Raw genomic sequence first — 482,893 nt, forward strand, 5'->3', positions numbered from 1 at the left:
TATTTCATATGAAGTAGGGCTGCACGATATGAGGAAAATGTGCGATTTTAGTGATCAATATTGCGATGACGATATAACTTGAACAAAGAGCAAAAACAACAAAAACATTTCCATTTCGCTGCAAAAGTTTATTTAAACAAGAGTCAAAATACCTTAAATAATTCTCCGACTGACCCTCGTCTAATTAGGAGGGCAACATCTAACATAAAAGCTCCATCTGATTGGCCAAATGCATAAAGGGATTAATTCAATAGTTCGAGTTGCCATGGAGATTGTTTTAGCACATTTAAGCTTTACCTTTAATTGCGATTTTTGCCGACTTTTGCGATATGGATATTGCGCAGCTTGAAATCGCGATAACAATAAATTTGTGATTCATTGTGCAGACCTAGTATGGAGAGATTTTTATGTTTCGAGCAAAAAAACATTTTTGTGGGCTCAAAAATTATTTTGCACTTGAAACAGAAAAATGTACTTGAAACTCCAAAAAGCGTTTAGACAAAACAATTGTGTCTCTTGTGTGCTGGAAACAGAGCAGGCACGGCGTCACAAATGTGCCACATAAGCCAGCCAATCGCAGACATGAAGGTTGATGCTTATTGGTCAGAAATTCTTCTAATCATGCTCAAACCTGATCCAGTCCACAAATGAAATTGTATTGATTGCCGTTTTCTTTAGTTTCTAGAGTAAATAGTTTTGTGGGCACAGATTTTTGAGTTTCAAGTACAAAATCATTTTTTGAGCACACACATTTTTTGACGTTTTTCATTCAAACAGTGAGTGTTGTGCTGGTAATAATGGCACCAAGACAACTCATTTAAGTGTTGTATGTTTTCCTTTAGCATGCAATAAATCCATTATTCTTGACTAACTTGAGGGTGGAAGTAAAAAAACAAAAACCTCAAATAAACAAAGTAAAGTTATTATGTAATGAGCAAAGTATCCTACAGTCAAATTCCAGTTTCCAGACATATTCCTAGACGGTTTCTGCCGTAAACACTCTTCCTGATTTGTTTTCCCCGGTCACTGAACCGTTCATGCTGTCACTGGTTGTGAATCTTTGTTCATCCCTAAACTGAAATACTTTGTGAATGTGTGTGTTTGCAGCACAGCGATCCTTGTTTAGTTAAGACTGATTGGATTTCATAGAATACGCTGATTATTCCAGATCTATCTGTCAAAATATTCTCAACATTTCAGATAACTGCGTGGAGTTTCATCAAAGTCTTGAACCTTTTAACACGACTTTGACTGAAAATGCAACATCACCAGTGAGAGAATTCTGGGAGTAAGTAACAAAAAAAGACTAAAACCTTTATATTTTCAGGGGAAATTGTGATTTTTGTGTGTTTGTGTGATTCACAGGAGGAGAATTCTGAACATCACAGGAAACATCAATGAGCTGGGCAGTGTTCGGTGGGAGCTGGCTCTGTGTCTGCTCTTATCCTGGATCATCTGTTACTTCTGTGTGTGGAAGGGAGTGAAGTCTACTGGAAAGGTGGAGCAAGGCTTCTGTTTGTTTCTAACATTCACACTTCTTCATGTTTCCACTGAAAGCTTGGATCAACACGGCGTAACCACGTCTTCCCTTTCATGTTTGTGAATTCTTTACATTCAGAATCATTTATTATGAATATAAAAGATCTTTTAACTGGAATGCTGTCATTAATGACCATAAGTAAAACGGATTCAGCCGTTTGACCCAAAGAAGTGACTTCTAAGGATCTGATGTCATTTCAGCTGCATCTAACCTCTTCCGAGGCGTTTTCTGGCAGTCAGATGACCTCTAAACGGTTCAAACTGCCAACAGTTCTTGATATCATTATTGTGTTTTTTTTACTCATGAATAAGCAAGTTTCTTGGAGCAGAGATACCTGCTACTCACTTAACCCTTGTGCTATCCTATGACCCCCCCCTTCCATTGACGTGTTCTCCCTACCATGACAAAGGTGGATAAAGGTGGAAAGATTTCATGTAATCCATGGACACCAGTGAAGATCACAAATCATTGAAGAAAAAAGGTTCAGCGCACTGTCTAGTGGGTCTAGATGACCCAACTCCCAACGTTAAAGTGCTTAGGACAGCACAAAGGTTACGGAGCTTAACGTGAATCAGCAGTCCTGTGGATTTTTGAATGTTGGTTAGTAAATGATCTTTACCATCATGGTTTAAACAGGTGCAAAAACATGAGAAACATTAACTGCAACCAGGCTGCAGATAAATATTAAACTTCTTGACTGAGTTCTCAGAAAAAGAGGTTAGAGGTATATGGTAAGAAAAACAACTATTTTTGAAACAGAATTTAATTAAAAATGATAATTTGAACATGACAGGTTTGACCACACGTACTATTAAAATGACTAACATGCCATGGTTTTTTGCCTCGTGCAGGTAGTTTACTTCACTGCTACCTTCCCGTATCTGATGCTGGTCGTGTTGCTCATTCGTGGACTCACACTCCCAGGGGCCTTAAATGGAATCAAGTTTTACCTTTATCCAGATCCGTCCCGTCTTGCTGATCCACAGGTATCAATACAAGTCCCGCCTATAAAAATCTGTTTTCTGCCGCTTTAGTAACCAGTCTCAAATAAGCTTGAGTTGTTTTTAAATGCAACCACAAGGGGGCGGAGCCAGCACTTTGGTGTGCCTAAGTCAGTGTCATTGCAGAGGGCCAGGAAGGGCATTCCATGTAAAACTAAACTAAGTAAGAGAACCATAAGAACTTTCTCACCAGGTCAGTCATGAGACAGGTTAATATTGACTACCACTGGAACTGATTACCTACAAGATAACCAGTTAAAGAAAGAGAGGAGGAAGCTAGTTAGTCCTGACATCGTTCCTCTGTATTAGTTTGGAGAGGACCACCCAACACGGTCTGAACACAGGAGGAAGTGATAACTGTATAACTCAAACAGAGGATATCTGATCTCCGCGGAGGAACTTGTCACCAGCCGTACTTCGTGGAAATAGTCTGAAGCAAACGTGGAGCCTTGGGGTTTGACCTCTGTGAAATAAAAAAGGGGCAAAAGTTCTACAAAGAAATAGTTCCACACGATAGGATCCTCTTTACTCCGTCCTTAGGTAAGCAGTCCTGTAAGTCCAGAGAATACAAAATCCTTGATTAATCTAAAAACAAGCAAGCAAAAATGTCCCACAGTCCACATAAAGAAAATAGAAAGGAGGACAAAAAAGTCAGGATAACACAATAGCAATGTCTGAAGTCCCTCAGCACTCCCTAACTACTAAAATAAGAAAGTGCCCTGGATTTGAAAATCAATTCAAACACCATGCTCGCTGCTATTTTTGTTTTACACAACACATTTGACATCACTGATTTCCTAAATAAAATAAAAAAATCTAAAGGATAAATCGTTAAAAGTTCTTGGATCATTGTTTTCTCCTTCAGGATTGTGTTTTCAATGGTTGATACTTTTGTGTTTCTGTAAAGGACGCTACATACACGTCACTATCTGAGTCCCTGATTGGTCAGAGTGCTGCGATTCAGCAGGAAAATGTTCAACCGCTTGAACATTCAGTGAGAGCTCACTGAACACCAGATTATGGCAAGCTGAAAGGGTCATAATTCATCAGGAAAAGTGTCGTAAAGAACTGTGCTTCTTAGTAGCACATCATTTACGCCGTTCAAAACCAGGCGTCCCATCCAGAGTTACATTTCATTAGGCTTTGAAGACGGGATGTTTTAAGAATGCTCAGGCCTCCTGAACTTTGTCTTATTTTCACAGAGAAAGTAATAAAAAAGATCCTCTGATTTTATTTTTGTTTTTATCTTTACCCTCTCTGCTTAATGCTTTGAATCACTCAGGGGTTAGTGGCATTTAGTTATGTCTTTGATGCCTTAGTATTGAAATCTTGTTTTTTCTGGAATTGTTTTACAGGTGTGGATGGATGCCGGCACGCAAATATTTTATTCCTATGCTATTTGCATTGGTTGTCTTACTGCACTGGGCAGCTACAATAAGTACAACAATAACTGCTACAAGTGAGTTAAGGACCAGAGTGGCAAATGAAGGGACGGTTTTCATGTATTTTCTTTCATTCACTAGAAAGATTAGTTTCAAATGATAGAAAGTTGTTTCAACTTAGTGAACAGAACCTTTAGACTTTTTCTAAAGTTTATTGAAACATTTGGTGCTAGAAGAATTCTCAGTAAAGGCAAAACAATTATTATTTATAGTAATATGATCATATGTTGAGATTTATTGTTTGTATTGTTTTCCAGGGATTGTATATATTTGTGCCTCTTGAACAGTGGAACCAGTTTTGTGGCTGGTTTTGCCATTTTCTCTGTTCTTGGATTTATGGCCTTTGAGCAGCAAACAGACATATCAAAGGTGGCAGAGTCAGGTGAGTGAAGCTATGTCATGCAAAACCAACACTTATGAGCTTTGAAGTGTTTTATAATGATCATTCCTCACAAAAACAACCCCATAGTGGTAATTTGATCCAGTCACATATTTCTTAGTATTCCTCTATAAACCTGCTCTCTGAGCCGCAGCCCCTCCCAATCCACGGCTCAACGCTTTCGTTTTATATGAACAAAATAAACATCCATCTTTGGAAAAGTTCAGATGTTTGTTTTCGTGGGAGAAACTGCTGAGGTCAGCTCTAGGAGGATGTTGTGAAATGGGCGACACCCACAAGGAGAGAAAGGCGGAGCCTCAGAGATCGAGTCATCTTTCTTCTGGGTTGAGAAAAAAATCAGGAAAATAACTAATATTCAATCAAAAAAGTGTTCTATTCCCAAGGTGTTGCTGTTCTTTTTCCATAAATCTGTTCCATTTTCTGTCACTGAGGTAATATCAGACCCCAATGGCCGCTACATTATAGTTTCAGGCAGAATTTGTGGTGAGAGTCTCACAATATTGAATGTCTGTGGGCCAAACTTTGACAGTGAGGATTTTTTTAAAGAAACTGTTTCTTTCTATTCTTAATTTAAATAACAGTCAGCCTGTAATGGAGCTGATTTTAACTGTTGCCTCAACCCAACACTGGATCGCTCCTCATCTAAGCCCTATTCTGTCTCCAAATCCTCTAAAGCCACACAACTTTTTATGTCACTGTTGAATATCAGATCATTCACCTGTTACCCTTGATATTTTCCTCCCAGGTAACTCTCTGTCACGGTCTCCATGACGGTTTAACCCATTGCTGTTCAAAGACACAGACTTTGTTCAGTTTATTAGTGGGCGTACATTTCCACTAATAATACACCAGATCCATCTGCAATTGCAATTTGGGAAGCATGTAAAGCATTTCTGAGAAGGGAAATAATATCAAACAGCACCTATAAAAAGAAGATTCACAAAAGAGCCGCGATCTTTACTCTACTATATCGGAACTGCAAAATAAGTGTGCAGAATCCCCCAGTGCTGCTCTATCTAAGAAACTGCTTATATCAAGATATTACTGAAGTCTTTACCTCTGATGGACTCACAATCAATCCTCAAACTATCAGTGATAAATTTAGGAATTTTTACTCTGCTCTAAACACTCCTAATGTTTTCCTGATGAGAAACGTTACAAAGCTTTCTTTACACATCCTAATATTCCGACAATCGAACCAGATGTAGCTGCTCAACTGGATAAGCCTTTCACCCCTGAAGAACTAAAGAACGCTGTCATGTCTATGCAGAGTGGGAAAGCCCTGGACCTGATGGAAATCCCATCTGAATTCTTTAAGGCAGGGGTGGTGAACAAGTTTGACACCAAGAGCCAAATGTTTTTACTGTGAAAGTCAAAGAGCCACACCACACACTGATATGCCAAGACGTACACACACAAACACACAATTAAAGCCGTATTATTTCCCATAACACACTCCTCTACCTACAACAGAACAGCAAGTATTGTACTTGTGTTTATTTCAAGGAAAGTGTCCACCCTCAATACACATCAAATGCAGCTTAGCCAGAGTTAACACAGAGACTACCCTGGAGGTCAGATACCCCTCCACACACACAGGCACCTCTCTCTCATCTCACACACACACACACACACACATACTCAGTGACGTGCAGTTGGTTGGTGGTTGGTGAGGCGGTTACATCTGCATAATATCTTGATGGGATCAATGGTTGGATTAGAATCCAACCGTGTACATGGGATCAGGAAAACTTTTTCTGATTAGAACAAACGGTCACATGGTCACACTTTCAGTCAGAATAAATCATTGGACATGCGCAGTAGTATTGGAAAAACCGGAAGAGGAAATAAGTCCTACAGTATACAAACTTATATACATTATATATGCCTTATTCATTTATGCAGCAGCTCTGTAATAAACGAGACGATCTTCTAAACGTGCTTTTATTAATGTTATGAATATTATGAAGCGCCTGTTTGCTCATCATTTTATTTTTAATCCGTGTGTCAGTGCTTTTTTTTCTAGAAGAACGGAGCTGGAAGAAGTTGAAGAAGGGTTAGAAGAGGCTAACACGAGCTAACAACATTTTGTCTTGGATGAACATAAATCAATGCGGGAAATTCTGCAATCTGCATCTTGGCTGCACGTAAATATGTGGGAAAAACATCAGCTTTTATTTTGTCGGGACACGACTGGAAACACAAATCCGGTCTTTCCCGTATGAGCTCCAAATCCTTCTCTTAAGCACCGCACCTTCTATGTGTGACGTAAACCAGAGCAGTAGTGACCCATGATCGGAATGAACCGTTTACATGAACAACGATCGGATCTACAATCGGCATAACCCACCTATCTCCATCGGAAAGACATTTTGATCCAAACGAGTCTGATTGGGACAGACTATTCAGAACGGCATGTTTACATGACGCATTTCTCTTCCGATTAGGCGTTTATTCCGATTACTTTTGTCCATGTTAACACAGCTACTCCTCTGAAGTCAGATTTACGATTATAAAACTGAATATTTCACCATTCATCCAACAGTATTTAACTGGTAATTCTTTATAACTCATCAAAGATCCTTACACCAACAAATAGACAAACATCTGGACAGAGCATCCTCCTGGTGTCTAAGTAATTCATATTAACAATAAAAGCATTAAATACATTACATTTCAGATGTGTGAGGCATAAATTAATTTTAACCTTCAGTCAAAATTTTTGCTTTTATAACTTCTTTTTTTTTTAAATTTAATGAATGACTTTTGGCATAAAAAGTATGGAAGCATTTGTGTAGCATAATTAAACATAAAAGTCAAAACCAGAAATGCTTTTTCATTTTCAAAATGAAGCTGCATTTGTTGACTCAAAATGAGAATGAAAAAGCAATCTGTCAAAATGCTTTTTCCTTTTCTTCCTCAACACTGCTTCTTATTCTGTCACTTAATTAAAATGATAAGAAAATGGTATTTGACATTTCATTTTCAAAAAGTTATCTGGTAAATGTGTAGCAAAATTCATTTAGAAATGTCTAATTTGACAATTAAAATGGATTAACAGAAATGCTTTTTCACTTTCAAAATGTAACTGCATCAGATGACTCAAAATTAAAATCAAAAAGCATTTTGAAGGAATGCTTTTTCCTTTTCTACTTAAAAAGTGTTTATTCTGTGTCATAATTAAAATGAAAATGCAAAGAGCTGATTGCATTTTCATTTTAACATCCACCCTGTGAATAGTGTTGCATAATTCAATTCAATTTAGCATTTCCAGAGGGGAGGCGGGGCGATGACGTCAGTGCTATCTCCGTGTGTCCGGCTGCTAACAGACACATGCTAGGAGCAGTGTAGCTTTGTGTCAGCAGCAGAAGAGAGGGCTTTGCGAGCCCCATGCGGCTAGCAAAACGCTTGGAGTCGATAATGCCCACATTAATCAGTCCTGACCAAACTGGCTTTATTAAAACCAGACATTCATACCATAATATTAGGCAGCGTATGAATATTTTATACTGCACCTCTTCAACTGACACCCCCAAAACCATCTCCATGGATGCTGAAAAGACCTTTGATCGGGTGGAGTGGCCGTAGCTGTTCTATACTTTGAGACGCTTTGGCTTTGGCTCAAAATACGTATCATGGATCAAATTACTGTACACATACGTACGCACGTGTTCGCACTAATAATGGCTACTCAAAATACTTCCCCTTGGGCCGTGGAACTAGACAGGGCTGTCCTCTTTCCCCTCTTCTATTTGCGCTAGCCATTGAACCACGTCCGGCGGCCATTAGAACTAGCTCAGTGTGCGGTATCTTGAGGGGTGGCGTAGATCATAAAGTAGCCTTGTAAGCAGATGACCTTTTATTATTTATCTCAGACCTACCTTTTAAAATCTCTCCATGTGTCATTAAGCATCTAGGGGTTCAAGTAACTAAGGAATTTTCTGATCTTTTCAAAACCAACTTTAACCCATTACTGGATCATACAAATTGTGACTTATAGGGTTTGGCCATGCTGCCGTTATCTCTTGCAGGTAAAATAAGCTGCATCCAAATGAATGTGCTGCCTAAACTTCTCTATTTTTTTCAATGCCCACCAGTATTCATTGCAAAGCTAATTTTCAGGTCTTTTTATTGCCCAATTCTTATGGGAAAAAAAGCCGCCAAGGATGAGAAAAATGATATTGCAGAAAAGCAAAGATAATGGCGGCCAAACTTTTTTTTTTTTCAATTGGGCTGAAAATATCTGAACAATATTATTTTGGTGTCGTTGTCATATGGTTGAGCCAACCTGGTTACTAATAGAGGAGTCATCTTATACATCTGCCTCTGCTACTCTACTCTCTCTTTTGTGTTTTCTTCTTTAACTATCTCCCACATCTTATACCGATAACATCATAGTTAAGTATTGTTTAAAGATGGACTCAACTCAAACAACACCTTGGAATCCAAAAAATATCTCTCATGTCGCCACTCCATCTTAACCCTCTGTTTCCTCCATCATCTACTGATAAGACTTTTGCCCTGTGGAGAAGTCCTGGCCTAGTTTCAGTAAAATACTTTTACACAGATGGAACTTTAGCTTCATTTGAATTACTATCTAAAAAGTTTAATCTGCCTAACACTCACTTCTTTAGGTATCTGCGGGCTCGTAATTTTATTTGTCATCACTTCCCTGAGTCCTCCAGTGCCCCAACAGCCACTATGACTGATACGTTCATGGGGATTAACCCCTCTCTGAAGGGTACAATATCAAAAATGTATAACCTCATACCATCCACCCTTGATTGATAGATCTGAGCATCTTGGTCAGAAGAGCTCCATGTGGACATAAATGATGATCAGTGGAGATCTGTGCTTGGACGAATTCACTCATCAATATGCGCCCGGCACTGTATTCAATGTAAAGTGGTTCATAGAGTTCATTGGTCTAGAAGCAGACTTGCCAGAGTCTTTCCTGGTACCGATTCTAACTGTGTAAAATGCAACCTAGGCCCTGCAAATCTTGATGCGCTGTAAAGATCTTCGCCCACCCACTCATTCACAATGGATAAAAGACTCACTTTCTTTTATTAATCTGGAAAAAATCAGACATTCTCTTAAGGGCTCTGGATCTAAATTCTCTGAACATGTCATGTCCTTGACCTAGAAACCAGTGAACTTTCAAATTTATAAACAAGTATGAGGTGTTTAATGTCTGTGCTGGACATAGATTGGTAGCACAGTATATTGTTTGTATAATTATTTTATTTATTTATGTTTTTTTCTTTCTTTTTTTGTTTAGTTACTTTATCTTTTTTTTTATTGTGGTTTTGAATTGTTTGTTTGCTTTTGCTTATTTGAAACATTTCTAAATAAATCACACATTAAAAAGAATGTGTTCTACTGTTTGCTAAAGGTGAAATCGGAAGGTTAGACGTTTTAGATCGTTTACTATAAACCTCTTAAGAATATCATTGTTTAAACCCTTTAAATTGGATCACTGCTGAACTGTTGAGTACACTTGTCTTTTTCTGTGCAGGCCCGGGCCTGGCTTTCATCGCCTATCCTCGAGCTGTCACCTTGATGCCTCTTCCTCAGCTTTGGGCAACATTATTTTTCATGATGATCATCCTGCTAGGTCTGGACAGTCAGGTATTCTTCTATTTTAATGTCTTTTCCCCAGATACTCTAGACCAGGGGGACTCATTACGTTGGTCGATCGTGAAAGACGTGGGGAGATCGTGGCCCATGAAAGATAAATAAACTATATATATAAAAAATTAAAAATGCCGTCAGCTAATCATCATCCTCACCATGAAGTACTGTATGTCAGTTGATTGACACACAGAACGGCCAATTGATCACCCTCTGAGACACAGGTCACTGCACATGCGTGTTTGCCTGCAGTGAGCGCACACTCTTCCCAGCAGCTGTGTGCTGGGTCACCGGTTTACTGAGGCCCGGGCCGTCCTGTGCGCTTCCTCGATTAGAAGCCAGACTGAGACGTCTGAATCGGCATCCCGCCACGGCGCCTGCCGGCAACCCGAGGCTGCTCGGCCAGCAGTGTCCAGGAGAACGCGCTTCGGGGGCCCTGCCCACAGATCAGGGGCCGCCGTTCACTCAGTTGTGGTTAAGCCAGCAGCCCTTCAGGAATTACTACACTATACTACAGCAGAGCACGAAACGTGATTGTTGCTGCTTTCGGTCTTCATAATAAAACGTCTTATTTGTTCTAATTATGGATTACTACAAAGGCTTTGTGTACTTTTACTGTGTAGTTTTGAGTTATTAGTCCAGAAACATAGAATTTTAGACTTAAGACGTAGTAGACATAACTTTGAAGTTGAATCACGTGACTTTGGTGCAGAATTCCAGGCCTTGACTGGTACACTTGTTCTACATGTCCTGCACTGTCATCTCAAAGAGATTTGTGTACTTTAACTGCATAGCTCTGGAATTATTACTACACTAACACAGCACTTTTCTGAAAATACTGCATAAGTGGATATAACTTTGATGTTAAATTTAGTGTAGCTCAATAAGAACATACTGAGAGCTCTTTCTGGGTTTTATCACCTCCTGTTTGCATTTCCTGGTTGATGGAATAAAACCGGTCTTTGTGTTTCAGTTCGTGGGCCTGGAGGCTCTTGCAACAGCCATTTCTGACTTGAACCCCAGCTTCTTCCAAGTCGGCCATCGGCGTAAACTTCTGCTGCTCGTCATCTGTGTCATCTGTTTTCTCATTGGCCTGGTTATGGTGACAGAGGTAAGATCCCTGCATATGAAAACGCACAATGACTGGAAGAGCTGCAGCTGTGGTCTTCTTCACAGGGAGGACTCTACGTCTTTCAGGTGTTTGACTATTATGCCTGCAGTGGAATGACTCTGCTGCTCTTTGCTCTGCTGCAGTCCGTGTGTATAGCTTGGGTTTATGGTGAGTCCAACAACAAAAAGGAGAAAAATCGTGGCTTCACAAAGAATCTTAATCATTCATTGGTCTCATGCATTCTTCCAAAGGTATTGATCAGTTTTATGACATCATTGAAGACATGATCGGATACAGACCTGTGTCTGCATTTAAGTACCTCTTGAAATACGTGACCCCAGTGATCTGCTTGGTGAGTTTGGTTCCTTTCTTCCTGATTCTTTTCCATCTGTTCTATTTCCTGTTGTTCTTTTCCGTTCTGTTTGGTTCAGCCGCATTCTCCTGAGCCGTACTTTGTCCTGCACGATCTTTCTCTAATTTATCGTATTTTCAATTTATCCCTGTGTTTTGGGCTGCCTCACTGCAACACAGTCAGACTGGATTCTGAGTTAACCGAGATGTCATGTTGTGTCTGTAGACAAACCAGTTTGATGGAAATGCGATGTTCTGTGCGGTTCTTTTCTGTGGGGTTCTGCTCTGTGCGGTTCTCCTCTGTTTTCCACTTTTCTGTTACAGATAAACAGTTTAACTCTAAATGGAATAGGTCTTTATTAAAAAATTAAGTTTTAACATCAGTTTTTTCATATGATGCCCAGGTACATGTTAAAGATGAACTGCAAAAACTTGAATAAAACCAACTTTAAATAAATAACTTCTGTAAATGCTTTGAATTAAAGCCTCCCATCAACACAACCTTTTACAAAGAAATGCTTCACAAGCAGCACCAGCTGGATAGAAGCACGTCTGAAAAGCTATCATATTCCGGGCTATAGAGCGCACCTGAGTACAAGCCGCACCCACCCCTCTAATTTATAAAGGAAAAGCCACTTAGTACATACACAAGCCGCACCTGTCTACAAATCGCATGTTGTAATGACTCAAGTAGTAAGTTACCGATTATCCTGCCCAAACACTGTAGAACTACAAACAGCTTCAGAGAGGGTGAAGTATACAACATTTTAGCCTATTTACTTGAACACATTCACAAACGGTCAAACAGCATGGAGCTGACTTCTGCTCACAGCCCCCTCAGTCATGGTGAGGAACTTTACACCCACGATTCCCCACTTCCCATGAGTCTTACAGGCTTAAGGCGGGGTTAACCCCCAGGTCGCCACACTGTGTTGTAGACTGAGGATGTATATGTGCTGAAACCGCGCGTGTGTGTTACGGGTCGGGGATTGTGGGAGTACCCAGGCGCAGAGAGGAGGAGGCAGTTGTTCAAGGTGGATAAGGAGCTTTAATAACTAAACAAACTAAAAACCACTGCAATGCAGGAAGTCCAAAACTTGAAACACTAGAAACACTTGAAACAGGGGAAGAGCAGAATAACAAACTATGGACCAGCACAGGAGGAAGGGAAGGACAGGTGACCCCCTCGTGACCCCCTCCTCCTGGAGGGGGTCACGAGAACCAACCGCCACATGCAGCAGAGTCCGGAGGACGGCCGGAATGGCGTTCAGTCCGGCGAGGCGGGTCCGAGGGGACGACCGGGAGGCCGCGCTGTCCGGCTCGGAGTGTCCAGCCAGCAAACGTTAGGCGGCTCGGCCTCAGAGTCTGGGAAAGCCAGCTCGGACTCAGGGTCCGCGGCAGGGGGCTCGGGCTCAGGGTCCGCAGCTGGGGGCTCGGGCAAGGCGTCTGGTGCAGGGGGCTCGGGCCAGGCGACCGGAGCAGGGGGCTCGGGCCAGGCGACCGGAGCAGGGGGCTCGGGCCAGGCGTCTGGTGCAGGAAGGGGTTGGGGTGCATCCAGCACCCTCCTGTCCACCTCCCCTCTTTCCAGGACCCTCCTGGGAGCGGGGAGAGGTTGGGGTGCGTCCGGCATCCTCCTTGGAGCAGGAACGGGTTGGCTTGCATCCGGCACCTCCATGTACAGGACCTTCCTGGGAGCAGGGACGGGTCGAGGTGCATCCAGCACCCTTTTGGATGCAGGGGTCCTACAGAGCCTGGTCTGTTCTGCCTCCAGGCAGAACCCTCTCAAGGCCCTCTCTGCTGGGTGCGGATTTGGCTGATCCATAATGTTACGGGTCGGGGATTGTGGGAGTACCCAGGCGCAAAGAGGAGGAGGCAGTTGTTCAAGGTGGATAAGGAGCTTTAATAACTAAACAAACTAAAAACCACTGCAATGCAGGAAGTCCAAAACTTGAAACACTAGAAACACTTGAAACAGGGGAAGAGCAGAATAAAAATCTATGGACCAGCACAGGAGGAAGGGAAGGACAGGACTTAAATACAAGCAAGACAACGAGACACAGGTGGAAACAATCAGTACAGAGGGTAACCAAAGTAAAACTCACAACCAAGGTCTAACACAGGAACCTTTCAAAATAAAACAGGAAGTGAACTGAAAACATGCCAGAACAAAAGGAAACAAAACACAAAGGCAAAGAAACAGAAACCGTAACAGTGTGTCTAAGGCTACGTTCACACTGCAGGCTGAAACGACCCAATTCCGATTTTTTTTGCCCCTATGCGACCCAATTCCGATCTTTTCATGACAGTCTGAATGACACAGATCCGATCTTTTCAAATGCGACCCAGGCCACTTGGATTTGCCGTCCTGAATCCGAAACGTATCCGATCTTTTCAATTGCGACCGCCGTCTGACCGGCCAGGCCACCTAAATCCGAATCGTACGTCATCGATACGCAACAAAGGTCATCATTCTGCGTTGAAATAGGCGGGAACGAGAACGTAAACAGCAACCACGGCGGACGATGCTGCAGAGACCCGTCAGTGGAAGGGAAGCGATGTCCCCAATTGTATTAATATTTGGGGTGACAGCACTATTCAGGCCAAACTCCAGGGCTCTTATCACAACCGGGCGGTTTTTGAAAAAAATTAACAGCTAAATGGCCGAGCGTGGTGTTGAACATTTTCTCGCGCGTACTTTTTTTTCTTTCTCCCCTTCCCGACCGTGGTCAGAAGCGCAAGGGACCCAAGGCGGATCCTCCTCCTCCTCCCTGTTCTGACCCTTAGATTCTCCAGGATTCTCCGGAATGGGTTAATAAAGAGTCCATAGCATTTATTCTGGGGGAAACCTTCTTTTATTACCGTTGTCCTTCCTCCGTAACACACAACATGAATGCGCGCCCACACTGCCACCCCCCCCCCCCCATTCTCTCTCGCTGCACGCGCTCTTTTCCTGTCCCTTACACAAACGCGCGCGCGCGTGGGCCCGATACATTCTACAACAGTGGTTACAGACGATCCCGGCTCCAATGCCTTCTTAAAAATGGGAAGATTGTTATTATGGCTCCTTTGTGAAAATAAATTTATTAATGAAAAAGAGCTCCGCTGTTGACAACACTGTTGTTGACATCCATGTTAACGTAAGCTACTTCCGCAAACAACGAGTGACGTCATTCGACATAGAGTACTCTTCTGCGCATGCGGGTCAACTCTGGGTTGTTTCACGGTCACACTGTAGATCACAAAAGTTCGGATTTACTTGGAAATGTGAACGGTCTAGCAAACAATTCGGATTTTTTCAAAAAATCGGAATTGAGCATTAAGCCCTGCAGTGTGAACGTAGCCTAAGATGGAGGAGGGAGCTGCAGCAGAAGTGTGTTGTAGAGGTAAGATCTGGCCTAAAAATTCCAGCCCGACCCGACCCAGCCTGACCAATTAACTTGATTTGCAGGCCCGAGCTCGAAGCAAACCCGAAATTTCCATTTATCCCATAGTATTTTCGGCGGAATAAGAGGCCAGACAAAGAGAGTGAAAGAGAGATCTTGATGCACACTGGCGTCATTACGCGGAAAAATACTGCAGCCTCGGCGGTGCGTGTTTGCCTTTTCAGTTCCCCTGTCTTCAGTTTATCCTTGACTTCTTGCTGCTCCATATCGGAGATACCTAAACAAAATAGATGTGGACTTGCGGAGGGAAGATTACATTCACGACGCGCGCGCAAAGCGCGCCCGGGCTCTGCGTCTGCGCTTCCTGTTTAGTAATAGTTATATAGTACAGTAAACCCTTGTTTTCCGCAGGTGTTCCAAAAAGAACCCGTGATAGGCAAAATCCGTGAAGTAGAAACCTCTATTTTTTTTACAATTATTATACAATTAAATACTCTATTATACATTGAAAAGAAAGAACAAACCATTTTACAGTCTCAAGCATTTGTTTCACAAATAAAGGTACTTTAGAAACGTTTTTTTTTTCAACAAATAACTTCTGTACTGTACTGACAAATAATAATTTTAACCATCGATGTGAACAGAAGGCTTCAAATTGCGGAGATTAGCCCCGCCCACTGCGACCAGGAGAAAATTTAAAATGATTAGTAAAAAAATACAAAGTACAGTGGGACAAATAGTGACTCAGGTGTATTTCACTGCTCTTCAGACTGAGCCGCTGCATCCTGACTCCACTCTCCAGTGTTTTCTTCTTTTGAAGCCCGCGGTGCAGCTGTGTTTGTTCGGGAGAAGAACATAGTGATTGACAGTTGTTGTCGCTCTTTTTTCTATGGGTTTTAGAGAAACTCAAAATTGCAAGAGAATTTGCACGTACGAAATGTTAATTTGGAAAGCTGATTTACCTACGTGTACCTACCTATTAAACTGCAACGTCATTGACGCACAGGTAGAGAAGATGCAGAGTGACTTTTTAGCCAATCAGAATGCAGAACACAATGCACGATGCAAATCCGTGAAGTAGCGAAACCGTGAAAAGTAAACCGTGTTATAGCGAGGGATCACTAATTACCTTACAGCGCATTCTCTGTTTTAACCAAATTATTTATTTATAACAAGTATTCCTTAGTTTAGTATCCACACATCATTTTAGTATACATTTTTATAAACATATTGTAACGACCCAGAGTTGGGACAGAGCTGCGGGTGGCCGGTGCCCCCCTCTTTCTGCCAGTTGCTGGACCACAGTGTATGTCAAACAACTGTGGGCTGGTGACTGGTGGGATAGGGGCGGGGTCTACCTGTGTGCGTGCATGTGTGTGTGCTTGCATGTGCGTGCGTGTGCGTTTGGTGAACGTTCTCCCTCTGAGTAAGAAGCTGGTTGTGCCTTTCGGTTCGTGCGGTAACCGTTCTGACATACAGGATTAATAAAGAGCTGTTTGACAGCCGCCCGCCTAAGGAGCTTCTTTGCAGCCATTACAATATATTTATTAAAAAAGTCAGCGAGAGAGAAGCGCGACCCAACCCGAACGTAATGATTGTCATTTTAGTCCGAAATTCGGGTCAGGTCGGGTTCTAACTCGGGCTCGGGCTTAAGATCTTACCTCTAGTGTGTTGGGGGTGTGCGTTTATGTTTGTTATACAGAGTGAAAGAGAACTGTAATAAAAGAAGGTTTCCCCGAGAAGAAGATGAATGATTCTTTATTAACCCACTCTGGAGACTCTGAGGGTCCAAACCGGGAAGTGAACAACCGAAGGAAGATCCGAGAGGAAAGAAAGAAAAAAGTAATGCAGGAAAGGTTTAACACATGATATATTTACAAAGAAAGACGGCACACAGAAAGAGTTTTCAAAGTTTTAATGATATAAATGAGCTTTTCTTTTCAAACTGTGCCTGTGACGCGGCAGTAACACAGGAGCAACATGGTAGTAACAGCACTAACTCAATTAGAGCCGCTGTGACTTATAAGCAGCGCGTGGCCAGAAGTTTCCTTTCACATCAGTGACACACCGTAACACACTGCTAACACGGCTGGTTTAAAAAACATGAACGTAAAAGTCACTGAGAGCTTTCTTCATCTTCCACCTGTGCACTGAAACCATGGAAGTCTTCCTCCTCAGTGTCAGATTGGAATAGCGTCAGAAATTCTTCACCACACTCTCTCAGTCTCTCCTTCGTTGTAGCTGTCAGTGTCACTCTGAGGTAAATTCTCTCCTGAGCTTGCGCTGTCCTCTCCGTCACACAGCAGACCGGCTTTTCCGTTGGTGATGGTGGATTTTTTTCAAACTGCTTTTAACGATTGCTTTTTAACTTGATAGATGCGTCATATTGTAGTGGCGGTCACGGGCACGTTGGGTCTAATGGCACCAAGGGATTGTGGGATGCGGCCAAAGTAGGGCTGAGCATGGGTGTTTCTTTTTGTTGCACCATGACTGAGTGGTCTAAGAGCAGAAGTGACTTCCATGCTGTTTGGCTGCTTGTGGGTGTGTCAAAATAGATGGTCTTGTTGCTGGAAATGGGATTATACATTCAGCTACCTCTCTGAGACTGTTTTCAAAAATGCATAAATTAGCTGCATCATTCAATAAGCTGCAGGATTGAAAGCATGTGACAAAACTAGCGGTTTATAATCCAGAAAATACGGTACTTTCTTTCTTTTCTTTTTCTTTTTTTACAGAAATATAGCCAGCACTATATCTAAAGCAGTGTTTTTCAACCTTTTTTGAGCCACGGCACACTTTAACCCTGACATAAATCCTGCGGCACACCAGCACCCCAAACAATAAAAAAAGAAAATTCATGGTCTGTACTGATCGACAAACACCCCCCCCCCCCCCCCCCCCGCGCGCGCAATCTCACGTGGATTTTTGTGATAATTGTGGCAGAAAAAGCAGGAAGTTGCGGCTGTTTTTTTCTAAGAGATGAACCACCAGCTAAAGACGAGCTTTAGCCAGTATTTTTGTTAGAACTGAGCGACTTTATCAGCAGAATTAAGAACAAGGAAGTGAAGACTTTAACCACTTCTGATTGGTCAGACTGATGACATGTGATTAAGCCTTCAAGAATGATTGGCGGAGACAGTTAAAGGGGCGGGACTTTTCCTTACACAGTTATAGCTGCAGCTAAATCGCGGTACCGTGATTCTTATCAAAATGTCTTTAATAGAATTAAATAAACACAAAGAAAAAGTTATTTTAAGATCTTTTATATTCCTAACTACTCAGTGTTTTATCAGGGCCTGTTTGGATGAACAAAGAGCTGATTTCCTGGAGATGGAAAATGTTTTTAGATCAGTTAATGAGGGCAATTTCTCCACGGCGCACTTGACCATCTCCCACGGCACACTAGTGTGCCGCAGCACACTGGTTGAAAAACACTGATCTAAAGGACTAAGCTAAAAGCTGGAAAGCTCTACCATCTGGTAGGGAGAAATTTGGGTTTCAGCGTGTTTTATTAAGTTTGACGTTTTTAAGTTGAAGGCTGTGGAAAAGCACATAAAACCTGTGGAGACGAATACTGAACCTAAAAATCCATTTTACCATGAATATAATCCTGTAAATTTACAAATTAACCCTGATTTGAAAGAACATAGAAAGGAAAAGCAAATCCACATAGAGATTCGACTAAGAAAAATACTTTTTTTTTACCAATCAATAAAAAAAATCATTATTTGGTTACTATTAAGAAAATGAATGTTATTCTTGTTAGATTATTTAACCAATCTAAGTACAAAATAGAGGTTTAAAAGACATTTGGAGGAGTGAAATACCTTTTGAGAAAGTTCATATTTGGATGTATTTGCCTAAAAACCTCATGTCATGAACTAAACCATTTTTGGTTTGACACCATGTGCTGTGATGAATTACTTTAGTAACTGAATCAAAATATGATTTTCACAAACATGATGTCCCACAATATGACTACTTTTAGATTAAATATAAAATATTTTTAATAAGCAAAGAATGTTTTATTATTTAAATGTTTTTGTCTGTTTCAATGACATTTGTGGTCCTCCATAAATAAGAACCAGAACATATTGTAAATTCATGAAAGTAAAACCTCAGTAATTAATTATTTTTCACAAACAATTGTTGTTGTTTACTTTTAAGTACATTTATAATTAAAATCATCTCTTCATAAAATGTTCCAGGGGACATTCATCTTCTCGCTGGTCAAGTACACTCCTCTGAAGTTCAACAACACCATCGAGTATCCGTGGTGGGGTTACTCGCTTGGCTGGTGGTTCACGCTTTCATCCACACTGGTTGTTCCCTTAGTGATGCTGTACAACCTGTCCGTCACTCCCGGTACACTGCGACAGGTGAGCCAGCGTGAAAAGGCACAATAATAACACAGCTATGTTTGCTCCTTCACTGAGGACAGAGTTTGTCCTTCACAGAGAATCTCACTTCTATGCACTCCATCTGAAGACCTTCCTCTGACTAAACCGGAGAAAACGGCTCTGGAGCTGCTGAAAATGTCCTAATCTTCCCTGAACACGGGGTGGAAGTGTCTGTGAACATCAGAGGATGTCATGGGAACCCCCACTCTCAGCTAGAATCCCTAAACCCGCTGAAGACGGACTGTAAGCACCATGCAGGAAGCTTAGAGCCCACCCTGGGGTGGGACACAACAACAGCTACTAACTACTAACAACACTGTAGGAACCTTCCACTGATTCAACTCGTCTCAGGCATGGAAAGCTTTTCTCTTTGTTACTAGTTTTCTTACAGTTACTGTTGCAAATGTTTGCAAAAATCAATTAGATGGGTTTTCATTTTTAATTGGTGTAAATTCATTTGATCATAAAGCCTCATGACTAAAATCTGAAATAACATCTACACAGGAAATGTTTTCATACATTGCACAGTAAAGCTTAACTGTGTTCAAATATTTTCATCCCAAAGAAGATGGAATCCACTTTTAAACAAAGTATTCAACCCACAAATGCAGAATTTCCTAGAGGGAAGGTAAAAATGAATCCATGCCTGCAGAAGTACAACAGCTGAGGAGAAAAACGCTTCACATTTGATCCTCAGCAGTTGGTTGATGTGAAAACAGAAGGTTACTTTTATCCAAAGATGCTGACATCACCGTTCCCAGCTGTCCTTGACAGGAAGGAGCGTCTAATGAGCAGTCGGGGTGAAAAGGGGTAACTGTAACCTGTTTTACCCCGACTGCTCAGTGGCCTCTGCATGCCACACACAACTTTTAAAGTTGTACACAGTATGTTTTTATAAATCTTCTTCTATGCCCTTTTATTTGTCCTACAAATATCCAGTATTCAAAGTTACCAGATGATCTACTGTCCTGTTGGAAATACTTTATTTAAAAATGTGCATCAGCTTGTAGGTCAACCTTTGTGTCACATCTGATCCATGTAAATCTGTAAAGCCAGTACTGTTTACAACCTATTGTAAAATAGTGTATAGTAAGATTTTGTTTAACTCAATGATATTTTTTTAATCACTATTTAATGAAAAGGATCCTTCTTAAAGATTTGTTATTTTCATGTAATTTCATTGTTGGGTGTCATTGTGTACAATTTTCAGTGATTTTCCTTTACTGTTTCTTCATGATCATTAATAAAAGCACATGATAATATTCATCTGTCATTTGTAACGGTTTATTTATAGCCTGTTACGTCCCTAAAACTGCTTGGAGACAGTAGTAGAAAACTCTCTGAACTGCTTTGACCAATGTGAGGGATCGAGCGGCCAAAGACGACAACAGAAGTTTATCAAAAATTAAAGTTTTAATTTATCTCAAAAAATGTAAAAAGATGAACAAACTGGGCCCATAAAAGAGGTCAACAGAAACATAATTAACTCAGGCAACAAACTTAACTTTAACTTAAGCAACTGAACAGACCAAGTAACAGAAACAAACTGACCTAACCAAAGACACAACAGGGGAACATATATAGTGGCTGATCAGACCACCTGAGAAACATGGGGGGGAAACTAGCATGACTGCACAGACATTTAACACAGACTATAAAGACAAGACTAAACACTAAACTTGGTTTCTTAGTGGAAAAGACAAAAACATCAAAATTGGAACAAAATGAATAATAACCAACAGAAGCTAAACAAAAAATCATTAAATAAGTCCATTGGTTTCTCCCCTGGAGGCTTCTGTAGATAGATCCTAAAAGTCGTTGAGAAAACTAAACTTTATGAAGCTGCTGGTGTGGATCAACTATGAAACCAGGTTTGTGGTGTGAGCTAGACTCCAAGACAGTAAAAATACATATACAGTGGTGGACAAAATTGTTGGTCCCCCTCAGTTTAAGAAAGAAAGTCCCTAATGCTCACTGACATGATTTGAAACGTTCAAAAGTAACAATAAGATAAAATGTATTGAAAATTAAATAATCAAAATCAGCCATTATTTTTGAGTTGTTGATTAACAGAATTATTTAAAAAAACAAACTAATGAAATAGGGCTGGACATAGATGACGGTACCCATAACTTAATATTTTGTTGAACAACCTTTTGAGGCAATCACTGCAATGAAACGGTTTCTGTATTTGTCAATGAGCCTTCTCCCCCTGTCCACAGGTATTTTGGCCCCCTCCTCATGAGCAAACTGCTCCAGTTGTCTCAGGTTTGATGGGTGTCTTCTCCAAATGGCATGTTTCAGCTCCTTCCACTGATGTTCAATGGGATTCAGATCTGGGCTCATAGAAGGCCACTTCAGAATAGTCCAACGCTTTTCTCTGAGCCATTCTTAGGGGTTTTTGGCTGTGTGTTTTGGATGGTTGTCCTGTTGGAAGACCCATGACCTGAGACTGAGACCAAGCTTTCTGACACTAGGCAGCACATTTCTACCCAGAATGCCTTGATCATCTGGAGATTTCATTTGACCTTGAACAACTTCAAGACACCCTGTGGCAGATTCAGCAGAGCAGCCCCAAAACAGAACTGAGCCTCCTCCATGTTTCACAGTAGGGACAGTGGTCTTTTGGTTGGATGCTTCATTCTTGAGTCTACCAACATAGAGCTGATGTGCCTTACCAAAAAGCTCCAGTTTGGTCTCATCTGTCCAAAGGACATTTTCCCAGAAGCTTTGTGGCTTGTCAACATGCATTTTTCCAAATTCCAGTCTGGCTTTTTGATGATTTCCTTTCAACAGTGGTGTCCTCCTTGGTCGTCTCCCATGAAGTCCACTCTGGCTCAAACAACCACGAATGGTGCGATCTGACACTGATGTACCTTGATCTAGGAGTTCACCTTTAATGTCTTTGAGGTTGTTCTGGGCTCTTTGGATACAGTTCCAACTATCCGTCTCCTCCATTTGTCATCAATTTTCCTCTTCCGGCCACGTCCAGGGATGTTGGCTACTGTCCTGTGTGTCTTAAACTTCTGAATAATATGTGCCACTGTGGTCACAGGAACTTCAAGCTGCTTAGAGATGGTTTTATAGCCTTTATCTTTACCATGTTTGTCTATTATTTTGTCTCTAATGTCCTGGGACAATTCTCTCCTCCGCTTTCTGTTGTCCATCTTCAGTGTGGTTCACACCTTTAACCAAACAGCAACGTGACTATTTGACTCCCTTTAAATAGGCACACTGACTCATTATGGGTTTGAAAACAGCTGTGATGTCAATTAAAGGACATACCTGAGTTCATCATGACCCCCGGGGCAATTAGTTCTCAGTCTTTTATGGAGGGACCATCATTTTTGTCCAGCCCTATTTCATTAGTTTGTTTTTTAAATAATTCTGTCAATCAAAAACTCAAAGTAATGGCTGATTTTGATTATTTAATTTTCAATAAATTTTAAATTATTGTTACTTTTGAATGTTTCAAGTCATTTCAGTGAGCATTGTGGACTGTCTTTCTTTAACTGAGGGGTACCAACTATTTTGTCCACCACTGTTTTTGTTTGGTGGATTTAAAAAAAAACATTTGACTGGATAAAAAGATCTAGATCTTCTAGAATAGAAGTTAATGGTAAGTTTTTTTAGGCAAATAAAGTTCTGTACAAGGCTCCATTAGCCTGTGTACAGGTGAATGACCTAAAAACAGACTTGTTTCCTACGCAATTTGGAGTCAAACGAGGAGATGTTCTTTCACCCTTTTTGTTATCTATGTCAATGATTTAGCTCAAGAAATTAAGAAAACTAACTTGGTTATCAATATTAACAATTGGAACTTGGGTATTCTACTTTATGCAGATGATGTTGCCTTGATAGCCGATTGGGAAATAAAAAGACAAGGAATGTTAAAAACAATGAATGACTGGTGTAACAAACGGAGACTCACTATCAATGGTTATAAAACACGAATAGTTCACTTTACAGAGCCTTGTGTACCTCAAAGTAATTCTCAATTCTATTTTGGTACAACTATATATATACTATACTATACTATATATACTATACTATATATATACTATAATATACTATACTATAACTATATATATACACTCACACGTGTACTGATACTTGTAAGTATCTTGGTCTTGTTTTTCATACAAATATAATGTTTTCAGGAGGAAGGCAGCTATTATGAGATTCTGCTGGGAGGAGCTTGGTGATAAACCAGATAAAGGTCTGTCATGAGTTCATTTTGTACACATTTACACAATTAATGGCTGGGTAGCTCAGTTGTTAAGGTGAAGGTTTACCATGCAGGAATCAAGGGATCAATTCTTGGTGGCAATGGTAAGCCCTTAACAGGGCAAGACCCTTGATCCTACTGCCTACCTGTGAATGTGTATGAGTGATGGTCAGAAACTTATTTGCAAATTAAGGACAATTTCTGCGCCATATGAGTGAGCCATATGTTAGGTCCAACTGAAAAAGAGGACAAAGATCCTCAACTCAGAGCAGGAGTGCGCCCCTTACAGGTGGAAGTAGGGCGCTGTAAAGGACAGGAGGAAAGACTGTGAGCTGAGTGGTGGAGGATGAATTTATTTTCTGTTTTATTGTCCTTTGTTTGTCTGAGGTAATAGAAATGTCCTGATTTGTTAACTTTTGTGGCAAACTCCCCATAATTATGTGTTTATTTTGACGGTAGAATATTCAACGTCTCTTCAGGCATAATGATCGGTGACCCGCCGGCTGACCTGCTGACTCACATGTCAAGCTCTGATGTGTTTGGTCACAGTAGGACAGATTCCCAGCAGTGTGCCTTTGAGCAAAGGCCTTAACCCTAAACAGTCTGTGTGGCCGATTTACAAAACTAATGGCAAAGAGATGCCTCTTGTTCATTATAAATGTCATTTTTGCTGGAAAGTATAGTAAAAAGGAAAGGTATCATCAGTTTAAGGTTGATTCTTTCAGAATGAAACTATGTTGTCAATCTAAACGCAGAAGTGGTCTTTATGAACCAGCATTTATCAGTGACAGTATTTACCGTAAATAAGATTCTATTTTTGATTGAAATCGGCTCCAAAACAGTTCAATTCAACTCCACTTGTTCAATGGAGCAGAACCCAAAGAAGCTGAAGGACAGACGGTTCTGTTAGCTTCAGAATCCAAAGCTGGTTTTTGGACATTGTCCTCAGCCAGCGTCTTCACCTTCAGTTCAACATTAGATACCACAGACGACCCCTGAGCTGAGAGCGTCAGCCTATCAGCTCTCAGTTCTGGAACATCAAACCATTTTCTTCACAGCATGTCGTGATTATGAACTGGTCTTTTGTTCCTGTACTGATCTGCTTATGTCTGTCGGATATAGCTGCTGGTGCAGCTCTGTCTGGATGTTAGACGGTCATGAGTGTCCATGCAGCCTGAGCTCATGCATGGTGCAATAAGGGTTATGGTCAATATATAATATCAAGTCTTAATAAACCAAAACAACTATTTAAACAAGTGTCTTTTGTGGTTTACTCTAAATTCTGTTCTTTTTATCTGTTGGTGATCCAATTATGTACAGTTTGACATTCAGGCTGGATGTTTTGTTCCTGGTAAACTCCTGCTTTAGCTTTGATTAGCATGTAGCCACTGAATCTAGTTAAATGTCCATTTATTTGCTGTTAGTCGAACAGCTTATTTCTGCTGTCCACAAAACTGCATTTGAATCAAAACAGTCTATTCAGAGACAAAAGTCCACATGCTGCCATTAAAAAAGTCTGTTTTGATTTCCATTGATGAGTCTAAAATCCTTTTCTCTATTTTATTTCAGACTTTATTCTGAATCCATCAGCTAGAGCGCTGAAAGGAAAGGTCAAACACACGTTTTTAAAATCATGATGAAGAGTAACTGTTCAGCGTCCAGAAAATCATCTCTGAATATTTGTATTTACTTGAATGACTTTTGTTGAATAATCCCCGCGTATGCGTGTAACATGCAGGTAAAGAAGACACAAAGACTTCATGTGTGCTGTTTGTCTGAAAATATTTCTTTTGCACAAATGCCAGTTTAAAAGTCCAATCATTTCATGACAACTTTTGCACATGTAAACACATTTCATGACAGAAACCATAATAGAAAAGAATCAATCACACCGAGCACACTGCAGGTCTCACACCTGCACTGTTTGTGAAAGTCTTCTTTGACTTTTTTAAGGTTAACAGAATACAGAACGATGACTGCGGCGCGAAGAAGAACGGAAAAGTTTTAGCCGACAGGCGGAGAAAAGAGTCTGTAAATGCTGAGCTACACTTTGACTTGGTTAGAAAGAAAAAAGTACTTCATGCTCATTCACTGTACAAAATATCTGAATGTTTGGAGGCAGCAGCACTTGAAAGCATTTAGCAACAAGCTCTTTAAAAACCTTGCTAGCATATAATGATATACAGTAAACACAAACCCACACACACTTTTGTCACTTTGTTTTCTGCTTTTTTCTTTTTTTTTTTTACATAAAATATTTAAGACAGCTAAGGGTTTCATTCAGAACCAACCAATGTTTATAAAACATCTTAATATTACTGTCCAGATTTGATCTGAACATCTCATGAAAATAGAACAGTGTTGGTTTAACCGTTACCAAAGTGCAACATCGCCTGCTAAAAAAGCCACACACATGCTAGAAAAATGTCCTTTTTAAACAGAATCAATGGATTAAGTGTGACGAAAGGAAACACAGACGATGGGATGGAGGAAAAAAAGAGTCACTGCACTATGTAGGTACATCACAACACCAGAGCTGAAAAGAATAAACTTCTGATGGGTTTAAAGTGCAACTACAGGTTTATGTCCGTCTCCCGCATGCAAAGACTGGCCCTGGAAGTGGGTCCGAGTCTTGAATCCGAATGGGGACCCCTTCCGTTTGATTGGGATCCTTCTATGCAGCCGAGATAAAGAGAGGGTTTGTTTTTCTAGTGCTTGATGATTGTGCTGTTTTCTTTATAAAGCAAATTTGCATATCCATACATGACTTAGAGAAATAATATTGGAGTCCCAGATCTAAAAGTCCCATGAAAGACCTTCGTCCTTTTCTCATGATCGGCTTCTGCAAGTCTGGTTGTTTCATCACCGCTGCAGGTCTTTGGGCTTTGATAGAAGCAGAAAAAACATGCCATTTCTATCACTTTTCCATCTTTGCAGCTGAGAGAAGGACATTTCTTGTTTCTGTTATAATGTCACTTTTTTTTGCAGCTGTGGAAGAAAAATAACTTTTCTTTTTTCTATTAAAATATTTACAGCTGCCAACAAGTCGAATCATCTCAGAGTTCCTCCGTTCATTAATATTCATGTTTGTTCACCTACAGTACCACACCAGCTTTACACAAGTACGACTCTTGATATGTTGAGGAGATGCAATAGAGAAGAATGCATGAAGTCTACATTCTTTAAGTGCATGATCATTGTCATGTTGGGGAAACAAAGTCTTCAATTTCATTGCATCTCTGGAAGGAAACCACAGTTTAAGTTCCGCTGTAGATCTACAGTTTCAAATTACAACAAGCTGGGAATTCATCTCAGGTTTGTAATTTGTGCTTTTTCCAACTTTTCCTCTATTTTCTAGAAATCAACAATTGAGAACAGAAATAAACATGGCACCTTTGGTGTCACTGGATTTGTAATGTGTTTGCATTTCCAGAATGCAACCAAAGCTCGTTCTTGTAACTCCCTCCAATGGGTTAGAGAAGCATCGATGGGTTTGCTTTTAAAGGGCAAAGAGGCAGGTGACATCCTGGACATAGTGGGGCAAAACACAGACCAACAGCCACACATGGAAGCTGGAATACCTGGAAACAAAATCCAGGAATGCTGGGGGAGACCATGCAAACCCCACTCAGACGGGTCCAGGGGGAGGTAGTTGCAAACGCATCACTTCCTGTCTGGAAATAGTAACGTCCAATTGGTTTTTTGTTTTGGATTGAACGCCTCTACGCTAATAAGACACCTTCTACCCCAAATACATATTGCACGTTAAGAAAGAGCAAAGTTTCAAGTCTGGATCCCAAACACCTCCTGAAACATGCAACCGCCTGCAGAAAGGCTCCATACCAGATCCAGGTCAGAGGTCAGAGGTCAGCGACCACGCCATTCAGGCACATGTCCACACAGCAGCCTAAGGACAGTAAAAGCTTTTCCTCAGTGTTATCAAAGAAATTAAATATTGTTTTAAATAAAAGCCTGGGCCAAAGGAGTAAACAGGAACAACTGGGGGACTCTGTCGGGCCGTCTCTACGGGGATGAAAACCCGGACTACTCAACAGACGGGCTAACGCTGTTTGGCTTGGAAACCTCCCTGCTTGCACTTTGCTTTGTTTGCAGGAATGGTCACGTTGGATTTTGGGATAAAAGGGTTTGGATTAGAGGCTTTTATTGAACTTCATTCCTGCCTCTGTTCCCATGGCAGGAGGGCTTCTCTTCTCCCTTTTTAAATGTCAGCGCTACATTAGCGTCCTGACTCCTCCGTCGGCGTTTAATGCTCAACTCCCCGTTCATGGTGGTCCTCACAATGTCGTCCCGCCTCCTCTTTGTCTTTCCAGTCTGTTCAAAAATAAAAAACAAACGCATTTCATTTCATCTGATCCTCTCCTGACTGAAAAAAAAGGTTTTCACCACTAGGGGTCAGTATAACCGCACAACAGAGCTCAAGTAGATTCTCCAGACACTTTATCTTCATCGAGAAGAAGAACTTTTGAAAATTGAAAACTGAATATTTCATTGTGATTTGAAATGTATACAGCAGCATAATCAGTCAACAATGTATTATTACAATATAATAATGAAATATATTAATATTTAATAATAACGCACAAACAAGCATAATCCTGATGTTATTCAAACATACCATCTTATGGTAGCATTTCATGTGTGTATTTAGTTAACAGCAAAGTAGAACCGGAAGAAATTTAGCGCCAAACTGTGAAGTACTTTTAAAGTACATGTTAGAATTCAATAGAATATCTGATTCTTTTCAAATTCTGCTTTATTCTGTAGATCCATCTGAATGGGAGTCTTTTTATCTGTTCAGAACTAAAAGTAAAATTTCATTAAATGTGGAATTTGTTTTCTCCCATGTCAAATGTTGAAAAATGGAAGTATTTGAAGAAATAAAAAAGAAAAGTTGGGAAGACAGACAAAAGCCGTTGCGAGTGCTGGACTATATTTAGCCCAGAACAGAGAGTTTACAGACCTTGGCATCCTGCTCTGCAAATTTTTGGAACATGTTGGCGTAGATCTTTTTGTCCTGTTCATGGTGTTCCTTGATCTTGTTCTGACAGATGAGAATCTGAGCGCGAGCTGCTTGATTTGCGGGGTTGACCTGCAGCACCTTCTGAAAGTCCTCCTTTGCTAAGCCGAACTCGTTGCGGTAGAGCCGGGCTTCCCCGCGGCGATAAAAAGCCTTCTCGTTGTTTTCGTCCAGCTCCAGAACCTGTGACAAGACGCAGTAAAACAGGCCGCATGAAGGAAATACTTCTGCTTTGGAGCCTCAGCATTCACGCAGCGCACCTTGTTGCAGTTGTCCACCACATGGGAGAAGTCTTTGAGCCGCAGGAAACACAGGGCCAGGTTCAGGTGGGCCGTCAGAACGAATTCCTGTATCCTCTGATGCTGCTCGATTCCAGTTCCACACTCCATCTCCAGCCAGGAAATGATGCGCTGATACTGGATGACCGCCTGGTGATATTGTCCTGTCTGGTGACAGAGCACAGGAACTCATCAGATGAATGCAAACAACAGCAACACACTTAAGAAAAAAAAAGACTTTACCTTGAAATACTGATTCCCTTTGTTTTTAACTCCAGGAGCTAAATTCACCTTTTCATATATGTCCATTTCCCAGGATTCTTTGGCCTGAACATCGACACAGACATAAAGGAGTAAGTTTTAACAAACGATAGTTGCTGCTTTAATCAGAAGAAAAACCTGGGATTAAAGTCAGAGCTTGTGCTCACCCTTCTAAAGTCTTTGAGGGTCACTTCATACACGATATCTCTGTCTGGGCCGATCTTGTATTCTGCTTTACCTTTGCTTCCAAACCCATACCTGCAAACACGTGCACGGAAAGTTCATGATCATGACACAAAAAGGAGGTTCCACCAGTTTTCATCTCTAATGAAACTGTGGGCGAAAACATAAAAAGTGGTCATTTATTCTCCTCTTTAGGTGACGCTGCCACCTGTTGGCTGGCTTCATTTCTGTCTCCGTGCCATGAATTTCCCGCTCTTCTCTCTATTTTGCCATGCCTGGAGTAAGCGTGAAGGTGAGGGTGAAGGACCAGCATGGCATGGATAAATGCCGTGTTCCTGCATGTTCGGCTGCTGATGTGGAGCAACAGATGAATGTGTTTAAATGTATGATTACAGTCGCACTCCGACTGTAGTTTATCAGTGCTGAAAGAGTTCCCTTGGAATCCAAAAACCTGTGTCGTTTTCTACGACATAGTTTCTGCAGAGCGGCAGGAGTTCAGTAGAAATTCTCCTCTGAGTTGTGGGCGGGACTGTTGGCTTGGAGTAAGTCTGCGCTCATTTCCCATCATTCCTTGGTTTACACTCTCTCCCACTAGCTTACAGCCCCTCACGCCCCCAAACTAGCAGCAAAACTTTTTAAGCCAGATTCCAGCTCAGACGAGGAAAGCAAAAACGTTCACGGATCCATTTGTCCGATCAGAAAGGGGCGGAGCTTGTGGCCCACTGATTGTAGGTTGTATCAAACAACTCCAAGCGTTTTCAGACTGCATTGTTTTTCTGCTCCACAATTTGAATAAAGAAATGCTCAGAAAGATCAAAGAAAAGATCATTTCATGTGAATTTTCTTTACGCGTGTCCTCTATCATCAGAAAACGTGTTAACCCCACTTTTATCGGAGCGATTGCTGCATCTACAGCTGTTCAGGCCGGTTATTTTCAGAGTCAAACACTGATTCATGCTTTTAATACCAGAAGGTACTCAAAACTAAAGTAAAAATCGTCCAAATGCAGTTGTTTTGTGAATGATACATTTTGGGCACTTTAAAAGCATTTTTCAATATTCAAAAGTGTGTGTTCTAACTTACTTTGGTTTCAGGTAAAGTAAACAACACTCTCCTTTTTGCATTTTGTCCATGGCTCTGTCTACTCCCAGAGGAACGCCTTTGTCTTCAGCTTCACCAACGATGAAGCTGACGTTTCTGCTGTCAAACAGGCGTCCGTCACAACGGCCCTCCAGGTACACTGTAGAGCATTTGGGCGTTACCTCTGACAGTATGATCACTGATAACACAGTTATCAGTTGACTTTCATCACTTTAACTGAAAGTGGGTGCATTGCTACCATCAACACTGGCTCCATCGTTGGGCTGGCTGTAACCCTCCCCTTTGATCTTTATTCTTCTCACAACGCCGCCGTCGTCTGTCAGCGATTCCCCCTCGAAGCTGAGCAGCTCCATCTGTTCATGGGAAACAACACCCCGTCACATGCTTTCTGCAAAAGCTACATGGAAAGCAGAATGCAAATCTACAGCTCTGCAAAACTCTGCATCTGTTATTAGATCCCGTGTGGGAAGAGAGTTGGAGTTCATGAAAATAGAAATCAATGACATAATCAAGAGCACGTCAGACAGCAGGTGCTGAACACACATCATACCTGAACAGATGCAGTGACACAAACTAAGATTTTGGGGAACTCTTCAATTATTAAATTGCTGTTATTCTGCCCCATATCCTTTATTTTTCCCATATAATTCAATTATTTCAGACATATTTGAAACTTTCTGCAGCTTTTATTTACTTGTGCTTCAATCCATCAATCCATGTTCAGTTATTTATCTTCTGGGGGAATTTGTTTTATTTTTTACTTAAGTTTTTATTGGCTTATTAGATTGATTCAACTGAAATAATTGAGAAAGGCCAATGCTAAGAAGGAAGTCACTCCTTCCTGTTGGATACTAAAAAATGAAAAGGCTTCAAATCGTAGCTTCAGAGAAAAACGGTAAGTAGGGTCATCTTATGGAGGAGAAATATTTTCTGTTTCTTAAAAAATGATGCGATTCCTCAATAACCATGAACATCAATCTGCTGCCTCTAGAACCAGAGCTGCTCTCACTGGAAACGTCTTCATCTCAGTCACGTTACGGTTTGAACCACATTATCGTGACCCCTGGTGCGACATTCTTGTCCCGCTCTATTTCTACCCGTAACAAGAGGGCCTGGTTGCAGACAACAACATGGCGGCCTGACATCATCAGCCGTTACCCGGGCGCCACTTGTCTGAGATCCCCCCGTCCATTTCCAAATGCAGGATTATCTTGACTCTAAAATAGAGATTTCTTTTACTTATAGATGGGAGCTGAAGGCGTCTCGTGTTGGACAGACTTTACTGTGACAACAGGAGGTTGTGGGTCTTCTGAAACACAGGGTGTATATTTACATAAACCCCTTCTGTAATTTAGGCTAAACCTTGTTTCCATTGATCACATTTGTCTCATTTTCTTGTTTGACCGGACGGAAAAGATGAGGAAGGGGGGGGGGGGGGGTGTTGGAGAGGGGGGGTTAAGGGGAGTTAAGGAGATCTAGAGTAAAATAGAGCTTCTTTTTGTTAATGAGCAGTATTTGTATATTTAGCATAAGCACATATCCTCTGCGGGGGGGGGCTGTAATAAACCCCACTGCTGTCTGCTGTGGTGGAGAACAGCTGGATTAACAATAACTATTCATGAACTCCTTCCAGCTTTGCTCAGTGCTAAACTGTTGAGACTGTTGAGACTATTGCACGTCACGGTCTTGTTCTTTCACTGCAGCTTCATAAAATAGAATTAAAGCCTCCATTTTGTTATCAGGGAGGTGTGCATCCAGAAAAGGGGGGGGGGGGGGCATTCGTCATGCAGCACAGTGACAGAACACGCCTACCTCAAAGACCACTGAGGCGTTGGGGGGGATTTTGTCTGGATTCCCAGCAGATCCGTAGGCATATTCGGGTTTACAGAGCAGAGTGCACACCTCGCCCCTCTGCATGGACAGCACACCAATGTCCCATGACTTCAGGACTTGTCCTGTCAAACAACATTCACAGGTTAGATCCTGTTTGGCAAACAACCAAACAGAGAAGGATTGAACTCGGCTTCACTTCAAAGCTGTAAACTGTAGCTCAACTCTTCTATTAGCTCTGGTTCTGCTGCACTCTGGATGCTTCTCATTTTCACACTAACACTTAGATAAAGGTATTTAAGGGGAATGTTTACTTGCTTCTTTTATTGATATCCATATACATGTTATCAGCTGATAACAAACCAGGGATTTTCCATTTAAATTAGGAACCATAATGACTTATTTCATCTAGTTTTCTACTGACAGACATAATTTCAAAAACAGCGAAGAAGCCAGACTTGAGAGAAGCAGAACCGATTTCAATGTGAGAAGAGGCTTTTTTGATTCAACTGACTGAAAAAGAATAAAGAAGAACTATAGAATATGAGTGTGAAACCACAAAATCCAGCTATAGAATTTTTCAAAAAGAGCTGATTAGATGTCGGACTGTGAGGAGTGAAGCTTGTGCTCATTGTTTTTATTTAATCTCAATTTTACTCAAAGGATTCAGAAACCTGCATTCAAAATATCAAATTGCTGTTTTTAACAGTTTATTTTTATTATTAATATTGAAAATGAAGGTAACTAGTAAAACTGAGTAATAAAAGTTTAGCCTTTGTTCAGTTAATTTATTTGATTTTTTGTAAAACCGACAAAAATGTTACTAGAACAGAAATTAGAAAAAAATTTATACATTTATTAGAACTGAGTCCTTTTATTAGTTAAACCAAACTGTTAAGGTTTAATTCTAAATGATAATCCTTCATAAATTTAGCTATGATAACAATTGTGTTCAAGCTAAGGTTCCTAACTGTTGAACACTATAAGCCATTACAGAGTTTCTGTCATCTAAGTTATCCTCACTGCTGTGAACGTCCATGTGAGCGGCGAGAACCGAACCAATCAGACAATCAAACACATGTCATGAATGAATGTTTTACGAACATAATCAATCATTTTGTTACTTGAAGAGAATCTATCTGACCAGAACTGGATTTAAAACACTGTAAAACTATCAAATGAATGAACTCAGTAGGGGTGGGATTATATAAGCTTGCTTCTTCCCACTCCTTTTCAAGCAATAAATCAAACTCTACTTGACTTAAGTTAATGATCACTGTATTCAATTAAGCAAATGTGATTTAAGTGACTTTTTGGTTTTCTTTTATTTTATTTTTAAACTATGCATTTCATCATTTCTGTAATGAGTTTGATAAATATGTGTAAATTCTTTATTGCTTTGACTACAATGCTTGAAATAAATCTATAAATCAAATCAAAACATGTCACAGTAAAAACACAGGAGACACAACAACCTGGTTAGGAAATGTGGTCATATTTTAAAGACGGGTTAGCCTAACCCTTCCCTGTCTGTTCAAGTTCAAAACGTACAAACGCTTCACTTGTTCACAGATTGGTTTTTATAACAGGTCACCAGCTGCACATGTTAAAAAACGGAAGCACACAGCTGCTACCAAGAGCATCACTGTTCACACCAAAGCAAAGGATGCTGCCAGCACTGAAGCTGGCTCCAAGAAAGAAAAGGATCCCATTCAATGAACTCAGATCCTTCAGCACAACCAACCAGAACACCAGAGGATGGGTCATCCTTTCTCCCCTTTTTAAAAGACTTATGTCACTTTCTGTTTTTTTAAAGCTTTAGAAGGTTGATGTGTTGAGATGACAAACAAGTAAACACTAAAGTCATCTCTTTTAGATCATTTCCTCTATCCTGACTATAAGCAATCCTCAAATCCAGGGCAGAAGGGAAGTTACCTTTGCCGGCATTGAAGCTAAACGGTTCTTTGCGTTCCCGACTGCAGTCAAACTTCTTTCCAGTCAGCAGTCTTCCAGTGTAATGGACAGTGACTCTGTCCCCAATCATTGGACGGTCCACATCAAACCCTGGACACTGCACGACCTGCAAACATGTCAACAAGTCCAAAATACAGCAGCTGTCCCGTTCTGTAAAGGTGAAGGAATGACAATAAACACCTTGATGACTCCTTGGTCTTTGTTTGGCGTTAGATCGATGCCCTTAGCAGCAATCACCGACGTGGCTGCCGGACCGTCCATGAGCAAATCCTGATCGGTGGTCATCTTTACGCTGGGCATCAAACAGCAAGACTGTAGAAACATTTGGAAAAGCCCACAAGGTCACACTTTGCATATTTTCACTTCAAACACTTCAGAGAATTTGAAGTGTGATTTGACTTTGGAAACTTGACACAGACGAACTGACTGCTGTATAGAACACGGTCATGCTTTGTGTGTTGTGCTGGAATCGTGCAAACAGCTGGAAAGGCTTCCTCTGCACTGATCACACCGCTGTACATGTGGTCCCTGTACGGATCCTGGGTGGATCATGGATCCTCCAACCACTGTGCTTTTGGAAGGAGGTGAGCGGACCGACTCAGACAGAAACTGTAAACTCACCACAAACATTCAGTACAGAACTTCCAGAGGTTCTTCCTGAACAAAGCTCCGCATAAGACGTCCTGTGGGTTCTGGGCTGCATAGTTTGCTCTTTCAAAGATGCTGCAATAGAACTGAAATGCGTCTTTTCCAGATCTTTTTTTTGTCAAATAAAAGAAATGTCCACAAAAATCCCTGTTCTGTTTGACTTTCCTGCAACACTCACTGGTTCCTGCTCTCATAATGAATGGGTGACGTCATGTCATCTAGAATAGCTCCTTTTCTTTGAAAACACGTGTGTTAGTGTGAACACACACGTTGTGTTCTTCTTTGAGATGTGTGACTCTTGGGCAAAGACAGGTTTGCAGTACTGGACGGCAAAACCACTACATCTGCTGATTTAACTCAAATCAATTCAAGGTTATTGACACCATTTAAAAAAAAGACAACTTTAATTTGTGTTGAGTTTACATTTAAGCAAATAAGACTGTTTTTGTTTGTTACTAATTTAAATGTAGGATTTTTTAGCATTAATTGTTCATTGTTTTGAACAATTATAATTTTATATCAATTTCAACTCAATGTTGATATTTAAACCAAAATGAATTGAAGGAGTAATTCTTTTTTATTTATTAAAACTCATTGAGCAGCAATAATTGTCATATATTTAACCAGAAACAAACAAATAACTTACTGAACAACACTAAAAACAAGCACATCATTAGTTATTCAAATGTATTTCTGCACACTAATTATATAAAAGATCTTTGAACAAAATAATATTTAAATATTAACACTTAAATTACTTATTTTATTCGAGATAGCTGTTTTTGGACAAATCTAGTACACAGTCTCAATAGCTAAATCACAATTTATGAATTAGTACAAACTTTTGCAAATGTGCATTCATATTTTTTTGAGTGAAATCTGTGTAAAAATGAGATAAATCCAGAAACACCTCTGACACATCTAATGTTAGGAAACATCTTTGCACAGAGGATGTCTCCTGATCCTTGACTAGAACATAGAACTGAAAGACGTCGCCCACAGAAAACAGCTCCGGCTCCAACCAAATGAAGTTAATTCAGTCACCATGTTGGAACCAGACGTCCTCAGTAAGCTGTGGTTGGCCTGTCTGCATGTCTACTGTAACATCTCTCTGCAATCAGGAGTGAGCGTGTTAAAAGGCCACACCCCTACCACTGAGATCTGGAGAATCTGTCAATCAAATCTTCAACGGGAGGCCGCCTACTTTTATTGAGGCGTCTGATTGGTCTGTTCATGACTTGAATAACTTGAACTCTACAGCAAAAATATCATGAAAATTAGCAACAACGTGTTAATAAAAAGGTAGTAGAGCAAGAATAGTTATTCTGACAAATATAATAATAGGTGTTTATTTCTCAATAGAAGTCAAGATCAACTTTATTATTAATCCCTGAAGGGAAATTTATGGGTGCTCTGCTTCTGGGGGGGTTCAGTCAGTTCTTAGTTTACTGTCAAGGATCCTGACAGAAGCAAGTTCGCCATGACAACCTCCCTCCATCGTTCGCCAAAAAGATTTTCAACTCAAGTCTTGCCAGAACAATGAAAAAGATGATCAGATGTTGCAGCAGCTAACACCTAACACACACACACACACACACACACCCCCCCCCCCCCCCCCCGCGTACACAACTCTTCAACTGTCAGGCTCACTTAGCTTGGCATTGTGGGAAAAGAGTGAGAATCTGTCTGAAGTAAGTTAGCCACCACTGTCAGAGACCCAACCCAGAAGGTCAACCAGCATCAAACACAAGCCGGTCTGAACCGAGATCAGCAGGACAACTCTTCCTTTCAAGTCAATCATGTTTTCATGAACATCAAGTACTTTCTTTCCTCTTAGGGACTCAATGTCCTAAAAAAAACACAATTTCCTGAAATGATGTTAGATTTGAAGGTCCAGTCCTGCTCAGCGTACCGACAGGATGTTCTGGTTCTGTTTTCCACAGAAATCCTTCCACTAATAGCTGCTCTATTAAAGAACATTGTGTTTTTTCCATACTGAGACTTCTAAAGAGGCTTTCAGAAATGAAATGAAATGCAGCATCCCATCTTAAAGAAAGATTTCACAGACAGGTCCATTCACGCCCAGGACGGCCATCAGACCAGCATCTCCGTCCAAAGTCCTTCCAATGGGATCATCTCCATTCAGAGAAATCTTCCTGACCTCTCAGGCCACTTTTCCAAAAGGATGAATTTATCAGAGCAGCAGGTTGCTTTATTGGGCAGCAGCCTGTTTTCCTCTGCTGCTGTATTTATCAACCAGCCGCTCCGTCACACGTCCTGAGCATGAGCCCAACTTTGAAGCAACAGAAATGCTCTTTTTGAAAACTTGCTTTCAGGCAGTTAAAAACACCGGGATTAACTTTAATCTAGGATTGTCAATTTTCCAAGTAATCCACACACTCTGGCATCTCGGTTTCCCTTTAAGCAGTCATGCAGATCCGTCTGAGTGGCATCAGTTCGGGGTGCCGCCTTGTGCTCCAGTCCAACATTAAACGCTTGGATGCAGGAGAATCAAAGCTGTCATTCAGCAGCAGCAACACCTTCACCCGTGTTTTTATATAGCGTTATTGTCATTTTAGATGTTACTTAAGCAGGTCTGTGTGTGTGTGTGTGTGTGAGAGAGAGTGTGCCTATGCGTGTGTCTCTGAACACAATGTTCCATCTATTCACAGATCCCTGTTGGCAAAGCCTGGCGGCGTTCGCCAATCTAAGAGTCGCTCACGTACGAGGAAGCTCCCATTTCTGGACTAAACAGCAAGTTTCTATTCGCCATCACAAAAACAATTAACGAGACACCTGAAGTGAGAGAAAACAGTCAAAGAGGCAGCATGACTCACTCTCATCACCAATAATTAGTCGTGACAAAAGCTTTTGGACTCCTTAAGTTGTTTTTATCCTTTATATTTCTTATTTTTCCTGCTGAAAAACACACCAAACCGTGAGGCACAGAGGAGGAAAACGCAGAGCACAAATAGTAGAGATAAGATGGCATGGAGGGTTCATGCACCCAAAGTAACACAATGAAACAAAGACCACATCCACAGACGCACACAGCGTATCAGTACATTCTGTCTCACATCCGTGTTCTGCTGCTAATTCATACCTGAACATGTGAGGACACTGTGTGCGTGCTGAGCTGAGCTGAGCATCCAAGCCGCCGTTTGTCTGCAAACTTCTCATGACGGATGGAACACATTTCATTTCTTTTAGTGTCAAGGGAAACCCAACTTTCTCTGTGTTTTGATCTAAAAACTAAAGCAGATATTTTTTTTTAAATACAAACTGTCCCCAGAACAGCCAGAGACTTTGGTCTGCTTTCCATCCAAACACAAGCAGACATTTAGAGTTCAGAGCTGGCCTGAAGTCTGGCGTTTCAGATGAATCAGGAAAAAAGTAAAGTTCTTGTTGTGATCCTCAGAACCACCAAGAACAACCTGGAGTCTGTCTGTGAGGTTCTGGATGTTCTCATCCGCTTCCTCTGGGGACCACATTCATCCACTGTCACCAACTAACTAACATCTGTAACGGAATACTTTCCCTCCTCCTCCTCATTGTTTCTCCTGCTCACATGTGAGTCCTCACATTGTTTAAACAACTCAGCAGCCGCGACCAAAAAGCGCTAAGACAGCCCCCAGACCGACTCCCGGTCTAGTTTCTACGCGTCAACTTCATGGATGAAGCATGAAGGTCCTTACATTTCCGCGTGGTGCGCTCACAAAAACATCTTCCCCTCCAGCTGGACCGGCTGCGACTGTTCTCCGTGGATGTGCTGAAAGGCTGTGTTCGGGTCGGTCTTGTGGCGGCGCGTCCGGCAGTGCTCTGCCCATGTGATGGTTCGAGAGCGCTCTGTTTTCGCCGTTCTCCCACCCCCTCTGCGCCCTGGCCGTTCCTCCGTGGTGCGCGCGCCGGTGGAGCAGCCACACGGAGCGCTGACTGCGAAATGACACCGGGGAGACTCTGAGGAGAGGAGGAGAAACGCAGAAAGGAACGAGCGAGGCAGACAGCGCGGGGGGGTCAGAAACGAGAAGAGAGTTGTGGGAGGGCGTTTAGTGTAAAATTAAGGGCAGGTCTTGGAAAGCAGCCACAAAGTAACACAATGTTCCGGCTGTACTGTAGCTGTACCGCCGCTGATGAGAACACTGTGTTCCAATAGACACCCTGACCTGTAACCCGTTCCGTGCCAGGCCGGGAACAGGCTGTTCCGCAGCAGGCTGTACTCTTTGCTCAGCTGACAGCGCATCAACAACAGAGCGGAGAGACGCGCGCGGGCGACGATGTGCAAGCACCGAAATAAACGCGCAGTTTACCCGCGATTAGGCGCGCGGCGGGACGGATTACCGTTTCTGACGGGGACGCAGACACCCGAAAAGAGAGCGTCCGCTTCTCCTCCAGCGTCGGTCAAGTCTTTCCGAGTGAAGCGAGTCTGACTCTGAGCTGCAGTTTCTTGCAGTTCTTTGGCTCAGAGTTGGTGATGTTTGTCCTTATTATTCCTTTATTTATTGGCTCTTAGATCTTGTGCTGTTATTAAATCCTATTTATAAATGAAGACAGAATCCTTCTTTCTGTCACTCATGGATAAGAAGGGATTTGGGAATGTCCCCTAACCTGCTGAACAGATGGATGCGCAGCCAGAACGTTGCCTTTCCTGTAAAAGAAGCCGGTTCTGCAAGGCAGGCTGCAGAAAAGCAGAAGCCGAGCAGAAAGCAGGACAGACCCGGTCGGGTTAGACCTGGAGGTTCCGAGCAGCATCACTGAAGGAGGCCCGAGGCTGCGTGAGTGAGTGACGGTCCCTCTCCGAGAAACGATGCTGTTCCTGGAAGTTATTCATACTTCTGGGAGTTGGGAAATGAATTATGAATTCATAAAATTAGTTTAAAACACGGTCACATTTTGTTGAAACAGCAGCTAAAAAAATCATAAATGACATGATCCCAAAATAAATAAATCACATTAATAATACAAACGCTTATTAATGTTTATTATTAATAAATGATACGAATTATATCTAAAAGTTATGTTTCTAAAAAATACATTTTGGGGTGTTCATTGTTTTTATTGGATTTGACAACAAATGTATGTGTTTCAGTTTAACAAAGACAATAGAAGACTAAACCATAACAAATGTCAAATTACTTTAATGTCATAACTTTAGATTAGCTCAATTATCAAACTCATAAACTGTTAGTTTGCCTGATTTTTATTAAGTTTCAGATTTTCAGTAATGACTTGGAGCAACGTCCTGCCAGTGTTCATCTGCTAACACATGGACACGTTGGGTTTTATTATCAGCTCATAGTCAGATATTTACATTAAACAGTTGTTGTGTAATTTCAAAGCTTTTACCATTTATTTAACGAGAAATATTCAAAGTAAAGCAAAAGGGATGAAAAAACATTGATACACAAAGCAGGCATTAAAAATAAGGCTTGGCCTCAGAGAAGAAGGAGTTGTTCCTTTTCCTGAGTAAACAGGAACACGGTGAACCTTTATGCACGCCCCCCACCCCCCTATAAATATATCTTTTTTGTTCTGTTTTTTCATATATATAAAGTGAACCACAGAGTGGGTGTGTTAAATCTGGTGATGTCAGACGTGTTGTACTCACACCAGACTTTCACTTTAAAGGCATGCCAGCACACCTACATTTCCCACCAAAGTCATAAAAGCTGTTTATGGTTTTATGGCATCTCTTCTGTGCTCTGATGACACAAGCATTTCCATACAGAATGTTTTGTTTCTGAGATTAATGAGTCCTTTGTGTTGTGATATAATAATAAAAAAGAGCTGATTTCATCTTTGGATGCTGTACAGATAAATTGTCATTTGACATGTCTTGCCACCTGTGTTATCTGTCTTACCTGCCAGGTGTGCCTCCTTTAAAGGAGGGCATTCCAGCAGGATGTGAAAGTGGGCGCAGATGAAATGGCGGCTAAACTTTTATTATGATGAGGGAATCAGAACAGCTTTTATGTAGTAACACAAAGAACAGGGATGACCAGTTTTTATGTATACATATAGTCATATAGGTTCCAAATAAATGTTTAGAGGTCTGGAAAAAAATGAAATGTCCCTTTAAACTATGGCTAGGTGCTATTTGTGCGTGTTATGAGTGCATTTAGCAGTGAAAAAGAACCCCACCTGTTCTGTAATCCTTGAACCTGGATGATCAAACAGCTCATTTTAGGCCTGGAGGGTGAACCCCACAATTCTGAGTGGAGACGGCGCTGTCTGACCTCACCGCTGGTAGACAGCAGGCAGCTATTGAATGGAACATGATGATCCTGTTAAATACTAAGGTGACGTAAGAAAAGTGAACCTAATTCTGCAAAACCCACAGGGATGTTATCAACCAGGTGAGTAATCCTCGGAGCATCTGCTGATCAGGACAGAGCGGGACTCAAAAAAAACAACACTTGTCGTAAATCGGTTGTTCCAGTATAGAAACGAATGATGCCTTGGGAGGTCCCAGTGTGAAGGACAGCTTTGCCGTCAGCTCGTCTCGCCTCGGGGAGTTTGGTGTGTCAAATGAAGTTCATAGCTGTGACCCACACTGAGTAGATGTCTGCAAAAACACAAGCAGCACTGTAAACCCGAATAAGTTCAGTGAACTCAAAATTTTTGAGGAAACAGATTACATAATAATTTTTAAGTTGACTTACTTAAAAAGTATAAGTTATTTGAACTTAAAATCTTTGAGTTGAATAAAATAAAACAATTTAACTAAAATTAAACTATAACTTTTTATTTAACTAACTTAAAGATTCTTACTTTACTGAACTAGAATATTTTGTTTTTATTGAACCTTAATACATTAGTTAATTAACTAAAAAACTTTAATATATCTCAACTCAAAATTAATCATTTGAAGTCTAAAGGTTGTTTGCTTTCCTGTTGCCTTGAGGTTGTCTTCTTTCTGCTTTGGTGAGACCGCAAACATGGGGGGAAACAAGAAATGAAGATTATGAAAGAATAAATCACCAGTATCTTGCAATTATGCAATATAGTGTTCTGCATTTACTTTATGCTAGACAAACAGTCTATATGCAAACAATTTTCTAGTTATTTTTGAGACATTTTAGCATTTTTTACAGATAACTCAGTAAAGCAATTCAATTTTTTTATGAAGCCAATAAACTGTGACATTTCCTAAATATTTTGTACTTTTTCTATTATTAAGATGGAAAATCTGACAGACGTTGTAAGACAAAAGTCTGGCTGAATAAGAGTCTTGGTGTAACCAGAAGCATGCGGGTGAGTGCATTCAAGGATAGAGGCTGCACAGTCATCAGGAAGTGAAACAGAACAGAATGTGCTGTACTAATCTGATTGTGAAACACTGCCCTGAGTGGATGCATGAAAAAGAGATGTTTGGTGGAAAGAACTGCAGGCAGAACCTGTGGTCGCAAAAGGAAATGCACTCACGAAACAAACCCCATCTTTATGTGAAGAGGCAAAAAGTGGGGAGCAAGAACAAGCCGTCCGGCGTAACGCTCTCTGTTTGTGTTCAGAGCGTCCATGTTACGTACGGGGGGGGTAATCTTCTGACTGATCCTTTTATCCTTGAACTTTTGCCCCGAAGAAAGAGTTTGCCACCACTGTCTGCCACTCCTCCAAATAAGTGACAGAGAAGGAAAGGAAGAAAAGGGTCATAGCTGCTGTTTTCAACACAGCTGCATCGCCGTAATGCTGCCTTGGTGGAGTCAAAGTTTCATTCTATTCTACTGCATAACTATCACAACACACTTCACATAAGTACAAATCAATAAACGTAGATTTCTACATGTATCAAAATGCATCAACTCTCTCAGAATTGAGATGAAACTGAGGGCGTCTAGCAGACGTTTTGACACAAAGCCGTCATGTTGTTGCCAAGGACACTAGTGTGGTGACTGGAGATCAGGTCAACAACGTTTCAATGCAAACAGAAGTACAAAGTTACTGTTACATTCCTCTATGTTTGTGTCACACTTATTCCTGAACACAACCCAGTACAGGAAGTGCACATACAGTGTGACCCCGCCCACTTGAACGCTTCCAAAGGGTCATTTATGGTGACTTGTCCTGTTGAGCAATAGCTGTTGGTTTACTCAAATTCTTGCGTAATCCCGAAAATGTAGTCTGGTGCCGTCTTTTGTTTCTGTCCCTCGGGGCAAACAGACGTCACTCATGTTTTTTACGGATCTATAGAAGTTTTCAATTTAAATGATACCAAATATTAGTTTTCAGACTGATCTTTTGCCGCAAAATTATTTATGCATATTTAGGCTAGCGTTATTTTTACAGAAATGTAGTTTGTTTTAAAACCGAAACAACAATTTCCTTAAAATAAAAAGTAACATTTTAATATGACAACTTATCTATCATTGAAAGTGAAAAGTATTTAGTTCCAAAAAGTTTGCAATATCATTCTATCTTAAACTTCAGCTTGTTAAGTAGTTTGTTCCTTTAAACTTTACCTGTAAATGTGTCTAACAGCCTTTGAAAAACGCCATCAAGGGTCATTTTAAGACTACGTGTGAATGAACACTGGTACTATTTGTAATTTTATTAAACAGGGTAATAATGTGTCCAAAAGTATTCAAAAAACATTTTAAAACAATGTGACCATTTCTGTCACACTCTAATAGTCCTTTTTAAAAACCTTTTCTAACAGTGTTTTCTTTTTCTTGTATTCTTGTTTCTTCTTGTAAATATAGAACAAAACATTTTTTAATATATATATATATATATATATATATATATATATATATATATATATATATATATATATATATACTTTTGTACAAAATCTCAAATGTGTGTTTATATATATAAACACATTTCAGATTTTGTACAAAAAGGCTTGTGCAGCTGTTGACTTTAAAAAATACATTTAATTGAATTTAAAGTGACCGTACCCGAACAGCAGTAAGTTTGTATTAGAATAAGTGTTCAGTTGTGTGATAACAACTAGTGAACATAATGTTCTGAACAGTTTCCGTTGTTTGTCATGGCCTTCTATGAGATGCTGTACGTGGGTGAAGCAGCAGGTGGCGCTATAGTTTTTCTCTACCTTGGCTACTGCCCATTCACGCAGGGACGAAGAAGACGACGGTCCTTTTCCGCTGCTGGTTTCGTCAATCTAATTGGCGACGAACGTTTATCGATAAATCTCTCTTTTCACCTATAAATAGGTGAGTTTTTTTGTCTGCTTGCCTTCATTTACGTTTTTATGTCATCCGAATTTTTCAGTGTGCAGTAACCACCGTGCTTCATGGTTTACATTATTTGTAAATGTCGCATGAAAAAATGCTAACAGGTTAGCCACATTGAAAGGCTGCTTGCTAATATACTAGCATTTGAGTTAAAGACTGAACTCATTGATAGCTCAGATATTTGACTGCTAAATTGTTTTACTGTTTGACCTTTTTGTATTTTCTGCGAAGTATTTGATATAAATGTGTTGTAGAGCTCCCTCTGCGTAAATGTTCAACCACGTACCGTCAAGAACCGGTGCGTTTCCGCCTGCAGACGGACGGGCTGCATGCAGAAACGACAAAAACATGCTGAATCGTGTTCCATTGTTTAGATGTAAATGTACAATCTTAAATTTATGTCGCTATTTTATTACCTATTACAGCAAATAATTCTATAATATAATCAAAGCATTGAAACGGATCCATTTTGCACACACTGCTTGGCATTGTTATTGTTTGGCTGCATTCAATCCCTAGTTTGAGAAAATCTAAGTAAAATTGTTGCCTTGTGAATCTTCAAACTTCAAACCTGATTGCATCCCATCTCCCAGTCTAAAGCAAATGTCTTGTAAAAGTATTTTTTTCGGACTAAGCACAGTGATCACATACACTGCTAACAACACTAAGCTGTAAAAATGAGGTGTAAATGCCTTTTGACTGGAGCTTCTACATCTAACTTTGATTTTGTTGCAGGTTTTTCTGTCAGGCATATTCACAGACGGAAGGAAGTGGGGAGTATAAAATGGGAGGTATGAACATTTTTATTTTATTTTATTGTTTATTATTTAACAAGATGGCAAATCATTTTTATTAAGACTATTATTCACACATATTTACATACCACCAAGCACCAAAGGTAATGGAAATTCATGTTGGCCACACATTATACATGCACAGTCATGCATTGCCTTCACATATGTTTAGTCGAGAAAAATGGCCATGAATTTAGTGTCTAAACCAAATCCTGTGTCGGCTATTTGGGCACGCTTTGGCTTTGAGGCAGATGACAAGACACAGCTGATGAATTTGGACAAGGACGTGTTAACCTTTCCTGCGCTGACTTTTCTCTTCCTGGTAGGAAAGGTGCAGGGGAGATCCCTGAAGGAAGACGGATCTTCCTTCAGGGTTCACTTTCCTGTTCGGACCCTCAGAGCATCCAGAGCGGGTTAATAAAGAATCATTCACTGTTTTTCTGGGGGAAAACTTTTATTAATCTTCTCCTTCACTCCGTAACGTCAAACATGAACGCACGCACACCCCCAACACACTTGTGCACGCTCTCACTCACTCTCGCACTGCACGCGCTCCTTCCTCCTACACACGCAGCGCGCTGACACACATACTCATTCTACAACCCCTAAATAGTTAGTTCAGTAGTTAGTAGTTAGTTGTTACTATTATTTGTTAATAAAGATAACTGCATTGTAATTATTAATTGTATTCATTTGCAATGCGGCCGCTTGGGGATTTTGTGTTTGGCAGCGGTTGGGGGGGGGGCTAACCGCAACTCCTGCTGCTTCATCACCGCGGTGATCAAAAATCCCACACTGTCTCACTTTAAAATTAAATTAAAATTATTCAGATTATTTTCAGTGTAGCCGTCTTTCTGGGGTTCGGTGTCGGTAAAGCGGAGTTTCATCTGTAAAATAAGGAGCTAAGAGACACGTTTGGGTGAAGAGGACCAATACTTTCCTTTTCATTCACATAACCTGAAGTTCATTTGTCTCATTACGTCATGAACCTGTCATCCAAACACCAATGCGGAAGTAAACAGTGTTCCAGACGCCCACTCCTCCAGATGAAACGTCCTGTTTCAACATCAAACAAAGAGGAATGAAAATAGTCTGTTATATTAGCATTAGAACTTGGACAATGCCAAAAAGTGCTGCTTCTCCTCAGACGGAAGCATCACAAAGACTTCAAGATCTGGTCTTTAATGGAGGAAGAAAGGATCCAAGTGGGCTGGCTGATGTCTTCACAGACATCTTCAACATCTCTCTGAGTCAGGCTGTCATCCCCACATGTTTCAAAGCGACCACCATCATACCCGTCCCAAAAAAGCCATCTCCCTCCTGCCTTAATGACTACCGTCCGGTTGCTCTGACCCCCATCATCATGAAGAGCTTCGAACGGCTAGTCATGCGGCACATCAAGTCTGCCCTGCCCCCCTCCCTGGACCCATTTCAGTTTGCTTATCGGTCCAACCGCTCAACAGAGGACGCCATCTCAACTGCTCTTCACTCCGCACTCACCCACCTGGAGAATAAGGACTCATATGTCAGGATGCTGTTCATTGACTTCAGCTCAGCATTCAACACCATCATCCCCCAGCAGCTCACTCACAAACTTGCTCAGCTGGGGCTCAACACACCTCTGTGCAACTGGCTGCTAGACTTCCTGACGGGGAGACCACAAGCAGTGCGAGTCGGCAGCAACACATCCAGTACCATAATGATGAACACAGGGGCTCCCCAGGGATGTGTGCTGAGCCCCCTCCTCTTTACCCTGCTGACCCACGACTGCGCCCCGACACACAGCTCCAACATTTACGTTAAATTTGCCGACGACACCACGGTGGTGGGTCTCATCAGGAGCGGAGATGAGACAAACTACAGGAGTGAGGTGAACCACCTGGCTGGTTGGTGCAGAGACCATAATCTCCTCCTGAACGTGGAGAAGACGAAGGAGATGGTGGTGGACTTCAGGAGAGTGCACACTCAGCATGCTCCTCTGACCATCAACAACACTACGGTGGAAAGAGTGAGCAGCACCAAGTTCCTGGGTGTGCACATCACAGACAACCTCTCCTGGTCCGAGAACATCGCATCACTAGCTGGGAAATCACAGCAGCGTCTCTACTTCCTCCGTAAACTCAAGAAAGCAAATGTCCCTCCCCCCATCATGCACACGTTCTACAGAGGCGCTGTGGAGAGCATCCTCACCAGCTGCATCACGGTGTGGTATGGCGCCTGCAACGCGTCCTGCCGGAAGTCCCTCCATCGCATCGTGAGGGCAGCTGAGAGGATCATCGGTGCCCCCCTCCCCTCCCTCCAGGACATCTACAACACCCGCCTGACCCGAAAAGCCCTCTGCATTGCAGCTGACCCCACCCATCCATCCAACAGCTCCTTCAGTCTGCTTCCATCTGGGAGAAGACTACGCAGTCTTCAGGCCAGGACCAGCAGACTCAGAGACAGTTTTCTCCTCCAGGCTGTCAGGAAGCTGAACTCTCTCCCAGCCCTGCCCCCCCTCCCCTCCTGCTGCCCTGTTGCCCTCCTGCTCTGCTGAACTCTGACACACATACGTCACCTACCTCATCAGCACTGACTGCACCTTCCACCAGTCCTCTAGTGCCGTTAAAAAACTAAGTAACTGTACTTCAGTCACTTTATTCTCTCCTCATTGTTTTACTTTTATTTTTTTATACTATTTATATTTAGGCCTCTACTACTATTTATAGTTGTTTATTGTGCAATTTGAAGGTGTCTCCCCGTTTAAACTGAAGATGAAGAGAAAACGCAATTTCAATTTCTATGTATGTGTCAACATTGTAGATCTTGACAAATAAAGTTACTTGACTTGACTTGACTTGACATCTGCAGGGACACCGGTGTCTTCATCAACGGCTGCAGAGATCCTGGAAGCCGCCAACAATGAATAAAACATAAAGAAATTGTAAATCAAACAAATGAGCTTCCAAACATTTGGAACGTTATCAATAAGCATTCAGCTCATCTGTTCAGCTACGTTTAGTGGGTCTGCTCTGCTGCTGCACGGCGTTCACTTGCTGCTCTGTAAGATCACCTCCACTTTAATCTCGTAAATTTTTGACTTTAAAGGCCCGTACACACCGGGACGAATATTCGCCAGGCGTTATTCGCCAGCGTTTTTCGCCACGTTTTTTGTGTTCACACCCAGGCGATTTTCGCTGACGATGAGCCGAGCGAACATGCAATTTCATTCCCTGACATTAGATGGCGCTGAATGTAAACAGAAATACTCCTGTACACAAGGTGGCGCTGCGCAACTTTACGATTCTTAAAGTCGCTTTTCACTCAGAAGGAGAGAGCAAGTATTTACGCGCTTGTCAGAATCATACAAAGAAAACATGAATATTTCAAGCACCAGTAGCTCCAACTGGTACTTGGTTCGGGGATATTTAAGAATGTCCGTCATTATTTCTTTGCGGCAGCGTAGACGCTACTTGGCGTCTATCTTCTTCGCTGGTATGTGTGCTCAGCAAGGCAGTTTTGTGTTTGAGCGCCCCCAAGTTGTGTTTTACTGTAACTTCAGAAGCTCCAGACACGTGTGCAAAAGCGCCATTCTCATTGGTCGAATAGATTTCGACGCGACGCGTCGAAAAAAAAAACGAACCCGAGGCTTTTTTTTTTTTTGACGCTTTGGCGCGTGCCGTTTTTTCGCGTCGGTGTGCACACTCACATTGGTGCCCTTTGTTTAGTCACGAGGCGTTAAACGTCGGCGAAAATCGCCGGCGAAATTCGTCCCGGTGTGAACAGGCCTTAAGTCTCGTAATTTTACTTTTTTATTTTTTTATTTTGGTGGCCCTAAAACTCTTTCGTAGCCTCAGGAGGAGGTGGAGGGGAAAAAACCTCCACAGAAAGTTCTGTGGTGAAACTTTGCTCTGTATCGCTCTCCGTAATTGAAGATGCAGTGTGACGTACGTTACCTCAACCTAACCCGCTCAGCCCGCCTCCCCTAGCCTCGCCACCCTCCTTTTTTTTGTTGTTGCATTTTTTTAAATTTGGGCTGAGAGCGGCGTCAGCCTCCAACTGTCCTGTTGTGTTACCCTTTAACCTTTCCTCCAGGTCTGTGCGGCCAAGAAAAAAGTTCAGCGCAGACCACACGTATTTAGAAAGTTACGTGTGAAAAGGCATTTTCTTTTAATTATTGACATATTTTTTTATGCAAACCTTTTTGTTTTCCTCAATACATACCGTCTGTTGTAATTGTATGGATTCTGAAGGTGAAAGAATATTGTAATTCTTTATCATTTAACTTTGTTTTATCAAAATGTCAGAATATGTTTTGGTAAATGTACCAACATGTTTAAACTTCACTACATGTTCTGTAGACTTTGTTGATGCCTTTTTTAATCAGGTGCTTTTCTTTTCTTTCTAGACCCTGCTTATCATCGAGACTGCCCCCTTGACTGCAAAGTGTACGTGGGGAATCTGGGCAACAATGGCAATAAGACAGAGCTGGAACGAGCTTTTGGATACTACGGCCCGTTAAGAACTGTTTGGGTTGCCAGGAACCCTCCAGGTTTTGCCTTTGTTGAGTTTGAAGATCCCAGAGATGCATCAGATGCTGTGAGGGAACTGGATGGCAGGTAAGGCGTCCTTTCACCGTTTCCCTCCGTTGGTTTCTAGCTTCCTTTGCTAACGAGGCCTCTGCTCAGGACTATGTGTGGCTGCCGAGTGCGCGTGGAACTATCCACCGGGGAAAAGCGCTCCAGGAGCCGGGGCCCTCCACCGTCTTGGAGTAGGCGTCCTCGGGATGAACTTCGCCGTCGTAGTCCTCCAGTCAGACGCAGGTACAGGTTCTCCGCTGAAATCGGGTTTGTTCTATTTTTAAGTTTTAAAACGTATGTGTTCATCGACATAGGTTGTAATTATCATGTAGATGTAGTCAGATCTATGATATCCACCAAAGTTTTTATCATTAGGACCAAACGTACATTCTAGCCCCATTATTAGAAGTGATGACGTTCAGGATTATCAGTGCTCATTCAGGGGGGATGGTTGCTTTCAACTGGTTGCTTCATTAGTTATTATTTGGATCAAATCTGTGGCCGTATTCACAAAACCTCCTTCTTTTGCTGGTAGTGTAAACGTTTCAAATGTCTTCTAAATTCTTTGAAATAGTTGTTTTTGACTGATTGGTCTGCGTTGTCAGTAGAGCATTTTTATCCTTAACATTTGGTTTTATTTCAAGTGTTGTTATGAAAACTTAGAGTCTTGCTCAATGAAATGAACAATCCTTTTGTTAAAATAAGCGTCTAAAAGGCTAACTGGTTACCTGGGATGTTTTGTGAATATGGTCAGAGGCTTTTCTTCTGTTAAAGACTTTTGAATGGACCTTAATGCTAAAGTGTAGTTGGAAAGAAAGCACCAGAACTCCTGAAGAGGCACAGTTAGGTCTTCCTCCTCCATTCAACATGTTTCTATCTACTTAATTTAAAAGCACTTTCTGCAGGTTTACATTTTGTTATCTTTCTGAGTTTAGTTGTCATCTGTTAATAAAAACTGAACCCCATTGCAGAGTCACCACCACGCTTCTCACCATCTGAGTCAGTCAACTAGTCCTCTTTCAGCATCATGTGACTGCTGACCAGCGAGCCCCACTCAGCTTGGCTGGTGTGGTCACATAACCAGGCACAGCGCCAGTCGTCAGGTTCCACCAACCTTATGGTTCCTGAGCATGCAGTTCCCAGCATCCTCCTCTTCTTCCTCCGACCTTTACCGATCGACAGTGATCCACGTCACATTATCAACCAAAAAGTCTCGTACTTTTGTATTTCTCAACAAATCTGCTGTATCAGCGGGAACAGCTCTGGGCTTACGTCCGCCTCAGTCCATCCCACCCCCCCAAAAAAAGCCAGGAAAAATCTTCAACCACCCCCCTCCAACCAGCCACCAGGCAACTTCATATCTGCAACATTTGCATCATGTGGCAAATCTTCTCTGCAATTCGACCTCCCTCACCATCAGTCTGGCTTCCTTGTGTCATTTCTATCTTGTCCAATTCCCCCAAAATAGTAAGTTTCTTTTATCCTGCTCTTTGTAGTTTTCTTGCTTAATCTAAGTTGGCAGTTTTCCCTCAGCACTTGTGTTCAGAGCAATGTCAGTGCAGCACTCCAAACCTCACGCTGACGGGATCACAACTTTTAGAAAAGTTGAACCAAATTAGGAACCTGTTTCCTTTTTCACTCAACACCGTTTTCACGGCTCGACATTAAGGCCGTTTCTTCAGCACGGCTGTGTTTTGGTCTTTTGTTTGTGTCCCACATTGGGATCAAAGGCTGCAGCTACAGCAGAATCTGGATGTTAACTTTGGACAATAATTCACATCCAGAAATGCTCGTCAGACTTTGAAATGACTCCTCGTTTGAAATGTAGAAAGAGTGTTGCAATAATCTACTGACCAACTCGTTTAGCAAATTTCTAGGGGCAGATCAGAAATGTGTTCATTGGAATCCAAAAGTTCTTTACTTAAGTAGTATTAATGCAGCAAATCCATCCATTTTTATGTTTTCATCTTCTTTTTTGAGGAAGTAAAAAGCTTTTAATTTGGTTTATAATGTCAGAATCACTTTATGTACTAAATCTTTTATTGGGTTAATTTGATTACTGGTCAAGTTTCAAGAATATCTTCTATTGGGTTGAAATGGGAAATTATGCAGCAGTGCAGTGATATCAAGGCCCAATGGAGGTTTTAGGTTATAAAGCAACAGATTTGGATGTTTTTTTACTTTTCTCAGTGTCGTCTTGATGTCGAGCCCTGATTATAGAACTGCTTTATTCTAAAATCTGGCCTCATGTTTGATGCTGACAGAAGCGAGTTTTCTTTAAAGAAGTTGACATTGCTGGAGTTCATGGATGAAGATGATCCATGACTGCTGGATCAGGAGGAACGTGTAGCCACGTTTCCAAGATTAACCCAAACATCTTCTGAGGGTCAAAAGGTTTCATTGGTTGTCAGAAAAGTCTAAATGAAATCCTAATTTCATTTTCCCATTTATTTTACCTCACTGACATCTGTAGATCACCAAGGAGGAGGAGCCTGAGTCGTAGTCGCAGCAGGTAAGCCCCATTGTAAATTATTTGTGGGATAAACATTTCCTGTGACTGAAAAGTCTTCTGTCTTCTTCCATTCAGGTCTCTTTCAAGAGACAGACGCAGATACCGGTCTCTGTCCAGAGACAAGAACCGCAAGCGTTCACGATCCTTCTCCCGGTCAAGGAGGTACATTTGTCTGTATTTTCATTCTTATGACTCCACATGCTCCGAAGTTTACCAATGACATTTAAAAATAAAAACTAATTGTAAAGTTTTAACCAAAACCTAAATGTCTAAAAGTCATATTTCATGTTTATCTGAAGCCTCTGTTTCCAAAATCTCCTCTAAATGGGCGTGGCCATTGTTGCTGGCATGAGTAGCTCCGCCCTTAACCTGCAATGAGTAAAAAGCTTAACACAGAGGGAGGGGGGCAGAAAGTGACTATTCACAGGTCATTTTCCAAATACGTCCGGCCGGCGCTGGACTTTTATCTGAGCCGCATGGATCCAGAGGAAGGTTACGTTTAGGATTACGGGTTAAGCTGCCTTCGCAGCAAACGCCATTCGCTCGGCAGAGGCGACCATTTTCAATGTTAAGTCGATGATACAGATGCCATCTGGGCGTGATGGTCTGGCACCAGCACGATTTGAGCAGCGGGCCACAGCGGGCCAGGGTTTCAGTCTGATCGGGCCTCCAGAACTTTAGGGTGATCTTATTTTCATGGATGCAATACTAAAAAAGGATCCTGATTTTATTCTTATTTATGTTTTTATCCTCTCTGGTTAAAGCGGGACAGCAAACCTCCAAAATCGGTCAGAGAAAAAACACAAATGTGGAGAAAAGATTTGATTAAGTTTTATTTAAAATATGTGCAGCAACATCAGAATCCAGGCTGGACGCATTTAAGATGTGTGCAGGAATGCAGCAACGTGCATCTGCTCTACTGCACCAGAACATGGTCAGGGAGCGTGTGCACGCTGGGCGGGGCAGATGAGTGAGCGTGTGCACGCTGGGCGGGGCAGGCCAGGGAGCGTGTGCACGCTAGGCGGGGCAGATGAGCGAGCGTGTGCACGCTGGGCGGGGCAGGCCAGGGAGCGTGTGCACGCTGGGCGGGGCAGATGAGCGAGCGTGTGCACGCTGGGCGGGGCAGGTCAGGGAGCGTGTGCACGCTGGGCGGGGCAGGTCAGGGAGCGTGTGCACGCTGGGCGGGGCAGGTCAGGGAGCGTGTGCACGCTGGGCGGGGCAGGTCAGGGAGCGTGTGCACGGCGCTTCTGGGCTGTTGTGACGTCTCCACAGATCGTTAATTCTTAGACAGTGTCTTTGTGTCGGTTTGAGAGATTTAAGATGAGAAACCTTTAGAAATAAAAAAATTGAAATGTTTATTCCATTTGTTTTCTTTGAGAAGACAAATATCAAACATGTTTCCATCTGAGCGGTATTTTAATAATCGATTCCTGTTTTTGTTCTACAGTCGTTCCAGGTCGACTGAAAGGAAATGAAGATCTTGGATTTTTGGGTCAAGAAGGCAGTTTTGTATTTTTGATTTTCTTTTCAGGTTTTCTTTCCCACATTGAGGCGATCTAAGCGCAGTAGTGAAAACGTGTGTTAAATGATGACTAAGGATTTTCCTTCCATTTTTCTGTCTTAATGGTGAAGCAGAAATCCATTCTGGCCCTGCATGCTTTCACTCAGAACTGTATTTAGTTGAGCAGTAATGTGCTTTTTAAGTGTTGAATTAAACTCTTGTATTTTTTGTTATTTGTTGATCATTTTGTTCTTGTCGCCTCGTCTCTTCAGTGAGTCATTGTGACATGCAGTGGTGTGAACACAATCAACACAAACTCAATAAACATGACATTCAGAAGTGCAGGCCGTCTGTAGAACGTTTCTGAAGCGGTTTCAGTGCTTCACCTTTCTTTGTGCTTTGTTCTGAATACTTGTTCAGTTTTTCCAGGTGCCATGTCATCTGAGTCTATGCATGTGATCGTTTTCGGTGCACACATTGATGATTCTGTAGAAACTAAAGCGCCTCTCGGTTCAGGAAGTGACTGAGGTGCTGATACTGGCTGCTAGTTACACACAGGAAGCAGTGGAGAGCGGCGTCCTGTCAAAAACACGCCCCCGTTTATGAAACGACCCAAGCAGAGTAGAGACCGAGGACATGCGGGAGGCAGCAGAGGTGGATGGTGAGTCAAAACGCAGAGCGTTGCAGCCGTAGCTTCATGTTCTTGGTTTAGTGTTTTAATGGTGCCACTTTTAGTGAAATCAACGTGAAGTGAAATGAAAGCTTCCTGTGTTCTTCTGTCCTAATGCTTCAGGCACAGACATGAGAAGTCATGTCTGCTCAGAGTAACAAGAAAAAGCGTTTGGGTTCCCGTCGGGCGCCGGCACACCAGAGCAAACTCCTCTGCACTCTTGAGAATGTAACGGACGAGCCTTCTGCAGATCAGCAGCAGGCGCCGGACGTCCAGGAAGTTCTAGTGTCTGCAGACCACGTCAGGGATTCTGGAGGCTCGTTGAGCAGAAGAAAGCTGGGGTCTAGTCGTAAAAAAACAGAGAGGCTGCAGCTTGAACCCAAGGAAGATGACGATGAGGAGGCCAGCTTGGATGCAACTCCTGAAAGCCACATTTCTGCAGCAGCCTCGGCAGTCCCATCCAATCAAAGGGGGGAGAATGAAACGTCTGCAACTCCTGATGGCTCTTATGCAACCTCTGCTTCTGAATACATGGAGGCTGAGGTCAGCTGGACGCCGTCTCCAGAAATCCCCTGTGCTTATAATCCGCACGCATGCAGGAATGAAACCGCCCTGAGGCCCGCTGAAACCTTTGACAGCCTCCAAAGTGGGGGGGCCAAATCTGAGGTGACCCCACGGATCGCATCTGCATGTTCAGAAGGCTTTCAGGACGACTACTCGATGGCTGAATTGCCCGTCACACTTTCTGTGATCACAACTGCAAGCAGCTGCAGGGAAGCCAGTGAGAGTCGAGCCAGGATGGAAGTCCTAGACTCGTCTAAAGGCGGCTTTACTACCAATGAGACACAGAGCCATCTTCTTCTAGCACCCCAAACGGCTCAGTTTCCACAGGTGGGTGTGATTGAAAATCCAGAAAAAGATGAGTCAAAGCATGTGCTTTTAAATGAAACCGCATTTCCAAGTGATGAGGAGCATGTTGACGAAACTGTTGACACTTCTAAATCCCTGCTCGGTGTGCAAACTACTGATAAAGAAGAGGTTTCAGCTCCTGAAGATGACCAGAACGTGGGTTTTATGAGCGGGAAAAGCAGTGACGGTCTTCAGGATGATGGGAGAAAATGTCCCCCCATCACAGGAGGGCAAGAAAGTGCAGCGGGGCAGATGTATGGAGGCTTTGATGAGCTCGACCAACAGCCTTCTGATGGACCAAAGGTTCACCAAGAAGAACAGGGAGTTCCCTCTGAAGTCGAGCTCCGCAGCTTTTCTGTCCAAAGCCGAGGGTCGGAGTCGAGTCCCCCCTTTAAGTCCTGCTCACACAGCGGTTCTGTGAGCTCTGATGGAGACGCAAGCCTCAGCGGAATCACAAAACATCCTGGGTCTCGCCATGAAAAGAAAGAAAAACCTCTTCAAGAATCTGCAGTGTGCGCTTCAGAAAGCTCAAAGAGCGAAAACACCCTCCAGGTATTGTTAAAAACTGAAAGTGCAAGCCTGAAAGAAGACCGTGAAGACCCCACTCATGATTTAATCCTCTCTGTTTCACAAGACAGTCCTCCACGTTCAGGGCTTGCAGATGGACGTTCTGAGGATCCTGATGTTTGGTTGCCAAGTCAGGAACCGGACCAGGAGAACTTCAGCCTTTTGAGGGAAAAAGAGGCTCAAAATGAAGTTGATGGAGCTGATGAACACTCACAGCAGAAAGGGGATAATTCTGATGTTAATCCTCGTCCACATTATGGTGCATCTGATGAAGAAACAGTTGCTAATGAAGCTATTAGCAGAAATGAAATATGTCTCAAATCCTCGATTCCAGGGAGAAAAACTTCTTCCACAGAGGAGGATACGGCAAGTTATGAAGACAGACCTGCTGCGTGTCCCGAAAAACCCTGTGAGGCTTTAGACACACGAGATGAAGATCAGGAATTTTTTGATACCAAAAAAAGGGGGCTCAGCGATGGAAACCAAGCGGATTTAGCTCCAAGACAAGAGAACAGATCAGAGGATGAAAGAAAATCCACCTCTGAGCAAAAATGTCTTCCAGGAATGGAGGACAAATCTGCTTTATCGTCTTTTCAATCACAAAGTAGTGTTTCTTCAGAGGCCCACCCTCAGGCCGGTGCCGTGTGTTTGGTGGACAAGAGCAGCGCCGGCTTTGATCAGAACCAAAGCACAGCAGGCCAAGAAAAGCCAGGAGAAACAGAGCTGGAGGAAAGAGGAAGAGATGACACAGCAAAGACCCAAAACCTGAACGCCCAGGCCGGCTTTGGGAGAATTCTAGTCTCCAAAAAAGAAGAAGAAATCATTAACGAATGGTGTTACAGGGAGAAGCAGAAGGAGGAAGCTCCCACTGTGCCTCTAGTAACACTTTCAGAAAGACAAGAATGCATGACAGCGGTAGGGCAGAGTGACATTGTTCAGCATTTAATAGAGTGTGAACCAAATGTGTCTCTTTCTGTAGAGGAGAGACTGGCTGAACAAAGCTGCAAAACCAAGGGAAGGCTCACGATAAGAGACGAGGGGCCGACCGCAGAACAGCAGATAGCTCATGTCGGAGCGACTCGACATTCAGAGAACGCTGGAAACACAAAGCAAGGACCAGAGGCCGAGTCAGCACCAATGCAAGGCATCTCTCATAGTGATGGAGCTCAAAGTCCCCCTCTCTTCTCCAGGACCCAAAGTCCATTTCCAGAGGCACACCAGTCCAAGCTTACTGTTGATTATGACAAGTCACAGGTCAGGGAGAAAAAAGGGCTGGACTCTGCTCTGGAAGATATTCAGGAGATGCAAGTGCAAGAAGAAACTGCCCCCAACCCCAGCACCAGAGAAAGTGCTCATTCATCTGAAACAGAGGCTTCTCATTTCAACCATGACGCTTGGCTAAACTCTGCAAGTTTAAATGATGAAGGAAACACAGAAGTGTCAAGTTTGAGCTTTGAACAGCCAGAAAGAATAAAACAAATGGATTCTGTCCACACTGAAAGCATGCCAGATTTAGATTTTATACCTTCAACTTCTTCCACAGAGCTTCCAGAAAAGAAGGACAGAGATTCCGATGTGGAAATGATGATGTCGTATGGAAATTTACCAAGCAACCAGGTACCCAGTCAGAACACGGCGTACATATGCTCAGCAGAGAGCCCCCCAGAAAGCATGGCCCCCAAACACCAGACCTCATCATCTCTGCTAGAGACCTTTACAGCAAACAATGAGCCACATGGAGCTTTCAGCCTTTTAAATCCTGCAGGAAGTCTACAGGTTTTGAGTGAAGCACACAAAGAACAGATTAACCTAACACAAGAAGTACATCCAACGGATGACAATTCCATCTTTCAGAAGGAATATTTTCCACCAAGAGACTCTGATTGTGCTTTGAAATCCCAACATGTGGACTGTCGCTTCAGCAAAGATGAAAGTCCGTCAAGCAGGAAAGCAGCAGGGCACAGAAGGAAGTTTGGGTCCAGCAGAAGGGATAAAGAAAAACGACACAACAAAGCTGATGAAGAAAGCCAAGAATCTAAAGAGGAAGAAGTCCAACTAACGGGGCGCCATGAAGCAACAGAAATACAGAGGATGAGTCAGGGAGAACCAGAAGATGTCCTTTTTGTTGCAGAAGTCAGAAAGATTAACTCAGCAGGGCCTGCAGATAAAACGCAGGAGGGGAAAAGGGCTTTTTTGAACAATGCTCTGGTCGACAGCACTGTTGCAACTGCAGATAAAGAGGATTCCTCAAAGTCCAACAAAGACAAACACGTTGGATGTGGAAAAGAGCCGGAGAACTCCGCTCAGCTTACAGGATATGACTCGCTGAAAAAAGAGAAGATCCAATCATCACAAGCCTCTGTTTGGAGCAGTCACCCAGATACGCAGAGTCACAAATATCATGATGACGTCATCAGCTCAGAAAGCGCCCCGGTTCCTGATCAAAAAGAAGCCTTTGTGCACCGCATCACACTGTCCGCTGACAAAGACTCACACAGGCAGGAAGTCCACCAGGAGGAGGACAGGAGTTTGCTCACAGCAGTGGCAGAGGACACAAAGCAGGACGTCCCAGTGGAGGACCAGGTGAAGACTCCTCCAATGCTAGAAGATTCTGCTCCTCAGCCTGAAGCAGTTCTCAGTCAGAAGGCAGACTTTACCACCTCAGAATTACCTGAAACCTCCACGTCAGGAAGTACTTCAACAGGTCAGCCGCCTGCCACAGATCCTGTGAGCTCAGTGTCTTTTGATGAAATGACCCAAAAAAATGACAACGGACGAGTGGATGTACAGATACCAGAGGTCACAGTCGCTGATGAAGAAGAGCCAGGCAGTAAAAAGGAAGGAATGCAAGGTAAACATCCTGAGACTAAAGGTGCAAGTCCTGATTTAAATGCATCCAAGAAGAAAAGAAAAATGGGCTCCACCCGCAGGAGTCTTGGATCACAGGCCAGAAAAGAAAAGTCTGATGAGAGGAAGGAACCAGAGGATGAAGAAACCAGCACTTTACATATGGATGAAGATAAGCAAACAGAGCTGGTGCCCACATTTAAAGAGAAACAGCCTCAGTTTCACACAGAACATGGGGACGGCAGCTCTGAACCAAGAAAAGAGGAACTCTTTGAAGCAGTGGAGCGTAGTCATGGAGATGAATCCATACTGGCTCCTGAAGGGAGGCCACTTTCTGAAAACCAGCCGGTAAACAGAAGCCAGGGTCTGCTGGCTCCACAGCCACCTCTGACAGCCTTTCCCAACAACAACGCCGTGTCAGAAGCAGCATCTGGAGCGAGAAGGAAAAAGTTTGGATCCAACCGGAAGTCGCACTTGCATCAGAACAAAAAAGAGCCCGAGGTGAGCGTGGGGGTCCCTGTGGAGGACACCGCTCAGCCGGCCGAGGAGCAGGAGCAGCAAGGAACAAGTCTGGACTCAGACTCACAGGTACAGGCAGCCTTTTCATGGTCACACAAGCTCCCTGTGTCATACTGGACTGAACATGTCTGATGTCACAGAACTTGTTTTTCAGTTCATTGCTGACAGAAAATATTAGTCAAAGATTAGACTAAAGACAGCTGTCAGAGTGAAAACACACAGAGTCACTTCACATGTTCTCACAGACTCTCTGGTACTCTGGTTATCTACACAGCAAGTCTGCCTCAGGCTGCACTTCCTATTTGCTTGAGCCAATTTTACACCAAAGTTGTGAGTTTTCTGCAACAATGATGTGACTCAAGCCAATTTGAGGAAGATGTGGTCATCCTTGTATGTTTCACATGCTGGAAAGGAGAACAGGGCCCCCTATTGAGCTTCCCTAAAACATGACAAGTGCCGGTCTTAAAGGAGATCAGCTTCAGTTTAGTTTAGCAATCAGATTAAGAATTCTATGACTTTATGTTCTTCATGATCCATGTTTATTACACAATCAAATGAATGAAGCCCATTGAGACGGCTATAGTTATAAATATTGGGCTATACACATAACATTGAATTGAATGAAAAACCCAAAACAGCTTAAAATGTGGTCAGAATGGTTTTTCAGCAGAAGAGTGTTCAGAAAAAACCACGAGTCCTTTCACAAAGACAACTGCCGTTGTCTCTGCAGGTCGGTAGACAGCAGCATAAGGAGGTCTTTCCCCACATCAGCTCCACAACTGCTGGGTAAGTCAAAAACTCAAAAGAATGAAATATAACAATCTGACAACAATCAATGAACAGACAGATGGATATCAAAAAGTACATTTCATGTCCTGGAACTGCCAATCCTGTCTGTCCATTTAAGAGAAAGTTTTACGTTTGGTAACCTTCAGTCAATCCATTTGATGCATGGACAGTACTCACACAACAGTACTCTATAAAAATGTGCACAACTTATGTGACATGATGATGATGATGATGATGATGATGATGATGATGAAACATCAGGGGTGGAGATGGCTCGTTTTCTAGGACAAAGGGCCTATCATTAGCAGTGCAACAAAAACAGCAGCAACATCAGATCCATCCCTCCGTCCAGTTCTGATCCAGATTCCAGCTCAGACCAGGAGAACAGAGACATTCATGGGTCTGTTGGTCTGACAGTGGATGATCAGAATGGAGCAGAGCAGGACGCTTGTGGCACCCTGATTGTAGTTTCTGTCACACTTACAAGCTTTTTCAAACAGCATTGTTTGCATCTGCTCCTGATTCCCACAATTCGAATTAAAAAAATTCAGAAATTCAGTTTTAGTCTTTATTTTCTTTATATATGTTTTCCATCACCAGAACATGTTAAAAACACAATTTTCATCGGCGTGGGTCTTTAAAAAAACACCCATCTTAACCAAACCAGGAAGTAACCTGCTGCAGTTCTTCTAACAACCACTGGAGGCTGGTTTCAGAGAACCCTGATGATTACCTGATAACTGGAAAGTTCTGTTCAAACAGATGAAAATAAAAGAAAAACCCTTAATAACAGACCTTGAAAAACAAAAAATAATGATAATAATTATTCTTCTTTAAACAAACGTTGAAAAGGGAGTGGGCAGAAGCCTAGCTTCTTTGAGGCCCCCCCCCCCCCCCCGAGCTTTTCAGACGCTTGCAATACACTTGTCATCTACATCAACATAACACTTTCACCATGTCACTGAAAAGTCCAGCTTTGTGTAAAAAACGTAATTATTCACAGCTGTTTCAATGTTTGTTGCCTTTTTTGTTTTTAAGACAATTGTGACTGGTTTGAATCTCTTTTTACTGCTGTTTTATTTGTATCTTAGTATTCAATGGGATTTATTATTATCTTTAATTAGTAAAATGAAACTTTTATTTACTTTCTCATTCCCAACTGGGCATTTTGGGTCAATGAGATAGTTTGACGCTCGTCAGGTCTTCTGTTCACTCTGCAGACATACAGGTCACAAGTACACTGTTGTGTCTAAACCGTTGAGTTAACACTGTTTTGTGTAGTGTTGTGTGAACACTGTTGTGTGTACCGTTGTGTGAACACTGTTGTGTGTACCGTCGTGTGAACACTGTTGTGTGAACACTGTTGTGTGTACCGTTGTGTGAACGCTGTTGTGTGAACACTGTTGTGTGTACCATTGTGTGAACGCTGTTGTGTGAACACTGTTGTGTGTACCATTGTGTGAACGCTGTTGTGTGAACACTGTTGTGTGAACACGGTTGAGTGAACATTGTTGTGTTTACCGTCGTGTGAACGCTGTTGTGTGAACACTGTTGTGTGTACTGTTGAGTGAACACTGTTGTGTGTACCATTGTGTGAACACTGTTGTGTGTACCGTTGTGTGAACACTGTTGTGTGAACACTGTTGTGTGTACCGTTGTGTGAACACTGTTGTGTGTACCATTGTGTGAACACTGTTGTGTGTACCGTTGTGTGAACACTGTTGTGTGTACCGTTGTGTGAACACTGTTGTGTGTACCGTTGTGTGAACACTGTTGTGTGTACCATTGTGTGAACACTGTTGTGTGTACCGTTGTGTGAACACTGTTGTGTGTACCGTTGTGTGAACTGTTGTGTGTACCATTGTGTGAACACTGTTGTGTGTACCGTTGTGTGAACACTGTTGTGTGTACCGTTGTGTGAACACTGTTGTGTGTACCGTTGTGTGAACACTGTTGTGTGTACCGTTGTGTGAACACTGTTGTGTGTACCGTCGTGTGAACACTGTTGTGTGAACACTGTTGTGTGTACCGTTGTGTGAACACTGTTGTGTGTACCATTGTGTGAACACTGTTGTGTGTACCGTTGTGTGAACACTGTTGTGTGTACCGTTGTGTGAACTGTTGTGTGTACCATTGTGTGAACACTGTTGTGTGTACCGTTGTGTGAACACTGTTGTGTGTACTGTTGTGTGAACACTGTTGTGTGTACCGTTGTGTGAACACTGTTGTGTGAACACTGTTGTGTGTACCGTCGTGTGAACACTGTTGTGTGAACACTGTTGTGTGAACACTGTTGTGTGTACCGTTGTGTGAACACTGTTGTGTGTACCATTGTGTGAACACTGTTGTGTGTACCGTTGTGTGAACACTGTTGTGTGTACCGTTGTGTGAACACTGTTGTGTGTACCGTTGTGTGAACACTGTTGTGTGTATCGTCGTGTGAACACTGTTGTGTGTACCGTCGTGTGAACACTGTTGTGTGAACACTGTTGTGTGTACCGTTGTGTGAACTGTTGTGTGTACCATTGTGTGAACACTGTTGTGTGTACCGTTGTGTGAACACTGTTGTGTGTACCGTTGTGTGAACTGTTGTGTGTACCATTGTGTGAACACTGTTGTGTGTACCGTTGTGTGAACACTGTTGTGTGTACTGTTGTGTGAACACTGTTGTGTGTACCGTTGTGTGAACACTGTTGTGTGTACCGTCGTGTGAACACTGTTGTGTGAACACTGTTGTGTGTACCGTTGTGTGAACACTGTTGTGTGTACCATTGTGTGAACACTGTTGTGTGTACTGTTGTGTGAACACTGTTGTGTGTACCGTTGTGTGAACAATGTTGTGTGAACACTGTTGTGTGTACCGTCGTGTGAACACTGTTGTGTGAACACTGTTGTGTGTACCGTTGTGTGAACACTGTTGTGTTTACCATTGTGTGAACACTGTTGTGTGTACCGTTGTGTGAACACTGTTGTGTGTACCGTTGTGTGAACACTGTTGTGTGTACCGTTGTGTGAACACTGTTGTGTGTACCGTCGTGTGAACACTGTTGTGTGTACCGTCGTGTGAACACTGTTGTGTGAACACTGTTGTGTGTACCGTTGTGTGAACTGTTGTGTGTACCATTGTGTGAACACTGTTGTGTGTACCGTTGTGTGAACACTGTTGTGTGTACCGTTGTGTGAACTGTTGTGTGTACCATTGTGTGAACACTGTTGTGTGTACCGTTGTGTGAACACTGTTGTGTGTACTGTTGTGTGAACACTGTTGTGTGTACCGTTGTGTGAACACTGTTGTGTGTACCGTCGTGTGAACACTGTTGTGTGAACACTGTTGTGTGTACCGTTGTGTGAACACTGTTGTGTGTACCATTGTGTGAACACTGTTGTGTGTACCGTTGTGTGAACACTGTTGTGTGTACCGTTGTGTGAACAATGTTGTGTGTACCGTTGTGTGAACACTGTTGTGTGTACTGTTGTGTGAACACTGTTGTGTGTACCGTTGTGGGAACACTGTTGTGTGAACACTGTTGTGTGAACACTGTTGTGTGTACCGTTGTGTGAACACTGTTGTGTGTACCATTGTGTGAACACTGTTGTGTGTACCGTTGTGTGAACACTGTTGTGTGTACCGTCGTGTGAACACTGTTGTGTGAACACTGTTGTGTGTACCGTTGTGTGAACACTGTTGTGTGTACCATTGTGTGAACACTGTTGTGTGTACCGTTGTGTGAACACTGTTGTGTGTACCGTTGTGTGAACACTGTTGTGTGTACCGTTGTGTGAACACTGTTGTGTGTACCGTCGTGTGAACACTGTTGTGTGTACCGTCGTGTGAACACTGTTGTGTGAACACTGTTGTGTGTACCGTTGTGTGAACTGTTGTGTGTACCATTGTGTGAACACTGTTGTGTGTACCGTTGTGTGAACACTGTTGTGTGTACCGTTGTGTGAACTGTTGTGTGTACCATTGTGTGAACACTGTTGTGTGTACCGTTGTGTGAACACTGTTGTGTGTACTGTTGTGTGAACACTGTTGTGTGTACCGTTGTGTGAACACTGTTGTGTGTACCGTCGTGTGAACACTGTTGTGTGAACACTGTTGTGTGTACCGTTGTGTGAACACTGTTGTGTGTACCGTTGTGTGAACACTGTTGTGTGTACCGTTGTGTGAACACTGTTGTGTGTACCGTTGTGTGAACACTGTTGTGTGTACCGTCGTGTGAACACTGTTGTGTGAACACTGTTGTGTGTACCGTTGTGTGAACACTGTTGTGTGTACCGTTGTGTGAACTGTTGTGTGTACCGTCGTGTGAACCCAACATTTGGTTTCCACAGTTCAAACACACTGGCCCAGTCTCAGCAAACTCCAGTCCGCCAGGACCAGGACCACCGAAAGCAGCGTGTCGTTGGTAAACAGAGCAATGACATGAACACATATGTTAGGGTCATAGACCAAGAACTCCAGTCACATGTCACCATGACTTCAGGGGATCCCAGAGCGTCCGGCCTCACGGCAGACAGCTACAACGTGGTCCTGATCGGAGACAGCAGTGTGGGGAAGACCTCCTTCATGAAGAGGGCTCAGAATGGAAAGTTTTTCTCTGAAGTCCAAGCCTCTATTGGTGAGTTCAGAACGCTCCGGTTATTCCAGCAGATGTTTGTCAGAGACCATTAATGGGATTTCTTTCAGGTCTGGACTCCTGCGAGTGGACAGTGGTGGTTGATGGGAAACGTGTGGTGATGTGTTTATGGGATACAGCCGGGCAAGAAAGGTACATTTTGCACAAACTCTCTTTTAATCATAAAGAAATGGTGTAAAAGACTTTTTCATATAAAAAAGCACTTTACATGTAAAAACAAACAGACAACAAAATATGAAAAAGAGAAACAATTCCAACCCACCAACCCGTTCACCTCCACTCACACAAACACCCACAACCACACACACAGGTGAGGTCACTGAGGCTTTATTTCTCCCTGAAGGCAGATCGATTCTGTTGGTGTTGAGTCACAAACAGGCAAACCGAACACACTGAAAACTGTTTGTTTAGTATGGTTTCAATTACAGATAAAGTCAAGAATCCAATTTCCAGATCAATAAACAAAAATGAGGACATACGTGTCAGAATTACCTCACTACTCCCTAAAGCCTAAAAGACGTGGGACTGTCCAGTTCCCTGGATTTTAATATCATTTGACAAATGCTTATTACTGCAAATCTGGCAACACCCAGTTACCGAAATAAATTCTAATCAAAATGAACATTTTATGAAGACTTTTTAAATCCACTGTGTTCTGAGGATGAAGATTTTAATGATTTAGAAAAAAGTCCATTTTATTAGTTTTGTTTTCCAATGAAAAATGGATCTAAGGTTTGCATTCTAGTCTATATTCACCAATCTATTGAGTGTTGATTCACACCAGGTTTTGCAGAGACCTCCCTCTGTGTGATGCACAAAGCAGTGATGGAGTTCAGACCCAACCTCAATCTTTGTTTCAGATCAGGAAGCATGTTCAGTTCAGAAACAAATCCAACTGGCTAAACTTTCAAAGATGCAACACATTTCCAGTTTTACAGATCTGTTTTCCATCCCACTGCTCTGGATTTTCTCTGACCAGCAATGCAACATTGCATGTATGCTGATTGCATCAACGTCTTCTGCATGAACACAAATGGACACGCTGTCCTTCAAACTCAGGCTCCTCCCATTAAGATCCTTGCATCCTGCTTGAGATTTTCAAAACTACAGCCAAGTATGAGCTCCCACAGACAGCAAACCTGTCGCCCCGTCTATGTTTGTAACATTGATTCAAATCAAAATGGTTTACTGTAGCAAACACCATGGCCATGTGCCAAAAAGACAGGCTTTTAGGCCTCACTGCAGCTCTCTCATGGCTTACAGCTGAGCTCCCAAAGACTGAAGTAAAACCAGTGTGGTGACGGTACATCTGGGTATTTGTTGAAGTGTGTTAGTAGTAGTACGAGTGCATTGTGTTCCTCTGGCAGGCACACACTGTGCTGTAAGCGTTACATAAGCGTGTTCCCGTCAGCGGCTCAAACATCCCTCTGGTCTCCGGGGAACACCAGTCCACATTCCACACTCGTCATTTGTCACAGCAGAAACCCCAAACTGTGTCTCTGGCGACTGTCGTTCAAGGTTTCGCTCCATGACGAGGCAGATTTTCCACAAGGCCCACGCCTTTCTCCTGATGTATGACATCACTTCCTGTCAGAGCTTCTCCGCTGTCAGCTACTGGGCTAACTGCATCCAGGTAGGACGGCTCACAAACACAAAGCAGGATGCGTCTGTGGTTAAACCCAGTCTTTTAATAGCTGGAAGTGTAAAGTGATCCTGAATAAACAGGTTTTAGAACAGCGAGTGCCTCTTCTTTAGGAAAACACTTCAGCCACATCCAACCTATAGACTACTTCCACATGTTTTTCTAAAGGTTATTTTATTTCAAAAGTGACAAAATAAAAGACATCATAAACATAAGTATGAAGGATGTTCCAAAAGGGCTTTGAATAAAGATGAACTTCTTATGGAGTCCAAGACCCTTTTATCAATTCAATCCAAACTTTATTTATACAGACAGTATTTTTACTGAATTACAGGAAGTAAACACTGAAAACTATCAGTTAGAATGAATCTTGTTGGCTCCTTTATAATTGTCTATGATTTCACCCTTTGTAATAATTACTCTGAATTTTTCTATAGATTAACTATTTAAGTCTTCCCTCCACTAATTCCATATCTGAAGCCCTCTGGTGGACGTTTAGCATTAACATATGCAATCCTCTCACACTCCATTGATTACCAAGTGACAGCAATGTGTGCAATACTGAGAGATTTGAGCCTTTTGCATATTTTATACCATGATTTTTAATGATAGAATCACTTGTTAGCATTTATGCATGAAGTAAACCGTCCTCCAGCCGTCTTCTTAACAACCTGACTTGCTTTGGCTGCAGGCTGAGTGTTTATTTCAGTGATGTCTTTTGCATTTTCAACACGCTGCAGTTTTAGCATCTTCATGATCTGAAGGCCGTTTGATTCTGCTGAGCTCTGCCGGGTCGGGGCGGGTCCATCCTGGTGTTGAAGGCCAGCACTTCTCTCCTGTCCTGCATGCGTGTTTTTCACAGCCCGCCTCAGTTTCATCTTCAAGCCTATTTTCAGAATGCATCGCCATAACAACGGAAGAGGATGGTTCAGTCGACAGATCTGTGAAGCTGTGGCTCTGCTGTGACCCAGAGCTGTACAGCACAGGATGTGGTGGAACCAACGTTCCATTTTAGAGAGCGTTAAGTCTTCAAAACCTTCTGAACTGAAGTCTCTCCTCTCTTAAAGATCTTCACATTTTTTAGATGAGATCTTGTCTGGTGTGTTGCTCATTCAAGGCAGAGGAACGTTGACTGATGCGTTAGACAGGTCAAAGACCAAATGACCGAACCATTGCACACTTTGCAGGAAGCTGCATCCGAAAACGTCACCGTCGTCCTCGTTGGGAACAAGAGCGATCACACACAGAGGCAGGTGAAAAGCCAACAGGGAGAAATTCTAGCAAAGGTGAAACGGCTTGACAAAATCCTCATTGTCTGTAAATGTAATGTCTGCCTTTCCATCTCAAGAATGTCCTTTTCTCCTGCAGGAATATAACTTTGAGTTTGTGGAGTGCAGTGCTGCCACAGGTGAAAATGTGCTGGAGGCGCTGGAGACCGTTGGCAGGTAAAGCACACCTGAGATTGATGAGGGAAGCGTCTCCAGAGCCAGACGGCCGCACTAACGAAGCTCCTCTCTGTCGTTGCCAGGCTGCTGAGTCACAGAGCCGACTTGAGAGAGGAAACCACAAAGTTACCCAGAGATCCGGTGAAGAAAAAGCGTTCAGGATGTTGCTGAAGAAGCAGGTTTCTGCAAAGTCAGACGTCCCACCAGAGGCTCACTTTAAACAGAAATGACTCGTTTTGTCCTTATGGCTTGTCAACTGTTGTAAAACCAAATTGATAAGTAGAATTATGTTTCTGCTTCCTTTGATAGCATCAGGAATTCTAGATTTGCCAGAATGTTTTCTATTAGATCCTTGAGTGTAAAAAGGAGAAACAAAGAATGTTTTTACTAGTTTTGCACTTTTTGTCTTTGTGTCGTTTCAGGACTAAATACTTTGTTTGATTTCAGATTTTCAATCTAATAGCTGTAGAAAAGTTTATTTAATTTTTTGTTTGATTTAAAGACTGGTAGCTTTTAGAATTATTGTTACTTTGTGTTCCTAATAATAGTATAAAATGTGATTTTAGCGATTTAATCAGGAAAGCACAGAATGAACCTCTTTCAGGAACCTGTCTAAATAAAGCTACTCTTTCAGCCTTTTTGCTGCATTTCCAGCTCTATGCTCAGTCTAGTAGGTTTAGTTTCATGAACAGTTTTGGGTTTTTCTCCAGCTGTTTCTGGAGACGTCGACGGGTCTATAGCAGAATTCATTTACCAGTTGACGTTCGTTTAGCTTTTTCCGTGGAACAAGTCCTCCTCTGATAATATGAAAAGCATGACAACAATGGCGCCGAGGGAACAGCCTCTAACCATCAGGAGGTTCTGTGGGGGAGAAATAGGAGGTGGCACCGCGGGGGGGTCTGAGAGGTCATTCCAATGATATCCTGCTTTTAATGCACTTTATTATGAAGAGGGTTAATGGCAAATCTAACAAACCCTCTTGCTGTTACAGAGTATTTAGAATTACGTTCAAATGATTTTCTGCTTATAAATGCCCTTTTATTGCATAAAAACACATTAAGGCCAATAACAGGAGCATTTCTGAATAAAACATGCCTGTGGATCTAGTCTGCCTACAGAGGAGCTGGCCGGCTGCCATGTCAGGCCGTCAAGCGCGGCAGGAGTCACCCGTGAACATGGAACAAGCTGGGAGGGGGGCTAAACATAACCGGGGACTCTGACAATCCTAAACATTGTCAGAGACTCAAAATAATGTTGACCTTTAGCGAGCAGAGGAGCGTTGGTGCTGAAACTCAGCTGCAGAGTCATGGGAACAAGAAGCTCTGTGTGCTTCCAGTGCGTTTATGTTTCTGATCATCTCAATTCCAACCCCAACGGTCATTTAGAAGACAGAAACATACAAAAGTCACATATGTTCTATGTATTTCTTTAGTCACTCTCCAAAATATTTCCTTTTATTATCTGTAGTGTCCTCTTTAGCTGCCATGTTCTTTTCCTCTGTGCGATGACATCACATCCGCTTTGCTCTGACGAGTGGCGGCGGAGCTTTCTTCAGACCTTTTCCTCACGGTTTTCTCCGTCTTCTTGGTGTAGCGGTGCTGCTGAACCGCCTGCATGACGTCTGCGGCGCTCCACTGGTTTCGGGTGAGCGCCTGGCGGGACGTGAAGAGTCCGTCTCGTGTGCGCCTCACGTTTTTGCACACGGCTGTGCTGCGCAGCTCCAGTCCGATCTCGTGCACCACTTTCCGCAAGTATTTCTGCGTTTCATTCAGGCACTGCACCTCTGTGAAAACAACAGCGGGGAGAGGTTTCCCAGAGTTTAAGACGAGTAAATCCAGCCTCTCCATGTCCAGTTGTTGAGTCGGTCATCCCGCTCACGTCTCCTGCTGGTCCAGAACGCGAGCAGCTCACATTCTGGAACAGCTGGAGACGTGAGCGGGACCACATCGCCCCCATTCTGCCTACCTGTGACTGCAGCTCCCCCAAATGCAGGGAACAAGTTTCACACAGCTAACAGGACTTTAACTTGTGTTTTTGTCCTTTTTTAATCTTCAGTTGCTTAAACCTTTTAGTTGTTGCTTTTAATATCTTAAGCTTTTAATGCACAGTCCGGTCACTTGAAGGTAACATGCCGTTAAGCTTGAGTGGAGCTTGCTTATCTGAGTTACCTAAAGTGAAGCTTGGAGGCTGGAAGTGAACGCATCGCAGTCCTGTCAAAATGGGAGCAGATTTCCCATCGGGGCCCAGCAGGCCCTGCACGGCCAACTCATAGGCTTCCTGGGAGCTCATGTCAACGTTGGAGAACCTGCAAGAAACCAAGTCTGTTCCATCTTTCCTGCAGCACTGAAGGATCACAAACACACAGATTTCGATCCAAAGTTATGTTTCAACACCACAGACGTCAGCAGTGACACCTGAATGCTACACGCTCTTTGACAGACCGTAACTCTGTTCAGACGCCGATTCTGACGCAGAGAAAAGCTACTTTTCTCATTGCAAAAGCTTTTCACTGCTGCAAAGCCTTCATCAAAAGCACCATATGGAGGTGGAGCGTACAGGTGCTGCAGGTTTTTGGGGGCGTGGTCTCTCCAGCATGTCCTGCTGGGAACATCTGGGGGGGCAGAGGTGCTTAGACTGCTGATCCCTCGACCCGGTCCCTTATGTGATGAAGATGGATGGAGGGAGGGAGGGAGGGAGGGATGGTTGGGTGGATGGGTGGATGGGTGGAGGGAGGGATGGATGGATACCAGCAGGTGTCCACTACCTACGGTTGGAAGAGGCTTGGTGCGAAATGTCAAAGTGGTGTAAATCCCACGTTAATTGCCCCGGGGCTTTTTCTCTCTCAGCTCTATTCCGATGAAAGACCCGGTGCGTTACAAATATGAATTTCTCCTTCATAATCATGTTTACAAAGGTTGGCAAATCCGTGTTTGCAAAAGGACGCCGTCTATACGTCATTACCAAACAGGAGTTCAGCTAAAGTGTGGGTGTGAGTTCAGCACGTAGAGCAGACTGTCACACTTCAATGACGTGAGGGTCTGGACCACAGAAGCCTTGAACCTGGGTTTACGGGCGTTTACGTTGACTTTTTAGAGAGAGTGTCCACTTGAATGCGAGGTGCTGCATGGATGTAGCTTTAAAGCGTCACATATCAGCACAAAGCTGCTTTTCTCCACGTCAGACTCCTCTGGAATTGGGTTCAGAGCATAAGCAGTTGAAAAGGTACGGCAGTCAGAAGAAAGTCAACACTGGAGCTCCGTCCGGTGTTAACGGGTTGAGAAAAAAACCAGAGTCAGATTTAGAGAAATATTTGACTTTTAGCAGTCACTGCCTTACATTCTCGTTGCCTTCTGATTGGCTCCCTCCAGCATTGCCAGCACTCTCTCCAGCTTATCAAGAGTGATGTGACCTGATAAAACACAACACTTATGGGTGTGCAGTATAAACCATTCCAGTATAAACCATTCCTTAACACAGTCCTAATGGAAGAGGCCAGACAGCACCTGCTTATTTAAAATACATCTGAACCTCATTTGTTTTATTCTGAAACATTTCTTCAGTGGTTTAAGACGCTGTGAAAAAAGGGAAACTACCGTAAGTGGATTTTTCCACAACTCGACCCGTGTGAGAGAAGTCTTTGGTTGCCATCCCAAATTCACATTCCAGCATATAATCCTGAAAGGAACAAAAGCAGCATTGAGCTCATCGCCACAGCGTGTAGCTGAACTACTTCTTCAAACCAGCAGAGGACAGGCATTACCCGGGTCACTCGTGTCTTGTACAGGTCATCTAGAGCCTTGTTTCCATTCCCAACAGCGAGAACTACAACGTGAACACAGGGCGGTCCTTTCTTATTTTGTTCAGGTTGGATGCAGCAGCATCACCTCAGGATCAGGTGAGAGGTCATACCCAGAACTCCAGAGGAGGCGGCGTCCAGGCGATGGCCGACTCCAACGCGTATGTGTTGGAATTCAGGTCCGGTTACTGAAATGAGAAATCCCAAAATCAAGATGCAAATCTGGGTCTCCTGACCTTTTAAATGAACAATGATGGACACTTGTTCCCCACAGTCACAGTTCCTCACATGGAAACAGCCTTTTATAACTGTAGGCCCTGAACTTTATTCAAAATCTTTACCTGGGGGGGGGGGCATAACGTGCAGGACATGAATCAAATCAACCTTTATAATGACCTCAATTCAAAGTGTGTTTAGAGCAGCCTTTTTGTCGTAGGATCATTACAAATGTTGTCTGTGCTGCAATTGTCCCTTTTTTTCTTTTAACAGATGTTTCAACGATTCTTTTGTTGTCAGTTTGCTTCTTGTTTAGTTGGCTTCAGTTACAAACATTTCATGAATCTTTTAGCATTTTCTGTATTTGGGTTTTCTGAGTGTTGATATTCTGGTCTTAAAGTCCCACTATGATCATCCTCTGATATATTCTAAAAGTGTTCCCAGTCATCTTTTAGTTCCTAACACCATCACTGCCACGGAGGATGTAGTCATCCACATGCGGATGCATCAGAATGGAGCAGAGCAGGAAGTTTGCAGCTTCTACATCTACAAGCTTATTCCAACTGCATGTTTTCGTCTGCTCCTGATTCACTGCGATTTGATTAAACAAATACTCGGAAATGCTGCTTTGAGCTTCAATTCTTTCATAGATGTCCATCATGAGAAAAATGCCACAAGAACATGTGAAACACACAGTTTTCATAGGAGTGAGTCGTAAAACTGGAACGATGTGATGGAGCTCAGACAGGAAACACTGCTGATGGTTGTTCTGCTGCTCTGACGTCACCACTGACTGGTTCATTCTGTTGCCTGCTTTCTCAGGTCGCACACAATTACAGGTATTCTACAGCTTCTCTGCGTCCTCTCAAACCCCGAGCACGTACAGCGCATGCGCAGTAATGGTAATTTTGGCTATTCAATAGGTTTGATTCTCTGGCTGAAGCTGAGAAATGAAACTAAACCCGACTTCCACAGCGACTTACCCAGAGGATGATGGGAGAGCGCAGGCACCGGTGCCGCGGACAGCGACGCCGCCGCTCCGGCCTCGCCGGTCGGACTCGGTTCCGCCAAGAACCGAACCTTGTGGGGAAGAGCCGGTGGGGGGGCGACGTTCCCTCCAGCAGAACGACAGGTTCATGAACATTTGCATGTACGTGACGCAGTTTAAAAACATGAATGTGGATAGCTATGCCGACAGGACAGCTTTCCCCCTCACCTTTAAGGAGGTTAGTCTCGATGGTATCACGCACGAGCTTCCAGTGCACGCCGAGGGGTTTGTAAACACAGAACAAGCCGTGTAACCGGCGAAGCTTTAGCGGGGTTACCATGGTGTTAAAAACTATTATTACTACTATAAATTTACATTGTTAGATGGTTGTCACGCCAGTCAGCTGCACAAGGATGCAAAAATCCGTCACATTGCTATGACGCATGCGTACATTGTACCACACGCCTCACCAGGTTAGATGCTGTTTTTATACTGCCACCTGCTGGACTGGAGGACGACAATAAAAGGTCAATAAACCTGTTTTTGTTTGGTTGTGTTTTATTAAACAATTCAGTTAAGGGGAAAGGTTTAACAAACAAACAATAAAAGAAGTTATTTTGAATTTCATTTTTTATCATAACAATAAAAATGTATACATGTCTACACATACAGTCATAACTTCAAAACTAATTAATGCACAACAAAAAATGAGACTAAATTAAATTAGGCCGGTGCTCACACTAACTCCTTAGTGAGTGTGCTCAAATGTTCAAATAAGTCTATCCAATGTGTCTCATCTCTCATGTCTTCCTTCTCACATGCACTCCAGTGACACCAAAGAACTATACATCAGCCCCCCCCCCCCCCCCCCCCCCCCCCGGTTCTTTCTCTCTCTCCCATACATTTTCTACTTTCCAGTTACCAGATCCCAGTGAAATCTCCCCCCTCATCCAAGGTCAAAACCGTCTGCATGTCAGCTTCTTTGATCATGCCTCCCCTTTCTCCGTCTCCTTATCTCTGCCATTATTCATTCTTTATCAGCTTCTGGTACTGTTCTTTGAAAAACCCGGCTCCGATCCTAATATTCTTAGCAAGTACTGTTGATTTTTAACCTGCCATTTATTTCCAAAATCCTCGGAAAAAATAGTCTCAATATTTCATTCCATCCTCCTCCATAGACTTTCTTGTCTTTCCCACCCCCCTCTGCTGGTTTCATTCTTCTCAGTTCATCCAACTTAAATTAGATCTCAGTCTTCATCAGTTTCTACGGGTGTTCCTCAGGGTTCTGTCCTCGGTCCTCTTCTCTTAATCAGTTCCTTCCTACTTCTGGCATTATTTTTCGTAAATTCAACATTGACTTTCCTTGTTTCGGGGATGACACCCAGCTCTATCTGTCCAGTAAACCTGATTCCTCTCTTCCACCCCCGACCTTTTCCTCCTGTTTGTTTGAAATCAAAAACTGGTTTACTTTATTAAACTCAACAGCGACAAAACCAAACTACTTTTTGTAGGCTCCAAATACACCCTTTCCAAAGTGTCTAGTATCTGTAGATTCAGCTGCTGTCTCCTCCTCCCCTTAGATAAAGCGTCTGGGTGTCGTTCTCGATATCTCACTATCTTTTCATTCTCACAAATAATGACGTTACTCGATCTGCCTACTTTCATCTGCGCAACATTAACTGTCTCCGCCTCTCTCTCCCTGTCCACTCCACTTCTATCTTGGTTCCCAGTTTGGTCACGTCTCGCCTCAACTACTGTAATTCATTCCTTTCCAGTCTCCCAGACAAAACCCTCAACAAACTACAACTGGTCATAATATCCAGAACTCTGATCTCCAATCTGTGATCACATCACCCCCGTCCTCCAGCAAGTGCTCTGGCTCCTAATTTAATTCAGAATTCAATTCAACTCCTCCTCTGACTTTTAAAGCCCTCGTCTCGCTCGTCTAGTCACCATGGGGCCTTCAGGCTCCCCAACTCTGTGTCTCTCCCCCGCCTGACCTTCACTGTGTCCCCCAGCTTAAACCAGTACATGTGCAGGCCCGTCTAAAGTCTGCTAGAGAGCATTTGGATGATCCAGAAGAGGATTGGGAGAATGTGCTATGGTCAGATGAAACCACAATAGAACTTTTTGGTTAGAACTCTACTCGTCGTGTTTGGAGGAGAAAGAATGCTGAGCTGCATCCAAAGAACACCAGACCTACTGTAAAGCATGGGGGTGGAAACATCATGGTTTGGGGATTATTTTCAGTGAAGGGACCAGGACGACTGATCCATGTAAAGGAAAGAATGAATGGGGCCACGTATGGTCAGATTTGGAGTGAAGCATTTCAAGGTCCTGGAGTGGCCTAGCCAGTCTCCAGATCTCAACCCCAAAGAAAGCCTTAGGAGGAAGTTAAAAGTCTTTGTAACCCAGCGACAACCCCAAAACATCACTCTTGAGGAGATCTGCATGGAGGAATGGGCCAAAATACCAGCAACAGTTTGTGAAAACCTTGTGAAAGTCTTTGACTGCTGTCATTGCCAACAAAGGGTATGTAACAAAGTAATAGGTTGAACTTTTGCTTTTGAACTTATTTTCCACATGGATTTACAAATAAATTCTTTAACAATCAGACAATGTGATTGTTTTTCTTATTTTGTTTCTCTTAGTTGAGGTTTACCTATGATAAAATTTACAGGCCTCTCTCAACTTTTAAGTAGGAATGTACAATTGGTGGCTAACTAAATATTTTTTTGCTCCTTTTACTTTCCAGTTACTTTTTAAAGTTAAAACCTTTTTGTTTTTCTTTAATGCCAAAGAGTCACAATGGAGGGGTAAAAGAGAACCTCAGTTTGCCCCCCCTTGAAAACAAAACAGGCTTTTGCTTTCTTTTATTTCGCTCTTCACTGCAGCTAGATAGCAGTAGTTAACCAAAACGCTGTTTGCCAAAGTTTTACAGCAATACAAAAAGAAGAAACCAGAACAGGTGCTACTAGAGCTACTGGAGCCTTGAGACTAGTAGCAGGTGCTTTCAAAACTACATAAACAGCAGCACTCCAGGTAGAAATGGCAGAAATGCCCCTGGACCTGTGAAGGTTACAGCTGGGGTTAAATTACTGGTTTGAAAGGGCAGGACCAAAATCATCCGTCTAAAGCTGTTTTGAGTGATGTTTGGGAGAAACAGAAAAGGAGCTTGACCAGTTTTGGGTGGGCAATGAACAAAAAGTGACAGAACTGAAGTTAGACCACATTTACCTTAGTCAAACGGTGCCATTGGCGGTAATCCCACCATGGTTATTTCAAGGCAGTGTGGTCGATTTAGGGAGAAGTTTTATTTGCGTATAAATCAGAATATATTGATTATGTAAAGATTCATTCAGATGCATCTCAAGGGTTGAAGGGAGAGACGGGCAGCTTTTGTCGTCCGGGAGTTTAAGGTCACTGTACAAGAAAGAATTAACAATGGGATTACGATGTACACTGCAGAACTGATAGCATTATTACTGGTATTGAATTAGATAAACAACGTTAGACCTCTCAGTAAATATTTAAAGGTCTTATCTTATGGAAATAACGGTGGGAGGAAGGAGGGACAGGAAGGAGGTATAGGGACTGCAGAAGACAGTAGAGAATATGATGCATGTTGGGAGGAAATTGGAATAACTAAATATCCTCCATACAAGCAGACTTTCATGAGAGGTAAGCACACAAGTGGGAAAAGCGACTTCTGTGATGTGAAGGAATCTATAGAACATGTGATGAGTTTAACAGACAAAGGACCATTTTTGTAGAACACTTTCAAACCTTCCAGATAAACTGGGATTTACGAAGCAAACTAAATAGTCGAACTGCTGATTATTTTTAAAGTAATTTTTAAGAACGACTAAGTTGCTCGGTAGAATTTAGGTGCAGGAATAAGTCAGTTGTATGGTGCTAGCCCTTGTGCTATCCTAGGTACTTTAACATTGGGGGTTGGGTTATTTAGACCCACTAGACAGTGCGCTGAACCTTTTTTCTTCAATGATTTGTGATCTTCGCTGGTTTCCATGGATTACATGAAATCTTTCCACCTTTATCCACCTTATTTACATTTTGGATGTAAATGTGTGAGAATGACATAAGCCTTTATTTTGCCTGGACACCACTGGAAACACATTCATATGATGATTTAGAGTTTCTCAGATCCGCGTAGCAGCACTTCTGCCTTCAGCGATCTGATTGCTGGTCTGAAGACAAAGCTAGTCCCGGGGAAAGTTTCTACGAACGGCGGTGCGTCCGAAGGAGGACCGTGGAAGGCGGAAATGGTGCTATGTAGTCCTGAGAAGCAGTGTAAAATCATCAGGAGTGCATAGCCGTCACAAAGCCGTCTTCTCTGCTGCTAACACAAGGCTACACTGCTCTTAGCATGTGTCTGTTAGCAGCCGGACACACGGAGAAAGCACTGATGTCATCGCCCCGCCTCCTCTCTGGAAATGCTAAATTGAATTGAATTATACAACACTATTCACAGGGTGGATGTTAAAATGCAAATGCAATCTCCTCTTTGCATTTTCGTTTTAATTATGACACAGAATAAGCACTTTTTAAGTAGAAAAGGAAAAAGCATTCCTTCAAAATGCTTTTTGATTTTAATTTTGAGTCATTTGATGCAGCTGCATTTTGAAAATGAAAAAGCATTTCTGTTAATCCATTTTAAATGTCAAATTAGACATTTTTTAAATGAATTTTGCTACACATTTGCCAGAGAACTTCTTAAAAGTAAAATGTCAAGTACCGTTTTCATTTTCATTTTAATTAAGTGACAGAATAAGCAGTGTTGAAGAAGAAAATGGAAAAGCATTTTGGCTAATTGCTTTTTAATTTTAATTTTAAGTCCAAAAATGCAGCTTCATTTTGAAAAGGAAAAGGGATTTCTGGTTTTGAGTTTTATTTTTAATTATGCTACACAAATGTTTCAATAAGTATTATAAATTAGTATCTGTCTTTCTCTTTCGGCTTTTTCCATCAGGGGTCGCCACAGCGAATCATCCTTTTCCACCTCACTCTATCATGAACATCTTCTACCCTAACATTAGCCAACTTCATGTCCTCTGTTAAGACATCCATGTATCTCCTCTTTGGCCGTCCTCTTGCCCTCCTGCCAGGCAGCTCCATCTCCAATATCCTTCTACCAATATATCCACTATCCCTCCTCTGAACATGTCCAAACCATCTCAGTCTGGCTTCTCTGACTTTGTCGCTAACACAGGCAACATGAGCCGTCCCTCTGATGTACTCGTTCCTTATCCTGTCTAAACTGGTCACTCCTAAGGAGAACCTCAACATCTTCATCTCCGCTACCTCCATCTCAGCCTCTTGTCTCTGTCTCACTGCTACCGTCTCTAACCCATAGAGCAGAGCTGGTCTCACTACTGTCTTGTACACCTTTCCTTTGAGTCTTGCTGACACTCTTCTGTCACACAACACTCCTGACACTTTCCTCCACCCGCTCCAACCTGCCTGCACTCGCCTCTTCACCTCTTTTCCACACTCCCCATCACACTGAACTGTTGACCCCAAGTACTTAAACTCCTGCACCTTCTTCACCTCAGTCCCCTGTAACCTAACGCTTCTACCTTGATCCCTCTCGTTCAGACACATGTAATCTGTCTTACTACGACTGACCTTCATGCCTCTTCTTTCCAGAGCAAACCTCCACCTCTCTAGCTGTTCCTCCACCTGCTCTCTACTCTCACTGCAAATTACAATGTCATCTGCAAACATCATTGTCCAGGGAGATTCCTGTCTTACCTCGTCTGTCAGCCTGTCCATCAGCATAGCAAACAAAAAAGGACTCAAAGCTGATCCTTGGTGTAGTCCCACCTCCACCTTGAACTCCTCTGTCTGACCTACAGCACATCTCACCACCGTCATACTTCTCTCATACATGTCCTGAACTACTCTGACATACTTCTCTGCCACTCCAGACGACCTCATACAGTACCACAGCTCCTCCCTCGGCACCCTGTCATACGCCTTCTCTAAATCTACGAACACACAATGCAGCTCCTTCTGACCTTCTCTGTACTTTTCCATCAACATTCTCAAAGCAAAAATGGCATCAGTGGTGCTCTTACAGGGCATGAAACCATACTGCTGCTCACAAATCTCCACCTTCTTCCTAAGCCTGGCTTCCACTACTCTTTCCCACAGCTTCATAGTGTGGCTCATCAACTTTATTCCTCTATAGTTGCTGCAGTTCTGCGTGTCACCCTTGTTCTTAAAGATCAGAACCAGAACGCTTCTCCTCCATTCCTCAGGCATCTTCTCACTCTCTAAAATCCTATTGAACAAACTCGTTAGAAATTCCACTGCTGTCTCTCCTAGGCACTTCCATACCTCCACAGGTACGTCATCAGGACCAACGGCCTTTCCGCTCTTCATCCTTTTCAGAGCCTTCCTAACCTCATCCTTTCCAATCTCTGCTACTTCCTGCTCCACAACAACCACATCTTCCTCCCTTCTTTCCCTGTCATTTTCCACGTTCATCAGCTCCTCAAAATACTCCTTCCATCTTTTCTGTACACTCTCCTGAGTTGTTAGCACCTTTCCATCTCTGTCCTTAATCACCCTTATCTGTTGCACGTCCTTCCCATCTCTGTCTCTCTGTCTGGCTAGCCTGTACAAGTCCTTCTCTCCTTCCTTTGTGTCTAACCTGTCATATAGCTCATCGTAAGCTTTCTGTTTGGCCTTTGCCACCTCTCTCTTCACTCTACGCTGCGCTTCCTTGTACTCCTGTCTACCTTCCTCAGTCCTTTCTACATCCCACTTCCTTTTAGCCAACCTCTTCCTCTGGACGCAGTCCTGTACTTCCTCATTCCACCACCAAGTTTCTTTACCGTCTTTCCTCTTTCCAGATGACACACCTAGCAACTTCCTACCTGTTTCCCTGATAATTTCTGCTGTAGTTTCCCAGTCATCTGGAAGCTCATCCTGACCACCCAGGACCTGTCTCAACTTCTGCCTAAATTCCTCACAAGTTTCTTCATTCTGTAGCTTCCACCACTTGGTCTTCTTTTCTGTTTTCCCTCTCTTCTTCTTCCTGACCTCCAGAGTCATCTTACACACCACCATGCGGTGCTGTCTGGCTACACTCTCTCCTACCACCACTTTGCAGTCATTAACCTCTCTCAAATGTCCTCGTCTACATAGGATGTAGTCCACCTGAGTACTCCTACCTCCACTTCTGGATGTCACTCTATGTTCCTCTCTCTTCTGGAAGTAAGTGTTGACTACAGCCATTTCCATCCTCTTCACAAAGTCCACCACCATCTGTCCCTCCAGATTCCTTTCCTTCACACCAAACCTGCCCATCACCTCCTCATCACCTCTGTTGCCCTCACCAACATGTCCATTAAAGTCTGCTCCAATAACAACTCTCTCTCCTCTGGGGAAACTCTGTATGACCTCATCCAACTCACTCCAGAATCTCTCCTTCACTTCTAACTCACAGCCAACCTGTGGCGCATACCCACTGACTACATTCACCATCACCCCTTCAATTTCTAACTTTAGGCTCATCATCCTGTCTGAGACTCTTTTCACCTCTAGAACACTGTTTACAAACTCCCCCTTCAGAATCACTCCTACCCCGTTTCTCTTCCTATCAACACCATGATAGAACAGTTTGTATCCTCCTCCAATACTACGTGCCTTGCTGCCCTTCCACCTTGTCTCCTGCACACACAGTACATCTACCTTCCTTCTCTCCATCATGTCTGCCAGCTCTCTGCCTTTCCCTTTCATTGTGCCAACGTTAAGAGTCCCTATTCTCAAACCTATGTTCCTGCCTTTTCCCTTCTCTCTATGGCCACGGACCCTTCTGCCTCCCCTCTTTCTTCGACCAACAGTAGTCAAATTTCCACCGACACCCTGTAGGTTAACAGCATCGGTGGCGGTCGTTGTTAACCCGGGCCTCGACCGATCCGGTATGTCTAAAGTGTTGTGGATGATTCGCATGGTTATTTTGGCAATTTTTACGCCGGATGCCCTTCCTGACGCAACCCTCTCTATTTATCCGGGCTTGGGACCGGCACAGAGGCAACTGGTTTGCAACCCCTGTGGCTAGATTATAAATTAGTATCTGTAATCCACAGAATGGGATTTGGTGTAGTATCCAGATCAACCAGGTGGTGGCGCTTTGTACACAGACCACTTGATGGCCAACCGTGAATATTCGTTTCGAAGAAGAAGTGCTGCTAGCTATCGGTGCTAAAGCTGGAAGATAACTGGACACTGGTAAAGTCGAAGATGATCCAATTCCTGACTGGTTTTGCTCTAATACAGATTTAAAATCCAGATATTCACTAAAAACAACAACAAATATATTAAATAGGAATGTTGGTGGCGGATGAGTTACTGGTAAACTATGTTTAACTTAAGGAAAGCTGTAAACGTAGAAAACGGACCAATGTGATGAGAATTGACTCTCTGCGGTGATTTAGCAAGCGATGCCTAAAAATACCTGTTATTTTACAAAAACATCCCAGATTCAAACTGTTTTTGGTGAAAGTAGGAGGAGCAGACAGGTGTAACGGGTGAAGTGAAACTAGCGAAAAACGGTTTTGCCTAAAGAAGGAAAATCCAGAAACATTGATTGACAGGGTCATCATCAAAGAAAAAGGCCAGTTCAGTTCTGTAGAAAAGCACCGTCATGATTGTCTGTGGTTATGAGGACATTTTAAATTCTAAATCTCAAATGCAATATCATAGGACTGTGCAATACTATAATACTTCTCCACCGTGCAATACTCAATAGGAATCATACTCTATCACATATTGATATTTACTTATTCCTGTCTTCTCACTGTAAACGGCTGACCCGGGACCAGAGACCCTAATGTTCTTTATCACTGTGATAAAATGACAATAAAGATTCCTGATTTTTGATGAGAATAAAATAAACTTCATATTTTGTATTTTGCTCTTCTACTGCTCTACAAAGTCACAAATTTAAGTGAAAACGCCTCAAAATGAGGCTTTTTGTGGCAATCATTAGGTTAGAATAAACATAATAAATGACGGAAAAAGCAATGACATGATGGTACTGATTCAAGACGCTTTCTGTCCTTTATAGGTTGAATACTATAAATCCTTCAATCATTGTCTTCTTGTTTCTCTTTCTTTATTCTAGCGTTTTCCTCCATTTTTTGCCGCTTAACTTCTACAACAATCTTTCAGCTATTTCAACCATTCAAATGTTCAGCTCGTTCAGCTTTTTCCAGCCATGACTTCTGCCTTGAATCTTTGAATCCTTGAACTTTTCCAGATATTCCAGGACTTTTGCCTCCATTGAAATACATGAGAATCCTTGGTGCAGAAGCTCGCTGGTTCGATACCCGGCGCTGGCATTTTTTTCCACAAACAGATCGTTTTTGTTATTTTGCGGTTTTCACTTTATTCATGGTCAACTTTGATCATTTCTTTATTTATTCATTTTTGCCAATTATTACCCTTAAAGTTTTATTTTCATTCAGTAATATAGCATCAATCCTGAATTTTCTTCTGGAAAAGCAGCTCCTTCTAGTTTGGATTGAGTTTCTTCAAAAAGCTCCCGATTCTATCTGAGGTTGTCTTAACGTCTCCACTGAGAGACTCAACCTTAAACCGCTGTTTACTGTTGACTTTTAAAAGTCAGAGCACTTCTAAAGGATTATGGGATGTTTTCTGGTCACCACCAACAGACACTGAGCAGCAAACAAACTCCTAATAGTTGAACCTTTTTGTACTGATTGTAAATCGTTGGGGAAAATATTGGAGCTTCAGACCCTAAAAGTGGTTTGTGGGAATGTGAAGGAGCTTTTTTAGCTAACGATGTGGTTCCAGCAGGCATGTTTAGCCCTCACATCCTCCGTTTTGTGTTCATGCAGGGAGCATGCGAGCCCCCCTGCGCTGGGTGCTGTGGGACGTGAAGGACACCCTGCTGAAGGTGCGTTCATCTGTGGGAGGGCAGTACGCTAAGGAAGCTGAAAGAATGGGTGTGAAGCTGAGTCCTGTGGAGGTCGGCGCTGCTTTTCAGAAGGTTCATCACAGTTATTCCAGCAGATACCCCAACTATGGAATCTCTGAGGGTCTGGATGGGCGATCTTGGTGGATGGGAGTGGTGCAGGACACTCTGCACCAGTGCAAGGTCACAGATCCAGAGCTGGTGAACACCATCGCATGCAAACTTTATCAAAACTTCTGCAGCGCAGACAACTGGGAGGTAACGGACATTCTTGCCCAAATAGTGGCCTCATTTGAATCTGTTTTGTACAAATGTCTGGATGTTGCTTTAAAAATAAAGCATTTATTGTGACTAATCTGAAAACTGGGGGTTTTCAGAATTGATCTTAAAAAGTCTTTCTTGGCTTATAGTTTGTATAATTTTCTCCTCAGGTCTACCCAGACACAAGGACGGCCTTGGAGAGCTGTTCCTCTCTGGGGCTGAAGCTGGCCGTCGTTTCCAACTTCGACAATCGTCTTGAAGCCATCTTGCAAAGCTGCGGCCTGCTGTCGCATTTTAGCTTTTTAGTGACGTCAGAGGGAGCCGGCGTGGCAAAGCCACACCCAGCCATTTTTCACCATGCGCTGAGGAAATGTGGAGCATCAGCCGACAGCGTGGCTCATGTTGGAGACCATTACGTCAATGATTACCTGGCCTCTCGGTCAGTGGGCATCCATGGCTTTCTGTTAGACAGAAACAACATGCAGAAGGCCGCTCCTCTTCCTCCGGAGCACCGGCTGACCTCGTTGGAGGAGCTGCCGTCACGCCTTCAGCAACATACTGACTAGTGGCAAAGAACTCATGTAGCTTCTCATCCTGCCAGCATCTTCCTTTATGCAACACCCGATCTGGAATATTGTTTATGTATCTGTTTAGTTCCATCAGCAGAACATTTGCATTCATTTGTACTGTACATAAACAGGAAACAGAGTTTATCCAAATAAAATGGTTTTAATCCACACGGTTAAAGTAATGCATATTATTGGTTAGACTCAATAGCTGAGTAGACTTCACTTTGCATAATTCAAGTTGCTGAAGTCTGGAATCAGACTCGCATCCTAATTTAAAAGTCTGAAGTAATGTTAGAAAAAAACTTTCAATGAAAAACCTCTAAAGAAAACAAATTTTTGTTCTTTTTTATAGTCAGTTTTCTAATTCTTGGTAAATTCTAAGTGGTTTTTTTTTTTATCAAATGTTTGCATGTTCTCTTAACCCTTGTGCTATCCTATGACCCCCCCCCCCCCCCCCCCCTTTGCATTGACGTGTTCTCCCTACCATGATAAAGGTGGAAAGATTTCATGGACACCAGTGAAGATCACAAATCATTGAAGAAAAAGGGTTCAGCGCACTGTCTAGTGGGTCTAGATGACCCAACTCCCAATGTTAAAGTGCCTAGGATAGCACAAGGGTTACACTGGTACTAAGGGGCCAAAAGTGTGCCAAGAAAATATCCCCCACATCATGACACCACCACCAGCAGCCTGAACTGTTGATACAAGGCAGGATGGATCCATGCTTTCATGCTGTTGACTCCAAATTCTGACCCCACCATCTGAATGTGGCAGCAGAAATGGAGACTCATCAGACCAGACAACATTTTTCCATCTCCTATGGTCCAGTTTTGGTGAGTCTGTGTGAATTGTAGCCTCAGTTTCCTGTTCTTAGCTGACAGCAGTGGTACCTGGTGTGGTCTTCTGCTGCTGTAGTCCATCTGCCTCCAGGTTGGACGTGTTGTTCTTTCAGAGATGCTCTTCTGCAGACCTCGGTTGGAACAGTGGTTCTTTGAGTTGCTGTTGTCTTTCTATCAGCTGGAACCAATCCGGACATTGTACTCTGCCCTCTGGCATCAATGAGGCATTTCTGCTCACAGGATATTTTCTCTTTTTCTGTAAACCCTAAAGATGGTTGTGGGTGAAAACCCCAGTAGATCTTCATTTTCTGAAATCCTCAGACCAGCCTGTTTGGCACCAACAATCATGCCACGTTCAAAGTCACTTCAGTCACCTTTCTTCTCCATTCTGACACTGGTTTGAACTGCAGCAGATCATCTGGACGGTGTCTACATGCCTGAAAGGATTGAGTTGCTGTCATGTGATTGGCTGATTAGAAATGTGAGTTCTCTTGCAAGACCAAGAGCCGGGGTTCACATCACATCTGAGCCTGGGGTGTCCAGGTCCCCGTGGTGGGGGTTCTGGTCCTTGAGCGCCGCCCTTCTCTAAATTTCCAACTGTGGGCGAGCCTGGTTGGGCCAAGTTTACAACACTTCCTGCGGACCCTCTCTTCCCCTGGGGGTGTTCTCCTCCTGGGCGGGGATGGCTGGCTCCTGCCTGGCTCTCTCCTGGACCAATCGTGGGTGGGGGGCTGCCTGGAGCATGGACTGGGTCTCCCTTGGGGGGCCCCGGCCCATGCCAGGGGTTGGGGTGCGGGGATGCTCAGAACTCCTGGGTGGTGGGGAGCTGCTTTCCTGTTTGGGCTGGAGCTTGCACTCTCTGTTCCCCTATGCCTCCCTGCTCTCTGGCTTTGGGGGCCCCTGTGGTGGTCCTGCTGGCCCTGGCCTGGGTGGCAGATGTGATTACCCGGGGGCCGGTTGTTCTATATCTGCTACCATGTGGGTGCTGGGGGGGTCTTGGCTGCTGCTGCTGCGGCGGGGGTCTTGGTGTGGGGATGGCTGGTCATTCTCCCTCCTTCTTTTCACATTCCATCATCGACTTTAGAAGAACATAAAGATTCACTTGAGCACAGGTGTTAGCTCACCTTTCCACATGTGGTTTGCGTGACTGAATGAAATGTTTCACATATGTTGGTCTGAATGCATAGTTATGCGTGTGGGAACAATATTTGCATTGTGTACATGTTGACATGTGAACATTTTTAGAGCCAACAAGTATGTTTGTGACATTTGAGTGTGTGTGTGGACAGGCCCTGCCCTTACAGACTTGTAGTACATCTGAACTTCACTGTAATGAGTATAACCATCCAGAAACTTGTTGCTTCATGCTGCTTCATGGTTTTGCCGCCCCCCCCCCCATACAGTACAGTACAAAAGTTTGGACACACTTTCTTATTCAAAGAGTTTTCTTTATTTCATGACTGAAAATTGTAGATTCACACTGAATCAGGAATCAGGAATCAGGAATCAGGAAACTTTATTGTCATTTTATCATGATAAAACGAAATTAGGCTCTCTGGTCCCGGGCCAGCCGTTTACATTCAGACATAAATAATATATATCAATAATAATGTCAGTAAAATATCAGTCTGTTAAAATATCAGACTGAAGGCATCAAAACTATGAAATAACACATGTGGAATTCTATACATAACAAAAAAGTGTGAAACAACAGAAAATATGTCATATTGTAGGTTCTTCATAGTAGCCACCTTTTGCTTTGATTACTGCTTTGCTCACTCTTGGCATTCTCTTGATGAGCTTCTAGAGGAAGTCACCTGAAATGTTTTCCAACAGTCTTGAAGGAGTTCACAGAATGCTTAGCACTTGTTGGTCCTTTTGCCTTCACTCTGCGGTCCAGCTCACCCCAAACCATCTTCATGGGTTCAGGTCCGGTGACTGTGGAGGCCAGGGGCCTCATTTATAAGGCGTACGGATGAAACATAGGACGTGCGTACGCACAGAAATATTCGGATTTATAAAACCGTGCGCACGCACATCCTACGCATCTTTCCCTTAATAAATCACAACCAATTCTAAATGCAGCGCAGCTTTTGCGGCCTCATGACACGCCCATAGTTGCCCATAAATAGTCTGTGAAACGCCCACAAATGAATATTCATTGATTGCGAAATCATGGCAAACACAGAGAGGAAATCAAAAAACCGTGACTTCACTCAATGTGAAGTAGAAGTTATCCTTGGCGAGGTGGAAAAGAGGAGAAAGGTGTTGTTTGGAGGGCCCAGTGTGGGCATTACTAATGCCAAAAAGGCACGTGAGTGGCAAACGGTGGCAGACGCCGAAAATGCTGTAGCCTCACAACCTCGGACCGTGGCCGAAATAAAGAAGAAATGGTCGGACATCAAAGTCGAGGCGAAAAAACTTCTAGTGCTGCATCAGGAGGGGGGGGGGGGCACCGGAGAGACAGATGCAATGGGTGACACGCGTAGTTCCTCCGAGTGCTCCTCTGTAACGCCGGGCCCAAAAGCCCGCAGAGGTCCATCAGGACGGCTGGAGGAAGTCTGAACCGGCTCATAAGCCACTCGTCCTCGTTTGCCAGCAAGTCTTCTTGCTGTCTAAAGATGCGTTCACTCTGAATTCTTCCATTTGCCACATCTTCTAAGAGCGCCAGATCAGCCATTGTGCGTCATTACGCATTGTGATGGGGCATTTTATTTCCATCCATTTAATTACATCTGACAACCTACAGATGTCGGTAATAATCGACGTGGAAATGGGAAATTGTTCAGCGCAAATGTAATTTCTTGTTGCTTTCTGAATGGTTGAGACATACGCCATACATTGTTTTATCAAAAATAAAACAAACTAAAGGCATATGCATGAATACCATAATTCTGTACCTTATGAAGAAATGTTTTGCTCTGAAAACAACTTTCCCCAGTGGACAATTAATACGTCTGTCCGTCCGTCCGCACGCCCGCACCACAGAGAGTGGCGTACGCCTTCTTTTGTGCGTACGCAGCGTTTATAAATGAGGCCCCAGGACATCTGGTGCAGCCCCCCCCATCACTCTCCTTCTTGGTCAAATGGCCCTTACACAGTCTGGAGGTGTGTTTGGGGTCATTGTCCTGTTGAAAAATGAATGATGGTCCAACTAAACACAAACCGGATGGAATAGCATGCTGCTGCAAGATGCTGTGTTAGTCATGCTGGTTCAGTATGCCTTCAATTTGGAATAAATCCCCAACAGTGTCACCAGCAAAGCATCCCCACACCATCACACCTCCTCCTCCATGCTTCACGGTGGGAACCAGGCATGTAGAGTCCATCCGTTCACCTTTTCTGTGTCGCACAAAGACACAGTGGTTTGAACCAAAAATCTCCAATTTGGACTCATCAGACCAAAGCCCAGATTTCTGATGTCCATTCCTTGTGTTCTTTAGCCCAAACAAGTCTCTTCTGCTTGTTGCCTTTCTTTAGCAGTGGTTTCCTAGCAGATATTCTACCATAAAGGCCTGATAGACACAGTCTCCTTTGAACAGTTGTTGTAGAGATGTGTCTGCTGCTAGAACTCTGTGTGCCATTGACCTGCTCTCTAATCTGAGCTGCTGTTAAGCTGCCATTTCTGAGGCTGCTGACTCGGATGAACTTATCCTCTGCAGCAGAGGTGACTCTTGGTCTTCCTTTCCTGGGGTGGTCCGCATGTGAGCCAGTTTCTTGGTAGCACTTGATGGTTTTTGAGACTGCACTTGGGGACACTTTCAAAGTTTTCCCAATTTTTTGGACTGACTGACCTTCATTTCTTTAAGTAATGATGACCACTTTTCTGAACTTATCTGCTTTTTTCTTGCCATAATGCAAATTCTAACAGTCTATTCAGTAGGACTATCAGCTGTGGTTCCACCTGACTTCTGCACAACACAACTGATGGTCCCAACCCCATTTATAAGGCCAGGAATCACACTTATTAAACCTGACAGGGCTCACCTGTGAAGTGGAAAACATTTCAGGTGACTACCTCTAGAAGCTCATCAGGAGAATGCCAAGAGTGAGCAAAGCAGTAATAAAATCAAAAAGTGGCTACTGTGAAGAACCTACAATATGACATATTTTCAGTTGTTTTATACTTTTTTGTTATAATGTATATAATTCCACATGTGTTAATTCATAGTTTTGATGCCTTCAGTGTGAATCTACAATTTTCATAGTTGTGAAAATAAAGAAAACTCTTTTAATGAGAAGGTGTGTCCAAACTTTTGGTCTGTACTGTATATGCCATGAAAGAGTCCTACTTACCTTAAAAAGCCTCTTTTTTCTCATGCAACCCCACTCCCACCCCCATCACAAACATAAGATCATAAATATTAGTGATGGATAGATGAGGCCTCGTGAAGCGTTTCGGCACATTGTCCAAACTGTGTTGATACTGTTAGATATGTCACTCAATACTGACTCCTGCTGGACCAAAATCATCATTGCAGGCAACCAGGTTAAGAAACTCCGCTGATATACTTACTAAATTTAATCTAAACAATATTTGTCATTGTAATTCCTCTTTGCCATGTATCATGCCCCAGCATCGAGGAAGTGCTTTTAATTTTGACAGTTCTGCAGAACAAATGTCACATTTAACCTCCAAAACATGAAATGATTCATTTCAAAAAGTCTGTTTGAAACGGAGGAGACTTCAGACCGCAGTCTGTTCACCTGTCCGGCGTGAACGGGCTGCCGGACTCAGAAGAATCATGTCTCCTGGGAGATCTGCATCTCCAGACAGAGGATGGGCGGAGGCAGCTTTTGAATGAACAGTCCTGAAAAATCGTGTAAACAGTCATGAATGTGGGTTTCCAGTTGAGTATGAATGAGGAGTGAATGAATAATGGCCGCAATGTAAGCGCTTTGAGCGTCTGGAAAAGCGCAGATAAATCTAATCCATTATTATTATTATTAAAAAAAGAAAAACTATAAGCAAACAAACACCAAATAATAATCATAACAATGACAAAAGCCCATTTAGAAGATCATCTCACTCTATGTCAGAGATTGGTTTGTTTACAACGGGACCAAGTTCTTCTTCTATGGTGTCATTAATGATGACGTCACACAAACTGACGCAAAAACAGCCCAAAGCAAAATTTCTCCGCAAAACCAAAATCACCCAACTGGGTGGAAAACCACATAATCTGGCAACACTGCTGGTAGACACACTTCCTTGTTGGGCTCCTCTGTGACACACCGACACAGTGGCTGCATCGGTCACGTGACTTCTGCAGTGATACGCGCACCGACATGGGGTTCACTTTATCAGCTCGACACGTGGGCGTTGTAGACCCATCACTAATAAATATAAAAGATGAATAGTTATTTTTGTCCTCAACGTAAAACCATTTAGTTCTGAAAACTGCAGACTCGATAAAAGAATTGTGTATCCATTTTATTTGATTTTTTTTTACCTAAACCTTAGATAAAACAACTGAACCAGAACTTTTACATCCAAGCCCAGATTTGAAGGTGGAAAAAAAAGACAACTGAAGACAAATGAAGTGAAAACCTGCAGTGATGCGTTTATCAAAGAGAGCAGCAGTCGTGTCCTGAATGCTGGAGGCCGTCTGTGGCTGCGCGCTGGCAGAATGACTTCACATGGGAAATCCCATTTCTAACTGGAAGGTGTGGTGAACTGACCCTTTAACCAAAGCCTCTCAGCTTTAATCTGACCTAATCATTTGTTTCAGTACGGAGCAGTAAGAACAGGGAAGGATTGCTTAACCCCGATACCACTAAGTACTTTTATTTACTACAATCTGCTCCAAATAATCAAGATCTCTTTGGTAAAACAATCAGAATAGAAACTGGCTCCTCGATTTGACAGACTGTCAGGTCTTATTTTAAACGTCACAGCATTGTCCATCAAAGCCTGTAGTGCCCCATCACAGATGCATCTTCTAGAGCTGCTTAATTCAAAGCTGGTTGAGCAGCTTAGCCAGCCGGCTCTAAAGGGCTCCGCAGAAATCCAATCGCGCACATAACGGGATGTTGAAATGAAGCTCCTCTAGCAGACAGAGAGGAGCGGAGGGTCCGAAAGGCGGTCAGGAAAGCAGAACCCACTGGGTGATGTATTTATACAAAATACATGTTTCAGGGCTTATAAAGATAGATCATTTTGAATGGAAAAAACTCAAACATTTGGCTATGGAAGCACTCTGTGCCAAAGTTGAAGGGCTTCACATTGAGATCTCTGCCTCTTGAAAATATACGGCAAGAGACAAGAAGAAGAGAAGCATTTGAAGAGAAGGATTAAAATGAAGCCATTCTACAAACAGAGAGTCTAATTCAAGGAGAAGGAGCAGTTACTGAGCACACAAGAGCAGAGACTGACAACTTTTCATCTCTCATTGTAAAGCAAAGACTGAGAACTGATGCTGTCCAGATACTCAGGTCTGACCACATGCAGGCATATTTTTTAACACATCAACACACAGGATTTGCACAAAAGAACATCAGATCATGTAAACAGAGACAAGTGCAATAAACCTTACAGAAATATTTTTGGCAGAGAAAACGTTTTTTCTTCCCAACACCACAAAGAGTATATTCCAAATGTCTGTCAGTTTTTAATTACACAAAGTTCCTTCACCATTTTTTTAAGAAATCAGAGGCTTTGCCGTTTTAAGAACATTTTAAATACAAAGCAGAGGAACCTTCTGCTCCGTGTTGCTTTAAAAATGGAGTGGCGTGCGTGCTCAGGTGGACGTGACCCTTCACCTCAGTGCTCGTTCAGGCTTTTACAAACAAGTGCGTTTGGCGTCAAGCACACATGAATGCTTTCCTCCAAGTGATAACATATGCAGTTAGTGATGATTCTTAAAATAGACATTCAAAAGGAACACCAAGCTTTTTTTACCTTCATCAAGTAAATTTGTTTTGTTTAAAATGTGCTTCAATAAAAAGGAAAAAAAAGTGACCACCTAGAATGTGCAAATCCAAAGCCTCCAATGCACAAGTTATTTTTCTTTTAAATACAGCTCAGGAATTTTAAAAAACAAAACTGACGTATGCTTCGTTTCCATAAGAACACTGGAATCAACATTTTCTTCCCCGTTCTCTGAAGTCAAGTAAATCCCCCACTTACGATTTGAACTACAATCAAGTGAAAATCTCTCCTTTAAAAACAGACGCTGAAAGGTTTTTAAAGCCTCTGCTTCCCCACCAAATCATTTCTAAATAAAAACCAACCAAAAGAAAGGTCATTGGTGTTCAGTGTTTGAAGGAAACATGTGCAAAGATGATGTTAAAATGATAAAGTTAGAAAACCGTGGCCATCTGATATTCACAAATGAGTTGTTGTCCCATAGCAAAAACACCTCGGCTTTTCAGCTGCTGTGCAGGACGATGAAGGACCTCACAGATCCTCTCGTGTCCGGGAGGCCAGCTGCTAAACGGAAGATTTGGCAGCATCTTCATTTTCTGACGTTGGAACAAACTGTTGCAGTTCCGGGTGTTTGTCCACAAAACAAAGTTCACGTTCCCCAAAATGGTTGAAGTCCAAAAGTCCCAGCCAGTGGTAATGAGAACATCTAACCTTCCACATCCAGAAGTTCAGCCTCAGTCATACTGACCGAGGTCTCTGGCCAGTCGGACCACTGTGGATGCAATCCCAAAGGTTTGTGGGCCACACAGATCAGAAAGATGCAACGATGCACATGGGATGCGTCCAGACAACATGTCTCGTCAAACCACTGAAAGACAGCAGCAAAGTCCACAGTTTGGTTACAGTCTGACGTTTGGACGTTCTCGTCATGAGGTGGTAGAGATTTCTCTGAACAGTCCTCTTTCCATCACCAGAAAAACTAAAGAAAACTAATGCTGTGTAGATTCATGAGGTTCAAAGCCATTTTATACATATGGTGGGACAAAAAACTATTCAGTCAGCCATCACTTGTGCAAGTTCTCCCACTTAAAAAGATGAGATGGCTGTAATTTTCATAATTTCACCTCAACTATGAGAGACAATGAGAAAGAAAATCCAGAAAAATCGCATAATTTGAAATCATTTATTTGTGAATTATGGTGGAAAATAAGTATCAGGTCGCCTAAGAAAAAGCTAGATTTCTGGCTGCAACAGACCTGTAACTTATTCTTTAAGAGTGTCTATGAAGATTCACATTCATCCAGGTATCATCATAGTAGTAGGTTTAGGGGATGTCATCTGGACTTAGTTTTTTAAAGTTAGAAGACGTTTCAACTCTTATCCAAGAGGCTTTGTCAATTCTGAATTAGCTGGTAAAAGAGCTGGTTTATATTTGCTCATGGGGGAGGAGTCAGACCTGAAACTGGATGGTATTGTCTACTTAGCCTACATGGTTTCTGGTCGTTAAGAGTCCTTTGTCCTCAGCTGGGGGTTGGGGAGCCAGTGACTCCCTCCCCAAACTGGTCATCTCTTTCAGCTAATAACCACCCAGGTGGAACTGGTTTGGTTTGTTTGAGTTTCAGAAAACCAACCTGTAGATAGATGGACGAATAAATCTGAGACCACCATTCTTATTAAGAGAAGGTTTGTCCTTCTTGACAAAGATGGCTTCTTTCACTCCTCGCTCAAACCATCCTTTCTCTCTGGCTAGAATTCGGACTTCACTATCCTCGAACGAGTGGTTTGTGGCCTTCAGGTGGAGATGCACTGCAGACTCAGGTCCACTTGGGTTGGCTCTGCGATGTTGGTAAAGCAGCTTATGTACAGGTTGTTTGGTTTCTCCTACATACTGTTCATTGCAGTTCTCTTTGCAGTGGATAGAGTACACAACATTACTCTGTTTGTAGCTGGGAATTTTGTCCTTTGGATGAACCAGTTTTTGTCTGAGAGTATTAACTGGTTTGAGATGAACTGGGATGTTATGTTGTCTGAAGATCCTTTTTAGTTTTTCAGACAGGCCTGAGATGTAAGGAATTGAAAACATCACTGCTCTAGAGGAGATCTGCATGGAGGAATGGACCAAAATACCAGCAACAGTTTGTGAAAACCTTGTAAAGACTTACAGAAAACTTTTGACTGCTGTCACTGCCAATAAAGAGTATATAACAAAGTACTGAGTTGAGCTTTTGTTATTGACCAAATATTTATTTTCCACCATCATTTACAAATAATTTCTTTAAAAATTGGACAACGTCAAAAAGGATCAGCTATGCATGTCCAAGAAGATTCACAAACTCAGCAGCTGGGTCACGAAAAGGCCAGAATATTACCAGACACTATTTGAAACTGCTGAAGTTCATGGAAGGACTGAATAATTACAATTAATATCAGAAAAAGCATGTGGTCATAATTATTTTAGGAGATTATAGGAACTGTAAAGAATGTAGACTACAACTAATTTACCATTAAATTAGGGGGAGGGGGGGGGGTTGCCCCAGCTGCATCTCATGTTTACTCACTACTTACTATGTACTTGTACTATTAAGAAAAAAGTACCGCTCTCTGATGGATGGCCAGCTGCTCCAGGCTTTTCTCCAACATAGTGATGTGCATGGCTTTGCCTTTGGCAGTCTTGCCTCCACCAGCAGCTTAAGACAAAAAAAAGACACAGAGAAGCGATTCTAACCACTGCAGTTCATTCGCTGGTAAATAAGGAGGACGGCATGAAATGTTTCAGGCTACTTACTGTAAGAGAGAACACAGCACCATGAACAGAACACAGCCAACCACGCACAGCACCAGCACAGTAGCGACAGTCTGCTGCCGGTGGTTGGTCGCCACCACAGCCAGCAGGTCTGCATGCTCACATCTCAACCCAACGAAACCCGGATGACACCTGCAGCAAGGAAAGAAAGACATGCAAGCTCCAAGAACAAGTAGCTCCAGAGTTCATCGGTCATGCCATCTTACAGATGCAACTTCAACCTGATGAAGGTTTTACACAACCATTTTAGATTCAATAAAGACCCACGCAGGACTTACTGTAGACCAACTACGACTGCAGTTTGAGAAGGTTCCATCCTTCAATGTCAAAGCAGCTTAGTGTTCATCTTAGATAAATGACATCTCTAATAAGGGCAGTTCATTTCAGTAATTCAGTCCAAAAGGGGAAGTTTAGGTGTAAACCCTTAAAGTCCCACTGCAATCATCTTGGGATCTATTTTCAAAGTGTTCCCAGTGGTTTTTTCATTATGAGAAAACCTGCTGAGCAACAGAAACTATTGAGAAAGTTGCCTCAGAGTTGAGGCACAGAAGCAAGCATCTGCTGATATCCAATTATGGCCTTTGTTTACACTCTCTAGCTAGCTTACAGCCCCTCAACGCCGAGCTAACATTAGCGGAGCAACAAAACTGGCGAGCAATATTGGAGCGAAACCAGACTGACAGTTTTGAGCCAGATGCCAGCTCGGACGAGGAAAATGAAGACGCATCGATTTGTCTGCAAGTGGATGCATCAGAATAGAGCAAAGCAGGAAAACCCGCCCATTTCAGTCGCTGCGTCAAAACTGAAAGCGTTTTAAACAACGTTTTTTTTATCTGCTCCTGATGCACCATGATTTGATCAAAGAATCATGGCTTTCATCTTAATTCCTTTAGATATGTTCTCCAACATGAGAAAGTTCAAAAGACCAAAAACACGATTGCATTTAACCCTGTTCAGATTTAAAATGTTTTGAAACCATCTTTACTAAATTATCTTCATTATGAAGTTTGAAAACATTTCCAAGGCAACCGTTTTCTTTGTGTACCATTTTCCAGTGATGGATGAGGATGCAGCACTCTGTCATAACCAGCTTTTTAGCAGTGAGTCTCCTCCTGTGTGCAGCAGATCAACAAAAGTTCTCCTTACATTTAAAGGGACCCGGTCGTCTCAAATATGACTTTTTTGATGATAGGTGGGTAAAGGAAGTTTCCCTTTGAACTAAATTACTGATCTAGATCAAGTTTCTAACAAAATAATGAAAGTGGAGTCAAACACTAAAGTGAACGTGCCAAGAAGCTGGACTTGGCAGATAAAACCCAGTAACTTACACACAAGCAGGCGTGTCCTCCAGGATCAGGAAACGACACGTGCCGTGAAAGCAGAAGTGCTGATGGGAGTCAGGACAGTCGTCAAAGTGAGACCGAACAGCTGCAGCCACAAACTCTGTTCAAACGAAAAAGGAGGTTACAATTCTGACAATAAATGTTACTCTGTAGGGATGCAGCTATTCATCTACCAGCCATTTGGTTCACGTCATCATTAGTGGTTTCTGATCTGATTCACAGTCAATGTTGGTTCTCAAAATGTACCAAAATAATCTGATTGGATTTACTGACCCAAAAACAATCCAGGACATTTTTAGCCAAAATTCAACCAGAATGACTCAGATACAGTGACGTGGACAGAATTTTAGAGGCTCAAAGTCAGAAAAGGGCAGCAAAAAAAATACAGAAATTAAGTATAATTTTAAATAAACCACTAATAAATAGCTATAATACCTGTGTAGGTGAGAGTTATATCATTGTCTTTAATGTAAACAGATTATTGTCAACATGAGTTCATGTTGTATCAAACTTGAAAGACATCCAGTCAAGAAAACACTGGAGGTTATTTATACTGGTACAACATGCTGCAGGCATAATTAACATAATAATAAAAGTTAATGCAGATTGTAATATTTTCAACACTACAGCTCTTATCCCCAGAATTCTGGAATCAATAATAATATTTATTGATTTCATTCAGCAGTTTAGTTTTTCAGTGGTGCTGTTGGCCATGTTCTGTCCTCTATCAGTCACTGGTTCATGTTGATCATCCACAGCTGTCTTCATTTCTTTGTCTTCAGTCAGTAGAAGTGTCTGCTGTTCAGTTCTACATCATCTGATCATCTGCTTCTTGTTTCTCCACAGCTTTGTCCCGTTTGAGTTTACAGTGCTCAGCAGGAATGAGTAGAGAAAACCTTTAGTGTCCTTTCAGAGTCAACATTTTCTAAGAAATACTAAACTACAAATCACACCTCCAAAGGTGGGCCATTGATTGCAAACAAGATATTTTCGTTTGCCCAAGAAATTGTTTTTCCTAACAAATTAATTCAAGCCCATGCTGCATATGATCTTAGGAGAAAGGCCAAACTTAAGACTACAAAATTCCAATGAACGGGCATTCAACCACAGGTGAATCCAGCACACAGATGACTAGAAAAGGGCATTTCTTAAAGAACAGTCCATCCCATTTTGTGCTGTCAGCAATGGCTCCCCATGGAAAAGAAATGTCACCAAATCTGAGAAAGGAAATCATTTCTCTGCACTAAAAAGGTAAGGGCTACAAGAAGATGAGCAAAGCTTTATATATCAGTCAATATAATAAAGTGACCCAAAGATTTCAGACAGATGGAAGTGCAACCGAGAGACGTCCAGGCTGTCCACTGAAACCAACATCTCAACAGGAGCATCTTCTGAAGAGAAGGGTTGAAGAAAATCGCCATGCAAAATCCCTGCAGTTAGCTAAAGCAATAGAACGCCAAACTGGAGGGACTGTTTCCATTAACGCCATGTGGCGCACACTGCAAAGGAACAGCATGCATGGTTATCGTCCATGAAGGAAGCCTCTCCTAAAGCCCATGCACAATAAAAGCATGACTACAATCTGCTAGGGGCCGTACTGATGAAGATGAAGACTACTGGGACTCACTACTCTGGAGTGATGAGACAAACATCACAGATTTTGGAACTAATTGTTTCAAGACTGTATGGCGTTGCAAAGGGGAAGATTTCAAAGAAAAATGCATGGAGCCTAAAGTGAAACACGGTGGTGGTAGTGTCCTGATGTGGGCTGCATGAGTGCTGCTGGTGTGTGTGTGTGGGGGGGGGGGGGGGGGGGGCTGCATTTCATTGATGGTATCTTGAACTCAATGTATGGCTCTATATCATCCACTTGGTTGCCAAGCACCTTTCCATCATGACAACGATCCAAAACTTCTAAAGCTACCATTACATTTCTGAAGAAGAACAGGATGAAGGTGATCGAATGACCAAGTATGTCTCCTGATCTGAACCCAATCCAACACCTGTGGGGAATTCTGAAGAACAAGTGGAGCATCACTCTCCATCCAGGTTCTCAAAGAGGTTCTTCTTGAAGAATGGACAAAGACAGATTTCAAAATGTCTCCAACTTGTTCATTCTATGCCTAGAAGACTTGGTGCTGTCCTTGAAAACCACGGAGCTCATACAAAAAATACTAGATGTAGTAGTTTTTGTTGCAGCGTGTTTTCATTTTTGCTTCCACCAAATGAAGTCAAACTGAAGATGTGATCCAAGTTAAATCATTAACCTTCATTTCATGTTATGGAGTTTAAAAAAAAAAGTCTTCAATAAAACACAACCATGAGGAAAGTTTGGACATATTTTTTTTGTTCATTGAGCTTCTGATTAAATTTGTACTTTTTAAAAGGGGTGTACTCATTTATGCTGAGCACTGTATGTATAAAATGCTTATGTTTGTTCCTCCAAGCCCAGTTTCCTGCATTTTGGTTCCTCCAGGTTCTGACAGCTGCAGCCACTGTGACTCTTGGGATTCACAGCTAAATTGTCTTCTGCATCTTTTGTTGTGATTGGAAAGATTTTAATACAGAAGATTGTGAAACTGGATTTTAAGACGGCAAATATAATCAGAAACTATTATGTCAAACAGATCAATTTAGTGTCAGACCCGTAGTGAGGAAGCTGTGATCTAGCTATAAATACTGTTCATTTATTTTGAAAATTCATCCAGTGTTTTATTTTGTACTTTGTACCCAACTTCCTGTTCGTGAACGATCTGCTGAGCATTGAATTGATGCGTTCAGACATCTGGCTTTCCTGAAATATCTGTATTCAAGCTCATTAAATTAGTGGCTAGTTAGACCAGAAGTCACAGGTTCAAGTCCCTTCACTGTCACGTCTCTGTGGGACGTGACTCTCTGAGTCGGAGCAGAGCCGTAAAGACAGAAGTGGACGCTCAGAAGAAAATGAGTACGGTAGAATACATGGGGGGGGGGGTTAACCATCATTTGTATCTCTAATAGACATTCATCAATATTAATACAAAAAAAAGAGGGCATCAGGGGAAATTTTAATGAGGCAAAAAGGGCTCAAGTACCCCCAGGGGCCCATATGTACACGTGGCTGCTCAAAGAAATTCCTGCTACTCACAGTGAAATAGTCCAGATTCTTGGATTTCTTCCAGATCATCAAGTTAAATGAAATCTGTGTCCAAACAAACAAGTAAACTAGAATGAATGTCAAATCCATTCACATGTTAGTTTCCTAAAGTTCACCACTGTTGTTTTTCCACATCCAAAGAATCCAAAGGGAACATTCTTAGAACATTCTAGACACTGGATGGTCACATGACTTTATTCAAAGTCTGTCCACACATTGGACTGGAATGATGGACTGATGATGTCATCACATGTGTTTTGTCTGCTGTGATGCACTTGGGTTTATTTTACTTTAACGGAACACAATCCGAAGTTTTCTTTTTCCAAATTAGATGCAATTGATTCATTTCATTTGGAAAGGATTGTATAATTGTATAGACTGATTTGATTAACAATATGCCAGCGTGGCTTCAGTACTATTGACTACATTTTTGGAATCCATTAGTGGAAAACATGAACTAATTAAATAAATATTGCGCCCTCTACACTGGATGCCGTATTTCTACATTTCCTTGTTTACCATCAACTGATTCGGGCATTGAAGCCCTCCATCAATGTTATTACTCCCATTCACTTAGAGCAATATGGGCAACAAATTTTAATTTAAACACCCTCAAAACATTCACCAAAACTTGTCCTTTGCCTCTGAAAAAGAATCATTGGTTACAATTCTTTTACTAAAAATTGGAGAAGATTCAAAAGGAACAAACCAATTGTGGTGGTTTATGTTAGTCTAGTACTAACACTGTAAACATGGAACAATTCAAACCAGGGAGTATACAGTCAGGACCATAAATATTTGGACAGAGACAAATTCTATGTTTCTTTACATCACCACAGTAAATTTTAAATCAAACAACTCAGATGCCATTGAAGTGCAGACTTTCAGCTTTTATTCCATGGGTTGAACAAAAAGATTGCATCAAAATGTGAAAAACTAAAGCATTTTTTAAACACAATCCCTTCATTTCATGGGCTGGTAAGTAATTGGACAAATGACTTCCATGCTATTGCATGGGCAGGTGTGGGCAATTCCCTTATTATGTCATTATGAGTGAAGCAGATAAAAGGCCTGGAGTTGATTAGAGGACTCGTGCTTGCATTTTGAAGATTTTTATCTGTGAACAGACAACATGCGGTCAAAAGAGCTCCCCATGCAGGTGAAAGGAGCCATCATTAAGCTGAGAAAACAGAAAAAACATCAAACCAGAAATTGCTACAGTATTAGGAGTGGCTAAATCAACAGTGTGGTACATCCTGAGAAAGAAAGAAAGAAAGCTCTGGTGAACCCAGCAACGCAAAAAGACCTGGACGTCCACGGAAGACAACAGTGGTGGATGATGGCAGAATCATTTCCATGGTGAAGAGGAACCCGTTCACAACAGCCAACCAAGTGAACAACACTCTCCAGGAGGTAGGTGTATCAATATCCAAGTCTACCATCAAAAGACGACTGCATGAAAGTAGATCCAGAGAGTACACTGCAAGATGCAAGCCACTCATAAGCCTCAAGAATAGGAAGGCTAGATTGGACTTTGCTAAAAAGCATCTAAAAAAGCCAGCACAGTTCTGGAAAAACATTCTTTGGACAGATTAAACCAAAATCAACCTCTACCAGAATGATGGCCAGAGAAAAGTATGGAGAAGGCGTGGAGAAGCTCCTGATCCAAAGCACACTACATCATCAGTAAAACACGGTGGAGGCAGTGTGATGGTCTGGGCCTGCATGGCTGCTAGTGGCACTGGGACACTAGTGTTTATTGATAACACAGGACAGAAGCAGCCCAATGAATTCTGAGGTGTTCAGAGACAGACTGTCTGCACAGATCCAGGTGAATGCAGCCAAACTGATTGGACGGCGTTTCATAATCCAGATGGACAACGACCCAAAACATCCAGCCAAAGCAACTCAGGAGTTTATTAAAGCAAAGAAGTGGAACATTCTTGAATGGCCAAGTCAGTCACCTGATCTTAACCCAATTGAGCAGCATTTCACTTGTTGAAGACTAAACTTCAGACAGAAAGGCCCACAAACAAACAGCAACTGAAAGCCGCTGCAGTAAAGGCCTGGCAGAGCATTCAGAAGGAGAAAACCCAGCATCTAGTGATGTCCATGAGTTCAAGACTTCAGGCTGTCATTGCCAACAAAGGCTTTTCAACCAAATATTAGGAATGACCATTTAGTTTTCACTTATTTCATTTGTCCAATTACTTACCAGCCCATGAAATGAAGAGATTGTGTTTAAAAAATGCTTTAGTTTTTCACATTTTGATGCAATCTTTTTGTTCAACCCATGGAATAAAAGCTGAAAGTCTGCACTTCAATGGCATTTGAAAAAATATGTCTCTGTCCAAATATTTATGGTCCTGACTGCATGTACCAGTAGCTTTGTTTCCTCAGGGCAATGTGGGCGGTCGCCCAGGGCGCAACCTCATTTGGCTCTTTTTGGCACAAGTTCCAAAAAACACAAAAACCAAAACAGCCTTTTCTTAGACTAAAACACCCATTTTCACGTAAATTTATCTATCATCTATCAATCTATCATGTCAACTGCTGCTAGAATGACAAACTACAACTCTTGAAATTAAATCAAACAATATTTTGCACTGAGTGGAAAACGCTGGAGGAGCGCATGGGGTTGGGGTGGGGGTTGAGCAACTCCCAACTCCAGAGGCTGTGAACAGGTAGAGAAGTGAAGCCAAAGGAAAGTGACCGGAATAAGTCATTCATGATTGGTGTCAGGGTTGTAATCAGATCAAGAAAAAAAGAATTTTACCAGAAGCACCCTTCAGAAAGAAAACACAAACTGATGTGTATTAAGTGGGAACTAACTACACACTAGATCTGAATTGTGAATTCTACTATAAAATTATAATATACTAATGATTAATAAATTAAAATAAATAATGTTTTGTTCTTGTGTTTGTATGTTTGCATGCTTTGAGTTATTGAGGGCGGGGCTGGAAAAGAGCATGGGTGTGTGGGGGGGGTCAGTGTCTCGCCCAGGGCGTCAAACTAGCCAGACCGCCTCTGATAAGTACTCATGACTCCTATATAGGAAGTAAGAACCTTTCAGAGATGTGAGGCAAACATTCTCTATAAGCTGACCTTCACACCAACAGCTGAACTTTTTCCCTCATGTGAATGTTTGGGGCTTCATATCTCTCTCTGTATCTTAGAGGAACAGTTGCAGAAAAAAAATACTTAATGAATGCAAGTGAGACGCTGGAAACATGATCCTCCATAAAACACTATAGGGTTAAACAGAGAGCACGTCCCTGAAGAAAACCATCTGTCCCTAGGTGCATTTTTTCAGCGTGAATCTCAGTTTGCTTTCAGACAAAGCACGAGAACGGCTAAGATGTAATAAAAAACCAAGACAACAACAGGACTTCCATGCAAGGTTCCTATTGACACGAATGCCTACATTACTGACTCAAACAAATGTGAGTGTTGCTAAAACACGGGACAGCGTGCCCCAGTACGACATTTAGAGAGGCAGGATGAACCTCCAGACAGAGCTGCATTACAGTCTTCATCACACACCATTCCAACGGTAAATGGGCCTTTGGATTGCAGCCTACATGCATTGTCTCTTTCTTTCAGACTCTGAAAGGCCTCTGTTTTCCCCGAGGCATCTGCCTACCGAGCCCTCGCTCTTTCCCTGCTGTCCTGGCAGGAACAGCGACATAGAAACCCGCCTTTAAGGAAATGAGGTGTTCCTGTAGATAATGGTGCAGCACTGGAACAATGATTTATGGGATGCATCATGAGAAAATACGTTTGATTTACAACCACTGGGCTCACTCATTCTGAAAGGATCAATTATTGGTGCCCGCCGCAGCGTCTGCGGGATGTTAATGCGCTGCAGCTAAATGGAAAGCTATGTCTTAAACTCCTGCTGTGTAAGCAAGACAAAGGATTGTGGGAATCACGAGAACAAGTGGCTCCTTTCATATGAGACACCCCCCCAAATGAGTCCTCATGATGGGGCTGCACTCGAACTTACTCTTCACAGGATGGCTGCTGACGGCTCCATCCGGTTTGTTGGTGGCGCTGCTTCTGCTGCTGTTTGCTGAGGAGGTGCTGGTGGAGGAGTTTGGAGGAGCAGCAGAGGTCTCTGTCCAGCTGCTGGTGGTGGTGATGGTGTTGTAAACCAACAGATGTGTTGTTAAATTCATCTGACTTGCTTCAACCGATATGAGGGAACCTGGAGACACAGGAACCACTCAAAGAAATGCAGAAACCACAAGGAACCACAGACAGAGACTTGGACTCACGACAGACTTGACTCTGACATGCAGACTTGAGACTTGACGTCTGGGACTTGGTGTCAGTGTTCATTTGTTCCTTCTTATTTTATATGTCAGGACATCACTGTTAGGTCCAGAAATGTTTAAGGCTTTTGTACTGACGATGCAGAAACATCAGCTGCCTGTGTCGGTGTCACATGTTTTAAAGTAGTTTATGGGTAATTTGTGACAATGAAATAATCATTTTACTATACAAATACAAGTCTTGACTTGGATTTTTCACCAAAGACTTCAAATGAAAGTCCCACTCCGATCATCTTTTGATCTATTTTCAGAGCAGTCTTTCAGTTACGATGAATTTAGCCTAAATCAAAAAACTGACGTCATTTTCCAGGACATAGTTTCTGATGAGCGGCAGGAGTTCAGTAGAAATTCTGAGTTGTGGGCAGAACTGTTGGTGCAGAGTAAGCCTGCCCCTACATCCCATCATCCATCTGTTTACTTGTTCTCCTGCTAGCTTACAGTCCCTGACACATCCAACCTAACAAAAATAGCAGCAACATCAGAACTTTCCAGTCACACAGTTCTGATCCAGATTCCAGCTTAGACCAGGAAAATGAAGACGTTCATGGATCAGTTTGTCTGCAAGCAGATGCATCAGAATGGAGCAGAGCAGGGGCCTTGTGGCTTGCTGTTGCAGGTTCTACACCACACCTACACCTTCCAAACTGAATTGTTTTTTCTGCTCCTGATTCACAATAAACTGAATAAAGAAAGTCAGAAATGCAATTTTTGAGTTAGAATTTCTATATATGTGACCTCCGTCATCAGAAAAGGTCATTAGAGCATGTTAGAAACACCATTTCCATCAGAGGGGGGCTTTATAAAAAGACTTTCAACTTGCAAAAAGGGACTAGAGAGCAACAAACCCTTGCAGGACGATGAATTCTGGCAGTAGCACAACAACAGGTTGTGAGGTTTAATGGAGGAGCAATTTGTTGCACCTTCCCATTAAAAACTTACTATTAGATGCAGGGATGTTAGTTGCAGCTGCAATTCCGTCAGTGGATGTCCCAGAGCTCTTACTGACAGCGTTTGGAGTAGCAGTGAGCCTCTGCTTGGTGGAAATACTGGCTTCAATGACTGCTGAGGAGCTCAGCATCGCAGCAAAAGTCAAAAGAGAGCCTGCAGAAGAGAAAACACAGAGGCAACCCTCCCATTAAAGACAGGACAGACCACGCAGGCTCAAAGGTTCTCCACAAAACTTATCGTCAGAAACCTAAACATTCAGGAGACAATGTTGAAATTTGACTTTTGCTAAAGTGCTGAGACAAATGTCTGAGCTGTGGGCATTTCTGACAAATGTCTGGCCATGTGATCTGGTCCTTCGCCTGACGGAGATGGAGACTGGCTATTCCTGGAAGCAAACAGTGGTTAACCGGGTCAAAGAGCCACTAAAAGGATGAGACTAAAGCACAATTACTGCAGCAGGACAGGCAAAGACAGAGGAGCAGCTCTGAGTCCCAATTATGAAGAGAAGCTCATTAAAGCCGGAAAAAGAACAAATATTGCTTTGTCAAATCACAAATGTTGACAAATGGATATTATTTAACAGCATATTTATTTAAAATAAGGAAAAACTTCACCACCAACCCCCCCTGATCTCTTAACGTTCATTTGTAAAGATCAGACATTCTGTCCAGAAAGAGTTACTCACTGATCAGAAGAAGAATATCCCAGAAAATCCGAGTCATTGCTCCAACCGGGGGTTTGAAGAGCAGCTTTACGGTAACGCAGGCGTCTTCAGAAACCTCATGAGGGATTCAGGCTCCGGGATGAGCAACGGACGCAGCGACGACCGAACCCAGCGAGCACCGGCCAGACCTGCCGAGCGGCGGGGGCAGAAGCATCGGATCCTCCGGATCTTTACGCGCAGCAGGATCTTCTGCGGCTTTGATCAACCAATATAATCAATATTATCACGATTATTATTCTTATTATTATGGCTTTCCTCTCCAAAGTCTCGAGCGTTGAACTTCACGCTGCTCAATTGAGGAAACTCAAGCAAGGCTGTCAGAGTGGACCAATTAGAGACGGAGGGGGAGGGGGAGGAGACACCTCCACACCCAACTAATTACGCGCGCGCTACGGTTTCCGTTTGAGGGTCCAATCACACCTGCAGCTGATTAAATGATACACAACAACAGCATTTATTATTATTAATATTATTATTTGACAACAATTTTCAATTTTCAGGTTACATTCATTTGTAAATATTAACGCCTCAGAACAGAAAACAAGAATAAACATTTCAATGAGAACAGAAAACTAAAAATAGGGTCACACAATGTATGTATATATATATATATATATATATATATATATATATATATATATATATATATATATATATATATATATATATATATATATATATATATATATAAAGTAATCTGTACCAAAAGTAAGGAAAAATACTTTAAGTTACTTGTTATATACTTTCTAAATATTTTAACGTTAAAATGATCATTTTTAGTCAGAAGAAAGTTAGTTCAGTTTAGTTAGTATACATCCTACACTACACATACATGGTCTATAGAATACTTTCTACGCTATTACTCAAGTACACTTCATAAAATTAATTTATTCATTTTGCTAAAAGTAATGAGCAGGTCTGACCCTAAAGAGGATCAGATTTGTGAGTTTTTTTACTCTAAAGAATTGTTTCTTTTTATTACGGACACCTTTGTTTGACAAGGATGCAATGCAACAGAGAACATCCTGAATACATGGGTTTAGATGTTAAAGTCAGCTCCCAGCAGATATGTAAAAACGGCTTTCTCAAAGCAGAATGAAGCTGATCATCTACATTTTAATAATCAGTTCAAACTAGCACTAACAGCTAGTGATGCCCTCCATCCGTCTGCTCCTTCTGACTGTGATCTATGGATCTGCCATGTTCTGGGCCTGGAAGTGACCAGCTAACCACAGCTCCCTCTGCTGGACACATTCAGTGTTCATTTAAAAAAAGAGGAGAATGAGGAAGAAAAAAGGAATAGTTACGTTTTTATTTATATAAATATATTTCTTCTTTTTTTCAGAGCTACAGGGAAATGTTTTCACTATGAATGCAAAAGATTGTGGTTTTAGTCTGTACATGAAGTGTCTGTGGTGGCGAGTTTGGGTTTCTTTATAACAAAGATGGTGTCCAACTCCAATATAATGGGTCTAATGTGAAAGTGCAAATGTGGGTCACAGTTGATCAGACCCTGTCCAAAAACAGTAAGATATCATGGAAAAGTGTGTTCATTTTTATAATTCAATTAATTAAACTTTTATAGAAAACAGATTCGGGGCCCACTGTCAAATTGATTTCAATTACCGTATTTTCATGACCATAAGGCGCACTTAACCCTTGTGCTATCTTAGATACCCCCCCCCCCCCCCCTTTACATTGAGGTGTTCTCCCTACCATGACAAACCGGGACAAAGGTGGAAAGATTTCATGTAATCCATGGACACCAGTGAAGATCACAAATCATTGAAGAAAAAAGGTTCAGAGCACTGTCTAGTGGGTCTAGATGACCCAACTCCCAATGTTAAAGTGCCTAGGATAGCACAAGGGTTACAAGTCTTAAATTTTCTCCAAAATTTAGGGGGCGCCCTATGAGGCAGTGCGCTTAATGTGTTGTTGTGGGACGTAGAAGAAGAAGATGGCATGAGAACGGGGGAGGGAGGTGTGGGTGTGAACAACATTGTTTAGAACATTGCTGAAGAACAGTTTAAACTGCAGCTATCAGCTACAATGAGGAACATGGGAGCAGCTGCAGAGAATTCAAGATAAATGACTTCCATGGTTCACAAGTGGAGGAAGCTGGAAAACGAACTCTGACGGTCAAGATGACGCAGCTGAGTTTCCGCGGACAGAGGAAGCTTTGCTTTTGTATTATGAAACGCCATCATCTTTCCATCCTGGCAAGGATTACGGTGCTGCAGTGATTTCCAGTGGGTTACATTGAAAAGCTGTTCATCTTCCGCTCATACTGCAGTAAAAAGATCGCAGACAAACACCTCCAGCCCAGCCGAATCACCGACATGGACGTGGCGCCGCGGACTTTAACATTCCTGTGAGTGTTAATGTAGCAGCGCGGTAGGATATGGCTTTTATTGTTGTGGGAGGCAGCGCCGGGCGAGTTACGCCACACTTTGTGAATGGATTGTAGGAGCTTGGGCTGACGTGTCTGCTTGCCCTGCTTTCCAAGTACAGAAAAGCCGGCATCATTGATGAGGAGGATGACGGCAACGAGACAGACTCTGACAATGATGAAAGGGAACCTGGCGTGGGAGGTAGAAATGTAGCCCAGTTGTTCATTTCAGACACAGAAGATGAGGACTTTGATGGATTCTTGGATGCTGATTGATGACTGAAAAAATACAAAATCACAACCAACTCAGTTTTGCTCCCCCTGCCTTTTTTAAACACAAACTGCTGTTGTTGAATGAGTGTGTGTGTGTATGCTGAAGCCGGTGTGTCTGTGCTCACGAGTGTGCAGTAAGGAGGGGGGCAGGAGTGTGAGTGAATTTTTGTGACTGATTTACAGAAAATCAGCAATAAAGAAAATTCCTCTAAAGAAGGGAGACTGGTTCTTTTATGAACCCGCTCTGGAGGGTCTGAGGGTCCAAACGGGTAGTGAACCCCGAAGGAAGATCCGCCATCGGCCCTGGAGAGGATCTCCCCTGCGTTTTCCGACCACGGTCAGAAACGTCATTGCAGGAAAGGTTCAACACTAGCATGCATGTATTACAGGTATGTGTTAACGTGCCTGCGCCCTGACACCCGGTGCGCTTTTTGTATGTGTCAAATACTGAAAAATCCCCCATAGCTGAGACTGCGCCCTGTAACCCAGTGTGCCCTGTGGTTGGGAAAATATTTGTATATTTCTGTATGAATTGGGGTTTCAGCTCACAAAACCCATGAGAACATGATTTCAGAAAAGTGGAAAACTGTGAAGAAATCACTTTTTCTATCTCCATTTAAAAAAAAGGCAAAGACTGAGATTATGATCACATCAATCAAAATAAAGTACCTTCAAGATGATCTGTCCATCTTCAATCCTTCAATAGTGTGTGCAGACGTCAGATTTCCTCTTCCTGCTGGAAGAGGAAATCTACATCATCATCAAATCATCATTTTTATATTTTTAAGAAAACAAACTGATGAATTAAACTGAAAAAAGGAACACCTACTGTATATCAATATTTTATATCAAAAAACATTTGAGATCATCATTCCTTCCATTTCTGTAGCCATCCATGAGATGTAGATGTGTGTCTGTCTCTGTGTGACCAAACTGCTCCAGCATCATCACGCTTTAGCATTTCCAGCTCCTTCTCCAGGAGTCTAAGGTTCAGACATCACAACGTTACCCTAAATCGGGGGTCGGCAACCCGCGGCTCAGGTAGCCGCATGCGGCTCTTAAGTGCTGCCCTAGTGGCTCCCTGGAGCATTTTCAAAAATGTTTGAAAATGTAAAAAGATGGGGGAGGGAAATATATTTTTAATATATATATTTAAATATAATTTAATATGGTTTATGTAGGAGGAAAAACAAGACACAAACATTCTTAACATTTTCCAATGCTGTAAGACTGTGTAGAATAATTATTGTGACGCCCAGCAGGTACGTCACTTGCAGCGGGAAAAACGGGAGTCACGCTGTCAAAAATGTTGAGCTGTCAATCAAGTGGCAGCGCTAGAAAACTGTCGGTGTCCCATACAGCACACGACTCCGAACAGCCTCTGACAGGAGAAGGAGGAGGCAGAAAGAGAAGCTGAGAGCGCAGTCTCTTTTTGGCCAATCAAGCCCGTTTATTTTGAACACACACAACATTGAACATTGCACAGCGGTCATCAACCACTCCCCCTTCCACACTCATGGTGCAACATAAAGAAACAGCATAACAGGAAGCATAAACTAAGGTGGAACAACAAAACTACCATATGAAAAGAAAATGTGGGCAAACAGAAATGCTCATGCTCAGCCCTAATTAGATCAAGAGACCGCATCCCACAATCCCCTGCTGCTAACAGACCTAAAATGCACGTGACCGCCACTACAATTTCAACATTTCTGTCAACGAAAATTTGCGTCATAGCCTGCGACACACGTTTCTACCAGCAGGGCTTTTTTTATTTTTATTTTACTACTCGACTGCTGAGCAGGTGGCTGATGTAAATGGAACCACCGTCAGTTCCGTGCATTGGTTGATGAAGTTGAAAGCAAATATTCTGATCTCCTGCTACACAACAAAGTCCGATGGCTGTCCAGCGGGGACGTTTTGCGTCACTTTGTCATCTGTTTCGAACACGTGAAAACATTCCTGAAAAGCAAAGACCTGAACTACCCGCAACTGGAAGATCCTGTGGCTGAAAAGCTGCACTTTTTGGTGGATATGACTGTGACAAACACCTAAACGAGCTGATGAAAGTCTGCAGGCGCCGCAAATGCTTGAAGCTGTTCTGTCATTCCAGCGCAAGCTGACTGTCATGGGGCATGTCATCACTCACGTTCCATTTTTTATTGTTTTGTGTTCAAATCCTCAAAATAAAAATGACATCAAAAGTTGGATTTCTTTATTACATTTCTTTAATTATATCAAAGCAATGAAACATAATTCATTGATATTGTAATGAAGTCAAACTTGCACAACAGAGCAGTCACGTGACGCGTCGTTCTCCGCAGAATGCACTGCAGGGCAAACAAACATTTAATCATGAATCTTCATTATATATTTGTAGCAACTTAGTTATTTTGATAGTAGGCTAATAGAGCTAATATAGATACATATTGCATGTGTTGCCTTCATTATAAGGCTTAAATAGGGCTTTTAATATTTAGCGGCTCCAGACATATTTGTTTTTTGTTTTTTTCGTCCAATTTGGCTCTTTCAACATTTTGGGTTGCCGAACCCTGAATGTACAACTTTCCACATTTAGACAACACATTTTGCCCCAGAATGCTCCGCTGGTAAAGAGATTTCAAAGAAGTGCATAGATTATTAAAGATATGTCACAGATTAAGCTGCTCCTGCAGACTTGTGGGTGTTTCTATCTGAAAATGCTTCTTTCCTTCTTTACAAAAGGGAAAGCTCAGAGAAAGACTGAGACTTTGAACAGACGGAAACATTAACTCTAGTCACGCCTTGTCTTCTTTTGTGAGGCGGGCAGATTGAGCTCTGTCAGACTCCGTCAGGTCTCTGCTTCAGCCATGGTGCAGGGCGCACAGAAGGTAAGCTGCTGAAGTTCCTCTAATTATTTTTCTATGTGCAAAAGATTTTACGCGCATTGATGACCTGCTTCACTTCACACCAAGTACAAACTGGAGAACAACGCATGAAGGGGGGATCTGTCAGAAGGAAGTCCAGGATTTTCATCTCTGTAATCCCTCTGGTCATAGACCATGATGAAGAGGTCGCCTTGCTTCAAGCAATGCCCTAAAAATACATGAAATTAACATTTCTGTTCTATTAGGCAACAGAATCTGCCGAAATTCTGCAAACATGGGTTGTTAAAAATCTGTTTCAGAACAAAAGAATTTGCATGAATTAATGGTAAAATGTACAAACATGTATGGTCCAAGGTTTCACTGAAAAAACAGATTTTTAATGCTGCAATCATTTTGGTCCTGAGATCATTTTTTAGATTCCTTACAGTAGTGAGAAACATCAGGTAACTGGTTCAGTAACTCAGCTTTGTGGTGCCACAGAATGATGACCCCCCCCCCCCCCCCTTACTATGATTTAACTGTCTGTTTTACCATGTTTTTCCTGAAATGAAATGTTCCCATCATCCTCTCTGGCTCCGTCTGCATCAACAGGGCAGTCATCTGACGCTGGTGCTCATGGTTGCTTCTGCAGCCGTTGGAGGAACTCTGCAGTATGGCTACAACCTGGCCATAATGAACGCTCCCACTGCTGTACGTGTGACGCCACAGAACATCCTACATTCAGACAGCTGCACTTGTATGTCAGGAGAACAAACAGTTCAGGAATATCTGTTAAAAACATGTTTTGACCTTACAGCATGAAATGAACTATGACTGGAAAGAGAACCTCTCTGGGTTTGTTAGTAACTGAGTTTGTTTTTCTTACAGTTTATTCAAACGTTCATCAATGAAACATTTCTGGAGCGCTGGGACATCCAGTTGGAAGATTACCAGGTGACAGTGGTGTGGACAATCATTGTTTCCATCTTCTCCTTGGGAGGCTTTACTGGAGCTTTGATTGCTGGACCCATGACCATACACTATGGAAGGTAGTGTAAATGCAGGAGAGACGGTGAATGATAAACCTGTCACTGCAGGGAGGCACAAATGAATGGAGATTGTTCATTTACCTTCTCCTTTCACGTGGATGTGTGCACATGTCTACAAAGAATGGAGAAGAAATAGTATTTTGGTTGCTGGAAAATGTTTCTTTCATGTGAACAAAGGTGAATAAATGTCATAGAACAATGTATGAAAGTTTCCCAATAATATAACAAAGAAACCATAGGAGATTTTTTGGCCATGCAATCATTTTTTTTACTATTTCTCTTGTCAAGGAAGAAATGTTTGCTGCTGAACAACCTTTTTCTCATGTCGGCGGCTCTCTTGGCACTGACTAGTAGAGCCGCCAAGTCCTTTGAGATGATCATCCTCTCTCGCGTTCTGACTGGCATAAATGCAGGTGAGTTATGTCGGCGTTCTCCGGGTCCTTCAGAATCATAGCAGAGAAACTCCTGTTGGTTTTCAGTTCTCCTTGTTGTGTTGAAGGGATCAGCATGAATGTACAGCCCATGTACTTTGGAGAGAGTGCCCCAAAGCGCTTCAGAGGGGCCGCCTCCCTGTCCTCCGCCGTCTTCACAGCGTTTGGTGTTGTGCTGGGTCAGGTGGTTGGGCTCAGGTAAGCTCTGCACGCCAAACCAGCTGTTGGATTTGCAAACAAAAAAAATGACACTGGATTGTTTATTTCAAGAGAGGTTTTGGGTGGTGAGTCATGCTGGCAGTATCTTCTCGCCAGTAACGCCATCCCCGGCTTCATTCAGCTTCTCACCCTGCCGTGGTTTCCGGAGAGCCCCAGATACCTGCTCATTGACAGAGGCGACGAGAAGGCTTGTATCGATGGTACCGTGACGGCCCGTGGTGCAACACAGTCCCACGTCACACGCGTGTATTTCAGTACACTGTCAGGCCTGATCATGGTTTAAACACAGTCACAGTTCAAATCCAAAACTCACTTTTTAAAGAAAAAGAATAGAGATGGAAAGCCTTTATTGTTATTGAACATAGTAAAATGAAACTGAAAAACAGTTCCACTCCAATGAAAATCGTGTTTTTGGTTTTTTTAACATATCATCGTCTTTCTGATGATATGTTTTATACATATCATTTATAGAAAATTAAGCTTAAAATTCAATTTCTGAGGATTTCTTTATTCAAATCATTGTGATCAGGAGCAGACAAAAAAAGCAGTTGAAAAAAGCTTGCAGCTGTGATGCAGGTGCTGCAATCAGCAGGCCACAAGCGTCCTGCTCTGTTCCATGCACCGTCAGACAAACACATCCATGAATGTCTCTGTTTTCCTGGACTGAGCTGGAATCTGGATGATGGATAGCTACAATACTGATCACCATTTGGTGTGTGAGGGGCTGTAAGCTAGCGGGAGAGCACGTAAACAGAAGGATGTCAGGTAGCGAGGGCAGACTTACTCTGCTCCAACGGTCCTGCCCACAACTCAGTTCCTGTCGCTCTGCAGAAAATCTTTCCTGGAACACAACACAGGTTGTTTGATTTCACTAAAAAAGGACATGCGGTACTCATAATTAAAAGACCTCTAGAAATGCTTTAAAAATAGATAAAAGGATTACCGGTTGAGACTTTCAAGTGGACACAAAACAGAGACATTTAGGTTAAATAAAAAAGCATTCAGAAATGTACAGCAATCAGGTGGTTTGTGGTGCAACATCTGAGTTGAGTCCAGTGACAGCTCTGTTGTCCCGGGCCGTACTAACCTGGGACATCTGCCAGAGGCGGCGGGTTGAAGAGATGAAAACCAGAATGAGGGTTATCCTTCAGAAGGTTTCTGCTATTCTCACAATACCGCCTTAACTATCAACACATTTTTACATGACATCATTTCAAAACACCTTTTTTCTATTTCACTTTCTTTTTTGCTTGATTGAACCTTGGGTGCCAAAACTTTGCGATACATTTTTCATTTGGAAAATGTTTTGTATTAGTATTATTTTGGATTATGTATCTCAATCTGATTGGTTTGATTGCTGTCATAGTCTTGGCAGACTGATGTGTGATGTTCTCCTGGCAGCTCTGAGGCGGCTGCGAGGCTGCGAGGTCCACAGCAGTGAGCTCGATGAGATCCTGCAGGAACAGGCGGAAATCCGAGGAATGAAGCCGAGCCGGCCGTGGGAGCTGCTCAGCGACCGCTCCGTACGCTGGCAGCTCATCTCTGTCATCGTCATCAGCAGTGCCATGCAGCTCTGCGGCAATGATTCGGTGAGATGATTGAGGAAGATGAGTCCATGTCCCAGAGGGATGAGAGGGGCTGACCCTGAGGGGCAGGACCGGCATCAGAGGATCTGCGATTGGAAAGATGAGATGACCCATGAAGTTAATAGCAGAGCACACTGAGAATGCACACAAATACACGGGGATGAGGCCTTTTAGGAGCCGTGTTGCTGTCACACAATCACTTGGTGGACAGTTGAACAGCAGCAGGATTCATTGCTGTGCTTTCACTCTCTGCTCCTCCTTCAGATTTACTTCTATGCATCATACGTGTTTAAGGAGGCTGGAATATCAGAGGATCAAATCCAGTATGCGACAATCGGAACTGGGACGTGTGAACTCACAGCAACTATAATGTGTGTAAGTATGTGTAACATCCTGTTTTTCATGATCCTTCAGTAAAAAGACAAATGGCTGTGGAAAGCCCTCATCCTGCAACGACTGGGAAGAGAATTCAACGTTCATCTTTTTCATTTGCTCTATCTGTTTGTCTTTAAAGCTGTTTTCTCTGTCAATGCTTGATATCAAACCCGTTTCTTTTTATACAGATTTACAGTATTTATATTTTATTTACTATTACTATTTTATTTATTTATATTTTATTATATTTTTTTATTTATTTTTGATCATATTACGCAATCATCTCACAATCAACCTCAAACTGTCCCAAAAATTCAAAATCGAGTAGAAATGTTGTTTTTTAGTACTAAAACCTCAAGAATTGAATTTTTTGTGTTTTATATGAAAAGATTATCAGAAGCTTTAATTGCCATATGTACAGCTTTTACACTGACATACTAAATTCACGACTGCACCATGGCACACTGGTTATTGCTCTTGCCTCACAGCAAGAAGGCCCCCGGTTCAAGTCCTGGCCTGGGGACCTTTCTGTGTTAGCGTGTTCTCCCCGTGCATGCGTGGGTTCTCTCCGGGGTCTCCGGCTTCCTCACACCGTCCAAAAACATGCTTCATAGGTTAATTGGCAACTCTAAATTGTCCATAGGTGTGGGTGTGATTATGATTGGCTGTGTGATTGTGACCCTGTGACAGACTGGTGACCTGTCCAGGGTGTCCCCTGCCTTCACTGGAATAGGCTCCAGCAGCCCTGTGTCCCCTAAAGCAGGGGGGTCAAACTCATTTTCCCTGAGGGCCACATCAGCATAGTGGTTGTCCTCAAAGGGCCAGATATAACTTATACATGTGACTGAATGTAATGAAAAATAAATGTAACTACTCCTTAATGTTAAATAACTCATTTATTTACTTAATATAACTTTTTAAAGTGCAGTAACAATTACAGTTGCACAGAAAACACATGTTTGCTTGTTACTTTAGCATAAATCCTTTTACATTTGATTGTGTCAGGTTAGGTTATATGGACAGTGTTTAAGTCCTAATGTATAGTTGCCCAATCAGATATTTCAAGTCCAATTCCCCCTAGATGTGAATAAATACACACAAATTTTTATTTTTTATTCTAAGAAATTAAAAACTTCTATGCTCTCGCGGGCCACATAAAATGACATGGCGGGCCACATTTGGCCCCCGGGCCTTGAGTTTGACACATGTGCCCTAAAGGGACAAATGGAAGAAGATGAATACAAAATTACATTCCACATAGTGACAAAATCAAAATGTCTAAATCCACGAACAGAGCAAATACAAGGGCAAATGAACGCTCTTCCATCCTCTGCATTAGATTTCTGTCCCAGCATCTCAAGGAGGACATTGGAGGCAGCATGAGTTAGTTAGTTAATGAAGGTGTAGGCCCCGCCCTGATGAGAGTCTGACTGTTCTGCATGTTTGACTTTTTTGCATTTTTTATTGAAGTAAATCTGCTGCAGCAGGAAGATCTTCTTTGACAAAGGGTGGATTTTATTCTATAAGGAACTTGTATGTGGTGCGGTCAAAAGAAAAAGAAATTAAAACTAGTATAAATAGAAACATATAGACATGGTTTAATTGTAAATATTTAAAAACTGCATATTATAAATGACTGACTCAATAAAGTGGGACTTTGTGGCTCTCGCTGGATTTTGGTCAGTAAGAAACTGGACCAAAGGCTCTCTTAGTGACTAAATGTGAGACATTTTGTGCTCCATCTCAGCAATTTGATGACAAGAGACGACGTTAATGCTCTGACCCTTTCAGAACCTGCTGATTGAACGTAAAGGTCGGAGGTTCATGTTGATGGGAGGCTTCATCCTCATGACGGTTTGGGCCGTCATCTTCACAGTTGCTCTCTCGTTTCAGGTAATCCTCTGGGTTTTTTTTACAGCACGTCTTTTTAGACAGCAGCTGCTAAGTGCACTTATTTAGGTAAGAAAAGAAAAACAAAGATTTTTTTATAATAGTTTGAAATGTTGATCTAATAAAAAGTCTTTTGACATTTTGGCCACTCGGAGGCTTCATAAAAGCAAAAAAAAAGTGAAAGCAAATATTTAATGTTTTCATTTGCAACTCAGAAACTTTTGTGTGCAGCGTGGCATGAATATCCCTCCATACGTACACACCACTCAGAAAATGAAAAGATGCAGGCTGTTGAATTTCTCCTTGAGATCCTTCATATTTTAACGTTTTGAATCAGCGTTATTTCTGCTTTTAATGAGGCATCTAAATGTCTGAATGTTTTCTTTCACACACAGAGCTCTTTTTCCTGGATGCCTTACCTGAATATGACCTGCATCTTCAGCTACATTCTCAGCTTTGGAATGGGACCGGGTCAGATAAACATTTATTTAAATCATGTTTATTATATAAACTCCAATCCTCTTGAAAAGTCAAGGATTAAGAAAACACATGAGAGCAAAAGTAATCATAACTTCCATTTTTCTTTGAATATCAATACGGTTCAATATTTACAGATGTTTCTGGAGGTTCTTTAAGTCTTAAATACAGATATGTTTGAACATAAACTGAAAGGTTTTTCATTCATTGGTTTATTGGTTTAGTTTGCCGTTTGTATTGTCAGATAATTATACAGAACAGCCAATGAAAAAAGGGAACAGGCAGAAGCATATGAAGCATTTGAAGCACATGAAGCATGTGAGGCATATGAAGCTTACTAGCGGCCTGTCCTTTAATGTCCTCCATGCCATGATGATCAGTTTAACAAACCAAATAGATGCAATAAAAATAAAAATAAAAAATCCTTTATCAATGGATGCTAGTAAATCAAATCCTTTTACATGAGCATTTTGTAAACCTTTATATATTTACATTTTAGCCTCTTTTTGAACAGCAAAGAAAGATGTACTTAATTTTAATGTAATTTACGTTATTTATCCCACAATGGGGAAATTCTTCTCCGCATTTTGATCCATCCCCGGGGGGGAAGCGGTAAGCTGCATACAGGCCACACTCAGGGGGCGATGGCTGGCTGGGGAGAGCGGGGATCGATCCGCCAACCCTTCGGTTTCTGGACAACCTTGCCTTAACATCAGTTCGAACTTTAACCCATGCAAAATGATAAAGACCTCCTGAATTATACAGACTTACTATGAATAAAGTCTCTGTATTTTTTCTGGAACTAAATTATGTGTCAGCAATTTCTAATACTGTACTATAAACTACATCTTTTAATTTAAACTTTTAGCTAAACTTAATATAGAATTTGTTAGTTCACATGACTCTACTCTCACACATGGCTCTATTAACTATTCTATGAAAGATACAGAACAACTAATGAACAGTCAATAAGATACTCTTTTTGTTTAACACATCGCTGATTTGAAACAGAATGCCAATGAATCTAGAAAGCCAGTAGGCCTCACTTTCAACAGGAGCCTACAAAGTCTTTTATTCCAGATTGCTCAAATAACGCTGGACTATTAGACGTCACACTGATCCTTCCAAGATGAAGAGTAATTTTTGATAAAAAAGCTCAGTCTCTGGTTATCGATCTGCCGTGAAAGTATCTTCCTCTTCTTCCTCCCTCAGCTGGAGTAACCGGGATTCTTCCCACAGAGATCTTCAAGCAGACGGCTCGGCCGGCGGCCTACATGATCGCCGGCTCCATGATGTGGCTCAACCTGTTCTTCGTTGGAATGATATTTCCATTCATCATGGTCAGTGCAACAATCTGTGTTCAGTTTGTCCGCATAGTCGTGGTTTGTTGAAAAGAAAAAATAATTCTAAAAGAAAGAATAAAAGAAGATAGTCTGGTAAACTGCATATCAAGCACATGTTGTCTAATCAGCAAGATGCCGATTTGCTTGAAGTGGTAATAGAAAAGGTCTAAATGATTTCAATGTCTTCAATATTTCCAAATCCTACAGCATTGTGGAAGGAGCTACTTTCTGAAGAGTTAAAGATGCCTTGGAACAAATATTCACTAAGTTTATCCTTAAACTTCAAGTTACAAACAGGGACAACAGTGTGTATAGGCAGGTGCTTCCATTCAATTCTAAATGGGTAAATTGTTTTCTCCAAAAGTTACTCTGATGAATACAGATGATTGCAGAAAAAGAAAAGCACTACAAAGTACAAGAAAAACAGACTTTTTGCACAACAAAACCAAAATGCTGAAGCCAAACGGACTGAACCCCGTTTTTTTTGAGAATCAGCAGCTTGAGTTTCCCCGTGTCTGCAGAGCGGCCTGAGCGAGTTCTGCCTGGTGCCTTTCGGAGCCACCTGCCTCTCGTCTGCGCTCTTCGTGGGATTCTTCCTGCCGGAGACGAAGGGGAAGTCTCTGTCTGCCATCACCAGGGAATTCCAAAAGCTCAACTTCAGAGACGGAGGTTTCCAACCGCAGCATCAGTCTCAGTCCTACCGGGGCAAGGAGTGCCTTTCAACGGCCTTGTAGACCACCTCCTTCTGTAGATCACCTCCGCTTTGACCTCATCTTCATCTGACGATGAAGGACTGTGGGACCAGAAAAAGCTGAATTGAAAACATAGCCCCCCCCAATGACTTCAAAGGCCTTCCAGCACCTTTGTGACTAAAAACGAACAATCAAACTAATCTTCTTTGGTTTCTTGTTCTATAAATCCAGTATTGAACCAAACCTGTCGTCTGTTTGATGCTCTTCTCTGCACCACAGGATGAGACTCAATAAAAGAACACAAAACCAAATGTGTAGAAAAAAGTATGTTTATATTGAAATATGTCCAAAGACATCATAACAAAGCACGTAGCTTCTGTTTAAGAGCAATCTTGAGTAAAATGAAAGAAAAAAACAACCAAGATAACATCATTTTGCTTTTTTAATACAAAAGTGTCAATGCAAGTCACTAATTCTTACTCTTTAGAAAAAGAGGACCTTTTTTCATCCACTGCTGTGCACAATCAGTATTTGGAAGGCACTTTGCAACAGACCAAAAAAATAAAAATAAACACAAATATTTAGGCCTAAATAATCAATAAAAGCATTAACATCTAGGTACCAACATGTAGGAAACCACACCATATGTCCAAGTGACAACCAAAAGATTTTCTTACAGTATTTTCCACGTCTGCAAACAATATTTAGAATGAAACGGTTTGCAGGAGTAAACACTAGTGCAGAGTGGATGGAAAAAGACTTGTGTGAAGAGACGAGTCGAGCGGCTGGTGGTGAGTTCAAACACCACCAACCGGCGACCGACAGTCCTCAGCTCCGGCTGTTCCACCGACATGCACTTTCCACCTTCAACGGCCAGAATTGACCGTCCCTCCCCCACAAACCACAACAGAATGTCAAAGAAATCTATGTACAGGACCACCACTGACAAACACTGATCATTCTGGTTGGTTCATTTATATATTTTATATATATATATTTATAGATTGTGTATATGAGCTCTATACACTTGTTACAATCACGATATAACCATAAATAACAGGAATGTACTGAAATGAACAAAAGTACTTACAAATGATTCAAAGTAAAGAACAGACAATCACACTCGTGTGCTCAGCCTTTGAATGTTGGACAGTCACCCACATCAGAGCTATATTAAGAGCGTACACACTTTGATGCCCAGAAATTGTACAAACATTGTACGGCGATGTCAGCTTATGACCGTGGCTGTAGTGGTTTGTTCCATCAGAAAAGTCAAAGCCAAGCCTTTTTACCACCGCATTTCCTCCAACACGTCAGCGTCTCATCTCAGGTTAACATAACCAATTAAAAATGAGGAGATACCATTTAAACAAAGAAAGGGGTGCAGCTGAATCTTCTTTTCCATCTTGGGGGGTGTCCAGCTTCACGTCCTCTCTCTCCAAGATGAGCAGCTTTTAGAAGTGTGTGCAAATAACAACTCAGAAAGCAGAAGACAAGAATCAAAAACCGTTTGGATGCTGATGGTGAAGAAGTTCATCGATTTGTTTGCCAACCAGGAGGCTGTGTCCCTTTGAGCGTCATCTTATGAACAAAAACATCTTCATATTTCTATTAAACTGTGAAAGAGAACAATCTGCAGCAAAATCAAAGATTTTTTGTAGGACCAGAAAAAAAAGGACTAATTAACCTAAACGGTAAGGTTTCTTTCCCTGGATTTATAAGGAAAATTCACACTTTTGGTTGCTGTTCCAGGTTTTTTACATACTGAGGAAAAAACACAAATGAGCTGTAGAAACGATCCCTCGTCCTAAGATCGTCTTCTTGAAACAAACAGTCCTAGCAGTCAGCATGGAGAAGCGGCGCCGCGATGAGACGGCAGCATTCGCCAAAACCTGACTTTTCCTCTGAATCCACATTCAGAGACGGCTTTTCAAGGTTTGGTCACTAAGACAGTCTCAGCGTGGAAATGTTTAATAACACCCGTCACTGTTAAAGGCCTCAGGGCTCATGGGCTTTGTGTTCTTGTTCATGGCTCCTCCCAAAAAGCCTCTTTCTCCCCTCCACACATGTTCTGGAGGATTCAGACGTTTGCATTGCAGCTCTGAGCTTCGTCTCTGGATATCAGCTATAAAACCTGAAACAAACAGATGGACCAACACGATAGAAAGAGGAATAAGAGGAAAACAGAACACTTCAGGACAAACGTCTTATCAAAATGACGGGTCTGTAATACAACTAATAGTAATTTTTCACGTTTCATTTCCTGTTTTTTCTGACTAAATTTATAAATACCAAAAAAATAAAATTGAAAAGGTTTTTTTTTTAAACAGAAGTGCTTCTCAATACCAACACTGTCAAAAACAATTAAATGTCAAGGTCCCCAACAGTTACCAAGGCAACTCAATGGCCAGAAATACTGACTTTCTGAATGAGAGCTTTTCCACTCCTGACAAACACTAGGCGTTTTCTTAATGACCAACATAAAGAAATGTCAGAAGTCCAAAAAGTCGTAAAAGAATAGCAGTCTGCCAACAAGAAAGAGGAGACAGAAGTGTAACAGCAAAAGAATAAACGGGGAACCTGACTGGAGCGACTGAAGCTCGCTTCATCCCAAAGAGGCCAAAGAAATAAAGCTAAACAACATACTTTAAACAAATAACCATTGCAAGAAATATCTTCATGTCATAGGAAAAAAGTACAGTCCAAATACCCTTTCTTTACACTTTGAAAAACTAGAAAAAAATAGGACTCAATATGGCCATTTTTGACAAAAGTATTAGACATTAAATTAAGGAAAAAAGAGTCTTGAGGCAAAGTTATTTCCAGATAGACCATCTTCTGTGTCCTGAAAGGCTGAAGTCACTTTCCTCCAAAGTCTATTCCACTCTGACCCGCATCTGCGTCCACGAGGGAGGAGGCAAACGCCGACTGGACTATCTGAAAGCCAAAGGACTCCAGCAGCGACATGTTCTGCTGAAGGGAGAACGGAGAAGTCAGAGCGGAGGCCATGTCACTCAGCCCAGACCCTGAGAGCCCATGGGGCCTCTGGGCTTTGTGAACTCTGTGCTGATGCTTGTTGAGGTAGGACTTGGTGCGGAAAGCCTGTCCACAGATGTCGCAGCCGAACCTCTTCTCGGGCTCCGCCTTGGACTTGGAGCCGTCCGGAGACGCCAGCAGCTCAGCAGAGGCTCCGTTGCAGTCTAAAGAGGACATCTCCTGCTCAGGCCCGTCGGATTTGTGGGGAGATTTTAACTCGTCGCCGTTGGACATTTCCCTGAACGAAGCGTCCGATTCCTCCGAGTCCAGATGAGGGCATTTCCTGTCATCTTCCTGTCCGTCTGAGGCGAATGCAGAGAGGAATGAAACAAATATAAGAGACAGAGAATTAGGATAAACAAACAGAACGCTGGTTAGGTCAAACACAGCAAGTCCAGACGCTGCTCATGTATCTGGAAGGACGACAAAAGTCAACCAGCAGGGTTTGAAGTTAGAAAGCATCAAGCAAACAGCAGTTTAACATCATTTAAGGAAAGGTCGACACCACATGAAGGTACATGGTGACGGGACAGAGTCCATTTGCCCAGTATTCACAGAAACGTTTGCCGTGTTCATCCGAGCCACACAAGCATCATGCTCCCACCAACCCTCAGCCGGACCGTACTGACCTGTGTCCGGCTCATGGGAGGGGAAGCCAGGCACCCCGCCGGAGTGACACTCCCAGAAATACGGAGTGCCGCCTGGCTTCCCCACGAGCAGCTCAGACTGCAAGCAGAGGCGCGAGTGGCCGGGCTGAGAAAGGACCGGGTGACCCGACAACCCGTGAAAACGACCCTCTGCCTCAGACGAGGTGAGAAGCAGCTGGCGACTGGCACACATGTCTGCACCTCGCCATGGAGAGAGGAAAGAGGGGGAAGGACAGACAGAACAGGCGGGCGGAAAACCACGGTGACATTTTTACCTTCATGACATCATTTCTGTGGTTTACAAACACAGGACACTTGATGGGTGGAGCTGAAAGCACGAGTCCATGCTGAGCGAGTCTGGGAAGTGATGAATGACATCAGCTGCTTTCCCTTCCTTCTAAATCCACATGTGCATGACTGTTGGGATTATCACAACTAGGCCTGCCCAATAAATCGCAAATTTATCATTATTGCGATGACAACCTGAGCAATACGCATACCGCAAAAGTCAGCGAAAATTGCAATAAATTTGCTAAGACAATCTTATGGCAGCTTGAAGTATTTAAGAAAATAAATCCATGCATGACCAATTGGATAGACCCATTTACATCATTGACCAATCAGATGGAGTCATTTTATGTCTGATGCTCGCCTCCTGTGTGGACGAGGGACATTTCATTGTAATTTAAGTTGTCGAGTACTGAAAGTGGGGACGTCAGCGAGTCAAATGCAAAGGCTCGGACTTTTACCCAGACAACTGGAAAACAGAATCATTTCTAGGTTGACTTTCTGTTTAAATAAAGTTGAGTGTTTGACCTGCTTGTGTTCCAGTTAGTCTACAGTCAAAATAGCAATGGGATACACTTCCCTTCCAAAGGGGCAATCGTCAATAACAGGTTTTCCGAGATTATTTATCATTTTGTTTAATCAGTTACTGTGTCTGGATTAATAAATTTCACAAATTGGTAAAAATCTGCAATATTAAAAAAAGTCTACAAGAAGAACCTAAAGCAGCTGTTCAGATCCATGAAGACGGTGGTCTCCAACAGTTTTCAGGCCGCGGACCGCTTCACTGTCAGACAACGTTTTCATGGACCGGTACAAATGGGGCCAAGGCTGGCGTTTAATAGTTTTAAGCTTCCAGTTTCTGAAAAAGCTATTTTTCACGTTAAAATGCTACAACACAAAACGTTGTGTGAAATAAAATCTGAAAAAATTGGATTTTTGGTTGTTGCAGAGAACGAGGATTCGGTGACGGAAAGTTGTTAGTTTGTAGAAGTTGTTCCTGATTTGTAAAAATTCACTAAAAGCACCTTTACACGTTTTTCTAATAGATACATCATAACCATTAAGCGTCGGATCCTCTTTCATGTTATATTTTGTTTTTACATAAATCCTGGTTCATTGTGTTTTTATTTTTAAAACAGGAACATTTTCTATTCTCGTTTCTTAACAGCTGCCTCGTTCCTCCTGAATGTCTCTACTACAAGTTTCCTCAGATCAGAAACATCTTCATCAGGTCAGCAACGTTATTTGATTTAAATCTGTGTAAAATGTTTGCGGCAAGCTTAGACTTTGTGACGAAGATGAAGACCTGAAAGTTGATGCTAACTTCCTCTGCGTTTGATTTTTAAGGTGTGATGAATAACTGAAGCAAGACTAAACTACACAGCCACCGTAAAACATATTTTCTAAATAGAATAATAAACATGAATGCAACTTTGTTTTCCGCGGTTGGAAGCATTGGACAATCAGTTGCTGTGTATCAGCTTCTGCTACATGGGAACAACAGTTTGATTATATCCATATTTGGAGGAAAACCCCTGGTTTTGTGTCTAGACAGCAGCTTTATGATTCTCTGAAGTCGAAGACTCTTTTTGGTTTCCTCACAGACTCCTTTCTTCCCAAAAAAAACTTTCCAAATACATTTTTTGTTTGTTTATTGTTAGCTTTTAAGCGTAGAGCTGCTAACTTAGCGAGCTGAGCATAGACTGTAAAATCAATGGACGAATCGAGGAGTGACGTCACCCATACAGGAGTACAGGAGTGAGCTTGTGAGTCCCCACCTCTTTCAACGCTGCTACCTGTTAAACGCTGCGTTTCCATTGACTATGAAATTGCGGAATTCGGATTTGCGATGATAAATTTGCCTCAAGGAAACAAATATTTTGGGGGGGGGGGAAACCTTGCATTTATCAAAAAAAAGGTTTTTGCTCTTGGAGGAGGAGGAGGTGTTTGAGGCGTACCCAAATGGACATATTTAACAAGACTGCCATGGAAGCACTGTTATCGCATCAATTTTCTTAACCCGCTGAGTTGCTGGATCCTGTTCCCGCTACTGTTTGCCGAAGGAGGGATACAGGGGAGGTAGCTTGTTTGCTCGCTATGCGGCTTCCGGGCGGCTGGCCGGTCGCAGCCAGAGCAATTATGAAATAGATCCTGTAGTTTGTCCGTTTTTATTTTCCTGAACTAACGTGGGTCACAGAGACACAGACATAGAGGCGCAAAGTCGTTTTTGCAGCGGGGGTGGAGCTAATACCGGGAGAGACTGAATGGTCTCATGAACGTGATTACCGATGCTTTGTAGAACTTTTTACGATAAATAAATGATCTGTGAACATCCTCCGTGTCTTCCATGCATTGGAATGAGTGAAACGCAGACAGAAATGGGAATGTCTGCTTTAAATCAAAGTCTTGTTCTCATCCGTGTTTTTGAAAAGGCCTTCATGGATGAAGTCTGCTGCCATTGGCTACTCAAAACCTGTCAAACGCCTCAGACATTCAACGTCAGACCCAAATGCTTTTACTCAGGCATCTGATTGGTCAGTTAATAACTTGAATAACTTGCGATAAAGAAAAAAATCTCTTTAAAAAGTATTGAGTAATTACTGTCCATTTCTCCACAGACGTCTATGGGATTTTGGTACTTCCTGTTTGGGAAGGGAGGGGGTGAAATTTCTATTGTTTTTACAGTGAATGGATCCAAGCAGCTGCTTAAAGTCACGTGACGCGTCAAGACAGGCGGATGTGGTGAACAGAATCCAGTAGTTTTCCAAAATAAAACTTCCTTCAGTATCAGAACCATCAAAACGGAAATAATCAAAGTTAGTTTATGCCCCTTTTGGTTTTCTGTCTGCAGCCTGGTACCCAGTGGCCCATGGACCGGTACTGGTTTGGGGGGGGGGTTTGGGGACCACTGAATTAAGAAACGCCTACAATGTTTCCATCACTATAAAATATTGTATAAAATCATCCTCAAATATAGAATTTAATGGACTGCATGATATGGAGAGAAATTAGACTCAGTCGGATTTGTGCGTGCGTAATTCTTGATTTGTGCGTAAATTAGGATTTGTGTATGCATATTCTTGCTTTGTGCGTGCGTAAATTAGGATTTGTGCGTGATTTGTTACTCACATAATACGTTTTGTGTAGAAGTTAAAAAAATATAAAATGAAAAAAATACAAAATGCAATTTACGTATACACAAATTAAGATTACAACAGCTTGAAACTACTATTACACACATCTTTAAAAAACACGCACGAATCCCTTGTTACGCACACACGAAGCCAAAGTTACGCACGGATCTACCGCGAGACTGTTTTCACGTCTCACAAATTCGTCCGTAAATGCTGCGTTTAAATACCAGTGGAATGCTCGGTCATTAGAATTTTCCTATCAGCCTTCCCTTTCTCTCCATAGCATGATCATTGAATTCTATATTTGAGGATAATTTTATACAATATTTTATAGTGATGGAAACATTGTAGGCGTTTCTTAATTCAGTGGTCCCCAAACCCCCCCCAACTCCCTGGTTAAGGATTATATGTATACTTTATTTGGGAATTTCTGTCTCCTTGGGGGTCAAAATATCAGCTCCTGTGAGTTTAAAGCCTTTTTTCTTCCAACAAGTTTATTATTTTGGTGATTTGAAGAAACATGCTACATCCATGCACATGAAGAGCAGAGTCCATTCCAGCTAAAATTTTACTGATGAAAATGCAATCAGGTACTTGTTTAGCTCAGATTGTAACACCATCAATCCTATTTAGACCTTTGAAGAAGTTGTAGCAAAAACTGTTTCAGATATCATTTATTTCAATTAGAAAAACGATTCAAAGGAAGAATTTTCTACCTTTTATTTTGTCAAACCACTCAATGCTTTAGTTCTCAGGTCAGTTTGTCCATGCTGCAGAGTTTCAATGAATCCAGGGCAAATGGAGTGCACATCAGGGAAATCATGCAGCACCGTGTCACTGAACAACTGTCTATAGTATGAAGCAGCCAAGCAGAACCACACACTGTTGTCCAATCAGCCACAGCCATGCTGGACAGAAAAACACAAGAGAATCCAAGCTACAAACCTGACAACTCATTGAAACATGTGTTCACATTCAAGACAGTAAGAGGGAATGCATGCCACTCAAGCTGTGATAGAGATGATCAGCAACATCAAGTCAAACCAGATGGTACACTCATTAGTCGTCTGCATTTTTCCTTCAAATGCACAGAAAGGGGCCGATCAGAAATGATCCTAAAAGCAGCTCAAACAGCATCAGGCGGCATCTCTGCTGCATTTAAGGACGCGCTTGGAAAAAAGCTGTTCAAACAGCAGGGATCATGGCTTAAAGTTTCAAACCAAACGAGGGATTTTTTCTGCCGACAGCCCAATAAAACTACAAAAATATGCTTTTTGGAAACGTTAAAGTCCCACTGTGATTATCTTCCAATCTACTTTAAAAGTCTTCCCAGTGGTCTTTTCTGATCATGCGTTTTTTTAGCCAACTTTTTTTTTAAACGGTGCCGTTTTCTGGTTCATTAGAAATTCATCTCCGAGTCGAGGGCTGGACGTTGGCACAGAGTAAGCCTGCCTTCATTTCCCGTCATCCCTTCCTTTGTTTTACACTCTGTTTATTGGAGCTATCCAGCCTTACAGTTATGAGCCGGATACCAGCTGGAACATGGATCGAGTTGTCTACAAGTGGACGGATCGGAATGGAGCAGAGCAGGGAGCTTGTGGCTTGCTGTCGAAGGTCCTACATCACATCTACAAGCTTTTTTTAAACTGCAATTTTTGTTTGCATCTGGTTCACAACGATTCGAATAAAGACATCCTCAGAAATGTAATTTTAAGCTCAATTTTCTTTATACATGTCCTCCATTGTGAGAGTATTGCTACGAGAACAAAAACATGAAAACACAATTTTTATAGTAGTAGGTCTTTAAGAATTCTTCCTGTTTCAGTTCTTAACATGTAAAAACTCATTTTTAAGTATTCTAATGTTTGGAAAGAGTCCAAATCAGACCAATGTGTACATCACTTTTTAGGCTACTTCTGCAGGAAATATGGCAGCTAATGCATCAAACTGTCGTCACCCTTTAGTTGTGACGTATTAAAGGGAAATAGTTCAGACTGGAAGAAACAATTGTTCATTTTTTTCTTTTGAGCTCATAACTTTTCTACGAACGAGACACCAAAACAATCATTTATCTTTTATCTCTCATTGATGCAGAAATGTCTTTCAAGCTTGTGAAAAATATATATTTTTAGAGTCCCTGGAATCGTAATAGGTTTATCTAAGCGGCAAAACAACAACAACAACACAAAAGGCTAATGAAAAGAAACTGCCCGTTAGAGCGTTGCTGTTCTTTTACTTGCAGAGCTGCAGCTGTAAATCAGTTTGTGGTCACATATCCAGAAATGTGGCAGCATGTTTCTCCAAAAGCAGCAGAGCAAATGACAGCCAAAAGCATGACGGTCTGGGATGGGACGGGCGGCTGCTTGCCTTCCACTGAGCACTGGTGTCCCATGAAGTAAGGGGCGCCGCTGTGCATCTGCAGATCCCCCCTTGGCTCAGGGAAGGGGTACATGGTGGCAGTGGGGGAAAGAAGGGAGCCATGGTGCGTCTTTATATGCACCTTAAGGTAGGATGCAGTGGAGAAACCTGAGACCAGAGGAACAGAGAATAAAGGCAAATACCGACAAAGTCAAAGCCTTCAGGAAGAAAGGAGAGGCTGGGAATCACTGCCAACATGCTGAACTGAGTCAGATTTACTGTTGACTACCATTTGAATAAATATCCAGTATTTTATTAATATAAACAGTTGTGTTTAGTCAGGAAAAAACAGTTTCTATATGACTACAGACTTCAATTAACCAAAGGTTGAACTTTTTTTTAATACTTATTAAAATTGTTCGTCTTAACTGAATGTTTTTTTTTCTGACAACAACCAATGAGTATTACATTGTATTATGCAATAATGATAACTGAATGCATGACATATATTGCAAATCTGCACTGTATTATTTATTTGAACCTTAAAAAGTTTAAAATATCTGCAGCTCAAACTTAGACACATGAGAGTTCAAGAAGTGCAATACATTAAGACGGAAAAACATTTAATTGAATTGAATTGGAGAAATATGACATTTAGTTAGATAAATACGTAAATTTGAGTTGTATAAACAATTATTAAGTTGGATTGACTTAGGAAATTAAGTGGAATAACTTTAACTCAATTACATGTTACCAATTGAATTAATTCATTTAAGTTGGAGATACAGTACAGACTAAAAGTTTGGACACACCTTCCCATTTATTTAAATGAGAATGTGTGTCCAAACTTTTAGTCTGAACTGTATATATTCCCAAAAGTATTTTGCATCACAATGAAAATAGAAATGAGACAGAAACTCATGCGTTTACTCTCCAAGCAGAAACTCTTTCTTTTGATGATGCAGCCGTGTTACTTTTTGATGGACGTTTAATCATACGCCGTCATTAATCTCAGACTCCGTCTCACTGAAGTATAGCGCTCTCTTTTTTTCACCATGCGTTTCCATGGTGACTCCGGAAATCGGCGATCCATTGAGAATGTCTTTATGTAATTGCTGTCCACGTGCATTAACCCAGGGTTACCAAGTCGAGCGTAATTACGCCAACTTATATCCGGTCTTTTGGAACCTTTCAGCCAGAGTTCAGGGTTAAAACCAGGGTAGCTTAAACATGCTTCCTGGAATACTCCCCTGGTGTGTACAAACACTGGCAGCACAGGTGCGCCTTATCTCCCTAACGACACACAGCACTAAGTAGAGAACCCCATGTATTTCTGTGTCAGGAGCGCTAGTTACCACATCCAAACAAATGTTCATATCTTCAAACATCTTTCACTAATCAGAAATTGTACTCTTGTGAGAATCACAAGAATTTGGCCTACAATTTGTGAAAGTTTCATGTCTCTAGGTTCTAATATATTCTCACAATTGCAAGTTAAAAACATGACTTGCCGTAAGAAGCAGCCAAAAGTTTTAATATGGGTGGATATAGGAAAAATAAGGGATCTTAGTGTCAGTCTAGGGGCTGCAGAGGCAAAAGCATTTGCCCCACAGGTTTGATGGTCACATTTTCCAAAACTAGAGGCATTTTCCTATGTTTTGCTGCAAAATTATGAACTCTGCGACAAACAGTGGTTAAGTTACAGCAGTTTGTATGGAAATTTCTAGTCTTAAAAATCCTCTGTCTACAACAGGGGTCTCAAACTCAATTTGCCTGGGGGCCACTGAAGGGTTTAGCTGAGGGAGGGCCACAACTATAACGCACACACGCAACTAGTGAGTGTCTGAGAGCCAATAAATTTGTATGGAACATGTACTATACTGTTAACTATACTATATTATTAACTGTTTTCTACACAAAATGTACTTATAAAAGTCTCATACAAATAAAATACGTAAATAAAAAAATCAATAAGTAAATAAATCAGTAATACATTTCTGTTTATTTATTCTTCTATATCTGCTGTTTTCTGATTTAAATGTCCTTATTAACACAGTTCAGTTAACACTGTTGAATTCTAACTATTAAAAACTAAAGAAGACTCCAATTCTACAGTTCTGTAAATCCATCAATGGTTCTTCTGAACTCGGCTTCTCTTGTCTACTTCTTACTGCTGGACACTTGGCAGCACTTCCTCCACAGCTGAGACCCTCAGTGTGGAGGAAGATGATTGTCATTAAGTCTGGACTGGACTTATTGAAATTGAAGGTGGAGACGTCAGAGAGGATGTGCTCCCAATTCTGAGTCTGTGTTGCATTTTTTTTTAAGTTTACATTTTAAACCACAGATCAGTAAAGGAGAAACAAAATTCAGAAACCATTTTTGGATTTTCTATCTTGTGACTTTTTGAACATTTAAACCCCGGTCACAAGTTATTGTAGAGCAGCCGGTCAGCCACTCCTATATTTTTATAAAAAAAACGGATGGAAATTCATGTTGGCAATAATAAATATGTGCAGCCAAGATGAACAATAAGCGTGTTTGAGATCACCCAGGTGGACGCAACGCTGCACAGATCACCTGGTGTGTGACGGATGTTTCTGCTTTTCCTCCAACATCACCTGTCAATCATCACTAAAATATCAGGAGAAAGGGGCGGGAGACCCCCCCGCGCCTGGTCTCCCCAACGATCCAGGCACGGCGCTGGTTCATCTCAAACACATCTATCGTTGCATTTTCACATGTCACACGTATTTTCTGAGTGTCTCAGACGAAATCGTGTTGTTTTCTCGCACGTGTTTACTTTTAGAGCCCCGTTAGGTGTCACGCATGTACGTGTGGGACATTTTTCTGCTCAGCGACCCGACTCTCCTGCGGGAGCGGATAGACCCGTTTGGTCGGGGTTGAACGCCGCCGCACACCTAATCGTAACCATAACCCTCCTCCGGGTCCATGCGACCCAGAAACAAGTTCAGCAACCGCTGCATGGATTTAGAAAATTACGAGCGAATAAATACCTTCTATACCTTCTTCTCAGTGTGTGGTGTTGTTTTTGACTCTCACAGTGAAGATGTTGTGCTCTTGGTGTCAAACTTGTTCACCACCCCTGTGCTAGATAGTAGGCGTGTGTATTGGCGAGTCTGGCGATACGATGCCTATCCCAATATTATACCGGAACACATTTTCTTTCTTTTAAATATAACTTAGTAAAAACTCTACCTGAATATCAATACGTCTTCTATTGTAATAAAATTGTCAAATTCAGTTTATTTAATGATCACAATGTGAAGCACTGCAACTGCATCTCATATATATGCTGCTTTTACCCATGCAAAGTCATCGTGCTTTTATTTTGGTAACTTAAAATATAGAAGGGAACAGTCAATCATGTCTGAGTTCCACAATCAAATCTTTTTCAGTATAAATAAATAGAATGAATGTGCCTAAACCAATAAGGTTCTAAAAGTATGATTGAGGAAATAATTAAATGTTTATTTTCAACATTAATGTAGCTTCTCCAGAACTTTTAAACGGTTCAGGAGCCTGAACGGTGCTTCAAACATAAAGGGAAAAAACAAAAAAACACTAATTCTATCCAGAAACAATAAAGTGATGATGATGAGGCAGCATGACAGGATGAAAGAGAAGCTTTAATGTGGCTAAGATGCTTTATTTCCATGACAGTCTGCTCTGCAGCTCTGTAAACACTTCACCGCTCATCGCCACGGCGATGGCCTCTTTCCAGAGCTTGGACACATCACTCTGATCCATCAGGTCTCTGAACTAGAGTCTATTGCTGGGAGGTTAAGCAGAACTTTGGCCCGCTTTGCCGACAGCATTTTGTCTCTGTGCATTAGCCGCTGTGCAGCTGCAGAGCTTCACTGGTTCTGATCTGAACTACAAAGAACCACAATCCACATTTTTATATGATACTGACAGGAACATGGCACAGAGTATCTGTTCGGTACCATCCTGAGTAGAAACTAAGTAGTTCTTGTCTCAGAACAACAGAACAAGCTGCTTCACTGAGATCTTGATGTTTTGTGGTGTAGAGCTGCTCAAAGTGGGCGGAGCTGCCAACTAGTGGTCAGAGGTTAAAGTGGAAAACAAGAGTCAGACGCCGAAGGACGCTCAGAAATAATTAAAGAAATATGATGACAGCATTTTGAATCGATACAAGCATCACCAAATGAACTATCGCAATACATCGCTGAATCGTTTTTTTCTAACACACCTACTAGATAGTCCTGCACTACATCTTTTTTTAGTAGTTAGGGATAAGGGCGGGAATTTGGACACAGCCAGTGTCTTCTACTTCAGACGTTACTCCTGCTCGATGACATCATCAATGGGTAGGCAACGTTAGTGCAGAGCTGGTAGCGCTATGAAATAAATAACAACGTTTTTTTAACTTTAAAAAGGTCACGCTAAAGCAAAAAGTCATTATTTACATTTAAATGTAAGCTTCTGTGCATCAGAGCATACCCGTGTGAGGAAATGCGTTTCTCCTCAGCACAGCGCGACCACGAACCCAGAAAAAAAATAAAACTATTCTGGACAATCCTACCCCTTCTAAATGCCCCAGCAATGGGAGGGGTAGAGAGAAGCCGTAGGGGTGGGGCAAAATTCAGATTCAGCCCCGGAATCCCTTTAATAGACAGTTTTCAACCATGTAAACTTCATACCAAAAAAACTCAAGACTACAAACTGAAAAAAACAGCAGTGACCCAGCAACACTCCTAGATTCTTGTAGCATTGTAGAACCGAATAGACAGATATATACATCAAAATATGATCATAGCAAAGAGTTTGATTTTTTTTTTAAATGCCCGTCAGAATGAAGTGCCACGGCAGTGTTTTGCCATGGTGTGCCAAAGCTTACCTTTATTGCAAATGCCACAGTAGTTGTGAGCTCCTTCGCTGTGTTTCTTGAGGTGGTCTGTCATGTAAGCAGCTCGCAGGAACTTCCCACAAACTTTACAGGGGATTTTATCCTCGTGGCAAGCAAGGTGTGACCGAAGGCGATCTCTTGTTGCAAAGGACGCATTGCAAATCTGAAACAAAACAAATTCTTCAAATGGTTTGAAAATGCTTTACCTGTAAACCACAGAGGTCAAACTTCTAGCGTCTAGGGAGGGGTACCGAGCCCCGGAGCAACATTCTTCAAGACCGCAGTATCGTTAAGATCTGACCTCAACGGTTCTGCTATTGGTACTGGAGAAGTGGCTTTTTTTGTGTCCCACAAGATATAAAGGTTATCTGCCATAATTAACTCACCAAGTCAGTCAATTAATTAGTAATAAATATCTAACGGTTAATATATTTTTGACCTTTTTCAATAAAGTATATTTTGTGAAAACGTGTAGATCAGGGGTGCTCATTACATCGATCGTGATCGACCGGTCGATCTTCAAGGACATGAGGGTAGATCGCAGGCCAGAAAAGATAAAAAAATAAAATTAAAAGTACTTCTTAAAAATCCACCAGCCAATCAAAATCCTCACTGAGAAGTACGGGACTTGATTGACATGTAGATTGGCCAATCGGACATCCTCTGATACATACGTCACTGCACATGCGTGTTTAAAAAAAACTCAGCGCAACCTCTCTGTCATCAGAAAGTCGCTTTCAATTTTTTACGTGGCACGCGCTTCGTACGGAGCCAGCAGCGCCAAAAGCCTCATAATATGCCATGATGCTCCCCGCATTGTACGGTTAACAGAGCGTGACATACGATAGTCGCTGCTTTCTGTCTTTGTAATAAAACGCCTCATCTGTTAATACAAAAGTATCTTTGTGTAATCTTACTGTGTAGTTTTTAATCATCAGTATATAAACAATAATGTTCAAACAAACATGTAACTAACAAACATAACAAACAAACATTTACTTAGAGTATTTAATATATATACAGTATAGATATATATATATATATATATATATATATATAGCTCACACGCCAAAAAAGTGTGAGCACCCCTGCACTAAGCTTTAAGCTGAATGTCAAAGAATCAAAGGCAACTCCAAATAATGATCTTAGTAATTTAATTTTATTTAATTTTTCAATTATTTTATGTAACTAAAGTAAATAAAAAGTAAATGTAACTTTGCAGCAGTAACAAAAAGCAGAACTTCAAGGCAGTCAGAGCAAAACAGTAAATAAAACTTCTTAACTATTGATTAGGAACAAATGTGAAATAGCAGTGATTAGAAGCAGCATGAAAACTTCTTAACTAGTGTTACCTACTACACTGCAGTGCTCTCTTCAAAACATCTGAAACAGACTAGAGCAGATTTAAGTTTGATGTGCTCTATTTTCAGTCATTGAAAAGTGTAGAAATAAGTGCTAGATGTCACCAGAATGCACCACATTGCAGCATATTAAACTTTTCCCCGGACCTGTGGTGCTTGCTGCGTCCGCCTGCGGCGTCCTTCGCTTGGGTGCCGCGTGCGGCGGCGGGTCGCGCTGTGCGCGATGTCGGGCCAGTAACTTTCAGAAACTGCTGGCCCTGTGGACCAGTGCAAATTTCTGGGCTATGTCAACCCCTGTTTCACTATTCTCGCTGAAGAGGAGAGGTCTATGTGGCTATTTGTGTGTGTGGGGGGGGCTGTTGTTCAGAGAGCACGCGGCGCGCGCACACACAGGACAAGACAAGGAAGGGCACACCAGAACGCTACCAAAGATATGCGATGGCAGAAAGAGCTAAACGTTCCAGAATGCAGCTGCTCTCTGTGTTTCTGTAAAATAACCATCATGTTCTCAGATTGTGGTGGTGCCTTTAACACCGTCAGAGCCAGTGGCGGTTCTACACTAACTTACTCCCTGGGCGAGTAACCCCACCAGCGCCCCCCCCCCCCCCCCCCCCCCGCACACATACAAAATTTGTGTTCCCTGTCTTCTATTTAGCCATTTTACTCAAAAAATGCATGAATGTTCTAGACTCGTATTACAGGGGGGTCAAACTCAGTCACACAGGGGCCTAAGTTAAAAACACGCTTTAGGTTTTGGGCCGAAGAAGATAAACATTTACTGAACACACTAAAGCTAAACTTTTAAACCTTTTAAACTGAACATTTTGAACATAAATATTAATAAAAACAGGAACATTAATCCAGAATAACTCAAGTTAAACCTTAAATAACTTGAAATATTTGTTCTCCATATAAATATGTTCTGTCAAAATTATACAAATATGAACATGCTGCAGAACAAAACAAAGAAAGCCTGGAAATATTAATAAGAAATTACATATCAAATAATTCCATTTTTTTTGCTCTTTCATCATTTTTTAGAGCATTTTTTTTTTAGAGCTAGACTCCTGCTTCATTTTTAGCAATAATTTCTTAATGTGTGACGTCCTGTGTGTGTCTCTGTGAAACATATCAGAGGGATTAGATCTAAAAAATAAAACTTATTGTGATTAATATGTTTAGGTCTTATAGAACATTAAAGACTAAATCTTAGAACTCATCAGTGGGATTACTCCAAAAATATTTGGCATTTCCCTAAATTTGTGCAACACCAACAGCAGAAATCCTCCAAAAAAACTCAATCCTAAAAAAATGGTCTGATCTAATCCCCCCTCCCCCTCCCCCTCCCCCTCCCCTTCCCTCTGACACACGCGGCTCCGTCTCCATGACGACAGCGCGCAGCTGCGGCCCAGAGTTGATTGTCAGATAGAAAAAGACCCCCAATCACCTGTTAGTGTGATTCAGCCAGCCACCGGCGAGCTGCGCTCCCCTCTCGAGTTTTTTGACTTATGTTCTAAAGACTACCGCAAAGAGGTGTGGCCGCAATCGTCTTGCAGCAGAGGGCGGTGGTCACGTGCGCATCGGGTCTGCTGTGTCGGAGCAAAGAATTGTGGGAAATAATCTCCATTGCCTGCTTTTTTCGAAATTGGGTTGAGCACGGATGTTTGTTCTGCCTAATTCATTTTCATGTGCCTGTTTTACGTTGTTTCACTCTGAGGTATTCTTTTTTTTTTTTTTTTTTTTTTTTGCACCATAAGTGTGAAGAGCAAATAGGAGGAAGACATTCTTTAGAGTCTGATGTGGCTAAATAAAAGCATTAAGTGTCGGCTGCTCAAGCAATTTCAAATTAAAAGCTCCAAGCTTCCTCTTTGAATTTAGTATGTAGCATATTATGTATTACGCCTCAGGAACGGCAAATGCCGCCCCCTATGAAGTGCCGCCCTGGGCGACCGCCCACATCGACCATATCAAAAACCGCCACTGGTCAGAGCAGACAGGAGGAAGAGAGCAGCGTGAGCGCGGAGGGGGCGTGTCTGCAGCTGTGAAGGCCGACCAGAGTCTGTTATGGGATGGAAAGTTTTCTGGAAAGACAGTCAGTGGCGATCTCATAGGGACACATGAACGACCAAAAAGGAGAAGAAAAAACAACAACTTTATCCCCCTAGACTAAGACCACCCATTTCCGCGTAAAGTTAATTAAATTTGCGTCAGGGCGTCCTCACCATCCTGCTACGATGACACGCTGGGGGGGGGGGGGGGGGGGGGGTTTGCACGCGGAGGGGAAACAACTAACAGGTAGGAGGCGGGGGCGGGGCTTATACTCACCACTTGTGATTCCAGACAAACTAACAGCTGCTTCCAAATAAAACATAGTTGTCATCAATAAAATTAAAATAATTTTTTGGGTTTACTAGATTTAAAGAAAAATAAAAAAAATAAAAAGGAGTCAAAGTGAATCTGTTTCCATCATCTCACTCATCTTAACTCTGGTGTTTGACAGAAAAGTCTATTCAAGGTTGTGGAAAATGGACAAAACAACAAAGGAAACATCACGCTCATAAAGAATACAAACAATTAAATTAAATAATCAAATAAATATCCTGAGAGCATTTTGAATCAATGCAAGTATTGCCAAGTGAACTATTGTGATATATCAGCAAAACCATTTGTTCTAACATCCCTAGTGTTGGGGCTCCCTGTGCTTTCATCTCAGTGGGAAACTGATCCAAATGGCTCTTTGAGAGGTTCAGGTTGCTGACCCCTGGTCTAGCACATCCACATACATTCCAGGTTTGTACTGGAACATTATCATGTATAAAGTAAAAAGAACAATGTTGTTGCATAAAGAGGAAATAAAACACTTTATGTTCTTAATCTGTTGTTTATTTTTCGTCCTCAAAGTATCGATAAGAGTATCATTAAAATACAGACCGATAAGAAGTATCAATAAGAGTAGTAGTACCGTTAAAACCTTAACGATACCCATCCCTACCAGTGTCCTACATGTTTTCCAACCATTCTAGCATCTAACCAGCAAAACACACTTGATCAGGGTAATCAGCAACAGGTAGAGCGTGTTTCTGAAAATCCAGCCGGCCTCTGAGGCTTGGAGTTCAGCCCCCTTTGCTTTAAACCATCTTCAGATGTGTGTTCTAAATCAACAGGTTTTCAGTGAAAACCAAAAGGGAGAAAAAGCATACCTTTGTGGAATCAAATAAAATTTAAAAAACAAATCCTATTTTCTGGAATTCAAGTACCAGCTATTGTTGTTTTTTTTCTTTTTACCATTTTAAAAAGACTGTAAAGGTTACCTGGCACTTGTGGGGTCTCTCTGTTGTGTGCACTTGCTTGATATGCCCATTCAGATGGTCTGGTCTGAAAAAACATCCAAGGAAAATATGCATGACAGTATCCCATAAAAGAAGTTTCTCTTGTCAAGTTTTCTAGACTATTTACCTAAAAACAGCATTAGTCTATGAAAATCGACAAGCTGTATCAGTCTTTTCTACTCAATCTTCCCTCCAACTCGTCCCCATTAGTGTGGTGCTTTTTGTTACTGCTGCATGTCAATTTATGTGTGAATTACCAAAACATAGGAGATTTCTTTTTACATGTAAAAAAATATATATTTAAGATTAAATATTAAAATTTAAGGGGGGAAAAAACAGAAACTGATTAATAAAACCAAAAGCCTGTGATGCAGTGTACAGGTGTGCAACAGTGTTTGTCTGCACCTAACCTCCAGTCCAGTAGGTGGCGCACGAGTGACACTAGTGGACTGATAAAGCATGTTTTATGGGTGTGACATAGAAAATGATAAAAGCTGAATCACTGACTGATCACCTAAATAAAGGCAGTTTTTAAACAGACTTAGTCGGTTTAAACATAATCCCCTATAATAATAATAATCATAACCTGATTTTAATAATATTGTTCCAGTTTTGTTAGGGGGAAAAAAATTGCGTGTGATTTTACTTTCCTACGAGAAATGAGCTGTTTTTGCACCATAGTTGTATTTCAGGTTGTGTCTGAATTCCTTCCCTACTCACTATATAGTGCGTTTGTCATTTTGTGTAGCTGTCCGAACCTACAATTCCCAAATCAAGTACCCTAAATGTTTCCCAGGAGTCTCTGCGAAAAACCAGTGTGCATCGATGCTCACTACATCGGTGAATATAGACCACAATGCATTGCGTCAGAATTCTTTTTTAAACCATTTTTTAATATATATATTTTTTAATAAACCATCAGCTTTTTTAATCTTTAGAAGACAGTGGACTCATAAACCTATGAGATATTAGATGTTAACTTTGTGGGAAATCTATGACGTCATATCCGCCATAAAACAAAAAAGGGTAGTGAGCATGGTGTCGCAGTTGATTTTAAAATTCAGGGCACTCGATTGATCCGCACTCAGATTTGACTGTAAGTCGGCTGTTTGACATGACAACACAAACACGCAGGTGTCACAAAATCATGCAACCCAAACTGAACGTCAGCAAACACTACGGCGCATGTCTGCGCGGACTCACCTGGAAAAGCCTTTCCCGCAGCTTTGGCACACGTACGGTTTGCCCACGGAGCCGTCATGGGACCTGACGTGGTACGACATCCTGTCCTTCCGCTTGAACCGCAGCCCGCAAACGGGACACGCGTACGGCTTCTCGCCAGAGTGGGAGAGTTTGTGTCGGTTCAGGTGGTACACGTCCCGGAACACTTTACCGCAGATCTCGCAGCCCACGTGCCGCCTGGTCCTCTCCCGTTTGCGGCCGTTGTCCAGCGCCAAGCCCCCGGGCAGCTGGATGCCGTTCTCCAGCGCCAGCAGAGAGAACCCCCCCGCGGCCGACAGGCTGTCCGGGAGGCTGCTGACGCCCCCGGACGAGGCTCCGTGCTGTGCTTCGTGGTTCTTCAGACGCGAAGCCTCCGTGAAGGCTTTCCCGCACGCCCCGCAAGGAAACAGCTCGCCGTGCTTCTGGTTGTTGTTGTTGTGGTGGTTGAAATGAGCGCTAGTTTCTTTCTTTGGTCTCCCCCTCCCCCTCTTCGATGCGGGGGAGCCCGCGTCGGGATGCGCCGCGCTCCCCGTTATTTCCGTTGACGGGGACACGGAGAGTCCTTCCACGGGCTCCAGCATCGGCACCGAGGACTCGCCCCCGTCCTCCAGCATCGCGGCCGCCGCCGCGCCGTCGTGGTCCTCCGCGTGCATGTGCGCGCCGGCGGCGAAGCCCTGCCCGTTCAGCAGCATTTCCGCTCCGTTCACCAGATCCTGCGGAGGCACCGGGAAGCCCAGCTCGACCGGCCCGCCGCTTTGGAAGAGGCTGGCGTCTCCTCCGCGGGCGGTGGGGACCAGGATCTGGACGTTGGACTGCTTGATGACCTCCTGGCAGATCTCGATGACGGAGCGCATCAGCAGGAACTTTGCGGCTGTCATGAGCTCCGGGAAACACTCCAGGCGAACCACGATCCTGGAGGTGTAGGCGAAGTCCAGGATGTCCTTAAAAACTTTGGGGCTGATCGTGTGCATCTCCAGCTCCCGGGCGTCCCCGTCACCCTCCGCTTGGCGGCCAAACACCGCCTCGAAGTACTCGCTGCAGGCGGCCAGCACCGCCTTGTGAGCGGGGAAGCTCTCCTCTCCGACGCGCAGCAGCACGTCGCAGAACCTGCCTCCATCTTTCCTCTGAACGTTGAGGTTGTATAGCATCTCTGCGCTGTGCCTGCTCACCTGGTAGGTGTAGGAGGAAGTCCAAGACGGCTCTGCTACTTTCTCCATTCCAGATTCATCCAAGTCCAAGGGGTGTTGGCGACAAAGGCGGGAGAAACGGCTGAACGCGCGTGCAGACGCGGGCACGGCTGAAACAAGCTAGCTGCAGACCCAAACCGAGCCGCCCCTGCCGTCGATTTAGCATCCGCCGTTACACATTAGCAGTAGCGGGGGGAAAATGGCAGCCCCCCAGCTTCCTGTGAACTTTGACCCCGTCTTCTTAAAGGGTGGGGGGTCGTCAGTTAACATTTCTCCGGTTCGATGAAAACATTGACCGTTTTCCGTATCTAACAATGCGCGCTTCCCCGCACGGCGTCACCGCTGCGGGGGTTCGAGGTTTTCTTTTTTTTGTTTTTTTTTTCTCGGTTACCGCGCAGGTCTCTTCCTGCCGTCTGCCCCTCCCCCTCCCCCCGCAGGGCCGAAACCCCCCTTCCCTCTGGAAATCCACACAAAACCCATCATTTCTTTCTTTCTTTAAATTGAAAAATCACTTGAGGTTTACAATATTGTTGGACAAAGTGTTCATCAAATTACAATTACAACAGGCATAGAAAAATGTAAACAACTTTGATAAAGTAAAAAAAAAATACAATTAAACAGATAAAAACAAACTTAAATAAAAAATATTAAAATAAACCCGGTTACATCTCCATCTAAGACTTTCAGCAAATGTTGCATTTCCTACAAATGACAGGAGTTTTAACTTGTTCTGTTGGCATTTTTACAAACATGAAGAAGATTAAAATGGCATTTCTGAGTATTTCTGAGTACTCAAGCTGTGGTGAATAAGAAGTAGACAAACGTGTGACGGAGAACACATAACAGTGAGCCACCAGCAATCACTTGTAGATCCAGGAACGTCTTTGTTTCCTCGTCCGAGCTGGCATCCCGCTCAACACTGTATGTCTGGATAGCTCTGATATGCTCGCACCGGTAATGTCAATATGAGGAGCTGTAAGCCAGCAGGAGAGTAAACAAAGGGGTGACGGGAAGTGTGGGTGGGGTTGCTTCACACCAACGGTCCCACCCATAATTTCTCATGAAATACTGCTCTTCTGCTGAAACGGTGTCCCAGAAATGACAGGGGGGTATTCCAGAAAGCAGGTTATGCTAGCTCCCACGATAAGTTTGAGGCTAAGGAAGTTGATAACCTCAGCTTTCGGTTCCAGAAATGGAGGTATTTTTCAGGGTAGGTCAAGTTACCATGGCAACTCATGCTCTGAACATAACCTGGTCTGGAGCAGGTTTAGTTGAAGATTAGTTTGTTTACAGAGAGGTGAAGCAGCATGGCGTGTCCATTTGAAGATGATTTAGTGGATGAAAAAGCTCAGATAATACTTTTTCCACCATGAGAGGGTGATAAAACCACATATGGATGTTGGAAAGATAAACTTTTTTACTTTGATCTAACTTAATTATTTGCTTCAGTTAAGAAGCAAATTCGTTTTAGTTAAGTCAGTTTAAAAATAACACGTAGTTTCCAGACAGTTATTTTCCTTTCGTTCAAATTAATTCAATTAAGTAGGTGTAACTTTGATGCTGCTGTTAGATCGGCACCGCAAGGGATTCTGGGATATCATTCCCTTTGCCTGTCTGGACGGATTTGGGTTTAAAGGCCCGTACACACCGGGACGAATATTCGCCAGGCGTTATTCGCCAGCGTTTTTCGCCACGTTTTTTTGTGTTCACACCCAGGCGATTTTCGCTGACGATGAGCAGAGCGACCATGCAATTTCATTCCCTGACATTAGATGGCGCTTAATGTAAACAGAAATGCTCCTGTACACAAGGTGGCGCTGCGCAACTTTACGCTTCTTAAAGTCGCTTTTCACTCAGAAGAAGAGAGCAAGTATTTACGCGATTGTCAGAATCAAACAAAGACAACATGAATATTTCAAGCACCAGTAGCTCCAACTGGTGCTTGGTTCGGGGATATTTTAGAATGTCCATCATTATTTCTTCGCGGCAGTGTAGACGCTACTTGGCGTCTATCTTCTTCGCTGGTATGTGTGCTCAGCAAGGCAGTTTTGTGTTTGAGCGCCCCCAAGTTGTGTTTTACTGTAACTTCAGAAGCTCCAGACACGTGTGCAAAAGCGCCATTCTCATTGGTCGAGTAGATTTCGACGCAACGCGTCGAAAAAAAACAACGAACCAGAGGCGTTTTTTTTTTTTGACGCTTTGACGCGTGGCGTTTCTTCGCGTCGGTGTGCACACTCTCATTGGTGCCCTTTGTTTAGTCACGAGGCGTTAAACGTCGGCGAAATTCGTCCCGGTGTGAACAGGCTTTTAAGGCCCGTACACACCGGGACGAATATTCGCCAGGCGTTATTCGCCAGCGTTTTTCGCCACGTTTTTTGTGTTCACACCCAGGCGATTTTCGCTGACGGTGAGCCGAGCGAACATGCAATTTCATTCCCTGACATTAGATGGCGCTTAATGTAAACAGAAATACTCCTGTACACAAGGTGGCGCTGCGCAACTTTACGATTCTTAAAGTCGCTTTTCACTCAGAAGAAGAGAGCAAGTATTTACGCGCTTGTCAGAATAATACAAAGAAAACATGAATATTTCAAGCATCAGTAGCTCCAACTGGTACTTGGTAAGGGGATATTTTAGAATGTCCGTCATTATTTCTTTGCGGCAGTGTTGACGCTACTTGGCGTCTATCTTCTTCGCTGGTATGTGTGCTCAGCAAGGCAGTTTTGTGTTTGAGCGCCCCCAAGTTGTGTTTTACTGTAACTTCAGAAGCTCCAGACACGTGAGCAAAAGCGCCATTCTCATTGGTCGCGTCGAAAAAAAAAAAAGAACCCGAGGCGTTTTTTTTTTTTTTGACGCTTTGGCGCGTGGCGTTTTTTCGCGTCAGTGTGCACATTCTCATTGGTGCCCTTTGTTTAGTCACGAGGCGTTAAACGTCGGCGAAAATCGCCGGCGAAATTCGTCCCGGTGTGAACAGGCCTTTAGTGTGGGTTTTTTACAAAATGTGTTTAGTTGTATAGCTGTTTAACCTTGTTTTGCCGAGCTAATTTGTCCTACTATGCTTACGTCTCTGCACCATGAGTGAGAGTAAAGGAGAGGATGATGAGTTTATATAGCACCTCTACCAACCAAACCTGTTATGATAGTGATGGAATATTCAGTTATGAATTTTTGCACTCCGTGCATTTTTTTCCGTTCTTTTTATTGTTATAAAAATGAGCATATCTGCCGGCTCAAACGTAGACATATGAAAGTTCAAGAAATATAAGTAATTAAGATGGAAAAAAGATTAATGAAGTAATGTGACATTTAGTTAGATAAATACGTAAATTTGAGTTGTATAAACAATTAGAGTTTGAATAAATTTAACTAAATTATTTTTCAGCCGTGTTACTTTTTTGATGGACTTATAATTTCTATCCGCCGTCATTAAAATCTCACACTCCGTCTCAAGTGTCGCGCTTTCTTTTTTTTTTCTCCACGCGTTTCCATGGTGACTCCAGAAATCGGCGATCTATTGAGAATGTCTTTATGTACCGTGCGTTAACCCAGGGTTACCAAGTCGAGCGTAATTACGCCAACTCATATCCGGTCTTTTGGAACCGACATACCCAGAGTAAGCAAGTTCAGGCGGATTTCAGCCAGAGTTCAGGCTTAAAGTCAGGGTAGTTTAAACATGCTTCCTGGAATACCCCCCAGTTCTTTGGCTATAAACAGCATAATCATAATTAAAAGACCACTAGGAACACATTTACATTAGACCACTTTAAGGTAGGTATCTGAAATCAGGGTTTCAAAACTCCAAACCTCAGGGACAACTAACCTGTATGTCTTCCATGTTTAAACACACCTGATGTAGCTCATCATCAAGCTCTGCAGAGACTGGATAATTACAGTAGTTAGAGGCAGGTGTGTTGAAGAGGAGAAACAAAAGCCTCCAGGATGATGAAGCATGAGGAGTTCAGAAACAATTGCCTGAATGATGTCTGTAGTTGTGTGTATCCACTTTCTGTCAGTCTTCTACAAAAGGACACTATTCACAATGAGTTAGGAATATTGTTACCAGTGCTTTTCTTAATTCCAACGAAACGTGTAAAAGTTCCCTTTGATATCGTTAATAATCAATGAGAAGAAACACAATTTTCATTGGTTTGATATTTATTGCCCCCAAAATGAAGACAATCATAAAGATAGCCCCAAATAACAAACACTGACCATGTCAATAGCAGGCATGTCCACATTTGCCAGTATTTGTCTAACGATCCTCGCTAGCCTTATGATTCAGGGGTGCTCACATCCAGGCTTCGAAGGGACCTCCTGCTAGTTTTCCAGAAGCTCCGCCTCCTCTGCTGCTGTTTACCTGGATCAGGTGTGTTTAGCCAATAGGGAGCTTCATGGCAGGAAAACATGTAGGACGCCGGGCCTCGAGGCGGGGATTTGGGCACCCCTGCCTGAGACAACGTTCCACTCTTCCACGAGTGCTACATGCAGTTCTGTCAGGTCACTTGGGGGTGGGGTCCGATCACGAGTTTCTGCTTCAGCTGGTCCCAGACCTGCTCTATGGGGTTCAGGTCAGGGGACACTGCTGGTCAAACCACATGAGGTACTTTCACTTCTTGAAGTCCAGCTTTGACCACTCTGGCAGCACGTGGAGGGGCGTGATCATCCACGAACAGGAAGTTGGGGGGGTTCTGATGGAACTGGGGGATGGTGATGGTTTTATGAAGTCTTGAGGTCAGAACGTGCAGTGCCTGGACCATCTACAAGAACTACATCGGTTTTGCACAGACTGGTGATACCTGCACAGACTGTTTCGCCTCCTCCACCAAAGTGATCCCTGGGAAGTGAACCATGTTGACTTTGGCATATCGCTCACTTCGGCTGACAGTCATCAGTGAACAGGACAGTAGACTGGTGCTGCACTTTTCAGGTCACAAGTTCTTGTTCCCACTGCAAACGTTTCCTGAGGTGTCTTGGTGTCATTGGAGTCACCTGCAGCGGTCATCTGGTATTCAAGTCTTGAAGGCGTGGAGTCAGTTGTGACTGGTTTGTCTGGACACCCTAGTACCTGTCACATCTGGTAACGGGCCTGCAGCTATGTGGCGTTTGCTACACCTTATCTGAGGTCAGAGGTCTTTAGGTACTGGTCATAGCATTGGTGGGGCTCCACTCCGGCACTGTAAAAAGCATTTATTTGATATTGCTGACAAAAAAATCAAGGAAATATTTTACAAGCAATTTTTTGAAGTTTACTGAACCAAGCAGAATTTTCAGTTGGTAAAAACTAATATTCACTTTTTTATATTCAAATTTTTTACTTTTAAAACATTGTTAAATTTGAGCAGGTTGTACCTAATAAAAATAAGTTGGATGTAGCAAATGTATAATTATTTGACATACTTACATGTATTCATTTCAGTGAAGTCTTAGAATTTAAGTTTTGATAGTTATACTTTTTGTCAGGACTAATATGAATTTAAGAAATACGAAGAAGTCTTATTTTGAAAAGATTTATTCAGTATACAAACTTACAAATTTAGAAGTACTCTCTAAATTCCAAGTAGAAGTATGACAGTTAACTTAATAGCCAACTTAGTTTAGACATAACATAATTCAGTCAAATTGTCAATGTTTAAAACAGAAAAAACAGGGAGAATTTAGAGAGAACTAAGACTTTAAAACACTTCACAGGTTTTTTGGAGTCTTGGTGGATCTCAAACCAGCAAGTTCTTCAAAAATCGAATTTTCTTTTTATTCCTGATATTTCTTGGTGCATCTGGTGCGTAACGGAGCAAAACCTTCATTGGGCCTCATGCAACGCGCTGTGTGCAGGTGGGCCTGCTCGTCCGTTAATCCATGTGGTTGAATGATGAACTTTGAGTGACTTACTGGAAAAAAAAAATCAGCTTTTTATACCAACAGAATGTTGACATTGATGCAACGTTGAGGTTTTTTTTTTGTTCTGGCCCCAATGAGTAAAGCACAAACACTGTATAGCATATCCAATGAAATCAAAACCATGATTTCTAAACATGAACTAGACATGATAATCCATCCCTTTGTGTCCCCACATTTAGACGACTGCAGCAGCCTTTTTCACTCGTCTAAACAGAGAACCGAACCGTCTGATGCTGAACTCTGCTGCCAGGCATTTGACTCGCACAAACTAAAGAGCACACATCACCCCCATGTTAAAGTCTCTTCACTGGCTCCCAGGAACGTTCAGAATACATTTTAAGATCCTGGTCCTGACCTTCAGAGCCCTACAATCAGACAGATACCCTCTCCCAAAGGCCAAGACCCTCAGGGCAAAATCTGCTGATGGTCCCTGGCACACGTGAAAACCCAAGGAGAGACGTTCTTTCAGAGCAGACTGTGGAACAGACTCCCACCATCCTTACGTTCGCTGGACTCCATTAAAACCGCACTTAGAATCCGGCTCTCCAATCCCACTGCATGGCCGGTGACTGCATTTTGGGTATTTTTAACTGTGCTGTATTCTGTGAGAAGCACTTTGGGACCGTCTGAAAGGTGCTATAGAAGTACACCTTAGTTTTTCCAATGCCCCTAACTTTGTGAGTCCATCCTCAAATCTCTTTGCCCCCAAATTTTATAGGATTTGCTAAATTTTCAAGTCACCATGCTGCCGGTGATATTTCAAGAGTTGAAAGGACTAAAAATTCCACAAAAGACTTCTCCATAAAAACATTTGTTTTAGTTAAGCTGGTCTAAACTATTTGACCAATGTGGGCGATTGTACTTTAAATTTTACAACGTTGCCTTTTTACCAAAACCTTTGCCTCTTGACACTTCCATTTGTATTACTTTGACTAAAACAGCAATAAACATAAAATACAAAAATAATTTTAAAACCGTGCTTTACACAACATTTTATTTATTCTATTTGTGCTTATTATAACTTAACAGCACACAAAATGATCCCCAGCCACCCTCAAAAATGACAGAGCAGTGCAATCCTCCTAGTGACACACAAGATTGGAGAGCATACACTTCAGAGGGGAGCAGGTACCCAAAAAATGAGGAGGGGAAGGCACAAACTAGCTTGCTGCATCCACAGGGGGGTGTCTCGAGGGCCACTGATCATGCCACAAAGGAAAGGTGGAGTGTGTATCTACCATATCTCACCAACAGTGACCCTTTCTCCAACAAGGGGAAGTGAGAAGGATTTAAAGTAGACGTTGAAATTCTAGCTCATCATTTACTTTCAAGAGTTGTGACCTCTGCCCCTCCAACCAAAAAAATAAAAACCAAAACAACAACAAAAAAGCTATGTACATAAAGAATAACATTCTCCTGTGATCTGTACATGTGGGCCTGTACATTAATTACTGTCTAATACAAAAAAGAACATTGAACTCAAAACTTAAATCAGTATTTGCCCCCTCCAATGCTAGACATTCATGGCATGTTCAGAATGTCCCATCTTGCTCACCATCTGTCAAAATAAAGTTCACATTTTTATAGTTAACCGGGAGGTGAAGACGGGCATAAAGGAAGAAAAAAAAAAGGAAAAAAAAAGAGCCACCCCACTTCTACAGTCAGCGTTCTTATGGCCGGAACTCCAGTTCATCTACACTGATGACTTTGGCCGGCATGGAAGGCAGCGGTTGGTCGAGGACGTCCGAGCCGAACCATTTAGCAAGACCAAGAGGGGAGCTGCCCCGGTGTCGCTGAACGCCGTTTGTCCATTGAGGCCTGTGGCCATGTGACACTGGGATGCTTGGATGTACTGAAAAGACAAAGCGGGAGAAAAACGGTTTCAGAAAACCTCTGAATACGTTTGAACTGGAACTGTGGCACTGAACTCACTTGGTCTCTGGGATTGAAGCTGTGGGGGCATTACTGCCAGCTGCATTTGAGTGTTGGCTCTGGGAGGTAGAAGCGGATGCCCTGCGGCGCTCACAGGGTACAGTGGCTGTCCAAGAAGTGCAGGTGGCAAGCCTTGAAGTTGGGCTAAGATATTGCAAAAAATCTAGTGATCAAATCAGGCAAAAACTAGATGTACAACAACGGTAATAGTGCCTTACAAACCGCACACATACAAACCTGCTTGCAGAAGTGCAGGTCCCAGCTGCTGGGGCTGGATCCCCTGTTCCAGCATTCGCTGGACCACATTGGGGTGGAGCTGAGGAGGCGGCCGTACCATGGGGACATGGGACAGCAGTGGCACTGGGTAGACCGGACGAGGGAAAGATGAAGGGGGCCCTGGGGGAACCATGTTTACTGTATGGTGGCCACTTGGACTAGGCCTGAGACACTCTTGGCCTTTGTTTTGCAGAGGCTGTGAGGCGGCCTTCATCCCTGCTGATGATGCAACGCTTTCATCCAACGTTTCCAGGAAAGGATTAGGAGAGCTTCTGCTGCCTGGAAAACATAATTTTTATTAGGTTTGATCAATTAATCAGAAAAAAACGTGCGAAATATGAGACTTTAATAGAACTGACCATCTTGTGAGGGTGCAGTTGTCTCCTTTGCATCAGAAGGAAGGGATGCGTCATCTCTGGTTTTCTCCTTGGTTGCATACATTTTGCGAATTACAGAAGTGGGTGTAAATGATGGAGACAACTGCCAAAGAGCAACAGAGCAAGGCATTTAATAAACAGGACACCACATTGACCCCAACAGCAAGGTTCATCCTCACCATGCTAGTGACGGCATTTCCAGGAGAGTTTCTTCCAGCAGGAGGCTGAGGTCCAGGGGAATGGTTCACACGCTGTGGTCTGCCCATCACAAACAACCAAAGTCAGCCAAACCCAAAAACCAAACAAGTCATGTGCTCCACTTTCAGGTTTGTACATTTGTGCCACATTTCAGGGAATTGGATCAATGTTAAAACACTGACAATAAATAAATGATTGAGGCACGCAAGCTGCCAACAATGGAGTAATAAAATACACCAGGACTGCAGGATATGAGCAAAACCTGTGATGTAAATTATTAGTGATCAATACTGCGATGACCATGTGACTTAAGATACACGAACAAATAGAAAAACGATTACATCATTTCTATTTCATTGCAACCGTTTTATTTTAAAGAAAATTCACTTTATTTATGGTCCACTTTGATCACTTTCTTTTTGGCCAATTATTGGTTGAATACTATAAATCATTCAATCACTGTTTTCCTGTTTTTCTTTATTCTAGTATCTTCCTCCATTTTTTGCTGCTTAACTTCTACAATTTTTCATTTATTTCAACCTTTCAAATGTTCAGCTCGTTCAGATTTTTCCAGCTGTGACTTTTGGTCCTTCAAATCCTTGAACTTTTCCAGATATTCCAGGATTTCTGCCTCTATTGAAATAAATGGGGAATCCTTGGTGCAGAAGCTCGCTGGTTCGATACCCGGCTCTGGCATTTAAAAAAAAAGTTTTTTGCCAATTATTACCCTTTAAGTTTCATTTTCATTCAGCAATACACTGTTCAACCCTGCATTTTCTTCTGGATATGCAGCTCTTAGTTTGAAATTAAAATTCCTCAAAAGAATCCGTTTCAATGCATAAACCTTTGCAGGCACAAACAACTCATCATGAAAACTCCTGCCATTAATCACACTTTCACACGTTAACCATTGTCCAGTACTAGTTTAGATAGAAAGAGCAAAATCAAACCTATTCCGAAAAGCCCTGTCCTGGGGCTGCTTGTTGTAAGCTTGCTGGAAGGGTTGGTGAGCATGAAGAGCGAGGTCCTGGTGGAAGGTCAGGGCTTCCAGGTCCACTTGATTCATAGGCATAGACAGTGCTCTAATCTGGACGATACAAACGACAATAAAGCTTTAGACCCCTGTTTGGACAACACACACACACACACAATAAAGGGTCATGCAGGTTTCTAGGAAGACCGTTTGGCATCTTGACCATCATTCATTCATCTTCTTCCGTTTTGTCCCTTTCGGGTTCACGGGGCTGCTGGAGTCTATCCTGGCCACTTGTGGGTGAAGGCAGGGGACACCCTGGACAGGTCTTCAATCACACACACATGCACACACACATGCACACCTAGGGACAATTTAGAGTAACCAATGAACCTTTGAAGCTGGAGTCCCTGGAGAAAACCCACGCATGCACGGGGAGAACATGCCAACTCCACACAGAAACGCCCTCCTTTGATGTTCTGGTTCAGATCCCCCAGCCGGGACTTGAACCAGGAACATTCTTGCTGTGAGACAAGAGCGCTGACCACTGCACCACCAGTGCAGCTTAAACCAGTGCTTTTTTTAACCCCGTGAGCTGTGACAGATGGTCAAGTGTGCTGTCGTCCATTTTGCATCATTGGTGTAACTAACACTTAGGAGGAGATGAGCCGCGTTCAGCCAAACAGGAGTAGGACTGACACAGTAGCTGGGAATGACTGCCAACTGCTCTCATTTTGGAAAAAGTTCAACCCCTTAAAATGTCTCAGCCAATTATTGTTGGAGTCTTAATCATACATGTCAATCCAACCAAAGACACGCGGTGAACATCTTCCTTGTGCTGACATGGCTCATAAAGTCCATCAGTTCCAACAGAAGGTCGTGTTTGGCGGCGTAGCTTCCCACAGGATCTGCTGTCAGATCATGTAAAACTCTAACAATGCTTAGACAGGAGTCTGTCCTGCATCAGCGCTGCCGTTCTCGGACCACATCACCAGTGACTCATTGGGTTAATGCGACAACATCTCCTACTGCTAACCATCATAAGGCCCAATGCACACAAACAAACACTATTATGTTCTCTTTTGAGGTTTGTGTTATTAACAGCCAGAGATTCCAGAGTTCAAGTCTGTGGAAATCAGCTGCTTCCGTTAGAAAGATCAATGTCTGTATTGAAGGACAAATTCTAGCTCAAACTTCAAGCACTATTGAAACAATTAAGCAAAGTTTCAATATTAGCAATAAAAAAAGGAACAGAATTAAGGCTAATTTTTTTCACTAAAATTAAACAAAAACATTTGTTAGAGCCATGTTAAAACTATTAAACTATTATCCAGAGGGATTGGTACATCATGAACACAGACCAGTTTTCTTACATTTTCAGTTTCCTTGTGATTTTTCTGCCAAGGCAGAAAGTGGACATTTGCCAAAAAACACTGATGTGAACAACAAAAGCACAAACTTAAGAGTAGTTAAAGTATTTTTCAATAGTAATCAGATTAATATGTCCATTTTTAACAACCTACATGCGGCCAAACCAACAGAGGCAGCTCGCTTTAAGCCCAGGTTACCTGCTGCTGCACAGGACTGATGGAGCCGTGGAGACGGGAGAACTGATCTGGCAGAGGGGGCTGAGGACCAACGGCAAACCCTTTAGAATCAAACACAGTTGGTCAAACCCTCAGTGGGTCAGTCAACTTCATGAAAAGTCCCATTGCCTTTGGACTAAACTCTCCATCTCACCTGCAGGAGGCGGCAACCTGGTGCTGAAGTAGTCCGGAGATGGCGCCCTCTGTGGAAACAGGGGTGGCGAGGGGCCTTTGTGCAATAGACCCTGTAGGGGGGCAGCAGTCCCCGGAGCATCAGAGTTGCTCACCAGGCTGCCTAAAGGAGGCGAGGGGTCTCTGTGCCTCAAGAGCTCCTAAAACAACAGAAATAAAAAACTTTAACTGCCATGTTGAGACAAAGGCATCCTTTTTAGTCCCCAGACCTGATGTCCTCTTCAGGGTTTAGGCGAGCTCTTTGTGGTTACAAACTAGGGGTGTAGCGGTTAGCCGATTTCTATTCCAATCCAACCAGATTGAACAGTCTAAGGAAAGTTCTTAACCAAATTAAACCATTATAAATGGCTTTAAAATGAGGTCAATAAATACTCAATATTTGAAAATACAGTTTGGATGGAGGTACAGTGGCTTCATTTCTACTCTGTCATCACAGCGGTCAACACACACGTGATGACATCATCAAACACGGATCAGTCCAATGTGTGGACAGACTTTGAGTAAAGTCATGTGACCATCCAGTGTCTAGAATGTTCTAAGAATGTTCCCTTTGGATTCTTTGGATGTGGAAAAACAACTCTGGAAGTTTGGATAAAGATGTTATGGATCGACCTCGAGCTAATATCGACTATGAATCATATCGGCAACCACCAATTATGATATGAATCGAATCTTTAAAGAAATCTACCCCCATTACAGACCCACGTGTGCAAACTTATGTCTTTACGGCTTTCCTTTGTATGTCTGACAAACTTCTGAATTTACACATTGAAAACTGTGCTTTTTGTGAGAAGCAGTCTGAGCAAAACGTTCATTGCTTTGAATGTCAAAACAAATCATTTGCCTTTAAAGGCATGCGACCTACCGAATGCAGCTGTGAGAAAACAAACGCCATCCATACCTGAAAGGGGTTTTTCTGCTGCTGCGGCATCACAGCTTGGTCTGCTGGTTTCTGAGGGTTTTGGAAAAAAGAACCAAACAAAAAAACGTAAATGTTTCCCCCGAAACTTCATTCCTTCTCATCAAGCATTTTTCCACAACGAATCATTTGTGAGCAGCCCAAGTACTCACCACTATTCTGTTCATTTTAATGTAAAAACCAAGCGGACATGAAAACACGGCAAACGCATGCGGAGCATGTAAAGTCAGTGTTCGTCATGCCAGCAGTGATGCTTCATTCATAACCACAACATGCTCCTCAGTGGTTTTTAAAGACATTTTGTTCTTATTTGACGCAAAGGATCGCAATCGAACAACAAGAGCAGATTTTAAAAGGAACGGCTGCCATACCAATCTGTAGCCACCATCTTTAAATCAGATTATTTACATTTAGCTTCTATGCTTGTGTCATGGGGGGGGGTCGCTTGTTTTGGTTGAGAAGAGGGGCACAGTGGGGTCAAAATACTTACACTGTTGGAATTGGGTCTGGGGTGACTTGGCAGAGTTCCACTTGCCTTCATGCTGCTGACCAGTTTGTTGAAGGCTGACATGTCAGTGTCGCGCGAGCGCGGCCGGCTACTAGAGCCGCCAGTTAACGCTTCCTCTAAATGCTCCGCCATGAAGGGCGTGCCGTTCCCGTGCCCCGGAGACGCCTTTGGCACAGGCGCTTCAGAGGACAGCCTCATCCCCTTCATGTTTCCTTCCACATCCTCCAGCGACAGAACCACCCCAGAGTTAGCTGGTTAGAGGACAGACGCTTTCAGCAAAGAAAAGGCTCAAACCAACGCTAGAAAATACTTTGTCTTCAGTTGACTTTCTAGATGAAACAAAAGAGCAGAAAACGTTGAAACTCATCTTGATGGGTCACATCGTTTTCCTGGTTTTCCCCAGACGGGTTCAACGATTACACAGAATACTAAAGTTACATCTACACAATACTATATACTTGGAATTGTAGAGTAAAATCCTCCTTTATTCAGACTAATCAGCTGTAAAAGCTAATTATTAATATGATATATATTAATAAAACAATTTTCACAAGACTAAAACTATTTTTTTAAATAGATTTTTGCCAAATTGACAAAGAACTGGGTTTTTCTTTTTAACGCCTTTGATGCAAATATGCATCAACCACTACGGCCCCAAAATGACCTAAATAGGCATCTACTTGAAAACAAAGATGTGATTCATGTAACTCAGACATCGAGGGGTTAAATGTGTCCAATTCCATACATCCAAACAGGTTCCAGACCCAGATGGGGTCGGATGGATGAATCCACACTCACTGCTTTCTCGTAGCCGAGCTTTGTTGACAGATAAAGTAGACAAGAGAGGTTTCAGGTCTACTTTGGCCTTCTGCAGCAACTCCAGGATGTCCACCTTTTCTTTGGACTCAGACGGCTGAATGGGCGTGAAGTATGACGCAGGACCTTGACAGAGAGACATGGAGGCCGGTTCAAAACCCGAGACAACAGAGGAAGATTGGGAAGGACAATGATGCCCTCGCCGTGGTATCTTTGCGTTTTATCATTTTGGATGTTTGTGGTTTTTAGCATAAACTGATTCTTCCCATCTGCGTGTAAGACAGAAATAAGGGCATCACGTCACTTACGTGCGAGTTTTTCCAACTCCTCATGGGGGGTAGACCTTAAACTGCTGGAATGACTGCCTGATGGGCTTAAACTGCTGGAAAACCACTGACTGAAGCGACTCGCTGACACAGGGCCCTCCCCCAAAACGTCCTCGATCATCTGAAAGGCAAAAAGAAAGGCTTGTGAGGGAGACTGGGAAAACATGTGCACAGAAGAGTCAAAGAATGGAACTGGGAAACTTCCTTTTAAAAAGCTTTTTATCGATTTGCAGAAAAGTGCTAAGACATGAAACAATAACCTTCAATATATACTGTACTGCCGTTTGGTCACAAGGATTTATTTTAGAACGCCTGGTCGTCTGAACTGCTCGGTCCAGCAGCACAGATGGGCTTACATTCGGATTGTTGACCCAACAGAAGCTCATCATTTAGTGACAGCGCCCACCGCCGGAGGTTTAGGTGGGACCAGAACAGTGCAGACGTGCAAAAAACTAAATTAACAAAACCTCAGTAATAAAAACATGGCTATAGATGTAACATTAGAGGAGAGAAAAGCACTGTGACGCATTTGACAACAGTGGAGCATGAGAAGTAATGACCCCCCTTCTGGCTGATGTTCTGGACATGCAGTCATAATGAAACAGCCTGGTACTTACAGAGGCCAGTCCTGGCATAGTCTTCTCCAAATTGAAAAACTCATTGAAGTCAAAGTCTCTGCTGGACTGGTCTGGAAGAACATCAGGATGTGGAACCTCCTGATCTGCTGTGGACGGCAAACTCACATCCTGGTCCTCCACTAATCCACCGTTAACATCCACAGCTGTGAGAAACGGAACAGACCCCCCAGCAGTAATGATTTTCTGGCCAACTTTAAAACAGTCTTCAATGTACATGTGAGCGACCTTCTTTGATGGGCTCCGTCCGCTTCCTGGACCTCTTGGACTTGCGTTTATCCTCCTCCAGGATCTTGTCGTCAAATCCGGTGAGTTCGATGGTTTCCGACTGGCTGGTGGGGCCTCCTGAGAACCACTCTGGCTCCTCCTCAACATACGAGTCGTTTCTTCTCCTCTCACTAAACACACGTTTGTCACCAAAATCTCTCTGCCAGTTCAGAAAAGGGGTCGGTGGACATGGAAAAGGGAATAACGATGGACTACTGAATGCAAAGTATTGAGAACTTCTTTCAACAGGGTTATACTAAAATACAAGACTAGTCATCATAACAGGATAATTTAAAGAAAATTCTTTAAAGAGACCTAAATGTTTGTAAAAATGGAAGAAACCAACCCTGAATCTTTTATCTTTGAAGTCTCTCTCTCGTTCTCTGTCCTTCTCTACTCGGGCTTCTCTCTCAAAAACCCGCGCTGGGATGATGCGGCCGCTGCCAATCCTGCGGGGGCCTCCAAGACGCAGGCTCTCATTCTCCTTGTTTTCCAGAGGACTGGTTGGGCGACGGACGTGAGCAGCGGGTAGGGCGTTGCCTTGACATCCACTGCCAAAACTACGGCGCTGTGGACTAAGTATGACGTCCAAGTCGTCCTCCTTCAACCGCTCACGGGGATCTTCATGGAAATAGGTGAGAAAAGAAGTTTCATTCAGAAATTTCAGTAAATATTCCTGAAAGCTTGAAGTCACAACTACAGAAAAGTCTTGTGGTATTCCCACCACTGTCTCACTCTTGAAGTGCACATACCTGGGATTCTTCGCTTTAAAGGAACCCTTTCATCCATGTAGTCCTTCTTAAAACCTTCCACCGGAGAGCTCCGCTCTGAAGTTGGATAGAGTGAGGCATGCCACTTTTCTGGGTCCCAAACTCCATCACTAAAGAACAGTTTTTAGGGGAAGGTGAGCAAAGAAATGTAACATAAAGATCAAGTAGGGCTGGCTGGTTAAAACACACATAGAATACGTTTCAGTATTTTTGGAAGTATATACTAACCCTAAAATTAACCAACCAACCAACCTCAGAGTAATTGTAACTGACATATCCTGTTCGGAACAAAAGGTCAAACTGTTGCGATTTTAGTCACTAAGTGAACTAAATCTGCCACAATCAAATGTAAGCTGATAAAATATGATATATAATCAAGAGGCAAAAAAAATATCTATGACTAACCCTTGAAATAAAAAAGAAAAGCATTTCACAAGGAGACGGTTTTACCTGTCATATTTCTCTGAGAGACACTCAGGCCTTTGATTGGAAATGGGAAGCTCTTTTATCCTGAGAAGCTCTTCCTGTGCACAAATGCTTGTGTTAAAAGGAAAACGGTGTGGAATAAGCAGCAACGTTTAGCTGACGCGTCTCATCACCTTGGTGTATCTGTAGGCAGACGTAGCCAGTGCCTGTTGCTTGGACTCAGTGGACGCACTTTCATTCTGTTCTGAGGCATCTTTGTCCATGATGCAGGCAAAGCGGTTCCAGGTAAACTACTGATCCTGTTGAAAACGGCAGAATTTCACATTCGTTTGGTGTCATTAGAGGCAATAAATAAATAATTGGTCAACTTCTTGATATTAAATAAGTTTCAGAATCAGACAATGTCTTAGCAGGAAAAAAAAAAAAAACCAAACCTTTAAAGAAAGTTTCTTGTAAATACATCAAACAGTACACACAGATAATTTGTCAAACCCAAAATACTGTACTGGTACTTATTTTGGAGCTTTGCTGGCATAAAGCTTATAAAATATATATTTTTTTAACCTTGTAATCCTTGGCTTGGAGATGTTGATCTTTTAAGCAGAATCATTTGATGGGGCTCAAAACGCTTCAAATCAACGGGGATCAAACTTTTCAAGTTGTCCTCCATTTGTGGAACAACCTCTTCATCCGTCCATTGGTGGTTTTGGTCTAAACTTTTCAAAGTCATCAAAACCCATTTGTTCCGGAGGTTAGTATGTTGTTTATAGTTTATTTCCATTAGCTTTACATGCATCATGTCTACTATAGGATTATTTAAACTTGGTTGGTAATTGTAGTTTAGTTTTTTAAGCACTTTGTTTTCAAATCTGTAATTAAAATAGATATATACTGGGGGGGGAGTTAACTCACTTAACAGTGAAGACCCAAACCATCCGTCAGTGGAGACCAATTAGTGGCTTAATTGAAAGCATCCTGACAACACAAGTGGCAGTCAATTACAATGAATCGCAAAATGTTTGCGACAAATGTTGATGCCACCTGGTAACAAATTATTAACTACAAGTAGTATTTTTCCTCCACCCATTTACCTCAACATTAGAGAACAACAATAAACACAGGTTGGTTAATTATGGTTACCCGAGTTGAGACAGTCCGATGCAAACCCCTGAGAGTTGAGGGGATGGCAAAAATGTGATTCAACAGAAACTTGTCAAAAGCATCTTGAAAAACACAAACAAACAACTTACTCAGTTGAAATGATGCGTGAAATACTGCCGAACAGCTGCACTTCACGTTAGTTAGCAAGTTAGCCTAGCGCCTTTCGCTAGCTAACTAGCTGGGTAATGGGGATAATTCCCACCCCGCAAACAACAACTCATAAGGCGGTCGACTTTTCCAAAGAGCTATATTGTTACAGGCTATGGCAGGGTAACTCAAAATAGTATTTCTAGTCCAAATAATTAATCGGGTCGCACAGAAACTCTGTAATCACAAATTATTGTTTGCTCTTTCTCTTGTTTCTTAGTCGTAGCAGCGAATTTCCTACAATCACCGCTTTAAGAAGGTCCTCAGAGAGATTAAAAGGTGCCCGTCGCGCCTTTGTAGAATTTAAATTTTTGTTACTGAAGGTGTAGGAGCAATCTTGTTCTTATTGCTTAAATATTATATAGACGTAATAAATGTTTGTTAATTAATAAAATCGTGTATATTTATTGTGAAGTTTTTTGTTGATGAAAAAACACCAAACACTTCATTCATTTAATCTGGCATTATATAGAATACCTAATTTTTTCAGGGTATGCTTGATTTTTCCCCCTCAATCTTGATCTCGGAGTGATATTGTCAGAAACTGCCGTCTCCACCCCTGTGGGCGGTTTTGTATTTTGTTTAGTATTCCTCCAAAAGCTGAGGACCCAATGTGACTATCATCTAAAATATATATTTTATAATAATATACACACATATATTTCAGTTCGAAAAGTAGAACGAGTACAGCAGGACTGAGTTTAAAATAGAAAAGTGTAATCCATAGTTACAATTTCTAATGTCTTATATTTGAGCATTGCCGCCTGATGTTACCGTTTCTAGGGGTCACGTGACAAGGAAAGTTGTTCAAATTTTAAGTTTGCGACTATGCGATATGGTTTCCGTTCCTTGTTAGTTGAACTACGATGCAAATATGCAACATAGTTCAGTCAGAGACGCAAAGTCGGGGCTGCAAGTCGGTGCAGAAACAAACAGGAAGTGCTTCACAGAGCTGGACATCCCTGCTGGAAGACTCGATGAACAAACTAGATCGGGTTCTAGGACTGTTAGCTTACTTCTTAGGATTTTACTGCTGTGATTATTGAGTTTTATTGCTTTACCACTTCATGCATTTCACAAAGTTTCTAATCATTTGGAAACACAGATTCTCCTCCAGGTAACATTTGACAGTTAGCAAACTTTGTTTTGAGTTTTCAAGATCAGAGTTGGGGAAATCCTTGATGGTCTTGCCATTGCTTACCAGTCTATTTATTTCTTTGACTTTATTAGAGCCTGTATACTAACTGGCACGAGCCTTGAATTCATGCAAAGGTGAGTGCTGGACCTCTAGCGGGGAACTGCGAGCAGACTGTCATTAGGTCATCTGAGGACATCCTATGCTTGAAAGGTACAAACTCTACCTGAGTGCTGTTTGCGTTTGCCAGCCATTGCTTTGAAGGTATATTATTTGGACGTTCCGTAACCAGAGAAATTCAGCATCACTGAGGCAGGAGAAAGGAAAATACACAAAAAAGACAGTTATTGGGTACATTCTTATTCAAACGTGCCTTTGAAAAAAGTCTCTGGTGACATTTAACCTTTTTGTTTCTCCAATCAGCTGACAGGCGATCAATGCATTCAGTTGGAGGGCTTTCATGAGAACGCACAGGCAAAACCCAGATTCAGCTGTTGAGCTAAAGAGGCTCCCAATAATGCAATAAGATAAACACACATTGCTCAGTGTGGCGTTTGTGGCAGACTAGACTAAGGCAACGCCAACACCTCAACCCCTTTGAGAAGCAGCTGTTGAAGCTGAGAGTGAGGACTTGAAGCAAAGTGAGATCTGATCCACACAGTTTGCTGCTGACATTTGGGCATTTTTATGATGATATTTTCTGTCTTTTTTTTTACAGGTTTGGCTTCTTTGGAAAGGGATGAACAGGTTAGCACGTTACCAGAGAAAGAAAAGAGACAAGTCTGCTCTTTATGCTGCTCAAAGACTGAAAAACAAAAGCTTGTGTTCTGGGAAATGTTACACATCCTTTCACCAAACCAAGAAAAACTCCAGAGGTTTTTATGCTTCATCTTTATTTGCTTGTCAAGTGCAAAAGCGGACAATTCTTTCATACGTGTGCATGTTTTCTCTAGCTGTGGCCCAGCATGCTCCTCGGTTGGACTTGCTGAGGAAGTCCTGGCATCAAAGGAAAAGGATCCCGGGGATCAAACGGAGGGACAGGATCCATATGTAAGCTGCAAGGTTTTTGGCTGCTGGAAGCACGCTGTGTAGAACCATAGTGCTCTGGAGAGCTTGTATCCTAATGCATACATTAAACTATCTTGTTCTGTTGTTGGATACATATATTTGAAGTTAATTGGAGCCCTACATGGGCTCTTCAAGCAGAGTACGACATCTCACATGTGTGGCTGTTTCTGAAGCTCTTCTGAAGATGTGATGCTCTGTAGGGGCAAAGCTGAAAGGAATCCGTCAGCGAGCCAACATCTCCAGCATCACTCACTGGTAAATGAAACAAATGAGTGAATGAGATGACGGGGGGGTCAAAGATTAGGACTTTTTCCTGACTTCAACGTGTTTCTGTTCCAGAGAGCTGGACTGCAGGGCCTTGCAGATTACAGACGGAACAAAAACATGGCTGTGCAGCACCATCCGCTAAGAGTAACCCATTAGCAATCAATGCTCCGAACATTGCTGTAAATGCATTTCATAGACGGGTAATTCTGTATTTTGATGCAGTTGATGATCCAGTACTGGAAACTGTGGATGGACCGTGTGGAGGAAGAAGGAAATGGGAGTTCTCTACCACCAACTGAGGTCGCATTCAGCAAATACAGGTTTTCCTTTTTCACACTTCTCATTACAGCACGTTCCAAACTATTATCAGTTTACAGTTTTCTATGATTTTCAGTGCAAGTTACAGCGTAATTTTAAATCCCTAACCATCAGATGATATAATAAATGCCATTATAAAAACCTCCTGAAAGATATTTTTTTCAAAGTAAAACCTTTCAGAGTCACTGTTCCACATTTTTACGCAGAGATGTACAACATTTTCTAGATTCTGAAGAACTGAAAATGGTCATTTGTTGAATTTGCTGCATTAGGAGGTCATATTAACTGAAAACTAACAAAAACATCTTCATAGTTCAGGTTCCATTTGAATTTAGGAGCCATTATTTTGTAGCAGCTTCACATTTCGTGCATCCATTGAACTTTGGAGTCTTTAGAGTTTCTGCTGGGATTTCTTTGCAGGAAGTCAGAATAGCCTGGATGGGAACTGCCCCCCACCCTCAGATATTTTGCTTGAAGGTGCTCCAAAGGTTCTCAATAGGGTTGAAGTTAGGAGAGGAGGGGGGCCACAGCATCAGTTTATCTCATCTCTGCCATAGCAGCCGATGATGCAGAGGCATTCCCTGCAGCAGGAGATGCTGCTGTGTCATACATGAAGAGGATTTGGTCACGGAAGGCACGGTTCTTCTTTTTGTACCACGGAAGAAAGTGTTCAGTCAGAAGCTCCACCTACTTTTCAGAGGTCATTTTCACTCCTTCAGGGACCCTAAAGGGGCTGACCAGCTCTCTCCCCATGATTCTGGCCCAAACCATGACTCCGCCTCCTCCTTGCTGACGTCACCGCCTTGTTGGGACATGGTGGCCATCCACCAACCACCCCCTACTCCATCCATCTGGACCATCCAGGGCTTCATGGCACTCACCAGTGAACAAGATCCTCTTTCTCTGTGTCTGAATTCCTTCCCTACTCACTCTATAGGGCGTTCTCCTTTTTCTAGTGCTGTCCGAATCTATAATTCCAAAATCCAGGAGAAGTCTCGGTGAAAAACCAGTGTGCATCCACTAGATCTGGGAATATAGACCACAATGCATTGCGTCTGAACAATTTTTGCAAAGAAAATGTTTTTAAATTAATTTTTTTAATAAACCACCAATATATTATATAATATATTAAATTGGCTCAGGCGGTTGAGCAGGTCATCCAATGATTGAAGGGTCACTGGTTCGATCCCCGCTCCCCCCAGTCAACTTTAGTTGTGTCCTTGGGCAAGGGTTAGGGTTCACTTCCCCTCCCCACCTCCAGTGTGGCCCCACTGGTGTATGGACGTCCCGGTGACGGTCAGCCGGGCTGCAAGCGTCTGGAGGGTCCTACACCTTGATGGTCGTGGGACTGCAGAGACACCAGCAGCTTCAAATATGTGCTTGCTGCTTTTCTTTCCCATACAGCTTAAAAATGTTGGTTTGCTTAACAATGTGGAGCGTCCTTCTTTGTTAGGTTTTTAAATGAACTCACCTAACAAACTAGTTATCTCAGGTGTCTGAGATTGATGTCAGTGATCCAAAGAGCCCAGAAATACGATATCATCCATGAGATGAACTGAAAAACAAGGTTTTATCTTCCTGACACTTAAATACAGTTTACATAATAATTTGGAATACTCTGTCTTAGACAATCCATGAACCAAGACGAGCGCTAGAATACGTCATCCATGGTCAACATTGGCCTAGAAGGTGGGCAAAAGGACAGTAGGCCTATACACAGAACTCTACCATGAAGAGTAATCTGATTGTTACTGATGGTTCAGATGTAATTCCTCACTTCCAGGTGCAATTACATTTTTGTCCTCTACCTGGCAGTTTTCTTTTTCTTTTAATTCAAGCCGCTGGGAGGAAGATTTTGAATATGGATTTGAAAGTTCATTGGGATGGAAAAGTTGCGTTCAGAAGCTTTAATTCCTAAACAGGACCATCCAAACCTCTCTGTTTTCATTCCTGACCATCACAGTCGTCTCTCTCATTTCAGAGCCTTTCCTTTAAGAAGCTGTTTCCATCATGGATAGAAGAACTTGTTGAAAACAGATGCATGCTGGCATTTACAAGCTTTTATTGTTTTGTTTGCTCAGCAGAGACTGCTTTGTCACAAAGCTGACATCTATAATCAATCAGAGAGCACCTCTCCATCATGTCTATAGCTGCAGCTGACTTCAGAGCCTCCATGTAAGCTGACACACATTGTGTGTGTGTGTGTGTGTGTGTGTGTTTTTTACAGTAAGCGGCGTCATCGTACCTGGGTGTTTTACAGCTGGTGGGCGCAGGCAGAGAAACGAAAGGGGGCGTCGCTCTCTGAGAGGGTGGGACACCTGTTCTGTTCTGACACTCTAGTAAACTGTTGAGCTCCAAATAACAGCAGACACTTCGTTTCAGGAGGGATGTCACCTGCTGAGAACGTGGAAAAGATGGAGACAACGCACACGAGAGAAGGTGGAAGGAGCGGCCAGAGAGGAGGCCTTGCAGCACCTGCACAGGTGAGACAGGTGGGGGGAAGTTCAGCTGTGCTGAGCTCCACCTGGCCGTCATTCAGTGACGTCGGCTCATGAATGGATTTCCTTCCAGGAGAAACGGAGAGCTGCAGGCCTGTCTGCTGAGGGACATGGACTGCATGCCAGTTCCTGTGGAAAATTGGAAAAAGGTGCTTTTATTTGTTCTTATTTTGTCTCCATATGAACACTTTTAATCTTCAATGATTTGGATCTAAAAAGAAAAAAATTACTTAATATTGACCAGGAAGCTTGTAAATTGTAGCTGTTGTCCATCTGTCCAATGTTCAAACAAATGCAGAGTTTGAGGGCTAGCATGAAGCTTGAACGTTTCTGCCACGCTTTCTCCTCTTCCTCCTTTTCATCCTTTGCCACTCTGGCCTCGTTTTCAGTTCGTTCAGATCCAAAGAGCGAGGACAAGTGGACTGAATGACATTCAGCATCGTCCTAAAGTAATGCTGCTCAAGCAGTTTTTTAGGGCTTGGAAGGTGATTTATGAGTCTCAAACGGATTATTTTGTCAGGGTAACACCGATCTGAAAACAGTAGTCTGCTGGATTTACAGAAACATCAGCTGCAGATATCGCAGATCCCTGAACTTTCAAAGGAGCGTTTCAGACTGCAGACTCACCCTTTTCTCAGGTAACAAGAAGTTCTTTTCTTGACCGTTAAGAAAGTTGACCCTTTAATGTCACAAGCTGCAGCTGTATTGCAGGATTCTCACTTCCAGTCTTACATTTCCAGGGTTTTCATTGTGTGGTGGGAGAAAGCCTCGCTGCTGGCTGAGACCAGAGCTGCAGAGCAACGAGCAGAGAAGCACTTCAAGAATGTCCTCCAGCTGAAGGTTTGACCGTCATGTGCCGTCTTTGGTAGATAAAATTGTGCTTTTTGGTTTTATCTGTGCCTCTGCTGGCTTTTCTTTCTTTTTTCTTCTAAAATATTTGAGGTGTTTGTTGCCTGGAGAGAAGCAGCCACACGTGCAGAGTCTAAGCGTCACCAGCAGGGGGAGCCCCTCAGCCAGGCTCAGTGCAACATTAATCAAAGTAAATAACATTTTTAGGGTTAATTTGTATCACTTTTAATATCTAAGTGGTTTGGATACACGTAGAAATTATACTTGTATAATTATCTTAAATTGCTAAAATAGAAAAACCCCAAAAGTAAAAGAAAAAACTAGATATAAAAGAAGCTGGTGTGATAACTGCTCCCCTCATTTTCCTGTGTAGAGCTGCTGCTGGGCCTCTTCAAACAGTGGAGGAAACAAACCAGAGATGCATGCATAGAGAGGACGAGCATGGAAAAAGCTAAGTGTCACCATAACTCCAGAATCCTTTCCAAAGCTATGGGAGCGTGGAAGACGCATCAGTCACAGCGCAGGACAAAACTGGTATCTTCCAGCCGTGGGACATCAATAAAAGCACATTGAATTCCTCCAGAAATATGTGTGAAATGTTTCTTTCTCCTAAAGGTTATGAAACGACAAGGGGCTCTGTTTCTGAGATTGAAGATGTTCCAGACACACTTTGAACTGTGGAAATTGCAGGTTTGTTGTGGGATTCCAGTGCAGGTTTGACACTAACTGCAGTTTGTTCTCCGGTGAGAACTGAAACAGAAAGACATGTTTTCATCTTTCCCATTCAGAAACTGGCTCTTTTGTTAGCGCTGATTTAAAAGGAACATCTGTTTTTCATCAAATTCTACTTCTTGCATGAACAAAATCCAATATTCATTTAAATCAACTGTGTGTTTGTTTGCAATATCAAATCCCTCTACTTAGACTGCTGATTTTGGTGTTCCTCAAGGATCCATAGTTGGACCAATCTTTTCCTCCTGTGATTAAAACCTTTGTCAAAACATGAAATCTCTATTATGCAGACGATCCTGCCACAGTCTGTGATACTGCTCTGAAGTTCAGGGCTTCAGAGGAAAAGGGTCCTTTTTGGACAAATCTGGCAACCTCTTGAACACGGCTGTGCTTTGCAACTATTTAAAAAACAGGGAGAACTGGTCCTTTGAGGATATTGAAGGAAAATATGTGAAAGTAGAATTGATCAGACTGATGTGTGAGTGCAACCATTTTGGAATCATGCAAAGCCCTGACTGAGTTACACTGGTTTAAACCATTTCTAGCTTCCTCACCTGCTGCAAAAAAGGGGATTCATGTACTTCTAATTCAGGATTTGATGTTGATTTATTCTTTAAATTTACTTCCAAATGATGAGTTTTGGATGTAAATTTGGATTTTTATATAACTAGTGACATTAACCTACAAAAGAGGAACCTTTATTTATAAATTCACCATTTAATACATTTAAAAATAAAGTGAAAGCAGTGACAAAATTAGAATTATTTTAAAGAAAAACCTTAAAGTAAATTAATTTAGATTTATTTTTAATTCCAGCTCCACTAATGACACGATGCCTTTGGGTTGTTGTTGGTTTTATTTAGGCTAAAGTTCATTCTTATTCACTTTAGCTGTGTGTTTCTGGGACTGTTAAGTTACAAGACAAGAGTTTTTACAGAATCTTCCAAGCATTTCTTGTGGCTCTGGTGAACCACAAAGTTTACTAAAAAAAACAACGTTTTAAAACCTTTAATTAAAATGGATTTTGTTCATGCAAAAAAGTAGAATTTGATGAAAACAGATTTTATCCTTTTAAATCAGCATCAACAAAAGAGCCAGTTTCTGAAGGAGAAAGATGAAAACAGGATTTTCTGTTTCAGCTGAGCGGTTCTCACCGCAGAACAAACTCTTTGGTTTTTCCTCCCAGCTGCAGCGCAGACGGACAGAGGCTGAGCAGACGGAGCGAGCCCTCTGGCACTGGTCTCTCACTCTGCAGGCTAAGGTTAACACGCTCGCCATCGTTTCTCCCACTCAAGCGTAAGCTGCACAGTTCAGTCTCATCTTTAGTCATCTGTACACCTGCTACAGGTGTTAATGGAGTGGAGGCTGTTTGCCGGCGAGCAGCGCAGGAGGAGAGAGGAGTCCGTGAGATCTGCCCAGATCTACAGAGACCAGCTGCTAAGGGAGGGCGTGGCCTGCATCCTCACATACGCGGCTCACATGAGTGACCTCACCACAAGCATGGCACAGGTCGCCCAAAGCCACGTGAGTAGCCTCCAACCCCTCCATTAGAGCAGGGGGGTCAAACTCCAGGCCTCCAGGGCCGGATTCCTGCTACCTGGATCAGGCGTGTTTAGCCACTAAGCTGCTTCAATGGCATGAAAACATGTAGGACGCCGGCCCTCCAGGCCCGGGTTCTGACCCCCCTGTGTTGGTGTCCTCTCATCAGCTCTGTTTGTGTCATTTCAGAATCTCCATAAGGTTGTTAGACGTTGTGCAATGAGGTGGAAGCGGCGTGCCCTTTCCACACCCCAAAAGGAGCAGAACATCCCAGCATGGAGAAGGAGTTTCTGTCGGACTGCTCCTGAACTCACCAGCATCCCCTCCTGTGTCAGAAGGGAGCGGGAAGCTCAGGATGGAGCATCCACTGAGCGTGAACGCCACACGTCCAGAGAAGCCCGGCATCAGGACGTCCTGCTTCCTCCTTCTGCTTTCATGATCCCAAAGAGCACAGTAATGATGACACACCTGACACAGAGGCACGCCTCTCTCCATGCTGAAGGCTTGAGTCTGAGCCCGTCTTTTCTTCTCAAAGTTGGGGAACCTCAGCAGCTCTGATACTGGAGAAGTTTCAGCCACACCTCTTCATCACTTCACTTCTGCAATGACATGCCACACATCTACTCATCCAGGTATGGCACTGGCTGTTCTTTTCTTTGTGAGTTGTGATCGTTTGTTTCATTATGAATGTATTTTTAAGGAAACACCCAGATGGAAGAGCCGGTTAATAAAAGTAAAGATGCATCCGCCCTGATGACAGAGCTCCTCCACATTCAGCTGGATATGAAGAACTTCCAGCAAAGCAGGAAACGGCTCAGGTAAAAACCTGGCTGCTCCTTCCAGAAGCGTGTCCCTGCGGCGACTCGCCTCGACTCGCGTCTGACAGCGTTGCGGTATTCCCAGGGCGTGGCGAAAGCTGAGAGAGGTTTTACGGAGTTGGCTGCAGTGGAGTGGAGAGGAAGACGAACGGGAGAAAGAGGCCGTCTTTGAAGAGTTGAAGGAGGTAAGAAGGATGTCAGGGGAGTTAAAGCAGCACCTTTGCTAATGCGTTTCCACGGTAACTCGGATTCCTGTTAGGGATGCAGTTATTTAATTTAGCTTTTCATTTCTAAAGTATAGACAAGAGAACCTTAGTGACTAAAGTTCTGTTTTTGTGGCCCAAACACTTGATGCATTTGTGTAAGGAAACAGACAGCAGGGCTGAGGCAAGAGCAGGTTATGAGCAGGTGCTGCTTAAACTGCTTTTGATTTGATTTGATTTCTTATTGCTGTTAAAAAAAGTCTCTGTTTTTGGCAGCTGGATGGGCGCATCAGTAGACTTTCCACTGAGCTGGAGAGGAGAAGGCCAGCAATGCTCCTGCATGCAGAGAGAGTCCAGCAGGTGCAGGTCGTCCTGTGCGCCTCAGCAGAAACGGACATTGATGGCCATCGCGTCACATGATCAGTGCACGTCTCTGCATTTCTTCGTTGTTTAAAATGACGCTTTTTTGTTCATTGAAAAGTCTCTGTCTCAAATGGTTGGACAGCATTCTTGATGCAGATGGTGAATAACATTTTCCATGTGTGCATAAAGTGACTGGACCGTTTTCGGAGCAGCTGCTCTTGCGCAATAAGCTTTCCCCTTTTTCCCGTTTGTACGAAACCTTTTGGAAGAAGCTGAGATCTCAGACTGGGAGGACGGCTTTCTGCTGACGGCTCACAGTGCTGGTCGCCTTTCATTCACGACAGGTCAACATGCGAGGACTTCACAGTCTTTTGGTTTTTATGGCTTTTGTCAGCTGCATCAGGGGTAAGTGCTGGTCTCGGAGTGTTTCTGTTTGTTCCCAGCTCCTGTGTTTCTTCCTTTTTAAGTAAAGATATGATGCTTTTTTCATTAAAAGACTGGCAGAGCTCCTTTTTTTTTTTTAAACATTGTTTGTTGGTCAAAATAAGATCAATTTCATGTATGGCGACTTTAATGTGGACATGTAACCTCATAAGATTAAAATCCTTGATGAATTTATTTCAATTCAATTCAGTTTTATTTGTATAGCCCAAATTCACAACAACAGTCGTCTCAATAGTCTTCGTATTGGTAATTGAAAAAGTTAAACATAAAATCAAAAAGATCATGAATACATAGAATTCAATAGCAAAATACTAAATTGAACTAACAAACAGACTAAACTAAACTGGTCATCCCTGCCCTTATTAAGGCCATGTACAGTATTAGTTTATTCCCAAAAATAACAAAACCAAGTAGATAACTGCTAATGGTGCAACACGAATGGATAATAAATTCACTGACATCAACAATGAAACAGTTAATCAGTGACATTAGTGACCCTCTACCAGTCTTTCCAGTATATGATCGCAGTAATGTGAACTCTAAGTTAGGATTTTCAACAAAACACAGAAGAATTAAGACAGAGGACACTATTATTGCATATAAAGCTGATTTGCAGACACGTAAATGGAATGAGTTTTAATGTCTTTGAATATTTAAAAAAAAATCTTTTTTGAACTTAAGTTATATAGACATTGACAAAATGCACAAAAAAAGAAAAATACAAATTCTAAATACTAATCTAAAATTACAGAACCAAAGAGGCAGACATTAAATACAAAACTAGAAGGAGCTGCATTTCCAGAAGAAAATCAGGGTTGGTGATCTACTGCTGAATGAAAACGAAATAAAATGGTAATAATTGGCAAAAAATGAATAAAGAAATGTTGACCATAAAGTGAAAACCGCACAATAACAAAAGAGACATGCTTCTGAAAAATGCCACAGCCGGGTATCGAACCAGCGAGCTCCTGCACCAAGGATTCCCATGCGTTTCAATGGAGGCAAAAATCCTGGAATATCTGGAAAAGTTGGAAGATTTGAAGGGCCAAAAGTCATAGCTGGAAAAAGCTGAACGAGCTGAACATTTGAATAGTTGAATGGGTAAAATAGCTGAAATATTGTAGGAGTTAAGCGTCAAAAAATGGAGGAAGATACTAGAATAAAGAAAGAGGAAAACAATGATTGAAGGATTTATAGTATTCAACCAATAATTGGCAAAAAAAAAAGAAGTGATCAAAGTGGACCATAAATAAAAAGAAAACGGCACAATAACAAAAAGATGTTTGTGGAAGATGAGAGCCTAACCGGGAATCAAACCAGCAATGTTGTTCACTGCAGCTCATGAGTCATACCATGATGCCACCAACCAGGTACAGTAGGCAGGACATATAATCCTAGAATATCTTGGAAAGGTTCAAGGATTTGAAGGACCAAAATTCACAACTGGGAAAAACTGAAAGAGCTGAACATTTGAATAGTTGAATGGGTAAAATAGCTGAAATATTGTAGGAGTTAAGCGTCAAAAAATGGAGGAAGATACTAGAATAAAGAAAGAGGAAAACAATGATTGAAGGATTTATAGTATTCAACCAATAATTGGCAAAAAAAAAAGAAGTGATCAAAGTGGACCATAAATAAAAAGAAAACGGCACAATAACAAAAAGATGTTTGTGGAAGATGAGAGCCTAACCGGGAATCAAACCAGCAATGTTGTTCACTGCAGCTCATGAGTCATACCATGATGCCACCAACCAGGTACAGTAGGCAGGACATATAATCCTAGAATATCTTGGAAAGGTTCAAGGATTTGAAGGACCAAAATTCACAACTGGGAAAAACTGAAAGAGCTGAACATTTGAATAGTTGAATGGTCAAAATAGCTGAAAGTTTAACCCACTTAAAACGGTGGAGATGACAGTGGACTTCACGAGGACCCCCACTCACAATTCTCAACAGCGCTGTCCCCTCAGTAGACTCACACAGGGTCCACCATCTCACTTCAGTGGACCCATCAGACTGTCTCACTCTGGAAAAAGGCTCAGCAGAGTTTGTACTTCCTGCAACAACTCAAGAAGTTCAACCGGGAGCTGCTGACCATCTTCTACCCTGCAATGATCTGGTCCGTCCAGACCACATCCATCTCGGTCTGGTTTGGATCAGCTACCAGAAACGACAGGAGCAGACTGCAGAGAATCCTCAGATCTTCCCTCCATTCAGGACCTGGACCGGTCCAGCGTCAGGAAGCAGGCTGGCAGAATCACCAAAGACCCCTTTCATCCTGGACACTACCTTCTCAGCTTTCTACTGTCAGAGCGGCGTTTTAGGACAACGTGCCCCAAAACCACTCGCCACAAAGTCAGCTTCTTCCCCCGAGCTGTCACTCTGATGACCCCCTGACCAATCACAGAGCACGGAACAGAAACACGAGAACTGTTACTCCTATAAGTATCTGCTATTACTTTTTTATTATTGATCTTTTTGGTCTTACCCTTTACACCTTTTTATACCTTGCTGGTTTGCTCGAGAGCACAAAACACCAAAGCTAAATTCCTTGTATTTGCACTGGACTTGGCCATTAAAGCTGATTCTGAAAAATTGTAGAAGGAGTTAGCGCAAAAAAATGGCGGAAGATACAATAATGAAGAAAGGCTTTATAGCATTCAACCAACAAGTGTTTCTACATAACAATGCGTGTCAATTGTTTCTATGTAATTTTAATTGTTATCTGAAACTAAAAGGGTTTTCATTAGAGAGGGAACCGGGCTAGATCGTATCGTATCATGTTATTTATCGTATCTCGCATCATTAAATTAACCTCACTAGAGTTAGAAAGCACAGATTCTTTTATGTGGTTACCAGTCCTAAAACAGCAGAATTCCCCTTTGAGGGTCATGGTTGGATTCTTCCTCCCGCTCTTTCCATGGCAGCAAAGAAAATGCGATGGTGCACAGTCTCCAGTCCCGAACAGAAGAAGTGTGCAGAGCTAGCCAAAGCTCTGGTGGCGGTGTTGCCTCCAGCTGCTGTCGCAGACTTTGCCAGACTCTCGTGCATTCGAGCGTCCAGCACTGGGGACTGCATGGACAGAATCAAGGTGAGCTGTTCCTTACAGAGGCTCTGTAAGGTGTAAGCTATCTATGATTTGAATTACTCTGAATCCTTTTATGTGTAATTTGGCACATAAAAAGTTTCACTCTACTGAAAGCTATAGAGTGAAAGGTGAGATGAGGAAACCCTGAAAAAGAGGAGATGAAGGCAGAAAAAGCTGTAACAAACCTGTCTTTGTTGTAGGCCAACCGTGCTGATATAGTGAGTTTGGATGCAGGAGAGGTTTATTCTGCAGTGAAGCAGTTTGACCTTGTAACTGTTGCAAAAGAGATCTACAGTGAAGGTGGGTTTGCTTCACGTTCCTGATGGCACCCTGCTCGGGTTGGAGGCGTGAAGGTTTGTGTTTCTGCAGGGAGTTGCGTTCTGTCTGTGGCTGTGGTCAGAAACAGCAGCCTGGCCGTCCAATCCCTGCAAGGCCTGAGGAGCTGCCACAGCGGTGTGCGGTGGACGGCGGGGTGGAGCATTCCCCTCGGCTTTCTGCTGTCCAGGAACTACCTGAGCTGGTCCAAAGATCATCCTCTCTCTCAGGGTACGTCTACAGCAGGGGTGTCAAACTCGATCGCTCAGGGGGCCAAAATCCAAAACGCGCGACAGGTCGAAGTTCTGAACGCACTAAATCTAAACTTTTAAAACATAAACATGAATAAAAATAGACAGAAAATATTATTCTGGAATAAATCAACTTAAACCTTAAATAAGTTACATTTTCCCTCCATAAAAATATATCCTGTCTAAATTACACAGGTTAAAAATAAAGTGAACGTGACATTTCTTTATTCTTGTGTCCTTTCATATGAAAAGTAAACTTAAAATTTAAAATATACCAGAAAGACTTTGTTCTCCATGAAAATACATCCTGTCAAAATCACACAAATTCGAAATAGGGATATGCTGCATAACTAAACAAACCGAACCTGGAAATATGAGTCAAATGTGTGCTTTCCAGCAAAAAATCAAATCAACTTGTGTTTTCTTTGCTATTTCGTCAATTTATCAGAGCTGGACAACTGGCAAAGTTGGAGCTGTATTTCGGAAGAAATGTAAAGAATAAGCTGTTCAGCTCTGCAGTGTTGAACTTTGTCTTCAGTGTCGTACTTTGTCTTCAGTGTCGTACTTTGTCTTCAGTGTCGTACTTTGTCTTCAGTGTCGTACTTTGTCTTCAGTGTCGTACTTTGTCTTCAGTGTCGTACTTTGTCTTCAGTGTCGTACTTGGTTTTCAGTGTCGTACTTTGCCTCCGGTGTCGTACTTTGCCTTCGGTGTCGTACTTTGCCTTCGGTGTCGTACTTTGTCTTCAGTGTCGTACTTTGTCTTCAGTGTCGTACTTTGCCTTCAGTGTCGTATTTTTGCCTTCAGTGTCGTACTTTAGGGGCGGCCGTGGTGTAGCAGTAGGGCGGTCGACCCATGATCGTAAGAGTGCAGGTTCGATTCCCGCCTTGCACGCCCATGTGTCGAAGTGTCCTTGGGCAAGACACTGAACCCCACCTTGCCTCTGGTGGGAGGTTGGCGCCAGTGTTCGGCAGCGGAGCCGCCATCAGTGTGTGAATGTGTGTGTGTGCATGGGTGAATGGGACTGTGACTGTAAAGCGCTTTGGGCCTTCGTAAGAAGGTAGAAAGCGCTATATAAGTATACGCCATTTACTTTGCCTTCGGTGTCGTACTTTGCGTTCGGTTTTCGTACTTTGTCTTCAGTGTCGTACTTGGTCTTCAGTGTCGTACTTGGTCTTCAGTGTCGTACTTTGTCTTCAGTGTCGTACTTTGTCTTCAGTGTCGAACTTTGTCTTCAGTGTCGTACTTTGCCTTCAGTGTCATACTTGGTTTTCAGTGTCGTACTTTGCCTTCGGTGTCGTACTTTGCCTTCGGTATCGTACTTTGCCTTCGGTGTCGTACTTTGCCTTAGGTGTCGTACTTTGCCTTAGGTGTCGTACTTTGCCTTAGGTGTCGTACTTTGCCTTCAGTGTCGTACTTTGCCTTCAGTGTCGTACTTTGCCTTCAGTGTCGTACTTTAGGGGCGGCCGTGGTGTAGCGGTAGGGCGGTCGACCCATGATCGTAAGAGTGCAGGTTCGATTCCCGCCTTGCATGCCCATGTGTCGAAGTGTCCTTGGGCAAGACACTGAACCCCACCTTGCCTCTGGTGGGAGGTTGGCGCCAGTGTTCGGCAGCGGAGCCGCCATCAGTGTGTGAATGTGTGTGTGTGCATGGGTGAATGCGACTGTGACTGTAAAGCGCTTTGGGCCTTCGTAAAAAGGTAGAAAGCGCTATATAAGTATACGCCATTTACTTTGCCTTCGGTGTCGTACTTTGTCTTCAGTGTCGTACTTTGTCTTCAGTGTCGTACTTGGTTTTCAGTGGAATACTTTGTCTCCGGTGTCGTACTTTGCCTTCGGTGTCGTACTTTGCCTTCGGTGTCGTACTTTGCCTTCGGTGTCGTACTTTGCCTTCAGTGTCGTACTTTGCCTTCGGTGTCGTACTTTGCCTTCGGTGTCGTACTTTGTCTTCAGTGTCGTACTTTGCCTTCAGTGTCGTACTTTGTCTTCAGTGTCGTACTTTGCCTTCGGTGTCGTACTTTGCCTTCGGTGTCGTACTTTGCCTTCAGTGTCGTACTTTGCCTTCAGTGTCGTACTTTGTCTTCAGTGTCGTACTTTGCCTTCGGTGTCGTACTTTGCCTTCGGTGTCGTACTTTGCCTTCAGTGTCGTACTTTGCCTTCAGTGTCGTACTTTGCCTTCAGTGTCATACTTTGCCTTCAGTGTCGTACTTTAGGGGCGGCCGTGGTGTAGCGGTAGGGCGGTCGACCCATGATCGTAAGAGTGCAGGTTCGATTCCCGCCTTGCATGCCCATGTGTCGAAGTGTCCTTGGGCAAGACACTGAACCCCACCTTGCCTCTGGTGGGAGGTTGGCGCCAGTGTTCGGCAGCGGAGCCGCCATCAGTGTGTGAATGTGTGTGTGTGCATGGGTGAATGCGACTGTGACTGTAAAGCGCTTTGGGCCTTCGTAAAAAGGTAGAAAGCGCTATATAAGTATACGCCATTTACTTTGCCTTCGGTGTCGTACTTTGTCTTCAGTGTCGTACTTTGTCTTCAGTGTCGTACTTGGTTTTCAGTGGAATACTTTGTCTTCGGTGTCGTACTTTGCCTTCGGTGTCGTACTTTGCCTTCGGTGTCGTACTTTGCCTTCGGTGTCGTACTTTGCCTTCGGTGTCGTACTTTGCCTTCAGTGTCGTACTTTGCCTTCAGTGTCGTACTTTGTCTTCAGTGTCGTACTTTGCCTTCGGTGTCGTACTTTGTCTTCGGTGTCGTACTTTGCCTTCGGTGTCGTACTTTGCCTTCGGTGTCGTACTTTGCCTTCGGTGTCGTACTTTGCCTTCGGTGTCGTACTTTGCCTTCAGTGTCGTACTTTGTCTTCAGTGTCGTACTTTGTCTTCAGTGTCGTACTTTGCCTTCAGTGTCGTACTTTGTCTTCAGTGTCGTACTTTGCCTTCAGTGTCGTACTTTGTCTACAGTGTCGTACTTTGCCTTCTGTGTCGTACTTTGTCTTTAGTGTGTCAAAATGCTGCAGCTCTATCTTAATCTCCACAGATACAGTTTCTACATCCACTGCTAACGGGTTAGGAAGCAATTTAAAAATTCCTTTTTGTTTTTCAAAGTTACCACAGTGCCATCTTTGATGATATTCTTTCATTACGGCCACATTTCCTCCACAAATGAGACATATTGGTTTAGCAGTCATTTCAGAAACATTTATCCTGCCTCCGGTCCGTTTTATTGCGTCTGTTTTCAGAATCAACTTCTTCTCTTGTGCATTGCGAGGGTCAGCAGAAGTGTTTACCGGGGCAGCTGTAGCGATGCATTATGGGATCTGTAGTTGATATGTTATCAGCGCTACGTTTCGTGCTACGTTTTAATAACAACAATATAAAATGGTCTGACGGGCCGGATGTGCCCCGCAGGCCTTGACTTTGCCACGTGCTCTAAAGCTTCTGTTTTCTGGTATGTACCGGTTCTCTGGTAGAGGTCGGTGGCTTTTTCAGCGCCAGCTGTTGTCCTGGAGCTGCTGCCATGTCTCCTGCACTGTGCACTCTGTGCCAAGGCCAGAAGTCCTTCAATCCTCAGAAGAATTACCACTGTGAGACGTCTCAAAATGAACCCTTCTACAGCAACCAGGGAGCGCTCAGGTGAGCTTAGTATTGTTTTCTAACAGCTTGTTATTTGTACTTTGTTAGAAATTAAATTATGAAATGTCAAACTAAGACCTCTGTATTTTTTACCAGTTCCTTTTTTTGGCTTCATTGTTTTGACAAAAAACATTTTGTTGTTTTTTTCCTTGTAGATGTCTCAGAAGTGGAGCAGGTGATGTTGCATTTGTGGACCATTTAGCTCTTGAAAGCATAGACGGTAATAACACTAACATTTTTCTTTATTGTTTTGTAACACAGCTAAATCCCTAATTGAAAAGAGATTATAATGCAGCATTGAGATCTTTTCTATTTCAACACATTCAGCTGCCTCATATTTCTTTCTTAATTAAAAAAAAAAGAAAAGGGATAAAAAGTTACATGGAAATCAGAAACCGAATATGGGACATAATTCTTGCATTACACTTAAAATAACAGCCATACTGCTTTTTGTAGAATAGAAATTAATTAGACAATAGGTAGACAATTGGTATTTATATAGAAGAGAAGCTACAATTCTTAGTTTAAAACCATACCGTTTGTTACAACACTGAACCAAATCATGATTTGTTGCCACCATATTACATTTGTTAGCCTTTCTATGTTGAAAGTGCTAAATTCAGTGTAATTAATATTGTTTTATTACATCATACTTGCCTCTCTAATGGACAGACACTACTCCTTCTTCCTGTCTCTGTTTTTCAGGGATCGACAGGGACATGTTCAGGCTGCTGTGCCCTGATGGCACACAAGCTCCTGTCAGCCGTTACCGCAGCTGTAATCTGGGTCGCGGTCCAGGAGGGGCGGTGGTCACTAGATATAATTTTCGGAAAGTTTCTCGCAAGTTTCTGTTAGCTGTGCAGGTATTTTTCTTCTCGTATTGTGGGTTTTGCCCTCAAATGCCCTCACTGTCTTCTTGCTGCCTTTCAAACTGTTTTCCTTCAGTTGTTGTTTGGTCGACATGGAAGGGAAAGGCAGCGTTTCCAGCTCTTCAGCTCCGACGCCTTTGGAGAGAGCGACCTTCTCTTCAGAGATTCGACCCACAAACTGGCTGTTGTGCCGGACGACATGGATGTCAGCCAAGTGCTGGGGCTGGATTATGTAGCGCTCCTTAAGGGTCTTGGACATGAAGGTCTTTATGCTTTCAGACAGTATTGATGTTAAGAGACGGAACAGATGTGAACCCACGTGTGTGCAGGAAGCTCCCTGGAGGACAGCGTCATGCGATGGTGCTGCATCAGCCATGCCGAGCAGAAAAAATGTGAGCAGTGGGCTCTGAGCATAAAGTCCGACCCGCTGGTGTGCATCCGAGCAGCCTCCATGCGGGACTGCATTGAAAAGATTAAAGTAAGTTTAGAGGCTTTCAGAAATGACTGCAGTTGCTGTGAAAGGAGCTGAACGCCATGTGTCATCACCACAGAGGAATGAGGTGGACGCCGTCTCCCTGGATGCCACCCACTCCTACATCGCAGGGAAATGTGGTCTGGTCCCTGTTGTGACAGAGTATTATGGTATTGTGGTTAAATGAAGTATTTATCCCCAAAGTCACAGCATTTACTTTGTTTTGGCCTAGGATTAAATTGACTAACACAATAGGACCTTTTTTTATTATTATTATTATTTGATGCTGGTTCAAATCGTGTCTGGGTCCTCTCTGTGTGGAGTTTGGATGTTGTGGGTCTTCTTTAAAGGAGTTTCCTCCTATAGTCCAGAAACCTCCTTCCTGGGCTGATCGGTGAATCTTAGTTGCCCTTCGGGGTCCATGTGAGTGCGGCGCTGCCACAGACTGGTGATCTTTTCCGGGTGGACCCCGCCTTTCCCCAACAATAGCTGGGTTGGCCCCAGAGATTTAGATTTAGATTTAGAAGATGGATGCAAATACACTATGTTACCAAAAGCCCAGTGAGAATGTTTAACTGAATTTTTTAACCCAAGCTATCCTTGTTTTCCTCGCTCGGTGTCTTGTTCCGGGTCCCCCAGGCTGCCCGGCCTGGTGTGCCCACGTTGGGCGCATTGGACCAGGGGGTTGGGGGTCTGTGGGGCGGGAGGTGCTGGGAATGAGTTGTGATGTTTAGATGCTAACACCCCGGCCAGTGGGAGGACAGGGAGGACGGCGCCTTCTGGGTTCTCTCTTCTTTACCTTTTTAGAATCATTTCTCTTTTATTTGTCTTTGTGTGTTTTATGACGGGCTTATTCTAGTATTTTACTGCATGTGTGAGGATTGCTGTTTTTGCATTCTTGTTTGTTTTATGTACAGCACCTTGAGCTGTTCTTTTTTTTCATGAAAGGTGCTTTAGAAATAAATAAATTACGGTAGTTTGAATGTGCTAATAAATATAATATTGATTAGTGTCTTTTGTAATTTCTTTATTTCTTTCAGGGAGTAAATGTGTTGATGATAAAAGAGGGCTTCACTTTGAGGCTGATGGTAGGATGGAAACAGACCCTAACAAGCAGTGAGTTGAAGGCCACTGCTCCAGCTGATGGGACTGTTTTGTTGTTGTTTTTGCCCCTCAGTCTTGCCCTCACTGGTGGCAGTAGCACTGGCAAAGCGTTCCAGTCGGAACGTCTTCATGGGGAATCTGGAGGGCTGCCGTTCCTGTCACAGCTACCTTTACAGCCCGGCAGGCTGGCTGCTGCCATACAGACATGCGTTAAGCCCGACACATAACGGCAGCTCCTCCTGTGATCCGACCCGAGGTACCAGCTCCTCTCATCTCTTTCAGCTCTGCTCTCTGCATGCGTTCAGCCCGGCTGCAGTATCAAGGCGGGTCTGTGTCTTTTCAGTCTACAAAGAGCTCTTTTGGAAAGGCTGTCTTCCTGGCTCTGTGGGGAATCTGTGCAAAGTTTGCATGGGAGGCACAGGGGAGGCTGCAACCAAGCGCTGCACTGACAACCACAACGAGCGTTACTATGGCAACATGGGTGCCTTAAGGTACTCTGCTTTTCTGTTTATCAGGACTTTTTTAGATCTGATGCTAGCGTGAATCCATTTCAAACCCCAGGAAATAGAATTCCTGTGACTAAAAGCTTGATCTTCAAAGAAACCATTGCTTTGTTTAGAACTCCTAAATGTTCTGCAAGGTACTACATTTGTCATATTCATCCACATTGAGGTGTCTAGTTGGCGATCCCAATGGGAAAAGCTATGGGGATGTTGCCTTCCTTGAACAGCACAACCTCCTTGCCAACATCTTAAGTGAGAAACTTCAATTATATACAGATTTAAATCAAAACGAGCCTTGCCAAATATTCAGCGATGCCTCAATAACAGTGCAGTTGCTATTCAGGCTTGAGCTCCGGCGGCTGGGCGCAGGGATGGACGTCATCGGATTTCGAGCTGCTGTGTGGTGACGGGCGCCGCGCCACCTTGTCTGACTGGGAGAGCTGTAATCTGGGAGTGATCCCCCCAAACACCATCATGACGCGGCCGGTGCTCGCTGCTCGAGTGTACGACCTCCTCATGAAGTCACAGGTCAGATCTGTTTGTTTTCTCATTCTTTTTGGGTGTTTCCAAAATGTTCTGTTAAAAATAGTATTCTCTTACATCTGGACATTTGGAGTTGGAAACTATATATATATTTTTTCCCTCAGGAACCATTGTTTTTAAGACCAAACACAGCTTTTAAGCTTTTTGAGTCTGAGCAATTTGGAGAGAGCGATCTCCTTTTTAAAGACGCCACAAATTGTTTTGTCCACACAAGTCACATGGACCTCCGCTCCATCCTTGGAGAAGAATTCCACTCTCACCTGGAAAATGTCTTCAACTGCACACACTCAGGTGAGGCCACCACCACACACTGATGCTCGCTAAAGGTTTCTGCTCTGACTATCATGACATCTTATTTGTCCATTTTCGTCCCAACAGACATCCTAGAGTTCTGTAACCAAGATGTGTGCAGCATTTTCTAAAGGAGGAAGGCCATTGATCCACAAGCCGGTGTTGCTTTTTCATTAACTTTTGATCCACATGTTTATTGTTTCCATGTTAACCCTTGTGCTATCCTATAGGCACGTTAACGTTGAGAGTTGGGTCATCTAGACCCACTAGACAGTGCTCTGAACCTTTTTTCTTCAATGATTTGTGATCTTCACTGGTGTCCATGGATTACATGAAGTCTTTCCACCTTTATCATGGTAGGAAGAACACGTCAATGTGAGGGGGGGTCATCTAAGATAGCACAAGGGTTAAAGGGCCTCTTTCATGCTTTTCTTAATCCGGTCAGGATAAACCATATGCATGTGTATAACATCTTACCTTTGGGACACTGAAGAACAATCTTTTTAGGGACACTTTTCCCCCGTTGGTTTTCATGGATTGGGAGGGGCTGGTGCTCAAAGAGCAGCTTTGCAGAGGAATACTCAGAAATGTGTGAATGGATCCAAATACCACTTTGGGGTTTTGTTTTGTAAGAAATTACCATTTAACACTTAGAAGGTCAAAAAAGTAGATTTTGCAAGATACGGCCCTTAAAGGACCGTTGAGATAACGTGGATCATTAAATTACATAAACAGAACTAAATAGTTGCTAAGTATTTTTGCTTTCATCATAAAGGTTTTCTAAACAATGGGATTTATCATCGTAGAATTCTTCAAAGATAAGGAAATACAAGCAAATGCTTTTATCCTATTGTCCAGTGTTTGAGAGTTAACCATAAAAGGTGAAATCTAATCTGTTCTGTGTTTTATGTTAAGAGTTAGTTTGGCCACATGTTCAATTGTTTCTGCAATATTTACCACTTCTCCATGTATTAAAGCAAATGTTCAGTTTCTGTTTATACTCATTTCTTATAATTCTGCAGACTAGAAATGCTTTGAATCATTTAACTTTGTAACTATTTTATAATTTTAATGTTATAATTTTTCTATTATATAAAAAATAGTTTTTAATAATAGGAATGTTAAAACAAGTTAAAATAATAAAGGTAAAGGAATCTGTTAAGGTTTCAAAAGTGTACATGCTTTAACAGACCGGCTTTGTTTGGTGTTGCAGTTAAAAGAAACTTCCGGTTTCTGTCTGACAAAGGTTCCTCTTTGAGTCTGTTTGGGTGAAATGTTACTCAATCGCACTTGACAGCTGTTCACCTGTATCTGCCTCTGTTAAGAGTTCATTTACGGGCAGCGATCCGGAGGTAAAGTAGCTCAGATGCACAGCTGAACCTTTTACTGACATGTCGCTTTGCCAACCGCTGGTTATGTTTTCCCGCCCGTGAATCACGGGACAGCTGAACGTTTTGACCAAACTTAACTTCTAGAGAGGATTTTGTTTTGAGGTCTGCTGAGCTCTGCTGCGTTAAATCGGTCGTTTCTAGGCTGTCACTCGTGCCTGTCCTCCTCAGATGAGACTCCCGTGGCCGATGGTGACGCCCCACCCGGCTTCCGTACGGCGGGGAGCCTCCTCGGTCGCTGCCGGTCAGCTGAACTTCGTGCCCCCCTGCAGGACAACAGACGCGCGCTCTCTGGAGCTGCTGCAGGAGTTCGTCACGCGCGCCCGGCGCATGCTCGTGATCACCGGTGCGGGTCTGTCCACGGAGTCGGGCATCCCGGACTACCGCTCGGAGGGCGTCGGGCTGTACGCCCGCACCGACCGGAGGCCCATGCAGCATGCGGAGTTCGTCCGCAGCGCGCGGTCCCGCCAGCGGTACTGGGCCAGAAACTTTCTGGGGTGGCCGCAGTTCTCCTCCCACCAGCCGAACCTGGCGCACAGAGCGCTGCGGCGATGGGAGGAGGGGGGGAAGCTGCACTGGCTGGTCACGCAGAACGTGGACGCGCTTCACGGCAAAGCGGGACAGAAACGGCTGACGGAGCTGCACGGCTGCGCGCACAGGTCAGGCACGACCCTCTCCAGGTTTACTTTGGTGACCAATGCGCATGTGCTCATAAGTTATAATAATAATTATCATTATTAACGTTATTTGGTTCAGGGGTCTGCAACCTTCAAGATCCATTCAAGGATTCAAAAGCCATTCGGGTCGATTTGCATCGATACTATTAGAAAAACTATGAATGAACCACTGTTCTATTTATTTTGTATTAAATAAAACATAAAATAACCTTTTTTTAAAAAAAAAAATACCAAAATACTAACTTTTGATAGAGGATCAATGACGTCCTTTCAAAATAAGACACCCTGTAACACATGGAATCATCATTATGCAGCAAATCAGTAGTGGTCCATGTGATGTCAGGGGTAATAAAAGAAAAAAAAAACAATCATACACTTTATTTCTTGCTGGTGCACCGTAGCCATAAACTCACAGACCTAATTAAGTCAAATCAATCACCTTTATTTTCCTCAAAAAGATGCGCCTTATAATTTAGCGATCTTTATGTACCAAATCTGGTTGCGCTCATCGACCTCAAGCCTTTTGTTTCGTGGTATACAGCGCTCAAAAATGTGTCGAAACGTTTTAGTATGGTTGTGGAAAACTACAAATCCTCGCCGCTTCACGGATTGTTGGAGCATTATGGGTACTGTAGTCCATTGCCTCCCAGAGAAATTAACATGAATAAATGTTCAGCTAATCTTAGTCTTCTGTTCCACTTGTTGCACCTTATAGTCCAATAACACAAACCTTTTTTAGATTAAAAATATTTTATTTTCCTTCATCCAGAGAGCCACAATAGAGGGTCAAAGAGCCACACGTGGCTCCAGAGCTGAAGGTTGCCGATCCCTGAACTAAACGAGACAATAGGTGAAGAATCTCTACAGATTCAGTGCCACCGGCATCAACAGTGCTGAGGTCTGCATTCTCATTCTGAACATGTCCTCATAGGGTGGTTTGCCTGAGCTGCAGTGCTGTCACACCCAGGGAAGACCTGCAGGGAAGATTCGTAGCCATCAACCCAGAGTGGAGCGCTCAGGCCGGCGCCGTGGCTCCGGACGGGGATGTCTTTTTAGAGGACGAGCAGGTGCTGAACTTCAGGGTTCCCTCCTGCCAGAACTGCGGCGGCATACTGAAGCCAGAAGTCACCTTTTTTGGAGACACCGTCTCCAAAACCACCGTGGAGTTCGTCCATGGCAGACTTGCAGAGTCAGACTCCGTACTGGTCGTTGGCTCCTCCTTGCAGGTCCAGACAGACACAAAGGCACTGAAGGTGGATCGCTTCTCTGGAATTCACTTCTTTCTTTCTGTCCACAGGTGTATTCAGGATACAGGTTTTTACTAGCAGCCAGTGACAGAAAGCTGCCTGTCGCCATCCTCAACATCGGACCCACTAGAGCGGACCACCTGGCCAAGCTGAAAGTGAGCGGCCGCTGTGGAGAAGTCCTGTCAGCTGTTCAGCTCCTCTGAGGCCGTGGGAGTCAGATCATTTGGACTCTGTTAGGAAACACTACCTCTGTTAAAATGGAGTCACAGTTTTCTGAAGGAAGCAGAGAGAATGTATGAATCAATCCTGTCTTAGTTAAAAATGGACTTGGTGCTGTTACTTTTAAGACCTTGATTTCCTGAATTCTTTCTCAACGCCTCGATCTCTGAGGCTCCGCCTTTCTCTCCTTGTGGGTGCCACCCATTTCATGACATCATCCTAGAGTCGGCCTCAGCAGTGTGTCTGCCTTTCCCCCACCAAAACAAACATTTGAACTTCTACAAAGATGGACGTGCGTATTGTGCTTATACAGGGAAAGGGTTGAGCTGATCACCCACAGAGAAAGTGGGCGTGTGTGTTAGTCTGGGGGTGGGGCTGGCAGCGCAGACTCTTCCTGGAAGGGGCTGTTCTCACTGGTCTACGTCGGCTTTCAGAAGCGGTGTGTTTTCGTGGATTGGGAGGGGCTGGTGCTCAGAAAGCAGGTTTATATAGGAATACTCAGAAAGATGTGACTGGATCAAAATACCACTGTGGGGTTGTTTTTAGCGAGGAATGAACATTATAAAACACTCCGGTGTTTTATAATAATCAACTCGAAAAAGTTGATTTTGCCTGTTATAGACCCTTTAAGAGTCCTTATTTGCTTATTAATAATTCTTTTTATTTCAAATAGAAATGATCAACGACTGTAAGAAGTTTCCAACAGTTAGCTGCTGTTACAGAAACCATCTGCTTTATTTCTGTGACTCCCTTTTCCTGTTGGAAAAAGAGCACATCTGTGACGTAGAAATGTTTTACCACCTTGAACCGTTCCTGAGCCAAGGCACACCACCAACTGAAAAACCCCTGAAACCCTGAGTGCATTACCAATGTACTATCATTACAGTGTCTCAAAGGGCCTACACCATGCACAATCAACGACGTAAAGAAGCAAGCTCACCTCGATCGGTCACAGTACAGTTCATGATGCAGGTTTTCAGGTAGAACATGTGGAGGGCTTCAATGGATGCAGCAGTCGTGAAAAAAAAGAAGTTACGACTCGTTGAAGATCTGACCGTTTGAGAGAGACAAAATGGTAGTGAGGGTTCGGAGGTGGATGCAGAGAGGGAGAAACAAGAACGAAGAGGAGCAGCATTTAAACAGTTCATTAAACAAAAAGGGCTCCAGGTTAGCACTCTTCCTGAGCAACCAGTCAATGTGAGCTTAAAACTAAGATAATAGGAGGTCTCATAGTTTCTACCAGAAAAAAGGACACAAGTTCAGTATGATTACCAGATACAGTTCCAGTAACTGGTACCGTCCTTGGAGAGACCTTGTGAATCACACAGCCATTTATGGCGTTGATCTGTAACGCAGGTGCTAGAGGTTCGACTGGAATGTTTACTCTGCTCACAACCTCCTGGGTGATGAGGTCACCATCAGACCCAAAATCTATAAGAGTCTCAAACTCAGCCTTCTGCTGAGCATGAGTCACCAAGAGTTGGTTTGAAGGGGGATAGGGCAAAGAAAAAGGTGAAGAGCGACTTCCCAGACGCCCCCGTCCAAAAGCCGTGGTCTTTACTGGCCAGTCTCTGATGTAGCTGTCTGGCTATGCGCAGTAGATCACTTTGCATGCGTCTTCGTCGCTCAGCAGGAGGAAGCTGTCTTGTGAGCATCTGCACAGACTCAGGAGATGTGGAAGATGAGGAACTAGAGCTGTGGAGATGAAGTGGAAGGAGAATCGCAGGTAGGGAACCACATTTCTCATCACAACCTTCACGTTCACTCAACCGCCTGTCAATCCGGGTGGTTAAATCGATTAGCTCCTCTAAAACATCAGGCATATCTCACGCTGCAAGCTTGTACCTGTACGTCTACCAACACCTCATCAGTCCATCCAGTGCTGGCTGCCAGGGTCCGACATTCCACTGAATAATGCAAAACACTGCGTGCTCCTTGCTTGAGCTGACGAAGCTGTGCGCCGGCTGCACGGTGGAGAGCAGTTGGGTTAAAGACACGGAGATACTGGACAGAAAACTCACTAACATAGAGACAACGAGCTGCTCTTCAGTCCCATGCAGCCAGACCCAACCGTCTGGCTCTTCCTGTCAAAAAACTTAAAGCAAAAGACACTTTTCTTTGCTCAGATGGAAAGTCAGAAAGGTTGGACATGAAATGGAGCCGACAAGAGGAGAGAAAAGGACGACAATCCTCTGCGGTTCCATCGAAGAGTTCATGTGAACCCAGTCGGGCTTGTTGGGGAGAAGAGGAGCTGTGCTCCAGTTTGGTGGGACGACCCCGGAGCTTCTGCAGGCCAGATAGTAGGCTGCACTCCTCCTGGGTCCAGGTGGGTAACTCCTCCGGAGATAAAAACTTCTCGTGAAAATGAACCTAGTAGTGTATGCAGGCAGCTGTGCACCACTCATGCAGAGCCACAGGAGAGGGGGCGGAGCCCTCCAGGAAGATGATGACGTCATATTATTTGATTGGCTGTACGTTGGTCCGATGACGTGTCAGACAGGGATTGGTCCAAACAAATCACGACATAGAGTGACATAGATTCCAGCTCAGACCAGGAAAACAAAGACGTTCACGGATCTGTTTGGTTGTAAGTGGACCCATCAGAATAGAGTGGAGCAGGAAGCTTGTGACCCAACGATTGTAGCACCTAGGTCACAGCCACACACTTTTTCATTTTTTTGTTTGCTCCTGATTTACGACCATTTGAGAAACTCAGAAAGGCCATTGAAAGCTGAACTTTCTTTATATTTGTCCTCCATCATGAGAAAACTGCTACAGGATGCTGTTAAAAACAGAGTTCTTATTGGAGTGGGTCTGTAAGCTCCATGTTCCAGAACAACACAGCAGGTGACCACCAGTCAAAATGAACTACCTGAAATCCAAATCTTTCCACCTTTATCATGGTAGGAAGAACACGTCAATGTAAGGGGGGGGTCATCTAAGGTAGGGTTACACACCATTGGGTTGCCCTTGAGCAAGGCTCCTCATCAAAACTGCGACAGAGAAAAGCATGGTGGAGCATTTCCTGCTTTGAGTTCCAACTGGGTTCCTTCTGTGTGGAGCTTGCATGTTCTCCCCACGCGTGTGGGGTTCCTCCCACAGTCCAAAAACACGCCTCTTGGGTTAACTGAACATTCTAGGTTGTCCCTTGATGTGCATGTGTGTGGCCCTGCAATGGACTCCCTGTTCAGGGTGTACCCCACCCAACAGTAGCTGGTTGACTTAGACAACTGGAGACTCAGAAATGGATTCAGTGGGTTCTGAAGATGGACAGACATGTTCAGTGACCACTGTTTGGAGTTTAAGGGTTAAGGGCCAACCAAGTGTGCATTATCAGAAATTAACTCATGACCTGGAAGCCTGAACCATTCAACGTGGAGTGTGTTAATTCTGATAATGCACACTTCAAATGGTCACATACAAAAGAAATAAATATTCAACCACATATTAGTACTTTATTCCTGTTATTTTTATGGTTTGGATCGCTTTTTTTTTTTTTTACAAAGCAGACTATTTGTTGCGTGTTGTCACGGCGCCACACCACTGCAGCAGTCAAGGTCCGGCAAAGGAAAGCGATATCTATGCTGATGGTCACGATGGTTAAATAAAGCATCAATTTAGAGAGAAAGTTCACCTCTAACCGCTTGTTTCTGTCCAGATGATGAAGACAAAGTTTGTTTTAATGAAGCCAGCGCAGTGATACAGAACATTTAAGCTACATGACCGGAACTACTTTTTTATCACATTCTGATGCACACTCAGCAGCCAATCAGAATTGAGGATTCACCCGGACCCTGGTATAAATAGATGTTTAGGCTACGCATTAAATATGAAGGTGAAGGGCCAGCCGTTCCAAAGTAAGTTTAAGCCTTAAGATGACTTCAATACTGACAACTATACAGAAATATCTGTAAATACCTGTAAGTCTGTTTAAAGTGTTGTGTGTAAAAAGAATGAGAAATGTTTCAAGTAAAATACCAGTTTATTAAAAGAACTTTTATGAGAATCACAAACAGACTGCAGGTAAAGTAACGGTTGACAAAGCGATCGTCAGATCATTGAAGATGCTTTGCTGCTCCACTTTCTCTTGAAGTTGAAGCTTCCAGTTTTCCATTACGGGCCAGGTTTCCTTCTGGAGAGCAGCTGGGACACTGAAGGAGTACAGACAGCACGTGTGACCGGCGCCGTCAGCCCGCCACCTTACTGAGGCTGTTGTCAGCGTCAGCGGCGTCATGGACAGACAGTTTTCAAAGCTCTCGGTCTGATCAAAGCAGTAGACGACAGGGTAACCCAATAAAAGGCCAAACACGGTGCACAGGTTCCACCCTGCAGATCTGCTCCCAACACGAAAAGGCTGCTGAGGCTGCTGGAGGCGAAGATCGCCAACAAGACGCTGTAGATGTTGAAGTGTGCTTTTCAGCTGCGTCTGGGGGTCTGCCATGAAGGGCCTCTCCAGGGACGAGCCGACATCCACCCCGGCCACGCTGCAGTCGGTGAGCGCACGCTCCAGATGGGAACTCACTGCACTCACATTGATAACGACACTGTTTCCGTCCAACTCCACTGTGAGAAGAGAGCCGGAGAGGAGCCCGACAGACTGCAGGTCGCTCAAATACCGCTGCACCTGCTCCACGCCGGCGCCGTTGCCGTCATAAAGCAGAGCGGGTTTTAAGCCTAAATCTACAGCGGTCACCTGAGCAGCCAGGTCCAGACTTTGGGAGGTGGAGAGGGATTTTCTGCCCACACGCAGACAGCAGCGAGCTGCCGCCACGCAGCGCTCCGCTGCAGACATGGTGGAATTCAAACGCTTTCAACTGGAAAGTGCAGGTGTTGGAATAGACGGCTGTCTTTACAGGTGGTCCATGCAGGTTCAAAGAGACACAAAAAACAGGAAAATAGTACAACTTTTTATGAACTTTTGTGGTTCTTTTTTCATTTTTTTTCTTTGCTGGTCCAACAGGCCTGAAAGAGAAGAGACATTATGTCTGTTACAGATACAGCTAGACGGCAACCGTTTGTTTCCTAAAATAAAGGCCTTTCCATCCTGGCTTTGATTTTTGAGTAGGAAACCTATAAAGAGGGGGTCTCACCATCATTCTGATGCCCCGGGGCCGCGCTACGTCACAGGCTGAGGAGACATCAGGTCAAAGTCTGAAAGATTTCTCGCAACCCAAACACCAGCAGCAAATAGCCCCAAGTTGACAAGAAGATTCCTGAAAAAAAGAAACCAAGATTTAGCTCCCGTTGATGATTCAGAGTCCTGCTTCCTGTAAAACACAGATATCATTTCAAGAAGTAAACATTCATTCAATGCACAAAAAAGGAGGCTTTATGTGGAAAAAAACATTTAATGCACATCAACCAAAGCAGGGAGCGGTGATCCACTTAGCACAAGTTTCAGACAAGAAGTGAACTTTGTAATCGATATCCCACTGCTATAGATTCATTGTGTGGATATTTACAATAAGCCAAAGTATTGAATACATTTAAGCTGTTGATAATTTCATATGAATACAACAATTTCCAGCTGAATTGACGTGACAAACACATGACAACTGTTGATTTGAAGACAGAGGAGAATTCAGTGTCGCTTTTCTTTCATTGAAACTTATTTGAAGATATTCTTCTGTACGTTGCATCTAAGCCATCAGTCCTTATCGTTCAGCCCTATTTGTCAATTTCATGTTTGTTCAGTAAAACATGAAAACATTAGAATTTTACTGTAGAATTAATGCTTTGTGTTTAAATGGAACTGAAGGAACAGGTAAGCATTCTGTTTCATTTATTTATTTAGAAAAACTTTCATTTTCTGTTTAGCTTGTACGTTAGTAGTTAGTTTTGGTGCAACATTCAATGGCTGAATTAATCTTTAGTTTAACTTTTCAGCAGTAGAGAAATTGAAAGCACTGTTTGCATTCTGTCATTTTAACAAAATGCTTGGCGTCTAAAATTAGCTTTAAAAAATGGTAGAATTCAGTGTCATTTTAGGAAAGGAAACTAAAAATGTCCTGACTAAACATTAAACTGACGTGAATGTTAATGCATGGAGGTTATTGACCTCAGACTCAAAGAAAATTAGGTACATTTTTGCTTGATTCACTGTTTTCACCTCACTCTTCTTCTCTCTCAGAAGGATTTGCTGCTCACAAAATCCCATTTGGAGAACATTTATGGACAACTTTCTTTGTTGGAACTTGAATTAAATCTAAGTGCAACTAAATCTACAAATCAAGAAATGCTTTTTAAAACTGTTTATTAAAAGATTCAAACCTAAAAAAATAGTAAATAATAACCACGTTTATTTGTGCAAAAGCTACGTTTGTCACACATATACATAACAAACCAACTGTATACATGTTCACATAGTCCTCTGTTAATAGTTTTTGTCGATCATCATGTATTTTTATGTCTCGTTTGTAGCGTGTCTCTAACACTGAGCACTGCGAGGTTGTGCTCCAGTCCAGCTAGCTAGCGCGGCGCTAATGAGCAATCCTACAGTTTTTATCGAACAACTGCAACATTCTTACCTTTTAAAATCGTTTCTGTCCGTTACAAAACGACACGAGGAGCTGATCCAACCCATCACTCCAGTGGAAGGGCTCTTTTTCGCACCTGCTCCGCTCATCTTGCTAACATGCGGCGTCAGGGATGAGGAAGGGTCAAACGGGGAGGAAGAGTTTAGATGTAACACCAGTACGGAAAGCAACGGAGCCCAAACTTTCAAAGCGGGCGGCGTTTACTGCGCTGTTACGTGATTAAGGATGTCTGCGACTCGGTACCGACGGTTTCTGAAACTGTGCGAGGAATGGCCTCGAGATGAGACAAAGAAAGGTCGCGATTTGGGCACATTCCTGCGGCAGAGGGTCGCCTCCGCGTTTCGCGAGGGTGAAAACACGCAGGTAGAGGCTCTTAGCTTAGCTTCTTAGCAGCTGAGCTAAGATTATATGGCCATCAGCTGACGACCTTGGTGACCCGGCTGTTGATGCACGTGAAATGTCTTTCATAAATGTTCTTCCACTGAAACAAACATGAACCGACACATATTTATATATATTTGGAAGTATCATTTATGCAGAAATGTACCGGAAAGTCCTTTTCTTCGCCTCTCAATGGCTGAGTTTGTCTTTTCAACAAACACTTATTATTAAACGGATTTAAATGTGAAAAGTTAAAGTTTGAAAACTCTTCTTTATTGTTGATTTTATGGTTAATGTAATTTTACTTTTAATCTGTTCAGCAGGCTAACTATAACTGAAACTATTTCAAAATATGGTGAAACTGTTTTATTTATTGACAATGACATCAGGTTTAAAGAACAAGTCTTTCACTTTGAAAAAGAAATCACAAAACTGTTTTACAAATATTTGTAACTGGGCTTATACTATTTTTCATGTAAAGAAAAGTTATATATAGTGTGGGAAGAGTGCCATTATCAGGCTAAAATGTGACCTGCTGTGGTTTACACACATTATTAAAAAGTCTTATGCATGAAATATTGATGATTTATTTCTCTTAAAACGCCCTTTTGTATTTTTAAGGAAAAAATCCAAAAGGAATTTTCTCAGATTTCAACAAAGGAATTCATAATAAAAAATCTCTTGAATTTTTTATCACCAGATAGCCCAGAAAGAAATCGTCTATTTGGATGTTATTTTTATGAATATGTGCAGCAAACAACAGAATCCTAAGTTGGACGCACTTAAAATACATGCATGACATACGTGTGAATAGTATCAGCCTTTCTGAAAAATTGTTTTACAAAAAAAATAAAAAAATAACTTAAAAAGTACACTCCAAAAAGAGTGAAGATGAACTTTTTTACATTGTTGTAACTTAATTATTTAGTTTGGTGAAAATAAATATTTTTTTTTTAGTTCAGTCAACTTAAAAATAACACGTAGTTGTCTGACAGTTATTTTACTTTCAATCAACTTACTTCAATTAAGTTGGTGTAACTTTGGTGTGAAGCTGTCAACGCGTCATGATGACATTGGTTGAAACTTTAGAAAAATGTGTCAATTTAAATTGTATAAACAAAATTGAATTTTTTTTTTAAGTTGGATCAACTTTTCAAATTGAGTTGGATAGCCATAAAAATTTTAGTTGAACAAACTTAATTTAATTAGGTTGGATCAACCTTTTTCTTTTTAGAGTGTAAATCCAAATTGAATTCATCATATAAAGCAAAATCGACAACCCAGAACATGTTGAGATGGATTCTTGGTTTCTTTCTGGCCTTTAAGAATTTTATAGACCAGGCTCCTTCCTTTGTTAGTCCTTGTAATTGAAAGTCTAGTTTCCTTTTAATCCTTTTATCTAACAAAAGTACATTTATATATTATGACCCAAAGTATTCACATAGCAACATGTTTTCACTGGCCGTGCAAATTCCTGCTCTCTGTAAACCCCACAACCATCAGACGTTGGATAATCTAAACAAGTCTTTCCTCTGTTTGGTTTTTCATGACCATGCATTTTCATTCTCTCTAGATTTCAGATCCAGACAAATGTGACCAGATGTATGAAAGTTTGGCTCGTATTAATGGCAACGTATACAAACAAAAAGTGAGTGACATCCTCAAGCTTCCTCATTTATTTTACGTTAAAATTTGTTGCTGTTCCATGAAAACCTGCCTCTGCTGCTGCTGTGACCTCCTTTCTGCTCCCTTCCTCCATGTCGATGGTCATAAACCCATATTTAGACCAAAGGTCTCATCACTTTTAAAGCAGGCCACACAAGGTCAATGTTTGAGTAAACTTCAATTGACCGATATGGAAAACATGAGACCCAGAGCTCCTCGGATGGCTGGAGCACCTTGGTTACCACTGTTTGACCAGAGAAGAAAACTCATACATTCAAATGGCATTTTTCAAATCATCCAAAGAGCTTCTTTGTTTGTCCTGGCTTTGAATAAAAACTAAAACTGTAATCTCCGCTTTGTTCAGTTTCCTCGGGTGAGAGACACGAGCTTCACCGGAGTCACGGTTGAAGAGTGTCGAGTCCTCCTTTCAGGTACGGACTCCCAATTTACCATTCACTGTCCGCTCTTTTCTCACAATGAAGGGGGAATAACACGGAAAATGCTTTGTTTTCCAAATGCAGGAAGTATGCAGCAAAGCATGGATGAAGAAAAGAAGGGCTTGTGGAAGACATTAATGGAGAGGTTCTCCTCCAAAACGGAGGACGTTCCAGAAAAAGCTCCTGAAAAATAACTTTTGACCTCTTAAATGACCTTTTCCCATTAGTGCTTGTGTAGAAATAAAGTTTCTCTTTGTGACCTGGTGTGCTTCCATTAACTCTACAGGTTGTAAATTCACTGGAGGCAGAGGCAGACTCCTGTCACCTCTACCCGGTTAGAACGCCACACTGGCTGGGTATCCAGATCTTCAATTCCAAACTCTGCGCCATGGAAAATTCCCAAAAATCTCAGTGCGCATCGATGCTTACTACATTGGCGAATATAGACCACAATGCATTGCGTTTTCACTTCGGCAAAAGGGTGACACATTTAGGGCTCAAAGAATAAAAAACTAGTGAGCACATGTCTGAACTGTATTACTGGATAGCTGTGCACCAAAGGTCTTTGGGAGTTAAGGAGGACTGAGGGAATTTGGACCCAAATTCAGATCAGTGTTTTATTGTTGTGACCACAATGTCACTGTTGGCTTTTCTTTTTGGCAGTGCAGACTAAATACAGGTGACTGTACTTCACACCCCCACCAACAAAATCTGACAGTAGTTGACATAGAAAAGTGAATTCTGGTGTGATTTGCAGCATAGTGGGGTGAGCTGATGGACCTTCTTTGGTTTCTTGAAGGAAAGTTGGTCCAGTTGATCTAAGTTTTTATTTTTTGTCAACTCCTTAGGATTTTGAAGAAAAACTTTGAGGAGATCCAGTGAAAGAAAGCTAAAAAGGCTAAACTAATTCTTAGCCGTTTCTAATTCATGAAGAAAACAGTCGAGCCATCATCATCCATATATTTAGGAAAAGAGTCTCAAATGAAATACTGTAAATAGGGAGCAGCAATGCATATGAATGCAATTCCAGGAAGGAAAAAGGTTGGGAACCGTGAGTTTAAGACCGGCTTTTAAAGGAAGGAAAATAAAAAACGGTGTCTTTCTCCTAACCTTGAGAGGCAGCAAGTAATTGTCTGTGTATTATAAAACGAAGGCGTGTGCATTATGATCACATTAAATCCACGTCGCTTCACCTTTGATCCCACAGAAATCGCTCCCTTCATAAGAAGTGCCAGATGCTGAACACAACTGGAAAAAGAAACCATTTCTATATAGGTCACAGTACACGAGCACATTTGGTAAATCATGGCACCGTATGAACCTTCTGATGTCACGGAGCGCACAGCTACACAGGGAAACCGAGCAGGAGGTTTGGAAAAGCAGGTTTAATGTGATCAGAAGGGTTGGACAGCAGAAATGTCCTCCTACTCCTCTTTCTCCTCTGCATTGTCTCTCCATATGCAGTAGTTGAGGGACGTGGCGAGGCACAGCCAGGCGAGATAAGGCGCCAAGAGCAGAGTGGCGGTGCTGCTGATGGGATACCAGGACGCCATGGTGGCGCCGACAGTCCCAGTGAGGAGCACGATCTCCATCAGCGCCTAAATGTAACAGAGACGATGCAATAACGTTCATAGTGTCTGTACTGATAACTGACTTATCAGGTTCTTCTGTTATCAGACAGGGTTGTGTTGTTCACATACATGACATGTGGTTGTGTTGTTCACATACATGACGTGTGGTTGTGTTGTTCACATACATGACGTGTGGTTGTGTTGTTCACATACATGACGTGTGGTTGTGTTGTTCACATACATGACGTGTGGTTGTGTTGTTCACATACATGACGTGTGGTTGTGTTGTTCACATACATGACGTGTGGTTGTGTTGTTCACATACATGACGTGTGGTTGTGTTGTTCACATACATGACGTGTGGTTGTGTTGTTCACATACATGACGTGTGGTTGTGTTGTTCACATACATGACGTGTGAATGTGTTGTTCACATACATGACGTGTGAATGTGTTGTTCACATACATGACGTGTGGTTGTGTTGTTCACATACATGACGTGTGGTTGTGTTGTTCACATACATGACGTGTGGTTGTGTTGTTCACATACATGACGTGTGGTTGTGTTGTTCACATACATGACGTGTGGTTGTGTTGTTCACATACATGACGTGTGGTTGTTTTGTTCACATACATGACGTGTGGTTGTGTTGTTCACATACATGACGTGTGGTTGTGTTGTTCACATACATGACGTGTGGTTGTGTTGTTCACATACATGACATGTTTTGACAGACGTGTCTGATAACAGAAGAACCTAAGAGCTCGATGCATTCTAACCAATCACAAGTATGTACATGTTTACCTTACCTACTCTAGTAATCATGTGGTGTTACACGTACCAGTTTTAGCTTGTGTGCGCCAAAGAATATAGGAGTCCAGGCCCAGTTCAGAGCGAGCTGCGTGCCATAAAGTCCCAGTGGAACCAAAGCATCCTGGGTAAAACCTCCAAGCTCTTTCCAGATCAGGTAGGAGCCGTATCTGCAGAGGTTATTTAGATGAGGAGCATTTCGCCAAGACCGTAGACCCAATGACCCCAAGACTTACCCCATGCTAGTGTACAGACACGTCCACACCACAGGGAACGCTGCGTTTGGCGGGCGCCACGAGGGTTTCTTCAGAGTGGGGTACCAGGTTTTCACCTGTTTCCGTGTGATGAAGCCCCCGTAGAGCCCTCCTAAGTGTGGCAGGGCCGTCATCCCGATCATAGGCAGCCACATGGTCTGTGATGAGAACAGATAAGGTTTCAGTTTAAGTCATTCTTTAGGAATCTTCACGAGGAAAATGCCACAAGAACACAATATAAACACAATAAAAGACATATTTAATCAGAGTGGGTCTGCAGGAAACAGACAAAGGTGTCAAAAGGTCAAACATGGTTCACAAGCAACTAAATTCAGATTAAATACATTTTTTAGTCTAATAACACGTTTCCTACAAATAAGTCTTTTCAGGTCATGATAATTTGTGGAAAACTACAATTCTTAAAAGCACAACATTACCCACAATCCTCATCATCCTCATCAGAAAATCTTGTTTTTGGCGGGTTAGGCTCCCTTTATTAACCAACATGTTAAAACGAGATCATTGAACACAAAACTCAGCATTTGCAGTTCTATACAGGACTCAACTGGGAAATTCTTTTAAGTTCTAAAACCCATCCGGGACGTTTGGTACTAGAGGGAGCAAACTTCACAGAAGAAGCAAACGCCACTAAAACGTGATGGCGGTACAATCGTTTCTGACATTTTCCTGATGACGTATCCTAATTCCAAAGTTTATGGTCGCCTTCGCTCCAACAATCATCCGTGAGGAGTGTGGACGATAAGTTGAACGGAACTCACCCCGGTTCGGCGTTCGGCTCTTCGACGGGGAATACCGACAGCGTAGCTTTCGGAGGGAAGCCTGAACTCAGCGGCGGCACGCGCTGCTATGTTGTGAAACTGGGGGCGGGGCCGGGTTATCGGACAGGTCACTCCTCGGCCACGCCAACCGCAGACGTGACGTCGTAGCGTGGTAGACTCTGATTGGTCGCCATGTCAAACGGATTCAACCGACAGTTGGCTGTGCAATAAGCAAACACCACCAGACCAGACTGCGTTCGAGGATTTAGACATTCGTTTCCTGTTCGTCCTGCTTCGTTGATGGACGCTACCGACTGACACACCTACGGGGGCCGGAAACGGGACGAAAACAGCTCACGAAATAAGCCCCGCCTCCTTGGAGTGGACGATTTAAGGTCATTCTTCACATTTTTCATTGGGTTTTCTCTGTAAAACCTTTGGATAAAGAAATTATTCTAGGTTAGCTTATTGACAAAGTAGAAAAAGATTTTATTTTTATTAAACATTTGTTTTTAGTATTAGCAAAATTCCATGTTTATAAAGCCAAAAACTATGGAAGCATTTGTGTAGCATAATGAAAAATACAGGTCAAAACCAGAAATGCTTTTTCATTTTCAAAATGTAGCTGCATCAAATGAATTAAAATGAAAATGAAAACCAGCCAGGGCACCCAGGCCAGGGCCCTGCTGGCCCTGGCCTGGGTGGCGGGCTTGGTCATCCGGGGAGCGGTTGTTCCCTGCCGGTTCCCGTGTGGCGTTGGGGGGATTCCGGCTGCCGCTGCTGCTGCGGTGGGGGTCTTGGGGTGGGGATGGCTGGGCACTCTCCCTCCTTCTTGTCACGTTCCACCATCCATTTTAGAAGAACATAAACACTCACCTGAGCACAGGTGTTAGCTCACCTTTGCACTAACAGTTTGCATGACTGAATGACTGAAATATTTCACACTAGTTGGTTTTAAGGCATAAGTATGCGTGTGAGCACTATCTGTATTGTGTACATGTCGACAGGTGGACATTTTTTGCAGCTAGCAGGTGTGTTTATAACATTTGAGTGTGTGTGTGGACAGGCCCCGCCCTTTTTGTACTACATTTGAACCTTACCGTAACGATAAACAACCAGTAAACTTGTTGCTTTATGCTGCTTCATGGTCTTATCCCCCTTCCCCTCCTATTATCACCCTCCTACCCCCCCCTCTCTCTAACGTCCCTCTCTCTTCTTCCCCTCTTTCCTTTTCCGTCCGGTCCAACACCAAAGATTTTCAAACATGATTGAAATTAATAAAGTTTGGCTTTTTAAAAAACAAAAAACAAAAATGAAAATGAAAAAGCAATACTTCAAAATGCTTTTTCATTTTCTACTTTAAACCGTGTATTCTGTGTCACAATTAAAATGAAAATGCAAAGAGGGGATTGCATTTTCATTTTCACATCCACCCTGCAAATAGTGTCGCATAATTCAATTTGACTTAGCATTTCCAGAGAGGAGGCGGGGCGATGACGTCAGTGCTATCTCCATGTGTCTGGCTGCTAACAGACACATGCTAGGAGTAGTGCGGCCAGGCTTGTAGCCTTGTGTTAGCGGCAGAGAAGAGGGCTTTGTGATGGTTGTGCACTCCTGATGATTGTACACAGCTTCTCAGGACTACGTAGCAGCATTTCTGCCCTCCACGGTCGTCCTTCGGACACACCGTGGTTTGTCGAAACTTTTACCAGGACTAGCTTTGTCTTCAGGCCGGCAGTTGCCTTTGATCCGAAACTCTAGATTATGAGTGAGCAGGTCTTTAATAATAATCCTAACAGTAATAAAAGCACATTTAGAAGATACGTTTTGGTCCAACCAGCAAACGTTTAGCATGAAATCTGCTATAGCTGTTGATGGGGCTCCAGCTGTCCTCAACATTAAAATCAGCGCAAAGCTGCAGGAGACTATCTTCTAAATGTGCTTTATTATTGTTATGATTATAATTAAGGGCCTGCTCGCTCAAATTTTTTTAAATCCGTGTGGTCAGTGCTTTTTGCTTCACTGCAAGGACCCGAAAGACGGGTTAGCATTAGGCTAATACGTGCTACAAACATTGGCCGTGGAGGGACTCAAAACTCAATCCAGCAATGAGCATCTTGGATGTAAATATGTGGGAATGACATCAGCCTTTATTTAGTCTGGACACCACTGGAAACACAAGTTCATATGATGGTTTAGAGCTTCTCAGGCCTGCGTAGCAGCACATCCTCCTTCAGAGCTTCCCAGGACTAGCTTTGTCCCCGGGCTAGCGGACCAGGTTAAGCTGTTAGCTCCGTCTAAAGACAAAGCTAGTATGTGAGAAGCTTCGAACCCTGGGCCCAGGCTCCATCCGAGGCCTAGCTGGTGCATCCGGCTGCGGACTGCAGGGGTTCTGAAGGAGGCTATGGTCCCAAACTTCGGACCGCAGAAGTTGGAAATGCTGCTATGTAGTCCTGAGAAGCTGTGTACAATCATCAGGAGTGCATAACCGTCACAAAGCCCTCTTCTCTGCCGCTAACACAAGGCTACACTGCTCCCAGCATGTGTCTTTTAGCAGCCGGACACACTGAGGTAGCAGTGACGTCATTAAGCAGGAGGGGCTCTTCATCTGTCTCTGTGGCTTCGTCTGGGTGACGGACAGCCGGACTCCAGAGTCCCCAGGTTCACCCTCCTCAGCAGAATAGAATAGAATAGTCTTTAATAAGGTGTGGCTGAAGGCGTGTCAGCAGGATTGTTAACTTCCTCAGTGTATTCCTCCACCGTCCAACAATTTCCCCGGTCAAAGTTAACAGTCCACATACATGCAGAAAACTGATTTCCACTCCTGACTTGCCAGGTGGTTCGCCAAAATCTCTTGAAGGCTGATTGATACTTCTTCTCTGTGGTCTCACTGAACTCCTCCCAGGACTGAGTTTTTATCTTGGGGTGGCCGTGGTGCAGCGGTAGGGCGGTCGACCCATGATCGTAATATTGCAGGTTTGATTCCCGCCTTGCAGGCCCATGTGTGGAAGTGTCCTTGGGCAAGACACTGAACCTCACCTTGCCTGGTGGAAGGTTGGCGCCAGTGTTTGGCAGCGGATCCGCCAGTGTGTGTGTGCATCGGTGAATGTGTGTGTGACTGTAAAGTGCTTTGGGTCTTTGAAAAGACGTAGAAAAGCGCTATATCAGTAAATGCCATTTACCATACGCCATTTAACAACACAGTCAAGACTGCAGCTTGCTGAGACCACCGGTACCTGCTAGCTGGAATTTCTGTGATGAGCACAGAATCCCATCCACCGGATTTGAGCACTGCTCAGGCTCAAATAGAGGGAGGCCCTTTCATCCAATCACACTCCTCCAGCTGCCACTGTTCTTAGGCTCCACCCACCTTCAGTCTCTCAAGAAGACTTAAGTCCAGATGCCATGATTCAACTTTAGGATGTCACCTAAATGAGCGAGAACCTGCATTGACATTATCCTCCTGAAAAAAGTCATTGTGAAAAAACACATAATAAAACATTTCAGAGGATCAGAAGTTCCTGTTGTTCTTTCTCCCTTTTATAGTTTAAAGAAAATTCTTAAACTGCTGCTGTTTCTCTGCAGGAAAACCTGATGAAGATCATTTCTGACAATGGAAGGTTTGACACATTCAGGACCTTGTTGCAGGTGCAGTAGTCAGATTACCTGTCTTCTGTTGATCGATGAGAGAGAATGATGTCAGCACTTCTGTCATGCTTCACTCCTAGTTCTCCAGCACACTGGCATTGAAGTGTCTTGGAGAGATCCTTGGACCCAGTCGACAGCTCTTTGCTGGGTTCTTTGATTTGGTTCTGTGGAGGATTTTGGGAGATTTTTTTCATTTCTTCTGTGGTGTCCATGTCTCCCACATGGACATTACAGAGGGGGAGTCAGGGGAGCAGGGATCCCCCCGCCGCCTGCTCAGGCTTTTCTTTTGTCGTTTCATCATTCTCTTATTTTTTGATAAATATGTACTTTTTAGATCTGACGGATGTCTGCTGCCCTTTTTCCGACCACTTCTGGATCAGGTGCATTGTTTATTCCATCAGCTGTTCTGGCAACAAAAACGTTGGCAGGACATCGCTGTTATAATCTGGTTTTTGTTATTCAACAGAGCTATAGCACCAAGACAACTTCCATGCCAGGGGATCAATAACATTCTAAGAAGTTGAATTCTGTTATAGTTTAATAAATGAGGCTCAAAGCACATGCTCACTAAGTTGAATTGATGTTTTGAGACTGGAATACGTCTGTGAACACGCGACATATTTATAACAGGTGAAATTTCATATTCAAGACAAGCAAAAGTCAAAACAGTCATGTCAAATGTAAACTGTTGTATTCACATTTTTTATTTTAAGATATGCATGTTTCTTATTGACAGTATTCTCTTTAACAAACAAAAGCAGATTCTTGAACAGTTGTGCTTTGTGAAGACCAGCAAGTGAATCCTGCAAAGAGCACAGTTTATAGTTAAAGCCAGTTTTGTTTTGTGGGTTTGATCAAAGCTTCGGCATCTCATTCTGCTCAGAGGTAACAAACAAATGCCTCTCAAATGCTCCCAGCACAAAGCATTGTCCACAGTGAGATACTCAGGTTCACCATCCTCAGCCTCCAGCTGAGGCCAAACATTACATCTGACAGAGAAGTCGGCTCTGCTGTCCAGCCCACTGAATGGAAGGAAACCTTTTCCCAGAACCCTCAGCTCTTAGGTGCAGCTTTCAGCTTCCTTTGTGCATCTTTGTGCTTCTTCCGAACCTCCTTTGGAAAAGAAAGCAGGAGTTTACACTTAGTCATAACACCTGGTCTTCAGATGGAAATATGAAACCCATAAAACGTTCTTCAAACACTGAAACTGTGATTTTGGAGGAGAAGAAACACAGAACAAGAGGAGATACACACATACCCACACACACCATCACACGGAGACACTCCTACACACACAAGGAGATATAGACACACACACACTTTCCGATACACACTCGAATACACAACATTAAACTGCTGTGTATTTTATCTGTTCAGTGTGATAATCGCTTTCCTGGGACTAACCCGTCTGAGCGTGGTCCTCCTCTCCTCCCACTCCTCCCTCTGCTCCTCTAGCTGGCTGGAGCGGCAGAACAACGTTGGACCTTCTGGAGCAGAACAGAGCTGTCAAATGACTTTTCTGGCCAGAATCTAAACAGCCTCTTTTCTTTCAAAGCATCTCCTACCTTTCAGTCTGGTGTCACCAGGGTAGAAGAAGAACAAATCCATCGACTTTATGGGAGTTTCTCTGAGATAATATGATACAAACAAGTTCAAATACGCTCAGTTCAAAGAGGTCGTTAGCCGTTTGTTCCTTTCATTAAATCTATCAGTGCTAACACTTTTCTTTAGACAAAAATGCATAATATTAACTGGATTTAGGACCATTCAAGCAAAACTTTCTTTGGCCTGTCTTGCATTAAGTTTGTCTGATTCAACATTATTTGCTGCTCTCAAAAACAATGTAACAAAACAGAATGAGGATAAAGTGACGTTTGTCAGAATTATAGTTCTTTACTCTGTTTCAGTGGATGCAGTGCTTTGCCTCTCCTGCTCCTCATCAGAGCTGCTGTCATGGACACATTGGTTTTGCTGCCATGACACCTTTGGAGCCTGGATGCTCTCCACTTTGTATTCAGCTGTTAAAAGAGATGAAAGTTAAAGGTTTGAAATGAAATGAAGATCTGACTAACAATCCGGTTGTCTTACTGGTCTCTCTGCCGCTTGCCTCAGCGTCAACCCCAAAGAAAGAAAATTTAAATCCAGATGATCCCTCTTTCGTGGTAGTGGGATCTTCTGAGAGCAGAGACGACTGCAGCTCTTCCGCCTTTCCTCTGTCCTCCTCTTCCTTCACTTGGTCCCAGTTGGTCTTCTCTGGATTAGAGAGGTCTTCTTTCGTCTGACCAAACACACCCTTCAGGTCGCTGGAGACTTGGTAAAAGATCTCAGGTGAAACTTCTGGAAGCTTCTGAGCCTCTTCTCTCTTCTTCCTCCTGGCGCTTTTGCTGTGTAGACAGCAGATCACATGATGCAGAGGGCAGGTGGAGCTGATCCCGTGCACATGATGCGGTCATGACGTTTTTTATGTGGACTCATTTTAAAGACACAAACATTTCAGTAAATGTTGTAAATGCAGTGTGAAAACGGTAAAAACAACATGGAAAATCTGCTGAAGTGAGTCTGAAGAGGAAAAGGAAACTATCAACTATGCTGTCCAACTACCAGTCAGATGTGGAGGAGTCTGAACTATTTAGGATAAGATCAAATGATGGAGAGTATCAGAAAAGCATGAGAGCTCTGTAATAACCTCTAGTAAAAAGAGTGGACTCTTCACACTCCTACCTCTCAGTACTTTTGATGGTTTTGGTCTCAAACGCAGAGTGTTCTTCTTTGCTGGGATCATAATGTAGTGTGGACACATCTCTGTAGACACACACAAAAACAATCTTTTATTGTCTTTTCATTTCAATGTAGATGTTCTGGATCCAAAGCGGCTCAGACTCCCTGTGAGGCGCACCTGAACTTTGCAGCTTTTAAGAGCGTCTTGCTGCTGGGTTGTTTGCTACTTCCAAGGACGTTTTGAAGAATAGACAGGTTATTCTTCTTCTCCTCCTCCAGGGCCTCATCTTCCACAGTCAGGCTTCCATTTGCCTCTAAACAACAAATTTGTATGAGAACAGTGGCCCAACGACAACAACGGCTTAATTCCTTCCTGAGCCGTCATTAGAGAGAAAAAACACAAAGTTCACTGATGCATCTGACATCAACACACCCATCTCTTCCTCTTCCTCCAGAAAGCGCTCGTCCATCCGAAACCGCTCATCAGTTCCAAAGCGATGCTGCAGCGCCATCAGCTGGACAACAAAACAACTGTCAGACGTAGAAGTTCTGTTCTCCACATTTTCCACGTACAGGATTTCAGTCTTTTGTCATATAAGCAAGTGTCTCTTGCATTGGTCATTCATCAATGTGCGCAGATGTCCATCAAGGGTTTCAGGTCTTTACGGGTGAATTTGGTTTTGAGCCATTCAAAATATTTGGTTGGTCGAGAGTTATGCAGTTCATACGTATTTTACGTGGTTTATATGCAATTATTCTGTAAATCTTATGCAATGCAATTTACCGTATTTTAGGTCTTTTTCAGGAGCTTATCACAGACACATCAGAGAGGATGCTGCCTCATTGTTATTCTGAAGTGTTATCATGTGGATGCTGACTCTGTAGGCCAGTAAGTCAAAGTAGATAGCGAGTAGAATTCGTGTGACCCGCTGGAGTAGTAGATTTTTTTCCTCAAAGAAAAGGGGTTGATTCTGTACAACTCTGGTTGAGTTATAGTCAGGTTGAGTTATCCAGGGTTAGTTGAACTGTAGGGGACTGCAGATGCTTCCTGATCAGAACATTTACCGGGAGGACAATTAAGGGTGTATTCATTAAGCAAAAGTCTGTTCAGACATTCTCGTCAGACTGACACAGCTCTCCAGAGGCAGAAACAGCTTTGAATGTATTCCGTCACATTTTCCTGACACAAATGTTCACATGCTGCATCCCATAAAATGTAAAAAGCCTTGAACAAAAAGGCCATCAGACCACCCAGAGGAAATAAAACCAGCAAAGAAAAAGAACAGTTGCTCTTCACCTTTTGTCCCGCCTGACCCTCAAACTGAGGCCGAATGTGAAATCCGTTATCTTCCTCTTCAGCGCTGTCCTCTTCCTCACTGCTGTCAAACAGTTGTGGGCCTGTAAACTGCAGATGGAGACAAAAATTCATGAACTACTTTTGGCGGCATCAACAAAATGTGAAAACTGAGTGAATCCATCTCACCTTGTCCTTTGTGGCTCTCTGATTGGCTACTGCTCTGCTCCACACCGCCTCCTCTTCTGACTGGATGTCCTGGAGTTTCTTCTTTGAACTTGCTGCCCAACTCTTTTTCTCTTCTTCATCTTCATTGTTTTCATCATCAGAGTCAAAAACGACGCGTTTGCCTGCTTTTGGAGGTGGAGCATCCTGGTCAGAAAGAATAAAGAGAAACCAATTAAAAACTACAAATCACATAAAGGCAGAATCCGAATTCTTACCTTACCCCTACAGCTTCTCCCTACCTTTCCAATTGTGGGGGCATTTGGAGGGGTGGGGATGTCTGAAATAATTTTTATAATGCGGAGGGATTCCGAACCCTCCACCGAGAGGGGGTTTTCCGTGCCGCGCTGTGCCGTAGAGAAGAGACATTTCTTCCCGTGGGTGTGCTGAGACATAGACTCAAAGGATCTAATCCAGTCACCAAACAGGTTCAGCTCTGGACACCGGAGACTGAGGGCGCATGACAGGACTGTTTCATGGCTGCAGACTGGGATGTTTGAAGCTGGAGCCACTCTGGAGGCCTCTTCTGTCAGTGCACAGGATCAAGCTGACTATGACTATGTGACTGAGTACATCAGCACTTGTGTGGAAAACATCATGACCACCATCCAAGTCAGGAAGTTTCCAACCAGAAGCTCTGGATAAACAGCCTTGTATATAACATGCTGCATCCTCACTCCACTGCATTTACATCTGGCAATGAGACTGAGTACAAAAGTGCAAAGTACGGCAAAGTATTTGAATTGACCTTTAACCTTTAGGCATTCAGAGCAGACAGCTCATGTACAGGCAAACCTGTTTCCTTACTGTGCAAATGACAATAAACTCCTTTCAATCCTTGAATCCTCTGAGGCACAGAAGTTTACATTTACATGTTAGTACTGACTCTTTGTTTTAGCACGGCCTTTTTAAAGTTATATACAGATGTTATGTATTTTCCGAGTGCTAGCAGCTCCGTGCTAACGTAGCTGACTGCTGACTATTGATGACGCCATTGAGTGGGAGTAATGTCTGAATATGAAGACATTATTTTTCCATAACTCTGCTTGGGGGGCAAAATGTAGAGGTAGGGAGAAGTCACCTCAAAGCACGCTAGAAAATTTCCCCCTTTCGATTCAGAAGATCTTTGTCTCCACAGATGCAGATTCCTGCAATCCCATTTCGAGAATGCTGCACCTCTTAAACATGGATCTGGCACGGGCCAGTTGGCGTCCAAGCAGGACGAGCCACTTTTAGATCCATGATGCAGTTCAGACTCACCAGATTGGCCAAAGCTCCCTGAATGAGCCTCTTCTGCTCTTCAGCCTCTTTCTGTTTCTGCTGGAGGGCAGACAGCCGCCTCAGGTTGGCCTTCCTCTGCAGCTCCTCCTCTTTCCCAGCATTCAGTTTCCGATGAAAAGGTGGAGGCACTGCTTCCACAGAACCTTCATCAGGGAAGATCTTCCCTCTGTCTTCTTCAGAGAAAATCTCTGCTGAAAGCTTTTCTGCAACATTAGCCTGCCGGCCTGTTGTCCTCTCCTCTTCCTTTTCCTCTTCGTCACTGGAGGAGGAAGACTCTGATGCTGTGAGGACTTTGTGAAGAGTCCTTTTTCCAACTTGCAATAAAGCCTTCTTCTCGCCTTCCTGTCTTTCTGTCCCTGATGTTCTGGTGTTCATCTGTGGAGCTTCAGAGATCTGCATCTGCTTTTTAACCTCCATTCCTCTTCCATCCTTTTCTTTTGTCAGAGTATTGTCCATTTCCTTCAGTGATTTGGTTCCCTGGAAGGCTGGCAACGACACGCCTTCAGGTTTTTTTCTCTCGTTCTGCCCGTCTTCGTCGCTGGTGCTCTCCTCCAGGATGGCGGCGAGGATCTCTTCAGGGGAGATGCCCTTCTTGAGCGCAGGCCACTCTTCAGGGCCGGGTGCGAGCTCTGGGTTTTCTTCAGACCCGCGATCACAGGCCGTCTCTGAGCTCTGCGAGGCATCCTCAGCAAGTTTCTGAAGATCTGCGAACGACATCTCCAGACAAGTGCCGTGTGAGAACATGGCTTCATATTCAGAATCTGAGCAGGATCCTTCAGACTCCTCCTCCTCCTCCTCCTCGTCATCACTATGCGACACAGAGGAGGATTGAAGCACAGGCAGGACTCTCGATTTGTTTCTTTTCTCCCCCAAATCAAAATCCTCTTTGAATGAAAAAGTCTGAAGAGGAAGGGGGGCCTTTACTTTCTCCTCTTTCTCTAGGGGTCCACTCCTCCTCTTTGCCTTCTCATTCGCGTTGTTGATAAGTGTAGAGACATTTCTTCTAGATGCAAAGAGTTCATCTGTGTCAGCAGAGTCATACTCATCCTCACAATCTGGAATCACAAGAAAAGTCTTGTTATCAACAAGCGCCATCATTGACTGACTTGCTAAGACAAACACGTAACCAAGGCTTTTCTAGTCACCTTTCCGCCCAGATTTCACCGAGTATTCGAGTCCCACCACCTCAAGTTGACTCTCCCCGGCCTCCTGGTGCAGTGCATTATGGGAACTATCCTGAGCTGCCATCAGCCGGCAAATGTCCTCATCCGAGTCCACATCACTGTCAGGGGAAAGCTGTGCCTTGGTCCTGGTTGGTCCAACGGAGAACTGCTTGGATTCCATGTCATCCTCAGAGGAATTGTTCTGCTCCAATCTAACGAACAAAAGAAAAAGAGAAGATTTAAGGCATCGGTTTTTCACAGAAACCAACACCAAGTAAGAAATGGAGCATTTTTCCAAGTTTATTTCTAAGCTGGAAAGACCTGAGGAAGAGGACAAAGTTTAAAAAGGATTAAAAAAAGGAAGAAAAATAATGAATCAATAAATCAAAATGGATTTATTTATAAAAATATATATATATAAACAGGGAAACAATAAAACAAAGTTCTAAGCAGAGCTGAAACAAATTGAAAGGATTTTGGCTGCTCGAGCAGCTGAAAACCGATGAAACTCATGCTACGTTTGGCAGAAGAAAGCTTGAATACGTGTTTCCATACAAGCTTTCCTGAGGAAAGAATAATGCCATGATTCCAAAACTCTTCTGAGTCAAAGCAGCAGGAACTTCATGATGGGAAAATGTCTACGGTACCTCTTTCTGTCCAGAGCTTTACAGATGTTGATGCCATGTGGTCGACTCTTCTTGGCCCTTCTTGGCTTGTAGGAAGGGAACTCCCCCCGCCTCTTCCTGCTGATGTCATCATCCCCTCCATCTAGCTCCCAGGTGAGCTGGCTGACAGGTGTGGACTGATCGTCTGCGCACCGGTCCAGCTTGCGGATGTTATGGCTGTATTTTGAAGGGTCATACTTCATTACTCGAGCTTTGTTGCCTTTCTGACACCTGAGCTGCAGGACAGGGAGGACGCGACCAAATTTACTGACCACCCAGTCCTGAAAACAGAGCACACACATGAAACCAAAGGTCTGTCACTGACATCAGCTGCTCATCCAGACTTCAAACTGGACCAAAGAGAGACTGAACCTTATGTCCTGGGACTTCGGTCCCTGGCACTGCAGCCTTCATAGTAAAGTTGTCGATGCCAGCTTTGCTAAGAGAGTCCAGCAGGTTTTGCCTTCTGTCATCTGCTGCAGCCTGCTGGAGATCCTGGTTTGCCACCGCCTGCTGCTCCTGAGCCAGTCTAACCCACAGACAGTCAGTTTCAAAAGGTTTCACATGCCCCTTCACTTCAACATCTACAGAAACCAGAGTGGTCAGAATGTTAGAACTGCACCTGTGCAGGAAACTCTCCTTGGCTGTTTCAATCTGCAGAGTTCCTCCTTTCCATTTGGACTTGTTTAGCACCGTCAAGCCTCCAGAAAAAACACACAGGGCCAAGGAACAAACATTAAAACAGCTCAGTGTGACAGAAAACACAACTCTTACTCTACATAAGTGTTCACACCAATGCCCTGCACAGTCTGACTAGAGTGTATGCAGTAAACAAGTATCAACGTTACTGCTTAAACCAACTAAACACCCCCTCTCCATACTGACGATTCAACCACTTTTTACTTACATCTTTTCAAGTCTGCATCTGAAATGCTGATGTTGATGTAGCCGAATGTTTTGTAAGGAACTCCTGTAAGAAAAGAATAGCAAGACCACAACAGTAAGGACACAACAGAGAAAGGGATGGAACTTCAAACAGTTAATGAATGCAATAAGAATGCTCCTGAACAAAGACACTCAGCCAATAAGAATGCACCTCTTTACCTCTTATCCTATCAGAATCAGAATCACTTTATTGATCCCACACGTTGGAAATTTATTTGAAATTTTCTATTGACCATATTTTAACAACCATACGACTACGGACTATGTGTTGATGTGTGACTTCGGTAAAGAGGACCTAGAGAAAATAGTATGAGAACGGTACGGAGAGAAGTGAGGACGTGAAAGTAGACACCCCCCCACCCCCCCCCCCCCCCCATAGTACAAAGGTGCAGGTATGTGCATAATGCAGAACAACTTCGTTTTGGAAACCCTGAAAATGCAAAGAGACACGATTATGAAGCTCAGTTTAAACTGCAGCTATCAGCTACGCGGAGGAACACGGGAATAGAGCAGCTGCCAGAGAATTAAAGATGAATGAATCCATGGTTCACAAGTAGAGGAAGCTGGGAAACGTACTCCGACAAGTCAAGATGACGCAGCTGAGTTTCCACGGAAAAAAAGTGAGGTGGCCCGAAACCGACTTGACTGAAGGCAGAAATGCTTGCAGAGCAAAGGAAAACTGAACATTTTCAGGGAGGTCTTGGTGCTTTCGTTTTGTGAAAGGGGCCATTTTTCCATCCAGGTAAGACCTACAGTCGCGCAAGCAACTTCCAGCGGATGACAATGAAAAACTGTCCATCTTCCGCTCCTTTTACTGGGAGGCAGCGCCGGGCGAGTTACGCCACACTTTGAGAATGGCTGGGAGAAACTTGGGCTGACGTGTCTGCTCACACTGGATTCCAAGTGCAGAGAAGCCGGCATCATTAATGAGGAGCCGTACGGCAACGAGACGGACTCTGGCGATGAGGCAATTGGTGGCGTGTTTGATAGAAATTTAGCCCAGCTGTTCATTTCAGATACAGAAGATGAGGACTTTGATGGATTTTTGGATGCTGACTGATGAGTGAAAAAATGAAAAATAAATCACAACCAACATGCACGTTTTACCGGTTTGTGTTAACACCTATTGTATGTGTCAAATACAAAAAAAGCCCACATAACTGAGACTGCATCTTATGGTCGTGAAAATACTGCTCTTTGCCTCATTTCATATTACATTTTTTTCGCCTCTTTAACTAAAACTCAAATCCATCAGAAGGTAATAAAAACAAATATTAATCGAATTAATTTTATTTTCAATTATGCAAAAGAAATGCTTCCATACTCCGCTGCATTTGATTGGTTTTGTTCTACTAGTTTTTTTTCTTGTTTTTAAAGGGTCAATACATGAAAGCCTGAGTTTGAAACGGAACTAACATCTTAAAAGTATCATTCTGCATCACACAAGCAACTGAAACCTATCATTGAGCTTCGGAAGATTTCTTGCCGCCGGACTCCAGCACTGCAGCAGCCAGGCATGTTTGTGGGTGACAGAAGAATGACATGAGAACTCTGCCCCACATCTTCTCACCTTCCTCGTCTCTCCTGGTCCGCAGCTCCACGTCCACCACGTCTCCAAACTTCCCGAAGCGATCCTTCAGCTCCTTCTGGGTGACGGTGTGACTCAGGCCGCCCACAAACAGACGCCGCATTTCTCCACGCGTGGCTGCTGTCTGAGTGCCTCTCTCCAATTTCTTCTCCGGCGGTGGTAACTTGAAATTCAGCGTCTGATGAAACGCAGCACGAAAGATTAGACACACTAAAATATCGCCTTAACCAATTAAAGTGGCCTCAATATCAAGAAGATACACTAGACCCATCAAAGTAGATCATCCATTTACTCCAAAGAAGAGGGAGGAACAGACGTGTTTACCTCACACGCGGCCAGCCGGTCCCACCTTCTTTTGAGTCCGTGTCAAGTCCCGTTGCGATTTCCTTCCACGAGACAGAAACGTTCCGCTTATGTTGTCTTTTTTCATCAAATGCAACGTTTTGTTTTTTAGAAAAAGCATACAAAAACAAAAGAGCACGAAATAATTTTATATTTATTCTATGAAATATGACACACACACATAAGGCAATTATTGGCTGGAGTTTCGTTCAGCATCGGGTTGAGTCCGTCTCGTCTAAGATCCGTCTAATGAGTTACACGATCACGTTCTGGAGGAGGGGTGCTGTGACATTTCATATTGGACTAGCTGTAATTATTAGCTTATTTAAATAATAAATAATTACATAAATAAACATAATGTTACTCAAATGTGCATTATAGTAACTGGGGTGTATAACTGCAAAAGACCGTACATTTGTAAGCACTTCAGAAGAAACCTGCACCCCCTTTGAGTCACGCGAAGTGGAAGAGTCCAAAGCGCGCGACGTTCTAATCTAATGTGTTTTGGCAACTCGACATTTGCAAGAAGTATTACTTTAAAGCAATAACTGTAACAAAAATATCGCCACGCGCCTCTAAATACCGTGTGTTATATAAATATAACACATTAGAGTATTTCTTTAAATTGACCACCCTTGTTTTAGTGAATGGCGGCGGTAAGTCAACACTTTCTTCGAATCGTACCTTTCGAGAAATTTCAAACATAAACACTGAGTATAAGTGTCATCATGGGGATGTCCAACGTTAAGGCGGTCGCTCTTTTATCGCAGTATTTTACCCTACGCAGTTAATGTAACTATTTAAAAATTATTTCTATTGTCTGAATGTTGTTGCTTAGCCTTCAGACACCGTGCTGTGCAGGTGTTGTGCTAAACTAAAGTACATTAGAGTAGTTATCCCTGTCAGAATGTGTGTGTGTGTGTCTCCATGTCGTTGCACTCATATGTCGGTCCCGAAAAGACAAAAACAAAATAAAATAAAAAATGAGGTGGATGTCCATAATGTGTTTGATTCTGAGACTGCTGAGGGTTTCATGTTTACGCTGCTTGCTTCAAATGTTTGCAGTTTTTTCACAACAGCAGAGTCAGTGGCCCCAAATGAGCTTTGTTTGGCTACTGTGAAGTTGCAGATACATTTGCTCCCATTAGGGAACCTTCTGAAGAACTTGCTTTGGTCTTTGTGTAAACACAGAGGATAAAATTTATAGTAACTGGATTTAATCAAAATGCTGAAAAGACATAAAAACATGGCTGTAAACAATAGAACCATGGAAGTGCAAACTGGGGATGTGAAGGTTGCTGTCCAGGTCAGGGGGATGCAGATCAGATGTAGTCATCCTGCCTGTGGCTGCAGCAAACATCATGAGGGGGAAATGTGGGACTGGACTGGATGTGTGGAAGTGCTGCTAGATCTTCAAAAGGAGGAGACACTTCCTGAAGAAATGTATTCTCTGCATTATGTTTCTGCGCCCTCCTCAGCCGGGGCCCATAATGCAAGTTGGGTTACAGCTCTAATACTGCACTAGAACTATTTTACACTGCAAAAACGGAATCTTAAGAAAGTAAAAAGACCCTTGTTTCAAGAAAAATTGTCTGGTTTTCTGTCCTGCAAAATAATAAGATAGTCTCCTGCAGCTTCGCTGATTTTGCTGTTCGATGACAGCTGGAGCCCCATCAACAGCTCTAGCAGATTTCGCCATGCTAAACGTTTGCCGTTTGGACCAACACGTATCTTCTAAATGTGCTTTATTACTATTATGATTATAATTAAGGGCCTGCTCGCTCATATTATTTTTTTAATCCGTGCAGTCAGTGCTTTTTTCTTCGCTGCAAGGAGGACCCGAAAGAAGGGTTAGCATTAGGCTAATACGTGCTAAAAACATTAGCCATGGAGGGACTTAAAACTCAGTGCGGGTAATGTCGCAATGAGCATATTGAATGTAAATGTGTGGGATTTACATCAGCCTTTATTTAGTCTGGACACCACTGGAAACACAAATTCATATGATGGTTTAGAGTTTCTCAGGTCTGTGTAGCAGCACTTCCTCCTTCAAAGCTTTCCGGACTAGCTTTGTCTCTGTCCAAAGACAAAGCTAGTCCGAGAGAAGCTTCAAACTGTGGGCCCAGGCTCCATCCGAGGCCTAGCGGGTGCATCTGGCTGTGGACCGCAGGGTTTCCGAAAGAGGCTGTGGTCCCAAAATCCGGACCGCATAAGGCAGAAATGCTGCTACGTAGTCCTGATAAGATGTGTACAATCATCAGGAGTGCACAACAATCACAAAACCCTGTCCTCTGCCGCAAACACAAGGCTACAAGCCTGGCCGCACTTCTCGTAGTGTATGTGTCTCTTGGTTATGTTCACACTGCAGGACTTGAATTTCGAATTAAATACGAACTTTTGTGATCTCCTGTGTGACCGTGAAATGACCCAGAAGTGACCCGCACGCGCAGAAGAGTACTCAACGAGGAACAATGTCACTGGTGGTTTGCGGAAGTAGCTAACGTTAACAATGGATGTCAACAACAGTGTTGTCAACAGTGGAGCTCTTTTTGCATTATTACATTTATTTTCACGAAGGAGCCAGCACAATTACAATCTTCTCATTGTAAGAAGGCATTGGAGCCGGGATCGTCTGTAACCACTGTTGTGTAATGGGGATGTGGATGTGCTGGGGCCGCATGCGCGCGCGCGTGTGTGCAAGAGAGGGGCGAGAGTGCGTGTAGTGCAGAAGGGAGTGAGAGGGGCAGCGGAAGTGTGTTGGGGAGGAAGGAGAGCGGTGATAAAAAAAGGTTTCCCCCAGAATAAATGCTATTGACTCTCTATTAACCCGCTCTGGAGAATCTGAGGGTCCGAACGGGGAAGTGAACCCCGGAAGAGGATCCGCCTTCGACCCTGGAGAAGGTCTCCCCGCGCTTCTTCTAACCAAAGTTGGAAAGTAAAAAAAGTAATTGCGGGAAAGGTTCAACACCACGCTCGGCCATTTAGCTGGAAATCTTTTCAAAAACCGCCCAGTTGCGATAAGAGCCCTTAAGTTTGGCCTGAATAGAGCTGTCACCCCAAATATGAATCCAATCGGGGATCTCGCTTCCCTTCCACTGACTGGTCTCAGCAGCATCGTCCACCAGGGTTGATGTTTACGTTCTCGTTCCCGCCTACTTCAACGCAGAATGATGAAGTTTGTAGCGTATCGATGACGTACGGGTCGGATTCATGTGGCCTGGCCGTTCAGACGGCGGTCGCATTTAAAAAGATCAGATATGTATTGGATTCAGGACCACATACCCAAGTGGCCTTTTGTATTTGAAAAGAACTTCCATTTTGTACCATAAAGTAAAAAAAAAAAGGATGGATGAGCAGACACCTCGCTGGCACAAGTAAATACAGAATGGTGAGTGAGGAAGCGACGAAGGTTTAAGCTTTTAGTTAACGGTCCATTCTATCTGCAAATTCTTTTCTTATCCGAATTATCGGCATGAAGTCATGTCGTCCATTATTGGCTGATGATAATCGGTATCCGATATTATTGTGCAACCCTAATGAAAACAGCAGAATGCCTTCTTTTGACTGTAATTTCCTTTTTGATAAATTAGAATTCTTGATAAGACCATTTATCTTACCCTTCTGGCATATTTCATTTATCTTATGTAAAGATTATCTTCCAATGGGGTAAGAATTTTTTGCTTAATTCTCAGGGGCTTGTTTATGCAGCATTCCTGAGAAAGATTATAATTTCTCATGTTCATGCTTTAATTTTTGTAACTTTCCTGAAAATAATTATTTATTTTATAACTTTTACCTTAAGCATAAGTTTTAACAGAGGGTGTACTGTTGGTTTTGTAAAATCAAATCAACAGTCCTGCTTCAGAGAGTGACCTCCTGTCTTGAGACATTATGTGCTTCTTTTCCTGTTAACTCAAACATTTGATCTTTGCTCCTCAAGATGCTGGAGAAGATGGGTGCGGAGAATGCTGATGAGGTGAAGATGCTGGAGGGTCACATTGAGCATCTGAAAGCTGAAATTACATCACTGCAGCATCAAAAAGAAGAAATTGACAGGGACGCAATGTTCCACTTTAAAGGACCAATGCTAGATGCACTGTGAGTTTCAGCTTTTCCATTCTTATGCCTCACTGTGAAGTTCCTTATAGGAAATCATTGTCATTTCTCCTCACAGGCTTATTGTGTGTAGGCAGACACGAGACAAAGATGAGGAGGTGGTGATGTCCAAGCTGAAGGAGGAGGTGGAGGAGTTGGAAAAGGACTTACGACTGCAGACTGAGATGAATGGCATCATTGTGGAGAACTGCAAGATAAAAACTCTCTTTAGAAGTAAGAGCAATGGGGTGTTTCACCTCAACATACATTTGAAGATTTGTGAAGAGTCTGCAATAAAAATTCAGTATATTTTTCTTTGCAGCTGCATAGCTTAGTGGGAAATCACATAGGGAGTGCGATGAGCTTCATCCACCTTCATCCTTAGGTGCCACTGCCTGTAGTGCTCAAGCGCTGTGCAGTCCAGATACAATGATAAAATACAGGGTTGTGTCAGGAAGGGCATCCGGCATAAACCAAATTCCGTGTGGAGACCCCTAAAGGGATAGTAATCTGTTGCCTTTTTCTTTTAAAGCAAACTATTTTATTTTTTGTTTTAATTTTAATATATAAATTGAAATGTTTTACATTTTATTATAATAATTTACAGCTAAGGTCTGTGTGTGTGTGTGGGTGTGTGTGTCCTAGGTGAGGGGAAGTGGATCCGTCAGGTCTGCGTATCACTTCAGTGCTCTCATATGGTTTTCCAAGTGGACTTCCAAGTCTCGGAGACTAAAGTGAGTCTTTCCTGTGTTTACATACTTAAATTGGTTTTCACATCTCATTCTGCATTTTATAAATGCAACATACAGAGTTTCTTTTACATCCATAAAGCAAACATTTTTCCATAAGCAAATGTATATCAATTTTAAACCAATCCTGCTTTTGGTGTTTTCTCAGCCTTCCTCACATGAAGCTCTTTTAGGAAAAACCCAGCTGTGAGATCCACTCACTTTTGTTTGGTTAACTTTTCTGATGGCATTAAAGCAGAGCGTTTGAAAAAGAGAATTCCATTGTTTTCAAGATTTCAAGAAAAACTTTTTGTCAGCTAGTTTCAGATGACGAGACTATAAATCTCCCCACAGGTGGTTAGCTAATTGCAAACATTAGCTTTGTGAAAAAATGCAAAAGCTGTGGTTCTATGTGGAGGTGTGCCCTGCAAAGAAGTAATGGGACAACAACCTTGTAAACATGGCTCTAAAGATCCTGTTACATTTCACCATCAAGTTGCAAATTGAGATATGCTTCCCCTGTTATGAAAACAGATGCATCACAGTTAAAACTCTATTTTACAAAATAGCATTGTTGCAAATTCAGCAACATACCATCCAAGTTTTGTTCATGAACTCAAACGAAAATAGAAACCTGCTAGAGTTTTCTGTTAGGCATCAGGAAAAAACTGCAACCCTTCACTATCATGGACACACCTTAGAAAAAAGTTGCTAAATTTAAAAAGTTTTGGTGTTACTCCTCTGGAACAGCGCTGAAGGGATACTACCATAACCGGGTAAGGTTTCCTGTCTGGTTCTTCCCAGTCCAAGAAAGCAAAGACAACTTTAAAATTGAAATTGGGTCATTTTGGAACAGTACAGAAGCTGTTAGAATATTGATAAATTAAGGATGAACATTATACTTTTTTGTAAATGTTGACTTTACTACAAACAAGTATTTAGCTCAAAAACCCACACAATTAAATTAGGTATCTTTTAAGCTGATGCCAAGGTGGTTAGTGTTTTGCCAAGAAATCTTGTGTGCGCTTCTATACCCCTTGTGCTATCTTAGGTGACCCCCCCCTCACATTGACGTGTTCTCCCTACCATGACAAAGGTGGATAAAGGTGCAAAGATTTCATGTAATCCATGGACACCAGTGAAGATCACAAATCATTGAAGAAAAAAGGTTCAGAGCACTGACTAGTGGGTCTAGATGACCCCAGTCCGACTGTTTAAGTGCCTAGGATAGCACAACGGTTACTCACTTGTTCAAGAGCTGGTGAAATGGTAGAAACTGCATTTCTGCAAAATAGTTGTTTTTCACTGAAACCAAAATCAGAAAAATGCAGTCATGTGGTGGAAGCTAGTTGTCTTTCAATATTTTTTACAAAAAGAAAAGTTCAGCTTGTACGGCTGCAGAGAAGCAAAGTTGAAAAAGATCTTTTGCTAATTTCAACCAGCAGATGGTGACAGAGAGCTACGTTCGGTGCAGCACTATGTAAGTGTGCATGCATACAAGGTACAAGAAGTATGTATGTATGTATGTGTGTGTGTGTGTGTGTGTGTGCGTGTGCGCGTGTGTGTGTGTGTGTGTGTGTGTGTGTGTGTGTGTATGTATATGCAGATAAATAGACAGACACAAACTTTAAGTTCTGTTTAAACATGTGAACAAGGGTTCGATTCCCAGGGGCAGAATGAACCATCAATAGTAATAGGACAATTACCTTAACAATGGTGAGTGATTACTATAGTCCAGTGAGGGCCCCTGGGCCAGACCCTTAACGCTACTGTCTACCTCATAACCCATTGATAAACAATGAATCGCATGTCATGCCGGCTCAGATGTCGCCTGGCCAAACAAGGTTTGTGTCAGGTGCTGGAGAACCAGAGCACCCTGATGGAAGGTGGGCTACTGGAACAACACGGAAATGGACTAGATGTGAGAACAAGATTCTATGTGAATGCTACCACTCAAGTAATCTTAATCAGAGTGTTTACATGCAGAGAATGTGGAGTGAATGGACGCTTCAAAGCCCACAATCAAGGCTAACTGCCAAGCAACTAGTAGTTCAAAAGTCTGACATCCACAAACGGCAACTCCTATCACAACTTGAGATTGAAGCGGTACAACACAATAACAACACCATGGGAGAGCCAGATCACCAGGGGCCTCATTTATAAACGTTGCGTACGCACAAAAGAAGGCGTACGCCACTCTCTACGTAATAGTTGAGATTTATAAAAAGCAAACTTGACGGGAAAATGTGCGGTCCTTCACGCTCTGACCCAGGCGTACGCACAAAAACGGGTGAAATAAGAAACGGCGACACCGTCGGCAGATGGAAGAAACACGTGAAAGTGACAGTGTGTGCCAAATCGTGCCGGCATGTGCTGTGCTACACAATGTGGCACAGCTTAAAAACGTGCCTCTACCCCCTGGCGCCGATTGCTGTGTTGGCCCCGACCCTGAACCCCATCCCCACGCATTTGAGCCAAACGCTGCTGCTGTGCGCCAGCGTTTGGAAGTGATGCGTCGCTTATAAAGAACAACAAAAGGTGTGGAAAATATTATTTATTTAAGAATTCCCTCATCGTGCAGTTTATTTCAGTCAGGGCGATCTTGATTTCACCCAACTCCTTGGCCACCTCTCTGATTGAACTACTGACTTCCCTCTGCATTTCAAGGACTGCATCGGTGAGGACGCGTCCACTGCTTGAGGGTTGAGAGCCGCGTGCCGTGGAGACGCTGGGTCCAGACGGCTGCTCAGCTGCAGCATCGTAACCACTGGCCCCGCTGGAACACCCAGCAACTAAAATAAAATTTTTCTATATTAATAATCTGTAATTGTGTAGCCTGCATACATGTGACTTGACTGCATTCATTTGAATTATTTCTCTTACCTGTGTCAGCCTGACCCTGGCGCGTCGGCGTCCCCTCCGTCTCAGTCAGGTGACTGAGGCGGAGGAGGACGCCGATAAGGGGGACTTAATAGGGATTCCCCAATAATAGCGGCCAGTTTCTCATCAAGAGGGGTCAGCTCCGGTCCCCCACCCCCCCGTGGCGGACACACTCTGCCGATGCAGCGCTAGACGTTTTTTTGCCTCGACTTTGATGTCCGATCATTTATTTCATTTCTTTTTTATTTCGGCCACGGTCCGAGGTTGTGAGGCTACAGCATTTAGGGCGTCTGCCACCGTTTGCCGCTCACGTGCCTTTTCGGCATTAGTAATGCCCACACTGGGCCCTCCAAACAACATTTTTCTCCTCTTTTCCACCTCGCCAACGATAACTTCTACTTCACATTGAGTGAAGTTACGTTTTTTTGATTTCCCCTCTGTGTTTGCCATGATTTAGCAAGCCATGAATATTAATTTGTGGGCGTTTCACGGACTATTTATGGGCAACTATGGGCGTGTCATGTAGCCGCAAAAGCTGCGCTGCATTTAGAATCGGTTGTGATTTATTAAGGGAAAGATGCGTAGGATGTGCGTGCGCACGGTTTTATAAATCCGAATATTTCTGTGCGTACGCACGTCCTATGTTTCATCCGTACGCCACTTCTGACGCAAATCCTACGCAAAGTTTTATAAATGAGGCCCCAGGTCATAGAGGAGGCTATACAACATTCTCACCCTGAGCTTGGGAATTCAGCCCCAATAACTACAGATACGCTGAGCGAGGCAGCAACTAACCTGAAGGACAAGATCATGTCTAGAATGAACACTAGGCAACTCCGACACCAATTACAACGGTTAAGTTATGTACCCCCTGAAAGTCTCCTGGAAACTGTGAATTAAGCATTGAGGGCAATCCCTACCCCTACAATCACAGAAAACAATGAACTGGTTTACACTTCAGCAACGGTGATCCTTGAACTGCTTGACAACAATGGGAGAAAATAATGCCCACCGCGGAAGCAACGGTTGGAGGCTAAAATCAAGGCAGCTCGGAGGGATGCGAGTCAGCTGACAGAGGCTCAAAGAGGTGCAATGAAAACTTAAGGACCTAAGAGATCTAGCCAGTTGCCCACACCTGAAGGACTGGAAACTGCCAAACAAAGGCTCCTGGCCTTAAGCAGCCGCCTAAAGAGGTACACAAGAGACAATGAAGCCAGACGGTAAATCACTAACCAAACTGCTAAAAGTGTACGCTCAGTGGCAGGGTCAAAACAGCAGAGCAGACCCACCAAGGCTTGAAACCGAACAGTACTGGAAAAGTAAATGGAAGAAAGAGACGGCACACAACAACAATGCACCCTATGACTCAATGCTACACACGTGGATTACTGAATGCTTGGAGCTCTACAACATCAATAGGACTCTAAGAGCCTTCATAGGAAATTCGATGAAGCTGTTGAAAACCACCCATAAGGCCAATGGCAAGCCACTTGCACATCAAATGTTGGATAAACCAAGATGACACTCTGTCCCCACTGCTGTTCTACATAGATCTAACCCCCTCACCAAAATAATCAACAAGACTGGCTATGGATACCGACTCAGAAATGGGGCCACCATCAGTCACCTCCTCTACATGGATGACATCAAGCTATACGCTAAGAACGATCGGGACATTGACTCCCTGATCCACACCACCAGGATCTACAGTACTGACATTGGGATGTCATTCGGGCTCGAGAAATGCAGCCGGATGGTGACAAAGAGAGGCAAGGTAGTCCACACAGGAGGGGTTTCTCAGAAGGAACAATAGCGGACATTGAGGACAGTTACAAGTACCTTGGAATTTCATAGGCAAATGGCAACCTGGAAAAGGCAACAAGGAAAGCTGCAACAGCCAAATACCTCCAAGGAGTAAGGCAAATCCTGAGAAGCCAGCTCAATGGCAAGAACAAGACCTGGGCAATAAACAGTTATGCACTGCCAGTTATCAGATGCCCCGCAAGAATAATAAAATAGCCAAGAGGAAGAGATACAGACCACGGATTTTAAAACACGAAGGCTCCTCACCATGCATGGAGGGTTCTATCCCAAATCCAGCACCCTGAGACTGTATGCTAGCCGCAAAGAAGGAGGCAGAGGACTAGTGAGCGTAGAAGCCACTATCCAGGATGAAACATCCAAGATGCATGAATACATCAAGCTCAAGGCCCCTATGTTTTTCAACCTTTTTTCAGCCAAGGTACACTTTTTCCTCGACAAAAAAAAAAATGTAAAAAAGGAGAGTCTGTTGTATGTATTGATTTACAGTCCCTCCACAATCTCACATGCATTTTTTGTAATAATTGAGGCGTGATAATTTGAAGTTGTAGCTGTTTTTCCTAAAAGTTGCAATAGCTCTTAGTAATGACTTTTTAACTAAATTAGTTGAAAATTTAAGCGTAAAAGCTGGAGGTTAACAATGCTGTTGTAATTTTAGTTAACGTTTATGCTCCTAATGTTGGGAGTGAAAGTACAAATTTTTGGAAAAAAATAAAGACACGTCATCAAAATGTCTACAATAGTTCATAAAGAATGACATTATTAGCATGAACTGAGGAATCTAAAGGCACACGATGATCCTGATATTGGGCAACAGGCAGCTCTCCGCGTGCTCCGTTTCACCTGGCAGACAGAGCCCACACCACCCCTCCCCTTTCGTTGTCGCTCACGCAGCCGCCCGTGACAGGGGACAGGAGCTGCACAGATGGGAATTCACAGGTTTCAGGCTGTTACAAACTGTGATATAACAGACAATAGGAAACCAATAGTGGACCAGATTTATTTCCAAGCACTGAGCTGCTGTCACCACGCCCCCACGTGAAATTTGCGCACCGGACAATTGCCCGTATTACCTGTGCCTAAAACCGCCACCACCGTGCGCCTCCCCTGGCATCGCTGGCGCGCCCCACTATTCTAGAAACACTGGGCTAAGGGGTTTGCTCAGTTTTGGAAGACTGGTGTCTGAGGCTCAGGGAGGTGTTCTCCTTACCATTGTTTGTTTTTGGCCGCAAATATACGACCCGAAGGAAACATGTGCACACCATTCTCAATTTTATTTTTGCAACAGCAAAACTTGCTATCTGGTTAAACAAGGAAAAATCGGTTACTCTCTGTTGGTTGTGTGGATGTTCCCTTTATGTTTTTTTCTCTTCTGAAAAGTCGTGTGAATGTTGAATTTGCTTATTTCAAGTTGATTGACGACCTTCAAAAGTTCATAAGTATGTGGGCTCTGGAGGGAGTTCTGTGTACTATCGGGGAGGATAATAACATCGTGTTCCAATTCTAACGGATAACAAGCTACATACATTTTTTTTTTTTTTTTGTTGCTCCGCAATGGGGTACCTTTTATGTCTTATTTTTCTTTTAATGTACAGTGTGTTTTTATTTTAATGTGATTTATTAAAGTTTTGTAAAAATCAAAAAATCTTTCTTTCTTGCACTGCATGCTGGGAGATTGGTTGTGTCGATGACAGCATGGACAGTTTGAGAGTTTGACAAAGTTTGTGTGGTTCAGTGATTCTTCTTTTTTTTAACTATTTTTTAACTATTCGGTAACAGTTAAAGGCTGCAAAAGTTAAAAGTTCCAAAAGGTTGAAAATGAAGAAATAGAATGAAATGTTGACGTAGTTATGACTGGGTGTGTGTGGATGATCTCTTTACTGTTGTTTCCTTCACTTTTTCTCCTTTCCTATCTCTCTATGCTTAAAGTTAGGGCGGGCTCTTGAAATATTAATGTTGGGAGAGATACAGAAAAGATGTTGATTGATGTTGGTTGATGTTTGTCGGCTTAATAATCCCCAAACCAGACAATACACGTGGGCCAGGAATATGGGTGGGAATTTGAGCCTCGCTAGACTGGACAGATTTGATCTCACAAGCAGTTTTAGGAACAAGGTTTATGGATGTTCCATTTATCCGGTTGCCGTTAGTGATCATGATATGATTACACTAGACTTACACCTTGGATCCATCTTCTGAAGGAAGTTCATACTGGCATTTTAATGTGAAGCTTCTACTAGATAAATTTTTTTGTGAGAACTTTGAGTTTTTTGGGAGCTTTGGAGATGTAGAAGATCTGATTTTATTTCTGTTAGCCAGTGATGGGAGGTGGGTAAAGCACAAATACGGGTTTTCTGTCAGCAGTATACAAGTAATTTCACAGTTACAACAACTAAGAGAGTACTATCTGCTTTGGAAAAAGAAAACACTTGTTCAACTCACAGTGCTTCACAAGGTCAATTACTTAAGAGCAGACAGGGTGCACTAAGTTTTTTTCTCCGTTAAAGGTTTAAGGGAGCTTTAGTTCTAGCTCGTTTTACAGGCATTAGAGACATGGCTGCTCCCACATCTCTCTCTTTCAAACTGGAGAAATCTTTTTCTAAGAAAAGCAGATGGTCTGTCTACACCTCCATGATGGGACTGTTACTACGAGTCCAGCTGCTATGAGAACTCTTGCGATTGATTTTTACAGCTGCCTCTTCGGACAAGAAGATTGCGACAGCAATTGTGTGGATCAGCTGCTGGAGGGACTCCAACGACTGAGTGATACAGACAGGGAAATCAGCCAGCAGGATGGTCTGCTGGCTGATTTTTAACAAACACTTCTGGGCCCGGATCTACAAGAGGTGTACAAGGATTGCTCAAAGACTGGATTGTTACCTTTCTCATGTCGTCACGCCGTTGTCTCTCTTCTTCCTAAAAAAGGGGAATAAATCTCCTGAAAATCTGGAGAACGCTTGTTTTGGTCTGTACAGACTATAAGTTGCTTTCTAAGGTCCCGTCCATTAGACTTAAGAATGTTTCGGGTGTGATCATTCACAGAGATCAGTCATATTATCTGCCGGACCGATCTATTGTAGGCAATCTTGTACGTGATTTATTTGATATTTGTAAACACTGTGACACCTCAATTGGACTGTTATCTTTAGATCAGGAGAAAGCTTTCGATAGAGTTGATCATTCTGATTTATTTACTCCCTTGAGAGCTTTTGGTTTTGGAAAGTTTTTTTTACTTCTTTGTTGGCTCTTCTGTACAAGGATGATTTTTGTTTAGTCAAGTTTGGTGGCCGACTGAGCAGTCCTGTTATGGTTCAGAGAGCGATTAGACAGGGATGTCCCCTTTCTGGCAAACTTTACGCTATAGCCATTGAACCCTTTCTACCCCGGCGTACAGGGTTGATGTTACCAGAAATGTCCCACAAGCCATCTGTTGTGGTGTCTGCACATGCAGATGATGTGATTGTTATTGTTCAGCATCAGGGAGATGTTGATTCCATGTGTAATGTTCTGGATTTATTCCAAAAAGCTTCTGCGGCTAAGTTGAACTGTAGTAAGAGCACAGCTCTATTGTTGGGAAGTTGGTCAGGCAGGCGCCACGTTGCCTCTTCTGCCTGGGAATCGGAGGGGATGGCGTTTTTAGGAATTTAGACATTTTTAGGCAGTGACGGTTTTCAAAAAAAGAATTAAGAGGGTGTCAAGGAGAGAGTGTGTGCCAGACTGTGTAAATGGAAATACCTGCTATCTCAGCTTTCCTTCAGGGGTAGAGTTCTTGTTGTCAATAACTTGGTTGACTCGACCTGCCTCATCACTGCAATTCAAAAAACTTTGGTGGATTTCTTTTGGTCTGGTCTAGCTAACCTAAGGTCAAAGTTGAGAGATGTGGGCTGTGTGATGCTTGGACATGTCCTGCAGACTCCTGTTCCTGAGCTTTCTGCTTTGAATGGAATACAATCTCTCAGAACACTGCACAATCTTGTGAAAGAGATCTGTCTCTCCTTGCCTGTGTCCTCTCAAGCCTACGTGATGGATCCTACTGCATCTGCATCGTGATGGATCTTATTGCATCCTATTGCATCCAGTGGGTGGATGGTGTGGATTTTGTTTTGCGGTGTCGCGGTGAACCCCGACACTGCGAAACAAAATCCCCCTGCTGGTTCATCACCGCGTGAATATTTTCTTTTTTTAATGATGACTGGTCATTAAAGGTGTTTTAAAACTCAAACTCTTTATTTTTTCTCTTTCTCATTATTATTTTTTCTGAGAGGGGGGTGCGTAATGCTACTTCCTCAGGACAGTCAGGGGCATGAGTGGTGGTGCGGGACCGCTGGGCCGCTTTCTTGCTGACTGTCTCTCTGCGCTGGCGCTGTCCCGGTCTCTGTCTGCGGCTGGCTGGCCGCCCTCTGGTTTCCCGTTCGCCCTGGGAGGTGAGGCGCCTGCTACGGCTGGCTGGGGGGGCAGTCGCTCGGGGGGAACCTTCTTCTCCCGATTGTGCCCATCCGCCTGCTCCTTCCCATTCCCACCCAAACAAATTTTGCACACATGCACATTGGGCTCCGGGAATTGGACAGGTGGGATATGCTGGGAGGGCTGACCGGCACCCACCCTCCATTCCACTTTTACTCGCATATTAGACACCTTGACTCGTCTAGGGGTCTTGGGGGGGATGGCCTGGTGGAGGGGGGCACGGTGAAACATTTGGTCTCATCTCTCACCGGTCCGCCCCCCAATTTGAACTCTAGCTTTAGACACCAGATACTGCATGTTGGCACCACACACGTAGCGAACACACACTTACACAGAGGGACCCCCGGGGTGGAGGGCTCTCCTGCTTGACCGCCCATTTTACCTGCAGCACACACATTGCACCCCCACACCACAATACACAGGTGGGATCAGGGAGGGGCGGCCGGTCTTCACCCGCCTGGTCCTCTCGGGGCAGCCTGGCGTGGGTGGATACTGTTAGCCGAGGCGGTGGCCGGGTGTGCGGTGCTGGGGGCTAGGTGGGCCGGAGGGGGCTACTGTGTAGCGACGGGGGCGGAGGACAACCAGAAGAATGTGTGTGTGTGAGATGCATGGGTTGGGGACAGGCCTGGGGGCTACCTCGCCAGTACCCACTGGGGCTCAACCCCCCTTTTGCAGAGTGGGAAGAGCAGCGTGGGCGGGATAAGGGAGGAGGATTTGAAGAACGTGTTGGGTGAGGGGGACTGTAGAGAGTAGTGTAGTGTGGGGGGAGGTAGGGTTGGAGCTGTGTCGAGATCTTTGAGCAGCTTAGGTCAGGCGCCGGGGCTGGCCTGCGGTGACGAGGCTCCGGCTGGTGGTGGGCTGCTCCTGGGCCCTCTGGGCCCTGGCTTTGACCTTGGCTCGTGTCTCGGTGTCCAGCGCCCGGTGGCCCCAATGGCTGCCCCCCAGTACGGCCGAGTGCGCCTGTCCTGTGGCCCGGGGGTCCTGATGCTGGGCTTGCCTATGCCTCCCGGTACGGGAGGGGCCCTGTAGGGGGGCCTCCTCTGCACCTGGCTGGGTTGGTGGGCGGTCCCCCGCTGCTCGGGCTGCGTGGGTCCTGTCGCTGGGGACGCTCCGGGTCCGGGGGTCTACCCCTTTCTCATGGTCTGGTTGGTCGGGCTGGAGAGTCTGTGGGACTCTGTAGCTAACTCGACTGAGTTAGGATTCAAACCATTGGAGTGCAGATCCTCTGATCCCGATGTCATACTCTAATCTTTGAAGTAGGATGCTGTGGTCGATAGTTTCAAAGGCTGCACTTAGGACTAACAGGACCACAATAGAGAGTAGTCCCCTTTCCGAGGCTAATAACAAGTCATTAGAGACTCTAAATAGTGCAGTTTCAGTGCTGTGGTGTGGTCTGAATACTGACTGAAAATCTTCAAAGTGGCTATTGTCCTGTAGGTGGCAGTAAAGCATCTTAACCACAACTCTTTCTAGGATTTTTAAAATAAAAAGGGAGATTTGAAATTGGTCTATAGTTGGCCAGATTTTTCAAATCTGCTGAGGACATACAGGAAACGTTTGATCTCTGTCATTGACAACCAGGGTTACAATGCAAAGTTTTGAGGTAAACTTTATCTACGATGAGCAATACAGATCTCTCAACTTTTTTAAGGGGCCCCCAGTTCAGCTACCAAGTGTTGGAGTTCACCCTGGTGGACGAGAGGATCACGTACCTTCGCCTTTCGAATGGGGGAGAGGTCTCTGACTGCCGAACATCAGTTTGGAGTAGCCGACCTGCTTGGTGTCTCTCGAAGGGGTACTTCATAGTGCCCTAATGGGGGACTTAATTGTCCTGCTGTGGAGCTTCAATGCAATGACAGTGGCACCTAGAGGGGCGTGATTGGTACGAATGGCCTTTTATGATCTGAACCCGAGGAGGGTTTTGTTGTTGGACTTTTGTGTTGGACGTGGCATCAGGATACCCTAGAGGCAGGAGCTCAAGCATCGACTTAGTTGTCATTTTTGGTGACCTACGGCCATGTGTCTTGAAGACTCGGGTAACGAGAGAGGCAGAGCTGTCCACCGATCCATACCTGGTGGTGAGCTGGATTTGTTGGCGGGGAAGGAGGCCGGAAAGACTTTGCAGCTCTCTGCACCTAAACACACTGTGAAGGTCTGCTGGGAACGTCTTGCTGAGCCCTCCGTCAGGGAAGTCTTTTACTCCCACATCAAGCCGAGCTTCATACAGGTACAGAGGGAGGTTGGTGACATTGAGTCCGTATGGAGCTGAGGTTGCAAGGTCACTGGTGCCAGTCGTGGCGGTAATCCCAGAACCCGGTGTTGTCTAGTAAGGGATGTCGTCAAGCTGAAGAAAGACTCCTACAAACTCTGGTTGGCTTGTGGGACTGTAGAGTCAGTTTAGTTCTCCTTCAAGGTTTGTGTTTGTTAACAGCCAAACATCCATGAATTTGGTCCAAGTCATCTTTCTAACTGAAACACTTTTCTAAGAACGTCTGGATTATTTTTTATGTTAAACTAAAGAAGAAGTAATAACAACATTTAAGAAACAGGATTAAGGTGAACAAAACAACAAAAATAACAGTTGCATTTGCACCAACATTGAAAAAAATATTTAAAAATAAATCACTATTTAGAAAGAAAATATTTGTTTTTTTGTGAGGTTACATAAAATTACATGTTAATAAACTAGAGGAAAAAACAACTACCAGAGTAAAATGTCAAATAATTTAGTTGAAAATTATAAATGAAAACTAACTTAACTTTGATTACATCTTTTAGAAAAAACAGCTGAAACTGTCGAGTTTCTCCTTTTAATTTTTGGATGCTTGTGTACCGCGAGACTTTTGTCAAGGGTAGTGTGCCTTAGGTCAAAAAACGTTAAAAAACACTGGCTAAAATGTTAAAGTCAAATTCTATTTGATGCATTCTGTCAAAATCTTCTTTTTAATGAAGGATGGTCACTCTTTGATCTGTATCTGAAGCTTAACATCCACCAGAGCTGGTCACTTAATCCCTCTCAGTGGTTCAACAGAGATTAGAAAGGAAACAGTTCTAACCAAAGTAAGGTAAGAATGCTGGTCAGTGTTGTGATGAGTACCTGTGGTGTTTGTCTTGCAGGAGGGCCCCACGTCTGAGAAGAAAGTCATTGGTCTAAATGTGGTGTTGGACTCGGATGACCTACAGAATTGCAGTGGCTTCCTTTCAAGGTATTCATTACCACTAAATTATTAACATACATCTAAATTGAGACAAGAATTGCTTAAACATAAAGAAGTGATAGGAATTGACTTATTATTATATTTTGTTGGCTTCAGTACTCTAAGCAGGATTTTCAGCTCTCTGGTAACTTTTTACAACTATCGGAAGTTAATGCTTCCTCTTACTGGTATATATAACAAATCATTCATGGACACAGCACATGTAGTCTAGCTAATAGCAGGAGTTTCTGATAACTGAGAATTCTCCCTGTTTTCTTTTTGGTTTCTTTCACATTAGCTCACAAAACTATGGAGCCTGTGACCTGACATGGGTAAAAAAAAAAAAAATTAGTCTCCACAAAATAATAATTCTCGCAATAAGTCATAAATAAACACGGATACGATGCGAATACTTGGATTTACAGCAGATACCTTCACATTTCTGTCTGTGTGCATCTCATTACAATGCATGGAAGACACAGGATATTTGGAGATCAGATATATTTATTTTAAGAAGCTCTATATAACCATCGGTAATCACGTCTCCATGTCCGGGTTCATTCACAGTCTTACCTGGTAAGCACTCCGTCCTGCCGTAAAAGCAGCTTTCCGCTGCTACATCTCTGTGACCCACATGAATACAAGAGGGGAAAAAGAAAAACCAGAATCAAACTAGGTGATCTATTATTGTCTCGATGAAAATAAGAACAATATCATAAGATTTAAGAGGCCTGAGCTTTTCCAAACCTGTTGGTGATGGTGGATTTTTTCACACTACTTTTAACGATTGCTTTTAAATTGAAAACTGCGTCACATTGTAGTGGCGGTCACGTACACGTTGGATCTAATGGCACCAAAGGATTGTAGGATGCGGCTGAGCATGGGTGTTTCTTTTATTGCATCATGTCTAAGAGCTGAAGTCAGGTCTATGCTGTTTTTGGCTGCTTTGGTGTGTGTCAAAGCAATCACGCCTTTTGCTGGACATTGAATTATGCAGGCAGGTCCCCGCTGATACTGCCGGAGCGCTACTGGCAGCCGTTAATTAAAAGCATAAACTATCCGCATCATTGAATCAGCCGCAGGGTTGAAAGTTCGTGACAAAAGTAGCGGCTTATAGTCCGGAAAATACTGTACGGTAGTTGATTTTGCCGTTCCCGGTGGGGGTTTGTGATCAATTTCTCTGGTTCAGTCGGGAGCTCTCCCACCACACAGCCATACCGTTTGTGTACAAACCAGAAGTTTTTCTTTTGTCTTCAAAAATGAAGTCTTTCAAAACTTTAACAAAAAAGTTTTATTTCTTTTTTTAAGATTAATTTGTTTCAATTTAGTTTAATTGTTTCTGTTTGCCACTTTACCTTAAGTCTGTTTCTTAATTGTTGTGATTACTTCTATTAAAGCTTATCTTTTAATTTTTCAAAAGTGACTGAAGTCTGAAAGCAAATTTGTCCTTTAATCCAGACGTTCTTAGAAAAGTGTTTCAGTTAGAAAGATGACTTGGACCAAACTCTGGGATGTTTGGCTGTTAACAAACACAAACCTTGAAGGAAACTAAACTGTTGACCTCTGATTTCATCAAGAAGGTTTAAAAACTGTTTGATGTGTGTTCGTTGTGGTTTCAAGACGTTAAACAGGGAAGAATCATTGTATGCTGAGACGCTGTCACTTTAACACAATGCATCATGGGAGATCTAGTGCAAAAACTGACGCCAAGGCCAGACAGACTAGCGTCTCTAAGCTTTATTATTTTGTTCACTTTTTTCCGAGGTCTGATACTGGATTCTGTGGAAAGCTGCACCGCTAAAGATGAGCTTTAGCTGGTATTTTTGTTAGAACTGAGAGACTTTATGAGCTAAATCGGAACAAGGAAGTGAAGACTTTAACCACTTCTGATTGGTCAGACTGATGACGTGTGATTAAGCCTCCAAGAATGATTGGTGGAGACAGTTAAAGGGGCGGGACTTTTCCGAAAACAGAGCAGAGGCTGCGGCTAAATCGCGGTACCGTCATTCTTATTAAAATGTCTTTAATAGAATCAAATAAACACAAAATAAAAAGTATTTTATGATCTTTCATATTTCTAACTTCTTTGTGTTTTATCAGGGCCTGTTTGGATGAACACAGAGCTGATATCCTGGAGATGGGAAATGTTCAGTGATCAGTAAAAATGGATAATTTCCCACGGCACACCTGACCGTCTATCACGGCACACTAATGTGCTGCAGCACACCTGTTGAAAAACACTGGACTATGCAATATTTCGTATTACAAATTGATATCTTAATATCACATGTCTACCTTTTGGATCCAACACAGTGTCGGTGTGCAAAAATATGACATTTTTATTGATTGAAATAGCAAAACCTCTGCTATAGCAACAACCTGCTTTGAGTTATAACAGGCTGAGTATTTGAACGGAAACTGTTGGCAATCTTATCAATCTTCCAGACCCTCCAGACTCAATTATATAATTATATTTTTCTGAAGTTAGCGGTGAATGAGGCAAAATAAAAGCTAGTTTTACCGGAGCACTTCCTGCTGCTTCCAACTTACTCACATGACATGGGTCGCCCTCACCACCTATTTTTTTTTTAATCCATTTCGGTATATGTTTATATTCTGTCACTGTTCAACACTTGGGGTCTGCATGGTTTAGGTGCTTTAGAAATGAAATTTATTTTTAAGTGCTTTATAAATAAAACAATTTATTTATATTAAAGACTGTGCATTTTTTAATATAAATAATGTTTTTTTATCATTATTTATTATAACAAACTCTCAAGACAGATCAAAGTTTCACAAAGGAGCTCAAAAGGATGTGGAAGTGGTCCCTGTGCTCACTGAAGCTCTCGGGCTGTGAAGCCCCCAAAATTGAAAAGTGGGATCCAGCATATTTCAGAAAGAGCATCCGAAAGAGTGGTGAACCAGAAATAGCTAAGAACCCTTAAACCCTGCAGTCTTTGTTTAAAGGACTTTAGTACAGATGCATGTATGCCCTTAGGGGGTGTCTTTTGTCTCTTAGGATCAAAGTGCTGCGTGTGCTCAATCAGTTGATGAACATACATCTGTCGTGTTGCTGTGTTCACATGTCTGGTGCGTGCTCTGCCTTGAAAACCACAATCAGTTAAGGAGGGTCTGGTCTGCTCTGATGTGCTCCATATCTGGGGCAAAACCACATCTGGATTGTATGACCCAGTCTGCTGAAGCTGGCAAACAACACATGGAAAAATACTAAAGATAATGGTTCCACTCTGACAGCTGGACCTGTCTGTTTCTGTGTGAGAGAAAAAGGAGGAAGTTTAAGGGCTAACCTTTCACTGCAATGTAATCTAATAAACATAGTTAAATGCAGATGCCTTATGATGTGATAGACTGTTTCTCTAGACCAGGGGTCGGCAACCTGTGGCTCCAGAGCCACAGGTTCCTCCTTGTGCTGCGGCTCTCTGTAGTTTTGTAAAATAACTATCGTGTTCTAAGATTGTCGTGGTGCCTTTAACACCATCGGGTAGTGCGAGCGGGCATACACCATGAAAGAGTGGGGCTTGTGTTCTCCAGTTCTGAGAGCTCATGATGATTGATCTGACTGTTATGCTTTTATGTGCTTTGACCTCAGACCTTTAATGCTTTGGAGGTTGTTCTGGGCTCTTTGGTTTCCACTTATATTTTCTGTTTTTCAGTTTGTCTTCAGTTTTTCTCTTGCAGCCTTGCAGGTTGCCTTCAGTTGTGTGGACCCTAATCTGAATTATCTTTGCAGTTGCAGTCATAGGAACATCAAGCTCCTTGGAGATGCTCTCACAGTCTTTACCATACTGCTCAATGATTCTTCTTTCGGACCTCAGGAGACAACACTGTCTTTCTATTTGTGGGGTCCATGTTCAGTGTGTTACACATTATGTCACCAAACAGCACTGAGGCTGTTGTTGTAAGGCTTTGTATTTGGATCCCAGTGAACTCAGGCTTGGAAGGAGGTTAGAAAGCTGAAATGAGCTCAGGCAGGATGAAGAATGTGAGGTGACGGATGCCTCCAGTCAGCAGGAGGCTTTGAGGGGTCAATAGGGGGGAGAGACAATTAGGTCTGTAGAAAAGATGTGAGACTGAAGTAAGTATCATTGTCTTATCTGCTGTGCCAGCTCGTAGGTGCAGATCAGTGGGTGACACCACAATAGAATGGGAGCTAACACACTTCAGAGACGACACTGCAGGATTGGGGGTGTTAAGGCCCGTACACACCGGGACGAATATTCCCCAGGCGTTATTCGCCAGCGTTTTTCACCACGTTTTTCGCCACGTTTTTTGTGTTCACACCCAGGCGATTTTCGCTGACGATGAGCCGAGCGAACATGCAATTTCATTCCCTGACATTAGATGGCGCGTAATGTAAACAGAAATACTCCTGTACACAAGGTGGCGCTGCGCAACTTTATGCTTCTTAAAGTCGCTTTTCACTCAGAAGAAAAGAGTAAGTATTTATGCGCTTGTCAGAATAATACAAAGAAAACATGAATATTTCAAGCGCCAGTAGCTCCAACTGGTGCTTGGTTCAGGGATATTTTAGAATGTCTGTCATTATTTTGTCGTGGCAGTGTAGATGCAACTCAACGTCTATCTTCTTCGCTGGTATGTGTGCTCAGAAAGGCAGTTTGATGTTTGAGCGCCCCCAAGTTGTGTTTTACTGTAACTTCAGAAGCTCCAGACACGTGTGCAAGAGCTCCGTTCTCATTGGTCGTATAGTTTTCGGCGCGTCGAACCAAAAAAACGAACCTGAAAGTGACGCTTTGACGCGTGGCGTTTTTTCGCGTCGGTGTGCACACTCACATTGGTGCCCTTTGTTTAGTCACGAGGCATTAAACGTCGGCGAAAATCGCGGGCGAAATTCGTCCCGGTGTGAACAGGCCTTTACCCTTCAGCCTTAGGTTTCAGTCCATAGTCGGAAACTGCTGTTGTTTCTGGTCCGGTCCTGGTTGGGACGTAAATGGTAACTGAATGAGACAGAACACCGTCTTATTCACGCAGCTTGTGAGTGTCTGAGAGCCAGTAAATTTGTATGGAACATACTATATCATACAGTCCAAGCATCTGTGATTCCGGTCTCATCAACCCCAGCGCACGCACGCAGTAGAGCAGCCTTTTTTTCTCCGGCTCTCTCACGCATCTCCTCTTCTGGGTCCGAGACGTCACACGGTGCACAAGGCAACGCCTACTTTTGTCGCTGTGTTGCTTCCGCGACACCGCAACCCCTGCTGGTTCATCACCGCAGTGATCAAAAATCCCACACCGTCACAGCTCTAATACACAGCTTTATATATTGTTAAAAAGGTTTTGTATATAAGCTATTACAACAAGCAGTCAAATTGTGCGACAAAACTGAAGATTTAAAAGTTGTAATGTGGGGTGGGGGGGGGGATAAATCGTGTGTACTACCTCCCAGTTCTTTTGGAATGGTTTATGAATGATACGATTGCACTTAAATGATTTTATATCTGTGCTTGGTCAGTTTTTATTCTTTCATTTTTTTATTCCTTTTTTAGTATTTATAGGTGTGTGATATAAACACACTTATGAGCATATTGTGTTCAACAATGTGTTGTTCATCATTTTTACATGACAGTTGAAGTAATTTTCCCCCCCAAACTTTTTAGTTTGGCTGCTTTGAGGTGTTAGAACAGAGAAGTTATCTGTAGTGTAGCCAGCCGCACTCTTGCTGCGGGGTGTGTGCAGCGTTTGCTAAAATATTCTGTGTTGAATAAAGAGTCTCACACAGGAATTGCCATCCAGAATGAGAGGATTTACTGTGTGAAAACAAAAGTACAGCACATAACTGTTGCTTCTGCTCTCACTTCAACACACACTTAGCAGTCCTCACGGAGACTCAGGTCCATATTACAAAAGTACATTCAATAACGATAACAGCGTGATTGTATAATTTGCAGTCTCAAGCACACTTTCTCTCACTAAATGGCATTTTTGTATTCTTTTAAATCACAAAACATTGATACAAATAACAAAACTGTACATTACAAATATACTTAAAGCAAATACAAATAAAGTAATAAGTAGCAAAAGGTAATAAAATATTTCTGATCAAAATAAATGCTCAAATACCTGTGTGAAAACAAAAAGGCACCACAAAAACTGTTACTTCTGGTCTCACTTCAACACACACCTGAAAGAAGGCAGAGAAAAACCCCCACAGTAATATGTGAGACCATGCATGCTAGCTCGAGTCCCGCTAACACACTAGCATACTTTCGATTCCTGCATATACCCGTAAAAACATATTTTACACAATTGCCAAAAAATAAAAATTGTGCGAAGAAAGTTTTAACTTATGAAAACCGTATTTCTATGTTTTAAATGTCATCTAAACTATCTTTTCACCCAAACTAGTGAGAGCAAAGTCTGCTGCTTACCTCCTCTCAGCAGTCCTCACAGAGACTGAGGGAAATGTCGCGAACGAACAGGAAGTAGCAGCACAACCATCAAAATAAAAGTCTCTGCTATGAACATTCTCATACAAACAACAAAATTAAGACGACATAGGCGATATTGGTGAAATTAACATAGCAAATATTACATGGGCTACATCAGCATAGGCTTCTGCTCCTAAAATCTGATGAACACAGATGTTGGTTAAGTAAGGGTTAATGGCCGACGAAGTGTGCGGTTACTACTTTTTAACGCACGCCGTGGAAGCCTGAACCGTCCGACGCGAAGCGTAACATATAGTCCGCGTCGCGCAGCACCACCGCTGCAGTCAAGATTCGGCGATATATATATGCTGATCATCCCGATGGGCTGAATAAAGCATCAATTCAGAGGGAAAGTTAATCGCTTACTGCTTGTTTTTGCCCAGATGATGAAGCAAAGGTTGTTTTACAGAAGCCGGCGCAGTGATACAAATCATTTAAGCTAGCCGACCGGAACTTCTTTTTTCACCGTGCGGTTATCAGGTTTTAACACATCCCAGCAGCCAATCAGAATCAAGTATTCACCCGGACCATGGTATAAAAGTCTGTAATTTTCATTAAGGTTAACATGCCCTAAAAAAAGAGTGTTCACACATTTAGACATATTTGTAAATACATTCATCTATAATCTATATATGTCTGAAGATATTCATATTAATCTGATACAGTTCACATACTATAAAATGTGTTAGGGAAATATTAAACCAATGAGATTGTTAACATCATACAGTGTTGCATAGTTTCTCAAACTAAGAAGCTTCAACAAAAATGTGCTGATCATTAAGACAGCTGCATTTAAGTATGGCCACTAGGTGGAGCTCGTGCAATAGTAGTACACTTTTTTCCAGAAGATTTGAGCAAAGAAACGGTGCTTTAGACCATAAATGGTTACTTTTAAAAGGTGTTTCCTTAAAAAAGTTACATTATTCCAATAAATTCCATTGTACGTTAGCATCAAGTTAGTGGACTTCGGTTTGACAGCTGTTATTGTTAAAATTAAACTAGATTTTTCAGAATATATTACTAATGATCCATTTTTCCAAATTTATTTTATAGACTGTCTAGCAGTTTTACAGTTGTACACCATGATTGTTTTAAAGCTTGATCTTGCCAAAATCTCACGAGAGTAGCGTTATGTCACCGGAAAAGGACAGACATAGAAAATCGATATCTATTTATATGGATCGATTATTGATTTATTAATCTTGGATCAATTCAGATTAATGAATTTTATCCACCCAGCCCGTACAAATGCGCACGAATGGTATGTGCATGTGGCACTCGAGTGTCGAGAGAACATGTTTCCCCTAGAGACTGCATTCAGTGTTTGGCTTTTATTGATGGGATGTGTAATTCTAGGGTGGAAGAGAGCTTGGACCTTCTGCTGCTCTTCAGGACTTTAAGGAACTTCTCGGACAGGTGTGATGAGCGAAGCAGAACCTTCCAGCATTTACAAGTAAGTGTGTTTATTTGGATTTTCCTTGCTGACCTGTTTGCATTTTCTGTCTGCTGAAAATAAATGTTATATTTGATTCAGTTAAAGAAATGTTTGTGGAATTTGTGAATTTTTGCATAGTTTCTTTGGGATGGACAACAGAGTTGCAGGTTTTTTGTTACCTGTTTGTTGATTGCGTAGTTTATTGACCCATCTCTTGATTGGAGAAAGTGTTCAAGTTGCTGTTTAATAGAGATTTGTCACTTTGGTGCAGTGCTTCTCAAATAGTGTGGCGCCCCCGCACAGTAGTAGCGGTTTTAGGCACAGGTAATACGGGCAATTACCCGGGGCGCAAATTTAACGGGGGGTGGTGGTGACAGCGCTCAGTGCTTGGAAAAAAATCTGCTCCACTATTGGTTTCCTATTATCTGTTATATGAAAGAGTTTGTAACAGCCTGAAACTGAACTGCCGTCCCTGTGTGAGAAAGAAAGGGGTCGGGTAGTGGGCTCAGGCTGCCAGGTGGAACGCGCACGCGGAGCGCTGCCTAAATTGCACAACACCAGGATCATCACTGCCTTTAGATGACTCAGCTCATGATAATAATGTCATTCTTTATGAACTATTGTAGACATTTTGAGGACATGTCTTTATTTTCCATAAATGTATCTTTGTCTGCCTGTGGTTTAGTTGGTGTCAGTATTTGACTTACAGACTGCAGGTAATGCAGGAAAACAGCTGCACTTTATGAGATCATAAATAAACAATCCACTATTTAGAAAAAAAATCAACACAATGTTTTTTTTACCTGTTTCTTCAGACTAAAAATATTAAAGATATTGGTGTTGCTGTGTTAATGTTTCAGATCAATTTACATTTAATATTATTTATTGATTTAATTATTTTTCTCAGAATCAAATGGTTCAGTTGTTGAAAATGTTTCTAGTTTAAATAAGGACTGACAGATTTTTTATTTCAGGCACTTTAAGCTTCTTTTCTGTTTTAGACTAGAACAGGGTTTCTTTGGCATAATAATATTTGTTGAAAGTGGATTTATATTGCTGTTTTCTTTTTTTAATGTTAGAAGATACAACTTTCGGTATACTTACACAATTTTCATAGATACTAACCTCATATATTGTCACCGCGGCGAGTGGGGTGGGGGTGGGGGGATATGGTCGGGGGTTGGGTGGGCGCGAAACATCTGCTTTTTCCTAGTGGGGGCCTTGCAAAAAATAATTGAGAAGCACTGTATTGGCGTCATAGTGGACTTGACATTTTGCCTTGATAGAAAAACTTCACCTTGCCTTTCTGGACTGAAAGACTTTAGTTTACACAATTTTGACAATGGCCAATAATATAATAACAATAGATTTCTGAAGAGTTTTGCCACCATGTAGTCACTCTTCACCTCCATCCACTGTCAGATGCTCAGTAGATCAGTCAGAGTTGTTGAATTGTTAACAGCCTAGTTATGGAATTTCTTTTTGCTCGCCTTGGAAATCGACAGACAGCTCATACAAAGCTGAACTTCCCTAGACATTGAGGACTGAGGGAGGTACACATCATCAAGCAGCAAAACATCATCTAAATCAGTGTTTTTCAACCTTTTCTGAGCCACGGCACACTTTAACCTTAAAAAAAATCCCGCGGCACACCAGCATCCAAAAATTAAAAAAAAAGAAGGAGAAACTCATAGTCTGTATTGATCTACAGCCCCTCCACAATCTCACATGCATTTTTGAGATTATTCTTGCAGAAAAAGCTGGAAACTGCAGCTTTTTTTTCCTAAAAGATTCAATAAAAGTTAAGTTAGAAGATTTAAAAATAGTTTGATGCGTGTTCGTTGGTTTCAAGACGTTTAACAACAGATCTCCGTATGTGCTGTCACTCTCACAACCCAATGCATCATGGGAGATGTAGTGCATAAAACGGCCGAAGATCGGTTTTCGGAGCTTTATTGTTTTGTTCACTTGTTACACGGTCTGATACCGGATTCTGTGGAAAGCAACAGCGCAAAAGACGAGCTTTAGCTGGTATTTTTGTTAGAACTGAGCGACTTTACGAGCTAAATCGGGACAAGGAAGTGAAGACTTTAACCACTTCTGATTGGTCAGACTGATGACATGTGATTAAGCACCTCAAGAATGATTGGTGGAGACAGTTAAAGGGACGGGACTTTTCCCAAACACAGCCGGAGCTGCAGCTGAATCGTGGTACTGTCATTCTTATCAAAATGTCTTTAATAAAATAAAATAAACGCAAAGAAAATGTATTTTACGATCTTTTATATTCCTAACTCCTCAGTGTTTTATCAGGGCCTGTTTGGATGAACACAGAGCTGAAATCCTGGAGATGGGAAATGTTTTTAGATCAGTTAATGAGGGCAATTTTCCACGGCACACTTGACCATCTCCCACGGCACACTAGTGTGCTGCGGCACACTGGTTGAAAAACACTGATCTAAATAAATGTTCGAGTCCTGTTGAAGAGCAGAAACCTTGCAGTGTACAACATAAAAACTGCTCTAAAGCTTGAATAAAACCCCAATACATGTCTTTTTTCATCTTAACATACTTTGCTGTTGTTGCTGCATGCTGTTAAGCCACAGTCAAACTGGCTGCAGCAACTTTCAATAAAAAGTCTGCATCAGGGGTGGGCCATTATTTTAACTTGCGGGCCACATTGGGTTCTAAAATTCAATAGAAGGGCCGGACCAGGAGCAGAGATGCGTGGAGTGAGAATGAAATTACATGGAATGTAGATGAAAACATTCAGATTCTAAAACTGAATATTCTAGAGTTTTTAGTTTTAAACTTTTGCTCTCATTTTAGATCTCTTTTTTATTGTGAAGCCCTTTGGTACCTTCAAGGAGTTGTAAAGTGCTGTATGTATAAAGTTTCATTCATTCATAATCCTTTTACTTAAATAAATAACTTTATTTATTAAATAAAACAATGACCAAATAACACTATGATTTTCAAAGACAAAAATTCAGAAAAAATATACTGATACATTAAAAAAAACAAAAACAAAAAAAATAAATAGTGGATCCTCTCCCGTCATAATCCTAATAAAGACTTTAAGGGCTGCAGCTCATCACTCATCTAATAGTTTGTGCTAAAACTGAGCAGCTGTGTTGTGTCCTGCATGTCTGTTTGTTTCTCATCCAGTAATCATGAAAAAAGCACATTTCTATGTCTTCTGCTGCAGCTAAGCATATATCTGTGTTAACTTTTCACCAGCACAGAGTTCCCTCGTTTATTGCAGGAGTTTCATTCTAAAAATAACCGTGATCAGTGAAATCCACGGAGTCTGATTATTTACAGACGTTTATGGCATCAAAACTCCTCACTGCCTAAATACACTTTTCTCAGACATACATGAACATTTTCACACTTTCTCTTGTTTAAATCCTCAAACCTTCATAGAAATTAGGTCCAGGATCTTAGAATAAAGACAAAGATCTGATCATCAATCACAGGTTTCTGATCTGAAGAACTCCGCGTTCCGCTGTACAGGAGACACGGCACGGACTGAGGAGATTGATTGACAGGGTCTCTAGCCAATCAGGACACAGCACCGGGTGAGCTGTTTAAAAAAGGCAGCATGATCGCTCTTAAAGGATGAGCTAAACCGGGAAAGATGAATTGCGACATAAAAAGGAAAGACTGTCTTCTGTTCTGTTTGACAGAGATTTTAGAGGGTTTCAGGTTGGAGCACAGACTGCAGAAGGGGGGAAGAAAATGTCACGTCTTGATCGTGTGGCCAGAATTAAAAAATTAATAAACATGGGTCTGTGATATTGTTCAGTGGTCTCGACCAAACATGGAGGCGGGCCGGATCCAGCCCGCGGGCCGTAGTTTGCCCACCCCTGCTACATAAATGCCTGTAAACCAGCGTTTCAGGCTTCCATGTTCAGAATCCTCATGTTCAAGGGTCACTACGCAAGTTTTTAAGTCTGTTCTTGGACTCTACTTACAAACCAGGCATTCATTTTTGGTCTGTCAGGGACTCCGATTTGGCAGTGACGTATGGATGGTGTCCTTTTCAAAAACACCAAAGTGCCAACTGGGTGAAAACTGATCACAAAAGAGAAATTAATAATTGCAGTTTGTTCTTTGCCAGAATTCTATGACACCAAGTCTTTCATATATCAGAATAAAGCTGTAAAAGAAAAAGGCTGGAGCACCAGATTTGTACTGCTGCAACATTTCACACCAAATCTTGGTGGGGGAGAAACAGAAGAAGAAGAAGCCCCTCCCTGCCACTTCTGCTTATCCAGTATTAACACAACGGGCTGAATGAAACCACATATAGCACGTTTTTGAACGCTTAACACTGCCCAGTGTGAATGTAGCACTATGCTATGTTCACACTGTGCTTGGAAATGTGTGTTCAAGCGAACATTTTTAGTAAAACATTATGTAAAAGCACATATGTGCACCTTTCTGGCTGCTGTGTTCAAAACTGTCGCGTTTTTAAGTCCATTTTTAAGCTCTAGGTAGAAAATGCATGGCCACTAAACGCACATCAGATGTTAAATCAGTTTAATTTTACCAATCAGAGACTAGGATTCTGTAGTGACGCATTAGTAGCGGCCATTTCAAAACATGGAAGTGCCAAGCGTTTGAAAATTGATCATGGATGAGTAATAATAATTACGATTTGTGCTTGGCTGTAATCATACCACACCAAATCTTTCATATATTGGAATAGAGCTGTGAAAGCAAAAGCCTGAAGCAAAATTCCTGAGATTTCCAGTGCTGTGATATTCTGCACCAAGCCTCTTCCAACTGTGAGTACATTTGCTATCTTGGGTAGGGTTGGGCCAGACGCTGTATGCTAAAAGCGTGTTCTAGGAATGCCTGTTTTGCGCGTTCTTGGAAGTACATCACATGCCCGGTGTGTATGCAGCTTTCTGGTACTGCAGGAACTGTTTGAAGTGAAATGTCAAACACCACATCAAGCTCCAAAGGTGGAACATATTATCCTTTTTACTTGGAGAAAGTGCTCTTCTGCCAAGTTTTCTGGGCTGAATTAGAACTAACCAACATTTTCCATGCTGATCTGAGCACTTTACAGTCCTGTTTTGCTTCACTTGCATTTTGTTCAGTATTTCTACAGAGAAGGTCACTACTGTTGTTAACTATTCTGCTGTAACATGTTCCATGCGTTAATGTCACATAGACATAACAAGAATGTATTGAAGTTAATGTAAAAAAAAGTGCTCATTTATATAAGGTGAGCAAAGCAAAGGAACAGGAGGATTACAATTGTATAGCATTGCTGAAAAATAACATTTGGAGAGTTCAAGTACAAAAAATAAACCAAGTTACTCAGTGATTTATGTCTTAATTAATATTGCAGGTTTTTGTACTAAAACAAAGTTGTGTTAACTGCTGGTTGACCTTATGGGACGTGTTGTATGGTGTCTTAATTATCGTCATGGATGGGGGGTTATACCATCAAAGTAGTTTCTGAGCCAGCAGGGATTGCAGCTCACCGCTCCCTCAGGGAAAGGTCAAAGTCGCACACTCAGATGTGGGACAATCAGTGGGACTTCAGACATTGGTTTTCACTTTTTTTAAACTAATAACACAAAAACTAATGTGACAACTGTACTGAGCAGTGTCATGTTTGTATTTGCATGCTGGTACAATCAGATGCCAATTAAGTAGTTTTTGACCATGATCCTCTACATTTATGTTGCATTTTCAATCCTATTTACTCAGAATGTGTAAAAAAACAATCCAAGAATATTTTTTTCTAAATATTTTTTTTATTAACATATCCACAAACAAAGCCATTTTACATACCCATTTTCATGTACCCCCTGTTGTATTCACAAGAGTAAAAACCTTTACAAAAATCTTCAAAGGTGGAAGTGAAGCATTAGAACATGGCAAATCATGTCAGAAGCAGAAACAAATTATCTTCACATTTTTATAGTTTGTTGATACATGTCCTCCAGTTCACTTTAATATGTCTATAAATTAGAAAACAAGTTAATCTTCTTATTTTTAAAATGTATGTATTCATTTCGAACTGATAACATAAAATAAACATCAAAAATAGAAGTAACGATACATGACTTTACACAAAACATGTGTAAGAAGGTCTAACTGAGTGTAATTAACTAAGTGTAAAAGCCTGAACAGACTTGTAAAAAATAAAGATATCAATCTCAACACACCCAACAGTTAGCCATTGGGGATCTCTGTCACAAGTGACTTAAAAGTGCTACACAAAGTTGTTGCATAAATGCACTCCAATGCATCTATAGTTATAGTTTTCACAAGGACACATTATGATATTGGATTGAAAAACACTGGATAGTATTATTATTACTTTTTTCTGTCTTCGCGTGATAATAGTTCAACTAACTAGTTTAACCAGTAATTTCACAGAGTAAAAGACACAAGGCTGAAATAGTGTGGTGGACAAAAGCTAAACAAAATGCACTCTATAAAGGCCCAGCGTGTTCTAAGCAATAGTATTTTAACTGTTTGGCTTAAAACAAGTATTGCTGTTGAGTCCCTTAATGCTGGAAAATAAAGAAAGGAAACGTTCAGAATGATTTATTTTTAGTTATTACTGATAATAGAAATATTCTAAAGTCTAACCTTTCAGAAATAGATCAAAAGTGCATATATTTGCCTAAAGTTTATTTTTATTACATTAGTGTGACAATACATGCTTGGATAAATGTAATTATGTTAGTGAGGAAATTTACCGTTGTAAACAACATTCTTAATTTGCAAAGTTTGTGTAGATTGTGTAGTGTTGTAAAACCTGTGGTGTTCTTTAATTGCCTTTTTAATCAGGAAATATTACTAAAATATAACAAATGCTACAGTAAATGAAATTTAAAATACTCATACAATAGTGTATGATAACATCATGCCTGTATTAAAAAAGATTAATTTCCTTGGACTGTTGTGTTTCTATGAGCAAAGGTGTCAAGCAAAAAAAGTTTTACTCTGTGTTTGTACTGCCCTGAATAGGAAGCAGTTTTATTCATGCAGACAGAAGAGTGTCAGGTCAAAGTAAAATAATAACATGGACAGTTGCTGTACATTTGCCTCTGTTTACACATCTGATAAATGTTGTTAGCCAAATCAAAATGAATTACCGGTACATAGCTGAAGAACGTCAACAGAGAATTAGGAAAGATCTGCTTTGAACATTGGGGTTTACTGTAAATTATAAATCTAGCCCTGAACACTGCTGGTCTGCACAGAAGAGGTGACACAAAATCTTTTGAGAATAACAGAGATACCCTGTTTGAAAAATCTAACGTGGGTTCACAGACCTATAGATGCCATGAAGGTAAATCGAGGCAGTGACCAGTCTCTTTGGTAAGTCACAGAAATGACAGAGAGGACTCAACATCAGATATCTTCTTCTGCAATGTCAGAAACATTTTTGTAATAAATTTTTTTGATTACTTTGTAAGAACAGTTTATGTCGATCTACCTGGCCACATTAGGGATTTTTAGTTGCTTTAAAAATAATTTCTGTGCAAAATACAGTTTTGAAATGCTGATTTATATTTAGGCTATAAATGCTTTTGAACCCTGCCTTGCTCTCTGTGGAAAGGTAATTGCTGCTCAATAAGGCTGCATGATATAAGGAAAACTTGCGATATTAGTGATCAATATTGCGATGACGATATACAGTCAGGACCATAAATATTAGGAGATAGACACAGTCTTTCTATTTTTGTTTCTTTACATCACCACAGTGAATTTTAAATCAAACAACTCAGATGCCATTGAAGTGCAGACTTTCAGCTTTTATTCCATGGGTTGAACAAAAAGATTGCATCAAAATGTGAAAAACTAAAGCATTTTTTAAACACAATCCCTTCATTTCATGGGCTGGTAAGTAATTGGACAAATGACTTCCATGCTATTGCATGGGCAGGTGTGGGCAATTCCCTTATTATGTCATTATGAGTGAAGCAGATAAAAGGCCTGGAGTTGATTAGAGGACTCGTGCTTGCATTTTGAAGATTTTTATCTGTGAACAGACAACATGCGGTCAAAGGAGCTCTCCATGCAGGTGAAAGGAGCCATCATTAAGCTGAGAAAACAGAAAAAAACCATGAAACCAGAAATTGCTACAGTATTAGGAGTGGCAAAATCAACAGTGTGGTACATCCTGAGAAAGAAAGAAAGCACTGGTGAACTCAGCAACGCAAAAAGACCTGGACGTCCACGGAAGACAACAGTGGTGGATGGTGGCAGAATCATTTCCATGGTAAAGAGGAACTCGTTCATAACAGCCAACCAAGTGGGCAACACTCTCCAGCAGGTAGGCTTATCAATATCCAAGTCTACCATCAAAAGAAGACTGCATGAAAGTAGATCCAGAGGGAACACTGCAAGATGCAAGCCACTCATAAGCCTCAAGAATAGGATGGCTAGACTGGACTGGTGGAGGCAGTGGTGGAGGCAGTGTGATGGTCTGGGCCTGCATGGCTGCTAGTGGCACTGGGACACTAGTGTTTATTGATAACACAGGACAGAAGCAGCCCAATGAATTCTGAGGTGTTCAGAGACAAACTGTCTGCACAGATCCAGGTGAATGCAGCCAAACTGATTGGACGGCGTTTCATAATACAGATAGACAACGACCCAAAACATACAGCCAAAGCAACTCAGGAGTTTATTAAAGCAAAGAAGAGGAATATTCTTGAATGGCCAAGTCAGTCACCTGATCTTAACCCAATTGAGCAGCATTTCACTTGTTGAAGACTAAACTTCAGACAGAAAGGCCCACAAACAAACAGCAACTGTTTGCCGCTGCAGTAAAGGCCTGGCAGAGCATTCAGAAGGAGAAAACCCAGCATCTGCTGATGTCCATGAGTTCAAGACTTCAGGCTGTCATTGCCAACAAAGGGTTTTCTACCAAATATTAGTAATGACCATTTTGTTTTCACTTTTTTCATTGTCCAATTGTCCAATTACTTGAAATGAAGGGATTGTGTTTAGTTTTTCACATTTTTATGCAATGTTTTTGTTCAACCCATGAAATAAAAGCTGAAAGTCTGCACTTCAATGGCATCTGAGTTGTTTTATTTAAAATTAACAGAAAATAAATTAGGAAGAATGTGTCTCTGTCCAAATATTTATGGTCCTGACTGTAACTTGCGGTGTATGAATAAATAGCAAAACAACCAAAAACATCATTTCCATTACACTGCAACAGTATAAAAATTATAATCTACATTATAATCTCATCTACATTGGAGGTGAACATCTAACATAAAAGGGCTCCATCCAATTAGTCAATAAGGTGAAGGCGTCCACCCAATTGGTCAACTGCATAAATGGATATATTTGATTCGTTAAATACTTCAAGCTGCCATAAGATTGTTGTAGCACATTTAATGTAACCATTTATTGCAATTTTTGCTGTCTTTTGCGAAATGTATATAGCACCACTTGATATTGCGATAATGATAAATTTGCGATTTATTGTGCAGACCAACTGCTCAAGCTAAACCCAGAGTAAACTATGACTAAGCAGTTTTTTGTAATTATACTTTATTAACTTTTCAAGAAAAGAATACAACACAAACCAACACAGCACAGCACAGATCTAACTAGTTAAAGGTGCACACAAAATCTAGGTTAGAATAACATGTTGGGATATTTTCTTAAAGCAGTTACTAATTACTTTGGAATACAAAAAGTGAGCCTCCTGTACAAAGTATATCAACAATTTCTCGAGGAAGGTGATCTAGATAAGGCTGCCAGGTCTTGTAGAAAAGGTCGGAGTTACAATTTAATCAGGCACTGAGGCGTTCCATTGGAAAAAGTCTCTCTGTACCATTGTGTAATGGATGGAGTTTGCACTTGAATCCATTGTAGTATCACATCTCCTGAACATCTCCTAGCCAGGTGTAAAAGTTTGTGAAGCAACCTCATCTATCTAGGTAACACAGGCAACCTCTCTGACTGGCCAAAAAGAAACAAAACAGGGTCCAGGGCAAAAGATCTATGAAAAATCGAGCAGATCTCCATAGCAACCTTTTGTAGATCAACTGACACTGCCAAACATAGTGATAGCAGTTTTAGTTTTTAAAGATTGTGTTTAGTTTTTGAATGGGTTCTCCGGCAAGAAAATTTCAGATCTTTCAGGAAATCATTTAAAAAAAAAAAAAAAAAAAAAGGCAGATTCCATGACCGGGAGGGGCTTCCCTTTGCACCAGCTCCTTTGACTAAGCTTGACCATGCAGCCCTGACTTGTCTCACATTTGACTGAAATATTTGGACTAGCGTAAAGACTTTCACTCAAGTATTTGGTGGATCAGTGAAGCCAAAAGTTTCTGCAGTTTGGATGGTATTTTCTGTAACTTCTAAAATATAAAAAACATTTTATGTCTATAAAGTAACTGGCAAACATGATGTTGTTAGTATGGTAGTCAGGGGCTGATTTAAGACTTAGACATTTTGCCTTGACCAATTATGCTTAAAGTTCCCATGCTAGAAAACCCTGAAGAACCTAATTCCTTTACCAGAACACTAAAGATAGGCAGCACGTTCATGAATAAAAAAAAAAACGACTACGCCAGTCCACAGCCACAGAGTCTCTTTTTAAGTCAGACTGAGATGTTGGATTTTAGGCAAGTTGTTCATGTTAATGATCCTTCAGATATCTGCAGAATATAGTGAGCAACAATTCCCCAACAGCCACCAGAGAGAGTGAGTGCCCGTGTTTTTAAATACCGGACTCTGGTCATTGGTATTATTATTAGATTAGGTTTATGAGGTAATTACTTTGCCTTGACATACAGGTTTAATTAATTAAATCAATACTTGGGGGGGAGGGGGGGGGGTAATGAAAAGTATCCGGTTAAAAGACAAACTCTTTTACAGGACTGCATGTTGTTTTGTGTCCCATCCCACCTAAGATATACAAAGAAGGTACCTCGGTTGGGGCTACTGTTCATCATACACATTAAAATTAATGTCTGAAGCAAATAAAAAAACAGCACATATCACTTGTTTAATAGAATATTTGAAGCTTTTGCTATAGCTAAGACTGACTCTGTCTCTCAGTGGCAGGCTTTGAAAAGCAACTTAAACTTAGATAAAACAGACTTACAGAGGAATTGAGAAATTGCACAAGTCCAATGAGTTGTTTTTTGACCTGACAGTGAAACTAGCTAAAGAAGGATGTTAACACCTTGATTCACACAGTGTAATGAGCAACCTAAAGTCCAGAATACTGTGGTACATCTAATGGACTCTGGTGTACGAAAAACTGCTTAATTAACAAAAAGAGGTACATTAGAATTAGCTGCTCCTCAGCGGTACCGTCCAACTGGAAGTACTTTCATACAGGTGAAGCTGTCGGGGTATTTGGACAGCACCACTGGGTTGCCATCCAAACGGACCTCACTGAGACTTGGTCGGAGGTAGTAATTGTTGTCGGACTTGCAGAAGGTGTCTATGGTGACATTAGTGATGTTGTTGTTCTAAAGATAATGAAGAGTGGTGAGGAGAAAAGTGAATATTTGCATTGAAATTTGAATGATGTTAGAACACTGAAATGCAGCTCAGATTCATTGGGAGAAACCAAACTGAGATATGCAGCCCAATGTATTGATCAGACAAAACAAGCTTATCTTTGCCAATATTAGTCTCATTCTTGTTTCATTTACTTTTTCCAACATGAATTTCTTAGCAAATACATAGGCATCCAACATAACTTAAGCAAATGCTGGTATATAATGATACTTTCTAAGTTTCATTTGGAATAAAAATCTTATATAATTTGTGTGCAAAATACAATTTTGGTCAAAGTTACATACCTGTAAATGTAGAATGCGGACGCTCTCTGGGATGTTGGGAACAGCGTCAAGCAGGTTGTCAGCCAGGAACAAGTTTGCCAACATAGTCAGTTTCTGTTGGAAAATTTTACCAAAACATGCTCAACAAAACTGTTAACCACCCTCCTTTTGGGGTTAAATTAAGGTGGGAATGTTAACAAGTAGTTTTTCATTAGTAAGTTGTACCTTAAAGATGTTAGCCTTTACTCCTTTTGTTTTAAGAAGGTTTTGGTTTGCGTTGAAGGTTGACAGTTTGGTTGGCAGAGTAGGAAGTTTAACCAGTCTGTTCTCAGCCAGAGACAGTTCCTCCAACATAGACAGCTTGGAGAAGGCCTCTTCTTCAATCTCTGAGATCAAGTTTCCTGTGAGGTCAATTCTCTTCAAGGTCACTGGAATCAAAAACAATTAAGAGGTCAATAACCGTGAGCTGCTTTAGTTGAAATATTGCATGGATTTATTAAAACAGATTCAGCATGCTGTCCTGTTGGGAATAATTGTTTCCAAGCTTTTTCCAGTCACATACCATTTAAGACATGTCAGCTTTCGCTAGGTATCCCTGCTACCAAAAATTTAGATTCATTGTGGAACACGCCTCAACTGGGGAACTTCATTGTCCTCCTGGGGGCCTTGAGTGCTCATGTGGGCAACAACAGTGGCACCCAGAAGGGCATCCCTGGAAGAAATGGCCTCTCTGATCTGAACCTCCTGGTGTGTGATTGTTGGACTTCTGTGCTTGTCACAGTTTGTCTGTAACAACCACCATGTTCGAACACAAGGATGGCCATCAGAGCATGTGGCACCAGTATATCGTAGGCAGGGGGTTGACAAACGGCGATACCGTCATTCCAGACAAACTTTGGCCATGTGCCCTTGCTCCCACAACTGGGTGCGGGGGGTGGGAGTGGGGTGGCTTGTTGGCCCTGTCCTGGGGGGGGGGGGGGGGGGGGGGGGGGATTGCTTGGGGATGGTTGTTTGAGTACCAGGGGACAGTATACCAGGTGTCCCCAACGTATCCTCTTCCTCATATAATCAAATATTAGGGTGTTGAGGGGGGGTGGGGGGTGGCAGCCTGCAATGCACCTTGGGGGGAGGAGCTACTTGGCAGTGGTCCCCCTCCCATGGTTGCCGTATAGAAACAGCCCCCCCCTCTCTATTTTAATTGCACCTTAGACATGTAGGGCCCTTGGTAGGGGGGTTGCTTGGACATCACTGCCAGCAAGTAGCAGATGTCCTCTCACTGCCCTACCCGCCAATTTTAACTGTACCTTAGACATTTAGTCATTTTGCACCCTCTTAGTATACACACCTTTTACCCCTCAAACTATACAGTCCAACACACACACATACATGCCCACACCCACCCTCACAAACACACACACATGCATTTCACAAGGAAGGTGGGACCTCAGACCATCTTTCCCCTACCCCATCCCTTGAGGGGGGTACCAGACCCTCGGTGACGGTGGTCGTGTCCCTTGGGTGCTGACATCCTGGGCCCAGCAGCGCTCTCCCCATACAGGGAGAGGGATCCCTGAGTTCTCTGGCAAGACCAAGAGCTGGGGATCACATCACATCTGAGCCTGGGGGTGTCCATGTCCCTGTGATGTGGGTTCTGGTCCTTGCCCTTGAGCGCTGGGCCTCGCCAGAATTCCAACTGCAGTTGAGCCTGGTTGGGCCATGTTTATAACACTCCTTGTAGACCCCCACTTCTCTTCGGCATCCTCCTCCTGGGAAAAGGTGGTCACCCCTGCCTTGCTCTCTCCTTGACCAACCGTGGGCAGGGTGGGTGGCTGCCTGGAGCGTGGGGTGGGTCTTATTTGGGGGGCCCTGGCTCGTGCCTGGGGTTGGGGCGGGGGATGCCCAGAACTCTTGGGTGGTGGTGGGCTGCTCGTCTGGGGCTGGGGCTGCTCTTCTGGGGCGGAGCCCGGCATTCGCCCTCCTGGCGGTGTGTCTGTGTGTGTGTGGGGGGGCTCTTTTGGTTGGTCTGGAGCTCTCTGTCCCCCCCATGCCTCCCTGTTCTCGTGGATGTGATTGCCTGGAGGGCGGTTGTTCTCTATCTGCTGCCGTGCGAGTCTTGGGGGGGGTCCTAGCTGCCCTTGCTGCTGTGCCCCCCCCCCCCCCCCCCCACCAAACACAAAATCCCCCGGCGGCCGCGTCGCAAATGAATACAATTACAATGCAGTATTCTTTATTAACAAACAACAGTAACAACTTACTACTACCTATCTAACTAATGGACTAACTATATAGGTGTTGTAGAATGACTATGTGTATGTGTGTGTGTCAGCGTGCTGCGTGTGTTGGAGGAAGGAGCGCACACACGTGTGTTGGGGGTGCGTGTTGATTCTTCTGCAGTGGACCGCTCTGGAGCTGCACGTGAGGCTTCACCTGTGCTCTCTGGTACAGAAATCTTCTCAGAATATTTTCTATTTTCTAGTAATAAACAGACTGGAGACACTTTGTCACCTTTCCGGTACCCATGAAGCCTGACACCCATGAACAAGGCGGCGCAGGAGGCTCTGCCTTTATTTATACAGACATCTAACTTTGCGCTGCACAAAATAGTTTCCAAACAAAACATGTAGTGATATTCATCGAAATCTAACAGTGCGAATGTAAACGGTAATAACCCCCCCCCCCCCCCCCCCCCCCCCCAACACAAAATCCTCCGGCGGGCGTCCGTGTCGCGCACTAAAGAACACACGCAGCTTGTAATGCAAATGAATACAATGGAAATTAATAATTAGAACGCAGTAAATTTGTCGTATTTCCTCGTGAGATGGAAACTTCTGTTGTAGAATAAGGATGTGTGTGTGCTGCTGAAACCGCACGCGTGTGTGTAAGAAGAGGAAGTGCACGCAGCGTAGAGGCAGCGTAGAGGCAGCGTAGAGGCAATTAGAGGCGCTGCTTAGGGAGTGAAGGAGAACAGTAATAAAAGGTTTCCCCCAGAAACCCTTGAAGTCTGAACACAGGACTAGCAGAAAAAGTAAATTATCAGCAAAAATGAATGTGTTTAATGTGTTGATTATAGTTCCAATCACACACCATATGCAGAACTTTAAACCAATAAGACTTTCAACAAAAAAATGTAAAAAGTGCGGTGATGAGTTTATCACCGCGGTGATGAGGTTTGTGTTCACACCCCTACCTCCTACCCCCCTCTCTAACATCCCTCTCTCTTCTTCCCTTCTTTCCTTTTCCATCCGGTCCAACACAAAAAATGTTCAACCGTGATCAAAATAAATAAAAGTTGGCCTAGATCACAATAGGGGTTTATTCAGACATGTCAAGGGGGGCGTAGGCACGTACGGGGAGCCACATCTCTGTCAGTCTGCTCCAGTCATACATACTTGGTAATGGTACCCTACTGTGGCTACATCATTGGCCTACCATCACCAAGTATGAATGAGGAGTGAATGGATAATGGACACACATTGTAAGCGCTTTGAGTGTCTGGAAAAGCACAAAAAATCCAATCCATTTTTATTTATATAAGAAAAAATTCTGTGTGGATTTTTAGGCAAGACCCCTTCGTGCTGCTGCATATCTGATTCTCCCTGTGCCTTGAAAATACAGGGTTGTGTCAGGAAAGGCACCTGGTGTAAAAAAAAGTCTCTGCCAATTCACAGTGAAAGAAAACAGGGTCTCCATTTGAGGTCCCAGCAAAGAAGATTTTCCTTAACCGACTGGCAAGGCACTACATAATCTGGGGTGAGGAGCCGGGTCAACTGGTAAGATTTTAGAGTAGAGCTCCTCCACATGAAGTGAGCCCAGTTTAGCAAATTGGGCATCAGGACCAAATGCCTCCTGGATGCCTCCCTGGGGAGGAGTTCCAGGCATCACTGGGAAGAGACCCCTGGGAACGCCTCGAGAGTAATTGGGGAGGGAGAAGGATGTCTGGGCATCTTTGCTTGGACTACTGCCACCGCAACCCACTCCCAGATGAGTGGAAAATAATGGATGGATAATTGGTGGTAGCTTATAAATTTGTCTTAAAATGTGCACTTGTTTTAGTACTACAATGTGTAATTTTTATAATCCCTGGATTCTACAAGGTTTGCTGGCTAACTTAGTCTTCTAACTCAAGCCGTACTAAAAAGTTCCCATTTGAAACTCTAAAACTTTGTTCAAACTACAAGCTTTTTGGCTTTACAAATTTACCTGTGTCAGCAAAGTCCTTCTTGTTGATCTTTTTGATCTTATTGAAGCGTGCATATAGGTAGGTAGATTCCTTAGGGAGAGCAGGAACAGAGGTGATGACTGGACTGACCTCCTCACAATACACTGAGCCAATCAGACAAACGCACAACAGACAAGTGGGAAGGTCTGCAAGAAAAAGGGTAAAAGACTTGTTAAAAGTTATTTTGCTGCATAGATTGATCAACTTGAGCTGCAAATAACCAAAGACAGAATCTGGGAAAAAACTTAACACATCTGAAAAGGGGTAATTGTACGTTGCATAAAAGGGTAATACTCAAAGTTCATGGAAGTTTTACTCTAACTTGTAATGTCTACAATAAACTTCCAAAGTAAAAAATGCAGAAGATTTTTTGTAATTTATTATTGAAAGTCAGTACAAAAATAGTTTGAATAATTGGTAAGTTTCAGAATCAGAATCTTTTATTATCATTATGCAGTGCGCAACCAAATTGTTTTCAGCAGCTCTTTTTCAATAAATAAATTAATGAATAAATAAGCTCTTTTTCAATAAATAATTGCACATAGAGGACAAGTTTGTGTGTTCAAACAACCATCACACACCAGCATATGAACATGTAAAAGATTATTTTTTGTGTACATTTGACTCAATTTGTCTTATTTTTGGGGCCTGGTTTAAAAATATTTTATATAAATTAATATTCACATGTTGATGTAAAATCAATTGGATCTATAAATGGGAATTTTCTTGTGTAGCAATTTCAAGCATTTTTGAGGCAAAAAAACATTTTTGTCATAAGAACTGATAGCTTCGACATGAAAAGTTTAACTTTTTCTGTTAAAATCACTAGTTAATTAAAGAAAATATTTTCATAACTGCTAACGACAGATGTTTCCATCCATCTTCCAAACCCACGTAATCCCTTTTGGGGTTTCAGGGCTGCTGGAGCCTATCCCAGCTACTGTCGGGTGACATGGAGTACACCCTCGAGAGGTTGCCAATCTGTTGCAGAGTGCCATACACACTTAGGAACAATTTGTATCAACCTGTGAAGCATGTTTTTTGACTGTGGGAGAAAGCAGCAGAAAACCAATGCATGCTCAAGGAGAATATGCAAACTCCACACAGGAAGGACCCAGCCAGGATTCTAACCTTGTCGATGTGAGAGAAAGCTTGAGTGCCAACCACTACATCACGTGCTGCCCCCTGAATTGTTTTATAAAAGGAAATTTAACAATATATTGAAATCTAATGAAATTGTGTTGACTCGGAAATCAAACTGAATTGTAAATTCAAATCAATTGTATGCTTTAGTTTGGCAGTAATACCAGACCTAGATGGGACGAAAACGTCTGTCACCAGCTGGTCAATGTTGACATCCTGAATTCTTCTAAAGTTTTTTTTTTCCCCGTTTTTTACTATTATTAATTTTACTGTTCCATAGTTAGACATTTTCTGTTTCATCTTTTCTGGTTTTCTCTGTCCAAGTTTAAACACAGCTTTGTTTCTTTTGCTTGCATGCTCAAACCTAATCTAACCTTTAGACAGAATTTGCCTGTTCTTCCTTGGTGAGCAAGAACAGAAAGGTGTCAGACAGCTCTGGTTCTTACCATCTGCATTACTGTCTGTTGGCGTCATGGCACCAGGATCATCATCAGAACGAGGGGTCCTCTGCAGGAGACAACACACTCTTTTCACAGCCATGACCATTTTTATAATATCTCACAGTGATACCTCCAAACAGCTTGTAAATAAGGTATGGCTATACTTTGATTTAGTGCTGCAGTGTGAACGCAGATGTCAGTAAATTTTAAATGTGCATTCTTTGCCTCATATATCATTTTTATTTCAAGGTTAAATCTGTTGTTTTTCTCTCTAAAATTGTCTTATAGGTCACACATATACAGTTAATAGTCAGATATGAACAGACTCCTCTTACATTCAACAGAAACACAACACAAGGACTATAGTAGTCGGTAATCTTCATATACACAAAGCACACCAACTGATGGCTCATTTGACTTTCAAATACAAAAACAAAGTCTCCTTTAGCCACTGATCTCAATAAACTTTATTTTTGGATGGATGAGATGGATCCTGACCTCAAGTCTAATGACTTCACAGCCTGAGTACTTGGACTCTAAACTTTTCTGCAGGTCTGCAACTAAAGGAATCTTTACTGCAAAGCCAAGCTAAACAGAGCAGTTAACTCCCCAGGGACTGATTTAAGATAGAATCTTGCATCACCACTGTTTAAATTTTCATTTTCACTGCTTTAGTAGCTGAACCTCCAAAAAGTTATTATTCAAATTTCCAATCCAGGGCCACAGACTATTCACAAGAAACAACTGTCTATGTAAACACTTTAAATTATGTTAAAAAATAAAGAACACATCCAAGCTGATTGATAGCAGAAGCCACACGAAGAAACCTTTAAAGACCAAAACAACAAGTTAATGTAATTAAGCTGATCACATATGAAGGGTACTAAAACAAAACCCCGTCTTTGAATATTTGAAATTCTTGTAGTCTCAGCTGGGAAATTCTTAGAGACATATCTTTCTCTTACTGAATTGCTAAATAAGTTGACAAGAAAAAATGGTGTTTATAGGATCTGTTGTTACCCAATATGAAAGCAAATGACAACAGACAAAATCGTAAAAAGATTGATTTTCTTTTATAATTTGAATCAACTGGGGTTTTTAAGTGAAAAAAATAACAATTATTTAACCTAATCCAACAGCTCAATAAGGAATTACCCATTTAACTTGAAACGATTGGGTTTTCCTCTTCATAAATATTTATGGTGACATTTATAAGGTGAGTCATTTCTGCTTTTGTTAAGCATGTTTAATCTGTATGTTTAACTCATTTCTACAAACATTGTAGGTTTTCTTACTATAAATTCTTAAACATTTATTTCAGGTAAAAATGACTCTTAGTAATGCTTTTCCTTTTTAAAATTACCTTCAGAACCCATTTAGTTGGGGGTTGTTTTCTTACACAAACACATATTAAAACTTAATTCAGCTTGAAAGCACACTTGTGCTAATGGAAAACAGAAGGCAGCTCGCTTATATTTTAGGTCAAAGAACGTCTGTAAGAAAGCTCTCACCCTCCTTGACTTGAAATTGTAACTAATGTGTCCTGTCAGCCGCCTGTGAGGTACAGATCCACGAATCAGTTGGGAATCCCGTCTAAGCTTTCTTGCTGGGGCTGCTGGCAGGCACAGAAGCAGCATAAAAGCAAAGAAGAGCATCTTCATCCTTTCTGATAGTGGTGTGATGTTCAAACACCAGCACCTCTCAAAGCCTGAATAATGCTCAGCAGTTGATCGCTCTGCTCCAAACACTGTTAGGAAGATTCCAGTGACTGTATTTAAAGGCTGAACCAGTAGCTTCCAGCAGACTCTTAAAGCAGATTTATACAGCACAGCCTGTTAACCCTTTCCTGACCACCCACTAACTGAAAGCAATAAGAAAGATCCATACAAATATTCAGGATCAGTAAAAAGGGCCACAAACAAACCCCGTCAGAAAAAAACAGTCAGTTTTTCCTGCAAATTTCCAGTTAAAATATTTCCATTAGTAATGGCAGAAAGCACAAAAAAGCAAACTTGACACCAAAGTGTGAGTGTGTTTTTGTCTGGAGGAATGTCTGTGGTCTCTGTCTGACCACTCAGCAATGACTTATAACCAAACCATGCCTAATTAGCCAGGGTTGGTGCTTTTCATCTTCTGTTTCATTTTTTTCTCAGCTGTTGCACAAGCATTTCATTCAGCAGACAGAGGGGACTTACTGAGGACAGGAATTTGCTTGAGAGCTGTGGACTGCCCAAACCTCTCTGTGTTTGATGTTTTGGGATATGCTGGAAAACTTTGGTTCATCCATCTGTGATGAATTATCAACTTTCAGAGTTTGTTGTTGAGAAAAAGACCTAATAGTGTGCAATACAAATTAACAGTTAAATCAAATAAGCGCACAGAATTCTGTAAGTGCACGAAAAAGTGTGTTTGCAGGCGGAATGTGTGGATGGTTTTTATTCTTTTCCTTTATTGCTTTGTGCCCTGTATGAGCACTTACTAATGCAGTTTTAGTCCGTCCCTGTTTAATTACTTGAAGTAGTTCAGACCTCCCAAGGCTCTGGATCCACATGTGGCTCTTTTATCCCTCCATCAAGTTTAGGTTAGTACATTCACTTATTTCAGTTTTCTTTGTTTCTTTCATGTAATTTTGAAAAAAATTATACAAGGTACCATATTTTCATGACCATAGGGCGCAGCCTCAGTGATGGGAGATTTTTCGGTATTTGACACATACAAAAGGTGCACCGGATTTTAAGGCGCGGGCACGTTAAAACATACCAGTAAAATTAATGCTAGTGTGTGTTTAAAAAGGCAGGGGGAGCAAAACTGAGTTGGTTGTGATTTCTTTTTTCTGTCATATATCAGCATCCACAAATCTATCAAAGTCCTCATCTTCTGTATCTGAAATGAACGGCTAGGCTGCATTTCTATGAAACACGCTAGGTTCCCTTTCGTCATTGTCAGAGTCCGTCTCGTTGCCGTGTGGATCCTCATCAATGATGCCGGCTTTTCGGCACTTCGAAAGCAGCGCAAGCAGACACGTCAGCCCAAGCTCCTAAAATCCATTCACAAAGTGTTGCGTAACTCGTAACTAATGTTGGCTTCAAATATTGGTGATTGGTCTTCTTGACTACTAATAATCAGTATTGGTATTGGCCCACAAAAATATGTTTGCAATAAGATAGGAAAATTTAACAGAATTATTAAAAAATATCAGTTTGAGACTTGTCTCTATAATGAACATTCAAGAATGCCTGCTCAACAGCAGCTGAGGTCCATCTGTCAGAAGTTGGAAATCATATGCAAGGAACTCTACTTTTGTAAAATTCTTTTACAATAGATTCTTCGAATAAAAAATTGTTTTTTTTGGTAAATTTTGAATCTTAATATTGTGAAATGAAAAAAATAAACCTGTGACAGTACAATTAGAGACTTGCATTTCACAGAAAAAATTGATAATTTAAAAAGGAAAAGATGAAAAAACAAGGACAGGCCCAGATATAAACATTCAAGGAATATGAGCTTACACTGTTGCAGGTGTGTTTGCAATTATGAGCAACTTTAAACTTTTTACAGCATTGGAAAAAGGGCCAGTAACTGGAGAATGTGTTTTTACTATCACTAATTTTCTTTACCAGAGTGTGAGCTGTTTTAGTGCTTTACTGGTATTTTACTTCACAGTAAATGGGGTCAACGGAGAAAGCCACCGACAAGACCAAGAAAGGAGACTGCTATGTTAACGATTAGGTGTCCAGAGGCTTCACTGCCACATTCACAAATATATAAAACTGTTAATGTGAGTCAAGTTTACTTATCACTGACATTTCTAAACTGAACCAAATTACCATATTTTTCGCCTTAACTTTTTTCAAGAGTCGTTAGTGGGCGTAATAATCCAGTTTGCTTTATGTGTAAACCGAGTTCCAATATGTATAAAAATGTTCTTGTGCAACTTTTGTAAGTGCTCCGCTTGATTGACTGTCAGACTGTCTGACCTTTTTCTGCTGACACAGGGATGGAATACATACATTACGTACACTGGCTACACTTGTAACTAAGGCCTCATTTAATACCCACCACTGCCATGTTTACCCTCTATTAAACTGACCAGCTCTCAATTCCTGTAGACCAGGGTTGAAGGGTGCTCACACTTTTTTCAGCTTGTGAACTACTTTGGGGTTCCAGCTCATAAAACCCACGAAAAAAGGATTTCAAAAAAGGAAAATACTTTGGAGAAACCTGCCCAATTTTTTCAAGACATGAATGTTTTAAACTGAGTTTCACCAGCTGAGTGCCGTTCCAGTGATTCCAACCACGTCATGCAGTTGTTTACGTTTTTCCTAGAAGATTTGGTAGCGAATTGTTAGTTTTGTTTTGCACCAATATCGTTCTGCACTCCTGGTGTCAGAAGTAAGAGCTGTGTCTCCCCCTCTGGTCACCAGTGGGAACCTTCTCCAGAGTTCTAAGTGCACTTCATCTCTCAGCAACCCCGGCACACAGTTTGTGGATGCCACACACCTGATATCACTGACTCTGGTTCTGACCGACCACAAGATCCTTAAGTTCATCAAGTCCGCCAAGCGGTTGAGCACACAGCAGGCGCATTGGTCCCAGTTCTTTTCATGCTTTCAGTTGCAAATCACATATCACCTATGCTCCAAGAGCAGAAAGGCCGATGCGCTGTCAAGTCTCTACGACACCTCTGCTGATGAACCAGTCTCACCAGAACCCGTGGTGGCCTCATCCTTGATCCTGGCTCCTGTTCAGTGAGACATAATGACAGAGTGGACTGAACACAATGCTGCTGAGGCTCCACTGCAGTCCTGTCAGGCCGATAGGGTGTACAACGACATCCGCCTGAACACTGATGATGGCAAAGTCACTGTCTTAATCCTGCTAGACCTGAGTGCTGCCTTTGATACTGTTGATCATGGGATCCTTTTGCACAGACTCCAAGACTGGGTTGGCATCTCTGGATCTGCCCTAAGTTGGCTCAAGTCTTATCTGGAAGACAGGAAATATTTTGTTGAAATTGGGAGTTGTGTCTCAGACTACATGGCCTTGACTTGTGGTGTGCCCCAGGGATCGATCCTGGGACCCCTTCACCTGTCACAGCAACGACGCAGCAAATGCCACATACATGAACACAGACGTGCAATGAGAGCAATGTAATGCATTTTAAGCTAAGTTCACATACGTAGGTAATACATAAGTAAGTAAAACGTTCTTGCAAGTAAACAGTTGGACCTTTGTTTTTTATATTTGAGAACACGACAATGGCTGTAGATTAAAAATGAGATGAATGTGTTAAGAAAAAAAATCTTCTGACATTTTTACAATTCCTTCAGACTGCGCACATTAAAAAGCCTGGTTCAAATAAGCCAGGGGTGTCAGACTACAGGCCTTGATAGTTGGCATCTTGCTGGTTTATAAGAAATCCTGCCTTATCTGCTGCTGATTAACTGGGTCAGGTGTGTTTAGCCACTAAAAAGCTTCATTGGCTAATAATTTTATCTTGAAAAAGCAGAGTGCCACAAGCCGAAAAGACTCCTTTTTGAGCTTTTTCGGTGAACCCATGTAGCCTTTTCTGTCTGAGCCTTGCAGGGTCGCGTGGGAGGAGGCCCAGCCACCTGTCACTCACCCGACCGCTAAGATCGTCTCCTGTATGCGGCTGCGCTGACACCAGTCCAGGCAATGTAGTCGGCCATGTTATTAATTATTAAGTGGAATCTGTGGTTTCTTATATATATAGTATGTCTGCTGTGGGACACCATACCATGGGGTTTTACCTCAGATAGCAGAGCTTTTTGTCTCACTCAAGCTCCTAAGACCTCTGCATGCCAGGATGGCGTTTCACCTTGATTTTCTTGACATTTACTGTAAAAAGACAATAAGAGCTGATTACTGCAAAATATTGAGTTTGTCATCGGCAATTTAGATGTTTTCTGTATCATGTTTTTACGCTTTTATGTTGTACATTACTGATGTTTCTTTAAACAAGAAAATGCTTCTTGATTGATACCTTCTTGGGAAAATATGGAAAGAGTAACTATTGGTTTTTGAAACTGTAAAAAACATTGAAAACATGTTTAATGCACATTAGGGTGTATGAGTTAAATTAAGCCTGAAAAGGTTCTGCTATAGCAGAAGCACAATTCTGGAGTGGAGCAAATGCAAATCTAATGGGTTGGAGAGAGTTAATCCACCATCTTGTTCCCATCCGTGATTTTGCCTAGTGCTTTCTGACTTCTTAAGGGGATGGGGTAAACGGGGGTAATGTACTCTCACCAATTCACAACAGCTAGTAAGACTCTACTCTATCATCTCCACCATGCTTTTAAATTTGGTGGGACATGGGTTATAATCATTTCTTTTTGAACTAAAACAATGACATCATGATACCCTATTAGTCCTGAATTGTTTTGTTGAAATTGTTATCTTACTAATTCACTCCATCTATTTTCTTCCACTCATTTGGGGAAATTTCAGGGGAATCCTACTCATTATCTAAATAAATTCCAAGTTTGTTTAAATAGTATAGTTATATAGTTAGAGCAAAGTTACATGTCTTGATCTGTGCTTATTATTACAAAGGAGGCCTTGATAAATAGAAATTCTCAATCTTTATGAAAGTTAAGGTTGTATCAAAGTTAAATTTCATTTAATATTTAAACAGTGTTTAAAGTCTAACTCCAATCATATTTTTATGTATTTTCGAAGTGTTCCCAGTGGTCTTTTAATTATGATTACCATATGCTGTTTTAGGCAAAATCCAAATACCTGTAACGTTTTCTAGGACATAGTTTATGCAGAGTGGCAGGAGTACATTAGAAATTCACCTCTGTTGGCATGGAGTATGCCTTCACTGATATCCCATCAACCCTTCGTTTACACTCTCTCCCATTAGCTTAAAGACCCTCCTCATAACCCCAACCTATCATTAGCAGTGCAACAAAAATGGCGACCAGCATTGGATCTACCCAGCTGTACGGTTTTGAGGCAGATGCAAGGTCAGGCGAGGAAATTAAAGACATACATGGATCTAGCCCTTTATAAATGGATGCAGGGAGTTTGTGGTCTGCCCAACACATTTGTAACATCACAAAAGAGACTTTTTTCAAACTGCCTGTTTTTGTCTGTTCCTGATCCGTCATGATCTAAGTAAAGTAATACTCAGAAATCTTTCTTTAATGTAAATGTCCTCCATCATGATAAAAATGTTATAAGAACATGTTAAAAACACAAACGCATTTTTCGTTGGAGTAGGTCTTGAACAGAAATTTGAGATGTTTTATTGTCATATTTCTTATTGGTTGTGGAAACCTTTCTAGCTCAGTTCTGGTGAATGCTTTGGCAAATGTGAGGATGAGCTGGATTTCTGTTGGCACCTAAAAGCAGGGGGGCAAGTGATGACAGACTGAAGTGTAACCACACAGCACAACATGCTGCACTGTAATAAATCCAACTGAAATTTTTTGACTTAATTTGACTTAATTTTTTGACTTAATTTTTTGACTTAACAATCTCTTTTAAGTTGTAATAACTTAAAACATTATTTATTGAGTTGTCTGTACTTATATATCTAAGTTGCAGTTCATTACAGTGTGATACAGTTCTGTGAACTTTTCTTTTTTAATTAATTTGGGAATGCCAACTTTTGGAGTTGGCATTGTCCACTGAGTGAAGGTTTGTCAAGAAGCGTCTGCAGAAGTTTTAACTCTTATTTAATGATATATGTATTAGAATCAATTATATATATGTGTGTTTGTGTGTGTGTTAGTTTACAGACACGAACCAGGGTTTTTTTCCAGGAAGCATGTTTAAACTAGCCTGACTTTAACCCTGAACTCTGGCTAAAATCCGCCTGAACTTGCTTACTCTGGGTTTGTTGGTTCCAAAAGACCGGATATGAGTTAGCGTAATTACGCTCCACTTGGTAACCCTGGGTTAATGCATGTGCACGACAAGTACATAAAGACATTCTCAATGGATCGCAGTTTCCGGAGTCACCATGGAAACGAGTGGAGAACAAAAGAGAGCGCTATACTTCAGTGTGACGGAGTCTGAGATTTTATAATAATAAAATGATTTAAACAAAATGGATTCACAACATTAAATATAATGTCATTTCCCATTTCTCTGACTTTAACATTACTCCATTAAGCACTAGTGGTGCTAAATAAGGTCATCATCCTCTTCCTCCCTCTCACTCATGATGCAGAAAGAATTAAACAAAACAGGATAAAATAAAAAGGCAAAACACAGTAAAACAGCTAAACAACTAAACACATTTGGACAAAAACCCACACTTAAACCCAAATCTATCCAGACAGGCAAAGGGAATGGTATCCCACAATTCTTTGCGATGCCGATCTAACAGCAGCACCAAAGTTACACCTACTTAATTGAATTAATTTGAAGGAAAGTAAAATAAATGTCTGACAACGTGTTATTTTTAAGTTGACTGAACTAAAAAAAAAGATTTATCTTAACTGAAGCAAATAATTAAGTTAGATTAATGTAAAAAGGTTTATCTTTTTTTAACATCCATATGTGGTCTTATCACCCTCTCATGGTGGAAAAAGTATTATCTGAGCTTCTTCATCCACTAAATCATCTTCAAATGGACACGCCATGCTGCTTCACCTCTCTGAAAACAAACTAACCTTCAACTAAACCTGCTCCACACCAGGTTATGTTCAGAGCATGAGTTGCTATGGGAACTTGACCTACCCTGAAACATACCTCTATTTTTGGAACCGAAAGCTGAGATTATCAACTTCCTTAGCCTCAAACTTACTGTGGTAACTCGCATTACCTGCTTTCTGGAATACCCCCAGGGCTTCAGCCATTTTGTAAAAAATGTTTTGGGGACCTGGGCCCCGCCCATGGCAACTAAGACTCATGGGAAGTGTTGATTCCCACACAATGAGTTAGGGAGCTGTGAACAGAAGTGGGGCTCATGTTGTTACAGTTATAGAGTATGGTCAAAACAATTAATTTGTCCTTCCATAGACATGTGTGGGTAAACTGTGACTGCTCCCCCACGTCTTAATGATTTCGTTAAGATTTAGGACGTATGTGTAGTCGTGAAATTATAATTATAGTGAAAATACATTGTTTGTGTGATTTTACAACTGAATTGAAAGTCAAAATAAATAGTTCTCATAATGTTAAATTTTAACTTACTTGAACCTTTAGTTAAGTTACCAGTAACTTGAATTCATAGTTGCTACAACTTCAAAAATTAAGTCTTTACATCTTATGACTGAGTTGGGAAAGGTTAAAATTCTGAGGTAGGATTACGTGACATTTTAGGTCACTGTAACTAACATCTGAGTTGGTCAAAATTAGGATTCAAAGTTGATCCAACTTGAACTTTTAAGTTCATACAACTTACAACTGAGTTAGAAGAACTTAGAGAAATGAGTTTGCAAACTCCAACACAAAACTTAAAATTTTAAGTTCTACTAGCTTTTCTTTTGTTGCAGTGTGAATGAATACCTTTACACATAATAGACCATCAGGCTCTACTATAGACTACGTGCACGACAGAACTTCCGGTTAACTTCCGTGTTTCGAGTGTGAGGCCGACAACTTCCTGTTGGTCGTGTTATTGTTGTGGGGAGTTTTGTTGAGTTGCTAGTTTTGAGTAAAAAGGAGCGGATTTCGGGTAAAAGAAAGGCGTTTGTTGTTTCAACGCGTGACAATGACATCGCAACACTGTTGTGTACCCGTGTGCGAATTTGTCAAAGTACAACAGTACTAATATAAGCTTTCATAGCTTTCCAGTATATGTGTCGGTGAGAGCCGAATGGATGGTGAACACGGCGGGAGGACTTCACCCCAAGCAAGACGAGTCGTGTTTCGTATTTGCAGCAATCGGAAACAAAATGCGTCATGTAAACACGCCGTTCGGAATACTTTGCCCCGGTCAGACTCGTTCGGATCAAAATTTCTTTCCGATCGAGATAGCTGGGTATACCGATCGTTGTTCATGTAAACGGTCATTCCGATCGTGTGTCACTATTGATCTGGGTCACGTCATGCATAGACGGTGTTTCGCTGAGAGAAAGCTTGTGAGCTCATACGGGACCGACCAGCGGCTCTGCGGACGCCCCGCGTAAAGCCCCGCTCAGCTCTCGCCCCGCTGGCTCTCCCGTCTCTTTCACCCCTCACGAGGGAGATGCGGGGGGGGGGGGTGCGTGCTCACTGACGTCTGGACCCGGCATCCGAGCTCTGCGTTCGGGCTCCGGAGCCAGTGCACCGAGTGAACCTCTCTGAATGAGCAGAGCAGCTGGATTTATTAATGTGTTTGAGGGGAGGGTGCTTTGTTACGTGTGCGTTTTGTTATGTGTGAGAATTCGGACTGCGAGCCGAACCGCCGCTCTGGGTTAGCGGCTGCCAGACTCGCGAGGACAGAGCAGAGCTCGAGCGGCCAGCTTACACAGCCGTCACGGGGCAGTGTGTGAGCTTTTCAGAGCAGAAATGCCGCTCAGTCCTTAGAAACTGTTCAAAAAATCACGACACATGGAATTGTGCTTCTAATTGTGCCCCGACAAATAAAGGCTGATGTTGTTAGCCCGTGTTGTTAGCCTCTCCTAACTGGGTTGTTCTTCAGTTCTGTTCTAACTTCTTCCACAAAAAAAGCACTGACCACAAGGATTAAATATAAAATGAGAGCAAACAGGCACTTCATAATATTCATAAAATTAATAAAAGCACGTTTGGAAGATCGCCTCGTATGTTACCGAGCTGCTGCATAAATGTGACAGCAAAGGTTTGTTTACAACGGGACACATTTCCTTTTCGGTATTTTCGACACGATATTTTGCCCGTAACCACGCACTGGTCGACAATCCCGTAGATGTCGTTCACGTCGATTTTCGGGAGACCTTGTTTGTAGAAAACGGGTGAAATATACCATCTTTCGCAATCAAAATCTGCCGTGTCGCTGCTATAGAAGTCGCAAGCCGGAAATGGTCGGCCTCACACTCAAGGCGGCGGAAGTAGAACTCCTTACTTTCGTGCACGGAGCCTATCAACAGTTCTGCACTGCATGGGTCTTCTAACATCTGACAACATGAATGAAGCCTCAAGGGGGCCTTGGGGGGGTTTGGTCATGCCTTAGACTTGTGTTCGCTCTCCAGCTGGAGACCTGGAACTTGTGCTTTTTGTTTTAGTTCAAGGATTTATGTTCATGATTTTTACATGAAGGCAAAAAGAAACATTGTGCCAGAACTGAAGAAACAACAAAGTAATCATCTTAAACCCCTTTTAATCAGCACAGTTTCTTAGGCCAAAAATATTGACAGCACAATAACAACTGCCTTTCCAAATGTAAATATATAATATTCTCTCACTTATCAAATGCATTTGTTCAGAGCTAGTTGGAGTTTTGTCCAGTACTAAAATTTTAGTACTATTTTAAGTATTTGATAACTGTCTTCATATTTAATGTTAAAGCATTAGAAGAAGTCTAACCATACTCGATTATTTTGCTTTTACTCTTTCTATACTACTCGACAAGGCAGATTCTTATACTTTATTTTTCTTGGTCGGGACTTTTTTTTCATTTTGGTGAATATCCTCTTTTTGCTTCACCTTGGAATTTTGTTTCCCAGAGCAAAATAAGTTTTCTTCTCTCATTCTGCTGTAAATTGAGCTCTTTTCCTTCTGTGTCATGGGTGAAGAACTGGCTATCAGCCGTGGAATTCAATCCCAGAGGGTTGCCTGATGGCTAAAACAGAGCAACTGCTGTTTCCAGAAGACCACCAGTTTTGTTTTACAAACAACAGGTTCAGCTTCAGTTTTCTCTGCTTTTCCTTCTGGTGTAAAAATGGTTAGGGTTAAATTATGTGTTTCTTTTTTGCATTCTTACATTTTCACTTCAATTTCATTCCCTTTTTCATTTATCTATTTTTTGATTTGTTAATTTTGAAGTTCATCCTTCCTTTTCCAGCAAAATTTATTTTGCTTTTAAGAGGTAGATGATATCCTCTAATTACTGTTTTTTTATTGTCTGTGTTCAGAGTTCTCTGTTCAGTATCTGTCTGGCCACTTTAAGTAAACTGTGCATACTTAGGTTTACATCTCATGCAAACTAGACTGAGGCAATAGCAGCATTGTGCACATGCAATTTTTGTCAGTGACAGTCTGGACTGAAAGACTGGAAAACAAAGCAACCTCCTATTACTGCAGCTGGGGGGTTTCTGCATGAAGGCAGTGAATATTGCTCCACCCTTTAAATTTGACCAGACCTGCTCTAAGTGTGGTGGGGCATGAGAACACATCACATTATCCCTATTACTGTTTTTCAAGAAGACCGAGGGACACAGACCAAAGTCACTAGAAGTCTCCATTAATAAAAGTTGCTAGTTTTGCTGGTTGTTGCTGTTTCAAATAATTCAAGTCATTTCAATTCAATTTTATTTGTATAGCCCAAATTCACAAGAACAGTCAACTTGATGGGCTTCGTACCAGTAGTGGTAAGGTAAACATGAAATCAAAAAGGATCATAAATGCAAAGAATTCAATAGGATAATACTAAAACTTTTACTAAACAGACTAAACTAAACTGGGCATTCCTGCCCTTAGACCCTCCTTCGTGATAAGGAAAACATGAAGGCCCACATGAAGGAGGGATCCTCCCCCAGGACGGACAGGCGATGTACCAGAACTCATAGAGAAGAATTAACTTATCTAACCCTACAACTACACATTTAAGGTACACGGTCTGGTACAGGAGCACGGAGGAGCCAACTGGAATCTGGAAACAGGTACAGTACATGAATGACACTGCACCAAAGAGAGGCACGGAGAACTAAATGATAAGTAATGATCAAAAATAGAGGAGACACGGAGAGTATAAGTAGATGAGAATAGAGGACAGAACCCCAGTGCACCATAGTTTCCCCAGCTTCATAGTTCAAGCAGCCTACTAACAACTTTATTGCTATTGTTAAGTTTTAAGTTTAATTTAAACAAATAAACAGTAAGTTAAATATTCTCTAAATACTAGCTAGTCTGACAATAAGCCTCTCCAAAGAGGAATGTTTTCAGTCTAACTTTGAATGTAGAAACTGAGTCGGCCTCTCTTTCATGAGCTGAGAGTTTATTCCATAAAACAGGAGCTTGGTGGCTAAACGCTCTACCTACAACTGTACTTTTACTAATTCTAGGAACCACAAGCAGTCCTGCATTTTGCGAACGAAGTGTTCTTATTGGATGGTAAGGGACTATGAGGTCCTTAATATAGGAAGGGGCCATTCCATGTAAGGCCTTATAGGTTAACAGGAGGATCTAGAACTTGATTCTATAATCAACTGGGAGCCAATGGAGCGAAACTAACACAGGAGTGATGTGATCTCTTCTGCTAGTTCCTGCTAACAATCTAGCTGCTGCGTTCTGAACAAGCTGGAGACTTCTTAAGGAACTCTTAGGACATGCTGCTAACAAGGAGTTACAGTAATCCAGCCTCGACGTAACAAATGCATGATCCCAGTTATCCTTTGCTTTTTATGTGTGGCTGAGTGTGTGTGTCCATGCCAGTAACCTTGTCGTTTGTGTTGTTTGGTGTACAACATGCATACAACTTGGAGTAAGATAAATTGTTTTAGAATAGGGATGTGTGTGCTAGGTCAGCTGTTGGTCAGGGCTAATATTTTGATACTTTTTTACCCCACTGTTTACCACATTTTTCTGATCTTTAGACACACCCAGTTTTATGGAGCATTACACACGAAAATATATATAAAAAAAAACAAAAACGCCCCTCTCACCCTCCGCGGGTGGTTTCTCCTCCAAGCTCGGGTCCTCTACCAGAGGCCTGGGAGCTTGAGGGTCCTGCGCAGTATCTTAGCTGTTCCTAGCACTGCGCTTTTCTGGACTGAGAGGTCTGAGGTCTTTCCAGGTATCTGTTGTAGCCACTCCTCCAGCTTGGGGGTTACTGCCCCGAGTGCTCCAATTACCACAGGCACCACTGTCACCTTCACTTTCCAGGCTTTCTCCAGTTCTTCTCTGAGTCCCTGGTATTTCTCCAGTTTCTCATGTTCCTTCTTCCTGATGTTTCCATCGCTTGGCACTGCCACATCCACCACAACGGCTTTCCTCTGTTCTTTATCCACCACTACAATGTCTGGTTGGTTTGCCATTACCATCCTATCAGTCTGGATCTGGAAGTCCCACAGGATCTTTGCCCTCTCATTCTCTACCACCTTCGGAGGTGTTTCCCATTTTGACCTTGGGGTTTCCAGTTCATATTCTGCACACATGTTCCTGTATATTATTCCAGCCACTTGATTGTGGCGCTCCATGTATGCTTTACCTGCCAGCATCTTACATCCTGCAGTTATGTGCTGGATTGTTTCAGGGGCCTCTTTGCACAGCCTACACCTTGGGTCTTGTCTGGTGTGTTAAATCTGAGCCTCTATCGCTCTGGTGCTCAGGGCTTGTTCCTGAGCTGCCAGGATGAGCGCTTCAGTACTGTCCTGTAGGCCAGCCCTTTCTAGCCATTGGTAGGACTTCTTGATATCAGCCACTTCAGTTATGGTCCGGTGGTACATCCCATGCAGGGGTTTGTCCTCCCATGAGGATCTGTCCTCCAGCACTGTATCCTCTGTTCTCCATTGCCTGAGACATTCACTGAGCACACTGTCAGTTGGGGCCTTGAGCTTGATGTACTCATGCATCTTGGATGTTTCATCCTGGATAGTGGCTTCCACACTCACTAGTCCTCGGCCTCCTTCCTTGCGGCTAGCATACAGTCTCAGTGTGCTGGATTTGGGATGGAACCCTCCATGCATGGTGAGGAGCTTTCGTGTTTTAACATCCGTGGTCTGTATCTCTTCCTTTGGCCATCTTATTATTCCTGCAGGGTATCTGATAACTGGCAGTGTGTAGCTGTTTATTGCCCGGGTCTTATTTTTGCCATTGAGCTGGCTTCTCAGGACTTGCCTTACTCGTTGGAGGTATTTAGCTGTTGCAGCTTTCCTTGTTGCCTGTTCCAGGTTGCCATTTGCCTGGGGAATTCCAAGGTACTTGTAACTGTCCTCGATGTCTGTTATTGTTCCTTCTGGGAGTGAGACCCCTCCTGTGTGGACTACCTTGCCTCTCTTTGTCACCATCCGGTTGCATTTCTCGAGCCCGGATGACATCCCAATGTCAGTACTGTAGATCCTGGTGGTGTGGATCAGGGAGTCAATGTCACGCTCGCTCTTAGCATATAGCTTGATGTCATCCATGTAGAGGAGGTGACTGATGTTGGCCCCATTTCTGAGTCGGTATCCATAGCCAGTCTTGTTGATTATTTGGCTGAGGGGGTTCAGACCTATGCAGAACAGCAGTGGGGACAGAGCATCACCTTGGTATATCCCACATTTGATGGACACTTGTGCAAGTGGCTTCCCATTGGCTTCAAGGGTGGTTTTCCACAGCTTCATCGAGTTTCCTATGAAGGCTCTTAGAGTCCTGTTGATGTTGTACAGCTCCAAGCATTCAGTGATCCATGTGTGTGGCATTGAGTCATAGGCCTTCTTGTAATCAATCCAGGCTGTGCACAGGTTGGTGTGTCGTGACTTGCAGTCTTGGGCGACTGTTCTGTCGACCAGGAGTTGGTGTTTGGCTCCTCTGGAGTCTCTACCAATGCCCTTCTGTGTGTTACTCATGAATTGATCCATGTGCCTGTTTATCTTGTTTGCATTGATGGCTGACATGAGCTTCCATGTTGTGGACAGACAGGTTATTGGCCGGTAGTTGGATGGGATTGCACCCTTTGAGGGATCCTTCTGGATCAGGATCGTTCGCCCTTTCGTTAGCCATTCGGGGTGAGTCCCATCCCTAAGCAGCTGGTTCATTTGTGCTGCCAGGCGCTCGTGGAGTGCGGTAAGCTTCTTTAGCCAGTAGGCATGTATCATGTCAGGGCCCGGTGCTGTCCAGTTCTTCATACCTGAGACTCTTTCTTGGATGTCAGCCACTGTGATGGTTACTGGATTCTGTTCAGGGAGGTTGCTATGTTCTTTTCTCAGAGAGACCAGCCACTGGGCATTGCTGTTATGTGCTGTCTCTTTCTCCCATATACTTTTCCAGTACTGTTCAGTTTCCAGCCTTGGTGGGTCTGCTCGGCTGTTTTGACCCTGCCACTGAGCGTACACTTTTGCAGGTTGAGTTGCGAAGAGCCTGTTTATTCGTCTGGCTTCATTGTCTCTTGTGTACCTCTTTAGGCGGCTGCTCAAGGCTAGGAGCCTTTGTTTGGCAGTTTCCAGTGCTTCAGGTATGGACATCTGGCTGTATCTCTTAGGTACTTGCTTTCTCATTGTACCTCTTTGAGCCTCTGTCAGCTTACTCACATCCTTCCGAGTTGCCTTGATTTTGGCCTCTAACCGTTGCTTCCGTGGTGGGTACTGTTTTTTTCCATGGTTGCTCTTATAGCCAAGCATCTCAAGGATCACTGCTGCTGAAGTGTAAACCAGTTCATTGGTTTCTGTGATGGTTGTGGTAGGAATTGCCCTCAATGCTTCATTCATAGTTTCCAGTAGACTTCACAGTTTCCATCACTTAACCGTTGTAGCTGGTGTCGGGGTTGCCTAGTGTTCATTCTAGACATGATCTTGTCTTTCAGGTCGGTTGCTGCCTCGCTCAGTGTAATTGTGGTTGTTGGGGCTGTGTACCCAATCTCAGGGTGGGAGTGTGGTATAACCTCCTCTCTGACCTGTTGTTCTGGCTCTCCCGTGGCATTGTATTGTATTGCTTCAATCTCAAGTTGTGATAGGAGTTGCCGTTTGTGGATGTTAGAGCACTGGGCTACCAGTTGTTTGGCAGTTAGCCCTGATTGTGGGTTTCGAAGCATCCATTCATTCCACATTCTCTGCATGTAACCCCTCTGGGTGGGATTACTTGAGTAGTAGCATCCTAACAGAACCATGTTCTCACATCTAGTCCATTTCCGTCTTGTTCCAGTAGCCCACTTTCCATCAGGGTGCTCTGGTCCCTCAGCACCTGACGCAGACCTTGTTTGGCCGGGCGACGTCTGAGCCGGCATGACATGTGGTTCATTGTCTCTCATGTTGTGAGGTAGGCGGTAGCGTTAAGGGTCTTGCCCAAGGACCCTCACTGGGTGATGTTAATTGCTTGTTAATTGTTATGGTAATTGCCCCATTTTTCATTGCCATTAATTGTTCATTCTGCCCTGGGAATCGAACCCGGGTTTCCTGCATGACAGTCCTATATATATATATATATATATATATATATATATATATATATATATATATATATATATATATATATATATATATATATATATATATATATATATATATATATATATATATATATATATATATATATAACATGGTTGAAGACCATGTTATATATATATTTTATATATTTTTTTATTATTAGGCATTCTATAGTACCCAGAATGCCTAAAAGGAGGCAAGAGACAGACGATTAGTCAGAGATGTTGATGGGAACTTTTATAGTTGACTGTGTTGTAATTCATATTTGCCTCTTTTAACTGCAATAAGCAGCCTTTGCAGATAGGGCAGCACAGCAGATAAATCTAACTTTATTGATAACTCTTAAATTATTTGGTTGTAACACATTAAATACACAACAACACTCAATTTCACACTTATTATGTTGAAGCAAAGTACATATCACTTTGCCTTGCTCCTGACAACAGAACCTATAATGTTCCAGCAATCCATCAGGTGTTGTACCTTCTTGTATTTTAACAGACTTTTCAATGTCATCTACCACAGAAAATTGGATCCAGGTTAATAAGCACATCCAGAGTTAATACGTAAGGAGCACTATCAATTTTTGAAGATTAAAAGATTTTAAGTGTGATTTATGGTCGAAATATGGTACAAAGTTTTCAGGGGGTCATTCAGGGGATGGACGTGAAGTAATTGCAGCCAAGACATTATCGGGAATGCAAAAAAAAAAAAATGTGTAAATGACCACGTTCTTTAGTTGTATCAGGAAAAGGAAGGGCTGTCAAGTAAAAAGATTCATCAAAAAAGATTTATCAGACATCGGTGTGAGCATCTGTGTAAAATACATTAGCAAGTGGCCATGTACAGTGAGGTCAATAAGTACACTGACCAAAAATATAAACGCAACACTTTTGTTACTGCTCCCATTTTTTATGGTATGTGGAAATGCACCTATGATGAAAATTTTAGATCCTTCCATGTTTTCTAAGTGGGAGAACTTGCTAAATCACAGGGTGATCAAATACTTATTGACCTCACTGTAAAAGCAACTTGTGTTTGACAATGTCAGCTGACCACATGCGTGAAAGCATCATTTAAAATTAAGTGTAGAAAAGATGCTAAGGCATTTTGTAGACTGAAACACAACATACCATGTCTCCACAAACACTTTATACCAACTATAAAAAACAATGATTGTTTCTGCTATTGTACTGTGAAACAGTGGTATGCAATTTCTGTTAGTCTGTTAGTCATTTGTGGGATTTAACATTATATCCAATTTAGGTTTCGTTGATTGACTTTATTTTGAAAAACGACTGAATTCTCTCCACCACACCTGTCTCCCTCTTGATTTATGTCAAGTCTCAGTCACATGTTTAAATACCTTCTTCAAGCTAAATTGAAACCCAAAGTTAACAAAATCAATTGTCTCTGTGAAGTTTCTTTAACCAAAAAGAGCCAGTGAGAGAACTGAAGAAGTAAAGAAATCTGCATTTAACAGACAAAACCAGGATATGGATTTATTGCGATAGTGGTTCCCACTCCCCAAGCCTTCTCTACATAATATGGGGCAACTGATTATAATATTATGAGTGTTAAGACAATGTGTTTTCATACTCATTATGTTCTTTTTTAATTTAAAGTCTTTGAGTTTATACGTTTAAATCATATTATCATACAAAATCATAGTTCGTAGACATGCTAACTGTTTCAAACATAGTTGTATTTAGTTCGTTAAAACCCTTGTGCTATCTTAGATGACCCCCCCCCCCCTTCCATTGAGGTGTTCTCCCTACCATGAGAAAGGTGGATAAAGGTGGAAAGATTTCATGTAATCCATAGACACCAGTGAAGATCACAAATCATTGAAGAAAAAAGGTTCAGAGCTCTGTCTAGTGGGTCTAGATGACCCAACTCGCAATGTTAAAGTGCCTAGGATAGCACAAGGGTTACGTGATAGAATTGTTTGATACTAGGCCTTCACAATATGAGAAAAACTTGCGAATTGCGTTAGGAGTGATTAATATTGCCATGATGATATAACTTGCGATAAATGAACAAGTAGCAATAACAACCAAAAACATCAATTCCATTTTACTGCAACAGTTGAATTCAAATAAGAGCTAACATAACCTACATTGCAATCCAAATGACCTTAGTCTACACAGGAGGCGAACATCTAACATAGAAGAGCTCCAAAGGGATAGTTTGCTTACACAGCACTCCCCACATGCAGATAAAAAGCCCTTTAAATTATATTAAACACACTTTTACCTGGCTGTAACAAACACAGGGGATTATAATCACAATATTACTATTTTATTAGTCACTAAGATATCTATAAATATATATATATATATATATATATATATATATATATATATATATATATATATATATATATATATATATATATATATATAGTATTTTAATGACAAAATGATGGCACTGATTGGTACTGATTGGTATTATACAGTTTGTCACCAATTAAAAAACAAATAAAATGATTTCAAACAATTATGCAGGGCTTCTTCGAATTGAGGTGTGTCCTAACCTTTGACCAGCATCACCAGTCAAACTACAGCAAAATAAATAAATAATAATACAAAGAATAAAGATCTGAGAGTACTGGAGGTTCATCAATTATTTTTAGAATATGTTCATATTGCCCTGCTGGTTCTATTTACATGTCTCGTTAGTAAAACACTTTTTTGTTCAGCCACAGACCTGCTGCCGACCCCTGGTCTGCAGAAGGAGATTGCCTTTAAAATGACTATACCATCTAAAAGGGCTTTGCTCATTGAGAGGACCTGAATGTATGTTCAATACTCTTTATCAGAGATGTTGATGTAGATACATTCTAATGTCATTATTCTCAAACTGTTATTTTCAAAAGCAGAGTCATGTGATCTCACTTTGAATTTTTGAGAGTGTTAGCATTTTTACAGAGTGGCCTTTGCCCTACTTTTCTTCAGTTACTGCAAAAATACTGAAGCTTAAAATCCTTGAGTTGTTCAAACAGTTTTCTGCCAACTGAACCATGATTACAATCAATCATTTTAGAGCTACAGTAGCACAGCCTTTTTTTCCTCTGTTCTAGAATTCCAGTTAATATGCAATAGCGTTTATTGTGGTTAGGTTGCTCTTTATGCGTTTCTGGTGACAAGGATTTCTGGGAAGTTTCATTGTAATGTATAATATATGTTTATTAGTACTTTACGGTTTTAAAAGGTTCCTTCTGTGCTGATATTGAGGAAAAGACCACAACTGTCTTCTCAGCAGCAAACTCCATCTGGATGAAATTTTTTATTATTTAAGTGCTTTTCAGACGCTTTGGCTTAAGCATCTCAACTGGCTGAAAAAACAACACCCAATTCAGGCAGTGATCAGCTGTCTCTATATATCTTCATGTTTTTTTCATTTCTACTAATTGTCTGACCCTGCAATGGATTTCATTATCAACTGGAAATGAGGGTTTTTGCTTTTCTTACATTCATTGACCCAAATATTTTTTCTTCTTTAAAAAGAACCCACTATAATACAATCAAACTAAACTTATTGAAATTTTAGATATTGAGCAATAGTAGTTTTTTTCCGAAGCGTTTTTTCTCTCATTCTTAAGCAGACATTCTTGCCAATAAACCACCACAATAAAGAGGACTGACGTTTTATGAAAACTAAATTCAGATTTCCATGGTCACGGTTTGATTTTTCAGTTTCAGTCTTAATATGTCCTAAATATTCAATTTCAATACAACATTTCCTCAATTGTTAGTTAGTTTACTGTACCTGTAGTTTATACTAAAAAGAGTATAATGTTGGACAATTTGACGTATTTGTCTCTGGATCCCTGCTGGCCAAGTTAGATCCTGAGATTGTAACCTGTAACAGGGGCCCCAGGGGGAAATATACCAGCGTCAGAAAAAGGCTGAGAGCCAGTCACTGCACCTCAGGACCAGGACAAAGTTAGAGAGGGACATTATGAAATGCTTCACCGAGACATGAGCAGCGGTAGAGCAGTCGACCTCTGATCGCAAGGTCACAGGTCCGCCCTGCCCGCCCATGTGTCAAAGTGTCCTTGGGCAAGACACTGACCCCACATTCCTTCTGTTGGTTGTAGGTTGGTGCCAGTGTTCGGCTGCCATCAGTGTGTGAATGGGACTGTGACTGTATAGCGCCTTGGGCCTTCTAAGAAGGTAGTAAAGTGCTTTACAGAGATCAGCAAATCAGCTGCCCCACCAAGGGTGAAAGAAAACTAGACTGCTGCAACACCCCAGAGACAGCTACAAGGCGCAATCTCGTCCAGCATTTGAGAAATCCAACCACACTGCCATCTTCCTCATGCCAAAATATAAACAAAGGCTGAAGCAAGAAGCTCCAGCTTAGAGAGAGGTCTCATGCTGGACAGACCAATCGGAGGCTGCTCCACAGGATGCTAGATGACGTTGACTGGGACTTATTTCAATGCAGTTCTGATGACATCAGTATGTTTGCAGAAGCGGCTTTGGGTTTCATCAGGAAACTAGCGGATAATACTTTTCACTATCTATCATCAGAACGTTACCAAACCAGAAGGGTGAATAAACCTGCCTGCAAGGCTCTGAGATCTTGCTCCATTGTGTACAACTCAGGGCTCGCCAGCAGAAAGATGGACAAAGTAACAAGTACAAAGCTGCCTCCTACAGATTGGTGACTGGTGAAAGAGGCAAACCTGAACTAAGTTAAGAGTAGAGTCACAGTTTCAACAAAGTGGCGCTTGGAGTCTGTGGCAAGGACCAAAAATGATAATGGACTACAAAGCACCACCATGGGCGGCCTGGCTGATAATCAGTCAACCCCTAGTTAACAACCAAGTGAAGAAGCACCAGCAGCGTCCACATCTCAAACACCTGAAGGAGTTTGAATTACCCTCAAAGTTGCTAAAAACATCCTCACCTGCATCATAGAGAGCATCCTAACAGGATTAGTCATGGCCTGGTTTGGAAACCACAAACTAAAGAGGACAGGAAATCTCTACCGAGGGTGGTGCATTCAGCCGAGCGTACCATCTGTACCACTGGATTAGGAGAGCAGCTGCTAAAATACCGTTAATTCCAATTTAAAATTCCAACAGAATCTATGCTGCAACGTCAGCAGGGAGGGGGGCGGTTAGGGTTGGAATTATGGGGAGAGAGCTGGTCGGTCCCCTTTAGGGTCCCTGAAGTTGTGAAAATAACCTCTGAAAAGTTGGTGGAGTTTCAGACTGACCACTGTCTTCTGTGGTACAAAAAGCACAACCGCGATTTCCATGACCAAATCGTCTTCATGCATGACAATGTACCATCTCACACTGCAAGAAATACCTCTGCATCATTGGCTGCTATGGACAGCCATGGTGGAGAAGTAGATTGGAAGATCACAGGTTGGGTTCCCGCCCATGTGTTGAAGTGTCTTTGGGCAAGACACTGAATACCACATTGCTCCTGCTGGCTAGTGGCTGCTCAGCAAGTGGGTTTGGTTTAAAGGTGGGCGGTGAGAGCGGCTGTGGTGCCTAGACCAAATTTCTGGGAGGAAAAAGAAAAGTAGTACAAATATTAGGTTAGAAATCCTTTTAAGTTCTGCCTTAATTATAGAAACAGTTGGAGAACATCTAACTTTATATGGCAGTTGCTTCAATATGCAAGCAACAGAACAGCTAAGAGCAGCTTTACCCTGTTTGGATCTGGCATGGTTCTACCAGCTGATGGCTTCCTTCAGATCTCAGAGCTATGATGGGTTGTGAACCAGTGAGAGAACTGACTGGTGTTTGGGTTCCACAACTAAATGTGATTTATAAACCAGAACCAGTACATTTCATCTATTCTATTTTTAAATAGTAGCCAGTTTAAGTACACAAAACAGGAGTAATGTGGTCAGTTCTTCTGGGTTTGATTAAAGTGCTGGCAGCAGTGTTCTGCATGAGCTGCTGTTTTTATAATTTTCCCCTTTTGGAAGAGCAGACAGAATACTATTACATTAGGGCTGCCTACAGCAGACAAAGACATGGATTTTCTATAAGTCTCATCTGGACATGAGATCTCTGAGCGTCACTGTTGATGAGATGGTAAAAATTGATGTAGATGTGACCTTCGCGTGTGCATTAAAACTCATTGTGACTCAAAGATTTATAACTTTTGGTCTTTATTCCTCTAGAAATCCGCTTTTGAGTTACCTTTTCTCTTTCTTTCTTAGTTTCAAAAACAAATGCTTTGGTCTGTTTGGTCAATTCTGTGAATTGAAGGAATTTTGACCTCATTCAGGTGTTTAGGTGTTTTAAGCAGCAGCAGAGTTTGCTTTGGTGACAGAGCTATATGAAGCTGAGTGTTTTTTTGAATATAAGTTTTGACCCAATTATTACTCTTACTATTTCTATTGGCTGTACGTCAGGTTTATGATAAGGACAAAAATGGCAAATAAGTGAACACTGCTGTGTCTAGCCGGCACTGTTCTCTCCTCTGTCTTCCCCTTCTGTTCTTTTAGGTGGATTGACTACCAGTTTCTCCCCAGCAATCGCATATTTTTGTGGATCTACTGTATTTTCCTCCTATCTTTATTCCCCGTTTTTTTACATGATCACTGTACTAGTCTTGTGTCCCAGCCTTGCCCATGTATGATATCATTTATCATTTATCAACATGATATAGCATGCGTGGGTTTTCCCCAGGGACTCTGGCTTTATCCCACCGTCTAAAAACGTGCGTCATAGGTTAATTTGTTAATCTAAATTGTCCCTAGGTGTGAATGCGGGTGTGTATGGGTGTGTTCTTGTGGCCCTGCGACAGACTGCCGAATTGAGCAGGGTGTGCCCTGCCTTTGCCCACAAGTAGCCAGGTTAGGCTACAACCTGTCCCGAAAGGGACAGAACTGGTTTAGAAAATGAATGGATGGGTGGATGGATGTAGGAACATGATTGACACATATCAACCATGCCAAAGATATATTATTTGTTCATCTTTCTCATCTGCCGTAGTCAGGATCCGAAATGATCACTCGCTACTCACCAGTTCCGAGCATTTTATCCTCTTCAGTGAGTAAAAGTTAGAGGGTTAGTTGCCACATAACAAGTAAATGTTTGTTTCAAATTAGTCATGTCTATTGGGACAGGCTCTCAGTTAGGTCCTCTCTCTTCGTGTAAGGTGGGTGGGGGGTCTCCGTTAAGCAGCATAAAGCAACAACTTGCTGGATGTTTACAATCATTACAGTATAAAGTGATATAAATCCAAAAGGGAGTGGGGTCTGTCCACACACACACCCAAATACTTAAAAAATACATGTGGGCTCCAAAAATGCCCACATACAAAACATGTCAACACGTAGACAATACAACTGATGTCCACACACACTTATGCATTCGGACTGACCCATGTGAAATATTTCATTTAATCACTCAAACGATTTGTGCAAAGGTGAGATAGCACCTGTGCTCGAGTGAGTCTTTATGTTCTTCTAAAGTCGATGATGGAATGTAAAAAGAAGAAGGAAGAGTTCCCAGCCATCCCCACACCGAGACCCCCGCCCCGGCAGCCTGGACCACCCCCCACCCCCACCCAACACCTGCACGGCAGCAGATAGAGAACAACCTCCGTTTGGGCAATCACATCCGCCACCCAGGCCAGGGCCAGCAGGACTGCCACGGAGACCCCCAAAGCCAAAGAGAGAGGGAGAGAGAGTACAAGCCCCAGCCCAACCAGTAGAGCAGCCCCAGTAGGGCCCAACACGGGGCCCCACCCCAGGAGAGCACCCCCAGCCCCAGACAAGCAACCCACCGCCACCCAGGAGATCTGGGCATACCCCGACCCCGGGCACGGGCCAGGGCCCCCAAGAGATACCCGCCCCACGCTCTAGACAACCGACCACCCAGTCCATGGTTGGTTCCAGGTGACAGCAAGGCAGGAGCCAGCCACCCCTGCCCAGGAGGAAGATGCCTCAGAGCGGTGGAGGTCCACACGGAGTGTTGTAACCATGGCCCGACCAGGCTCACCCATAGATGGAATTTGGAGAAAGCCAGCGCTCGAGAGCAAGGAGCAGAACCCAAACCACAGGGACACGGACACCCCCAGGCTCAGATGCAATGTGAACCCAGGGCCCCCCGGGGCCCGGCCCTTTCTTGCCAGAGAGCACAGGGATCCCTTACCCTGTGTGGAGAAAGGGCTGCTACACATTCCTTGTATAATGTATGTGTTTGTAAGCATGTGTGTGTGTGTGTATGTGTGTTGGAGAGCATATTTTTGAGGGCTAAAGGGTGTGTGTGCTAAGGGGGTGCAATCAAAATTGGCAGGTAAGGTACTGAAAGGACATCTCCTGATTACTCACAGTGATGTCCAAACACCCTCCCCTCCAAGAGGGCCTAAATGTCTACGGTGCAGTTAAAATTGGCGCTGACAGGACATCTGCTGCTTGCTGGCAGTGATCCCCAAGCGCCCCCCCCCCCCCCCTTCCAAGGGTCCTACATGTCTACGGTGCAATTAAAACCGAGAGGGGGGAGGGCAGTTCCTACAAAACAACCAGGGGAGGGGGTCCACTGCCAGGTGACCCCCCCCCCCCCCCCCCCCCATCACCCTAATAAGTGATTATATGAGGAAGAGGGTAAATTGGGGACAGCTGGTTTACTGTCCCTGGGTGGTGAGACACCCGTCCCCCAGCATTGGGCCCTGGTCTCCTCAGCCCATCCCCCGAAGAGCCCAGGCCCCACACCCCTCACTCCACACAAGAAGAGAGTAGCCAAGAAAGCGCCGGCCCCCCGCGGAGCAAGTCCCGGCCCCTGCCCCCAAGCGCCGCCACTGGGAGAACTCTGGTCAGGTCTCAATTAGACCGAGGCAACCGATCAGCCGGGGCAACCACCGATTACCTTAGCGGAGACCCCAACCCACCAAACCTCCAAGGTCCCATACTGATAGTGGACCCTCCCCTCCCCTAGGCAACCCCCCCCCCCCCCCCTCCTCCAATAGGGCCGACCAGCTTAACCGGCCCTCCCCCCGCCAGGGAGGGAACGATCCCAGCCCCAGATGCAGATGGAAGCCCATCCGGCGTAAGCGGGAACCCCCCCCCCCCCAGGGTAGGACCACACCGCCAGTTAGTTGTGTGTTTTGGATCATTGTCATGTTGCAAGACCCATGACCAATGACTGGGTCCAAAGCAGCCCTAGAACACAACAGAGCCTCCTTCTTGTTACACAGTAGGGACCGTCTTCTTTTCTTGATATGCCTTATCTTTTCATCTGTGAACGTAATGATCCGTCTGTGAATGTAATGTACCTGTCCAAAAAGTTCAATTTTGTCTCATCTGGCCATAGGACATTCTCCCAGTAGCTTTGTGGCTTGTAAACATGTAGTTTGGCAAATTCCTGTCTTTTTTTTTTATTATTTGTTTTTAACAATGGTGTGTGTCCTCCCATTAAGTCTACTTTGTGTCAAACAACGATGGATGCTGCGATCTGACACTGATGAGCCTTGAGCTTGAAGTTCACCTTTAATTTCTTTAGAGGTTCTGGGGTCTTTTGTTACCTTTCGTTTTATTCTATCTTTGATTTGGAATAAATTTTCCTCTTGCATCCTCAACCAGGGAGGTTGGGTACAGTGCCATGGATCTTAAATTCCTCGATAATATGTGCAACTGTAGTCACAGTAACATCAAGCTTCTTGGAGATGATCTCATAGCTTTCCCTTTAACATGCTTGTGTATAATTTTCTTTCTGATGTTCTTAGACAACTCTTTCCTTTGCTTCCTTCCTCTGGTCCACGTTGAGTGTGGGACACACCATGTCCCCAAATAGCATAGTAGCTACCTGCATCCCTTTATATAGGCCCCCTGACATATTACAAGATTGTGGACACATATATTTGGTCACATTCTTTTTAGTCTTTTCAAGGGGTATCATCATTTCTGTCCAGGCCTGTTTCATGATTTCTTTTGTAAACAATAATGTTGAAGCATGGTTGAAAAGCAATGTCTGACATAGAATTTTTATTTATTACCATAATTTCCGGATTATAAACCGCTACTTTTGTCACACGCTTTCAACTCTGCAGTTTATTCAATGATGCGGCTAATTAATGCATTTTTGTCTTTTTTTTTTTTTTAAATGCTTTTTTTTTCTAACAGCTGCTAGGGGCGCTGGAGCAAGAAGGGTAAGAGCGAGACAGTGGAAATACAGTATATGTGTCGAGGAAGACACAAGTTTAATGTAAATTCCCGCTTTGTGAATGAATAGCACGAACAGACCCTCATCATGGAAATGAAAGAAGAAATGCATATGAGCAGCTTTCAAGTTCAAAGCAATCGGTAAAAGCAGTGTGAAAAAATCCACCATCATCAACGGGCTTGGAAAAGCCGTTCTGCTGCGTGACGGAAAGGACAGGCAAGCTCCGGAGAGAATTTGCCTCAGAGTGACACTGACAGCTACAACGAAGGAGAGACTGAGAGAGTGTGTGGCGGAAACTATCTGATGCTGTTCCAATCCAACACTGAGGAGGAAGACTTCCATGGTTTCAGTGCACAGGAGGCGCGCGCCTATAAGTTACTGCTGCTCTCAGTGACTTTTACTGGTATGTTTTTTAACCAGCCCTGTTAGTGCTGTTACTACCATGTTGCTGCCGTGTTCTTGCCGTGTCACAGGCACTGTTTGGAATAGAGCTGTGATTGTGTTGGACTTTTGATCACCGCGGTGATGAAGCAGCAGGAGTTGTGGTGTCCCCCCCCCCCCCCCCCCCCCCCAACACAAAATCCTCCGGCGGCCGCATCGCAAATGAATACCGCTTCAAGTTATAATTACAACGCTGGATTCTTTATTAACAAATAACAGTGATGACTTGCTACTAACTATCTAACTAATAAACTGACTATATAGGTGTTATAGAATGAGTATGTATTATGTATCAGCACGCTGCATGTGTAAAAGGAAGGGGGCGGAGCAGAGCAAGAGTGAGTGAGAGGCTCCCTCCTTCCGCTGCACGCTCTCCCTCCTCTTTCTTACACACGCGGCGCGGTTTCAGCACATACACATCCTAATTCTACAACACATGTTTCAACATGGGCACATGCGGCTTATGTATGTCCAAAATGGTTTATCCTTTAAAAATGTAATGGGTGCAGCTTATCATTAGGTGCGCTCTATAGTCCGGAAATTACGGTACTTTTGTCAGATTCAAGTTATTTTTGTGACTTTTGTGAGTTTTTCTTTCATTTACCAAAGGGTACCAACAATTTTGTCAATCTGAGTGTGTGCATATAAATGTATTTAAATGTATTTTGTCACCCTTCCGCCTTCCTCCTTGGGTGTTTTCTCCTCCAAGCTCGGGTCCTCTACCAGAGGCCTGGGAGCTTGAGGGTCCTGCAGTATCTTAGCTGTTCCTAGCACTGTGCTTTTCTGGACTGAGAGGTCTGAGGTCTTTCCAGGTATCTGTTGTAGCCACTCCTCCAGCTTGGGGGTTACTGCCCCGAGTGCTCCAATTACCACAGGCACCACTGTCACCTTCACTTTCCAGGCTTTCTCCAGTTCTTCTCTGAGTCCCTGGTATTTCTCCAGTTTCTCATGTTCCTTCTTCCTGATGTTCCCATCTCTTGGCACTGCCACATCCACCACAACGGCTTTCCTCTGTTCTTTATCCACCACTACAATGTCTGTTTTGGTTCCGCATTACCATCCTGTCAGTCTGAATCTGGAAGTCCGACAGGATCTTTGCCCTCTCATTCTCTACCACCTTCGGAGGCGTTTCTCATTTTGACCTTGGGGTTTCCAGTTCATATTCTGCACACATGTTCCTGTATATTATTCCAGCCACTTGATTGTGGCGCTCCATGTATGCTTTCCCTGCCAGCATCTTACATCCTGCAGTTATGTGCTGGATTGTTTCAGGCGCCTCTTTGCACAGCCTACACCTTGGGTCTTGTCTGGTGTGGTAGATTTACACCTTGGGTCTTGTCTGGTGTGGTAGATCTGAGCCTCTTTGGCTCTGGTGTTCAGGGCTTGTTCCTGAGCTGCCAGGATGAGTGCTTCAGTGCTGTCCTGTAGGCCAGCCCTTTCTAGCCATTGGTAGGACTTCTTGATATCAGCCACTTCAGTTATGGTCCGGTGATTCCGGAAAAAACGAAGAAACCTCAGGGGTGCCAACACGAAGGAGGGATCCTCCCCCAAGATGGACAGGTGATGTACCAGAACTCATAGAGAAGAATTAACTTATCTAACCCTCACAACTACATATTTAAAGTCCAGCAGATGAGCTTCATCCAGATGAAGTTGGGGGACAGCTGGGGGCGCGAGATGAGCTGGAGACAGGATCCACAACCAAGTGTAGGAGCAGGAGTAGAGATGAGCCAGAGACAAGATACACTGTCAGTTACAGGAGCACGAATGAGTTAACTGGAATCTGGAAGCACTCCCCCGGATGGGAGTAGGAAAGAGGGCTAGTACATGAATCGCACTGCACCAAACAAAGGCAGTGAGAACTAAATGATAAATAGAGATCAAGAATAGAGAGACGGAGAGTATAAGTAGACGAGAATAGAGGACAGAACCCCAGTGCACCATAGTTTCTCCAGCTTCAAACTTCTAGCAGCCTAGTAACAACTTTGTTATTGTTAAGTTTAATTTAAACACATTAACATTAAGTTAAATAATCTCTGAATGCTTGCTAGTCTGACAATAAGCCTGTCCAAAGAGGAATGTTTTCAGTCTAACTTTGAATGTAGAAACTGTAGAAACGGCCTCTCTTCCATGAGCTGGAACTTTATTCTATAAAACAGGAGCTTGGTGGCTAAACGCTCTACCTCCAACTGTACTTTTACTAATTCTAGGAACCACAAGCAGTCCAGCATTTAGTGAGCGAAGTGTTCTCATTGGATGGTAAGGGACTATGAGGTCCTTAATATAGGACGGGGTCATACCATGTAAGCCCTCATAGGTTAGCAGGAGGATCTTGAACTTGATTCTAGAATCAACTGGGATCCAGTGAAGTAAACTAACACAGGAGTGATGTGATCTCTTCTGGTAGTTCCTGCTAACAATCTAGCTGCTGCATTCTGAACAAGCGGAAGACATCTGTCTTGGGGGGACAAAGGGCTTGGTCGAGGTGAAGGGACTCGGGGAGGGGGGGTGGGGGGGGGGGGCGCCCTCGCTGCTGACAAGGAGTTACAGCAGGGGTGCTCAGACTTTTCAGCATGGGAGCTACTTATGAAACGACCAAATCAAAGTGATTAACCCATTATATTTATTGAGAAATATATTGGCAGTTCTTACAACTTTAATGTAACTTTAACGTTAACGTATGTTGCATAACCACATATGTTGCAAACCACAACATAACTATGTACATTTTTTGCCATTACCCGAGTTCACTCTGATGACTTGCACTGAATTGAATCAGTCAGGGCTGCATAGTCCGGACAGTAGCTGCTTACAGCCAGCCTCAAGCATGCTTCCAAATGCTCATCAGTCATAGTGGAGCGATACTTGGATTTAATTATCTTCATGTGGGAAAAGGCAGACTCACATAAATAAGTGGAGCCGAAAAATGCAGTCAAGGACGAAGCACATTTCCTCGTGTTGTGCTACTTTCCATCTGTTAGCAAGTTCCAGAATTGCCCATGAGCTCTGGACTTCAGCTCAAATGTCTGCTTGTAGTGTGAGCATCTCATCTTCCACTCCAGAAGAGTTCAGGTGAAACTGTGTTGAAATTTGTGATTAGAGTGAATCAACCTCCACATCTTCCCGAAAAGGAAAACACATGAACGTAGCAACTGGCTCAAGCAAAGAAAAGTCTTGAAAGCGTTTGTCAAACTCTGACAGACATTTGTCAATCTGCTCTGTGTAGTATGCACTGTTAAGCTGCATACAGGCCATCCTTTGCGTCTCTAGCTCTGACGCCAAGTTCTGGAAGTTTGCCAAATCATGGCCCTGCAGCTTTCAGGACAGATGTTGCAGTTTGCGTTTAAAAGCATTAACTAAGCTGATCATATTAATCACTGTTTTGTCTTTTCCTTGTAGCTCTAGATTCAGGTCATTCAACATGTTTGTCAGATCTGCTAAAAATGCCAAGTCTATCAGCCACTCACCTTCGGGTTCATTTCCCCGTTCAGACCCTCAGAGGCTCCAGAGCAGGTTAATAAAGAATTGTTCATCTTCATCTGGGGGAAACCTTCTTTTATTACAGTTCTCCTTCACTCTGTATATTATGGTGTTTCATCTATGCCATAAAGTGAAAGGGTGTAAAGACAACTGTGCGGGCATATTCAGGAACTGAGTGAGGAACCTTACAACCGCGCAGGCGCAATTCTAACCGAGAGACCCCGGTTTTTACAACTGCACGGCTGCAATCCTAACTGAGCGGTGATCCTGCGTGGTCAATTCGCCTCAGGAGACTGAGACGGCCACTCCAGCACCTTTGCCTTATTCTGTTGGAGCCAATGGTTGGTGGACTTGTGTTTTGGATCTTTGTCATGATGAAATGTCCAAGTACGTCACATGCGCAGCCTCCGAGCGGACAAGTGCAAGTTTTCCTCCTAAACATCAGAGGCCTTGTTGACTGCTCTCTATATGTAGCATTCATGGTTGTGGCCTAAAGGTTCAGTCTTGGTCTCATCACTCCAAATGACTGTGGTCCAGAAGTTTGGAGGCATGTCTCTGTGCTTTTTGGTGTTTTGTAAGGAAGCTATTTTGTGTCACTGGAACAAAAAATAATTTCTTCTGACAAGTTGACCATGCAGCCCATCTTTGTTCAGGTGCCCCATTATTGTATATCTGGAAACATCCACACCACAGTATTTTAGAGTCCTGGATCACAGCTGAAATTATTTTTCTTTACATCATTTACAATTTTTCTGGCAGTTGTGGCAGAAATGTTTGTGACCGTGATTTGGTTTCAACACAACCCCTCTCTCTCCACTTATTGTTCAAAGTCTGAACACTGCTGACTGGCATTCTCAGTTCCTTGGATATGTTCTGCTATCCATTACCTGTTCTGTAGAGTTCAGTTACCTTTTCCCGTAGATCTTTTGACAACTCTTTAGCTTTCCCCATGATGCAGGATCCAGAAATGTCAGAGCAGTACTGGATGAAGGCCACAAGAGGTTTTGATTGCAGGCAAACAAGTCACAGGTGAGGATGGTTACCTTTAGCTGTCATTCAAACCTTTTGTATCAGCTTGTGTGCAGGTTTTCAGAAACAAAGTCAGCAGGCTATGTAAACCTTTGATAAGGATCATTAGGAAAGTTTCTGTTGTCATTAGGATTTAAAAAGGGTAAACAGAAATCTTTGACAATCAGTTATATTTTCTGAAAAATGACAAAGAAATCATAATTTAGTCAATGGTATGTAAACTTATGAGCACAACTCTCCCTTTCTTTTTGTATAAAACTGATTAATTTAAAGTTAATAGTTATAAGCCATCTGCCTGATCGTGCGTGACAACCAGATACGAGAGGAAATGTCAAAAAGTTGAGTTCAGAGAGAGAAAAGATTGAAGGCTGAGGGTTAAGAGAGGTAAGAGCCCTGAAGTTAGGACTGTGTATGTGCTGAGATGAGGGTGTGTGTGGTTGTAAGACGTGGCAGAGCAAGGCCTGGCCAACCAGCAGATCTGTTCCATATGTTTCCTGGAAACAGAGCAAGACTACACCCCTTCACTTCACCCTAATCCAAGGAGTCTTCATTTAAAATGACAGAAGAGTTAAGAAATAAAGCATTAACAGTGCTGACTTGCAGTGCTGAAGTTCTGCTCTGCCAATTTTCCTCTAAATGTTTTAGCAAAGATGGCTGTTAAGGGTATCAAAAAGACTGAGAATGCTAAAATACACCAATCTTTTATCAAGATTAAAGTTCCAGAGAGCTGGATTGTAAGTATATTTACCAGAAAAACTCAAGCAAACTCTTACTTTTTTTATGTTACAGGTCACCAAAAGGCAGTTGCTCAGTAAAAGAATGTAGTGTTTCAAATTTAATTTTACAAACATCACCTGAATGTTTTTCACTACCAGTAGGGCTTTTACTAAATTCTTTGGGGATGTATACATATACACATATTATTAATATAATGATGGCATCACTTCAGTGAGCAAGTTTGATTTTTTTAAATGTGAATTTTGTTTTGTGGCAAATTGTAAAGCTTAAATAACCTGAACGTCCAAGTATTTTTGGAAATGAGACACCATATTACTTTACAATATTATTTTGCTAAACGTCTTTTTTCTGTAAAGATGTTTAGTTAGTTATTACATTTTCAATAGTGCTGTGTTATTTTTGTTGATGCTAACAGAATCGTGTAAGGAATGACTACAGGACTGATAAACCCTCTCATCTTAAAGTCTGTGAAGATTCATCCAAGTCAGTCCAAAGAACTGAACATGTTTGGATGAGCATATATCTTCTAGATCAACCTTTTAAATTGTAGCTGATCTGAAAGCCTTGCAAGAAAATGCGCTGTTGCAAGAGAACCTCTCAGCTAACTGAATTGTGTCAAAATACCACACCAAAGCAAATTTGGGAGGGGGGGGGTTGTGGCTTTTCCTTGTCTTCATGCTTTGTCAGTGGACCAGCACTGACATCTAGTGGTAAATTAGACTTTTCAATGTGTGTCTGCTTTCTCCCTCAAGTGACAGCAAACAAAAGAGAATTCAGACATACCTCAGAACTGTAACATCCCTCTGTGGATGAGATTGGTCCCATTACAGGTATCTGATTTAAAAACTCACTCCAGTGAAAATGGTTTGGTGTTGTTGTGGCATTTTCTCATGATGAAGAACACATATAAAGAAGATTAAGCCTAAATTTGCGTGTCTGAGTATTTCTCAAGTTAAATTGTTGTGAATCAGGGGCAGACAACATAATTACATGGGGCGGGCCAAAGTCTCTCTCCTGATGCATCCACTTACAGACAAAGAGATCAATGTTTGTTTTTGTCATCTGAGCTGGAATCTGGCTCAAAACTGTACAGCTGGATAGCTCCAAGACATATTGCTTGTTAGAATTGGGGGTGTGAGGGGTTGTAAGATAGCGGGAAGGAGTGTAAACAGCTCAGTTTTGGGTGACTGTCCCCTACTGAATTTAACTGCACTTTAAAAATGTAGGGCGCCTTCGTGGTGGTGGTGTGGGGGGTGCTTTGAAATTGTATAGAACACAGACACTTACCTGAGCACAAGTGCAAGCTCATCCTTTCACAAATTGTATGCATTACAGAATGATATGCCTGGCACATCGGCTGTGGTGCAGCGGTATGGCGGTCGACCGCCGATCGGAAGATTGCAGATTCAATTCCCGCCTTGCCCGCCCATGTGTCAAAGTGTCCTTGGGCAAGACACTGAACCCCACCTTGCCTCTGGTGGGAGGTTGGCGCCAGTGTTTGGCAGCGCAGCCGCCATCAGTGTGTGAATGTGTGTGACTGGGTGAATGGGTCTGTGACTGTAAAGCGCTTTGGGCCTTCCTGGACGGTAGGAGAGCGCTACATACGTATACACCATTTACCATATGTTTGTGTATGTGCGTGTGAGCTGTAGTTGTATTGTGTACGCATTGACATGTTTGTGTTTGCAGATTTTTGGAGTCAGCAGGTATATTTGTAATATTTGAGTGTCTGTGGACAGGCACCGTCCTTTTGACTAACATCTATACCTTAAAGGAATAATTATAAATCTCCAGCAACTTGTTGCCTCTTTTTCCCATCTAAAATTACCAAGTCACTTTGTTACACCTCACTTTTAACTTTTAATTTTATATTGTAAAATTCTAAAGTGTTTTAAATTTGTTTTATATTGTAACTTTACTCATGTGATGTTTGCTGCTGACCTCTGGTCCAGGTCACTCTTAAAAAAGAGATCTTGATCTCAGTGGGTTTCACCTAGTTAAATAGAGGTTAATTAAATCAAAAAATGAATTACTTCCTAATCATTATCCAATTTCTTCAACCCCTTTTTATCCCCTTTCTTTTGTACTCTTATCCCCCATTTTAACATAACACTCTTTTTCCTTCTCCCTTTTTTTCCCACCCTGTCAAACAAGAAGGGTATGCAAATATAAATAATATAACAAGTTCACTCTCAAATACAAAAGAGGTTTGCACACCTTGTGTGTCAAAAGATTCAAAACCCCCTATTTAAACTATAACATCTGTCCAATACAAGAGACCTTCAGCTCTGATCTGTTTGCTCAGCTGCTGGACAGGACAAGTTAAAAATAATTAGGAGGTTCTAAGCAAAAGTCCAGTTGAGAATCTACTTCCCACCAGTTAGATTTCTACTTTGACTTTTTATTCATTTTTAAATGAATACTTTACACTTTTACTTAAGCAATATTGTTTTTAAGATAAAATAAATTTAAATTAGTAAAACCTGGAGCTTTTCTACTCATCTCATGTGATTACTAACAAATGGATACATGAGTTTCACTGCAATTATTAAGAAAAACTCTTATTTGAATGCAAATTATTTCAAATCTTTAAAAAAAATAGTTTATTAGATGTTCAGGATGAATATTTGTGAATCTATTTTGGAGAGCAAGAAGGGACATATTATTTCAAACAATTCAATCTAATGCTTGATAGCGTCACTTAAAAATAAGACATACATTATTGAGGCATTATGGATTTATTAGGAAAACTTGAATAAATATAGCACCATTTCAGGGTTAATAACCGCGGAGAAGGGAAAGTTCGTAACACAGAAAATAACTCAGCAATTAGGAAAACTGAAACAGGAGTGTTTATATTAAATTGAACTGTTATACAGTCTGACCTCAGCCCTGCAGAGGCCACATTTACATTAGCGCATAATTGAATTTATTATAACATGTTCAGTGTCTGATTTGATATTCTATGTGAAGGGTTGAAACCAGGAAGATTTTGAAAAGTCCTAGTCTGTCGAAATTCATCAATGGTAATCTGATCTTTTCTGCCTAAAGAAAACTAAACATAAAATATAACAAGTTACAAAAGTTTGTTTATAGCTGTCAAGAGAAGAAAATGATCAGTTTTCTTCCAAACTAGATTAAATAATACCTGATCTTACTTTAAACCTGGACTGGAGTAAACCAAAATAGCATCTCTGTCAAGAGTAAAGTTACGAAGTCGTCTTATCATGCTAATTACCGACATGGGGCATTGCATTTCTTTCAAGGAAACAACAGCTGAGATGTAAAACATGGGTTACTTTTTTCAGAGTTGACAGCACTGGCTGTGATTTTCAATTTGAATAATAATGCTGTTTTTTCCCTTCGCTTATTTGCTGTTTGTAGCTGCATAAACCTTGGCACTCATGATTTTTTTCCTTGTCTGTTATTCCCTGACAAAAACAACTATTAATATAAATTGGCTTGCATTCAATAGCATACCCAATAATTATGAATATACATAACTCTAATGCAAATGTATCATATCCCAAGAACAGTTGAGGAAAATCTTTTCTAAACACAAGCTATCAGTCAAAATAATACATCCCCATCCTAAATTGTGACTGATGATGGATTAAGCTCTTTCCTTATTCTGTCACGGTGAATGTCACAGGTGCGTCTCTGTGCATACATTTCCCTATTTCTTTCTAAAATTGCCCAGATGTACAGCCCGCCGTCCAGTCACACAGCGAAAGATAGCTGGTTGTATGTTCCAGTATTTAACAGGGTTGGCAAACAGGCTGATGCCTGTGTACGGGTTCTTCTTCCCACCTGTCGAGCTGGGACAGAAGTCGTTCATTCCCACATAGCTGATTTTGTTATTATGAAGAAAGATCACCTGAAGAGAGAGAAATTAGTGTTAGTTCAGGACAGCCATTATAATTTTGTGACTATAATGATACAACCAAAGATAATTACAAATAGCCTGGAAATGCCAACTTCTGTTTCAGTTAGAAACAGGATCTAAGGTGCAGCTTTTGAAAAGGGCTGAAAGATGTATTTGCATGTAATCATTGGCTCAGCAACCATTGCTGTTTAAAGCAAATTGGGGTAACTTTGACCATGGGGACACAGGAATTAACATGAATCTTTCAGCTCAAGCTGACCCCTCAAACTTTGACAGGCAGAGAAGGTGAGAAAAGAAAAGTGTGGAAAAAAACAAGCTAAGCAGCTTTATTTGTGAAGCATCTTTCAAACACAGGCATATCTAAATATCTCACAGAAGCAAGTGTTTAGTTTATAAATAAATATAACTTTGAAAAATTACTTTAATGTGTTCTTAAGTAATCAAAAGGGGCCTAACATCTTTAACTCCCATATCTGGGAGAACTTCAAACAGGTACAGAGGGAGGTCGGAGACATTGAGTCCGAGTGGACCATGTTTCCCACTTCCATTGTCTCTGCTGCTGCTTGGAGCTGTGGTCGCAACGTCTGGTGCCTGAAGAAGCAGAGAATGACGACTTTGGGGTGAGGCTGTCTATTACCCAAGCTGAAGTCACTGAGGTAGTCAACGAGCTTCTCAGTGGCAAGGCCCCGGGAGTGGATGTTGTCCGCCCTGAGTACCCCAAGTCTCCTGATGCTGTGGGAGTGTCTTGGCTGACACGTCCCCACAACATCGCGTGGCAGGAGGGAACTGTACCACTGGACTGGCAGACAGGAGTGGTGGTTCCCCTTTTTAAGAAGGGGGACCGGAGGGTGTGTTCCAACTATAGGGGAATTACACTAATCAACCTCCCTGGGAAAGTCTATGCCAGGGTACTGGAGAGGATAGTTCATCCGATAGCCGAACCTCAGGTTCAGGAAAACAAAAGTGCGGTTTCCGTCCTAGTCGTGGAACAGTGGACCAAATCTACACCCTCTTTAGTGTGCTGGAGTGATTGTGGGAGTTCGCTCATCCAGTCCATATGTGTTTTGTGGATTTGGAAAAGGCGTTCAACCGCGTCCCCCATGGTATCCTGTGGAGAGTGCTCTGGGAGTATGGGGTCCGGGGAGCCTTACTGAGGGCTCCGGAGTAAGAGCTTGGTTTGCATAGCCGGCAGTAAGTCAGACCTGTTCCCGGTGCACATTGGACTCCGGCAGGGCTGCCCTTTATCACCGGTTCTGTTCATAGTTTTTATGGACAGAAATTCTAGGCGCATCCAGGGACCGGAGGGGGTCTGGTTTGGGGACCATAGGACTTCCTCTCTGCTTTTTGCAGATGATGTTGTCCTGTTGGCTTCATCGAGCAGGGACCTCCAGCGTGCATTGGGGTGGTTTGCGGCCGAGTGTGAAGCAGCTGGGATGAAGGTCAGCTGCGCTAAATCTGAGGCCATGGTTTGCTGTCTCTCTCTGGGGGTCCTGTTTATGATTGAGAAAAGGCCGGAGCGTGAGATTGACAGGCAGATCGGAACAGCGTCTGTAGTCATGCGGTCGCTGTATCGGTCCATTGTGTTGAAGAGAGACCTGAGCCAGAAAGCAAAGCTCTCCATTTACCAGTCGATCTTCGTTCCAATACTCACCTATGGTCATAAGCTCTGGGTCATGACCGAAAGAACGAGGTCCCGAATACAAGCGGCTGAAAGGGGGGGTGAGAGGGTGAGAAGCTCGGTCACCTGCGGAGAGCTCGGAGTAGAACCGCTTCTCCTCCTTATCGAAAGGAGCTGGTTGAGGTGGCTCGGGCATCTAGTCCGGATGCCTCCGGGCACTGGGCGGAGGCCCCGGGGAAGCTGGAGGAAGTGGCCGGGGAGAGGGAAGTCTGGGCATCTCTGCTTTGACTGCTGCCCTCGTGACCCGGTCCCGGATAAGCAAAGGAAGATACATGGATGGATGGATGGATGGATGGATAGATGGTGTTCTTAATGCCTGTTGTACCTCTATAAAGCATTTTGAAGTGTCTCTGGGTGGGACTGTAGTAGTTAGATCCAGTCATATTTGCAAAATATTAAGCACTGAGTTTTATGTTTGGTTTCTGCACATTCCCCCTACCATGCAGATCACTCTCACCTGGAGGTAGCGTAGGCTGTTGAGGCCAGGTGGGACCTTTTTCAGACGGTTATGGTCCAAATGGATCTCATGGATATTCGGGATGCGGATTAAGCTGCCGTTTTCCACAAACTTGATCTGGTTAAATGCCAAGCCTAATCTGCAAAAATGGCATGCTGGTGTTGTAACTGTTATCACTCATGGGTCAGTATTGCAGAAGGTAAATTCTATTTACATTTTTCTTTTGCTATGTGATCAGATTGATCTTTAACTCAGGTTAAGAAACACTTCTGAAATATCAAAAAAAATACCCAACAAAGTTCCAGTTTGTCCCCCAAAAGAAAATACTGTTAATTACCTCAACTTTAAAACTATTTGTTTTCAAAACATTTCGGATGCTTACCTCTGGAGGTTTTTATATCTAATGAAGTCTTCCACTTCCACCTTTGCTATCTTGTTGTAGTCCAGACTCAACTCTTTAATGGATGATGGGAGGTCTGGTTGGTAGAACAAAGACTAAAAATCACCTTTGTTGACTGAAACTTTCATCATTTATTCATTTTATTCCAGTTTATGTTATACAGTGTTATTTTATTTAAGCATTCTGGGCATGAAGTTGTGATGTTTTACCTTTTGGCACAGATGTTAGTTTAGCCTCTGCTATACCGATGTAGAGAGTGGACAAACCATTAAAGGCTCCAACCTCAATTCCACTGTTGGCCAAAGGGTTAGCTCCCAGCTCTGTTTGGAAAAGCACAACATTTCTGAACATGAAAGTGTTTATTGTGATAAGGGAATTCTCTTCATTTGTGCTTAGAAAGTCAGACAGGTCATAAACATTGTCCACTGTTAAAAGACAAGTGGACTTGTTACAATGCTTATTTGAAAGGGGTTATAAAAATGATAGGAATCGTGTGACTCTCATGGTTTGTTTTTCTTTCTTTATTGAAAAGTTGGAATGGTGTTAAATTGTCTTGACTAACAAATTAATTAGATTAAAGTGAATAGTTGATTTGAATACTTAAAACACTCATTTTAATTTAGCAGACTGTGATCAGCCCCCATTTTGTTCTGTATGTCCTAATGGCTGTGCGATTAAAGCAGTGCTTCTCAATTATTTATTATTAGGAAAAAGACAATGTTTCGACAAGATCAGGAGAAACAAGAATACACAGCTTTCGTTGATTTCCCCCCCCCCCTACTGGGCTAATTTAGCACCAGATCCGAGGATTTCTCAAAATAAAAGACGGTTCAGACTAATAATAAAAGGAGTGCAGTACAGTGATCCCTTGCTATATCACGGTTTACTTTTCACGGTTTCGCTACTTCACGGATTTGCATCGTGCATTGTGTTCTGCATTCTGATTGGCTAAAAAAGTCACTCCGCTTCTTCTCTACCTGCGCGTCAATAATGTTGCAGTTTAATATGTACACGTACGTAAATCAGCTTTCCAAATTACGTACATGCAAATCATCTTGCAATTTCCTGTTTCTCTAAAACCCATAGAAAAAGAGCGACACCAACTGTCAATCACTATGTTCTTCTCCCGAACAAACACACAGCTGCACCGCGGGCTTGAGAAGGAGAAAACACTGCAGCTTCTCAGACTGAAGAGCATTGAAATACACCTGAGCCACTATTTGTCCGTTTGTACTTTGTATTTTTTTCATGATCATTTTAAATTTTCTCCCGTTTAATTCAATTACTCTCGGGTCGCGGTGGGCGGGGCTAATCTCCGCGATTTGAAGCCTTCTGTTCACATTGATGATTAAAATTATTATTTGACAGTACTGTACAGAAGTTATTTGTTGAAAAAAAAACGTTTTTAAAGTACTTTGATTTGTGAAACAAATGTTTGAGCCTGTAAAATGGTTTGTTCTTCTTTTCAATGTATAACAGAGTATTTAATTGTATAATAATTGTTAAAAAAAATAGAGGTTTCTACTTCACGGATTTTGCCTATCACGGGTTCTTTTTGGAACGTAACCCCCGCGAAAAACAAGGGTTTACTGTACTGAATATTTCTTCAGCAGACCGGCCTTCTTCCATTCATTTTCTTAACCCGCTCTATCCCTGCTCTAATCTGCGTGCGGCGCTTTCATCCTTGTGCTGCGCTTGAGCCAGAGCGCCCCGACTATCGTGTCAACCTCCTGCTATGATGACCGTATTTGGCGCTCTCTGTGTAGAACACACTGAGGAGCGCGGGGGAAAACAACCCTCAGATGCAGAGGATATGAACAGGTAGAGAGGCGAGGGAGGGGCTTTGGCTTCAAACTCTGTCAGATGGAAACATGGGCGTCAGATTTAGACGCAGCTTTCATTCCAGAAGTTGAAGCTGAGACTTTCTCTGGGATGATTTTTGGAACTCAAACATGGAAACTTGATTACCAAGTTGAACTCTTCAAAATAATAAACTCGATCTCTCCACATTCTTTGTGTCTAACATGCATTGATATACACAGACACCGCTCCATGTAGCCATTAGACGATTACTTTAGCGGTATCAAGGCCCGTACACACCGGGACGAATATTCGCCAGGCGTTTTTCGCCAGCGTTTTTCGCCACGTTTTTTGTGTTCACACCCAGGCGATTTTCGCTGACGATGAGCTGAGCGAACATGCAATTTCATTCCCTGACATTAGATGGCGCTTAATGTAAACAGAAATACTCCTGTAAACAAGGTGGCGCTGCGCAACTTTACGCTTCTTAAAGTCGCTTTTCACTCAGAAGAAGAGAGTAAGTATTTACGCGCTTGTCAGAATCATACAAAGGAAACCTGAATGTTTCAAGCACCAGTTGCTCCAACGAGGTGGAGCTGACGTTGCACACCCCCAACAACAGGTTAGATGACAGAGCCCGGTCCTATAAGCGTTTACGGAACTTCAGTACATAGAGCTCCAACAGCCACACGGCCTAACGTAGTCCGCTATTTTATATTCATGAGGGGAAAAAAACAGCCGAACCGACCGTAAAACCACCCAAATTATGCATACCCGCCCAAAGCCATTTTTACCCGCAAATTTACACCCAAAACCGCCCAATCTGGCAACACTGCTGCTATCTTCTCTTGTAGAAAAAACGTGCTCCCTGCACAGCTCACTGTAACGTTACTTTCTGTTAGGTGGTTACCTGCTCAGCCCAGTGGAAATTTCAGAATAAAAGCACTTCCGTTGCAGCTTTACTTCCGTTGTGAGTTAATGTGTTGTGTTGTGAGTTATTGTGTTGTGTTGTGAGTTAATGTGTTGTGAGTTTAATGAGTTGTGTGGTAAGTTATTGTGTTGAGAGTTAATGTATTGTGTTGTGAGTTATTGTGTTGTGTTGTGAGTTAATGTGTTGTGAGTTTAATGTGTTGTGTGGTAAGTTGTTGTGTTGAGAGTTAATGTGTTGTGTTGTGAGTTATTTTGTGGTGAGTTAATGTGTTGTGTTCTGACCCTTCTGGGCCACCGTACACTACCCCTCCCCTTTCATTCTCAAACACGTGTGTGACAGGAGACAGGAGCAGCTGCAGGGACGGCAGTTCACAGTTTCAGGCTGTTACAAACTCTGTGATAGAACAGATAACAGGAAACCAACAATGGCGCAGATTTTTTTCCAAGCACTGAGCCGCTGTCACCCCCCCGTTACGTTTGCGCCCCGGACAATTGCCCGTATTACCTGTCCCTAAAACCGCCAACACTACACCCCCTGGTGTTACATCGCCACACTATTTGAGAAGCACTGGATTAAAGCATGGCCATGAATTGCACTTATCTAGGTTAATGAAATCTTGTAACCCATTTCCTTACTTTTTGAAGAACTCTGTTCCAAGTAAGCCAAGGCAAAATTCAGTCTGACCTAACACATGCAGTTTCCTCAAGCCATCAAATGCGTTCTTCTGGATTCTGTTGATGTTGTTCTCATAAAATCGAAGCTCTATGACGTTGGGAGGTAGATTTGCAGGAATCTCAGTCAGCAGGTTGTAGGACAGGTACAACAGTCTTAGATGGTCCATGTTCTTGAAGGCATTTGGGTGAACTTTAGAGATCCTGTTGTTGATCAAAAACAGGCCCTGTTTTGGGGGGAGAAAGGGTAATAGGGGCACATTAGTCAAGGGGACATCTGAGAAAACTGTAAAGTTGAAATGTGTGTTGTTGCCTTGGGTATGCCAAAGTTGGAGTCCTGAATGGTGAAAAAAAACCAAGCAACCGGGTGGTAATAGTTCAAGACACCTACATATTCAACACTCAAGAAGTACCTTCAAGTAGCATAGAAAATCGAGCCCCTCCTCCATGCCTCTTTGGAATGTTTTGTATACAGATTACTTCCAGTTCTTCTTTTTTTCTCTATTTGGCCTAGGGTAATGAATAGCTGCCAACACAGAGAGGCCCAGCATTTTGCTTTAAAGAAGAAGGCGTTCTTACATAAAGCTTGTGCAGGCCTTTAAAGTCGTCCTCCTTGATCTCAGTAATGTCGTTGTTTTGAAGATCGATCATCATGGTATCTTCAGGAATCTTCTCAGGAACAGATATCAGACCTTTGTAGACCAAAAACAAAATGCCTCATAAAAAAATTATAAAAAAAGAAAAGATTAATCCAAGAAAACTACTGAATTGTCATGGAGGTTCAGAGATGCACTTGATTTGATTTATGTCTACATAAATAACATTTGTCAACTTCTGTTAGCAGCAGAAGATCCTTTCACTGCAATTATATCAGTCAGCGCAAAACATAAGAAAAATCTTAAGGAAGATCCAGCAAAATATTACTGGTGTTGTTAACATTGAAAGCACTGGCTATTCCGTAAGCAGACCTGTTTTCAGTAAATGGGGTCATAAGGGGGGGTCATAAGGTTGTGGTTTTTGTCGAGGAGAAGGAAGATAACAGCAGATTTGTGAGTAGTTAATAATATCTATCTAATACCTTGGTCAGAACACTGGACCACTTGAGGTGAACAACGACAGTTTGCTGGACAGTCCTCATCGTCATAATCGTCATCTTCTTCGTCATCGTCCTCATCAGAATCTGCTATCATGATGTCGTGGTTTTTCATCAAATCCATGACGTTGACAGGCTGGTATGGTTTTGTTTTGCCGAAAGACAGCAGGCAGAGCAGGAGGAGAACTCTCATGGTTCTTTTTGGACAAACAGGAAAGATCTGTAGAAAAAACAGCTTAGGTTACTTGTCTTTCTAACACACAGAGCTCACGTGTCACTCCTAATTTCACTACTCCACTACAAAATGGCGAACGCATTATGTAGTGAGAAGTGAAGGAATTTGGACATAGCCTTTGTCTTCACATTGGTAAGTTTGTTGGCATCCTTAGATGTGCTTCCCAAACTTTATTGGTGGAACGACTCATTAGGAGCAGTTCAAATGTAAAATGTAAACTGTCCTCTATGGAACTGAAGTCTTACTCTAAACCCACTGCTGTATTTCACCAAAATCCTCAGCTCTGCTTTATGACGTGGTTTTTGTTACGATAGAGGAATGAATAAATTTGGGTGGTGTCAGGCGGCATGCTTTTACATATTTACTGAGAGCGTATGTTATGGAATCTTGTCTTCTTCTGATACAAGAAGTCCAGATTCACCACGGTATGGTTTAGCCAGACTATTTCACTGCTTTTGATGCTGGATGTGCTTCTTGAACTTAGAAAGGATTCTTTTTACCACCTTTGTCTCGACAGGAAAAAAAAAAGCCAGTCTGTCATACAATCCTCTTCAACCTCTTATGCTACGTTCACAATTACAGCTGCCACCGTGTGATGGGGATTGAATCTTCCAGATTTCATGTAAATCGTTGATATGGTAGACGGCTTCCGTCAGTCAGGAAGTACATAAGACAGCATTCCTCCCCAGAAACCCAGCAAGGACAAAGCCCCAGCACCCGAGAAAACGAAGGTCCAAGCGGTCTAACTTCAGCAGGAGTCTTCATCGAATAAAGAACAAATCTATGCATCAATGCAGCATCGATGCTGTCTCCCCATTTATATGCAGGACCCTCAGTGGCCCGGATTGCAGACTGATGTCCAGTCATGGCTGGGCTCACGGTCCATGTCAGAAGCCCGCACTCCTAACGTACGATTTCTAACAATTAGACGTGGCAGTGGGACAGCAGCACGGGCTGGAGGGTGGCAGTCTGATATCAGCTGATCATCAGACTTTTTGGAAACCTTGAAGCCCTTCCGATCAGTCAATGACCGCACTGCTGCCTTTCTGCCAGCCGCTTGTCACTGGACTGCCACCGCGCAACCTCCAAATGTGCCGGGTTGGCTGATGTGAAAAAATCGTCCATTTGCAGTAAAATTGTGATTTTTCTCTAAAAACCTCTGCGTGCAAAAATGTGACTGCCCCCTCCGGTTACAAAGAGTTTGCTGAAAACTTGTAGTTAGGTCGCAGCATGGTTAAATTTTGGGATATGTGACCATAGTCTAAGATACCTCTCAACAGAATGTATTAAAAAGGAAACAGGGATCAAAGCCTGAGGTAAAGAGGCTGAATTCAGAAGCAGGTTTGGAGCGATGTTTTAAATGTGTAACCATTAAAATACCTTTAAACAATTATGGAACAAGCAAAAAGTTGGGTCAAATTTAAACAACTTTACAAACTTGTCAGCTTTTCTTTAAGATTTGTTGCCATGTTACACTGAAAAAGGGTTTGCTCAGGTTTGTTTTTGCAAATAATGAAGGAAAGGATCAGGGGGTATATTCCAGAAAGCAGGTTATGCTAGTTACCACAGTAAGTTTGAGCGGAGAACCTCAGCTTTCGGTTCCAGAAATGGAGGTATGTTTCAGGGTATGTCAAGTTCCCATAGCAACTCGTGATCTGAACATAACCTGGTCTGGAGCAGGTTTAGTTGAAGGTTAGTTTGTTTTCAGAGAGGTGAAGCAGCATGGCGTCTCCATTTGAAGATGATTTAGTGGATGAAGAAGCTCAGATAATACTTTTTCCACCATGAGAGGGTGAAAAGACCACATATGGATGTTGGAAAGAGTAACTTTTTACTTTGATCTAACTTAATTATTTGCTTCAGTTAAGATAAATCATTCGAGTTCAGTCAAACTAAAAATAACACGTAGTTATCAGACAGTCATTTTACTTTTATTCAAATGAATTAAATGAATAGGTGTAACTTTGGCACTGTTGTTAGATTGGCAGCTCAAGGAATTGTGGGATACCATTCCCTTTGCCTGTCTGGACGGATTTTGGTTTAGATAGATAGATAGATAGATAGATAGATAGATAGATAGATAGATAGATAGATAGATAGATAGATAGATAGATAGATAGATAGATAGATAGATAGATAGATAGATAGATAGATAGATAGATAGATAGATAGATAGATAGATGGCTTTATTAATCCCACAATGGGGAAATTTCATTTCTGTGGCAGCAACACGACATTCAGAAATAATCTATATAATATAACATCAATAAAGGACATCACTTAAGTGTGGGTTATCATTTAAGTGTGGGTTTTTGACCAAATGTGGTTACTTGTCTAGCTGTTCTAATGCGTTTTGCCGAGTTATTTTACCCTGTTATGTTTAATTCTTTCTGCACCATGAGTGAGAGGGAGGAAGAGGATGATCAGGTTATTTAGCACCACTAGTGCAACTGTATGGTATAAGAACTGAAGTTACAGAGTTTGTCAGTCATTTGTTTTAATTTTATAAAAATGAGAAAATCTGCAGCCTCTAACTTAGACATATGAGAGTTCAAGAAGTACAATCAATTAATTTGTAAAAACATTTAATTGAATTGGAAAAATATGACATTTAGTCAGATAAATGTAAAGTTTGAGTTTGAGTTTGAGTTGTATAAACAACTATTGAGTTGTATAGACGTAAGAAATTAGGTTGAATAAATTTAACTCAATTACTTGTTACCAATTGAATCAATTCATTTAAGTTTTATAAGTTCATTCATTTTTTATTCCGTTTATTCCCTTTCGGGGTCACGGGCTGCCGGAGCCTATCCCGGCCACTTATGGGCGAAGGCAGGGGGACACCCTACAGTCTGTCGCAGGGTAGAATGTCCTCAATCACACACCCATTCACTCTCACACTCACCCCTATGGACAATTTAGAGTTGCCAATTAACCTATGCAGCATGTTTTTGGACGGTGGGAGGAAGCCGGAGACCCCGGAGAAAACCCACGTATACACGGGGAGAACATGCAAACTCCACACAGAAAGGTCCCCCATTGATGTTCTTTCAGGTCCCCCAGCCGGGACTTGAACCGGGGGCCTTCTTGCTGTGAGGCAAGTTGTATATATATATATACATCACAATGTAATTGGAAATAAGATCAGAAACTCGTGCGTTTTCTTTGTCCGTTATTTTTCTCCAAGCACAAACTCTTTCTTTTGCTGATGATGCAGCCGAGTTACTTTTTGATGGGCGTATAGTCTTCATCCGCCATCATTACACATCCAAATCTCAGACTCCATCTCACTGATTTTCCATGGTGACTCCGGAAATCTGCGACCTATTGAGAATGTCTTTATGTACTTGACGTGCACGTGCATTAACCAAGGGTTACCAAGTGGAGCGTAATTACGCTAACTCATATCCGGTTCAGGAGGATTTCAGCCAGTGTTCAGGATTAAAGTCAGGGTAGTTTAAACATGCTTCCTGGAATACCCCCCTGGTGCTTTTTAGTTCATATTTACATCCTCCACACAGTATGTTAGTATATTCTTTTTTCCTCTATGGTGGCTTGTGTTAGGGTTAAATTGCCTGACTTTTGAAACTGGGTTTAGAATAACATGACTTACTTTGTTGAATGAAAGACTTTGACATTTTTGATTGTTCCCTTCATTAACCTCAACTCAACTCCTCCGCAACACATCCAACCATCGAATGAATAAAATAACACTGAAGTGAGCATCTAACCTTTTATGGGTACTTTTTAACTAACACTGGCTTTATTTTGTGATAAACTACAGGTTCTCTCTTATTGACTCACTTATCAGACATCATTTAGCCAGTGGTTTATTTATTCCTTTCACTGATTTGATATGGTTGGGATGTAGACTATTGGAACCAACCTCCTGAACTGTTGGAGCTGTTCAACAAAGTAGGCTTGAGCCCAAAGTCACTCGTACTTTTTCCCCCCTGCCCCCTTTTATCATCTGATTAAAGAATGCATTACTACAACAGAGCATTAGTTCCCGGGCTGATTGCTTTCAGAATGGGCTTCTCTTATTTTCTGCTGGTGTTTCCATGAAGCTATAAAAACTTCCATTGGAATTAAGTTTTAGGGCCAACATAAATGTTAGTCCAGCCCTCACCCATTCACTGGCTGCAGTGATTTACAGAAGGATTCATGTATCTCTGTCTGTCACACACTCACAAAGCTGGCAGAGAGGCTGAGATTGCTTTGGTTGCGTGCTTCTGCCAGCATTGATGGATTCTAAGCCCCTCAGCTAAATGTTTGGTCCCCCCACAAATATGTGGTGGTGGTTGAACATCCTGCTTTGACAGCTCTGTTCCTCCACATGAACACATTTACCACAAACACAGCTCATTTCTTCATGGCTGCTGGCAGCTTGGCAGTCGGTGTTCGTGTTACATTTCTGCTCTTTCCATGTTGTATAGTGATTTTCCCCCTGACACTATTAAGCCTTGAACACCAACATCATTAATGTTAATCCCCTGAGCTCAGCTATTTGTTTTAAAGAGGAAACACACAAAAGACCAGATCCAAAAGCCCTTATCCGAAATCTGCTTTCTCTATAAAGACTTTCTCCATGCCTGCTTCCACAGACATTTGGAATAGCTTTTAGTGTGCCTTAATGTAGATATCATCTTTAAGGAAATCACAAATAACTGCTTTAAACACATAGTAAAAAGATGTGTACGTGCTGAAAGTGGTAGACAGTTGACATGCATTGTAATTGGTCTCATTGAAAGAAAAATCTTCTAAATCTGTGACTTCTCTTTATTTTTAATGCGCACTGACATTTTTTAACGTTTGTGGCAGTTCTTGAATTTATAGCTGACGAGTTGCACTGACAGCATCACATGGAATTTTACTTTATTGGAATTTTGGTCGAAGAAGTTGCAAGTTGAAGATAAATAACAAGTAGGTTAGTTATAAAACTTTTTTTTCTTTAAATCATAGTCTGCACTTTCTGAATGCTTTTAAAAAATAAAACCACAAAAAGAGATTTGAGGGAAAGGTCTTTACTCACACTGCTGCACTGGGCTGCCTTTTTCACTCCCATCAGAAGCATTTAAACTGTTTCAAATCAGTAATATTATTATATCATTATTAAGCGCCGACAGTCTCCTACCTTTGCTCTCAGGTGTGTGTCTTTCCCGATTTTGACTCCCTGGCAGGAGCAGATGTTCAGGCTTGCAGATAGATCTTCAATCTCAACATTCCCAGTAAATGAAGATCAGCATCACCGTCTTGCTTTAGATGGAGAAAAAAAAAGTTTCCTGAACACCCCCACTGACAGAGACCCTCCTTTGTCAGATGAGAGGCTCTGGCGTCTGAGTTACTGTAGCGTCTGTACGTCTCAAAACTATGTTTGAAAGGACCTTGGTCAGCCCTGAGTCATGTCCTTTTTATCAGGAGCTTTGAAGTGATGCCAGTGGCTTCAGACTCCTGCACACTCAGGTTTATATGGAACACACTGGTATGTCTGCCCCTCCCTTCATGGCTCATTGCCACATTCAGTGTTTTACTGTGTTTCCTTGTTAATACTCACCACACTTAGCTCCAGTTGGCCCCTAACAGAATATCCATACAGCTGCAATTTTCTTTCTATTCCTGTTTTTTTCCTCTCGTTGGGACTACCCTTTGTCTGCTGGTAGAAATCTCTGTGCCGGAATAACAATCACATTGTGCAGATTTATATCAGATTGATTGTGCTTCATCATACACTGTTACATTCAGCATAAGTCATGAAGCAACGGAAGCATTTCCCCAGTGGAAGAAAAACATGGTTCCCAGTAAAGAAAATGGAGGTAATGATTTAGTACATTCGCTAAAGAATGTTGTCATGGTGTTAAAGTTCTTAAAGGGCCTATAATGCTATTCTGAGCCTTTCCCAGTAAACCATATTCATATATATATAATAAATTACCTTAAAGAACAATTTTTATTAGATATAAGTTATTTTTGCAGCTCATTTTCCTACCTGGAAGTAAGACAGCTGGATCTCTGAGGCACTGCCTTTTGCTTCTTGTTGACATCAGGCAGTGTTACATTTCTGTTCTTTCCATGTTGACATGATGAAATGGGTGAAACCCATTTCATCATGTCAACCCAGCAGCGTGTCTGTGTTTCTCCCACGAAAATAAACATCATCTGAACTTTTGCAAAGATGGATGTGCATATTGTGCATATAGAATGAAATCCTTTAGCCGACTACTGCTAACTCCACAGAGAAAGTGTGTGTGTGTGTGTGTGTGTTAGCCTTGGGGTATGGCTGGCAGTGCAGACACTTCCTGGAAGGGGCTGTTCCTCACTTTGTGATGTCACAATGTGAAGTCCCACTCGTGTTCGTGGATTTGGAGGGGCTGGTTCTCAGAAAGCAGGTTTTCACGAGGAATACAAAGAAATGTGTGAATGGATCAAAGAGTCTGTGCGTCTTTGTTAAGAAACAAATAGTTTTGTTTGTGCTTTGGGGCTTTTTATAGCCATTAAAAATAATTATACTTTTGTTTCTCTTGGACCTCACACACATCTCAGTTCCCTTCTTCCATCTTTACACACAGGAAGTGTTGCAGAAGGCTTTTTAAAGAAGTTTGTATGCAGTTGAAGCTGCAGCAAGTGTGACATTCTGAGTCCCGGCTGTTGTTGTCTCAATGTACACTGTTGCTTAGTGTGTGAATAGTGTCATTATAACAGGGTCTTTAAAAATGATGATAAATCCTGTTTTTGTCTATGTTGTGTTGCATGTGTTGCAACAACTGTGACTAATGTGTTTACCATTCTCTTAACCATTCTTTCATTAATCTGGGAGATCGGCATTATCTTAAAAAAAACAGACACAGCCTTTTCAGACGTGACAGCAGAGAGGTAAAACCCAACTTTAACTTTAATTTATCCCACACATTATATTTGTCTAACGTCTGGTGTCTCAGAGAGGCACAAGTTTCCACTCCTGGGCTGTACATGTGGGGCTGACATAATAATGCCCCCCAGGAATGGAAAGGCTAACAGCATCTTCTTCTCTAGGCATTCCTTTTTCCATTCTCTACTGGTATTTTCTGCTGAGCTGAGCTAAAATCTTGTTGCAGAGCCAGACCATCTAAATCCCCACTTTGGTTTGGCAGTCAGTGAAAAAGCGGGGTGGGAGGGCTTTTCTGGTTTCATTGCATCTTTTAAGTGGGAAATGATGCTTCCCAAAAAACCGAACCTGGTAAAGAAATTATATCATCAAGCAGTAGCCTGCATAGTTTTTCTGTTCAGCATATTCTTCCTATTATGTAAACCTGAGAAAAGTTCCATCAGCCGTTTTGCTTTTGTCTGTAGTTCACAGATCACATTGTCCAACAACCTGAAACCCTAGGTGACCAAAACAACACCAACAACTAGTTTAGAAATGTTTCTAACAAAACCTGCAGTAAGTCGACCCTAAATAAATGAAAAGCCTGGCAGCCTGTTGTCTGTCTTGTTCTCTTTGTATTGGATCTTCATATCAGTGGAAGTTGTTTTTTTTTAACTTCTTCTTCATAGATGAAGTGTATTTTTTCTGTACCATCCAGAATGTTGTTGTGTGATGATCAGTATATCCTAGATTTATTTTGATTTTTATCATCAGGACAGCATAGGCCAGGGGTCTACAACTGATTTTTGTGTGACATGTAACACAGAAAATCAATTGGAGGTCAGTAAGCACAACCTAAATTAAGGCACACCAGATTATAAACTGGATTTTATATTTTTTATCAAATTAAAGGACTAAGGTGCGCCTTACGATTAGATCGAATTTTGTGTGTGTTGGTGTGTGTGTGTGTTTTTAAAAACATTTGCTGCATTGAGATGATCCTATGTGACCCAGTATGTCTTATTTTGAAAGGAAGTCATGTGAATCTTCATCAAAAGTTATAAACTAATTCATATTTTGAATAAAGGCTAATTTATCGTTATGTTTATGTTTTATTTATGCCATGTTTCATTTATATATATATCATAATAGTAAGAGTAACATAAATCACAACACAAATCCGTGTTTTATTTTTCTAAAGGGTAATGTTGGACTTTGTGGCTCCTACTAGGATGTTGTCTATAAGAAATTGACCTCGAATGGCTCTTGGAGGTTGCAGACCCCTGCCCTAGGCAATAGGTCAATAGTCAACTTTGTAGTGTCATCTGACCTTTCTCTACAGTGAGGATAGAAAGTTTGGACACTTCAGGTTAAACGGTCTATTAAAGGGCATAAAGAAGCCAAGGAAAAATCTTCAAAAGGCATCAAATTACAGATAAACCATTCTTGTAATATGTCAAAAAATTGTAGGCCTTATTTTCATCCTTTACCCTTTCAAAATAACAGAAAAAAATAATGTTGTGTGCAAAGGTTTGGAGACCCTGCAGTCTTAGTACCTAGTACTACTCACCCTTGGCAAGTATCCCAGCTTGAAAAAGGCTTTTTGTAGCCAGCCAAGAGTCTTTATTCTTGTTTAAGGTGTCTTCATCTATTCTTCTTTCCAAAAGTCTTCCAGTACTTTCAGACTTCTGGGATGTCTGTTCCGCACTGCTGTGTTTAGGTCTAGCCACAGATTTTCAGTGAGGCCAGGTGCTTGGGAAGGCCATGCCCAAAGCTTCAGTTTCTGGCTCTTAATGTGCGCCAGTGTGGATTTGGAGGTGTGATTAGGATCAATATCTATCTGTAGAAACAATCCCCTCTTAAACTTTAGTTTTTACACAGATGACATCAAGTTAGTGTTGAAAATTTGCTGAAATTTGGTTAAACCCATTTTTCCTTGTCCTCGTGAAATGTTTCCTGTTATACAACCCCAAATCGTCAATAATTCACCCCTCCCTATGCATAACAGTTGGGTGGAGGTTCTTGTCCTTCAGCTCTGTGCCCTTTTTTCTCTAAACGTTCGTCACTAATTCCGGCCGAAAAGTTCCATTTGAACTTCGTCTGTCCACAGAACTTTTTTACAAAATGCATCAGGCTTGTCCGTATGTTAATTTGTAAACTTCAAAGGTTGAATTTTGTGATGAGGATGTAGAACAGGCTTGTTTCTGATGACTCTCCCATAAAAGCCATATTCGTACAAGTAAAGTTGAAACCAGCAGTTTGGTGTTGGTGTGGGGATGACTGGGTACTCTTCCTCTTTCTTTTTACATTCCATTAACCACCTTAGAAGTACATAAACACTCACTCGAGAACAGGTGCTGTCTCACATTTGTTGGTCGGAAGGCATAAGTATGCGTGTGTGAACATCAGTTGTATTATGTGTATGTTGACATGTCTGTATGTGAACATTTTTGGAGCCAATAGGTATGTATATAACATTTGAGTGTGTGTTTGTGGACAGGCCCCGCCCCTTTTAGATTTGTTCTACACCTGAACCTCACTGTAATGATTATAAACATCCAGCAACTTGTTGCTTTATGCTGCTTCATATTTTTACCCCCCCCCCCCTCCTTGTATAATCACTATCCTTACCCAACCCCCCCCCACCACCACCACCACCACCACCACCACCACCACTACCACCACCCTGGCATCCCTCTCTTCTTTGCTCCTTTTCTTTTCTGTCCAGTCCAACACAAAAATGTTACAAATATAAGTAAGATGAATAAAGTTTAGTATAAATTACAAAAGGGGTTAATTCAAATAGACACCTACTGTGTCAAAAGATTCTTAACCCCTGTTGTAACAGTAAAACAGTAAAGTATGTCTAACACAGTGCTTCTCCAAAAGTGGGGCACACCCCCGGATGTGATACCTGGGGGGGGCACTAGTAGATGTTTGATGCACAGGCAATACGGGCAATTGCCCGGTGCACAAATTTATTGACGGCCTGAAAATATGAACTGCCGTCCTGCAGCTGCTCCTGTCTCCTGTCACACTCGTGTGTGAGAATGAAAGGGGAGGGGTAGTGGGCTCAGGCTGCAGGTGGAACGGCGCATGGAGCACAGCCTAGATTGCACAACACCAGGATCATGGCGAGCTTTTTGATGACTCAGCTCATGCTAATAATGTCATTTTTTAGGAACTATTGTAGACATATTGATGACGTGTCTTTATTTTCCATAAATTTGATTTGATTTGATTTTTGATTTGAAATGGTTTATTTCATGCAATCAAATAGGAATAATACACCAAAAAAATTACCATCCTCAGTTATACATTCATACAGTAACTAATCAAACTTAGAATAATTAGACATACAATTAATTATTGCTTGAAAGGGAGTGGAAGGAAGCGAATTTATATAATCCCACCCCGTTATACTATAACCATTTTATTACATGATTTATCAATATCCGGTTCCTAGCTTTAATCAGACAGAATTAAGAATCTTGAAGTATCAATAAAGCACATGACAAAGATGAAATACTTAAATTATGTAAAAAACATTACTTTTAGAAATCAACAAGTATCCAAAATATATGCAGATTATGTTACTTATAAAAGTCATTGATATGATTAAAAGATAATACTATATCAGTAAAATAGACTTAACCCTGTTTCAGGAATTTTCATGGCAAAATTTGATCAAGTATCAAAAGATAATAATATTTGCAAGATTATGTTACATTAGGAAAAATTAATGAATCAGCTTATCAATTTTTTGGAGCAAGTGAAGTAATATCATTAAAAGTTTATCAATTTGACAGTTTTCAATAATTGATTAATCATTTGTTTTATAATTTTTTTTAAATCTTTTTTTTCTTTTTTTTATGATAAAGTAATGCTATGAAGTAAAATAAAAAGGGTCCATATTTGTCGAAAGACCAAGGCTGGTATTTCTTCTTCTGCTGATTAACAGCCGTTCTTCTCGGTTTAAAACAAAGCTTATAGTTCTCTTCGCTGTTATGTATGCAGACATTAGATAGAGGTCCATATCCTTCTTCAGCTGATATCAGTGGCGCCTAAGAGTTGAGGTCAAGTTGTCTGCATGTCAGAACTTTGCTGAGAATCAGGTTACGTCAGACTCTTGGAGAAAGTGTTGAATCCAGGCGTCATAGTTCTTGAAATTATTTGGCTCTTTGATTTATTAATGCATGTTGTTTCAGACGACCGTGATCAAACACTTCTCAAAGTCCTTCATGGTGTTCGTCATCTTGTCCCTGTAACTGTGATGCATTCAAATACAACAGAATAAATGATATGCTACGTAGCATGTAGCCTACTAGCCTTCGGATGTAAAGTGACTACTGAAGAGTACCGTATTTTCACGACTGTAAGGCGCACTTCTTTACAGCTCCCTAACTCATGGTGTGGGAATCAACACTTCCCATGAGTCTTAGTGCCCATGGGCGGGGCTAAGTCCCGGGTCCCCATAACATTGTTTACAAAATGGCTGAAGCCCTGTTTAAAAAAAGACAAGACCTTATTATTATTATTCCCATTCGACCCTAAATTACAATATTGAATATGAAACATTTTTTTTTTCCTAGTGGGGCCTTGCAAAAGATAATTGAGAAGCACTGGTCTAACACAAGAGGCTTTCAGCTCCAATCAGTTTGCTTAGCTGTTGGACAGGACAAGTTAAAAAGAAAAAGTTTATACACTACATAGGGGCATCACCGCGTTGATGACCTAATCACAGCGGTGATAACGTCATCACCGCATCACTGCACGTTTTTTTTTTTAAGTTTATATTTTTTACTTTTTAAGTTTAAGTTCTGCATATGGTGTGTGATTGGAACTATAATCAACACATTAAACACATTCATTTTTGCTGATAATTTACTTTTTCTGCTAGTCCTGTGTTCAGACTTCAAGGGTTTCTGGGGGAAACCTTTTATTACTGTTCTCCTTCACTCCCTCTTGCGCTGCACACACTCCCTCTTCTTACACACACGCGGTTTCACAAACACATCCACATCCTCATTGATTCTACAACATAAATTTCTGTTTCGCGAGGAAATAGGAAAAATTTACTGCGTTCTAATTAGAAGAGCACAGGTGAAACTCACGTGCAGCTGGAGAACGGTCCGATGCAGAAGAATCAACATGCACCCCCAACACACTTGTGTGCGCTTCTTCCTCCAACACACGCAGCGCGCTGACACACACAGTCATTCTACAACACCTATATAGTTAGCTCATTAGTTAGATATTTGTTAATAAAGAATACTGCGTTGTAATTGTATTCATTTGCGACACGGCCGCCGGGGGGGGGGGGGGGGGGGGGGGTATAACCGCAACACCGCGCCCCCTGCTGGTTCATCACCGCAGTGATCAAAAATCCCACACCATCACAGCTCTACATGAAAACACACATATGCTTTTCTTTTCTTACCATCAGACATGAAAGAAAAGTAAACTTTTCTTGTTTTAGGTCAGGTTTTTTAAATTGCTGTGTAATATTGCAAATCCAATTTGATGGATAATTTGATAGCAATTTCATAGTCTGTGGAAACAAAGCAACTGTCAGGTCTCAGCTTTTTATAAGGGGCATGCTATAAATTCTACAGGGTGCCCAAACTTTTGCATCGCCCGTTATTTTGTTTTCTGTCATTTTAAAAGGGTAAATGATGGAAATAAAGCCTAATTTATTTTTGACATATTACAAGAATGTCTCATCTATAATCTGATGCCTTTTGAAGGTTTTTCCATCTTTATTTTAATGGAACGTTTTACCTCCGGTGCCTTAAACCTTTGATCCCCATTGCATATGTCTTGGACACTGGGGTGTCCAATCAATCACCACCTGATGGTGAGAGGGATTTGCTGGCTAGTGTGTGTGAACGTGTCCATCCTGGCTGAAAGTATTATTGTGTGTGCTCGTGTGTGTATGAAAGAGAGAGGATGGGTGTTACATGTTTTGGTTTGGACCTGCAGCAGGTGAAAGGACTCTTTATAAGTCTGAGCCAGTTATTATTGACTTTCCTGGTTCCTGTCTAAATAACTCAGCCTTTTTCTTTTTTCTTTTTTTTTTGATAATTCTGCCCCTTAATACTAATACCCTTTAAATGTCATGTTTGAGCCTAAAGGACATAATTTCACTAAATATTTCTGGGTTCTGATTAGATCCAGATGTTAAGCTGCCTGAGGATTTGCTGTGAAAAGGACTAGGCTTTGTCTGTGCTGCAGCCTTACTTTATGATCTCACACATTGTGTTGGAAATCGGACCTGGTGGAGCAATCATACTCTATTTATCTGTGCATAAAAATGTCAAATGTGTTTAATGACGGGCTAACCACAAATTAGTTGGATTTTGCAACTGTTATGGCTGAAGAGGGAAACTAGTTTGTGGTTGTGAATAAGTTGATGGCGCAATTGTTGGTACTGTAGTATTTGAGTTGCAAATTCAACACTGTAGATGGTTTTCAGTATGAAGATGGACTTTTTTTCCTGACAGGAGCTGGTCAGAAAGTCTTTTCTCTCGAGGGATATCATTTTTTCCATCTTAACAGACGTAGCACTGGTGGGTGGTTGGCGCCAGTGTTCGGCAGCAGAGCCGTTCACTAGTTTGTGAATGTGTGTATGTGTGACTGGGTGAATGAGACTATGACTGTAAAGCACTTTGGGCCTTGAAGAAGGTAGAAAAGCGCTATATAAGTATTCGCCATTTACCATTTACTGCATCGCAGTGCTGCAAAAAGAGGGATTGTGTCTGCTGTAGCTTTTTACTTTCCAGCAAAGTCATGGGGGAATGGTGCAGGGACGGTGCCAAGGCATTGCCTCAGCAGTTTTGATGCTTCAGTGGCACAAGAAAGGCTGCGTGTGCTAGGAAACCTTTTCAAAGCTGAGAACCTGGTCTCTATAGAGCGGGAGCTGGAAGCAAAGCTGTTGTATGCTGCATACACTAATATTTAGTCTAATTATCCAGTTTTGCATGCTTTACATGTTTGGATGCTGTAGCTTTACTTAGAGATCCTAACGTTTTTTTCCCTTTTATGTGCTATAAAGTACAAGGCTTACACTGATACTGGATGTCTGCTGTGCAGGCAAAGCTCTGATTCTCATTTCTTCATGTGTTGCATGTCATGTTGACTGTCAGGGCTGTCATTTTGTGCAGAGTATGAAGTTGATAAACTAAAAGGCTGTTCTTTCCTGCAGCTAAGTTAGAAAAAAGGATTTCTCAACAAAACCTTTGCTCTCTGAGTTGTGTTTAACTTTGAAAGCTTTGAAAGCTGCTTCATCTTAAGATGTACCAAACATCTGTGATGGTTGTTTTATTGCTTTCAGACATTTAGACTTATTCTTGATTACCCAGTTTTTCCATCTGTTCAAAGGGGACAAGCTGAGGTTTTTGCACTCATTGCGTTTGTTTTTCCTCTTCCACTCATCTTTTAGATGTCAGCTACAGAAGTAAAACTATTAACCTCAGGTTTTCCAAGGAACATTTTTTGATGATTAGGTTGGCTTTTCCATCTTCATCTAAACGACAACTCGGGCTACAGTTCCACATCCAATAATGAGCTATCCCAGTCTTCATGGCTCTCCTTTGCTTCGGAAGCTCAATGTGTTCATCTGATACTCAGTACATGTGAATCTGGGTTACTTCAAATGTGCAGTATGGGGGTTTGGGATCATGGCAGAGGTGGAATGGTCAAAGTCCAACTAGCTTAGTGTATTTTTAGAAGTATATAAACAGTTTAGCTGGAGCAATGCATGTTCTCCGACTGCATAGATCATTGTTGGTCCTTTTAGGCTTCTCTAGGTTTCTGTCTACCAATCATCAAATGTTGGTCAGCGCTAAAATCGGCATCATTATCAATTGCAGTGTTTGCTTGTTTTCATGTTTTTCTAACATTTCCTGTAAACTGTTCCCTCAAAGAGGTTTGACAAACTAAAACCAAGGTTGACGGTTAGCTAAACTCCGAAATAACAGATGGCAGGAGGGGGGGGGGGGGGGGGGTCTTTTCTATTGTTTGTTTAAAGGAGAAACAACTACAACACTATAAACACAAATAAATATGTTCTATCTAAAATGACAAACATGTATTTTGTAGGCTTTTTGGAAGGATTTTAAAGGTCCAGATACTTACAAACATGTTCATGTGAGTTACTCACAGGCATTGATTGTTTGTTGTTTTTTATTTTTTTACTTTATGAACATACGTTTATTAAAGATTTTTAGTCACAGAACAATAGACATTTGAACAACAACTAAAAGGACAAACAAACAAATCAGGGAAAAAAACCCAGACACACAAGAACGAGGACAAGGGCAATTGCTATTTGTTCAGAGGAATTGAGGCACAGAAGGGATGAACTATTTCCAAACAAAGCTAATTTGGGATCAGCCATCAAGGTGCGCTTGTATAAAACTAAAAACCAGTGAAAAATCTCCTGCCAAATGTGGTACAATTTAGGGCAGGTCCACAACATGCGAGTCAGAGAGCCTTCTGCAGTTTTACAGCGGTCGCAAAACTGCAGAAGCCCCCCCCCCCCCCCCCCCCCCTCAACTTGGACTTGCATAAAAGTGTTTTTGAAATTCTGTGGGCTTTAAAACCCAGACAAAGGGCAAAACTACTGTCTAATGATTTAAAAAAAATTCTTTTTAGAAAACAGGTAAATTCTGAAAGAGGTAAAACGAATGTGGGAGAGAAACCATTTTAATAGCATTTATGCAACCCATCATGGAGATAGAAAAACCCTTCCATTTTTCAATGTCGATTTTTATTTTTTCTGCTAATTGTAAAAAAATTCAATTAGAATATAAGATTGGGCTTTTTTGGCAAAATAACACCAATATATTTTTAATGTGTCTGTAACTTTAAAAGGTAAATTATGCAAGAAGTCAGGACTGAGGTCAGCACCCAGAGCTATTAATTCATTTTTCTGAAAATTAATTGTATAGTCAGAGATTTCCCCAAAAGATTTAACTAAATCTAGAAGTGCAGGGACTGATTGCTCAGGGTTGGACAGGAAAAGGACCACATCGTCTGCATACAATGAGATGTGACGATTCATGTTTCCCAGTCTGACCGGGTCAATGAGGGGATTGTTTCTAATTGCTAAGGAAAGGGTTAAATAGCCAATGCAAAAAGCAATGGGCTTAAGGGACAACCTTGACGTGTTCCTCTATGTAAATGGAATAGTGCTGACTTTTCTTTCGGTTGTGAGTACTGAAGAGGAGGGGTCTGCATATAATAAAGTTACCCAGGATGTAAACTGATCGCCCAGCCCAAATCTCTCCAGAACAGCAACCATGTAAGCCCACTCCGCCTGATCAAAAGCTTTTTCCGCATCGAGACAAAGTACAGCCATCTTAGAGCTCCCCCAATGCCTATGCTACATAATGTTCATCAGTCTTCTGACGTCACAAAAGGAAAATCTTTTAGGAAAAACCCAGTTTGGTTTGGCTGAACGATTGAACCACAAGCTTTTTTAATCTTTCTGCCAGTATTTTCATGAAGATCTTCATATCCACATTAAGCAGAGCTATAGGACGGTAGGAGGTAAGGTTCCAGAATTTCCTGACTGGTAATATCTGAATTTAAGAACTTTCAAGCCACATCACCCAACCAAGGGAGATTCGACTTATTTAGCCACGAAGAGATGTCACCCTTGGATTTTGATAAGTAAAACTCCTCATAGTATTCTTTAAATCTATCATTAATAGCTTTAGGATTAATTAGAATCTCACTGGATTTTGAACATATTTTATGTATAGACCTACTGGCCTGTAAACCACATAGCTGCCTAAAAAGAAGTTTATGTGGCTTATCACCAAATTCAAAATGTTTTTATTTGACCCTAACAAGTTTCTCACTTACCGTACCTTATTTGATAGGATGCTTATATTTTAATTTAAGCATTTCTTGAAATAGAGAAGGACAAGAAGAGGCCTTGTTAGCTTCTTCGAAATGTGCTAAATTAGTTTCAATTTCTGTAAGGCGCTTTCTGCGTTCTTTTCTCAAAGAAGACTCAAAAAATATAATGTGCCCATGTGATACAGCTTTAAAAGTTTCCCATAGTACTGAATCTGTCACATCATGTTTGTCGTTAGTTTCTAGAAAATCTGAGATTTTAGAAGTCATAAAATGGGAAAAAGAGGTGTCAGATAAAAGGAGTGGAGAAAAACGACAGAAATATTTTTGTCAGATCCAAAACAAGAGACGTTGGAGCGTGGTCTAAGATTAACATGTTATGATAATTTGAGGAGACCACATTAGAAATCAGTTTAGAATTCCGTAAAAAATAATTTATTCTGGAATAAGATTTGTGCATCTGTGAAAGTAAGAGTGGTCCCTTCCTGACAGGTTGCATAATCTCCATATGTCAACAAGATCGGTTGAGCACATTTATAACAGTAGAAGTAGAAGCTTGGGATGTATGGGTTGATCTGTCCAAATGTGCATCAAGTACACAGTTAAAGTCCCCACCTGCTATCACATGAGTTTAAGAGAAATTGGGTTTTAATTTGAATATTTGTCGAAAAAAGGAGTGAGACATGATATGAATAAATGTAGCCAGTCACCAAAAGACAACGACCACTAGGGGTCCCTTATGGTGGAAAGATGTTTGAAGGGAATAGTCCTTCTAATCAATATAGCCACTCCTCTGGCATTACTAGAAAATGTAGATTGGTAAATCTGGTTAGCCCAGCTGCATCTGAGCAGTTTTTCTTTTTCTGGTTTGATGTGTGTTTCCTGCAGAAAAACAATATCAGCAGTTAGGGATTTTAAGTGGGAAAACACTTTGGCTCGTTTGAGCACATGTCCCAATCCACGCACGTTCCAGCTTATGAATTTAATGCCACTATTATGTGAGGAGGAATTAGGGTGCTACCAAGAAAGAAAAATGGCAGTGCTTAGATAGATTGCCCTTGATTAACATTTAGTATCAAAACAAGAAATAGAAAAACTAACAATATTACTCCCCACCCACCATCCCACTTTCCCAAACATATATACCCCACATACTCACGTAGTGCTTGCAGTATGACTGTTAAGAGCTCCCCACCCCCTCAAATCTAGAATGAGTCTCTAAAGCAGTAACTTTCTTTGTTAAAATCACAAAACGAAGGGAAGAAGCCATTAAAACCTCTCGGGATGGACACTGACCCGCCTGAGCTAGCCTCTGACTCAGCTAGCGGGCCGGACTGCCAGGACTCAGAGCCTTCAGACATCCTCTCAGCAATTCCAAGCAAGAATAAAACAATGAATGAGAGATTTAACAAGCTTGAGGCGTCATTTGCTGCAACCCAAGCATCTCTGTCGAATCTCGGGGCTTGGATACAGGAGGTTGAAAATGCTAGCTCCGTCCCCGCTGCTGATGGCCGCCCGCGCGTGATTCTGACACACATTCATCATCTTCAAACAAGAGAACAAATTCTGCAACTTGCCCGTCAGCAATTCCCTCTACGCTACAAGGATCCATCCAGATTTTTCCGGATTACCCGGCTGAAGTGGTGAAACAGCGCTGGGCTTTTGCTTACGTGCATAAACGTCTCCATGACAACAGAGCGCGGAGCGGATTCATCTATCCTACGAGATTACGGCTCTGGCATGGGTCCACCATCAAGGTGTTATCTTTACTACATGAAGCAGAAGTTTGCTGACTCCCTGCAAGAAGGCTGACTCTGCACAACTGCCCCTTTTGTCCAGATTCAATTCTTTCTTTATAGACTGCAGCTGTAAAAATTTAGTCAGACGTATCAGATAATCACAAAAATGTTTGGAGAGAGTGAAGAGCTCGGTGAAAACAGATCTAGGTTGCCCACGCACTCAGGCATTGACTGTTTAAGCACAGCAAGATAGGTAATCAGTCTGGCATGGATGGCAAAGAGTGAGTTATTGAGTAAAGGAGCCTTATACAGTGTTCCATGTAGAGCACCTGTTTGCTGCTTGACGCTCTGCGTCCTTGTAGACTTTAGGACTGCTGAATGTGGCGTTGAGACTCCAGCACAGGACACTCTGTAGAGCATCTTCAGATCACCTTAGTTGTAAATATGTACCTATTAGAAAAATTGCATTTCCTGGATGAAACACCACGCAAAAAGAATAAAAAAATGAAGGTGGAACACTAAAATGCTTTTTTTTAAAAAACACTGATGCAAAAGTTTTGAATTGATTGATTTGACTGAAATATTGTAATTAGGGATTGAGGAACATATCAACTCTGTGAAATATTTCAATATTTGGCAACACACATACTAATTTCAAATGCTGCTGAAGCAAGAATTTATTTATTATGCACAAGCAAACATGTAAACTCCGACTGCTAGTTGGCAATGCACCAACCAGACCAAGCCTCTTTCAGCAGCTCTGCACCAAAACAGCAACAAGATCTCACAGGAACATCTTACGGTGGATGCAGTTGTTGTTACACAGCTCAATGGCACCTGTACAACTAAGTTTGAACTGAAATAGGCAGACTGCCATGTTGGAGATAGTCAAACGTTTTATCAGTCAGTGACTACCTTAAATATCACTTTATATTCTTACCTGTACTGAAGGAACGTTTTTGTTTAAAGCACATAGAAACTTTGTTTTAGATATTTTGGATTAGGATTCTGACAAAAAGTCACTCATCAGTCATTTAAAAAAGTCTTGAGATATATTGTGATATATTATATCGTAATAATTGTATTGTGTTACTTTTATTGTCATACGCATCGTATTAGATTCTTGCCAATACACAACCCTGAAATAGATATAAAAGTGAACAAAACAAAATGCACAAGCTCGTCGAGGGACATTTAAGCAACAATTTTAATGCAACACAAAGTATTCTTTTTAATTGTGAATACTTCTAAATAAAATTGTTGGTAGCTATGTGATAACTTTCCAAGCTTTACAGATTTTATTTTAATTTAAGTATGTTGGTAGCCTAAAGCACAGAGATGAAAATGTTTTAGCAAAAACCCTCCAGTTTTTTACACCCCCTTTCAGATGCATGGAGCACAGTCTCTGCCATATTGATAAATAATAATAATTGATACTCTGTTTATCCCACAATGGGGAAATTCTTCTCATTCGCATTTTTGTCACATCCTCTGGGGGGAGCAGTGAGCTGCATACAGGCCGCGCACGGGGGGCGACGGCTGGCTGGGGAGAGCGGGGATCGAACAGCCACCCCTTCAGTTGTTGGACGACCTGCTCTACCGCCTGAGCTAAACTGCTGCCAGTGAACTGTCCAGACGTGCATTATTTCTACATCGGCAGTTAAAGCACTCAAATATTTCAATTGTTTTTAGTTCTCTTTCATCACTGCGAGGAACAAAAAAGTTCACAAAGAGCCTGCATTGGAAAACAGATTGACAGAGTGGGAGTGTCTGTCCTCATTCTGAGCACACGGATCTCAGTTTTATACACTAAAAGCAAATAAACATTATTTACAAAGCACTCTCCTCAAAGTGACAAAGCACGCTGATCAACAGAGGTTTGCAAAAGTAGTTCTACAAGATTCCAGGCACAGCTGATTTCATCTTGAGTCCCTTTCAGCCCATTAGGAGGTTCATTTAACCCTGCAAGATGTCCACATTGAGAAGTCCATATGTTGAAGCCCACTATGGATGAATCAGTTACCAAATATGGATCTCTTTCTGTCAACACATGCAGCACGTCGCTAAACACTAAAAAAGATTTGCTTTACTATTTTTTATAAAGAAAATGACTTTATGCTTGCAGGAAAAAAGAAGCTTTGACAGCCCCTTTAAGGCAGAAGCCCCTGCTCCTGCGTTGTGTGACCTCAGAGTTAGTTCTTTATGAAGGACAGATGTTAAAGAAATGGAGCAAACAAAAGGGACCCAAAGGTGCTGAGGTTGTTAAAAAATAATGGGCTGTTCTATGGTCTTACAGCAAAGAAATTCTTTCCATTTGTTTATGAGAGTTCTCATGATAGTGTCTTTGGTGTTGGGATTCTTTCCACTTTAGTGTCTGGGTTTCCAAAGGACACTGATGTGTGGAAAAACTCTGCCATTGGCTCAGCAGTTAAATAGAAAAACGTACCACTCTGACATGCTAGCTGGATGGAAGTAAATCACATCTCCAAAGAACATGACCATGCAACTTTCACAAAAGGTTAGAGTACTGACAGTTCAACTTCTACAATCTACAGTGAGGCAGATAAGTATTTGACCCTCCTCTGATTTTGCTAGTTTTGCCACTTAGAAATCATGGAGGGGTCTGACATTTTTATCTTAGCTGCATGTCCATGTGACAGACATAATCTAAAAAAAAATCTGGAAATTGCATTGTATGTAAAATTGTCATATGATTTCTGTAAATAATTTATGTGTGTGCTACCTCTGCAAATCATTATTTGAACCCCTGTCTATTAGCTAGAATTCTGACCCTCACAGACCTGTTAGTCTACCTTTAAATAGTCCACCTCCACTCCACAATTAGAAGAACCTGTTTGAGGTGGTTAGCTGCATAAAGACATCTGTCTACCCCATACAAGACTCCACCTACTAACATGGCCAAGACCAAAGAGCTGTCCGAAAACACCAGAGACAACATTGTAGACCTCCACAAGGCTGCAAAGGGCTATGGTGAAAAAAATGGAAGAAGCTAAACATGACAATCATTCTCCCTCAGACCCTCCATGCAAGATCTCATCTGGTGGGGTCTCAGTGATCCTTAGAAAGGTGCGGACTCAGCACAGAACTACACGATAGGAGCTGGTCAATGACCTGAAAAGAGCTGGGAAAACCGTTTCCAAGGTTACTGTTGGTAAACCACAAAGATGTCATGCTTTGAAATTATGCATAGCTCAAACCACCAGATGTCCAGGCCCGTCTTAAGTTTACCAATAACCATTTGGATGATCCAGAGATAATTAACATACCAAATAATGACACTGATTTTATCAAGTGTTCAAATTTTTATTTGCTTCACTGTATCTCATGTTCAACATTTACATCAAATGTTTGATCATGAACCTTCTGTCTTTATCTGTTATTGTTTAGGCTGGAAGACGGATCGTGATGGAAATGTTTATCTTCTCACTTCTGTTGGTTTTGTGTGTAGTTGTTTCAGTTTTTCACTTTCTGGGGTTTTAACACCACGCTTGAGGCAGCACGTATGCAGGAGAAGGCTGTGGGAGAGATCTTGTTGGAGTTAATAAAGTTGTTTTCCAGCCTCAAAGCCACCAGGCTGGTATCCCCATTGCTATCTGGGTCACAGATGCTGTCTTCCGGGATGCTCCTGAAAGGAGAAACAAACACATCATCATGCAAATAATGGCCTCTTGTAGTTCTAGTTCTCTATAGCTTTCCACAATAATTCCTCCATAAACTCCAGTTGGTCCAGAGCTCTGCTGCCCACATCATTACAAATACTCATTCTCAGCACATCCTGACAGAACTCCACTCTACTCCACTTGAGAGTTCAGTTCAAAATGCTTTTGAACAGTTTTAAGGTCATTCACCTTCTCTTCCCTCCATATTTGTGTGACCTACACATCTGTATGTCCACCTGCCCCTCCAGATCACTGTCCTCCATCCACCTCACTGCTCTTGGTTTGCCCCAGTGCCAGGCATCCCGAACATTCTTTTACTTCTTGTCTTAGAGTTAAATCTCAAACTCATTTGTTTAGATTTTTCTGTAAAACTGTAACTCTTTCATAAATGTCTTTCTACATCTCCTCTGTTCCTTACTTTTATTGCTTATATTTTATATTGTTTTATCTCTTTGGGGTGCTTTGAAAGGTGCTCTCTAAATTAAATGTATTATTAATGTTAATATTAAAGCTTAAACTAATAACAGTTCCTGCAATATCATTGAAAGGAATCACATTTAAAGAGATGCTTCATCTCAATATGTTTCTCCTGTATTTCCTTTGTTTCTCTCCAGAAGGTCAGGAAATTGCAAATAGAACATGTGACACATGACACGCTCTACTTTTGATGAGCTGTGTAAATGGTAAATGGCGTATACTTATATAGCGCCTTTCTTCCTACAAGGACAAAGCGCTTTACAGTCACAGACCAATTCACCCAGTCACACACACATTCACTCACACATTCACACACTGGTGATGCTGTGGGACCTCTGGTGGCGCCCTCTGTGCAGTGCCTAAGCAGCCAGCGCCTACCAAAAAGCACATTGCCATCCAGTTGTTGTTCACATGACTCATTTATTTCAAAAAGGTGTTTCCTTTGCAGTTTTGCAAAATATGTCAATTTCAATACACCTCAAAAACCACCTCCTCCAGGTGCAAAAACGTTTTTTCCGATAAAGGCGAGTTTTTTCGAAATTGTGTTGCCATTAGGAGAATTTATTATCGCAAAACCATTGGTGGTTAATATTAAAGGAGTGGACTTCATCATTTAGGCTGTAATGCTTTGCTGTTTCCATTTCCTGACTGTGTGGATGTGAGATTCAGACTGAATTCCAAGTGGAAAGTTCAGTCTGCTTGTTTTGTTTTTGTTGTCTGGACAACTCCATTCATTACGTCTGGAGGTATGAGATGTGTGAGTCAGCCATCTGGTCGGTGACTGCTCACTCTGACCCATGCCAATAATCTTATTGGACTTCAAGGCTTTGGTTTTACTTTATTTTTATCTTTTGGTCTTTTAATTTGAGGCTGACAATCCAGTTATGGTAATGACTTTGTTCTGAAAAGTTTAAAGGCTGCTAAATTTGTGACAAAACCTGAGTGTGGAGTTTAATTCGCATTGACCTCTGTTGCTGAGGATCAGTGTTGATAAGTAGGATCCTAGAATATCGTACCGGTACATGTTTTGAAAAATGTAAAACCTTCTTTCATTTTACATTTTCGACAATGGTTCATATTCTTCACAGATAGCAGTTGATTATTGAAAAGAGCTCAGGAGAAAAAAGATATTGAACATTTAAGATCCTAAAAAAGAAACCTAAATATCTTCAGACAAGCAGTATCAATGTGACACATGCTTTCAAAGTTTATCATCTTGGACTTCTGCCCAGATTTAAGAAAAAAAGACAGCCTGTTTGATGACTAAAAGTGAAGTGAGGACAGCAGCTTAGAAGCAGTGGCTTATAAAATGTTGACATCATCTGGGCAAATGTTTCTAAAACATGTAACTCAGCACATCCATATGGATCCAAGTGACCAACCACATTTCTGGAAAATGTCATTTAAGTCCATTTAAAGGGTTTATCCTGGACTCCTGTAACCTCACATTGAAGGGATATTGGGCCTTTTTTTTTTAATTTTAACTTCTTTGACAAACTCTACAGTTTAGGAGCACCAAAACATTTCACCCTGTGAACCTGCATGTCATGAGATGGAAAGTGAATCAATGTACTTCAATTATATCCTTTTAAAGGAGCTTCACAACATATTGACATATTTGATGGAGTTTAAACCCAAGAATATTTTCTGAAGTACACGTTGGTGCTGCTAACTAATCTCCATGCTTAAGAGCTTACAAAAAAGATGATAGGGGCACACTGCCTCATCAGCACCGGTCACATGTTCAAACATACTCACTGAAAGGAAACGTCATTCACAGAAAGACCAGTAATTCTGACCTAACCTCAGTCAATCTCTTTTGAAAATCTTTTTCTGATGGCTGGAACCATACCTGATCATGTTGTTATCGAGTCTGAGGAAGTGCAAAGCCATCATTTCATTGATGCCAGCAGGTACATTGATCAGCTGATTGTGGTCCAAACACATTTCCACCATGGACTGATAAGTGCCAAAGAAGGACTCTGGTTCCGTTCCCTCTCCATCGAGCTTGTTGTAAGAGAGGTAGAGGTACTCCAAGCCTGGATTCATGTGGGCAAACACGTAACCTTTGCAGGTCCATGCAAGAGACAGTGAGATTTCTCTGTAAATATCGACTCTCTGCAGTAATAATGCAAACAGGTCCGTCTGATGCAGCAAAAAGTCGCATTAATCCAAAGAGAACAGTCACTCGCTTCACTATCAGCAAGTGATTGTACCACATTATCTGTAAATTCAGACATGAAACATGCATGCTCTTGTACTTCCTTTGAGAGCAATGTTTTCAATGTAGCTTCAAGAGAAGAAGCAAAAGAACAAGTCAAACCTAAAGTCTTCCGAAAGTTGAACAGTTTCCAAGAAGCTTGGAGTGTTGACATTGTTAAAGAGGATAGAAGGCGAGCAGGCACAAAGTAAGAAGCGCATGTTGTGGAGCTGATTATAGCAAAGACAATAATTTGCAAAACATGCTTTTTGCCCTCCCAAATTAACCCACTGTGGGTTTGTCAGTTCAGCAATGAGACTTCCAAATACCCACCAGGTATCCTCTCAATCTTGTTTCCCACCAGCACTAAGTGGACCAGCGATGTAGGAAGAAAGGATGGGACAAGGTAGAACTCATTGTGTGAAAGATCAATAGACTCCAAGTTCCTGCAAAGTAAAATGATGAAAGGAAATTATGAGTACATGGAAATAAAAAGACAAGTTTCCTTCTCCTGATCCAACAAAAAATATTTAAAAAAAAGTGAAACTGGAGTTGAGGCTTAGACTGCCTGGTTATTTTTTGTCAGACCTGTGGTTGATCCAAGCCATTGGAGCGATCCGAGTCTCATCAAGCTTGTTATGTCTGAGAGAAACTGCATTCAGGTTGGTGGTCTGATTGAAAACACTCTCTGAGATGTCCTCTATTAAGTTGTTCTCCAGATACAGTTCCTGGAGGAGGGAAATACGCAGACAGAAAAACTGGAAATTGTTTAATCACATTATGGTTTTCTTAAAGCCAAAATAAAACAGGGCATGTTTGTGAATTTATAGTATGTTCTTAGTGTGTGTTTGTTTAACCACCCCTCATCACAATTTAAGTGGAACTACTGCTCTGGTCCCTCTGGTGGTGTACAATGTGGTTAGCCTGAGGCCACCATTAGTTGGTCAGACTGCTTTCCCACAGGTAAAAGCAGAGTTTCTGTTGAACCCACATTGAGAACTTGATGATGACCTGAATCAAGAGGCTGAAGCAGAATACCAGGGAAGAACACGCATGACAGAGTCCCCAGAGGATCAGGGGTTGAAAACAAGGATCTAAATAATGACTCAATCTCTGCAAAGCTCCCTTGGTTTGTTGCTCCTGCATGTCAGACCTTAATCAGTGTCTGTATGCAACGTTTTACAGTCAAGAAGAGCCAGATGAGGCACCTTCGGCACAGAGGTGGAGCAGTTGAACTATACAAGTATACCCCATTAACCAGAAGAGGATTCTGCACACCTTTATCTCCTTCCATCTGCTTCATCTCTGACATTCAAATCAAACCTCTGTCTGTTAATAATCCCTAATCCCAATTTAATGTGCTTTGTATTCTATTTTGTCTTTTAATGGGGGGTTTCTGGCTGTCATTTGTCACAATCTGAAAGAATCTCTTCTGAAAGTCACTGTTTTCATCAGCCTCTAAAGTTGAATGACAAAAAAAACGGAGAAAGAGATTTTATTCCATTTGTTTTTTAACATCCAGAGACCCTTGGTGCACGAGAGGATTTGACACTTAAAAAACAGTCTTCAAACAAAAGCCTGGATCTCTGGAGGCTATCTATTCCTTCATTGATCACCTACAAGTCAGTTTTTTGGCAGTCTTTACAGCAATATTCACAATAGGGTTCTGACTTATAGCAAGATGACTGCTTTAACTTAATCTCCTCTTACGTGAACTCAAATGCACAATTCATTAAGGTCGTATTTTCAAAGCCTACTCGTAACTTTTTAACAGGAAGATTTACTGGTCTTGTGAAAAAAGTGAATCAGGGAGGCAATCAGACAAATCCAAGGATGGAAAGATCTGAAAGCTGTAAGGCAGACAGGAACCAGGATGAGCTGTTAGAAGGGAAAGAGAGCCATACAAACAGGTAGAAGTCTGTACCAGCAAAGACTTTGGAAGGCCCTGTGGAACAGTTCGGAAGTAGTTGTGTCCCAGTCTAAGGTAGGAGAGCTGGCTCAGAGGGGAAAAGGCCAGAGGATCCACATTCCCCTCACTCAGCAGGTTTCCTTCCAGCTCCAGAATCACCAGGCTGCTCATGTCTGACAGATCACAGAAAACAAGCATCTCTGAATCCCATTGTGCTTAATCACTCCACAAATGCAGCAGAAAAGGTTTCCGAGGAGCCCTTGTGTCATCCTAGGCTCTTTTACGTTGGGAGTGGGGTCATCTAGACCCACTAGACAGTGCTCTGAACCTTTTTTCTTCAATGATTTGTGATCTTCACTGGTGTCCATGGATTACATGAAATCTTTCCACCTTTATCCACCTTTGTCATGGTAGGGAGAACACGTCAATGGAAGGGGGGGGGGTCATCTGGACCCCATAGGATAGCACAAGGGTTAAGAGCTTAAAATAAGTCTAGAATTTTAATAAAAACAGGAAGATTTATAATCAGAAGGATGATTACATATTTATTTTTCGTTGCTGATAGATGTGGAAGTCACAGTTTTAGGATAAACAACAACACACTGATAAATCCATAAGCAATCCAGATTAAACCGTCACTTCCAGAGTTACACGAGCAGATTGTTTGTTTGTTCCTGCATCTGTAAAGTAGTGTTTAAATATTCTGTACCTTGGAAACTGGTTTCATCTATCCCTCTCAGTCTGTTTTCGTTGATCTTTAGCTCCTGCAGGGTGGGGGGGAGGTCTGAGGGCACGCTCTCCAGAAGATTCCCGTCTAAATACAGGCGTCTTAGCATCTTCAGTCCCTGATACATGCACACATGCACACACATGGGCACTTCAGCTTTGTCTCTGGCTTAACTACCAGTAATCATGTCAGACACAGAGGTTTCAATTTGCTTCAATGTCCACCTGTCCTGTCTAGTTCCTGTACTTGTGTACTTTATTGCAACACGTGGCAAAGTAATTGGTGGAAACCTGTGGGTATTTTTTTGATCTGCAGTAGTTTCTTTTCTTGAGCATCGCATCTTACCTTGAAGGCTTCAGCATGAATGCCAGCAGAAGTGAGTTGGTTTTTCCGCAGGTTGATCCATTCCAGGCTGGGAATTCCATTGAAGGCTTGTGCTGGGATGCTGCTGATGTTGTTGCCTGCAGGTCAGATCAGCCTATTAGTCTACCAGTCTGCGTTTGCTGAAGTGTGTCAGCTGTGTGTGGGACTCACCCTCCAGGCTGAGAGATTTCAGCTCAGGGATGCTCAGCGGAGGGAAGTGTGTTAGTTTAGCATTCTCACAAGTCACAGTCACATCAGAGATGTCACAGCCTGGTGGGAGGCCTCCTCTGTTTTCCACCAGCCTGACTTCCTCCTCATCCCCTGTTTCTGCCTCCCTCCGCTTGTGGTCTGTTGAAGGAGCCTTTGAGATTGTAGTTGAAGGGAGGTCTAGCTCTTTTGGAGGCATCTGAAAGACATCACCTCTCAGCCACACCTCCTCCTCCTCCTCCTTTGCTTCTTGCTCACTAATCCTTTCCTCCTCAAAAATCCTTTCCTTTTCTCTTTTTTCTCTCTCTTTTTCTCGCCTTTCACCCTCTTCTTTCCTCATCTTCTCTTCTTGCATTTTTTTGTCCTCCCTTTCTTTTACCTCCCTCCTCCACTCTTCCTTTTCCTTCTCTATTTGCGCCCTCAGTGCTTCCTCTTCCCTCCTTCTCCCCTCTTCAGCTATCTTATTCTGTCTCTCCTCCTTCTCTTTCCTTTCCCTCTTTCTTTTTTTTCTTGCTTCCTCCTTCTTCCTCTGATGTTCTTCCTCCTTTTGGCGCTCCTCCTCCTCCCACCAGACGATTCGCTGAATCTCCTCCGGGGTCAGCAGGGTTGTGGCCTCATTGGGGTCATTTGGAACTAGGGAGTCACCAGAAAGTTCAAGACTGAGCTGTGAGTCTGTGTAGGAGGTGCAGTGTCACAGGGGAGTGAGAAAAGGAGTAAGAAAAATGGAAAAGAAGAGATGGACAGAAGTGAAGAAGAACTGTAGAAATATAAGGAAAACTACAGAGAAGTAAGATGTGAAGGGTTGAGGACAGAATGACACAGTGACACAGACAGGTGTGTGTCAGTGATGCTAACAGACACCTCTAGATCAGTTTGTTAAATCTACTGCTGTACACCACCCCCCCCCTCACCCTCTGTGAGGCACACCTGGTCTCTGATGACCCTTTGCAGTTCTAACCTACTCAATTCAGTCCTGCAGCTGTAAAATCGTGAGCAACCAGCACCATTGCTTTGTCACTAATGTTCTTTTATGAAACATTTTGGCTGTGATGTCTGTCATGAAGTGTTGAGGGATGTTCAGATGAGATGGGATGCGTGGTGTCCTCCCACACCACTTGTCCTCCCAAAGACTGACATGTCCCCACAGGGATTCTGACCCTAAACTGCGTGGTAGAATGTGGTCAGCCCCTGGTACATACACGGTCTCAGCTTACCTGAAAGAACACACAAAAACTGAAATAAAATCTGAAATAATACATTGTTTTTAATTAGGTTCACTATTCAACAATGTGAAAATAATTCAACATTAGCAATACATTAATATTATATTATTAGCCTGGGCCATGAAGGGAACCTTTTTGTAGATGCTGTCTCTGCTGCAGCAACATTCTCTGCTCAGATCAACAGTAGCACCACAACAGTCACAGCCAAAGCTCATGCCACACTGCTTCCACAGCTGCAGCTCCTGCTTTGGAGGAAGACAAGCCCTTTTCCTCTGCAGGGCAAGACAGCTGTGCCTGCAACTGCAAAGCAAGGCAGTCGCATCCTGAACTGCTGCCTTCCCCGGCATGTATCGCTTTCCCGGCTGCACATGCAGGGGGAGGCAGCTGTGTCTCCAGCTGCAGAGGTTGTTGTGTGTCTAGTCATACTTGTACCCTGTACTTTACTGTAAAAGCAGACAAAGCAATGATGTGTTATATTTTGACAAAGCCCCTGTATCAGCTTTATGTTTTACCATCCAGCTTGGGGCAGGAGAAGGCTGCCACTGATGGCGAGTCATCAAGAGAAGCTGTAAAATACTATAATGCAGCAGGATAAAGGTCTTTGTGTCTATTGTGAGTGTGCTTTGTGTGTAATTCACCGTTCTAATGGTATACTGCGTGTCACACTCAAAAGAGCATTTACTGGGGCTCAGGCATTTGGTCTTAAAGATTCTGTCTCTATAATCTGAGTCCTGCTTGCAATGAGACCATGACCCTGTCATCTCAGCAGCTGCACTCATACTTTAGAGCTTTTCTCCTCATCTGAGTGTATGGTCTCACTGTCACAGAGTCTCCGTATTGTCAGGTTAATTTCAGGGGTTTTATAATAACACTGGGAAACACAGGCTGCCGTGGTACTTATTGTTCTGTCTGGGAATACTGTCATGTTGGTGTGTAGCTGTTTGGACAACAATTTCATCTTGGAACAGATCATTTTTCCTCCAAAAACACTCATTTATAGTCTCCTTCTGGCTGGAAGGTGTTTTCTCCAGATCTTGGTAAACTGACCAGGTCTGCATGTTTCGCAGAAATAAAACTCGATTCATCAGTTAAATTACCTAAAAGAAGGTTAAAGATACACATTTCATATTTATTCATGCCTGAAACAACTCTCATTAAGTCTTACGTCCAGCCTAAATGTCTAAACTTTCCTCCTAGCTCTGTTAGGACATGTAGACATGACCCCTATATTCACAGATCTATATATGGAAAGATTTTTGTACCATTATTCCAAGCGCACCACTCACTGTTTTGAGCGTAAAACTTTAAAAAGTTTGTCTGCTCAAAATATTTTGCATTTGAAACTCAGAGTCTGGACAATTAAACTGCAGGAGAGAGAGCCAGAGCAGGGCATGGCGTTACAAATGTACCTCAAAAGCCAACCAGTCACAGACATGGACATGAAGATTGATGCTGATTGGTCAGAAATTCTTCCATTTGCACATAAAACTGATCCAGTCTACGAGCTGACTGGAAGAATTTTCTGTTTCGAGTACAAAAAGGTGAAGGAGCTCCTGAAGGGAGTGGCTGAAAGACTAAGATGCTTCCTGAAAGTGCTGACCAAGAGTCCAAAGCACTCAGTCATGGTCAGATGATGATGATGATCAATGGTCTGACCAATGCCAGTGTCCTGTACCAGGATCACGGCGTTGTTGCACTGCAGCCATGGCCAAACAGAGTTTGAACAGATCAATTCATTCTAATCGAATCAATCTTTCTTGAGGAATTGTCACATTGATGATCAGATCTGTGAATCCACTTTCTTTTAAAAGCAATTTCTTGTATTTTGTCAGAAAGATGAAACTTCACTTTGACATCATGGAGTGAAGTGCAGCCCTGTTCTGTTCATCATGTTTGTCATGTGTGCATTAGCATGTAAGACCAAAACAAGCTGAGAGCTGAAGCAGCAGAGTCCTAGCAGCCTCCAGCAGAACACTGCTGTGTAATTACACTACACTGACCTTGTCTTTGTGGGGGGGTCCAGAGCTACTTCTCTGACAGAGTCTGAGCCCACAGATGTTTTCCTTTGCTCATCAGTTTGGAATGTGATTTTCTGTCAGCAAATTAGAGAGCAGGAAGCTTTTTTCTGCTGGCCTGAGAACAGAACTGCTTCTGGCTGCGACTCCCACTGTGAATGAACCCAAGACTTCCTCCCACAAACGCCATTTCACTGCCTCACAAGTTTCTGAAGCGTCTTTAAAGAGCAACGGTCTGTGGATGCAGTGGTTTGACCTTCATGCAGCTCTTCATGCATTTTCCTCGTCTGGTCGAAATGTGATCAGACGCAGATAAGCTGAACGTTTACCAATGACTTCATGGTTGTTCAGAGCTTGAACCCACGGTCTGACTGAGGTGCTTTGATTTCAGAGACCCTTCAGAGAAGCTCAAACTTGAGCACAAAGGGAACATCTGGAATGAAAACTGGAGGTCCAAATCCATCCTCTGTTCTTTGCAGAAATCCGTTGGTCTCTTTTAAAATGGATTCTGGCTAACAGAACCTCCTTTTACTTTTCAAACAAAGAACTTTAAGAAGACAGAAAGCGCCCCAGCTGGGGTAAATGCCCCCCCCCCCCCCCCCCCCCCCCCCCCCATGGAACCTGCATCTGCTCTTACTAACCTGGAATAACGCTGTAGATGAGCCGCTGTTCTTGGATATTCCTCTTGTTTACTAAGCCGCTGTACCTTTGCTTTTCCATCGGCTCCATGGGAGTGTTTGGACCAGGAACCAGTCTGATCTTCAGGGGTCTTGGTCCTCCTCTGGACCTGCCATGACCTGCAGCAGCGACACATTTATGCATTTATGGTAATCATCTTCAGAGGTTCTTGGCTGTTTTGGCTCCGGTAGCTACAGCTTTTCCTCTAACAGCCAAGTTCTTGTCTTTCTGTGTTCAGACTAGCTTTGGTGATGATCAACTTTCTGCAGAACCATATTAATGGAAATCTTGTGAGCCTCCAGGCTTTCAGGTTCAGGCTGTAGTTTCTTCCTGCTGTCTTTACTCTGCTGGTCTACTGACTCACTGACACAAACACTCTTTTAGCTGAGGTTCAGTGAAGTGAGATCACCAGGTTCTGTTTCTGTTGAGGTTCAGGTGAAAACAGAATGATCTCCTTCCTCACATCTGGAGGAATATACAAGCCTTACCTGATCTTTCCCGCTTTCTCTTCCCTCTGTGGCTCTCAGCGTCTGGACGGGGATGCCTCCCCCCCGCCTGAGAGTAAGGGATGGTAACGACCACCATCGTGGACAGACTGGCAACAAGCAGCCACCACCTCATGCCTGCAGGGCAGCACACCTGTCACTTTATGCTGCATGTCTGCAACATCTCACTTATTTTAAAAGCAGTTCTTGAAGTAAATTGCACAATCTGCACAGTTGGTAATATAACAAACACATTTTAATTTTAAATCTAAAGGAACTTCACTTCCATCCTTCCAGCTCGAGTCGCACAAAACACAAGTCAAATCTAGGTTTTTAGGTGGAACAAAGTTTACAGTCTTTACATCCAAAAAATGTGAAATCCTGAACTACTGGATAATCACAGAAAACACAGGTTTGAGCTTTAAAGAGCAGAATCATGTTTCTGTACCTGCAGCAGCTTCTCAGGGAAAAGAACCGTAGAGCTGCTGCTGCTGCTGCTGCACGCTCTTATATAGCCGTCTGCTGGGGTCCTTAAAGACAGGTTCTGTCTGCCCGTGTGTGTGTGGGTGCATGTGTGTGTGTGTGTGTAAGTGCATCTGTGTGTGTGTGTGCATGTGTGTGTGTGTGTGTGTGTGTGCATCTGTGTGTGTGTGTGTGCATCTGTGTGTGTGTGTGCATCTGTGTGTGCATCTGTGTGTGGGTGTGCGTGTGTGTGTGTGTGTGTGCGTGTGTGTGTGTGTGTGCATCTGTGTGTGTGTGTGCATGTGTGTGTGTGTGCATCTGTGTGTGTGTGTGTGTGTGTGCATCTGTGTGTGTGTGTGTGTGTGTGTGTGCATCTGTGTGTGTGTGTGTGTGTGTGTGTGCATGTGTGTGTGTGGGTGTGTGCGTGTGTGTGTGTGTGTGTGTGTGGGTGCATGTGTGTGTGTGTGTGTGTGTGTAAGTGCATCTGTGTGTGTGTGTGCATGTGCGTGTGTGTGTGTGTATTTGCATCTGTGTGTGTTCTGCTGTGGTTCATCTCCAAATTCAATGTTAAGAACCATCTAAGTTCACAGGTGAAATGACCTGCATACATTTTGACTAAAGTAATTGTATTATTAATTTATTACTTAAACCTTTAGGTTTGTGTCTGCTGAGCTTCTTTAATCTTCTTAATTTAGTCTGCTTCACTTGTAGACACACACCCTTTTATTGGCCCCTCCTATTATTGCACTTTGAAATGCTTTGTTTCCCAATTGTCTCTCTAAAATAATAAATGAATATTTAAATTACGGCTCCTGCAGGCCAGTTAAAAAGTATTAAATGAAAAGAAGTAAGTTAAAGTGATGATGGTGCTTAAAAGTGGCACTAAAATAGTTTATTTTGAACATGTCAGTATATCTCAACATATTTCAGCTGCTTTGTGTGAAATGTTAGATAGGAAAGGAGTGGAGGAGGAAACCTCAGAACAGGGAGAGATGTTAGTTTCTTTAGGAGCAGGACGATCAACTGAGACTGAGTCAAAACATCCCTAACAGCCGTTACAAAAATATTGGCATTGGTACATTGGCTATTATGAATGTACCTCTTGATGTAATAGGATTTGAAGCGCTCATCCTTAACCTTGTGTTATTCAAACCTGGAGTCAGTTTGAACACTTAACCAGAAGACTGTCTGAGATGTAAAATCCACCATCTTTTGATTTAGCTGTTCTGAACCATCATTCATGAGGAAACCCAAGCTGCACTCCTCATTACTCCATGCAAACATGTGTGTGCTCCTCCACTAAGGAAGGAGTTGGTGGTGAGTTCAGAGATCATAAAGATCGTCAGTGAAAAGGAGCATGGCTTTCTCCAGACTTTATGCTGCCACTGTGGATGTGGAGGACTCCCACAGGTGAAGCGTAACACGGCGTGAGACATAGAACTGAAGATCCAGATCCTGTAATTACAGGAGTTACAGTTCACCCAAAGTCATCTCAGCACAGCAGGAGCAGTCTGCCCACCTTCTAAAAACCCCCTTTGCAACCTGCAGTTCCTGAACACAGAGGGTTGCTTTCCCCCCAAACCGACCAGTAGGAGTTCAGGAATCGGTGAGACACAAAGAAAAGGAAAGAGAGAGAGGAGGGGGGGGGGGGGGGCAGCTCTGTTTCTGGATGAACAGGCTCACATGGAGGCAACATTAATGAAAGCCAGACCTCTGCTGCTCTGCTGCTGCTTCTGTCTTCCACTCCTTTTTCCTACTTAATGCACAGATTTTACCGCACACTTATGTTTTATTTCTGTTCACTTTATTTTCAATCAAACTTTAGGGACTAACATGGTCTACTGCTTTGTTACTCATGCAGGAACGAAGACCGGACACAGAGAATCATGAAACATAAAAGCTATAAAGAAAACATAAATATGAAAGTGTTCTTATCATTTCAACTGAATGGCAGAAGAATCACCCCCCCCCCCCCCCACACACACACACACACACACGTTCAATGTCCCTACAAAGAGCCAGTTTAGCATTCAGGTTGTCTCAAGGCACTGCTCAAAAGAAGCATCAGATGGAGACTTCAGTCCAAATAATCCAGATTATTGTCATTCAAGTCAAATGGTAAACGGTGTGTCCTTATATTACGGCCCAAAACACTTCACAGTCCCATTCACACACACGCACACACACACACACACACAGATGGCAGCAGAGCTGAGGTGTTAACTAGGGCACCAGACTAAAGATTATTATTATCCAATTTTTTTCCAAACATTCCAGATTATTGTAATCCTATTCAGATCAAACATCCCAATAAAGACAAATGTCTGAACTTTGATAATAAATATAACAGACCAACAGATTACAAGGCAATTTTGGGTGAAATTCCTAAAGAAATTGAGAACATTAGAAAGTGAGAATCTTCTCTAGAGAACTCAACAGTGAGTGTTGTCCAGAGAAGCTGAGGTTGACCCATCTGAAGGAGAACTTTGGTGGCAGCAGCCCACAGCAGTAGAGAGCTCAGGAAGATGTGGACTCTGGAAGACCTTCTAACCTAAAACCACCTTTCACTTTGGTTAAAAGACAGAGCTGGAAAAGTCTCTGACGTCACTCCAAGTCACCTGGTGGTTCCGTCTGGGCCGGACAAGAATTAGCGTCTCATCTCTAACACTAAAGCCTATACAGCGACAAACACACAGGAATGGATGTGAACCAACATGCAAAACCCAGAATCTCCTTCATAACTGTTTTCTGACTGAAGCTTCTCATTGGCTGGTCTCTCACCGTCACCCATCAGGCTTTGTTTTAAATTTGGACTCAGGTGTCAGACCCGGGTTCAGGTTTGTCATTTTTTTACTATGAGGGACAACGTTCTGAGAGAGGGAAAGCTTGACTAAATGGACTTTCTTCAGAAATTCTCTCGGAAACTTCAGAGAGAGGGGAGGGGCTAGTGATAGACAGATGGAAGCTCTACATTACCTGCAGTTTGAAGGCGGCTGTAGGGCTGGAACCAAATTCTCCCCCCTCTTGTTGTCCTCCAGTTCTGCTGGAGCTCTGCTGAAAGTGTGCCACACTGTGTGATGACACCGCATGTGTGAGCGCCCGGTTCTGAGCACACCGCTGCCGACGGGGGCTGAGTGGGCTGACAGAACAGCGAGGGAGGGGCAGGGAGACGGGTCCAACATGTGTCTTCCTGTCTGAAGGTGCTGCCAACATGCTGCAAGACATCTGAGAGATCAGCTAGCCAAGCAGAGAGGAAAGTTTAGGGGCAGGAAGAGTTCATGTGGAGGTCAGAGGTCACGCCGCGACAAAAACTTCACTTCAAAACATCTAAACTTAAAAAGAAACAGTTCTGCATCCCTTGGAGTGTAATAGTACAGAGAAATGACTCCTCTAACACAGCTGGGCATGGTTTACAGCAGGCTCAGAGAAGACTCGCTGAGGATTTGAACAGGCACATTAATGCAAGAATATCGAAAGTAAACTGTCTGAATGAGCTTTAGCTCCTCTGCCTGTGGGTTGGGTTGGGGTGGGGTTGGGCAGTGGGGTTGGGTAGTGGGGTGGAACAGGGGGGTTGGGCAGTGGGGTTGGGCAGTGGGGTTGGGCAGTGGGGTTGGGCAGGGGGGTTGGGCAGTGGGGTTGGGCAGCGGGGTTGGGCAGCGGAGTTGGGCGGCGGGGTTGGGCGGCGGGGTTGGGCGGCGGGGTTGGGCGGCGGGGTTGGGCGGCGGGGTTGGGCGGCGGGGTTGGGCGGCGGGGTTGGGCGGCGGGGTTGGGCGGCGGGGTTGGGCGGCGGGGTTGGGCAGCGGGGTTGGGCAGCGGGGTTGGGCAGCGGGGTGGCACATCCAGCCTGCTTTTGAGCAGCCGGAAACACAAAAGCAGCAGTTCTCTCCTCAGGAGCACATCTTCTAAGGTTTGAAACATCTGTTACAGGAAGAGCGGTTTCACACAGTGTCTTCGTGTCTGTGCATGTGCAACAACCACTGTCAGATCTTTTAATAAAAATGCTAAACAGAGACCAGCTTTAACCTGTTTCTGCTTGGAGGCAGCACACATGCACACACACACGTTTGCAAATGTCTGTGTGCACGAATGCATTCATGTCTGTGTATGCATGTTGGCTTATGTGTGTGCTTTTAAATATGTGTGCACATGTGTTATGCACCTCTAATCCAGAGGTTAGAGGTTAGATTTGATCTACTAAAGTAGATGAACCCAGTCCAGACATTCTACTTTCACATCAAAAAAGCTTTATCCCTATTGCTATCTTAGGCACTTTAACATTGGGAGTAGGGTCATCTAGACCCACAAGACAGATAACATTACAGGATTTCAGATTACATGAAATCTTTCCACCTTTATCCACCTTTGTCATGGTAGGGAGAACACGTCAATGGAAGGGGGGGGGGGGGGGGGGTCATAGGATAGAACAAGGGACATTGTCCCACAGGAAAAGCTCACATGAAGTGAAGCATTTCAGCTCCAGGTAAATCGGGGCAAAAACAATAATAAAAAACTCTGACCTTACTTTCTGACCGTACCAAAGGAGGAGAAAACAGTAATTAAAAAAAAAGTAACCTCAGTTTCACACAATTTAAATAATACGATAAAAGCGCCACAATCACTGAAGAGGCGGAGAAGAGTTACTGTGTGTGCACAAGTGTGTATGTGGTCCTGTCGTGCATTTATGTGTGTATGCACATGTACACATTCATGTGTTTGCATGCATGTGGGCATTCTGATGTGAGCCTGTGAGTTTGCATGTGTGTATTCGTGTGTCTGAACGTCTCAGGTGTGGATGAAGTGTTTCATGAGTGTTTACAGCTTACAAATACTGAGAGTACAGTGCACATTTGTCTGCACTTCACAAAAGTGAGCACGCTCAAACCCGCTCCATCTGTTTCTGCAGGAGAAGTTTCCTTCCGTCGTGTCTCTTCCTGGAGGCTGCAGGTCAGAGGTGATGAGCCTAAGGCATCCTGAGCTTCCAGGGTAAATAAACAAATAATTTGGGCAGAGCTGCCCTCAAACGTTCTCATCTAAGTCCAGCTCTGCCTTCACAGCTGTGTCGTCTTCATCCACTGGGCTGTTGACATATTCACAGAGGGAACGGTTGCACCAAAGATTAACCTGCTGACAAAGATCTCAGAAAAAGGCAAGCTGTTCCTCAAACATGACACACATCTGACAACAGAGACCCAAATGAAATGAACACAGGAGCATCAAAGCCTGCAGCTGCTGATGCAAAAGAGAACATCCTACTGTTCTGACTGAACCAATCATCTGCTTCTTCTCTGAAAGGATTGGAATCGTCTAAAACTGACTCCCGCTTAGCTTCCTTTCACCTCCTTTACTCTCTACTGATGCCTGTGCATCATTTAAATCAATTGTCCGTTCACACCGAACACAAATCCTGAGTTAAATTCATGTTTACCGTCTTTGTTTTAACCCTTGTGCTATCTTAGGTGACCCCACCCTTACATGGACGTGTTCTCTCTACCATGACAAAGGTGGATAAAGGTGGAAAGATTTCATGTAATCCATGGACACCAGTGAAGTTCACAAATCATTGAAGAAAAAAGTTTCAGCGCACTGTCTAGTGGGTCTAGATGACCCAACTCCCAATGGTAAAGTGCCTAGGATAGCACAAGGGATACCATGCGTCCATGTTGCTGCTTAACGTTTGTCCAGAAGTGAGTTAATCTGAATCTGTGTGGGAGGAGCTTCTGTCAAAAGCTTTTCTCTACTTTATCATGGAGGACATGGATGATGAGAGATCACATTTATTCAGCCGCTGCTCCTCTGTAACCAGTGGGAGGAGCTTAATAGCAGCAGGGGACACAGTGAAAGAATGTAAAGTAGTAAATTCTGTCATTCCCTGATTCTATAACTTTGTTCAAATATAATTTTGTTTTTTTTCTTCAAGATGCAAAGTATCAGTGCATTGCAGACTTTTTTCACAAGGCCTCCCACCTACATAGTAAAGGATCAGACAAATAGCAGAGACTAGTTATTAAACTAACAGCATTAAGCTAAATATGTTGCACATAATGCTTAATTTTCATTCATTAGGTGTTCAAAAAACTCAAAAACTTGTTCTGACAAGATCCATGATTTTCTTGGCTTAAAAAAATGTTAGAAGTGATTTTTTTTACCACCAATTTAATTAGTGTCCCTCCTGACTTTCAAATGTTTGAGCAGATAAACAGAAATAAATCCATGTTTCATGTTTATACGGGTTTAAATTTACTATTGATATGTGAGCCATCAATTCATAGTGTTCAAATAACTACTGCTAATTATTATTAATAATATAATAACTATTACTATACCAGTCTGTGGTTTTGTTTTCTGGTAAATTTGCAGTAAACAGGTCCCGTGTAGCCTTCGTATGACCCAGACCCTGTAAAATAGCCCTCATCCTCAAAAAGGTCCGTGATCCCTTCTCTAAGCTATTGAATTGTAGCTTCGGTGGCGCATTTACCCTTGTGCTATCCTAGGCACTTTAACATTGGGAGTGAGGTCATCTAGTCCAGTGTTTTTCAACCACTGTGCTGTAGCACACTAGTGTGCCGTGGGAAATTATCCATTTTCACTGATCTAAAAACATTTCCCATCTCCAGGATATCAGCTCTGTGTTCAAACAAACAGGCCCTGATAAAACACTGAGGAGTTAGGAATATGAAAGATCATAAAATACTTTTTACTTTGTGTTTATTTGATTCTATTAAAGACATTTTGATAAGAATGGCGGTACCGCGATTTAGCTGCAGCGCCAGCTCTGTTTTTGGAAAAGTCCCGCCCCTTTAACTGTCTCCACCAATCATTCTTGGAGGCTTAATCACACGTCATCAGTCTGACCAATCAGAAATGGTTAAAGTCTTCACTTCCTTGTTCCGATTTAGCTCATAAAGTCTCTCAGTTCCAACAAAAATACCAGCTAAAGCTCGTCTTTAGCGGTGCAGCTTTCCACAGAATCCGATGTCAGACCGTGGAACAAGTGAACAAAACAATGAAGCTCAGTGAAGAGAGTCTGTCTGCCATCACTACATCTCCCATGATGCATAGGGTGAAAGTGAGAGTGTTTCAGCGTACAATGATTCTTCCCTGTTAAACGTCTTGAAACCACAACGAACACACACAAACAGTTTTTCAATCTTCTTGATGAAATCAGAGGTCAACAGTTTAGTTCTCCTTCAAGGTTTGTGTTTATTAACAGCCAAACATCCATGAATTTGGTCGTCTTTACAACTGAAACACTTTTCTAAGAACATCTGGATTATTATATATGTCAAATTAAAAAAAAAGTAATAACATTTAAGAAACAGGATGAAGCTGAAGTGGCCAACAGACACAATTAAACTAAATTGAAACAATTTAATCATCTAAAAAGAAATCAAACATTTCTGTTAAAGTTTTAAAATATTTCATCTTTGATTAAGACAAAAGAAAAACTAATAAAACATGTTCACTTTTTGTGTAGCTACAGAAAACATCAATATAATGTTAGTATTTTTGTGTAAATTTATCAAACATATTGTGATCATATTGTTCAAAAATTACAGTTGCCTTTGCACCAACATTTAAAAAATATTTTAAAAATAAATCACTATTTAGAAAGAACATATTTGTTTTTTTGTGAGGTTACATAAAACTGCATGTTAATCAACTGAAGGAAAAAACAACTACCAGGGTAAAATGTCAAATAATTTAGTTGAAAATTATTACAGAAAACTAACTTAACTTTGATTACATCTTTTAGAAAAAACAGCTGCTACTTTCAGCTTTTGCTGCTGCAATTATCCCAAAAATGCATCTGAGATTGTGGAGGGACTGTAGATCAATACAGACAATAAGTTTCTCCTTTTTTTAATTTTTGGATGCTGGTGTGCTGCAGGATTTTTGTCAAGGATAAAGTTTGCCTTGGCTCAAAAAAGGTTAAAAAAACACTGATCTAGACCCACTAGACAGTGCTCTGAACCTTTTTTCTTCAATGATTTGTGATCTTCACTGGTGTCCATGGATTACAGGAAATCTTTCCACCTTTATCCACCTTTGTCATGGTAGGAAGAACACCTCAATGGTCATCTTGAACCCTTGGGATAGCACAAGGGTTAAACTGAAGTAGAGCGGCCGCTCAGGCTTAATGAAGCGTCTCCTGAGCTGATGTCCTGCATGTCGTGACTGAGGTCGCGCTCCTCGCTTTACCGTCTCTCCAGGAAGTAGAGGAGGATGACGATGCAACTGTGCCGTTTATTTCAATTTGTCTGCGTTCATGCTCACCACTCCTGTTTCTGTAGTTTTTCATGTTTCATTGAAGTCAGTGTGTCTTATGGATTTGTCCTCACAGGCCCACATTAGCTTATTCTGGCTGGATTTTCATTCTGTCTGCAGCTCTGGAGCTGTTCCCCTCTCAACCTGTGGACGGTGCTGCTGAGGCCTTTCAGAGCCTGCTGAGGATTCTGGGACCTGAAGCTGCAGTGGAGTGTGTCCTCAGATCTGTCAGCCTCTCGCAGGGTGATAATGTGTGGGGTGAGAAGCAGCTAAAGCAGTCATGAGGCGGGGGCTCGTACAACAAATGTTTATTCTTATAGAAAGCGTATGGCGGCAGCGGCTCGCCTGTCAAAACCTACAAAAATAAATAATTTAAATACAAAATTTCTGTTTAAGCTGTTACTCGTCTGTCGGCACGCAGAGGCAACGTGCAGCATCTGCTTTGCAGCCATCATAACAAATTATTATTATTACGCCACGCTCATCCACTGACTCAAGTCACATGACCTTCCACGGTTTAGGTTGCAGTTTGTTCCTCTGCGCCGCCTATTGCATCATTTACACAGTTACAGGTTGGAGCAGTTCACTGCTGTCCACTCTCCGTCTCCATGGCAACCATAGCTGTTCCACCAGCAGCCATAGTGGCACGGGTTAAGAGGCGGGGGGGGTGAAAGGCCAGATCACATGACCTGCTGCAGAACAAAACTTTGAGTAGGAGGCGGGAGCGTGGACACAGTAAACAGGAACTGAGGTCAAGTGTTACCAGTTTGTGCGGCTGCACTTCAGGTGCACGAGGGCGCCGTCAGCGGCTAATGTCCCCGTCCTCTGTAACCTTCAGCCCTCCTGGACACAGCGCCAGCAAACAGCCTGGCTGTGTTCCCAGCAGCTGACCTGAATGCAGCCTGTAACAGTGAGGATCATCGTCCGGGCACAAGCACATGGCAAAAAGAGGAGCAGCAGACGTCGTCCAGCTTCTCTCACCGTTTCAACATGCAGCGTCAAAGCCACGCTGTGGTGCTTCTGCTCACACCGCACCTGATAAACCTCCGCCGCTTCTGGCGAGTTACTAAGTTGGTGCCATGGCAACGAAACAAATCCAGTCAAGAGGAGAAGGCCAACTTCTCAGCAAACTGAAGAATAAATAAAACCGCCATGTCAGGATCTACCTCCTGACTGGACCAAAACACCAGTTACCATGACAACACTCATGTCATGGACAAGTGGCTGAAAGTCACAAACATCTGTCTGTTGAGGAGCTAAGGACCTCCTCTTAGAGTCACATGGGGTGGAAGAGGAGCCTGCACTCCTCCCTGGCTGCAGCTGAGATGATGCTGGGAGGCTGAGGCCGAGAGCCTTTAGGCAAAGCACCGCTGGTCCTTAGGTAGTAAGACACAATCTTCTGGTCCAGGCGCAGCTGCCGGGGGATGCTGTCGAAAGGCTTTGGGTCCAAATCCAAGATTGAGACGGAGGAGGTGAAAGGAGAAGGTCTGCAGTCCCTCAGCCGCCTCAAAGTGGACAGCCTGGAGGACAGGAGGAGAAACGTGAATTTTCATTTGAACTGTCCGATGAAGGGAATCTGCCTCCTCTCCTCTGATCAAAGCCGTCACAGCAGAGGCAGGAACGGCTGCATCCCACTCAGAATCTCATTTCAATGACAATATCTAAACTCAGAGGTCAACAGAGTTCAACCCCCCAGGCCTCATGGAAGCTCCTACTGCCTCTGAGGTCTCAGAAAGATGCTGGACTTTCTGGGTCCTGAAACTTTGGGGGGGAGTGACCTCTTACCCTTCATCATCATCCTTTTCCTCCTCTCTTGGTAGAAGAACAACCATGATGGAGCAGTCCTTTGCAGTCATGGCAACCCGGTACTGATGGACCTGTGTGAAAACATGTTAGCTCTTACGGGACAGTGGAGGCATGTGGCAGACAGCAGGCACGGGGTGTCCGCCAAACCATCTGACCTTAGCAACAGCAGACTCCACGGAGCCGTCGTCCTCCACGCGACATTTTTGCACCTTCTCCAAGAAAGCCTCGTTGTACGGTCCGTCGACCTGCAGGCGACTCCTAAGACACGAGGGAGAAGCATCAGAGAGCCGCTTCGCTCTCCTCTGGGTCTGCTCAGCTGGACCTACCTCTCTTTGGGGAAGTCCTGCAGGTGTTGCTCAACCCGGCGGTACAGAGGGAACAGTCCTTCAATGTCCAGCATGTCCAACATCTGAGTCTGAAGGATCCTGTGCAGAACACTGTTTTCAGGCAAACCCTGAGAGGCTGCAGAGAAAAGCAGGAAACGTCAGGCGCTGGCATGAAGTGGCTCCAGGAACAGATCAGCAGTTTTTAGAAGCAGGACCACAGCTCTGATAAAGACAAGGCTGATGCTGCTCTGACAGACGCTTCTGACCATGGCCAACCCGCTCCCTGTTGAACAGACTGGCTTCACAGAAGCTCCGCCCCTCGTCCTGTCCGTCCGTCACCGTTCCTTCGTCTCCGTCCCCGCTCAGCAAGGCGTTTATCAGGACCTGCAGACAGAGAGCGGTCAGGTGTGAGCAGGGGTGGACTTACCATCGTACAAAGGTAGGTGGTTACCTGAAACCTCCATCACCTTGGGGCCCTCACAAAAAATGATCAAATTCCCTGACTGCTCATGTTAAAGTGTCTCATCCTTGTCCCCCCGTCCCTCTGCACCAATGGACTAATCCAGCAACAGCAAGGTAGTACGAAGAGAGAGATTCTTCAAAGAGATTTTTTTGATTAATAAGTTAACTGAGCAGCTGTTAAAAAAGGCAAAAAGAAAGCAAGAAATGTGTTGCCAAACTTGCAGGAAGATGAAACAGGAAAAATATGAATCTAAGGAAGAAGAAGATAAAGTATAGAATAAGAAAAGAGACAGAAACGGAGAGGAAAGGCAAAGGGAGGGGTAGAAAATGGTCATTAGGAGAATATCTCTTTATTCATTTTTATTGACATCACTCCATAGAGGGCTGCTGTGTTCCATCATTAGAGTATTTTTGGGACAAATTTAAGAAAAGACAGAAAATCCTCATTTGTGACAGCGAGGAACAAATTAGTGTCTTCAATAAATTCAATGTCCCCACCCCCCAGAGTAAAAACAATGTTTATAAAATACAGGTCTTTAACATTTAAATGTGATTTCAGTTTTAAATTATAATCAAAACATTTGGATTCTTGACACTGATGCTGTCTAATTTGGAGCAGTGAAGAAGTTATTTGATGGAGGATTTACCCTATAAGTAAGGAATATAAAAAAAGATAGAAACAGTAAAGCAGCTCCAGTGGGAGTGTGGGGAGCAGGTGAGGCCCAGGCGGCTGGTGCCTCACCTGCCGCTTTCTTCAGAATTTGAACAGGAAATATGCTACTTTTTTTAAGCAAAGAAATGTTATTAACCCTCACAGAAAAAAAGGAATCACAGAACAGAAATGTGTTTGATCCCACAACAGGGACATTGATTAGACAATTAATTATTTTAAGAAATAAAGATGACTGCCAGTACCTGAATTTAATCTATTGCAGGTTCTTTTGTAGATCACCCCTGTGGTTTGTATGGAAGGATGTCACTGAAGAACTGAATAGACTCACTGAAGACGCTTTTATTGAGGTTTTTAGCAGCTTTGGGATTTCAGCAGAACTGTATGAATAATGATGCCTTTGTTTCAAACTCAGTCATTTGCTAAATAAGCAGAACTTCACTAATGTTCTTGTCTCCTGAAAGATGACTGACGCTTTCAGGCTACAGCATCCTGTTTGGGACAGAAGCAGCCATGGGTGGCTGTGCAGCAGCGGCTGCACCGTGTTACAGCAACAGGATGGAAGAGGTGTTGTATGGCCTCAATCTGCAGAGCAGTTTAACCCCCCCTTCTAGACCCAACTATGTGTCCCTCCCCCTAAGGAGCAATGCTCACCTGGATGAACTCGTTCAGGATGGCTTTATTGGTCATGTGACAGCTGGTGCGGTTGTTTCCCTGCAGGAAATATGGTCTGAGGTGATGCACCAGCGTGTTGACATCCAGAGGATCACTGCTCTCCTTACTGCTGTAGACACACTGACCCCCCTGTAATACACACAGACAGAGAGGACAGTCAGAGGCAGCACCATCACTGTATTCCAGCTGTTCAACTGACTTTCAGGCTTTTTCTTGACATGCATAAACTAGAGTCACACAATGCTGGAATCTAACCCAGCTGCTGCAGGCGAGGGCTGGGTTCACCCTGAACAGATATCACACACCTGTGAGATGTGTGTACGAGGAGAACATGCTAACTCCACACAGCCAGGATTCAAGTCTTCTGGCTGTGAGGAGACAGAGCTGATCACAGATGTTTTTGAAACATCAGCAGAGTGAAGCAGCTGCTTCCCTTTATCCAGACAGACTCCAACAGCAGCCGTGTCTCACCTTAAAAACTTTGAAGTTGTTCTGAGGTTCTTCGATCAGGTGCTTGACAGCAAAGTTCATCCTCTGCTTGTTCCTGCACCACAGACAAACACCGCAAGTGAGCAGCCTGATCAGCACAGCTGGGAGAAGAGAGGAAACAAAACCCTGAAGCAGCCCACCCCACCCCCAAAGCCAGTTTCAATGTTAAGAAAGCAAACAGACACTCCCCTAGTCAACAACACAGCCTTCCAAAAGAGGCTTCAGGAGACCTATGTCAACAGATCTGCCCCCCCCCCCCCCCCCGCCCCCCCCAGCTTCTCCTTCTCTGCTGCAGTTTTCCGTTTTGCTGGTCCTTGAGTCTCCCACAGAGAAGGCTCCTTTGTTGGAAAAGAGACCAGGAACTGACCTGGATTCCAGGTGTGACAGTTCTGGGTTCATCAACAGTCTTTAAACAAAAACACAAAGAAGAGCAGGAAGCTCACCCGGAGAACAGGTCCAGGGGGCAGTACAGACTCCGCCTCTTCCACTTCCCACTGGCCACCTGCAGATGAAGGAATAAATTATCTGAACACTAATCTGCCTCCAATCATTTCTGGCTTTTGTCAATCTGAACAGACTGAGGCCTGCTGGGCGTCACCGAACAATTCTGTTCTATTCATTTTCATTCAAACCCATTTTCATGAAAAACAAGTCTTCACAGGCAAGTTCAGAGGTCACCAAAAGACTGATTTGATCCCTCTGCTAGTTTTCTGGTTTCACATGGCTGCTGCTCTATTCCAAAAGCCGAAGATCAGATGATGAGAACAAAAGAATTTAGAAAAGCGTCAAATGCATCTGCTCATTAAACTTAACCTGGGGCTTTATGGACCTTCAGAGTGTGTATTTGTATGAACCTGTTGTATTTGAGGCTAAGCTTCATTTATGATCATTATATTGGTATGCATTCATTGTTGGACCGGACAGAAAAAAAGAAGAGAGATGGAGATGGGGGGGGGGTTAAGGGGTTAGAATGGAGGAGATGGGGGGGGCAGTCGATAACACAAAGTAGATTGCATGACTTGGTTTGCATATCAGAAAAGTAGTCTGCTACCAGCTATTTACAGGTTGGAGGTATTTTCATACATAAAGATTTATCTCACAGACTTATGCAAACAGACAAGTACACAATATTCTTGAAGAGGGGCGTAAATGCCCATATTTGTGCAAAAGTGAATGAGCAGGTGGGTTGAACGAATGTGTGCTTCTTATAGTGTACCTGATCACACTGAATGCTCCAGCAAAGGCAGGAGGCCCCCCACCCCCTACCCAGGGCCATGGGTAGGCAGCATAGCAACCCGGACGATACAGGCATCCAAGAGCTCCACCGTCAGACAAAGACCCAGGGGGGCAACCACCCAATTGCGAACTGAACCCCCACCATGGAGATACAGGTCAAGACCCAGCAGCCCCCCCGGCCGAGGAGTAGGAGGGACAGAGAGGGGCACGCCCCACCCCAAGGCGCTCCAGGCCTATACCCAATAGCCCGGCCACTCCAGACCTGCGCCGGCGCCCAGACGAGAGGCACACCACCAGCCCCACCCGCCCCCAACCCCAGAGGCAGGCCAGGACAACCCCTTGTCAACCAGCCAGCCCTACCGAGGACAAAATGGGGAAAGCGGCAGAAACTGAACGTCCTCAGACGACCAGCAGAGGCCCCAGACAGGGCCAGAGGACAGTGAGCCTGAGGACCAGGCTCTAGTTGCTTTGAGCAACAATGGAAAAGATTGCCCGGTTTGCCCAAAAAGGGGCCCCACCCGCTAACCGGGGGACGCTGATAGAGTCGTTTTTTCCCTCGCCCCTTCACTGTATTCTACACAGAGAGCCCAAACTACGGTCATCATAGCAGCAGGTTGACACAATAGTGGGCGTGCTCTGGCGCAGATTTAATTATTTGTACATGCGCCGCGTGCTGTCTGAACAACAGCCCCGCCCCCCCGTGCACACAAATAGCCAGACAGACCTCCTCTTCAGCGAGAATAGTGAAATTAATATCATCATGAATTGACGAAAAATTGACTGACTTGGTGAGTTATATATGGCAGATAACCTTTATATTTTGTGGGAAAAGTAAAAATGCAACTTCTCCAGTACCGATAGCAGAACGTTGAGGTCAGATCTTAACGATACTGCGGTCTTGAAGAATGTTGCTGCGGGGCTCGTTCAATACCGGGGCTCGGTACCCCTCCCTACTTCAGACTGAAGGTCAGAGCTTGGACTTACCTTAAAATGTTGATGCATGCAGTAGCGGCACACTTTGGCCTTGATGTCTTTGCTGACGTGTTTGGGGGATGGTAGGAAGCCACATTTTGGCTGAAAGTGCACAGAGCAGGTGGTAAGACAGAATGGCTGCACACGTTTCACGCCATAGTGCTTTCACTCAGCTTCTCACGCCATTTTTAAGGGGCTGCTTGTGCTGCAGATTCATGTTTTCCTGTCGTCGTTTAAATATTTCACATTAAGTTAGACAAACTCCATCTTCATGATGCAAATAGACCAGCAGTTGCAACATGTGGAGGTTTACCATGCTGCAGAACTTTACCATGCTTGTGTCTGAAATAATGGCTGTTATTCTGCAACGACTAAATGATCTTCATAAAGACAAGCAGCTGTGTGTTTGTGCACCTTGATCTCGATGCAGAGGGGTGGGGTCAGCGTTGCCTGGTGCAGAGCTGGGGAGGTCAGGTTGGGCAGACAGAGGGCACAGCCACTGTAGATGTCCATCACTTTGTCACAGCGCCAAGCTGATGAGAAGAGGGAACGGTTTGAGTTCCATGGCTGCTGCAGGTCCTTGTACACATTTCTCAATAGCATTCCATCAGACGAAGGAAGGCTGACAATCAGGGCTGCACACAGATCACCTAAGACAGGGGTCGGGAACCTTTTTGCCGAGAGAGCCATGAACGCCACATAATTTTAAATGTAATTCGGTGAGAGCCATACAATATGTTTAAAACTAAATATAACAGTGAATGTGTTCATTTCATGTCATTTCAACACTTTTAGAGTACAATAAGTCTGTGGATTATTTTTAATAACATTGTTATTATAGAGGACTCAGTTGGACTGGGTGGCTGTTGGGTCGCGTTCTAAGTTCCGGAGTTTATTGAACGCATCACAGAGATGCTGGTTGGCCCCAGTTCTGTCGCTCAGCCTGTCGTTGGGGAGTATTGACCAATGGGGTTCAGCTATGGGCTGAATAAAGTAAATAGGAGGACTGGTGCAGGAGGAGGGGAAGAAATAGTTGGGGGAGCGCTCTCGGCGGGAGAGATTCAGGAGTTGCTGAATAAGTTGTACAGCGTTGGTTATGGCCTACAATAACCAGAATAAAGAACCTTAAAAGAGATAAAGTCTCTGTGCCTCAGTGTGTGAAAGGGACGCTACATTATGCTGTTGCTAATAAATGAGTTAGCATTAATGTGACTTCTGGTGCTGCATGGTGGTTTTGCTGATGCTCTAGTCTGGTTGATACGTGGTGAGTTTAAAGTGTGGGTGACATGGCCTATTTTAATAAGCCAAAATATAGTAAATAGTTTCTATTTCATGTTGCGATTGTTTTTAATATTTTTCGAAAAAGAATAAATAGCGAAAAACGCAATATAAACAACGAGGACGGCCGCCGGCTTCACGCATTCCGCCGAATTCGCGCCGCCCTGTTTGTGACGTAACGAAAGGAAGACAAGGCAGACAACATGGCTAGCACCGATAGCGAAGCACAGAGTGATGCTACCGTCTCTATTAGCGATTTATCATCAGATGAACAGAAAGATGAAGAGGAAAGTTGCGGAGATTATCATGATGATGAGTCACTTTTGCAACCGTATCGATTCGAACCCTTTTGCGAAAGTGAGGAGGATATAGCAGAAAGTAGTAGGTCTAGTGATCATGCCGATCATGACGATAGCCAGCATGAAGATTCGGCTAGACTCCAGTAAGTCTAAAAAATGTATAAAATTAAATTACTCCACTTACCCTAAAATATACTCAAAATGTCCCCTTTTGGCCTAATAAACAAAGGTAAACACTGGTTTTCAACCCAATTTACAAAATAAATGTCACAAAATAAAAGTTTCCCAGATGGTACTACTCTTTAGTTAACAAAGTCACTGTATACCATTAACAACTGTGGAACATTAACAGTTTTACCCGTTTGAACCCGTTTGAAACCTTTTCTCGTGCGCGCGCGCGCTCACACACACAGTTCAGTTTACTCACGGTACCGGCACCTCAAAAGCAAAAGAAAAAAAACGTTGCAGGCCTGTTGCTTCTCTTGCAAAACATTGAGTGCGTTGAAATACTCCAGTTGGATCCAAGGACAACAGAAAACACGACTACTTCGCCTCAATGTGATCCATCGTGATGCACACTAGCTTAGCAGCCTCCGCTCCCGACTCCAGCGCCGTCCTCTCCGACCCAGAAAACGGCTCGCTCGCTTCCAGCTCACCCGCCTTTCCTCGACTCAGAAGCCAAGATCCTCCTCCCAACTCTCCGTTCAAAATTCTTCGTTTGTGTCCCGGTTTTTGTCCCTTCGAAAACGCAGACTTCTCTCCTGCAGATCTGGAGGGAAAAATCCTTCGCCGTCCACCTTCTTGAACTTTCCCCTTTTCAGCAGCGTTTCTTGTTTGGGAATTTTATACACAGATACACTTTCAGTAGATGTATTGCTACATCCAGCTGCCACACAACGACTTGGCATGTTGATGATTAACAGATTTAAACACGAGAGAAACGAAGACTACCGGTTTTGTTTACATGCTGTCCGAAGCGGAACTGCGAAAATCAACGCCTTTCATGACGTCACAGGTCATATCGGGTTCACTTCCAGCCTGCGCTCTAGCGGCAGATCCAAATCTCTGATTCCTTCGAAAGATGTCTATTATTCATATGCTTCGGATTTTTTTCGACGCGAACTATTGGTATCAATAGAATCAGCGTTTAAAGGGCTTTTTTATTTGACAAAGTTGTTCAAAGCATGGCATCCACACTTTAAGCTTCATGTAGGCGTTGAGACTTCCATCTGTTAAATATGATCATAGGTTGGTCTGAATGTTCTTTAGATGTGACAAAGACTGCTCACATGCAGACGTGGAGCTAAACATTGTCAGCAATACTCACACGCTGCAGTGTGTGGTATGTGACGGACAAGCGTGTTCTATGTTTTGACAATCAGTGCGCCACTTCACCTCGCTGCCTGCGCCCAATACCCCTCCCCTATTCCTTCACACACATTTGTGGTCCTCCTTTTCAAAGATAGCAGCGCGCAGCTGCAGAGACAACGATTCACAGGTTTCAGGCTGTTACACACACTGTGATATAACATAATAGTAAACCAATATTGCATTGCATATCGCATCGCGCCAGAGAAGGACTGGTCTAATGAAACCTTTTTTTTTTATAATTAAAGATTTGTCTGTCAGATGTGGCCATCAAAAGAGCCAGATATGGGTTCCCGACCGCTGAGTTAAGGATTGTTCACCTGCTGCTCACTCAGCTGCTGCAGGGGCAGAGCTGGACACTGAACCTGCACTCACTTTCCTTCATTGGAATGGGTTTTAATTGTTAGCTTTAATATGCGAGTTCAAACTGTAATTGTGATCATATGTGGTCAGACCTTCTCTAGAGCCCAGGCCACACCCACTGTGCATCAACATACTTGGAACATGCAGCTTTTCAGAGGAAGCCCAGCCCCTCTGCAGGCTGCACTCCTCACGTTTAGGTTTGTTCCATGCCTTACCTTAAGTGCAGGTGTGCCTCATGCAGCTGCTTTTGTGTGGCAGAACTGTCAACCAAAGGGTTTGACAGCACCCGTCTCTGTGAGAAACACAGAATGGTCTGCAGGGTCTTCATCACCACTCAGATTTCTTACCTGGTCTTTGTTGTTGAATTTTGATTGATAACTGTCGCACAAACTCCAGAGGCAGTTTCACCACTTCCTGTACAGAAAGACAGAAGATGGATTTATGGCAGATTCAGCAGACAGAGGTAACAACAGGCAACACAGACTGTCAGACTCACTGACTGAAAACCACCTCCAGATTCTGAAGCAAATCAACAATCTGTGACCCAAAACAGTTAAAAATCAATTGCCTTTTTTAAATATTCAAACCAACAGAAGTTTCAGCTGAGAAAAAGAACCTGATGTAGGAGAGCTGGTCTCCATCCATCTGTAAAAACACTTCAGGACTCCATAGAGATGCAGATTCCTCACAGCTCATCAGTAGTGCTTCTGACAGCTTTTATTTCAGAACTTCTCACAGAGTAGTGAAGGTGAAAGAGCAGCAGAACGGACACTTTGAGTCCCTTTGGGTTTTACACCACTAAGCTTTCAGAAAAAGACTTTTACCCAGAAATCGTTTCGTTTCTAGAAAGCGCCTGCTTCGTGCCAGCGAACCATCTCTCTGATCAAAGCAGTGGAACTCGCCATTTCTTTTTCCATCGCCGTTCCGCTACTTTACAAAGTTCTGCGCATGTCAAAATGATTTATTCTGACCAAAAGTGTGGTGTATGTAAACATTTGTTATAATCAGATAAAGTTTTTCTGGGAACATGTACACAGTTCAGTTCTAATACGATCTTTGATTCGATCAAAGATATTTTGCACTTTTGCCAGTTAAAATACGACAATAATGTATATTTTTCCTCAGCTGGCTGCATGCAAACAACATCAAACTTAAGCAAAATAATTTAATGAAAGTGAAACTTTTAGTATGCTGGTATAGTTCTACCAATGAAGTTGTGTTGGTTAATTATAAGGGAGAAAGAGGATTGAAATGAAGAAATTTAAAGTTTTATTTGTCAGAATAGTCACAACAAAAACCTCAAAAAGCAATTTATAAATGTGAAAAGGTTGAATTAAACATAAATTTAATGTAAAGGTTTTAGGTATCAGCTTCTTTGTGTTATTCTATTTGGTTGAATGCTGTAACCCTTTCTTTTCCTGTTTCTCTTTATTTATGCTATCTTCCGCCGTTTTTCTGCACTTAACTCCTACAATTTTTAACCTATTTTAAATGTTCAGCTCCGTCAGTTTATTTCAGCTATGCCTTTCGGTCCTTCAAATCCTGTAACTTTTGAAGATATTCCAGGATATTCCAAGATTTTTGCTCCATTAAAATACATTGCGCTTAACTTCTTTTACAGTTTTTCACCTACTTTAACCATTCTACTATTAAACAGTTCAGCTCATTCCTTTCCGCTAACACATTTGTTCCTTCAAATTTTAACAGTTCAGCCATTTCTTCAACAATTTCAGCTTTCATGCTTAACTCCTACCATTTTTTTACCTATTTTAATCATTCTACTATTACAATATTCAGCTTTTTCTGCTTTTTTCTGCCATGACTTTTGATCCTTTAACTTTTCAAGATATTCCAGGATCTTCCAGGAAAGTTCAGCCATTTCTTCAGCAAATTCAGCTTTCATTCAGCAGGACAGCATTCAACTCTGCATTTTCTTCTTCACTCATATCCAACCAATTTTAATTAACTCCTTCACAGGTGATTTTATTAAAACAGCATAACACGACATGACGACCTCCTGTCCCGTTATTTAGATATTTGTAATTACATATTGTAATTTGTCTCTTATTCTCAGCATTATATTAACTGTACGGTATATTAAAAATAAACAGCTTTAATCCCCTCTACCTTGACATGTTTGTCTTAATATTTTGTAAGTAGGTTCTATTTTTCCATTCATCTGAAATGCACTTCTAAAATATTTGGAAGCACCTGCTGTGGTCCAAGACAGCCATCTACCTCAGTCTCAGTCACTCAGAAGGAGATGGAGAGAACTTCAGAACCGGTTTTGGAAGTTCAGGATGCAGAGCCAAACATTTCCACAAATTCTAAAGGCCCATCTGCATCTGATCCACAACAGCAAGAAACATCCGGTTTGCACAGCATTTAAATTACTAGAGTAGTATAAATAAAATACATAAAATTGAAAGTAGATATATATTTTCATGGTCAGTCACAGTGCACATTATTTCATAAAATGTATGACAATCTATACTGCCTCAACAAATTCCGTAAACACGTATTTATTGACAATATATGTGCCTTTTTTAGAATTACAAACACAAAAACATCTCCATCCATTACAGCGGCTTCAGTTGATGATGAACTGTCCACTGACCCAGCTAACTGGCCCTTATCCATGACTGACAGGAATCAAACACATCTGGTTTCCAGAAAACCGATTGAGGTGCCATCCACATTTGTTTTTCCCAGGAATGACAATGATGGAAGAAGCTACTATCACCAGTACTTCCAAAAACTTTAGTTAGTGCAGAAGAGGTGAAAAGAACATGATTGGTGTACTCGGGGGGGGGGGGGGGGGGGGGGGGGGGGGGGTATGCTCTTGTGTTTTTTGCTGCAAACTTTTTTCCAAAAAGAAAATGAGTTTAACAAACCCTGGATTTAATGTCTGGAAGCATGCCAGTTCTTTGATCACCTCACATGACAATAGATCATATCCACTGCATGAAAACTTGGAAAGAATTATCTGGAAGGATAAAAAAGCTTAAGCTTATTAAATGTTCCCAAGATCATGGCTCAAGATCGTCTATCTGGTTTGGTAGTTATAAGCATAAACCAAACCATTGCTGAGAAACTAACATATGAGGATTTGATCGATAACCGTTTTAAGGCAAAACGGTCACATTTTGTGTTTAAGAGGAGCAGACCAAGTTCATGGTGCAAGCTTTGAGAATTCTCTATTCAATTCAGTTTTATTTGTATAGCCCAATATTACAACAATAGTTGTCTTAATGGGCTTCAATATATATATATATATATATATATATATATATATATATATATATATATATATATATATATCACACACCCATTGACTCTCACACTTATGGACAATAAACTGTACGGCTGGAAAGCTTCAATACTGCTCACCATTTTTGTTGCACCCCTAAAGTTAAAACATGATAGTTATTTATTTTAAAAAAACACAGAGAGCCGCAGCACAGGCAGGAAAAAGACGCATTTTGGACCGTTTAGCTCTTTCCGCCATCGTATATCTTTGGTAGCGTTCCTGTGTGTGCACGCCGCGTACTGTCTGAACAACAGCCCCGCCCCCCGTGCACACAAACAGCTAGTGGGAGAGAACGTAAACAAAGGGATGATGGGAAATGGGGTGGGTTTCAGGTCTCAGATTCAGAGATGACAGCAGAACAGACAATCACCTGTGCATCATTCACCAGGATTGTGTTTGGTTGTTTTCTACATCCCTTCACTTCAAAGCCATGACGAACACAGGAAACGGTCATGCGTGCTTACCCCACTATGGATGAACTTGTCTCCCAGCATGCTGCTCATCACGTTGGAACTGAAGTCAACAATGTTCTGGATCTGCCTGAAAGCCTGCTCTGCTGTCTGCATCACAAAGACACACAAATGAGACAGGCAGGTGAACCCACAGGTGCTGTACTGCTGCAGTAACATATGTTTACCACACATATCACTTTCCAATATATAAAGAGTAAAAACAACAGCAGATAAGTCATAAAGGTTCTGTTGGCGTGTTGGGTTGTGGTCATGTATGATCCTTTTCCTTTGAAAGCTCAGATATGAACCTTAGAGTCTCAGCTATTGTGTTTGAGGTACTGGAGTCTCAAATTCTTCAGACAAAGAATGCGCAGTACAATGTACAAAGAGGTTTTGTATTAAAGACTGTCCTGCCCTGCAGCTTCCTTATCCATGGAAATGACTGTGACTCTGCCATATTTTAACGCAAATGTCCATCTTATCTGTCCTCCGACAGCTCACAGCTACATGTCTCCTCTCTAACATGGAACATTCTTTGGGCTACATTGCTCTAGGTCAGGGCAGCTCATTCCTAGTCCTCGAGATCTACCAACCTGCCTGTTTTCCAGATCTCCAAGCCCTGTTAGTTGCTGATCAGCTAAATCAGAAGTCTCCAGAATGAACACACCTGGTCCAGGAGAACTGGAAAACAGGCAGGGAGGTAGATCTCCAGGACCAGGAATGAGCAGCCCTGCTCTGTTATTTAACTAAAAAACAGAATCATTGTTTCAATCGCTTGTTCCATCACCTGCAGCCAAGACTACTGTCCTGAGCCAAGTTTGACTTTCAGGATGTTGTTGTTCACTTTTAAATGAAGCCGCTTGAAGAAACATCCTGATGTTCGCTGCCCCCTGTTGATCTGACCATGCAGAGAGGAGCCTGAAGAGGCCTTTGAAGTGGGTCATTTAGGACACAAGATGCCAATCACACAGAACCACTTTACTGACCCATTTGCTTTGCATTCACATAAGAGCTGGACCTTAATGTGACGGTTTGGTATCCAAAGCTTTTGCTGCCCTCTCTGCAACAGCCAGCACTAAAGCACAGAGGCAGGGGGGCAAAGACAATGAACTGATTTCTACTGAAACATTACCAAATTTCAGGATCTGTCATTTATTCGAAATAACTGAAAAAGGGGGTTTGAACACTTCCACCTCCAGATAACTGGGAAGAGGAGATGGCTAACCTCCAAAGCCTACTCTGAGCATGCAGTCCGTCTGGCATGTTTGAACCCAGAGTCCAGTTGGTGTTTCTGCTGGGATCGCTTCAGTCTGTGCTCAACGCGGTTAAGTGAACCGGAGACGGTTCAAAGCGCGGTTTAGAGAACTGTTGCCGTACAGATCTGCTGACATCACTAAATGTGCCAGAGCACTATTCTTCAAAGCTGTCACATCAAAAATGTGGTACCCTGCATCATAAATGAACACAGTTTCTTGGTTCTGAGCAGCAAAAAGCTTTAGAAGATGTGTTTCCTACCTGCGGTGGGTTTTCTGAGTCTGCTGCTGGATACTTGAGCAAGCGTAAAACCCTCGGGAACTGCAAAAACAGAAGGGATTTGGTTAGAACTACTAATGAGCAGCTTCACAGACATAAAGTCTATAGCAAGGAAAGTTAGACAACTCTCTTCTATATTGTGTTATTGACATGTTGCCTTTCTCTGTCAGACTGACATTCACAGATTAAAGTGTGAAAAAGTTGAAATAAACTAAGGAGGAAAACACTTTGCTCTTTGAAATCCAACAACGTGAATAATCTCCACGTTTCTTCTGCCTTTGTATTGATGTCAGACACTCTGTGCAGAGTCCATTCAGACACCTCCATCTGTCTTCCTTTTAGGAACCATTGAAGTTTTCCCACGCTGCAGCTGAGAGCACATTTGTAAAGTCTGGGGTGTGTCAGGAAAAATTCTCAACATTTTCCAAGGTGTGTGTGCGTCAGTGTGCAAGTTCAGACTGAGTCTTAGTCAAATGAGTCAAAATGCGACAGGATTAACCGTTGTCCTGAACAAAAGCCGACTCCTCTATGACCGGAACTGTTGCTAGAAGAAACAGCCTTTTCTCACACAGCAGAAGCAAACAGAAATGTGTGCTTGGCACATCTTTGTCGTCACCGTGCCTCTGATGGCGTTAGAAGCACATCTGTCTGTGGGGGACGTGCACGAGCAGTACCGCGGCTGAACACGCCACAAATCTGACCAGCAATCCTCCAAACAGCAAGATTTTCTTCCAAGACATTGTTGGAACTAAGACTTTACCTACAAAACACAGGTCCACTGACTGTGGCTCTGGCTTTTAGTTACAGATGTGCTGTTAGAGGAAGACACTGATTTTGGACCAGAGAATGTTGCTGAACCCTGCAGTCAAACTGCCCTGCATGATCCTTATGCATAGCACAGTAACCATGGTTACGGCTGCAGGAAAGAAACTAGTTTCTCTGGTTTTGTGTTCCTTAAACCTTTGTCTTGTTTTCATACCAGGCTCAACATTCCTGAGTAATGGAGGTAAAGTATCCTTCAGAGAAAAAGGAAAGGTTTCTCTGAAGGATACTTTCCCCTGAAGAGATTTGCGTTCAGCCCCGACTCCTCAGAAACAATCCACTTCCTGTTCTCTCGCTATCTTTGGTAAGTATCTGCAGCTTGGTCACAATGACTAACGTCCGTCACGTTCTTCCATCAGTGACCCCGTGAATGTCACGCAAGGCAAAGGGCGCGTGCCCGTTCACGCTGCGCTCAAAGAGCGAGCGCGGCGCTGAGACTGCAGACAGGTCCCACGTCAGGAGTCAAAAACTCGGCCCGTTTCTCATTTGATCACCACTGGACCAGGAAAGTAGACCGGAAGCTACCGCCGAACCTCACAGCAGCGACTGGAAAACAGTTCGAACCCTGATGAGAATAGGGATGCTGCCGCAAACTAGCTTAGTGAGATGACAGTTCAGCTAGCATTCCTCAAACTTAACAACACCGTCAATGTTTTTCAGCTACAGAGCCATTAGAACGAGTGCCTGAGGTTCGCTGAGCCATGTGTGCTGTGGACGTAAGTCCATCAGCGTTAGCCCGGCCGAGTCTAGCTTCGAGCTAACAGCCGACATTCACCTGTACGTGACAGACGACCAGACTCTTGTTTCCTTCTCCGTGGTACTTCCAGTCGTTTTCGTCCATTTTGTCCACTTCCATCCTATAAGTAGCACCGAACTCAGTTCCTGTTTATGAACAAGAAGAACCAAAACACTGCGCGTCCACGCACAGGAGCCACCACCGCTCCCGCGACCTGCTCGCCAGTTTATTTCCACATAAAACCGAGGAGGAACTACAACACCTCGTCCGGTCCGTTCTGCGTCACTTCCGACCATACTTTCAAAATAAAACTTCCTATACGTTTGACCTCAACAATAATCTTTAGGCATCATCATTTTTCCTGGAAAGTAATAGTTTATTTAAGAAAATACTTGAAAGGGGATTAAAAATATTTTTATCAGAATCATTATTTGCTGTTGTTTTTTTCACTGAGCATTAATCAAAGTAGTTAGTAAATCTGTGCATCACGGTGAAAGTTTTTCTCCCTATTACTTTGATAAATGTGCCTGGCTGAATGAATATCTATATAGACAGTGAATCAAAAGAATGCCAAGAGTGTGCAAAGCAGTAATCAAAGCAAAAGGTGGCTACCATGAAGAACCTGTAATATGACATATTTTCAGTTGTTACACACTTTTTTGTTATGTACATAATTACACATGTGTTCATTCATAGTTTTGTTGCCTTCAGTGTGAATCTACAATTTTCAACTTTTGGTCTGTACTGTATATCTGTCTATTAAGGTGTTTTTATTTTTATTTGTTTGATTATTTTATCTTTTTATCTTGTGAAGTGAGCGACCTTGGGAGCATTTCGGGCAGATGACTCAGGCAGGCGTTTACTTCGGTTACTCCCCTAGGGCGGTTCAGTTAATCAACTCACCTGTTCCACGTCCTATTTAAGTCCAGGTGTGTAAGCTGTTCATCCTTCTTTACTGAAGCGCTGCGTTTGTTGCCCCACCCTCCTCCCCGGCTTCCACCTGTGAGCTCTGTTGTGGGTAGTTATTACCCAAAAGTGTATGGAAATTTGTCTCATGAAATTGCATGGAGTCTTATGCCAAACTAAAGGAATGTGAAATGTCAATTATAAAGGAATGTCAAATGTCAATTATAAAGGAATGTGAAATGCAAACTAAAAAGAATGTGAAATTTAAATTTAATGGAATGTGACTGCCAAACAAAGAATGTGAAAGCAAAACAAAAGATGTGAAAATAAATATTATTATTACTGCATGAGTTGTCTGACTGAAATGTGTCAATATTTTTATCAAATATTTTCCCTCCACAGTTTTTTCTTCCTCATAATTTTGCTGTTATTATGCCTGTACACAGCACTGTATGAACAACCAGCTTGTTTGGCCAGGACTTCGGTGGCATGTCTTCTTGGTGAAGAGTGTCAATGACTGGGTTCTCGACATCCGTCAAGTCAACAGTCTTCCCCCCGACTCAGGCGCGGCCAGGGGCTAGCTTGGACTTGCTATAGCAACTGCAAGATTTGGCAAACAGTCTGAGAGGTACACAGTAGCACTGTCTCAACGCGCTCGGGAGCTTGCGTTTGTTCTTCAGAGAATAAAGTGGTGGAAGTTAAAAAAGGAAGAGTGATGTATGGTTCTTAGGGAGGAGTAGAAACAGATTTTTGGAGATCAGGAGGGTCTTCCAGATGATCAAACAGCTACAACTAAAGTAATCAAGGAGACTGGGGGGAGATGTATGGTGAGTCATGTGAAGCGAAGAAGGCAGATAAAGAGACTTGGTGGTGGAATGGAGAAGTTCAGGAGTGTGTTAAGAGGAAAAGGTTTACTAAGAAAAAATGGGACACCGACAGAAGAACAGGGAGATGCAGCTCAAGGGGTAGGTGGCAAAGACCAAATAAAGTGCGGATGAGGACTTGAATGACAAATTGGAAACAAATGAGGGAGAGGTAAAGGTGCACAGTTGAAGCAAAGAAATAGAGACAGAAGGATGTGCAGCAGATTTGGGTAATCAAGGACAGGGATAGAAACATGTTGGCAGGTTAGATGATTCAGCAAAACACCTCAGCACTACAGGAAACTACCGGTAAAAAAAAAAAAGATTGAATAATTTTCCTGATGACAACAAACCTAAATAAAACTCCACAAAAATATCTTTCTGTGCATGCTACATCCATCCATCCCCTTTATAAGCCCACTTAAACTCTCAGATTCACAGGGTTTCTGGAACCTACGCAGCTACTGTGAAGTGAAGGTGGGGTTTATCCTGGATGGTTCTCCAGTCCTCCGCAGGGAAACACAAAGACAGACAGCTATACACACTCACAGTTACACCTAGAGACGGTTTAGAGTAGGGGTGTCAAACTCAAATTCACAGTGGGCCAAAATAAAGCAGTGAATCAAAATCACAGGCCAAACTCAATATTTATTGAAAAATTACCTGCAACTGATATGTAATGTTTAGCCTTTTCATATAGTGTCTTCTTATGTTATATTCTTTCGTTACAGCCAGCAGAACAGAAGACAAACAGGTCTGTCATTTATTTACGTGAACAGATAACCTGCCTCCTACCTGTCTTGAATGCTCCTGTTATCCATCTTTCATTTGGGAATTTTGTGGAGGGTGACTGGAGCATGGCTGTCAATGACTGTTAACAGAAAAAAGGAGCGCTTGCCAGTTTTGACAACATACTAGCAATGCATTAGTATTAGCGGTACAGTGTATACCACGGGCCAGCTCTAATTCACATTTGATATGATCTCGCAGGGCAATTATAATTACACTGCGAGCCAAATTTGGCCTGCGGGCCTGAGTTTGATACATCCGGCTTAGAGATAACCAAATAACCTATAAAGCATATTTTTGGACTGTGGGAAGAAGTCATAGAAAACCACCGCATGAATGAGGATAACATAGAAGCTCTGCATAGAAAGAGCCCAACCAGGATTTGAACCACAGCCTTCTCACTGTGAAGCAAGTGATGACCACTACACCACCATAACCACAACCCTAATCTATTAAAGTCAAAGATAATAAAGCATTCTAAAGATATTAATAAGGGGGAGCAGAACCATGAGAACAAAAAAGAGTCCATTGTCTTTATGAATGCATTTATACCCACATAAGTACATTAGCATACCTGGAACACAATGTGATATACCTGTATAAAAGACTTATGGAAATCTTTTGGAATGAGGCTGTCGTGTCTCAAAGAGAAAGTTGTAGACGTGGTTGACCCAATCCACCACATTGGAGGAAAGAAAGGAGAGAAGCCTCTGAGTCAGCTAGCATTTACCAAGGAGAGATCATCAGGACTCAGTCTAGAAAATGATGAAGGACTCAGCATTCCACAAAGGAGAAATCCTGCACTTTAACCGAGACTTTGTCAAAGACGACCAGCTGGCCAGAAAAGACATGTGGTCAAACAACAGCATTAGAGTAAAGTAGCTTTTACTGTCATTGTTGGTGTGGATATCGACCCCAGCTGTTCTTTTTGGAATAGTCTTCTAGAAAACGTTGTACATTCATTTAGGATCTGTTCATGTACCACAACATTTTGGACTGGTGTACTAAACTTGCTGGAAAAAAATATTCTTCATTATATTTGTTTTTGTTGCAGGCATAATACTATAGGATTTTCTTTTGAAGAAATGGAAAATAACGAGTTTTTTTCAATTTTTTCTTCTTCTAGCCAAATTCCATGATTGTAAATATACCTACATGATACTGTCTTTACTTCTTTTCATTTGTGAAAATAAAAATGTACAGTGAACCTCTCGAAAATTAAAAGAATTGAAGAACTATAAAAACTTGTGATTTATTTACAAAATGTAATCTTAATAACTGGAGATACATTGAACTTTCCCCCATTTTCATTGCTGAAATTGACTCAAATGTGCTTTAAGATTATAATGTATTCTCATCCACTGTATGTTTTTCCCCTTTGTTCATTTTCTTTGTGTTCTTCTGATGATGTGTATGGATATTAACTTTTGTTAATAAAGTTTGTTAAAAAGAAAGAAAGAAAGAAAGAAAGAAAGAAAGAAAGAAAGAAAGAAAGAAAGAAAGAAAGAAAGAAAGAAAGAAAGAAAGAAAGAAAGAAAGAAAGAAAGAAAGAAAGAAAGAAAGAAAGAAAGAAAGAAAGAAAGAAAGAAAGAAAGAAAGAAAGAAAGAAACACTTGTCCCCGTTCGTTGGTGCATTTTGTTAAGGCACATCTCGGGCCGCACCGCCGGGGTCCTTGCTGGAGGTTCGGCGCCACATCTTTTAGTTGGAGCAGATGTGAAGCAAAACTAGATAAATGCTGTGAAGTACTTGCTCTTCTCAAGTCATTACCGGATTGTAAACGCACAGATTTGCAACAATGAACCTGGAACTGCTCGGTAATTGACATTATTTGTTTCCATGTGTGTAGTTTGGTGATGCGTCCGCACGTAGCTTCGTTTGTTGTGATTAGCATAAAACAGCAGCCTAGCATGCTAACAGCAAAAACTGCAGTGGTGTTTCAATGAAAACGATATAAATATTTCTCCAAAATGAAATAAAACGTGTAACTTTGTTAGTTTGACTTTTTTCTAAGCTGAATTTTCTCATGTTTGCTGAATGTTTGAACTGAAGTAGGACAGCGAGAGTTGGCTCCTCGCGTTAGCTTTGGGACAACATGATGATGCTCGGATCATGCATTGTTTTTGTGTCCATCGCGTTCCAAACATATCAAGCTGAACGGCTTGTAGAGATTGGAGTCTTACTTTTGAAATCAAGTCACCGTTTATTGAAAACCAGCAAAGCTCAATGAATATAAGAAAAACAGACCACAAGTCAGTCAACCCACAACAAAAAAAAATCCTTGGAGTTAACAAGTTGCGTTTTACTTCCCAGAATATATGGATTTAAATTGTACTGTCATCTGTGGAATTGATGTCAAGAGGCAGAGAAATATTTGTATCTTTTCTATCCAGAGAAGTTTGTTCAGTTCTGTGTGTCTGGTGCAGCATAGATTCTTCTCCATGGCATGAAGGGTCAGATTTGGGTGAAAATGTGAGGCCAACCATTCAGCCTGCAACCTTTGAGGCTATATAACACTACATGCAAATGAGTTATTTAATGAAACTTGTTTCAATGGGATACTATTATTTTCTTCACATAGAACAGAGATAAATTTAAATGAATATTTACCAAAATTACTCTGAATTTCATATTTGAAGAGTAGAAAGAAATAAAGAAAAAGTCTGAGGGGGAAAATTGTCAACAAAAAAACTGGGTTTGTATGAAATGTTAAATATTTACTATTAAATGCTCACTGTAAACTTATACTTTTAAATCATGTGAACAGGACAATAACACACATAATGATCTTATTCCGAAGAAAAAATCACGAATACGAATGAATCTCGTCTTTACGTTTGGCCTTTAAGGCTCTGAAGGTCAGGTTGTTGCTGCATCAAGTTTACAAAGGCTAATAACAGAATGTAGCCATTCATTAGGGCTGCACGATATGAGGAAAACTCGCGATATGCGATATTGGTGATTAATATTGCGATAACGATATAAATTGCGGTATATAAACAAATAGCCAAAAAAAACAAAAACATCATTTCCATTTCACTGCAACAGTTTAAAAATTATTCTCCAAATGACCCTTGTCGACGTGGGAGGCAAACATCAAACATAAAAGGGCTCATCTGATTGATCAACAACGTAAACGGGTCCTTCTGATTGGTTAAATGCATAAAGGGATTTATTTCATTTGTTCAATATTTCAAGCTGCCGTTACTTTGTTTTAGCACATTTAAGGTAATCATTTATTGCGATTTTTGCCGTCTTTTGCGGTATGCATATTGCACAGCTTGATTTCGCGATGATGATAAATTTGCGGTATATTGTGCAGGCCTACCATTCATGATCAAGAAATCGTAGTTCTGACAAACTGCTGGGGTCGCATATTTTATATGTTTTGACAGGAGCCTGTGGGCTGGTGGAAATTTGGACACCTTTGCCTCACGGGCCAGACTTTGGACATGCCTGCTGTAGATGGAGCTTATCTGCTGATCTCAGCAGGGTGATGAGACTTCTCTGTCAGACTGAACTGAACCTACACATCGGCTGAAACAAACTTTGTTTTCCCGTCTTTTACATTAGTTTGCATTTAAGAATTTAGTAGCTGATGCTTCAAACTCTTAAATTGACCAGTAGCTCAAATACTGTCTCAGTATTGGGTTTGAGTATGAAGAAATGTCTGCTAGGTTTTTGAAATGCCAGGTCAATGTGTTCTGTCACTCTGCTTCAGTATAGAATTGATCTTTTTGTTGTCTGTCTTTTAGAGTCATTTGGGCAAAACTACCCAGAGGTGAGACACCAGCTTTGAATCATAAAGATCTCATGATAAATAGACTGCTGTGCTCTGAAAATCCCCCAAAAACACCCTTCATGTGATTTGCAAAATAAATGTGATTGTTTGTAGGAGGCGGATGGCACTCTGGACTGTATCAGCATGGCGCTCACGTGCACCTTCAACCGCTGGGGAACCCTGCTGGCTGTTGGCTGCAACGATGGCCGCATTGTCATCTGGGACTTCCTCACAAGAGGAATTGCCAAAATTATCAGTGCACACATCCATCCTGTCTGCTCTTTGTGGTAAGGTGCCTCTCCTGAAACAACTGCCTCATCAAGCCTTTGTACACAAATCTCCAGTGGTTGCTGTCATTATATTTATCAGTATTTAAAATGCAAAAATGGTGCATATATATCTATATATATAGTAAGTGAGCGGCTAGTGTTTCTTTATTTCATTTTAAAACTACTTTTGTACCTTTTCTTTCCTTGGAAATGTCAGTATATTTTAAGAAGTCTTTCCTCATCTTTCTGGTGAGATCATGAGAAGGGTGGGGATGGACCTGCTTATCTGGTTTTTCTTGATAATTAAAAGTGGCAAAGTTATTTCAGAGTATTTGTACTTTATTACTGTGTTTTCTTTTTAGTTTTGACAACTTTTACTTTGCTATTTTTGGGAACATTTGTGTAATTTTACTTTGACAAGATTTCTGTTCAGCATTTTTGTAACTATAGGCAAACATTGATCCATTTTTAAAGATGCATCTGGAATGCTTTTGCAGTGACGTCATAAAAGTTGTAAAAGGATATGCATAGCCAAAGACAAAAGAAAGCAAAGCTGCAGCGGTGGCACCGTCTCATCTCTACCAACTGCTGTCCTGCGTTTTCCACTGAACCGAAGTGGAAGTTATCTCTGGAGGGGTGTCATTTCTTTATCCTCCCTGTTAGACATTTATGTATCTTAGCTTTCAGTGATGCTTTGCTAAAATGTATTTTCCACCAGGCCAGTGACTGTTTACTAGGGTGTAACTGTATAGGTAGTTGTATTGAACCGTTTCGGTTCAGTTCACTTTTGTACCATTTTGGTCCTTTTTTCTTCTTCCCCCAAATGTATCAACTTTCCACCGAGACGGGGGTGATGGTGAGCATGTCAACGTATGGCTAATGCAGACACAAGGCCAGAGCTTGAGGACCCCCCCCCCAATCTCCTCACGCTCTCCTGTGTGGGGGGAACACTTCAGCTTTGTTGTCAGCATCCATGAAGTAGGATAAGTCAAATGCTGTGTGTTGACATTGTTACACAAAGATAGTGTGTGCCACAGTAAGACATCTAATCTGTTAACCAACTTAAAACAGCATCACCGACTGGAACAATCGAGTCTACAAGAAAAAAGTCAGGCCAGTGTTAAGTATCCAAAGTTTTTGGCTCCTGGCAGCTAATAATTGTATTTTATTTAGCAGATCGCCTACATAGGTCAATTTTAGTTATTGTTAAATAAAACAAATAAATGCAATTTATAAGTAATTTTTTGTATCGAAAAAATACAGAAAATGGACCAAACTGAGCCTCTATGAAATACTGAATCGAACTGAGATTTTAGTGTACTGTTAGACCCCTACTATTTACACATATTTGGAAACGTCTTTTAGGAATGTATAAAAAATGAATGAATGTTCAGGGATGTTCAAACAAAGTAACACTAAACATTTGGCTTCAGCTTTAGAAGGAGGAGGAGGCTTCTTTCATGTACGTGTATAAAGGTGTTTAGAAAAAACCCACTACAGAATTAAATGGATGATCTGTATGATCTGTTCTTTATGAGATTCTGATGGCTGCATGAATCAGTCCTTCCCATCCCTGGCCTTGGGGGGACTCTGGCGTGGATCTTCTCCATGTTTCCCTTCATAAGTACAAATTGTTCAGGGCGTCATCAAGCTCTGCAGAAGCCCGATGATGGCAGCCATCAGAGGCAGGCGTGTTCGAGCAGGGCGGACCGTGGTTGGAAGGCACTGAGTAATCTGAAAGAGGGCTTTTTGTGTTTTTGAACAAGTTGGAGTCGGGACGGACACAAACTAGTGAGCGCCTCCACGGACAACATTGTGTCACAGTGGGACGTTTTGACAGGAGACTGTGACCAGAGGTTTCGTTTTCCTTCACCCATCCTGAAACTGCAGTGCCACCCCAGAGACATGTAGGTCTTCCCCAGCAACAGAGGCAGCTTTTTGTCTGCAGTCGCATCTTTTCCAGACTTTTACCGTTTGAATCTGTGGTCGTGTTTCAGGGACAAAGTGCTGGTGTGTCCAATGAAGTCGGCACCAGTCCTGCTGACGCTGTCTGACTCCAAACACGTCGTCCTGCCTGTGGACGATGACTCAGACCTGAATGTGGTGGCAGCTTTTGACAGACGAGGAGAGTACATTTACACTGGCAATGCTAAAGGAAAGGTAAAAACTGTTGTTTTCTGTCGTTGGACACGAAAACACTTTTCTTTTACTGTTGCAGAAAAGTTCTAGAGTATCAACAGGAATCTAATGAGGAACGGCTTCCATGTTTTAATGAGTCTGTTGTAAAAAGGTTGTTACACGTGTTTCTTCTTGTGTTGCAGATTCTGGTGCTAAGCACAGACACACAGGAGCTGGTGGCTTCATTCAGAGTGACAACAGGGACCAGCAACACAACCGCCATCAAATCCATTGAGTTTGCCCGGAAGGGCAGGTGGGAAATGTCTCCTTGATTTAAGACGGAAATGTGGAGGAAACCAACTTAACTCAGACTTAACTTGCTTAAAATGTTCAGTTCAAAAATAAAACACTGTTTTATAGGATTAACCCTCTGGATTACTTTTACATTGGATCTAAAAGTGCCTTCAGAAAATCCCAAATGCAGCTTACAGTGGAGGAAATAAATGTTTGATCCTTTGCTCATTTTGTAGGTTTGAGCACCTAAAATGAAACTGACAGTCTTTAATCCTAATGGTCGGTTCATTTGAACAGTGAGAGATAAAAAAAATCAAGAAACAATCAAGAATTTATGAACATGGTGGGACGGCCGTGGTGCAAGGGTGGGGCGGTGATCTCTGATTGGAAGATTGCAGATTCGATTGCGCCTTGCATGTGTTTTAAGTGTCCTTGGGTGAGACACTGAACCCCCACTTTGCCTCTGGCAGAAGGTTGGCGCCGGTGTTTGGCAGCTAATAGTGACTGTAAAGCGCTTTGGGCCTTTAGGGAGGTAGAAAAGCGCTGTACTAGAGCTGTGGCGGTGTGGGATTTTTGGTCACCGCGGTGACCACGGTTAACCGGCCCCCACACACACCCAATCTCCGTCGCCGAACACAAAATCCCCCGGCGGCCGCAATCGCAAATGAATACAATGAATAATTACAACGCAGTATTGTTTGTTAACAAAAAACAGTAACAACTAACTACTAAAAATCTTAACTAATGAAGTGACTATATAGGGGTTGTAGAACGAGGATGTGTGTCAGCGCGCTGTGTGTGTAGGAGGAAGGAGCGCGTGCAGCACGAGAGTGAGCACAAATGTGTTGGGGGTGTGCGTTCATGTTTGGTGTTATGGAGTGAGGGAGAACAGTAATAAAAGGTTTCCCCCAGAAAAACGGGATTTTTGATTACCGCTGTGATGAAAAGGGGGTAAGGTGGCTGGGCGCTCCCTTAGAAATAGGAGGAGTAGCTCTGAGCAGAGCTGCTGCCCTTCCACATTAAGGAGAGCCAATTGAGGTGGCTCTGGCATCTGGTCCAGATGCCTCCTGGAGGCCCGTCTCTGTTCAGGGCATGTCTCACCGTCTTGGGGGACCCAAGTCCCAGGACACACCAGAGAGACTACGTCTGTCGACTGGCCTGGGACTGCCTTGGGGTCCCCCCAGAAGAGCTTCAGGAAGTGGGTGGGGAGAAGGAAGTCTGGGCATCGCTGCTTAGAATGTGCTCCCATGATCCAGCACAAGAAAATTGATTGATGGGGAAAATAAGTATTTGAACTCTTCTGTCATCTGTTTCTTATAGTTGATGAGCATGTTTCTGCACAGATCAGGAGGGATTTTGGTCCTCTCTTCTTTACAAATGTCTAAATCATTCAGCTTTGGTGGCTGTGACATATGTATTCTATAGGATTGAGGTCCACAGACTGGCTGGACCTGTCAATGATCTTGATCTGCTTCTTCTTCAGTCATACCTTGGTTGTCTTGGCTGTATGTTTTGGGTTGTCATCCTGTTGGAAGACCCATCCATCCCCCATTTGGAACCGCCTGACTTGACTTAGCATAATGTTTAGACCTCCATGCTTGACGATGGGGATGGTGTTCTTGGGGTCATAGGCAGCTTTTCTCTTGCTCCATCATAACGGGTTGAGTTGATGGAAAAGAGCTCCATGTTGGTCTGGTCTGACCACAGCTCCTTCTCCCAGTCACTCTCCAGATCATGAATTTATTCATTGACAAACGTCAGGTGGGCCTGCACATGTGACTCCTTAAGCAGCTCTGCAAGATGTTAAACCATTGCAGTGTGAAGTCTTCCCGGTGGTTTTCTTGGTGCTGTGGTTCCAGCTGCTTTGAGATCATCAATCAAGTCCTCCCATGTTGTTATAGGCAGATTTCTCGCTTTCCTCATGATCATGGAAGCCTCACCCGGTCAGATCTGGTTTGGAGCCCCAGACCTAAAGGTGGATTGATGGTGATGTTGCAGCAACAGTTGTCACCTTAACCCCCAGCTTCTTGCTTATGGGTTTGTAGTCCATTCCGGTCTTGTGCAGGTCCACAACCTTCTCCCTTAAATCCACAGAAAGCTCTTTATTCTTTCCCGTGTTGGAGAGTTTGGAGTCTGATGGACTGATCCTGTGGACAGGTGTCTTTTCTGCAGGTGATCAGTTCAAACAGGTGTCTTCAACTCAGGTGACAGATTGATTAAGGGAGTCTAACTGGTCTATGAGAAGCAGAACTCCTGATGGTTTCTAGGGGATCAAACACTTGGTTTCCTTCAATGAAATGTAGATACATTTTTATAAATTTCTTTAATTGCTTAATTTTCTTTGGGATTTTTATCATGGACCTATTGTTAGGATGACAGACTGTCAGTTTCTTTTCAGGGGGGCAAACGTGCAGAATCAGCAAGTGATCAAACATGTATTTCCTCCACTTAATGTGTCCTTCATACTAAGGTTTGTCCCCCATGTTTTTCAATGCAGTTGCTTCCTCATAAACACAGCAGATCGGATCATTCGAGTGTATGATGGCAGAGAAATCCTGACCTGTGGAAGGGATGGTGAGCCAGAACCCATGCAGAAACTGCAGGACCTGGTAAACAGGTGTGTGAACTCCAACACGGTCACATTCCCAGAGGAGGTTGTTTCTGCTTTGGGGGCATATGTCCATCCCGTGTTCACTGGTGTTCCGCCCCCAGGACTCCATGGAAGCGCTGCTGTTTCTCTGGAGATGGGGAGTACATTGTGGCTGGTTCAGCCAGGCAGCACGCTCTCTACATTTGGGAGAAGAGCATCGGCAATCTGGTGAAGATTCTGCATGGAACCAGAGGAGAGCTGTTGTTGGACGTCGCTGTAAGGAGCTTTTAGCAGATTGTATCACTCCGTAGCTTTTTATGCTGCGTTCACACCAAACATGTGAGTCCCATTGGAGAACGCGCTGAACGAATGCGGTTTTAGCACACGGTGTTTACGCTGGAGTGTCGTTATCCGATACTCACAGCTGGAACGCCCTGTGAGAGATATCAAAGTGGTGCAAATCTGGTGAATTTTTCTGCAGCTGTAAAAACGTAAAACGCCATCATTTATTTTTGCTCCATGATCAATTTTTAAACAGTTGACATTTCCGTGTAAAGGACGCCATCCATACGTCACTACCAAATCTGAGCCCCTGATTGGTCAAAGTTCCACCTATTTTAACTTTTAGTTGTCCTTCACTGTCCATCTGTTTTTTGAGTAGCGACAATGGATTTCAGCACAGAAGCCTGAAACGCGCATACACACGTGTTTGCATGGACTTCTGATTGAAAGTGGTGGCTTGAGCGTACGATTGCTTAGGGCGGTGTGAACGCAGCATTAGGCTAAGAGGAAGATGGTCCCAGAGGAAACCAGCTCCATGCTGTGCTTTTGAAACAGACCCTCTTTTCTCATCTCACCTCTTTTTAGTGGCATCCGGTCCGACCGATTATCGCCTCCATCTCCAGTGGAGTCGTGTCCATCTGGGCACAGAACCAAGTGGTACGTGTCCCGAGAAGATGGATATGCATGAGTGAAATACTGGAGAACTTTGCTGTTAGAATCACCTTTACTCTGTTTTAAATGTACAAACTGGAGGATGGGTGAACTTCCAGCTTCTGATCCTGCAGGGTTATGGGTTATTCATGGGTTATTCTTTGTTTTTTCAGGAAAACTGGAGCGCCTTCGCCCCAGACTTTAAAGAGCTGGATGAGAATGTGGAGTACGAAGAGCGGGAATCCGAGTTTGATATTGAAGATGAAGACAAAAGTGAACCGGAGCAGACGGGTTAGGAAACAATTCTATGTTGTAGTTCACGAAAAGTCACTTCACTTTATTTACATGGATTATTTCTAGAACTACAAATTATTGTAAAATAAAAAAAGTTACATTTTTAAACTCTTTTTTTTCCCCCCCAGTTATATAGAGTATGTGTAAACATAGTCATCATTGAGGGAAGCTGGCTACAGAAACATCTTCATACAAACAAGACTCACAGAAAAGTCAACTATAAGAAATGAATCTCCAGTGCTGGACAGCTCTTTTTCTATACTCGTCTGTTCAATGCCTGTTTTCCACTGTCAGTTAAAGCTCTCATATCCAGAACTCATAACAGTCTCTTGGTGTGGGACACGTTTGCCTTGCAGGTGCAGACGCAGCAGAGGATGAAGAGGTGGATGTGACCACTGTGGATCCCATTGTTGCATTTTGTAGCAGGTAAAAAGACCAAGAACACCAAGCAAACCTGTGAATTGACGTACTTTCAATACCCCTTTCCTCTGGTTTAGATGATTACCAACACAATTGATATTGGTGATCTTATACCATCTAAGGCAAACAGTGTTATTAGTTTCTAACAGTGGGGAAATCGGAACCGTCGGAACCGGCTCATAAGCCACTCGTCCTCGTTTGCCAGCAAGTCTCCTTGCTGTCTAAAGATGCGTTCACTCTGAATTCTTCCATTTGCCACATCTTCTAAGAGTGCAAGATCAGCCATTGTGCGTCATTACGCATTGTGATGGGGCATTTTATTTCCCTCCATTTAATTACATCTGACAAGCAACAGATGTCGGGAATAATCGACGTGGAAATGGGAAATTGTTCAGCGCAAATGTAATTTCTTGTTGCTTTCTGAATGGTTGAGACATACGCCATACATTGTTTTATCAAAAATAAAACAAACTAAAGGCATATGCATGAATACCATAATTCTGTAGCTAATGAAGAAATGTTTTACTATGAAAACAACTTTCCCTAGTGGACAATTAATGCATCTCTCTCTATCTATCCATCTGTCTGTCTAATTGCACCTCTATCTGCTCCGCCAGACGGACACATTGACGAGAATATCAGTTTTGTACATTATTTCGTTCTGTTAACTATATTATTTATGAGGATGAATTGCACAACATGCCAATATTGCAGAATATATTTCACTTTTCTTTCTGCAAATAAGTGTTCATTTAAATTTCTGTTGTAATTTTCGTTTGATTTTTTTTGTTTGTTTCACTGCTGATGGATCAAACGGGTGTTGGTGTAGCTGTTAATTGTCAGACTTGCTTTGTGAAGTCTTCATGTTATTTCTGAGAGGCAGTATTGTCATTTTCACTTTCACGTGTTTCTTCCATCTGCCGACGGTGTCGCCGTTTCTCATTTCACCCGTTTTTGTGCGCACGCCTGGGTCAGAGCTTGCGTGAAGGACCGCACATTTTCCTGTCAAGTTTGCTTTTTATAAATCTCAACTATTGCGTAGAGAGCGGCGTACGCCTTCTTTTGTGCGTACGCAACATTTATAAATGAGGCCCCAGGACATGAATGAGAGCTGGAAGACGGTGAAGAGATGTTTTATAGACCTGACAGAGGAGTGAAGGTGGAGGAGGGACTGCTGTGGTGATGGACAGACTGACGAGGTTAGACAGGAATGAAGTTAGACAGGAATCTCTGTGGATCATGTTTGCAGATGACACTGTGATCTGCAGTGAGAGCAGGTGGAGGAACATCAGGAGTGATGGTCAGCTGCAGCAAGACAGAGTATCTGTGTGTAAAGGAGAGGAACTGCAAGCGGGTTAGAACAGGTGGAGGAAGGTTTCAGGTGTGATGTGTGACTAAAGATCGTCATCAAGAATAAAAGGAGAGGTGTAGGCGTCTGTGCTGAGAGCAGCCATGTTGTTGGTTAGAGACTCTGATGCAGAGGTGGAGGTAGCAGAGATGAAGATGATGAAGTTCCCTTTGGGAGAGACCAGGATGGATCAGGAATGAATCCATCAGAGAAACAGATCATGGTAGAGGTTCTGGAGATAAATGCAGAGAAGCAGGTGGAAATGTTGCGAGGAGGAACAGTGATGATGTTGGTAAAAGGATGCTGAGAAAGACGCAGAGAAGAGGAGCAAAGAGGAGGTTCATGGATGTAGAGAAAGACGACATGAGGAAGGTTGGTGTGAGTGAGGATGCAGAGGAGAGAGTTAGATGGAGGCAGATGATTTGAGGTGGTGCCCCTTAAAGAAAACGGCAGAAGCTGGTTTACGTGCTGACAAATGTAAACCAACCTCTTGGAGTAAAAATGATGTCAGCTTTTCCATCAGACTTGTGAAAAATTCTTAGAATAAATCTTCTAAAATGATAAAGCAGTGATGGTGGATTGTTTTTAGACACTAAGACAGGAACAGCTGCCAGTTTGGTCAGAAGTCCCGCCCCTTTTTCATGTGTGCTTCAGAAAGTAACAATGATGTTGATCCACACATTAGGCTCAATCCAGTGTGAAACTGTATGGCAGGAGAAAAGACTGATGAACACATTGAAACTGCTTTGTTTTTGTCTGAATATTCAAACGGATGATTGAGGAGGCGTCAGCTTCCTGTGATGTAATGACCTGACCAAATGACCTGTGAAAGGCTACTGCTGGAGGTGGTGTACACATGTCTCCATGCTCACTAAATGCCTCTAAACCATGTTTGTTCCTGCAGTGATGAAGAGATGGAGGACTGCAAGGCCCTGCTGTATCTGCCCATTGCCCCTGAGGTGGAGGATCCAGAGGAAAACCCTTTTGGTCCCCCCCCAGATGCTTCGGTCCAGGCGGCAACTCCGGAGGATCCTTTGGCTGGCAGCGACAAGAAGCAACGGCAACTTTCCTCAGAGGGAGGTCCCACCAAAAAGAAGGCTCGCACTACTGTGATTGAACTGCAGGGGGTGCCGAGTGATGGTGAGAGACTATTACACCCCCCCCCACACACACACACACTCACACAGTTTGCAGCTTTCCACTCTTTGGCTACGTTCACACTGCAGGCTGAAACGACCCAATTCCGAATTTTTTGCCCCTAAGCGGCCCAATTCCGATCTTTTCCTGACAGTCTGAATGACACAGATCCGATCTTTTCAATTGCGACCGCCGTCTGACCGGCCAGGCGACTTGATTCCGAACCGTACGTCATCGACACGCAACAAACGTCATCATTTTGCGTTGAAGTAGGCGGGAACGAGAACGTAAACATCAACCATGGTGGACGATGCTGCAGAGACCAGACAGTGGAAGGGAAGCGAGATCCCCGATTGGATTAATATTTGCATTTGGGCTGATCGCTCTTTTAAGGCCAAACTCCAGGGCTCTGATCGCAACTGGGCGGTTTTTGAAAAAATTTCCAGCTAAATGGCAGAGCGTGGTGTTGAACCTTTCCCGCGGTGACTTTTTTTTCTTTCTCCCCTTTCCGACCGTGCTCAGAAGCGCGGGGGACCCGAAGCGATCCTCCTCCTCCCTGTTCTGATCCTTAGATTCTCCAGAACGGGTTAATAAAGAGTCCATAGCATTTATTTTGGGGAAAACCTTCTTTTATTACCGTCCTCCGTAACACACAACATGAATGCGCGCACACACTGCCCCCCCCACCCCTATTCTCTATCGCGGCACGCGCTTGCACACACGGGGGGGCGCGGCCCCAACACATACACATTCCTATTCCACAACAGTGGTTACAGACGATCCCGACTCCATTGCCTTCTTAAAATGAGAAGATTGTAATTGTGCTGCTCCTTCGTGAAAATAAATTTAATATTACAAAAAGAGCTCCGCTTTTGACAACACTGTTGTTGACATCCATTGTTAACGTTTGCTCCGCAAACAACAAGTGACGTCGTTCACCGTTGAGTATTCTTCTGGCTTCTGCGCATGCGGGTCTCGTTTGGGTCGTGTCACGGTCACACTGGAGATCACAAAAGTTCGGATTTACTTGGAAATGTGAACGGTCTAGCAAACAAATCAGATTTTTTCAAAAAATCCGAATTGAGCATTAAGCCCTGCAGTGTGAACGTAGCCTTTGATAATAGAACAAAATGAATCTCCTTCACCATTATTGGCTTGTTTTCTGTCTGTTTGAGTCAGCGGTTGGGGCTTGATTCCAAATGATATTGTGTTGCTCCCCTCTGTGGCTTTTTACCTCATTTTACCCCCTTTTCTTCAGAGGTGCACCCCCTGCTGGGAGTGAAGGGGGATGGCAAGTCAAAGAAGAAGACAGCCGGTCGGCCCAAAGGCTCCAAAGGTAAAGACAAAGACTTCCCCTTCAGGCCCAAGCCCTACAAGGGTGAACGGCCCTCCTTTCCTGTGGGGGCCGAAGCCCTGGGCACCTCTGCCCCAGGAGGAGGATTGGGTGGAGGAGGAGGGATGAAGTGCAGGGCAGAGGGGGGACTAGCCACAGGTAAGCATGCCCCCACTCCTGCTGCTGAGTGTGGAGGCTCTGCTGCCATGCTGCCCTGCTAGTCTGGCTGACTCTTCAGCAGTCTGCTCCAAGCATCTCACCCCTGTGCTGCCCCCCCCCCCCCCCCCCCCCCCCCCACACCTTCCAGCTCCCTGGGGGAGCACCGAAGCCACAGTCTGGAGGTCACCGAACATCTTCCTCCACCACGTCTGGAGTCAGTCACAGATGGGGACAGAGGTTCTGCAGCTATGTTTAACACGGACTGTCCTCACACATGCGGACAAAGAGGTCTGCTGTAGCTGTCACCATGGCAACCTGGGAACTGTGCAAACCCAAAGGTTACAGTCCTCCTCTGTCCTGTCCATTATTCTCATGATGGGGAATGTAGATTCTTATTCACCCATGTGACCTCTCATCCAAGGAGCTTCATCAGTTTCATGAAGCTGCGTGCATGTGTGTGTGTGTGTGTGTGCATGTGTGTGCGCTCAAGCAAAGACCCTGCTTAGATCTGTGAAGTCTTTTAACCAAAGCTGGATGTGAGTGCACATAAAACAAACCTGCAACAAAGATGCTGCTGGTTATCCTAAATCCCCAATTTAGCCTCTGATTCTTTGAAAGTTCTGAAGCTTAATCTTTTTTTTTATCCCAAAATTCAGAACAAGCTTTAATTTTTTCAAACTTTGAAACCTCCCAGAAGCTTCAGGACACAGAAACAAGGTCCAGGGCACCTGTGGGAACATTCAATCACTTTAATCAAGTGAATGAAAATTCTGCAGAAAAAGATGTGCTCGTTTGTGCACATGTTCATAAAAACCTAAAAACACAGTATGCATACGTACACAGTCATCTGTTTCCTCACTGACTGACCAAAGCTGCTGTTTCCACATTTTTTCCTCATTAACATGCACCTTCTGGGGATAAATAAGGGCGGGGGCACAGGTGCATTCACACCCCACCCACTTCAGGTTGAAGTCTACAAAGAGACGTCTGCATGAAAACAAGCTTGCAGAAATGTGAACGGCATGGGTTCAACATGTTCTGACCCCCACAGGGTTTGTCTTTGAGGTCCCAGTCCACATTTCACTGACTCCCGTTGGAAGATGTTATCCCCTCAGACTGTGACTTTTCCTCCTCAGACTTGTTGTTGTGGCATGAATGTGGGCTCTGGTGTGCCTTCATGACGGTGGATTCGGTGCAGCTCAGTTTCCTGCAGAGTAGCTGATCTGTTCACATCTGCTTGCTGCTTGACCCTTGACCCTCCTGGCCCTGCCTCACTGCTTGGGCTCCTCACCTGTCTGCAGCTGTGCTGCTGCCGCTGCCTCCTCTCTTCTATCTTACTGTGTGTTTGTGACAGAGACGATGCTCCACCATCACAACTTCCCTCACAGAGATGGAGCCTTGGGACTCGGATTTGGTTTATATGCAGTAATTTGACTTTGTGAACAACTTTCATGTCCTGGACATCAAATTCAGAAAGAGTCTGCTTGGTTCTTTGGGTTTTCTGCTTCTAAACAAATCACAAAAGAAAACAGTTTTTCTTCATGTTTGAACAAACTTTAAAACATCTAAAACGGTTTCTTCTTGGAAGCTTAGGCTCGCGCTGCAGTTCCAGTTGAGCTGATGGTCCATCAAGAGGAGCATTTTTTTGTTTTTCAGATATTGTTTTGTGGCAGAAAAACAGAAGACAGAACCATATTATATGTTCTCAGATGTTTTGCTCGTTTTTAGTACGTGACTGCAGAGAATGAAGAGGTGGCAGGCTAACATTGAAAGGTTGTGTCCTAAAGTGGTCAGAACTCCTTTCCCCTAAGGCATTGCTCACAGATGGTCGAGGGTTCCTGATGGTTCTTCTCCCGTTTTATGAGCTTTTTCTCCTCCTGCAGGGACTCTGGTATCTCAGCCGTACAAACAGCATGACGTTGGGGGGATGGACTGACCCTCCTGGGACCTGAACTTGCTCTGGAGCTCAGAAGGACTCTTGTTGGCTATAGACTGTGGAGGAGCAGCATCACATGGAACCTTCTTCGTTCAGTGACACAAACCAGGAGTCATGGAAGTGGAGGTCCCACTTTTACTCCCCTGTGTGGGGACTTGTGTGTGTGTGTGTGTGTGTGTGCGTGCGCGCGTGCGTGTGTGTATTGTTTTATACGTATTAAAACATTGTGATTTGTACATTTGAAGGTGTTGAGTTTTTGTGTCAACCATAGAACTCCTGTTTCTCTTGTTGCTGACAGCTGAAATAATCAATGGATTCATGTATTTGGGAGTCCAAACCTGTGCTTCACTCGGTTTGTGAAGATTGTGTTTCTCTGGTGTCTGTGCAAATACGCTCCACCCATCTGCATGATGACACAGGGTTTCATACAGGTGCTTCTCCTCAGGTTAGTGTGGTCCTTTTCCTGCCACATCCACCTGTGCTTCTGTCCCATGATCCTCTGATCTATGTGGTTCCACTCAGATGTGGGATTTCAATGCTAAAGCTGAAGGATTTGATCCTGCAAGATAAAATATGGCCTCAAAGTTCTGCATAGTAAGGTTGGGGCTTACAGGAAGAGTCTCACCTTCACGCTCAATCCATGTTCACAAGACAAAAAGAAACTTTCAGGAACTTCCTGTCTTTAAATTGGACAGTTTTGGTTTTACAGTTGGATTTCCAAATCACAAAGTTTTCAACTTCTATAAAAGGACCATGAATATTGAAATCATGCTCCACTTTTTGCCTTTTAGTTGCAGATTTCATCCCCTAATTTCTATATGTTCTAGTTAAACGTTTAGCTCAGGGGTCGGGAACCTATGGCTCGCGAGCCATATATGGCTCTTTTGATGGTCACATGTGGCTCGCAGACAAATCTTTAATTATAGTTTTTTTTTTTTTTCATTAGACCAGTCCTTCTCGGGCGCGATGCGATGCAAGAGGCGCGCAGTAGTAGCGGTGCTTGGAGAGAGAAATCTGCGCCAGCGCTATCAGTTACTATTATCTATTATTTCACAGAGTTTGTACCAGCTGGAAACCTGTGAATTGACGCGCCTAAAACTGCGCGCTCCCGTCTCTGAGAAAGAGCGCGCAGATGCGGGGACGGGATGTGTGAGGGAGAAAGCAGAGGGTGGGGCTGAGGTGTTGTGGGGACAGGCAGCAGGTGAATCGCGCAGGGATTGTAAAAACGTAAAACCCGCTTCCCGTCACTCACTGCAGCGTGTGAGTGTGTGTTTGGCTCCGCGTCTGCATGTGATAAGAATGTCTCACATCTACAGAACATTCAGACCTACGATCACGTTTAAAGTCTCAACGCCTGAACGAAGCAGAAACTCACCACGTATCAACCAGACTAGACCATCAGCAGAACTACCACGAGAAATACTCATCATTTATTAGCAACAGCATAACAATGTTATTAAAAAGAATCCACAGACTTATTGTACTTTAAAAATGTTGAAATTAAATCAAATGCACACATTCATTTGTGTATTTAGTTTTAAACAAATTGTCGCGGACTGAGTTGGATGGCTGTTGGGCCGCGTTAAAAGTTCTGGAGTTCATTGAACGCGTCAAGCAGAGATCTGATTGGCCCTCAGTTCTGTCGCTCAGCCTGTTGTTAGGTAGTTTGGACCAATGGGGTTCAGCTATGGGCCGAATAAGGAAATGGGAGGACTGGAGCGGGAGCAGGGGATTATAAAGTTGGGAGAAGCGCTCTCGTGTCGGCGGGAGAGATTCAGGAGTTGCTGAATTAATTGAACGGCGTTTGTTGCGGTCTGCAGTAACCAGAATAAAGAACTTTAAAAGAGGTTAAGTCTCCGTGCCTCAGTGTGGGGAAGGGACACTACATTATTGTATGGCTCTTTCGAAATTACATTTCAAAATATGTGGCATTTATGGCTCTCTTGGCCAAAAAGGTTCCCGACCCCTGGTTTAGCTGCAGATTCAAGTCAGTGGGAACTTGGAGCGGACTTTTATTGTGAAAGTTTTCAACGGAAGGAAAGGCTTGATGAGTCTGAGCGTGAAGTGCGTGCGTGCGTGCGTGCGTGGAGAGCGCCACGTCGGCAGAGCCTGCAGGCAGAAAAGCAGCGGAGGAGAGGAGGCGCTGGAGCTGACGGCTGCACCCCCGAACCCGGGAGCAGGGTTCGAGTCTGACGCTTCCGCTTCCATATCCAGGTGTCCACGGGAACGATGGTGAAGGTGAGCGCTCCGTGGGGGTGTTGGCATCTGTGGAGGCAGGTTTTGGGCGCGTGCATCGGTGGGACCATCGCGGTCTGCGCCCCGAGCGGGTCTCCGCCAGGTGACCCGGTTCTGAGCGCGCGTCCGCTCAGGGGGCTTTCTACGTTCACACCGGGCTGGTGGGGGGTCGCTTCAGGAGAACTAGAGCCCCGCAGCCTTTGGCCGCGCGTGGAAAGTGTTCGAAAGTCCGTAAACCGCGGTGATGTGGCTCCGGTCCGGTAAAGTCTGCAGGAGGAACTCTCAGGTCCTGCTGATGTTTACTCACTACGGGATCAGCAGATCACAACCTCCATCTTGAAACTTGCTGAAAGAAGCACACAGATCCTCATGAGTCTAAACTCAGAGCAGTGCTTTCTGGGAAATTCTTCCATTTATTTTGGAAGCAAACAGAACCGGTTCTGAATGAACCTTCAGTTTGGAGCAGAAGGACTGAAAAGGACTTGATGGTTTGACCTGCACGTGCTGACCCGCGGATTCTGCATCGACAGAACCGGAACCGGACGGCAGAATGTTCTTCCTTTCCTGTGACATGGGATGCTGCCACATCTCCCTTCAGAAGAACAGGCAGTTTGTGCGCATGTGCACCACGTGCACCACCTGTCCTCTCTGTCACAGATCTTCTCTTCTGGTGTGTGGTCAAACTAAGCCAGAGTTTGGGCTTTTGGGGCGGGAACCGCCTGCAGGAGGGGGCAACCCGCTTGCAGCCCCAGCAGCAAGAAGGAGGGAACCAGTAAGCAGGATTCTGCTGCCCAGAGGGTCAAAACATTTCTGGCCGTTTTCTCATGACAGAGTCCAGATCTGAGTCAGTGTTTTCGTAGAAATAAGACATCCCCTCATTCTGCCCCCCCCCCCCCCCCCCCAAAAAAAAAAAAGAAAAAAGAAAAAGTTCATCTGTATGAGGCCCTGAGACAATAACAAGTGCTGCTGTGATGACACCTTTCTATGAACGCTTTTCTCTAAACCTCCAGAGTCTTAGGTGTGCAGATCCAGCTGGGGGGTCTTGAATGTCAGACCAGGGCTGGATACTTGCAGAGACCAACCCGATGACCCCCCCCAAACTTCAATCCAAACACTGAAACTGGAGGGAGATCATGAGCGGGCCAGTCCAGCCAGCTTGTATTCAGGTTCATATTCAGCTGCAGAAACGTTTAAAGGGTTTAGCTCTGCTTAAGTTTGATGAAAACAGATACTTAAGGTTAATTTTCTGTCCACTTCCTGCTTGTTTCTGTGTTAAAGTTCAGCCTGTGGCAAAGTGAAGACTTTCAAAATAGGACCAAAGTCTCTGCGATGGTTTCTGCTGATAAGTTAGGATAAATCCTCCCTCAGGAACCATGGTCACACTCAGGTGTCTGACCTCAGCCGCCATTACTAGACCTTCACCGTTGGTTTGACGTCTGCGCTGATTCTCATCTAAGTTGCCATTAAGCGGCACAGGGTTGTCATGGCAACTGGACAGTCATTCTGAGTCAGGCACCTAAAGACATGTTTGACATAATTCATCTGAAAGTTTGCCTAAACATCAAAACGTATCCATTAGTTAGTTGTGTAACGATGCGCTAAAATCTCAGTTCGGTTTGGTTCAGAATTTCATAGGACTCGGCTCGGTACATTTCGGTTCAGTACTGCTGTTTAACAAATCTGTCTGATATGAACTTCTATTTTATGAACTATTATTTTATTGTTATTTATTGTATTTGTTTGTGTGTGTTTTAATGCTGGACACCTGAATTTCTCCCTTGGGAGATTAATAAAGATTTATCTTTCTATCTATTTTCGGTACAAAAAACTAAGGCAGAAAAAAATTACTTACAAAATTTTATTTTATTTTTTATTTTATTTTATTACACTGTATTTGTCCCACGAAGGGAAATTTGTTTCCGCGTTAGACCCATCCCCTTGGGGAGTGGTGAGCTGCAGCCGAACTGCGCTTGGGAGGCGGTAGCGTTAAGGGTCTTGCCTACGGGCCCCCACTGGGTGATGTTAATTGCTCACCATTGATGTGGTAATTGCCCCTAGTACCATTGCTCATTCCCCTCCTGGTTTCCTGCGTGGTAGCCTCCCACCTTACCAACCGAGCTACCCAGCCACCATGCATTAATTGGTTTTACATAACAATAAATAAAATTGACCAATGTCGGTGATCTGCTTAATAAAAATGATTAGCTGCCAGGAACATAAAACTTTAGATACTTAACACTGGCCTGAAAAAAACATTTGAATTTGCACATGTATTTTCTCGTAGACCCGATTGTTCCAGTCGGTGATGCTGTTTTGAGTTTGTTAACAGATTAGATGTCTTTCTGTGGCATACACTATCTTTGTGTAACAATGTCAACACACAGCATTTGACTTATCCAACTGTCTTTTTCCTTCATGGATGCTGACAACAAAGCCAAAGTGTTCCCCCCACACAGGAGAGTGTAAGGAGATGGGGGGGTCCTCATCTCTGGCCTGGCGTCTGCATTAACCATATGTTCACATTCTTACTGTCCGTCACCTAATAGCGTCTCGAAGGAAACTCACAGCTAACATTAGTTCCACCATTAGTTCAACGCAGCTAGCTAATTAGCAGCTCTCCTCTGGTTTCCCCGCTACGAATGACAAAGCAGTTGGGTCGTTCCAATGTGGATAAAAATAGAAAAAATGTACCGAAACTAGGGATGGGAATAGAAGCCCCATGAAGCTTCCCTTGGGGTTCATGTTATTGTGCTGGAAAAATGAACCAACCATTCAGGGCTTTGAAACCACACAGAACAGCAGCATCTGGTGGCGAACTGGATGTAGATCTTATGCTTCAACTGAGCTCCTAGTAACATTTCAATGTGGAAATGACAATGAAAAAACAAAGCAATGTTGTTAATGATGATTAACGCAAAACAACACAACGTGATGTTTTCTGTGAGAAGTGCTTGACACAGCAAAACCCACATACATGAAGAAATTAACGCAAAGCAAAAAAAAAAAACATTGACTTTTTCACTGAGCTATCTCTACTAGTACTGATTGCCATTGGAAATTCATTGAAGTATTTTTTTTTCATACTCAACGTTCATAGTGTATTTTTTTTTTTTGGGAAACTGAGTAGAAACTATCCTGAGCCACAGTACGTCTTTTACCAGGAACCATAGTTAAGTGCAATGAACTGACGCTGATTCCAATACAGGGAAACAATAGAACTGGTCGGGAAACGTTCAGGATTCATTTGTACTTCTAGAGAATAGCGCGCCCAACTGTTCAAACACAGGTGACATCAGAACTGTGGTTTGACCAAATGAAGCATTTGGCGCTTCATTCGTCATCAACCATGTGATCTACGCTAGTTGACACACGCCCCCCAACCACTCTGTTTCATGAAGGTGAAACGCTCGCCGAGGCTTCATGTCAAACGGGCCATCCCTAACCGAAACGGTACAGAAGTGACCTGAACCGAAACGGTTCGGTTCAACTACGTGTATCGTTACACCCCTAGTGTCCGTTCAACATGGAGGGGACCCTCTGGGGGGGCAGCAGAGGTGCAAGAAAGGCCCTTTCAGGAAAAACTCCTTCCAAATTAGATGAATCCATTCAATTAGAACCCACCTTTAGGTCCTGCTTTGTGTCAAATCAAACCTCTTAGTGTTTTGGAAACACTGTTGCTCTGATAGTCACGGAGCTGGGGGTGGGGGATAACAACCCCCACAGTGGAGGATCCCCAACAGCTCGCCTTTGGACAAAAACCAAGGCTCTTAGTTTTGTGGTGTATTTTTAAACGCTGTTGGTGTGTGTTCAGAGAGATGATCGTGTGGAACTTTCCTGCTTTTCAGGACGTCAACAGCATCAACGTGGAGCCCCAACCGGGGACCAGCCTTGCCTCAGACGAAGCAGAGCATGGCCACAGCCAGCCTCCTGAGGGTAAGAGGAGCACCCGGGGAGGGGTCCAAATGCCAGCGGGGAATACGCTGCAAACTGCACTTACCCTTCCAGAAGGTCTCAGCTGGTTATGTGTTTTCTGTGTCTAAGCTCTGAGCTGATTCAGACCCCACTCCATCACAGATGTGGGTCAGAAGCAGGGACGTGCGGTGAGGTTCACGCCTGGTGAGGCACTGACGTCATCAGTCAGATTAACAAACTAATGAACCCTATAGAGAAGCTTATTCACCGTTTGATTGGCAACAGTTAAAGTGTGTTCAAACTGGGAAAACTGTTTGTTCCAGACCCAGTCCGCTTAATTTGGCCCGTATCGAGCTCTGAATCTTGTGTCTGGTTTTGTTTTCAGACTGCCGTCAAGCAGCCTATCCTTTTTAGCCTAGGAGCTACTAGAGACAGAAATGATGGAAGTCCTGCGCTTTGTAGTCCTTGTCCGGTTTAGTTCATTCAAACTTTAGATTTTAGTTGGCCAATTTTAGACGTCTGTATCAACGTCAGGCTCAGCACTTTTTACTGCTTTTGAGTCATGCAGCAGGGCGGTTATTGGCAAGAAGACGGCTAAGCAGGTACACTGATAAGTGTTTATGACATAGAGATTGTCAGGTAAAAGTTGTTTTAATGAAGCTGCCTTCAACCGACCACATTTGAATGAGTTCCTGTTCCATCATTGTGGTTTTAGGGCATTGTTTTTGCGTGAACTCTAAGGAAACTACATGGTAGCTTTTAGGATGACGTCACAGCAGCCTCTGTTGGGCGTGTGCCGCGTAACGACACACAGAAAAGCATGAAAGAAGCGTTTTCAGTTGTTAAAATAAATTTAACATTAAACAGTTGGACCCTTTTTCTGGTGTTAGACGATAATCGTTTCTTTACATTTGTCCGCGGCTAATCAGTTGCTACATTCTCTGTTTTGGTCACGTGACCACCGGCTATGGTGGCCGCTTTGGTCCAGTTGTTCCGCTCCGAGGATGGTTTGGATTCAGACTGAGGAATCTCACAGCGAACCGAAGCTCAGTCCCTTTGGAAACAAACCGAGACCACCTCAGAGGATGGGTTTCAGAGCTGTTTCTGGTCCCAGACCAGGGGCCACTTGGGGGGTTTTCAGACTGAATTCACTTAAACTGAACAGAATGTGTCCAGTCTGAACACAACCTAAAATGTAATTTCAAAATTTTTTTCCATTTACAAAGGAGGGAAAAAAAGACCAAAATTATTGTTGACTTACTTTGACTTCTGAATGAAGTCCGTGCTCAACTCTTGGAGAAACACACGGATAACCTGTTTGTAGAAGGTTTCCTTTTCTCTCTTCAGTTTTAAAGAGACGTGTCTCCCCTACTTCCTGAGTCGAATCCTCCATTTAGAAAACGATGCTAAACAATATCAAAGAAGAACTGGACGGCTGCACTGGACTTGCTACCACTAATTCTCTTATTCTTTAGCCGTGGGAGTCTGGGATCAGCAGGGCTCTCTGCCTCACCATGTGCATTTGTAAAGCACATTTTTAGAGGATAAAAAAAGACCGTCAGTTAGCCAGATATAAGCAAATGAAGACATTAAAAACGAAGCATCTCTAATGACGATACAAAGACCGAAACAGTAAAGCGCATGTGTCAGCTGCAGCTGCAGTCAGTATGTGCAGTGCAGGGGGGGGGGCACGGTTGGCCGGTGCCTCACCTGCCTCTTTCTCCTTTATTTCAACAGGAAATTCGCTTTTAAACTTTTTTGTTTGTTTTACCAAAGAAACATTAAAAACCCTTACAGAAAAAAATAATACTAGAATAGGCATGTCTAAAAATATTATTTTTTTTTACGTTTAATAAAAATAGTACATTAATTGTATGAAATGTATGTATTTTTCAGCTATATTTTGCAGGGTACACACGTCACTGGTCAGAACACTCCTGTGATGGTGGCAGTTTGAGCAAATTGCAGTTTAAAGCAGGGAAAGGTCCATCTTGGTCTCAGACTGAAGACCTCAATGTTCAGAAATGATTCTTACCAAATGGTCTTCTGTCAGGTTAAGGTCAGTGTAACCGGTCACTTTCTGCGTTGTGCTGGTTAATATTATGGTGTGACACGGTGGAGAGAAGCCTCCCTTTATTCTGGTAACAAACAAACAGAAAAACAATACACTGTGATCCCGCCCACTCCAGTTCCTATACAAACAAAAGAAACCAAAATTTAAGTTTTAACAGTTAATCCCCAACATATCTCTCCTAAACCATCAATCCCTTTTAATCATCACATCACAAGTCAGAAACACATATGGCTGTGGTTATACAAATACAATTTAAAACCAAAAAGGGCAATAAACAATAGGATGGATTGGGATAATAAAATGATTTTAGGATGATGGCACCCACCTCTCTGACAGGAGGGGTGGGGAACAGTGGCTTTTGGAAAATATATAAGAAGAAGAAGAATATACATAAAAGAAGAAGAAGAAGAAGACAGGAAGGAGGGGCTATGACTAGGAGTGTAATGCAGCAGTTTGTTGGAGATCCCTCAGGTATGGCAACACTTGAACAGATTTTGTGCTATTATAAACTAAGATAAAGGCCGTCCCGGTTACATCAGGACTCTGTGTAGTCTGGTCCAGTTCTTCGTGGACCTTTTTTTTGCTATGCATCCATGTTGGAACAGGAAGAGGTTTTCCAGTAGCTATAGGAGGTTCTGTTGTGATATTTCAAACGGAATCAGCATCTTCCTTCAGGCTCATCCTGTAAAGGAAATCCAGATTTTGCTTTTAGAAATCAAAAAGGAAAAACATTGAAGGTATCTGAAACACTTCCCACCAAAAGACCGTCATCGTCAGGTGAGGAGACAAAAAACAGAAAATCTCTTCCGGAAAGTCCATCCAACTGAAAAGCAGCTCTGTGAAGTGGATTTTCCTGGGTGCCATGAACTGTACATTTCTCTCTCAGTAGTGAGGAGCTTTAATCTTTCTGCCAATTGATGGTAAAATTAATCCAACTTCTTTGTTTTAAACATTGGAAATAAATTTAGGCATCAAGAAGTTTTATGTTTTTGATATTGGGGGATTTTGTCAAATGCACAATCTTTGATCTACAGCAACACTTGGACTATTTAAGCGATTAATGTAAATCCAGCGGATTCTGAAAAGGAGAAGCTGCTTTGGGCTGATTCTGTGCTGTAGTAAAGTATTGTATATCAGTCCAGTTACGTTATTTGCATGAAGGGTAAAAGAGTTATGGAAATTCAGAGATTGTGCGTTATTTTCTGTCTCCAGTGACGGCTCTGGAGTTAAAGGGTTAACTCCTCTGCTGGCTTTTCTGTCTGCAGACTCTGGCAAAGATCATGAAGCTCCGCCCCCCAGCATGATGTGGCGAGTCACCGGGGGCCTCTTCAGCGTCACCAAGGGTGTTGTCGGTGCTGCAGTGGGCGGTGTGGCCTGGGTGGGCGGCAAGAGCTTGGAGATCACCAAGTCGGCGGTGACCACCGTTCCCTCGGTGGGGGTGGGACTGGTGAAGGGGGGGGTGTCTGCTGTGGCCGGAGGCGTCTCAAGTGTGAGCTCAACGGTAGCCAGCAAAGTTCCGTTCACCCCCAAGAGGAAAGATAAAGCTGAGTGAGTGGGGGGGGTGGGGGGTGGAGGGAAAAGGGTTGCCCCCTCCCCCCTCAGCTGTCAGAGAGGGCTCAGACTGATCTCTGCCAATCAGACACCGCAGTGCCTTCTGTTCTCACCAGCATGACATGTTGACGCAAGACCCAGCGTCCAGCAACCACACATTCAGTACTTCTGCGTTACCATGGCAACCCAGATGCTGCATCCTCTGTGTACAGTGCGAGGTGGACACCATCATGAACCCACCTGTTTACAATCGTGACTGGAAACCCCCTTTTCTCCTCCTGGTCCTTGTACTCCAGTCTGGATTTTGACGAGTTGTCCTCTTCGTCAGGTGTGTCGTGATGGGGAACTAACCCCTTTTGATGTGAAGACTCGTTCTTCCGCCTGCAGCTCCCCGTTGACCTCCTGCTCCGCAGCCAACCAGGCGCAGCCGTGCAGATGTGGTGCTGGGTTCCGTCGGCGCTCTGCATCGGTCACTGCTGTTAGAACCTGTGAGCAAGAGTCCTGGCCCTTGTTCAACTCTTCTGCAGAGTTCTGCGCTGTCGTGCAGTCAACTCATTCTTCTCATCATCTGCATTTCAAAGCAACATTTGGAGCAAACCGTTGCTGAGGGAAATCAACTATGAATGTGGTTTTTATGTTTTTCTGTCCAATATATCAATAAAGTAATAGGAAGGTAAAGTATATCCTACCTGTCCTGTCATTTTTATGAAGTTTTGAAGAAATGAAAGTCAACAAAACACTAGATTATTTCAAGATTTTTTAAAAAAAATAATAAAACTAAGCATTTACACACAATTCACATCCAAATAAATGAATAATTTAACGTCACAGAATTGTGGTCAGATAAAACAGGATGGACACCTTCTCGAGCGCACAATACGCTGCAGTCTGTTTCTGTCCCTGGTTGTGGCTCTGGCGTTCCACACAGTGATGGAGGAGGTGAGGATGGATTCTATAAAGGCCATGTAAAACTTCACCATCGTTTGGGCCAGCAGGTTGGCTCCCTTCAACTGCCGCAGGAAATGCATCCTCTGCTGGGCCTTTGAGCAGAGAGCTGATGGACGGCTCCCACTTAAGGTCCTGTCTGACAGTGGCGCCGAGGAAAACAGTCTGTTATGTGATGGGAGAGTCTGACAGGACGAAAGGGGGAGAGGAGGCTGTGACTTTCCTGAAGTCCACTATCATCGCCACTGTCTTCTGGTTGTTGATGATGCACCACAACACCAGCCGGTGCACCGCCCTCCTGTAGGCAGACTCATTAATGTTAGAGATGAGCCTGATGAGGGTGGTGTCATCTGCAAACTTGAGTCTAACAGAGTCATGGCTGGAGCTCTAAACACACCGCAGTCCGTTGTGTCCGGACACGTGCGAAGCTCCTCCACAGTATTGGTTTAAAAACAACCTGCAACATCAGAACTATGGAGTCCTTTACTGTTCATAATTAAATAAATAAATATGACCTCATGAAAATACACAATCAACCAATAAATCTCTCATAAATATATAAAAAGATCATGAAATTGTGAAAAACCTGCATACTGATTTTATATAAGCCATTATATTATTAAATATATTTCATTTTGCTTTAAAAACCTGTTCATTATTTTAAAACAGCATTTTAAAATATTCATTTTTAATCATGTGGAATATTATTATAATTCTGTCTTTTTTCAGAAGTTCGTATTTCAAAATCAATATTTTCCAAAGTAGCTGTTTTTATTTCATGTTGCTGTTTTTCACAATGGCTGATTTATTTAATGAAGAGCTTTTTCAGGAGAATGAGTCTGTCTGTCAATCAAACTAGACAAGGCGGAGACACTTTTGTGATTGGCTACTCCTTTACTCAGACATGAGCAGCAGCACCCTGACTACATCATCGAAGATGCTTCAGCCAATGAGTTATATCACTAGAGGAGACATCACGTGGTTCCTCATGGGAGGAGAGTACCGCCATCTTGGTGAGGTCAAGTTACTGCTGCAGTGAATGCATGTGAACACATTTTTGGAAATATTACCAGTTCATTGTTTGGGTTTCAACTGCCAAAATCAGAGAAATGAGTCCATGAAGGAGGAAGTATATCATTTCACAGGTAAGTACTATAATTTTTTTCTCATAATGCTGCAGGGGCTTTATTAATAGAACACATGTTGACATGCATGATGCTGCAGGGCTGTTATCAACATGCTGTATGATGTACGGATAATTTGCTGTCGACATAAATGTACATTTTATTTTGCTAAACCTGTATACAGCATACTAGGCTATTATCGTAATATAGATTTAAACATTTCTGACTCAGTGACTGAACTTTTCTTGCAGGTTTCCAATGGATTCAGACTTAAGGAAAAAGTGGATCTTAGCTATAAAAAGAGCTAACCCAGATGGATCACTGTGGTACCAACTAGTAATACAGTCTGGATATGTTCAGAACATTTTGTGGAAACACATTTTGATGAGAAGCCAGACTGTTTGCTTGAAACCAGACACCACAACATCTGTGTTACACAAATTGATCACTTGCATGGATCGGTATAAATCTATTGTTTTTATTTGTTGTTGTTGTTGTTTTTTTTAGGATAAATCTATTGTTTACTTTTGTACTTCTTTTGAATATTTATTTTATTTTTATTATTAATAGACTTACTTTTTATTGTTCATTTACTTATTATTTATGTAATGTTATTATTTATTGTTTGCATTGACTTACTATTGATTTATTATTATTACTATTATTATTATTATTATTATTATTAATAGACTTGTTTTTATTATTATTTATTGAATTATTATTTATTTATTGTTATTATTTATTGTTTGTATTGATTCACTATTGATTTATTATTATTTGTATAATATTGACTTATTGTTGGGTTTTTCTATATAATTTAAATTACATGTCAAAGAGGTCTAGAACTTCTAAATGTTTAGAAATTATTTTTTAAAAATTCTTTGTATTAATTTTTTTATTTGTAAGAAGTCCTGCAACAATGCATTTCCATTAAAGTTTGAGCTTTTAAGGCTGACTGTTTCTCTTCTTTAACAAAACAAATGATGTATCTATATATATATTATATATATAAATATAATGTATTTACATATATGTATAAATATATATATAAATGTAAAAATATATATAGTATATAAAAGCTACTTAGACACCACTAAAAGCAATAGAAATCATTGTCATGTGGGCGTCGTCGACCTCACCAAGATGGCGTCGCGCTCCGCCACCGTCGGCCAGGCTTCTAAAACGGGCGTGTCTCCTCTAGTGATATAACTCATTGGCTTCACCAAACGTGACGGCGCGATGCACTCTCCTCAACACTAGGGGGAGTATGCACCTCAACACATCCACAGTGTTACCAGAAATTGGGCAGTTTTGGTTCTAAATTTGCGGATAAAAGTGGCTTTGGGAGAGTATGCATAATTCAGGGGGGTTTGTTGTCGGTTCGGCAATTTTCATCTTTTCATTAACATCTAGTAGTGGTCTAAGTTAGGATGAGTGGTTGTTGGAGTTCCACAAAAATTCTATGAACTGGAGTTCCATGAACGCAACAGGCCGCGTGTGGGAGGAGCTACCAGCTAATATTTTACCCTTATAGCCACATGGAGCGGTCGCCTGCGCTTATCTCAGTAAAAATGCATGGATGCACAATGTACATGGAGTGTTAAAAGATCATGTTTATTTATTTTGAATATTTTAACATGATAACAATGTTTCCATGTTTGAGTTCATGATATCATCCCAGAGAGAGTCTCTGCTTCAGTTCCTGCAGTCAAACGTCTTAAATCTCGTGTAAATCAGAGCGCCCAGGCAGCGCGAGAGTTAGTGTGTGAGCGCAAGTTAAGGGTCTGTTGCCCTGTCCCCCGGAAAAGAAATAATAAAAAAAGGTTTCCTCCAAAGTACAGAGCCTGATTATGGAGTAAGCCCTGGCTGCAGAATTGCTCAATCAATCCCGGATCTCCGCTGCGTTTTCTGACCACAGTCAGAAACGTCATCGCAGGAAAGGTTCAACATATTCCCGGGAGGGAAAGATAAAACCAGAGGACCTGGTTATAATCATTGTCTCATTGAAAATAGAAAAATATCATAAGGTTCAGGAGGCCTGAGCAGGCTTGTTCCGTTTTGCGCAGCTGCCTGGTCTGAGTCTGTTGGTCCGCCAGCTCGCCTCCTGCCAGCTGACAAGGCACGATGTGAGCTCTGAGTGAATGGCGTGAGAATGAGGAGTGTTTCAACGGGGGACTTCTAGACGTGGACGACCGGAGCTCCTCTGTGGTTTGGTTCACACAAACCCTCAAACTACAAAAACAGAGTCGTCCATGTTTGCATCTTCTGCAGCAGACAGATAGTTTGTCTCTATTTGATCTCTAATGTCAGCAAAGCCGCGCGGATATCGCTGAAATATGTCATCTCTCTGACTGGAACACCGCTGAGCGGGTATCGAGGAATATGAGTCGATTTCCATGGATGAGCCAATGAGCGTTTAGATCCCGCCCACTTTCACTGATTGACAGACAGACCCATTCTCCTGAAAAAGCTCTTCATGAAATAAATCAGTCATTGTGAAAAACAGCAACATGAAATATAAACAAAGCTACTTTGGAAAATATTGATTTTGAACTACAAGCTTCTGAAAAAAGAAGACAGAATTATAATAATATTCAACATGAATAAAAATGAATATTTTAAAATGCTGTTTTAAAATAATGAACAGGTTTTTAAAGCAAAATGAAATATATTTAATAATATAATGGCTTATATAAAATCAGTATGCAGGTTTTTCACAATTTCATGATCTTTTTATATATTTATGAGAGATTTATTGGTTGATTGTGTATTTTCATGAGGCCATATTTATTTATTTCATTAAATATTTATTTATTTAATTATGAACAGTATAGGACTCCATAGAGAACAACAAAAGGAAAGAAAGACAACACAGCCATGGGTCCTTTGGACCGCAGGGATTCAGGGAGATCTATTAACAGATCTTCCTCCTCGGGTAAATATCATTTGGCCCAGTCCTTTGGTTTTTCTTGCAAATGCACACCTATTTTACCCCTTGTGCTATCTTAGATGACCCCCCCCCCCCCCGTACATTGACGTGTTCTCCCTACCATGACAAAGGTGGATAAAGGTGGAAAGATTTCATGTAATCCATGGACACCAGTGAAGATCACAAATCATTGAAGAAAAAAGGTTCAGAGCACTGTCTAGTGGGTCTAGATGACCCAACTCCCAACGGTAAAGTGCCTAGGATAGCACAAGGGTTTAGATGTCGTCCAAAACAAAGCCACTCGAGTCAGACCAGTTGAGGGGCTTCCCTGGATGTGGCGTGATAGTGTTGGAATCCAGTGTACCATGTCTGCCCCTGCTTATTGTTCAACACGGATATGTGCAGAGGGCACCACATGTGGTTGAAACTCCACATGCCTTCTCCATTTTTTACAGCTGCAGCACTCTGTTCATCTGCAATCAAACATGTTAGATTTTAGTTGGAGTAGATCTTGCCAGCTGCTGTTCATTCTCAGTCTGGAGCAGCTGATTTTTTGTACCACAAGGTCACATGCATTTCATCCAGACACATGTTTTTTTTGCTTCTGACAAAAGAGCAAGTCCTGTGTTTATTTTAAATTTCTTAACATCTATGGTGTAGTAGTAATATGAGGAGCCTCTACCATTTACCACAACATTCACATCCCAAATGGAGACTTGATTTGTTAGCAGTAAAAATATATAATTTATTAAAAATTTGACACAAGTTCAATAAAAAGAGAAGTTTACAATATACTCCGACAGTTGGACCGCTAATATGTGCACATTAATGCTAGGCTAATGCTAGGCTCAGACAGAATAATGTTGACCAGTCGTCACTAAGAGTGGCGTAACGTCATTATTTGGGTTGCCAGATTGGGCCCCCTTTTTTTCTCTTTTTTTTTCTGCCAGTTCGGGGCCCTGGTGGTGACGGCGGGGGCTGCGTAATTCGCGTATAGGGAGGGCCGGCCATGGGGCTGCAACGCTGGTGATAAGAGTCCATCACTTTTTATTCTTCCACGTTGGAGCATAACGGTCTTGGCCCCAACGGTGATAGTTGCCCTCGAAGCCCCCCAGTGAGACATGAGGTTCAAGGCCAATAATGCAGGGCTCCATAATATTGGCCAGCCAAAATTCATGTAAAATGTCTTGTCCTCCAGTCCGGATCCGCAACAGCTTCCCCACCACCAGCCCAGCTTTTTCTCCAGTCACAGTCATTATCTGGGTGCCGGTGGGAGTCCATGAGTTGGGGAGAGAACCAGTGGTGTCTGGCAGAACATCCGGCCGCACAAGGGAGATGGAAACCACCAGAGCCTTGCAGTGTTGATCTTCCAGCTGACAGTTCAAGTAAAGTCCTCTGGTATAACCTAAACGTCCAACCAGTGTGCATCGGCATCGGAGGGGTGTTAGTGATTGGGATGGCAACCCCCACATCTGGCCATCCCGTTGTCATTTCCCTCAGGTGACGCTGTTCTGGTCTTTGGTGCTGGTGCAGGCCAATTGCGTGCAATATTTCTCCGGGATCACCACACCGGTAACGCAGATCAGAGGGATAACGCTAAGATGGCTGTGACGTAGAGGACTGGACTCTGAAGATGTCGTCCGTTTCTTCTTCATGGTTGACCATCCTCACGCAGGGTTGAGCGCTGCACACTGCACGTCAGGAGGAGAGGATGGCCTCTGCTCGTTCACCTTCCCGTATTGCTGCCTCCAGGGTTTGGGGCGTGGAGAATTTATTCAGGAAATGCTGCCGAAATGGCTGGGACTCGGTCCGGGCAGGGCGCTGGTTCTGGGGAGGGCGCACCGCACCTTGGCGGCTGGACCGAACCGACACCTAGCCGTCCTGATTCGATTTTGGAGGTTTCAAGACAGGGATATGGTTTACCGTCTCCCATCACAAAAGAAGATGATGGAACTAACCTCGTCTTTGTGCAAGATTTCTCTGCGGAAACGATGCGCAAATGCCGGGAGTTCGACACCACCAGAAAGCATTTCACTGAAATGGGAATATTCCTTGGATTTCATGTGAACCCCTGCAAGCTGAGAGTGGTCCATAACGGAAAGATCCACCTTTTTTCGGTGAACTCCAGCGAAAGACTGCGACAGACTGGCGACCTGTCCAGGATGTCCCCTGCCTTCGCCTGTAAGTGGCTGGGATAGGCTCCAGCAGACAGCCAGCAAACACAGAGAAAAGAAGACAAGGACAACGAGAAGGAAGGCATGCTAGCACCAGAAGCTGATATGGCTAACTTTCAGAGCAGCCTAAATGGCGTTAGCAAACAAATCCAGAGTTTGCATAGCGACATGAAGGCTGACTTAAAAACATTCAAAGATGACATCACGGATCAAATGAGTGACAAGTTATCTGAATTCAGAGAGGACATCTAGCAGAAAATGTCCATGATATCAACAGAGATGAGCGAACAACAAGAAAAGATAAACGCAGCTGCGGGGCGGGTGGAAGAGATGGAAGCGTGGAGCCGTGAAGCGAATCGTGTGCTGTGTGATTTAATGAAAGATGAAGATGAATGACCTGGATGACCTGGAATCGAGGTCAGACGGAATAACCTGCAAATCTACGGTGTCAAAGAGGAAGCAGAGACGACAGAAAACTTGATGCTTGCTTTTATTGACAAATGGCTCAAAGAGGAGTTCTCTCTAAACATGGATCTCCAGATTCAGAGATCCTATCGTAGCTCCAATGCTAAAGGCAAATCATCCTCCATGGTCTATTGTAATCTGCTTTCAACAATTCACTGTAAAAGACTTGATACTTAAAAAAACACGGGACAAAAAGATTGTCATGTATGGAGAAAAAATGGTCTTTTTCAACCATGACTACACGGAGAGGATTCTGCAACAATGCAAAGCATACATAAACATCAAAAAGGTGTTGAAGAGAGAAGGAATCTGCTTCCTAACTCCCTTCAATAAAATGCGTGTGCACTGGCCGGGCAGAGTTGTAACATACGGGGACGCAGACGACGCGACCAACGATCTGAGGAAGAGAGGATACGAGGTGGAAAACCCGGTGGGACACTCCGGGGAGTTTGCTCAGGCGGAGAAACTACTGTCAACTGGAGTCGCTACGTGGAAACCGAGAAGGAAAGAGAGACCAGGACAAGCAGCCAGACGAGCACGCGCACAGCTCCAGGAATTTGAGCACAAGAACACAAGAAACTAACTTTTAAGTGAACAATTACAGTTGTCATCTAAATTAGAATCAGACTTGTCAATGTCCTCTGCCTTGATGGGTATTAAACCCAAGAAATGTTGGATATGAGGGAATAGGATTTAGTTGTGCAGACTAGGATGGGTAAAGTAATCCAGTAAGGGATGAATCTCATCACTAACAAGGGGCCCTCTCTTTTTGGGAGATCTTACCCCTTAAAACAACGACTTTCCTTCATGGAAGCATCTGTTCATGTATATAGTTAAAATGTGTTCTAAATTTTTGTTTGTTAAGTTATTGGTTGGAGAAGGTACATCTAGAACCTGCAGATCGAATATTATTTTGTAAAAGACTCTATAACCATTTACTAAAAGAAATGAATAGCATCTCCTGTCTCTAAATGTAAATGGTCTGGGAAACCCAGTTAAAAGGGCCAGAATTATGACTAAACTAAAGAAAGAAAAAAAAGCATATAAACATATAAACGTCCTGCAAGAGACCCATTTGACAAATACAGAACATGAAAAATTGAAAAAGTTTGGGTTCAAGAACACTTTCCATAGCTCACACACCAAACCACTGAAACGTGGAGTAGCAATATTGATAGCGAACACAGTTCAGTTTACATGTAAAAGGAAAGTTAAAGTACTAAAGAGTTTTTCAAACTTTTGTTTGACACTATTGCAACAGAAGCTGAAGGTATATGTTTCTGTGAAGGAGATTTAAATGTGATTATGGAACATAACCTAGTCACAACCAGTAAGAATAGAAATAAGAAACCAACCTAAAAAATGTGTAAAAAATATGTGGAAATCAATGGGATTTTCTGATGTGTGGAGAGATCTCCATCCTCTACAAAAAGATTACAGCCACTACTCGGAAAATCAATCAGTCTATTCCAGGATTGATTATTTCTTCATGCAGAAAGAGCACATGAACACTATAATGGATGTTACATTGGAGCAGCTGATGTATCAGACCACAATGCCATTTATTTAAAAATTAGACTTAAGGGCAGGCAAAGAAATATCATACAGTAACTGCAGGGTGTAAGATGCATACATGGAGCGCCACAATCAAATGGCTGGAATAATATACAGGAACACGTGTGCAGAATATGGACTGGAAACCCCAAGGTCAAAATGGGAAACACCTCCAAAGGTGGTAGAGAATGAGAGGGCAAAGATCCTGTGGGACTTCCAGATTCAGACTGATAGGATTGTAATGGGGAACCAACCAGACATTGTAGTGGTGGATAAAGAACAGAGGAAAGCCGTTGTGGTGGATGTGGCAGTGCCAAGAGATGGGAACATCAGGAAGAAGGAACATGAGAAACTGGAGAAATACCAGGGACTCAGAGAAGAACTGGAGAAAGCCTGGAAAGTGAAGGTGACAGTGGTGCCTGTGGTAATTGGAGCACTCGGGGCAGTAACCCCCCAAGCTGGAGGAGTGGCTGCAACAGATACCTGGAAAGACCTCAGACCTCTCAGTCCAGAAAAGAACAGTGCTAGGAACAGCTAAGATACTGCAGGACCCTCAAGCTCCCAGGCCTCTGGTAGAGGACCCGAGCTTGGGTGAGAAACCCGCGGAGGGTGAGAGGGGCGTTTTTGTAATTCTACTTGAATTGTTTTATTTTAATGTTATGCAGCAAAGTAAAAAGCGATTATGTAGCATAAATAAAAAGCAAAATCAAAACCAGAAATGCTTTTACATTTTCAAAATGAAAAAGCAGTTTTTGACTCAAAAATATAATGAAAAAGCAATCCACCAAAATGCTTTTTCATTTCCTTCCTCAACACAGCTTATTCTGTCACTTAATTAAAATTAAAATGAAAATGGTATTTGACATTTCATTTTCAAGACGTTCCATGGTAAATGTGTAGCATAATTCATTTAGAAATGTCTAATTTGACAATTAAAATGGATTAACAGAAATGCTTTTTAATTTTCAAAATGTAGCTGCATTTTTTGACTCAAAATTAAAAAGAAAAAGCAATACTTCAAAATGCTTTATCATTTTATACCTAAAACCGCTTATTCTGTGTCATAATTAAAACGAAAATGCAAAGAGGGGATTGCATTTGCATTTTAACATCCACCCCGCGCACCTTGTCACAATATTCATTTCTTAAAAGCATTAGCAGAGGGGAGGCGGGGCGATGACGTCACTGCTTTCTCCGTGTGTCCGGCTGCTGACTGACGCACACACACACCAGGAGCAGACTGTGTTAGCGGCAGAGACGAGGGTTTTGTGATGGTTGTGAACTTCTGATGAGTTTCCACAGCTTCTCAGGACTACATAGCAGCATGTCCGCCTTCTGCGGTCCTCCTCCTGATGCACCGCGGACAAGCTTTTGTTCTTCGGACCGCCAGCTGCCTTCGCATAGCGGAGCGCGAAGCTCCGATGATCGCTGAAGGCGGAAATACTGCTACGATCTGAGAAACCATCATATGGATTTGTGTTTCCAGTGGTGTCCAGAACTGGTGCGTGGGTGTGCGTCAGTCAGCAGCCGGACACACAGAGAAAGCAGTGACGTCATCGCCCCGCCTCCCCTCTGCTAATGCTTTTAAGAAATGAATATTGTGACAAGGTGCGCGGGGTGGATGTTAAAATGCAAATGCAATCCCCTCTTTGCATTTTCGTTTTAATTATGACACAGAATAAGCGGTTTTAGGTATAAAATGATAAAGCATTTTGAAGTATTGCTTTTTCTTTTTAATTTTGAGTCAAAAAATGCAGCTACATTTTGAAAATTAAAAAGCATTTCTGTTAATCCATTTTAATTGTCAAATTAGACATTTCTAAATGAATTATGCTACACATTTACCATGGAACGTCTTGAAAATGAAATGTCAAATACCATTTTCATTTTAATTTTAATTAAGTGACAGAATAAGCTGTGTGGAGGAAGGAAATGAAAAAGCATTTTGGTGGATTGCTTTTTCATTATATTTTTGAGTCAAAAAATGCTTTTTCATTTTGAAAATGTAAAAGCATTTCTGGTTTTGACTTTGCTTTTTATTTATGCTACATAATCGCTTCCATATTAAAAGGCCCCCGCCCGGACAACATGAATGTGTTTCATGCAGTGGCCACGAGAGGGCGGTAAACGCGCTGGAGGACGTCAGGCTCCATCAGAAGAAGAAACCCGGAAGTGGGGATCAGCGCCGCGCGGTGTGTCACAGAGCTGCTGTCGTTAAGGTAGTGCGCTTCACCTGCATGTTCATCGATGATCGAAATTTTAGTCTTGATCGCTGGATTCCTTTTTTATTTTTTTTATTCTTACCTTTCAACCACACACGTGACGCCGTAGTTTTTTTCTTCTTCTATTAGATGAAACACAGTTTGAGAACTTGTAGACAGAGCGCGCGGAGAGCCACATTACTGAAGCCCCGCCCCCCGAATTCATCATATTTCACATTTTCAAAAATCAGATGAAGGTTTCACAAATCAGAAAGTGTTTCATGTATTCTTTACTATCTAAATGATACTTTAATCATTTATCCAGGCTTGAGCAGCCCTGGTCCTGTGGTTTTTGAACAGGACACGGTCGGTCCTCCTAGGTCAGTGGTCTTAGTTTGAAATGCAGGGGAATACTCTTTCCTCACGAATCGAAAGCTGTGAATAGGAAGCCAACTCCAGCGTCGTCACCAGAGTAGTGAATGTGAGGAAAGCTGTGCTGGTTATGAACGTTTTGCATTGGTCTCATCATCAGCATCCCGTTTTTGTGGTTTGGAGAAGATGCTGAGTGATGGTGAAGCTGCAGAGCTGCTGTCCTTCCTGACCCTTGGTACCCGCCCCGATGTGAAGGCCAAGGCCACCGAGTACATCCTGGGACTGTCTGCCAGCAGGTGATGAAGACTATGGTGGTGTCAGTGTTCCCACCTGCTGCTTAAGGTCCAAAGAACACATTCATGAATGATTTCATGTGTCTTCAAACCCTTAGAGCTTTTCTGGAATGAAGCCATTAGCTTTTGTCGAGTCCTTTTCATACAGATAAAGCCAGCTAGAGAGCTTTGCAGTGACCAGTTTGCCAGCAGGTGATGAACGTATGGGTTGATGCATCTGCACAAAGCCTGCAAATCTGGGAAGAGCATCATAGTGAGCTCTATGTTTTTGCTGCAGAGTCACATGTTTTTGTTTTATTTGGAGCTTCAGGGCAGATGGTTAGAGGAGGGTAGATGTCAGCTAGAGCTGCACTAAATGAGGAAAACTTGCAATTTGCAATATTAGTGTTCAATATTGTGATGACGATATAACCTGCGATAAATTAGCAAATAGCAGAACAACTAAATACATCATTTCCATTTCTCTGCAACAGTTGAATTCAAATAAGTCAACTTATTAACCCAAATTACACTCCACTGTCTACATAGGAGGCAAACATCTAACATATAAGGGGTCCTTCTGATTGGTCGACGATGTAAAGGAGTCCATCTGATTGGTCAAATGCATAAAGGGATTTATTTGGTTCGTTAAACACTTCAAGCTGCCATAAGATAGTTTGAGGACATTTAAGATGATCATTTATCACAATTTTCATTGATTTTTACACTGTGCAGGCCTAATGGCAGCTCTTCCATTTGTTTCTCTTTACAGCAATAAAGACATCTTTTTCTAAAAGAGAAGCTGAGCAAAAACTGAGTTGATCTACAGTTGTCACCCTTAATGGTGCAAAAAGTATTGTCAGTCTGGGATTCTGCTAGTTGTTCCACTTAAAAAATGACTTTGGTCTGTAATCTTTATCATAGATACAATTATGAGACAGAATGTGAGAAAAGAATCCAGGACATCACATTGTTTGATTTTTAAAGAATACAATGCAGCAGAAAATATGGATTTGTCATAAATAAAGGTTCACCTCAATACTTGTACTGTACTTCTGTTATCAGTGACTGAGGTCAAAGGTTTCCTTAAGGTATTCACCAGGTTTGAAGAGTCTGCTGCTCCTTTGGTCCCCAAGGGCTGTAATGTGTTGGGGCTGTTATTGGGAATCATACTGTCAACTCCCTCCACAGGCTCTCAGTTGGAATGAGGCCCCCAGCCTCTTTTGGCCATGAATCATTTTAAGGGCAAACAATATTTACACAGCAGAGCTGGCTTGGTGTGTGGGAACACCTGAGACAGTGAATCCATGTTCGGGGTAAAAACGTCTGTTAAATGTAGCTTTCTTTTTCTCTGAAGTCAGGTTCCATTTCCATTCAATGCTGTGTTCCATGCAACATTTCTATCTGCCTTCAGGGAAGGGTGCTGTTTCCTACGGTCCAAACCGGACTTGGTCAGCGCCCTCTTTGCGCTGACCTCTGACATCTCTGTTGCTATAGCGAAGGACTGCTACCACATCATCATCAACCTGTCAGCTGATGAGACTCTGCATCAGGTCAGACCTGGAATAAAAGTTCCAGCTGGCTAATGTTTTGGACCCTGTTGTGAAGTGTCTCGTGTCTCACCCAGGTTTTAGTGTCAGACGGTAAAGTTCTTCCGGTTCTATTGAAGAAGCTTCTGGATCCAGATTACCTGTTCTCTGATCAGATCTGCACCATCCTGTCTAACCTGACACGTCACGAGAGGACCTGCAAGACGGTATTCAAGGCGAGTGGCGGCTGTTACCCAGCAACACTTCTAATCTTGCAGCGTTTCACCAGACAAGGACAGGAAAATGAAAGCTGAAGTCCTTTCTCTGTCCCACGTCATGTCCTGGTGCCACAGGTCTCCATCCTTTTCCTTCCTTTGTTTCTTATTTGGATGAAACGTTGGGTTATGTGGTTAGTCATGATTATCGGCAGTGCCTTTGCTGTGTTTTTCATTTTTAAAGCATCTGTTCAAGCCTTGTTTTGGGACCAGAACCATTGTAAAAGTACTGGTTTGGCACCGGCACCAGAGAAAGTCCAAACGATTCATCCCTAATTTGAACTGACATAGGCAGATTGATGAAGATTGTTCATTGTTTTTTTGGTTGTTTAATTCAGCAGCCATTGTCTAAAAGTACATTGCAGCAGTGTTGGAAATAAACAGCACTGTATTTTCTTAATCATTCTAAACCCTTGTGCTATCCTAGGCACTTTGGGAGTGGGGTCATCTAGACCCACTAGACAGTGCTCTGAACCTTTTTTCTTCAATGATTTGTGATCTTCACTGGTGTCCATGGATTACATGAAATCTTTCCACCTTTATTCACCTTTGTCATGGTAGGGAGAACACGTCAATGGAAGGGGGGGGGGTTCATCTAAGATAGCACAAGGGGTAAAGAACCTCATTGCTTAAAGCTTCGTTTTTTTTGCTCTTGAATCCAGACCCTTTGAGTGTCGAAAGAATATTTTTAATTTAAAGCACCTGGAACTTTCCTTGGTAAAAGAAACTTGTATGTAGATACACAGGTAGGTACAGTACTGGATGATCTGATCAATAAAATGTATTTTATAGAAAAACCTTCATGTGAAGGGTGTTTCAGTATTAGCTTTTCAAAGTCATAGTCTTGAAATAGTGTCGTTTATTGTCTTGAGAAGTGAAAGTTTCTGAGTCTGGTTGTTCCTCAGCAGAGTCTGTGGAACCTTCTTCCAGGGGATCAGTCCATGGTGGGGTGGGTGGGATCAGAATTTGCCATTTTTCCACTCCTGCCTCCTGAATGTGTGTGTGTGTGTGTGTGTGTGTGGGGATGGATTTCAATGATCTTCACTCTGCTGCATCACTCTGCTGTGAATTCCAGATAGTCCCTCTGTAGAAAGTCTGGAGGATGGAGGCTCTTTTCAACCCGGCACCCCTCAAAAAAGGAAATACCAGCCAGTAAAATTTACGAAAATGTAACTTGTCATTTCAACCAGAAAATGTTATGTTTGGAATTCATACATGAATGAATCATGTTGATTGTAGATAAAAAATAATCTATTTAATAGTTCCTCATTTCAATCATGTTGATCCAACATGAAACCGTTGAATTGGATCATGCCTGTAGATAACCTCACGATATCAGGCGTCTATGCGAGACTCCTCAACTACACCTGGCTGCGGCCTGAGGAACGCTCAACGTCACAGAATGCCTGAACACTGTAGAATGTTGACCCCGCCCACGTTGGACCCATCTTCTTCGCAAGTTAATGAGGGCATAGTCTCATTTTGTTGAAACAACATTTTTCAAATTATTTACAGCACTTAACTTTTTTACATTGATCTAAGTTAATTATTTAGTTTGGTGAAAATAAATCCTGAGTTCATTCAATTTAAGAAAAACACGTAGTTATCTGAAATAGTTATTTCACTTTTAATCAACTTAATTTAATTAAGTTGGTGTAACTTTGGTGTGAAGCTGTCAATGCGTCATGACGTCATAACGTAAGGCAGCGCAAGGAATTATGGGATACCATTTTCTTTACCTGTCTGGGCAGATTGGGATTTTAAATGTGAGTTTTTGTCCGTGTGTTTTGTTGTCTGGCTGTTTTACTCTGATTTAACTAGTAATTTAAACTGTAATGTTTATTTTTTTCTGCACCATGAGTTAGAGTTTGGGAGAGGATAATGACCAACCCCCCTTGAGCGGAAAACATTGCATGTATCAATATCAAAGACAGAGGTCACGACACGTGAACTCCTGCCTTGTAATGCGAGACATTGCAGGGTCACTCATGTCTTTGACAAGGTGATTACAAGGCCCAACGATTGAAACTTTAGAAAAATGAACAAAATTAAAGAAAAAAAACATAAAAGTTAAGTTGGATCAACATTTTGAATTGAGTTGAATAGACGTGTCTGCCCTGTAACTGGAAGGTCGTGAGTTCAAACCCAGGCTGAGTCATACAGAAGACTTTAAAAATGGGACCCAGTGCCTCCCTGCTTGACCCCCAGCATTAAGGGGTTGGATTGGGGGGTTGAACCACCAAATGGTTCCCGAGCGCGGCTTGTCTGCAGCTCACCACTCCCCCAGGGGAGGGGTCAAATGCGGAGATCGAATGTCACACACCTAGGTGTGTGACAGATAGTGGCACTTTATGTTTATATAAAAATTAAGTTGAATGAACTTACATGTTACCAATTGAAATGAGTCATTTAAGTTGGATCAACTTTTTTCATTTTAGAGTGAGCAACAATTTTAAGTTAAGTTGGGTCCAACAATAGTATTTAAATTAAATCAACTTAAATTATTTAGGTTGAACCTAAATGCATTAAGTTGACCCAACATAGGTACATTAAGTAGGACCAATATGATTCCTACCAATATGCCTAAAATAAAAAGAAATCTGTCATTCTTTATTTAAACTAGAAACATTTTGACCAACTGAACCATTTGATGCTGAGAAAAATAATTCATTCATCTTCTTAACCGTTTATTCCCTTTCGGGGTCACGGGGTTGCCGGAGCCTATCCCGGCCACTTGGGCGCAGGCAAGGGACACCCTGGACTGGTCGCCAGTCTGTCGCAGGGTGGAAAATCCTCAATCACACATCTCACACAAAAATAATTCAATCAATAAATAATATTAAATCTAAATTGATCTGAAACATTAACACAGCAGCACCAATATATTTAACACTTTTAGTCTGAAGAAATAGATTAAAACATTGTGCTGATTTATTTTCTAAATGATGATTGTTTATTTATGATCTCATAAAGTTCAGCTGTTTTCCTGCATTACCTGCAGTCTGTATGTCAAATACTGACACCAACTAAACCACAGGCAGACAAAGAATACTTTTATGGAAAATAAAGACACGTCATCAAAATGTCTACAATAGTTCATAAAGAATCATGAGATGAGACATCTAAAGGCAGTGATGATCATGGTGTTGTGCAATCTAGGCTGTGCTCCATGCGCCATTCCACCTGGCAGCCTGAGCCCCCTCCCATTCTCACAGACAGCAGCTGCAGGGACGGCAGTTCACAGTTTCAGGCTGTTACAAACTCGGTTATAGAACAGATAACAGGAAACCAACAGTGGCGCAGATTTTTTTTCCTAGCATGTAGCCGCTGCTGCCCCCCATTAAATTTGCGCCCTGGGCAATAGCCTGTATTGCCTGTGCCTAAAACCGCTACTAGTGCGTGCCCCCCCCCGGAATCGCATCACGCCCCACTATTTGAGAAGCACTGCTCTAACCCTTGTGCTATCCTAGGCACTTTGACTTTGGGAGTTGGGTCATCTAGACCCACTAGACAGTGCTCTGAACCTTTTTTCTTCAATGATTTGTGATCTTCACTGGTGTCCATGGATTACATGAAATCTTTCCACCTTTATCCACCTTTGTCATGGTAGGGAGAACACGTCAATGGAAGGGGGGGGGGTCATCTAAGATAGCACAAGGGATAAACAAACAATGTCAGCTTCTTTCAGCATTTATTCTTTTTACAAAGCCCCCGTCACTTAGGGGCTTGCTTTCCTGGGCCATTTCCAAAGTTCCAAAGCTAGCTTCTGTCACAGCTTCACTGGATTTAGCCATTTTTGTAAACATTATCTGCTGTGCAGCACAGCCTCCTTGTAGTTGTTAGAGCTGATTGTTGCACTCCTTGCCGGTAAATTTGTCGTAGGTTTTATGATTTGTAACATAATGACGATTTATATTGAATACTTTGAGCATTGCATTTACCTGTTTACAAATCAGACATGACTTTATCCATGAGGTACGACAAAGTAAAAATTTGTCCACCTTTTCTCCTCGCCAACACGTTTCTGCTCAAAGGAACCTGCTCTGGCTCTCTTTTATTGAGGGCCACACAAAATCTTCCCGCGGGCCGCAGTTTGAGAACCCCTGATTTAAATCAATTGTCCATCTACACAGAACACAATACGTGCGTCAAATTCATGTACACTTCTTTTGTTTTAACACATGTCAAAGTTGTTGCTTGACGTTTGTCCAAAAGTGTGTTAACTTGCAGCTCTTGCGGCATGTGGGAAGAGCTTCCATCAAAAGCTTTTCCGACCTCATCACGTAGGACGCAGATGATGAGAGATCAGGTTTATATATTTTGAATAACAAAAACGTCCCTGCATGTTTCTATGAAATCCTTTAGACATTAGTCAGACTCTCCCAGTGAGGAGCAGCTGCTTCGACTGGAACCAGTGGGAGGGGCTTTATAGCAGTAGTCTAACGTCCACGGATTTTTCAAGATGCAATGTCTCAAAGCATTTGTTTATATGGGCATCTTTGATATAAAGAAGTATATTCAGTTCAAATATCTCATTAATGTCTTGTTTTTATGAAAAGGCCTCAATGAGCAAATATATTGATGTTATGATGCATTTGTGTCTATGTGTATATGTGTTGAAGTACCTTATATAAGATTCATTAAATCTCTGTTTTGAAGCTTTAAAAAATTTGTAGTCTTTTATTTTGTTATTTTTTTGCAATTTTTTTTTCTTCATTTTATTGATCAAAAAAATGTCTGAACCATAAGTTTTGTGATCCGTTGCACCCCTAGTTTCTGGCTAGCCCAGACCATTATTGATCTCCTCCATGCACAATTGGATGTAGTTCGTCCCTCAAACAGTAGACTCCTCATGTGCCGATGGTTTGTTGCTGCCTTTCTGAATAAAGTCCACCAACAGAAGCTGGAACCACTCTCCCTGCTGCCTCACACTTATAAGAAATGACAATAAACTGGATTTTAATGTTCAGCCTCCCTCCAGCTGTTTGAAATGTCTTTCTTTGCTCTCAGGCTTTGCAGGAGGATGTTGGTTTGGCTAAACTGGTGGATATCTTCTGCACTGAAGGTTATAATGCGAAGGCTAACCTCCACTACCTGGGTCCTTTGCTATCCAACTTGACCCAGCTGCCCGAGGCCAGACACACTTTAATGGACAGGGACAGGTGAGAGAAACCCACTGGGGCTACTTTATTTTATTATTATATTGTTGTAGTTTCCTACAAAAATCAAGAGAGAAACTTTTGTTTTCATTCAAACGGAGGTGGATCCAAACATTTGTGTCTGCATCAAACTGTGGGGGTTCAGCTGTGTAACTATAAAGGTTTAAGGTTTTGAACTTGTTGATCCACCAGACTATCTTTTTACTGAGTAAGGGCATAAATCCAGTGTTTGGTGGCATTCTGACCTGAGGTGATGTAGCTTATCTCTGCTAAGCTAATGATGCTCGTGTGCTTCAGGTGCGTCTTCCAAAGGCTGCTGCCCTTCACGCAGTACCAGGCATCAGTCATCAGAAGGGGCGGAGTTGTAGGCACGCTGCGCAACTGCTGCTTTGACCACAGTGAGGAAACCAACGTGGACACACTCATCTGCCAATCTGGCGCCGTGCAGAGCGCCTCCACTTCGCTCACACTAAAGCCACCCCTTAACATCTGAGCTCCGGCCCCTGACCCAAACTCTCACATTCAGCCCCTCAGAGGGGCTAAGACCAGTCCAGGGGTTCAAATCAAAGCCTCATTCGTGAGCTTTTGTAAAAACGTTTTTCTAGTCTGGGTTAGTTCAGGCTGTTGGGTTGTTGTGATGAGCTACATGATTGACGTGTTAGTGGCCTTTAGTCATCTGTGAGCTGCAGACATGAACAAACTGTTAACACTGAGGCCTCATTATAAAGCTCAGTGGTTCTTCTGCACCCCCCACTAAGTTTGGCTTCGTCACACATAGAACAGCAGTTTTACAACAACATATGTGTGACTCTGTCTTTGTGTGAGTCTGTTTTTGTGTTTCTATGTCTTTGTGTGAGTCTTCAATTCAATTCAATTTTATTCAATTTTATTTGTATAGCCCAAATTCACAACAACAGTCGTCTCAATAGTCTTCGTATCGGTAATTGAAAAAGTGAAACATAAAATCAAAAGGATCATGAATACATAGAGTTCAATAGGAAAATACTAAATTGAACCAACAAACTGACCAAGCTAAACTGGCACCCCTGCCCTTAGACCCCCCTTCGCGGTAAGGAAAAACTCCTAAAAAAACGGGTTCCGAGAAAAAACTTAGAAACCTCAGGGGTGTCCACATGAAGGAGGGATCCTCCCCCAGGACGGGCAGACTATTTACCAGACCACATAGAGAAAAATTAACTTATCTAAATCTACAACTACATATATAAAGTCCAGCAGATGAGCTTCATCCAGACAGAGTTGGGGGGACAGTCAGGGGGGGCGAGTCGACCCGGAGACAGGAACCACAGCCAGGTTGGAGCAGTAGGTAGGAGCAGTAGTAGAGGCAAGCCAGAGAGGAGGTACACGGTCAGGTACAGGAGCACGGATGAGCCAACTGGAATCTGGAAGAACTCCCACTCGCCAGGAGGGGAAAGAGGGAAAGAGGGACAATACATGAATCACTGCACCAAACAGAGGCATGGAGAACTAAATGATAAATTATGATCAAGAATAGAGGAGAGAAGGAGAGTAGAAGTCAATAAGAATAGAGGACAGAACCCCAGTGCACCATAGTTACCCCAGCTTCAACTTCTAGCAGCCTTTAAAACAAATAATTATTGTTATTAAGTTTAATTTAAACCCATTAACATTAAGTTAAATAATCTCTGAATACTAACTAGTCTGACAATAAACCTGTCCAAAGAGAAATGTTTTCAGTCTAACTTTGAATGTAGAAACTGAGTCGGCCTCTCTTCCATGAGCTGGGAGTTTATTCCATAAGGCAGGGGCTTGGTGGCTAAACGCTCTACCTCCAACTGTACTTTTACTAATTCTAAGAACCACAAGCAGTCCTGCATTTAGTGAGTGAAGTGTTCTGTTTGGATGGTAAGGGACTATGAGGTCTTTGATATAGGACGGGGCCATTCCATGTAAGGCCTTATAGGTTAACAGGAGGATCTTGAACTTGATTCTAGAATCAACTGGGATCCAGTGAAGTGAAACTAACACAGGAGTGATGTGATCTCTTCTGCTAGTTCCTGCTAACAATCTAGCTGCTGCGTTCTGAACAAGCTGGAGACTTCTTAAGGAACTCTTAGGACATGCTGCTAACAAGGAGTTACAGTAATCCAGTCTAGACGTAACAAATGCATGGATGAGTTTTGTCAGCATGACTGAGGGAGCACGACAAAAACACGTACCTCAGTCAGCCATCATCACGTGACCCCAGTTGGTCTGTCTTGCTGTGAGTCTGTCTGTGTGCGTCTGTCTGTGTGAGTGTTAGTATGAAGCCTCTTGTGTGAGTCAGTGGTCTGATGTCCTGGTGTTCTCCTCTAGCTAATCACCTGTGGCTGCTTAGTGATGCTGTGGACATTTTGCCCTTCCTTCTGCTGCCGCTGGCTGGTCCTGAGGAGCTGACGGAGGAGGAAAATGAAGGTGAGAGACCTTTAAGGCGTTCCAATTCAGTGTCGTTAGAATCCATTTGTGTACTTAAGTTGCATTTCCGTATTTTCCTGGATATACACTATATTACCAAAAGTGTGTTTCTAGGAATTTTTGACCATTCTTCCTAAAGGTCATTGGTGAGGTCACACACTGATGTTGGTGGAGAAGGTCTGACTCTCAGTCTCCTCTCTAATTCATCCTAAAGGTGTTCTATGGGGTTCAGGTCAGGACTCTGTGCAGGCAAGACTCTGTCAATCATGTCTTTATGGACATTGCTTGCAGTCATGTTGGAAGTGGAAGGGGCCCGCTCTAAACTGGTTGGGAGCATGGAATTGTCCAAAATGTTTTGGTGTCCTGAAGCATTCAGAGATCCTTTCACTGGAATTAGGGGGCCACGCCCAAGTCCTGAAAAAACAGGCCACACCAGAATTCCTCCTCCACCAAATTTCACACTCGGCACATTGCAGTCCGAAATGCACCATTGGCACCTGGTAACCTCCAAACCCAGACTTATCCATCACATTGCCAGATGGAAAAGTGTGATTCATCACTCCATGGAAGGTGTCTCCAATGCTCTAGAGCAGTGGTTCTTAACCTTGTTGGAGCTACCAAACCCCACCAGTTTCACATGCGCATTCACCAAACCCTACTTTAGTGTAAAATAAGATATGATTTTTTCAAATTCAAGACATATAGTTTTTCTACTGGTGCACGAATTGAAACGTGCAGAACAAAACCAACATAGTGCATGAACTAACAACAAATGACATACCTGCAAATCAGTGTGACTTCTGCTGTTGCCTTTGAGAGAGCAGTTCAGATATGCGTGGCCTCACCTTGGCAAGTGCTACTCTCATGTCATTTTCACAGCAAAGTCTGTTCCTTTTCTTTATTCATTTCAACCATGTTTGAAAATCTTTGGTGTTGGACCGGACGGAAAACGAAAGGAGGGAAGAAGAGAGAGGGATGTTAGACGGGGGGGGGGGGGGGGGGGGGGGGGGTAGGAGGGTGATAATAGAAGGGGGGGGGAATAAGACCATGAAGCAGCATAAAGCAACAAGTTTACTGGTTGTTTATCATTACGGTAAGGTTCCAATGTAGTACAAAAAGGGCGGGGCCTGCTAGCTGTCCACATGTCAACATGTACACAAAACAGATAGTGTTCACACACGCATACTTATGCCTTAAAACCAACTAGTGTGAAATATTTCATTCATTCAATCATGCAAACTATTAGTGCAAAGGTGAGCTAACACCTGTGCTCAGGTGAGTGTTTATGTTCTTCTAAAATGGATGGAGGAATGTGTAAACAAGGAAGGAGAGTGCCCAGCCATCCCCACACCAAGACCCCCGCTGCAGCAGCAGCGGCAGCCGGAACCCCACCAACGCCACACGGGAGCAGGCAGGGAACAACCGCTCCCCGGGCGACCAAATCCGCCATCCAGGCCAGGGCCAGCAGGACCGCCGCGAGGCCCCCAGAGCCAGAGAGCAGGGAGGCATGGGGGGAAAGAGAGCGCCGCCCCAGCCCAACCAGGAGAGCAGCCCCGCCGGGAGAGCCCAACGCAGGGCCCCACCGGAGAAGGGCGCCCACAGCCCCAGACGAGCACCCCATCACCACCCAGGAGTTCCGGGCATCCCCCCACCCCAACCCCAGATACGAGCCAGGACCCCCCAAGGGAGACCCGCTCCGCACTCCAGGCAGCCACCCACCCGGCCTACGGTTGGTCCAGGGAGGAGCAAAGCAGGGGCCCGCCGCCCCCGCCCAGAAGGGGGGCACCCCGGGGAAAAAGGGGGCCAACAAGGGGTGTTGTAAACATGGCGCGACCAAGCTCGGCCACAGTTGGAATTTTGGCAGGGCCCAGCGCTCAGGGACAAGGACCAGAACCCACCCCCCAGGGACACGAACACCCCCGCCTCAGGTTTAATGTGAACCCCCTCCCCGCACGGAGAGAGCACCGCCGGGCCCAGGAAACCGGCACCCAGGGGACACGGCTCTGTTGCCAAGGGCCCCGTACCCCCCACCAGGGAAGGGGTAGGGGACAGATGGTCCTAGGTTCCACCTTCCTTGCAAAATGTGTGTGCGTGTGTTTGAGAGGGTGTGTGTGTGCATGTGTGTGTGTTTGTTTATGTTGGGATGTATATATTGAGGGGGGAGGGGTGTATGTACTAAGGGGGGTGCAGTTAAAAATGGCGGGTAGGGCACTAAGGGGACATCTCCTGATTACTCACAGTGATGTCCCCTCACCCTCCCCACCAAGGGGCCCTAAATGTCTAAGGTGCGGTTAAAATTGGCGGGTAGGTTTGCCAGGAGGACATCTGCTGCTTGCCGGCAGTGATGTCCAAGCACCCCCCCCTACCAAGGGCCCTACATGTCTAAGGTGCAAATAAAACCGAAAGAGCGGGGGGCCACTCCATACGGCATCCATAGGAGGGGGACCACTGCCAAGTAGCCCCCCCCCCCAAGGCGCATCGCAGGCTAAACCCCCCACCCCCTCACCCTAATATGAGGTTAAATGAGGAAGGGGGTAAGCTGGGGACAGCTGGTAGACTGTCTCCCAGCCCCCCCCCCCAGCATAGGGGCCAGGTCCACCCAGCCCAGGGGCCCCATCCCCGGAGGCGCCGACACCCCAGGCCCAGCACCACCCACCCCACACAGAAAGAGAGGAGCCAGAAAGCGTCCCCCCCCCCGGAGCAAGTCCTGGCCCCCACCCCCAAACGCCGGCCCTAGAAGAGCTCTGGTCAGGCCTCGACGGGACCGAGGCAGCCAACCAGCCGGGGCTACCGCCGATTGCCTCAGTGGAGACCCCGACCCGTCAACCCCCCATGTCCCGTACCAATAGCTGGCTCCCCCTCCCCCCCAGAACGCCCCCCCACAGGACAGGGCTGACAAGCCCCCCACCCAAGACCCCGCAGCCGAAGCGGATGACACCCAGAGCGACCGGGGGTCCCAAGAGGGTTGTCCCGTCCTGTCCCAGAGCCAGGGAAGGGCTGATCCCAGCCCCAGGTGTAGATGGGCAGCCCATCCAGCGCCGCTGCCCCCCCCCGAGCAGGGCCCCCCGCCAACCCCCCCCAGCACAGGCAAAGGGACCACCCCCCCAAGCCAAGCCAGACCACCAACCCCCCCCACCACCACCACCACCACCACGCACCCCCACACCCAAGCCCAGAGGACCACGCAGCGCCCCAGCCCACCCCACCCAGGCACCGGACCCAACCCCCCGACCAACGGAGCCCCCACCACCCCCCGCCAGGTACCGGAGGCCCCGACCCCCACCCCGAACCACGGCAGAAGGGCAAGGAGCAGCGACGACCAGGCCCCCCCACCCCCTAAGTCATGGAGTTAGCTATGGGAGACCAGAGAGACAGAATTCTTTCAAAGTTACTTGAACTTTGGGCTGACATTCTTTCCAAGCTGATATGATCAAGCAGCAGATTTCTGTGTTGACTTATATTTATATTTTTCTTGTTTTTCCAATTTATTGAAATAGTTTTTTTAGCAATACAAAGAGTTATGAAAATGATAGATACTAATCCTCTTTCTACATCGATGGCACTAATGTCACCAAGCACACAAAGTGACGGTGAAGCCGTGATTGAAACCTTAAGCCAGACTGATAGATCGGCACATACCTGCTGCCAGAGAGCCTGGACAGGCGTGCAGAACCATAGTGCATGCATGTAATTGTCGGGTAGATTACTATCACAGTGCTCACAAATGTCTGAGTTACTGAGACCCATCTTGAACATCCTCTGTCCAGTGTAGTAAATTCTGTGAAGAGTTTTGAAATGGATTAGCTGCAGATTTGGACTTTTTGTCAGTTTAAAGGTGTTTAGACAAAGTTCTGACCAAAAACTTTCATCTGTGCTGATGCTCAAATCCGCATCCCATTTTGTTGTCTGAAGTGAAATATTATTATCTAAATTACATAAAAGTTTGTATATTTTGGAGAGAGTTTTTTTCATTGAGAAATTAATCAGAGTGGTAACTACATCTGGTAGCTTCAAATCGTCTCTGTATTTAAACTTTTTAGTAATAATTGATTTAAGTTGCTGATATTCCAAGTTATTTATTCCATGTTTGTCTTGAAGTTCCTGGAGAGTTATGAATCTTCTATCAATAATTATGTGCTCTAGTTGTTGTATGCCCCCTGCTTGCCAAGCTGGGAAGTGAATGATTTTTTTGTTTACAAGGATGTCTGGGTTAATCCAGATGGGTGTCATTTTGCACGGTTGAATTGATGATTTTGACATTTTGAGAAATTCCCACCAGGCTGTTAAAGTGGCATTTATATGAATAGTTTTGGAACAATCTTGTTTTTTAACTGTTTGGCTAATAAATGGCAGATCTGATAGGTTGATCTTTCCACATAACGCCTGTTCCAAGTCTAACCATGAGTTGGTTTCTGGATTATTTTTTAACCATTTTAAGATGTATTGTAATCTATTTGCAAGAAAGTAATTGTGAAAGTTAGGTAGTTCTAAGCCTCCACAGCTTTTTGCAGATTTTAAAGTTTTTAGACTATTTCTTGCAGGTTTATCGTTCCATAAAAAGCTTGATATGGATGAGTCTAATGTTTTGAACCATTTTAGTGGCGGTTGTGTGGGAATCATTGAGAAGACATAATTAACTTTAGGTAAGATTTTCATTTTTACCGTGGCTACTTTGCCCATAAGGGACAGAGGCAGGTTGGTCCAGCGTGTTAGATCGTCCTGTATGTTTTTCAGTAATGGGCTGTAGTTTAGCTGCACCAGTTCTGATAGTTTGGGGGAAAAATTGATACCTAGATATTTGATATTTCCTGATTTAACTGGTATTGTGAGTCTTTGTTCCGCATTCCTGTTGAGTGGTAATAAAACAGACTTATTCCAATTAATGGAATAGTCTGATATGGAGGAGAACTCATTAATGATTGTTGCTGTTTCATTTACAGAATGTAAATTCCTTAAAAACAGTAATATGTCATCCGCATAAAGACTAATTTTATGATGGCTGTGTTTGGTTTTTATTCCTATAATGCTCTCATTCTGTCTTATTGCTGCAGCTAGAGGCACAATGAATATAGCAAAAAGAGAAGGAGAGAGTGGGCAGCCCTGTCTGGTTCCTCTTCCAAGAAAAAACCTGTTTGAAGTCTGTTTATTAGTTCTAACTGATGCATTGGGGTTGTGATATAATATTTTGATCCAATTGATGAATGATTGTCCAAAACCAAACTTATGGAGGGCAGCATTAAGGAACTTCCAATTAACTCTGTCAAAAGCTTTTTCAGCATCCAGCGATAGTACCGTCATTTCCTGGTTTTCAATGGTGGCAAAGTCTATTATATTAACAAGTCTTCGGACATTGTCATCCGAGTGTCTGCCTTTGATGAATCCAGTTTGGTCGAAGTGAATTATGTGAGGAGTAATTTTTTCTATTCTCTGTGCTAGTGCTTTACAGATAATTTTTACATCTGCATTGATTAGAGAAATAGGGCGATAGCTTGAAGGACTAGTGGGATCTTTGTCTGGTTTTAGAAGAAGAATTATGTTGGCTGAGTTCATGTTAGGTGGTAGTGATTGGCTCTCATTAATAAATTGGACCGTTTTATAAAATGTTGGTGCCAGTTGTTCCCAGAATTCTTTATAAAACTCAGCAGGAAAGCCGTCAGGCCCTGGTGCTTTACCATTGGGCATAAGTAACAGAGCTTCATGAAGTTCAGACAACGAGAGCGGAGAGTCTAAGTTTGTGATTTGATCCTCATTTAGCCTGGGTAGGTTTACATTATTAAGAAATGAGTCAATACTTCGCTCTGACGGATTGATCTGTGGTGTGTACAAGTTTTTATAAAAGTTTTCAAATGCGTTATTAATCTTGACCGGGTCATGAGTGACATTTCCTGTTTGGTCCGTAATAGAGTTGTTAATTTTAAGCTGATTAGCCAAAAAATTTGCCAGATTTATTAGAGTTTTCAAATCTTTCAAGTCGTAGCCTTTGTATTTGAAATTGTGTTCGTTTATTGATGGTCATTTAACTGCAGCTTTAAATTTTTCAGATCTCCCAGAATGTGTTCCTGTGCAGAAGCAGCATAAGCAGTCTCCAGGGTTTTGATTTTATTTTCTAATTCTAATAAATCTGTTTCCTCTTTGCGTTTTTTATGCGTTGAATAAGAAATAATTTTCCCTCTCATGACTGCTTTTGCTGTTTCCCAAAGAATACACTGTGAAATATCGGAAGTATTGTTGAATTCTAAGAAGGTTGCCCACTCTTTTTTTAAAGAATTCAATAAATTCCTGGTCCTTTAACAGAGACGTATTAAACCTCCAGGTTGTACCAGAGGGTGTGGATATTTCCCTAGAAATATTTACAGAGACTGGTGCATGATCACTGATAATAATCGGATGAATTTTGGAACTTTTAATTTCTTTTAAAAGAGATTTACTGATTAATAAATAGTCTAAACGGGAGTGAGTGGTGAACTGGAGAAAAAAAAAGGTGAACCCTTTAGTGCTTGGATGACATGAGCGCCACGCGTCGCAGAGACCCGAATCATTCATGTACTGCTGTAGGATACATGCAGACTGCCATGTACGCTGGTTTGCTGCTGTGCTGAGTCTGTCAAGTTCAGGGTCCAGAATCAGATTGACGTCTCCCCCTATAATGATTGTGGAGTCAGAGTGAACCGAGAGTGAGGTGAAGAATCTGTGAAAGAAGGAAGAGTCGTCAACATTCGGGCCATAGATACTGGCTATGCAATAGTCCTTATTCTGAATGGATATATTAATAATTACAAATCTACCTTCTGGGTCAGTAACTGTATCCTTATGGGAAAATGTAATGTTTTTATTAATTAAAACCGCAACTCCTCTTTGCTTGGAATTATAACGAGAAGAATACATGACTGGAAATCGTGAGCAGCACAGGAGTTGGTGAGATGGGTTACACAATGGGTCTCCTGCAGTAAGGCTATATCGATCAATCAGGTGAGATAACACTTTCAATCTCTTTGGCCCAGAGCCAAATCCACGCACATTCCAGCTAACGATGTTAAGACTGTTCATAGCTGTTCTAACCGGGAGAGTGCAAGGCTAAATAGTGCGTGGTCCAGTGCGTGTGCGCGTGCCCGCTGTGCATGTCTGCTGCACCGAAAAGCGCTGTGCGTTGTTGCTGAACGTTTCCTGGCTGTGAGCTGCATGTCCTATGTGAGCCTAAATGAGATTTTTTTTGCAGTTTATCAACGTGTGTGTGCGGGATTGCGTGTGCATGCCCTTGTGCGCGCTATTATGCGTTTGCGCCCGTTTCATGCATAAAAAAAAAACTCACCTTGGTTGCGTTGCCTTTACCTGATTCACACACGAGGAAAGGGGAGGGGGGGGGGCAAGAGAAAAGAGAGAGGGAAAGAGAAAGAACAAACAACAAAAACAACGAAACAACCACAGAAACAGGAATGTGAGAGGGGAAGAAAAAAAACAGTTTTCCTGAGAGGTGTGGATTATTGATGATCCGATTATTTCCTATTCAATTAAATTAGTTTGCGGGTTTCTTCTGGGCGGCGCAGATGTCAGTGCGCCTCTGAAAGCCTTCAGCACAGCCAGGGTGTTACCTCTGGGTCCCGGAACAGCTTGCCGTTCACAAAAAGTCTATCCACGACAACCACGGCACGGGTTCCAGCAGAGAGATGCTTCCTCCTCAGCGGGAAGAGGATGTTCCGACGGCGGTGGATCTCGACCGGGAACTGGTCATTCACGCTGAAGTGTGTTCCTTTCAGCTCCCGGCCTCGGCTCTTTACCTGCTCCTACTGTTTATAGTGTTCAAATTTAGCCACAATTGGATGCGGGCGCTGGTTGTCTGGCCTCTTTCCTCCGAGCCGCCTAACCCTGTGAAAGGAGATCTTCTGGACTTCTTCCTTGGGGAGCTTCAGGTGGGCCTCCATGAAGGACTTCACGGCGGTCTCCTGGTCTTCTCCTGCCTCTTCTGGAATCCCCGAGATCACTAGGTTGTCCCTCATGCTCCTCACCTGAAGATCCAGGAGGGTTTCTTTGATGGAACGGTTCTCCTCAGATTCGCCCTTTTTAACGCAGCTGGTTTTACAAGTGTTTCACCAATGGTGTGTGGCATGCCCTGCCTTGCGATCAGGTACGCAACTTCATATGATGCTGTGAGGATTGGTTTGTTAATGGGAAAAAATCCAAGAGCAGGCATAGTGGCCTTATCGAATCTGGCTCTCTTCACCTTGAATTCAGAAAGCGTTCTGTTTTTATATTCCCCATCTCCATGCAGCATCACGAAGTGTTCCTTTAGTTTTGCCAGTGCGAGGCTAGAGTTGCTCAACTTTGCATTGCAAATCATGCAGATAGGACGCTGACTCCCGTTCCGTGATACATGAGAATCCATATTGTGCATATTCGTCAGACCACTTTCTTTTTTTGCCCGACACAGTTAGTATCGATTAAAATAGGAAGAAAGTAATCACGGCAACATTCACATGTTGGATCACTCCTGAGTGCGCTTAATTTCTCGCAGCACTGATTGGCCAAGCAATGTCACGTGATCATTTGCAGCCAGTGATGGCCAAGCAGGGCATACAATTACGTACAGACATGATGAATCGATGTGTCTTGACCTCCGCGGCAGAGGCTCCACCGAACCCATGAGACCGACTCACAGAACCCCTAGGGTTCGATCAAACCCCGGTAAAGAACCACTTCTAGCGGTGGCATGCTTTACGCTATTGAAGCAATTCTGTAGCATAATTTAAAATAAAAGTCAAAACCAGAAAAGCTTTTTCATTTTCAAAATGAAGCTGCATTTTTGGACTCAAAATTAAAATGAAAAAGCAATCCACCAAAATTCATTCATCCATTCATCCATTCATCTTCTTAACCGTTTATTCCCTTTCGGGGTCACGGGGTAGCCGGAGCCTATCCCGGCCACTTGGGCGTAGGCATGGGATGCCCTGGACTGGTCGCCAGTCTGTCGCAATCCACCAAAATGATTTTTCATTTTCTTCTTTAACACCGCTTATTCTGTCACTTAATTAAAATAATAAGAAAATGGTATTTGACATTTCATTTTCAAAAAATTCTCTGGTAAATGTGTAACAAAATTCATTTAGAAATGTCTAATTTTACAATTAAAATGGATTCACAGAAATACTTTTTCATTTTCACAATGTAACTGCATCAAATGACTCATTATTAAAATGAAAAATCAATTCTTCAAAATGCTTTTTCATTTTCTTCTTTAACATCCCTCATTCTGTGACATAATTAAAGTGAAAATGCAAAGAGGGGATTGCATTTGCATTTTCACATCCACCCCGCAAAATCTGTAGCAGTATTCAATCCCAGAGAGCATTTCCGGGGGGGGGGGCATGACGTCAATGCTCACTGTTCTTCTGCGCTCTTTGCCCTCCCAGCAGTGTTTTGGGCGGTTTTGGTTCTAAACTTACGGGTAAACATGGCTTTAGGGGAGTTGACAAAACGTAGGTGGTTTTAGGGTCGGTCTGGCAGTTCTTATTTTCTCATGAAAATATTTTACCGGACTGTGTGGCTGTTGGAGTTCTGCCAAGCTTCTATGTACTGGAGCTCCGTGAACGCACCAGGCCGAGTGTGGGAGGAGCTACCAGCTAATGTTTTTAGCCCGATCACTACATGGAGCGGTGTCTGTGTCACTAACTATCTCACGTACAATGTATGGTAGACACGGAGAATGTGGAGAGATCAGGTTTAGTTATTTTAAAGAGTTCTACATCATAATCATGTTTCCGTGTTTGAGTTCCTCCCAGAGATTCTCCCAGAGAGTCTCTGCTTCAGCTTCAGGCATGACGGCCGCTGCGCTGCAGGCTGCGGTTTTCCATCTCTCTCTCTGACCGAGTCTGAAAGTTTGCTGTCCTGCATTAACCCGAGAGGGAAAAAATAAAACCAGATTTATAATTATTGTATCGATTAAAATAAAACAAACATAAGATTCAGGAGAAGGCTTTAGGATCCGGCTAATACGGGTCAACAACAACATTAAGCTTCTGATGCATTTAAACTCCGTACTGCAGGCGATGCCACAATGTGCATCTTGGCTGTAAATATGTGGGAAAAACTTCAGCCTTTATGTTTCTGGACACGATTGGAAACACAAATTCAGATGACTGCACGGTTTCTCAGGACTGTCCGAAGCGCCACTTCAGCCTTCAAAAGCCGCCTCAAAGCTACTCCTCTGCTCAGAGACTCGGTTCTCCGGGGAGACACAGACAGACGGACTGAGGTCTGAAGCATCCTCCGGAGCGTTGAATGTTACAAAGCACCTTCTTTCACTTTACACAAACACGAAGACTCCGGCTGTACTGATCAGACAGGCTTGGCTCGCACAGAGCATGTAGCCACACCGAGTGAGCACTGACGTCATCGTCCCGCCTCCCCCCTGGAAATGCTGACTGGGATTGAATACTGCTACAGATTTTGCGGGGTGGATGTGAAAATGCAAATGCAATCCCCTCTTTGCATTTTCACTTTAATTATGTCACAGAATGAGCGATGTTAAAGGAGAAAATGAAAAAGCATTTTCATTCATTTTAATGATCAAATTAGATATTTCTAAATGAATGATTGAAGTGGCCGGGATAGGCTCCGGCAGCCCCGTGACCCCGAAAGGGAAACACGGTGAAAATGAATGAATAAATAAATGAATTTAGCTACACATTTACAAGAGAACTTTTTTTTACTTATTATTTATTTATTATTATTTATTATTATTGACTTAATATTTATTTATTATTATTATTAACTTACTATTGATTTTTTATTATTAATATTTATTATTGATTCAATAAGGCTGACTGTTTCTCTTATTCAACAAATGATATATATATATATATATATATATATATATATATATATATATATATATATATACCTCACCAAGATGGCGTCGCGCTCCGCCACCGTTGACCAGGCTTCCCAAGCGGGCGTGTCTCCTCTAGCGATATAACTCATTGGTTGCGGCTTCCTGTGTTATCATTTCTGTGGGAAACTGATCCAAATGTCTGTTTGAGTGGTGATGGTTGCAGACCACTATCCTAGAGGATCACCCCGCCTTATGCCTGCTGCTCTTATGCCAGCAGCAAAGAGTGTGTGTTCAGGACAGCCCACTGACCGTACACTCATGTGGAAAATGCTCTTTTCTCTTCTGACTGATGCCGCTGTGATATTCAGGTCTACCTGTGGACCTGCAGTATCTCCCTGACGACAAGAAAAGAGAGGCAGACCCAGACATCAGGAAGATGCTTCTGGAAGCTCTGCTACTGGTATGAAACAGATCAATTCCCAGATTAAACGTCCTCCAGTGGAGCTCCTCACTGTTCATCTCCTTACAGCTGACAGCTACCAGAGCCGGACGGAAGGCGCTGAGGGACAAAAAGGTTTATCCCATAGCGAGGGAATTCCATCTCTGGGAGAAGGACGTCCATGTGTCGGCTGCATGTGAAAAGCTAGTCCAGGTAGGAATGATCTGAGACACCAGAGCAGGTCCCCATAGGACTTTCCATAGATCCAGATTCTAATCACAATTATTGAGGAATTGATTTCCTGCAGCGTAAAGGCCGTGTCACACAGCCACTACGTACATTTTGTGCATATTGCACAGATGAAAATTGGTCATACGTCAACATACGTGGAAAAAGTGAGACAATTGTGGTCTTTTTGTTCACAGATGTGTCACAAATGAACCACGTTAAAACCAAGGAAGAAGTACAAATAAACCACGCAAAAAACATGTAAATGAACTTAGAACATGAACCGTGTGTGATTATTGGGCTGTTTGTATGCAATTCAAAAGTGATTCATGCGTCGATAATGTCATTTTATTGTGATTGCACCATGTACACAATATAAAGTTATACATCAGAGGTACATGTGTGAAAAAAGTCTGTTAGACGGTCGTGGAACACCGGTGGAAAGTCACAAATATGCGTATACATCTAGCAAAAACCATGCACAATTCTGCAAAATTTACAAAGAAATTATGTATAAATTACTAGAAATACAAAAAAACTATTATTTTTGTTTCCTTTGAACTCTGAGTTTTTGGATTTTCACAAATCTTCACCTGCAAGGAACTTTTTTCATACTTTTCTTCCTCCTTTTCCTGTTGCATTTACAGAAATGGCCGGGGCTCTGAGAAAATGTTCTAAAAATTGTTTTTTTTTTTAATTCCTATTTATAATTAGTTAAAAGTTGCTCATTCTCAGAGGACAGCTGGGCGTCGGCCTGGCGTCTTCAAGTAGGACTAATACTTTAATGTCTGTCAGTGTGAAGATTTTCCCGTAGTCTGTCAGTTGTTGCTTATTTTGACTCATGAGGCTGTCGTACTCATCTTCTAACTGACCAGCACATGTCTAACATCAATTTGATGGACATCCTCTCACATTTTAGAGCCTCTGCAGCCTTTCTCCTCTTCTCCATGGAAACAGAGTTTGACATGTTGCTGCACCTCATTCATGTGCTGCTGATCATCTGATCAGACTCACAAACACAAACTGTGTTCTGTTTTTCATGAAGTTCTTCATTTAGGAGATGGTGCGGGGCGCCGTCTGTGGAGTTGATTTCACAGGGTGAACTTTATCGGTCAGAGACTGTGGTCCTCACTGCTGTTAGTTGGTCAGGATGACACTGGGCCAGGAACATGATGTTCAGTGTCTGGGGGGGTGGGCTTCCCTTGAAACAGCCTAAAACACAAAAACAAAGGATTGTGAAGAACACAGGATTGGTTGTCATTCTCACGAATGCGGATGAGATCATTCATTCATCTTCTTCTGTTTATCCCTTTCGTGGTCACGGGGCTGCTGGAGCCTATCCCGGCCACTTATGGGCGAAGGCAGGGGACAACCTGGACAGGTCGCCAGTCTGTGGCAGGGACACATACATCACACACCCATTCACTCTCACGTTCACACCTATGGACATAGAGGAAACATAAATATGAATTTAATAATAACAGAAACTCAACTTTGAATACCCAGCATGCATATTAACACACAAGCAAATAAAAGTGCAACAAACTCTTGATCAAACTGCCAAGAGTCGCTTTTAAATCTTCAAAAAAGAACAGCTGATGGATCTAGATTTTTGCTTTTCCAGGTGCTGATAGGAGACGAGCCAGAGCCAGGAATGGAAAATCTAATGGAGGTGGAGATCCCTGAGGATGTGGAGAAGAAACTTAAGGAGTTGGATGCCCAAGAACAGGAAGAGCTGGAGAAAGAAGAGAAGAGGAGATGTGAGGAAGAACGCTGAGGCAGAGAAACCAAAGAAGTCAGAGAGGACTGGTGCACCAAAGCAGCACAGATGGTTTGACTTCCATGTCTCAGCAGAAACACGGACTGCCTGCGCTAAATGATGAAGATGAGCGTGTGAGTGCACAGCGTTTATCTGATCTTCTGCTCTCAGTGTTTGAGGAAGGCTCAGCTGTCAGCAGAGGCTCAGAGAGAAGAACCTCTGGCTCAAAGGAACACTTTCACGGTTTGGAACCAATTTCCTGTCATTCTTTACTTTCCTCCTGTTAACAGAAACAGTCGTGATCATTTCTAAGTTTTCAAACAACTGAAAATAAAAAGAAACATTACTCACAATACGTTAGGGATGTTGTTATTTACATGAGTGTTTTGCTTATCTATCTGAATTTTAGTGAAACTTGTAAAAGTTTCTTCTGATATAACTAGAAATGAATGAAAAGAGAGTGCTTTCATTAGTTTGATATTTATTGCCCCAAAAATTAGGACAATAAGAAAGATCCCCCACATATCAAACATAGACCACGTCAATAGCGGGTATTTTCACCATTTGCTGAAATGACAGCTTGACAGCGGCGTTTCCTGCTCCTCACTAACCTCATGATGTTGTTCTGAGGCATTCCACTCTTCCACAAGTGCTACATGCAGTTCTGCAGGTCACTTGGGGGTCCGATCATCCAGTGTCATCTTCAGCTGGTCCCAGACCTGCTCTATGGGGTTCAGATCAGGGCTCATTGCTGGCCAAACCATGTGAGGCCACGCCCACTTCCTGAAGTCCAGCTGTGACAATTTTGGCACCATGTGGTGGAGCTTTATCATCCATCAACAGGAAGTTCAGGGTGTTCTGGTGGAAGTGGGGGATGATGATGGTTCTATGACGTCTCTGGGGTAAGAACGCGAAGTAACTGGACCATCGACAAGAACCTGGTGATGCCTGCCTAGACTGTTGCTGCTCCTCCACCAAAGAACCTTGGGACCAGGTTGACCTCAGCGTTCCGCTCACCTTGCCTTCTCCATCAACGCTGGCAACCATCATTTCTGTGGAAGGTCCGACACTCATCAGTGAACAGGACGGTAGACTATTGCTGGATTGTCCAGGTCACATGGTCTGTTACTGCAAACGTTCACGGCGGTGACTTCATGTCACATCTGGTAAACGGGCCTGCAGCTGTGTGGTGTTTGCTAAACCCTGTCTGAGGTCAGAGGTCCTTAGGTCCTGGTCATGGTGGTGGTCTGTCACTGGGGGGGGCTCCACTCCTGGGTCTGTCACAAACTCAAGTCTGCCGATGACACTTAGGCTGCATTTCCACTGCAGGTCTTGATGCCCAAATCCGATTTTCTGACTATATCAGATTTTTCTGATGACCCGCTTACATCATCTTTTAAAAGTGACCCGGATCCGATTTTTGCATTTACACTATACAATGCTGAAACTATCAAACGTAGAAGTTCTGAGGACTATGTAACGTAGCAGCATTTCTGCCTTCCACAGACCTGAGCACTGACCGCACGGATGAGCGAGCAGGCCCTTAATAATAATCATAACAGTAATAAAAGCACATTTAGAAGATGCGTGTCGGTCCAAACGACAAACGATTTGCGTGGCGAAACCCCTCCCTTTTTGTTGTGTTTTTTGTGTGACTGCGGTTGTCATGGAGGCAACGCAAGGACGGAAGGAGGCGTTGCCTTGGGCGCTCCTGGATGAGGCAGGAGAGGAGATGAGAGGAAAAAGGAGGGCTGCTCGGCCGGCTTATGTGCTCTCTCTGAGTTTTGAATGAGGAAGTGTTTGCAGACGTTGTGCTGTACTAACAGTTTGATCCGAGCAAAGAAATAAACGGTTTCTAGCCTGGTCCATAGCAACGGTGTCCCACTTCATTGGTTACTGTTTGCGTCCCGACCGGAAATAACAGCGGTTTCCAACTACGGTCTGAAGCCTGAGGCTGAAAGGTAACACGCTGACATGTGTGTGCCACATGAGAGGAAAAAATCGAAATTGGGTCACTTGAACCATGCAATGGAAATGCGGCCTTGGAGACAAGTTCAGCTGAAACATCTGACCTGAAGGCGCTACGGTGGTAGCGGTGGTGCCGCTCGTCCTTTAATCAACGTTGTGGATTTATGGCTGAGTGATGAACTTAAATAACTTAAAGACTAAATCAGCTTTTGAACGTGGACATTGATGTAACATCGATGCGGTTTTTCTTTCAAAATGTTTTGGTTTTAGCTCCAGTGAGTCAGTACACTGAACACAGTGAGATCATTATGTTGAAAGCACACAGAGGCGTGTTTATCACCACACTACAGTTGCTTCACTCTCTTGAAACCTATGAAGTGAAACAGTGTTTACAAAATCCAATAAGTTTTTCAAAAAATCCCTTAACTTAAACTTATCGAGAGACAAACCAGGTGTCAAAAAAGGGACTTCAGCTTTATATCTAGGTGCAGCGGTAGGGCGGTCAACCTCCTATCAGAAGACTGCAGGTTTGATTCCCGCCCTCCCCCCCATGTGTTGAAGTGCCCTTGGGCAAGACACTGAACCCCACCTTGCCTCTGCGGGAAAGTTGACACCAGTGTTTGGCATCTGAGCCACCACCAGTGTGTGAATGGGTTTGTGACTGTAAGGCACCTAGGGTCTTAAACGAACGTAGAAAGCACTATACAAAGTATATACAAAGCACTATACAAGTATATGCAATTTACAATATCTGGCCGGTCTCTTCTACACAAGAGAATGGATGCGATCCAGGCTGCCTTCATCTGGACAATATATGACCTGAAGTGATGTTGGTGATTTCCATTAAAAGCTGCCTGATGATGTGAGACAGCTGCACCTTGACCTTTGCTGTGCAGTTCCTCTGTGCTTGTTTTCATTCACATGAAAGTCAGATGGCTGATTAATATAGCCGTGACACGTCACAGTCAACCTTTTTAACAATTTAACACCGCCAGAACTGCACACTATATATGAAATACATTTAAAAGAAAAAACAAAAAGTAACGCAAGTCACCCTGCAAGAGTATTAAACACATTAGACGGATAATCAAATAGTCTTATCACCCCACAACAAATAGGAAGGAAACATCCCCATAAGACATTAAATTGTCCCATCCAAGTTAGAAAGAGATGTATCCCATTTTAGATGGAAACTATCTATTTTATTCTAACAATTGGTTTGAAAAAATGGTCCAGTGCAGCTAGTTTACCAAGGTGACTTTGCCTCAAAGAGATGGTGGGACTTCCACTGGGAAACAATACGTTTATGACCCAATATTAATACCGTCTGAACCCATTCAGCATCATTTGAGGGAAGATTGTCAAGACGTGACAGATCGCCCAAAATAAAAAGCACCTGGGAAATGGATATATTGTGCTTAACTAATAGTTTGGTACACTGATGGATTCCCATCCAGAAGCTCTGAACACTTGGGTGAACATGCCATATCCAACAAGCAGTGGACTGACAAAGTTTCATCTTGTGCAGTTTATAGGGTGTCCAGTACATTCGATTTATAATTTTGAATTTAATAGGTCTTATTTCTAAGTTCCCTCGATATTTAAAAAATATTTTTCTAACATTCGGAATCTGTAAAATGTGCATAATGATCATTTTCCCATGCCAGCTTGACTTGTGAGGCCCCCTTATCAGATTTCGTGAGAACCAGTGAATAATAAGCTGAGGCTCTATAGCAGGGGTCGGGAACCTTTTTGGCCGAGAGAGCCAATAACACCACATCATTTTAAATGTAATTCGGTGAGAGCCATACAATATGTTTAAAACTAAATATAACAGTGAATGTGTTCATTTCATGTCATTTCAACACTTTTAGAGTACAATAAGTCTGTGGATTCTTTTTTAATAACATTGTTATTGTAGAGGACTGAGTTGGACTGGGTGGCTGTTGGGTCGCGTTCAAGTTCCGGAGTTCATTGAACGCATCACAGAGATGCTGGTTGGCCCCAGTTCTGTCGCTCAGCCTGTCGTTGGAGAGTTTGAACCAATGGGGTTCATCTATGGGCTGAATAGGATATAGGAGGGCTGGTGCAGGAGCAGGGAAATAAATAATTGGAGGAGCGCTCTCGTCTCGCTGGGAGAGATTCAGGAGTTGCTGAATAAATTGTACGGCGTTGGTTACGGCCTGCAGTAACAAGAATAAAGAACCTTAAAAGAGATAAAGTCTCTGTGCCTCAGTGTGTGAAAGGGACGCTACATTATGCTGTTGCTAATAAATGAGTTAGCATTAATGTGACTTCTGGTGCTGCATGGTGGTTATGCTGATGCTCTAGTCTGGTTGATACGTGGTGAGTTTAAGCTTCATGTAGGCGTTGAGACTTCCATCTGTTAAACATGATCATAGGTTGGTCTGAATGTTCTTTAGATGTGACAAAGACTGCTCACATGCAGACGTGGAGCTAAACATTGTCAGCAATACTCACACGCTGCAGTGTGTGGTATGTGACGGACAGCGTGTTCTAATCAGTGCGCCGCTTCACCTTGCAGCCTGAGCCCACTACCTCTCCCCTTTTCCTTCTCCCACGCGGCTCCTTCTCAAAGACGGGAGCGCGCGTCTGCCGGGACGGCAATTGCAAGTTTTAGGCCAATACAAACTGGCATCACATGCACATGCCCGAGAAGGACTGCTGTAATGAAACGTTTTTGTATAATTAAAGATTTGTCTGCAAGCCAGATGTGGCTCGTGAGCCATGGGTTCCCGACCCCTGCTCTATAGCATTCAGCTTTGGCAGAAGACTGCTACAGCACAAATGAATCCGTCTATAACTTCAGTGGGGGAGGTTGGTGAACCAAAGGCAGCAGATGTCGGAGCTGTAAGAATCTCCAAAATGTATTCAGAGGAAGTTGGTACTGAGGTCATTGAAAGATTTAAGAGTTCCACCTTCAAACAAATCTCCCAGCAACAGAATATTTCTTCTCACCCAAGGGCCCCAACAAAACAGGGATTTCTTGATGCACAAACCTGGATTAAGCCAAATTGAGGCCATAGTATGAAGGTGTGAATGGAAGTAGCAGTTCTTTTCCAAACAAACTGTAGAAAGGAGACGATAGGGTGACTTTCGTTATTAACAGAGAGTTTATTAGTAATAAGGTTTAGGAGAGGCAGTGGGTTACAAGACTATACCAAGAAGGAGCTCTTTCAGGAGGCAGTTCCCAGTGAAAAATGTCTGAGACAAAGCATAGTGGTAAAGGGTTAAGTCCAGTTAACCTTGTACGTGATAGATGAGAAAACTGGTCAATGATTCTGAAAAGTGTGGGGAGAGAACATTGTGGTTGTGTGAGCAGTACCAGAGCGTCATCAGCGAATAACATCATCTTATGAGTGCTGCTGTTTATCCCTTGTGCTATCCTATGACCCCCCCCCCCTTCCATTGAGGTGTTCTCCCTACCATGACAAAGGTGGATAAAGGTGGAAAGATTTCATGTAATCCATGGACACCAGTGAAGATCACAAATCATTGAAGAAAAAAGGTTCAGAGCACTGACTAGTGGGTCTTGATCAGTGTTTTTCAACCTTTTTTGAGCCACGGCACACTTTAACCTTGACAAAAATCTCCCGCGGCACAGCAACATCCAAACAAAAAAAAGGAGAAACTCTTAGTATGTATTGATCTACAGTCCCTCCACAATCTCACGTGCATTTTTGTGATAATTGTGGCAGAAAAAGCAGGAAGTTGCAGCTGTTTTTTCTAAAAGATGTAATAAAGGTTAAATTAGAAGATTTAAAAACTGTTTGATGTGTGTTCGTTGTGGTTTCAAGACGTTAAGAGGGAAGACTCATTGTGCGCTGAGACGCTGTCACTTTAACCCAATGCATCGTGGGAGATGTAGTGATGGCAGACAGACTCTCTTCTCTGAGCTTCATTGTTTTGTTCACTTGTTCCACGATCTGATACTGGATTCTGTGGAAAGCTACACCGCTAAAGACGAGCTTTAGGAACTGAGAGACTTTATCAACAGAATTAGGACAAGGAAGTAAAGACTTTAACCACTTCTGATTGGTCAGGCTTTAGTTGCTAAATCGCGGTACCGTCATTCTTATCAAAAGGTCTTTAATAAAATCAGATAAACACAAAGAAAAAAGTATTTTATGATCTTTCATATTTCTAACTACTCAGTGTTTTATCAGGGCCTGTTTGGATGAACACCGAGCTGATATCCTGGAGATTGAAAATGTTTTTAGATCAGTTAATGAGGGAAATTTCCCACTAGACCATCTCCCACGGCACACTAGTGTGCCGCGGCACACTGGTTGAAAAACACTGATCTAGATGACCCAACTCGCAATGTTAAAGTGCCTAGGATAGCACAATGGTTACACACAAGCCAGGGAAATTAGGATCTCTGAGAAAAGAAGTTGCAAGAGGTAAGGCTAGATCAGTGTTTTTCAACCTTTTTCGAACCAAGGCAAACTTTATCCTTGACAAAAATCCCACGGCACACCAGCATCAAAAAATTAAAAAAGGAGAAACTCTATAATCTCTATTGACGTACAGTCCCTCCACAATCTCAGATGCATTTTTGTGATAATTGTGGTGGAAAAAGCTGGAAGTTGCAGCTGTTTTTTCTAAAAGATGTAATCAAAGTTAAGTTAGTTTTCTGTAATAATTTTCAACTAAATTATTTGACATTTTACCCTGGTAGTTGTTTTTTCCTTCAGTTTATTAACATGTAATTTTATGTAAGACAAAAGACAACTGAGCGAGCGTTTTCAGGAACTGAGTGAGGAACCTTACAACCGCGCCGGCGCAATTCTAACCGAGAGACCCCTTCAGTTGATTAACATGTAATTTTATGTAACCTCACAAAAAAACAAATATATTCTTTCTAAATAGTGATTTATTTTTAAAATATTTTTTTAAATGTTGGTGCAAAGGCAACTGTAATTTTTGAACAATATGATCACAATATGATTGATCACATTTTACACAAAAATACTAACATAATATTTATGTTTTCTGTAACTACACAAAAAGTGAACATGTTGAAGTTTTATTAGTTTTTCTTTTGTCTTAATAAAAGAGGAAATATTTGAAAACTTTAACAGAAATGTTTTATTTCTTTTTAGATTATTAAATTGTTTGAATTTAGTGTAACCCTTGAGCTATCCTAGGCACTTTACCATCGGGAGTGGGGTCATCTAGACCCACTAGACCAGGGGTGTCAAACTCATTTTGGTTCAGGGGCCACATTCAGCCCGTCTGATCTCAAGTAGGCCGGACCATAACATAAAAGCAAAATAACAGCTTTGTTTTAGTTTTTTTTTTACTCAATTTGAAAAAATGCCTCAACCAACATAGTAGCCTAATCACTTGGGGCCAATGGATCTTGAATAAAATTAATTTCATTTAAAAAAAAGTTGGTCTATTTAATTTTATACAGACTGAATATTTTACATCTGACAATCCAGAAACTTTTCTTTATGGTGAGTCTCTTAGTGGTGCTGAATGTTATATTCTTTGAACACTGCAACCTGTTGATGACATACCAAGCATGGGGGTTTTGCATTCAGCATCGTGAAAGAAAAAAAAACTGTCCATTTTTCCTGGAAATCTCTTCACTTCACTTTTTGACAACATTTTGGTCATTAGGGTGTTGCTACTGATCATCCTTATAGCAAGATAACAGCGGTAAGGCTCATAGGGAACCAAAGTATTTCTTACCCAGAAACAGAGCTGTTATGTTTCACTTTTGGCACATCCAGAGATATGCTGTTTCACCTGTTTTGCCTTTCCATTTCTCCCCCTAGTGACGGAATTGCGCATTTTGGTTATTTCTTTAAAGAATCATAACTCGCCACAGGAATGGACTAGAAACTTGCTTTCTTTATTTAACCGTCCTTATGATTTTTACTCTTCATGTGTGAGCCGGACTAAACCACCTGGTGGGCCCGATACGGCCTACGAGGCCGTATGTTTGACACCCCTGCACTAGACAGAGCTCTGAACCTTTTTTCTTCAATGATTCGTAATCTTCACTGGTGTCCATGGATTACATGAAATCTTTCCACCTTTATCCACCTTTGTCATGGTAGGGAGAACACGTCAAAGTAGGGGGGGGGGGGGTCATAGGATAGCACAAGGGTCATCTAAGATAGTACAAGGGTTAATTGTGTCTGTTTGCCAAATCACCTTAATCCTGTTTCTTAAATGTTTTGTTAACTTTTGTTGATGTTAACTTTTTTTTAAATTTAACATATAAAATGATCCAAACATTATTAGAAAAGTGTTTCAGTTGTAAAGATGACTTGGACCAAACTCTGGGATGTTTGACCTTGAAGGAGAACTAAGCTGTTGACCTCTGATTTCATCAAGAAGGTTTAAAAACTAGTTTATGTGTGTTCGTTGTGGTTTCAGGACGTTTAACAGGGAAGACTCATTGTATGCTGAGACACTGTCACTTTAACCCAATGCATCATGGGAGATGTAGTGCAAAAAGCAGCTAAACGCAGACAGACTCTCTTCTCTGAGCTTCACTGTTTTGTTCACTTGTTCCACGGTCTGATACCGGATCCCGAGGAAAGCTGCACCGCTAAAGACGAGCTTTAGCTGGTAATTTTGTTGGAACGGAGAGACTTTATGAGCTAAATCGGAACAAGGAAGTGAAGACTTTAACCACTTCTGATTGGTCAGACTGATGATATGTGATTAAGCCTCCAAGAATGATGGGTGGAGACAGTTAAAGGTGCGGGACTTTTGCCGAAAACAGAGCAGAGGCTGCAGCTAAATTGCGGCACCGCCGTTCTCATCAAAATGTCTGTAATAGAATCAAATAAACACAAAAAAAGTCTTTTGTGATCTTTCATATTTCTAACTACTCAGTGTTTTATCAGAGCCTGTTTGGATAATCAAAGAGCTGATATCCTGGAGATGGGAAATGTTTTTACATCAGTGAAAATGGGTAATTTCCCACGGCACATCTCTCACGGCACACTAGTGTGCTAAAGCACAGTGGTTGAAAAACACTGGACTAGAGCAACCTATGAAGCATGTTTTTGGACTGTGGGAGGAAGGCGGAGAAAACCCACGCATGCATGAGGAGAACATGCAAACTCCACACAGGAAAGACCCAGCCGGGATTCAAACCAGGACCTTCTTGCTGTGAGCCAAGAGTGCCAACTATTGTGCCAGCTGCAGCCACGCAATTATGTTTAATTTAAATCATTTCTAAATTCTATTTGCTTGGAAAAACCAATCCTAAAGTTTTAACAGCCAACGAAGTGTAAATACTGTCCCCAAAAGTCTAATTTTTCAAATCAAATCAAATCAAGCTTTATTTATATAGCACTTTTACAACTCAGGTCACTCAAAGTGCTTTTTCATAAAAATATAATCAAATTTGAAAACAAAAGGACAAGACAAAACAAATGTTTTGTTTAAAACTTGCACAATGCCCCCCCACACACACACACCTTGATAAAAAGAGTGATAAAATGATGCAATGTAGAAACCTGGCTTTGTACCGAAGTGGGAAAACAATATTTTGGGGACATGTCCACATCAGTGACCCCCCACTCAAATTCACGGAGTACACTACCACAGGACCCCCCAGATCCGATCAAAAGAGCCAGACCCGGGAGATCCCACTGCAGAGACCCCGTTCACTGAGAAGGGTCAGTCACCGATGTGGAGGATCCCTCTGAGGAAAAGACTAAAGTTACAAATAAAATGGAAAAGGAATCAAATGAAAAAACATTCAAAACAGAAAAAAACAAATAAGTACACAAACAAACATTAATTGACAAATAAAATGGTAAGTGTGAATCCAAAATGTAAAAAATAAATAAATAAGGAAAAAATAAATAAATGTATATACATTCACATATACAAACTGGTAAAAAGAGAACATAGACAATTAAAATATCAAATATTTGTGTTTGATATTTGTAATATTTTTAATTTCTGATATAAAATTAATCTCACAGTCAAACATAACACCCGGGTTTCTCACACACATACAAGATTTGTAATTTCTTAGTTTAGATAAAACAATCTCTCTCTAACAAAAATAGGAAACCGACACTCAAAAAGTCAAAGTTTACATTTTATTCTAGTGTGTGGTGGGGGGGTACAGGAGAGTTGCTGCGCCGTAGTGACTGAACCCTTGTGCTATCTTAGATGACCCCCCCTTCCATTGACGTGTTCTCTCTACCATGACAAAGGTGGATAAAGGTGAAAGATTTCATGTAATCCATGGACACCAGTGAAGATCACAAATCATTGAAGAAAAAAGGTTCAGAGCACTGTCTAGTGGGTCTAGATGACCCCACTCCCAATGTTAAATTGCATAGGATAGCACAAGGGTTAAATCCTGTCTGCCATTGTGGTGCAGAGATCGGTAGATTTATCAGGGTACCTGGGTCACAAAGGTCTTCAGTTATGACATCTACGCAGATTATTAATTATTAATTTTTCGCTGATGGGAATATCTGACTGAGAGAATCTCATATAAACACAGAGAGACTGGAGATATGTCAGGTGTTGCTAACTTAAACAAAAACTGTGGACTGAGGCATCAAATGTGTCTTGCTGTTAAAAGTCCCAACATTTTGTGCAGGGCCGACATCTGAGCTTTCAACGCAAACAAACAGGAAACTCATTTGAAGGAATGAGGTGGGAAACAAGAAGAGCTCTGACAACAAACGTGGCCCAACATGAAAAACAAGAACTCATTGAGGCGCTACTGCCAAGTCCTGAGGTACTTGAGTCCTGTTTTCTAACTTGCCCTGCCCTTGCCGATACATTTATGGCAAAATACACTTTTAACTGAAACAACAGCAGGACTCCGCCCCTTAGGAGTGGATTTTGACATCCCTGCATGAGTGCAGGACTTTACACTGAACTCACAAAACCTAGAGGAGTAAACAGTTTCAAAGGAGATGCAGTTGCATTATTCTGCAGGAGAAACAAGGAATGAAAGATGACTAAGAAGAATGAAGTAGAAAAAACATTCACACACTGAAACATTGAAATATTGTATGTAATCCTTCAGATTTTAAGTCATTTAGTGACTTATTTTGTTTTAAAACATATTTAAAGCTATATGTTTTTTTCCACTTCCTGCTCTTAGAGTTATCTTACAGTGCTGTGTTTCTCTGTACAGGTGGGGCCTTTTTTGCAGCCATACTCAGCCCTCTTTAGTGGGCTCCTTCCTCTTCAGCATATTCATGCTACAATAAATATTTTATGAGAAAGTCAATCTCTTTTATTTTATTGCATATTCTTTTTAAAATTTAAAAGAGATATGAATCATAACAAATATGCACAATAGCTCAATACTGCTCAATAATGACCAATACTAAAGCTTCTGTCACCAAACCTTCTGAACAGACTAATCATGACCTTATTGTCATACTAAAATAAAGAATATGTCAATATTTCACTTTATTTATTTTTAGGAATTGTTCATATTAACAAATGGATCAGATTTAGTCAAAAATCCTCAATAACTCTGAAAATGCTGTAGTTACTGACACAAAACTTCCTGTACTGACTAATCAGGACCTTATTGTCCTACTAAAATAAAAATTATGTCATAAAATTCTGGCATCTTCAATTCAGGTGATCAGAGCGACTCGCCGCCTGCAGGCTGTGCATTTGGGATGAAATGCATAACTGACGCTACCACAGTTTATATTGGCCAGTGGGGTGGCCATGTGTAGGCCAGGGTTGACCCTGGCCACCCCCTGGTTGCGCCACTGCAGCATCTCTCAGTTCCAACAAAAATACCAGCTAAAGCTCGTCTTTAGGGGTGTTGCTTCCCGCGGAAACTGGTGTCAGACCGTGGAAAAAGGTAACTAAACAATGAAGCTGAGAGAAGAGAGTCTGTCTGCCATCACTACATCTCCCATGATGCATAGGGTGAAAGTGACAGCGTCTCAGCGTACAATGAGTCTTTCCTGTCTTAAACCACAACGAACACACATCAAACAGTTTTGAAATCTTTTTGATGAAATCAGAGGTCAACAGTTTAGTTCTCCTTCAAGGTTTGTGTTTGTTAACAGCCAAACATCCCAGAGTTTGGTCCAATTCATCTTTCTGACTGAAACACTTTTCTAATAACATCTGGATTATTTTATATGTTAAATTTAAGAAGAAGTAATAACAACATTTTAGAAAAAGGGATTAAGCTGAAGTGGCCAACAGACACAAATAAACTAAATAGAAACAATTTAATCATCTAAAAAGAAATAAAACATTTCTGTTAAAGTTTTCAAAGACTTCATCTTTGACTAAGACAAAAGAAAAACTAATAAAACTTCAACATGTTCACTTTTTGTGTAGCTACAGAAAACATAAATATAATGTTAGTATTTTTGTGTAAATGTGATCAATCATATTGTGATCATATTGTTCAAAAATTACAGTTGCCTTTGCACCAACATTGAAATAATTAAAAAATAAATCACTATTTAGAAAGAACATATTGGTTTTTTTGTGAGGTTACATAAAATTACATGTTAATCAACTGAAGGGGTCTCTCGGTTAGAATTGCGCCGGCGCGGTTGTAAGGTTCCTCACTCAGTTCCTGAAAACGCTCGCTCAGTTGTCTTTACGCTCGTTCAATTTATGGCATAGATGAAACGCCATAATTATCACTCACTACCATCTCTAGGGTGTGCAGAGAATGGTCTAAAGAAGGGAAACATTTAGTGAGCGGCTGTTCTGTGGGCAGAAAGGCCTTGTTGATGTCAGAGGAGAATGGCCACGGGAACTCAAAGAACCACTGGTCACAACCGAGGTCTGAGCAATCTCTGAACGCACAACACGTCCAACCCTTAGGCAGATGGGCTACAGCAGCGGAGGACCACACTGGGCGCCACTCCTGTCAGCTAAGAGCAGGAAACTGAGGCTACAATTCACACAGGCTCACCAAAATTGGACAATAGAAGACTGGAAAATAGCACCCATAGAAAACACCTAACCTCCGGCTCCAGCAAAATGAAGCCAAAGAGTCGCCATTTTTGTGCAATACAGACGGCGCCATGGTGGAGCCAGGCAATAGTAATTGGTCTGAGTCGGTCTGAGTCACTGCTCCTATGGCAATTACTGTTGCCAATCATCAGTAAGCTTGTAAAAAGTCCCCACCCCTTCCACTGAAAGCAGCTCAGGAGAATCATTCAAACATTTGAGATAGGGGCCAGCAGGCACCACATGCTTTTACTGAGCCATCTGATTGGTCAGTTTATAACTTGAATAAATTGCAATTAAGAAAAAATATAAAAATTTAGGATTATCAAGAAGATGTAAAAGTATCAGAGCAAGAATGGGTATTCTGATAAATAGACTGAGTAACAGCTGTTTCTTTCTTTCTAGAGGTCTATGGGATATTGGCTTTTTGGAGCCAGCAGGTACTTCCTGTTTGAAAGGCAGGGGGAGGGATTGCTTTATCCAGTTGCATATGCAGTTAATAATCCAGTGTGGGTGCTTGGGGAAGACTCTTCACGCTACTGCCTAACTATGGAGCCACAAGAGGGCCCAAGTCTGGGCTGGTCCCTGTGCCAGTCCCCAGCCTGGATTAAATACAGGGATGGCATCCAGCAAAAAAATCTCTGCCAAACCACCTGTGCGAATCAGTATAGGGATTTGCTGAAAGGTGAACAACATCTAAGGTGGCTTTGTAAACCTGCAAAGGGACATAGGCTCCAAGATGGAGTATCTTCCCTTTGCAGCCTCCTAATCTGCAAATGTTTTAAAGATAAAAAGGCTTCCATATGAAAAATATTCACTTTACCGTTTGTCGGCTTGTTGTTGCTCTTGTAATTTCAATCAACCAGAACGATGGAAAGTCTTCATGTTTTCCGGCCTGGTCTTAATGGGCTGTTACTTTCTGACACCCCAGCACAAATATGTGTAAACTCCCTTGCCTGTCATGAGAGAGTGTGATGATTCCACTGCACCAAGTTAAGGTAACACTAACACAACAATGTTGGGTTACTTTCAGTGAATCCGCTGCACTTTTGTGTGGAAGAAAACAGTTGAAAAATATCAACTGAAATGTGAGAGCTACCTTCAGTGAGGTTGTCACTGGAAACATGGAGAACACGTTCAAACAGCAGGTCAGAACTGTTTGAATCTGCTCAGTGAAACATCTGATGCAAAGACGTTCAGTGAAAAAAATCAAAGAAAAAAATAAATCGACAAGTTTGTGGGGAGTTTTTGTCTTTTAAAACATGTCAGTTTTCCAAGCTTATGCTGCTGTTTGGATCTGTGACTAGTGTGATGTTTGAATTTTAACCCTTATGCTATCTTAGATGACCCCCCCCCCCCCCCCCTTCCATTGAGGTGTTCTCCCTACCATGACAAAGGTGGAAAGACTTCATGTAATCCATGGACACCAGTGAGGATCACAAATCATTGAAGAAAAAAGGTTCAGAGCACGGTCTAGTGGGTCAAGATGACCCAACTCCCAATGGTAAAGTGCCTAGGATAGCACAAGGGCTAAAGTGAAACAGTTGGTGCTTCATCCGCTGTTCTTCCAGCAGCTCTTCTCTGTAAGCAGTCTAAACCTCTTTGTTTTACAACCATCTTTATTTATTTATTTTTGGGGGTGTGGGGGTGAAAGGAAGTAAAAAGAAAACCATTGAAGCATCACTATAACATAAAACTTTTATTTTCACTCGATTCTCTCTCCCTTCCCATTCATTCCTTTTGTGTACAACAATAAAAACAATATTGATCAAAAACTTTAAAAATATGACTGTGACTCATTACAGTCGTTCTTCTGAAACAGTCAGCAACTGAAGAACCTAGAAGCAACCAGATTTTTGTTAAGAGTCCCTGTCTGAGGTCTTCTCCATCTAAAGCTCACCTCCTTGAAGCGGATCAGTTCTCCAAAAAAAGAAGAAAAAAAAAGACCTCATGCGTACAGGAAGTTGCAGAACTCAGCAAAGTCCTTCTGCATGAAGTTCTGGCTCTGCATCAGGTCCTGCTCGGATGGAAAGTACTGCATACTGTCCTCCGAGCAGACTTTCTTCCCGTTAAGGCACACGGCGTCGGGGTGCAGTACCACGAACCGCCGCAGGGGCGATGTTGAGTCGTGGAGCTTGGGGCTGTCCAGAAGAGCCCCTCTGGCGTTCTCCAGGGCTCCAAGGTAGGAGTCCATGTCGGTGAGGTCCACGTCGCTGTTGGACCTGCAGCTGCAGTCGCTCCCTACCGAGTCGGAGCGCATGTGCTGCATCTGGTACTTTTCGTGCATTAGAAACTGGTTGGTGTTCTTCGGCGCTCGCATCCCCCGCGCACTGTTTCCCTTCACGTTGACAGGACGCAGGGACGTCATCCGCGTGTGGGCGCGTCGGGGGTGATGACGCAGCTGACGGCGCCCTCCTCCCCCCGCTGTCCTCCGGGTTCTGGAGCTCTTCGACCAGCAGTGCGTCGTGCGGACGGCCGCCTCCCATTCCAGGGCCGCCTCCTTCTTCTCCTCCTCCGGCTGCAGCTGCTGCTTTTTCTGGTGGAAGCTCCTCCCGCACATGATCTCTGACAGCAGCATGTCTCTCTCGTCTTTCTCGCAGTTGTTGCTCTCTCCCTGCCCTCCTTCACATCTCCTCCCCCTCAGTGGCCCACAGAGCAACACTCTGCAGCTTGATGCTTCTGCTTTAGTTCACAAACGACCCCCCATCCCCACCCCCGTCGGAGTCTACCTGCTTACTCCTCTCGTTTGTCTTCTTCTTGACCTCTACCTTTGCTGCAGCATAGCCTGCGCTGCCTCTCCTTGCAGCAGCAGCAGCAGTTTGCCTGCGGTCACGCGTGACGAGTCTTCGGTCACGCGTGTGACGAGTCTTCGGTCACGGGGCTCTTCACGGCTCCGATCAGGGGCTGCAGGGCTAATTTGAGGTGGGCTTGGCAGTCTGACCACTGTGATACTGTATGCAGACAGACTTCAACTGTCACTCTGCCTCCTTCCACTGCTAACATAAAGAGAAGGAATGATCCATTTGCTGGCTCTCCGAGGGGGGAGGATGATCAGACATAGTCCCTTGGCGTTTTTAACTGAGGGCTTTCTGAACTTAAGAAAGAAAGAAAAAACAGTATAATGTTTGTATTTGATAGGTTGACATAGATCCCGACCTTTAGTGACGGCGAAATGTCTCTGAGGAAAGTCACAACACTCCTCCGCAGCATGGTTCGGTCCGGTTGAGATGGAATCTGGTCTCGTTCCTGACGGTAGACTGATAGTTAATGCTGCTGACAGCAACAACAGCTCACCAGCCCCGTGCAGGACAGTGGGGAAGACATGAGGACCAGTCCTGGAACCTGAAAACACCTGAACTGTTCCCTTTGTTTCCACTTTTCTGTAGAAACGGGAGACCCACAGCTGTCTCTGGTGATCTCATCTTCTCTCCTTTTGCGCCACCATCAGGATGGAATTTCTCTACAAAACAACAGTATGCATCCTCTGCACTGATTCTAAGTTGCAGAACATTTGGATCAGACACAGAGCCTTCTGTTAACACTGAACCGGGTTGTTTGATTTAAAAACACAAAAAACATTATTTTGTGTGGACTGTCAGTCAAAATACTTATTTTAAATCGGAAGAATCACTGTCGCGGTGCATAAAGACAAATTGTGCACTAGAGACTAAATTTAAAGAAGATTGTGAATGACTGACTGTCTAGTTCTGCCTCAAAAAGGAGGTGTTGGGGTGTATTCATATCATAATTTGTGGTTATCGATCCAATTCACTGACCTAAAATGGATCCAGGGCATCTTTAGCCAAAACTTCAACCAGTGAAGGAAGGAGGTCATGCTAGCACCCGAACCTAACATGGCTAACTGTCAGAGTACAGATAGAGAACAATTTCAGAGTTTGCATTACGAAATGAAGGCTGACTTGAAAATATTCAAAGATGACATCACGGATAAAATGAGTGACAAGTTATCCGAATTCAGAGAGGACGTCTAGCAGAAAATGTCCATGATATCAACAGAGATGAGCGAACAACAAGAAAAGATAAACGCAGCTAAAAAGAATACTTTAGAGCTGCCCAAATACAATGCTTAGTATACTTGTGTAATGCAGAGTATGTTGCCCGGTGGAAAGATGTTTTGCACCCAAATTCCCAATTCAAACATGAATGGGGGAAAATGAGATCCCAGCCACTGTGAAAGAGCATTAAGATCTAAATCCAATAACATTATATACCCTTGAGAAATGGTATTCTGTTATAAAACAACTGAAATTGGTTGAAGAACTCGGATTGCTGAAATGGACAGCATATAACGACAAATTTAGACCTGCACAAACTGACCACAGATCCAAAAGGCTGAAAAGGGTATTACGGCCATGTGCACAATGATAAAGAAAGACGAAATGAGAAAATTTCAGGAATTTAGAGACACATATGATCTAATAAACCGAGTCCTATTCAGATATTTGCAAATGTGAGACTACTATGAAAAGCGTATCAAAATAAAGGAACACAAAATACACGCAATAATTAAGACATTTAGTTGAACAGGCTGCTCCATGCGAGTGAACCGTGTCTCTGAGCAGTGCAGCCGGACTTGTAGCTTCGTGTTTGCAGGCAGCGGAGGGTGCTTTGTTTCGGTGTGCGCTCTGGAGGAGGCTCCAGACTGCAGTCCGTCTGGCTGCTCTGCATGGGCAAGCTGCTGGACTCGGGAAAACCGTGTCTACCGGGAGATTTGTAAAATTAAAATTAAACTATCAAGTGGCTATGGGACGGTGTGTGAGCTGGCAGAGGGACTTTTGAATGAACAGTCCTGAGACATCGTGCAAAACAAACATGTGAACTTGTGTTACCAGCCAGATCCAGACAAAATAAAGGCTGATTTATTCCAGTTGAATTTCATCCATCCATCCATCCATCTTCCTCCGCTTATCCGGGACCGGGTCGCGGGGGCAGCAGACTGAGCAGAGATACCCAGACTTCCCAGCCACTTCCTCCAGCTCCTCTGGGGGGACCCCGAGGCGTTCCCAGGCCAGCCGAGAGACGTAGTCTCTCCAGCGTGTCCTGGGTCTTCCCCGGGGCCTCCGCCCAGTGGGACATGCCCGGAACACCTCTCCAGGGAGGCGTCCAGGGGGCATCCGGACTAGATGCCCGAGCCACCTCAGCTGGCTCCTTTCAATGTGGAGGAGAAGCGGTTCTACTCCGAGCTCCCCGCGGGTGACCGAGCTTCTCACCCTATCTCTAAGGGAGCGCCCAGCCACCCTACGGAGGAAGCTCATTTCAGCCGCTTGTATTCGGGACCTCGTTCTTTCGGTCATGGCCCATAGCTCATGACCATAGGTGAGTACTGGAACATAGATCGACCGGTAAATTGAGAGCTTTGCTTTTCGGCTCAGCTCTCTCTTCACCACGACGGACCGATAGAGCGACCGCATAACTACGGATGCCGCTCCGATCCGCCTGTCAATCTCACGCTCCGATCTTCCCTCACTCGTGAACAAGACCCCGAGGTATTTAAACTCCTCCACCTGGGGCAAGGACACTCCACCCACCGAGAGATGGCAAGCTACCTTTCTCCGGTCAAGGACCATGGCCTCAGATTTAGCGGTGCTGACCCTCATCCCAGCCGCTTCACACTCGGCCGCAAACCGCCCCAATGCACGCTGGAGGTCCCGGTTCGATGAAGCCAACAGGACAACATCATCTTCAAAAAGCAGAGAGGAAATCCTGTGGTCCCCAAACCAGATCCCTTCCGGCCCCTGGCTGCGCCTAGAAATTCTGTCCATAAAAACTATGAACAGAACCGGTGATAAAGGGCAGCTCTGCCGGAGTCCAACGTGGACCGGGAACAGGTCTGACTTACTGCCGGCTATGCGAACCAAGCTCCTACTCCGGTCATGCAGAGACCGGACAGCCCTCAGTAAGGCTCCCCGGACCCCATACTCCCAGAGCACCCCCCACAGGATGCCACGGGGGACGCGGTCGAACGCCTTCTCCAAATCCACAAAACACATATGGACTGGATGAGCGAACTCCCACAATCCCTCCAGCACCCTAAAGAGGGTGTAGAGCTGGTCCACTGTTCCACGACCAGGACGGAAACCGCACTGTTGTTCCTGAATCCGAGGTTCGACTATCGGACGGACTCTCCTCTCCAGTACCCTGGCATAGACTTTCCCAGGGAGGCTGAGGAGTGTAATTCCCCTATGGTTGGAACACACCCTCCGGTCCCCCTTCTTAAAGAGGGGAACCACCACCCCTGTCTGCCAGTCCAGTGGTACGGTTCCCGACCGCCACGCGACGCTGCAGAAACGTGTCAGCCAAGACACTCCCACAGCATCCAGAGACTTGAGGTGCTCAGGGCGGACTTCATCCACCCCCGGGGCCTTGCCACCGAGGAGCTCGTTGACTACTTCAGTGACTTCAGCCCGGGTAATAGACAGCCCCACCCCAAAGTCCTCACTCTCCGCTTCTTCAAAAGAAGGCGTGTCAGTGGGATTGAGGAGATCCTCGAAGTATTCCTTCCACCGCCCGACAATGTCCCCAGTCGAAGTCAACAGCTCCCCACCTGCACTGAAAACGGTGCCTGTGGAGAACTGCTTTCCCCTCCTGAGTCGCCGGATGGTTTGCCAGAATTTCTTCGAGGCCAACCGATAGTCCTTCTCCATGGCCTCACCGAACTCCTCCCAGGACCGAGTTTTCGCCTCCGCAACAGTCCGGGCCGCAGCTCGCTTAGACTGCCGGAATCTGTCAGCTGCCTCTGGAGTCCCGCAGCCAGCCAGGCCTGGTAGGACTCCTTCTTCAGCTTGACGGCATCCCTTACTTCCAGTGTCCACCACCGGGTTCGGGGGTTACCGCCGCGACAGGCACCAGAGACCTTGCGACCACAGCTCCGAGCAGCAGCAGAGACAATGGAGGTGGAAAACATGGTCCATTCGGACTCAATGTCCCCAACATCCCTCGGTACCTGTTTGAAGTTCTCCCGGATGTGGGAGTTAAAGACTTCCCTGACGGAGGGCTCAGCCAGACATTCCCAGCAGACCCTCACAGTACGTTTGGGTCTTCCAAGTCTTTTCGGCCTCCTTCCCCGCCAGCGAATCCAACTCACCACCAGGTAGTGATCGGTGGACAGCTCCGCCCCTCTCTTCACCCGAGTGTCCAAGACACAGGGCCGAAGGTCACCTGAAACAACTACAAAGTCGATCATTGACCTCCTGCCTAGGGTGTCCTGATGCCAGGTGTATTGATGGACACCCTTGTGCTCGAACATGGTGTTCGTTATGGACAAACTATGACGAGCACAGAAGTCCAATAACAAAACACCACTCGGGTTCAGATCAGGGGGGGGCGTTCCTTCCAATCACACCCCTCCAGGTGCCACTGTCATTGCCCACGTGGGCATTGAAGTCCCCCAGGAAGACAATGGAGTCCCCCGTTGGGGCACTTTCCAGTACCCCTTCAAGAGACACCAAGAAGGCCTGGTACTCCGAACTGCTGTTCGGCCCGTAAGCCGAAACCATATTTAGAGACCTGTCCCCCACCCGGAGGCGGAGGGACATGACCCTCTCGTCCACCGGGGTGAACTCCAACACTTGGCGGCTGAGCTGGGGGCTCACGAGTAAGCCCACGCCAGCCCGCCGCCTCTCACCTTGGGCGACTCCAGAGTGGTAGAGAGTCCAACCCCTCTCTAAGGACTGAGTTTCAGAGCCCAGGCTATGTGTGGAGGTGAGCCCGACTATATCTAGACGGTATCTCTCAACCTCTCGCACCAGCTCAGGCTCCTTCCCTCCCAGAGAGGTGACATTCCATGTCCCAAAAGCCAGGTTCCATGATTGGGGTTTGGGCCGCCGAGGCACCCGCCCTCGACTGCCACCCAAACCACATTGCACCGGCCCCTTTTGAGGTCTCCTACGGGTGGTGGGCCCATGGGAGCAGTTGAATTTCATCCACAGATAAATGTTGTTGAAGCAAGGATTAAAAAAGCTATAAGCAAACATGAACTTAATAATAATCCTAACAATAATAAAAGCAGAAGATGATCTCGCTCTATGCTGCAGCTTTGTTTGATTACAATGGAACTCGCAGTTTCTTCTTCTACGTCTGTACCGTCATTTATCCAGACCAATCACTATCTTACAGGTCATCAGACCAATGTCCAGCCAATCAAATGGTGTGAAGTCATCATTAGTTGCAGGCCCCTGAACACTTAAAAATTATTTATGACAAGAAAAATAGTCATAACAATGAGAATCCCAGAGGATGGCACATGTATTACAAAATAAATATTACAAAACAGATTACTATACATTAAAAATGTTCAAAGACAGTTTTCATAAATACGTATGGCCTTTTTGTTTAGCTATTAGAAATAGTGTGTAAATAAGATTCTAATTATTTAATTATTACAGGGAAAAAAAGTTGTGATGAAGAAAATGTTGATTTGTGTGTATGAAACTTACTAAATATTATAATTATATTAATTGACAATTTTATGTTTGATTTTGTGTTCTTTTCGTGCAGGCCAAATATGGTGTTGTTCTGCTATTCTGCATAGGTCGGAACCCCTCAGCCAAATAATTGACAATACTGGCTATGGATACTGACTCAGAAATGGGGCCAACATCGGTCACCTCCTCTACATGGATGACATGAAGCTATATGCTAAGAGCGAGTGTGACATTGACTCCCTGATCCACACCACCAGGATCTACAGTACTGACATTGGGATGTCATTCGGGCTCGATAAATGCAGCCGGATGGTGACAAAGAGAGACAAGGTAGTCTGCATAGGAGGGGTCTCACTCCCAGAAGGAACAATAGCAGACATTGAGGACAGTTACAAGTACCTTGGAATCCCACAGGCAAATGGCAACCTGGAGCAGGCAACAAGGAAAGCTGCAACAGCTAAATACCTCCAACGAGTAAGGCAAGTCCTGAGAAGCCAGCTCAATGGAAAAAATAAGACCCGAGCAATAAACAGCTACGCACTGACAGTTATCAGATACCCTGCAGGTATAATAAGATGGCGAAAAGGAAGAGATACAGACCACGGATGTTAAAACACGAAAGCTCCTCACCATGCATGGAGGGTTCCACCCCAAATCCAGCACCCTGAGACTGTATGCTAGCCGCAAGGAAGGAGGCCGAGGACTAGTGAGTGTGGAAGCCACTATCCAGGATGAAACATCCAAGATGCATGAATACATCAAGCTCAAGGCCCCAACTGACAGTGTGCTCAGTGAATGTCTCAGGCAATGGAGAGCAGAGGATACAGTGCTGGAGGACAGATCCTCATGGGAGGACAAACCCCTGCATGGGATGTACCACCGGACCATAACTGAAGTGGCTGATATCAAGAAGTCCTACCAATGGCTAGAAAGGGCTGGCCTACAGGACAGCACTGAAGCACTCATCCTGGCAGCTCAGGAACAAGCCCTGAGCACCAGAGCAATAGAGGCTCAGATCTACCACACCAGACAAGACAAGACCCAAGGTGTAGATCTACCTGGGCGACAGTGGCTCAGGCGGTTGAGCGGGTCGTCCAATGATCGAAGGGTCGGCGGTTCGATCCCCGCTCCCACCAGCCAAATGTCATTGTGTCCTTGGGCAAGACACTTCACCCTCCTTGCCTCCAGTGTGGCCTCCACTGGTGTGTGAATGTGCATGAATGATCCCGGTGATGGTCAGAGGGGCCGTAGGCGCGAACTGGCAGCCACGCCTCTGTCAGTCTGCCCCAGGGCAGCTTTGGCTACAACAGTAGCTTACCATCACCAAGTATGAATGAGGAGTGAATGAATAATGGACACAATGTAAGCGCTTTGAGCGTCTGGAAAAGCGCAGAAAAATCCAATCCATTATTATTATTACCACACCAGACAAGACCCAAGGTGTAGATCTACCACACCAGACAAGACCCAAGGTGTAGCTCTACCACACCAGACAAGACCCAAGGTGTAGGCTGTGCAAAGAGGCGCCTGAAACAATCCAGCACATAACTGCAGGGTGTAAGATGCTGGCAGGTAAAGCATACATGGAGCGCCACAATCAAGTGACTGGAACAATATACAGGAACATGTGTGCAGAATATGAACTGGAAACCCCAAGGTCAAAATGGGAAACACCTCCAAAGGTGGTAGAGAATGAGAGGGCAAAGATCCTGTGGGACTTCCAGATTCAGACTGACAGGATGGTAATGGAGAACCAACCAGACATTGTAGTGGTGGATAAAGAACAGAGAAAAGCCGTTGTGGTGGATGTCGCAGTACCAAGCGATGGGAACATCAGGAAGAAGGAACATGAGAAACTGGAGAAATACCAGGGACTCAGAGAAGAACTGGAGAAAGCCTGGAAAGTGAGGGTGACAGTGGTGCCTGTGGTAATTGGAGCACTCGGGGCAGTAACCCCCAAGCTGGAGGAGTGGCTACAACAGATACCTGGAAAGACCTCAGACCTCTCAGTCCAGAAAAGCACAGTGCTAGGAACAGCTAAGATACTGCAGGACCCTCAAGCTCCCAGGCCTCTGGTAGAGGACCCGAGCTTGGAGGAGAAACCACCCGCGGAGGGTGAGAGGGGCGTTTATATATATACATATAAATATATATATATATATATATAGAGAGAGAGAGAGGATGTAAATAAAGAAAAGTAGGAAAAGATTCTACTAAAATTTCAAATGAAACCATGCTTCAACTGTTATTGCTTTTTTATTAGTGCAGGATAGTTTTTACAAACATAGACAAGAAATGATTTACAAACAAATCATTTCTTTAAGTTTTTTGTTAGCACATTTTAGTTTGTGTGTAAAATAAAAACCCAAAACTATAAGTACACTAACCATAAATATTTTCTCTGTGTTTAATCTCCCATGACTAAAATAATCATAATCAATATGTTCATAGAAATACATAGTCTTTGTATAGATGGTTTGTTATAAAAGTCTTTAGGTCAAGTCTTTCCAAACTGTTTGAGTGAATATGCAATACCAAAAAAGATGAGGCACTGGAGTGGTGAGGAGTGACACAATGAACGATTTATGTCCAGATCTTCATTCATTCATTGGATTCAAGTCTGTACCTCAGCTTGTTTGAATAAAGTTTTTTTGAATCGGGCAGCTACTTGGTTGGGATTCAAAACAAATATGGCGGTCGGAGTTGGGTGACCGGAGTCGTTTGTGGAACGCAAATCGAACTCGGTCACTGGCGGTACTTGCTCATCTGGTCTGGAAATGGATCCTCCGGTCTTTTCAGATGTGGTTCCAGAGAGGACAGTGAGGGTTGTGGGTTCGGAGCTGGTGGAAAACTACACTGTAAGTGTTCTCCGGCGTGTTAGCATTCTGGCACTTAGCCGAGCCGTAGCACCGTCACAACAACATTGATTCAGAGCAAACTTGTCAATGGAACAAAACACTTTAAAGTTTTTGCTTTAGCTGCTAAGAACGACAGTTTCCGCCCTGTTGAGACCGAAAACTTCAAAGGCTTTAAAGGACGAGCACGGAACCTGAGAAGCGAACGGCTAACCGGAGTTAGCATTTGAGCTTCCTAGCAGTGTCACGCAAATTCGGAGAGTAAAGAGATGAAGCTCGCTGTCAAACACACGACCCCCAGTCTCCTTAGGGTCCAATGGATTCTTAGGGCGACTCGAAATACATTTTCATGTGTTTATTATTATTATTATTATTATTTTAAAAAGATATGCAGTTGAAATAAACGCGGCGGCACAGACAGTGCAGCTGCATCCCACAGCAGACCTTTGTTGTTGTTGATGTTCACTTCCAAAGTTGACAGCGCTGAACCTGTCTGTCCAGGTGTACATCATCGAAATGATGGTTGGCCAGTATAGGTGGACTGTTAAGCACCGTTACAGCGACTTCCACGAGCTTCACGAGAAGGTAAGAGGCTGACACGACCACAGACTTTACTGCTGCCAAGTTTTCTGGTGGTTTAACCTCAAAGCCTGTTTTGTCATATAAGGTCACGGTTTTCCACTCCAGAAGTCATCTAAAAACCGCTCAAGATTTGAATTGGTCATTAATTAGCCGTAATAAACTGCAAATAATCATCCGTTATTTTTTACTTCCCCTTTTGATCAGAAGTCTAACTTTGTTTTAATGATATTGCATTTGTCATTTTTGCCTTCAGAGCAAATCATAAGACAGGCTTTGAACTTTAATGGCAACCACTGAAGAACAAACATGAGTTCAGTAACACCAACTGTCTTTGTTCAGTAAAGTTAGAAAGATATTCACAGATTCTGACTTTCGGACTTCCGACCTCAATAACTTATCTGATAAACGTTCAAACTGGACAGCAAGTATCTCAATCCTGTTGTATTAACAGAGAGTAAAATACAAATGCATTTTAAAAGAAAAAATGTGTTTATACAGACAGACTGACAGTACAAAAGTTTGGACACACCTTCTCATTCAAAGAGTTTTCTTTATTTTCACGACTATGAAATTGTAGATTCACACTGAAGCCATCAAAACACGTGGAATTATATACATAACGAAGTGTGAAACAACTGAAAATGTGTCACATTGTAGGTTCTGATTACCGCTTTGCACACTCTTGGCATTCTCTTATGAACTTCTAGAGGAAGTCACCTGAAATGGTCTTCCAACAGTCTTGAAGGAGTTCCCAGAGATGCTTAGCACTTGTTGGTCCTTTTGCCTTCACCCTGCGGTCCAGCTCACCCCAAACCATCTTGATTGGGTTCTGGTCTGGTGACTGTGGAGGCCAGGTCATCTGGTGCAGCCCCCCATCACTCTCCTTCTTGGTCAAATAGTCCTTACACAGTCTGGATGTGTGTTTGGGGTCATTGTCCTGTTGAAAAGCATCCCCACACCATTACACCTCCTCCTCCATGCTTCACGGTGGGAACCAGGCATGTAGAGTCCATCCGTTCACCTTTTCTGTGTCGCACAAAGACACAGTGGTTGGAACCAAAAATCTCCAATTTGGACTCAGACCAAAGCCCAGATTTCTGATGTCCATTCCTTGTGTTCTTTAGCCCAAACAAGTCTCTTCTGCTTGTTGCCTTTCTTTAGCAGTGGTTTCCTAGCAGATATTCTACCATGAAGGCCTGATTCACACAGTCTCCTTTGAACAGTTGTTGTAGAGATGTGTCTGCTGCTAGAACTCTGTGTGCCATTGACCTGCTCTCTAATCTGAGCTGCTGTTAACCTGCCATTTCTGAGGCTGCTGACTCGGATGAACTTATCCTCCCCAGCAGAGGTGACTCTTGGTCTTCCTTTCCTGGGGTGGTCCACATGTGAGCCAGTTTCTTTGTAGCGCTTGATGGTTTTTGAGACTGCATTTGGGGACACTTTCAAAGTTTTCCCAATTTTTGGGACTGACTGACCTTCATTTCTTAAAGTAATGATGGCCACTTTTCTGAACTTAGCTGCTTTTTTCTTGCCATAATCCAAATTCTAGGGATGGCCCGTTTGACATGACGCTTCGGCGAGCGTTTCACCTTCATGAAAGAGTTTTTCGGCACAATGTTTCGGGGCGTGTGTCAACTAGCGTAGATCACGTGGTTGATGATGCATGACGTGCCAAATGCATCGTTTGGTCGAACCACGGTTAGCATGCCACTTGTGTTTTGAACAGTTGGGCGCGCTATTCTCTAGAAATGCGAAATGAATCCTGAACGTTTACCGACCAGTTTTATTGTTTCCCCAAGATTGGAAATCAGCGTCAGTTTATTGCACTTTACCATGGCTCCTTGTAAAAAAACGTACTGTGGCTCAGGATCGTTTCAACTTGATTTCTCAGAAAAAAACAATACACTTTGAACGTTGTGTTTAAAAATAATACTTCAATGAATCTACAATGGCAAGATAAATTAGTATCAATAGAGATGGCTCAGTGGAATGGTCAATGGTGTTTGAATCAAGAGGTTTTTCATCATCATTTCCACAATGAAGTGTTACAAGGAGATTAGTTGAAACATGTCGATCTACATCCAGTCCGCATCCAGATGCTGCTGTTCTGTGTGGTTTCAAAGTCCTGAATGGGTGGTTCATTTTTCCGGCACAATTACATGAACCCCAAGGGAAGCTTCATGAGGCTTCTATTCCCATCCCTACCAAATTCTAATAGTCTATTCAGTAGGACTATCAGCTGTGTATTCACCTGACTTCTGCACAACACAACTGATGGTCCCAACCCCATTTATAAGGCCAGAAATTACACTTCATCAAGAGAATGCCAAGAGTGAGCAAACCAGTAATCAAAGGAAAAGGTGGCTAATATGAAGAACCTACAATATGACATATTTTCAGTTGTTTCACACTTTTTTGTTATGTATATAATTCCACGTGTTAATTCATAGTTTAGATGCCTTCAGTGCGAATCTACAATTTTCATAGTCATGAAAATAAAGAAAACTCTTTGAATGAGAAGGTGTGTCCAAACTTTTGGTCTGTACTGTACATACAGTACAGATTAAATTCTTGATATTCATTCTATGTTGCATTACAAGTAAGGAGGTTAGTAGAAAAGTCATTATTAGTCCGTCCAGAAAGTTTGGTGACAGTTGCTTCAGCTTCTTCAGAGCTATTGAGCATTTTTGAACTAATAAGATCCATATTTCAATATGAAAAACTCCTCATCATAGACAGTGAATTTCTGAAATAATCTTTAAGGTAGTATGACAATGTCATTAGTCCATACAGAAAGTTTGGTGATAGTAGCTTTAGTATCAAAGCTATTGATCACTTTTATGAATCATATCTATTAAAATTTGAAAAAATATATGCAATAAAATAAGATAAAGATGGACTCTCACAAAATATTGTACCATGAATATGCTGAGTCTTCATTACCATCTTATATAAATGTAAAAATGTATTCTTTTTTGAGTCGCACGAGCAGCAAAAACATGCCTGTGATCTAAACCTGTTGTGCAGGTTAGGAATGGTGCGGCGGCAAACGAGGAGAACAGACATCCAACCTACCTATGGTTAGGGCCAAAACACAGCCAAACAGCTTTTGACGCTGCACCTTCCAACCTGGAAGCAGCAGGTCTCAAGCTTATTCTGAACTGACAGTGAAGGAAGGGCTTTTATCAGCCCTCTGCTGATGAAGCAGCTGGTGTGCACAGGTGATCTTAATTAAGTGGCCCCCTGCCTGCCTCACAAGCATTGTAGTCAAAGCAATAAAGAATGTACCCAGGTTTATCAAACTCATTACAGAAATGATGAAATGCATAGATTAAAAAAACAGAAAATAAAACAAAAAAGAAACTTAAATCACATTTTCTTAATTAAATATAGCGATCATTAACTAAAGCCCAGTAGAGCTAGATTTTTTAGCTTGAAAATAAGCCAAGAAGCAATCTTACACTGACCAAAAATATAAACGCAACCCTTTTGTTATTGCTCCCATTTTTATGGTATGAACTCAAAGATGTGAAACATTTTCCACATACACAAAATAACCAGTTCTCTGAAATATTGTTCACAAATCTGTCTAAATCTGTGATAGTGAGCACTTCTCCTTTGCCAAGACAATCCATCCCACCTCACAGGTGTGCCATATCAAGATGCTGATTAGACAGCACGGTTATTGCACAGGTGTGCCTTAGACTGGCCACAAGAAAAGGCCACTCTTTTTTCCACTCGCTTTTGACCCAAGTTAGCGCTAGTCCTCTTATCCCATACACTTCCAGTTTGTCTAGTAGGATTTCATTATTGAGAGTCAAATGCTTTTTTTAAGTCAATGTAAATTCCAGCTGCATATTTCTTTTTGTCCAGAACATTTGTGATTTCCTCCACAGCATCAATGATAGCCAAAGAGGTTGATCTGTTTTCTCTGAAACCATATTGGTTTCATTTTTAATGTTATATTTATCAATAAATGTAACTAAATTATCATTTGATATTTTTTCTACAATTTTTGTGAATTGTGGAAGAGGAACAGGTCTATAGTTTGTAAATTGGTGTTTGTCTCCGCTCTTATAGATAGGAATCACTTTGGCTATTTTCATTTAGTTTGGTTATTATATTAAAAAATAGCACAGCTGTTTTCCTGCCTGCCTCACATTGAGTCTTTGTGCGGCTTTGCAAACACAAAATAAACAATAGATATATATGACATACATTGTATGTTAGAGAGTAAGGAGATGTTAAAAAATGTCAAGAATATATTGAAAAATAATAAAGCAATACATTGTTAGCCCTTACTGAGTAAATGAAAGGGTTGCATTGAACTCAGTTTGCATGGTATTACACAGTCTACCATGAGGCAGAGGTCTGTGCTGCATCACCCCACAGCCTGTACTGTAATTAAGCAGGGGATAAGCAAAATAAAGCAGTTTTGAGAGTAAAAATGATTAAAATAATTAGTATCATATACATAAATTACACTTATTGAACAGGTTAGTGGACACATTTATTTTATGATTAATATACATCTCATTATTGCAGGTGAAGATGAGGTGAGGGTTCAAATCTATTTCAATAAACCCCCAAATGACCCCAAATTGTGTTCAAAGCTATTATTGCCAGCCAAGTCAGAATGAAAACCACCTAATCTGGCAATGCTGTTAAAAGCCCTGAAGCTGCCAAGCACCAACAAGTTCTAATCTGTTTAACGTTGCTGCACTTTAAATATTTGACTGTTGTGACGACTCTCATTATTTTCATTATATAAAATGTGATAAAAACAATAAAGTTACACTCATGGCTTTGAATGGGGTCATGGTCTAGGCACAGATTTCTTTCATCAACAGAATATGTTTTTATTCCAACGTGTGCCTCTGTTTAGCTGACAGCAGAGAAGAAGGTTGACCGGGGACTGCTTCCTCCAAAGAAGATTTTGGGGAAAAACTCAAAGAGCCTGGTGGAGCGTCGGCAGAAGGAGCTGGAGCTCTACCTGCAAGCTCTGCTGCAACAGTTTCCTGAGGCCACGCCCACCCCGCTGGCCTCCTTTCTGCTCTTTCACCTCTATGTGGGTATAACCTGTGCAACACACAAATTAGGTTTTTTGTCTGAAGCAGTTCACATTCAGTTTGATTTTATTTAATAAGAAATCATTCTATGGAACCGTCAAAAATGTAGAGTTCCTTCATTTTTCTGTTCCAGAACCGCTAAAGTATGGGTTTAAATTTGACCCCTGCCACATGTTGAAAAACTCAACAAAATTTGCACACACATAGTATCTGTGTAAATCAAAACATACATGTTGGAGATGTCCAAAAGAGGTCTTAGAATTATTATGGGATGGCCACAGGACCCAGGACGACTTGGCAGCCATTATGTGGCAAAGTGTGAAATTTGGCAGCTTAAACGTTTTCCCCAAGATTTTGGAAAAGGAAGCTTTTGTTCAAGCGATTTTCATAAAATTTCACACACATGCTGCAAGGTTAAGTGTACAACGTATTACGAAAGTCTTTGGAAAGTCTGTGGAATTAGAAATGTAGATTTTGATTGGTGTGCGCGTGGCCAGCTTGCAAAAGTGGCGTTCTCCTGTTTCTCGCACATTTTTACGGGACTGTTGTGAAAATAAAATGCATGCAGGCTTGTATTACCTGATGGAGTAATCATTACTCTGGAGGTTCACTTACTTTCTCCCCCCTGCACTGTGAATTTGGGTAAATGTGTTCAATAGACAACTGATAACACCTAATTGTGTATGTCACACAAAGGATTTACAGGGTTTTATTGTCATATGCACAGTAAGGAAATGGTTTTCCTTTTGCAATGAGATGCTTACTTTGCTGTTCACTCTGAATGCCTAAAGGTTGAAAAAAGTAAAATAGAGAGAGGGTAAGAAATTTACAGGATATTTGAATCATTAAGGCTAAAATCTCAATTCGGTTCGGTTCACAGTTTCATAAGGCTCGGTTCGGTACATTTCGGTTCAGTACTGCTGTTTAACAAATCTATCTGATGTGAACTGCTATTTTATGAACTATTATTTTATTGTTATTTATTGTGTGTGTTTTGCTGCCAGACACCTGAATTTCTCCCTTGTTTTTATCTATTGATCGATCGGCCGTATTTTTTTGGTACAGAAAACTAAGGCAGAAAAAAATTACTTACAAAATGCATTAATTGGTTTTACATAACAATAAATAAAATTGACCAATGTCGGTGATCTGCTTAATAAAATAATAAAAATTATTAGCTGTCAGGAACCAAAAACTTTGGATACTTAACACTGGCCTGAAAAAAACATTTGAACTTGTACGTTTTTTTTCTTGTAGACCCGATTGTTCCAGTCGGTGATGCTGTTTTAAGTTGGTTAACAGATTAGATGTGTTACTGTGGCACACACTATCTTGGTGTAACAATGTCAACACACAGCATTTGACTTATCCAACTGTCTTTTTCCTTCATGAATGCTGACAACAAAGCCAAAGTGTTCCCCCCACAGGAGAGTTTAAGGAGATGGGGGGGTCCTCATCTCTGGCCTGGCGTCTACATTAGTCATATGTTGACATGCTAACTGTCCGTCACCTAATAGCGTCTCGGAGGAAACTCACAGCCAACATTACTTCCACCCCAGCTTGTGGGGAAAAAGTGTTGAACGCAGAACTGTAGTCAATGAGGAGCTTCCTGATGAAGGAGTTTTTATTCTCCAGGTGTGAGAGGGAGGTGTGCAGTGCTGTGACGATGACATCTGAGGTGGACCTGTTGGGCCGGTATGCGTACTGCAGGGGGTCTAGTGTGTCTGAAATGCTGCTCTGAATGTGGGTCAGCATCACTCTCTCTAAGAATTCATAATGGTTGGAGTGAGTGCTACTGGTCTGTAGTCATTCAGGCAGGTTGGAGGGCTCTTCTTGTGGAGGGGGGCAATGGTAGTGGTCTTGAATCAGGAGGAGACGGTTCTCTGGCTGAGGGAGAGGTTGAATATGGAGGAGAAGACGTCTGTCAGCTGGTTGGCATGTGCTCTGAGGGCTCGTCCAGGAATGTTGTCTGAATCCTGCCGTTTTGTTTCCCTGGGCTGATGAGACAACTGGTAGGGGTGAGGGAGGTGTAGTGGTCCAAGAGTGTAGAGCGGGTGTAGAATGCATTGAGGTCATTGGGCAGGGTGTCTGCAGTACTGGTGGTGCTGTAATTCTGTAATCCGTAATGTGCTGCAGGCCCCTCCACATGCGGCCAGAGTCAGCAGTGCAATAGAACCCATCCAGCTTCTCTCTGTACGGCCTCTTTGCTGCTTTGAGAGCCTTTCTTAGGCCGTACTTTGCAGTTTTGTACTCAGTCTCATTGCCAGATGTAAATGCAGTGGAGTGAGGATGCAGCATGTTATATACAAGGCTGTTTATCCAGAGCCTCTGGTTGGAAACTTCCTGACTTGGATGGTGGGCATGATGTTTTCCACACAAGTGCTGATGTACTCAGTCACATAGTCATAGTCAGCTTGATCCTGTGCACTGACAGAAGAGGCCTCCAGAGTGGCTCCAGCTTTAAACATCCCAGTCTGCAGCCATGAAACAGTCCTGTCATGCGCCCTCAGTCTCCGGTGTCCAGAGCTGAACCTGTTTAGTGACTGGATTAGATCCTTTGGGTCTTTGTCTGTAGGCCGGATGTGGTCCGAGTGTCCGAACAGACTGAAACAAACTGTTTCTGTTTTTGTGACTCAAGAGAATCATCAGAACACATTTTCTGTTCAATTCATGCAGACGTTTAAGTAATTTTAATAGTTTCCCATACTTTTATTTGCAACTATATGTCAAATGTTTGTTGCAGCATGTAAAAGCTGAAAAAGGGAAAAATAAAAACACAAGTTGTAGGTAAACAAGTGCAAAGTTAAATAATTCACAAAAATCCAAAACATTCACGTATTTAATAAATCAACAGTTTTATGTATCAATAGAACTCTTGAAAAAGCTAAATAATAGGGAAATCTTTCTCTGCATAAGTCATAGTACTTATTTTATGTAATTTATTTTTGGTGTAAAGGATTTTGCATAACATTGTGTATAAAAAAGTGCTATAAAAATAAAGATTGATTTGATTTTGAAACCTTCGTTTTGAACTAGTAGTTTATTTTTATGTTAGAAGTGAAGATCATTTTAAGGGTCGTTCTTTGTGGTTCTCTTTCAGGAGATCAATGGCATTGCCACGGCTCTGGCTGAGGAGCTGTTCCACAGAGGTTAGACCCCACCCCGACCTGAATGCAGTCTCTATATGTGGAGCAGTGGAAGCTGCTGCTTATCAGGACAGCGTGGACACAGGTCCACTGGTGAAACCTAAAGAAGCAGACAGCCTGGCTGGGCTTCATTTACACTCTGATCTCCAGCACACCTGGAGGAATAGCTGGCTTTTTTCAGCAGACAAATTTAAACAAGCAGTTTAAGGAAAACTTCCCTTACTTTTCCTTTTATGCATTGATTTTATTTTTCCTTTAAAATCCCCTCTGAATAATATCCAATATTTTGTCATTATTTTTAGTTAGTTTTTTTATCATAGCCTCCTGGATCTAGGCTGAAGCACTGGAACTGTCTCCCTGCTGAAGCGTGTGCAGAACAATAGTGTGTATCAGTTTAAAGCACCTCTGTGTTTGCTGTGTTGTTGTGCTGCAGGTGAGCAGTTGCTGCAGGCAGGCCAAGTCTTCTGCCTCCACCCTCTGCAGCTTTACTCCATCTCCCAGCAGCTTCGGCTCGCCAAACCAACCTGCTTCAACGGAGATGCCAAAAGTGACTTGGGACACATACTGGACTTCACCTGCAGGCTGCGGTATCTGAAGGTGGGACTGCAGGCTCCTTTATATTTAGGGCGTGCCATTAATGTTGATCTGAAAGTGAAGACGAATTCAGTTACAATGGATAGTGTGTTTTTTTTTTTAAAGTCATTCTTATGAGTTTAAAATTGATGAGTAGTTTACTGCATGATGCTAATGAAAGCTTTTTTTGCTTTGTTCTCTGCACTTAGATTTCTGGGAGCAGAGGTTCAATCGGAACCAGTAACATCCAGGAGACCAGTCTCCCCTTTGACCTATCTGTTTTCAAGTCACTGCTGCAGATAGAGGTGTTTTTGTGTCTCTTAAAGTTGCTTTTGTTTGGATCTCTTCCTGGGGGGGGGGGTAGTTAGTAAGAATTGCAGAGAAGAAACAGTTTTTGGGTCCTATTATGCCAGAAGATCCATTTGCCAGCTCATTCCCTAAAAGTTCCTCTTTCAGGTACTACCAAAAATGAGAGTAAAGGGAAAGAAGGTTAAATAATCTTTAATACTGCTCAAACATCCATTCATGACCGGCTACATCTCAAAGGAACTCGAGCTTTGGTTTTCTGCTTTTAGATCAGTGACTGCAGCTCCCAGCAGATTGGAGGTTTGCCAGCTCTGAGGCCTTCCTTGGTGACCATGACTGTTCGGCGGACGACTGACTTCATGACGGTGTGGTTAGAATTAAAATGAGAACACAACACCAAGGTCTGTGAATAGTGTGAGCTAACCAGTGATCCGCTGCTGGTGATCCTCAGTCTATCCTGCTCCCTGAGGCCAGTGAGTTTTCCCAGTGGGAGCCTGAGGGGTTGGAGTCTGCATGTCCCGTTACCGCTGTCATTCCAGTTTGGAGGAATCTGACCACTGTGGACATGAGCCACAACTGCATCAGCACCATCGACAGCTCTGTGGTGAGACATGACACCATTGATCAGTCTATACACACACAGTCATAAACACCCACTCATTATACATTCATGGACCCATGCCCGCACACACGGTGTCTGAAGTTTGTATACTTAAAGACCCCCTCCAATGAAAATTGTGTTTTTGATAGGGATGTCCCAGTCAGAATTGTTTGGCTTTGATCCGAATAATTTGATTTAGATTATTTGCTGATATCAAGTCCCGATCAGATACTTTTGTAAAATATAAATAAAAAAATGCTGATCCCTATTTTTATTTTATTGACCTTTTTTTTTTAAATAATGTAACACTTAAACAAAGCAATTCTATAAAGTAGCTCCAACAATCAAGTAAAAGTAGTGCAACTATTACCTAGAAAAACTGTGGTAACTATTAACTAGTAAAAATAGGTAATCATTTTTCATAAGAGAAAGTTTGGAAACTAGTGTTAGTATCTTCAGAACAAAGTTCCTTTTAATCACTTTTATCCATGTTTACACGAAACATTCTTAAAAACCAGAAGGGATTTTCTCCAGAAATACCTGTTGCAGTATGACAGTAAGGTGATAATTAGTTATGTGAGAAAGTTTGGTGACTGTAACTTTAGGATCTTCAGAGCATTTCTGATCAGATGTGATCATTTCTCCATTAAAATTCCAAAGTAGGGACCTACTTCCAAAATCATTGTTGTAGCATGAATGTTATGAGTTTTCATAACTAGTTCATAAGTATCTAATCATTTATTAACTTCAGTTGTTTTTGAGAGATGATGGATTTATTTATTTAGAGAGGACTTTTTCCCAGAGCTTGCAGTTTGTAGCCGTCTCTGTTGGCCGCAGGAGAGTGTTGTTCACATTATACAGAAAGAGAAACCCAATCTTTTTTTTAAATGTTCAATGTTGTTTATTTAAAACATTACAGTACATTACAGTTATTTATCCCAGGAGTCAGGATCTGTAAATATCTCGCTTACTATACTGAACTTTTTTTGTGCTTCTGTTCAAACTAGTGCCGTACTCCGCTGGGCTTTACAGCAGTAAGCCGCAGTATTAACTGGTTTGAGATGAACTGGGATGTTATGTTGTCTGAAAATCCTTTTAAGTTTTTCAAACAGGCCTGAGATATAAGGAATTGAAATACTGTTCCCTTTAGGCTCTTGTTCCTTCTTGTCTTGTTTTCTTGAGTGTTGGGATCTGGTGAATGTCCACTTGGGATATCCACAGGTTTGGAGGGCTTGGCGGATATGTTGCTCTTCTTTCTTCTTTCCGTCAGAGCTTGTGGGCACCTCCTGGGCTCTGTGTTGTAATGTCCTGATGACGCCTAGTTTGTGCTGTAAAGGGTGCTTTGAGTCAAATAACAGGTACTGATCTGTGTGAGTAGGCTTCCTGTACACTTCAGCCTGGAGCTGTCTGTCATCTCCAATGATCACTTCACAGTCTAGAAAGGCTAGGCTGTTCCCTTTGACTGTGTTGCTATGATTTGTGAAAGCCTCCGCTTCCTGGATTCTGATCTTGACCCAAGTGTCGTCCACGTATCTGAACCAATCATTTGGAGTAGTACCTGGGAAAGAGTCCAGGGCTCTTCTCTTGACTTCTTCCATGCACCAGTTGGCCACAATGGGTGAGATTGGAGAGCCCATAGCACAGCCGTGCCTCTGCCTGTAGAAGTTTCCCCTGAATTGGAAATATGTGGAGTTGAGGCACACTTCCAACAGTTTGCAGATGGATTTTTAGACAACATAATATCCCAGCTCATCTCAAACCTGTTAATACTCTCAGACAAAAACTGGTTCATCCAAAAGACAAAATTCCCAGCAACAAACAGAGTAATGTTGTGTACTCTATCCACTGCAAAGAGAACTGCAATGAACAGTATGTAGGAGAAACCAAACAACCTGTACATAAGCTGCTTTACCAACATTGCATAGCCAACCCAAGTGGACCTGAGTCTGCAGTGCATCTCCACCTGAAGGCCACAAACCACTCGTTTGAGGACAGTGAAGTCCGAATTCTAGCCAGAGAGAAAGGATGGTTTGAGCGAGGAGTGAAAGAAGCCATCTTTGTCAAGAAGGATAAACCTTCTCTTAATAAGAATGGTGGTCTCAGGTTTATTCTTCCATCCATCTACGGCAGTGTTCTGAAACCCAAACAAACCAAACCAGGTTTGTTTGGCTCCCCAACCCCCAGCTGAGGACAAAGGACTCTTAATGACTTTTACCAGCTAATTCAGAATTGACAAAGCCTCTTGGATAAGTATTGAAACGTCTTCTAACTTTAAAAACTAAGTCCAGATGACATCCCCTAAACCTACTACTATGATGGAATCTACCTGGATGAATGTGAGTCTTCATAGACATAGCAGGAGAGCATGTAAACAAAGGGATGGTGGACAAGCTTTCTTCTGTTCCTCTGCAGAAACTATGTCCTAGACCAGTGTTTTTCAACCAGTGTGCACAGTAGTGTGTCGTGAGAGTGTCAAGTGTACAGTGGGAAATTAAATTTCACTGATCTATAAACATTTTCCATCTCCAGGATTTCAGCTCTGTGTTCATCCAAACAGGCCCTAATAAAACACTTAGTAGTTAGGAATATGAAAGATCATAAAATACTTTTTTCTTTTTAGCTGGTCTTTGTAGTTTTCCACAGAATCCAGTGTCAGACTGTGGAAAAAGTGAACAAAACAATGAAGCTCAGAGAAGAGAGTCTGTCTGATATCACTACATCTCCCATGCAGCATTAAAATCAACCATGATGCATTGGGTTAAAGTGACAGCGTCGCTGCAATGACGCTACTCTATCATAAAGCACAATGAATCCACACATTAGTCTGTTTCAGCAGTTTTCAAATCTTGATGAAATCAGAGGTAAACAGTTTGTTTCTCCTTCATGATTTGAGTTCATCATTGACAGCCAGACATCCTTGTGTTTGGTCCAATAAACAGTTTTTTAATAATATGTGTAATCAAGTAGAAATTCAGCTTCACTTTGAAAATTTTGAAAAGTTAAGCCTAAATATGAGCAATAACAAAATAAAAGAAACAGGATTAAGGCTAAGTGGCCAACAGACATATTTAAACTAAATTTTATTCACCCAAAAAGTAATTAAACATTTTTGGTGAAGTTAATTTGTGATTAAGACAGAAGAAAAACTAATAAAACTTAATCATGTTCACTTTTTGTGTAGTTACAATTGAACCCAAACATGCATACATTTTTGGTCTTTTTTGTGTAAAATTTATCACGGATGTTGTGATCATATAACATTTAAAAAAAATAAATCACTGTTTAGAAAGAACATGTTATTGTTCTCATTTGGTTTTTGTGAGGTTATATAAAGTTGCTTGTTAATAAACTGGAAAGAAACTTAACTACCTGGACACATTTTCAACTAATTTAGTTGAAAATTATTTGAAATGTCATAATTAAAACGGTCATAACTTTTATTACAACATATAGGAAAAACAACTGCAACATCCGGCTTTTTTCTGCCTCAATTATTACAAAAATGCACGAGAGATCTTGGAGGAACTGTATATCAATACAACCTCATTTTTCGGATGCTGGTGTGCCGCAGGATTTTTGCAAAGGAAAAAGTGTACCTTGGCTCAAAAAACACTGTCCCAGACAGCGACTAAAGTTCTTGGATTTTGGCTGAAAACAACATAATCATAATTAAAAGACCTCTGGAAATGCCTTATAAAATAGATTGAAGGATGATCTGAATGGGACTTTAAAACACACATGTTTTGTTAGGTACTTGGCAATGCCAGACTTACTGTTAATGGAGGCTTCTCTTTCTGGTTTTTAGTTTTCTAGGGACCAGCCAGCAGCTATATTAGTGAATGAGGGCTGTCTTCAGAAGTTTTGGATCATATTTATCTGACACTCGTGTTGGTTTCTTCTGCAGAGAGTCATCCCCAAAGTGGAGTTTTTGGATCTGAGCTACAACAAGTTGTCCTCGGTAGAAAACCTTCAGGTATGTAACAGATTAATGGACTTTCAGACCTTTTATCACCTTTAACCCTTGTGCTATCTTAGATGACCCCCCCCTTCCATTGACGTGTTCTCCCTACCATGACAAAGGTGGATAAAGGTGGAAAGATTTCATGTAATCCATGGACACCAGTGAAGATCACAAATCATTGAAGAAAAAAGGTTCAGAGCACTGTCTAGTGGGTCTAGATGACCCAACTCCCAATGGTAAAGTGCCTAGGATAGCACAAGGGTTCCTGCAACACTTCAACCTTTCTACACAAGTCACTGAATTTCCAAAAAGATGTACAGCCCAAAACTCAAACCTATGAAGCATAAAATAAGCAACTCAGGGAAATCTGTGGAGAAAAGATTCTAAAGCCTGGCTTTTTTGTGTTTAAAGCGCATCCACAATGAGAACTGATCCACAATGGTAAATGTCATATACCCTTCATAGCACTTTACAGTCACAGTGCTGTTCACATACACATTCACACACTGATGGTGGCTCCGCCTCCGAACACCGAAGAAAATCTAAAACCACCGGGGGGGCGGGGGGGGTGTTGTATAATCAAGTAAACCTCTTCAGTTTAAACACAGATCTGTCATCTATATATTCTATATTCTCCACTCTTGTGTCAAACCGCTGAAGCTGTCTGTGAGGCTAAAACTCAGATTCTGGCCACTGTCACTATCCTTCAGTTAGTTAAAGGTGCTCTCTGTCTACCTTTCTCTGCTTGCAGCATCTGTACAACCTGGTTCATGTGGACCTGTCCTTCAACAACCTACGTGTGTTGGAAGCTGCTCACACCCGCCTGGGGAACATCAAAACTTTGAACCTGGCTGGGAACCAGCTGGAGTGTCTGAGCGGCCTTTCAAAACTCTACTCCCTGGTCAATTTAGACCTCAGCCATAACCAACTGGCCCAGGTAACCGGAACCAAAGCTCCCAGATATGAAAGGGGATTTGAAATGTTGTAACGGACACTCTCATCTTCAAATACATTTGAAAGAAATCAAGTTTTTGTCGAATAAATACCAATCTATTTTCATGTAGTGGGAATGAAGAGAATGTTGACATGAAAGCATCAGTGCTTTTTTATTGTGAGCTGTTTGTCCTATTTTCAGTTGGAGGAAATCCGGAACATCAGCCATCTGCCTTGCCTAGAGAAGCTAAACCTTTCTAGTAACCCTATTTGCATAGACCCAGACTACAGAACCAAAGTTCTGGCCCTGTTTGGAGACCGTGCAGCAGAGGTAGGATCTGAGAATGATTCCAGAGCTTACGGATGTGTCACTTCGCTGACACAATCTCCTGCACTGCTGCCATTGTTGGCTAACTTCTGTGCGCTCTCAGGTTTGTCTGGACTGTAAAGCAACAATGGAGAGGGAACTGGATACTGTGGAGGTTTTAAAAGCCATTCGGAAAGCCAAAGAGGTCAAAGATCGAATGAGCAGCACAGACAAGAAGGTAAAATCTGGTTGTATCGTTAATACCGTATCTAATGATGACTTACATTCTGAAAGCCTCTGTGACGTCTGTCTGCACATCAGGCCAGTGAGGAGACCCAGCTGTCTGCTGCTGCACCTCCTCCCTCCTCCTCTTTGTTCACCTCTGCCTCCCTCTCTCCTGATGACACCTCCTTTTCCCATCAAACCCAGACGACTGCCTTCTCCAGTCAAGGTAACCAAGTATGTATCCTGCTGCAACAGCAGACGTATGGGTTTGGAATTTTTGTGCTTTGATATGTATTTTTGTAAAAACTTGATGCTGAAGCTTAAAGACGCACTCAAATGAAAATGGTGTTTTTTACATTATCTCAGAATGGAGGACATATATAAAATAATTTAAGCTTAAAACTGCATTTCTGAGTATTTCTTTGATCAAATGGTGATGAATCAGAGGCAGATAAAAACCCTTCATTAAATAAAAGCTCAGCTGAAATGGGCAGGTCAAAGTCTCCCTGTTCCGCTCCATTCTGATGCAGACACTTGCAGACGAATGAACGTCTGAGCTGGAACCTGGATCTAAACTGTACAGCTGGATACTTTCAGTATTGCTTGAGGTTTTCGTTGCACCGCTGATGTTAGCGTGGGGTTTTGAGGGGCTGTAAGCTAGCGGCTGAGAGTGTAAACAAAGGTATGGTGGAATATCAGTGGAGGGTTATTTCTGCACCAACAGTCCTGCTCATAACTCAGAGGTGAATTTCGAATGAATTCCTGCCGCTCTGCAGAAACTATGTCCTAGAAAAGATTTAGGCTAAAAGCAGCATAATCATCATTAAAAGACCACTGGGAACACTATGAAAATATATCAAAATATAGTTAGTGGGACTTGAAGGCTTCACAATTCAGCAGGCACGGGAGGCTGAGGCGGCAGCTTGATGTTATCCCCTTATAGAAATAATCCCCTTAGTTTTAGGCCTTTTAAAACTAAGGACACTTTAAATCTGGAAAGTTTTTTACTCCCTCAGAGTGACGGGAGTCATATTTTGATTTTGTGTAAAGCAAAAGTAAGGTTAGAGGTTCGGTTGTCTCAGGTACACACCGTTTCCCCCAGCTCCACTGTAAAACTGTATCTTCGTACAGTGAGACTTGTACAGGGGTTTATTTAGGAATAGATAGTAACTGTTGTGGCATTAGAAAAAAATGCATTTAGCAGATCTTTGTCTCTATGGAAACACCCCTCTGTGTGCCTTAAGAAGGCGTGGCTCTGGTTCTCTGGGTCTGTCTGGATCTGTAGATTTTTGGGCATTGTCATTCTCCAGCAAACATGTCCACAGCAACTAACAGGCTGTAATGACTGATTTCCTGTTGAAAAAACAGAAGTGGTTTAGATCTTTGACTATGTCAAAAAGTGAAGAGCTGTACGTACTAATCATTTTCTCTAAAACGGAATGCTTTCAATACTTGCTTTATTGCTTTAAAGTTGATCAAAAGTCAACTCTGCAGCTGTTTCACCAGCTCTAGAGAGATCCGTGACCAATGCTCTGTGTCTTCTTGTTGTGGAGGTGATGAGCCCAGAAGAAGCAGCAGTGACTGCACTGCCTCCTGCAAGCCTTCAGAGCAGTGAACGGCTCCTCTCTGCAGACACAGCTCAGGTCAGACACCCTGAGACCCAGATGAGGTGGAAAAACGGTTTGATTTCAAAAGAAGAAACTTTTATTTATACCTTTGTGTAGGGACAATGCAGTTGACTACAATATGGTCTCTAGTTACTATACAATAAACTTAAAATGTTCTTGTTTTCCAAACAAACTTGTCACTTAACCACGATTGCAAACTTTAGGTTTAAAGAGGTTTTTAAAAGATCAGAACCAAATGAAAGCTCCAGGGATAAAAGGTCATCACAAATATTCTACAGGTAGAACGGGCTGATAAACATTTAGCAGGAAATTGTGTTTGGATTAAATAAACAATATCAGATTGACACAAATAACTTATTGTAATTACTACGAGCAATTGACATTAGCTAATAATCCATGGTTTGAGGTAACTAGTCCTCATGAAAATAATGTGTCCTAAGCCAAGCGTGTCCAAACTTTCTGCAAAAAAATACTATTACTGAAAACTATTTATGAAATAAATAAAAACCAAATAACCCTCTCTTGGTTCTTCACAAAAAAAAATCAGGAACTAAATCTATAGGTTTTAAATTAGGATCAGCCTAAAGTGAATTAAAAAAAAAGAAAAAAATTGAAAATTTAATCTTAACAAATTATAAACTTGATGCAATTATTGAAAATGTGAAAAATATAACCATAAATTGAAAAAAACACATTTAAACTTAAAAGAAGTATGGAAAATCCTAAAGAAAAAAAATCTTCATTTAAAGCAAAAGGCTAATCTCGTCAATCAAGCTCCTCCGTGCCGTGTTTCTTGTACAGAAATGTTACAGTTACTAGAATCTTCATCGTGATCAGATCTTTGTTTTCAATCTATAATCCTGCATGTATTTCTCTATAAATAGTTCAACTTTGAGAGATTTAACAAGATAGAAAAAGTGTGAAAATGTTTGTCTGTAAAAGTCTAAAGTGGGAGGGGCTGTTTTAGAGCCCAGTGGGCTCAAAGCCCCGCCCCCACATAGAATTAGGCTTAGCAGTAAAAACATGAAAAGTCTGAATTGAAACTGAAGTCTGAAAGCAAAGAAGAAAAGAAACGAAAAAGCAAAAGTTGAAATAAAAAAGAAACCGCTGTTTCAAATAAACATGATTTTTTTTATTAGATGACAGTTTTAGGTGTATTCTTTTTTTATTCAAGTTTCAACTTTACAATTTCTTTTCAAATTTTCAAAAGTTTTTTCAAGTTTACAATTTGTACGCATCAAATGTATTCAGCTGGTTGTAATGTTTTTGTGTTTTCCACAGGAACAGAAATCTGCAGTCATGGAGTCTAAAGCACCTTTAGCCTCTGCTTCAACGGCTGCTGACCGGTGAGTATCAGACGGCTGTGTCTGCTTCAGTGCTCTTGGTTTCTGGCTGCTTGAATGTTTACCAGTTCTGTCCTTTCCTGTTATTTCTTAGTACATAAGAAAACTTGTCTTTGATTTCTATTAAAAAGGTTGTTGTTTTGTGTGAAACTGTCGCCCTGAAGAGCTGCTATCCTGCTGCTTCTGTAATGACCCCACCCTCACAAAAGCACCTGATCCAGGTGATGGGCAGCAGGGGGAGGGGGGGAAATCTAAACGCAGATCACTGACCCTAAAGGCCTGGAGTTTGTGCTGCTGCTGGTCTGAACAACCACAGTCTCATGACTCCTCTTTTTGTTGGAGTGGATGGAAATTTTGGTATTATTTTCTCTGACAGTAGAAGGCAGAAGACAGTTGTTCATTTACCTGAACAGGTAAAGAGGTCACAAACCCTCAATGACTCATCTGTTCTGGGTCTGTCTGCCTATCTGACCTGTCAGGTCTACTCCTTAGCAGTCAGGTATTGGGGATCCTGAATGCAGAAAGGAGCCAATCAGAATCAGAAAACTCTGAACTGTGGCAATCATGTGTGGGTGTCAGCAGTAAAAACAGGTCAGGGGGAAGGAGTACCCACCTCTTGCCTTAGATCACAAAAAGCAGCTGATAAGTTCCTCCCCACTTCAAGCTAACAGTTTCTCCCTTTTCACTTTTTCCAACATACTGTCCGTTTATTAAAGTTCCTTCCTCTATGTGACGTACCAGAATAAACAGAGCACTCTTAGATTAACTATATAAAAATTACATTTACATATTTACTAAATTCAAACATGCTAAAATGTAAAATCCTTTGTTTTTTTTCTTGCAGTTGTGACACATTATCCTCCAGTCCAGTCCAAAGCCATTGTTCCCTATGCAGCTCCGCCCTTTGCCCTCTGCTGCCCCCTTATTTGTTTTCTCTGTCGTCCAACCAAGACTTCATCACCCAGCTCTCCAAGCACCTCCGCTCTGCACTCAAGGAGCAGGAGACCATGGAGGAGGGCACGGAGGTGGAGAGGAGGTCCGAATCTAGTAGTGGTCCAGTTCTTCTGGAGAAAACTGATTTTGGCACCTCCAGGTAAATCAGCTCAACTTTAGGACGTTTCCTGGAAAGTCCAAACTTCTTATTGTGATTTGAAGTATTTTTAAGAAATGAAGTGCATCAGTATCTTCAAACGTTGACTGTTCAAACTTCAAACAACTGGAGTTGACCTTTTTGTTAGTTCAAGAGGTCATGTTCATATGAGACATCTGAGTTTTTGCTCTTTAGTGTAGTTTTTTAGGAGGTCCAACGTTCGCAGTGCTGTCACATGACTTGCACCTGCCTAGTTTTATAGGATACTAAGGCAGAGACTCAGACTCATGGAACTGGACCTGAAGACAGAAACATGTCCAAAATGTCTTTGATCTGATCAAAGATCACTTTAAAGTTGAACTGTTTACATGGGCCCTAAAAAACTTTTTCTGATTATATCAAACGTTTACATCCGCCACACTTTCGTTCTGAATAAATCATTTTGGCATGTGTCTGTATGGTTAGTATCCATACCAAGGTGAAGTATTGAAACTAACGAGGTGATAGATACATTCAACATTTTTGTTGCAGTTTTTCTTTAATACTTACAGTAACGAGCTTGAATTTACTCACAGAGTTCATGGATCATCTATTTGTCTGCAGTGTTGCCAGATTGGGCAAAAAACAGCGCAATGTGAGTAAATACCTGCCCAATTTGTGCAGGAAACTGCCCAATCCGGCAACATTGTGTCTCTGTGTAAACAGAGCACCTCTTCTCTGGCCACTGCTCACACCCTGCCCCTCCCCTCTCTGCTTCATCGGAGTGGCGAGGAGCCACATATTTGCACCAGCGGCAGGATTTTTAATGTGTTGGTTATATTTTTATATTTATTTCACAGTGTTGCTTGACTTTTTTCATTAGTGACTTTAATATTTTATTTCTGCCTTTATTTTTTTTAAATATGTTTATGGTGCTGTTATACACACACTTTTGTTACGTTGTAGCAGCTTCTATTGAATTTTGCATTAGTTACTGTTCTCTTCTTCTTCTAATTTTATTATTAATTTACATGTTCTATATTTGATGCATGTTTTGTTCAGATTGTTTTAATTAGTTAACATTTTTATTTGCCAAAAGTCTCTGTCCTGTGTTTTATTATACGCTTAATTAACCAAAAATGGTGTATTTCCAGAATTGTTCTATAACAGGGGTCGGCAACCTGCGGCTCCGGAGCTGCATGCGGCTCTTTCTTCCCTGTGCTGCGACTCTTTTTTTCCTAGATTAAAACCACCCATTTCCGTGTTGAATTAATTAAATTTGCGTCAGGGCGCCCCTACTATCCTGTCACCTTGCTGCTACGGTGACCGTATGTTACAAACAGAAAGCCAAGGAGAGAATTGTCCCAGGACATTAGAAACCAAAATTATAGACAAACATGGTAAAGGTAAAGGCTATAAAACCATCTCTAAGCAGCTTGAAGTTCCTGTGAAGACAGTGGCACATACTATTCAGAAGTTTAAGACCCACGGGACAGTAGCCAACCTCCCTGGACGATGTAAGAGGAACATTGATGACAAATTGAGGAGACGGATAGTTGGAACTGTATCCAAAGAACCCAGAACAACCTCAAAGACATTAAAGGTGAACTCCTAGATCAAGGTACATCAGTGTCAGATGGCACCATTCGCGGTTGTTTGAGCCAGAGTGGACTTCATGGGAGACGACCAAGGAGGACACCACTGTTGAAAGGAAATCAGAAAAAAGCCAGACTGGAATTTGCAAAAATGCATGTTGACAAGCCACAAAGCTTCTGGGAAAATGTCCTTTGGACAGATGAGACCAAACTGGAGCTTTTTGGTAAGGCACATCAGCTCTATGTTGGTAGCCTCAAGAATGAAGCATCCAACCAAAAGAACACTGTCCCTACTGTGAAACATGGAGGAGGCTCAGTTCTGTTTTGGGGCTGCTTTGCTGCATCTGCCACAGGGTGTCTTGAAGTTGTGATGGTCAAATGAAATCTCCAGATGATCAAGGCATTCTGGGTAGAAATGTGCTGCCTAGTGTCAGAAAGCTTGGTCTCAGTCTCAGGTCATGGGTCTTCCAACAGGACAAAGATCCAAAACACACAGCCAAAAACCCCAAGAATGGCTCAGAGAAAAGCGTTGGACTATTCTGAAGGGGCCTTCTATGAGCCCAGATCTGAATCCCATTGAACATCAGTGGAAGGAGCTGAAACATGCCATTTGGAGAAGACACCCGTCAAACCTGAGACAACTGGAGCAGTTTGCTCATGAGGAGGGGGCCAGAATACCTGTGGACAGGTGCAGAAGGCTCATTGACAAATACAGAAACCGTTTCATTGCAGTGATTGTCTCAAAAGGTTGTTCAACAAAATATTAAGTTATGGGTACCATCATCTATGTCCAGCCCTATTTCATTAGTTTGTTTTTTTAAATAATTCTGTTAATCAACAATTCAAAAGTAATGGCTGATTTTGATTATTTGATTTTCAATAAATTGTAATTTATTGTTACTTTTGAACATTTCAAGTCATTTCAGTGAGCATTGTGGACTTTCTTTCTTTAACTGATGGGTACCAACTATTTTGTCCACCACTGTAAATGTGTGTAAAGAATATCAGCCATTTTTTTTCTGGACATGGTTGGTTACACAAATTCACATGATTGTTTGCACTGTTTCATAGGACTGCTTGTTGCACGGAGCCGCATTCCCGCATTCTAAACCACACACACCGTCCCGAATCTGCTCCTCTGCTCGGGGACACGGCAGCTCACTCGCGCAGAGCGGCCGGCCGGTCCTGTTGGCGTTCTGAAGCCCCTCTGTATCACACAACCTCTACGCATGACGGAAAAGCAGCGCAGTAATGACCCAAAATCAGAATACATTGGCATAACCCACCCGTCTCAATCGGAAGGAAATTTTGATCAGAATGAGTCTGACCAGGTTAGACTATCCCGAATGCCGTGTGGCCATGACGCATTTTTATTCTGATCAGGCTTTTAGTCCAATTTTGTCTATGTAAACACAGCTATCTATTCAACTGAGGTGGAGTGTTGTAAAGGAGCAGAAGCTTGAAGCATCGTTGAACAGTTTGCATTTGCAGATAGATACAAGCATGTCTTGTTGGTTTGCTAACCGGCAAGTACCGTATTTTCCGGACTATAAGTCGCACTGGACTATAAGTCGCATTTTGATGGGAAATTTAGTTGACAAAATCTGAGAACAAGATATAATAACTTGCACAACCTTATATGACACAATAATAGCAGACTGTTTATCTCATAATTTCACAGTAATTCTTTCTCATACTTGTTTATTTATTCCTTTCATGAAGCATCATTGTCCAACTAATACTCTGTTTTCATCCTGTATTTGTAGAAACAGTTGTAATTTTTATTGCATTTCTGAATCTATGAAATCATTGGAAAATAGAATATTATGTTCTTAGCCTTCAAGATCTTAATGTAAAAAAAGGTTTGCTGATTCTCTGAGTCACTTAACATACTCTTAACACTTAACATACCTCATACATCAAATTGACCCAGGAACATCATCTCTGTTCCTCACAAATGAACATAACAGGAGGATTAACAATGTATTTATTTCAATTTAGTTCTAATATAAGTGGGTGCGGAGTATAAGTCGCACCCCTTGCCAAACTATGAAAAAAAGGGCGACTTATAGTCCGGAAAATACGGTAGATGTTTTAGCCTCAAACCGAGTTTTCCTACTTTTTCACTTCAGCCAGTTTCCAGAGCATTGAGTGGTTTGTCTGCTGCTCATCTGCTCTGCGCTGTTTTCTTCTGAAGCAAAGTTTGGAGCATCTCTGCAAAAAGTTCTGTGTTGATGACATTGAATGTATTTGCAGACAGGATTCCACTGACTGACTTCCTTGGTCTTCTTTGACCTGAACCTTAAAAAGACTCAGCTTCTTCAGTCATAGTGTTGAACCTGCAGGAACATGAGGCTGACTCTGGACTTGATCAGCTTCTGACACGCTTAGTGGCTCATAAATATTTTTTTGATTTCTAGAATCAAAGGAGTTTTTCATTGGTGTTTGATGCTCTTTTCAGTCAGGGGTCCAGAGATGGCTACTTTGAGATGGGACTAGATGATTCTGTGGAAGAGCCACTAAGCCCCTCCCCCACACTACTCCCAGCCCCTGGGACTGAGGAGCCCAGCAGCCACCAGGAGGAGGAGGAATGTGAGGAGATTCAGGTCCTCAGAGTTCTGTGGTGCTGCTGTGTTCGAGTGGAGGAAGAGCTGAAGCATAGTGTGGCATGTCTAGTACTGACCAGCCAACGGCTGGGTCTGCTGTTCCTGTCACATGACAACCTATGGACCAATCAGGACACAGGTGAGCAAGCGCTCAGGCTTGAAAAAAACTTTTGATGGTGTGAAACCAGAAGTGCTTCTGCATGCCACACATTTTCTGACCACAGATTCTCCATACACAATTCACCAGCATTGACTTTAACTTGAGCTTCGTCTCTTGATATTTCTTTAGAACACACTGCTGCTCTGAGTCTCTGCTTGAATTTGTAACTAGCGGTTTTGTGACGACTGTTTATGGTGAGGCAGAAAAGTATTTTTGTCTGTCCCAGATTCTGTAAGTTTACCCACTAAAAACCTGAGAGAAGTTCATCAAAGATGCATTTCATCTGTGAGGAAATATAAAAAAAATCTAGACAAGTTGCCTGATTTTATTTTTATTTTTTTAATAATTTTTTTTGCATAATGCCGAAAGTAGTATCTGGTTCACAACAAAAGTTCACCTCAATACTTTGTGATGTAACCCTGGTTGGTAATGATAGAAGTCAAAGGTTTCCTTCCTGCAGGTCTTATAGTATATTGGTTCATCCCAGTGCTGTTCAGGTGTTCAATCGTGTTCCTGGGGTCCTTTGACAGCTCTTTGGTTACGGTGGAGAGGGTGCAGTCTGACTGTTTAAGTGTGTGGACAGGTGGCCTTTATAGAGATAACCAGGTCAAACGGGTGACATTAATACAGATGACAACTGGAGGATAGAATAGCTTCTAAAAGAAGGAGGAACACATCTGTGAAGGACAGAATTCTTGGTTTTTGTAGCCAAATTCTGAAGGCCGTTGACGGAGGATCCACGCTGGATTCTGGGAAAGGAACCCTTGTTTTTCCATGCACCATTCCTGCTCGCATCCAGCTCTGCAGAAAAGTATCTCTTAAAAAACAACAAAAGATTTTGGTTAAAAGCTTCATAATCATCACAATCAATAGAAATATAGTTGGAGTAGGACTTTAACATCACACACCTCTCAGCCATTTAAATGAAACAACTTGCAGAATAGGTGACTGACAAAACACTTATTGTCTATCTGCCTGCGTATGACCCCCCACCCCCCCATTTAGCCCATATTCATGCAGGATTCAGTTCTTCAGATCAGCTGGACTCTGATCAGCTGAGCATCTTCTTCAGCTCCAACAGCTGATGGAGAATTCTGGTTCTTGATGCTCTGATCAGAGGTGTGGGTCAAGTAAGGGTTAATGACTGACAAAGTGTGCATTATCAGAAATGAACGCGTTCATGCTGTGTTGAATACTGACCACCTTCCTTTGTCTGCTTGTAAATTGATGATGTTCTGGTTTATTTGTAGGGATTTTCCTGCTCTTTAACAGTAATGAGGAGTTAGAACTAAAGAGGCTCCTTGCAGAAGCAGCCAGTCTTCAATGTCCAGTTGCCCTGAAGAACTGAATCTTGGGAGTAGCTGTTGATACTTTTGGTCTCTCAAAAGTATCATGTGTGAATGTGTGTTTTGTCCACATGTCTACCCCATCACTGACGTTTCAGTACTTTCTTATTCTGGCATACCAAATGTGTCAAACTGAGTGGCGCGGCAATGTTAATCTGGATTTGTGAGTTCTGACTGGAGTCCTGTTGTTGTCTACAGACCAGTCTGTGGAAAAGGTGCTGTCATCCCTTCAGATGGACTTCCTGGTGCCTTTCTCCCAGCTGCTGCTTTCCTTCAGCACCGGGCTTCCTGACTCCTGCATCTCCTTCGGGCTCCAGGCTGGTCTGACTCGTTGGTACATCTTCTCTGGGCCAGAGGAGCTCCGGCAGACCAGAGCCCAGTTGAGCGCCTTGCTCCAGGTCTACTTAAACTGCACTTAATGACACCTCAGGGTAGAAGTGGGGCTGAAGAGTTTTCTTTTGGTGGAAATGTTTGTGTATTGGTTCTTGTGGCACTCTGAGTAGAACAGCCAGAGCTGGAACCACTTTTCTATTCGGTCAACCACAACTGAATGTTGTCTCGTTTGTTCCAGGCAGTCGAGTCTCCAAGCAAACTGAAGAACAGAATCGTCCCCCAGCTCCTGCCTCCATCTCTAGTCAACTCCTGGGAGCAGGAGGAGAGTCAGGGAGCTCAGGGAGGATATCCTGTGCACCTTCTCTCCTCCTTTTCATCAGGGGACCCCGACCCCCCCTCGCTTCTCTTCCTCACAGACGAGCAGCTCTGGGTGTTGAAGGTGGACTTCACAGAACGAGCTCAAAGGGAAATGAGCAACATGGACCTTCATCAGTGCTCCTCATCCTGGTGCAGACTTGTTCGCTTTCCACTTGGCTCTGTCGTACTGCACCCCAGACAGAGAGATGCTGGGTTCCAGGGTCAAACCCAGCACCCCGTGTGCCCACAACCACAGCACGTCCACAGGTGCTGAAGCCAGCAGAGACTCAGTGAAACTCCAGCATTGAGTCTTTCTCCTACAGTTATATATTTCACACTAAGGGGGGGGGGGGGGGGGGGGGGGGGGGGGGGGGGAATGAAAATCCTTTAAATTAACGATGTGCTTTATATGTGAGTTCTGGTTCTGCTTACTGACCCGGAATCATTCGTGCTGTTGTACACAGAGCTCAAAAATAGTCCAAATGTTTAATACAACTGATAAACTACAAAGCCGCACCGCTTGATGGATTGTTGCTGCTTTGTTTTCCTTATAATTCCTTTAAACTATGGTAGCAAATTAGATTCAGTCCAGTCATTCTCAAGCTGTCTGTCTGTCATCCATCACTTTTCCAGGAGTGGTCACTCTGTGGAGCTTCTCCTCCAGGGTCAACGGCAGCTGCTCCTCTTCCCCCTGACCCAGGACAGGAGCTCTTTCCTGGAGGGTCTCAAGCAGAGAAAAGCCTCTCTGGGGGGCTTGCAGATGCTGGCTTTGCCTCCTCTCCAGCCCGGCAAGCCCTGCTCACTGCAAGGTGAGGAGCTGTTTCCAAGCTTTGGTCATGTTGTTTTGATGTGAGCTGAGTATCGTTGTGTTTTCAGGCTGGTCCTCAAACCAGGGCTGCTCCACGAGCGTTGCCACTCAGCAAACACTTAGCAGGTAGACTAACTTCTTTCCCGATTCTCTGCTGATGCTGTAAAACCGCTGAGCGTGAATTTGTGAGTGAATCCCTCTTCCAGCTTCTTCCAGCTTCCTCCAGACTCTGCAGTGATGTTGTTCTGACTGACATGTTAGTGGACAACCCATAAAAGACTGTCTGCACTCACACTGGCTGGATCCATGCTAATTAAGCTGAGGAGGTCTTAGCTTTGAAGAAACATTGACCCAATAATCAGTTTGGAGCTCAGTTCAGTTCTCCATCACTGCTTCACGTTATGATTTCACAAAAATTTCAGACGACCTGACTGTTCAACCCCCTGAAAGCGCAGAAGACCTGCCATCTTTGGCATAGACCTGGACTTCCTCCACCAACAAAGCCGTTTCTCCCTTCAGTTTAGGCTTCGTCCTGCTTTCACGGGCTGTGCAGATATTTGTCATCACTCAGTCGGAGGGGGACTGAGGATTTTGGACGATTATTTTACTTTCCAGCCTCCCCCCTGTTTGCCCCTGATTTGCACTCGCTAACATGTTACCATGCTCTTTGTCTTCAGCTCAGACTCAGCCCACCTTTGTGTGGAGGAAAACCAGCCACCCCCCCACCTTGTGGCAGGTCTGTCCCCAGCACTGAAGCTCCTGGCTGGACTCAGAGGTCAACAGCTGCTCAGCTGCTTCTGCAGATACATAGCTCTGGTAAGACGTACGCTTGAGCCTTGCAGTAGATGATCCAGCTGAGTCCCAGATTTCTTCTGTCCTCTGTGTTCCGTCTCTCATTCATGTTTTTGTGATGCAGTCTGAGGCAGAGGAGCTGAGGCAGGTCATGTGGCTGTCTGTCCTTCTGTACAAATCCCCCCAAACGGAGCTCCCCTGCTGCCTGCTGCTCTCCACCAACTCCATCTATTTCCTGCTGGCAGAGTCAGCCAGCCTGCTGGGCCATGGCGCAGGTACGGTAATCTGTGAGCTGGAGATGTTTTCAGTGCTGGGACAGCTTTGCAGACAGCATCAGATAACCCCCTCCCTTCTAATGTACCCCAGCTAGAGTCCAGAACAAGGGGGTTGCATTACCCTGCATTATACCATGGTCCGGGTGAATACTCGATTCTGATTGGCTGCTGGGTATGCATTAAAACCTGATAACCGCACGGTGAAAAAAGAAGTTCCGGTCGGCTAGCTTAAATGATTTGTATCACTGCACCGGCTTCTGTAAAACAACCTTTTGCTTCATCATCTGGGCAAAAACAAGCGGTAAGCGATTAACTTTCCCTCTGAATTGATGCTTTATTCAACCCATCGGGACGATCAGCATATATATATCGCCGAATCTTGACTGCAGCGGTGGTGCTGCGCGACGCGGACTATATGTTACGCTTCGCGTCGGACGGTTCAGGCTTCCACGGCGTGCGTTAAAAAGTAGTAACCGCACACTTCGTCGGCCATTAACTCTTACTTACTCCTCTCTCCACATAAAGTCGAGTTCTTGAAGACCTGGAGTCTTACCATCAAGAGTAACATGGGGGAAACTCTTTCTCTTGGTGACACTGATAATACCCATCATGCATTTGCTTAACTGAACAGTTTTTTTTTCTCCTCCAAACACATTTTTCCAGTATTTGTGGAGTTGCATCATTTGAGTTCAAAGCGTTTCTCTCTTTTCTCTGGGTTTCAGTGTTGGATGCTTCCGACTCCGGAGAGCCGGACGCCTATCTGTGCGGCTTTCTGTCCGTCAGGCTGTCTGAGCTGCTGGCGGTCAATGTGGGCCTGTTTGACCAGTTCTTCAGGATTGTGGGTAAGTGGAAAGCTATGAGGATCATCTTGGGTTTGCACAGAGGAGTAAAAGCTTGAACTTTCTGTCTCTGGCAGGACACTCAGCCGATCAGGTTGTAAGCTGCCTCAGCAGGGACAGCTACGGAACAGGCGTCTTCCTCCAGGAGCTGATGTCCGTCCTCAGTCTGCAGCAGCAGCCCCCCCCCACAGAGACGTCAGATCAGGATTTCTACTCGCAGTTCACCGACATAGGCTCAGGTGACCATCAGGGATTTCCTTCTAGTTTTTCACATAAAGGTAACGTCATGTAAAAATAGAGAGACTAATCAAGGCACTGTCAAGATCAACTGTCTGCTTCTGCAGGCAAGATGCAAAACTATGAGCTGATCCACAGCAGCAAGGTGAAGTTCATTTATCCCAGTGAAGAAGAGATGGGAGACTTGACTTTCATTGCAGCAGAGAGGAAGACTCTAGCCAACACAGCTGCTTTGTCCTCGGGCTCCTTCGACATTCTGCTGTACCTGCTGGTCTTTCAGGTGGGAGCTGGGCTGCCGTCTCAGGAGCCACAGCTGGGAGCTAAAGTCATCTCAAGGTTTCTGCTTCTTTACATGTTTGCAGGTTCAGATTCCCAGCAAGGAATCTGCGGGCGCCTCCCCTTCCTTCTCGGCTCCTGGCCCCGGTCCCTCTCCTCTTCTGCTGCCCAGAACTCTGATCCTAACCAGCTCAGATCTGTTCCTTCTGGACGAGGACTACGTCAGCTATCCTCTTCCTGACTTTGCCAAGGAACCTCCTTCCAGGTGAGCCCTTGTTGTTTCTGGAGTGTTGGAAACATGGTCAAGAGGAAGACGGCTGGCTTCCTCTTTCTAGGATGTGTGCTTCAGTGAGCATCGAGCGTCTCTGTTTGCTATGAGAAGTACTACTAGTTATGTTTCCTGTGTGTGGGGGTGATGGGGTCCGAAGAGCCCCCAGAGTACTGCATAGTTATGAAGAATGTCTAGATCTAGGTATGGTCAAAAAAGTGTCCAAGTGTCTGTTCTTAACGTTGAAACGCTAATGATGCTCAAGGAGCCCAGCTGTGCGCGCCCCCTCTGAAATGAACAGAACGGCGCCCCCCAGTGCCCACAGACTGCAGCTTCAGCAGCAGCCATGCAGCGTGACGCAGACAGCAGAGTAAAGGAGACTGTCTGCTGCAGTCCTGCAGACGTGGAGAGTGCTCAGCAGCAGGAGTCGGCGCTCTGGTTTATGTTCAGTCCTCTCCCCAAGAGTACAACATGCTCCTTTAAAGGGAGGGGGCGGCCGTGGAGCAGTGGTAGGGCGGTCGACCTCTGATCGGAATATTGCAGGTTCAATTCCGTCCTGGTGGGATTGGGGGTCGTGGCCAGCTTGCTGCACTCAGTGGTTCATTTGTTCTCCAGTAAACATGCACAGCTACTGAGGGCTTTTGCTGTCAATGAAGCTGCAAACTGTCCTTTGTGCCTGCAGGGAGCGCTACCGGTTCTGTGAGGCACGGAGAATCCGAGATCTGGACCGGGTCCTGCTGGGATACCAGACATACCCTCAAGCTTTGACTCTGGTGTTTGACAACATCCCTGACCTGCTCTGCCATCTCACCATGGACCACTTCGCCATGAGTGGCAATGAGGCCCCGCTCATTCTGGGCAACAAGAGCCCAGAGAGCGAGGTGCAGTGGTGCATTTTTGTCCCTGGAGCCAACAGCAGAGAGCGGCTTATCTCGGTACTCGCTCGGCAGTGGGAGGCGCTGTGCAGCCGAGAGCTTCCTGTTGAGCTGACTGGCTGATTGGCTGGTTTTTCTCGGCTGATTTGCAGAGGAGTCACACGGTGGCGTCAAAAACACGCGTCTGATGACCTCCAAGCCTCCTCAGCAAAAACATGGGTTTGGTAGAAAAGCAGCTGCTCACTTCCTGTTCTTCTGTGTCACCTCCTTTCATTTGAATCAGGGAATTCTCACGTCTGCGTCATGCCAAATGAAGCAGCGCCGTGACACTTTTAGAGAGTGTTGTAAAACATGAAGTTCCAGAAAAGACTAAATATTTAGGGAGGATTTCTCAGCCACAGTTCTTCCTGTTAGCAGAAAGGAGCTTCCTGGAAGGAAACAGCTGAGCCTTCTTCTGTTTTTCATTCGACAGAAGTTAAGCTATGCATTCAGAGGAGCAGCGCAGTAAATGCTGGGCTCTGCTAATCACCGTGTCCATCCAGTTTTTCCACTTCTATGCTGAAACCAAAAGTCCTCCAAAGAGGAGTCGCTGCAGCCGCACAACATTTAACTCTGGGACATACGACTGATCCAACCCAACTTTTGTTGTTTACTCTGGTTGAACGTGGGAGTTCTACTGAACATCAGGGAGCTGAGAGGTTTTTACATTTCTTTTGTTTGGATCCATCACCTCTCTTGTGTCTGTTCACTCGTTAAGAAAGCTGTGGAATCAAGGGGTGAGACGGGGATAGAGGGCCTCCGTCCTGGTTAAATGTGGCGTTTTTGGTTTTTAGAATCAGACAGTTCACACAAAATAACCAACAATCCTTCATGTGTTATTATGGGATTTATGGGCATTGGTCTCCAACCATGTTCTTCTGTTGTCCTGTTTGATTTCAACACATTCACGTCTGTTAATGTCCTGGATCAGGTGTAATCTGTTAATCAAAACCATGAGTCACATGATGCAGCCAATCAGCAGTGAGTGGGCGGGTTTAGTAGGTGGGGGAACTGTGGCTCACATCGGCAAAGCTGACCTTGGTTGGTCAAATATGGTTTTGAAGACCGATTCCTTTGCTAATGGTTAACAGCCGAGAGCAGGGGTCACCAAACCTGTTCCCCGTGGGCTACAGCCCTGCTTGTTTGGCAGCTAAGCCTGCTTCAGGAGATGCTGATAAGCTGGGATCCACCTGATCCAGGTGAGCAGCAGTTACTGAAGCTGCAAAGCAAGCGGGCCAGTAGACCACGAGGAACAGGGTTGGTGAAGGGTGGCCTAGAGCTTCACAGAGCTCTAATCACACAGATCTGAATGCTTTCAAACACACTTCTTTTTTGTCTGGCCAGTTTAACACGTGCTCATTTAAAAGCAGCTTCGTGGCCAGTCCAGCTCCCAGAGGACTTTAGTTCCTAGAACTGCATCCACTGCTGTTGGATCTAAATGGTCTTTGCAAACAGAAAACAGCAGCTGGTCTTTGATAAATCCAAACATTACACTTTTAGTGTTACCTTTTCTGAGCTGCACAGCAGAAACCCACATTTCTGCTTGACCTCCACACTGTCCCAAAGTTTGTCTGGTGGACAAACAACCCAAGGTTTCTCGACATGAGGGTTTACAAAACCAGATCTTGTTGAAGTGGGGGTTTCAGGAGGTGGAGCAAAAACATTAGCAAAGTCACACTCAGAAACATAATACACAAAAATAAAAAGTCTGATTTTTCTCCAAACAGTCTTCTTTCCTTTAGCCATGGCCCTTCAGCCTCTCCAGAGCAAACCTCCACCCAGTAGCAGTTTTAGGCACGGGCAATAAGGGTAATTGCCTGGGGCGCAAATTTAAAGGGGGCGGCAGCTTAGTGCTCGCCCGCTCCACTGCCTCCACCTCTGTAGATGTTGCTCCACCTGCTAGCATGTCAGATCCTAATGTTGTGTTCAGGACTTCATGTCAGTTAAACAATTGGTTTCTGAAATGAAGTTTCTTTATTTTCAGTCATGTGTAGTCCTGTCCCAACTTTTTAAAGACCTGCGACAGACGTCAGATATGAAGTCGCGTCGTTTTTCTGTTGGAACATTTGTAATAGTTTATTTTCTGATGTTAATATGATATTTGTTATTGTGATCTGAAGTCTTTACATTTGTATCCTATTAAATCAATTATGCACAATTATTGCGTCTTAAATCTGCTATAGTTCCTTTCTGTTGCTGGAGCCTATCCCAACTACTTTAGGGTGAAGGTGGACGGTTCTCCAGTCCATCTAGTGGGACACACAAGCACACGCTCACATTTGCACCTTAGGCACCATTGAACTTGTGAAGCGCTGTCTTTTCTTTGTGAAGGTTGCATGTTCTCCTCACACATGCTGGCGTTTTCTCATTTGCCTTTTGCAGCTGGATGGTGTTGTAGTGGTTAGTGCTCACACATCACAGTAAGAAGGCTGTGGTTGGAATATCTTCATGAGAAACTGAAAAGATAATTTTAGGGATCAAATCTGAATGAATGCACCTCAGTGACCATCAGCACTTATATTTAGCTTTCTTCAAAAGGATCATAACTGTGGACTTGAGACATTTAACATCTTTATTCTTATCTTAACAACATTGTCTTGTGTAACTACAAATATTTTGGGAAGTGGGCCAACACCCAGATATAAATTCACTGGAGGAAAACGGTCCTGCTAATGAGATGTATCTGCGTGAGACTGAAGGAAAGTGGCTGAGACACCGTGTTGGGGGGCTTCAGCCGGGGCTCGTGGGACTGGGCGGGACAGAAAGCAGAAGCTGATACAGATCAAGTGGAGATGACGATGCACAAGTCAGAAGCTTCACTTGGGTCCAGCTGCTTTCATTTAAATACACTGATTTTGCCTTTTCACCTTCAACATTTCTTACGTTTTTCTTTTGCATGTTAAAATCTTTCTTTCCTTTTCCCTCTGGCATTAAATGGAACTCAATCAAAAACCTTTAGTAATTTACTACAACAGAACCAGATCTTTAAGTTTTCTGACTTGCAGGAAGTGAAAAGGTGCTGATGTCAGCAGTAAATCCTTTTGCTCTGTCAGGGTTTAGCTGCTTGGTTGTTCAGCAGCGTTCCACTCATTACCTTCCTGTTTCCTGCTTGTGGCTGCTGCTCAACGTGATGTTGGACTGACTTCCTTTCTCAGGACACTTGAACAGGCAGGAGGCAGAGATACTGTAACAGGAAGTGTCTGATCAGCAAAAGCTCCCACCTGACCCTGGAGCCCGGTTGGTTCCAGAAGGTCAACTGTCAGTCCAAAGCTCTGCTGACGAGAAGGAAAAAGCTGCGGAAGTTACTGTCAATGTCTTTGATTTGGATCCTTCTGCCAACATGTTACAAACACATTTTGAACTTTTGAGCAAACTTGGACTTTTTTGAGGAAATAATATGTTACTTGTTAACAATCTATATTTTTAATTTATTACTTAGTCGTTTTTCCCTGTTGAGGATTGGAAACGGTAAAAACACAGTAACAAATGTTTTCAAACGTGTTTTTCTTAACCCTTGTGCTATCCTAGGCATTTTACCGTTGGGAGTTGGGTCATCTAGACCCACTAAACAGTGCTCTGAACCTTTTTTCTTCAATGATTTGTGATCTTCACTGGTGTCCATGGATTACATGAAATCTTTCCACCTTTATCCACCTTTGTCATGGTAGGGAGAACACGTCAATGGAAGGGGGGGGTCATAGGATAGCACAAGGGTTAAAACATGGAGATCTAAATGAATAATCTGAAGCTGTTTGTCTGCTGCACAAATTCCTTCTGCTCCTGACATTCACACGTAAGGACAATTTAGACTCACCAATTATCTATGAAGCATGTTTCTGACTGTGGGAGGAAGCCAGAGTTTCCATTAAAAACCAATGCTTGCACAGAGAGAACTTGCAAATTCCACACAGAAAGGTCCCAGCTGGGAATTGAACCAGGCCCGATTGTTGTGATGTATAAGTGCTAACCACTATACCACCGTGCAGTTCCTGTCGCTGGAATTTATTTCAGCAAATTAAGCTATCAAAAACAAACATGTCATGGTACTCCTGGGAGCCCTTTCCTCCCCCCTCCCTTCTCTGCTCTTCAGATTGGACCCAGCTGTTGACACTCACCTCATCTACCTGTCTGATCTACTTAACCCTTGTGCTATCCTAGGCACTTCAACATTGGGAGTTGGGTCATCTAGATCAGTGTTTTTTTTTAACCTTTTCTGAGCCACGGCACACTTTAACCTCGACAAAAATCCCGCGGCACACCAGCATCCCAAAAAAAAAAAAAGCAGAAATTCATGGTCGGTATTGATCGACAGCCCCCCCCATAATCTCACATGGATTTTTGTGATAATTGTGGCAGAAAAAGCAGGAAGTTGTGGCTTCTTTCCCCCCAAGAGATGAAATAAAAGTTAAATTAGAAAATTTAGAAACTGTTTCAGAACAGAAACTGAGCGACTTTATCAGCAGAATTAAGAACAAGGAAGTGAAGACTTTAACCACTTCTGATTGGTCAGACTGATGACGTGTGATTAAGCCTTCAAGAATGATTGGCGGAGACAGTTAAAGGGGCGGGACTTTTCCTTACACAGTTATAGCTGCAGCTAAATCGCGGTACTGTCATTCTTATCAAAATGTCTTTAATAGAATTAAATAAACACAAAGAAAAAGTCATTTTATGATCTTTTATATTCCTAACTTCTAAGTGTTTTATCAGGGCCTGTTTGGATGAACACAGAGCTGATGTCCTGGAGATGGGAAATGTTTTTAGATCAGTGAATGAGGGCAATTTCCCACGGCGCACTAGTGTGCCGCGGCACACTGGTTGAAAAACACTGATCTAGACCACACCAACTGGTTCCGCCTAGAATCTGGACCTCAAGCCATGCCACGCCACGCCACGCCACGCCATCAGATCAACAACCTCTATGTTCTGCATTTCCAGCCTCAAAAAATCTGCTCATGCAAAGATCACACTCACCTTCTGGTCCTCGTCCCTCCATCATCTCTGGGTGTCAACATCCACACAGGACTCTACCTCGTAGAGACAATAAATCAGTCTCTACTCCACTCCTGTGTGCGGGATCTTTCCGGGTTCCAGCGTCTGGGTCTGTTCATGCCATCGCTAACTATGACAAAAAAATCCAGGTTTCTCATTGGAGGATAAATACTTTTGCAGTAGAAGAAGGATTTTAGAAAATCAGAATTTTTGTGGAACACAAAGGCCAAACCGTCTTTTATTTTCTAGAGTAATTTGAAAGAAATCTCTTGCAATTACTAAAAGGATGACAGAACATCATTGTGGAAATTTTGCCTGGGAGGCATAAAAGGTTAATTTGTTCTGTTTAAAAATACATTATTTCTATAATTTCTATGATGGACCATTCATTAAGTAAGAACAAACATCTCTCTGAGTCTTTTTATGCCATATTTCTTTTAAATCAGTTCATCTCTAGACTTAATGTGGCAGAAATACCTGCAGGATGTAGTTTAACCAAAGAAAGACTTCTGCACTTATGGATTTCTTAAATACTCAGAATACACAAACCAATACTTATAAGGAAAGGTCTCTTCAAATTAATGAAGGAGAGGCTCACCAAATCAAGGTGCTGCCTCTGAGTTTCCTTCTTTGAACTCTTAGCGATGTCAAAGTGTCAAACTAGTCCACAGCTGCGTGAGGTGTGTGACAGGAACTGTGGCGGTAAAAAACACTGTGCAGGAATGTTTGTCCGAACACGACCTGCTGCCGACGCATTGCTTTCTCCCTGTTTCCTGCCATTGTTCTGCCTGCTCACAGCCGACCCTTTGCCCTCTGCTGCTGCGTCTGCTCATCACAGAAAAAACAGGAAAGAAAGTCATCTTTCTGTCCTTTTTTTCTGAGAAGATAACTGTCAGCTGACGAGTAAATCTGAACGCCACAGAGAGACGAAGGAAATCCACCCCACAGCGTCCCTACAGAAAAAGAGGATTTTTCCCCAGAGCCCATCATAGACCTGAATGTTTTCTGATTAGGTTCTGTAAAGAATGTCATGTTTGTTGTTATTGTTTAGGTTAGGATTTTGTCGCATGTCCACGTTGCATCACTTCTCCAGAATTTTACCTTAATGTGTGGCCAAAGCTTTGTGTGTTTTATCACTTGCTGTTCTCTAACTGCTGAACAGTTTTTGAGGAAAAGTCCACACAGCACCGCCGGTGCTTTCTGGATCAGCTGCTCTGTTTTGTGTGTCTGATGGTTCCCTGAACTCCGATGCAGATAGGTGAACATGTCTGGGTTCACTTGTAATTGAACCCTGGAGTGTGTGCACCCATGTCCTTCTGGACAGTTTAAGGATGTGGGAGTCATCGTCACACATCGAGTTCCCCTGGAGACCAGCTCCATTTAGAGTGGATGTGTAATTTCCTGCAATTTCAACAGAAAGTACAGTGTTCCCTCTTTTATCACCAGGATACATTCCACAAATTACCCACGATAGGTGAAATCAGCGAAGTAGGATTTCAGATGTTTTAAGGCATTTAAAAACTGCTTGATGTGTGTTCGTTGTGGTTTCAAGACGTTTAACAACAGATCTCATTGTGCGCTGAGACGCTGTCACTTTAACCCAATTCATCATGGGAAATGTAGTGCAAAAAGCCGCCAAACGCAGACAGACTCTCTTCTCTGAGCTTCATTGTTTTGTTCACATGTTCCACAGTCTGACACGGATCCCGAGGAAAGCTGCACCGCTAAAGACGAGCTTTAGCTGGTAATTTTGTTGGAACGGAGAGACTTTACGAGCTAAATCGGAACAAGGAAGTGAATACTTTAACCACTTCTGATTGGTCAGACTGATGACATGTGGTTAAACCTCCAAGAATGATTGGTGGAAACAGTTGAAGGGGCGGGACTTTTCCTAAAACAGAGCTGAAGCTACGGCTAAATCGCGGTACCGTCATTCTTATTAAAATGTCTTTAATAGAATCAAATAAACACAAAGAAAAAATAATTTTACGATCTTTCCTAACTACTCAATGTTTTATCAGGGCCTGTTTGGATGAACAAAGAGATGATATCCTGGAGATGGGAAATGTTTTTAGATCAGCTAATGAGGGAAATTTCCCACGGCACACTGGTTGAAAAAAAACAAAAATCTCTCTCTCTCTCTCTCTATATATATAGATTTTATATATACATATATATATATGTATATATATATATATATATAATTTGTTGCTGTTAAATAAGAGCAACAGTCAGCCTTAAAAGCTCAAACTTTAATGAAAAATGCATATTTGCAGGACTTCTTACAAATAAAAAAATATGACGAAGAATTTTTAAAGATAATTTCTAAACATTTAGAAGTTTTAGAACTCCTTGACATGTAATTTAAATTATTTAGAAAACACGAACAATAAGTCAATAAATATTATAATTATATTAATAATAATCAATAATAATAAATCAATACTAAGTCAATTAACAACAACAATAATAATAATAATAATGATAATAATGATAATAATAATGATAAAAATAAAAGTTCAAAAGTTAACAATATATTTACTGATTCATGTTAGTGATCAGTTTGTATAACACAGATGCTATGGTGTCGGGTTTCAAGCAAACAGTCTGGCCTAGTCTCAAAATGTGTTTCCACAAAATCTTTTGAACATAGCCAGACTGTATTACTAGTTGGTACCACAGTGATCCATCTGGGTTAACTCTTTTGATAGCTAAGGCCCACTTTTTCCTGAAGTCTGAATCCATTGGAAACCTGCAAGAAAAGTTCAGTCACTGAGTCAGAAATGTATAAATGTATATTACTCTAATAGCCTAGTTCTAGTATGCTGTATATAGGTTTAACCCTTGTGCTATCTTAGATGACCCCCCCTTCCATCGACGTGTTCTCCCTACCATGACAAAGGTGGATAAAGGTGGAAAGATTTCATGTAATCCATGGACACCAGTGAAGATCACAAATCATTGAAGAAAAAAGGTTCAGAGCACTGTCTAGTGGGTCTAAATGACCCAACTCCCAATGTTAAAGTGCCTAGGATAGGACAAGGGGTAAATGAACACATGCAAATGGAAATTTGTTAGTTCTGATTTTGTTTGTCAGACTTTACCTCAGAAGATTTTTACACACAGGTGCAGATCTTTGGTGCGCATGTTCTCTCATTCGATTTTACAAGTTCTCACATCAAATCTACAAGCTCCTCCATTTAGACACATTTTTACCTTCATAAGTGGGAAGGGTGAAGGGTGGGTTGGGTTTTTATTCTAATTTTAAACCCCCCCCCCCCCCCCTTTTTTTCATTTTTTATATTTAACTGCTTCGAATTGCGCAATCTATGGAAACGCGCTTTTTAAATAAGTTTGATTTGATTTGATTTCTGTTTTCACTGGCAGTAATCAAATGTTCGTGTAGTCACTGTGTTTATAACTCTGTGGTGGAGCCAGATGCAGCACAGCTAAATTGACTGGAATTTGCTCCTCCCAATTTAAAAAACACTCTAAAAATGGCTGATTGGGTGATTCATAGTGGGGTGATAAGTTGGTTCTACCCGCCTTCTAATCTAAGAAAAATGGTAACTGGGTTTAACACATGTTGACTTTTGGTCTAAATCAGGGGTGTCAAACTCATTTTCACAGAGGGCCACATCAGCATAGCGGCTGTCCTCAAAGGGCCAGATATAAATTAATCATGTAACTAAATGTAATGAAAAATAAACATAACTACTCCTTAATGTTAAATAATTCATTATTTATTCACTATAACTTTTCAAAGTGACATTTACAGTTGCTTAACCCATGGTCCGGGTGAATACTTGATTCTGATTGGCTGCTGGGTGTGCATCAAAAAGTGAAATACCACAGTGATATACCACGCCTAAAAAAGTAGTTCCGGTCACAAAATTATTTTAAGAAATTAGGGTAAAAACTTTTATGCTCTCATGGACCACATAAAGTTACACGATGGGCCACATTTGGGCCCCGGGCCTTGAGTTTGACACATGTGGTCTAAATCAAGGGTTCTCAAAGTTTTTGTAGTGGAGGGCCAAATAAAGAACTCGACATTAGACTGGGGGCCAATTTTGGTGAAAAAAATGGATAAACAGTAAAAGTTGTTTTTAATAACTTCAATGACCAAGTGTCATCTGTACAGTTAACCAGGCCCTCCAGATGTTTTTCCAGTTGCTGTTGGACGATGCTGTGCAGATCTGTTACTCGTCCAGTAATTGTATCATTTGACAGACTTATTTCTTTAAACTTTTCTTTTGCTCTAGGCAATGTCAGCTTCTTTCAGCATTTATTCTTTTTACAAAGCCCCCGTCACTTAGGGGCTTGCTTTCCTGGGCCATTTCCAAAGTTCCAAAGCTAGCTTCTGTCACAGCTTCACTGGATTTAGCCATTTTTGTAAACATTATCTGCTGTGCAGCACAGCCTCCTTGTAGTTGTTAGAGCTGATTGTTGCACTCCTCGCCGGTAAATTTGTCATAGGTTTTATGATTTGTAACATAGTGACGATTTATATTGAATACTTTGAGCATTGCATTTACCTGTTTACAAATCAGGCACATGACTTTATCCAGTCCTTGAGGTATGACAAAGTAAGCATTTGACCACTTAGCTTGAAAGCGCCTTTTCTCCTCGCCAACACAACATTTTTCCTCAAAGGAACCTGCTCTGGCTCTCTTTTATTGAGGGCCACAAAAAATCTTCCCGCGGACCGCACTTTGAGAACCCCTGGTCTAAAGTTTGACTTTGTAACACAGGAGAAGATAGAAATTTGCACTCTGCTGCTACTAATCTCTCATATCTAGTGGTCATTTAAGGAATTGCAACCTTCATTACTTGTTTACTTCCTGGTTGGCTTCAAAATAAATAAACAGAAGAGAAGGGACAGATGTGTTTGTCCTGAAGTTACAATGATGGAACATCTGTGTGTCTGATGGTGCTGATTGGTGGCGGTGGGTTATGTGGGCCTCATGCTCTGTCTTTCACCGTTTGAACTAAAAGGCACAGAATCATTACAGTGAGAGCAGGGGGGTATTCCAGAAAGCAGGTTATGTGAGTTACCATAGAGGGTTTGAGGCTAAGGAAGTTGATAGTGTCCGTGTCCGTGTCCATTTGAAGATGATTTAGTGGATGAAGAAGCTCAGCTAATACTTTTTCCACCATGAGAGGGTGATAAGACCACATATGGATGTTGAAAAAAATTAACTTTTTACTTTGATCTAACTTAATTATTTGCTTCAGTTAAGATAAATCATTTATTTGAATTCAGTCAAACTAAAAATAACACATAGTTATCAGACAGTTATTTTACTTTCATTCAAATTAATTCAATTAACCCTTGTGCTATCTTAGGCACGTTAACATTGGGAGTTGGGTCATCTAGACCCACTAGACAGTGCTCTGAACCTTTTTTCTTCAATGATTTGTGATCTTCACTGGTGTCCATGGATTACATGAAATCTTTCCACCTTTATCCACCTTTGTCATGGTAGGGAGAACACGTCAATGGAAGGGGGGGGGGTCATCTAAGATAGCACAAGGGTTAAATCGGCAGCGCAAGGAATTGTGGGATACCATTCCCTTTGCATGCCTGGACGGATTTGGATTTAAGTGTAGGTGTTTGTCTAAATGTGTTGTTTAGCTGTTTTACTGTGTTTTGCCCAGTTACTTTACCCTGTTATGTTGAATTCTTTCTGCACCATGAATGAGAGGGAGTGAGAGAATGATGAGATTATTCAGCATCACTAGTGCTGATTGAAGTTACAATAACTGAAGTTAAAGTTAGAGTCATGACAACTGACTGCATGGTACATATTATAAATCTACACTGTATCCTTTTTTTTAATGTTATGTGGCCTAGGTGCTCTGTGCTTTGGGTTGGGGTACTGGGCTGAGGAGACCTGGGCCCATTGTTAGGGGGGGTGGGGGATGGCTGTTTCACCACCGGGGGACAGACTACCAGCTGTCCCCTACTTACCCTCTTCCTCATATGATCACTTATTAGTGTAATGCGGAGGGGGTGGGGGGTATCCCCAGTGCCCTACCCGCCAATTTTAACTGCACCTTAGACATTTAGGGTGATTGGACATCACTGTGAGTAATCAGGAGATGTCCTCTTGGGCGGCTTCCTCCTGGGCAGGGGTGGCTGGCCCATGCCTTGCTCTCTCCTGGACCAAACGTGGGCTGGATGGGTGGGTACCTGGAGCGTAGGGCGGCTCTCCCTTGGGGGCTCCTGGCCCGTGCCTAGGGTTTGGGTGGGGGGGATGCCCATAACTCCTGGGTGGTAGTGGGTTGCTTGTCTGGGGCTGGGGTTGCTCTCCTGGTTGGGCTGGAGCTTGCAATCTTTGTCGTCCTGGTCTCTGACTTTGGGGCCCCCTGGGGCGGTTCCGCTGGCCCCGGCCTGGGTGTTGGATGTGATTGCCCCGGGGGTGGTTGTTCTCTATCTGCTGCTGTGTGGGTGTTGGGGGGTCCTGGCTGCCGCTGCTGGCACGACGGGGGTCTCCTTCTTTTCGCATTCCATCATCCACCTTAGAAGAACATAAACACTCACTCGAGCACAGGTGCTACCTCGCCTTTGCACAGGTGGTTTGCGTGATTGAATGAAATGTTTCGCATGTGTTGGTATGAAGGCATAAGTATGGGTGTGTGAACATCGGTTATATGGTGTACATGTGGACATGTCTTGTATGTGAGCATTTTTGGAGCCAACAGGTATGTATGTAACATTTGAATATGTGTGGACAGGCCCCACCCCTTTTAGATTGGTATTACATCTTAACCTGACTGTATTGATTACAAACATCCAGCAACTTGTTGCTTTATGGTGCTTCACGGTTCTACCCCCCTTTCTTTAATCACCCTCCAATCCTCCCCCCTTCTTTCCTCCTTTGCTTTTATGTTCGTTGCGTTGTTGTCCAGTCCAACAAAAAATTGTTACA

At 42.7% G+C, this 482,893-nt stretch overlaps 28 protein-coding genes and 3 long non-coding RNA genes across 66 annotated transcripts in view; 17 read left to right on the forward strand and 14 right to left on the reverse strand.

The window, feature by feature from the left end:
• The window catches only part of LOC101167601 (sodium- and chloride-dependent GABA transporter 2), a 34,158-nt gene extending 13,634 nt beyond the window's left edge, over positions 1-20,524 (forward strand). For 10 of the 12 annotated variants that reach the window (XM_078946776.1, XM_078946775.1, XM_020701433.3 and 7 more), the window contains 11 exons: positions 1,201-1,288; positions 1,366-1,498; positions 2,392-2,526; positions 3,897-4,000; positions 4,241-4,365; positions 9,902-10,014; positions 10,991-11,128; positions 11,194-11,296; positions 11,380-11,480; positions 19,071-19,241; positions 19,320-20,524. In XM_078946776.1, the coding sequence (XP_078802902.1) occupies positions 1,201-1,288; positions 1,366-1,498; positions 2,392-2,526; positions 3,897-4,000; positions 4,241-4,365; positions 9,902-10,014; positions 10,991-11,128; positions 11,194-11,296; positions 11,380-11,480; positions 19,071-19,241; positions 19,320-19,406 (1,298 nt within the window). In that variant the 3' untranslated portion in view covers positions 19,407-20,524. Of the gene's footprint in view, positions 1-1,200; positions 1,289-1,365; positions 1,499-2,391; positions 2,527-3,896; positions 4,001-4,240; positions 4,366-9,901; positions 10,015-10,990; positions 11,129-11,193; positions 11,297-11,379; positions 11,481-17,597; positions 17,637-18,299; positions 18,342-19,070; positions 19,242-19,319 lie in introns of those variants that run through there. The other 2 variants (XM_078946777.1, XM_078946778.1) reach the window with 2 other exon arrangements.
• Positions 20,525-25,255: 4,731 nt separating this feature from the next.
• On the reverse strand, positions 25,256-39,577 carry fkbp5 (FKBP prolyl isomerase 5). Of its 2 annotated transcripts, none has more exons than XM_078946783.1 (11): positions 39,142-39,577; positions 34,336-34,467; positions 34,117-34,261; positions 32,164-32,306; positions 30,590-30,704; positions 30,334-30,490; positions 29,235-29,325; positions 29,050-29,133; positions 28,789-28,974; positions 28,472-28,711; positions 25,256-27,822 (listed from the first exon to the last, which is right to left on the reverse strand). In XM_078946783.1, the coding sequence occupies exons 2-11, from the start codon at positions 34,453-34,455 to the stop codon at positions 27,652-27,654; spliced, it is 1,452 nt and encodes a 483-aa protein (XP_078802909.1). In that variant the 5' UTR covers positions 34,456-34,467; positions 39,142-39,577; the 3' UTR covers positions 25,256-27,651. The 2 variants fall into 2 exon arrangements, with proteins under 2 accessions (XP_078802909.1, XP_004086177.1); XM_004086129.4 differs by having other exon boundaries at positions 38,499-39,465.
• Positions 39,578-43,836: 4,259 nt separating this feature from the next.
• srsf3a (serine and arginine rich splicing factor 3a) lies at positions 43,837-53,707 on the forward strand. The gene is made up of 7 exons (XM_020701437.2): positions 43,837-43,976; positions 44,733-44,788; positions 49,179-49,389; positions 49,459-49,593; positions 51,824-51,862; positions 51,938-52,024; positions 53,310-53,707. Exons 2-7 carry the CDS (start codon positions 44,782-44,784, stop codon positions 53,335-53,337), a joined length of 507 nt encoding a protein of 168 aa, XP_020557096.1. The 5' UTR covers positions 43,837-43,976; positions 44,733-44,781; the 3' UTR covers positions 53,338-53,707.
• Positions 53,708-53,879: 172 nt separating this feature from the next.
• Positions 53,880-68,029, forward strand: rab44 (RAB44, member RAS oncogene family). Of its 2 annotated transcripts, none has more exons than XM_020701438.3 (10): positions 53,880-54,024; positions 54,157-58,944; positions 59,606-59,661; positions 64,000-64,073; positions 64,152-64,286; positions 64,355-64,436; positions 65,823-65,937; positions 67,134-67,232; positions 67,315-67,391; positions 67,475-68,029. In XM_020701438.3, the coding sequence occupies exons 2-10, from the start codon at positions 54,175-54,177 to the stop codon at positions 67,560-67,562; spliced, it is 5,496 nt and encodes a 1,831-aa protein (XP_020557097.2). In that variant the 5' UTR covers positions 53,880-54,024; positions 54,157-54,174; the 3' UTR covers positions 67,563-68,029. The 2 variants fall into 2 exon arrangements, with proteins under 2 accessions (XP_020557097.2, XP_078802908.1); XM_078946782.1 differs by lacking the exon at positions 53,880-54,024 and having other exon boundaries at positions 54,293-55,494; positions 55,577-58,944.
• A 283-nt stretch (positions 68,030-68,312) lies between these two features.
• trub2 (TruB pseudouridine (psi) synthase family member 2) lies at positions 68,313-72,857 on the reverse strand. Its single transcript, XM_078946784.1, has 8 exons — positions 72,620-72,857; positions 72,387-72,518; positions 71,301-71,375; positions 71,152-71,213; positions 70,985-71,066; positions 70,728-70,800; positions 69,560-69,696; positions 68,313-69,174 (listed from the first exon to the last, which is right to left on the reverse strand). Exons 1-8 carry the CDS (start codon positions 72,729-72,731, stop codon positions 68,867-68,869), a joined length of 981 nt encoding a protein of 326 aa, XP_078802910.1. The 5' UTR covers positions 72,732-72,857; the 3' UTR covers positions 68,313-68,866.
• Positions 72,858-80,510: 7,653 nt separating this feature from the next.
• hdhd3 (haloacid dehalogenase-like hydrolase domain containing 3) lies at positions 80,511-83,366 on the forward strand. Its single transcript, XM_004086127.5, has 3 exons — positions 80,511-80,650; positions 82,282-82,616; positions 82,790-83,366. Exons 2-3 carry the CDS (start codon positions 82,287-82,289, stop codon positions 83,183-83,185), a joined length of 726 nt encoding a protein of 241 aa, XP_004086175.1. The 5' UTR covers positions 80,511-80,650; positions 82,282-82,286; the 3' UTR covers positions 83,186-83,366.
• A 6,082-nt stretch (positions 83,367-89,448) lies between these two features.
• On the reverse strand, positions 89,449-104,579 carry tgfa (transforming growth factor, alpha). The gene is made up of 7 exons (XM_011494601.4): positions 104,148-104,579; positions 103,454-103,615; positions 102,187-102,387; positions 95,027-95,141; positions 93,681-93,830; positions 93,491-93,582; positions 89,449-91,763 (listed from the first exon to the last, which is right to left on the reverse strand). Exons 1-7 carry the CDS (start codon positions 104,182-104,184, stop codon positions 91,756-91,758), a joined length of 765 nt encoding a protein of 254 aa, XP_011492903.2. The 5' UTR covers positions 104,185-104,579; the 3' UTR covers positions 89,449-91,755.
• A 5,025-nt stretch (positions 104,580-109,604) lies between these two features.
• slc2a11a (solute carrier family 2 member 11a) lies at positions 109,605-118,067 on the forward strand. Of its 2 annotated transcripts, none has more exons than XM_023954684.2 (12): positions 109,605-109,718; positions 110,307-110,405; positions 110,583-110,743; positions 111,032-111,156; positions 111,243-111,372; positions 111,445-111,593; positions 112,795-112,982; positions 113,244-113,354; positions 115,146-115,247; positions 115,640-115,715; positions 116,934-117,061; positions 117,586-118,067. In XM_023954684.2, exons 1-12 carry the CDS (start codon positions 109,698-109,700, stop codon positions 117,796-117,798), a joined length of 1,503 nt encoding a protein of 500 aa, XP_023810452.1. In that variant the 5' UTR covers positions 109,605-109,697; the 3' UTR covers positions 117,799-118,067. The 2 variants fall into 2 exon arrangements, with proteins under 2 accessions (XP_023810452.1, XP_023810453.1); XM_023954685.2 differs by having other exon boundaries at positions 116,961-117,061.
• patz1 (POZ/BTB and AT hook containing zinc finger 1) lies at positions 118,068-139,586 on the reverse strand. Of its 3 annotated transcripts, XM_023954680.2 has the most exons (6): positions 138,004-139,579; positions 136,783-136,846; positions 132,102-132,273; positions 127,229-127,387; positions 121,422-121,634; positions 118,068-121,094 (listed from the first exon to the last, which is right to left on the reverse strand). In XM_023954680.2, the coding sequence occupies exons 1-6, from the start codon at positions 139,236-139,238 to the stop codon at positions 120,616-120,618; spliced, it is 2,322 nt and encodes a 773-aa protein (XP_023810448.1). In that variant the 5' UTR covers positions 139,239-139,579; the 3' UTR covers positions 118,068-120,615. The 3 variants fall into 3 exon arrangements, with proteins under 3 accessions (XP_023810448.1, XP_023810450.1, XP_023810451.1); XM_023954682.2 differs by lacking the exon at positions 121,422-121,634; XM_023954683.2 differs by lacking the exons at positions 121,422-121,634; positions 127,229-127,387 and having other exon boundaries at positions 138,004-139,586.
• On the forward strand, positions 133,257-136,239 carry LOC144992090 (uncharacterized). The gene is made up of 2 exons (XR_013655888.1): positions 133,257-134,016; positions 135,465-136,239. It is a non-coding gene; the product is annotated as an uncharacterized LOC144992090 (long non-coding RNA).
• A 6,497-nt stretch (positions 139,587-146,083) lies between the features above and the next one.
• On the reverse strand, positions 146,084-156,897 carry eif4enif1 (eukaryotic translation initiation factor 4E nuclear import factor 1). Of its 5 annotated transcripts, none has more exons than XM_078946700.1 (20): positions 156,555-156,897; positions 155,478-155,603; positions 155,329-155,402; positions 154,861-154,988; positions 154,455-154,729; positions 154,070-154,268; positions 153,824-153,987; positions 153,189-153,327; positions 152,863-153,006; positions 152,092-152,315; positions 151,539-151,589; positions 150,600-150,777; positions 150,428-150,507; positions 148,837-148,973; positions 147,868-147,946; positions 147,671-147,791; positions 147,273-147,590; positions 147,036-147,179; positions 146,757-146,955; positions 146,084-146,661 (listed from the first exon to the last, which is right to left on the reverse strand). In XM_078946700.1, exons 2-19 carry the CDS (start codon positions 155,565-155,567, stop codon positions 146,774-146,776), a joined length of 2,727 nt encoding a protein of 908 aa, XP_078802826.1. In that variant the 5' UTR covers positions 155,568-155,603; positions 156,555-156,897; the 3' UTR covers positions 146,084-146,661; positions 146,757-146,773. The 5 variants fall into 5 exon arrangements, with proteins under 5 accessions (XP_078802826.1, XP_011492864.1, XP_011492862.1 ...); XM_011494562.4 differs by having other exon boundaries at positions 152,047-152,315; XM_011494560.4 differs by having other exon boundaries at positions 146,084-146,955; positions 152,047-152,315.
• Positions 156,898-157,151: 254 nt separating this feature from the next.
• sfi1 (SFI1 centrin binding protein) lies at positions 157,152-167,020 on the forward strand. 6 transcript variants are annotated; one of them, XM_011494598.4, is made up of 24 exons: positions 157,152-157,729; positions 157,843-157,960; positions 158,171-158,388; positions 158,466-158,622; positions 158,701-158,797; positions 159,016-159,070; positions 159,155-159,226; positions 159,305-159,402; positions 161,628-161,709; positions 161,783-161,883; positions 161,972-162,047; positions 162,288-162,383; positions 162,460-162,536; positions 162,639-162,738; positions 162,841-162,937; positions 163,121-163,281; positions 163,363-163,437; positions 164,666-164,740; positions 164,827-165,003; positions 165,208-165,471; positions 165,554-165,650; positions 165,719-165,836; positions 165,922-166,021; positions 166,316-167,020. In XM_011494598.4, the coding sequence occupies exons 4-24, from the start codon at positions 158,487-158,489 to the stop codon at positions 166,457-166,459; spliced, it is 2,298 nt and encodes a 765-aa protein (XP_011492900.1). In that variant the 5' UTR covers positions 157,152-157,729; positions 157,843-157,960; positions 158,171-158,388; positions 158,466-158,486; the 3' UTR covers positions 166,460-167,020. The 6 variants fall into 6 exon arrangements, with proteins under 6 accessions (XP_011492900.1, XP_020557131.1, XP_078802912.1 ...); XM_020701472.3 differs by having other exon boundaries at positions 157,154-157,729; positions 158,989-159,070; XM_078946786.1 differs by having other exon boundaries at positions 157,154-157,729; positions 158,989-159,070; positions 159,305-159,396.
• On the forward strand, positions 166,669-178,897 carry sxph (saxiphilin). 3 transcript variants are annotated; one of them, XR_013655885.1, is made up of 17 exons: positions 166,669-166,807; positions 169,774-169,937; positions 170,135-170,234; positions 170,304-170,480; positions 173,961-174,123; positions 174,279-174,343; positions 174,829-174,986; positions 175,069-175,255; positions 175,322-175,470; positions 175,544-175,634; positions 176,505-176,552; positions 176,642-176,824; positions 176,912-177,059; positions 177,241-177,323; positions 177,404-177,599; positions 177,719-177,905; positions 177,993-178,897. XR_013655885.1 is itself a non-coding variant. In XM_011494597.3 (17 exons), exons 1-17 carry the CDS (start codon positions 166,753-166,755, stop codon positions 178,034-178,036), a joined length of 2,187 nt encoding a protein of 728 aa, XP_011492899.2. In that variant the 5' UTR covers positions 166,669-166,752; the 3' UTR covers positions 178,037-178,897. The 3 variants fall into 3 exon arrangements, 1 of the variants encoding a protein (XP_011492899.2); XM_011494597.3 differs by having other exon boundaries at positions 177,415-177,599; XR_013655884.1 differs by lacking the exon at positions 177,993-178,897 and having other exon boundaries at positions 177,399-177,599; positions 177,719-177,856.
• A 227-nt stretch (positions 178,898-179,124) lies between these two features.
• Positions 179,125-181,563, forward strand: sirt4 (sirtuin 4). The gene is made up of 4 exons (XM_004086126.5): positions 179,125-179,257; positions 179,465-179,952; positions 180,902-181,196; positions 181,268-181,563. Exons 2-4 carry the CDS (start codon positions 179,465-179,467, stop codon positions 181,418-181,420), a joined length of 936 nt encoding a protein of 311 aa, XP_004086174.1. The 5' UTR covers positions 179,125-179,257; the 3' UTR covers positions 181,421-181,563.
• Positions 181,564-185,399: 3,836 nt separating this feature from the next.
• On the reverse strand, positions 185,400-186,228 carry c5h1orf74 (chromosome 5 C1orf74 homolog). Its single transcript, XM_078946793.1, has one exon. The coding sequence runs from the start codon at positions 186,226-186,228 to the stop codon at positions 185,443-185,445; it is 786 nt and encodes a 261-aa protein (XP_078802919.1). The 3' UTR covers positions 185,400-185,442.
• tomm6 (translocase of outer mitochondrial membrane 6 homolog (yeast)) lies at positions 185,400-188,099 on the reverse strand. The gene is made up of 3 exons (XM_004086125.4): positions 187,964-188,099; positions 186,527-186,649; positions 185,400-186,398 (listed from the first exon to the last, which is right to left on the reverse strand). The coding sequence occupies exons 1-2, from the start codon at positions 188,059-188,061 to the stop codon at positions 186,553-186,555; spliced, it is 195 nt and encodes a 64-aa protein (XP_004086173.2). The 5' UTR covers positions 188,062-188,099; the 3' UTR covers positions 185,400-186,398; positions 186,527-186,552.
• Positions 188,100-188,197: 98 nt separating this feature from the next.
• On the forward strand, positions 188,198-190,714 carry uqcc2 (ubiquinol-cytochrome c reductase complex assembly factor 2). The gene is made up of 4 exons (XM_004086124.2): positions 188,198-188,335; positions 189,927-190,001; positions 190,383-190,449; positions 190,540-190,714. Exons 1-4 carry the CDS (start codon positions 188,198-188,200, stop codon positions 190,647-190,649), a joined length of 390 nt encoding a protein of 129 aa, XP_004086172.1. The 3' UTR covers positions 190,650-190,714.
• A 1,111-nt stretch (positions 190,715-191,825) lies between these two features.
• On the reverse strand, positions 191,826-194,101 carry tspo (translocator protein). The gene is made up of 4 exons (XM_011494591.3): positions 193,870-194,101; positions 193,073-193,248; positions 192,868-193,006; positions 191,826-192,053 (listed from the first exon to the last, which is right to left on the reverse strand). The coding sequence occupies exons 2-4, from the start codon at positions 193,243-193,245 to the stop codon at positions 191,880-191,882; spliced, it is 486 nt and encodes a 161-aa protein (XP_011492893.1). The 5' UTR covers positions 193,246-193,248; positions 193,870-194,101; the 3' UTR covers positions 191,826-191,879.
• A 5-nt stretch (positions 194,102-194,106) lies between these two features.
• cenpp (centromere protein P) lies at positions 194,107-336,146 on the forward strand. Of its 3 annotated transcripts, XM_078946790.1 has the most exons (10): positions 194,128-194,264; positions 197,455-197,517; positions 211,679-211,836; positions 211,913-212,067; positions 212,479-212,567; positions 224,844-224,932; positions 232,747-232,843; positions 332,401-332,480; positions 332,552-332,643; positions 335,883-336,146. In XM_078946790.1, the coding sequence occupies exons 2-10, from the start codon at positions 197,464-197,466 to the stop codon at positions 336,044-336,046; spliced, it is 978 nt and encodes a 325-aa protein (XP_078802916.1). In that variant the 5' UTR covers positions 194,128-194,264; positions 197,455-197,463; the 3' UTR covers positions 336,047-336,146. The 3 variants fall into 3 exon arrangements, with proteins under 3 accessions (XP_078802918.1, XP_078802916.1, XP_078802917.1); XM_078946792.1 differs by lacking the exon at positions 197,455-197,517 and having other exon boundaries at positions 194,107-194,264; XM_078946791.1 differs by lacking the exons at positions 194,128-194,264; positions 197,455-197,517 and adding an exon at positions 208,194-208,394.
• LOC144992089 (uncharacterized) lies at positions 197,757-198,078 on the forward strand. The gene is made up of 2 exons (XR_013655887.1): positions 197,757-197,897; positions 197,984-198,078. It is a non-coding gene; the product is annotated as an uncharacterized LOC144992089 (long non-coding RNA).
• nol8 (nucleolar protein 8) lies at positions 198,199-208,014 on the reverse strand. 5 transcript variants are annotated; one of them, XM_020701455.3, is made up of 19 exons: positions 207,920-207,988; positions 207,721-207,782; positions 207,379-207,574; positions 205,771-205,833; positions 205,486-205,564; positions 205,236-205,392; positions 204,846-205,144; positions 204,181-204,410; positions 203,015-204,090; positions 201,719-201,901; positions 201,533-201,640; positions 200,669-200,750; positions 200,414-200,549; positions 200,239-200,319; positions 199,606-199,901; positions 199,415-199,535; positions 199,083-199,144; positions 198,922-199,004; positions 198,199-198,630 (listed from the first exon to the last, which is right to left on the reverse strand). In XM_020701455.3, the coding sequence occupies exons 3-19, from the start codon at positions 207,497-207,499 to the stop codon at positions 198,571-198,573; spliced, it is 3,237 nt and encodes a 1,078-aa protein (XP_020557114.1). In that variant the 5' UTR covers positions 207,500-207,574; positions 207,721-207,782; positions 207,920-207,988; the 3' UTR covers positions 198,199-198,570. The 5 variants fall into 5 exon arrangements, with proteins under 5 accessions (XP_020557114.1, XP_020557117.1, XP_078802911.1 ...); XM_020701458.3 differs by having other exon boundaries at positions 198,922-199,001; positions 207,721-208,014; XM_078946785.1 differs by lacking the exon at positions 207,920-207,988 and having other exon boundaries at positions 198,922-199,001; positions 207,664-207,750.
• ogna (osteoglycin, paralog a) lies at positions 243,544-252,413 on the reverse strand. Its single transcript, XM_004086123.5, has 6 exons — positions 251,940-252,413; positions 250,435-250,495; positions 248,827-248,991; positions 244,852-245,054; positions 244,648-244,740; positions 243,544-244,311 (listed from the first exon to the last, which is right to left on the reverse strand). The coding sequence occupies exons 1-6, from the start codon at positions 252,087-252,089 to the stop codon at positions 244,141-244,143; spliced, it is 843 nt and encodes a 280-aa protein (XP_004086171.1). The 5' UTR covers positions 252,090-252,413; the 3' UTR covers positions 243,544-244,140.
• aspn (asporin (LRR class 1)) lies at positions 286,196-300,078 on the reverse strand. The gene is made up of 8 exons (XM_004086122.5): positions 299,762-300,078; positions 294,378-294,612; positions 293,879-293,991; positions 293,313-293,526; positions 290,107-290,217; positions 289,880-289,973; positions 289,498-289,636; positions 286,196-287,353 (listed from the first exon to the last, which is right to left on the reverse strand). Exons 2-8 carry the CDS (start codon positions 294,583-294,585, stop codon positions 287,153-287,155), a joined length of 1,080 nt encoding a protein of 359 aa, XP_004086170.1. The 5' UTR covers positions 294,586-294,612; positions 299,762-300,078; the 3' UTR covers positions 286,196-287,152.
• Positions 316,375-330,607, reverse strand: ecm2 (extracellular matrix protein 2, female organ and adipocyte specific). The gene is made up of 11 exons (XM_023954686.2): positions 330,474-330,607; positions 327,039-327,173; positions 326,514-326,669; positions 322,599-323,267; positions 322,410-322,525; positions 322,047-322,182; positions 321,353-321,510; positions 320,017-320,156; positions 319,762-319,874; positions 319,081-319,294; positions 316,375-316,717 (listed from the first exon to the last, which is right to left on the reverse strand). The coding sequence occupies exons 2-11, from the start codon at positions 327,169-327,171 to the stop codon at positions 316,546-316,548; spliced, it is 2,007 nt and encodes a 668-aa protein (XP_023810454.1). The 5' UTR covers positions 327,172-327,173; positions 330,474-330,607; the 3' UTR covers positions 316,375-316,545.
• Positions 336,056-352,858, reverse strand: ippk (inositol 1,3,4,5,6-pentakisphosphate 2-kinase). Its single transcript, XM_023954687.2, has 14 exons — positions 352,599-352,858; positions 350,984-351,043; positions 349,481-349,576; positions 346,054-346,120; positions 342,813-342,931; positions 342,411-342,500; positions 340,634-340,692; positions 340,173-340,245; positions 339,681-339,830; positions 338,161-338,278; positions 337,895-338,030; positions 337,724-337,826; positions 337,548-337,639; positions 336,056-337,282 (listed from the first exon to the last, which is right to left on the reverse strand). The coding sequence occupies exons 1-14, from the start codon at positions 352,677-352,679 to the stop codon at positions 337,039-337,041; spliced, it is 1,488 nt and encodes a 495-aa protein (XP_023810455.1). The 5' UTR covers positions 352,680-352,858; the 3' UTR covers positions 336,056-337,038.
• Positions 343,540-345,404, forward strand: LOC144992088 (uncharacterized). The gene is made up of 2 exons (XR_013655886.1): positions 343,540-343,673; positions 345,179-345,404. It is a non-coding gene; the product is annotated as an uncharacterized LOC144992088 (long non-coding RNA).
• A 3,726-nt stretch (positions 352,859-356,584) lies between the features above and the next one.
• rbbp5 (retinoblastoma binding protein 5) lies at positions 356,585-371,963 on the forward strand. 2 transcript variants are annotated; one of them, XM_023954688.2, is made up of 14 exons: positions 356,585-356,932; positions 358,871-358,896; positions 359,011-359,183; positions 360,932-361,072; positions 361,163-361,325; positions 361,487-361,596; positions 364,075-364,194; positions 364,290-364,443; positions 365,035-365,106; positions 365,274-365,391; positions 365,751-365,820; positions 368,067-368,302; positions 369,558-369,791; positions 371,675-371,963. In XM_023954688.2, exons 1-14 carry the CDS (start codon positions 356,914-356,916, stop codon positions 371,725-371,727), a joined length of 1,689 nt encoding a protein of 562 aa, XP_023810456.1. In that variant the 5' UTR covers positions 356,585-356,913; the 3' UTR covers positions 371,728-371,963. The 2 variants fall into 2 exon arrangements, with proteins under 2 accessions (XP_023810456.1, XP_023810457.1); XM_023954689.2 differs by having other exon boundaries at positions 356,746-356,932; positions 369,558-369,635.
• Positions 371,964-373,793: 1,830 nt separating this feature from the next.
• zgc:153675 (transmembrane protein 263) lies at positions 373,794-382,182 on the forward strand. The gene is made up of 3 exons (XM_023954690.2): positions 373,794-373,965; positions 377,808-377,895; positions 381,214-382,182. Exons 1-3 carry the CDS (start codon positions 373,957-373,959, stop codon positions 381,498-381,500), a joined length of 384 nt encoding a protein of 127 aa, XP_023810458.1. The 5' UTR covers positions 373,794-373,956; the 3' UTR covers positions 381,501-382,182.
• Positions 382,183-392,777: 10,595 nt separating this feature from the next.
• hgh1 (HGH1 cochaperone) lies at positions 392,778-416,537 on the forward strand. Its single transcript, XM_004086121.5, has 10 exons — positions 392,778-392,909; positions 393,424-393,559; positions 394,950-395,088; positions 395,163-395,300; positions 400,350-400,501; positions 400,796-400,896; positions 402,833-402,931; positions 414,125-414,216; positions 414,286-414,408; positions 416,048-416,537. The coding sequence occupies exons 2-10, from the start codon at positions 393,450-393,452 to the stop codon at positions 416,198-416,200; spliced, it is 1,107 nt and encodes a 368-aa protein (XP_004086169.1). The 5' UTR covers positions 392,778-392,909; positions 393,424-393,449; the 3' UTR covers positions 416,201-416,537.
• Positions 416,538-430,802: 14,265 nt separating this feature from the next.
• On the reverse strand, positions 430,803-432,096 carry wu:fb55g09 (uncharacterized). Its single transcript, XM_004086120.5, has one exon. It carries the CDS (start codon positions 431,694-431,696, stop codon positions 431,067-431,069), a length of 630 nt encoding a protein of 209 aa, XP_004086168.1. The 5' UTR covers positions 431,697-432,096; the 3' UTR covers positions 430,803-431,066.
• Positions 432,097-440,215: 8,119 nt separating this feature from the next.
• Positions 440,216-473,124, forward strand: nisch (nischarin). Of its 2 annotated transcripts, XM_020701466.3 has the most exons (28): positions 440,220-440,420; positions 440,919-441,002; positions 445,885-446,067; positions 449,169-449,217; positions 449,648-449,811; positions 449,997-450,092; positions 450,363-450,458; positions 450,545-450,697; positions 454,599-454,667; positions 455,407-455,592; positions 455,791-455,919; positions 456,020-456,133; positions 456,217-456,354; positions 457,674-457,763; positions 459,030-459,094; positions 459,936-460,184; positions 464,217-464,500; positions 466,066-466,265; positions 466,439-466,824; positions 467,191-467,366; positions 467,434-467,491; positions 468,043-468,181; positions 468,282-468,432; positions 469,155-469,274; positions 469,349-469,510; positions 469,616-469,788; positions 469,871-470,049; positions 470,735-473,124. In XM_020701466.3, exons 1-28 carry the CDS (start codon positions 440,340-440,342, stop codon positions 471,048-471,050), a joined length of 4,290 nt encoding a protein of 1,429 aa, XP_020557125.2. In that variant the 5' UTR covers positions 440,220-440,339; the 3' UTR covers positions 471,051-473,124. The 2 variants fall into 2 exon arrangements, with proteins under 2 accessions (XP_023810460.1, XP_020557125.2); XM_023954692.2 differs by lacking the exon at positions 457,674-457,763 and having other exon boundaries at positions 440,216-440,420.
• Positions 473,125-482,893: the final 9,769 nt, after the last annotated feature.

Source organism: Oryzias latipes, chromosome 5, assembly GCF_053564925.1.
Source record: "Oryzias latipes strain Hd-rR chromosome 5, Olatipes_Hd-rR_3.1".
Lineage (NCBI taxonomy): Eukaryota > Metazoa > Chordata > Actinopteri > Beloniformes > Adrianichthyidae > Oryzias > Oryzias latipes.

Coding starts and splice junctions, on each gene's coding strand:
- rbbp5 (XM_023954688.2), top strand. Junction 361,073..361,162: donor CAGTGCCACCCCAGAGACAT/GTAGGTCTTCCC, acceptor GTCGTGTTTCAG/GGACAAAGTGCTGGTGTGTC. Junction 365,392..365,750: donor AAGTGAACCGGAGCAGACGG/GTTAGGAAACAA, acceptor TTTGCCTTGCAG/GTGCAGACGCAGCAGAGGAT.
- tomm6 (XM_004086125.4), bottom strand. CDS start 188,061: ATGAGCGGAGCAGGTGCGAAAAAGAGCCCTTCCACTGGAGTGATGGGT. Junction 186,650..187,963: donor GACAGAAACGATTTTAAAAG/GTAAGAATGTTG, acceptor TCTTTTTTTCAG/GAATCTTCTTGTCAACTTGG.
- slc2a11a (XM_023954684.2), top strand. CDS start 109,698: ATGGTGCAGGGCGCACAGAAG. Junction 111,594..112,794: donor CGAGAAGGCTTGTATCGATG/GTACCGTGACGG, acceptor TTCTCCTGGCAG/CTCTGAGGCGGCTGCGAGGC. Junction 112,983..113,243: donor AGCTCTGCGGCAATGATTCG/GTGAGATGATTG, acceptor CTCCTCCTTCAG/ATTTACTTCTATGCATCATA.
- srsf3a (XM_020701437.2), top strand. Junction 49,390..49,458: donor GTGAGGGAACTGGATGGCAG/GTAAGGCGTCCT, acceptor GCCTCTGCTCAG/GACTATGTGTGGCTGCCGAG. Junction 49,594..51,823: donor AGTCCTCCAGTCAGACGCAG/GTACAGGTTCTC, acceptor TGACATCTGTAG/ATCACCAAGGAGGAGGAGCC.
- ogna (XM_004086123.5), bottom strand. CDS start 252,089: ATGAAGATGCTCTTCTTTGCTTTTATGCTGCTTCTGTGCCTGCCAGCA. Junction 248,992..250,434: donor AACAGACAGTAATGCAGATG/GTAAGAACCAGA, acceptor TTTTTCTTGCAG/ACCTTCCCACTTGTCTGTTG. Junction 244,741..244,851: donor TAAAGGCTAACATCTTTAAG/GTACAACTTACT, acceptor ATTTTCCAACAG/AAACTGACTATGTTGGCAAA.
- uqcc2 (XM_004086124.2), top strand. CDS start 188,198: ATGTCTGCGACTCGGTACCGACGGTTTCTGAAACTGTGCGAGGAATGG. Junction 190,002..190,382: donor GCAACGTATACAAACAAAAA/GTGAGTGACATC, acceptor CGCTTTGTTCAG/TTTCCTCGGGTGAGAGACAC. Junction 190,450..190,539: donor GTGTCGAGTCCTCCTTTCAG/GTACGGACTCCC, acceptor TTCCAAATGCAG/GAAGTATGCAGCAAAGCATG.
- sirt4 (XM_004086126.5), top strand. CDS start 179,465: ATGAGACTCCCGTGGCCGATGGTGACGCCCCACCCGGCTTCCGTACGG. Junction 179,953..180,901: donor CTGCACGGCTGCGCGCACAG/GTCAGGCACGAC, acceptor ATGTCCTCATAG/GGTGGTTTGCCTGAGCTGCA. Junction 181,197..181,267: donor TCGTTGGCTCCTCCTTGCAG/GTCCAGACAGAC, acceptor TTCTGTCCACAG/GTGTATTCAGGATACAGGTT.
- trub2 (XM_078946784.1), bottom strand. CDS start 72,731: ATGGTAACCCCGCTAAAGCTTCGCCGGTTACACGGCTTGTTCTGTGTT. Junction 71,214..71,300: donor CGCCTCCTCTGGAGTTCTGG/GTATGACCTCTC, acceptor TTCACGTTGTAG/TTCTCGCTGTTGGGAATGGA. Junction 69,175..69,559: donor GCCTCCAAGCTTCACTTTAG/GTAACTCAGATA, acceptor TTGTTTTCACAG/AGGTGCAGTGCCTGAATGAA.
- hgh1 (XM_004086121.5), top strand. CDS start 393,450: ATGCTGAGTGATGGTGAAGCTGCAGAGCTGCTGTCCTTCCTGACCCTT. Junction 400,897..402,832: donor CAACTGCTGCTTTGACCACA/GTGAGGAAACCA, acceptor GTTCTCCTCTAG/CTAATCACCTGTGGCTGCTT. Junction 414,217..414,285: donor TTCTGGAAGCTCTGCTACTG/GTATGAAACAGA, acceptor ATCTCCTTACAG/CTGACAGCTACCAGAGCCGG.
- sxph (XM_011494597.3), top strand. CDS start 166,753: ATGCGAGGACTTCACAGTCTTTTGGTTTTTATGGCTTTTGTCAGCTGC. Junction 174,124..174,278: donor AGCAACCAGGGAGCGCTCAG/GTGAGCTTAGTA, acceptor TTTTCCTTGTAG/ATGTCTCAGAAGTGGAGCAG. Junction 174,344..174,828: donor AGCTCTTGAAAGCATAGACG/GTAATAACACTA, acceptor TCTGTTTTTCAG/GGATCGACAGGGACATGTTC.
- rab44 (XM_020701438.3), top strand. CDS start 54,175: ATGTCTGCTCAGAGTAACAAGAAAAAGCGTTTGGGTTCCCGTCGGGCG. Junction 58,945..59,605: donor GTCTGGACTCAGACTCACAG/GTACAGGCAGCC, acceptor TTGTCTCTGCAG/GTCGGTAGACAGCAGCATAA. Junction 65,938..67,133: donor ACTGGGCTAACTGCATCCAG/GTAGGACGGCTC, acceptor CACACTTTGCAG/GAAGCTGCATCCGAAAACGT.
- fkbp5 (XM_004086129.4), bottom strand. CDS start 38,630: ATGGGCAGAGCACTGCCGGACGCGCCGCCACAAGACCGACCCGAACAC. Junction 32,307..34,116: donor TAGCTTCAATGCCGGCAAAG/GTAACTTCCCTT, acceptor GTTGTTTGACAG/GACAAGTCCTGAAGTCATGG. Junction 30,705..32,163: donor ACGCCTCAGTGGTCTTTGAG/GTAGGCGTGTTC, acceptor TCCCATGAACAG/ATGGAGCTGCTCAGCTTCGA.
- cenpp (XM_078946790.1), top strand. CDS start 197,464: ATGAAGATCATTTCTGACAATGGAAGGTTTGACACATTCAGGACCTTG. Junction 197,518..211,678: donor CATTCAGGACCTTGTTGCAG/GTGCAGTAGTCA, acceptor TTGCTCCTCAAG/ATGCTGGAGAAGATGGGTGC. Junction 212,068..212,478: donor GATAAAAACTCTCTTTAGAA/GTAAGAGCAATG, acceptor TGTGTGTCCTAG/GTGAGGGGAAGTGGATCCGT.
- ippk (XM_023954687.2), bottom strand. CDS start 352,679: ATGGAAGTGGACAAAATGGACGAAAACGACTGGAAGTACCACGGAGAA. Junction 337,827..337,894: donor CAGGACTTCCCCAAAGAGAG/GTAGGTCCAGCT, acceptor CTCGTGTCTTAG/GAGTCGCCTGCAGGTCGACG. Junction 337,640..337,723: donor TGGAGTCTGCTGTTGCTAAG/GTCAGATGGTTT, acceptor GTTTTCACACAG/GTCCATCAGTACCGGGTTGC.
- eif4enif1 (XM_011494562.4), bottom strand. CDS start 155,567: ATGGACAAAGATGCCTCAGAACAGAATGAAAGTGCGTCCACTGAGTCC. Junction 154,269..154,454: donor TCAAAGATAAAAGATTCAGG/GTTGGTTTCTTC, acceptor CTGAACTGGCAG/AGAGATTTTGGTGACAAACG. Junction 147,792..147,867: donor GAAATGCCGTCACTAGCATG/GTGAGGATGAAC, acceptor GCTCTTTGGCAG/TTGTCTCCATCATTTACACC.
- aspn (XM_004086122.5), bottom strand. CDS start 294,585: ATGAGAGTTCTCCTCCTGCTCTGCCTGCTGTCTTTCGGCAAAACAAAA. Junction 290,218..293,312: donor GAGGAAACTGCATGTGTTAG/GTCAGACTGAAT, acceptor TTTTCCAAACAG/AGCTGGGAGCTAACCCTTTG. Junction 287,354..289,497: donor ACAGCCTACGCTACCTCCAG/GTGAGAGTGATC, acceptor CTCTCTCTTCAG/GTGATCTTTCTTCATAATAA.
- ecm2 (XM_023954686.2), bottom strand. CDS start 327,171: ATGAGGTGGTGGCTGCTTGTTGCCAGTCTGTCCACGATGGTGGTCGTT. Junction 321,511..322,046: donor AGATGAAACCAGTTTCCAAG/GTACAGAATATT, acceptor GTGATCTGTCAG/ACATGAGCAGCCTGGTGATT. Junction 319,295..319,761: donor CAAGATTGAGAGGATACCTG/GTGGGTATTTGG, acceptor GGACCTGCAAAG/GTTACGTGTTTGCCCACATG.
- nisch (XM_020701466.3), top strand. CDS start 440,340: ATGGATCCTCCGGTCTTTTCAGATGTGGTTCCAGAGAGGACAGTGAGG. Junction 449,812..449,996: donor GCAGGCTGCGGTATCTGAAG/GTGGGACTGCAG, acceptor CTCTGCACTTAG/ATTTCTGGGAGCAGAGGTTC. Junction 470,050..470,734: donor GCCAAGGAACCTCCTTCCAG/GTGAGCCCTTGT, acceptor TTGTGCCTGCAG/GGAGCGCTACCGGTTCTGTG.
- tspo (XM_011494591.3), bottom strand. CDS start 193,245: ATGTGGCTGCCTATGATCGGGATGACGGCCCTGCCACACTTAGGAGGG. Junction 193,007..193,072: donor TGTCTGTACACTAGCATGGG/GTAAGTCTTGGG, acceptor TAACCTCTGCAG/ATACGGCTCCTACCTGATCT. Junction 192,054..192,867: donor GCGCACACAAGCTAAAACTG/GTACGTGTAACA, acceptor TGTTACATTTAG/GCGCTGATGGAGATCGTGCT.
- wu:fb55g09 (XM_004086120.5), bottom strand. CDS start 431,696: ATGCTGCTGTCAGAGATCATGTGCGGGAGGAGCTTCCACCAGAAAAAG.
- zgc:153675 (XM_023954690.2), top strand. Junction 377,896..381,213: donor CCACAGCCAGCCTCCTGAGG/GTAAGAGGAGCA, acceptor TTCTGTCTGCAG/ACTCTGGCAAAGATCATGAA.
- sfi1 (XM_020701472.3), top strand. CDS start 158,487: ATGAACAGGTTAGCACGTTACCAGAGAAAGAAAAGAGACAAGTCTGCT. Junction 159,227..159,304: donor TGCAGCACCATCCGCTAAGA/GTAACCCATTAG, acceptor ATTTTGATGCAG/TTGATGATCCAGTACTGGAA. Junction 166,022..166,315: donor TCTTTGAAGAGTTGAAGGAG/GTAAGAAGGATG, acceptor TGTTTTTGGCAG/CTGGATGGGCGCATCAGTAG.
- hdhd3 (XM_004086127.5), top strand. CDS start 82,287: ATGCGAGCCCCCCTGCGCTGGGTGCTGTGGGACGTGAAGGACACCCTG. Junction 82,617..82,789: donor GCAGCGCAGACAACTGGGAG/GTAACGGACATT, acceptor TTTTCTCCTCAG/GTCTACCCAGACACAAGGAC.
- nol8 (XM_020701455.3), bottom strand. CDS start 207,499: ATGCGGCGTCTGTTTGTGGGCGGCCTGAGTCACACCGTCACCCAGAAG. Junction 205,834..207,378: donor GACCAGGAGAGACGAGGAAG/GTGAGAAGATGT, acceptor CTTTTCTTACAG/GAGTTCCTTACAAAACATTC. Junction 205,565..205,770: donor AGATGCAGACTTGAAAAGAT/GTAAGTAAAAAG, acceptor TTTTTTCTGGAG/GCTTGACGGTGCTAAACAAG.
- tgfa (XM_011494601.4), bottom strand. CDS start 104,184: ATGACTCGGATTTTCTGGGATATTCTTCTTCTGATCA. Junction 103,616..104,147: donor GGATATTCTTCTTCTGATCA/GTGAGTAACTCT, acceptor TCTCTTCTGCAG/GCTCTCTTTTGACTTTTGCT. Junction 93,583..93,680: donor GTGCTGTGTTCTCTCTTACA/GTAAGTAGCCTG, acceptor TTTTGTCTTAAG/CTGCTGGTGGAGGCAAGACT.
- c5h1orf74 (XM_078946793.1), bottom strand. CDS start 186,228: ATGTCTGCAGCGGAGCGCTGCGTGGCGGCAGCTCGCTGCTGTCTGCGT.
- patz1 (XM_023954680.2), bottom strand. CDS start 139,238: ATGGAGAAAGTAGCAGAGCCGTCTTGGACTTCCTCCTACACCTACCAG. Junction 127,388..132,101: donor CTGTGGCATTTGCAATAAAG/GTAAGCTTTGGC, acceptor CTCTGGTCTCAG/GTTTCTCCACTGCATCCTAC. Junction 121,635..127,228: donor ACACCAGTGCTCAGTGGAAG/GCAAGCAGCCGC, acceptor GGCGAGGTGCAG/ACATGTGTGCCAGTCGCCAG.